At 38.5% G+C, this 432124-nt stretch overlaps 35 protein-coding genes and 9 long non-coding RNA genes across 123 annotated transcripts; 20 read left to right on the top strand and 24 right to left on the bottom strand.

Annotated features, from left to right (window-relative positions):
• Positions 1–21639: 21639 nt before the first annotated feature.
• On the bottom strand, positions 21640–37803 carry LOC114878014 (ubiquitin carboxyl-terminal hydrolase Usp2-like). 4 transcript variants are annotated; one of them, XM_029191326.2, is made up of 9 exons: positions 37607–37803; positions 31128–31467; positions 29961–30044; positions 26525–27890; positions 25003–25023; positions 24543–24638; positions 23846–24198; positions 22902–23227; positions 21640–22814 (listed from the first exon to the last, which is right to left on the bottom strand). In XM_029191326.2, the coding sequence occupies exons 2-9, from the start codon at positions 31403–31405 to the stop codon at positions 22498–22500; spliced, it is 2841 nt and encodes a 946-aa protein (XP_029047159.1). In that variant the 5' UTR covers positions 31406–31467; positions 37607–37803; the 3' UTR covers positions 21640–22497. The 4 variants fall into 4 exon arrangements, with proteins under 4 accessions (XP_029047159.1, XP_029047160.1, XP_029047161.1 ...); XM_029191327.2 differs by lacking the exon at positions 37607–37803 and adding an exon at positions 37184–37528; XM_029191328.2 differs by lacking the exon at positions 25003–25023.
• Positions 37804–37966: 163 nt separating this feature from the next.
• LOC114878013 (protein RRP5 homolog) lies at positions 37967–43319 on the bottom strand. Its single transcript, XM_046289355.1, has 5 exons — positions 42991–43319; positions 42380–42941; positions 39079–42303; positions 38833–38998; positions 37967–38224 (listed from the first exon to the last, which is right to left on the bottom strand). Exons 1-5 carry the CDS (start codon positions 43051–43053, stop codon positions 38056–38058), a joined length of 4185 nt encoding a protein of 1394 aa, XP_046145311.1. The 5' UTR covers positions 43054–43319; the 3' UTR covers positions 37967–38055.
• Positions 43320–43642: 323 nt separating this feature from the next.
• LOC114878000 (prefoldin subunit 1) lies at positions 43643–44668 on the top strand. Its single transcript, XM_029191294.2, has 2 exons — positions 43643–43884; positions 44038–44668. Exon 2 carries the CDS (start codon positions 44046–44048, stop codon positions 44424–44426), a length of 381 nt encoding a protein of 126 aa, XP_029047127.1. The 5' UTR covers positions 43643–43884; positions 44038–44045; the 3' UTR covers positions 44427–44668.
• A 40-nt stretch (positions 44669–44708) lies between these two features.
• LOC114877998 (chromodomain-helicase-DNA-binding protein Mi-2 homolog) lies at positions 44709–61061 on the bottom strand. Of its 6 annotated transcripts, none has more exons than XM_029191286.2 (23): positions 60791–61061; positions 58610–58701; positions 58416–58538; positions 57489–58331; positions 56720–56882; positions 56427–56612; positions 55492–55681; positions 54847–55229; positions 54600–54769; positions 53930–54155; positions 53393–53856; positions 52868–53321; positions 52475–52792; positions 51569–51877; positions 50493–50761; positions 50158–50249; positions 49896–50100; positions 48973–49245; positions 48446–48727; positions 47834–48081; positions 47004–47289; positions 46615–46924; positions 44709–46554 (listed from the first exon to the last, which is right to left on the bottom strand). In XM_029191286.2, exons 1-23 carry the CDS (start codon positions 60825–60827, stop codon positions 46550–46552), a joined length of 5928 nt encoding a protein of 1975 aa, XP_029047119.1. In that variant the 5' UTR covers positions 60828–61061; the 3' UTR covers positions 44709–46549. The 6 variants fall into 6 exon arrangements, with proteins under 6 accessions (XP_029047119.1, XP_029047121.1, XP_029047120.1 ...); XM_029191288.2 differs by having other exon boundaries at positions 56729–56882; XM_029191287.2 differs by having other exon boundaries at positions 54856–55229; positions 60791–61060.
• Positions 61062–62560: 1499 nt separating this feature from the next.
• On the bottom strand, positions 62561–72139 carry LOC114877976 (WAS/WASL-interacting protein family member 1-like). The gene is made up of 7 exons (XM_029191224.2): positions 71722–72139; positions 71258–71445; positions 70899–71191; positions 70183–70834; positions 69553–69636; positions 64061–64197; positions 62561–63973 (listed from the first exon to the last, which is right to left on the bottom strand). Exons 2-7 carry the CDS (start codon positions 71409–71411, stop codon positions 63395–63397), a joined length of 1899 nt encoding a protein of 632 aa, XP_029047057.2. The 5' UTR covers positions 71412–71445; positions 71722–72139; the 3' UTR covers positions 62561–63394.
• LOC114877999 (ATP-binding cassette sub-family F member 3) lies at positions 64174–69091 on the top strand. 2 transcript variants are annotated; one of them, XM_029191292.2, is made up of 9 exons: positions 64174–64907; positions 64994–65099; positions 65305–65491; positions 65559–65893; positions 65972–66467; positions 66535–66758; positions 67315–67679; positions 68265–68485; positions 68571–69091. In XM_029191292.2, the coding sequence occupies exons 1-9, from the start codon at positions 64835–64837 to the stop codon at positions 68715–68717; spliced, it is 2154 nt and encodes a 717-aa protein (XP_029047125.1). In that variant the 5' UTR covers positions 64174–64834; the 3' UTR covers positions 68718–69091. The 2 variants fall into 2 exon arrangements, with proteins under 2 accessions (XP_029047125.1, XP_029047126.1); XM_029191293.1 differs by lacking the exon at positions 64174–64907 and having other exon boundaries at positions 65004–65094.
• Positions 72140–73415: 1276 nt separating the features above from the next.
• Positions 73416–80492, bottom strand: LOC114877996 (transcription factor Sp4-like). Of its 7 annotated transcripts, none has more exons than XM_029191279.2 (12): positions 79804–80336; positions 79426–79700; positions 78716–78920; positions 78346–78648; positions 77880–78273; positions 77618–77802; positions 76793–76882; positions 76416–76730; positions 75289–75526; positions 74740–75217; positions 73987–74281; positions 73416–73904 (listed from the first exon to the last, which is right to left on the bottom strand). In XM_029191279.2, the coding sequence occupies exons 3-12, from the start codon at positions 78749–78751 to the stop codon at positions 73707–73709; spliced, it is 2532 nt and encodes an 843-aa protein (XP_029047112.1). In that variant the 5' UTR covers positions 78752–78920; positions 79426–79700; positions 79804–80336; the 3' UTR covers positions 73416–73706. The 7 variants fall into 7 exon arrangements, with proteins under 7 accessions (XP_029047112.1, XP_029047114.1, XP_029047111.1 ...); XM_029191281.2 differs by having other exon boundaries at positions 79426–79634; XM_029191278.2 differs by having other exon boundaries at positions 79426–79925; positions 79989–80336.
• Positions 80493–81128: 636 nt separating this feature from the next.
• On the bottom strand, positions 81129–90795 carry LOC114877988 (glycerol-3-phosphate dehydrogenase, mitochondrial). 4 transcript variants are annotated; one of them, XM_029191255.2, is made up of 13 exons: positions 90630–90795; positions 87682–87807; positions 86652–86808; positions 85777–85999; positions 85538–85701; positions 85237–85349; positions 84963–85156; positions 84488–84876; positions 84162–84412; positions 83010–83357; positions 82826–82924; positions 82673–82774; positions 81129–82207 (listed from the first exon to the last, which is right to left on the bottom strand). In XM_029191255.2, exons 2-13 carry the CDS (start codon positions 87766–87768, stop codon positions 82073–82075), a joined length of 2262 nt encoding a protein of 753 aa, XP_029047088.1. In that variant the 5' UTR covers positions 87769–87807; positions 90630–90795; the 3' UTR covers positions 81129–82072. The 4 variants fall into 4 exon arrangements, with proteins under 4 accessions (XP_029047088.1, XP_029047087.1, XP_029047085.1 ...); XM_029191254.2 differs by lacking the exon at positions 82673–82774; XM_029191252.2 differs by lacking the exon at positions 82826–82924.
• A 203-nt stretch (positions 90796–90998) lies between these two features.
• Positions 90999–96591, bottom strand: LOC114877977 (coronin-1C-A). Of its 9 annotated transcripts, none has more exons than XM_029191231.2 (6): positions 96453–96591; positions 94394–94602; positions 93773–94254; positions 92190–92568; positions 91871–92113; positions 90999–91792 (listed from the first exon to the last, which is right to left on the bottom strand). In XM_029191231.2, the coding sequence occupies exons 2-6, from the start codon at positions 94589–94591 to the stop codon at positions 91613–91615; spliced, it is 1482 nt and encodes a 493-aa protein (XP_029047064.1). In that variant the 5' UTR covers positions 94592–94602; positions 96453–96591; the 3' UTR covers positions 90999–91612. The 9 variants fall into 9 exon arrangements, with proteins under 9 accessions (XP_029047064.1, XP_029047065.1, XP_029047060.1 ...); XM_029191232.2 differs by having other exon boundaries at positions 94394–94599; XM_029191227.2 differs by lacking the exon at positions 96453–96591 and adding an exon at positions 96299–96446.
• A 391-nt stretch (positions 96592–96982) lies between these two features.
• LOC114877979 lies at positions 96983–100318 on the top strand. The gene is made up of 5 exons (XM_029191236.2): positions 96983–97273; positions 97651–98031; positions 98100–98378; positions 98454–98947; positions 99019–100318. The coding sequence occupies exons 1-5, from the start codon at positions 97106–97108 to the stop codon at positions 99167–99169; spliced, it is 1473 nt and encodes a 490-aa protein (XP_029047069.1). The 5' UTR covers positions 96983–97105; the 3' UTR covers positions 99170–100318.
• A 1443-nt stretch (positions 100319–101761) lies between these two features.
• Positions 101762–106276, top strand: LOC114877995 (protein obstructor-E-like). The gene is made up of 8 exons (XM_029191277.2): positions 101762–101789; positions 101868–102043; positions 102271–102366; positions 102671–102936; positions 104422–104685; positions 104790–104984; positions 105072–105270; positions 106094–106276. Exons 4-8 carry the CDS (start codon positions 102876–102878, stop codon positions 106146–106148), a joined length of 774 nt encoding a protein of 257 aa, XP_029047110.1. The 5' UTR covers positions 101762–101789; positions 101868–102043; positions 102271–102366; positions 102671–102875; the 3' UTR covers positions 106149–106276.
• Positions 106277–106325: 49 nt separating this feature from the next.
• LOC114877994 (parathyroid hormone/parathyroid hormone-related peptide receptor-like) lies at positions 106326–132975 on the bottom strand. Of its 10 annotated transcripts, XM_046289341.1 has the most exons (21): positions 132528–132975; positions 131729–132402; positions 129995–131693; positions 129771–129903; positions 128152–128612; positions 125514–127658; positions 123730–123819; positions 123021–123501; positions 122720–122815; positions 119093–119161; positions 116530–116629; positions 113841–113947; positions 112739–112897; positions 111937–112031; positions 110986–111335; positions 110305–110435; positions 109973–110058; positions 109688–109832; positions 109270–109534; positions 108650–108816; positions 106327–108552 (listed from the first exon to the last, which is right to left on the bottom strand). In XM_046289341.1, the coding sequence occupies exons 10-21, from the start codon at positions 119120–119122 to the stop codon at positions 108424–108426; spliced, it is 1764 nt and encodes a 587-aa protein (XP_046145297.1). In that variant the 5' UTR covers positions 119123–119161; positions 122720–122815; positions 123021–123501; positions 123730–123819; positions 125514–127658; positions 128152–128612; positions 129771–129903; positions 129995–131693; positions 131729–132402; positions 132528–132975; the 3' UTR covers positions 106327–108423. The 10 variants fall into 10 exon arrangements, with proteins under 10 accessions (XP_046145298.1, XP_046145297.1, XP_046145292.1 ...); XM_046289342.1 differs by having other exon boundaries at positions 106326–108552; positions 116530–116626; positions 131729–132975; XM_046289336.1 differs by having other exon boundaries at positions 131729–132975.
• A 90-nt stretch (positions 132976–133065) lies between these two features.
• On the bottom strand, positions 133066–138645 carry LOC114879758. Of its 2 annotated transcripts, XM_029195002.2 has the most exons (6): positions 138321–138645; positions 136941–137006; positions 135406–135471; positions 135175–135337; positions 134028–134379; positions 133066–133368 (listed from the first exon to the last, which is right to left on the bottom strand). In XM_029195002.2, the coding sequence occupies exons 1-6, from the start codon at positions 138454–138456 to the stop codon at positions 133189–133191; spliced, it is 963 nt and encodes a 320-aa protein (XP_029050835.1). In that variant the 5' UTR covers positions 138457–138645; the 3' UTR covers positions 133066–133188. The 2 variants fall into 2 exon arrangements, with proteins under 2 accessions (XP_029050835.1, XP_029050836.1); XM_029195003.2 differs by lacking the exon at positions 136941–137006 and having other exon boundaries at positions 138321–138636.
• A 1401-nt stretch (positions 138646–140046) lies between these two features.
• LOC114879762 lies at positions 140047–141589 on the bottom strand. Its single transcript, XR_003789979.2, has 4 exons — positions 141488–141589; positions 141143–141232; positions 140939–141046; positions 140047–140857 (listed from the first exon to the last, which is right to left on the bottom strand). It is a non-coding gene; the product is annotated as an uncharacterized LOC114879762 (long non-coding RNA).
• A 5273-nt stretch (positions 141590–146862) lies between these two features.
• Positions 146863–213210, bottom strand: LOC114879773 (adenylate cyclase type 6-like). Of its 2 annotated transcripts, XM_029195025.2 has the most exons (27): positions 211709–213156; positions 201190–201357; positions 194761–195021; positions 193785–193946; positions 191340–191553; positions 190206–190516; positions 175117–175266; positions 168469–168590; positions 167635–167727; positions 167423–167569; positions 165352–165510; positions 164248–164496; positions 163642–163801; positions 162821–162918; positions 162581–162665; positions 160966–161082; positions 159990–160121; positions 158973–159211; positions 158547–158685; positions 157486–157705; positions 157244–157392; positions 155999–156104; positions 148511–148789; positions 148124–148261; positions 147964–148047; positions 147746–147902; positions 146863–147684 (listed from the first exon to the last, which is right to left on the bottom strand). In XM_029195025.2, exons 2-27 carry the CDS (start codon positions 201268–201270, stop codon positions 147552–147554), a joined length of 4185 nt encoding a protein of 1394 aa, XP_029050858.2. In that variant the 5' UTR covers positions 201271–201357; positions 211709–213156; the 3' UTR covers positions 146863–147551. The 2 variants fall into 2 exon arrangements, 1 of the variants encoding a protein (XP_029050858.2); XR_006830230.1 differs by lacking the exons at positions 146863–147684; positions 147746–147902; positions 147964–148047; positions 148124–148261; positions 148511–148789 and adding an exon at positions 150609–150787 and having other exon boundaries at positions 152912–156104; positions 211709–213210.
• On the top strand, positions 163767–168537 carry LOC114879774. 7 transcript variants are annotated; one of them, XR_003789988.2, is made up of 10 exons: positions 163767–163838; positions 163973–164132; positions 164231–164381; positions 164452–164594; positions 164692–164842; positions 164939–165233; positions 166878–167130; positions 167236–167422; positions 167658–167941; positions 168445–168537. It is a non-coding gene; the product is annotated as an uncharacterized LOC114879774 (long non-coding RNA). The 7 variants fall into 7 exon arrangements; XR_003789987.2 differs by having other exon boundaries at positions 163773–163862; XR_003789986.2 differs by having other exon boundaries at positions 163773–163862; positions 163947–164132.
• A 3803-nt stretch (positions 213211–217013) lies between the features above and the next one.
• On the top strand, positions 217014–231281 carry LOC114879767. 2 transcript variants are annotated; one of them, XM_029195018.2, is made up of 7 exons: positions 217014–217265; positions 223801–224107; positions 224593–224868; positions 224937–225169; positions 225306–225572; positions 225642–225897; positions 226412–231281. In XM_029195018.2, exons 2-7 carry the CDS (start codon positions 223852–223854, stop codon positions 226582–226584), a joined length of 1461 nt encoding a protein of 486 aa, XP_029050851.1. In that variant the 5' UTR covers positions 217014–217265; positions 223801–223851; the 3' UTR covers positions 226585–231281. The 2 variants fall into 2 exon arrangements, with proteins under 2 accessions (XP_029050851.1, XP_029050850.1); XM_029195017.2 differs by having other exon boundaries at positions 217016–217265; positions 223797–224107.
• Positions 231282–231697: 416 nt separating this feature from the next.
• LOC114879769 lies at positions 231698–233912 on the bottom strand. Its single transcript, XM_029195022.2, has 3 exons — positions 233338–233912; positions 233166–233264; positions 231698–232232 (listed from the first exon to the last, which is right to left on the bottom strand). Exons 1-3 carry the CDS (start codon positions 233587–233589, stop codon positions 231852–231854), a joined length of 732 nt encoding a protein of 243 aa, XP_029050855.1. The 5' UTR covers positions 233590–233912; the 3' UTR covers positions 231698–231851.
• An 86-nt stretch (positions 233913–233998) lies between these two features.
• On the bottom strand, positions 233999–239435 carry LOC114879768. 4 transcript variants are annotated; one of them, XM_029195020.2, is made up of 3 exons: positions 239347–239435; positions 234823–235108; positions 233999–234759 (listed from the first exon to the last, which is right to left on the bottom strand). In XM_029195020.2, the coding sequence occupies exons 2-3, from the start codon at positions 235093–235095 to the stop codon at positions 234271–234273; spliced, it is 762 nt and encodes a 253-aa protein (XP_029050853.2). In that variant the 5' UTR covers positions 235096–235108; positions 239347–239435; the 3' UTR covers positions 233999–234270. The 4 variants fall into 4 exon arrangements, with proteins under 4 accessions (XP_029050853.2, XP_029050854.2, XP_029050852.2 ...); XM_029195021.2 differs by lacking the exon at positions 239347–239435 and adding an exon at positions 236724–236824; XM_029195019.2 differs by lacking the exon at positions 239347–239435 and adding an exon at positions 235414–235505.
• LOC114879772 lies at positions 235100–237424 on the top strand. The gene is made up of 7 exons (XR_003789984.2): positions 235100–235182; positions 235427–235550; positions 235645–235706; positions 235790–236011; positions 236543–236665; positions 236746–237093; positions 237340–237424. It is a non-coding gene; the product is annotated as an uncharacterized LOC114879772 (long non-coding RNA).
• LOC114879766 (protein AF-10) lies at positions 238949–250378 on the top strand. Of its 3 annotated transcripts, XM_029195015.2 has the most exons (14): positions 238949–239513; positions 239603–239682; positions 239754–239918; positions 239988–240185; positions 240266–240383; positions 240555–240928; positions 241000–241328; positions 242319–242807; positions 242878–243061; positions 243148–243385; positions 243622–243774; positions 243990–244254; positions 244333–244461; positions 244542–250378. In XM_029195015.2, exons 1-14 carry the CDS (start codon positions 239405–239407, stop codon positions 244690–244692), a joined length of 2982 nt encoding a protein of 993 aa, XP_029050848.1. In that variant the 5' UTR covers positions 238949–239404; the 3' UTR covers positions 244693–250378. The 3 variants fall into 3 exon arrangements, with proteins under 3 accessions (XP_029050848.1, XP_029050847.1, XP_029050846.1); XM_029195014.2 differs by having other exon boundaries at positions 240266–240928; positions 243148–243379; XM_029195013.2 differs by having other exon boundaries at positions 240266–240928.
• Positions 250379–255336: 4958 nt separating this feature from the next.
• LOC114879761 (pancreas transcription factor 1 subunit alpha) lies at positions 255337–259215 on the bottom strand. 2 transcript variants are annotated; one of them, XM_029195004.2, is made up of 3 exons: positions 258138–259215; positions 257629–257948; positions 255337–255982 (listed from the first exon to the last, which is right to left on the bottom strand). In XM_029195004.2, the coding sequence occupies exons 1-3, from the start codon at positions 258407–258409 to the stop codon at positions 255843–255845; spliced, it is 732 nt and encodes a 243-aa protein (XP_029050837.1). In that variant the 5' UTR covers positions 258410–259215; the 3' UTR covers positions 255337–255842. The 2 variants fall into 2 exon arrangements, with proteins under 2 accessions (XP_029050837.1, XP_029050838.1); XM_029195005.2 differs by having other exon boundaries at positions 257632–257948.
• A 4633-nt stretch (positions 259216–263848) lies between these two features.
• On the top strand, positions 263849–267817 carry LOC114879763 (protein DDI1 homolog 2). 2 transcript variants are annotated; one of them, XM_029195006.2, is made up of 6 exons: positions 263849–264390; positions 264848–265069; positions 265138–265392; positions 265731–266036; positions 266110–266256; positions 266824–267817. In XM_029195006.2, exons 1-6 carry the CDS (start codon positions 264129–264131, stop codon positions 267036–267038), a joined length of 1407 nt encoding a protein of 468 aa, XP_029050839.1. In that variant the 5' UTR covers positions 263849–264128; the 3' UTR covers positions 267039–267817. The 2 variants fall into 2 exon arrangements, with proteins under 2 accessions (XP_029050839.1, XP_029050842.1); XM_029195009.2 differs by having other exon boundaries at positions 264301–264444.
• LOC114879764 (myo-inositol 2-dehydrogenase-like) lies at positions 267123–270596 on the bottom strand. The gene is made up of 4 exons (XM_029195010.2): positions 270114–270596; positions 269733–269975; positions 268979–269360; positions 267123–268452 (listed from the first exon to the last, which is right to left on the bottom strand). Exons 1-4 carry the CDS (start codon positions 270194–270196, stop codon positions 267994–267996), a joined length of 1167 nt encoding a protein of 388 aa, XP_029050843.1. The 5' UTR covers positions 270197–270596; the 3' UTR covers positions 267123–267993.
• A 236-nt stretch (positions 270597–270832) lies between these two features.
• On the bottom strand, positions 270833–273255 carry LOC114879753. The gene is made up of 5 exons (XM_029195000.2): positions 273071–273255; positions 272173–272378; positions 271806–272053; positions 271580–271725; positions 270833–271449 (listed from the first exon to the last, which is right to left on the bottom strand). Exons 2-5 carry the CDS (start codon positions 272243–272245, stop codon positions 271311–271313), a joined length of 606 nt encoding a protein of 201 aa, XP_029050833.1. The 5' UTR covers positions 272246–272378; positions 273071–273255; the 3' UTR covers positions 270833–271310.
• LOC114879755 lies at positions 271357–271906 on the top strand. Of its 2 annotated transcripts, none has more exons than XR_003789974.2 (3): positions 271357–271531; positions 271626–271733; positions 271814–271906. It is a non-coding gene; the product is annotated as an uncharacterized LOC114879755 (long non-coding RNA). The 2 variants fall into 2 exon arrangements; XR_003789973.2 differs by having other exon boundaries at positions 271357–271539.
• A 386-nt stretch (positions 273256–273641) lies between the features above and the next one.
• LOC114879751 (probable enoyl-CoA hydratase, mitochondrial) lies at positions 273642–276238 on the top strand. The gene is made up of 7 exons (XM_029194994.2): positions 273642–273896; positions 274548–274754; positions 275113–275237; positions 275302–275506; positions 275730–275849; positions 275929–275996; positions 276056–276238. Exons 1-7 carry the CDS (start codon positions 273800–273802, stop codon positions 276119–276121), a joined length of 888 nt encoding a protein of 295 aa, XP_029050827.1. The 5' UTR covers positions 273642–273799; the 3' UTR covers positions 276122–276238.
• A 13-nt stretch (positions 276239–276251) lies between these two features.
• On the bottom strand, positions 276252–303196 carry LOC114879752. Of its 2 annotated transcripts, none has more exons than XM_029194996.2 (3): positions 302984–303196; positions 277968–278484; positions 276252–277661 (listed from the first exon to the last, which is right to left on the bottom strand). In XM_029194996.2, exons 2-3 carry the CDS (start codon positions 278428–278430, stop codon positions 277471–277473), a joined length of 654 nt encoding a protein of 217 aa, XP_029050829.1. In that variant the 5' UTR covers positions 278431–278484; positions 302984–303196; the 3' UTR covers positions 276252–277470. The 2 variants fall into 2 exon arrangements, with proteins under 2 accessions (XP_029050829.1, XP_029050830.1); XM_029194997.2 differs by lacking the exon at positions 302984–303196 and adding an exon at positions 285500–285594.
• On the top strand, positions 278492–282733 carry LOC114879756. Of its 2 annotated transcripts, XR_003789975.2 has the most exons (5): positions 278492–279227; positions 279290–279428; positions 279641–280379; positions 280909–281150; positions 282274–282733. It is a non-coding gene; the product is annotated as an uncharacterized LOC114879756 (long non-coding RNA). The 2 variants fall into 2 exon arrangements; XR_006830248.1 differs by having other exon boundaries at positions 279641–281150.
• Positions 283035–292908, top strand: LOC114879754. 6 transcript variants are annotated; one of them, XR_006830245.1, is made up of 15 exons: positions 283035–283596; positions 283652–284293; positions 284364–284373; positions 284439–284587; positions 285588–285904; positions 285961–286324; positions 286401–287613; positions 287855–288386; positions 288475–288578; positions 288647–288907; positions 289267–290076; positions 290383–291052; positions 291115–291324; positions 292167–292415; positions 292485–292908. It is a non-coding gene; the product is annotated as an uncharacterized LOC114879754 (long non-coding RNA). The 6 variants fall into 6 exon arrangements; XR_006830244.1 differs by having other exon boundaries at positions 284364–284587; positions 285961–285966; positions 286037–286324; XR_006830247.1 differs by having other exon boundaries at positions 284364–284587; positions 289315–290076.
• Positions 303197–303512: 316 nt separating the features above from the next.
• LOC114879746 (rho GTPase-activating protein gacF-like) lies at positions 303513–308252 on the bottom strand. The gene is made up of 7 exons (XM_029194988.2): positions 307500–308252; positions 306665–307359; positions 306243–306572; positions 305208–305559; positions 304830–305145; positions 304596–304765; positions 303513–303693 (listed from the first exon to the last, which is right to left on the bottom strand). The coding sequence occupies exons 1-7, from the start codon at positions 307680–307682 to the stop codon at positions 303652–303654; spliced, it is 2088 nt and encodes a 695-aa protein (XP_029050821.2). The 5' UTR covers positions 307683–308252; the 3' UTR covers positions 303513–303651.
• A 456-nt stretch (positions 308253–308708) lies between these two features.
• On the top strand, positions 308709–312448 carry LOC114879747 (calreticulin). Its single transcript, XM_029194989.2, has 8 exons — positions 308709–308871; positions 309602–309706; positions 309780–309983; positions 310196–310347; positions 310910–311176; positions 311247–311483; positions 311666–311809; positions 311892–312448. Exons 1-8 carry the CDS (start codon positions 308787–308789, stop codon positions 311907–311909), a joined length of 1212 nt encoding a protein of 403 aa, XP_029050822.1. The 5' UTR covers positions 308709–308786; the 3' UTR covers positions 311910–312448.
• Positions 312449–313496: 1048 nt separating this feature from the next.
• On the top strand, positions 313497–314187 carry LOC114879750 (cytochrome c oxidase subunit 7C, mitochondrial-like). The gene is made up of 3 exons (XM_029194993.2): positions 313497–313716; positions 313892–314013; positions 314095–314187. The coding sequence occupies exons 1-2, from the start codon at positions 313615–313617 to the stop codon at positions 314006–314008; spliced, it is 219 nt and encodes a 72-aa protein (XP_029050826.1). The 5' UTR covers positions 313497–313614; the 3' UTR covers positions 314009–314013; positions 314095–314187.
• A 100-nt stretch (positions 314188–314287) lies between these two features.
• Positions 314288–318165, top strand: LOC114879748 (ethanolaminephosphotransferase 1-like). The gene is made up of 8 exons (XM_029194990.2): positions 314288–315141; positions 315673–315741; positions 315803–315995; positions 316064–316326; positions 316414–316571; positions 316647–316827; positions 316961–317137; positions 317442–318165. Exons 1-8 carry the CDS (start codon positions 315070–315072, stop codon positions 317502–317504), a joined length of 1176 nt encoding a protein of 391 aa, XP_029050823.1. The 5' UTR covers positions 314288–315069; the 3' UTR covers positions 317505–318165.
• Positions 318166–319904: 1739 nt separating this feature from the next.
• On the bottom strand, positions 319905–320711 carry LOC114879749 (coiled-coil-helix-coiled-coil-helix domain-containing protein 7). Its single transcript, XM_029194992.2, has 4 exons — positions 320624–320711; positions 320434–320590; positions 320250–320348; positions 319905–320170 (listed from the first exon to the last, which is right to left on the bottom strand). Exons 2-4 carry the CDS (start codon positions 320521–320523, stop codon positions 320075–320077), a joined length of 285 nt encoding a protein of 94 aa, XP_029050825.1. The 5' UTR covers positions 320524–320590; positions 320624–320711; the 3' UTR covers positions 319905–320074.
• A 66-nt stretch (positions 320712–320777) lies between these two features.
• Positions 320778–321605, top strand: LOC123988622. The gene is made up of 2 exons (XR_006830259.1): positions 320778–320862; positions 321402–321605. It is a non-coding gene; the product is annotated as an uncharacterized LOC123988622 (long non-coding RNA).
• Positions 321606–323992: 2387 nt separating this feature from the next.
• Positions 323993–330992, bottom strand: LOC114879765 (formin-binding protein 4-like). Of its 2 annotated transcripts, none has more exons than XM_029195011.2 (15): positions 330742–330992; positions 330524–330645; positions 330299–330453; positions 329923–330031; positions 329676–329852; positions 329429–329594; positions 328549–329351; positions 327760–328100; positions 327555–327688; positions 325797–325942; positions 325491–325724; positions 325097–325419; positions 324711–325031; positions 324525–324652; positions 323993–324456 (listed from the first exon to the last, which is right to left on the bottom strand). In XM_029195011.2, the coding sequence occupies exons 2-14, from the start codon at positions 330597–330599 to the stop codon at positions 324563–324565; spliced, it is 3075 nt and encodes a 1024-aa protein (XP_029050844.2). In that variant the 5' UTR covers positions 330600–330645; positions 330742–330992; the 3' UTR covers positions 323993–324456; positions 324525–324562. The 2 variants fall into 2 exon arrangements, with proteins under 2 accessions (XP_029050844.2, XP_029050845.2); XM_029195012.2 differs by having other exon boundaries at positions 325491–325721.
• Positions 330993–336770: 5778 nt separating this feature from the next.
• Positions 336771–345764, top strand: LOC114877870. Of its 2 annotated transcripts, none has more exons than XR_006830257.1 (3): positions 336771–336857; positions 338420–342026; positions 344719–345764. It is a non-coding gene; the product is annotated as an uncharacterized LOC114877870 (long non-coding RNA). The 2 variants fall into 2 exon arrangements; XR_006830256.1 differs by lacking the exon at positions 336771–336857 and adding an exon at positions 338017–338103.
• Positions 342542–387702, bottom strand: LOC114877866 (rho GTPase-activating protein 100F). 15 transcript variants are annotated; one of them, XR_006830253.1, is made up of 27 exons: positions 387424–387702; positions 386817–387104; positions 386291–386710; positions 385705–385831; positions 384908–385632; positions 380456–380559; positions 377119–377362; positions 354426–354539; positions 353972–354169; positions 353595–353753; positions 353092–353321; positions 352567–352825; positions 351934–351945; positions 351027–351282; positions 350681–350944; positions 350444–350602; positions 350220–350383; positions 349615–349963; positions 349330–349548; positions 348702–349090; positions 348377–348629; positions 347754–347914; positions 347482–347674; positions 347073–347332; positions 342892–344851; positions 342717–342730; positions 342542–342634 (listed from the first exon to the last, which is right to left on the bottom strand). XR_006830253.1 is itself a non-coding variant. In XM_046289349.1 (26 exons), exons 7-25 carry the CDS (start codon positions 377335–377337, stop codon positions 344573–344575), a joined length of 4137 nt encoding a protein of 1378 aa, XP_046145305.1. In that variant the 5' UTR covers positions 377338–377362; positions 380456–380559; positions 384908–385632; positions 385705–385831; positions 386291–386710; positions 386817–387104; positions 387424–387702; the 3' UTR covers positions 342648–342730; positions 344539–344572. The 15 variants fall into 15 exon arrangements, 8 of the variants coding, with proteins under 8 accessions (XP_046145303.1, XP_046145308.1, XP_046145307.1 ...); XR_006830255.1 differs by having other exon boundaries at positions 343707–344851; XR_006830249.1 differs by having other exon boundaries at positions 342717–344851.
• Positions 387703–387736: 34 nt separating this feature from the next.
• LOC123988563 lies at positions 387737–391765 on the bottom strand. 3 transcript variants are annotated; one of them, XR_006830176.1, is made up of 5 exons: positions 391650–391765; positions 391381–391566; positions 390996–391124; positions 388669–390901; positions 387737–388596 (listed from the first exon to the last, which is right to left on the bottom strand). It is a non-coding gene; the product is annotated as an uncharacterized LOC123988563 (long non-coding RNA). The 3 variants fall into 3 exon arrangements; XR_006830174.1 differs by having other exon boundaries at positions 391381–391765; XR_006830175.1 differs by having other exon boundaries at positions 388701–390901; positions 391381–391765.
• Positions 391766–391912: 147 nt separating this feature from the next.
• Positions 391913–395556, top strand: LOC114877867 (ATP-binding cassette sub-family F member 2). Of its 2 annotated transcripts, none has more exons than XM_029190978.2 (9): positions 391913–391995; positions 392575–392762; positions 392845–393248; positions 393323–393486; positions 393557–393784; positions 393870–394257; positions 394333–394524; positions 395132–395335; positions 395404–395556. In XM_029190978.2, the coding sequence occupies exons 2-9, from the start codon at positions 392582–392584 to the stop codon at positions 395542–395544; spliced, it is 1902 nt and encodes a 633-aa protein (XP_029046811.1). In that variant the 5' UTR covers positions 391913–391995; positions 392575–392581; the 3' UTR covers positions 395545–395556. The 2 variants fall into 2 exon arrangements, with proteins under 2 accessions (XP_029046811.1, XP_029046812.1); XM_029190979.2 differs by having other exon boundaries at positions 391962–392087.
• A 797-nt stretch (positions 395557–396353) lies between these two features.
• Positions 396354–397472, bottom strand: LOC114877869 (transmembrane protein 98-like). Its single transcript, XM_029190983.2, has 4 exons — positions 397170–397472; positions 396991–397100; positions 396780–396912; positions 396354–396720 (listed from the first exon to the last, which is right to left on the bottom strand). Exons 1-4 carry the CDS (start codon positions 397326–397328, stop codon positions 396445–396447), a joined length of 678 nt encoding a protein of 225 aa, XP_029046816.1. The 5' UTR covers positions 397329–397472; the 3' UTR covers positions 396354–396444.
• An 81-nt stretch (positions 397473–397553) lies between these two features.
• Positions 397554–400733, top strand: LOC114877868 (ubiquitin-conjugating enzyme E2 J2). Of its 2 annotated transcripts, none has more exons than XM_029190982.2 (5): positions 397554–397637; positions 397862–398622; positions 398711–398945; positions 399014–399142; positions 399223–400733. In XM_029190982.2, the coding sequence occupies exons 2-5, from the start codon at positions 398507–398509 to the stop codon at positions 399433–399435; spliced, it is 693 nt and encodes a 230-aa protein (XP_029046815.1). In that variant the 5' UTR covers positions 397554–397637; positions 397862–398506; the 3' UTR covers positions 399436–400733. The 2 variants fall into 2 exon arrangements, with proteins under 2 accessions (XP_029046815.1, XP_029046814.1); XM_029190981.2 differs by having other exon boundaries at positions 397862–398631.
• Positions 400734–406627: 5894 nt separating this feature from the next.
• On the bottom strand, positions 406628–411542 carry LOC114877861 (protein twist). The gene is made up of 2 exons (XM_029190972.2): positions 410328–411542; positions 406628–409525 (listed from the first exon to the last, which is right to left on the bottom strand). The coding sequence occupies exons 1-2, from the start codon at positions 411286–411288 to the stop codon at positions 409389–409391; spliced, it is 1098 nt and encodes a 365-aa protein (XP_029046805.2). The 5' UTR covers positions 411289–411542; the 3' UTR covers positions 406628–409388.
• Between the last annotated feature and the right edge of the window lie 20582 nt (positions 411543–432124).

Raw genomic sequence — 432124 nt, 5'->3', positions numbered from 1 at the left:
GCAAGACTAGAAGGTGTAGTGCTACAGCTGTAGTGTAGATGATTTATTTATTGAAAATTTATTAATAATTTTTAGTATCATCGACCTTTGATTGTTGTTGATTCATTTGTAACTCAATTGAAATAATACAAATTGGATGTATTATAATTAAGAATTGCAGAATTAAAATGGCAAGGTCGGCCCTGAGATCTCGGGGGGTCCGGGGCGAGCTCCGAAATGGGGCCCCTGACATAAAAAAAAAGTAGCTCAAATAAAATTTATAAAGCTTGTATAACTAATTTAGATTAATATTCAAGTACACATTACTCTTCTTGTATTCTTAGACGACAAATTGTCTTATGGGGGCCCTGGACCTTGGGGGGCCTAGGTCCAGGACCGGCTCTGCCTTTCAAGGCACCATTAATAATTGCAATTTTACATTTAGAATAATTGGAATATGGCTTAACAAGGTCGGCCCTGAGATCTCGGGGGGTCCGGGGCGAGCTCCGAAATGGGGCCCCTGACATAAAAAAAAAGTAGCTCAAATAAAATTTATAAAATTAACATTAAAACTTGTATAACTAATTTAGATTTGCATTTACATTACTCTTCTTGCATTTTTAGACGCAAAGTCGTCTTATGGGGGACCTGGACCTTGGGGGGCCTAGGCCCAGAGCCCTGCCTTTCAAGGCATCATTAATAATTGCAATTTTAGATTTAGAATAATTGCAATATGGCCTTGCAACAGGGCCGGCCCTGAGATTTCTGGGGTCCGAGGTGAGATCCGAAAGGGGGCCCCTTCACATAAAAAAAGTAGCTCAAATGAAATTTATAAAGTTAACATTAAAGCTTGTATAACTAATTTAGATTAATATTCAAGTAAACATTCTTGCATTTTTGGACACAAAATCGTCCTATGGGGGCCCTGGACCTGGGGGGCCCTGCTTTTCAAAGCATCATTAATAACTGCAATTTTAGATTCAGAATAATTGCAATATGGCCTTTCAAAGCATCATTAATAATTGCAATTTTAGATTTAAAATAATTGCAATATGGCCCTGAGATTTCAGGGGTCCGACATGGGGCCCCTTCGCATACATGACATAAAAAAAGCAATTATTACTTTATAATTGTAGATAATCAAAGATTTAATAATTGCTCTCCAGTTACTGGAAATAAAGTGTTAAAAGAGACAGTGCTGAACGTTCAGTTTCCAGTCAAGGATTAATGGCACGGTGTACCATGAAGATACAATCTGAAGAAAATAGGATTGCCAACTGGAGCATGATAATCGAGTTGACCCGTTGAGAACGAATTGACCTTCGTTAAGAGGAACAGGTAGAATCAACTGCCTCCATTTTGGATACAAATCAAATATAAATGAATAATGGACGCAGCTTCGGTGAAAAATAAAATGGCGGTAGCTGCCTGCTATCCATTCCAGTTTCTCTTTGCAGAAATACTATCTGCGTTTATGATTAATTGAACTAAGATTTTCCTTGGAAAGTATGCAAGGAACAAAGGCAACGAGCGACGAAGGAAAGGCAGAAAGACATTGGCTCGGTGCATTTGAATATCCTGCGAGCTTGCATCGCTGGAGAACTGGTCAATCCTGTCCTGCGGGAACGAGAAGCACGAACGAAGGAAAAAGGACCTGCCTGAAGGTGTATTAGCCTTCGGTTGCAGCCCGAGAAGCATCCAGCCGCTGCAAGCAACCGGCAATGCAACTGAACTCCTCCTAGGATACTCCATTTTCAAGCTCTCTTCTCGTGCGCAGAACCATTTCGATTGGCATTATGGAAATTCAAATTATATCTAAAAGAAAATAGGAATAAGAATAGAATAATGGAAACTTATTGAAATTATTAATAATTGAAAATCATACTCTGGGATTTTGTGTGATCATAGCACAAGGCCTAAATGAAATAAATATAATATAATATAATTTATAAATTTATCAAATTTACAGGTGAAATTATGGGAAAAATTATCATAAAAAATTATTAATAATTGAAAATCATACTCTGGGATTTTGTGTAATCATAGCACAAGGTCTAAATAAAATATAATATAATATAATTTATAAATTTATCAAATTAACAGGTGAAATTGTGGGAAAAATTATTATAAAAAGTTAACTTGCTGAAATTATTAATAATTAAAATCGTACTCTGAGGTTTTGTGTAATTATAGCACAAGGTCTCAATGAAATAAAATGTAATAAAAATTTCTCCCTCTTTGATTTCTTGTTAACTTAACTAATATTAGTTAAAAATGAAAAAAATCAAAGAGGGAGCAATTTTTATTATATTTCATTTTTTAGACCTTGTGCTATGATTACACAAAACCTCAGAGTACGATTTCCAATGAAATAAAATATAATAAAAATTGCTCCCTCCTTGATTTTTTCATCTTTAATTAATATTAGTTAAATTAACAAAAAATCAAAGAAAAATCAATTTTTATTATATTTTACTTCACTTAGACCTTGGTGCTATGATTATACAAAATCTCAGAGTATGAGTTTCAGTTATTAATAATTATTTACGATAACTTTTCCCATAATTTCACCGGTTAATTCGATAAGTTTGTGCGTTTAATATCTTGCACAAGTTGGAGAATTGAATGCCCATCGTCTAAGCAGAGGGGAGAGAGAAGGTTGAGGAGAGGGGGAAGGAGTGAATGAAAGAGAGAGGGAGGGGAGCGTAGGCTCGGGGTGGGAGCGAGAGAATCGTGGGAGGGGGTGAGAAAGGGATAGAAAAAAGGGACACCATGGCTCGGTTTAGTACTCCCATACGCCTATCTCCGCCCACCGCATAGAGCAAACCGACCAATGACTGGCATGCGTTTCTACTAGAGACGGGCTAGATCGAACAGTATACCCCCTCCTCTCCGGGCTCGCGAATTGCGAACCTGGATGGGTGTTCTGTGTACGATAGGTGGACGGTCTCCCGGGGGTACCAACAATGACATTGCTACGACATGTTGACCGACGATCTTTTAAGCTTCAAAAATTCCCGCGCTTTTTCTATCCATCTAACTTTCATCGATAATCTCCAAGTTATCTCTAAAAATTAAATTTCATAATTCATCTGTAAAATATAAAATTTTTAAGGAAGGAAAACATAAATAAAAAAATAATTCCAGGAATGATTGTTCAATTAATTTATTATTAAAAATAAAAAATATAGTTGAAATAATTATAATTATGAATGTTAGAGCAATATTATGAAATGATATTAAATTATCCGAACAGAGGGAATTAGAATCTTGAAATGAATACAAATATGAATTTGTAACACGTTATAATTATAAGAAACTAATAATACATTATCTCCAGTTCCTTGGCTTTGATTCGAAGAATTAATATCTCCGTTAAATCACTCACCATTATGCTCTCAATTGATCATATTAATGCAATCGAATCTGTCGGAAGCAATAACAGAATTTCGTTTAAAATCGTACACCTGCTGCTTCGTTACGTAAGGTTGAAAACAACCAGGGATTCGATGGATGCGATAAGATTACGCTTTATCAGAGAAACATCGTTAAATTTAAAGAAACAGTGCAACCAGGCAGTTCCAAAATTATCATTACATAGCGTTTCGTGCTGTGCATTCAAATATCATTGGAGATAATAAAGAAAACATTATTTTGCACGTTTAATCTAAGGAGGAAGAGTTTCTCATCTGCGGAAGCGATAACGCCTAGAACATTTTTCATATCGCCTACATAAAGCATCGTTAGATAAAAATCGTGCTAAAAGGTTTACAGATTTAATTAAAAGTTATTTAATTCTATGATACATTAAATGAAATTCCATCAGCAAGGCACATGCTTATCAACAGATAACATAAATAAATTGGCGACAGAATTAACGATTCCTATTCCACCCGGGATCAGAACGGTGGAAGAAAAAGCACAGTTTATCCGAAGAAAAGCGATATCTGTTGCTCGTTTATTTATATCCTCCGCTTATCCAACCCCGCCATCTATATTTGCTACGTTTTCAATTAACCATTATTATTGGGACACGATGGATATTCTTATTTATATCGAAAGTACGTGTGTGCTCGAAGAGGTAGGAATAAAAGGCACATTGATCCAATTAATTCATAATTGCCCCGGTGATCCGAGCAGAACTAATTATCAGGGACGGCCTTGAAAGGCTGTAGCGAATCAGCGTCAATTAGCTCGCTGGTATTTGTGAATCTGGTAAGTCACGTTAATCGCATCTGGCCTAGACTGACCAGCAAGTGTAACTCGATACCACGAGATTAAACCTCATTGTCAATGTCACAGAACCGTATCTACATCATAAATGCTGACCTCGGCAACCTTGCCTCGGTATGCCCAAGGAAGTATATGCTCCTTAGCAATGATACTCATCGGAAAGTGTAATCAGCCAGTTCCAATAATGAACCTTTTTTTTTCTCTTTCGACAGAGAGGAAAATATATTTACGTATGAAACAACCACCTCCTGGAGTGGAAGATGGTTGGGGCAATGTGCATAAACCGATTCTGAAAAATGCGAATACTGGCTTGGAATTCCAATAATGAACCTGCACACGTGGGAATGATGAGCTGTAAATAAAATTAAAAATTAATAAGCTCGCCAAGGTGGTGAAGGAGTACCATTTACTTTTGGTTCTTTGGGTGTTTCAATATCTTTTCTGATGCTTATTCGATTTCCTATATTTGGGGCTCTGGGGGTGGGTACCTATGAGAAATGAGGAATTATTAAGTAGCAATGGTATTCATTTGTAGGGTCGGCCCTGAGATTTCGGGGGTCCGAGGCGAGCTCCGAAATGGAGCCCCTTCGCATAAAAAGCAGCGAAAATGAAATTTATAAAATTAATATTAAAGCTTGTATAACTAATTTAGATTAATATTCAAGTAAACATTACTCTTCTTGCATTCTTAGACGCAAAATCGTCTTATGGGGCCCCTGGACCTTGGGGGCCCTAGGCGGTCGCCTAGTCTGCCCAGGTCCTGCCTTTCAAAGTACCATTAATAATTGCAATTTTAGATTTAGAATAATTGCAGTAAGGCCTTTCGACCCCCTGAGATTTCGGGGGTTCGAGGCGAACTTCAAAATAGGGCCCCTTTGCAAAAAAAGGTAGCTCAATTGGAATTTATAAAATTAACATTAAAGCTTGTATAACTAATTTAGATTGGCATTTACATTGTCTTATGGGGGCCCTGGACTTTGGGGGCCCTAGGTGACTGCCTAGTCTACCTAGGCCCAGCCTTTCAAAGCATCATTAATAATTGCAATTTTAGATTAAGAATAATTGCAATATGGCCTTCCAACAGGGACAGCCCTGAGATTTCGGGGGTCTGAGGCGAACTTTAAAATAGGGCCCCTTAACAAATAAAGTTGCTCAAATGAAATTTATAAAATTAACATTAAAGCTTGTATAACCAATTTAGATTTGCATTCACATTGTCTTATGGGGGCCCTAGACCTTGGGGACCCTGGACCTTGGGGGCCCTAGATGGCTGCCTAGTCTGCCTAGGCCCTGCCTTTCAAAGCATCATTAATAATTGCAATTTTAGATTTAGAATAATTGCAATATGGCCTTTTAACAGGCCCTGAGATTTCGGGGGTCCGAGGCGAGCTCCAAAATAGGGCCCCTTCACAAAAAACCGTACCTCAAATATTATATAACTAATTTAGATTTGCATTTACATTACTCTTCTTGCATTCTTAGACGCAAAATCATCTTATGGGGTCCCTGGACCTTATGGAGCCCTAGGGGGTCGCCTAGTCTGCCTAGGCCCAGGGCCGGCCCTGTTCATTTGCTTCTCTGGAGAAACTGTACAATAATTTGCCATGGAACGCACGTTGCACTCTGTGTGATTTTTAAGTTCAGCATCGTGTTTCTCTTTTTTCAACCTTCAATGGTAAACAGAGGTGTGCAGATAGGGTAGAGTGTTAATAGCAATTACACTGACCTAGCCAACAGCTGGCTAGATGAGGCTAGCCGAGCGTGTGCCCGTGATGCCAGCGAATCGTGGCATTGCACGTTGCACCGATTGCAACGAGGCGTTGCACGCAGCATGCGGCGCACAGAGCACACGCAAGCAAGGCACAAGGCTTGCGCCAGACTGTTGCACAACTTAGGTATTGATCTTGGCCGGAACTAGTTTCCGTTTCCGTGTTCCCCGTCTTCTCGATTTTCCGCGGCTATTCCGCCGCTCGGAGAAACAAAAGCTCCGCTTGCCAGCTGGCCATCGTCAATTCTACTGTGTCAGAAAACAATAAACGATGCATCAAAACATTATTGATTGATTATCTAAACTACCATCTACTTTCGGTAGGCACGATCATCCTGTGTCATCTATAAATTAATTTAAATGGCACCCGAGTTCTCTGTATCTGTTAATTAGAAGGACTACCCTTTGGTATGAATCTAAATTGAATATTCTCCTTTCTGTTTGTCATTTCAGTAAAATGTTACCAGTTGCAACACACATTTCTCGTTCGCGAACAATCGTGCTGTAACTAGGAGCGCAAGAGTGCATTGCACTGGTGAGGTATTGATCTTGGTCGCGGATGTCGTTTTCAGTTTCCTGTCCCTCCGCGGAACCTTCTTTATTCGACTTCCAATCCTCTCGATCTCTTCGACGTTTCTGTGTCGCTACCTTCCTCGCTAATGCTCCCAAAAACCATTTACACGTGATACCGTGAGAGATTCGACGGAGGCAGGGGTGTAACTAGGCGGGGGCCAGGATGATCCCTGGGATTTGTGGGACGCCATTTTAAAATTTTTAAATTCCTGAATTCTAGGATTATAAAATTCTAATTTCAGTGGGACGCCATTTTAAAATTTTAAAATTTCAGAATTCTAGGGCTATAAAATTCTAGTTTAAGTGGGACGCTATTTTAAAATTTTAAAATTCCAGAATTCTAGGATTATAAAATTCTAATTTAAGTGGAACGCCATTTTAAAATTTTTAAATTCCAGAATTCTAGTATTCTGAAATTCTAACTTAAGTGGGACGCCATTTTAAAATTTTTAAACTCCAGAATTCTAGGGTTATAAAATTCTAGTATTCTGAAATTCTAATTTAAGTGGGACGCCATTTTAAAATTGTTAAATTCCAGAATTCTAGTATTCTGAAATTCTAATTTAAGTGGGACGCCATTTTAAAATGTTTAAATTCCAGAATTCTAGGATTTTAAAATTCTAGTATTTTGAAATTCTAATTTAATAAAGTTAAGGAGGACCCACTTCATCTAAAAATCCTAACTGCACCAATGCTAGCAGATACCAATACTTTTGATCCAATATCAAATAAAAGTATTGATCTTTTATCAATTTAACTTTACTCTCGGGGGTTGGTAAAAACTCTCGGGGGTCGTGCAACTCTGCAACACTTTCTACGGGCCTCTAATTTACATGGTCGCAATAGTTCTTTCAGCTCGCAACAATCGGCGCAATGATAAGTTATCGAGGCGCTAAACGGGAATTCGCTGGAGTTCCAGGAGTGCAGCGATAAATCTTGAATTACCGAGTATTTATCAATCTTCTAGCTTATGTATTTCTCTCTTTTTTTATTCTTGTTCCGCCGAGAGCAGTTGATTCGATCGATCTATGCTGCCATGTGACGAGACAAAGAGAAAGAAAAAACAAACAAAGAGGAGTGAAACGCGAGCATCGAGGCCATTCCGCAGACATGCCAACCGCGTAACATGAAAATAAATGTGTATGGAAAAATTAGATCACTCTGCTCGACATCCCCAATAATTTGCAATTTATAATTTTGCCTATTTTAGATTTTTCTTGGTCCTAAAAATGATTTACATAGGAAGTGCATTATTCCTTTAATTTCAGTATTAATTTCACCTCAGAACCTAAATTTATAAATAAATCATCTCTGAAGATTGTCAGGGAACTTTGTAAATTTAAAAAATAAACAAAACCTACTTTTAATAAAAATATCCTTAAAGCAGAGATCTATTTTGGAAGAAGGTACTTGTCAGACATTTTTCTACTTGCAGTATATGGCTCTAGGGAAAACGATTTAACCTGGAAAAAAATATATTGAGTAACCTCCTCCTTTTTCGAAGTCAGTTAAAAAGTATTAGATGATTACTTTTTATGCATAAATTTAGTTGGACTATTACTGAACTAAAACGGTCTTACTGTTTTATCTAGTAAACTCGTGTTTAATGTAACTAGGTTGCAGCGCGCCATTTCAATATGGCGTCGATGGAGCGAATAGATACGTATGCTAGTTGCGTGGAAAATTCGCAAGAAATCTATAGGTTAGAATATCGAAGGTCAATAGTAAACGCTCGTCTGCGATAAATTCTCATTGGTAGAATGTACCTCTATTGTTGGGTCACTCAAGATTTGTAACCCAGTGGAGAGAATAGAGCATGTTGTTTCTAGAAACAAAGCAATGTCAATGCCCCTTGATAGGGAAAACACGACACAATGGAATATCACAACTACCTCTCCGAGTATTTCCAGCCGTTCTCTCCTTATCGTTCGAAAGAGAAATTGAATTATAACCTGCCAACGCTCCTTGTTCTCGTTAAAATATTCATCGACTAGCCCGAAGAAAAATGGGTCAAGATTAAAAACAAACTTGGAAAAAAAAATTAGAAATTTTCTTGATATAAAAATAAAGACATCGCAGTTATTATTTTTCATATGCATAACCCTAACCTATTTTCATTTTCTAAATTTTTAATTTTCACTTCAGAAAAATTCTTGCCTGCCATTGTTCAAATGCTACCATACGTTCTATGTGCCCTGGGTCATAGTTGACCCAGGGCCCGTCACTGGAGGTTAACAATAACGAACATACGTCAATCGTAATTAAGTTTCTTGGCAAGAATTCTAGTAAATTAGTTCTGAAGTGACAACAGAGAATGTCGGCGTCAATGTACGCATATTTCTGTTAGAAACATCTTTGCTCGGACCTGTCAAAACGTGCGCATGCGCGCGAACGAGAAACGAAACAACAGGGAATGTCATTGACCCCGGCTGTATGTATTCAGCGAGAGGTTAAGGTTAATTTTATCGCTGTACGGCGAAAAATACTTCCTTCCTCTTCGGGCAAGAATTTTCTATCAAACGCAAAAGATCATGCGGTCGTAACTATGCGTTAGAACCTAACCACATGCATAAGTAACACTCCTATGTGCGATATTTGAAAACTGCCTTTATGGAACGACGTCACGGGACAACTTTCCTTGCAAACTTTACGGACAGCGCGGATATGGCTACTGGTAGTTTAGACAAACTTTTCACGATCAACGAGCTATTTATATATAAAAAAAGAAGCTTGTAGAGCTAATGTGATTTGCCGCAATCGTTTATGATTGAAAGCCGGCGTATCTGGTCGCGGCGACCGCAGGAGATGAAAAACGAGATTACGAAACATGAACCGCAATCGTTCCTCTTAAAATTATTAAACAATTCCTGGATACACGTACGTCAGCTCACCATTGAAATTTCTGTTCGTCCAGTGTATCCCAAGTGGTAGCCGGGTATTCTAGGAGCTATCCATAGGGCTGATACAAAAGCACACAGGGACCTCCTGAGAGTCGTCGACACACGACGGCCATTCACTGTGTGGACACACTGCACACGTACACACCCGACACCATATACGATGCACAATATCAACGATTCTTTGCGGAACGAAGTAAAACACTGCCACTTGCCGTGCACCCGCGTCACTGCTCGTCGGAAGATCCCATGGTCTTTGTACTTTATAGAGTGTGGTAGGGAAAAGCTCGAGTCGAGAAAATTCTCGGCGAAGCTCGGCGGTGTCGCGGGGCATTGTGAAAACGGTCTCGAGGAAATCGGATGGTTTGGAGATCGTTTGAAAATTGGTAAGGTTGGTACCCCGTCACGGGGATGGAGGTGGGTTAGGGGGAAATCCGCTGCTTTCAGAGGGCAAGGAACTCGACCGCCCAAAACGGTACAATATGCTAAATAATTTTTACATTGCGAGGGACACATAATCGCGACGAACTGAATGTTAATTAACCGTGTGTACACTTATTTATTTTTTATTTTTTTTGGTGAAATAAGTAAATGGAGATTTAACCTTATCGATGCACTGAGAACTTAAGGATAATGCGATGCAACGGTGGTAACTGATGGAAATGTTGTTCGCCTTTTTTGAACATACGGCCGCGCGACGAGCGAGCTTCGTCGGTGACAGCGACAGACTGCGTGCCGTGAGACGCCGGTTGAACGAGCGAACGAACCGATGGACGGTGGAACGCGGACGGTAGGAACGGAGGAACGAGCGAAACGGCGGAACGAAGCTTGCACCTTCGGGCCTCGAAAACTGCATTCGAATTCCAGACGCGTTCCGGCTCGCACGTACCTCGAAGATGCTCTAATAATAAATAAGAAACAACCTCTTACCCTATAGAATATTCTGTTTACTCTATCTAAGCCCTATATCTCGTAACGCCGATGCAACGTTTCGCAGAAGAAATGACAAATAAAAGTACATTTCTGTACGGGTTGGATCGGTGGTAATAGAATGTAAAAATGCTTCAATTCGAGACGATTGTCTGGAATCGAGTTCCTGATACGGATAACCGAGCAAGGGAGAAGAGTCCGCTCATCCTACTTCCGGACGAGGTCGAGGCACCTCGTGCGGAAAAACCGAACGACGGGGTCAGACGGCCGGGTTCAGTGACACGGAGAGAATTTGCTTTTCCGCGGGGGTGGAAAGTGGAGGGAGAGAGACAGACAGATGGAGGTATAGAGAGAGAGGGAGGGTGGGCAGAGAGATAGAGAGAGAGAGAGATGCACAGCCTGAACGAGGGTAGAAGGAGTCTCGACAGGGTAAACGTACTTACACGCTAGCACGAATTCGGCGCGCGAAGGAGAACGAGAACGAGAACGAGCCGAATGTTCCTAGTGGCAAAGTCGAGGCTGTCTCAGGCGCACATGGCTACCTTCTCTCTTTCTCTATCTCTCTGTCTTTGCTCTCTCACCCCCCCCTCTCCCCCCTCCAGCCCTACGGTCGGTGGTCTGTCGCGTTCCGTCTCTGTTTCGCAGTTCTGGTTTGCCCGTGCGAAATTCACTGCCAGTGGCGTAACTAGTGGGGGACCATCGACCCCACTCCACATTGCTATAGTCTCCACTGTTATACCCCTCCCACTGGCCTGTCAGCCAGCGTTGCCACTTGCCAATGGCGTTGCCAGCTCGTTGCAACGAGTGGGAGAGAGTCCGTTATCCCACCTAAGGTCGCCTAGAAAATCAGCCAGCATGCACCGAAAATCCCGCCCGCAACGTCATTCCAACCCTACCTAATTTTCACTCGCATATCTCTCTCTCTCTCTTTCAAATTGAGGGTATAGCTTCTACAAATAATTCTGCAACACCAGGTGAGCATTGGGTTAACGTAGAATCTTCCTTTCTTAATAGATATAGAAAATTCTTTGGCACACAGGGAGATCGCGTATAGGAACTTAACCGAAGATCTGGAGGTAGATAAGGGAACAGGATCCACTCGATAATTGCCATCAACCTGAAAATACATCATCCATGATTCTCAGTGTAACGACAGAATATCACTGGAAGATTTTATTTTCCAGTACGCCGGACGGACCAGTCTCTCCTCTCACGGCTGGAGAGTGGCGACTATGCTCGATGGATGCGTGTGAGCTGCTCGATGCTTCGTACTTGCACACACGTATGTATATATGTATAATACGGTGCGTTCGCACGAGAGCTTGAAAAGTGCAACGGACGATATCTCGTGGCTGGCTGTATATACGTGTACCAGTGGTGGGGGAACGATGGAGACCGACATGGCGGCCAGTTTTCTGGAACGTGCACGGGCCTGCCTCTACCAATTTTCTTTCTCTGCCCAGAGGTTATACCTCTCAATCCTCTCGCCCTCTCATTTTCTATCTTGATCTTGAAAAGGAGAAGGTATTGGCTGAGATTGAAGAGCAACAATTGGATCGATGGATGACTTTCAGGAGGCTTAGAAATATACTATACTCGATAACGGTTGGTATACCTTGATAGGGTCAAAGATGGGAAGAAGAATTAATTGCGCGTGAACATCATAGACGAAGGATCATAAAGTGGATCCGAGAGGCTCGGTCCGAGTATGTTAAATATTTGTCGTCACAGGCTTCATTACTCTCGAAAGGTTGATCAAGGGGTCGCGGAGAGCAGCAGGAGTCAATAAGCAGAGGAACGAAGTGTTGGCAAAGGTGTGCGCCAAGTGTAAGCTCAAACTTTAATTCGTATGAGTGAATATCGTTCGGTAGAGGGCAGGGAACGATTCGGGACGACCCAGGGCTCGTCTATCACGCTCCGCTGCCACGTTACAGCCATTCTTCCATACCTCATAAATGAGCATAATAATAATACTCCCTCTGTACCGTAATAATAGTAGCAAGCGAATATTTAAAACGGGAGTTATTGGCAAATGCAGCTGTAAGTTATTTTATAGCGCAAAATCAATGTTTCATGACATCTGTCGTTTGTTTTTAGGTTAACCTATAATTATTAGGAATTACAACTATTTTTCTAATTTCATCGACCCGTTGTAAAAGTAAGATGAAAAAAAGAGTTTTTAAGCTACGATTGTCCAGTTCTTGATGCATCAAAAGAAAAACGAAAAGTTGCAGAAAGGTGCAATTACGTTAGCTGCATCCTACCTAGTAGTCATGGGCAGTATCGATATTTTTCAGTTCAAATATCGATATTCAACATGACGATATATTGCAGTATCGATACTTAAAAATTAGGAGGTTAATTAGATTGAAAAATATTTTGTAGCAATAAGTTTCACTTATATGTTTATCTATATATGTATACAGAATGTATGCAATATTTATCTCAATGTAAAAATTAAAATATTAAATATAAATCATATATAAAACAAATATTTGAATAAATAGTCTATTTTTTATCAATAATATCGATGCAATTCCGAAATATGCCCATCACTACTACCTACAAGTTTAAAATGCAGTAACGAAATTATTGAAGAATCCAGAAACTATCTGAACACTCAAAATAAAAATTAGGAGTAATATTTTCAAATCCAGTTTCTTGATAATAAATATTGCGTTCTATATTTATTTTCTTTTGCCACTATTATTATGGGGCAAATTAAATTCATCAACTGCTGCTATTATCCCGGGACAGAGGGAGTATCAAGTAGAAAGATTTCAAACGTACTCTTTACTGGTGTGATATTAAAAGAGAAAAGGAAGAAGCACCTATGCAACAGCTGCCTGGCAACTGAGAACATTATCTGGTCATTCATTAACCGAAGTAACATGGATTCTACCATACAAACGTTCCCGAACAGTTGCTAACGAGAGAATTTAAATAATTCCCAAGATTATAACATTCATTCTTTCCTGCTGCATCGTTCTGTCCCCCTCTTTGATTTCGCTTCGACACTGTCACGGATAATCGAGGGTGAAAGAGCGAGGAAGCCGACGAATCAACGAACCAGAGGGAAACGGAGGATAACGAGAGAGAGAAGGAGAGGGGAGTAGAGCGGAGTGCAGTTCCCGCGATCCAGCGTGCGTTGCACTCGGCACGAAAAAACATCGTCCGGGCGGGCCGAGGAAGGAGGAGGTGGGTCTTCGTGCATCTCCGGCCCGCGTCGGAGCTTATATTGATCATGAGAGAGTGCACGATATTCGAGAATACATTATACGCGGACTCTAGCCTAGCCGGACTGCCTATAGTCACGCAGAGTATAGGCGGCCAGGCCGCTGCACTCGACTCCCTCTCCTGCCCTCCCGTTCCCACCCTCCGACTCTCTTTCTCCTATCCTCCCAGCCTCACCGTTCCCCTTACTTCCAATCTCCCTCTCCGTCATTATCTATCCGTCCCTGTTCGATGCACCTCCACGGTTCATTCCTCTTCCTTCTTCCGAGCCAGCCCGTAGCTTTCTATCCAACGATGGGCATTTCGTTCCTCCTCTTATATATTTTCAACCCATCTTTCACTAGGAATGGTAAATTTAAGTTTCACTAGAGTATAGTAATTTGAGGATACAAGATCATTTAATAGGAGTGTTTGGGATTACTGAACGCTACTGAAACTATCTTCCATGCCCAAAGCTACTCCATTTCAATGCAATCATTTTTCAGGGATAGTTCCATTGAATTGATGTCTGGTTCAAGATCTCTTAAGCCCATCACTACCCATATATCTCGTGCTCTTTCTTCCTTGTAACACACACAGACAGCTAGACTGCTCTCTCTCTCTCTCTGCTCCACCTTTCATCTTCCTCTGATCCTCTCCCTCCCGTCCACGCTATACATTATGCTCCTTCCTTCTGTATCCTCTATCTCTCGCCCGTTTTCTGTCGTTCTTTTCCTTGAAACCTCCATCTATATCTTTATTCCTCTACCGCTATTTAACACGGTTTCTTCGTCCACTAGTCGGTCTCTGCCTCCGCCACCCCCGCCGGAGGGATCGTCTCGACGCGCCAATCTTCCTCTGGCTACATGCACTTCGCTTTTCTTTCAATCCTATCAACCCCTTCGAGATATCTCATTGAACTGTTGGTAAATATTATAGGGAATGGGTTGACAAGATAGCAGCTAGAAAATTGAATGAACTATAGGTGGATTCTATAGGGAAGCATGGGTGAGCAGAAGTTAGGAATGTGTATCATCAGACCGCAAAATCTCGAAGAGCAATCCGTGAGCAGACTCTCCCGTGGTACGGGCATTAATCCAGAAGGTTCTTCGTAGCATCCCCCAGGAGTATCTCCCCACTTGCCGAGGAGACGTCGACGATGGAGGGGATCCGGTGGCGAGGGTAAAGTGGTCGTGAAACGGGCTGAGCGCGGGCAAGGGGACGTTGGGTATGCATGGTAGGGGGAAGAGAGGACCTTGGCCTTTTCGCGGGGCAAAAATAAAACCTGTTGACACCGAAGCCCCACGGACGCAAAGGAACCTCTCTCTCTCTCTCTCTCTCTCTCTTCCTCCCTTTGCACCCCTCTTTTTATCTCCCTTCTTCAAAGTCTCAGTTTCGAATCTCTTAAATAACGTGCTCGTCCGCCCCGATTGGGGTGCAATTTCAAAATTTATCCGTCCTAGTCCGTTTCGCGTGTAACCCGGCAAGATTTCCACGAAGGAGGAGGCAAACGCCACCGCGAGCGAGGGTTAAAACGAACGAACCACATTTGTATTCCTCCTCTCGTCACGCGTCATCGTTACTGTTGATCCGTGAAATGAACGCCCCCGCGTTTTTATGCCCCTCTCATACTGAATTCATCGCGTGTCAGACGCGCAGCTATAAACATTCCTCTTGACCATTTTCAGTTCCCTATACAGGACTGCCCTTCTACGCTCTTCTGCTGCTTGCAAATTAATCTTCTATATCTGAACGTTGATCTTCGCTCCGGGTCCCTCTTCGACCTCGTCCTTTAATCCTCTCGCAACATATTGGCTTACAATCGCTCTATTGTCAGCTGTGTACAGTCAAAAATTCAGCCTCGCGTACCAGCGAGATACGTGCACGAGTCGTGCAGCAATACCGGTCGAATGCATCTGGTTCCGTCTGTTTCCCCTTCGGGGTCTGGCGTCGTCTTTGGTTCAGTTGGTAGGCAGGAGAATTCGTGTTTCACCGTACAGTCTCGCGAAACTTAGCCGTATTCTCGATCCGCGAGGAGAGGTGATCCCGGTGGTTAGGCTGGGGCCACACTATGCGTCTTCGCCATTAAGGTTGTGACGCACGCAGTCATCCGATTTGTGACGTTGCATAGGTCCAAACGAGAGTTGCCACTAGTACGGCGCTGCCCCATTCGCCGAACGTTGCCGCAACATGCTGCGGCACGCTCGACGCACCGCACCGACGCGCTGGGGACGTTTCGGTACACCTTTAGACTTGTGCCCGCTGTCACATCACGCAGTTTTGCCGCAGCGTTCTGTTCGATTTATCAAAAACGCGAGATTGACTGCGTTAGCCCTCAGGTTAAATCGCATCCGTCGCTGCGGCGAAAACGCATAGTGTGGCCCCGGCCTTAGACTCCTTTGAAAGCAAACGGGGAAGCCCGCGTTGCAGCCGAGTGTACAAGCAACGCTCGTCGGCAAGAGTACAGGGCTCGAGCATGCACCTTGGAGCGACTAGACGAGCCAGAGACAACGAGAAGCGGCCTTCGACAACCTCAACCTAGCTACAGACATACCGTCGCGCCTGTGTGCTATGTGTGTATGTGTGTGCAAGCGCTTTACTCGTACGTGCACGTCCCTTGGCGAGGAAAAAAAAAGCGATGCAGAACACCGTCTCGGGGCTACCAGTCGCTTGACTCATAAAATTGTAAATGATGCTTGCTATTTTAAAACCTAGATCGTAATCATGAATTATATTCTGCGCTCGCTGATCATGTTAATCAGCTACTTTAGATGTACGTTTGAATTATTAACTCCCGGTAAGATTATGAATGATACTGACCATTGATGGGAATCATTCATCGCAATAATTACGAGCTTCATCCATTGACTGGGAGGGTAGGTAAACAACGGGGCAGAACGGAAACGTGGCATGCACCTGTCCCAGAGCGCAGGAAACAGGGTTAAGCAGTAAAAATGCGATTCTTCTGCAAAGTTGAACGATTCGTGGCCAAGAGAAAAGGACACGCACACCTGCGTAAACCGCGATGCAGGTGTACTCGTGTGCACTTCACACGCACGCTCCTGTGTGTTCCTTTGTGAGCCTCCACTGAGGTAGAATAATTCATTTTTTCTCGGCTAGACAGACCAGAGACGGTAGAGATGTCTATACTGGAATCAACCTCGATGGACTAAGTGGCCGAGCTGATTTAACTGTAACAACAAAATGAAGAAAGAAAAAAGAAAAGAAATTTAAAAAATTATTGAATAAAGTACTCTTTGTCGGTGCTACTTGTTCTTTGTAACAACAATGGAAACGAGTTTGTTCGATAATGCAATGGCAAAAAGAAGGTCAATGGAAAAGTTGCAGCGACAAAAACGGTAGTGCAACGTACCGTTGATGGGGAGGGGGGGGGGAAATGCACAAAGAGTGGGTCGGACCTGAAAGGCCATATCGGAAAAATTCTCATTTAGCCCCCTGGCCAATGAAAGACCAGGTGGATCCTCGTGAAAAACAGGGCCACGCCTGTCAACTTCGGGAGACCTTAGAAAAGAGGCCGACTGGGAGGGGGCTCGAATACATCTGCATCCGGGAATTAAGACGTATCGAGCTCTAACAATTGCACCCAACCGAATTACATTACCGCACGCTTCCATACTTCCTAAAAAGAGGGAACATTTTTTAATTTCAACTATTCTGGTGATTCATACCAGCCATACGAACCCGTTTGGAATCCTCAAAGGAGTCCAGTCGGGAGGAAAAGCCAGGGGGGGACAAGGAATTGGTTGCAGTTTCAGGGAACCCGGGTAATCAGAAAGAGGCAGCCAGGTAATGCGTTCAGAAAGCAAGTAATAAAATATCAGGCTGGTACCGTGTTAAAGGAGAAGAAATGTGCCGTGTAGAAAAATGGTCGAGATAAAGGGACGGGCGAAGACAAAGAGAAACTGAAAAGGAACAGAAGAGATGGAGACGGAAGAAAAGGGAGAGAGAGAAAACCTTGGCCCACAGGCCTACTGCAGCGCTGCAGCTTGCTTGCACTCTGGCTCTCTACCACTCTACACCATTCATGTGGGAAACACCCTAGTATCCACCGTGGGGTTGGGCCAACAACCGCTGGAAAAATTTCTCTTTCGATGCACTGCAACGGCCCCGCCCCGAACACCGCCAAAGGGGAAGAAAAGTTTCAGTGGAACGATCCTCGATGGCCAGACACGTACAACTGCAATGTCTACCGAAAAGCCGGGGCCCTCTCGTGGAAATTCTTCCATGGAAAAATCGACGATCCCCCACTTCGCGATTGTACTTCAAACCTAATTCTGGTTGTTATTCAGGAAGTAACGGCTGTTTATTACTTACTCGTGAATAAATCAACACTGACGCTAAATATTGATAATGTCGCGGCTTCGCCAGTTCTCATAAATAAAAACTTCAAGAATTTGAAGTAATAATTGATATATTATTTTTTGGTGATCAGTCTCTAGTATTTCAGAAAACTATTGCTGCCTGGAGAAACAGTAGAGCACACGGATAGGCAGAATTCAACGTGATAGTTTTGACAGTTTTTCGAAAATATCTTAAAAACTATATGTATAGGAAAAAGTTGTTCAAAATGTTGATTTCTACAACATATTTAAAAATCATCGAAATCGGAGGTGCCGTTCGTAATCTAAATAATTACCTTCTTCCCTGGATCTAGATTTGCGCCTTTAGAGGTTAATTAGAACAAAATCCTGAATTATGTTTTTAATCATTTGTATGGGTGACCTTTGTAAGCAAAAACCAAGTCGACATCTCATCTGGTCTAAGAGATATTGACGAATCCGTGTAAATAGATTTTAACCCTTTTTGCATTCTTAAGAGTCGAATTTCTAAAAATTCCTTCTTAGTGGGTGCTTACGTCATGAGAGGAATACACTACCTGAATTTCGTGTTTCTAGGTTCAGAGATTTGGGCTGAGCGTTGATGAGTCAATCAGGACACTTGTCTTTATACATATAGATTATTCTTCTTCGTCCAGTAAAAAACGTAATGGCGTATGACGAACAACATTTTGGCGGGCTGTCAAAATGGCCGCCAGAGGGCCAACGCGGGTGTAAGATAAATACTTCTCCCACTATTTTTTTCGATTCTATTAAGGTTATTTACCGTTCTTTTTAAGTTATTTTGTTATTGAATATATAACAAGAGAAACTATTACCTTTTCGCGTTTGTTATAACAGAGAGGATCCATGATGCGTGCGGTACGAATGGTTACGTATACATTTATTGACACTGAGATTGGCCACATGACTCTGATCTCCTACGGTTCGCGATCTTGCAAGCCTAACCTAGGCCGTACGCTCACTTCTTTAACCTCGCACGATCAAATAGGTTGATAATATTCCGTACGTTTGAATTTCTTCCACCGATCACACGAATAAATAGTAGGAACGACGCTGACCGGGAGGAGGATCGATAAATGTATCGATTTTTCCTTACACCAGCGACATCTCAATCGTTTTGGAGGGAATGTGCTACGTTCGAGTATTACTAAATTTTTGAGGATCGATAAATCTGCAGTTCCTTCTTATCTTGTCAAAATAGTACTATAAAAAATAGTACTATGCATATCACTTTTTACACATATTTAATTTTTAAACGCGTTTGAGTTTCCCTCCTGTCGCGTGAAGTTGTTCCCCACAAATCACGGCTATCGATATTTAAAAAAAAATCAACATCGATTCGACAAGTTCCAACCGTGAAAATCGAAACGCTTCGATATTTAACACTAGAACTACCGACATAATTTCTAAGTTGAAAATAATACAGAAAATTAAATAAATATATATAAAACATAATTTAATATGTATATCCATTTTTTATCTCGACAATAGCCAACATACATTCCAGCAAAAGTACCTTGATCAAATTTTTTAATTTAAAAAAAGAAACTAGAAAGCAGTAATTTTGACCTCTTAGTAGGTCTAGTGTTAAAGCGCGTTAGTTTCAATAAAAATCATCCCTAACGATCTATAGCATCGTACGATTAATTTTCGTACAGATAAATAATACGTAAGCAGGAATTTTTATACCGTCACTTTTTCAATTGATTTATATTCACAGATACATGCGTAGTGAACTTGATCCCGTTCTTGGTCGTCGCTGGTCAAGAACATGTGCCAAAGAAGCAGAAGAAACAGCGAAAGTGTTAATTCTAATATTTACCTCCTAATGAGTCCGTTCGAAACAGGAAGATCGGCTGCATCCTAGGGATTTCTGGTGAACGTAGAAATTCATGAAACAGCGGGAGTAAAGAACGTGGTAATGTGTATGGAAGTTGTATATCCTATATCTATCGGGCACCGTTCGTTTGTACGTCAGGTCGCCGCTCCCTGAGAGATCACTGCCCTCACGCACACCCGGTGTCTTTTCTCGTTCCTTTGGCCGATCGACGTCGGGTGTCCCTCTGCCCCGACGACGGGGGCCAGGGACGTATCGCGAAATCGACGAGCCCGTTGCGAACAACCCGCCGCACCGCGCGAAACGTCTTAATCTCGAGCCGTTTAATAAATACACTTCGTTGCTATTACACAGTTTATTATTCATTGCTGTGTCGAGGAAGAATAGAAGGTGGACAGGAAGTGAGAAAGAAGTGAAATTTAGCAAGATAGCGATGGGACAGATGCAAGGATCTTTAATCAATGAGAATAATTATTGAGATAGCTATCATTGCTATCAGAACCGTGCAATCAAAAAATGTGAATATAATGTTTGACCAGCATCTACCAAGAGAATATTTAATAAAAATGTGTCTATACTGAGTTGACGAATAATGTTTCCTTATAAATGGTTCGTGGAGATATCGTTCCCATCGCTACTCTCTAACTTCCCTCCCTCGAATCCGAATTTCAAGACTATCGAGCTGTCTCGAATGATCCGACGATGAACGAGCACCAAACGTAACGATCACTCGCGAACTTCCTTCGTTGAACGTGTGGAAAAACGATTTCGAAAAATCAACGTGTATTTCGAACGGTACACGGTGAACATTTATCGTGGACAGTTGATTTGTGTTTTGACGCAGTGCACTATCTTCTACGCGAGTTAAATTCGTTCGGTAATTGTATTTGCAGCACGCGCACTGTATCTCACATGAGGTGCTTGTTCTGATGCGTGCCCTCGCGAATTCGCGGCACACGGACTGCTACTTCCCGATTGCAAAAACCCCTTCTTTCCGCGCACAGAAAGAATGAGGGATCTAGAAACCCTACCCCCCGGGGGCACGCATATGTGTATGCGAGCTGCACGTCCAGCGCACACCACGATAAACAGAACACGTATGTACAAAGGGGAAACGACGTGCAGGAGCCGGCAACCAGACAACCATTCCATTCTCTTGCTAGAACGCGTGGCAACTAGTCGAACAAGCGCAAAGTCGCCATCTATACCGCAATTCCGGCATTATCATTCTCGCAAATTGACCGACGAATGCAATCGCGTTCCTGGTTCAAAGGGAACTGCGCATGCGCCATTGGTATTCTCAAGGCATCGTGTATTTTCAACATTCTGTATACTCTTATGTAACAGGAATTACGGTAAATATAATTAGGATCATTTAGGAATGATGTAATAATTGAAAAGTTGAATACAACGCTAGTGTGAAATTCTGAAGTTAAATATAGAATTCAAAATACCGGGTTAACCCGCGCTTTCATTCGAACTGACCAATCACGAGCATCGAACGCTCTGATTGGTCGAACGAGTTATAAAGCAAAATGGTCGCTTCTAACGGCTCGATTGAAATCGGTGAGAAATATTTCTTTAATGTATAATTTATTAATACCAATTTGTTGATTTTCGAAGAATTTATTTAATTAAGCATTTTTTACTGACTTTGTATTTTCATAAATGACGACGCTGCAAATCTATCGTTCTCACCAGTATGTCGCACTTAAAAAAATCAGGATCGTTCTTTTTGGGGTAACTGTCTAATACAATTAATTTATTAACATCGACACCTTTGTGTTTTAGCAGGGGATAGCGGAAATTGTAACGCGACGATTGATCGAAGAAAGAAAAAACATTTCGTCCGTTTCGGATTTCCCTTAATCTTTGTTATTTTTATTGGTATGTAATACGTATAATAATATATATTTATATATATTATATTCGTCAATATCGAATATATTAATATCTTATCAGTTTTCTCTTTCCATAAATTAAATAAATAACTCTTGACTGTGACATTATTAAACAAAATATTTTACAAAAGTAAATAGCTGTAGATTGCCAGGTGTTCAGTGAAGGGTGAGATAGATGTTACTATATCGTCTATTCAAAAGTAACTAGACATCCGAAGCATTTTGTCCCGTATACGTGATCTTTGGCGAATTCATGATTTCTCTTACTTTTCTTCCTCTTTCCAGATATCAAAGTATATATATGCATTTTCTTCAAACATACGCGATCACAATTAAATCTATCTAAAGAAGAGACAGAAAAAAGCACATATAAAAAAAAAAGATATCTATAAAGAATACAATATAATTCAAGATGATCATATTATTTGGCCAAAATTCTAGTTGCCAAGCCTTTTCTTCATATCCAGAGGCGTAATTAATCTTTCTTTGTATCCATAGGTCTGTTTGATACATCCTCCCTCTGAAAAAAATGCACTAAAATGTCTGATATCTAAAGAAGCCAAAGGGGGACATTCCTGACACCGTCAAGTTTTTCTATCTTTGAAGAATAAATAAATTTTACATGATTATCGCCAATTTCACACCATACACGCACCGTTCGATCGACCGTCCCTGTGTTTGTCGTTCAGTGTTTAGTCGCTTTTCAATACCGTACGATAAAGTACATTGTTTCTTTCATTTTATACTATGCTGGACTGAGGTATCGAGAGGCAAGATGGTCGTTTGCTCTAGGCATGGCGTAAGGTTACAAGTGAGAGCTGTGAGGCTGCTGTTCATAAAACAGCACGTAGGCTTCGCTGGAAACGACCGATCGCGCTGGAACTACGGACACCCGGCTGTCATTGTATTCGTGCCATTCTCCTGAGTAGGGATGCTTGCAATACGCCGTGTAATGGCCGGAGTACGTCGTACCCGAATGATTTGCAACACCGTACAAATTATATGTACAGCCCGGAACTCGGGGAGCGGCAAAGGCACTGAGATCCAAACCCGTCAATGGAAAGTCTACCATTACGTTTAGCTTGCCGCGATACCGTTCCATCGGTGAGAAACGTTTTAAATCTGAATTGTTATCGTCAAGGGAAATTCTGTACAATTATATGAGTAAAAAGTTCGTTTCATAGATATTCTTGCTTTTGAAAAGGATACGAATAACGAGAATCTTCGGAAACTTTTGTATGCTGAAGCTTTTGGTACACTTCCTCCTCATCTGGCACTTTGAACAGGTTGGCTTTTCATCGCCGTCCAGGACTTCTTCTCGCGTGAAATGTTCTAAACACTGACTTAACTTGACCGTGCCATTTCTAGCCGGTATCGGTAAACTCAAGTCCCAGAAAGGGTCCAACGTTACCGACACATGGTCACAGGAGGTGCAGCGCAATGAAGACCGTAATTGACCAACAAATACGTCCACTACCATACTGTCTTCACTGCGGAGGTAACGTTTCCAACTTTCTACAGCTTTCTGGCTGTCCCTGTTTGAAAGAAAATTGTATTAATTATAGGCAACAAATTAAATGGTCAGTATTTAAATCCATTTTCGGTTAGTATTTTATTACCAAAATGGTCAGTATAAAAATACTAAACGGTTAGGTTAGGTTAGTACATAAATGCCCCCACCGGGCTGGCCGCAGGCGACATTGCACGGGGACCCGGCGGTAATGTGGTTACGCGGTCTATCTCGCGCGGGCGGGCGGGGGGCACAGCTCAACCTCCCCACAGCCCGCAAGGAAGATCGAAGCAGGGGCTGCAGGCGTCCCGGGCTGGGGGCCCGGGGCGTCATTGCACGCAGTCCCCAGGGATGAAGCCGACACCGGGTGCGGTCCTCGGTGTCGGCAGTAGAGGGAGTTCGGTCTAGGACTCCCCGGTGATGGGCGTCTTTGACGCGCGGCGTGGGAGGTTCCGGTGTTATAGGTCCCGGAGTCTCCCCCCAACGTTAAAGGAGGCCGCCGTGGGGTTTTAGTTGGTAGGAATCCAACACTACTCCGCCACCTCCCCCCAGGGGGTGGACCAAAGGATTTAAATACAAGCCTTAATTATAATGTTTTCAAGGGACTGGAAGTAAAGATAGATGCCAATGACGGTCTACTCACGTGAACATCTCAGGAATATCCGTGTGTATTGGCTGTGGCTTCACCGTCACCCTGTTCACATCCTCGTGCAGTCCCTCCAATAAGTATCTGAGAAACTCTTGAGCGTCTTGTTGGCTGTATCCCATGAAACGTGGCGCGAATCTCTGGATCTGAGACTTGAGCGCCGTCGTGTTCACCACGTGGTCACCGCCCACCTCCCACAACTCGTGGATCACCTGGCTGAACGCTTTGATGAGGGCGCCCTTCATGCTGGACGTAGTGGTATTTATGTCCGCCATGTGCTGCTCGTTCAGTAAGTATTCCAGCAGCGGTCTCGTATTGCTCAGGCATTGGATCACGCTGTTCATAAAACACTGTAACAACAAATGACTATAAACAAGTGTTTTACACTCTACTTGGCTATCTTTTCTCACCAAACTAAGCGACGATACCGTAGATATCATTAGGTAAAATAGATTCGAAATTCAATAATAAATAAATCTCTTTCTACGAGTCTTAACCGCTTAAGGCTGAAGTACATACATATGTAGACAGGAAACATACAAATGAGGGGAAAGTTTATAAGAAAAATGCAAGGAACCTGAATGTGAGAAAGTGACGAGGGGGCAAGTCGCAACTTGTAGCCAGCTTCTTGCAATCTCTACAGTACCGTTTCCTAGTATATCCGCAGATACATTTATTAATAACTATGACTCACTGTATTTCCAATATTCCGTAATCCGTTTAGTCCACATCGTTCATCGCGATGCGCTTGCAGCCGATTACGCGCTGATTTGTTTGTCGGGCTTCCTTCCTATAAATACAGATCAACGTTATTTTCGTTTCCTAACGTTCAAACAATTTTTCAGGATAACTAGATACTCTACAGGGATTGAAAACTGTCGAATACCGTCGCGTTCTCTGTTCTAAAGCACTACAAAAACGTTACTTCTTCAGTGGTGGCGGTCTTATAGCTTGCGGTACGAGTAGCATCACACACCACGGATGTAATGGTACACACATGGAAACACCACGATGTCGATATAACGGGGGGGGGGGGGGGGGGGGGGGGATATATAATGATACATAGACGGGTCGGTTAGTCATAAGATTATACGACACTGGGTATTAGTTGTAACGTCGATGGTAAAGAAAAAGAAATTCCACACAGTACGTACACTTGTCGTTGCGTTCGACCTCTGCGTATGGATCGTTCCGAACAGAAAGTACGCCCAACGTAATATATTGAGAAAAGGGAAGACAGTGTAAATATCAAAGGCATCGAGTAGTCGAGAAAAGGAAGCTGTATTTAACGTTAACGTCATTGCTTGTGTACGATGGGACGCGCGTATCTCTCTTTTCTTAATTCTTACTTCATTCTCCTAAATCACTCACCTTCACGCAACTGGCCGGAGGCTGTAGAGTTACGCGCGCGGATACGACCGATTCACTGAACCGAACGGAATAAACAGTGGAGCAAATGCGTTTCGGAGACGTCAGAGGTGCCGCGACGCCCAACAAGAACGCGTACGCGAATAGAAGAACTATCACTATCCACACGCACCACAACCCCCAGCATATCACTTGAGTATAAGCCAGTTTACACGGATGGAACTTTCGACAAACACACTCGGTGTCCTCGTTAAATTCTCCTCGACGTATCAGGACTTTTGTCTGGAAACGAGGATGCGGACCCCATGCGAGCGAAGGAAAGTTTGAAGAGGCCAAGAGTAACCCCTTCTGTGTACTCGAAGATGTTCCACTCGGATGTTCGTCCCCCACCTCTTGGTCCAGTAGCGTGCTAAACTGGCACACTACTCGTCTCGCTACGGTCGACAGGAGACGCTCGATCAATCCACCGAGGTACGCGCGATGGAAGAGATCGTGGATCCACCGACGCGGAAATGGTGTCGTCTACCCACACGCCAGCAGCGTTTTACCTATGCTGGTGATAACGAGGATAGTATATGCATAGAGTGCGTAGTAACGCGCTGTCACGAGGTACCGTTAGGTTATAAGAGATCCGTTGACCGCGCTTCTCTCTTTCCCCTGCTCGGACAGCTCTGATCTATTAATAAAAGGCAACGCTGCGACTGAACCGGCCGTGCAGTTTCGTTTCGTAACACGCGACAAACGTAACTCTGCTAATCTAACGTCTTTCTCACCTATTCTACACTATCCAGCCATTGGTTACGAGTCATTGAACCTTTGAGAGATGGTAACAACCAATGTCCCTATGTAGTAAGCATGTACGGTCAGGTGCAACTTAGGGTTCTCTTAGTTGGAAGAAGGTATCCTAATGCTTAGAAGATGGGATCTACGCTTACTCTAAACCAAGAGAATCCTGAGTGGACACAGAAGACAACTGCAGCGCCACCGAATGACTTATTAATAACAGAACGTGTCCCAAGAGCGGAAGAAAAAATGCAATATATTTTAAGCGCCAAAGACGTTGGGCTGTCTATGAAATATTTTTCTGAAATACAATTTTACGGATGATATCCGAGGATGACTGCGACAACGTTGGAACACTGATCTAACGAAATTCGATCCACCTACATGCCTGCAGTACTGTGCGGTTTATACTTTCCCGTCTATCTAGCTTGGGTGAGTGGAATTCGTGCTACCGTATTAAGAGAGAAACGACGCCCGATTAATTCTTCCTAACGTAATAACGTGTATGTTATTAGGGAAACTCACAAACTGATCGGCGACCCCGCGGTAGAGATTTTGATGCGCCGAGGACGGTGCAGTAGGCGAGGAGGTCGAATTACTGGCAGTGTTCGCGCTTCCCGAGAAATGACCGTCCGGTCTTCTCGAGGTGGAAGGCACGGATGGGTCCTCTCCATAGGTACCAGAAGGTCTTCCCGCCACACCGTTCTGCAATACCGGGGGCGTTGTACCGCCCCCGAAGCCGGTCTGATCGATATCGTAACTGGTAGACGCGTTTCGTTGCTGCTGCTGCTGATGATGGTCTCCGCCGTCCTCTATAATCTCTGGATCCCCTGCTGTACGACCACCCTGAAGGAACGACACTGTCGCGTCGATAGAAGCGGCGGCCCCGTCTATGCCCCGTATTACCTCGCTTTCCGCCTCGATCTCGACGTCGTCCACGACTTTGTCCTGGCCGTTGTTGTTAATCAGCAATTCGGTGGCGTTATTCGTATTAGTAGCAAGGTTAGTGAGCAGGTCGAGTTTAACACCAATGAAATCAGCACCGCCAGCACCACCGGGGACAGGCGACAATAGGTTACGCTTAGCGGGTGAGACCTCGTCGGTTCGATGAAGCAGACCAACGCGTTGGTGGTGATGGCGGTTGTTCAGGTTGCTGTCGCCGTCCTCGTCATCGTCGTCGTCGTTATCGTTGTTGTTAATCCCATAGCCGCAGGCATCCTCGACGTTGCTGTTACTCCCATTCCCGTTGTTGTTGTGCTGATCGTCGTCGGTATTGTCCTCGTCATCGTCGTCGTCGTCGTCATTGTCCTCGTCGTCGTCCTCGTCTATGTCGCGGACGCTGCCGCGCTCGTCGATCGTTACCTCGCCAGGCGACGCGGCACTGTCCGCGCGAACATGCCCGCTGGTGAGCACCGTGCTGCTGGACAGTGGCTTTCTCTTCGACCTGGACCAGAGTGTACCGCCTGTGGCGGCGGAAGACGACGAAGAGGACGAGGAGAGCGAGGAATCCGGCCGATCTCGGACGCTGCGCTCGATTTCACGCTCGTCACCGCCGAACAACTCGGTCAACGAGGAACCGGTAGAATGATGCCTCCACTGATGATGATGGGAGCCAGCGGTATTGCTGCTCGTTTGACGAATGGTTGGGATGTAACCGGCCGGTGAATACCTGCTGAGATCCGATCTGCTAACCGATGTATCGTGCCTGGTAGCGGACGACGACGACAATTCCTGTACTCTGTCCCTCGAGGAGCCGGTTATCGGGATGCTCGACGAGGACGACGACGTGGACAAGCCGTATCTACCGCCGCTGCTGCTGGTGCCGTTCACTGTCACATTCGTACCCGTGTTACCGCTGCCCGTATTGCTGTACGCCGACGACGAAACTGACCTGTAAAATTCGTCCAATGTGAATATTGCGAACATCATTTTGTTCGGCTGGGCCAACGGCCAAGGGCTACTCCTTCCTCCTCTTATTTCTTCAAGTTATGCAACCGCTCGCGAGCATATAAACATACGCACGCGCAAGCTGATATATCTAGATGAGTTAAGCGACATCTGAGCATCTGTGTTAGTAACACGAGTAGTTGCAGATGAAACCGCAGAAGACGTTTCTTAACGAGATGGAATCTTTACCGGACCAATCCTGATTCTCTAAAATCTGATATTGTATTTTTAAAAATATTCCAATGAAATTGACTCGAGCTTCTTTCAAAACAGTTCACCCTCTACTGGGATGACCCAGTTCCGAGGAAAAAGTAGGAAGAACTAGACGTTCGGTTTAAAAATAATTTTCTGCGAAACTAATACTTTTCTATATTCTCTGGCTGGCTGACTTGCCATCTCGTACCGACTGTGGATTCAGAAGAAGGAATCATCGTTAAGAACTTCATACGCGGTCGCAGTCGGTATTTCATCAAGATGATCTTCATGATTTTCTACCGACACACCATTCCTGTATGGCGGCCTTCAAGAGGACAGATACACGCACAAGCGCTGGATAGACGGGATTCCAGGGAGAAAGTAACTCCTCGCCGTGACACAAAGGACATTTCACCGAGGTCAAGGTCTTCCGATGCTCGATACAAATTTAATAGCGATCAATTTCTGTACTATTTTATACACGGAATTGCTTGCAAGAAGAAATCGCAGCTTGGCTATCGATCCAGACACAAATTGTAGAGGATGATAAATGAAGATGACTAGAAAAACTCTACAATCCACTTATATTCATCATCTTCTGCGATTTGACCTTAGGTCAAGTAGCGACCTCTTCTTGTCAGAAGTTAATGGCACAACTTTTCATACTATTTTGTAAAAAAAAAAGAAATGGAAAACGCAAGCTCGACCCAAATGTGACGAATGCGTAGACAAGAATCCCGTGTAACTAGTTCTCGGGTTACCAGTTCGGTTCACTATGCCTGGGCACGACCCATTTGCCGCCGACCTCGACCTTTGCTGTCAGGGTAACGTCAGTCACCTAGGCCATAGAAACAGGGACTTACGCGTCCGTAATTGGATCATTGTGACACGGACAAAAGTAATTGGCGCTTTGTGAAGGGTGTCGTCGAGTACGCACACAGGGATTACCTGTTGCCCGCCACGGATATTTATAACGCGAACAACCAGGGGGCAGCATGCGAACATCTTGTAACCATTATACGGTCGTCTCGTGTTCACAGAGAAATGCAATTGGCACGAGAACGATCCCTGGCTAGACGACAAAGGGAAAAGAAGGAGACCCGTTTGCGGCCACGTGGCTCGTCCAACCGCCGCGCCGTTCTGCCTTTCAATAACAACAATCGGCTTCGCCTGAACGCGTTACCGACCGAGCTATAATTAGCGATTTCAAAGAATTGGTGAACGAGCAAGCTGTTCGTGGCATTTTAAGAATTCCATTTGCGCCATGAACGGGGTATTCGTCAAAGGCACACGTTATATGTACAACCACGTGCAACTTAAGCTTCTCTTAACCCTTTATTTACCGACGGGACTTATAAGTCCCGTCAGTTTTCTCATGGTACTGTATTAACCCTTTTGCTGCCACGCGAATTTTTGAACTTACACCAGTGGGCCAGAGATTTCATATTAAAAATTTTATAATGACAACAATAACGGTACAAAAATGAAAAGACAAGCGCCGGTCCCATGGGAGCGTGGCAGCGAAAGGGTTAACTAAAAGAAGCTTAAGCAAAGTGATTTTGATGACAATACAGGTAACAATGATTGCATCCAATAAATAATGTCAGTATACAAGGGGCAAAGAGCTGCTGAAATTTTTCATAGGCGTTTTAGATAATGGTTGGTCACATTCCAAGAAGCCGAGCAGAGGGTTAACGAGATGGTAAGAAGATTAGAAGAGATACTATGTGACACTTATCAGGGTATCACTGAGAGCTCTCGATCTCAGGATCACCGACCCCCCGCCGCGCCTTATAACCCTTTTCTCAGGGATGCTCACCTTGCGGGTGAGCAGCGAGACCGGCTGTACTCCGACATGTAGTTCCTGCGGATGCTCGTGCCCGTCATTGTCGACGAGTAGAAACTGTAGGGCCGATCGAGTATCAACAATTTAATATTCCGTTCGTTTCGGTTCAACGCGCATGACGGAGGAGCCTGGGATCGGCAGCACGTTAAGGGCGGCATTTTTCGATCTTCTTATCGTCTACCAAATGATTTTCAATTTAACGAATAGACCCATTTTTCATAGCCTATTCAAGGGACAGAGACACTGAGTGGAAGAACCCTGGACATCAAAGATCCTCTGAACTAGAAAACGAGCCATGATACCATGATGTATCTATTCCACCAACTATACCTACGATTTGATCACATTTCGCAATACTTCCTGGCGTGTACGCAACTCTGTCTCAGAATATACCGCATTGTTCCAAATTCGGTCGAGACTCTATTCCATAGAGCAGGCAAGCCACCGCAATGCTTTTAAGTGACATCTGTTAACGCGAAACTGAAACGCGTATCCGTAAGACTTGTATAGGTACAGTATCGAGCAAAGTAGACTTCCCTGGGGGGAAATGGTATTAGAAGGGAAGCAGGAATTCTTAGAATCTCAAAATACAGGGTGATTCTCTCGCTAGTTTACTCAAAGGAAATACTGCCACACCAGTATGAATGGACCCAAGCCCTTTTCTCGACGGGGGTGCATACTGTAGCTGTATCCGTCAAAAGGTTTCCATGACAGAAAAAGGCTTGTTTTTTGTTTCTGTTGGAAGAGGAAATGCGTTTGCGCACGCGCGGGTTATCCCCTTGTCGCACTATTCGGCTATAAGGGGCCCGGGCAGTGTGGGACTCATATCCACCCAGAAGGGACAGCCTGGCGCCCGTGAAGGGGCTTCGGTCCATTCATACTGATGTGGCGGTATTTCCTTTAAATAAACTAGCAAGAAAATCACCTTGTATATGGGACCCTCTCCCCTACATTCTCATTTCCCTCCAGAGCCTCCTACGGGGAGAAATGGAAGCTCGAGGTGGGGACATTGCCATTTTTCTTGGGAATCCTACCATGCTCGGCGCTGTACAGTGTCGGAAGGAACGCCTGAACGCACTTGCCGATCCCTGGAATCCGATAGGAAACCCCGATGAGATCAGGGGGGAAAAGAAAACTCACCTGCCAGACGGGCAGTAGGATCGCCTGTACTCGGACGTGTAGTTCGAACGGTAGCCCGAACTGCCCGACGAAGAGTAGAAGTTTGTAGGTCGATCTAGGATCGACGAGGAACCAGTAGATCGGTAGGTGTTCAGCTTTGAGGTGGAACTGTTGATAGCGGAGCTGCTGGTGCCGCTGCTACCGCTGGAACATCGTCTGCTAGGAGAATGCGGCGCCATTGGACTGGTGCTGTACGAGACTGCTACGGCGCCCGCCTGGCCCCCACGGTGATACGACATTGCACCCGGGTCACCAGTCTCTCAATTTCTTTTTCTCTCTTTTTCTCCTTTCTAGAGATTTCCTGAATTGCAACAATCGCGGACAACTTGGTAAGTATCGAATCAGATCCTTCTTTTTTTTTTTATTTCGATCACGATTCGTATCGCCTTTTCTTTTTTTAACACATATGGTTTCTTGAACGAATTCAAGAAGAATTAAAGACCCGCGAACGTGCACTCGAGCTCTACCGGAAGGATTTGGTAGGTACCAGGAATTTTAAACTAAAAGCCCGCGAAATTCAAATGGTTGATGATTTTGGAAGGGATTTGGAAATGATAACAGGAATGAAACCTTTAATTTTTTATCATAATTTCAGCGCTTGAAATCCTACAATTCCACTGATACGCATGTTTCTCTTCTAGAAGTCCGATTTTGCGAATGGACTTTGATTTCCAAAAGAAAAACTTTGTCCCTCGAAACGTCGGGTATGATAAGAAGACACTCGAAAGACTCGATAAAATATCTCTGGAGAGACTTAAGCCGCAATAAGATAACCCAAAAAAGTATTTGAAGAACTATGATCATAAAATAGAGATATATGGTAGTTTTAATTTATTTAAATATATTCATTATACAATTGTAAGCGAGTATTAAATGTAAGGTCTCTTGCAAGAGAACTAGAGGAAGCAGCAAAGCGCGGAGCTTGGTTTTCAACCCCGATTCTGACCTCACCGACGACCTTGCAACTTGAGCGTACTACTTCACCTTGTCCTCTTTTTTTTCCGCGACAAATCTGACCACGGAAGAAATCTACCCCTTTACCCGCGAAACGAGCGGAAAGTAAGAAGCGATTCTACGTCTCAGTGGAATTGGATCGCCGTCGGTTACGCGATCAACCTGGATATCGATTCGCTTTTGTTCCAAAGATTACTACCTTATATCTCCACCTCCAGCTACCTTATAGAAAACGACAGAGGCTGTCGAATTCCTTAACAGTAACAAAACGAAGAAATGCCAGAGGTTAACGAAAGTAAAAATAATCTTGGATCAAACAGGGAGAAAATTTTGAGGTTAACTTAACGATCTTTTTCTTTTTATATTTTTCAAAGATTAAAAAATGCACGTACATGCGTTTTCGAGCAAATATTAGACTCGCATTCTTTTTTATAGGAATTGAGTCAGAAAGATGAAAATAAAAATGTACACACCGAGTGTAGCGTACGTGCGTGATAATTTATCGTTCGCGTGTGCTTGTGTACGCCCCGTGAACTAATTTTCGAGATCCAGAAAAGTATTACCAACGGGTTCTAAATTTATCCACGATACAGCTGACAAATATTCTTTGTAACGCTATAATGTATCACGGCGATGTGTTATATAAATTAGGGAAGGTGGAGCAACCGCTGTGAAATTCTAATGCAATGATATGAAATAATATTCCAGAAAAATGGTAATTTGGTAATGGTAAAATGGTAATAATGGTAATAATGGTAAAATGGTAAAATGGTAATAATGGTAAGGTAATTTACTTATAAAGTAAATAAATTCAATGAATGTATAAAATAATGTTAGAAGAGAGGCGATACTATTGTCTTTAACTTGAGTCCACGCCACTTGATGCTAAGTTCAACTGGCTGTTCTATTTTTTGGGAATAAGTGATGGACGCGAAAAATAGTAAACGGCGCATGCTACGTCGAAGAAGAAAATCCGTGCGTCTGCCAAATACCTGGCGTCAAGAAAGCAGCCGCGGTTTAGCGGCATTTTTCCCCGACTCTGGCAAGCATCCCAGTTTTCACCGGAATATCAGACGCGCAAAACCAATAAGAGAAACGTGTCCTCTTGGATTTCTTCGAAGATCGTATAACAAGTAAAACCATATAATTTTAGACGATAGCGATGATATTCAATTTCATTAATTGGATTTCAGACACTTTTCTATAATTACGTAACATTCTGATAATGAATAGAGCATTTTAAATAATTTATAAAAAAAGAAATTTACCTACAATGATATTTTTATTTTTGCTTTTGTTTTTAGAGTAATGTGAAGCATATGAAATTGTGTAGAGATTTTAAAAGGAATTATGGTGACGATATTACAGGTCACCTCTTATGTTTCACAGACACAGCCAATAACGTGGTTACGTAATAATTTAAAGAGTATAATTTAAATTATGTAACTAATTCCACGATATGAACCTGCGACCGCTGAACGCGTGAACCGTGCGTTTTCATTACATTGTCCAATGTGTCGTGACCGGTGTTAAGTATCATTTAATCCAATTGTTTTTAACATGAGGTTATTTCAAGAATCCTAAGAAACGTATTGCTTGAAACATTTAAAGGATTACATGGAAAAATTTCCTTTTTTTATACATAAAGAGTGTCTGTTCGTTAATAATATTCATAAATATTAATCCTCTAAGTGTTTACCAGCGCTGCGTCATCGCCTCGTCTAAAACTCATAAAAAATTATTCCTCTATTGATTCTAAATTCAGATGACGGTGCGAAGAATACTCATTCGCTTATCTCACTAATGGATCACGTCGATTACATCATATGAATGTGGATTCAAACCGAACGGATTATACAAGGCCGGCCCTGAGATTTCGGGGGTCCGAGGCGAGCTCCGAAATGGGGCCCTTTCGCATATATGACATAAAAAAAAGGAACTCAAATAAAATTTATAAAATTAACATTAAAGCTTGTATAACTAATTTAAATTAAAATTCAAGTAAACATTACTCTTCTTGCATTCTTAGACGCAAAATCTTATGACAGCCCTGGACCTTGGGAGGGAGGGCCCTAGGCGGCCGCCTTGTCTGCCTAGGCCCAGGGCCGGCCCTGAGATTATCCGTTTACGCAACGCGTCTTCCCTATCGTTTCGCATCTCCAGCCTCGATCGGTAACTTTTGCACATGCATGATGCACTCGGAAGGTAATATCGCGCCTTGGTAAACTTATCAAAAATCAATCAATCATTCAAGGTCATCGATTGATCTCTCTGTTATCAGTTTATCGATATGTTTAATCTTGATAATAATACAACACTAAAGAAAATTGATTTTAAATAGTCTTTTCTTCAAATTGTGTATTCTTATTTTATAGGTTATTCCAGGGTTTCCCAAACTTTTTCTGCAATGGAACGCTTCGCAAACCCGGAAATTTTAACGGAACGTTTAGCTTATTTTTTAGGTTGGGTAATTCCTACTAATAAAGATTTTAAAAAAATGTTATTGAAACACATTATTTATTTAGTAATTATTTTTAAATATAATATAAACATAAAAATATGAATAAATAAAGCACTTAATGACTTTGAGTCCTTGAACTGCATATCTTCTTGATATCAGGCACAATATTGGTAAGTTGCATACAAATATCATCCCTCGCCTTTCAATATGAAGTAGAAGATCTTTAAATGTGTTGCAGTGTATAAAACCTTTCCGCCTATTCAGGTTCAGCGGAACGTAGTTTGGAAAACCCTGGGTTATTCTATGAAGCAACACGAACGATATTGTCGGTAGATTAAAAAATGGTGTATTGAATGAAATCGGAGTTGATGCAATGGAAAGAGAAAGGCTGTTTACGACCCCGTTTTCTTTCAATACACAAGGCGCTGGCGTAAAGGCATGAAAGAAGACGCGTAACGAGTACACGTGCACGTGGCAATGATCCTGGTCGCGTACGACTGCACTTGTAACGCGATTAATAAAATCGATGAGACTCGCTTATAGTACGGAAACATTTGTAAGTCATACGGTACGAGTATGTATAACGTGTCTCGTATTACATAACGTAACGACACGCTACGATGGCTAATCTTGAGGCAACGCTTTATTTCAAGAAAAAGATACCCGAGTAGAGAGATAAAATTCAATTCGAACCAATGGCACGATCGAGTCTCCGGTCGTTTACTAGAGGCAACTGCGATGGAAGGGAAAGAATGACCGATAACGACAGCCATCGTCGCATGTGCATCGTTTGTTTATCCTCCTGACACGAGGGCGCATATGGAAATCGCCATCTTGTTTTTCCATTCGAAATTTCGTTTACACAGGGTGTTCCAGAACTGGGTCGACACCCGAAAACGGATTACTAAAGTGATTCTGAACAACTTTTTCCTTTGCCAAAATGTTGGTTCTGACACGAGGGCGCATATGGAAATCGCCATCTTGTTTTTCCATTCGAAATTTCGTTTATACAGGGTGTCCCAGAACTGGTCGACGCCCGAAAAGGAATTGCTAAAATGATTCTGAACAACTTTTTCCTTTGCCAAAATGTTGGTTCTGACACGAGGGCGCATATGAAAATCGCCATCTTGCTTTTCCATTCGAAATTTCGTTTATACAGGGTGTCCCAGAACTGGTCGACACCCGAAGACGGATTGCTAAAGTGATTCTGAACAACTTCTTCCTTTGCCAAAATGTTGATTAAGGCTTCGTTTTCGAATTATTAACGAAAAACACTGACCAATCCGAGCGCGTATAGCGCCCGGGCTCAGGGACGGCAGCGTCGGCTACGAAACTATTGCGCGAATGGCACAATAAAAAAATTGAACTGGTTGAACATTTTTAGTCGTTGTTTAAAATGAATACGGAACCTAATCTCCTGTCACCTGTTTTTGATTTTACAGGAGAGGAAATACCTTTACGTACGCGCTGGTGCTCTTCCTGTCGCACTATTCGGCTAAGGGGGCCTGGGCAGCGTGGGGCTCGTACCACCCACGCCAAAAAACTCGGAGTCGTACCCTACCCACTAAAACCTCTCCCCTGTGTGGGCCGCCGGTACCCTTTCCCCGCTTGAAGTACCACAAGAGTACCGGCGTAAATCTCTTGTCGCCTGTCATAATGTAAAAAAGGAAATTCTAAGCACTCTAAACGACAAATAAAAATAATTGAAATTCAATTTCATCAATGGCGACTGTGGTTTTGTTCCTCAGCTTCTCAATAGTCTTTGGATTATTGTCGTAAACTTCACTTTCCATAAACCCCATAAAAAAATCTAAGGGTGTTAAATCACCCGTTCTTGGTGACAATTGGTGTCTCCTCCTCGGGAAAAATGCGTTTTATTTCAATTTGAAGATGTGGCACTCAACTTGGATAACCCTATAGTATTTGAATGCCCTCATTACTATAGCCTCTTAGAAAGATATTAGCGTGATTCTTGCCACACGAGAGTCAAATGCAATAATGGTAGCGGTAAAAATGGTATAATCCAATTAATGATCACTAATCAAAGTTGATTGCAAAACTGCAAGCAGCTGTACTACGGTTGGCTAACGCACCGAGGGTATTGTAATTGTGCGTTATATATACAGCCAACTACGGGCATTCTCCCTTCCAATCCACCCGTTTTAAATAGGACTTCGAATTAATAAATGTCATTTCCCGTTTTCTACGTTTGTTCAATTTACGCAAAATACTCAACTCCGGTCTATTCCTCATTCTTATCTCTTTCCATGGAAGATTCGCGCACGTAATTCAGTGTGTCGATATATATCAATCGCACCAGGTATCTGATCAATTTATCAGAGTATCATCGCGCGATAGGAAAAATATTTCTATCGAACCATTTTGTAACCTAACCCCGTTTTTCAGGAGAATCGGAATGCGAGAAAGAGACGGAAAAGGTGGAAAAGGGAGAGAGCGAGACACGGAGGAGAGGGGGAGAAAAACGCGTTGATTCGGACGGCCTTTGGCATTTCTCACGTTTCAAAGTTTTTAACAACTCGCGTCTACCGCAGCGAGTCGCAATTCGCGTTCCCAGAGGGGAGGAATAAAAGGAAATACTCACGGCCTGGTGCCAACGAAAGCAGAGTATTTTCTTTTTTCACTTGATCATTCGTGGAGGTCTACACGATGTCACAACGCTCGGTGTTACGAGCTCCATAGCGTTCCACGTTCATTTCGTAGGCGTACAATTTCGGTAGCTTTTTATGGCAAGGAAAAAGGAAGGAAAGACCGCGGCGTGTCGCGAACCGTGCACGGCAGGAAAGCACGGGCCATCCCACGGAACTGTCCGGGTGACGTCACCGCGATGAATTGCACGGGAGTTTCGAAGCGGCTTGAGGTGAGGAGATAGTCGCACGACGCTCCGAGAGCCTCGAGAACACGGATCGATTTACAGGCACGTTTGCGTCGATCAGGATGAATTGGAATAATCCTTACGCAATTTCTCCCCAACGTGTTATTCGACCTGTACAACTCGGCTATTTACCTTTCGTTCGACACACTTCCCCTCGTGACAAACACACTCGATACCGTCGCGAGATTATTTCACTACTGACTTTCTCGATGCAACGTGCGCGCAAACAATATGGCGTTTATAAGCTTGCCGATTTCCGCGTTGACAGTCATCGCTTCCGCGACTACCGCATTCTGCGCTAGCGCAGAACAAAATGTCGCCTCGGCTTGCCCCTAGGGTGGAACGTTCGTCGCAGTGCTGCCACCATACGCGACACGCGCCGCTTCGCGACGACCAATCACCTGCTGGGAACGAAAATCTTTCATATTTAAATTTCATCGATTAGATTCGTTATTATAATAGTAAGAGAAGCAATGAGGTACAGTAACGGTATAAAATTAAAAATCTGTTAATTTTTATACAACTATATGAACAATAGTTTCATGGAAAACATGTATGAAACGTTTTGTTTTTAATCTGGATTAATCGTCTTGGTTGCATTGTTTCTCAACGTATTCAGCAGCCATTTTTTGAACTCGTGATATATCTTCTTGAGTACCGTGCTGTTCCTCAAAACTGATGAATTTTTTGAATAAAGATCGCATCTTTCTTGGTGGCAACGTTTGAACAACCGCTCGCTCCAGAATTTTCCTGTAAACATAACAGCTTTTCTTTATGTAAATGCAGGGCCGGCCTTGGGATTTTAGGGTTCCGAGGCGAGCTCCGAAATAGGGCCCCTTTACAAAAAATAGTAGCTCAAATGAAATTTATAAAATTATAAAATTAAAGCTTGTATGACTAATTTAGATTTGCATTTACATCGTCTTATGGGGGCCCCCTGGATCTAGGGGGCCCTAGGCGGCCGCCTAGTTTGCCTAGGCCCAGGGCCGGCCTGCCTTTCAAAGCACCATTAATAATTGCAATTTTAGATTTAGAATAATTGCAATATGGCCTTTCAACAGGGCCGGCCCTGAGATTTCGGGGGTCCTAGGGGCCCCCTCACATATATGACATTAAAAAAAGTAGCTCAAATAAAATTTATAAAATTATAAAATTATAAAATTAAAGCTTGTATAACTAATTTAGATTAGCATTTTCATCGATTAATATTCAAATAAACAATAATGCATTCTTAGACGTAAAATCATCTTATGGGGGCCCTGGACCTTGGGGGGCCCTAGGCGGCCGTCTACGTCCAGGGCCGGCCCTGTGTAAATGTTCTATGAAGAAGACAAGAAATATTAGAAAATTCTTCTCACCTGGCTATATCGATATCGTTAGATTTAACTAAAGAATCGACATAACATGACCATATGTCGACACGCTTTGGATATGAACTCAGAATTTGCTCAAAAAGAGTCTGAGCTCTTTCTTTGTCTCCAAGTTTATTTTCCAGTGTAGCAAACCTTGCCATTAGATTCACATCTGTACAAATATATTAAAACCACTGAGTCACTTCATTATTCTTATAATAAATTTACATTTTTTTCTTAATATATACTTACGCTCAGATGCTGGTAAAGATTGCAATGCTCGTTGCATAATGTGTCTAGATTTATCTTTCAAACCCATCTTTAACAACGCAGCTCCACAGTCAATCCATACTTGAGGATTTTGTTTAAACTTACCAATCATGGTATTAATTATTTTCTCTAATTCAAACTGCCTGCCACCCTCAAGATGTACGGTTAACATGTGGCTGTAGACTTTCAACGCATCGTTGCTCCTTACAGCCTCTTGAAAAACGCTGTTCAAGGATTCCGGAGTACCAAACTTTGATTCCAAATTCAACCAAGCGTTCCATACATTTAATCTCTCATTCTCCTCTCTGAAGCTTATAGTTTTTACAGCCTTTCTAGCCACCGCTCTGGCTTTGTCTATCTCTGTTGATTGTAAATGATACGCCATGTATTGCAGCCAAATGATTGAACTGTCCGGACTGGCTAAAACTAATCTGTCAAATTGATCTACAGATGTTGGCAATTGATTACTAGCTAATACCTCTTCCCTTTCACGAATTTCACGCTCCTTTTGCCTCTCCTTTTCTCTGCGTTCAGCAGCGCTTAGTTTCTTCTTTTTCTGCTTTGGTTGTTTCTCTGTCTCATCCTCACTGTCCTCACTGTCGCTGGATGATTGCTTAGTAAGTAAATCTAAATTTGGTTTATCATCCCAAAAGAATCCACATTCAGGTATTCTTGGCTTTACATCATCTTTATCGTAGTCATCAGTTATAATATTTATAGGGGGTTTAATATCTTGTTTTATTTTCTTCAATTTCTTATCCCTTTTTTGTTTAACATTTTTGGAGGGTTCATCTATTTCTTCTGAATTTTCTTCTTCTTCTGCTTTAGCTTTTTTCCTTTTATTCAAAGGTTTAACATCTGGGCCAGCCTTTTCAGATTTCTTTACTTTCTTCGCAGGAACCTCTTCGCTTTCTGAATTCATCTTTTTCCTCTTCAATTTATTAGCAGCTGGTTTTGTTTCTATATTAGACTTCTCCTCGAACGCTGATTTCACCATACAAATAGGCATAACGTCCGACTCATTGGGATTCGATACAATGTAACACCTGATCTTTGAATGAACAATGTAGGGTGACAAATCTGGCCGCACCTCATTCACGTGGCGTTTCACAGGCATCGCTGCCAATGATCCTTTACCATGACCTTTCAAGACTATTAATACAAACCAGTTTGTCACCATTAAAATCTTACCCCTTATTAATTTATCTTGGGGTATCTCCCGGTGCTTATCTTGTTGCTCGTTTATACTTTTCATCAGTGCAGGTATCATGGTCAATTCAACGAGTTCATGGACGTAATTCTTCCACATAACCGTCCCAGAAACCGTGTCTCCCACTTTTCGATTCCCAGAATAATGATTCTTTGATACTATACCCAGCAAGTTGTTTTCTAATTTCACTACCAAACCATCAGCTGTGATTTTGTCAACCTTTCCAGTAACCTTCTGTCCTAATAACACTGAAGAAACTGGCCTGTTGCTATAAAATGGATTTCTCGCCAATTCAGTTAATTTATTGAAATGCAAAGTCAAAGTATCCACTGCTGTCATTATTTTGCTGTGAAGATCCGGTAATCCATCAAACAACTTTTTCAAAGATAACGTTAGATTTACTTGTTTCTCCTTTCTGTTGATAGAAATGACCTTCGCAAACAAAATTTGATGCACCTGAAGCAAATGAAAATTACTGACGTTGCTGTAAGAGACATATCCAAACGGTGTGCACCCTGCGACTGGTAGAATGACTCTCATTCCATTCGGTTCTATATCTTTAACAGAGCATGGTATACAATCTCCTATTTTCAATTGCTCGAAGCTCCTGTATTTTTCTTGAGTCAGAAAGGTTCTTGTTAAAATTAAACTTGGCACTGTAGCAAATACCAGAGCGGAAAGGGTATCTCCAGGAATGCTTTTTGACGCCAACAAAGTTGCTGTCTCCGTACAGGGTGACATGTGCCCTGCTGGTAAAAATCCAGTACTAACATCCTGTCCATCATTTTTACTGATTCTCAAATATACTCCCTGAGTAGATGATTCAATAATTGTTCCTTCTACGCGTTCACCTATGGTAAATACGTTTTCTTTCTTTTTCTTCTCTTTGGTAGGTACAGACAGGATTATCTTTCCCAAATTTTCGTTCACCGAATCTATCAGCACTAAAATTGTTTGTCCAATAGAATAATTCCAATTCTCTTCAGACGTGTCGGTATTCAATGCAGTTCGAGGCACCCAGCCTTTGACATTGCCAAAAAATTTCACCAGCAATCCACCTTTACTTATTTGAACGACAGTCCCATGGTACCTTGATCCACGTTTTGCATCTTTTATGTCACTTAAAACAGGCAAATTGCTGTTTAATAAGGACTTTTTAAAAGTAAAATGCACCTTCCTTCGTGCAGTATCGATGTCCAAGACTCTTGCTTCCACTTCTTTGTCTGTTTTTAATTTCTTTAAGGCACTTGCACCTTCGTCCGACACTTGTTCCGGTGCTACTTGTCCATTAATCTTACCAACTTGTACGTTAACGAAGCCAGACTCTGCATTGATACTTGTGATTCTTACATTCACAACATCACCTGGCTTGAAGTCAGATACTGAAAAGTATTTCTGTTCTAATAACGAATGTTCCATTGTACAAATGTACATAGCATCCATCCAACTGTACGATAACACTCTGCATTTGTGTTTAGTACCAGGTACAAATTTTTCAATGATCTGATCGTAGTTCACCTCTGTTCTTTTCAGAGGAACAAATCCCTTTGTTCCATTCTTGGTTAACTGCAATGCAATTCCACCTGATTCTCTGAATAAAGTAGTTGCATCGTCTATGACATGCCCAGGTTGAATAGCATCTACGTTTCTACGTTTCTTTATCAATAAACTGAAATATCCAAATTTTACAGTTGGTAAAATGTACAACATTGTGCCAGTAATTTCCATTCCTGCTATGTATTTAGATAAAGGCTCATTTAAATACAGTTGATTGATGTACCCTATGTGGTTACTACCAAATGAAACGTACAGTCCATTGGATAATACCTTTTTTACAGAGAGTTCAAATTTTGTGCCTGGCATCAAACTGTCCAGAGATTTGATTTCAGTGTCATTTGGAACCATAGCATGTTTCTGTTTTGTGGATAATTTAATTGTTGAAGTATTTTCATTGGTTTCAATTTCTTCTATGGTGCATAACAGCTGTTTTCCTGGATCTAATGAAATTTATATCTATATTTAATGAAATATTGTTCACCATTGGTTGTATAATAGGTGTAAAAATTTACTTACACAAGGATTTATCATTATTTTTTGGCACAGGTATAAATGCTCTTACGTTATTTATGCCTGTATCTACAACGTATCCATGATCTTCTATGCTACTGATAGTACATAACATTCTTGAGCCATCCTCCAAATAAGCGACGTCCACATTTTGATTTATCAGCCTAGGATCAAGGGACAAGGCGATCTGCCACTTTTCTTGAGGTTGTATATTTTTCACATAACACACAACATAATCCCCGCATGAATATAATTCAGGCAACGACCTGAATTCATTCTGTTGCGCGTCTTCTGTGTTAATTAAATTTTGCAGTAAATTTGTGTAAGATTCACTGATATCACCAACTTGAGCACGACCTATTAAACCACCTGGCAAGGATATTATCAAATCATATTCTGTTGCTTCAAAAACACATCCTAAAACTACCAATCCTTCGGATATTGTTAGGTATGATAATCGTTCTGCAGTGGTAGCTACAAAATTTTCCTCTTCTTTATCGCTTTTTTCCTGACCTTTGTTTCTTCTTATTGTGCCTCTCAGGGTTTTTAAACAACTGCTGAAACAATACTACGAATTAACAAACAATTATAAGTTACAATTTTTATAAGAAAATTACCGAATCTGATGATTTCTTGTCCAGAGGTTTCTTTCCACCTCGAGGAAAGCTTTTCAGGGTCATTTTTGATAATATTTAATTCAGTACTGTAGTTTAGAAACCACTGCTTAGTGAGTAGGTACTTGCAAAGTTTATTAAAGTAGTACACGTTAATCCTCAATATTCAATATGTAAAATCGGATAGTATTGTTTCTAAGTTATTCAAACAATATCTTTCTGGTTTCTAAATTCTTGTATGTTTGGAGAAAACTTGTTCTACTTGCATATGATCATTTACCGGTTACAGTCACGTTTGTTACAATTTGTTATTTTGAGGTTAATGTAACTTATTACAGTGACTACAGATGCAAAAGACTGGACATGTGTACCTTTGTTTTTGAGGAGTCATGATTTAGGGGTCCCAGACACCCCAGAGTCAAAAATTAGAGGTTTCAATTTTTCTATAGAAAATCTATGGGTCGCACATTATAGCTACGGGGTCCCTGACACCCCTAGTCATCGGCCATTGCGCCATCTATACCAAAGCAGCGCAAACTATTCGTTAACTTACCAACTGCCGAAGGATCGATTACCGACTGTCGGAAGTTTAGTCGGTAAGTCGGTAATTTATTGAGTAGTTTTCGCCGCTTTTGTATAGATGGCGCTGACGACGAGTTTCTGTTTACCGACTATTAGTTTATTAAAAATATTCAATTTTGCAATTTTTAAACATTAGAATCGTTGCAAGATAAAGACTGTATAATGAATTACTGGTACTAATTTATACAGGTCCAAATTACATATTTTAAAAGCTGCATTAAATTTACAAGCGCTTGGGAGCCCTATAAACCATCAGGCCATCAGCTGGAATCAAGGATACAGATACTCCTTTCATTGACTGTAATTTATTTCCAAGTACGGTAACAATAATGTTAAATAATAAACAATTAAGTATATTTAATAGAATTTTCAAACTGCACGATATTATATATTTGAAGATAAAGTAAAAGTGCGAAACATAACATTTATTATAAATTACACCTTTTTTAACCTCCAAAATTGTTACAGAGCACATAATGGCCAGGGAACCGGACGAAGAATTGAGAAAAGCTTTCTCACAGTTACACGAGAAGATGATAGATACTACTCAGAAACTGAAATTAGCAGATTTGCAGATTGAAAAACTAAAACGAACTAAGCAACGCGCTGAGTTGACTGTGAAGGAGATTTCTTCGTATCCAAAGGATACGAAGACCTATGAATCTGTCGGCCGGATGTTTCTTTTAGATGATATAGATAACATTAAAGCTGAACTTGATAAACGAATGAAAAACGCCGACGAAAAAGTGAAAACTTTAGAAAATAATAAAACTTACTTGCAACAAAACCTGAAAGAAAGTGAAAACAATATCAGGGAAATGATTCAGCAAAGACAGAACAAGGACACGTCCGGTTAATTTCCTTTCCATATAGAAACTTGAATTGTTTTATTTCCTGCAAGAATTATCATTTTTTCCTTATAAAATTTATATCTGCACACATTTTATGCTGCGTTCAATTTGCAATGTATAGTTAGAAATAGAATGATGTCATGTTCGTATTACCATCAGTTATTTGTATCTAATACTTTTATTATATTTTAAAAATATTTGTATTTATTTAAATCCACCCACCAACCAATAAAAAGATTTATAACGAATGTGCTTTGAAATTGGTAGAAGGTTGTAAAATATAATACCTTTCAAGAGATTCACAATTTATTAAACAGAAATATTAAGTACCACTGTAATTTCTAATTATTATTAATTTATTCCAGCAGAACTAATACATACAACAAACGATTTTCCGTGGTTTGACTTACTTTTCAATTTATCTTGTCCATTCATTCCTTTCTCTCTCACTTTCTCTCACTCTCTCACTCGCATTCTCTTAAATTCCTTGGCTACATCCTAAATTACCCTTGAAAACTTATCATCATGTGCCAGCGCAGTAATTTGGCAAACTGGTTAATTGAAAATTAAAATGCTCTAGTGTCGTCTCGCATCTGGGGGGGTAGAAAAGATCGAACAATTAATGTGTTTACTGAAAACTTGTTAAACCTTCCTGTCGTAATTACATTTATATAATTGTATTACTAATATAATGCATGGGATGCGTTTAGGTGCTTTCTGTTTTTTACCTTATGAATACTATATAATATACCTGTGTGTGTGTTCCTGTTACAATGGTGCAGAACGTTATGGAAAAATCGACAATATATACAAAGTATTATCAAATTATGACTGAATTATCAAATTCGAACCTAAGTCCTACTTAATGATCTTGCGCTTAATTGTGAATCACGAGTTAAAGGAATTCGGTTCCCTGAAACATTGAATTACGTATTAGTGTAATTATTACCGTGTGCATTGTTATAATACTTAAGTATCAAACAGACTTATTTTTTTTTTTGTGCCTCTGCTCTCTTTTCGACTCTCGTGTAAATATACATACACATATATAGTATCCATGATTTATTTGAATATTAGGTGTACAAATGAATTCGGTACCTTAATTACTATTTAAAATTCGAACTATTTTCCCGCGCTTTTGCGAAATTGAAAAATGGCGCGAGAATACGATATCGATAAATTCAATAATTGTAGTTACTATAACCTCTCAAAAATAAGCCATTAATTAAAAAAAGCAATGGCACCGAATTAATTTGTACACCTAATAGTTGAAAAATGAGGATTAAAGTGTGTATGAAAAACCTCATCGTTCTTATTTAATTATTATATAAAACCCATGCATTACAGTAGCGTGTATCATATATAGTGTGTGTATGTGTGTGTGTGTATGAAATGAATTATCTCGAATGTAATATGTTAACACGTCAGTCTTAACTAAAATGATTGCCATTGTTTATCGTACATTGTTGTCAGTAATCATTGTTGGTAGCGTTTCTTGGTACTCATATGTAAACATGCAATCCAAAGAAAATGATTGAACCGTTAAATAATAGACCAAAGATACCGTGATATCTTGGACCGTAATTAAGTCGTTCAGGTATCCAAAACGAAATTATTGTCGTGGAAAAAAAAAGAAGTGAATAAATTATCAGAATAATTAGCGCGTCTAATCAGCGCACCTTACGATCCACGCAAATCTATATCTCTTAAATAAGTTTTCTTTTTTTTTTTCTTTAAGTAAAATGTACTTATCGTTACGATACGATACACTCCGGTCGATGAAGAGGTATAAATCATGCTCTTAAATTAGTTTAAGAAAATAATTTATGCCACTTTCCACAAGGACCGTATTGTATAAATACAAAACATGAAAATCTTGATGCTAACCCTCGAATGTACATGTAATAAATACAGGAATAATGTAATTTAGATGTAAGATATTACGCGTGTGTTTTTTTCATTTTTTTTTCTTTCTTTTTTTTAATACTTTAGCGTCTTTTCTCTAATGAAATTCAGCTAAAAATCGTAATTTACGAAAAATAATATAGCGCACACGATCTCATTAAGGTAGTGTAATTTGCGCCATTACGAGTTCACGTTTGAGCCATTGTCTGTCAACCATTTAATCTTCAAGCTGAAATGTAAATATCCATGTAAATAAAAATCTTCACTTTCTTTATCGCTTATTACGCACCTGTGAAACCTTGCGGTGGTTGACCCGGTACTGAGTATTGTGGTCTAAAATTGCCAAAGTTGGCAGCACCGGCAAATGTAGCCGGTAATTGTCCTCCAGAGAAGCCTGCTGGAAATTGTTGTGCTAACAGGGCTGCCTGACCAGACTGAGAACTACTGCCACCGGGTGCGGTGGCGGCCAGTCGGCTCAATATCGACCTTTCAGACATCTGAAGTCTTTGAGCAACCGGTGGAATACGAGCTAACGTTGCCGGTAAACGACTCACGTCTGATTTCATATCAGACAGTAGTTCTTCTAATTGATTTAGTACCTGTAAATAAAAATATAATCATTAGCATTCAATTGTGTTATATCATTAACTGCATCCATTTACAACAATGATACTTTACTTTATGCAATACAGCGTTCGCTGGTTTATTGCCCGCAAGGCTTTCTTTACTAAGGTGTTGATGCGATTCTGCAAGGCACTCGACTTCGGCAAATCTTGCATTCAGGCTCATCGCAGGATGATTTGGATCCTGCGTTAGATTCAGGTACGCTGCTCTTCTCAATTGTTCCTCTATCACCAACGCTTGTTCCAATAGCTTAAAGCGTCGGGCCAGGAATTTATTCTTTATCTCTAAAAAGTTACCCTTACCCACGTCCATTTTGAACGGTTCATTTATTATCGCGAACCTGGGGGAAAATAACGCAATCAATAACTCGGGCAATATTTTTTGGTAACAAATTAAATGGTCGGTATTTAAATCAACTTTCGGTCAGTATTTTATTATCAAAACAATCGTTATAAAAATATTAGGTGTACAAATTAATTCGGTACCTTTAATATTACACTCTATTATTTAGTTACTATTTTAAATTCGAATATTTTCCCGCGCTTCTGTGAATTTGAAAAATGGCGCGAGACAAATTAATATTTTTCCTAGTTACTATTTTAAATTCGAATATTTTCCCCCGTTTTTGTGAATTTGAAAAATGGCACGAGAATATGATATCGATAACAATAAATTCAATTGTAATTACTATAACCTCTTAAAAATAAGCCATTAATTAAAAGAAGCAAAGGCACCGAATTAATTTGTACACCTAATATTAAACGGTCAGTATAAAAATACTAAACGGTTAGCTTTAACGCCTGACCAAAGGATTTAAATAAAATACTGGCCAGTAAAATACGAGCCATATTTTTCTAGCTTAAATTATGAGTTATATATTTCACCTGATGTCGTTTTGGATGTCTTGCCAGCGTCCATAGCCGTGTGTAACGATACCAGCCAGTAGCCAGTAGTCGTGTCTTCGATGCCATATTTCGTATTCGCGACCAGGTACTGCAGCTTTTTCCTCGTTCAACCACAGTGTATGTAATTCTGTAAAACCACCGTCTGCAATGTTGAACATGAATTTGCGTTTGGGTTTCAGTATCTCTGAATCACAGTCCTTTACATCTTTATCTTTGCTGTCCTTATCCTGTAAATATAACAGAAAAAAATATAATAAACAGTAGGAAAAGTTATAACTATTTATTAGATGTACAAATTAATTCTGTGCCTTTATTTTTAACAGAAGATTTATTTTCTTTAAATCATAGCAATTTTAATTATTGAAATATTTTTAACAAAAGATTTATTTTCTATAAATTGTAGTAATTTTAATTATTGAAATAATTGTTATTGTTATTATATTTTTCTGCCACTTTTCAGATACATAGAAACTCAAGAAAAGGTTGAAATTTAAAATAGTAATTAGGAAATAATTAATTACTTTGGTAATTAAGAATACCAAAGGCACCAAATCAATTTGTACACCTAATAACCGTGGAATTTTTAAATACCTCTCGCTTTTCAGTTTCTTCCTCATCATCTTTAACAATAACCACGTCCTCTTCTGAATCTTGTTTTGGTTTATTATCACTACTTTCTACTTTCTCGTCGCTCTTCGCCGCTGATTTCTCATCCTTAACATCTTTTGCATCCTTCTCTTTGTCGGTTCCTTCCGTGTCCGCGTCCTTCTCTTCTTTCTTCACATCTTCCTTCTCTTTATCCTTCTCTGCGTTACTATCCTCCTCCTCCTTCGCATCTTTCGGTTCTTCCTTCACGTCTTTCCCGTCTACGCTCTAAAAATAATCATAATTTTATTGTATACGTATTGATTTCTTCTCTTTATTTAATTTTAAAATCATTTTGTTAGACTACTTGAACACAGTTAATGTATTACCAACTCTGGTAATTCTAGTGACACACTATTGTAATTATAACCGCACTGTATGTACACTAAAGGGATGTTTACTCGTATACAAGGAAATAAATAAAAAAATAAATAAATTTGTTACAATAATACGATTTTAAAAAAGACACTAACATCTTTGTCTTTTGGCTCCTCTTTACATTCCTTCGCCTCAGAGGCATCGGAATTGACCTTGCTCGTTTCTGTGCTGGCTGTTCCGGGAACTGTAAGCGGAGTTGGAGTTGCAGCAGGACTCGGACTGGGCGCGTTCGACGTAGCAGGTGTGGCACTGGTGCTACTCGTGCCGGTCGCTGCTTCTGCGCCAGGTTCCACTTTCACGGGCTCGACAGGTTTTCGGATCATCTCGGGCATGGAATAATATCCGTTTATGTGCTCGAACTCTTGTACCTGGAAGTAAAATTTATTTTTAAAAAATCTTGTGAATTCTTTAACCCTTTAACTGCGAGTGTGATTTACACACCAAATACTAAAATTACAGCCAGAGGTGGGTGTGTTAATTTTTGCTAATCAAATAGCGGCGGGAGTGCAAGGAGAACTTAACAGTATTGAAGAAAATTAGAATTAAAAGTATTGCTGAATTGTGTAATGAATGAGAAAAGTGAGAAAATTGAATGGTACAGATTCAAAATGCGCGGGAACAGGATCGGGAGTGCTGCCAACCTATAATAGGCGCGTGGATGAGAGTTCCTTGGGCAATATAGGGAACTGAAAATCCCTAGACCACCCTCGTTGATAAGAGATGCAAAAAGCATCTCAAATCTTCAATCAAGATGGAAATTGTTAAAATTAAAGTCAAATGGCGGCTGTGGCTTGTATACCACTAAAATAAAAATAAAATAAATGCAATAAAAAAAATATTTTAAAATAGAATATCACTTCAGTAATATAATTTAAAATTAGAGCGATCGGCTGTGCTAAAAGTACCCGCAGTTAAAGGGTTAATATTTTTGAAATTTCATATTCTGAAACTTAAAAATTTGAATACTGAAATTAAAAAATGTCAGTTTTAAGATGAAACTGTCAGCATAGAAGCGTACCTTTTTTCTAATTAAAGACATCACTCCGATTCTCGTCAGAACGTGCTGCCTGCTGAGACCCTCTCGTGGTACGCCGTCCGCAAAAGCTTCAGCGTTGTCGGCACCGGGCTCGCAGAGGTGTCGCATGAACAGGGAAACGTACGCCTTGAAGTTCTTCTCCGATTTACCCCTCAGATCGCGCACCAGCCTGAAATGCGACAATATACTTTAACAGTATTTTAATTTGGCTGACTAACAATCGTATTCTGAGCGACTGACTAACCACTGAGAGTTGAACGCGTCCTGCGGTGGCATGCCGTAACGCATAATCGCATTGAGGAATGCTTTTCTTTGCCTGGCATTGAAGCCTAACACCTAAACAAGGGAATCACATTAGAATTCCATTAACAATTTAATTATGAAAATATACAGGGTGTCCCGGAACTCGCTTTGGTTCCTAAGGGGTGGTAACTGGGGTGATTCTGAGCAACTTTTTCCTTTACCAAAATGTTGGTTGAGGCTGCGTTTTTGAGTTATTAACGAAAAACACTCAGTTGTTCAGAATCACCCCAACAACCCCCCATTCTCAGGGGACACCCTATAGAAGTACGTACGTACCTCAATGTTCCCATTAACCCGTGCAAGCAACGGAGGAAGAGGACGATCCTTCTCGTCTCTTCTCTCCAATCTTCGCCTGCTTCTGCGAGACAAAAGATCCCCGTCACCCTTTTCATCGAAGTCATCGTCTTCTTTATCATCGTCACTCGGTGCACTGAAGTCGCTGTTGTAATCGGACAGGTTCTCTTGCCAGGGTTGATCATCTCTTGTGCTCTGATCACCAGTAACCACTCCATCGTTGTAGTTCACTTGCTTACGTATTCGTTTACCTAGAATTAATTATAATTTATCAATCATCTATTTAAATAAAAAGAGTCACCAGACACTCTCTAAAACAGACTACTCTTTTTAAAATTGAACCAAATCACTTGGGATTTTTTAGAAGCTATAAAAATTGATACACTAGATGACGTGCTTTTGTCGTTTTAATAAAATTACTGAAGGTCACTTTTTATAATAATTTCTTTTGGGCTTGTAATGAAAATCACTAGCTTCTATTGCTTATAAGTTTTAGACACGTTGACTGATCTCGATTAGTCGATTATAGCTTAATTAGACCTAAAAAATGTATGTTTTTAATTTTCATTGCAAGCCAAAAAAAAAGGATTCTAAAATGTACCCTTCAGTATTATTTACAAACTAATTTTATTAAAACGATAAAATCATCTAGTGCATAAATTTTTATAGCTTCTCAAAAAGTCTCTAGCCGTTAGGTCCAATTTTAACAAGTATTCCGTTTTAACCCTAATCACTCACTAAGGGTTTGAAAGACCCCAGCATCAACTTCAGAGATTTTTTTCTCAAAATATGATGTCCCTAGATGATAAAAATAAAATTTCAGCCAAATATAACCAAAATTGAAAAGGTTATGAATTTTTGAATGAAAAAGTGGTTTTTCTTTAATTTTTAAATTATCAGAACTTTTCTCAGATCTCCATATAAATTGAATACTTCAGGAATACGTGCTTTCCATTTTCTCTGCATTAAATACTATTTCAAAAATTTTTGAAGCGGGGTCTATATGACCCCATGTGAGTGATTAGGGTTAAAGAGGCGACTTATGGACGACAGTGTACCTTTTCCAAGCGTTCTAGCAATGTCCTCTTGCTGTTGTTCGTAATGATGCCTCAAGAGTTTGATCCAATAAGCAGGATCCGTGTTCTCGGCTTCCTGTTTTATAATCTCTGTGTCTGCTTCCTCCTCTGTTTCACCTTCCTTCGTCACGTACGACGCGACTTTGAAGGAACTTAAATACTCATTCGCCCAGTTCTCTTTCTGTTCGATACCCTCTTTGCTTCTGTCTAATAATTCAGCAACTGCTTTGTCGTCGTAATGAATTGCCTCGTCTTCTTTACCTTCTTCTTCTTTGAACAGTTCCTCGGTACCTAATAAGAAGGATTAGAAGAGATTTATTATCAAAAATGGCAACAAATTAAATGGTCAGTATTTTATTACCAAAATGGTCAGTATGGAAGGATGCTGACCAAAGGATTTAACTTTTTAAAGGATTAAAAATTTATTTATTTAAGTAAAATTAAGTTAAAATTTTAATTTAAAGAAATTAATTTTGATTTTTATTAAATTTAGATTATTAAATAAATAAAATAAAATTTTATATAATATTAAAAATATAGGAAATAGTTAAAATAAAAATTATAGAAATAAAAATTTAAATATAAATAAAATTTTGTATTTTGTACTAGAACTAGTGACATTTGATGCACACTAATTTCCAAGTTGAAAATAATACAGAAAATTAAATAAATATATGTGAAACATAATCTATTCTTTATCTCGACAATAGCCAACATTCATTCCAGCAAAAATACCTTGATAAAATTTTTTAATTTAAAAAAAGAAACTAGGAAGCAGTAATGTTGATTCCTTTGGTAGTTCTAGTGTTAAATACTGACCCTTCATATTTAAATACTGACCAGTAAAACACAAGTCTTATCAAATTTATTTAGCACTGAGGATCTTACCGAACCGTAAAATGTCATCGAGTTCTTGTTTACTGAAATTAGCCCCCTTTCCACCCATTCCAGGCCTGACGACCAGATGCGTCAGCATCATTTTACGTTTCGCCACCTGAGTGACTCGCTCCTCCACAGAATTACGCGTCACGAATCTATAGATCATTACTTTATTAGCCTGACCGATTCTGTGAGCTCTGCTGAACGCTTGGATATCATTATGCGGATTCCAGTCTGAATCATAAATGATTACAGTATCGGCAGTTGCCAAATTTATGCCCAGACCGCCAGCACGAGTGGAGAGTAAAAAGACAAATTGCTGAGCACCTGTTTAAAAGAAAGAATTAATGATTTCCCTGGTTAAATGATTTCTGAGAACAATAAATATGTCTGCGAACATACCAGGAGCATTAAATCTATCAATGGCTTCCTGTCGTTGAGCTCCAGTGATGTTACCATCAATTCTCTCATACTTGTACCCTTCGCCTTCCAGGTAATCCTCAAGGATATCCAGCATCTTAGTCATCTGAGAAAAGATCAGTACTCTATGCCCATCGTCCCTCAATTTCTTCAACATTTTGCTTAACAACACTAATTTCCCAGCTGCTTTGATCAACGCAGAGGTCTCATAGGTTCCATTTGGCGCAGTTGGTGCTTCCTGGGACGCAGCTGGGAATAAGTAAGGGTGATTGCAGCACTTCTTAAGATCCATCATGATATTCAACAGAGACACTTGTTGACCACCGCCCTTGGGGTTCAGAGCTTCAAAGTTTCTCGTTAAGATGTATTTGTAATATTTCTTTTGCATAGGAGATAATTCAACGCGTACAATGAATTCTGACTTGCTTGGCATATTCTGCGGAACAAAAAGTATGCAGTTAATGGCGCTGAATTTTTAAGGAAAGGAGAAATAGAGGAGCCATGTACCTTTAATACATCAGCCTTTAATCTCCTCAACATGTGAGGTCCAAGCAATTCGTGCAGTTTCTTTACTTGCTCCTCCTTTGAAATATCAGCGAACTCGTTTTGGAAAGCGGCCAGATCGTTGAACTTGTCTCGACACAGGAAATTCAATAAGTGGAAAAGTTCCTCCAAGTTATTTTGCAATGGGGTACCGGTTAGGAGTAATTTGTAGGCGATATTGTAAGAGGCTAATAATCTGAAGAATTTTGACTGATTTGATTTTAGCCTGTGCGCCTCGTCCACCACCAACACGGCCCAGTCGATCGATCCCAGACAGGCTGAATCGATGGAGATCAGCTCGTAGCTGGTGAGGAGGACGTTGAATTTAATTTGGCTCGATCGGATCTTCGATGCTCGACCCCCGCGGACAGCACCCTCCTCGAAGGATAATTCGTTCTCGCGGATCACGATGCGACTGTCTTTGTCACCTGAAGATTAAAACAGGGAATATTAATTAACATACTATGAATAAAGTGATCATTTTTCTTTTGGTATACTAACCAACATAGGTGACACAATAAAAATCAGGCGCCCAGGTTTCAAATTCACGTTCCCAATTTATAATGGTTGATAAAGGAACAGACACGAGGAAAGGTCCTTTGCAATGTCCTTCTTTGTACAGAGAATACAAGAATGTAATGGTCTGGATGGTTTTCCCTAAGCCCATCTCGTCTGCTAAAATTGTATCTATTCCTTGGCCCCATGAATATCTTAACCAGTTCAAACCCTGAAAAAATGATGAAATTATTATATGTTCATTAAGGAAAATGTTAACCCTTTGGGGACGGGGCATTCTTAAGCTTGCAGAGACTTATTAATTTAAATTAAAGGAAGTAATAATTCCATCCTTCAAAGCATGTATTATAAATCATTACTGTCTATACTTATAGCTGTGTTTTGTATCAAAAGTATAACTTTTTAATTATAAATTATAAATTACTATGATAATTGTGTTTGGACAATTTTGGAAAGGGTTAACCCTTTGGAGACAGGGCATTCTTAAGCTTGCAGAGACTATTATTAATTTAAATCACAGGAATAATTCCATCCTTCAAATATATTATAAGTCCTTATATCAAGAATATAACACAGTATGTTTGGAATTATAAATTACTATGACAATTATGTTGGTCCGCAAAGGGTTAAAATATCATATAGAATTTATATTTACTTCTAACTGATAAGGATGCAACTGCATCCCAGTTTGATCCAAGTATTCCGGCTGTCGCTCATACTTTTTCTTAAGATCCGTCGTGGGTTTATCAGGCGGTGGAGTGTACCGTTTGGGTGTCCTCTCCTCGTCGTCGATAAGCTCGCGAGTCTTTGATTTTTTCCCCTTACCTGAACACACGACACGTGGTTTATTCGTACGCTTATGATTATAGATAGAAAAGGAAACAGAGAATAAATTAACCGACTCTTCTCACCCTTCTTGCCCTTGCGAGAGGTGCTACCGTCGCAACAATTCGCTGCTCTGAGATCCAAATAGTACTCGATAGCCTGCTTTAAACCAGGAATATCTTCGTGCTCGTCCTCCCAAGTGGCCTGGTCGTAGCCAAGTTCTCGCCATTTAACGAGATACGTGGCTCTGCCGTCTCTGGATAGGCGGTGATTAATCACACGATGCACGACGAGCCATTCTGGACGAACTCCGTAACGATAAAACCGTTCTTCTAAATTATAATCGTCCCTGTTCAGGGCACCATCCTGTTCCTTCAATCGTTTCACACGGGTATCGCTTTCGTCTAATGGTTCTTCTAACTTTGGTGGCTCGTCCATGTCGTACTTTCTTGAATAGTTCCTAATTTAAAAAATTTTTTAAATTTTAAATAATAAATTTAAATTGAAGGTTGATCATGATTGTAAGAGAAATTATTAGGTGTACAAATTAATTCAGTTGCCTCTTTATTTTAATTAAAGATTCATTTTTAAAAAGCCATAGTAATTCCAATTATTGAAATAATTGTCACTTTTCAAATATTCAAATTAAATACAATAATTAAGAAGGCACTGAATTAATTTGTACACCTAATATATTGTTTCTTATTTAATCAACATTATACCTGAACATAAGAGGGTGGAAAACGTCGAGCTGTAATTCTGTGATCCAATCGCAATGCCAATAAGACATATCTGCCCATTTCACAAAGAATTCCCGTATTTTACGTTGCTTAGGCGCAGCTTTACTCGTCGAAGGCTCCTCCGATGGCGATTCCGAACACTCTTTCCACCTCCATGTTAAGATTTTTGCAACTGTCGAGGAAATATAAGATTATATACAGTGGATCCAAAAAGTATTTGCACACCATTTAAAACAGAATACTTTGTTTAAAATTGAACTAAATGAATTGAGGTTTCTTGAGAAGCTATACAAATTAATTTACTATTTAAAAGTTAGAGGTAATTAAAATTTCTGAAAATCTCGACTTTTCATCTAAGAACGTATAAAATATAAAGGACAAAAAAATTTAATATTACATTGAAATTTTATAAATATTTCCAAAGAAAATCCTTCAATAAATATTATTACAACAAATCTTTTAATTGAGGGCTAGAATGAATGAATTAATGAAATATGAACTGTCTCAATTATATAAAATGAATTTAAATTTTAAGTTAAAATGCTTAAAATTAATTTGAAGGTCACGTTCTTAGATGAAAAGTCGAGATTTTTGGAAATTTTAATTACTTAAAATTAATTACTAAATTAATTACTTATTTGAACCTACAAAAGAAATATTTTAAATTTTCAGGCTTACATAAAAAAGTTGAAAAATTACCCTCCACTATTTTTCTTTCACAATTTCAACAAATTGTAATTTTTTAAAACGACGAAAGCACATATTTTATTCGATTAATTTGTATAGCTTCTCGAGAAACCTTAAGTTATTTGCTTCAATTTTAAACGAGGTACTCTGTTTTAAATGTACAAATACTTTTTGGACCCACTGTATCAATTACCCATACATATAATATGTATCACTGAATATCTTTTTACCTTTTCCAGGTATAGGCGGACAAGAACACCTTGGACACTTCCAATCTCCGTCAGGGATCTCCGACAGCGGTGGATTCAAACAATGCGTATGGTACGCGCTGGTACAACTATCACAACATAACAATTCACCACCGTCTTTACATATTCTACAGAATTCCATATGTTCGTCGTCGTCCTCGGCTGCACCTGGGAATCAAACGAATATCTAAATATTCAGTAATGATTAATGTTTGTGTAGAATGCACTTGAACGCGTTGGATGGGACAGAAGGTGTAGGGTTACGAGGAAACTACCTGTAATACCTTCTCCTTCGCAATGAGGACAACTCCATTTTCCTTCAGGTGTTTCTTCCAATTCAGGCTCTAAACATACCAAGTGGTACGCTCTGGGACAAGTGTCGCATAATATGATTTCTCCACCTTGCTGGCATACTTCGCAATAATCTTGATGATCAGTCTGGACAGTTAAAGAGAGAAAGATTACGTACAGCAGAAGAAACAAATATACTGCGTTATTAACCCTTTCGCTGCCACTGTGGTCCTATGGGATTTTATAGCACCATTGACCACCACTAAGAAAAATGTGGCATTGGCAAGATTGTACCGTTATTTTAATACATTTCCCAGTGTTTTGTCATTACAAAATTTTTAATATGCAATTTCTGGCCCACTGGTGCAAGTTCAAAAATTCGCCTGGCAGCGAAAGTGTGGTCCCATGGGATTTTATAGCACCATTGACCACCACTAAGAAAAATGTGGCATTGGCAAGATTGTACCGTTATTTTAATACATTTCCCAGTGTTTTGTCATTACAAAATTTTTAATATGCAATTTCTGGCCCACTGGCACAAGTTCAAAAATTCGCCTGGCAGCGAAAGTGTGGTCCCATGGGATTCTATAGCACCATTGACCACCACTAACAAAAATGTGGCATTGGCAAGATTGTACCGTTATTTTAATACATTTCGCAGTTCTTTGCCATTACAAAATTCTTAATATGCAATTTCTGGCCCACTGTTCAAAAATTCGCCTGGCAGCGAAAGGGTTAAACTCGGCTATATACCTGAAGGCCCTCCTCTCCATCCGGAAACTTGGACGTTGTTTTCGTCTTTTTTTTCTTCTTAGTTTTGTTTCCGATTTTAGTCTTCGCCTTCCTGCGAACAGGTGGTTCCGCCGGCGGTTCGACCCCGTTCTCCTCCGTGTTGCCTTTAGTGGAGCCGTCCGTGCCGGTGGGTTCCTCGGCATCGGCCAACATCTGTTCGAACTCCATGTCGGAATCTCTGTCGGTGCCGGCGCCGCTGCCCTCCGCCTCCTCGTCCGAGCTTCCCCGTTTGCGTTTACCAAGTTTTATCTTGAGCGTCGGCACCTTGGAAGCTTTCTTCCCTTTCTTCGCTCTGGAGCCCCGCGATTTTCGCTTTCTATCGCTGTCCTCGTCGTCGTCCTCCTCGTCCTCACCCTCCTGCACCCCGCCCCCACGATTCGCTCTCGCGTTTCTACTGTCCTCGTCCACGTTTGCGGACGACACGTCAGCGTCCGGTTGCGTGTGAGGATTCAGTTCAGAGAAGTCTCGCCATTTAGCAGCAACCAGCATCATTAATTTCGACATCGGCACTTTTGGATTCTCCTTCGTTAGAAGGGGTCTAACGTGTTGTTGGAACAATTTGTATGTCGTTAAGTTCTGGAAATCCGCGTCGGTGTATTCTATCTGTACATCGGTCAATCCGAAGGTATTACACACTTCCTCGATCGTAGGCATGCCTGTCGTCGGCTCTTGATTTGTCGGAGCTGATGTATTATGACTGGATGACTTTCTGGAAGAAGATTTTCTACTTTTTCTATTCCCTGCATAGTCACTATCATCTCCAGCTACATCACCTGTTTCACCACCACCTCCAAAATCGCTTTCCTATGGAAAAATAAAAGGGAAATATATATAAATACATTTTAGATTAATTGTATAGATAGTAGATAGTAACAGAAAGATGGTTACATCTCCAGAATCAGATTTTTTCTTTTTCTTCTTTTTCTTCCCCTTTTTATCTTCGCTCCTTGCCTTTCGTTTCTTCCCTTTCTTCTTTTTCCTTTCCTCCGGCTCATAATCATCATCTTCTTCCTGCGTTGAAATACATTTAATCATTAATAGTTCAGACGTTTTTCTTATGAATATAGATTTATAATACTTACTAGTCTCTGAGATTCTTCTGCGTCAGAAGAACCATCTACTTGTTGATTAACATTTGTAACTTGACCTCCAGTTTCATCTATATCATCTTCCCCTAAAAATCAATAATTATAATCAATATAATTTATTTCTTTTCCATGTGCAAAATTTTTTTATATCTTAAAATACTCATAATAGTTTTCTATTACAACACTTGTCACATACATATGGCTAATGTTAACTCATTTCAATGTATGCTTCTGACTTACATAAAATCAATATCTCTATTCATTACAATGTAGGTTTAAAAATAGTTCACTAGATATATGTATCCCAGTGAACTATTAATATCTCAATTAATATTTCACAGAAATCAATATTTTCGGAACTATAATTAACAATCGTTTAAAAAACAATCTAATACATGAACGTTATTCTATCTGTTTAATATATTATAATTTATGAAATGATTCGAATTTTTTATAATATCATCCATTGCTCTACCCATATGCTGCGGGGACAGAAGCTTTGCCGCTCAAAAGCTATTCCAGAAAATTCGGTAAATTTTCCCCCAGAGTCGAGTTTTTCTGTTTATAATATCCGTTGAAAAATATTATGTATTTCCCGAAACCTCGATGTTTTTAGCACGAAAGTGCTTTAAAAAAAAAAAAAAAAAAAAAAAATATAATAGAATTTTAATGAGTCTTATACGTGAGAACATTCGATTCGCTGAACGACGTCGAGACTGATAATTGCCAAATCGATAGTAACGTTTATAACAAACCGATTTTTCTATTTTTGTAGGACAATTAAAACGATAAAGTTTATCATAAACAGATTGCGAAGCACGAATCAATTATGCGAACGTGGATGGTTATGGTTTGGGAATAATGAAAAACATGAAAATGAAACAATCAAAATACATAAATTATTTTCGGCTAATCCACGTTCAGTGAATGCTTTGTGCGAGTTATACGTCCGCCATTTTCTTCAAAAGGGCTCACCGCATTGGCCGTCTATATTTTATATTCATAATATTACTGCAGACTCCAGGCAATTAAAATTTTTTTTTTTCTTACAATCATATAAAAAGGTTGTGATTACAGGTTGTACTAGAGATTTTTAATAAACCCTAGAACTCGATCTTCACGAGACTCGAACCGGCAGTTATATATCGCGATTACGGTGTGTGTATACTTCGGTGCACGCACACAAAAGTACCAGATGGTCGGAAAACGAAACCGAGTATTGCAAAATAATATTTCAGATTCGCTTTTTATTTCGTTAATTAGAAACATTCTGTCTTACGTCATTCTGCTAAACAATGTTTTGATGTTTCGGTAGATATTGTTATTTGAAATATTCATATTATTTTGACTATGAATAATTCATGCGAACTAAGATTGTATCAGAGTCTATTTGATAAAAACCAGAAATTAACGCGTAATTTATAATTTTTTGTGTCAAGAAACAATGAAAGAAAAAAATTCGCATACGATAGGGAAATGGGATTCAATTAAAAAGTGCAATATTTATGAAACGATAATTAAATATTATATTTTGGAAATAAAGCTAACTGTTCAATATTCGATATAAAAATCTAGTAATTATCTAATTGAAATCTCGATTGGCGGTAAGTTTATCGAAAATCACGTTACAGGCTTAAAGTATTATTTATCTTATTTGACGAGACGGAAATTCGATAATTAACTACCGATCCCTTTAAACTAACAATGGAAACGCTAGAAATAAATGAAACACGAAGAAACATGTGATTTCTGTCTAAGCATTTAAATGTAAACAATAACCTATATCTCTCCACTACTACACTAGATTTAGTGGAAAAGTTAAACGCATTACGGTTAACAACTAATTTTATTACCCGTGTTAAACGATACATCGCTGACGATGTATCGGTCGAGAAATTATTTGACAATTCTAAGGTTAGTTTTTCTTTTATCAAGAGAGAGAAGAGAATCATTCGACTTCGAGGTTCGATGAATTTTTGGATGCACAACGGTTAACCTAACACTGAATCTAACCAAAGTAACGCGCGAGAAATTTTCCGAAAAAAATACACAACGAAATAGCGTGGAAAAGTATAGAAGGACCAATTGACATGGCAGCCATCGTACGAAAAGCGCGCGTCCTGCGTGCTCGAGGATACAACTTTCCGGTAGTATTCGTAACACAGTGGCCCTTACCCGCGTAGCTCTCGTCCACCTCCTCGTCGGATGCCATTCTTTAAAATCACCAGATATTACGTTCGTAACACCGAGGATATCACTCACTGGACAAGACTATCGTGTAGAAAAACAGTACGGAAATGCGACATTAATCGTTTCTGGCTCGACGCTCTTGCGTTTCGGTTTCGGCGTGCCGTCACTTCGTCTCGTACGTGCACCGATGTGCACCTTCTGCTGTATGCTTCTTCTCTCACCCGATTCGTCGGTTCTTCTCGTTCCCCCTCCCCCCACTTCTCGCCGTTTTTCTCTCCCCTCGCTTTCCTCTCTTCGCTTGTGAGAGAGTTAGAATCTTTCCCTTCTCCCCCCACCGCGTCCCTCGTCCACCATGTGTTAGCGGAGCGTGCTGTAGCTGAAAGTATACGAATGGTCTGGCCGACTCTACCGTGTTGCATTTATTTCTTTTTATTCCCCCTTACCCCCCTCTGCTCTTCTCATCACCGAATCGACAGAAAATGCTTTTTACTTTTTGAAAAGATCTTTTTTCTTTAACCAGCGATACCTTTCTACAATACACGCCCGTTACTTTTGCCTTTATTTTTTTTTTTCAAATTTCATTCTATTCTTCCTCCCCTTTTTTTTTGTACTTTTATTACTATCTACAAGAAAAATTATTTTTCGTTTATTAATCGATTAAAACGCATCCATCTTAATTACAAAATATGGACGCGATTTTAAAGAACCGTATCGTTTGAATATGTCTCTGTTCATAGCGAAAGCGAGTCGCCGTTGATTATTAATGATTAAATATTACGCAAGAAAATCCTCCATTTTAGTCAAACGAAATTGTTAGAATCGTATGTGGCTTGTAATAGTATTGGTGTACAGATTTGCGGTATGATTAATAGCTGTGTACTTACACAGATACATCGAATACACGGTGTGCTCGTGTATCGACCTTTTCGATAGAGACAAGATAACCGAATGCAATCGATTCCTTTTATTTTTTTTCTTTCGGATGCTTATTTTTTTTTTTTTTTATTATTTAAGGGACACGTAGTAATATGCATGTTATTGATTTTGCATGTCGACCGCTTGCAGCACCGATATATTAAAGTAAAGCAAGTTGGAGAAAATTTGAATTAGGAAATTGGTTATTAAATTATCGTAAATTATCCATGTAGAAATAAACTATATTTGTCACGTACAAGATAATGCGAACTCATTGCGCGTAATTTTTATCTGATTTCATGAATCCGAGTTTTTAAACATGGCTCGGTCAACTTCAAATATTTCCCCTATTTTAATCCCCCACTCCATGGAAATTGAATAAATTTAATATTTAAAACGATATTTTTTATTGGTAAGGGAAATACTTGTAAATATTATTGTTAATGCTAAATATCCGATCACGCGATATCGCGTGCCAGGTCGTCGACGCTTACGCGTTGCGGCATACGGTGACCGACCCTCTTTAAATATTTTAAAATAAATTTACTCATAATACTAAATGTAACTCTGGGTATTAATAAACTAAGAATTTGTACTTTTTTTTTATAACTCGATGAACGGGGGTGTAAATCAAGAAATAAAATGCTTTTAGAAAGGAACTAGATTCTAGAGAAAATAATTGTGGAATTCATATGAAAACGAGTTGTACCTTTGTCGAAATACCGTTATATAGTAAATTGTTCTGTACAGGACAATCGTTTCACTTGATCCAGGTATAAATTTTCACTCGGGAACTTTCAACACACCGGACGATTCTTGTGCAATAACGTGGTCGGAAATTTGTTTATATCTTTTTTTTATTTATAATTTCTAGAAACACGATCTATGTATACCGAGCTTGTTACATGTTTCAATAGATACATATCATCGTGTAACATGAATGAAAATTTATTTATACGTTTAATACGTAACAATCTATTTACATATATAATATATATATATTATTAGGCCTTTTGTATACAAAACGAAAAGGACGCGAAAAATATTCATTTTTACATACTTAAAAATTATAATTTACAAAATTGCAATTTACCTTTAGGAATGGATAGAAGCAATACAATACTGTATGGAATGAACAAGGATTCTTGAACGTTTAGTAATTAACATTATGATAATGTTGAAATATAGAATGATAATTACTATGTATACCTTAAACATTTATTTTATCGAGTTACCCGTCAAATCGTCCACGGTTCTAGAATGTTAAATTTACTTTGAATGAAAAAAAAAAAAAATGTATAATTAATAATTACTTGTTTTTCATCAAATAGATATGGTAAAAATCATACCCATTGAAAACCTGGAACTATTAATATCTTCTGTTATGCATTAATGAAATCTAGATTCTCGTTGAAAATATTCTGATCTAGCACATAAATGTTTATATATCTATGCGTAAGTAGTATCAAGATATAATGGATGAAGAAACAGATGGATCATCAGAATGTTTCCTTCGGTGGAGTACAATTCCTTAATTAGAACTATCTGTATACCTTCTGATGAATATCATCTATTAAATTTTTCATACAAATCGAAATAGATTTGCCAAGATAAAAAATTATACCCGATGCTATTATGTAAACATACTGTAGGATGAAATACAGTTCAGTTTCTTCAACCATAATCAACACTGAGCGTGCTAAGACCTTTTTTCTTAATAGCTTCCGCTACAGCTCTTTCCAGGAAGTTTTCTTGTTGATTGTTCTCATCTATTTTATCTAAATCCCAATCGCATCCACTGTACTCGTCTACATCCTTTGAATCTTCCAATCTTAAAGAATCCGTAGACGTAGTGGCTACTGAATTTCCAACTTGGATGTAATTAGAAGGACAGGAACAATGTACATCAGGATATTCGTTGTTGGTCCAATATCCCGGGGCTTTATCACTGTAAAATGCATCCGACTGAGAAACGATCCCTGCCGATTGAACTAGTCCATGATTACGAATTGCCATCATAACCGCTGTATCCTCCATATCGTTTCCTCTGAACAACTGACACCTGGATTCTTCTAGAGAGATCGTTCTCGTGATATAGTTTTCTAAAAATTTATTGATAGTATTATCTACGTATCCCTTGGCCACCTGGCAAGCTTGCCATCTTTTTAACTTTTCTCTTGCGTGCCTTTCTGCATCATCGTATTCAACATTCTCTGCATCCTGTACTTCTTCGCTTTCATTCAAACTGTTCTCCTAAAAAATCAAGTATTCACAGAAAAATTATAGATATAAACTGATAGATGAAAAATATGAACTGTTAAGATTATATTCTATAATTACCATATCCCACATTGTTTCATTGACCTTAAGTCTTGTGCATTGACGTTTCGGTGGAGCTGGTCTTTCATGATCGTCGGTATCTGATTCCTCGATGTCGGTCGCCATTTTCTCTATTTTGTGTCTAACTGTATTGTTCCCTTCTTAAATAATTTAGATAAATGAACAGAAATGTGTGAACGGTACTACTGAACGATCATGAAGGAAGAAATAAAATTGACATTGTAAAAATTTGTTGCGCTTTCAACTTCGTCCATCTTTCTCTCAATACCTGTCGTACGTCCGATCAATTTTTAAAAATCTCCATTTTCTACAATTACATTCACTTTTTACACCATGATTACCTTATAATTAAAGAATTAAATGGTAAGTTGTTCGAATGTCAAAGTCAAAAACCGCAGGAAGATACCGCACACAATCAAATGGCAAGAATCGTTTTTGACAGCTTCAAAATGGCGACTCTACCATCAGCTTTTATATAAAATATATATATATCCATGTTACATGAAAATTCCATAAAATATTATTACTTATAAACAATTATAAAAATATCACGTGTGTAAACACGTGTACATCGAGCGTATTAAAAATTCAGACGAACTGAAATTAATTTATCTGGATGATATGTTGACTGCAGCACTCCATTGTAAAATGGCGTCGAACATGTGTTTCCAGTGTTCGATAGAATCTTGACGTCTGTTCTGTCAAGTAATACACCGTTTTGTAAATTCAACGAGTAAATTTATTTTGACATTTTCGTTGAACACGTTCATTAGTATGGCGGTTTGTGGAGAATACATTCGTAGCCAATTTCCTACGATAGATGATGATTTGTATCAATACGTGGAAGGTATACTTTTCGAGAAATAACCTACAAATTACGAGACATATAATTTTTCTAATTTATGAATAATACAAATGTTCGTCTTTGAATAGGTATTTTGGATAGTTCGAAAGATGATTTCGAAGATGGCGACGAGGTTTACGAAGCGATAGGAGAGGTACTGCACGAGGTCGAGGAAAAACCAGAGAATGAGGTTAGGTCTGTAAATGTGTTCACACTTGTCATTTTTTACCGTTTAAACAGATATCGGTATCGTTCAATTCACTGTTATCACCGTGTTTGTGAAGCGATACGTTACAATTACGTATAATAAGTAGTTGTCACCTACATTTGTTCCTTAACTTTATCGTATTCTTACATAATTTCTGCTGCTATTTAAATTTGGAATTTTTCTTACATTTAGGCAAATATGCGTGAAATTATTGGAAATGCTGAAAGGCAATTCGCACGACGAAAACGAGGAAAGGAAAAAGAATGGTGTGAATAAAGTATTAAACGCGCCTATTCATTTAGGATCAATGGCTGCCACTTTAGAAGCTCAAGTAGAACAGATAAAAAGTATATGGGTTACTACTAGAGACGATGCCATGGTAAATATTTATTCAACAAATCCAAATACTTCATCGATACTTATACGACACAAATTTTATTTAACAGAAAGTAGACGCTAAGAAATTGGAGAAGGCGGAGGCAAAGTTACAGCAGAAACAAGAGAAACGAAATAACAATGAATCAACTGGACGCGTTAATACAGTTAGCTGTGGCATAGAATCAGCTAGCGCGAGCCAGATGACCAGCAAGAAGGATAGCAGAATGGAAAACAAGGGCGGTGTAAATAAGACTCAGGATATTAGAATAGAAAACTTTGATGTAGCGTACGGTGATCGAATTTTGTTACAAGGAGCTGATTTAACGCTCGCCTTTGGTAGGCGGTATGGTCTTATCGGGAGAAACGGACTTGGTAAAACTACTTTGTTAAGAATGATATCTAGGTATTAATATTTTCACAATACTGTCTTCTGTATTTGAATACCGTGTATTATATTTATATGGTATATTAATTATCGCAGCAAACAATTGAGAATACCGTCTCACGTAAGAGTATTGCACGTGGAGCAAGAAGTCGCCGGCGACGAGACCTCTGCCCTTGAATCTGTATTAGAATGCGACCAAGAGAGAAGTATGTTGCTCAGCAAAGAAGCAGAACTGCAGGCGGCCATAGAAAAGGACGTGAAGGCGAGGGATACGTTGGGTGAAGAATTAGCTAGAGTATACGAAGCGATGCAGCTAGCCGAAGTAGATAAAGCGCCCGCTAGAGCCAGTACGATATTAACAGGTCTCGGATTCACCGTTGAAAGACAATCATGGCCGACGAAAGCCTTCTCAGGCGGTTGGAGAATGAGACTCGCCCTCGCGCGTGCCCTGTTCTCCAGGCCCGACCTTCTGTTACTCGACGAACCTACGAACATGCTTGACATTAAAGCGATACTTTGGTTAGAAAAGTATTTACAATCGTGGCCTACTACGTTGCTCGTAGTCTCTCACGATAGAAACTTTTTAGACACGGTACGAATTCAAAGTACCTTTATCCAGGACAATTATGAATTCAATTTAATAATATACTTGGTAACAGGTACCCACGGATATATTATATTTGAAAGGGCAAAAGATAGAGGCGTACCGCGGCAATTACGAACAGTTCTCGAAAACCAAAGGGGAACGCGAGAGAAATCAACAGAGAGAATACGAAGCGCAGCAAGCGAAGAGAGCGCACGTACAGGAATTCATCGACCGATTCCGATACAACGCGAATCGCGCTTCTAGTGTACAGAGTAAAATAAAGATGTTAAACAAACTGTAAGTTGGAAGCATCGTAGTGTAGTGATGCGCGGCCCGACTATTCGGGTCGGTTCGGAAAACATCGGGCGGAAGTCCGATACGTACGCGCAGTCGGGTAGCGCGACTGTTTCGGGTCAGGTCGGATAAAGTCGGGCGGGTTCGGACGAGCTCGCGCGGGCCGCGACCCGCGGCCTAATTCTCATGTACCTGTTAATACTTACAATAAGCACGTGCAAAATCTGTTTTATGTGGAATTTTGGAACGAGATAATTTTTATGTGGGAAAATAATACTTGCAACGAATTTATTTGAAATGAATTTCATTCAAATAGATTTTGAACGTACTTATTGCAAGCATTGACAAGTACACTGAGTTGGGTCGCTCGTCCGAATCCGCCCGACTTTATCCGACCCGACCCGAAACAGTCGGGCCACCCGACTGCGCGCATGTATTGGACACCTGGCCGAGCCCGCCCGACTTTTTCCGAGTCCGCCCGAGCCCGTAATATCGGGTACCCGCGCGCTATACCGTAGCGATTTAAATGGAATATAACAAATATTATTACTTTTAACAGGGAAGAATTGAAACCAATGGAGAAAGAAGGAGAAGTAACGCTTCGCTTCCCGGATGTCGAGCCATTAAGTCCTCCGATATTGCAACTCAACGAAGTGTCCTTCAGCTACACCGGAGGCAGCGACGAATCGTACATACTCAGGGGCGTGAATTTAACGGCCGGCTTGCAATCTCGCATTTGCATCGTAGGGGAGAACGGAGCGGGTAAAACTACGCTTTTAAAAATAATAACCGGCGCGTTGAGCCCGACCCGGGGCACCGTGCACGTTCATCGAAATTTGAAGTTCGGATACTTCAGCCAACATCACGTGGATCAATTGGACATGCAGTCGTGTCCTGTTGAATTGTTGCAGAAACATTTTCCAGGTATTCTACTTGCTTCGCTGTATACATTAATTAACCCACTAGCTGCCACGATCCCCATTTGGGGATTTTGGAAAAATTTCGAAAAAAAAAAAAATGTTGGCAGTTAATGGGTTAAGGGGTTATACCTAGTTAGGAGGCCGAAAAAAGCAATTTTTCATTTTTTTTTGGAAAGACATTTGCATTTATTTTAATGAGTTTTTTATTTTATTTTAATCGAAATTTTTTGTTGAGAAGTCGCCATTTTGTTCAAACATGATATTTTGCTTATTCCTTCGATTAAAGACAAGATTTTACCTTATATTAACTAAATCGTCATTGCTAGACAAATCAATATTTTTGTAAAAAAAACCCATTAACTGCCAAATTTTTATTTAACATTTTATTTAATATAATCCTATTGCAAGTGATAAAAAAATATATATATATTCAAATCCCCATTTTGGGATCGTGGTTAATTCAATGTAAAAAGATTCATCAAAATAAATGCAAAATCTTACAAAAAAAAAAATATTTGAAAAATCGCTCAGACTAGGTATAACTCTTTAATATTGAATTAGTCTTATAAATTGACTTTATTAATTCCAGGAAAACCGGTTGAAGAATATAGAAGAATGCTTGGAAGTTTTGGAGTAAGCGGTAAATTAGCTTTACAGTCTATCAGCTCTTTATCAGGTGGACAGAAATCGAGGGTTGCGTTCGCGTTGATGTCCGCCGCTACGCCAAACTTTTTAGTACTCGACGAGCCTACGAATCATCTTGATATCGAGTCGATCGAGGCTCTAGGAAAAGCATTAAATACCTGCCAAGTAATGGTTTCTTTTTGCTCATTAGTTTGTCGCGTTACATATAAAATTTGTATATTTATAAACAATTATTTATTTTCCCTTTCAGGCGGGCGTGATATTAGTTTCCCACGATGAAAGATTAATTCGCATGGTGTGCACTGAACTCTGGGTATGCACACAGGGTTCCGTACGGTGTATCGAAGGAGGTTTCGACGAGTACCGTAGGATCATTGAAAAGGAACTCGAAGTTTAAAGATTTGTTTTAATTTAAATTTCATTCTCGCTTTGCATTGTCCTGTACGAAGTTACCGATGTGAAAATTTCAATTGAATAACGATGGAAATAAATGCAAGAGAAAAATTCACTTGATTGTAACGTATTCTTTACTGTATCAAGGGCAATGCATGTTTGATATACATATTTATTAACTGCCACAGAAATTGTATTCGATATTTTAAATACGATCATCTGGAAATTACAAATTATTCGTAATTAACAAGAAAATAGACTGAATCTTCAATCTATTATAAGAAAGTTTCACATCGTTCAACTGTCAGTTATAACTAAAACTCTGATATTTAATATTGTACATTAGTTAATAATAAAAAGTCATTGTTATAAATAAAATTATGTAACAGTTTGTTTTCTTTTATAAAACCTTTAGAATAGATTACACTGATAAATATCTACACGATCAACTGTTTAGATATTTTTAAAACTGTACCTCTCTGTTGTCGTTGAAAAATTATACCACTCTAGTCTGATCGTATGATTATTTAATTTAAACACTCATGGTTTTATAAACCAACGTGTTCTAATTTAACACAGTCTTTATGCCATAACAATTAACAGTGTTTTTATATTCACATGAAACGTAGAGTTAATAAATTATGAAATTAAGATCAACGCTTTATAATAGTCATATCGTAATAGTTTTACTTTCGTCTGGTTTTATATATGCATTTTTCATTCGTCTAATCCTTTCGTTGTAATAATGTTTTGCAAAATCATTAAAACTAACATATATAAATAAAACAAATTACTTGAAACGTTTAATGTGCCAAAGAAGTTGTGCTGCCACAATTAACCCCCTGACGATGTGTTTAAGGGTACCATTGTATTGGATAAAGAAGACATTTGCATGGGTGGCGCAGGAGCTTGCTGTTTGGCCGCTGGAATTTTTAAACACTTCCATTACTTCCCTCTTAATAAATACAAACATTAATTATATATACCTTCCTTCAATGATCAGGTGATTGTAATTAGCATTAACCGCATGCAGTGGAATCTTGATGTGTATTTGTCAAAAGAAAAAACTAAAGTAGCTTACTTATGACTGCAATGTTAAAATACTTGGCGTATCAGTGTCAATATAATTTATTAACAATTTCTCACTGAAGCGCTTAGTGTGCCACGATACATGAACAAACTGTGGTAAGCAATTAAAGCGTGTCTTTATTTTTAATCCTTGTCCAGATAAATATTACATTCACGCATGAACGTTCAATAAAAGCATGCAGCATTCAAGCATGATGATTCATCAAACGATAAATCACGGGAGAATCAATGAACAAGCTCTGTGTATATTTATAGAAATGAAAACGTGTACAACAATTTTCTGGGTTGGATTCAAACTTACAGAAACAATGCAGATGTGTATTGTCTGATATTAAGATGCAGATAAGAGTGTGACAGCTTTTTAAATACATCATTCTCACCGTTTCTGCTGCTGTAGACTTTCGTGAATCCTTTAAACGCCTCCGGCGGTGGAAAGCTCGCAATAGAATGAAACATGTCCGCAAATCGTACCTCTATGTCCAGAGTACTCATGCTTTGCCCGTTGCGCATGGAAGAACTTCTCGTAGGGGGTGTTGGCGGGGGTGGAGGTGGCGGGGCCAGTCTCTGATGGGTAGGAGCCGGGCGATGGGGAAGCGGAGGGGGTGGAGGCGGTATACAGGGCGCGCTGACCGTCACCCTAGAAGGTGGCGGAGGCGCAACCCTGGTCGCTGTGGTGGTTGAATTATTCGCTCTAGAAGTAGGAGGGGAGGGAGGTTTGGCAACCGGAGGTCTAAGAATTCGGTTCGTCAGCCTTGGTTGGCTCTCGTTCAAGTAATCCTGGGACTGGTGGAGGGATGGGGGAGTTGGAGCAAGCACAGGAGGTGATCTGGGTAGTCGCATACTTTGTGCTCTTGATACGCTTCCACCGCTGGTTAAATTCAACTTTTTGGGAGGTGGAGATGGTTTGTGCAATGTAGCCGATGAAGTTGGAGGTGGTTTGGGCGCAACAGTTGGTTTCCCAAATCCTTTAGGTGCTTCTGTATTGGAGCTACCAGAATCTGTGGTACTTTGTCCTGGCAACGAGCTGGTTTTCTACAATATTAAATATTCCAATTTTATAATGGATCCATCAATGTATTTATTTCAATGTTTATACCTGAGCAAACATTTGTGGCTTTTGTGTGGCAGGAGGTGGAACCGGAGGAGGACCTCGTTTTACACTGGAAGTGGTCGTTTGACCAAAATTTGTATTATTTACATTACTCGTGTCCTTCTCACCCAAGGATGCCCTGAGCCCTGTGGACTTTAATTTAGGCATGCCACTAGAAAATAAACCGCCTAGTCCTATGGGTCCTCCATTACTTGTATTAATACCGCCGGCTATTGCACTAGAATTGTTATTTTCCCTGTTATTCGAGGAAGAATTCCCTGGTTCACCTTTTACTCTACCTAAAAGAATAATAAATCAGGTTAATAAAATCAAGAATAATATAATTCAGGTATATTTAAACCTACCGCTAACTACAGGCGCGCTCTTATCTACAGTTACAGTTTTCTTTAAAGCCTTCCCAGCTCTAATCGATTGAAGAAGTAAACTCCTATCTTGTTCTCCTGCACCTAAACTGGATGCATTGAAAGCAGGAGGCGGAGGAGGAGGCGGCGCAGGCATCCTTGTTCTATTTTTACAAAAATATTCGGTGCCCCTGATGAAAATATATAAAACAAATGGTCAGTTTTCAGCCGCAGAGCTCCATGAATATTACAAAATTAAATTATAAATGGAAAAAAAGGATACAGTCACTGAAGTATATTTTAAAGATAAGATTAGAACTCCTACACAGAAAACTTTACAATTAGGTTAGTAAAGAAAGGAATATTAATATTCTTTCTATTCGTTGCTCTTAATTCACATTAAAATCACGCGTTCTAAATACGGTTATCGTAGATACGAATGAATAAGAATTCCAAATTGTGTTTACCTAAAATTAACAGAAGGATAATCCTCTTACTGTAGGATGGTCTTTGAAAGTACCGCACTTTGTGTCTGTTTTTGACTCACTATGAACAAACGGAACCCACAACATTCCAAAATTTTCCAGTACGGAATAATTTAAATATAGTAATATCTTTTTACGATTAGAAATCTATATTGATTCGTCATCCGGATGGATGATCGAATTAGTGAACATCCCGATAACAGTCGACCGTTTGTTTATAACACTGACGAGTCATATTCGATCGAACATGACCACGTCGAGTACACTTGAAATACACTGTGGAATACACCACACCTGCGAAATCTTAAAGACGTGCTAGTAAAACGAGAACGATCATCTTCTCCTGTAACTATCGCTTCATTGGTCACGGAAAAGAGATCTACATCCTCATTTTCCGTTAGAGAAACGCATATCCGTTTTTGAACATTCTACAGGGTGTCTCGGAATTCGCGTAATTCCTGGAAACGGGGGGTTGCTGGGGCGATTCTGAACAACTTTTTCCTTTACCAAAATGTCGTTTGAAGCTTCGTTTTTGAGTTATTAACGAAAAATACTGACCAATCAGAGTGCGCGCTGAACCACTGGAGCGATGGCTTTCAACCGTGCTCGATCATGGTCGTGAACAAACGCATTGGCACAACGTGGGTATCGAAGGAGGCGTGCGATAAATGTTACATCGTCTTAAATTAAGAACAATGTGGAATTATTCGTTATTCGTGAATATCGAATGCATTTGTCAATGCGTTTGTTCACGACCACGATCGAGCGCGGTTGAAAGCCAACGCTCTCGATGGTTGAGCGCGCGCTCTGATTGGCCAGTGTTTTTCGTTAATAATTCAAAAACGAAGCTTCAACTAACATTTTGGTAAAGGAAAAAATTCTTCAGAATTACCCCAGCAACCCCCCATTTCCGGATGTTACAGAAGTTATGAAACATCCTGTATACAGGCGTAATTGTTTCCTTTTATATATTCGCCTATGTAACAAGAATAATAAATAACGCCTTCATTTTCTGACGTTACATTTATTAAAAATTAGAGAAATGACAAATTCTTGAGAAAATTAAGAATTAAATTAATACGATAATGAAAAATATTCATAGTTTGCAAACAATCTCTAAACGTTTAATAAATGGAAACCTGTATTTAGTGTTAGGTGTACAAATTAATTCGGTGCCTCTTCTTTTTTTAATTAATGGCTTATTTTTAAAAAGTTATAGTAACTACAATTATCGATATCATATTCTTGCGCCATTTTTCAAATTCACAAAAACGCGGGAAAATATTCGAATTTAAAATAGTAACTAAGAAAATGTAATATCAAAGGTACCGAATTAATTTGTACACCTAATATATGTTGAAAACATAATATATATGTTTAAAAGAATTGTAAAAAATACAAGATATGTTAGTTCGGATATAATATCATTCGTTCAAAAATGTAGTTAACATACAATTAACATACAGATATAAACGATACAATAGCTTTTCTTCAATAAAAATTCTCAACATCTTTTATCCGAATAACTAAAAGTAAAAATGCAAAACATCTTACCTTATTCTTTCTATTATCTATCGAACTATCATGGCTGAAAAGATCAACGTAACATTATTGTCACTACGTGCAATAAAAATTTCGCTATAATAAGGTGAAAGACTGAACATTTCTACACGCCGTAATATCAAAAACTGTTTATAAGTGTAAAATTCATTTTGTGTAAAAGTGGTTTTTTTTTTACAGTAATATACAATTATGTACATATTTACAGATTTCATCTTTTCAGTACAAAAATAGATTATGCGCTATGAGTTATGATAATCCCTGTAGAATGTTTCCTTCTCTCTTTCGCTTAGTCGCAGAAAATAATTGCAATAACTCTTACTAACTGCCGTAAACAATGCAACGTTACGATTATTAATAAATTTAATCTTCCACCGATGTCGTAACGTAACGCCAACAATCAACGTTCAACCAACATTTACTCCTAAGTTCTCCGTGGCAGACGAACCCGTTACATGATTTCCAGTTTGAGGTTTTATATCGTCAATTGGCTCCGAAATCACCATGTCGGTTTGCTCTGTATCTTTGTGAAGAGCAATAATAATTTTTTCTTCTGTAGAAGACTGACTGTCGGAAGACCCTTCTTGCGTGGAAGTAGCTGCTTCCTAGAACATAAATAATATTATCAACATTAATCAAACCCATTTTCTTCATCCATTTTCTCCCAGAGAATAGAAATCTTCTTACCGTACTTCGAATCTTCGTGTGTGTCTTTATGTGTTTCGTTAAATGATCCGATCGCATGAATTTCTTCGTACACTCAGGACACTGGAACCTTTTCTCCCCTGTATGGGTTCTGCGATGCCTCTGAAGTTCGTCGGACCTAGTGAATTTCTTACCGCAAAATATCCAACTACAAACGAACGGTCGCTCTCCGGTGTGCCACCTTAAATGAGCTCGAAGGTGGCTCGTTTTTCCATATACTTTGTTACACCCAGCTATGTGGCAAACGTGTTGCCGTTTCCTGGTCATGTCTCTGTTCCTGTACAAATGAATAAAAAATTTACAATTCATGAAACGTCAGAAACAGTGGCGGCTCGTAGTTAAAATTAGTGGGGATGCTGCTCCAGAAAATTGTTAGTATTTGTTTTAAAAAAACCGCCATTACGGAAGGGACAGTGCTCTCTCCCCCGCGCAGCCTCGCGCGCAGCTTTCCATGTGCGCATGCGCACGCGGTCGAACATCACGCCGCGGGAACTTTGAAGCGCAAAGTTCCATACAAAGATTTTTCTATCTTTTTCATAAACTGGGGGATGACTACTAACATTAAACTTAAGAATTATATATTGCACAAGTATAAAGAAAGCATGAAAGAAAAAAGGACTCGTTATATTAAATGTTATCGATAATATCAAGTGGAAATCGTGGGTGCTGCAGTTCCACAGTGCCTATACGCAAGCCGCCACTAGTCAGAAGAAAGATCTTCGAAAGTAGACTTACCTATCACCATCACCACAATTGGGACAAGTGCAAGCGACTCTTCTACGATGCTGCTTGTTAGAATCGGTTTCAATGTTCGTAGACGGTGTGGTATTTATTTGATGCTGATGAGAAATCGGAGCAGGCGTCGATAAAGTATTGTTCGATTGAAGAGTCTGCAGAATCTGCCATTTCGTTGGATCGTTCGAATCTAATTGCACTGTCGGTGCAGCTACGATGGGCGCGCCCGCTGACGCGGGTAAAGTTTGAACGGTAGCAGGCTGAAGGGCGCTCGCGGGTATAACTTGGACGTTACCCAAGCCTGGAATATTTTGCACGGGTATCGACTGAAGGAAACCGTTTGTCGCGTTTATTCCGCCGGCAGGTTGAAGTTGCATTATGCCTCCGCTACCAACGCCCCTCATCATGTTACCTTGCTGGGCGGTTAAATTTGCTAACGCGGATGCTGGGATTAAAGTCAGCTGTTGCGCTTGTGCCCCTAGAAAATATGCAATGTTTGAACATCTCTCTCGCACAAAATAAAATCATATCAGCTATTTAGAAAGAGACCTGCGATGGTAATAGGTTGGACAGCGGACTGTGTCGATTGAGCAGTAGGAATATGTATAACTTGACCGCTAGCTAATTGTCTGGCATCGATGCTAGTTACTTTTATATCCCCCTCAACAGCTTCCGGTGGTCTCGTTAAAGCTGATAACGTTTGCACATCGATTTTCTGCCCATCCTTTGTCGTGATTACGCTTCCATTACCCGCGACTGATCTTCCAAGCGCACCGATACCAAGTACCTGTAATAAACCAGGGATGTTTAAATATATATTCCACAGGGTCGACCCTGGGCCTAGGAAGACTAGACGGCCGCCTAGGGCCCCCCAAGGTCCAGGACCCCCATAAGACGATTTTGCATCTAAGAATGCAAATCTAAATTAGTTATACAAGCTTTAATTTTAATTTTATAAATTTTATTTGTGGTACATATATGTCATATATGTGAAGGGGGCCCTCCTAGGACCCCCGAAATCTCAGGGCCGGCCCTATTGCAATTATTCTAAATCTAAAATTGCAATTATTAATGATGCTTTGAAACGCCATATTGCAATTATTCTAAATTCAAAATTGCAATTATTAATTATGCTTTGAAAAACAGGGCCGGCCCTGGGCCTAGGCAGCCACCTAGGGCCCCTATAAGACGATTTTGCATCTAAGAATGCAAATCTAAATTAGTTATACAAGCTTTAATTTTAATTTTATAAATTATATTTGTGGTACATGTATGCCATATGTGTGAAGGGGCCCCCCGAAATCTCAAGGCCGGCCCTGTTGAAAGGCCATGTTGTAATTATTCTAAATCTAAAATTGCAATTATTAATGATGCTGTGAAAGGCCATACTGCAATGATTCTAAATTTAAAATTGCAATTATTAATTATGCTTTGAAAAGCAGGGCCGGCCCTGGGCCTAGGCGGTCGCCTAGGGCCCCCATTGGACGATTTTGCTAGAAGAGTAATATTTACTTGAATATTGATCTAAATTAGTTATACAAGCTTTAATTTTAATTTTATAAATTTTATTTGAGGTACATACATGTTATATATGTGAAGGGGCCCCGCCAGGACCCCTGAAATCTCAGGTTCAGCCCTGATATTCCACCATAGTCATCAATTCATTTACCATTTACCTGAACATTGCTTGGAGTTGATACGGTTGTACTCCACGTGGCTATAGTCGACGATGGTGTGGACGATTGCTGCTGTGCCTGCTGAACTTGTTGCTGCTGCTGTTGCTGTTGTTGTTGTATGACTTGTTGAACAACTTGTTGCACCTGTTGCTGCTGCTGTTGTTGTTGCTGCTGCTGCTGCTGCGCTTGGGCTTGAGCTGCTTGCTGTTGCTGTTGTACAGACTGTACTACTTGTGTCTGCGCTTGCTGCTGAACTACTTGCTGTTGCGCTTGCTGTTGAGCAACTTGTTGAGCTACCTGCGTCACTTGTTGACTCTACAGTATCATGATTTTTAATACAACTATACAATCATCCAGTTATTTTAATCAATATTTACCTGTAAACTTTGAAGCTGTGGTATGTTGGCAATTTGGACCTGCTGTATTTGTCCATTGGGTGTGATTATTTGAGCCATTTGTGGAATTTGCTGTAAGTAAATAATAAAAAATAAATGTTTGAGAATTAAGAAATAAAAATTAAATAAGAAGAATGATTTATAGAAGAGAAAACTAAAATTTGTTTTAAATTTATTTCTTCAAGAACAAAAATGGAGGCAATAATTCTATTTACAATTAAAAATATTAATAAACAAAGTCAAGGGTTCATGTAATTAACTCAAGCCTAAGTCGTCAACGTCCTTTACCAAGCGGGGTCTTCTGAGGACCTCATGGTTAATTTAAAAATTTCTCAACATTTTAGCGTGGAAGGTTACTTAAATTAGGTTCTTTGGATGTCTAAAAATATATTTCAGTTAATCGCTTTTGTGGGCCTAAAGATAGCAGCTCCCTTTAATTTCAAAGTCGAGGGAACCGCCTGGTCATAAATGGGAGGACCCGCGCTCACCTCCACATTATTATACCATAAACGCCAATGCATTCAAGAAGAAATAAATCAATTTAAATATGTAACGTAGTACACCAACCGGGGCTCTGCCGGAACCCCAAGGGTGTGTTTATTTTTTTTTTATAGTTTTGAGCGAACGTTCTATAGCACTAATTATGTAATATTTATCTCAAACAAATCCGAGATGCATATAAAAATCAAGAATAAATTTGCTGACATAGTTACAGCAGAATCACCAAAAATCACTCTCTGGGATCCTTAGAGGACCCCCCTTGGTATGTTAAGGGTTAAAAACTTTGTTCTCATATATTGCACGTACTTGGGTAATCTGTGGTATCATCTGTGTGGTAGGCACATTGAAAACACTGGACAGCGCTTGAACAGGAAAATGAACAGTCTGGTATACAGTTTGACCATTACTGGCAGTAACTGGTACTTGTACAGGGACAGTTTGCTGTACATGTTGCATAGGAAATTGAAGCGGTCTAACTTGCACGCTTTGCCCTGTAACATAAACAGCAACGTTACAGTTTTCAATTCTTTACAAAATTTATGTCGCTTTTCAGCTGATGAGTACAAACCTGTTGGTAGTTGAACGGTTTGTCCAGTAATATTTTGTATGATAGAAGTAGGAAAGACATTAGGTGCTCTTATTAAACTAACTGGTTGAGGCGTGATGATGGTTTGCCCGTTAGCCAACTGTACTTGCTGACTGGCAAGTTGAACTTGCTGTCCGTTAGCAGTAGCAAATTGCATGGTGGGCTGACTTTGATGATGGCTCGCAGCAGACATGGCGGAAGAAGGAATAAAAAGTGCTTCTTGACCATCTATATTTACAGTTTGCATCTGTGGTATAACGCTATAACTAAGCTGCTGCTGTTGCGGCTGTTGTGACTGTTGCGCCTGCTGCTGCTGAGATTGTTGCTGTTGTTGTTGAAGGGCAGCTTGAGCTTGAGTGCTTATCAGTTGAGCACCCTTAGACAATTATCGTACATTTTAAAAACTTCATCATACTTAATCCTTCCCTAAAGCCTAATAATTCTATACCTGTAAGAACTGCTGAGGCAGAGACTGCACAGAGATGGTCTGCGCTCGTTGCTGATCATGTTGCTGTTGTTGAGTTTGTAAAGGCACAAAATTTTGCAATTGCTGCAACGTAATAACTTGCGGATGTTGTTGCTGCTGCGCTTGCTGTTGAACGTCCTGCTGCTGCTGCAGCTGTTGCAGAACGTTCGCACTTAGGAATCGAATCTGAGGTTGGGCAGTTTGTTGTTCCATTTGCTGCTGTTGCTGTTCGGCTTCCTCTTGTTGCTGCTGCACTTGCAGGGGGTCATGATCTTCGATCTCCTCCTGGGAATAAATTATTATTTTCTTATCTCTATTAAAATTAATAAACAACACTCCTCGCTCATCTTACCTGGCTGATATTTCTTCCATCTACGCTTCGCTTCATGATGACAATATTCCTCGAATATTCCTTTCCAACACAAACAACGAGACGACGTCAACGCTAATTTTACGTGGAAACACCTCTATGCTAGGAATCCATTCTTCGCTATACGGAATCCGGTTGACCCTTCAGTAGACGATAGGTAAAAACGCTCGCCTCGCGAGCGTTTAATCTGCAAATTAATACCTGCGTTAAACCTTACTTAATTGCGTATCTAATTAAAACATGGATTTCCACCGACTTAGTTATAACCGCAATGTCCCTCACGCTCGAGGACTGCATCTGGATCGTTTTCTCTTTCTCCTTATTTAAAAGCAATATTTTCAACGAAAATCCAACCACTTTAAGGTTAGTTTCTCAAATCGATCGTTATATGCGAAACCTAACCACCCTTCAGGCGTCTAACGAGTAGGGAGCATCCAGTGACTTAAACGATATCGACACGTGCGAAGACCGCTCTCTCGAAAGACAAAGAAGGCCAGAGAGCACTCCTCGAGAACCCAATTGAGGACCGCCTCTCTACGCCCCTGTTCCAGCCGCCCCACCCGCCCCCCCTCGAAATATCACGCTCCGTGGCAAGGACGCGCATAGCCACCGACACAGAAGCGCACGATGTGTCGTCACACCCGCCCACTCGGTCGTTTGTCGGCCGTCGGTTTACTCGCACACTCGCGTACCTGCGATAACGGGGAAGGCTGGCAGCCTGACGATGCAGCCTCCACCCACTTTGCACATGGGACTCCACCTAACTCGCGAACCAGCACGTGCTTCACTACGGAAACACCAGTCTGCCCTCTCGTCGATGCCTTATTCCCCCTCGTCGACCAGAGAAATGCACCCTTTTCAACGCCGCTACGCTTCCTGTTTCTTCATCTCTTCGTCTCAGCTGTTAGTTTTCGAGGCGGCCATTATACGACGCAACGAATTATTTCGACGAGCTTGTGTTTATAAACTACGAAATTTTTGTAATAATACGTCGATGGAACAATAAATACATCGTTCGATGTTCATTCAAAAATAAGTTCGATCGAACGCGTTTTACAAACACGACTTACGCATACGAGCGTCCAGCGTTGTACGCGCGCGCGCACTACGTAGCCAGTGATCGCGGTCGACAATCTATGCCCTCCTTCTTTCCCCGATACGTCCGCCTGGTGTCGTTGAAAAATCTGTTTTTCTTTTTCCAAAGTGATTTATATATTAATCGAGAGAAAATTAGACGGTGAATTTAATTATTTACCACCGATGTAACTAGATTTCTTTTCTACGGTACACTAGGGAATCGACGCTACGTTTGAATCTGCCGCCAAAAGTGCGGATATGGGACAAGCCAACATTCTCTCCCGACCGTTCGATGCTTTCCGAGGTGAAATCTCTTTACCGATCAATTTCACTGAAATGTTCTCGCCGTGAAACGATATTCCTCTACGATTCTAGATCACCTGGTACACGATCCAATTTCAACGTGATTTCAACACGTGCACCGTAGACCCGCAACGTGTTGGTCGGCCGTCCCTCGCGAACACAAGGCTACGAATACCGCTACGAGAGGACTACTTTCGCCGTGGGGCGGTACACGAGGTGGCAACGTCGCCGTCTGCGAGGTGATCGTACGAGAGAGCTGATTGGTCGAGTTCGCCTCGCGATAGCTAGCCGCGAGCAGAGGTTTGTTAGACAGGGGCGTACGCAGGAACCGTCGGACGCCCACCCTGTCGAAGAGGGATAAACGATGCACACCTCCTACTTTCTCTGGCCTTCCTTCCCCTCTTTTTACCAGTCCCCCTCGGTCAGGGCCACGCTTTCAGCGGGGTCGCGAACGCTGTTACCTTGTTGTTATAAGCTATACTCTCTCTTCCTCCAATCACTATGAACACTGATTGTCAGATGACGATCCCGAGAAGGGAGGAGCTGTACTCCCTCGCTATGCCGCCGCCCTTCTTTTCATAATAACCGTGCTTCACGAATCTCTTTAGTTGGCCATGTATGAAGACCGTGAATAGATGTGGTCGTAGGCTGAAGCAGGCTGAAGGCTGCTCACCACTCAACTTACTTTGAACCAACAATATTTTTTTTACTTCTTTCTCTTTTATGTGGAGCCTTTGGTTGATGTATTGATCCGGTCAATATATATATATATATATACGTATGTTTCCAATAGCAATAATTACAGAAGCTATAAATTTAAAAATAATAATGAAAGGAAGGTTGCATTGGGAATTGATGTATATACAATATATATGTATGTTTCCAATAGTAGTAGTTACAGAAGCTATAAATTAAAAAATGATAATTATTCATTATTCTTAATTTCATGTAAAACATATAAGGAATATTATATAATGAAAGCAAGGTTGCATTGGGGATTGATGTATATACAATATAGCGATAGTCCAATATGGCTTTTATTAAGTCAATGGTAATGACTAATGACAGTGAAAGAAATTAATCTCTAACGTCGATTTTCTGTTGACTGTACGACGGTAGTGGCAATAAATTAAATAATTATTTAAATAACAGAGTAATCTATATAGTAGATTGATTCTAATATACATTAACAATTAATACAATTTATAAATAAATCCGTTTTTCAAGTTCTAATAATAAAGTTAACTCGTGGCATGTGTGGATTGTCACATGTAACATACCTAGAGATAAGTATTCACAGTACTTGACGATTTTGTTACATGAAATGAAGCGTAACAAATTTAAAACTTTATCATTTACGAACTTTCTGTTCCTATATTCTGAGAACCTTTTACGCAAACTAAAGATGGTATTAGTTTATACTAAACCGTAAGGATGTTCAATTTTTCTAACTGTAATTGTCCTATTTGATTATTTAAAATTCCAAATCCTTTTTGATTTGGCATTTAAAATAGCTAACGTGCTGTAAGATTCATGAAAATTTACAATGTAGAGAACGAACGAGTAACAATAATTTTTGATAACTGCGTTGATTTACAAGGGTACACTTAAATCGTGCCACTGAATTTCAAGGCTGAACTCTGCGACAATCTTATATACAAATAGAACACATTTACTCTCGTTTAGTAAATAAAATTGAAATGCTGTACATAAGATATTTACATGAAATTTAAATTTAAAAGTGTAATTGATTTACACTTGTGCTATAAAACCATACTGAATGCCACATAATTGTTCGTTGGTGAGCGCAAGTTGACCTGAAACGTTTGTACTAAAAATCAGCTACACGTACAATGAAGTTTCAAGTGAACAGAGATTATACAATTAAACAATTGAATATTTTCCACCGCGGTTAGAATAGTACGGATATTGTACAATTGCCGTCAAATATGAACTCCTTTACAGTCCACCGCCAGATCTCTCTACAGTGATTTGTCTCCTCAATACGTCCTTCTCGTGCTCCGCTTCCTCCATTTCTGCCATTCTTGCGAACCGTGAATACGCCACGTGTCCAGACTTGATAGCCGACATCATCTGCATGAAACGATGATAATTAATTATACGGATAGAACATAGAAAGGATAAAAGAAAAAATAATCTTTCAAACAGTGGTAACTTTGGTCTGGCACCAAGAGCAGCATGACACTAAAATATTTTGCACCAGAGGAGAAAGAAGCAAGTGTTATACTACGTCAGACAGAACACACTGTGTTAGACGAGTATTTTTATTAACAAACTGTCCGTGCAAATATATAAGAAGAAATATTGTCCAATTTGTTATATGAAAACAGACAAGAAGAGTTATGGGTAAATCTATCTTGTACCCAACAGGTCTTTCCATGTTTCTTTTTTTCTTCAAACATTAATTCTGAACAACGACAGAAAACAGGATTTTTGTGTGGGATGATGTAAGAAAAAAAATAAAATAAAATAAAATGAAAGGAGGTGTTAAAACAATAAAACTTGTAACGACAACTCTGCGAGCGAACTTCCACAGACCTGAAGGTATTCGTCCAACTCGACCTGACCGTTCATATTAGTGTCGATTTCGCGCAGTATTTCATGAAGCTCTTCACCAGGTACTTCCTTGTCACCGAATAACTGCGAACGGTAAAAAGAAATACTAATTAAATACGTGATACTCTGATTTACCTGTAAGTAATCTTGCAGTTCCATTTGCCCATTGTAACTGAGATCAATTTCATTGAGCAAAGTGTGCATCTCATCTTCTTTCAGTTTTAAGCCAAGTACCTGGACATTGATAATTAAAGGTGTGACAGAAAAAAAAGTAGAAAAAAAAAGGAAGAATAATTTTGAACATAGAATTTGTACGCACCTTAAGTCCTCTCCTGATGTCGTTAATGGAAACGTATCCCTTGTTATCTTTGTCAATGATACCGAAACGCTTAATGTACAGTTGTATCTCCTCTTTCGTAAGGTTGATGGGGATTTTATCACGGGACACACGATTCACCGTATGACCCATTTCGTTGGCGAGGAATTCGCTGGCCTCCTTATGCTGGTTCTGCTTCTCCTCGGGCGTCCAGTGTAACTCTTCTGCCATGATATCTATTATACCTGGAAGAGCTTCTTGCGCCGCTTGAACGTTCAAGAACGCCAATCTTAGTCGTCTCGCGATCATATCAATAGCTGTTCTCGCGTATTCGCGAACCCCGTATCGAATCTGAAAGCAACAGAATTATTGTCAGTGGTATATCGAATAACAGGGTCGGCCCTGGGCCTAGGCTGTCGCCTAGGGCCCCCCAAGGTCCAGGGCCCCACCGAGGTCCATGCCCTCTCCCCTGAGGTTCAGAGCCCCCCAAGGTCCAGGGCCCCCCCAAGGTTCAGGGCCCCGTAAGGTCCAAGCCCTCTCCCACAAGGTCCAGGGCCCCCTGAGGTCCTGGCCCTCTCCCCCAGGGTCCTGGCCCTCTCCTCTTAGGTCCAGAGCCCCACCAAGGTTCAGGGCCCCCCTAAGGTCCAGGTCCTCTTCCCTAAGGTCCGGGGTCACCCCCATAATGTTTACTTAAATATTAACCCCTTCCCGTGCCATTTAGCTCGACGAAACTCGGGCCCAAGCGGTAGTCGTCAAAGCGCGCTAAACAGACAAGACGCTCGAGAACAGTCGCAATACGTGCCGAAATGTAAAGAGCTTTGATATCTGATATATAGGCATTTTTACGCGTTACCACTGTTGAACTCACGAGTCTGTTCGCGAGTCTGACTCGTGATATTCATGTTTCGCCCGACTATCTGTTCACGAGTCAGACTCGTGATATTCATGTTTGGGCCAAAATCTTCATCACGAGTCAGACTCGTTAAAGTACGGGAAGGGGTTAATCTAAATTGGTTATACAAGCTTTATTGTTAAGTTTTTATATTTTTGATTTGAGCTACTTTTTTTAATGTCATATATGTGAAGGGGCCCTCGGACCCCCGAAATCTCAAGGCCGGCCCTGTCGAATAATTAAGAGAAACTTTGGAAACTTACTTCGGCGTCGATGTACGGAAACTCGGGATGAATCTTTTTACCAATAATTGGCCAACGTTTACCAGTCAGAGAAGCCATTTTCGAAACGGCAAACGCACGGTCTCCGTAACTCTTGGACAGATGCTGTGCAACTTCGCACTCCAAGCCAAAATCTTGCACCAATCTAATGTACATCGTTGGACTCCACCCATGAGCCCCCTCTAAGAGGAAATCATTGGTTTGGCAGGGCCTATCAGGCTTCAGATCGCAAGCTTAACAAATTACAGAAAAATTAATACCATAAAGTTAATACCATTTCATTTTATAACACCATATTCGTGAAATACCTTTGATAGCTGCATCGATTGTCTCTTCAGCCATTGCCCTGTACGTTGTCCATTTTCCTCCAGCTATCGTGATCAGTTTGGCGGGGCTAACGTGTACAATGTGATTTCTAGCGAGCGACTGGGTGTTGGGTTTGTTCGGGTCGGATACGAGGGGCCTGATACCGCTCCAGGCGGACAACACGTCTCCGCGACGCACCTCAACGTCTGGATTAAGATAGTTTTTAACCTCGCGTAAGATAAACATGATCTCGTCTTCGGTTGGCCGGGGATTATGCGTTACTTCACAGGGCAAATCGGTCGTTCCTGCGATCGTTTGCTTTTGCCAGGGTAAGAAGAAAATTACTCGGCCATCGCTCGTTGCTGGATCCAGTAATCCCATTTGATCAGGACTATATTGATAGAGAATTATTAGAAACATTTCATGGGTCTTTATTTTATTTATTTAATTTAAAATTAAATTCTGATAATAATTTACCTGTAATAACCTGGAAGAACGATATGCACGCCAGATGATGGAGAACAGATTTCTGGTATGCTTGGATCATCCATTTTTCTGATATGATCTGTGAACGGGCCTGTTGCGTTAATTATTGCCTTTGCTTTAACATCCCACTCCTCCCCAGTAAGCTCGTCTTTCACGTGAGCGCCAGTTAGTACGCGATTACCATCCTTTAAAAATATAAATTTTATTTCAATCAAGAATCAACTGTTTTATCTCTCTATGTATATTCAGACAATATCAATAGTACCTTATCGCGACCTTTTAAAAGATTAACAACTTTGACGTGATTCACAACTGTTGCCCCGTGACGCGAAGCGGTAAGGGCAATTGCCAAATTCATTCTCGCATCATCTTGTTGACCTATTATATAAAAAAGAAAGCAAGAGATTAATGATACTTCTTATACATTACGTATTTAAAATTTTTTTAATTAATTTTCTTGAATAAAAATAGAATTATCTAACTTTTAGATTGTAAATTTAATAATGAAAAAGTTTTCTAATACTATTAAAAAATGCTACTACTGATAAGCGCATAGAAAACATTACCGTCATAATAAACAATAGCCCCTGTTAGTTTATCTCCTTTCAACATAGGAAACAGTTCTAATGCGTCTGATTTGCTAAGGAAGTAGGACGATTTGACCGTTTTACTTCCAGCGACTACGTCATACATCTTTATACCGAACCAGTAGTAAGGTATTTGCCACCATCTGTTAAAAAGGTAATGATGTTAATTTAACAGAATTAATTTTACACAAGGGGGAAGCAACGAATGATTAACACACGTGTAAACTGGCAACATAATAGGTAAAGGGTGAGCCAAATGAGGCGCACTGTGCAACATAGATGCTCGTTCGTGTAAAGCTTCCTTAACCATTTTGTATTGTTCCACATCCAGCTGCAGGATAGCCTTTTGTAGATAACGAACCCCTCCGTGGATGAGTTTTGTACTTCTGGAAGATGTGCCAGATGCGAAATCATCTCTCTCTACTAAAGCTGTCTTCAGACCTTCAAATAAAATATGTATATTAAGATACTATTCATATAACTGTTTTATTTATCTTGGTTGCACTTTGTCTTAGGGGAACAAAAATTTTTGGTTATAAAATATCAAATCTTATAGCTTTCGACCTGAAACATTCGAAAATGCAAGTTAAAAGTTTAGGAAACGATTTGTTTAAAAAATACGATTATGTGAAAAAAGTGTATTTAGCGTATTTTGATAGGTTAGTACGACGCCATATTGCTTCTACCCGTCTTCTGATTGGTCCGCACATAAATTCGAAATCTAGATTGGAGTCGCTTCCACGACGAATATTTTGCCGATCGCCTATTTGAATTTTTATGGCATAGGTTTTGTAAAATTAATTAAACACATCTAATGGATTTTTTGATAGCAGCAATTAAGAAGCAATATGTTTTTAAATAAAATAAGCGGAAGTTAGGCATTTCAGCGAACCAATCAGAGAATGCGTAAAAACAATATGGCGTCGTACTACCTGTCAAACACCACTAAATACGCACATTGGTTTCCTGAATTTTTAATTTGTTTTTTTGAATATTTCAGGTCAAAAACATTTGATATTTTGGAACCACTAATTTTTGGTCCCCTAAAATGAAGTCTAACCTTCATCTTTATTAACGATAGAAAAAAAAATACCTCGTGTACAGGCATCCAATGCACACCCAGCTCCTGTCGCACCACCACCAATGATAAGAACATCATATTCGCCATGAGTTTTCAAAGTTTTTACTTGATCCTCTCTGGTTGGCAGAGGCCTTTTTGCCGGCTTCGTCCTTGGCTTGTCTGCGTGCACCTGACAAAAAGAATATCATTTTTATAACTGTTCTCTACACGGTATTCCAAGAAAACAGCGGTTCTCTAATATCAAAGAACAATTTCCACGTATTCATTCACACGATTCATTATCTCCTATTATTCTCACTCGTCTCGAGATACAAAATGATTATCACAATAGACGACCCTACGCCGCTTAGCATTGGACCTTGGATAATCAATCTCGGTTAGCTAACAATGAAATTAGTTATTTACTCGATTCCTCGGAAATGATAAATCAATTTCTCCGCATCGCTTATGTGAAGTTCCGCTTAGTGGAATGTTTCAGATAAGATACATTGTAAAACGTAGCTTCCCCGAGCGTATAATTGCGCGCGATTATATATAGAACGGTATTTAAAAAGCTATGGTTTATGCCGCGTTAGAAATAGCCGAGCATCCCTGATACCTAGTCCTGGTCTGGCACAGACCTTGCTAGCAGTGAAATTTCAGTAACCATGTGACTGCTGACCGACTGTTGATCGCGAAACGCTATGCAGCCTTGAGTAACTAGCATAGACTATTGTCGCGCTAGAGATCAAATTTTCATCAGACTTGAAATTAATACAGGATCTCTGCCATTTTCATAAGCATCATCTATCACGCCTTCTTTTACGCGTTCTATATAAAAACTAAAAATAATATCTAAGTATTTTCGAATTAAGAAAAAGAAAGAAACGTGTAAAAAAAATTGTAGCATTCAAATCGATGGGATTCCCGCGCTTTTTATCAGTCGGAAAGTTCCACGCCTTCAAAATATTTCATTATTGCGAAAATGATACGGGGAACAAATAAAAGTCATGATTCAACGAAGAAAATATTTTTTTTATCTCGTAATAATTAATGTACTTACGGTATTGTCGCATAACAATAAATAGGAGGTAAGGGCACTGGCACCGATAGCACTTGCGCCCCCCGCTAGTAACTTCAATGATGCCATCTTATGTCACTTACAATTCGACAATCTTTTAGGAAAGATCTGGAACGAACCAAAATGCCTCTATATTAAGAATAATCCCACGTCATACGTTGTTTAGAAATTACGTAAGATGGAGGCGAAATGAAAAAAACTCGGAAAGATATCGTTCAGAATTTCTAAACGGCAAAACGTCGATGCGATAAGCGCTTATTTCATTATACAAAAATTTCATATATGAAATCGATTAGATAAACCGGATCGACGTCTACAGCGAGCATCAAACGTAATCTTCTAATTAATCGATGCTCCTGATTTATTTAGTGAATCATCGTCCACGTTATTGGCAATATATCAACAGGTGCAACGTGCGCGACGCTGACACGGAAATGATTCTCTCTTAGACCCTAATAAAAAAAGATGCGATACTATTTGAATCGTTTAACGAGGTTAGCGCGATCGTTCGCGAATTAATAAACAAGTTCAATTTTTTTTTCCCGACACAAAGAAAAATCATTGTACAAAGGTACCTTTTTATCCTGCTCGTTATAACGCGATATTTAATGCAACAGAAAAACGACAGTTCGTTGGCTTCTATCGAAAAGAATTATTATTTTAAAAATGACTCACTGGCAGATATCTCGGACAGGGCCGACCCCGAGATTTCGGGTGTCCGAAAAGGGGCCCCTTCGCATATATGACATAAAAAAAATTACCCAAAACAAAATTTATAAAATTAATATTAAAGCTTGTATAACTAATTTAGATTTGCATTTATATCGATTAATATTCAAGTAAATTCTTCTTGTATTCTTAGTAGAGCCGGCCCTGAAATTTCGGGGGTCCGAGGTGAGCTCCGAAAAGGGGCCCCTTCGCATATTTGACATAAAAAAAATTACCCAAAACAAAATTTATAAAATTAATATTAAAGCTTGTATAACTAATTTAGATTAATATTTAAGTAAAAATTACTCTTCTTGTATTCTTAGACGTAAAATCGTCTTATGGGGGCCCTGGACCTTGGGGGGCCCTAGGTGGCCGTCTACACCCAGGGCCGGCCTTGATCCCGGAACACCTGCATTTATCGCACGTGACATACCATTCCTCTATCTCGCGACATATCGCCTCATTCGGCATCCCGACGCGTCGCACGAAGCGCGTGTATAAATTTCCCATAATAACATTTGATACCCTTAATGATGTAACAGTTCAACAAGTGCAACGTGAATTACTTAAATGCGTTGTAATTACCACCTCGGCACGTGTTGAAATTTCCTACTTACAAGTAACGACTACGCGGGCAGGGTTATTCAGTTATCAGCTAGAAAAATGTACGATTGATAACAGGCACACTGATTGTAACTCAAGCACGAGACTCGCAAAAACTCGGACTTTTTCGTCGACTATTTCACTGGAAATTTAATGTCAAGAATAATAGTATGTTGGATTCCAAGAAAATTGACAACACGTTAAGAATACTCTTTAGAAATTTTATTGGATATGCACTCGACTAGTAGGTAATGAAATCTAGTTGTTCTATAATCTTGCAGGTTTTTATATTCTATTAATGGAGATTGGTAATGGTAGGGGTAGTGGTCAAGGAACAGTGTGATTAAAGAAGGGTACGAAGTACAGGACGAGTAAGGATTAGGAATCGATTAGGATGAATCTATGGTGTGGTGTTTGTCATCCGACAAGCCTCTGTCATGGAATGTTACAGCTAATTAATAAATTTCTAGCACTTACATCATTTTAAATTTCGATTGTAAAACTCGTTTTGTGTAAAAAAAATTAATTGCTAAAAAGAGGCACATCTTTACATTTGTCTCGTATTCACACATATACCTGTTAAAGATGCGTCACCCAAAATGGCTGCCTCGACTTTTTTGAAAGATTTATTTCCCATTGCTAATTTCACAATCCATTATAGTGTTTCTCTATCGAAAAATCATTCGATATCTGCAGTATATTTTCATCGAACGATAATTATAATAATTAGACAGATTTTCATGTCACTAGTAATGCCATTGAGGTGTTAAAAAATAATTTACACTATATTCGCTACGAGACCTTGACAGTCCCCTAAAACACGTGGAATTACGTAAGCTAACGCTCACATAATCAGTGAATACTAGTATTTTTCTATCCCTCTACTGGAACATTTAACGTGATCAGCATAATTCAAAAAGAATCTAACGATCAACCACAAATTCGACCGTCTAGGGGAAAAAATTGGATAAAAACGGGTTTACCTTGATCAAAGCAAACAGTGTCATAAACCTTTGCACAATATTCTTTATGCAAAGTACCTCGGAATACGTGTATATTGCGATAATACAAAAGTCGAAAACGATGTCGCAAAGCTGAGGTTTTAAAATAGCACCCGCGAATCTCGTGCCAAATGCCTTCGAATGTCATTTGTATTGAAGACGTTCTCATTATACAATACGCACAATATATTATGACTAGATGGAGGGAGAAACAAGTAAAATATATAATAAATTGTACACGATCCTTACATTTTAATAAAACAATCCTTCGTTACCCGTTATCTCTCTGTATACCGAGAGGTAACAGACCCCGAAAAGTAAGGTTATGAAACGTATGGAAAAATGAAATTATACACGATCCTTACATTTTAATAAAACAATCCTTCGTTACCCGTCATCCCTCTGTATATCGAAAGGTAACAGAGGGTTGCCTCTCGAAAAGTAAGGTTATGAAACGTATAGAAAAATGAAATTGTACATGATTCTTAACAAACGTTAAACAATTAGCAATGAAAATAAGAGGTTTTTATGAAGAATGATTAAAATTATCGATGATAATTGATTAGTTATGTTGAAAATAATAAAAGTATCGAGTACGAGAATTTTCTTACTTACTGCAAAATGGATTGACAGTCAATGGACTCTTAAGAACACCCGCGCAAAGTGGTGGTGAGCACGATTTGTGCAACTAATAATTAACGATGCACATTTTTAACAAAGATACCGGTACACATTTCACCGCGTCGCACAAGCGAATGGACTCGTGGACTGTAGCGAACAATCGGGGAACAGTTAATGAAGATAAAAAATTCGCAAACAGCCGCGACATCTGTCGGAAGTTTGCCGAGTCATTTTCAGGCGCGCTCGACAATTCAAACAATTTATTTTTTTTTAATTACAAAAGGCTACGCCCGTGAATTGAAATAAATAAATAAATTAAGCGTACCTAAATTTTGGGATCGACGTAGTTAAAAATCTGAAAAATTTCATTCAATCAATTATATTATTTTATATTCACATTTTTTGTACAAAACAAATGGTTTTCTCTTTTAATGTCAAAAAACAGATTAGTCAAAAATACTTAGTATCTTACTTGTTATTCGCACATTAAACTGTAAAATAGCGATTGTTCAATTATTTCATGTAGCATAATTTATACACATATAAATTATGCAGATATTCGTACCAGGAATAAAATAATATTTCATTATTTTACAATGAAGTATCTGTACAAACTAGGCACTCGTTTGTCGTGAACAATTATAAAGTTGCATATACATAAAAGTCTTGTGTGTATTAGACGATATAAGATCCGAAATCTTAATGCTAGTAACAAGTGTCACATATAATGATCTAACAAAATAAAAGATGTAAACATAGTACAAATGCACAGGATGTATGATGAATGGATGTACAATAAATAGCAAAGATCATTGCAAAAAAAAAAGAAAAAAAAAGAAAAAGAGAAGAATCAAGACACACAACATAGCTAAAACCTACTATTTACACAAATTGTTATATCAAAATATATGATCATTTTTTATTACATAATTAGTTTCTTCACATTATTTTTATGAGCTAAAAATATAAGTCAAAAATTACACCTCGTCAGATGCGAGCACCTCTCTATCGGTAGGTGTAGATGATTTTTCTTTTCTCTCATCTTCTTTCATTTGAAGAGCAACAGCTGACTCGAGCACCCGTATCCTACCCTCGTGTTTCACAATTACCGCTTTTAATTTTCTTATCTCTTCTGTGAATTCTTTGAACAATTCCTCCTGTAACAAGTACGATTATATTGCTTTTAATTATAATTAAATAAGAAAGTAGAATCCATAAATGTACAAGTAACGTACAGAAATGCCTACAGAAGCTTGGGTGGCATTCTGAGAAGAATTAGAAGCAACTTTTGCTCCTTTACTCAGGATATTCGATTTCTTATGAACTTTCAGTTCGTTTTTAGTAGCTGACGGCTGATAACCGTCCCGTAAAGATATCAGTACCGGATCTGCGTCAGTTCCTTTTTCCCATTCTTCAGCAGAGATTGCAGCGGTATCGCCTGGGGTATCTGGATACAAATCTTCTTGGAAAAGTTCCGACTGAAAATGAACAAATTTTATAATGAAAAATTCTTTCATATGTACATTGAATTTTGAAGAAAAATAATTCCTCTACCTTTCTTGGTACAGTCATGGAGATAACCTGGCAGAAACCTGAGTTGTTGAGCCGGTAAAATCTAGTTATTTCACAGCTATTAACATCACAGCCTCGTTTTGGCATCATTCCTATACCTCGTTGAGGATCAGGGGTTTGAAACGTATTGATATAATGAACGAAAGGAGGTTCAGGGGTTATTTCGAAATACCGAATTACAGAGTCACCCTTGCCGCATAAGTACACTAGATTTGTGTCAGAATCATAGAGAGGGAACATGACTCCGTTGCTGGTATCCAATTCTACCATAACTATGGGTTCACCTAACATGTCAGGAGCACGTAGGGAATACTGCCTCTCAGACATTTTACTGAAACCTGTGGTAAAGATCAAGCCTCCCCTGAAAACATAGCAAACACACAACTTTGTGGATACAAAGCTTTAGTCGGATACTTTAAAAACATACATTCATACATACAAATGCAAGCTCCTACAAATATGTATATATATATATATATATATTTAAATATTACACATTTACATAATATGTTTTATATTATGTTACTTTCTTAATTTCTTTTTTTTTTTATTTCAGTTAATCATCAAAACTAAATAACATCCACCTTGTTACAACATCTGAACATTGTACCTATGCACAAATTTCTGTCTGTATTAAACACATATGTGAAATAACATAAAATGAATATAACCGTAATTAAGGAATGCTTATACATTTAAATTATATTTGAGTAGAAGTCAGCGCACCAGCTGGTGACTGGATTTTGCAAAATATATACCTGAATCGTTTGTCTGCTTTTGGAACAGGTATTTGTCATTCAAAATTAATAATTTTCTATCGAATCAGGAAAAATCACACTTTCTTGTTACGATATAATATGTTCTGTATTAGTGTAGTTATTTCACTGTATTTTTAAATTTGTACACTTATTGTATATTTTAAGATAATAACTTGATATACAATACTTACTGAAACTTTTATGCAGATATTACACAGCGGACATCTTGATATTTGCATTTATTAAGCCAACACACATCCTCCTGATGTTGAATTTTCAATCTTCAAGTATTCCATTAAAAATTACCAAATCTCGCACTACACAAATTGGAAAGACCATGTGATAATAAAAAATAAAGATATTCTTAACGCGCAAATAGAAGTGTGTCTATTATAAAAACTTTTATCGATACTTCGCTTAAGAAGTAACAGTCACATGTCACTAAAAAAAAAAATTGTTATAGCCTGCTAGAAATATCATAGTTTTCAAATAAATATATCATTGTACTATTTTATCCTGAATACATTTATCGTGTAAAAAGGCGGATGTATATTGTTTGATGATTATTCGATGTGAAAAATATGTTGATAGTGTTTTGCATAATAAAAGATAATTATCCTTAGGAACATTTTAACAAAAATACTTATTTTAAACTAGTATCTGTACAAATATTGGTTTTCATTAGTCTTTACATGCCTGGATAGATTTATTCAAATAAAGCGCACATAAAGTGAAATTTTTTGATCAACCGCTGTACAAGTAAAGGATAAAAGTGCGTATGCATTTATTGAAAGAAAATTGACGTACCTTAGAAAGATTGCACGCGTAGCTTTACTACCTTCGTGCGCAATAGCTTCCTCCAACATCTCCCCCGTCCTTGGATCCAAGATTCGAATCTTTTTATCTTTACACGTGGTGACTAATCTAGATCCGTCCCAATTCCAGCATGCAGAATAAATCATATCCGGATGACAATCTATCCGAACCATAGCCTCTCCTGTACCGACGTTCCAGATCAAGACAAGATTGTCAGATCCGGCTGTAAGTAATACGTTCAACGCAGACGGATGCCATAGTACAAGACCTACTCTGCGCTGATGCAGCTGTAAGTCTACCACAGATTCCGTTAACGTCCTGGAAATACCACCGTCCGGTATTTGCCATACTTTAACTACACAATCCTCAGAACCAGATGCTATGACATTGTCGTTATGAGGACACCATGCGATGTCTAACACAGGACCTTTATGTCCACCGACTAAAGGATAATCAGCTGGTATCCGTCCTACCTACAATAATTCAAAACGATGGTCAAAACTACTTCTTCTACGACAACCCTTTGAACCCGATACATGAAGATAACTGAATGAACCTAAGGTTTAAGGGAACAGGCGATGGATCAGAGAAACTAGCAAGGGTGAGACTTACTTTGTTGTGCGGCAACACAATGAAAGCACCACCGCCGGCTGACTCAACGATGATGGCAAGGAACTTTGGATTCACAGCACAGAAGGTCGAGTCCCATGACGACTTGGACACCCTTATATTGTCGTAACATTGTTCACGTTTCAAAGCTGTTCCGTACACGTGGCGGAACTTACTGCTACGCACTACACGGAAAGACATATCTGCACCTACTTTCGACCGGGAAAACAGAAAATTGAAACAACAATGATTAACCTAGAACGACGCTGCTAGGATCAGTATTTTCAACGCCGGTTATTATGATTATTTTAAATAAATTATTGTTACGTGTCCACAGCCAGCGTGGGCGTCGCGTGTGGACCATCCCCGTTTTATAAATAGATTCCCCACCCTCGGTGTTAAAATGAGCGCGACTTAAATAAGAATATTTTCGAACCCTGATACTACGCTCCGACGAATTTAATATCCATCGAAATGTTTTATACGTACATCCGATGATGATTATTCGAAATATATACTTTCGTAGACCATAGTTGGCGAATCGAAAAATAGAACCGATTCACCGAAAATAAACCCAGCCGCCGCTTTTATACGACGATGATTCACACACCGATCGTCATAGCGTTCCTGAATTTATATTACTACACTCCCGGTTCGGTACCGTCTAAGGCAACGATCGCAGCCGAAATAACGTTACTTCGATTATTTTCGTACGACTTATCATGAATAAATTTATGAGCAACAATTTTTGACGGTACGCTCAGGGGCGGCGCAAGGCAGGTTCAGCGCGTTCGCCGGAACCCGGCCTCGCGTATTGAAAGCCCCCGCAAAAACTTGCGGTTGAAATTAATAAAAAATTATCTTCGATCATCGATAAGCCGAGATCGATTTACATCTTTGGCTATTCTTTCAATAAAAAGCGAAGTAGCGAACTGAATCAATTTTGAGTAATCAAAAATTTTGAGGCAAAAAAAGCGAGAAAAATTATGTAATATTGTATTATAATTTGTACTTATAATAAATAATTCCTTATTGTGAAATTTAAGTATAGGATTTGAATGTTTATTCTACCCCTGCATCAGTTTTGAAAAGGGCCCTGAAAAAGGTCGCGCCGGCCCTGGGTACGCTGATCGAGAAGCGACCTAGGAACGCGTCGTAACACGAACAACGCTGGAGGACACATTTGGGTCAATTGCATTCGGTTTGAATTTTAATTAAATATCTATCATTAAATTAACATATTAGAAATTGGATTATTGGAGCGGAGATTTTCATTGAAAAAACTCGAACGAGTTATATACCTTTAATTACAACAACGAATTATTTATCATTCTTCCTCGTTACTTTAATTCAGTCCAATTTGTTGGAAATATGTATGCACTTTGTTAAACTGCGATAAAACTGATTATTTTTATATACGAATTACAGCTGGTAGAAAGCTATGTAACGGAATAATTTCCACGTTCCGATTAATCGTTCTGCTATCGTCAACGGATTGACGCTGACTGTTATCCCCTACCGCTAACTGTATCTAATCTACCACGTGTTTATATACGATACACACACACCGAGATAATTGCGTACGTCGAATGCGATTCAGTGTCACGGTGATACTGTAACGATAAGAATAAACGAGTGCATCGGTTAATCGTGTGAATGATTGTTAAAAAAGGAGCACTTTAGAATTTCGACATTCCCGCCGAGAAGCAATAACGTTTCACTGTAATTCAGCGAATCACCACGTAGTAGCGCTATTCACACGAACGACTGGATCATTTAAGAGCACCTTATTTGGAAGTGCGCACCCTGCTCCTGCGAATACCTACCCCCGAAGATACTTCTTCGGTCGCGTTATAAGTTAATAACGTGTCTACTTGCGATACTTTCTTACGATTACTTTCGTCTCACCTCCCCACCTTTTCTTCGGCCACTTGTGTATACGAAGAAATCGAACGAGTTACATACGCGCACGAACGTTGGAAATCGATGGACCGTTTCGTGGATACGAGAAAACAATTTGGAAGAATATTTTTCTAGAGTACGTGTGCAAATGAGTTCTCACCGACAAATTTTTTCCCGATGACAGCCGATGCACGCTTTTGGAAAAGAACTCTCCCCACCCCCCAAATCTCACGCGCTAATGAGGATGATGGATGCGCGCGCTTCTAAACGCAACATGGCGGCCCCCAACCGCGAAATATTGAATATTTCAAATTCTCTACGCGTTCGTTATTGATTATCACAATTGTTTGTTAATCGATTGCGTTAAATAATGTTTTATAATTGATATTCAATTTCTCGTATTGTAAAAGTATGATAATACACTGATAATAATGGTTAAACTATTTAATTCTTCTTTCCTAACCTCAAATGATAATAGAAATCGGAAGAAATATAATAAATTCTTAATACTTCCCATTTGAATCTCATTAATCGAATACAAAAAAATTCAATACAGTATTTCGTCCATGCTTTATTTAGTTCAATTTTTGAACATAATTAGTTTGGACGTTTATAGAACACACTTAAAAGTGAAATCGCATTTGGTTACGTGTGTCCATGTACATAACATGTTGCGAGTGCATTACTTACTTTCGTATCATTCATGACGATCTTCTTCAAGTTGCATATGGTTGCAAGCATATTTTGTTATTGTGAGCAATGATATGTCCAGATAAGATAGTGAATTTGTTTGTACTTTGACATTTAGTAGAAATGGGTAATCAAGTGACACGTGCTGGACATGCATCCTCGAAAAAGACTGATTCCACTGCACACGCCGGCGATACGGCTAATGCAAATAGCCTTTCGAAAAGTTCCTCAGGAACCGAATTAGAATCTAATTCGCATATGCAATTCTTTCCGATCGAAAGTTTAACGAAGGTACAAAGATTTTTCTTAACTGCCACCGTATCAAATTTATCATACGCAACAAAGATGCGTGTAATCAGTTGCACAATAACAATGATCTTAGTGCGCAAATGTTAGTTGGCAGAAAAGTATCATCTGTCATGTATGTTTTATGAATGGTGCAAGTCATTTTTCAACAATCATTTTTGAATGACTTTACATTGATAAGTACCACAGTTTGTATAACCTATCCTTTCCATAGATAACGTTAGTTGCGTTATAAAAATAGATGGAAAATATGGTTGACTTTATTTGAAAATTTGAGTATCAACGAGCTATAGTTTCAATCTGTATTATATATCGAAATGAATTTTGGCAGTTACGTAAATAACAATATGTACATTTTACAGACATTGTCTCATCTGACTTACGAGGAGGATCGAGTGCACGGTATTACAAAATCTGTATTTCAACGGTATCTGTTTCCTAATTATCCTGATTTGGGTGACAAATTATTTGACTTCCTTCATTATACTGCCAATGTCAACACGTCACATTTAAGCGCGAATGCTTTTAAACATCAAGCTGAAAAATTCCTTTCTGTAATGAACGATCAAACGGTGCTGGAAAATTATGTGAGGATGTATTCCAGTTTAAAAGGAGACGGAAGTGTTAATCCCGATGGATTAAAAGCTCTGTTAAACATTTCCTACAAAATTGCTATGGACAATAGTGGGACTCCTTCTTGTATTTTTGCGGATCAAATAATTAATGCAGTTGTTCTATCTTGCGTAAGTATATTCAACATTCTATGTTCCATATATGGTTTATTCCATATATTGTAAAACATACGTTATAGTTTCATGGTAAATATGCCTTGTCTGTGAGTTATGTGAGCAACTGGATCTGGCAGAACTGTACACGTATAGTTCAAGGCCCCCATAGATACATAATACATGTATTAACAACCGCATATAGAAGTGGTAAAGCTTTGCTGTCGAAAGAACAGCCGCAGCCACTTCTGGAGATACCCACACCGATATTAGAGCAGCCAGAGTCTATTGAATTCCCTCGAGTCTTACTTCCTCTGAGTTACGTATGGTTATTAGCATGTACGTTGCCTCAGTGCTACCTTCAGGTAAGTTTTCATTAAAAATCTGATTACATTTTTATTATGATACAGTGTAAAATAATGAAACGAATTAATGTTCAGTTAGATGATTCGCCAAAGGATGTCACGCATGCCTTAATAGCCAAAAGAATGGGCACTGTGTGCCCCAGACATTGGACGTTGCTGTACAACAGCGCAGAACATGGGACAGGAGCCAATCGTTTCCTTCATCACGTACTAGGATACAGGGGTCCTACTCTATTATTCATAAGAGCAGTTAGTCCAGATAAAGACACCGTATGCCCTACGTATTGTATATGTTCAGCAGTAGAATGGCGCGAGAGCCACCTCTATTGGGGAGACGAAAATTCAATGGGTATTGAATTATTTCCATCGTACAGGGTTATAGAAAATGCACCCAAAGTATTATATCTGAACACTAATATCCGGGGTTATCCTCACGGTCTGCGGTTTGGGAGCAATCCACGTTCGCCGTATATTAGTATAGACGAATCATTCCATTCGGTCAGTATTGCAGGTGCACCTTATCCGATTGCTAGCTTAGAGGTTTGGGGCTGTGGCGACACGAAATTAAGGTGACTATTTTATCTGATATTATTTGAATAAAATGAATCTTTGGGAAAGTATAACAGGAGTAAAATTTTAGGGAACGTCAATTGGAAATTAAAAAATGGCAAGTGAAGGAAGCAGAGAAGCAGAGGATCGTGAAGTTAAGTGCCAGCGACTGGATAGATCATCCTGATCGTTACTTACTCGAATTGGCAGGCCGAGCGTCTTACAACGAATCGAATAAGTAGCGGTAGGATAAGTTTTAGTATAATAGCACAAAATTCATTCAGGATTCATGTACTAGATTACTTTTGTATATATGTATATACTGTGAAGCATACTATTGCTCGAATATGTACTTATGATTCATGTGTAACGTTTTGAGAACTGTGTTCGGTTCAAGCTCCTTATCATAAAAGTGTACTTATCCTATAGAGCGTCAATGAGTATAGATTTGAATCGTATTCGTGAGTATAACACACGATTTTATTTGTTTATAGTATATCGAATTTGTGATAAAACTTATCATACGTTTTAAATAGGAAAGTTTTAATAACGATTATTTTTTAAGTTTCAACGTTTTCCAAATGCAGTAGAATCGACATCGAAAAACCATAGTACTTAGCGTATAATAGTAGGAAGAAGTAGAATCTTCTTAACTCATCATTCATGCCTCGTAAAACTATTATTTAAAGCTAGAATTTAGGTACTTATTGCAACGATCGAATGTATCTCCATGCTCAATAACATTAGCACATTTAAAAAATATATAAGCAAAGCTTATCCAAATACATAACAAGTGAAAACTGTCTCATACACATTGACTGTTGAACATTTATATTATTATAAAAAAGAAAAGAAAAAATAATTATTTTAACGTCTACTAACATTATCTATCCTGATTGTTAATAGAGTTAAATATACACACGTACCTGCTGAAGCAGGATCTTAAAGCATAGGTGCTATTGCACATTTTTATTGCCTTTATATAAATATATTTCGGCTGTTGTGTGCCTTTAGTAAAACATGTAATTGTACAAAGATTTCATTAGAAAGGTATATTTTTATGGAAATCTTTTTAATTGTATTTTTTCTTACCGTTTGAATTAGAAGCTGATGCTATCTTATCAAAATTTATTGTTATAATTGCAATTACATTTACAAGTGTTTTGTAATCAGAAATTTTAGATAAAGTATAAAAGAATTAGGAATGTTAAGTGCTTGAATATACATAATCATTATATCATAGAATATTTGGAGAAAAAATATGTGAAGGTTGCTACAGGATAGCACTCTAGGGCGAAATTATAGTAGCGTGTAAATAAATAATGGTATACTAGAAAATTTGTAAACTGTTGTATGGTGCAAACTAAATAAAAATTAAGTGCAGTACCGTTGCAGGTGTTTTAAATTATAAATCTTTCTTTCTATAGTAATAAGTAAGTAGCAGGGCCGGCCTTAGGCCTAGGCAGACTAGGCGGCCACCTAGGGCCCCCCGAGGCCCGACTCCCTCAAGGGGATTTCTAATTATGCCAGAATGGGGTCTTCGTTAACTCTAGAATTTTGACTCTAGACAGGGTCGGCTCTGGGCCTAGGCAAACTAGGCGGCCGCCTAGGGCTCCTATAACACGATTTTGCGCCTAAGAATGCAAGAATCGGGGTAAATGCAAATCTGAATTAGTTATACAAGCTTTAATGTTAATTTTATAAATTTTATTTGAGGTGCATATGTGTCATATATGTGAAGGGGCCCCCGAAATCTCAGGCTCGGCCCTGAGTAGTTATCATTAACACGTAATTAGAATCTTATCGCCCAAATGTTTCGTAATTAAACCTCGTGGCACTCCTGTGCTCCTTCTACCAGGAGCTTTAGACTACTGCCGCTCCCTAAGTAGTAAAGGTGTATGTATATATACCCTCGTAGCTCCACCCACTATCTGCGCAGTGGCTCACTGCGCTTCATGGTACCAGCCGCGTATAATTCAAGTTGGTATAACTCATTGCATCCTTTTTCAGGATTTATCCTCTTTGTTTAATACCTCTTTATACAATCTACTATCCTATTACCAGCAGGTTAGTTTTACTATTGTGCTATAAATGACAAGAGATAAATATCGCATGCTCTGTCCTTGTCTAAAATAGCTCCTTTTCTTGCTAAAAGATCTCCTTTACAATCCTGTAATCCGGCTTTTAGAAGACAAAATTCAATGGAGATGCACATTTAAAGTATTTCTTTTCTTATTTAATTCATTTATCTTGCATTCGTAATCCAAGAATAATTGTATGCATCGTCGAATTTGAAACCTGTAACTTGATAATAATATAATAATGTATTTACTAGTGTTTAATTTAATTAAGTAAATTACGATAATTTGGAATGATCAAATTGGAATTTGCATTAGTATTGATGTGTAATTATTAACTAATTATGTGATGATTTTAATTAATCCATACCTCTGTAATAAGGGGATTAATTGTTGACATTCAAAACGAAAATTACAAAGCTTTACCATAACGAATAATTTAAAGAAAACAATTTATATGAATGAAATAAAAAATTGCACAATTCAAATTCTCGATAATCGATTAATTAAAGTACATATTAAGAAATAGATCAATCGATAGCTAGCTAATTTCGCGCAACAATTTAATTTCGATTGCGATTTACGATAAGTCGTTAATCGATTCGAAAACAAAATGGGTCGCTATCAATCCTATGGAAATACCCATGCAGATGATTGATTTCAAATGCTTTTTCCTTCATAAAAAATTCTTTTCATTAAACTAAAATGATTTGAGGTTATTTTTAATTGTAAAATGAACAATTTTATATTTCAGCTGTCTATATTTCAGTCATATAATTAGAAGGTACGTATATAAATTAATATCAGAATTTTGCAAAATTTTGAAGGTTAGGAAATTAATTTTTGATTATGTATATTATAGCTTAACGTGTTACGCATAACTCTTGCTACTGCGATGATTAATTTATTAATAGAGAAGAGAATTTCTTCGTGGAACGTAGAAAGGTGGAAAAATATAGGAGATGGAACGAGAATTTTGCGTAACGTCGACGAAAGTTCCGTGATTAGAGAAGAATCGTCAAAGCCTCGGGCGCATAGGTACAATCGGAGCCTTGACATTTTCTACGTTTCTTTCTGCGTATCGTTCGTTAACGAACCTTTTTACCTATCAAAGACTATATTGTTCTATGTGTGAAAAGATAAAAACACACTTAAGGCTTGGTTTCTAAGAAAGAATGTCAACTATACATCTGTCTATTGTACAAACATTCAGCTAAAAGTAACTTATTTATCACTAACAGTTATTTGTAATTTTTATTACTCAGGTGCAGCTGACAATGGCATTCAAAATTTAACAATGGCCCTAAATGGTACAGGATACATTTGGAAGAATTAATTTCATATTTTGTGGTATTAGTAAGGTATCAATAAGATTCACAATCCTCTACAACATTTATTACTTCAAAAATCATTAATATAACTTTCTGCAGGGATTTTTGATTTTCTGAATAATGATTTACTGAATTTAATCACAACTTATAGAAATAACGGTATATGATATATATTATAATATAATATCAATAGAGAATATTGATTTATATTATATTATATTATAATATATTAAATATGAAATTGATATATATATAAATTATATTCACTGGTGCAAGTAATTGATGACCACCCCAGCATTAAAATGCTGCCAGTGAACTCTTTATAATATCTAAGCCATCAGACTCACCTGTGGAGTGGAAAAAATGAAAAGAAAAAGATGGCAGGGGACGAAGGTCTAAAGAGGAAGTCGATAGCAGGTAGACCGGGCGGAAGAGGAGCGTGATGGGAGGGCATGGTGGTCGAAGATGATAAAAGCCCGCAAAGAAGAGGAGGAGACACGTAGTGTTGCTTTCAGGAGCTGAACGACAACAGCTAGGAGATGCCCTCGAAGACGATCGTTCATCTGGTGATCGCCTGCGGCCTTCTCAGCCGTATTGAATGTGAGTAAACATCAATCCGTGCTTATGATCGTATCTTCTAGAAAGTGAAAACCCATCTGCTTTCGAAATTACAGTGGACCAAAGGAGTAACGGTATACTTTGCCTTCCTTCTATCATTTCATTTCAAAGAAACGTGTGTCACTTTGTGTTACATTACATTGGATTGTCCAGGAAAATCATGGAATATCATCATTTCCATATACTTTGAAATGTGGAATTTCTATGGGTTAATTTTCAAGTTTTATTTATGTAAATATGCATTGAAGATGGCAAGTGGTATAGTGCACCTTTCATTTTTGAAAGAAATTGAAAATTTGTAAAATAAAAATGACTTAGAGATTCGTCATTCTCTATCAAAGATTTCTGTTGGTTCATTGGGGTGACCCCTAAGGAGGTACAATATTATCCAATCGATGAAAATAGTAGTTTGTTAAAATTCAACAATCGTCGCTGCATTAAATTTGCACCATTGAAATGTTTATGAAAGTTACGCCATCTTGTCACGTCCACTCCATCTCAATGATTCCCATTAAAAATCATTCAATTATATTGAGACTTCAACTTTTTCTTTCAAGTGAACGTCGTAGTGCCCTTTGAACGAGGCAGAGTAAAAGGAATGGTATATTGATAATTTAAAGAAGAAATTAATACCAGTCAGTATTAACATTTTTCACTGAGAAGTTTCAAGAATGAATTCATGAATCGGTAGCCACAACTGGCAGTGAATTGAAATGAAGCAATTGCCATTTTCGGCTGGTAATTTGTTATCGATTTCGATGACCGGTTTCGTAAGTCCAGTGCTAATGTATGCGACGTGTTCGCAAAGGAGGAGGTCAAGTCGCATCGTCGAACTTTCTCTGTTCGAGACTTTTAGCCTTCGGGACCGGTTTCCTCTTCAACGTGCTGCATTATGCAACGGGACAGGGTTTCCCAATCTTCAGAACCGGCGAAAACACCTGTGCATCGCACATGATCAGCTGTTTCCCTCTGATTGAGCCGCTACGAAAGATGAAAATCTTACGAATGATTGAGAAACGCTGCCGTGAAATAACGAAACAGGTGTTTAATATCGACATTATTCGTGTAACATCTTCATCTTCACACAAACAGAATTACCATTTTATTTGGAATTATATTTCAACAGTTCAATATTCAGTCAAATGCAACAATTTCTGAAAGTTATTATTTTTACATAAAGAGTATGTTCAAATGATTCTCTGTGAGAAAACAAATCGAAAAGTCTTTTACCGTTTTTCAATCCGAGGCTTCGTTTCCGAGATACAAGCAATTAAAGATTAGGCGCCCGACTTCCGGGGTGCCTAGGCGCCTGAGCACCCCGGAAGTCGGGCGCCCAATCTTTAATTGCTTGTATCTCGGAAACGAAGCATCGGATTGAAAAACGGTAAAAGACTTTTCGATTTGTTTTCTCACAGAGAATCTATAGCTTCCATGATATACAATTTCCAGGACATTTTTTATTTTCAGCTGCAAGTCAATATCACGTGTTATCACAATTTGGACAGAGTAATCAGGTGGACCATAGTATATCGTCGAGGCAACATTCCTCTTGTCCAGAGAAGAATGGTCGTTTTCCAGTTCCTTCCCAGTGTGATGCTTATATAGAATGCATCGATGGAATTGCTGAAGAAAAGCTGTGCCCAGAGGGTCTGTTGTTTAATCCAAATGCGAGATTCAATTATCCCTGTGGGTATCCCATAGATATTGACTGCGAGGGCAGACAGAGTAGACGTTAGTATTATTTCTTTCTCTGTGATGGAAAATTGGATTTCTCTTTTAAAATGAAATCCAACATAAACGGTGCTCCTTTGTTCATTTTTCTTCTTATGTTTTAGAGGCAGCTCAGCCAACAGACGATTGCCCTCATCAATATGGCTACTTCAAGGTCGGAGATCACACCCATTGCGGTCAGTTCGTGAACTGTGCAGCAGGTATTGGGTACAAATTTGATTGTCCCGAGGGATTAGCTTTTAATCCTGAGAGTTATCGGTGCGATTGGCCCGATCAAGTTCCAGACTGCGACGCCGAAGGTAAATGATTTTAACCTGTTAACAGAAGCTTGTTTCCTTAACGGATCATAAATCACAGATAATAATTCTGACTAATTAATGCTGCAGCATTCTTGGGCTTCCAATGTCCGGAGGATACGTCCAACTCTTATTACGGCAATGAGATCAGGTTCTACCGTAGCCCCCACGACTGCCAGCGGTATTACGTCTGCGTGAATGGCAAGCCGCGATTACAGAATTGCGGAGAAGGAAACGCGTTCAACGAGTTGATCAATGCCTGTGACGGTGCAGAAAATGTCACAGGATGGTAAGCGGATTTATCGTGACGTTTCTATCATAAAAATCAATCACCCTTTCCTGCTCGCTTCTTCTTGTGAAACAGCTTAAGATCTTAGCATGATGCTTCTTTCTTCGTTTCAATTCATCTCTGCTTTTAGAGAACAATTTTTTATTTCAGTGGAGGCTCGCGCATAGGCACCTATTTCCACTTGATATTATCGATAACATTTAATATGAGTCCTTTTTTCTTTAATTTTTTCCTTATACTTGGACAATATACACTTGGAGACGAAAATAAGTGGACACTGTTCAAAATAGAATACCTCGGTTAAGATTGGACTAAATAACTTGAGATTTTTTGAGAAGCTATAAAAATTAATTCACTAAAATATGTATTTTTATCGTTTTAAAAAATTACCATTCACTATTTTTTTCATGATTTCAACAAATTTTAAGTTTTTAAAACGATATAAATACATATTTTAGTGAATTAATTTTTATAGCTTCTCAAAATACATCAAGTTATTTAGTCCAATTTTAACCGAGGTATTCTATCCTTAAGCTTAATGTCACTAGCCATCCCCCAGTTTATGAAAAAGATACAAAAATCTTTGTATGAAACTGTGCGCTTCACAGTTCCAGTGGCGCGGTGTTTGACAATGTGCGCATGCGCAGATAGGAAGCTGCGCGCGAGGCTGCGCAAGAGAGAGCACTGTCGCTCCCGCAATGGCGGTTTTTTGAAACAAAGGCTAAAAATTTTCTGGAGCAGCATCCCCACTAATTTTACCTACGAGCAGCCACTGCCTAATTTAGTATTAGAATTTCAATTAATTTTATTTACTTTTTTGCAGCGAACCACCGGAATCGACGATCTTGGACAGAACGAAGAAACCATTACGCTTATGATCTCTTTAATAACCTCACCTGATCTAACCGCGATGTAAATATGTATTTTATAAGTCGATGTAAAAAACCATATGAATTATTTGTTCTTGTATCGTTTCTTAATCGAAAATAAAACATTGTAATTTCGAGAATCAAAGAAACTTTCAGTTTCTTTTTTTTTTTTTATTTCAAGTTTCACATCAAACACATGCGACCACCATTTTCTTTCTAATTACCTATAATAAATAATACACGTGTCGTTTGTACGTTACATTATCATTTTTGTTATGCGACAGTTATGTATTTAATTGACGACGAATCCACGCAAGAACATTCCACGCAATCGCTGATACTTATTATTGAAATTATTATTATTAACACGTCGACTGCCATAAAATGCACTCGGATGCAAAGTAAGCTTCTTTGGGTTAAGAATAATTGGGAGGAGGGGTTATCCACTGTTTGTCTTCAATCTTGGAAGCGACTATATAGACAGACCCTACCTCCCCTAGGTTAGGGATCAATTAAGGCAACACTCCCTCTCGATAAAAAGGAAGCCCAAGGGTGGGTTTCCACTCGAGAGTAAATAGAATACTGTCGACTGACTATCGAGAGCTTCTGGCGCGAGTTTCAAACTCGAGTGGACATCCACCCCGACAGAATATTTCTTTCACCCTCAAGCCATCTCATTCACGCCACACGTATATAGAAACACACATTTGCTTGAAATTTACAGCATAAACGCGACACGTACGACGCGATCGATAATGCAATTATTCTCGTACAAAGAGATAAACGATGCGCAACGCGACCCCGTTAATCCAAACAAATTGGATGCGATTCGGATTAACGGGATTAACGCTGATTTTCTTGCGAGAAAAAAATATCTATATAAATTAACTACGATTTAACGAGGTCTCGGCTCGGTTATGCTATTGTAATTCGGACTATCAGGTAACTAGATCGTCGGATTCCCTAACTGCCCTTTTCTCGAAAAATTAAAATGCCGGAGAAATTTTAATCCTAGAATAGTAACTAGGCGTTAGTGACAGACGTATGATAAAGGATAATATATTACACCAAATAAATACTTAATACATCATACGACGTCATGTTGCTATTTACGTACAAAAGGTTATGTTACTATTTTAGGACTAATTAATGAGGGCAATGAAGGACATCATAAAAACGAGATCCTTTTGAGGTACATAGTTATTTTTTAGAAATATAAAAACGCGAATGGAACCAGTTAATCTGGATGGATTAATTAATGAATATCCGGATTAGAGGGTTCCAGTACAATGTTTCAGGATTCGAGAAATTGAGTACAAAAATAAACGGATGACATGCTGACAGGATTCCACGATTGCAATTGTTTTGGTATAAAAGAAGAACCGTTTATGCTATTGGCAGGGGTGGGCAAATAGCGGCCCGCTAAGGGTATTTTTGTGCCCCGCCAGGACAGAAAAATCCGCCTTGAACCGAGATTTCCAATAAAACTGCCACTATTTTATTTAACCCATTATCCGTCAATGTCCCATTTTTTTCTTTTAATAACTGCAACTTCTAAATAAAAAAAAATTTGAATATGTGTCCCAAAAATGGGACATTGGCGGTTAATGGGTTAATTCATATTTATTTATTTTTATGATAGAATTTATACCCTTCTGAAATGCAAAGTTAACGAATAAATAAAATCATTTTAAAAAGTGCAGCCCTACGCTAACCTCCGCCTCCCCAAAGTGGCCCCCGAGCCCAAACAATTGCCCACCCCTGGTTTATGGTATTATTCATGCTCTCTGTTAATTAGTATTCAACGACGGAGGATAATGAATTGATGGTCACGATTAACACGAGTTCTGTCCTTTCACGAATGCGTATTGTACCTGATCAATAACTAATTAAGTAGTCAGGTAATTCATCTGATTTTAGATTGATCTGATAGTCAGGCGATTCATCTGAATTTAGATTAATTAAACTAGCCAGGTAATCCATCTTACTGTAGATTAAGTAGTCATATAATTAACATAAATTTAAATCACACAGTCAGGTGATTCATTTAAATTCAGATTCAGTAGATACGTGTTCTAAGTTTAGATCAATTAAACAAATTAATCAGGTAATTAACCCACATTCATATTGGTCAATGAGACTGTTGAGCAGTGCTATAAATGAAACATCCTTTCCCTGAAATTTCATAGTCTCTGCACTGTTTTCAATGAATTGGGTAACCGAGTGGTACGTGTTTCCATCAAAAACTCTTGTCAATCATTTTGCCCCTGCGACGGGGGTAATTTCATGGGGGGCCATGGTGCAAATTGTGCAACTCGTAGGCAAGGTGACAGCACTCTGAGTCGCTCCAACGATGCTGGTCTCGTACGAACCTCTCCACGTTCGAACCTGTGCACGGTGTTGCTTCTGAAACCTGAAGGAAAAGAAATATTATTGAAAAAAATTGAAATCGATTGCACGGAGGTGCATTGTATGAGGATCGTGGATACGCGAAGCGTCGTGGCACTCACGTTGGAGCAGAAGGATAGTAACGATTGATCCGTGTATTTGCTGTACAAAGGTGACGTGTGATTCGCTCGTTGTTGACTTTCATTTCCCGGATGTGCACCCTGCGCGTTCCCGGCGATCTCCAGATAACCCCTGCTACTCGCTAGACTACCTCCTCGCGTACCAATATCTGGAAAATATCGCCCTTTAACTTTCACCCTCTAACCTTTATCCAAAGGAATATCTGTTGAATAAAAAAAGATACCCTTCACGTTCTAAATAAATTTTATAACCTGGGGTGTATTATATTCCTAATTCCAAAATAAATTTTGTAGGAGAAGAATGAGCATGCACGTGCAATGAATTAACAGGTCGAATCTTAACTCCTTATCTAATATTATACAATATAAATATTTTGGTAACTGAGAATTCCATTTCCATCTGCTTTACATATTTCATCAGGTCTCATGCTAAAATCTACGCATCACCGGGCGCCCCCATATACCTCTACGTCGGTCCATCATATGTTCACCGGTTATCATGAGAAGCGAAGCTCGAAAGCTCGTCGTGGTGAGAGTGATCAGAGAAACGAGGTCGCGCGAGGCGACAGAGAACGGAGGAGTTCGTAGGATAAAGAGGACACCTTGTGTACTCGCCATCGAGTGAGTTGATCGCCGAGCGGTCCTGTCGTGAAGGAAGCAGAGCCACGGGTCTTTCCACCAACGCGGTTGCTTCGAACGTTTGCCAAGTTTCGAACCGTTACAGCTATAAGTACTTCCCGAGTGGGTGAAGCGTCTGGAGATCCACCTGCCACGGACGCGGGGTAATCTTTGGCTTCTGATCGCCCTGGACACCTCGGCTCGCACTTCCCCGTTCAGGAAACAGTACAGCACAGCTACGAAAAAGCCCTGGAAAAATAAGGAACAGATTTTGCGCTATAAAATGGGTAACAGAGACTGGCATGCATCAACTGACCTGAGTGGAAAATGTGGAAATCATTAATGAAAAGTTTAACCAATCAGCAGGGGTGGAATGAAATGTGTGAATTGAAGGTAGTATACCTGGAAAGATGCGAATAACTGGTCGCAGAACAGCCACACAACTTCCACGGTCTCGTTCATACCGATACTGTACGACATCCCCAGGAACAGGGTATAATGGACACCGAAGAGTGGCACCAACACCAAAGTACTTTTTGCCCATCTCCTAGAAAGCATGCCAAGTTTTTCAGTCGGGAAGCAGCTCGTTATCGAATAACGCTATAGTTTCCCAGAGTTGTTCAGAAACTAGGTCCCCACAAACGATACAGCAGCAGGGGGTTTATTTGAGATTAGGGTGGAACTTACTTGTATCTCTGTGTTTCCTCGGAAACCGTGGATTTCAGCTTCAGTAGAAGCACTCTGACTATGTTCACGAAGAGCACGAAGTTGATCTGTGGAACATAAAGGAGCCAGTTTTAACAAAAATGTGCTTGGAGGCATTGAGAATGATGAGGTTGTGATTTCTTGCTTTCTGTGCCATAAACCAAACTTTGTTGTTTAAAATACAAACTCTATGCATGCCCTGAAGCTTTATTTCCTGAAAAAAGAGCAACTGGTCTGGGTGGACTGAAAAGTTCAAAGTAAAAATGTGAAAGATGAGAGGTATTCACTGCTGCCCTTCCTTTGTGTTATCTTACCAGGATGGACAACGTGGTAGGCACTCGAATCAAAAGAAAGAGGTAAGGATACTCGTGGGTGGTCCAACAATAACTGTTGTCGAGCATTACTCTTGCGACGATCCAGCAGGACACGAACATAGCTGGCAGACCTGTAAACAGAGATCAAAGAGAATCTTTGGTAAGCTCGGAGGGTATAAAAATATTTTATAAGGAAAAAGAATTCGCAAAACAGAATATTAATATTCCAGACCAAACATACGCATCCAAGATCAATTTGAAATGAAAAAGGAAGGCACTTTTACATTTTTACTTAATCATTGCTTTCTAATTTTAGAGTGTCGTTTATAAATCAGTAAAAGGACCATTTACAGCCATACTTTTAATATACAATAAAAATTACAATTTCAACACATCAAAGGAGGTAGACAAAAATTAATTTCATTGCAAAAACAAAAATAACAAAGTTTAGATTTCTTTAAATTAAAATTTTCAAATATTTACAAACCAAATCATGTGAAAATATTAAGTATGAATATTATAGATTACAATAAAACTATTTAGCATAGTAGAATATACATTTTCTGCATAAATATGAAATAAAGGATATTTTTATCCAAATTGTCCAGAATTAATTCCACCAATGTACATATAGTTAAAGAAAGGTCTTGTAAGGTCAAGAATAGATTGAAGAATTCTCACCCCATCCAAGGCACACATAGCCAATGATGCTCGAGTTCACATCGGTGAAGAGTGCAAAGAACACCAAGTTGTGCAAATACAGCCCCTCCATTAATATCCAGAAGTAGTTGGCCAGGATGAAATACTGCCAGAAGCTGATGAACACTTTGCACATCCACGTGCTTTCCTCGGCGACCAGCCAGTAGGTTTCCCCGTTTATGATCATCATGTCCGAGGCGAGAGCGATCCCGGAAACGAACAGGATGTCCTTCAGCAGTGCCATGAACGCCCTCAGCATGAACGAGGCGAAAAGGTGCATGTGCAGCATGTTACGAGGACACCTCAATTTCCTACGTCCAATTCGGGATAAACTTGGAGTAGTGATACCATCCAGGATTAGAACACCAGTGAATAACACTGTGAGTTTCAATGAACTTGCAGAAGAATGCATGAAAGTTCATTGAAACAGTTATGAATGAAAATAAATGAGAATTCTATTGGAGTTGTTTCAGTATTTGCATGGGGAATAATTTTAGAAATTATTCTCCCATCAGCACTTCCAATATTAAAGCTTTAATAGAAAAATATATACAATTTTTATTTGTTGCTTAGAATTTCTTTTTTTACATTTTTATGACAAGTGACAAGAGATTAGGTTCTCTATTCATTTTAAGCAACGAATCAGTTCAATTTATTTATTTTGTCAACTCCTGCTGTACTAGCGGGGTCCCAAGGGCCAGGCCCGGGTTCCGCAGCCGACGCCGCCGGCCCTGAGCCCGCGCTCCACGCGCGCTCTGATTGGCCAAGCGTTTTTCCTTAATAATTCAAAAACGAAGCCTTGAACAAAATTTTCGCAAAGGAAAATGTTGTTCAGAATCACCCTAGCTATCATTCCCTTAAGTGGCTTACACTCTTTCTGGGACACCTTGTATATGAAGAACCGAATGATTGATTTAGTTATAAGATACTTACTTGATCACTGCCAGAATGAAAAAGGCGACCACCAGGGTGAAAAAGGAAACTGTGTAGCCAACTTTGGAAATGGTCTTCACTATTGGGACAAATTTCTGCAACATCATTAACGACAATTAGGCTGTTTACTAGCCAGTACGTGCAATTAAGTAACTTTAACTGCGTTATAAACCACTACCCCCGATGCTAAATAGAAGGAAAATTAACTCTTTCGTTAATAACGTCGACTATAGTCGTTCGACCTTGCATTTCCCTGACTAATAAATTCCCTTCAAATGAGCAATTTAATACAACACTGAATCAACACTGTACTACCCTTTGATGGTCTTTTATACCCTTCTTTCTACTCTCTGAGCCGCTGTTTTGCTGGTGTTTAAAGGGAAATAATTAACTGGACGTCTGTTTGCTGCAGCTTCATTTATGACTTGAATTGTAGAATTCTTTGGGATAACAGGATTTCCATCTATTCTATTGCTAATTTTAATATTTCTAATTAAACTTCAATCTTGAATGAAAATTTGCAGTTATTTTCAGAAATAAAAATCATTGAATTAGATTGATTGGTATGGCTTCATTTTAAATTACACTGCAATATCAGAATTCTTCATATAAAATTTCCATAACGTGTTGATCCTTGTAAACTTATTAAATAACTTTGTTGAACAGGAAGAAAAGTTTGTACAACAACTAACTCCCTTAACATTTCTCCTTTGAGGCGACTCCTTTGTGCCAGTACCCTACATGGATCTCCCTTTGAAACTAGAGAGCCCTATCGAATTAAGTCCTCTGCATAAGTAATCACCTTGATAAGAGTATCGTTGTTATCTTGACCACCGGGAAGCTTCATCACCAAAGTTACTAATGGATTTCGATAACACTGGCTGTAATTGCTCCAGAGGCTGTTGGTCCCGTTGTTCCAAAACCACTGGCCATCAGGCATGCACTGTTTGGACGCGTTGGCCTGGATTTAATAACTTCATTAGTATTTATTAGCAACCACCTTCCTGAAGGATTATGTTTAAGGGAATATTATTTAATGGAAAAGGGGTCAGGGCCGGCCCTGTGATTTCTGGGGCCCGAGGCGAGCTCAGAATAAGGGCCCCTTCACATATCTGACATAAGAAAAAGTAGCTCAAATAAAATTTATAAAATTAACATTAAAGCTTGTATAACTAATTTTGATTAATATTGAAGTAAAAATTATAGGGGGGACCCTGGACCTTAGGGGAGAGGGCCTGGACCTTGGGGGGGCCTTGGACCTTAGAGGAGAGGGTCTGGACCTTGGGGGAGAGAGCCTGGACCTTAGAGGGGCCTTGGATCTTAGAGGAGAGGGTCTGGATCTTGGGGGGGCCCTAGACCTTAGGGGAGAGGGTCTGGACCTTGGGGGGGCCTTGGACCTTAGAGGAAAGGGTCTGGATCTTGGGGGAGCCCTAGACCTTAGGGGAGAGGGTCTGGAACTTAGGGGAGAGGGTCTGGACCTTAGGGGAGAGGGCCTGGACCTTGGGGGAGCCTTGGACCTTAGAGGAAAGGGTCTGGATCTTGGAGCAGCCCTAGATCTTAGGAGAGAGGGTCTGGACCTTAGGGGAGAGGGTCTGGACCTTGGGGGGCCCTAGACGACCGCCTAGTCTGCCTAGGCCCAGGGCCGGCCCTGAGATATCTGGGGCCCGAGGCGAGCTCCGAAAAAGGGCCCCTTCACAAATCTGACATAAGAAAAAGTTCCCCAAATAAAATTTATAAAATTAACATTAATGCTTGTATAATTAATTTAGATTTTAATATTAGATTCAAGTAAACATTTTTAGACGCAAAATCGTCTTATGGGGGTCCTGGTCCTTGGGGGGCCCTAGGTCGCCTAGTCTGCCTAGGCCCAGGGCCGGCCCTGGAAAATGTAACAAAAACAGTACCTGGAATTCGAATCCAGCAACGTACGATGGACACGATAAAATAGCTAGATCTCCAGGCGCAGTCGATGGCCAGCACAATATTTCATCCCATACCTCTGGACACCATCCTGTTTCACAAAATTCAATGGTATTTTTTTACATTTCACTGAAACGATACACGAAGCTCTTCAATTCACTTGCATACCACAAAATACAATTTTTTTGTAACATAAAAATAGTACTGAAAGTACAGATCTCGTTAGGGTAGATATTCTATTTAAAATATAATATTGAATAATTATTGTAAATTCTAAAGTATAGATATTTTAATAAGTATTTCTATAGGGATTCTTTTTCCTAGAATATTAATTAATTACCATGGCGAGGTTCGGGGAAAAATTGATGAAGGACGAAGGACTGATAATTAAAATGGAAGCTAATTTCCAATATAAGGCTAATAGATGACCTTCGCACCGATCGATTTTTCATTAAGTGATTAGTATCAATATATGTCTGCTGTCATTCGATACTTCACAATTTCATTATTATTCCAGACCTTTCTTTTCTTTCGTTCGTGTACCTTGCTAAAAGTTCAAGGATAATCTAGTAACCATCGTCCTTTAATTAATTAATTGTTTCTTCAGAACTAATTTCAACTCCTAAACTTGCGATCTTATAGCGAACATTCTTTCACGAAAATTTAACATCCTTTTACAGTTTCTACAAAAACTCGTTACATTCTTTAAAAATTCTTTTACTACTTTACACAGTTAATTGCTTTTTCTTTAAAGAACGCTTTTAAGTATGATTTCATGACACAAAAGTATCTTGAAATATCACTTACAATATATCAATTTAAAGCTTAAAGACTACAGAAAATTATTACATAAACGCTTTATCGATATTGCTAATGTAAAGTAGAAAAATTTTGCCACGTGCTCCTTTTATCATCAAAGAAAATTGATTCAGGACCATAAAACGGATGATTGTTCGTTATCACCGACGCGTTGGACGCAAAGCTTTCATCCTGTAATTCCTAGTATAGAGTTTGACACAAGCTGCACAGAAGTTACAGGAATAGGAATCCATTAAGGTTCGAATGTATGCAGAGGAAATCACATTTAGCCATTTGCATGTTCGTCCATGCGGTCACTTTGTCCGCGTACCAGACATTCTACAATCTATCGAATCTGCATCAGCCCATATTCAGCCCTGTTCATTAAAAAAAAAATTATGTACAATTTGTCATTTTTTATAATCCATTAAAAATAAAATATAAAATAATAAGAAATAGAAAAATGGCCCAAAGGGTTAAAATAGATAAAATAAAAAAACAAAAAACTATTCTCATCTTGGCTAAGTGGATTAAGCACTTGACTGCAACCAAAGTAATCAGGGTTCGATTCCCATCGTAGGGTGTCAGCAGCAATTTCCATTTTCTCACGAATTTTCCGGTTTTAAATGTCTCCCATAAATTTCTGGAATAGGGCTGGACGTATTTACCATTTATGTGAAAAATTTGCACGTTTTTCAGTGACGCCTGTAAACGAGGTAACAGAGCTGCACAGGACAGTGATGTTGTAAATATCCCTGGATTCAACCAACCCCTGGCATACTTTGTTCCATAAATTTTCCATTGTAATGGATAATGCGAGGGCAAACTGCGAAATCATCGAAATCCCTTGGAGCAAAACCGATGAAAACAGGGTGGCAAAAGGGGGTGGGCTGTATTGTACATGGGGTGCGTTTGTTACACGCTGAATGATTAACTACAGGATTCCGTTCGTCAATTCGCAACCAGAATATTATTGAAATGGTATATCTCCTGAATGAATAGCTGTGTCTTGTTTCTATGAAACAAGAACGCCGCAGGAGCACAATGATAGACAGGAAACACTCCCATTCTGGTAACAAGATAAAGGAAACATAATATAAATTCCAAAGCAAGGATACCAGAGATTTCTCAAATTTTCTTGTAATTCTTCGAGTTCCTCCAGAATTGTTTTAACGAAGGCTAATTGGCTAAGGGTATTTGGAATAGGGCCGATTATTCGGGTCGGTTCGGGAAACATCGGGCGGGCTCGGGAGGGCGAGTCCCATGTATACCTGCGGTCGGGTAGCCCGACTGTTTCGGGTCAGGTCGGATAAAGTCGGGCAGGTTCGGACATGAGAGTTGGGTCGCGGACCGCGGTCCGCGGGAGCTCGTCCGACTCTTCCCGACTTTATCCGACCTGACCCGAAGTAGTCGCGCTACCCGACTGCGCCCGATTTTTCCCGAGCCCGCCCGAGCCCGTAACATCAGGTACCCCCGCATCCCTAATTTGAAATTATTGATAGAATTTTCGGTGAAACTCGAGAATTCGTGAAAATTCATTGAATCGCTCGCACCAGGGGAAAGGAATATTGTATTTCCAACGCGTTAATTGGAGGAAGCGGTGAGAATTAAAGCATGCCAAGTTCCTGCCAACAAGTTTGAGTTAATCCAGGCGGTAATATAGCAGTCGAAGGTTCCTTCGAACTCTGAACTTTGCCAACTGCTACTGTTAATTAATTTGCATAGCGCACGGTTGTGGGAACCGGTCAAACTTCCAAACAAACATCCTGTGATTATTTTTCATCCCTGCGATAAACCCTGGACATTGAATTCGAGTTAAAATATTAATACGTTATTCTAATTTTTGTTCCAATAAATCAAAGCTTGTAAACTCACCCGGCATTGAAATGTTTCCTTTGTGGCACTGATCAGCTTTTATTTTCAAAATCCGTTTCTGGATATCCTGGTTGGTTAAATTAGTGATATCGAAATTCTTCTGAAACGACAAAACATGATATTAAACACGGTAAAATCGAGCCGCTTTTATTTCGAATTGGAAATATTTGTTACCAAACGTCTTTCTCTCTTTTGTTACAATTATCAAATATTCGGTATTAAAATCAGTTTAGAATATGGAAAGCAAATGTGTGCCAGCGGTTTTGGCCTGAAGATCAAATAAATTGAAGAAGTCACCAGAGACAGGGGATCTATTTTTTCATTTTTTATGACTACCATCGAAAACAGAATTGTTTGAAGAACGTTTCACACTCTGCATTCCATCGAATATCTGCTAACAAATCACTGAAAGCTGTTTTGTATTTTCTTTAATATTTTTGGGGCTGAGGCACCCCTTCAGGTTCTGAAGGTTCTTCCAATCTTGGAAGGGATTTTAGAAACACCTGAAGGGGGAATTATTTGAAAATAACTGCAAATTTTCATTCAAAATTGAAGTTTAATTAAAAATATTGAGTAGATGAAAATTCCCCTTAAATACCCTTTTTAGAACTTGGAATCTTATCTCATTGGAGGGTGTCAAATTATGTGTCCATTTTTGAAAGAGAAATTCAAAGAGAAACCCAAAGGAAAATTCTAAACATACTCCCACACAAAATTGGAGACCTCAGAGACAAAAAGCAACAATCCCACTCATTCTCCTTTAACCTTCGACCTTATGTTTCTATATCTCCAACATATCTTACATGAGATGACAGTGGATTACATGTATCAATTTCTGCAAGCTATTCGTTCAACAAGAAAGTTCGATTGATTCTAAAAGTTATCAGAAGTAAGTCGAGGATTTAATCGAATGAAAGAAGAGCTCATCCGAAGAACGGAATGACAGAAACGAATGGTACAATTTGTAAAAATATTTTCTGAGCAAACACTAGGTATGAAATGCATACATATTTTTCCGAGAAATGAAGGAACTGTTATTTATCATTCTTTCTCCTTTCGCTCTATGTATATTGTATATACACAACGCTTTTCAGCCTGTAATTGGAAAATATTCGCCACGGATATCCGTTGAATTCCATCGAATCGAGGAGTTCTCTAGCGAACCGACTGCCAAGTGATTTAACAGGATGAATTCCTCCAACATTCTTACGTTTTCGTTTCTTCCATTTCGCTTCGTTTCAAACTGAAACTTGAACGACATTACGGTTTACGTATCCGAGAATTTCCTTTGGGAGTTTCAGGAATTTCCCTTTGAAATTATTCAGGAATTTTTTCTTCCTCTTACTACTACACCAGTGTATCTAATATCGTCAGTAATTATATTCATATTTAATTGGGTTTTCTGGATTTTAAATTCCGGCAAAATTTCCGGCGGAAATTACTGGGAACTCTGACAGGGTTTCAAAGGCACCTGCAAAGGATAATTTAATGAAAAATTTGTGTATACTAGGGATGTGCGGGTACCCGATATTACGAGCTCGGGCGGGCTCGGAAAAAATCGGGCGAGCTCGGGCGGGCGTTCGATACATGCGTGCAGTCGGGTGGCCCGACTGTTTCGGGTCAGGTCGGATAACGTCGGGCAGGTTCGAACATGAAAGTTGGGTCGCGGACCGCGGCCCGCGGTCCGAACCTGCCCGACCTTGTCCGACCTGACTCGAAACAGTCGCGCTACCCGACTGCACGTATGCATTGGACCACCCGCCCGAGCGCGCCCGATGTTTTCCGAACCGACCCGAATAGTCGGGCCGCGCATCTCTAGTGTATGTACGATGAGTTGCATTGAACTTGTCGCAGTGAAGTTGGATACAAATTCACTAACGCATTCACGCAGCGTTGGTGAGCCGATTTGTAGCCAACTTCACTGCGACAAGTTCAATGCAACTCACAAGGAAGGTTAGGGAACCTGGAAATTCCAAAAATTATGAAACTTCGCATACAAGTACAGTAAGTCATCCGTAATACGACCCTGTTTTCCGTTGGTGCCATAATTCGGTTTTAAAGAGTGAAATTACCCCTTGAAAAAAATTCGAAACTTTCTTTTTTGTGGAATATCTTAAAAACGGTGAGAGATATGAAAAAAAAGTTTAAACAAAAGTTGCACAGTTCTGTTGTGTTTACTAAATGGCGTGAAGAAAATTTTTGAAAAGTGCATAATTTTTTAGTTACCCCTCCCCTCCAACATTTTCTTGACGCCATTTTGTAAACACAACAGAACTGTGCAACTTTTGTTTAAACTTTTTTTTCATATCTCTCACCGTTTTTAAGATATTCCACAAAAAAGAAAGTTCCGAATTTTTTTCAAGGGGTAATTTTACCCTTTAAAACCGAATTATGGCACCAACGGAAAACAGGGTCGTATTACTTGTATGCGAAGTTTCATAATTTTTGGAATTTCCGGGTTCCCTAACCTTCCTTGTCAGTGTACATATACCCAAAGAATGGAAACAAAGGAAATATGTAAAAAAAATTGCCAAAAGCATTCTTGACTAAAATTGCAACTTACGTATGCGTCCATTTTGTCACTTTGTTGCATTACAGCTTGTCGATCCACCTTTGAAAAAAGTCTCTGTTCCTGAAACAGATTAAATTTTTTTAATTAATTAATCTTTACCTCGAGCGAGCAACAAAATTCTTTGTTCATAAAGTTAACTTTGATTATAAATATTTCAGAGAATTTCATTTTAGAGACATCAATTTGTTATTGAATTAAACATTAGAGAATTCCCTTGATAAAGGGATTGATAATTAATAATTATAATTAAATTATAAAGATAATTGATAATTAAATGGATAGCGAAGAAGCAATCAACGAAATCACGATTCCCAAAATTGGCCACGCGACAGGCTGTAGGGAACACAGTGCCACACCCTTCTTTGCCATTTTATGAACTCCTTATTAACGAATAAGGGTAGGTCACCCCTTTCAACCGCACGGTTACGCCCTTTTTCCTTTGAATTATTAACCGGCTATCAACCTACATTTTACGCAATAGGAAGCTCTCGCAAAAAGCAGAGAATTAGTTGAACAATAATTAGAAAAGTTTGCACATGTGTGAAATAAAAAAAGTTTACACCTTTGTGCCAATAACACTAGAGCGGTTCGTAAACTCCATCTCTGACTCTCTCGTTATACTTTTGATCATTCGTACGTGACATTAATTAATAAATTAATTAAATAATATCAGTTTGAAAAATATTTTTTTTGCCAAGTAGAAAATGGCAATGGTGTCGAAATCCTTGTACTTTTATGCAAATTGTACAGTTGGTGACCCCGTTTCCGGTGTCCGTAACACGCAACGAAAGCCCAGAAGTGTGTGGCCCCCGTGGCTTCAGCCGGAATCCAGTGCTGTTCCTCGTAAATCCGTTGGATAAGGCCAGATTTGTCGGTGAATCATTGTCGTTTACCAAGCTTTATTATCGCCGGGGCTTTGCAGCCGGCTTTTTACGAGGCCGGTGTCAACCAACGAGATGCTGTCTGCTTTTATTGTCTCCTCTCGACGGAACACGAATGACAAACACCAGCAGTGCGCCTGGTGGATTTCCAATGAAGAGGATTAGAAGAGGTTGCGAATGTTCGATAAAACGATGTTCAATGGCATTTTCTGACAGGCATATGTCACTGGGAATTCAGGAGATATTACTTCCCGTTATGCATGCTGGATCAATGCTTCGAATGCTGACGAGCTTTCTGTTGAATTAATTCCCTTCGAGGATTTTTTTCAGGGCGCTGCATACCCACCCTTGATTTTCAAATATTGAAATTCATGGCATAAAAGTATCAAGGTACCAGGGCCGGCTCTGAGATTTCGAGGGTCCTAGGGGGGCCCCTTCACATATATGACATAAAAAAAGTAGCTTAAATAAAATTTACAAAATTAACATTAAAGCTTGTATAATTAATTTAGATTAATATTCAAGTAAATGTTACTCTTCTTGCATTCTTAGACGCAAGATCGTCTTATGGGGGCCCTAGGCGGTCTCCTAGTCTGCCTAGACCCAGGGTCGGCCCTGGACCTTGGGGGGTTCTAGGCGGCCACCTACTGCCTAGACCCAGAGTTGGTCCTAGACCTTTTGGGGGCCCTAGGCGGTCTCCTAGTCTGCCTAGACCCAGGGTCGGCCCTGGACCTTGGGGGGTTCTAGGCGGCCACCTACTGCCTAGACCCAGGGTTGATCCTGGACTTTGGGGGGCCCTAGACGGCCGCCCAATTTGCCTAGACCCAGGGTCGGCCCTGGACCTTAGGGGACCCTAGATGACCGCCTAGTCTACCTAGGCCTAAGGGCGGCCCTGGACCTTTAGGGGGCCCTAGGCGGCCGCCTAGTTTGCCTAGACCCAGGGTTGGTCCTGGACCTTAGGAGGCCCAGTCTGCCTAGACCCAGGGTTGGTCCTGGACCTTAGGGGGCCCTAAGTGGCCACCTAGTCTGCCTAGATCCAGGGTCGGCCCAGGACCTTGGGGGCGCCCTAGGCGGTCGCCTAGTCTGCCTAGACCCAGGGTCGGCCCTAGGTGCCCGCCTAGTTTGCCTAGACCCAGGGTTGGTCCTGGACCTTAGAGGGCCCTAGGCGGCCACCTAGTCTGCCTAGGCCCAGGGCCGGCCCTGTAAGATACACTACTTATATTATATCAAATCAAAGTTTAATGTTAAATAAAAATAACTGTATAAACGTTTCATCAATATTTTTCACAAAAAATGGCTGGTCGTGGGTCGTAACAAACAATAGCACTCTATTTGCGTGTTGCAGATAAAACGATTGATTTCTGTTATTTAGTTTTCTTTTAATTAAACTGTTATTTTATTCGTTCAATTTTTATTGTACTTGTTTTTGTATACGAACAAGTTACTCTCGATCGATAGCATATTTTCAAGAGTGATGTTTGTTTGACATATAAGTCGATTATTGAAGCTAAAAATTTCTTCCCTTTTGCTCGATTTTCGCGACCTCTTTTACATGTTTTCCTCGTTGTTAATTAAATCATAATATTTTGATAATATTTTTCAGTTTAATTAGACAACTTCGAAGAATTCAGACTCTTAATAACTTTCTTATTGCTGTTTAACGAAGGTGCTTTTAAGAGACGAAGAAAAAACCTTCAAACGAGATATCGCGATGACCAGTTTGTTTTGTAGATACCAATGAAACTTTATAATCAGTATTTTTCTCAGAAGCTGTTCGAGCTACCGGAACTATTCAAAAAGCTAATTAAAATGTTGAAAGTTAGCTTAGTCAGAAATGGGAAACAGCTTACGAATAACTGTACAGTTTCATCGTATACATTAGGAGGTGAAGTTAATTAAAATTGACAGTAACTATGGCTCGTTCCATTTATCTGACTTTCAGTTGATTCAAGTTCCTTCGTATTCCGGGAACAAAATTAGATAATTGATGAAACGAAATGAAGCATGCGATCGAGTTGAAGATTAATTAAACAATTTCATAGCCGAGCTTCATCATACGCTGGTGGAATTAATTCTGGACACTTTGAATAAATATATTCATCATTTCATACTTGTACAGAAAATGTATATTCTGCTATGCTAAATATTTTTATTGCAATCTATAGTGTTTGTTAATTTTTAAAAATCTAATCTAAATAGCCAATCACAGGATGAAATTAATTTTTTTCTACCTCCTTTGATTGTAATTTCTATTGTATATTGAAAGTATGGTTGTAAATGCTCCTTTCACTGATTTTTTTATACAAGCAACGCCCTAAAATTAGAAAACAATGATTAGAATATAAAATATTAAATAATTTAAGTAAAAATTTAAAAATGTCCAGAATTAATTCCAGTGTAGCCACTTGAGTGCCATTTTTTAATCCATAAATAATTTCAATTTTCATTCGTTCCCTTTTCTCAATTTTTTCTGCCAGTTTGTAGAATTCTTGGAGCGCAATTTGTCGAAGAAAATATTATTGAAAGAGTTGAAACGGGTCGGAGATATCGTTTATGGCTCGTGTTAGCAGCTTGTTATGGTAGATTTGTCGGAAACAACCCCTCGTGTTCGCAACTGGTTCCCCGTTTATATCCGGACTACTCTAGATATTTTCGAGCGACGGGGTTGCTGAACTTTAATCTGACCGCAATTACATCCTCCTTTCATCAAATAACCGGGAGGAGACTGTCGACGTACCGTGTTAACGTTTGCAATTTTCACCAAACACGAGATCCTTTACCGTTCCCTTTTTAATTCACCTCAATTTATAGCGCAATCGTGGGGATAAACACTCTGCAAAGAAGAAATTATGTTACATTTAATCTCGGCTTACTTTGAATTTCATGGGGCACATAAAAAGAGATATTGGATTTTCATATTGGAAAATGTTGAAAGCATCAGGCGAATGGAATCGATGGTCTCGAAGAGTCACGTGTTCGCAAGGTGATGATTTCAACCAGGTAATCGAGGAAGTTGTTTAATAGATACTTTAACACACCCGTGTCACGCACACACACAATCACACATTTATAGGGTGTAGTGCGAGATCAATATGTGACACGTGAGCACACACGAGGCAACAGGACTGAAGTAAAGTGCCGATGACACCACTCGCCATCGGCTGCTATTAATTGCTTTTTCTCCGCAATGTGTCATCTCTTTAATTAATACCCTCGACGACCAACAAAGGCGGGTCTCTCTCTTAATACCATGACTCACTTGTCCACATCTTATAACAATAAAAACCAGCTTTGTAACCTTTCCTATCTTCTTGATTCCTCACCCTTCGTCCTTTTAATTCCCTTCTGAAGTAAGAAAATGTTGGAAGAACTTGTCGGTAGATTCTTGTTAGTTTATTTCTGTGGAGAGATGTGGGTGGAGTGTAGGTGAATTGTTTTGTTATCAGAGGGAGTTTCTGGTGTGTCCAACACTGGATATTTGCTTTGGACGCTGTGGTATGTGAGATAAGGGATTAAAATCTGAAAAATAAACAAAACAGAATGATGTTATGTTTGAGTTGAAGGAGAATGAAGTGAAAAAGAATTTATATGAATAAAATTGCTTCGTTATTAGCTGTTGAAAATTGTCGTGGAGGGAGGGATTAAAGCCCTTTGTCTTTTCCCTGGAAAATTTTCATGATAAACAGGTAATAGAAGCGAGCTATACCGTGCAATTCGAGCAGGAAATTTTCGAAAATCAACATTCACCTGGGATAGGATTTCCATTGAAGAATTGATTGGATTAGCGAGCTGTGACCGGCGACCTTTATATGGAAATTAATCGCCTGCATCCTTTAACTGAAAAATTACAAGCTCCATTTAATTTGAAATTCTAAACTTGGCAGAAAACTTTCCTCTTAAAATAATACATATTTATAGCGTTTGGAAGAGACTCCGCGTTTCCTTTTTTATTTCCAGACACGAGGATTCTATTTTCTGAAAGATTGGATTTAAAAGAAACATTAACTCGACGCTCACGCGAGCCTTGCGTTTAATTAGGATAATGTGGCTGACTATACTCGGACTGATTCCACTGCGAGAATAAAACAAGGCTGGAATTTAATAGATAATTTCTTTTTCATGTACCCAAACATACGTATTAAGTTTCATGGAAACCGGGTCGATTTTTCCTCCTCTGTTTTACACTATTTCCTTTTTACAATGTTGGGAGATATTTCCTTTTAAGGCTTGCGTACAGAATGACCTAGAAATCAGAAACTGAAAAATTTTTTCTGCCTTCTCTGCAAAGTACACCATGTATTGACGCAAAATAAATTCATGACTTCAAAGTATTATAAAATAATTTGAAGTTCAAAGTTCAATGAAAATTAGCACTGTTATATCTAACTATTAATAGGTTAAGAAGTTAACCCATTTGCTGCTACGATCCTGAAATGAAGATTGGAATATATCTTTTTTTTTATTACTTGTAATAGGATTATATTAAATAAAATGTTAAATAAAAATTTGGCAGTTAATGGGTTAATTCGTTTCCTGCATCCTGCAAAATTAATTAATCGCTAATGTTTTTATCAGTGAAAAATTTATTAATTTTAAAAAATTTTCAAAACCAATCGCAAAAAAAAAAAAAAAAAAAAAAAAAAAAAAAACAGCCCTGCTTCTTCGAAGCTCAAGAGCAGACTGATTGGCCTTCGCGTGATGTAAGTGGCTTTATCAGATGCATCTGGCCCATTTGCCTAGGAGCTGAAGTAACGCGCCTTGCGATTGGCGGATTACGACTAAGCAGCTATCTGATTGGCTCTAAATGTTTAATCGGCAGAACCGTTGTCGAATTAATGTACGGTAATACGACTGGTACGAGTTTATACTTCCACGTGATTTAATACCATCGGAATGGTGTACTATACGTTATTTTGCAACTTTACATGCCATTACCAGGCGCATCGTTAATTAATACATCATCAGATCCTTTTCAACGATTACAAGCAACGGATCTTGGCCTCTAAAGTTTATTTATAAAATATCAGAAGCACAGCAGGCTAGCGGCATCTCAAGTACATCATTCAGATATCTAAAAACAGTTTGAACCACTTGGATGTTCCTAAACTATGCGCATCTAAAAAAGTGGATTAAAATATGAAAATTGCGTTATTCCACTGTGAAATGTTGTAACGAATTTTTTAAAAATTCACGACCTTTGAATTACTCATCGCCAAAGAGACCAAAGGAAGAGTTTCATCAAACCAGAAAGAATGCAATTAATTTTAGAAAAATAAATTTTAATTTAAAACACACAGTATGAAAAAGTATTTTATATTCTTGTTACAATTTCTTAAGGCGAGATGATTAACTTTTTATTTCATTGTTTTTTTATGATTAAGTGTTAATTACACTTTATCGATTTTCCAGCTTGTGTATTGTGGATTAAATATTGCAATATAATTCCATCAATAATTTTTACAATATAAAATAAACCTTGGCTGGCACATTGATGCCTGAAAGAAACATAAGAACATAAAGCAAGCACTCACTGGTAATGGTCGTTCAGAGAGGTTCCAGAAAATCTCCCATGCAGCTTGCAGTTCCCATGGACAGTAAAAGTCTCTTGGCAACGAGTGCGAAGTCGTTCAGCGTTCGTTCGGTGATGCTTCTTCAAAAGTCCGTAAAAGCGACGACGGAACGCTCGGTGACACCTGTTTACACGCGTTCGCAAGCGTATCGGTCACAAAGAAGAGGAACGCGATGCTCTCTGTCGTTTCTCCACCTCTGATCGTTCGCTATTTCCGCTTGCTCGTAAACTTGCTTCAATTTTAACAACACAGTCCACCGGTTGTTGCCGATGCACGATTTCAAAAGAAACTTGCCCACTCTTGCTCTTTAAGTGGTCAATTGAAATATTTGCAAAGTGCAATTTAAGGAAGTTTGATTCAAAATATTTTCTTCAAATCTCCAGTACTTGGTAGCTGCATCAGGGAATCCAATTTGCAGCTTTAAGTATTCTTTTGCTTTGAAACAGTTGATGAAGAATCCCTGAGTGTCTTTAATATGGTTGACTTTCAAAAATCAAATTTACTTTGGTCACCCTTGCTCTTTAAGTGGTCAATTGAAATATTTGCAAAGTGCAATTCAAGGAAGTTTGATTCAAAATATTTTCTTCAAACCTCCAGTACTTGGTAGCTGCACCAGGGAATCCTTTTTTGCTTTGAAACAGTTGATGAAGAATCCCTGAGTGTCTTGAATATAGTTGACTTTCAAAAATCAAATTTACTTTGGTCACCCTTGCTCTTTAAGTGGTCAATTGAAATATCTGCAAAGTGCAATTCAAGGAAGTTTGATTCAAAATATTTTCTTCAAACCTCCAGTACTTGGTAGCTGTATCAGGAAATCCAATTTCCAACTTTAAGTATTCTTTTGCTTTGAAACAGTTGATGAAGAATCCCTGAGTGTCTTGAATATGGTTGACTTTAAAAAATCCAATTTACTAGTTAAAGTATTTTTTTTCACTCTCTTATACTCCACTACTGCTTTAAAGGATCCAATTTGTGGCTTAAAGTATTCTTTAGTGCCCTCTGCTTTGAACAATTTAAATTGCAGCTAATTGCAGTTGAAAGTACTTTTTAAAACCCTGGCTCCCCTGAAGGATTCAACGATTCCAGCTCAATGTTTTCTTCAATTATCTTTTGTCCTCTGCGGTTTACACCGAGTTCTTTGCTGGCACAATGAACACTTAACAATCACACACCTATCAATAACAAAATACGCAGCTTAATCAATATTATTAGCTTAAGTGTATACAAAACAGTCTCGGAGATAAATAAATAAACAAATAATCTTTTCAACAACCTCGCTCGATCTCAAGCAGTCTGTTTTGATTTTGATCTTGTTCGCGAATAGAAGCACCTTGCCAATCTGTTTGTTTGTTTCTTTGGGGAACGCAAGGCTCCTCTAATCGTTCAGAAGTTTTGTTATCTTGATGGATCAAGTGTTGGCTATCGTTGCGATCAGAGCGCGTGACGTCACCTGAAGGCTTTTCTGCTTTTCCGGCTCAATCGACGTTGCTTCGATGCTGCGAAAGCAAACAGCGTTAATCGGATTGGATTGTCCGCGTCACGCGGGTCGCGTTCGGGTCTCCGGAAGCTCGCCTAGCTTTTAGCGAACCGGGATAATCCAGCGTTCCACCGTCGTTTACCTTCTTGACAAATTAGCTCGATACTCAACGAGTCTAACTGATATACTCAATAACTGTTGAACAGACTAGAGGAACCTGATACTTTTATGCTCGCAGAATCGTTTAAACAGCCATTTATAGTCCTTTGTTTGTTTTTCTATCGAATCCTCTTCAGTTAGCTCGCTCGCAGTCTTTTTGACATTAAGTTTACTCGATAATTCTTTGCTGAAACTATTTTAGAAGAGAGTTAACTGTTCTTGAAGGAACTTCTTTATCCAGATATTAGCTGACCCAGTGTCAACAAGAATGTTCAATAAGCCACTTGCAGTCTCCTGAAGATTCTGTTCTTGAAGAAGGAGGTGCAGTCTCTTCAGTTCCTTGCCAAACTCTAAGGACAACTTTCTTCTTTGAATTCAGAGCAGGGTCCTTACAGGCAGCACTTTGTGGTAGTTCAAACAGGACATCCAATCAAACACTTCTTATACTCTTCGGTTAGACCCGGAGGATTCTATGGAAGAAAAGTATTCGACATTTTTCAACTCTTTATCACAGGTAATCTTCGATGGAAGCGCGGTTGGCGAAATTTGAAATGTTTGGAACTTTTCAAGGTCTTGAAAATCCGTACAGAGAGACTCTACAATTCAAATTTTGTATACAGATTTTTACAATTAATAATTAATTTTTAATTACTGTGGTCTCTGGTGACCACACCAAATTTTGTATAATAGAATGATTAGAAGGAGAAAAGAGAAGATACACTTTGAATAATAATAAAGTAAGATAGTAAATTGGAAGCTTACATTTCAAAATTAAAATAATTTTTTATCAGCTTTTAAAAACAATGTAAGTCACAATAGTACACAATGAGAAACAGAAAAGAAACTAATGAAAGTGGTACCAGAACTTTTAAGACCAACAAGTTTCCAACAGTTAAAATAATTATCATAATTTTATAATTTTTATAGAAAAGATAAATGAACCCCCATTAATAGCTGTAGTACCTAGCAACGGACAGACTCCTGTTTCAACGTGTTCTAAAGGGATCTACGGAACGAACGAGGCTTCCTACGGATCTACAGAGATCGATGGTCTGTCGCGAACGCGTTGGCACGTCCGACACCGGGCGCCGTTTAAGCGCGACTGCCTTGTCCCGGTACTCTATATCGTCGGATCTTACGCATGTCCGATTTCCAACTCTCTCTTTCTCTCTTTTCACACTGCATCCTTTTCCCCCCGATCGCATCCACTTCTACCGTCGTCTCGCTCGCTGCTGCTATCTTCCTTCCTCCGGCGATCCGCCAACTGTTGCTTTTCCGCCGATTCTGGCCGCGGGATGAAAAATAGCGACGACGTCCCGGCTGTGCAATAAAGCTGCCTCCAAGTTCGATCGATGGCAAATGGACGGGGCTCTGATGTTTCCTAACGAGTATGGGAAGGGTGGAGGTTTTACAGGAATTCTGCTCTGGAAAAAAAAGGGAGCATACATGGGGTCAGAAATTGAGGTCACGTTAATTACAAAAGTACAATTATATGAAATGATAAAAATTTAAGGAGTAACTGGGAGACTGTTTACAAAGAACACAATGAGTTCTAGTTGTATCACTGAGAATTGATCCAGTTGCCAGGGGAGTTCATAATTATAATTTTAAAAAAGTAGAAAAAGAAGTCTCAAGTTTTTCTGCAGTAATGAGACCTGGATAAGGGAATGGTCAAAAGTGAATGGTAGAGTTGCTCGTCCAGACTATGTTTATTATGTAAAGAGCCTGAAACGAGGAGTTTATAGTGCCATTTTTGGGTACCATTGGCAACGGGTTCAAAAGTTATGGGACTTTGAAATTTTCATATTTTTAAGTACAAATGATTAGAAATATGAAGTGAAAATTAAGTGTAAAAGTGACAGAGGCATGAATTTCAGATGATTAGATGATGTTTACTAACAATTAAGATGAACTTCAGGGAAAATTGCATGTGTGATGTAATTTGTACTTGTGTGAATTTCAAAGTCCCATAACTTTTGAACCCGTTGCCAATGGCAGTCAAAAATGGCACTATAAACTCGTTTCATGCTCATTCAAATAAACATAGTCTGGACGAGCAACTCTGCCATCCACTTTTGACCATTCCCTTGTGAGTGATGTTGTAAGAAATCTGTTCCTCCGTCAACTCGTTCCTCTATGCTCCCCTATGGATAGCAAAAATCCGTCCGGAAGGTCGGCGACGCACGGACCTACTAAAATGTATATAATCATGAGTAATGAAACTTACTCTGCAGACAACTAAACGTAGTTTGATCATTAATTGCACTTAAAATGAGCGATGCAGAAAGTATCAACAGACTCTGGTTCTAAAATTAAAGAATGACACATCAGCTGATGCAGTAAGATTGATGAATAAAGCATGCCTGATAGGAAGCTTCGTTAGACTAGTTAGCAGAGTGTATCTTGAAGCAAACGGCGAGCACGTGTAACAATAAATTGTCGCGACCGAACCACACCAATCAGGTACATTCCTTTGTACCCTTAATCAACTGCAAACATGCGTTTGGTAGTGGACACACGTGCGAAACATTTCATCTCATTAAGAGAACGGAGTGCTCCTCTTCGATAGAGTGAAGAATTACCTCGTTCCTTTGAATAGATGTTGCTCTCAACAGAGAAATGTTTGTGGTACAAATTTCCTTTTACCAAAGTTCCATCTAGCCTCCGGTGATCAAAGCGATTGCCAATTTGTTCATTGGATCCTGCATCCTTTCCCTAAAACAAAGCAATACAATTAATAATTTGCAAATAAATTTTCAACAGAGAGTATTTTATAATTTGAAGATAAAAAGAGAGATATACATACATTCCTAATTAAGAACTCTGTTGGATAACAAAAATTCCACTGTTCATTCCAAAGAAAATTTTCAATTAACCTGAGTGCGAATAAACAAAATTTACATCCGGTTCTCTCTTTCCCTCTGGAACAGCTTTACATTCTATCATTTGATAGGGAAAATTCCATACACCAGGTGAATGAATGAAACGAAGGGAGGGTATTATCAGAGAGAGAAAGATGAAGGGTTGAAAGCGACTGCTGAAAGAATTATCTTTGAAGCGTTCGACGAACCACTCGAAACATAAGAGTGGTGGAGCACGTGCAAGTATTTGGTAATCGATGATAACGATATTACCGCGGGCTAGTGATAACGGTGATAATGGACTCGGCACGTTTCGGCCACGATTTATCTCCACCTCGATCGAATCCCAACACGAAAGGTCGAGTCCTTTCAAATATTGGGGGATGACTTGGCAATCGTATTAAAAAAGGAAGCAAGGAGATAGAATACATTTGAAACCCTTATCTCTACTTGGAAATTGATTAGGTGTACAAATTAATTCGGTACTTTTAATATTACACTTTCTCAGGAACTATTTTAAATTCGAATATATTCCCGCCCCTTTTGTGAATTGGAAAAATCGATAATTGTAGTTACTATATTAATTTAAAAAAAGGAAGGCACCGAATTAATTTGTACACCTAATATAACATATACATAAAGCACACTTTCTCATGGAGTCCTTTAAAGATTTTACATCTTAACTTTGAAAAATTCCTAGTGTCCAACAGCCTTATTTTACCCCAGGTATCTTAACTTAATTTTTGGAAATGACGTCGACATCATAGATAGGCACTGGTGCCATTATTTCCAAAAATTAAACTTATTTTGTTAATAGATGATTTCAGTTCATCATTCAGCGTTTGTATTATCTCGTTTTATAGTGCCATTTTTGAGTGCCATTGGCAACGGGTTCAAAAGTTTGGGACTTTGAAATTTTCATATTTTTAAGTACTAACGAACACACAAATGCAAATTACATCACACATGTTTCTCACATGCGACCCGCACAACATTTTTCAATTTCTATAATAACTGGCCTGTTGTAAAAAAAGGTTGCTCATCTCTGCTGTAGAGTTTACAGCATGCAAACTAACGACGTTCTCGTGCGAGTCACACGTCGGAAGAAAAATTGTCGATGCACGAAGTGGAACCATCAGGGTTCTGCTCGCTGGCGTTAAATGGAAGATCAAACGAACGAGACGTGCACGCGTCGATGGATTTTTATTTGCGACGCGCCACGGAGACGAGAAAAATGTTTCTAACAGTCGAGAGAGATGCTTCCCAGGCTGACACGAGCAATTCTCGTCGCATCGGATAAAGTTCGCGAGAGGGTAACTGAAACTTTCGCTTGGACGTCCGATAATTCCCTCGGCGGTCATGGCGTATCGTTTATCTACACGGAATTCTACAACTTTCGTTTTATCGGCGCTGCTCGGACGAGCAGACGATTATCCATTTATCAGGACGGTAATTTCGTTATCGTTTAGAGAAAAGAATATTCTGATGTTGTTCTTAACGCCATTGTTATCTTCTGCGCATTGAATCAGCTAATTCCAGATATTTATTCCTTTATGGGTGTAGAGTTGGTGCCATGCTGTCTGCTATCAAAAGACATCATTGTTTCTTTCCTTTTTATCCAGCTCTTACTCAGGAACAATGTCTCTGGGAGAAGACTGGTGGTATTGTTAGTAATTTACCTGCTGTTCCATTTGTGCTATTATTTAAACGTTGGTAATATAACTGATGAAGTAAAGTAGCACTGGGGCAGAGGTGGCCACATGCGGCCCCCCAAGACAGATTTCCAATAAAATTGCCACTGTTTTATTTCATTCATATTTATTGATTTTATGGTACAATTTATACCTTTCTGAAATGAAAAGTTAATGAATGCAATCGTTTTAAAAGGTGTGGCCCTCTGCTAACATCCACTTCCACAAAGTGGCCCTGGAGCCAAAACAATTGCACACCCCTGCACTGGGGCATTGCAATGGTGAAAGAAGGGTAATAGTGACATAAGTATTTATCATCATAATTTTACTGTTGTCACTTGATCGATGGCACCCAGGCTTAGAGAGAAGAATGTTTGACAGCATCATTGATTAATCTGTCTAATTGAATTGATAAAGGCACGCATAATCTGGCTATCTTCCATCTGAAGCGGACTTTATCGCCATTTAATACTGATAATCGAATGGCATAGAACTGCGCAGTTTTTCCAGTTGTCCAATCTCACTTTCTGGCTGAAGAGGGGTCTGGCTTGATAAAAATGAATCGTTTCGATGGGTGGTACTCGTTCGCTTTATCTAGTTAGCCATAGAAATTCTTTCTTGGTAAACAATTTTCTGATTATCATTCGAATCTCCAGAGCACACTGGAAAGAAGATAAATGAACGACAACAATCGACTGCTGTTACTTTCTGAAGGACACCTGTGTTTGGCCAAGGTTGATCAGGCAAGAATATTGATAATTAAATGAATTATTAAACAGATACCTACTTTCAGTTGATTTTTGTCTGTGCTTACATGGTATCTCATCTAATCTCTTAATAAATAAATAAATAAACATGAAACTCCCAAGTCATGATTAATTAAAATTTTTGAAAGAATTATCTTGATCAATTGGTAGCTTGTTTATCACTCTGCCTTAAATTGCAACGTTTTATTGCAATAAAACTTGGCTCATGAAGTTAATGGTCGTTTGGTTAATGAATTGGAGCAATTATTGTTAAACGAGTGGGATCGTAAAACGGAATTTGAATTCAAGGACTGGTCTCTGCGTACCAGCTTGGCTGTCATGCGAATCAATGAATTAAACATTAGAACTCGACACCTTGTCTGTCTACTGGAGTTCATTGAATCCAACTCTGCCAGACGTTTGCTTCATTTTATTCTCTATATCTTCAATCTCCAGTGTGTCTAAACATTTCACTGATTTCTTACAAAATAAATCTGGGTAAAATTATTTTATTAATGGTGCGTAATCATAGCCCAAAATAGAACGCCTCATATTTCATTCATTCCAGAGACAAAAGAATTTAAAAAAGAAAATTGCATTTTTATTCACCAGCTTTCTTCCATGAAATAAATTACCTTCCCCTCAAAACATAACTGGGAAGATTTAAATCTAGGATTTCATTCAGCAAATATTATCGTAGTTTTAGGGCACCAAGTGTACCAAGTCTCGAATGTCATTGTGTCCAACGAGGACGGTAATTACATCCCTCATGGTGAGATTATGAATGGTCTCGTTAATTCTGCCTCCAATGTCGTCCCTTATACCCGGAAGCACGTCTGGTTTAATAATGTCCACTACCTTCGGTGTCAGATCTTGGAAGACCTACAATTAAACGTGTGCGTACAAAATCAATTCTCCTTTTTTTTTTTTTTATTTGTAGGAGGGGAAATACTTTTCGCACTCTTCGGCCAGGGGAGGCCTGGTCAAATAGGGGAAAACCACTCCTGGAACACATGTTCCGGTTCCCCCTCCAATGCTGCTCCTTCAAGTAAGATGGGACGGTTCCGACTACCCTCTCTCCAAGGAGGCAGTACCGCCGCTAGGGAATACAGGGTGATCCTCTCGCTAGAGGGCACAAAGGAACTGGCGACAATGAACCCCTTGACCGCACCATGAAGACACACAGAGTCGTCTTGGCCCGAGTAGGTCCCCGGTGGCACGTGACAATACGGACCTCTTTAGGGTGCGGTCATGGGGTCCATTGTCGCCAGTGTTCCTTTGTGTCCTCTAGCGAGAGGATCACCCTGTATGCTTGGGGTGCTTAGAGTTAAAAATATTAGGAAAAGCATATTTCCTACTGTCTCCACGGAGAGACGGTAGTCGGAACCGTTCCATCTTACTTGAAGGAGCAGCGTTGGAAGGGGAACCGGAAACATGAGTTTCAGGAGTGGTTTCCCCCTACTTGACCAGGCCTGGGCTAGGGGTGCCCGGGCAAGCGTGGGACCAAAACCAAACCTGCAACTTGAAACAGTTTCCTCTACCTTGCTCATCAGGTTAGCTAACTCTTTGTCCCCCATGAAGTTTTCCAAATTGACATGCATGGACGTTAACCAAAAGTCGACGTCGAACGTCTTCAAGTAGACACCTCTGGAGTAACCGAGCACAGTGTGCACGTAGAGCATGAAATTGTAGATGTTTGCTTGGAAGGAGCCAGCACCGTGAAGGTGGACCATACCGCCGAGGAGTCCAGATATGTTGTAGTAGCCTTCGGCATAGATTTTTGGAACGGTGAGGTTCAGATCAATGGTGGGTCCGAGCAAAGACAACTTTGCCTCGTTGGTCACGAAGGTGGACAGATTATGCACCACCAGATCTTCGATGATCAAGGACATCCTGGAAAATGAAAGATGGAATTAAATTAACCAGGTCCTTTTCTCCTCCCCGAATATTTAGATTGCATCAGTTCCCGGAAGTCAATTTCATTTCTTCCCCAGCTTATTCAGGAGTGGCTAACTTCCCTGAGCAATCGTTCGTTAAAGTATTATGCAATTCGTTTCTTCACCGACTTTCAGACGTTCCTCTTCCATTAAGAATTGTTTCCAAAGATTCTTTGGTAAGTACTTGCTTCTTACTGAACCTCGGTGAAGGTTTTCAGGCTTCTTCTACAACCAAGAAATGCTGAAATGTTCCTGAATTTTTTATTAAAAACTCGTTGTAACTTTTCTGGCTTTTAAGGGAGATTGGTTCATCAAGTGGAGCTATTATTATGATTAATATAATCCTCCAACGTTTCACAGAATTGTAGCTCTATTATTTATAATACAACTTCTATTTTACACTGTATTACTTCTCAAACATTTAGCCATAATAGCAACAGCTTTGCATTTATAATTAATAGGGGATTAAATTGAAGTAACTTGTTCAGGTACACTAGTGGAATTAATTCTGGACACTTTAAAATTGTTACTTTTATTCAAATTATTTTGCTTTCTAATTTTAGGGCGTTTACAGCCATACTTTTAATATACAATAAAAATGACAATTTCAACACTGTGATTGTGATTACAATAAAAATATTACAGTATAAATTTAGCATAGCAGAATATACATTTTCTGCAGAAACATGAAATAAAGAATATTTTTATTCAAACTGTCCAGAATAAATTCCACCAGTGTGTATAAACTTACATGCCAATTTCCGGATTGTCTATATTAATATGAACTTCATCAAGTTGCAATGGCTCCATAGGTGGGATGTCAAGTTCAGGTATCCCGTACGGCATCCTGGCACGAAACTTCTCCACGATTCGCCTCAGTTTGAACTCGAGACCTTTGGATGCTGCGCTGTCGACTATCCACTCGAGCGATTAGTCCAACGTTAAGAAAATCAACCTTGCCCGACGTTTCGGTTCTACTTACTGTAGCCGGTGGTGACTCGGGTCGCGTTGATCAACAGGTTCCTCGGCTTCTCCACCGCGTTTGAGACTGGAAAAACAACAAACATCACGTTTCACTTCCTATTTTCTCTTCTAGGCTCCCCCCGGGTCGCGTTCGCGACTGCGATTGTCCGTGGAAAAGCGGTCTAGCGCACAGGTGCTGGTGGACGCAGCGATGGGTTTCAGATGCGCTCCCAGTTGCTGTGGAAATGGAAAATGCGGTGAGAGCCGATGTAAATGGTTTGCTTGGTAATTTTCAGTTAGAATAGCGTGTTCGATTAGCTGTCTACTGAAAATGATTGCTTTTAGGCTTTCACCGCTTGGATAATAATCTTTTCAACATAGCTCCCTGCAACTTCTGTCCCTTTTCTTTTTAATACCAACGCTCTGCCAGCATGCATTCAAGACCAAGGAACTTAGTTCATCTCAGAAAAGGGTGAACCTTTTATCCTCTGAATTATTAAGCAAAAAATATGTTAATGAGGTCGACTACAAGATATCACTGTCATATTAATCAACCCTCTATCGCATTCCGTTCCCAATTGGGAACTTAAGTTTCAAATGTTCTATAGTAAATTAAGTTGATTTTGGTACTTAGTAATTAATTAGTATCCAAGTGGGAACTTATGAATAAAAATAAATATTACTTATTTCATGACAATAGAGGGTTAATATTCAGTGATAGTTGAATGGAAAAGAAATGACAGCTTGCTGGTGAAAGATTCTCTCTAATATAATCGCCCAGACAGTACGTTCAATAAATTATTGCTCAACATCCTTTATTAATGTTAATATCATTCGCGACTCACAAGGAGAAACTTAGTACACTTATAGATTTTGTTCTTCTGTTTGCGAATATATACCATTATAGGCGTAGATACTCAATAGTTTTTTAGATATTTCTATTTGAAGTTTCATTTTGCACTGGAAATACAGATTTAATTAAAAATTTTGGCAAGAAGTGTTTGGGTGAGTTGGTAACGTATCCGACTCGCACGCAGAATGCCCGGGTTCGAATCTCCTTCTGGGCGTGTCATTTTTTTCCGATTTATTTGCTCCAATTAATTGGATTTCAAATGCATATGCAATAATACTATTCATGACAAACAAAAAATAAAAATAGCAAATCTTTTTCTTGTGAGGTGGGAAGCGATCAGTTTCACCAGCAAGTTGGATTCAAGTGTGCGCATGACATTAGTGACCCGCAGGTTAGAGCAACTCTTGCAGAGAAGAAGCTTCGCAATCGTGATCATTCCACGATGATTCCATCCAATTAGTCCATTGAAATCCGCCTACGAGAAGCTTTCCTCAAAACCCAGGCTTTCAAACTCGGTACCGATCATCAGGCATTTTGTAGAAGCATGATCCTGAAAAAATGAGGGCATTCTAAAAAGTATGGAAGATTAATTCATTAATTGATGAGCGGCTATAATTAATTATTCTTAGCGATCATTCAATTAAGAGCGGAGTTTGAAAACCAGGGTTGCAAAGGGTTGGTTGGATCAAAGTCTCACATACTGAGGCTCGAGGCTGATTCCGTCACGCGGTGTATCACTTCTTTCTGTCGTTGCATGATTCCCGTCACTGGAACAAACACGAGTAAACAGCGCGAGTTTCTCTGGAACAGCGGACACCTGTTTTCTCATCGAGACTGGGCAGCTATCGACGACAGGGTGAGTGATTAAACGTGGTACAGAGTTTGAGAAATTGAGTCTGTCTTCTAGGGAGCCGGAAGAAGAAGAAAATTAAGCGTTCGCCGGTGACAGTGACCGTGAGAACGGGAAATCACTCGCACGACATAGGGAAACAAAGGAATAACCGAGGCAATTTTTTTGTGGCTAGAAATTAAAAGTTGGAAAACGATCCAGTGTACACATTGCGCTTACGAGATTCTCTCGATTCGCGTAATTCAATTCAGTCCAGCAGCGTGAGAATAACAAAGCAATTGCTATTGTTAACGCTTTGATTGAGATAACGCGGTGCTACAATTGCTCTCGACCAATACACATCAATGATTGTTACGCGTCCGGTAATCCTTTTCCAGGATGAATTCGTGTTGCAATTGTTACTCGTCGCAAGATCAGATATTGTGTTCGAAACTCGTGGTGTAAGTATTAAACGGATTGTGTAATAATTCCATTATGGTTTCGTTTCACTTCCGCCTGAATTGATTTTATGTCAACTTGTTAATCAGGTCATTTCTCCATTGAAACAATGGGGCATTTCCAGTATGTATCTGTAACTGTAATTAAAAGCATATAATTCTAACTGTTAATCATTTTCAAAGCTCATCAAAATAGGGCAGTATAGGGGATTTTCCCCTAAAATGCCCATCTGGGCCCATCTTGGGCAGAGTCCAAGTAAAGCAAATATACTACTACTATGAAGCTCATTCCACATCAAAACAGAGGAGACAAAAGGACAAACTGAAAACAGCTGAATGAAATTCGTTATCCTGAAGCCTAGTCCTGATCTTGAATTAAGGGAATATGTTTATTTCTTTGTACAATTATGCTTGGATTAGGCTTCCCATTTCCCTCTAAAACCTTCATTTCCTTCAGCCAAGAAGTTTGGAAACATTTGAATTTTAAAAAATAATAAAAATTGTACTAAAGTGATTCTACATTGTATTCTTTTGCAGTTGAATTATTTATTTAAATCTCTGTTTCCAAACATGTTGACAATAGTGTACTCATAACATTCCATTCAGAAAACATCTAGAACAACCTGTTGCTCTAATTCAACGAAACCAAAGATACGTCCATAAATCCTTCATCAATGAAGGATCCAATATTTCAGCTCTCTTAGAGGATCCAAGCAAGACAATCACAAGTCTCCCCTTCAACAACAAGAACAGTGAAACAAAATAGTTAAATCAAAGAAAGAAAGAAAACTCACGAAGATTTGTAGCACTATTGGCAACATTCCCAATTCCATCGAAGATCGACGGCACAGGCTCGTCCGAATTCGAAGAGACCGCCTGCAGTGCCAACGCGATCAACAGAATCATTCCTCGGTCCAAATGGAATCGCATGATGATCGTCGTTTGCGATGAATACCTTTTTTCAAATCACTTTACGACGCGTCAAATCACCCGCGAAAGACCTGCCATTCGAACCGCTCTCGAAGAAGCAGGAAGGCCGACTGGCAAGATGAAAGAGTACGATGCACGAGTCACTCAGCTGACGCGCTCCTGCAAGCGTGTGGGTACGTGATTGTACGAGGTACACGTGCAGGAACGTCCAGCGAAAGCGAAACACAGCTACACCGTGAACCATGAATGGTGTTCCGCTTGCCTACCCTCCAAGCTAAACGTTATTTGCACGCACGAGGAACATTATAAAAATCTATGCGTTCGTGTAACATTAATTTACCCATATGCTAGTTCAAGGTTTGGATAAGTCTCCGAATGGTCCCCCTAGAAATTGAGAACTCAGGTTCGGTATATAACCTAAATTGACTAAAAACAACCGATTAAAATTTCAAAGCTGGATGTTTAGTGTTTTTGAGATATCCTGGTAAGAAATTTTTGGACAATTTTGAAACTGCGCATGCGCTATTCGGTGCTGCGCATGCGCCGTTCCATACCGCGCATACACGGAACCATATAAATTATTTAATATTATATTATTAATTTCCACTCCGCAACAGTTATGGAATAGGAGAATCAATTTTCGAATTAGGTTTACTAACCTAACCTAACATAATCTCGAAAACGGTAAAATATCCAGCTTTGAAACTTTAATCAGTTTCTTGTAGTCAATTTAGGTTATATATCGAACCTGAGTTCTCAATTTTTATGGGGGCCATTCGGAAAAACATCCCAAGGTTCCCTATAATGTTTACATTTTCAAGAATCATTCTTCCTTTGATTTTTAAGTGGAACGAGCTATAGAGTGACAGCGTGGAAGTTTACTTTCATTTTTCCTGGCTTCTGTCTTCGAACGATCTACGAACGATTATGTCATTTCTACTTACCGATACAGTCTCTCTATACATTTTCAATAAAACTATGAACATTATTTGTAACTACGTGTTTAACATCAATGTATCAAAGACTATTTTCTAAATAAAATTCCAAGGCTGTTTGTTGCTTCCAAGGAAATTCCAGGTGAACACGTGGGTAGAGTAGACTGCAGGAGGTCACCTAGAAAAAGTAGAGCTGTGATTAGTCATTTGATTACATTTCTTGTTGTATTCGCATTAACAATTCAGACGCACGTACAAAGGTAAAATTGAAAAGCGCTGATCCTTGAATCGACGCGGCTCTTATAGATCCTGTTTGGGTCATTCACAGTGGACAGGAAGGATATTGGATGTTCAAATTGCAGGAGCGGATCCTCTTCCGGTTGTGAAGGCTGGCGAGATAATTACGTCGTTCCTAGAACATTATATAAAGATTATTATTTGATCGGTAGATCAAAAGAACTTTTGTGTAAGCGGTAGTTAAGGAGAATGATTTGAAAACGCGGTGGAGTTTAATGAAATTATACGTGACAGGATTTAATTAATTATTTATGATTACGTTCCATGTTTATAAATATGAGATTTAATTTTGTATTTATACAGTCTGCTGTGAACGAATAAATATTCATGTATTTAAATAATTGATTATCTCATTCTATATGCTTTATGTTAATATTTGAAAAATTAATGAAATTAAAAGAATTGAGAGAGGTCTTTTTTATATGCCTCGTGTGTCAGCTATTTAAATTAGCAAGTAATAATCATAGAATAGGAAGTTGATGCATTGAAATTCTTTTCAGAAGTTGGACCTAACAAGAATAACAAATTAATAGAATATTTAGTCTCATTCTTGTGCTTCATATAGTCACTAGATAAACAAATTCTTCCACAAGAATATTGAATCATTTATGAATAATGCCAGCCATATATGAAGGATTATAATTTGCATAAATTTATGTTACATAAAGAGTCAAAGTTCAATTCAAATTTATGTAACTTAAATATTGTCGTTTTCTGTTATATTATATTTCTATGTGTATAATTCAGACTTTACACTGATCAGCGTGCAACAATGTTACAAGTTCAAGTTTACATGAAACTGTTTAGAATTTTAATCTGAAGAAGATTGAAATAACGAACATCATTTTTGAATGGAACTGTGTATGCAAAGGTTAAAGACCCATTTTAACAGGTTGCTCGGTCGATGCGGCAGTAACCCGCCATGTACAGGTTAAAGTTTTTCACAAGAGGTTTACGTGTCTCGAGTATTGCGCAACTTTGTAGCGAGTTCGCCATGTCACAATATGGACAACGTGTGTTGATATTTCGAGGACCATGATTTCAATTATACCGAGGATTCGTCGCAGGCTGAATAAATAAATAAACACGGCAAAACATACATTGCTGTTTCATGGATGCTGTCACAGAATCTCTTTGCGCCTCGCATCGTGTTATCGTGCGTCGTGTTACTGAAAGAAAACAGTTCATAATTGATGATACATTCATGTAAATGCTTGATATGTTTTATATCTAGGAAATTATAGAATTACGTGGCAAGCATATATCGGGAAACATTCATTTCTTATTCAGTCATGATTGATGACTGATTCATTTTCCTTGCTCATCAGTCGCGAGCTCGTACGAGTAACATTGTTTATCTACAACAAAAAGGAGATAAAAACATGTTGCAAAATAAAGTACATATTTCCATGAATATTTTTCAATCGTTGGGATGATTAATAAAATACTTGTACCTCCTTGAAGTGTCCCTCTTGTTTCCTTTTGTGAAATAGTGAAGATTCCATAAGTAAAATTCGTGCGACCGTAGTTTTCGAACGTAGTACCTGAAAAATGTTCCTATTAATGTCTAGTTCTTTTTTCTATCGTTATTCGATAAATACACGTATTCTATATATTTTGCACGTTTAATCTTTCTATTATATGTACAAACGTATAAATGTGATTTATGAATAAATAATAAAGACATATTTGTGAAGTACGGTCAGCGTCTTTAACCCATTCATCGATTCGAATTTCGATCGATTCGAACGATCATGTAATCTAAAAATTTACGTTTTATGTATTGCAAAATGACTTACCTTAAAATTAATTTAGTTTTTTAAAACTTTTATTTTGCACTTCATTAAAAAAAGGATCTCAAATTCCATGGGGTTTAATTGCAACCGACATTTTTTTCTACATTGTTGCTACGCATTAACTACGTTGATCTTGATAGTTGCATCTTTCCAACTATATTACAAAATATATTTAAATTTGTTTTTTAATACATGTATAATAAAGGATCGATTTATTTATCTTTCACGAGGAATTGTTTCACCTTGACTTTAATTTTCAATTTAAAAAAATGTTTTCTAGCGAATATTTGATTAGGGATTTAACGGCTTTCTTGAGGTATTCCATTTTGGAAACGGGTGCCGGTTGGACGTGGGTGCAGGTGGAGGAAGATTTTGAAGATTTTTCGTTTATTAAATTAATTAAAGGTAAAAGATATTGTTATTTAATAATATTTAATGTAAGTTCGTGTATCGTCTGTGCGGAAATTGAACAGGTAAGTGGAATATTTTACTAGATGTCATCTTTTATTTCGTGGTGAGGTATTTCGATATTGCAATTTGCAACAGAATTGTTAATTTGCAAAAAAGTATTATTTTTATGTAGAAGATCGTAGAATCAGTGGAAAATAAATAGAAAAGTATATTTTTAACCGACTTCGAAAAGGTGGAGGTTACTCAATTCGATCAGTATGTACTTTTTTTTTGTTCGGAACGAAACCTTTTGCATCTTTTGCAAATTTTTCATTTTTTCATTGTTATTGCAAAATACAGGAAATTTTTGATGTCAAGATTGGACGATTTCAATGACATTTTATTATGTTGTCGGGGACATGATTCTGAACAACTTTTTCATTATGCATAATTAACGGAAAGTTTTAGTTTCCGAGATATTCGTGAAAAACTATTGTTACTACTACATTGAATTCTACTTATATACATGTGTACGATGAGTTGCATTGAACTTGTCGCAGTGAAGTTGGCTACAAATTCACTGACGCATTCACGCCGCGTCGGTGAGGGGATGCGTGGCCAACTTCACTGCGACAAGTTCAATGCAACTCATTATGTATGTATGTATGTACAATATCAATCATAGTGTCCGTTCGTCTAGTGTATTTTATAATTTCAAATAAATTATTGAAATTCTAAATTATTGAACATTCGAAAGCTTTTATCAGATGATTATGTTAATTACTTTAACGCTTTTATTAAATAATTAGATTTATGATATTTGCTGTGGTTAAACTTGGATTCCAAAGTTAGTGTTTTTTCACTAGACGATATCTCCGCGATATCTCACTTGCAAAAATTTATGCAATTTGTTAATAACTATTGTTATAACTTGTATGGAACTTGTTATCGTTATTGCAATTAACCAATAAGAACGGTAAACCACCTTACTGCATCCTACAAATACTGCCCGTTCCACTAAAAAGTGTGAAATAAAATAATTTTTAACAAAAATACAACCGACTTCGAAATGCACTAAAAAGTATGAAATAATTTCTACTTCATTTATACAAATACCCAATAGCTATTAATAAAACCTATACATTTCAACCTTTTCGGAGGCGGCGCAAAATTAAAAATACCCGAATATACGATGCTGCCAATAATGATTTGATAGGTTACCAACGCCTGAACTAGAATCTTCCTAATAGAAGAAAAGTTTTTAATTTTTCAATTTCTGTTACTTGATTCTCAAATGGCGCCAACTGCTTAAAAGTCACTGAAGAGGACGCCATTTTGTTTAACGGCTTTTTTGAATCATAGGATTGAGGAAGACAAAATATACGAAATACGGTAAGCATGTTTTATTTATAATATCCTTAATATTGCCACAAAATAATTATAATATGTGTTTAATCATAAAATATTAAATCTTTGGTTAGAAATAGGATTCACAAGAAAACTGTAATTCTGTACAGAGAATTTCAATGATAAAAACATGCTAAATCAATATCTTATTCCGAAACTACAGCAAGCTTGTAATTATTACAGAACGAATCCTGGCAGTAAGGATTACATCCGCAGCACTCTTCCCAGCTTTCCAACTAAATTGGATGGAAATGTTCATTGAGGAGTGGATTGAGTTGTTGGCTTTGGATAGACCCAAGGATGCGGTGCATACGGCGGCCTTTGAGGAATGGGATACGCTGTTATAGCCCCTGATGGAACAGCGCGTGTAGCTGCCTCGACAGCGATCATCGATGCAAGCACGCAAAAGATTGCCATGAAGATGGTAAAGACTCTTCTTAAAGACCCCTGCGAATATTTGAGAATATGTATATTATTCCAATCCTTTGGATAATTATAATTATGTGATAAGAATAGGTATAAGAGGGGTTAAGAATCAATTAGCTTGACGAATAATCTTTTCATTAAGACCTTCGCTAGTTTGCAATGTGCAGTTCCCTTTCCAAGATATAATTGATTCAAGATCCAACGTTTAATTTCCGGGGTGTCCTGTTAACCGGCGTGTCCAAGGTCACGTGATCCAAGTTTAAACATGACAGCCCGGAAGTTGAATTGATAATGAAACTGAATTGTGGATTGTAAAATGATAAAAAATCTCTTGATAAAATATATTATTTTTTTGAATTTGAATAATTAAAATGATCTGCTATCGCGAAGCACGAGGTACTATTGCATGTTGAAAATCACAATTAAGCGGGATTTTACTGGAAGTGTAAGGAATTACAAAGTTGCTCGAGCCTTGAAAGTAGCAAACAACGTTCGAGTAAGTTCGCGAGTTCCTTGTACAAAGCTTCTTCCCTCTTAATCCCTCTTCGCCAACTTTACAAAGCCCGCGAAACTGCGCTACAACAGTCATTTTAATAATGCAAATTGCGGCAAATGGAGAAGCAATCTTTCAGCAGTAAGGAAGTGTTCAGATCGAACGAATCGTTTGAAATTCTGCAATAAACGAGAAGGAACTGTGTCTACTCTCTACTATTTTCCCATCGTTCGATTTGCTTTCCCTTATTGTTGGTAAAGATTGCTTTTAAAAACGAACAATCGTTATTTACTATAAAGTATACTTAGTAAAGGAGAAAGAAATATGCGTGATTTCGTTACCATGATGAAGAATTGGATTGAAAGTCGTCTGTTGGTAGATCGTCGAGATCAGACAGGTTACATTTACAAAATGTTTCCAGACTTTTATAGCCGACGGTTTTCAAGAGGTGGACATTTATGTAGGTCATAGTTAATGTCATAAGAGATATACTGCCCGTATGATGCTTCGAGGAAAACCCAGTCACATTCACATGATGTTTAGATACAGTGGGTCCAAAAAGTATTTCTACACCATTTAAAACAGAGTACCTTGTTTAAAACTGGACCAAGTGACTTGAGGTTCCTTGAGAAGTTACAGAAATTAATTTACTAGTATATGTGTTTTCGTCGTTATAAAAAATTACAATTTGTCGAAATTGGGAAAAAAATAGTAAAATAGTATTAATTAAAATTTTCAAAAATCTCGGCTTTTGATCTAAGAACATGATTAGTTATGAGATGAAAAGCAGGGCCGGCCCTGGGCCTAGGTAGACTAGGCGGCCGCCTAGGGCCCCCCAAGGTCCAGGACCCCCCCAAGGACCAGGACCCTCCCAAGGTCCAGGGCCCCCCAAAGTCCAGGGGGGCTATATAAATTAATTTGTATAGCTTCTCGAGAAACGTCAAGTCATTTGGTCCAATTTTAAATGGTGTACAAATACTTTTTGGACCCACTGTAGTTATACAATCTTTAAGGTTTCTAACGCCATCACTGGCACCTGTTTAGAGATATTTAAAATTTCGTTGCATAATGCCAACAGTAAACCGAATCAGTCTGAATGAAAGGATTGTTGATAAATTAGATTGTATTTCTTCCGTTTACCGAGTCATTGTGTATTACACGCACTTGAGAATGATTAAACTTGACCATTTTCTGCTCACATGATCGCGATGAATTGTTTGACTAACGAGATAACTGTGTTCCTGTGATCATCAACTTTTTATCGTTTAATTAATATCAACTTAACGAAATGGTCGAGTTGATTGTTGCTCAAATAAACCGTACCTGTTACAAGCTTATTATTGATTCCGAGCGATTAAGGGATTCAGATACAAGTATTATTTGATAATCTTGTCAAAATTCAAGAGGTTTGATGAGAAGTTAATTATGTTCGAATATGAGACAGAGTTTCAGAAAAAGGAATTATAGGGTTAAACGTAGGAATGAAATACAATTTCAAGTTGAAGGGGTTGAAACGAAGGTTTAAGAAAATTTGAAACTTTATACAGCATGGAAACCGTTAAGTCAAGAGGGATAAATTAGAAATTGTATTTTGTATGCAAGGAATATTCCACATTTAATTCCATCACACCCACTCTGAAAGTGTACAATCAGGTTTAATTAAAGTACATAAATGATCAACCTACAGGGGTTACAAAGCTAACACAAACTACTGGAATTTTAAAGTGATTTACGTAATGAGAATCGTATTAAACCTTTCTAATTTAAATTTTCTATATTCCAAAAGTTTTTTAAGTCTATATGAATTTAATTTGCTATTGAATAAACATTTTCTGTTCCAGCTGTAACGTTTGTTTAGATACGTGTAACGCTTAATTAAAAATCTTTTCGTCATCTGGAGATGGAGGTGGTTACATAAATGTTACACGATATAGAGATAGTTATGCAACGTGACTTACTTGCTGTGGGATCAGAGGAATGCAGACTTTTGCGAAATTTGGTCAGCTGAATCGCAATGAAGATTTTGCCGAGAGATCAGATTTTTCGAAATGAAAAAATTCCAGTAGAGTTACAATTTATTTGTGTTTTATATTCCGCAAAAAGTCGGTAAACGCGTTGGTGACATTCCAAAGCAATATCGTGTATCAAACGAATCGATGCAACGAAAAATCTGTTTTCCAACGAAGGTGGACCGTGATGAAAACCTGTACGTTGAGAATTCTAAACCGTAAACAATCATTCAAGGTCCTTGACACGCTTCACTTCCACACCGCGTTGAATAGCAATTTATTTCATCGAAAGTTGATACTCGATTTCTCATTCGTCACACGAACCAGATGAAAAATAAGAGAAAAAAAAAGACGTGAATTTCTTCTGCTCTGACGTGATGTCATTCGCGAGAAAAATAATCATATTTAATAACAATTACCATAGATCTGTGTGATTCATTCACTGATCTTTTATTCATGAACGATCATTTTGAACGCACAAGAAAATTACAGTTTACGTCACTGGTGCTTTATTTAAAGTTGCAGAATAATTGCTATGTATTTGTTTTTTGGCAACTTTTTTTCTTAATACTTTTCTGATGGATCATTAATTCAGAATATGAAATTTTCCTACAGGATTGTTAGATAGGAATTGTTTGAAATTAAAAGGAAAATTGAAGGAGTATTGTATATTATACAAAATATAACAAACAGTTTCTTTCCAACATGATAAATCTAGGTAAAATACAACCTGGTATTTCTCCTTATCAACGAGTGTCTTAAAACTATGGTAAACTTTTGAGGGGGTGGACATCCTTTAAAGGGGAGGTAGCTGGGATGATTCTGAACAACTTTTTCCTTTATCGAAATTAGTTTTAGAATTATTTAAAAAAAAAGACAAAGTGAGAAAAATGCGCATGCGCATAGCGCACATGCGGATGGCGCGCATGCGCAGTCGCCGTAGCGTGAACTACGAACAGAGATGGTTTTCCCGCGCATGCGCGAGTTTTGCAGGGACGTGTCTATGTGGTGGCGCAACTACGGACTAGGCCCTAGTCACTAGTCAGTTTTTATTTACAATTATTTTAGTACTCATCCCTTTCCTATACCCTCGAGAAGGAAGTGTGAATTCTTCACAATCGGATCATAGCAATTTTTGCAAAATTATGCAGGGTGATTAATGAACCACATTTTATTGAAACTTGTACTATATTGATGCTAAAATCGCCGCGCATGCGCGAGAAAACCCGTCGCGTCTGAGCCCGCGAATTGTGCGCGTTCTGATTGGCCAGTGTTCCTCAAATGATGCCCATCCGTAATCAAACTTCATGAATATAAAATTTAAGTATAAAATTGAGCGTATTTAGTATTTTTCTTCATTACTGTTCGATTTATCAGTTTCCATTGTGGAAGGCAGTGACGGGCAGTCAGTTTCTGTGTTGGTGAATTCATCCTCCTCCAATTGGAGATTGTTTCTCATAGAAAAATGAATTATTCTGAAAAGAAAGGTACGTTAAAGTTCTCTGGAAATTAACTCTGAAATATCGTTTTACTTACAAGATGAGAAGCAGCACCAATACTTGAGTAGAGAATGTGAGCCAATAAATGGAACTTGGTGCTGAGTTTATCGTCGCGTTATAAAGTTGAGAGTATAAAATTCCACTGAATAAAGGTACAGCGTTGTCACATACTGATAACATAGCGAATACTTTGCCTGTAAGCAATAATTAACATTTGTAAATTTCATTAAATGATTGTATTTTAAAAATACGTACCTCTTTCTTCAACAGGGACGAGTTTTGAGGTCATCGACCTTAATACTGGAGCCACAACTGGACCCAGTGCAGCCACAGCAGCACCTGAAACGGAGCAGTTCATTTGTTACAACAAAGTCTTCAGGAAGAACATTTTTTGGTACGTTGAAGTTTTAATTACCAACGTAAAACAGTTCTGGTACATTAGCTAAGACAAATAAGACCCTTCCTGCTGCATGAGCAATGGCTCCAATTGCCACAATTATGGTGTCCTTTATCCCCATTAGTTTGCTCATCACTGGTACTCCAATTAACATTGCTAAAATAGAAAGGGTTATTTTTATTCAAATGATTAGAGTATATCTGTTGGCACAGAGAAATCTATGCTAGTGAAAGTTTCTCTTTCAGAGAGGAGAATTCCACCTTTCACTTGAATTGATAGGAAATTATATTTCAGATGAATATTCCTGTTTTTATAAAAATTTCAAATTCCATTCCTTGGCTAATAATGGAAGCTTGCAAAATCTCTAATAGACAATTTTTCTCAGCTTGAATCTACACAACTGACCTAGCACGAAGGTGGTAGACTGGAATGTTCTAAAATCGCTGAATTTCGCCACGTCCCACTTGAACTTCAGCTGAGTGTACAAAAAGCTCATGGGTTTCTCGTCCCTTTGGAACGTGTACAGCATCATGATAGTTAAGAGAAGCCACAGACGAAGCTTCCCATGATTTGACCTCCGCTTGGTCATAGTCTTTATCGTCGCCACGACGTGTTTCTTATCGAAGAAGTCTGTCAACAAATTGGTTCCTGAAAGAGACTGCTGCTGAGGCAACGTTTGCCATTTCAGTCTGATCATCGAGTAGATAATTGCTAGAGCTAACAGGCTCGCGTTGATTGTAAACATAATCGGGTAGGACGAGTTAGCCACCTTCGTGTACAGGTAGGAACCTAGAGCCACACCTGAAAGAGAGAAAAATTTCTTAGATTCTGATAGAATTCTTCAAAATTGATGAAATTCAAAGCATACCTGTTGGCATAGTGCTGAGATATACGATGTCCAAAATGGTGATCCTAAGGGTTCGCTGTTGAACCGAGGATATATCCGATATGTAAGCAAAACAGCTACCGAAAATAGCTACATCACCGCCCAGCATCCCCATAGGGAGGCTAGCAGTGTACACCACAGTGTTTAGATTCCAGCTATCCACCATGGAATTGATTACCACCATGAAGGAATAAACGAACTTGCCCAGCAAGCCTAGAATCAATGGCAGTTTTCGTCCACGTCGATCGCTCCAGTTCCCAAAGAACAGAGCCAGTATTATGGGGACCACGTGGCCGGCTATGTTGTTCCATTGGTGGAACTCCGACACGGTCACCTGGAACCATTTATTTATCTTTTAGATACTGTATTTTTCCAGGGCCGGCCCTGAGATTTCGGGGGTCCCCCTCACATATACAGGTCATGGCACAAGGAGTCTGTGCCCTTAATAGTCAAGTAAACATTACTCTTGCATTCTTAGACGCAAAATTGTCTTATAGGGGCCCTGGACCTTGAGGGGGCCCTAGGCGACCGCCTAGTTTACCTAGGCCCAGGGTCGGCCCTGTTTTTCAAAGCATCATTATGGCCTTTCCACAGGGCCGGCCCTGAGATTTCGGGGATCCTAGGGGCCCCGTCACACATATGAACCTCAAATAAATTTTATAAAATTAAAGCTTGTATAACTAATTTAGATTTGCATTCTTAGATGCAAAATTGTCTTATAGGGGCCCTGAACCTTGGGGGGCCCTAGGCAGCCGCCTAGTCTGCCTAGGCACAGGGCCGGTCCTGCCTTTCAAAGCATCATTAATAATTGCAATCTGGTCTTTCCACAGGGCTGGCTCTGAGATTTCGGGGGTCTTAGGAGCCCCTTCACATATATGACATATATGAACCTCAAATAAAATTTATAAAATTAAAATTAAAGCTTGTATAACTAATTTAGATTTGCATTCTTAGATGCAAAATTGTCTTATGGGGGCCCTGGACCTTGGGGGGCCCTAGGCGGCCGCCTAGAACCAGGGCTGGCCCTGTGTTTTTCTTTTGAAAATTTACGTTGCCTGTCACTGCGATAAGAGGAATCTCTGCGAAAGAAATAAACAGCAGTAAAATGGAATTACATAATTTCTAAGATACTTGTTTGTCGTGTTTTATCTCAAGTGTATACTCGAGCACATATTTTGTTATTTATTGAAGAATGCTTGTGTTGGACTTGTAAAAAGTTGCAAAATACCTGCACTTCAGCTTTGATAGTCTCGTTGTCGTTCAATCTCGCACAGACCTCCTCGGAGTAACCGTGATCAACGCGACAGGATTTGTAAACGAAGAACGCTTGTTCCACTACCGAAGTAATCATGAATGCCATCATATACAACCACATCGTTGGTTCCACCGACACCTTGTCCACCCATTCGAAGTACTTTCTCCATTTCCTGTGGGTCATCTCGCTATCACCCTAAGAAAAATGGAGATAGATATACTTTTTAGATTAGCAATTAAATTAATCACCTTCACGGATTACGTATACTAACATTTTTTAAACATTCTTTGTTATTATCTATCACGTGGAAATTATATTTGCTCTCGGATGATGTTCTTCCATTTACCTGTTGTTCCATAACTGCTGTTTGTTTTGTGATTACTAAGAGATCACTCTGGATGGATCGTTTCACGTGATCATCGTTGCGTGCGATACTTAAGCCTGCGTTTAATACTACTTGCACTTTTGATTCCTCATCAAGATTTCACGACTGCTGAGATCGTGAAAAATGTGCAGAAATGACGCGAAACGATCGGCTTTCCTGCAAACACCAGACAATGGTTCATCATGAATTTAAAGCCATATTAAAATCTTATTTTGTGTATTTCATAATACTTATCACAAATTGTTAAAATTAAAAATGATAATGATAGTGTAAATGCTGTATAGAATTTTTATTAATCCCTTGTTGTTTTTTTCAGTTATCGGAGCTATTGGATTTGTGGCGCCTGTAATCGACGACCCACGTGGAATTCAAGGACGCATGGGAGGAAGAGGAGCTCCTGTTCGACGGTGGCGGAGTTGGTAAGGTAGCGGACTACAAACCCAAAGGTTGCGGGTACGATTCCCAATGGATGTATTCCATTTTTGAAAAATAGAAAATATTAGCAAATATTATATAATAATCAGGGCCGGCTCTGGGCCTAGATAGACTAGGCGGCCGCCTAGGGTCCCCTAAGGAGATTTCTAATTATGGCAGAATGGGGCCTTCGTTAATTCTAGACAGGGCCGGCCCTGGTCCTGGGCAGACTAGGCGGCCGCCTAGGGCCCTTCAAGGTCTAGGCCCCCCAAGGTCCCAGGGTCCCCCAAGGGGGTTTCTAATTATGGCAGAATGATGGGGTCTTCGCTAACTCTAGACAGGGCCGGCCCTGGTCCTGGGCAGACTAGGCGGCCGCCTAGGGCCCTTCAAGGTCCCAGTGTCCCCCAAGGGAGTTTCTAATTATGGCAGAATGATGGGATCTTCGCTAACTCTAGACAGGGCCGGCCCTGGGCCTAAGCAGACTAGGCGGCTAGGGTCCCGCAGGTCCAGGGCTCTCCAAGAACTGGGCCCCCCAGGGTCCAGGGACTAATTAGTTATACAAGCTTTAATGTTAATTTTATCAATTTTCTTCGAGCTACTTTTTATGTCATATATGTGAAGGGGCCCCCCTGGGACCCCCGAATTCTCAGGTCCGGCCCTGATAATAATATTGATAGTAATAAAAATTAAGTGTAATACAAATCGAGAATATACAATCGATTCAAATAAATATTAGAAGCTAAGGGAACTTTATAATTAGTAAAATAATTAGCTGAATACTCATAGAATTCGTAACGTGCTAATGGCACTGAAAAAGTTCTCAAATTGCTTCCAATAGTCTCGCGTGACTTATCTACTTATCACGGAGCATAATTTTCTGAATTTCAACGACGTTCAAATGCTAACTATATCTATGTTTCTTGGTCAAGCTGCTTGAAATTCTTCGACAAATTGTTTCTGATGCAATGATAGAGAAAATAGCGTCTATCGAATAGTAGACAATTATGTAATTTCAACGAACTGCTCCCGTTTTCCTTCTCAACACTTCGATTTACATTCAATGAAACTTCCATTTAGAAAGGAACTATGAATTTTCTCTTCGTTTTTATCGAGAAAAGTTGAACGACTGCGTTGATAAACGTACTGTCTGACTGACTGACCGCTTTCACTTATCAGTCAAGCTCGTTATCGTGGTTTTATTGTTAACCTTTTCCGCTGATAAATTTTTACCACATTCGGCAAACTACATATTCCTGTTTTCGAAGACACAGATCATTGTCATTAAGAATGAATACTGCGAGAATGCTTAAGATTTGAATAACATATTGTAAATTATGTACAGCTTCTTAAAGGTACTTGCAAAACTCGTTCGTTAAACGAACTAGTTCTCGTTTCGTTGAATAAGTGATCTGAACACATACACATACATCAACCAGTAGTTTGGAGCATTATTCAACAATTGCTCAATGAAGACAGATCTTTTCAAAGACTGACAATGAGTTTTTCAAGGATTCTTTTATGATTGAATAAATTCTAAATAAATTGAAACTAAATTTCTTATTTTCTATATACTATTTTTTATTTTCAACATTTTAAATAGAATGCTCCAAATTATTATGGCTTGTATTTTACCGGTCAGTATTTAAATCCTTTGGTCAGTATCCTTCCATACTAACCTAACCTTCATGTACTAACCTAACGTAACCTAACCGTTTAGTATCTTGATACTGACCGAAATTTGATTATATACTAACCAAAAATGGATTGAAATACTGACTATTTAATTTATGCCAAATATTATTGATGATGGACAGTGTTTATTACATTTGGTTAGCCACTAAGTTTAATGTATTAAGTTTAACTGACCTTTCACCTATTGTTAGCCATTAGAAGGAAGAGTTTTTCTGTTACAAGTCGATGTTCCGTGGATGTATTGATCAGAATCTCTTGAAACCATGTCGTACAGTCGGTGAACTGAAAGAGAATGCTAGCAGAAACGGCGTACCACGTGCTTTTCCATTCTTTTACCAGAGAACTGTTATCGACCGCGCTAGTAACACACCAGTGCCAACTCTGAACTGCTAAAAATACAGCAGGGAAGAGGAATGGTAGGTGAACACTGATGGAATATGACGCAAAGTTAGGGAGCTCGTTTGAATTTGAAATTAGAATGTAAGGAGGTGGATTGATTGTTCGTTTCTTTTCTTAAAAATTTATTTCACATTATATTCCTGACAAATCACATCGCGCGAATATATTCTATGGTGTACAGACATGGTTCGGTAGAGACTTAAAGTTCAATTTAGGCCATCGAGATTACACGAAGGATGGAGATAGAGTAACTAGATCGTTGGCAAAATATTTCTCTCCTTCTTGCTTTCTCACCAATTGACTCCGTTTTATTCTGCCATTATAGACGAGTATTGCAGAAACATTTAAGAAAAAGAACTTCTCTTTTCCAGAAGTTAAACAGAAGTTGGCAAAGGATTTCTACAACACTGGCCAATAATAGCCTTTGAATTCCTGTTTGAATAATCCCTAAAAAGCTAACACATCCTTAGGCTCTGATAAGACTATACATTTTAACTTTTGATATGATGTTCTGAAAGATTTCTGTTTCTTTCCTTTACAGACACTTTGATCTCTTCGCAAGAAAGAAAATTGTGCGTTTAATACAGTTTAATAAGAGATTGTTTTATGGATGAAAAACAGGGAATTAATCACAGCAAATTGGTGGAATGTTCTAAAACTGGGAGCTGATGGCAATAAAATAGAGCTTGCAACTATATACCTCAACAAAGCAACGATAATTTTTCAATTATGATTAGGTTAACGAAGGATCAAAGGATCTAGTAATATTATCATTTTGATTCTCATTGATGGCCCATGGTCTTTTACGTAGAATTAACATCTATTAACAGCTGGACCTGCCAGCAACATCAAAATATGAACATTTAATTGTAGTCTCGCTCTATAAGCCAAGGTTCCAGTTGAATTGACTAATTGTTACATTCATCACGATACTATGCGAAGGAACGTAGTAATACGTTTACGTTATCGGTATTCATTCTCGTACATCCTGTGCGCGGACAAATATTTTTCTTTAACGTTAGGGATGTGCGGGTACCAGATATTACGGGCTCGGGCGGGCTCGGAAAAATTCGGGCGCGCTCGGGCGGCTGTCCGATACATGCGCGCAGTCGGGTACCGCGACTACTTCGGGTCAGGTCGGATAAAGTCGGGCAGACTCGGACGAGCTCCCGCGGGCCGCGGTTCTAAATCTATTTGAATGAAATTCATTTCAAATAAATTCGTTGCAAGTATTATTTTTCTACATAAAACAGATTTTGCGCATGCTTATTGCAAGTATTAACAACAGTGTTGCCAATTCTTCGGAATTTTCCGTAGATCTACGGAATTTTTTTATCATCTACGGATCTACGGAATTTTAGTTAAAATCTACGGAATTCAGTTCCTATGAAAATTCATTTACTTTTTTGGATACTTTAGAGTACAAAACTAACTTATTATCGCAATTAATTATTATTTATTATAATGAATTATAGGTAATTATTTTTAGTACAAATTTTTGAGTTTATAACTTGTGGTCCTATTGAAAATAATTTAAAAACAGAAAATATCTATTATATTATTGTTAGTAATTATTCTTCTCACCTTGTGGCGGATCCACAAACAGCTAAGCCATTTTTTAATACGCCATTTTTACATTTTATTCGCTGTGGTATTTTAAATTCGTGAGAAAAAATTTAGCAAAAAAGAAAATATTTAAAATGAACACCAGTGATTCTGATAATGAAAATGATGTATCTATTGCTGAAAATGGTCCTCCCAAAAACAAAGTTTTTATTCTATTTGAAAAGTCCGTAGATCTACGGACTTTTAAAAACAAGATCTCCGGAATTCTACAGAAATTTTGATGCCAACCTACGGATTCGGAAATATTCGAATTGCCAACACTGATTAACAAGTACATAAGAATCAGGCCGCGGACCGCGGCTCGCGGGAGCTCGTCCGAATCTGCCCGACTTTATCCGACCTGACCCGAAACAGTCGCGCTACCCGACAGCACGTATGTATCGGCCGCCCGATGTTTTCCGAACCGACCCGAATAGTTCGGCCGCACATCACTAATTAACCTAAATAAATTATTGTTGCTTAGAATATCGAAAGAATACGAGATCCATCTTTCTGTCGACGGATTCAGAGAGAGAAATGTAAAAATAGAGTCGAGTCTTTGCTTCTCGTTCCAACCGCGCGAAAATTTCAAATTCCCTTTGCTTTCGTTCCGCGAAAACACACCGTGGTCCCGTTTCCTTTTCTCAAAGGAATCCCTCGTACGAAGAATTCAGCCACGGTTTCGTTGTATCGAGCTTCCCTTGCCGCCCTTTATTTCCCTTTTATTGACTAGAAGAACCGTGGACACGGCAAATGCAAATCTCCCTATAGAAACCACACGGAAAATCATTCCTCATGATTTAAGTACAGGTATCCTGTGACTCTGGATAAGATACGTGGAAGAAAGTATTTCAGTTTCTCGCGTTTAATTCTCCATTTTGTTCAATATTCATCTGAAGAATAATAGAACTGTAGAAAGAGGAAAAATGGAATTCATTCTACATAAATGTAACCCAAGTCTTTCAAAGACTGCATCAGCAATCATTCAATATCTCTATGTTGAATTTTATAAATTTTCATTAAACACTTCATTGATCACTTAATTGATTACTTTCAACGTTTTCTAGCTTGTTCCAGGAGCAATTGTTCACACATTGTTATCGTTGTTCATCTTGAGTTCGTTGTTGGCGGTTGAATTCCGAGGTCCATCGAGGAAATAGGTGACCATGCTGCCCTTGCCTTTCACCTGAATGCTGCCACGACAGGTTAGAGGATATCCTTTACCGATCAGGATATCACGGACTTCCTGGGTGACCTGAATCCCGTCCAAGACACCGGTCGACTCCATTCTCGAGGCCACGTTTACCGCGTTACCCCAAATATCGTACTGCGGCTTTCGGGCGCCTATCACCCCGGCAACGACCTACATGATAAACAGAATGTTTTTTTAAGTTTTCATTGTTAAGCTTAATTGTAATTAATATATGAATGATGCTCAAATTTCCATAGGAATTCAGCACCCATATTATTAGGAATTCTTTTATTTATCTAATTAGAAATAGTGAAAGTAATAGACAAGATTTAACCCTTAACTTACCAAGCGGGATCTCCTGAGGACCCCATGGTATTTTTAAAATTTCTCAACATTTTATTGTGTAAGGTTACTCAAATAGGTTCTTGGGTGTCTAAAAATATGTTTAAGTTAAATAAGCATTGTTAGTCGCGGGCTAAAGATAGCAGCTCTCTTTTATTTCAAAGTCGAAGGAACCGCCTGGTCATAAATAGGCGGGCCCGCGCTCACCTCCACATTATTATGCCATAAATGCCAATGCATTTAACAAGAAGTAAATCAATCCAAATAATGTAACGTAGTATACCAACCGGGGCTCTGCCGGAACCCCAAGTGTGTTTTTATTTTTTTTTTATTTTTGAGCGAACGTTTTATAGCACTAATTATGTAATATTTATTTTAAACGGATCCGGGACACATACAAATATCAAGAATATATTTTTTGATATAGTTACGGCAGAGTTAATTTAGTGCCTTTGGTATTCTTAATTACCAAAGTAATTAAGTTTTTCTTAATTACTATTTTAAATTTTAACATTTCCCATGTTTCTATGTATCTGAAAAGTGGCAGGAAATTATAATAACAATAACAATGATTTCAACAATTAAAATTACTATGATTTAAAGAAAATAAATTTTTTTTTATATTTTCGAGCGAACGTATTATAGCACTAATTTTGTAATATTTATTTTAAACGGATCCGGGACACATACAAATATTAAGAATATATTTTTTGATATAGTTACAGCAAAATCACCAAAAATCACTCTATGGGGTCCTTCGAGGCCCTTGGTATGTTAAGGGTTAAATACGATTAAATTTTGAATATACTCAGCGAATTTTGGATTAACTATTCTTTCTCCAAAATGTAGCGATATTTTCTCAAGCGTTAATTTTCAATTATTTCCCGGCCGAAAGTTTGATGGAAAATTCGGGCTAATTTGGTTTCTCGGTGGCACCGTGATAGCTAGGGGAAATTGATTGACGTTACCGGTCCAATATTGATGCCCACACGCAACCGGAAGTTGTTAAAGCTGTGTTCATTAACGGAGGCCAGCTGTTCCCGTATCCTGATCGCGTATTCCGCCATCGCGGTCACATGCTTGTAATCTTTCATGTCGCAGGCGCTCCTCGTCAGTCCTGCGGAAAGGAATCCGAGAAAATATTTTCAAAACTTCGCCTCTATAAATACTGCGCTTACAACTAAGAAAATTAATTGTTAAGTTAGCTCACCGGAAGCGGCCATGTACGTGGCGCCGGTGCTTTTGATTTTCTCTATGTATTTGAACCGCTCCTCGGCGAGGAGCTCGTCAAAGTCGGCTATGATCTCGTTTAAAAGCCTGAGACACTCGACTCCCTCGTTGTTCGCTTCCAGTTCCACGTAGAACTCGGAAAAGTTCGGTATCGATGCGAACATTATGCAAACGAAGTCGCACTGTTCGTGGTACAGCTCCTGGAAAATGTTTATTTTACCAGAAACCACTTGGACGAGTCAGTTTTTATCATCTGACATTCTTGCTTATGAAATCCACTATTTGCACACTCTTCTCAGTGTTTGAACACTCTTGACGCAACTTTGTACGGTTCTTATTTATCTTCAATGTTTTTCAACGTTTTCATGTTCTTTCAGATTAATTAAAACTTGTGACAGCAGTATAAACCTTAGAGATGTGTGTTAAATGATTCAGAATTTCATGGTATAAAAATGTTGCAAGATAGTATGTTAATCCTTTAATCTATCTAGAATTTTAACTCTAGACTGGGCCGGCCCTGGGCCTAGGACCCCCCAAGGTCCAGGGTCACCGTAGGTCCAGGGCGCCCCCCAAGGGGATTTCTAATTATGGCAGAATGGGGTCTTCGTTAACTCTAGAATTTTAACTCTAGACAGGGCCGGCCCTGGGCCTAGGCAGACTAGGCGGCTGCCTAGGGCCCCTTAAGGTCCAGGGCCTTCCAAGGTCCAGGGCGCCCCCCAAGGGGATTTCTAATTATGGCAGAATGGGGTCTTCGTTAACTCTAGAATTTTAACTCTAGACAGGGCCGTCCCTGGGCCTAGGCAGACTAGGCGGTCGCCTAGGGCCCCTCGAGGTCCAGTGCTCCCCAAGGTCCGGTATACACCTAGGTCCAGGGCCCCCATAAGACAATTTTGCGTCTAATAAAATATTAATTAGTTTTGGGACCCCCAAAATCTCAGGGTCGGCTTTGTTCCCACCGCTATGGGGTATGTTAATTTAAAGTTTCAAGTTTAATGAAAATTGTAAGTTGTATTATTATTATAATTGTAAATGATATCTTACATCAGAGTTCACTGTGGAGAGGAAGTGAGCAGCCACGTGTTCTGGGAGAATGTTCGCCAGGAGCTTCTGGTTGTAAGCCTTCAGGTGCTCCATTTCCTCCTTCTCCTCCGTCGCTTGAAGCTTCCACAGAAAGTCCAGTCTGCGTTCATTCAGAACGATCGATCAACATTCAAATCACTTTTTCATTCGTCGAAAAACAATCCGAGGGGACATTAATCTTCATTTGCCATTAAAATTAAATTATCTTAGGTGATCAAGTTAAAAGTCCGCAGCTTCCATTCAAATTAAACTCTGTGCAATGAAGGTCTCCTTAAGAAAAGTTTAAAAGTTTGATTTACTGTTAGAATTAATTGAAGAAGAACTTGGGCAAAAGGAATTAATTAATTCGTTTGTGAGATTTTGCAGGAGGTGAAAAATGTTCCTTGCCTGTAAGTAGCCTCAGTGTGTTGAGAGTGTGCGACCAGGCAAGCCATGAAGAAAACCACCAGAACACCTGCCAACCACCGTCCAGTTAGTTCGACGTCCTTCTCGTTCAAAGCCTCGTGGATGCTAATGGCGAAGTAGGTGGCCACCACCAAACTCAGTATAGCTACTTTGAACACCGATGTCAGGATTTGATAGACAGCACAGGTGATCATGACCAGCATCACGAGCACAGGGAACAGCTGTAATTATCAGGATAGAATATTAAATTTAGGAACATTAGTTTAGGATAGTCTTAAATACAATTGAAAGACAAAGGGGTAATCTTGAAAAGACCAAGTCTCATAGGTAGCAATTCATTTTTTTATTGAACCAAAATCACTTGTTCAGTATTAATCTTCAAGGCACAAGCGCAAATGAAAAAATAATATATTTTAAATATTTCCTAGGTGGGCTTAAGCCTCTTTTCTTCCTGGAATTACAGTAAAGATTCGATAAATGCGAAGAACTCATCTCCACCCAGGGCCGGCTCTGGGTTTAGGCAGACTAGGTGGCCGCCTAGGGCCCCCCAAGGTCCAGGGCCGAACCTGGGTCTAGGCAGACGAGGCGGTCGCCTGGGGCCCCCCAAGGTCCAGGATCCCCAAGGGGATTTCTAATTATGGCAGAATGGGGTCTTCGTTAACTCTAGAATTTTAACTCTAGACAGAGCCGGCCCTGGGCCTAGGTAGAGTAGGCGGTCGCCTAGGGCCGCTCAAGGTCTAGGACCCCTCAAGGTCCAGGGCCCCCCAAGGTCCAGGATCCCCCAAGGTCCAGGGCCTCCATAAGACCTATTTAGTAAGAACTGTCAAAACTTTGAAGGGGGCTAGGGGGCAAACGAGGCTTTGTCGCTATAAATCCTTTTGTGGGACTTTCCTCTCTAATCAAGAATAAGCTTTGGCGAAAATTTCAGAAAAATCGGAGTATTGTCACTTTCGGAAGTACACCCTTTATTATGTATCATTGTCATTTCTATCAACTTACATCAGCGAAGACGGTATAGTAGCAGACATCGACAGGCGTATCGATGGTCTGGAAGGTGACGCTGGAATTATCCGGCCATTCGAGGAACGTCGATGTGCCGTTGCTGCAAACGCGTCCACCCTCGAGCGTCAGCTACGATCCAAAGAAACAGACGAAGACTGATCGATTTTATTTCTTCTTCGGTATACTCCTCGGTCTGCATCGTTCTTGCCTAACGATCCATCAGTTTCCTCGAACACGGAGGATCAGAGGATCGTGGTCGGTTTCATTAATCATAAACTGCCTTGGACTGCACGAAATTCATCGTTTCGGTGCAGCGACACCGATGATAAATAGCAGCCACGCGTTTGATCGTTAACGCGCTGATCGCTTCTGTCTTCCTGACTATCCACGTAGTAATACGTCGAGTGGGATACACGTGTCAAATTCTGATGCATCGTAGTGCAGCATTTTTCATTAGATTTTATGACACTCGTATCGGTTGGTGGAAATTCTTTTTTATGAACGTTGACGTATTACTACGTTCCACGTACTAACACTAGTGGAATTAATTCTGGACACGTTTTATTTCGCATTTATTCAAATTATTTAATATTTTATATTCTATTCATTGCTTTCTAGTTTTAGGGCATCGTTTATATAAAAAAATTTAATATAGAATAAAAATTACAATTTCAACACATCAAAGGAGATAGAAAAAAACTAATTTCATCCTGTGATTGGCTATTTCACATCATGCAATAACAGCACATTTTAAATTAAAATTTTCAAAAATTTACAAATCAAATCGGGTGAAAATATTAAATATAAACATTATAGATTACAATAAAAATATTTACCATATTTCTGCAGAAGTATGAAATAAAGAATATTTTTATTCAAAGTGTCCAGAATTAATTCCACCAGTTGTTACTTTACTGTATTTATTTGAATTTCAGGTTGAGAGTTTGAACGTACTACTACGTTTAGAGCTTACCAGCGGTGAGAGAGCCGTGACGAAGGTGAGGAAGACGACACACGTGGCCAGGGCTTGCGCGACCCCACGGTTCTCGAACACGTGCACGGAGAAGTTTCGAAGGCATCGTGGCACCCTCTGAAAAAATACGAAACATCGAATCTCGTTATTTCTCTCCGGTCATTGTCGACGAGATTCTGTTTGCTCGAGTAACGGACGACAGGGTTGCAACGGGTGAATCGATGATTTCCACCGGTGACCTGGAATCTCGCCACCAATTCAAGATCAAGAGGAAGTGGCAAGGTTCCAAAGGGTCCGTCCGGGTAATCGATTCCAGTCACGACTGGATATCGCTGGAAACGTACAGCGTGTAACCTCGATTAACCGAGCAACGGTTCGTTTCACGCTCTATTAACGCGTTTCGCACCGCATCTGCCATCCGAAACTCACTTAAGGGGTTGTGCCTAGTCAGGAGGCCGAAAAAAAGCGGTTTTTCAAGTATTTTTTTTTGGAAAAACTTTTGCATTTATTTTAATGAATCTTTTTGTTGATCTTCACGTATACACTCATATTTTTTTTTTACAAAAATATTGATTTGTCCAATCTTGTTTCACCTCCAATCCTGCTGGATCATCTGAAATCAAAAAGCAATGAAGATTTAGTTAATATAAGGTGAAATCTTGTCATTTTGTTCAAACGTGATATTTTGCTTATTCCTTCGATTAAGGACAAGATTTTACCTTATATTAAGTAAATCTTCATTGCTTTCTGATTTCAAATGATCCAGAGATATTTAGCTCACCGCAAGACGCCTTTTTTTGGAGGTGCTCTCAGAAATCGACAAATCAATATTTTTGTAAAAAAAAAGTATGAGTGTATATGTGAAGATTAATTTATAATTCAATGTAAAAAGATTCATTAAAATTCATAAAAATTTAATTTAATTTAAACATTAAAATTCATTAACACGTTGAACGCCACAGTGAAGATGGGCGCTTTTTCTGGGACGTATTAAAGCTCTAATTAAAGCTTGTGAAATGGCAAGTAGAAAGCTTGAAATTGAAATTTGAAAATGAATTATTACTATTCTTAGTAATTACTAAGAATTAATGGCAAGTAGAAAGTTTGAAATTTGAAAATTAATTATTACTATTCTTAGTAATTACTTAGAATAGTAATAATTCATTTTCAAATTTCAAATTTCAAGCTTTCTTAGTAATTTTCTTAGTAATTACTACTATTCTTAGTAATTACTAATTTTCTTAGGAATTACTAAGAATAGTAATAATTCATTTTCAAATTTCAAATTTCAATCTTTCTGCTTGCCATTAATTCTTAGTAATTACTAAGAATACTAATAATTAATTTTCAAATTTCAAATTTCAAGCTTTCTACTTGCCATTTCATATTATTTATGCCATAGCAATCTTACTTAAAATAACGTTTTTCTATTGTTTCCTTTTAATTATTCAGGGGTCACCGGTGACCCTCATGGCGTTGAACGTGTTAAAAACGTCTTTCCAAAAGAAAAAACTTGAAAAATCGCCTTTTTTTCGACCTCCTAACTAGGTATAACCCTTTAACCTTTGCAGAAAACTTTGAAACTCGGACAAATATGTTTTCAACGAACTCTCACCTCGTTCTTTTCCGCCAAGAGAATCCCATTGATCGAGGCGATCAACAGTATACTCACTCCCACGCACGTGTAGAAGTATACGCTCCTAAAAGACAATTTTTTTGTTTGTTTCAGAATCCACCTTTGATTCGAGACGTTGTTATTGGTTTATATGAGAGGCGGTGTAGGATATAGAGGGACGAAAGTAATCTGTGATATGTTGGAAGGAAAAATCGAGTTTATTTGCTATGGTTTGTTTACCCGTACAGAGTGATTGCTATAGCAATCACGACCACCGTATAGACGAAACCAGAGCACACGAAATATGCGGACAGCATTCGATCTCTTTCCCTCGAGTACTGCAACAAATAGTTGAAAAAGAATTTTATTTCTCGTCCGTTGTCGCGACACAGGAAATATTGACGACGTAATCGTTCGAAAACACCGAAAAATAAAGGGTTATCCAAATTGAGTGAAAACCAAAGTATTTGATTTTTGTATGGTTAATTTATTTCAATACAAAGTCTGTTTTATGACATTAATTATGGAAAACAATGGTCCTTCTTTGCCTTTTTTTGCGAGCTTGATACATTTGACCAAAGAGTAATTTTTCACGAGGAGACACTAATTTGGGTGTTTTTATGGGGTTTATGGAAAATGAAGTTTGTCTCAATAATCCAAAGACTATTGAGGAGCTGAACAAAATCACAGTTGCTGTTGATGAAATTGAATTCCACTTGTGTGAAAATATAATGGAAAATTGGGAGGACATTGAAATAATTAATGTCGTACAGTAGACTTTGTTTTAAAATAAAGAAACCATAAAAAAATCACATACTTTGAGTTTTATTTCAATTTGAAGATTTGACTATAATTTTATCCTCTAGAATTATTTATTTTATTTTTATTTCCTTTAAATTATTTTATTTATTTATTTCATTATAATACATATCGTTATAACCGTGGTAATCAACGTGTTAATTAAAGGGCGAGTCGATTAATAAACAAATTAATTAAAGGGAAAATTACGGACAGCTATCGAAGATCGTTCAACGATGAATAATTATTCAATCGGAATTTACCTTTTCCTCGACGTCGGGTCGTCGAAATGTTAAAATAAAAGGTGTACAATATTCGGCCCTCAATCGATCTATGCTCCTGGCGTCGATTGCTCTCATCAGGTACTCGTTCACCTCGTCTTCAGGATCTTTTTTACTCTCTGCCGTCTCTCCAAAGCCCAATCTATCACGAAAGCCATCGTTTTCAACAGAAACATCTGGTAAATCGCGATGGAAACTTCACGGTATAACAGATACTTCTATCCTCTCGACTCATCGATTGCTTTTCAAATTTTAATTGTATATTAAACTTTACGGAATAAAAATAGAAGCTCGGTTGAAACATTGATTCAAGGTATTTCTGACCGATTCTGTTAACTTTCCTGGAATTGGAGGCCTGGATAAATTTCAATTTATAGCCGGATGCTGCAGAGTTTTATTATTAAAACAATAAATGTACCTTGAAATTTATGGAAATTAAAATGCTTCAAATGCAAAGAGAGATTATACAAATGGTAAACGTTAAAATATCTTTGATTTATATGTTTGAAAATACAGAATATTAATTTATGATTGAAATACAGGAAGATAAAACTGAAATGTTAAATTGCAGGAAATCGAGTGGCTTACTTGGCTTGTTTTCCACGCTGCGAACCGTGACCCATCACCCTCATCTCTTTCGACACATTCCCGTTCGCTGGTAAACCTTTCCTCAACCCGGAAGAGGGTATGTTACCCTTGTACGTGTCCCCGGGGATGATCAGGTACGTTTTGATATTGTGCTCCTTCAGGTACGCGTTTCTTTCCCCTCCTTGACCCTCCTCGACCTCGTAGTAACCGCCGAGGCAGTCCAGGGTCTCCTTCGTGATGTGGACTCGTCTACAGGGAGCAGTGGTAATAAGCACTGATTTAATAGGACTTTTGATCATCCATTGGACTTTATAGGAGACTTGGATCAATTGTGATTCCTTCAGAAGGTATAATTAAATGAACAATATCAAATTTTTTCTTTTCAATTTTGATTGCATTTTTCAAAGAAAAAATTGTGGAATTTAACCCTTTATTTGTTAACAGAATTGGAATACCTCAATACGGTTAATTAAATTCAATTATTTGATGAATATTGGTTGTTGCTGTTGGAGGAAATAAGCATTGATTTAATAGGGGTTTTGATCATCCATTGGACTTTATAGGAGACTTGGGTCAATTGTGATCCCTTCAGAAGGTATAATTAAATGAACAATATCACTCTATTTTCTTTTCAATTTTGATTGCATTTTTTAAAGAAAAATTGTGGAATTTAACCATTTATTTGTTGCAGAATTGGAATATCTCAACATTGTTGATTAAATTCAGTTATTTGATCTAGAGGAAATAAAATACCATAAGAGAAATGTGAATTTTCAGAAATATTCCACCATCATGGATGTTCCTTCTACGGTTACACGAAACTGGAGGAAAAAAATTCATGAAGAGAAAAAGAATTGCTAACGCAATTTCTATGTCTTCCCTCGCTTCTGTTTGACGAAAACAAGGAACAAAGGTGGAAAGCGAATCAACGTTGCATTCTATCGCACCAGTGATCACGCTTCCATTTCTTTTTTTCAATATCCTCGGTACGAATTCTCTCTACCGTTTCGCTGGAAATTTGTTCGCCAACGAGCGAGATAAAGGGAAGAAAAAAAAGAGCTGCTAGCTTGCCTGCGGAACACCGGGAAACGAGTTAAAACTCACCCTGGTATTCCGCCGCTCTCCATGTAGTTGGCCAGGGTGACGTCGTTGCTCCAAACGTCGAATTGCCACTTCCTCAGACCGAGGACACCGCAATGAACCCTGCCTGTGTGGATCCCCACTCTCATGTTCACGTTCACGGCACCCACCTCTCGATAAAGCCTGCAAGTGTGATAAATGGTCTCATTATCTTTTTTTTAATACATAGGCATTAGGGTACCCGATATTACCGGCTCGGGTGGGCTCGGGCGGGTGCAGTCGGGTAGCCCGGCTACTTCGGGTCAGGTCGGATAAAGTCGGGCAGATTCGGACGAGCTCCCGTGGGCCGCGGTCCGCGACCCAACTCTCATGTCCGAACCTGCCCGACTTCATCCGACCTGAGCCGAGACACTCGGGCTACCCGACTGCACATATCAGACACCCGCCCGAGCCCGCCCGATGTTTTCCGAGCTGACCCGAATAGTCGGGCCGCACATCCCTAATAGGGATAGAAAGTTGGCCAGGATTTCAAGACATAAAAGCATCAGAAAATGGCATTTGTGGTATATTCATTCGAAGCCCCAATGGAGTATAGAAAGTAAAAGTATGGAATGATAAAACTCATAGAATTAAAAGTACGGAAAATGTAAGACAAAGCAAATTTCAAAAATGCGCAGGGTTTGGGGTTGGCAGTGCTGCCAACCCATCCCCATAGGCGCGCGGACGATAGAGTTCGTTGGGCAACAAGGGGGCAGAAAAGCCCCCAAAAAGCGCCGGCCCTGTAGGGGCGAAATTAGTGATAGTGATAGTGATTAGAAGCCCCAGTGCACCCCTGTGGCTCGGGGGGGATTAGAATACGGCCACGGTATCCCCTGCCTGTCGTAAGAGGCGACTAAAAGGGGACACACGCACACACACACACAAATTTAAAAATGCGCGGGGTTTGGGGTTGGCAGGGCTGCCAACCCATCCCCGATGCGCGTGGACGATGGCGTTCGTTGGGGAATATGGGGACAGATAAGTCCCCAAAAGCGCCGGCCTCTTCAGGGACGAAATTAGTGAGATGAGATGGTATGGTATTCGAAGCCCCAACTGTAATGAAAATTGCTACATAACCTCTCTGTAAATTATGGAAAGCTCGGATGCCAAAAGTGATTTATTATTCTGCGAGGTTGCTGGAAGGCAGAGCTGTTTATTTCAAACAAGATATGTGGCTAATAAATTCGGATTAGGACGTTCCTGTTGGCCACTTTTATTCCTCTGTTTTTCCCCTATGGCTGTAAAGTCTTGCTAATCCAAGAACCCCCTTTAATTCAGACCCCGTTAATCCGTATCTCCATAGAGCCGTCTCGTTATTCCAGATTAACGCAATATACGCTATTATTGTATTCATACCTCGTGAAACTTAGGCTCCCGGCTTCCTTCGAGTAAATTATGGACACCATAAATATGGTGGAAAATTTGTTTTTTTAATATCACTGTATTTGATGTTTGAAATTATAATCGTTCTAGGATGGCGTTTAATCGCGTTTTATTTTTATTGTCAACAGCGGAGTCTCATCTCTCGCCTTGTATAGGGAATTGCACGCAAGGGAAAGGCGAAAGGAAACGTCTTAAGAGGCGGAAACGAAGTAAACGGGTCAAAGTAACCCGCAGACTCGAGAGACAACAGTCTAGGTTCTTGTTATCCACCGTTGAAAAAGAGCGGCGCCTCGTCAAAGGGATGATTTCCTCGGAGAATAAAGGTAGAAGAGATTGGATGTAAGAATTCTATGAATTCCAATGATTTTTAAAAATTAAAAGGTTAGTCTAAATTTGGAAAATTTCCAATTCTCTAGATTCATACTTCATTTACAATAAAAATATTCTGTTAATTTTAAATATATAAAATCTTATTTTTCTTTACAGTTCTCTAGTTTCATCAGAAACTGATTTGCCGAGGTCACTTTCTTCCCAGCTGCTTTTTATTGCCCCTGTGATTCACTGTTACTCACCGCCCTCTTTCCCGGAGACAAAAGTTTGGTCGCGGGGACAGGAATGCTCAAGGATTTCACGAAAAGCCGGACGAGCTGAATTACAAGGAGGGAAAACTCACGTAATTGCGCTGATCATGTCCAATCCCATTTCCACGCAGCATCGGGCGTGATCGGGTCTCGGTTCTGGAAGCCCGGAGACGCAATAATAGCAATCCCCGAGCAGCTTGATTCTCAGGCAATGATGTTCACCCGCCAGAGTATCGAAGCTGTGATGACAATAATAATTTTCAATCATCAGTCTTCTAATTAATGATTTGATTTTTAATCTTACCAAGCAAACAATTTGTTCAACAGTCTGACGACCTCCTCGGCGGTGCACTGGTCCGACAGCGAGGTGAATCCGCAGATATCCGCGAACAGGATGCTGGAAGAAAGATTTTCAAATAGGCTCTCCGTCGACGTCGGTTCACCGTAATTAAGCGACGGGTGTTAATTGGAATTCATTAGTGGCACGTCACCCGACTTAACGAGCTACTAGTGTCAGCCCCGAGTTACGGTCTAACGTATGATGGACGCGCGTGTATCAGCTTGATGCATCAGGGAGTCGAATATCTTCGAATTACTCGCTCTCCAAACAAGTACGTTCATGGTACTTTAGATTTAGGATTCAGTGGTACCTCGGTATACGACATAAATTTTTTCTGTGAATTTTGCGTCATTTTTAAATAATTATCACAGAGGAAAAATTAATTATTAATTAATTATATTCGGATAAGTAAGGATATCATATAACAAAATAAAACCATTTATTCCATTTGGTTTATTAATTTAGAATCTATCATTAGGTTACATTCATATTTTACAAATTATGTTAAATAAACTAGTGAATATTTTTTATAATGCTGTTCATGACATAAACAGTGTAGGTATAATATCAATAGGAGTTTATTTTTTAAAAGAGAACAGATTAATCATTTTTACATTGCATCTTATGGGAAAGATTAGTTTGGTATACGTCCAAACATCAGGGAGGGCTTAAGGTGGTATACCGAGGTGCCATTGAATTTTCATATTTAGATCCTTTGTTTTAATTTCTGACATTTTCTGTATTCAAAGGAAATTGAATTGTATGTTGTTCCAGGGACAGTTTTGAAACCCCGCTCACCTGACATTCTCGTGTCTCTGAATGTAAATCTTGTGAAACATAGTATCCTTCGGCTTGCCAGCAATGTCGGCTTTCATCTCCATGGCTACGTGTCTGGGTAGCACGCTCAATAGGAGCCGTTCCTGGAAAAAAATTAAAGGAAGATTCTTGTTACACTACACCAGCATGGTAAACAGGAAACGGTGCACTCTTAGCCAGTGATGGGTTCCCAGCAGCTAAGTAGTATAGGGGTGGATATAATAAAATACATTATGTGGCCAGAAGAGTAGATGGAGATGTCAGATCCATAGGGCAGACGAGTAGATATGAAATAGAATCATGGATAAGTGATATAGGGATGGACACCATAGATGGCCAGACAAGTAATATAGGGGCGATTGCCGTGGGTGGTCAGACGTATTGTCCAGGACCGCACGTGGCCAGGCGAGGGTGCCGTAGGTGGTCTAACGAAAATAGAAACGACGGAACCGTAAATAGTAACGATTCTATTTTATTTACTTAAGAATAGCCAATGGTGGCGAAGTTGGACAAACTCCAAGTGGGTATAAATTTTTGAAGCTGAAACTTCCATCCACGAGTAGATACAATGAAACCGTTATAACTGTTTAATTTGCAGGAGTATTCACGGACACGGGTAGAATCGTTGCCTGGATCTCTCCGGTATTCACAGCAGTCGGTTAATTAACCCTGTTATGCAGAGAAGTTGTGTTACACTTAAGTACCCGTGGAGATCTAAGATGTGGGCTGCATAGCTGTACCTGTTTCATGTCAGCCATTTAACATGAGAAGTGCCGAATCTGTTGAAAGGAAAACTACCATCACACGTGTAGTTTAATGTAAACATGAAAATCTATCTTTCCAACGGCTCCTGCTATATCAGCAGGGTGCCGAAAGTGTTCATGGACCTAGGCCAAGTCCATTTTTCACAACCGACACCGCCGTCCCTGAGTCTGCGCGCTACGCGCGCTCGGATTGGCCAAGTGTTTTTCCTTAATAATTCAAAAACAAAGCTTCAAACTACATTCTTGCAAAGGAAAATGTTGTTCAGAATCACACCAGCTACCATCCCCTTAAAGGGCTAACACCCTTTCTGGGACATCGTGTATATAAAGCGCAAAGACGTCTGTCCGTGTTACTTTTCAACTCAGAGATACACTCTATACGTTGATAGAAAGGTCTTACTGAAACTAATTCAAACTCGTTTCGTTTGCGCGGCTAAGTGGCCGGAGTGAAAAGTTACAGGAGTTTCCATTTCCTATAGAAAGTCTATGGGTCGCCATTTTAGCTGCGCGCGCATGCGCCCAATATTACGTAATGTCTTTGAAAATGGCTGCGCTGGTACTACGGTGTATATTTCAAAAACGCGAATTTTCTGGGGGACGAGCGAGTCGTACCTAGTGAAATTATTATTTACATTAAACAATTTATATATTATTAAATACTTAAAAATTAAATATTAATTAATAATATTTATTAATTAAATATTAATTAAATTAATAAATATTTAATAGGAAGAGCAGATGGTTATTAAATTATTGTGACTTCTTCAATGTCTATCTCAGATGTTAAATTATAATTTCACTAGGTTAAATTATTAGACTATCGTAAATGAAAATATGACAGGCATTTAGGTTTCGATGATGAAATATTCAGATCCCGTCGTCGCTGTTGGAACGCGGTGAGCAAATCTACGTCGATTTGGTTTCTCCTATTACTAATATCGATACATTACGTGATCGAGAGTTTGAAATTGCAGAGGGCCTTTGGTGTGGTTAATTTAACGCGGAATAAATCGATCAGTCAGCTCGCGATAATAGCTTCTGCACACCTGTATGACGCAAAATCGAATCCTTCATGATCGGTTAATGCGCAACGGTCCCCTTTGCCATTGGAAGTCACGTAGTTCTACGTTAAATTCGATCGTGATGCAACGTCCATTACTTCCTGCGCTACATGTTGGATTTTCTTCTCGATACTCGATAACACCGTCCAACAAATTTGAACTTTTTCTTGACATTTCGATTCTCACTAGGCGATTCTTATAGTGTTTTGTACGCTGATTACGAATCTGCAAACCGTTTACCTCCTACACGTACAGTTTTTGAGAAATTTGATTTTGAAGAAAAAAACATTTTTCAGATTTAAACAAATCTTCTGACAAATTAATTTGGTATCTTTATTTTTTTTTAATTAATGGCTTATTTTTAAGAAGTTATAGTAACTACAATTATCGATATCATATTCTCGCGCCATTTTTCAAATTCACAAAAGCGCGGGAAAATATTCGAATTTAAAATAGTAACTATGAAAGTGTAATATTGAAGGTACCAAATTAATTTGTACATCTAATAACAGATATTGAAATTCTATTTACACTAAAAGATTTTAATACATTAATGCCTGTTCAATTTTGAACGCAGTTTAATCTTTAGTCAACGTACTTTGCTTTCCATCAACGCCACCTTTGTTCCGATCAACTGAACGTATATCTTATGCGTGCTAACCTAAACTATATTTGTATCAAGTGATGTGATTGGTGCATAGCAGTGACTATAGGTAATGAGCGTGTCATAACCAGAAAGAAGCAGCATAATCAAACTCTGTCTAACCTTATTTATAATATTTGTATCTGAAAATAATAAGCTTATAATTTAAATTAAATTGTTTTTCCCAGAGTTCAGGATACATTTAAACGATCATTGAACTCGGAGGGAGCCCTATTTGGCGCCAATTTTTCAGGATATTTTTCAATTTATCTGAAAGAGTGGAGGTCCAGCGTAAAATCGAATTATACCACGCGATAGAGCAGATTTTTATCTTGAAAAAACACCAGGAGAAAGTTGCAACGTCGATTTTTTTATTAAGCCAGAAAGCGAAATAGCTTCGTGGGAGATGAAATACCGACAGTGGTGCTCCCCATCCCTGAGATTTAATACATTCGTAATCAGGGTAGAAAACACTATAAGAATCACCTAGTGGAAAATGGAACGCCAATTCTCTGTTGGATTATAATCCACCAAGATTACACGAATTTTCCAATTCCAATTTACCTGAATAACTTTTCAAATCTCCAAGAAACTTAATAATGGAGCTGATCCTCGTTAATATCTCCAATGTTTTTCGGGAACGAAGAAAATGGGCTCGCCGATCTTATTATTATTTCCCAATCAGCGAGGATTGAGAAGAAGCTCTCATTGGAACGGTTTTAATTGCGTCCCGAGGAAATTCCATCGCGTGCGAACGGAATGAAATTTCGTTTCGTTAAGGAAAGCGTAATTTCGTCTAGCTCCGTCGAAAACAGCCAAGAAATTGATTATCCAATTTAATGGGACACATTGTCGCCGATCGTCACCTGGAAAACTCAGTTTGTTTAAGAACTGTGCGCATAGTAACTCGAACTAACCAGAACTCTCTGGTCCCGTTGTATCTAGAACTTTAGCTTAAGTCGTAAAGATATTCATTGCGCGCAGCGAGCGAAACGAGCGAAGCTCAATCTGTCCCGAAAAATGTATTGCGTTTTCCAGAGACTCCTCTTAGACGACTTATCCAATCTTGACCAAATTTGGCACAGCGCACCATGACCACAATGTGATGGTTATAGGCCATTGAAATAAAAAAAGGGGCCAGCCATGGTGGAATAATCACAAAAAAACTGATCTTCAATGAAAGAGCATTGAAAAAGAAACGTGGCCGTCGCGGGACCGCCGATAGGAGCGATGCTCAAGTCATAATGCGTAAATTTACAGTTAAATAAATTAGAATTGTTATTTTAGTAATTTTATGGTACAATTGAAAATGAAAAAATCGAGATCGCCTTTGGCGCGAACGTTCTTGTACAAATCGCAAACCTAATCTAAACAACATGGACAGTTCTGGACCCACCATCCGGGGAACATCATAAATAAATTTGGGTCCGAAATAGTACAAAACGACACCGATCGGAGCAAAATCGTCCCAGGGAGTGCGTTTACACCCGATCGACGCGAAATTTCGCTGGATGAGAGAATTAGAGGAGGGGGACCGAAATTCCCTTATAGGGGAATCGTAACGTTCTTTCGAACCGATCTTACTGCCGAACGCGCAAGAAAGTTCCTTTTCATTATAGCAGACTAGCCCTTACTGAATGCGAGTTGCGCTCATTATTGTATTAGCAGCGAAGCGGACAACAGACCTAGTTGTAATTAATTGTAATTAATTCGGGAAAATTAATATTTTTCATGGGGGTTCCGGAGAATAACTTTGAAAAAATGTTCTCCAGGTAAGGTGTTCGTTAAAAACGCGGAGAGTCTCTGTTTTCTATCTATAGAAGATGGAAGATTACTCGGCTTCCCGTGTCTCGGCGTTCTCGTTAGTCATTTGATCCGACGCGAACGGTAATGGATAGAGCAGCATTTCAACGGGAGCTGGAGCTTATCGGTTCCCGGAAGGCTGATCATTCGCAGAGAGAGAGAGACAGAGAGCAATGCATTAGATAGCTTTTGAGTCGGTTCATCAAGGAATAGAGGTTGCCTGGTATGTCTTCCAACTTCATGCGACGAGGAAAAGGCGATGCCGAAGATATCTTTGAGATATTAATCCTTCGACGAGCTCCTCCCTTGGTAAAATTGTGTTACTCTTGGAGCGTATGGAACTTTGCGGAAGATTCTGATTTAAATTGAACCGATAGAACGTAGTATTACGTGAGAAGGAAATTTTGAAGTTTGGAAACAAAGAGATTTAAATAAATAATTAAATATAAAATATATAGAAGAGAACAGTATTAGAATTAAGCAAAAGAATACAATGTAGAATCACTTATCTCAATTTTATAATTATTTTTTAAAACAATTCAAATGTTTCCAAACTTCTTGGCGGTGGTGTATGTAACATAGGGAGGAATTACCACAGGAGGAACCGATAGAACGTAGTACTACGTGACAAGGAAATTTTGAAGTTTGGACACAAAGAGATTTAAATAAATAATTAAATATAAAATATATAGAAGAAAACAGTATTAGAACTAAGCAAAAGAATACGATATAGAATCACTTATCTCGAATTTTTAATTCTTTTTTAAAACAATTTAAATGTTTCCAAATTTCTTGGCGGTGGTGTATGTAACACAGGGAGGAATCAGCTTAACACGTTGACTGGCATGGTAGAAAAGCTCCTCTTTTATTTTATTAATTATTTGATTATACAAATTTTGGGGCATGGTAGTCAACGTGTTAAGAAGTTTTAGAATTTGTAATCCTCTAGCAGAATAGTGCGAAAGGGTGGACTTGTGCGTACGTAACAGTATTTCCTCTTCCATAAATCAAAAAAAAAAAGATACTCTAATTTGTAAATCCGTCGCTTTTTACAAAGGCATCGTTTTCAAAGAATTGAGGGATTGCGAAAAGTGAACTTTTCGAGCGAGTCAACCGTGGTGTGGATCTGGGCGAATTAGCTTATCTCCGTTAAAACGTGAATGCATTTTCGACACGACGAGTTTCCTCGCATCGAGGAAACTTTATGAATGCACACGAACCAAGCGACGCGTGTGCATCACGACGCGCTGATAAGCGTCGCGAACTCTCAGCTAAATATCGTGCATGAACCACGACATTGCTATGTAATCACGTAATCTTGGTTTCTTTGCGAAATCCCTCTGACGAGGGATCACGTAATACTACGTTTAGCAATTGCCGACAAAATTTAAATATACAAACTTTGGTTCATTTCCTACGCAATACTAAAAATTTGTACACCGCTAAAGGAAGGAATAGCAGGGTAGTTAATTTTAATTTTAATTTTTTTGAAACGTGGACGACGATTGCTGGAAAGCAAGGGAATTCTATTAAAGATAACGGCTTATCGGCTATCGTTCATAGTCATGGAGAACGGTCTAACCGTGACTAAGTCTATTGTACGGTCTAATCGAGAATCCGTGACCAACTGTGATAATAATCGAGCCATTGTTCGAGCTTGCTTCTTTATCAACCCCGAAGCCAACCACCATAACTTATTCCTATTTTCTGGACAAACATCTGTATGTAGGTACTTAGCTCATGAATTCATGAGCATTAAAAGTTTAAGCATCGATTCCAGATTCCATCCTTGAAAAGTATACAAATTTCAAATTTTTTTAAACAGTACTATTTTATATTTATTTAAATCAATTTTTTTCAAATTGAAGGTAATTACCTTCAATTACCTTTGTAAAAAATACTGTTCTTTATTTATTTAAATCAATGATTGAAATTTGTATACTTTTCAGGGATGGAATCTGGAATCGATGCTTAAACATTTAATTGAATCTTCCATTTCAAAGGCTGGAGCAGTTTGCTGATAATTTGGTGCACGAAACTGATAATGGTATCAACAAACAGTTAATAAAGTGTACCAATTAAGGGGAACTAGGGCAGTAAAGGAGAGGCTGTAGGGACTATAACGATCTGAATTTGATTAAGTTGTTACGTGGGCCAGAATCGAATTTCAGAGTTAAACGCGTTCGATGCGCCCATTTTCTGGCCAGTAATTTTAATGACCGTACATGCGATGTTCGAGGGTTCATTAATTACGAAGGTAAAGAGTACGATAAGATTAGCTGGCTGCAAGCTTGAAGGTAAATCAAATATTAACGAAATTCCTACGGTGGTGTACAGAATGGAGCCGTCGAAGACGTACCTGTTGCTGGTTTTCTCGCTGTGTGGTTAGACGCGCCTCGACGCATTGTCTAGTCTCGAGGAACGCCTGCCTTTGCGCCAATTCCCGAGGATGGTGCGTTAATACACCGGCCATGTTCGTCCCACCCACCACAACGATGGAGCTCAGCAACTGGAAGAAAAGAAGATACAGGAATGTGTAAAATAATCGTCCACTAATGTGTAAACAGGAAATTCTAGATGAAGCTTTCTCCCAGGGCTCTCCCAGGACTCTCCCAAGACTCTTCCAAGACTCTCCCAGGGCTCTCCCAGAACTCTCCCAAGATTCTCTCAAGGATCTCCCAAGGCTCTCCCAAGGGTGCCTCTCCCAGGATTCTCCCAAGACTCTCCCAGAGCTCCCCCAGGACTCTCCCAAGATTCTCTCAAGGCTCTCCCAAGCCTCTCCCAAGCGTCTCCCAAGACTACCCCAGGGCTCTCCCAAAACTCTCCCAAATCTCTTCCAAATCTCTCTGAAGGCTCCCCTAAGGCTCTCCCAAGGGTCTCCCATGCCTCTCCAGGACTCTCCCAAGACTCTCCCAAGATTCTCTCAAGGCTCTCCCAAGTCTCCCAAGGCTCTCCCAAGAGTAAAGACAAATAATGGATGGCCCTACATAGCACCCAAGTGTACATTCAGAAGTAAAGCATTCACCTGACATCAAAGATGGATGTGAGCTAAACGTCAACAATTTGAAGGATCCATTTCCAAACATTGAATCTAGCTCCAATTATTTCTAACATTCCATTTCTATCGCCATAAAGAAGAAGGATAAATTGAAATGGTGGGAAAGGGATTATCAGAGTCCAAGCACACTCTGAAGGGAAACTTTATCGCTGGTTTAACAGAGTGAAAGAAGGGGATAAAGATCAGTGGAGACAGGAGATCCCTGATGAGAAAAAAAAGAATTGCTCAAGTTTCTTCCACGAATGATAATTGATTTCAGTCAACTGATTTGTACTTGGAAACCATCTTACAGATTTTAAACAATTTGTTCCCTGAAGGGATTATAAGAATTCATGCGACAATATTTGATAATCTTTGCAAAGGAGATAGAGTATTTTATCTTTACCAAGGATTTAACTTCATCGAGGAAAATTTTCACATAAAAGCAAGGAAAACTTTCGTCGAGGATGCTTCAGAAGGAAAATGTTGATTTGTTGTGTAGTTAAGCTTTCCAGTAAAGCTACCAGTAAATAATGGCTAAAAGTTTTGATGAAAGGGTTAGCAATCTCGTTAAAGAGTTCTAATTTTCCATCTTTACAAGATCAGTCTTAACATAACAATAAATCAGAATCTCTTGCTGAAGGAGTTAGAGAAAAAAGAGATGTTCAAGACCTCCATCGCTTTTAAAGGGACGATTGAATGTTAGGTCGAGTTTGAAACAGATTTATTAGAGGAAATGGAGGATGAATTCAGCTTTGGACTGGAAATTTCCTTGCGGAAAAGTAGCCGGCAACGGTCAAAGGAGAGGTTTATTGAGTTTGCCAAGTTGCCTGCCAGCCTGCCGATACTGCCCTTCGCTAATTGCAAAGCCCATTCTAATTAAACCGATGCCACGGCCGGAACAGGAAACGCTCTTGGCGCACGGTGTAACAGTTGCCTCTTTGATCTACACCTCGACCAAGGCTTGTTGCCTGCTCCCGCCTCTCCTCCCTTGAATTTCCATTTTCATATTAACCGTTTGCGGCCTACTTCGTTAGTTTCAATTCATACTGCAATCCCTGAGACATATAAATACACAGAATCCTGTGGAAAGAAGTGCAAGCTTGATGGCTCTCCTTTTAATTCAGTGAGAAATTAGCATTTTTAAGAGTTCAGGTGTAATTACTTTTTTAATTATTAAATATTTGGGGCTTTGTTCATTATCTACTGAAAAGATGAAAATTCTAAAAAAGTAGTGAATATTCTTGTAAATTTTAAAAGCTTTTTTAAGGATATAGGTATAATTGCTTTGTTAATTATTAAGTATTTGGGGCTTTGTTCATTGTCTACTGAAAAAATGAGAATTTTAAAAAAGTAGTGAACATTTTTGCTGTAAAATATTTGTTATTGATATTTCAGTCTCTAGGGATTGCTTGTAATCTATTTACCTTAATTAATATCTTCAAGGGTGCAGGTGTAATTCCTTTGTTAATTACTAAATATTTGGGAATTATTCTGAGAAAATGAGGATTCTGAGAAAGTAGTGAAGATTCTTATTGTAAAATATTTCTTATTAATGTTTCAGTCTCTAGGGATTGCTTGTAATCCATTTACCCTTAATTAGCACCTTTAAGGGTACAGGTGTAATTCCTTTGCTAATTAATAAATATTTGGGGCTTTGTTCATTGTCTACTGAAAAAATGAGAATTTTAAAAAAGTAGTGAACATTTTTGCTGTAAAATATTTGTTATTGATATTTCAGTCTCTAGGGATTGCTTGTAATCTATTTACTCTTAATTAGCATCTTTAAGGGTACAGGTATAATTCCTTTGTTAATTATTAAATATTTGGGGCTTTGTTCTGAGAAAATGAGGATTCTGGGAAAGTAGTAAAGATTCTTATTGTAAAATATTTCTTATTAATGTTTCAGTTTCTAGGGATTGCTCGTAATCCAGCTTTAGATTGTATAATCTTCTTTGTTTATATCTGTGTCAGGAAATACCGGGTTAGAGCGAAGCTTGAACAGGACATATCAACAAAGAGGGAGGAGTTTCGAGTTGTTGAAAGTTGGAGAACATGCTCTTCAGGAAGTCTACCAGGAAGTTTAGTATGAAATTTGAATCTGACGTTGATGACGAACACTCCAGCCCTTTCTGAGAACAGAAATAGCCACTCGTATGGTATCTTCTGCAAAAATTCTGTTTAAAAAAAATTAATTTAGAGTCAACAGAAATGATTCTACAATGGAGAAAAAGTATATCCAATTGTCAGAGTGGTGGGAAAGAGGAAGCTCTGAATATTTCAGACCTAAGGCAATTCAGGAATTATTTAGGTATTCCATGAGATTATTCATTGCATTATGCAGAGTAGGCCCTACCGAAATCGAGTTCCCTCCATTTCGCAGACCGTTGGCCAAATTAGAATGTATGCACAGCTTCCTGGATGCCTATGGGAATTCAAAGTTGCCCATCTGCAGTTCCATGCGAGAGGCAAATAATGAAGTAACTGCCAGATGTTGAAATATATAAAAAGGCACTCTCTTTTCAAAAAAAAAGGGAAAAAAGAACACAAGCATATTATAATCATAAAATCATAAAGGAATCATGGGTTTATTGGATCATGACGAATAAATTCCACCATTGAAACTCATTGTCAGTTATGAAAAGCTCCTTTGAAATAGAACGAGATGCCTGATTCCATCGATGGTGATAGAGGAAAAGGAGGGAAGATAAGAAAAAATGAAATTAGATGGAAAGTAAAGGCGCGCGTAAGGGATTCGAGCAATCCTACAGGTGGTTGCGGACGAATTCAGCTGACCCCATGGATCAGCTGGTGGAAGTAAGTTTTCCTATTAGGAAAAGTTTTTTCATCGGATTTGAAATCGAGTTCTGATTATTCTTAAATGGAATTGAATCCATCGAGGGCAGCTTTGACAAATCTGAACCCTACCCGACAGAACTTACCCAGACAATTTTCAATAATAATAATTCCACTCTGAAAGTAGTTTCTTGTAACAATTGGACAAGAATGAAAATTAATAATGTAAGAGTGTTGGACATTGATTTCCTGGAAAACAGCTCTCGTACACAAAAGGAAGAAGAGGTATTCAATTCTCATGAACAGCGAGAACAGTTTCATGTTTAAATGATTTTCATGGAAATATAGCTATGGACAATTCCGATAAATCCCGGTTTGTATCTGAAACGTTGCGATACACGAAAATGACGGAAATTTATCGGGGAAATATTTAGAATGAAAGGGAGCGAAGGAGGGGGAGGAATTAAAGAGCGACGCGGAAGGGTGAATAAATTTCAACGATATGAATTTCCTGGGAGATTAATAATCGACTGGGAAAAATAATACCAGTGTTTTAATCACCCAGCGGCGTACGAAAATGAAAAAATATAGTTGAGTGAATATTTTCATTTAATGCAGCTTTTCCAACTGAATTTTCATTATCTGATAATTAATGAAACAATTAAAAATAAGACTTCATATTTTATTTTTTAACCGCCACTTATAAGGCATTACAAATTTTTCAAGCAGTCTTTTGGCAATAACGTAGTACTACGTTCCATGGAACAGCCTGTATATCAGTGATGCAGGGACAGAAATTCTCACAGCTCGAAACGGCAATTGAATTTTCCAGTTCAGCCACCTAGCGATATTTCGATTTTCCTTTTTCACTGCGACCCGTCACGACCTTTCTCGTTATAGAAGCTGGGTATTTGCAACTTTCCATGTAACATACTTTCCATTCTTCTTCTTCTTTTTCAAATATTTAACAATCTTCCCTTTTTCCATCTGCAATGGTATTATTCAAATTTCTCCTTTTACCTCTTTTTACGGATGTCTGAAGGGATCTTGGAAGAATGGAATACTATCTTCTATAGGAAAAGAGCGATTCTCGAATTTCGTTGGAAAATCAAAGCCTGGATCATTTGGATCAAGTATCTCGTTAAGGGAGCCTGTCATAATTAGAGGGGCATTTCCGGTGTATTCCTCTTCTCTAAACTCTTCCCTTTTATCAATTTATCGAAGGATACAAGAGTTTGCATTCCATTTATGCTTTTTATTTGACCAAAGGTCAACACATTTGAAGATGATGTAAACAAATCAATTATATCTCATTATTGCCTGATTAGTACGTTTCATTAAATTCTCTCGTTCGATAATTAATTACAGTTTCGAGAAGAGGATTGGGAATGATTTACGTCAATCTCTCACGTGCCAATCCCTTATCGATGAGCAATTTTTAATGGCAGCAAATTAAATGGTCAGTAAATCCATTTTAGGTCAGTATATAAATCAACTTTTGGTCAGTATTTTATTACTAAAATAGCTAAGTTGCAAAAAACGGAAAATTTCAAAAACACGTATTCTTTATTTTGGGTCATAGTTTATATACACAAAGTTGCAAAAAAATAGATTAACATTTAGTAAGAGAAATGAAACTTTAAATTTTCAATATATTATTTAAACAAATAATGTTTATTAAAATCTTCTTATGCAGAAAGATTCCCTATTTAAAGATCCACAATTAAGAGGGTCGTCCTATGTGATGGGTCCAAAAAATCGAAATTTTTTTTTTTGCTCTATTGCTTCTATAACATCTGTAGAATATGTGAGTAAAAGGATTTTTCGATATTCGACGTCGTTGGAAAGTTATGTAGCCGTAGAACGGAGCACCGACGCCGCCAGATGCGCCGAGAGCCGGTTGAGCCGAGCCGGTAGGTCAGGGCTCCGGAACCTTTGTTATAATATTTCGGTTTATATCTGAGACCTTTTCGACTAATGCTCATGTACTAGAGGGGACGTTGAATTCGTCGCTCAATTCGCTGATATGGACTTTTGCACCAAAACGCCTTCATTCTGGCCCAAACATTGTTGAAATTGCTTGCTTTTTGGCTATAATTATTTTCAATGAAGGGTTCCTACCAATTTTGAAAACAATGAGTACATTGGGCTTGCAAATTGGCTTCAGTACTCAAGCCTATGCTTACCACCGCGGCAATGTCCGCATTGATCGGTCCGAGCTACGCTCAAGTAATTTGGCAAAACAAGCCAGGATTGATACCAGGGAGGAGCAAGCGACTTAGCGAGACTTCCACGAGACAGAGGAAGGTCAATTATATGGACCAGGTATAGCAGACTAATGGTGAGTTAACATTTTCTTTGTGTAATACATACTTGAACTTTCAATCGCGTTTTTCTCAAAACTGCACTTTTCAAATTGGCTGCCACGATATCTCAAAAACTACTGAACCGATTTCGCTCAAATTTTTATGGTATGTTCAGTACATTCATAGTTCTAGTCGGTATCAGAATCATTGTGATATCTGTCACAGTTTTTTTTTTCAACCCAAAAAGGTCGAAAAAAATGACTAACATTAAATTTCCAATATTTTGACTTCATTCTACTTTTTCTTCGCACCGGTATCTTTCGAAAGCTATACAGTCAATTTCACTGCATGTTTTTCCCTCAAAAAATTCTGAATGACTCTTCAAATATTAACAAATATATAGTACAAGATATTGTGTTTTCATGGTTTGTCAAAAAAAATTCCCCAAAAAAGCGAAAAAAGCCGGCCGTCACATAGGACGACCCCCTTAAGAAAAGAAAGCTTCCTATTATCTCCTTTAATTTTTGAGATATTTTCAAAAATATATTTTCAACCCTTCACTTTGAGGGCTATTATCACCCCTTTAATGTGAATAATGGCCGATATAAAAAAATACGTATCAAATATTTTCTTGGGAACTATCTTCCAGATAAGTTAGTAAATTAATTTGTATAGCAAGGTACTGTACAAATACTTTTTGGACTCACTGTAAATAGGGAATTTGTGTAGGGAATAGTATGGAAGGATACTGACCAAAGGATTTAAATACTGACTCTTCATATTTAAAAACTGACCAAAGGGGATTAAAATACCGACCAGTAAAATACAAGCCATTTTTAATCCATTACCGAAGTCCAGTGCCGGTGATGGGGGGCAGTCGGGCAATCGTTCAGGACGCTAGATCTATAGGGGGCGCCGCAGCCCGGTGTCCCTAGTATGCGAATATGTATACCGATGTTTTCTCATTGTTTCTTCTCTCTATCTTCATCTCATATGTAATATTAGATATATGCTATATATGCTGCGGCATTTATTTATGCTACAGATTCATCGTTTCATATTATTACTTTGTTTTTTTTTTTAATCGACTTCAAAAAGGAGGAGGTTACTGAATTCGATCAGTATATTTTTTTTTTTCATAAAAATGTTGAGCCCCTGCTTGGGCGCCACGATAATCTTGTCCAGGGCGCTAATATTGCTAAAACCGGCACTGCCGAAGTCCATATTGTTAATATAATATAAAAGATTGAACCTTTTCCAAAACAATGGGAGGTTAATATCAAAGTCAAATTTATCTTTTCCATATTCCTATTATTATACATTTGAATATGGTTACCCGTTCATTGAAATTCCGAACGCAGTTTTGCAATTGGAAAAAAAAGCTCGTCCATGGTTTACCAATTGGAACTTTCGACCGGATTTCGCGCAAAAATCCGTTGAATACGCTCCATCAACTTCGGGCTTTTGAATAACGGCAGAAACGCAGCACATGACGCGTTTTCACGGATAAAAAGGGATACAGGACGCCCGGGTACACGTGTTCGGTCTTCGTGTTTACCTTGTTAAAAAACCAAGCGAGAAGCGTGGCTCGTTAGTGAATTCAGCTGGTGCCATTGTTCGTGGGGAAAGTCGGTCGAGCGACAACGATATCCATCCCCATCGGAATCAAAGAGCCATTGTTTCTTTTCACGAATTTTCACGGCTGCCGCAGCTCTATAGCTGGACATATAAACTTTATAGTAATACGGTCCTCTTATCTCTACTTTATCTCAGTCCTCGTACATTTGTAAGATCAGATTAAGCGGAGCTGGTGATTAAAAGGTGTGGGAATAAATCAAACCAATACACTGTGGGCGTTATTAAAAGAACTGACTCTGCTCTGTATTTTCAACTATCGTTACAAGCTGACGGTCAGAACAAGAATGCTCTGCGGTCCCAAAAATCCTCCGTTGTGAGAACGCCTTCGACAGTATGCCCTTTTGTTCATGACACCCCCAAGTTAGTAATTTAGTCGAATGGCGAGTAGTTTAGTGTATGGACACTACAGTTTAAGGCTGGTTCAGACACGGCTAGTAATTTAGTCGAGTGGGGAGTAGCTACTTACACTAAATCGTTTAGTGCATAGAAAAGTGTCCGGGCTAGTATAGTTGAGCTTTGCAAATTGAGAGTACTTACAAGATATATCGCTTGACTAAAGAAATGGGTGCGGACAGGTCTGTTAGTGGTGGGGCAAGCCTAGTTAGTGGTGGGGCAAGCCTAGCTAGTGGTGGGGAAAGCCTATTCGACCAGAAAAATCCAATGAAACGGAGCTACTCGACTAAACCGTTTTACTTAACTACTCGACTAAACTGTAGTGTCCATACACTAAACTACGTGCCACTCGACTAAACTACTAGCCGTGTCTGAAGCAGCCTTTAGTCGAGTAGTTTAATAAAACGATTTAGTCGAGTAGATCCGTTTCATTGGATTTTTCTGGTCGAGTAGGCTTCCCCCACCACTAACTACGCTTGCCCCACCACTAACTAGGCTTACCCCACCACTAATTAGGCGTGCCCCACCACTAACTGGGCTTCCGAACAGACCTGTCCGGACCTATTTCTTTAGTCAAGCGATATATCTTGTACTCTCGATTTCCAAAGCTCAACTGTACTAATCGCGACTCCCCACTCAACTAAATTACTAGCCGTGTCTGAACCAGCCTTAAAGGAGGGGAAACGCGCTGATAGAACTCACATGGCCTGCCTCAACCGTTCGTCGAGATTTTCATATGAAAAATCATTCCACAAACAGTGGAAAACATTCGTCACTGAAATATGTATCATCTAGCGCTACGATTTTCGCTGATAAATATTCCACCGACCTATAAATCATACGGTTGCTTCGCACGCCTCTAATTGCATGCATTTTTTCAACGCTCCCGTCAGTCGCCCCGTCAATTTCCCCTTGAAGCGGATCGCGATCGTTCGAGCGAGAAGAAAATTGAATCAAGAATACTTGGGAAGAAAATAGAGGAGGAAAAACCACGAAGAGGTCGACGGACACGATGCTTCGTAGATATGGAATGACACCATAGACAGGGCCGGCGTTAGGGGGGCGCGGTCGGGCAATCGTCCAGGACGCTAGATCTGTAGGGGACGCCGCAACCCAGTGTCTCTTCTCTCCATCTACATTTCATATGTAATATTACATATATGCTATATATGCTGCGACATTTATGTCTACATCTTCCCTGACGCGTTTTTTAGCCCCTGAATGGGCGCCACGATAATCTTGCCAGGGGCGCCAATATTACTAAAACCAGCCCTGACCACAGAGCGCTGTCCCCTGTAGTAATAACTGTATTTTAATGACGGAAGGAAAACAGCAATTTCTTTTGGACACGGATGCGATCATTTTGGGGTCGAACCCCTCGAATTTCTCTGCGACGAGTCGTTTCGCTTTGCGTACCAGCCTCTATAATTTTGTTTCTCTCCTCGTTCCATCGAGATGACGAATACATGAATAATAAAGTCGTTGGGTGCTGTTGGGACACGTTCGTGCCACCTCCATATGTATGGCTAGAGATGTTTTACCGAAGAGGTTGCAAATTTTTCCATCGAGGACAGCGGGAATCTCAAATAATTATTCAGCAAATAATAATTGTCGGATCACAATATCTTAACCCTTCGTTGTACAATTTTCTTTTACCAAATTTTTGAAGTGAAAATTTAATAACAATACAACCAGAGATCAATTTAAACCAGTGAAATGAGGAGAACGTAGTATGTATTACGTTTCAATGGAAAGGTGCGAGTTCCCGAAGGTATTGGTGATCGGAAATTCGCGATTCGTGATTTAATCTCTTAAAAAGGGATGTTATCGTGCGTGAAAGATTTCTCGATGGAAATTTCGAGGCGATCAAAGCCAGGTTATCAGGAGCGGAATCGCCTGCATAATGGAAATTCCAGCGAGATATTCATGCACGGACGTAATAAATCGGTGAACCGTGTTTCCTGGTGCTGGGTGACGAGGCGATATCGCTCGCGGTCGCGGGAGCAGCCGATTGAAACGTATCGTTGCCAGCTAACGAGGCGATTTTCCTACGCGACATCGATCCGCTCCTCGACAACGGAAATGTTTTCTGACTCGTTGCTTTGCGCGCCAGTTCGTTTTGATAAAAGGGACAAACTGACGATGAAACTTCGTTTATCTGAACACGGTTCGAACTTCGAACAACAGGGCCGTTCTGCTTGTTACCAAGCGAAATCGTTTGTAATTGATATACAGTCATGAAATTGATCAAATAGTAAGGATGTTCCTAGTTTTCTTGAAATGCAGCTTTCTTTCTTTCTTCTTAAATTATTGATCAAATGCATTTCCAAGGATCTATAATTAGTCGCTACATTTTGATTAACACTTTGACTGCCACGCTAAAACCACTGAAAATTTTTGCTAAATCATTTCATTTTATTTTTATCCGCAACTTCAAGTATCTAATACAATTATTTCCAATTAAGTAAATCAAAGAATTCCTTAGTGTTAAATAAAAATTATAACGATGGAAAGTATTTGATCAATTTCGTGAGTCACTATATCTATGTACATAGTGACATTTCAGGAGCGTACTACATGCAATGTGTCACCATGATTTTATAGAAAACTTGTTGTAAAATCATTGTCACATACACTAGTGGAATTAATTCTGAACACTTTTAAGTTTTTACTTAAATTTTCCATAATATTTTTTATTATTCACATTATTTTCGTAATTTTATTATTTATAAATAGGAGGCTAGAAGGAAAGTTGATAGGCTTCACCCTAAGACTCTGTGCAAGAAGAAGGTCGATGGAGGAAGTTTGAAAGCTTCTGTGGAAGCCGTTTCGAATCGAAGGAATTTCTTTCCCTCTGTGGAGTAGCGAGAAGATACACAGAGCCGGGTAAAATATTCAGTCCTTCCGTGACGCGAGTTTCACGGTAGGAAAAAGAATTCCATCGTTTTCCTCGTGCACGAGTCGAGGAACGCGAAACGTCGCTCGCTGTTTTTCTCTTCACCAGTGGGTTGGCGAACGTGTCCTGCCCGCCATTAGGCCAACACTGCCTTGCTCTACGACCCGGGGTAATTGAATTCCCAACTTTCTCCGGCTATTTTCTCCTCTGTTTGCTTGCTCGACCAAGTGTATCCTCCCAGATATATGGTATGTACACTTTGGAGGACCGTTCGTCTCCTTTTTTTGCCCTCGTAACGAAGACGAGGGCATTAGAAGCTGGTTCGTAACTCTGGCCAGGTCCCCCCCTCCCCAGTTTGCTCGAGCCTGATTAGATTCATTTTTATTGGCAGAGACAGGGAGAAGTTGAGATATATTGGCCGTCCATTCGACGACCATGAGAAGCTTTCGCGGTGTACATACACTGGGGGATTGGTGATTGAAACTTGTGATGTATGATCAACGATATTTTTAGAAGACAACTTTTCTCTTCACGCATCGATGTTCCCAAACTCCGGACATAGTGAACGAGGACTCATCATTTTTCTAAGGGAAATGATCAACGGACAGTCTGGGATATTTTAAATGATCCATCAGCCATTAGGGCCCCAGCAGACTGCACTTACAACGATTCGGTATCGGCCGATAAATAAGTTTGATAGGCTACACGATTGCATTCAAACTAAACCAACTTTCTTCTTTCACCAACCCGAGTATTTAGTTGACCCAATGTGCGCGTTAACAGGCCAACCCGACCAAATTATAGGGCCGATAGAAAGTCTGCAGTCTGCGGGGCTCTTAAGTTTGGAAGATAAGTACTGCCCCTATTATAATAACTTTAAAATTTCCTGATTTTTAATTAAATATTTCTCAGGCGAGGAAAAAGAAGGTACTGTCCACCAATCACAAGAAGTCCGGCAAGAATAACGCAATCTGATTGGTCGCGCCCCATCTCAGCTCACGCGTACTTTCAGTCCTGACGTATGATTGGTCGAAACGGTTACATCTGCCAATTAGACCCGTGTAAAACTAGGAAATCAGTGGAAGTGTGTATAGTACCCCCTTTGCCCCAGTGCCCTCCTGCGAGACTTCTTGTGACCAGTGCACAGTACTATGCAGAGATGAGAAGATGATGAGCGGAAGGAGTGCAGGTACGATTGGTCGTTAGGCACACTAGATACAAATGGCGTCACCTGCCAAAGACGCTTCGAGACAAAGTGAGATAATACGATGTCTGCGTTGCGGTGCATTTTAAACCATAGACGTAGGCCTGTATTATAGAGTTCTGTCTATGATAGTACTGTCTCCCTTGGAAGTACGGAATTGCTACGCCTATGTAAAATCGTGCCACTAAAATAGAATGGTGTGGATTACGCGGGGACAGGGCGGAGCGTGCGAAGTGCTTCGCCCCAGTGCCGTCCCGCTCGTCATCTTCTCATCTCTGCGCCGTACATAGGCGACAGCAATTTGGTCGGCAGGATCTAATAGGGAAAAAGCGTTGTTGGATGAATCAGGAATTCGTTTGACGTCTCCATTAATCTTCCCTCCCTTTTTTCGCTTTGTTTATACCAACTCCTTGTGGCAGGCAATTTTGCAAATTGCCGGCTACTCCCTTTTGTACTGTTCCCCTTCGGTCAATTAGCTTTCACTCTCGATCGTCGAATCCGGAACCAGCGGGGTTACGATAATAGAGATTGAAGTTTGCCAAGAGCAAACTGTCGACGGACCTTACAGAAACATTGGTCTTCCCATTGCAATCTTCGTTATGCAATCTGTTACATTTCTATGTACCATGCTTGTTCCTGCAACACGTAGTACTACGTTCTCGATCGAAATCCCCTTTTACAAAACCCGTTACAAAACACTCCACGTATTTCATAAGATCCACCGTTACAGGGAGCAATCTTTACCCTGCTCCGAGGGCACGTAGTACTACGTGTAGAGGATAGCAGTCTTTTCTCAAGTAAATTTCCGCGTAGTTGCCTCATAACGAATTCCTTTTGCGACCAGATTCCCGGCCCCTTTTCGTTCGCACGAACAAGGTCGTGCCAACATGACACGCTGTCGCTTTGACAACTTCCATAAGCTCGGCTGAGGTCGTGTTCAAAGGATGTCACCCGGTAGACAGGAGATGCTTCAGCCTCCGTGCTACGTGTTCCAACCACGATTGCCTTTAAAATCATGATCACCCTCTTCGGCGACCGACCAACATCCCTTCGTAATCGGCCCATGAACCTGCTTATGGGCTGTGTAGACACACGTGTTGCCCACTTTTTTTGTTCGAGCCTTTCTTTCTTTTATTTTATTTTATTCTCAAAGTTACGAGAAAGGACTCGCATGATCCTTCGAGGAATTCTTTTCTCGAATTCTTTCCCTCTCGAAGGAAAAAAGGTGTCGATATTGATACGTGCCGGGTTTTTATGGATGTTGGAAGGAAAGTTGGAATTACACCAACTGTGTTTTCTTTTTCCTATCGGTGCGAAATGGTAGGTATTATTTAAGTTAATAACGGCCCGGGTTAAAAGGGTTGGCTCGTCGGCTTCTTGTGTTATTTTCTTACTGTAGTTAATTAATTGACGGGGAGGTGTTTGTTCAACGAGATAACGAGCCGTTAGGAGAATCCGTGTAAACGACGTTAATTAATTCGCTCATCAGACTATGGTTAATCATTTCTTCATTCAAATTTCTAGACGTTAACGCTTCAACGGATGGAATTAAAAACTGTTTAAGTTTCCTTAGAAAGGTTTCATTAAATTTTTTATTTTTAAAAGACAGTGGGTAGCACTTAGTTGATCTATCATGGAAGGGAGAAGGGATACTGTTTTCACGTGTGTCGATAAAGCTGGAGGTTGCATCTGCTCGATTCCCATGCTTTCAGTGTAATAAAAGCTAAATAAATTGCTGGGTAAAGGACGAGCGAAGAGCTTGATGGATGAAGACAGCGAGCTAGAAGGAAATCCAATAACAACGAACCGTTTTCAAGAGATTTCACAATCGTTCCTGTCTATTCTATGCTCCACCGTCATCGATCTGTGTTTCCCTTATCTCTTATCAGTGCACGCATATGTTCCTCGTTTTATCCTGACGATCGAAAAACCCCGAGAAAATGAGGAAAACGCGCTTCCCGGTAATTTCATCGCGATACGCTTCTCGAGAAAAACAGTCCTCCTGTTTGAGGAAATTCATTTTTCAACGTGGACAGCAGAAATCTTTCACTCCGCGATTATCTTGTGATTTTGAAAGCTGAAAATTTTCCAGCGTATGTTGAGGGATTACAGATTTTATAATGCCATTTTTAATCAAAGAAGAATAGGATTCTAATTTGTTGAACGATGGAAGCAGAGCAAATGTACCATTTGACGTCACTAAATCTTTCAGGCAATGGGATTATTCGAACGCACCACAATCAACAAATGTTACTCTAGTAATACAGCTCTGCTGTTAATTAGACTTCAAATTCAGCGTTCAGTGATTTTAGGTACGCCAGAATTCCCTGATTGGATTCTATTACATTCTGTTGGTTAATTGTAACATTCTCAGCTGTTTTATGACCTGTCAGATGCTCCGACATTGGAGTTTTGTCAGAGATCATCCAACTCCTAAGGTACTCCTCTGAATCATTACATTTACAATTATTTTTCATTCGTTCAGTTTAATTTTTTCGCTACGAGGGATTTGCCCGCGAATGCACTGTCCCGGTATGGGGCAGTAAAAATAACAAAATAATAATCTCGTAATTGTTGGCGAGAAAAAGGCGTTTCGTCTGGAGATCGTCTGTCAGACTCGTCCCCAGTGGGGCTGACAACAGACGATCCCTGCCCCACACATCTATCGTACCGCTCTATTCGAAACTTATACAGGGTAATCCTCTCGCTAGTGGACTCAAAGGAAATGCCGCCACAATAGAGCATGAAGTGGCCCAAGTTCTTTTTCTGTCATCGATAATACACCTTTTCACGAATACAGCTACAGTATGCATCCCCGTCGAGAAAAGGCTTGGGTCCATTCATAATGGTGTGGCGGCATTTCCTTTGAGTCCTCTAGCGAGAGGATCACCCTGTATATATTCGAACGGCACGCCGGGCGAGCGCTTGCGAGAACACTATCACCTCGCCGCCACCTAGCGGTTCCCGGCCCGAACTTGAGGCGTCCGGGGAGCCCCCCCCACTAAATTAATATACTAAAAAAATAGAAATTAAATACAAAAAATCGGGAACTGTAGAAATAACAATGTAATAATATTCTGCTCTACCAAAGTTAAAAATGAATACGAAATTCACCGTCTAGTGGGACGGGTGACTAAAGTCACCGTCTTAATTGTAAAAATTGAAGAATGTCACTTACGTGCTCCATCATAGCTGGATAGTGGGAAGGGTAGAGAGCGAAAGCGCCGATCAGGTGCGCCAATGAGAAGATGAAGCCAGCGATGCAAGCGTGTCGCAGGCGAATGGGCAGTAGTGCATACGCCATGTAGATGAAGAAACAAACAGCCCAGGCTGCAGCTAGGGGGCCTCCGCTTCGGTGCTCCTTTGATCCAAGGGCCAGGTGGATGTTGAGGGCCAGTTGAAGGGCTAACAACGTCACCAGGACGATCCCACTGACCCCAGCTAACCAGATCTCATTCATACCTGGCCTTGATATGGCTGCTACCAATGCTGGAAATCCAATCGACATTGAGCAATTAGTGTAACAGTAATTAATGTACTTTGACAGTCTCTTTAGAAAGACTAATTACACCAGTGTTTCCCAACGTGGGGCCCACATCCCAATTGAAAAATAGAAAAAAAGTTTAAAAGAGATGGCCATCTCCATACCTTAATCGACCCCCATTGTCACGGCAAATTTTTACCCCATGGAATCCGTAGAATAGGCCGCCAAGATGATCTGTACCAAGTTCTATCCAAATCGATTAATAGGAACATGGTCAAAATGGCGCCCAAAGTTGACCATTTTAACACGGGGCTTTATGGGAAGTGGTCGAAATCGTGCTTTCGGCATCATAGTTCCCGGATATGTTAAACTAGACGATAATACCTTCCAAATGAGCCCATGGGCATCAAAATCGTCAAACGGGAACTTGGTCAAAACCCGTTGTGAACAAATGAAGAAAATCTTCAAAGTCGATTTCTGACCAAACTACTCAGCGGATTTTAACCAAGTTCCCATTTGACGATTTTGATGCCCATAGGCTCATTTGGAAGGTATTATTGTCTACTTTAACATATCCGGAAACTAGGATGCCGAAAGCACGATTTCGACCACTTCCTATAAAGCCCCGTGTTGAAATGGTCAACTCTGGGTGCCATTTTGACTATGTTCCCATTAATCGATTTGGATAAAACTTGGTACAGATCATCTTGGCGACCCATTCTATGGATTCCATGGGGTAAAAATTTGCCAGAACAATGAGGGTCGACTAAGGTATGGAGATGGCCATTTCCTTTCTTGGACAGTGTTGTATCATTTTCAAATAGCTACCAGCATAAACCATGATGCAGATGAGCAGGGTGACCGCCAAGGACAGGTTCTCAGGTCTTTCAAGAGTGACGAAAAACTGTTGGTTGTCCTCCAGAAGGATTCTCAGAATTAAAAGCAGACCTAGAGCCAGAGCCAGCCCTGCCAGTAGGCCGAGCACGTGGGTCGTGTTACTCTGATTCATCCTCAGGAAGTAGCGTTGGTACAGCATCTCCACCTGAAAGGGAAACATTGTAAAGTAACGTGTGGACCATCGTGGGACTTGGTCAAAAAGCAAATGAAATCTGCTGAATGAAATTCTCAAACTGAAACGAATTTGATGGTCGAATTTCTTAGAGAAATTATTCATAACGCGTTGGAGGTTCAACGAAGCGGAGCTCACGCGTTCATTTACATGAAAATAGTGGGGGGTGGTGGAAATGGCCCGTTGAAAAGCGGTTGGAACGCGTCGGAGCGAATCGCGTGGCAGAAATGAGATATTATACTACTTTAAACGGTCCTGCGGATGTTGCAATCAAAGGAAAACGAGCAACGTGTGTTTGCACGATGAATGAGTTGCAGTGTGTTGCTATAAAGCGAATATTAGATGCGTGTCGCGTGTTAGGACAATTAAATTAATTCAAATTAATTTGACCTTCTTTTTATTCACACTTATGCTTTCAAGGATCGGTTCAGCAATGTAAGATTATTTTTATAATTGTCTGGAAGTATCAACTGTGGAATTGCAATTGGTCCCTTTTGTTTAATTCACAAGCGTTTGAAGGAGGCCGCTAACTTTTTCAATTTTGGCGTCGGGGACTGTTACATTGGTACCGGTTCAGAAGTTGAAGAGTTGAAAAATCGTTGGCCAGTCTCGTGCTGGGATTAATTTAGCCGTGGAGAATTGAGCACGTTCGATCAGAAAGAGAAGCACGGACGCGAAAAGCGAAGCGAAACAAAACAAAATTGAAAAAGAAACAACAGGAAGAGGTACACTTCGGCAGAATTTAAATTTACTTCGTCTCGGGACGGATTTAGGGATCCCTAGAAGTAAAGGAACCATGAAAACACAGACTCCGTCGTTTCGAACTAAACTAAATCACGAAAGAGCTAGACGGTCGTTGCTTCTTTGACGTTTTCTTGCATTATTAACTTTAGTTCGAATTTTCAAGAAAACGTAGTACTACGTTTATTTTTATTAATTGTCATAGTATTAGATGTACAAATTAATTCGGTGCCTTTTCATTTTTTAATTAATGGCTTATTTTTAAGAAATTATACTAACTACAATTATTGTTATCAATATCATATTCTCGCGCCATTTTTCAAATTCACAAAAGCGCGGGAAAATATTCTAATTTAAAATAGTAACTAAGAAAGTGTAATATTAAAGGTACCGAATTAATTATTCTCGCGCCATTTTTCAAATTCTCAAAAGCGCGGGAGAATATTCAAATTTAAAATAGTAACTAAAAAAGTATAATATTAAAGGTACCGAATTAATTTGTACACCTAATAATTTATAATTCCGTGCATATTGCGTTATATTCTTGACACAAAACACAGTTATAAGTATAAACAGTAAAGATTCGTAATATCTGCTTTGAAGAATGGAATTATTACTTCTTTTATATTAAATTAATAATAATCTGTGCAAGGTTGAGAATGCTCAGTCTGTAAAGGGTTAACGAGGGTTGAAATCTGACGCAATGATTTCCTGGAACCCCAGAATTAATCGATCGATAGTTAAATGCTTGCAATCTGATTTTTTCAAGCTTTATCGTACAACGTGCAGCGTGGTATTAGCTTAGTCAAGTGGATAATCGAAGCATCGTGCCACGAGATATTATCGACAATAATGTTTCCACGCACGTTGAATTTGTTTATTATCGCGAACATGAAATCTCAATTGTTTATTGATCACCATTCTGGTATAAAAATTCCTTCTGTTGCAAGGTTTACCATTTTTCACTCGTTCTAAAACGTAGCACTTCCTGGAATGGATATCTGCTCGATTTCGAGGAACGCACAGTTAAAACAAAAACAATTTCTTTCATTATCTAAATAAAGAAAAAAATCTATTTCACGAACGGGAAATAGTTAATTGTTTTCTCTTCGAACGATAAACGTCGATAGCTTTAAAAACAGTTCGCAATGAATCTTGCTAAATGGAAAATCAAACTTTTAATGATTCCCCTCGAAGCATTTCGTCGAACAGTTTGCGCGTTTCGTTTCCGCCGCAGATTTGTGGGAACGTGTCGGTTGCACATCGCGGATACTCGTTTCCAGAACGAAAGTAAGAACTCCGAGTTCGAAACTGCATGTAACCGGCTGCACCGGATTTCATCTAACTTGTTGCACGATTTTGAGCTCTCCTTTTATCCTCTCCAAACTATTACTAATGGTTCTAGATACTCTGACACGGTTTCAGGACATAAAATAACAGAAATTGGTATGTGTCTGAATTACCTGCAAGTTCTTGAACCGATGGGAGGCGCACAACGATTTCAGAAACCGACAGAGGGCACATTTCCTGGCCGGTTGAGTGGTAGGCGTGTTCACGTTCACCTCCTGCGTCGCCTCTACGCTGTTCCCGGTTAGCCCAACGCCGATTTCCGATCCTCGGTTCATCTATAAACAGGTAAAGCATTGGTGTATTCAAGATTTGAATAATTATTGTAGGATGCCGGTGGAAGAATTATGGGGAGATTCGTCCCGGGAACCGTCCACTAGAACTCGTCAGTGGGGCTGACGCGGACGGCTCCTGCCTCAGACGCCTGGGTTCTATATTCACATATGTTATATATATAAAAGGCCCGTATATCCACAAGGCCCGTATATCCAGAAGGCCCGTATATCCAGAAGGCCCGTATATCCACAAGGCCCGTATATCCACAAGGCCCGTATATCGACAAGGCCCGTATATCGACAAGGCCCCTATATCCACAAGGCCCGTATATCCACAAGGCCCAGATATCGACAAGGCCCGTATATCGACAGGGCCCAGATATCCATAAGGCCCGTATATCGACAAGGCCCGTAATGGACCGCTTGCGAGAAAGGATGGTTCCACGCGCGACACCTTACGGCCATCACAGGAAAGGCCCAGGGCGCCGAGAGTGGGTGGTCCCGGGAGTGGGGATCGTCGAGAGTGGGAGATGCCGGTAGTGGGGAATGCCGGGAGTGGGGATCGCCGGGAGTGGGCGTCCGGTTGTGTTCTTCAGAAATCCCGGGGCCCTCCCTACACCCCCGGTGCAGGCCACTGTGGGGGTTTTAGCGGGTAAAACCCCGCACTACTTCCGGCCCCTCCCTAGGGGGTTGGAGGTGTCTTTGGAAGATTTCCCCCACGTAAAAAAGAAAGGGGGGCGCGGGGAACGCCATGCTCCCCTCACAATCCCCACATTATTACCAAGGATACTATTATTTCTAGTGTTCCATTGCTTACCGTGATGATGGAGGGACGCGGTGCACCAGTGAAGTGCTCAATCACCTCCCAGTTGGACTTCCTCAGGGGTGTGTGAGGCGTCTTAGGTGTGTTCGGTGTGTGAGGCTGCGAAGACGGTGTCGACGACTTGGAACCCGGAGGATCCAACAGTAGCTCGACCTTAGGCTTGCCGCCATCGTTGCTGCTCACGTGCTGCCTCAAACTGGCCCACCTCCTGGTGCTTCTCGCTGGTCCGCCGACGGACCTAGCCGCCACTTCGCCCTGTTAATCAAATCACGGAGGAGGGCTGAGACTTTGAGAAGAAGAAATACATCGGGTCGAAGGGTTGATCAAGAATCCAGGAAGCGCGATGAAAGTCCCGGATAAGACGAGGTGAAAGAAGCAGGGGGAGACTGAAAGGGCGCAAGACAAGGGCTTCATCGTCTGATTGGGAAATCGAAATTTAATACTTCATCCTTCCCCTTTCAGCTTCTCAAAGCTTCTTTCTGCTTTGCTCTAAAAATCACTTATTGCTTCAGTTCTTATAAAGTATGGAATTTTCAATAATCTTTTATAGATTTTCAAAATAAATTCTGATTCATTAATTACTATGGTAATAGCGTTTGTAAGATGCAAATTGAATTTCAAACTAAAATTGTATTTGTAGAATCGTTTTTCAAGATTGATTAATTTATTTGTTAAGTAGGAGGATGTAAATGAAGCGATTTTAAACGGTTTGAAGTATTGCGTAGAACGAAGGCGGCAAAGTAAACTTTTAAATGAAACTATATCGACAAGAACCTTTGGAAAATTAACACCGTCAACTCGTGTAACGGTTCAGACAATTTTTCGACGCGATTAAACTCTTCCAGACTGTTCCTCGAAGACATTTATCGACCTTCCCTTGGAAAAAAGCAGACCTTTCAGCGTCTCTTTTTATTCAGGTTACTCGAAGGAGAGGCGCATCCGGAAGGAATAATTAACGAGATTGAAATAATTCATAAACAGTTGCTTAAGAGTTAATTTAATTTGTCGACAAACTTACAAAAGAAAAAATGGCGACTTAATTCCTGAATGAAATTGACGCAAATATTTGAAATATCTTTCAGTTTTCATGAAAGCAAGAGAAAATCAAGATTTCTTTAATTAAAAAGAACTTCTTGCCTCGCCGATTCCTTTCTTTATGTCGACGCTGATGAAACGCAAATATCCGCACGGATTCCCCCTCGTCGAGAGTTCCGGAACGCGAGCCAGGGAAAACACATATTTCCGGAGCCATTTTCTAGACAAGAAGCAATTACTCGCGGAGAAAGTAGGAGCGAGACTCGTTAAGCTCGGCTCGGACGTTCGATAAACTTGTATAAACCGTGTTATTCCCGTTCGAATGTCCGGAAAAAGCTACTGTCACAGCTTGGACTCTGCGTCCTTTGAATTCAACGTCCACCTATGTCCAGTGAATGCCTTTTCAACATCGAATGTGCGGCACTGCTTTTCTCAGTCTCGTCAATACCAAGCCTCTTTTTTTTAGAGAAATAGAAATTGAAATAGAAATTTTAGATTTTGAATCCTTCTGAGAATAGAAGGCTTAAAATTCATTTATGACTGAGACAATTAATTTGGAATACAATAGTTTCTTTTTTTATTTTAGACTCTACCAGACCAGTGATTTGCAGTTGGTATGTCCAGTACACTCCAAGGAGCAACCTCCTATTTGATGGACCCTGTGAGCACATTAAGTGGAATCCAAGCCTCTTTTTTTTAGAGAAATAGAAATAGAAATAGAAATTTTAGATTTTGAATCCTTCTGAGAGTAAAATTTATTTATGACTGAGACAATTAATTTGGAATACAATAGTTTCTTTTCTTTTTTTATTTTAGACTCTACCAGACCAGTGATTTGCACTTGGTATGCCCAGTACACTCCAAGGAGCAACCTCCTATTTGATGGACCCTGTGAGTACATTAAGTGGAATCTAAGCCTCTTTTTTTAGAAAAATAGAAATTTTAGATTTTGAATATTTCTCAGAATAGAAGACTTAAAATTCATTTATGACTGAGACAATTAATTTGGAATACAATAGTTTCTTTTCTTTTTTTATTTTAGACTCTACCAGACCAGTGATTTGCACTTGGTATGCCCAGTACACTCCAAGGACCAACCTCCTGTTTGAAGGACCCTGTCAGGACATTAAGTGGAATTTGTGATACGCATGAAACCTTGGCCATTTCCGAGGACCTACACTTAGGGCAATTAGTGGAAACTAGTCTTGTGGGATCTAGAAGCCCATACCCAATAAGAATGGATAAGGTAGATTATGGATACGTTTACTGGAGACTAAGGTAATTGTAGTTCCTATTTAATGAATTTCTATATATACAGAGTCTCGGAACTCGCGTAACTCCCGGAAATGGAAGGTTGCTGGGGTGATTCTGAACAACTTTTTCCTTTACCAAAATGTTGGTTGTGCTTCGTTTTTGAATTATTCACTCCCCCCTCCGCCCTCCCAGGGGTTAAAAACTGAAATGGTCCAAAAAGGTGGTTAGGTTAGGATAGGTTTTTTTATATTTCTTTCGCCCTCCCAGGGGTTAAAAACTGAAATGGTCCAAAAAGGTGGTTAGGTTAGGTTAGGTTTTTTTATATTTCTTTCGCCCTCCCAGGGGTTAAAAACTGAAATGGTCCAAAAAGTGGATAGGTTAGGTTAGTTTCTTTTATTTTTTTCGCCCTCCCAGGGGTAAAAAACCGAAATGGTCCAAATAGTGGTTAGGTTAGGTTACTTTCTTTTATTTTTTAGGAAGGGGGGAATGATGTACTCACTGAGATCGGTGCAAAAATCCACTTTTTGGACCATTTCAGTTTTTGACCCCTGGGGGACGGAGGGGGGGGGAGTTAAGGGACAGGATGACCACTAGGGCTATCTATGGTAAAAAAATACCCCATTTTCTTAAATTTAATCAAAACTTTTAATTTTGTTATAAATAAGGGTAAAATGGTTGATTTTCAAAGGTCATCTTCTAATGAGACGGTTGCCGAACGGGTTAATGAAAATTGATTTGATTCTCGCTCTGATTACCAACAGTTGTTCCATTAAACACCGTGCAAACTGTCCAATTAATTCCCCCGAGTCTCCTGGCTCGTTTAATTATTGTAATCCCGCTGTCTCGTTATGTGGACGTGGTTTAGAAACAGGTAATAGCCACGGTGAATAATTTTAGAGAATTTCGATGATACACTGTGAGTGTGTCCGCGTTTTCATTAATTAACATCTTCTACGAGCTGTATGATATATAATTCAAATATAATACAATGGATTGAATTCTTTTTCAGGTTTTCTATGGGACACCTTTCACTGAAATTGAATCAACAATTCTGATAAAAGACCTTTATCAATGCAAGCCAGTTGAAGTTGAGAATAGCGGACTAAACATTCCAGTGAATTCTTCGTTGACGTGGTGCATGGACCATGTTGGAAGTCTGATAACGTATCAGTCGGCACACATTTTCAGACAATCTCGCTGCCTGGCCAAATACGTGTCCGTTCTACTCCGCCTCCCGTTCCCGTTTGTTTCACTTTTTCGCGATTTCACGTCCGTGCGCTTCCTTTGACACCGACAAATGTTTTTTTATTAGCTTTCCTTACGGAGCAGGATCCATTAGAAGGATAAATAAACGAGGTGAAATATTTTCTGATTCCATGGATCATTAACGAAGCTAAAAATACAGAGCGATATTTCTATGCATGTTATTTGGAGATGATTTTAAAATATCTTGAAAATAATGGTAAAATGTTCGCTTCGATCAAGAGAGTGATGAAAACGTATATAAAATATTCCTTCCTTAATGCGTTCATTCGATAGTTATGAATAATTCACTGTTTGGGATTAATTGAAGTGGCAAGGCTGTTTCGTGCTTCTGCTTCCCTTCCGATTTGGAAATCATTCGACCGTGTTTTAATAACATTTCGGCTCGATATTCATTAATTATTCAAGGTTCGATATCCGATGATCGCGATTTACCGCCGTCGCTTTGCTACGTAATTGTTGACGGTGTACAGTATCAGAAACCATTATAAATGAAACGTTCAAAAATATTGAATCACGCTGTTTAAATTGCTCCCAATTTCAGTGAGAATTGGAGAATTGTTCAATCTCTTGAATTATACTTTTAGAATGATGTAACACTGTAAACGTTTTGTATTGATATGTAAACAGGAAATTCAAAGTGAAAACTGATATTTTCTGGGAGGTGATAATTATTAAGTGAAGCAAGGGGAGACATGATAGAGAGAAAAGAAAAAATTTAATATATTTCGCCCACCGAAAAGCTATAAGACAATATTTCTATCAGCGGTATAGCAACGGTCAGGGACCGAATAACCAGGCCGTTACATGTGCCGTTGATGCAGGCGCACAAAAGAAAGGGGTGGCGGGCCGAGAAGTCATTTCAGACAAGGCCCGTCGCCCCCAACGCGGATGATTGAAGAGGGGGCATTTGCCCCTCCCCACACGTGGGTATCGCGACCTCGAGGAACTATATTGGGGATGCAGGGCACGCGACTCAAAGGAAGCACATGGGAGGGCTAGTCAGACCTCCTCCAGGATGAGGCGTGCAGTTGCGCCAGGGGTGGAGGGTCCCAGTGTTGTTCGTTGGAGGTCCCGGGGACCTCCCTATAGCCCCAGTACGGGCCCCCTCCCTAGGGGGATGGAGGTGTCTTTGGAAGATTTCCCCCACGTAAAAAAAACAAATATAAATTTTAATTGAAAATAAAACAAATATTACTGTTTGTTTTTTAGGCTTTTAATGGATACTATTATACGTACAAATTGACGTCACGTAAACCAGTAGAAAAAAAGAGAAAGAAAACAATGTTTGGAGACCAAATAGCAGTGTAATTTGCCCGGTGGAACGTAAAATTTGGCGAGAGAAGGTAACTGCGAATTTTGCGGTTGACATAGGGTAAATTCGACCGAGCAGAAACGTTAATAATTGCCGGTTGAAATGGAGCGTGGTGGAAACACAGTGACAGCTCTGATCCTTCTGAACGATGCTTCGAACGTGGCTGAAAATTTTCATTTAAACGCTCCTCTACCCTGTTCCCGATACAAACATTAATTTAAATAAACGTCGTACTTTATTTCATAGGTACAGAACAATTTTTTTCAATTTGAAATTTCTTCTTCAACTGTGAATAAAATGAAAGTTCAATAATAATTAACGTTTGTTACAGGTGAAAAGAAGAGAAGGTTAGAGAATGATTGCGTTTTATCCGTGCACTGAAAACGTAGCCTTCTCAGCTGCTTCAATATTACGAGTGGTGAAGTAAGAAACCGTTTCTCACGGAACTTTCTTAATACGAACTTTTGATTCTTTCATCCTCGCCAGATGAGGCGTTCTCTCATTAAACACACCGGGAATCTCTTCCCGGAGAAAGAGGGTAGTAAATAAAGGAAGAGGAGAAAAAAAAATCGATCAAGGTGCGAAGGATAGGTATAAATTACCTTCCCGACGCGTTCGTCAGAGGTTCCGACGCCCTTCTCTAGCCCCAGTGCAGGCCGCCGTGGGGGTTTTAGTGGGTAACAATCCCAGACTACCTCCGGCCCCTCCCCAGGGGAATGGAGGTGTCTTGTTGAAGATTTTCTCCACGTAAAAAAAAAAACGGGGTGCCGGGATATCGACAAGACCTGTGATGGACCACTTGGGAGAAAGAATGGAGTTACACGCGCGACACCTTACGGCCATCGCAGGAAAGGCCTAGGGCACCGGGAGCAGCGAGGTCCCGGGGCCCTCCCTATAGCCCCAATGCGGGCCACTGTGGGGGTTTTAGTAGATAAGAATCCCAGACTACCTCCGGCCCCTCCCTAGGAGGATGGAGGTGTCTGTGGAAGATTTCCCCCACGTAAAAAAAAAGGGGGATGCCGGGATATCGACAATGATGGACCACTTGCGGGAAAGAATGGAGTTACACGCGCGACACCTTACGGCCTCGCACCGGGAGCAGCGAGGTCCCGGGGCCCTCCCTATAGCCCCAATGCGGGCCACTGTGGGGGTTTTAGTAGATAAGAATCCCAGACTACCTCCGGCCCCTCCCCAGGGGAATGGAGGTGTCTTTGGAAGATTTCCCTCACGTAAAAAAAAGGGGGGTGCCGGGATATCGACAAGACCCGTGATGGACCACTTGGGAGAAAGAATGGAGTTACACCCGCGACACCTTACGGCAGGCCTGTCCAAGTAGGGGAAATCTTGGTAAGCCAAGTAAGGCTTACGGTCATCGCAGGAAAGGCCCAGGGCGCCGGGAGCGGGGGGGGTCCCGGTGTGTTCTTCAGAGGACCCGGGGCCCTCCCTATAGCCCCAATGCGGGCCACCGTGGGGCTTATAGCGGGTAAGAATCCTACACTACTTCCGGTCCCTCCCTAGGGGGATGGAGGTGTCTTTGGAAAAAGGGTATAAATTACCTGATGACTTCTTCGACTGGCACGAAGACTGAGCCTATGGCTCCACTCGTGTTTCGGGAGTTCCACCCCGTATTTCTCCATGTCGCCCTTCCCTTTCTTCCGGTCGCTCGGTGAAAAGCCCCTTCTCGACCCACTGGAACACCCTCGTCCGCTATTTCATGCCTCCCCCTGCCAAACAGACAACCAGTTTTAGCTTTCCTCTTGAATTCCTGTTGCCATAAAACTAGGGAAAATAACTAGGTGTGTCTTCAGTAAAATATGTCTGGGTTCTAACTCTGACACGTAAGAAACAGCGAAAAGCTCTGTTTTTAATTTTTTTAACTACGGCGCAGCTGACTAAAAATTTTCAAAAAAATTGAGAATAATATACACTTATAAAAAAAATATGAATCCAGATCCGCGACTCTTTCCATACAAAATCGACATTTTTCTGAATTTTTCAATTTAAAAATCTGCAAAGCTACTATAATATGTGCCGAGTGAATAGAAATATCTCTGATTTTTTTCTCTGGTAGGTGTGTTTTACATTTTTGCCCATTACTACCTCCCCAAATGAGATACAGGGCTGAAACTTGGCACAGACTGTTTTTTCTTGATAAGCCTTCGAATGAGCCATTGCAAGTCGAATTTGGTTTGGGGTCACTTTTGACCACCTTATGCGGCTATACCTTTTGATTAATTATTACACAAAGCCTGTGTTATCCTAATTACATAATATTTCAATTTTGCAGGAGAATTCATTGGAAAATAAGGACTGGAAAGCCAAGGTACCAAGGTCTGATAATTCCACATACATGGATGCAAACAGTACTTAATCAACTTATCAAACTATGATGCTATCTTTGATGGATGACTCTGCAGAGAATGGCCAGCAGCCAAGGTGCTGAATGAACTTATCGCGAAAGTTATTACCTCAAGCTTCCTCGGTTATTTAAACAAGAAGAAATCATTTGTAAAGTTTTCCCCGAGGTGTTAGCATAAGAGGAGTTTCAGTTTGATCCTCTCTCCAACTCGGCGCCGATGGAAACGAGACGGTTACATCCATAATCCGTCGTTCAATTTTCTATTCCTTTAAAAACAGAAGGACTGTTGAAAGTTTCTCAAAGCAGCCGAGGCTCCTGTTCCTTAATCGGTTCGCGGATGAAGTAGAATGAGAAATTGTTTTGTTACGACCGGTCGAGGGATTGCGGGAGATTCGAAATTGCTTTTAGCCGACGGTTAATTAAAAACTGACTGAAACTTCTCGCCTGTTGGACGCAGATGAACCGCGCGGTAAGATGGTAGCCGCCTCGACACCATTTACACCGTGAAATTGCAAGCCTCGCCTCCTCTGAAAATCGAGTTCTCTCTGTAATATAATCGTCCGCGACGCGGAACGCTCTACCTGTGAATTTTTCACTTGGTGCTTTCCTCTTTCACCTATTGTATTACTAAGTTAATTAATCGAATCGTGTCAGCTTTTCAATCGACGAATCGCTTAGCTTTTAAAAAGTGCATCCTTTGTAGAAAGGTAGAACATCTAATCATGTAGTTGTATGGGTTTGAATGTTTTAACACTAGATTGCCGGATTCACATCCGTCAAAAAATAGGTATAGCACATATGGATTTTTGGAAAAACACTGGCGAAAGATGTTATAAGTGAATTTGCAATTTTAAAACTTATGTAAAATAATTTATAACGTATATTATATAGAAGTATACTTTCACAACAAAAATTAGTAAAAAAAAAAGAAGAAAAAATACTATCCACAAGTGTGGATTCGAACCCCAACTATCTGGGTAAAAGACTAGCGCTCTACCACTTCAGCTAAGGAACCGTTTCGCAAAGAACAATTTCATAAATGATATATCAGTTACCTGAGAGTATCAGAAACTTTACATTAAAATATCTCAAAAATGAAGGCCCATTCTGAATAAACCCATTGGGGTTTTGTAACCCTATATGTATACTACAACTTCCACCTAGTGCCATTCCAAAAGCCATTTCCACTACCGTGTGTTCCCCTTGTAAGGAGCGATATGGGGAAGGAATTAGTATTTGTATACATTTAATAATTCTATTAAAAAGCAACATATTTTTAAAAAAAATTATTTAAGTTTTTCTATATAGCAATAAAATCGTAAATGAGTCAAATTGACTAGCTCCGGCAATCTAGTGTTAAATTGTCAACAGTTTCCATCTAACATTTCCACAATTTTCTTTCAGTTTCTTTGGAGAAGAGGTGCAAAGTGTCCACTCCGGAAAGCAGACGAGGGAAAACGATTTTGCTGAGTTGCCAGTGGCCGTCCACTTCCGGAAATTCGCAATGTTCCCCGGAAATGGGTCGGCTCGTTTTCCGCGGACGCGCATCCAGGGAAATCCACGAATTTTCTAGCGTCCTTTCGCGTGGTCCACAGGAGGGACGAAAACAAATTTGCGAGAGCAATTTCACGCGCGATTGCTTCGTACCAGAAGTTGTTTTGCAGGTGCAAAAAAAATTGACGATAAACGTTTACGTTGGTACGGATCAAAAGAGAAGAGGTTAGGAAATCATTTTTGGAAAATGATTGAAAATTTTTTTCCCTTTCACGAATAAAAATAAAGAAAAAAAACAAACCAGATTCACCAGGTGTGAAATGTGCATTTTATTTCACAATAAAATGACACTTGCATGTTTTGAATGTCACGTGCCATTTTGTTTTCACTTCTCTTTCATTCTGCAAAAATTGTTACCTTCAATTAATTCGTGGGAAATAAAAACCTTTTTGTAACGTTTGGGTAAACATTTTCGTCCGCCATTTTTTGGCGGTTGAAAAATGTTTTCCTTCAGTATATTCGAGTAGAAGGGCTGCGTGAACAGTTATCGTTACTTTCGTTGCTTTATTGCGGCTAATTGGGCCAAACGATAGACATTACGCTGTAATTATGTCCCAACTAGCTCTCGTTTTACATAATTCCTTCTGAATGATGGTATTGATCTTCTTCACCCTCGAATGCACTAAATACCGTTGACTCAGGACCTTTTCTGTTTTAACTTTAGAAAATTTTTTAATACAGTGGTACCTCGGTATACGTCCTGTTTGGACGTGACAAATTTTCGGAATACGACATCAATTCTTTCTGTGAATTTTGCGTTATTTTTAAATAATTATCTCAAATAATTAATTATATTCGGAGTTGATGTATTATTAACTGACTGATCAAGAAAGGATACAACAGAAGGCAATAAAATTTATTACATTTGGTTTGTTAATTTAGAATCTATCATCAGGTTACATTTATACGATAAGTTTCCGAATGGCCCCACCAAAATTGAGAACTCAGGTTCGGTATATAACCTAAATTGACTACCAGAAACCGATTAAAATTGGTTTCAGAGCTGGATGTCTTACCGTTTTCGAGATATCGTGGTAAGGTTAGGTTCGATTAGGTTAGGTTCTGTGTATGCGCAGTATCGAATAGCGCATGCGCAGTATTAAATGGCGCATGCTCAGTATCGAATAGCGCATACGTAGTCCCAAAATTGTACAAACACAGCCCATTTATATTTTACAAGTTAATTATGTTAAATAAACTAGTGAATATTTTTTATAACCTTCTGGGAAATTATTAATAAATTATTTCACAACCCCATTAATGCAGGTATAATATCAATAGGAGTTTTTTTTTTACATTAATTCTTATAGGAATGGTTGGTTTGGTATAAGTCCAAACATCAGGAACGGATTTAGGTCGTATACCGAGGTACCACTGTATTTTTCTAAAATCAATCTTAAATGTCGATATTCGAATAAGACACGAGGCGAGATCTGCTGTACATATACGCTTCTGGTGTACATAAAAATCGATCCGGAGTTGGGTAACGTGCATTAATTCTTAATCAGACTTTCTTTTGTACCGTAATACCGCTCGCTAAGTAGAGGCTGATGTAAACTTTAAAGAATCGAAATTTACATTTTACTTGAATCCTTGAAACGGGTTATTTCAGTCGCTGATGGATGGTACCTTTTATCCTGAATTTATTGCATTGTATTTTAACGGAACTGAGTGATACGGAATAAACGTAGATTGTAAAAAGTGATCAAGCTGAAACACAGTTTTTGAACTTTTCAAATTTTTCCATTTTATTGGAAAAGTGAACGGTATGAAAAAAATGGAAAACTCCATTATTGTAACAGCAGTGAAATTTAATAACAAACATTGAAGTACCGTTTTCTTTTTTTTTCAGGAATTGGAATTAGTCTTCTGTCAAGGAGTATTCCCAACGGTGAAAGATTTCCATCAAAGGAAAATATGATACGCAAACATTGGGATATTATCGCGTGAACTGATCGATGGTACGTAACTCGCAGAACTTCCTTTGCTAATAAGTGTCTCTAATGAAAATGGACTGAAGCACACTGATGTTTTTCCAGGGAAGGGTGCTGATAAAGAGAGGAAAAAGGATCGCGTGCAGGAGAAGAGAGGATTCCATCCATCAGAGGAAACTTCCCAGAAGAAATAAAAATAGAAACCGAACAAAACTTCTTGGCTCCTTTACTCCCTATTCGCTTCTTTCTTCTGGCTGTCTTCAAAACTGTTGTTGATCTTGAAAAGTGTCTCCGATGTTTACTGAAATGAAAACTTCTTTCTGACAAGAATTTCTGATATAATGGCACACCAGGATCTTCAATTAAAAGAAAATGCACAGAATTAATTTATACAATTTTAATTAATTTATATTATCGTTTACAGTGTATCAGTCAACGTGTTGATGAAGAAAGAATCCTGAACAGAGCAGTAACTCTATCAGAAGGAAGAAAAAGCAGGAGCAGGATTTTCGATATCGAGTGGCAAAGACGAGTTGTTGCAAAGAGGGTGTTCGAGGGTCATCCAAAGATCCCAATTTGTCCTTCGTCGCTTGCGCATTTCACCACAGAAAGTGGAAAGCTGGAGGGAAAAAACACATTTGGAGAGATAGCGACGATACTCGACCTCTGACCTTTCATCCGCGACAAACGATTCGTTAGAAATGGCCGTTTATTTTAAGGGCAGGGGTATTTTGATACCAGGGCCGGCCCTGGGCCTAGGCAGACTAGGCGGTCGCCTAGGGCCCCCAAGGTCCTGGGCGCCCTAAGGTCTAGGGCCCCCAAGGTCTAGGGCCCCTAAAGGGGATTGCTAATTATGGCAGAATGGGGTCTTCGTCGACTCTAGAATTTTAACTCAAGACAGGGCCGGCCCTGAGCCTAGGCAGACACATTGGGTCCGCCAAGATCCAGGGAGTCTCAAGGTCCAGGGTCCCCCAAGGTCTAGGGTCCGCCAAGGTCCAGGGTCCCCCAAGGTCTAGAGTCCTCCAAGGTCCAGGGTTCCCCAAGGTCCAGGGTCCCCCAAGGTCTAGAGTCCCCCAAGGTCCAGGGTCCCCCAAGGGGATTTCTAATTATGGCAGAATGGGGTCTTCGTTAACTCTAGAATTTTAACTCTAGACAGGGGCGGCCCTGGGCCTAGGCAGACTAGGCGGCCACCTAGGGCCCCCCAAGGTCCAGGGACTCCTAAGGTCCAGGGTCCCCCAAGGGGATTTCTAATTATGGCAAAATGGGATCTTCGTTAACTCTAGAATTTTAACTCTAGATAGGGCCGGCCCTAGTCCTAGGCAGACACCTAGGGTTCCCCTAGGTTCGGGGCCCCCCAAGGGGATTTCTAATTATTGCAGAATGGGGTCTTCGTTAACTCTAGACAGGGCCGGCCCTGGGTCTATATACTATGCCGCCACCTAGGGCCCTCCAAGGTCCAGGGCCTCTCAAAGTCCAGGGCCCCCATAAGACAATTTTGCGTCTAATGGAATATTAATTAGTTACACAAGCGTTAATTTTATAAATTTTATTTGATCTACTTTGTTTTATGTCATATTATGCAAAGTGACCCTATTTTGGAGTTCGCCTCGGACCTCCGAAATGTCAGGGCCGGCCCTGTTTGAAACCTCTCTGTCGATTCTCTATCCAGTATTTAAATGGACGAGGAAAATGAAAGATCGATTTCGAAGGTACTAATTAGAGAATTCGAGCGATCGGTATCGAGACCCATTCTACAGCTGACCATCAATTGCTTCCACACAATCAAGCAATCAGAACCGCGTGCATCGTTGACACACGATTATATAATAAAAGATGACGGGGACTGAGACACCATACGATTCCCATTACCTTGTCAAGAATCAATGAAAAAATTGTAGGAAATTGGTGTAATTATTGCAATCGAGTGAAATGATGTAAAAACGAGAGGTAGCTTCACTGGCACACTCCGATTATACATACGTGTGCGGATACGAAATCACAATGCAATCCAGCGATCGATAATGGTTGCGATGCAGGGGAAACCTTACGTTCTATGCACGAGCTCTGCTTTTGAAGCTAATCGAACAATATTGCGGGCTGCTATTCAATTTCAGAACCAGTGAAATCAGTTGAAAAAGAAATGTAAAAAAAGGAACTACAGGTACTGGGAATTTTAAAATTGACCCTTCTTTTAAAATTATACATTTTTAAATAATTCTTGTAATATTATATTGCTATGCAAATTAATTTCTCTTTCTGTTTAATTTTGTCAGAATAAAGCAGCAGACCTCCAATAATGGTACTCAGATCCATAGTAGTTTAACAGATAATAATAATAATTAAGTAAGTACACTAAATAATTATTTTTCTTTAAATAATCTTATTTATAAAAGGTGTTTTTTCCAGCAATGTAAAACCCCAATAGACTAGAGAAGAAAGAAAAAAAGGGACACTACTGCACTCCAATAGGTCCCGTGTGTTTATTTATTCTCTTTTACGTAACGAATGCCAATTAAAATCGTTAACGTGCTCGCCGTTCGAGTGACAATTAGTGCAGGTACCCGCATATGGTCGAGGAGGATGCGTCTGATTAAAGATGGCCTGTTCTACTTGACCGAGACAAACTATAAGGTACTCCCCCTTTCTAACTTTGTACGGATAAACTATTTGATCACAAAACAGTATTTTTTTTTAATTAAAGTTTAGAGTCGCAACAACGTCAAAGGTTATTACAGTAATATAAACAAAGCACCTTTATTTTTAACAGAATTTCCAATTTTAATTTAGAATATTTTTTTCAAACTCTATGGTTCTATTTTATTTTTCAAGATGTTGGAAAACAAAAAACTGGGTCAAGGTTTTAACAGCTTACACTGGTGGAATTAATTCTGGACACTTATTTCATATTTTTGCAGAAAATGTATATTCTGCTATGCTGAATTGATACCGTAATATTTTTATTGCAATCTATAATGTTTATACTTAATATTTTCACACGATTTGGTTTGTAAATGTTTGAAAATTTTAATTAAAATAAATATAAACCGTGATGTTATTTTTGTTTTCGCGCCTGGCAACACGAAACGTCGCATGATGTGAAATAGCCAATCACAGGATGAAATTAATTTCTTTCTACCTCCTTTGATGTGTTGAAATTGTAATTTTTATTTTATATTAAAAGCATGGCTGTAAATGCTCTTTTTATTGATTTTCTTATACAAGCGACACCCTAAAATTAGAAAGCAATGATTAGAATATAAAATATTAAATAATTTGAATAAGTAAAAATTTAAAAGTGTCCAGAATTAATTCTCGGTGCTCGTTTCCAAAAGAGACTACTGATAAATAATCGAGTACGACTCTGGATGATCTTCAAAGTACAACCGAAGTACTTTTCTCGCAGAGAATTGTCGCATTATACTAAGCTCTGTGAACCTGCAGGAAAAATACGTACTAGTACGTGTACTCGTGCCGTGCAGAATCTTCTTTTCCACTCGATAAGAAGTATTTCCTGTTCCCAGCTTAAAACCAGCCGAGTCTGCAACCTACTGGTCCCATGGAAAACGTGCTTTATCTTTTATTCAAAGGACACGAAAAAGAGTTTTGACCCACCGATCCGGTGATACATTCGTTAACACTTAAACCTTTGTGTTAATAATCAAAAAGTTAATGGTTATTTTATTATCTGGAGGGATCCAGACACTCCGAGCGTTCTTCTTAACACGAACATGACATGAATGTAAAAATGTCCAAAGAATGAGGATCTGGAGTAAGGTTGAAATACCCTGGCAGGAGGATAATGAATTTTTGATGTCAATATGGAAATGGGTATTAAATTATTAACGCAAAGATTGATTTATTAAAATTTAGAGCCCTTTATTTTTAATTATGGCGGAATGGGTTTAACGCTAGACAGAGCCGGCCCTGGGCCTAGGCAGACCAGACGGCCGCCTAGGGTCCCCCAAGGTCCAGGGGCCCCCAAGATCCAGGATCCCCCAAAGGGATATCTAATTATGGCAGAATAGGGTCTTCATTAACTATAAAATTTTAACTCTAGACAGGGCCGGCCCTGGACCTAGGCAGACCAGACGGCCGCCTAGGGTCCCCCAAGGTCCAGGGACCCCCAAGATCGAGGGTCCCCCAAGGGGATTTCTAATTATGGCAGAATGGGGTTCTTCGTTAATTCTAGAATCTTGACTCTAGATAGGGCCGGCCCTGGGCCTAGGCAGACTAGGCAGCTGCCTAGGGCCCCTCAAGGTCCAGGGCCTCCCAAGGTCCAGGGTCATCCAAGGTCCAGGGACCTCCAAAGGGATTTCTAATTATGGCAGAATGGGGTTCTTCGTTAACTCTAGAATTTTGACTCTAGACAGGGCCGACCCTGGGCCTAGGCAGACTACAGGCCGCCTAGGGCCCCTTAAGGTTCAGGGCCCCCTAGGTCCAGGGTGCCCCCAGGGGGATTTCTAATTATGGCAAAATGAGGTCTTCGTTAACTCTAGAATTTTGACTCTAGACAGGGCCGGCCCTGGGCCTAGGCAGACTAGGCAGCGCCTAGGGCCCCCTAAAGGTCCAGGGACCCCCAAGATCCATGGCCCCCTAAGACGATTTTGCGTCTAAGAATGCAAGAAGAGTAATGTTTACTGGAATATTAATTAGTTATACAAGCTTTAATGTTAATTTTATTAAGTGAAGGGGCCCTTTTTCGAAACTTGCCTCGGACCCCTGAAATCTCAAGTCCAGCCCTGACTCTAGACACTTCGTTTAAAGAATTATTCGAATGACTATGAACGATGGTGCTTAAATAGATCTCGGTCACTGTCTTTCGCAATTCAGGGTCGAAATGCAAAGGAACAGGTGCGCGTGACAGAATTGAAAATCTGATCCTTTAGAACATGCTGAACATGTGGAAAAAAAAGAGTACGTGTGCTCGTCGACTCTATTTTCAGAAACGTTTTGCGATCAAAGAGTTGAACGAGGGAGAAGTTATTCTTTTCGCCATACCGTTCATGTGTGTCCTGTTTCCAGGTTCTTTGGGGATCAACTATGAGTACCGGTCTTTGAGGAAGCTGCTTCTCCGAGAATGAGTAATACTTGTCCCGAGTATTGGTTTATTTTCCGTTTATCGTAAGGAAATGTTGCTGAATGAGACTCTTCGATTGCGTGCTTGGCAAGCATTCGCAAGCACGATATCATTGGCAAAATAAAATTTTCTTTTGGAGAAAGGTATTACCCTCAAAGAGGAACCAAAAAACGTAGTAATACGTTTAGTTGTCTGCAGAGTATGTATAATCAGTTATTATATTGCATATATTGGTAGGAAATGGTCAGTTTCATTACTCATGATTAAATACATTTTAGTAGGTCCGTGCGTCGCCGACCTTCCGGACGGATTTTTGGTATCCATAGGGGAGCACAGAGGAACGAGTTGACGGAGGGACAAATTTCTTACAACACCACTCACAAGGGAATGGTCAAAAGTGGATGGTAGAGTTGCTCGTCCAAACTATGTTTATTTGAATGAGCATGAAACGAGTTTATAGTGCCATTTTTGACTGCCATTGGCAACGGGTTCAAAAGTTATGGTACTTTGAAATTCACACAAGTACAAATTACATCACACATGCAATTTTCCCTGAAACTCATCTTAATTGTTAGTAAACATCATCTAATCATCTCAAATCCATGCTTTTGTTACTTATACTTCATTTTCACTTCATATTTCTAATCATTTGCACTTAAAAATATGAAAATTTCAAAGTCCCATAACTTTTGAACCCATTGCCAATGGCAGCCAAAAATGGCACCATAAATTCCACTTTTAACCATTCCCTTGTCAGATGTCGCAGTGCCAACCCAATGTGAAACTATGTCCCGGGTAACCCAACATCCGTCATTAAGGAGATGAAGGGGAACCCGTCGATCATTTTCCAATAATAGAGCGAGGTGCCTATCGGTGCGCTAATGCGAGTTGTTATAATCGTAGACACCTGTCATTGCCTGCCAATTGCAGTGAAAAACGAGCTCGCTTCAATTTCATGTTGCTTCTACTGCTAATTGAAATACTGATAGCAATAGTGTTACAGCAAAACATACTTCTACGTATCAAGTAACTGAAACGAGTTAAGTATCGCGTAACGGATAGAATTTCTTCAACATTTTAACGCATAGACCGAACAAGGGCGAATTAACGAGGAGTAGCTCTAATCAATGATAAAACTCGAGCATTCTTACCTCGCACGATGCCCGATCTTGACACGATTCTTTCATTCTCGCGTTTCCTTGCGCGTCCCTCTTCAAGCTCCTCTCACGTCGAGCTCACCAGCATTATCATGTTCTCTGATCAATCTTTCAGGAGGATCCAGCCGCTCTTTCATGCCTGTTATCAGCCACATTACTGATCCCTCGATCACTGGAATGCACACCTTCAGCCGACTCAACAGAGTTCCATCAACTTTTATAGCTGACTGATGAACCGTACGATGGACAGCTTTAAGTGATTAGAGAACAGACGCTCATCTTTTATGTTGGCTACAGAGCACATGCTGTGGGGAGGTGTGGGAATGGTTGTTGAAGAAGTTTGTATTATCACTGATCATATTGGGATCGATGAGGATTCAATTCATTAAGTTCCCAGTTAATGTTGCAGACAATATTTATGCTGTTGTTATTCATATGGAGGACCTGTAGCATTCAATTATGGACAACATTACTATCATAAATCACATGGTGGGCAGTATATCGGGGACCATCATAAATCAGGCTGGACACTGCTTGCTTCCTTGGAACTCGATTAAATATAAACATGGTAATTACAAATCACGTTGAAATCCAATAATAGCCGATTATATCGTTTCAGTTTAATTTGATATTTCACTGTTTCTGTATTGGAATCCAATTAATTTAAGTACAAATTTACACATGGGAGTTAAATATTGCTGGATCCTAATCACTTCATTTACCACAAATTATGAGTTTTAAGGAACAAAAATGATACTACAGTTCAATTACACTGAATTTGAAGCACTATTTATCCAGTAATGTTCAGGCTCGATTATTCTCGTTATAGCAAAGAGAAGGTTGAGATTTCGGGTAATGTTTATGCCATTAGAAGGGTATATTGTATCCCATAAGCGCACAATTGCGAACAGTGTGGAGGAGACACGCGAAAATCAAGATTCCATGGACGAAAGCGAATCATCGTCCGGCACGCATAGCTGGAACAAAGGGTCCAATTGCACGACGAGCATGGTAGTCTCGCAATTAGGGATAAACGAGCAACGACGAGCCACGTCTTCCATTTATCACGACTATCCGAGCCGTTGTTCCCTCTGATTCAGCGAATCGAGCCTCGACCAACCGGTGACCATCGGCTTCCTCTTCCACTTCCTGTCCCTCTGGAATTCTTCAGGGACTCCTCCAACTTTTGCAAAAGAAGAATCTCTCTATTAACGGTCTAATTAAACAGGTATATTAATTTAATTATCCCTTTTCACAATATCACTGGAAGAATTCTGCTGATGCTGTCCTTTCAATTTTTCAGACTTCCAGCCGATGAAGAATTCCCCAGGACAAGTTTGTCATCAATTAATCGTAATCGCGGCCAGAAGAATAGAGACCCGGTCCCGGGGAGGAGGAACGCGACGCTTCTCGAGCGAGTGCCGCGCGCAGACTGAAGCCGCGATTCCCGACGCGTTTCCGCACGACTTCCAACACGCGTCCTGTGCGCAGGGCTTGACGTCCGTCCCACACCCGGACCGCCGACTCGAGTACAACCCCTCCGTCGAGGAGGATCAGCTTTTTAACCCGTTTGTCTCGAAGCTGTCGCGAGATTGACGGGGGGGTACGCTCGACCGAGCGGAAGGCAACGTTTTGTAGAGGGGTTTTGGCGTTGCTCAGGGGACGGTCTAAGTTAAGTAACCAGCCTAACTTCGTGGTAACCGACGGTGGTCCATTAGAGGTTTATTTTTATGGAGCGTCTTTCAAAAGGGAAAGAAGCTTCCCGCTGGTTTATAATGAACTATGATACAGAATAATAATTTGTAGACAATGGATCAGACTTTTTATTCTTTTCATTTTGATACTGCCTCGCTGACGTTCTGACGTACTGTTTTGTTTAGGAAGTATAAAAAGAACTCTCCTCGAGGAACGGAATTCGGTATTGGAATTCCAGAGCGAAGGGTGAAGGCTCGAGGAGATAATTGAAGTTTGCAGAAGAAAATGAAGTGGACGGTGAACAATTGAGTTTGGAGATGAAATTAGCATGCAGCTGAGAAATGGAGGAAGGTATAAAAGTTTCAATGTATATAATAATAAGAACAGTATTTTTGGTTAAATTTAAGATAATGGAGTACCCCCCGATCAAAATCCCCCCAGGGGTCAAAAATTAAAATGGCCCAAAAAGTGGTTTTTTGCACCGATCTCAGTGAGTACATCACCCCCCCCCCCCCCCCCCCCCCCCACACCCAGTTAAAAATAAAAAAAACTAACCTAACCTAACCACTTTTTGGACTATTTCAGTTTTTGACCTATCCCTTAGCTCCCCCCTTACGCCCCCCAGGGGTTAAGAACTGAAATGGCCCAAAAAGTGGTTTCTTGCACCGATCTCAGTGAGTACATCACCCCCCCCCTCCCCAAATAAAAATAAAAAATGAAAAAGTAACCTAACCACTTTTTAGACCATTTCAGGTTTTGACCTATCTCTTAACTCCCTTCTTACGCCCCCCAGGGGTCAAAAACTGAAATGGTCCAAAAAGTGGTTTCTTGTACCGATCTCAGTGAGTACTTCATCCCCCCCCCCAATAAAAAACTAATCTAACCTAACCTAAACACTTTTTGGACCATTTCAATTTTTGACCTCTGGGGGGGGGGGTAGCTCCATTGATCAGGGGTACTCCAATTTCTTAAACCTAACCGTATTTTTAAAACCATTAAGAAAGATATATTTATAATTACAAAATGAAAGGAGGGTGAAGTAATTGGCTACTGTTGTTTTCAGAGTATAAATGAATATATCTTCGTTGGGAAAATAAAAGATTCTTTATCATCGGAAATATCAACAAAAGGCAGAAGAGATAAGCGAAATATCGTGTGAAAAGGACTGCGAATACACGTCCCTTGGGACTGTTTAGTTTGCCATCTGACCATAAGTCGCTTCTAAATATAATGTCTGGGTTAAAGAAGTCTGCTGCTTTAGCTGATCGTATTAACCCAGTTCTTATCGATCCCCCCCCTCACGCTCAGCCCACCGCAGGGTTTCGTCTCTTCCATACAATGTACTATACCCGTCCGGACTGCATTTGTGGTTGATTTTCTTTCCTCTTTGCCGTACGAGCGGTTGAATCGAATGAACGTCCCATTTCTGATTCCTACGCTCCAATTTCCTACACTCTCTCGGAACTTCCTCTTTGAAGTCTCGCCTAAACGTAGGCGACTTTTATCGACCCTTCTTCCATGCATCCGTAAAGTTCCCTTCTGGTTCACCTTTGCTTCCTACAGAAGTTCATTAACTTCTTGGGCACACTTTAGAAAGCAATTTCAGGTACCTTTTCACCCTCGGCTATTGATTATTGATAGATGGAAATATTGTTAAATGAATCTTCAGAGAATTTCAACTCATTTTGAAAAGGACAAGTATAGAATAGAAAGGGTATAGCAGGATAAGTGATGGTCAAAAGTGCCCTTGAAGCCAATTTTATTGAGCTATGCACCATTTAATAGCTTATAAAAAAATACTGTTATACACCAAGTTTCAACCCTGTATCTCAACCTCGATTTTAAAATCGAAAAAACGGTTTTTGCCATATTCAAAAAATTTGAAAAAATTCACAATCACAAAGAAACATGTCTAGAATATTCTAGAATTTTTTCAGATTTTTTGAATATCACTAGATAGGGAAAATATGGCAAAAACCGTTTTTTAGATTTTACCCTGTAACTACCCTTCTGGTTGAGACACAGGGTTGAAACTTGGTGGATAACGGTTTTTTTTCATAACCTATTAAATGGTGCATAGCTCAATAAAATTGGTTTCAGGGGCACTTTTAACCATTTTATCCTGCTATACCCTTTGTATGGTGCATGTAAAAGCTGCTCATCATTGAGATAGTTTCATTGAGACTGGGACATCAGGAAGCAGGCATTTTCCTTTCTCACCTGGCTGTTCTTCGAAAGTTCCAGAAGTTTCCTAATTGGTAAAGTTAGCGAGTTTACAATCGGCATTATCTTGCATTCCTTTGATCTCCGGAGAATACTGTTTCAACTTCTCCCAGTAATTTTACATTCGATTCTGCATGGAAATTTAAAGACAAGATCGTAGCCTTATTAAAGTCCTATCATTAGATTGAAATTAATGCAAAGTAGAAAATTGTATTTCTACTTTAAATTGCATTTTAGAAACTAAGTTTATTGAATACAACGATAGCAGTAAAAGTTATCTGTTCGATAAAAATTCAGCAGAAGACTGTCGCTTTTTGAACGCAATGGTTTTTCCCGCCTTCCAATTATGCGAAAAAAAAAGAAACTATATTACAAGGGACAGGAAGAAAATGCTATTCCGAACGTAAATTGACAATGTTCTTTCCCGTCTGCGATGAATTTCCGCGCAATTGAAATGACCAAAAATTGCCGTCAACCAGACCAATCAGAGTTCGATTGAAAATACACCGATACAAATTTTCAGCGGGTAATTGAATCTTTCTGTCGTCGCTGAAGCGTCCATCGATTTTCTGTTTTTGTATGCACAGTCGGTGAAGTAATTAGCAAAAAATGAGGTTGAAAAGAAACAAATTATCGTAGTTTCACATCTGCTAGTGACATTCGTCAACCTGTAATTAATAATTCATAATTTTCCGAGTTAATTTCATGGAGAATGCAACGCTACCTTGCTTTGTGTGCGCGCGATCTACTATTGCGTCTAATGCGCATGCGTGAAACTCAGTGCCGTTCTTTGCGTGAAGAAAAGAAATTTCTTTAAAGAATCTTATTTTTCAAATTATTAAATGAAAGAGCGCTGTTACTTTTCTTATTTTTCTTTATTCATTTTATTTATATTAATTTTATATTTTTTTTCTAAGGTATCTTTTCTGAAAACTAAAACAATCATAGTGTCCATTCGTCCAGTGAAAAAGCATAAATCTAATTATTTAATAAAAGCGTTAAAATAATTAACATAATCATCTGATAAAAGCTTTAGAATATTCAATAATTTATTTGAAATTACAAAATACACTAGACGAACGAACACTATGATTGATATTGTATAATTAATTCATTATCCATGTTTTTCTTTTTTACTTATTATATACTGCATTTCTTTATATTATTTTATATAAAATTTAAATAGTATAATTATTAATTTAGAAATATAAATATGCAGAAGCTTTTGGTACTTAATGATATGCATGTTGTCTTGTATAAAAGTTTAATGTACAGGTATTTAAAAGAATTTAATATTGAAATCCAAATACACTGACAATTTTCTTACAAGTTTAAAACATGGACCAGTTTATATTGGTGGCACATCGTGGTCCCTGGAGGAAAGGTACGGCACTGTACACTAGTCTACAGAGCCCGCATTGAAGGCAGTTCTCGTCTCACGATGGGACGAAGTCGTGGTTTTTCCAACGTATTAGTGCGATTCGCGATTTTTGTGAAACACAATCGCGAATTTTCCAATGTTTCACTGATGTGAATCCACGGCGAATGCGGCGTCCATAGGAAGAGGAGAACTTCTCGAAGGATAGAAGCGGTTTCACTGTGATACTGGGCGGTGTCAGGTTAGGTTTCGAGGGTAAGTCGCAATACCAACACACAGGGTTCGTTGACAACCCATTATCTCGATATCTTTCCATATTTCTCCCCCACTAACCCTACTGAATTTTTGCTATATGCGTCTTGACCTGTATTGCTGTGATACATGCCTACAGTGTACTTGATGTAAATGATATTTAAACATGCATGAGCGTACGTTTCATTTTATATGAGGTATCTTTATGCATTAGTAGCATAGTTTCCCTGTTGGTAAATTGGTTATTGGTTTTTCGATTTCGCATCGAATCGCTGATGAATACCCACACGAAATTTAGTTATTGCGCTGCAGAGTAATGGATCGTCACGGAAATTAGATACAAAGCTTGTAGATATGTACTAAAGCTTATTGGGCTCTTTTGTTGGTGCGGATATAACTGTTTACGTTAAAGATAATAGATGTATATCAGCGGCCAATGAAATGCAATTGAAACGTAACGTTATTTGGGGTGCTTTTATTCAAATAAAATATTTCATTCATTTTTTAATAATCCATATTCAATTAAAAGCCAAAGATATTTAAATTTATTAAAAAGAAAAATAAATGTAATTATTTGTTCAATAATTAAATTGAAAAATGTGTATGAATTTGTTTGCTTAATACTTTTTTAATTAAAACGTTATTTATGTTTTATATGGGAAATCAATGTTGACTATAAAAAAAATTTATACAGCAGTTTGCTCGGTGGTTTCAAAGTTGTATAAATTCTGATATAAAACTGGCATAAAGTTTCCTGAAAAATTACGCGAAACTTCGCCGATCTTGGCAGTGGACAGGGATGCGCCGCAAAGTTATAATCCCTCAAACATAGTCGATGCCTGGAAAGTGTCTCGTCCTCGAGTTCCTCGACGCGAGGGTTTGCACTTCCGTAGCCCTAAAGTTTGTTAATTCCCCGACTGAAAGGATGCTCGTTTCACCGACTGCGTTACAAATTTCCACCCTCTCACTAATGACCATATATTAATATATTATTATTTATATTCTCTTATAATTGTTACGCTGATCAAAGATTAAAAAAAAAATTCTGATATCGCCAATTAGATTCACGTAGGGCCGGTCCTGGGCCTAGGCAGACTAGGCGGATGCCTAGGGCCCCCAACGTTCAGGGCCCCCCAAGGTCCAGGGCCCCCCAAGGTCCAGGGCCCCCCAATGTCCAGGGTCCTTCAAGGTTCAGGGCCCCCCAACGTCCAGGGTCCCGCAATGTCCAGGGTCCCCCAAGGTTCAAGGACCCCCAATGTCCAGGGCTCTCCAAGGTCTAAGGCCCCCCAACGTCTAGGGTCCCCCAAGGTTCAGAGCCCCCCAACGTCTAGGGTCCCCCAAGGTTCAGAGCCCCCCAACGTCCAGGGCCCCCCAACGTCTGGGGTCCCCCAAGGTCCAGGGCCCCCCAATGTCCAGGGCCTCCCAATGTCCAGGGTCCCCCAACGTCCAGGGTCCCCCAATATCCAGGGCCTCCCAATGTCCAGGGCCTCCCAATGTCCAGGGTCCCCCAAGGTTCAAGGACCCCCAATGTCCAGGGCTCTCCGAGGTCTAAGGCCCCCCAACGTCTAGGGTCCCCCAAGGTCCAAGGTCCCCCAAGGTCCAGGGTCCCCCAAGGTTCAAAGCCCCCCAACGTCCAGGGCCCCCCAACGTCTGGGGTCTCCCAAGGTTCAAGGCCCCCCAAGGTTTAAAGCCCCCCAAGGTCGAGGGCCCCCCAACGTCCCGGCCCCCATAAGACAATTTTGCGTTTAAGAATGCACTAAGAGTAATTTTTACTTGAATATTAATACAAGCGTTAATGTTAATTTTATAAATTTTATTTGAGCTACTGTTTTTTATGTCATATAAGGGGCCCATTCTCGGAGCTCACCTCAGACTCCTGAAATCTCAGGGCCGTCCCTGTTGCTGGGTATTAAATGTTTTTCCAATAAACATAACCGTTCCATGGGGGATCATGGATACAGTATCGTTGAAATGCTGTTCAGAGGTTATTCAACGATTTTCTTTTGTTGCACAGCATTCCACAAGGTTACTGAAGCGATGAAAAATTCTTCCAGAAATGGGTTAAACTCCGGAAGAAAGCTCAGCCCTGGTGCTTTGCCTCGCGCTTTATCCTCTTGTCTCGGCTCGAGTTACGGTTTCTGTCTCTGGGCCACTTGTGACGAGTAAAGTTGCTAGTAATTAGATTCTTTTGTTCCCTTCTTTAACGCCGCTTTTTTTCCTCTCTGTTTATAACGCTCACCTTAAACGAAGGAAAAAGAGTCAGAATATTATGAAACAATCTGGTATTGGAAACCTTTCAATCACTATTTTGAATCGATTGAACACTTTGTATAAATTGATTGATTATTTGCAATTACCTTTCATTACAGGTGCGAGAAAACACGTAGGAAAAGATTCAGAAGATTTTCTTTTGAGGAGTAGAAGCACTGATTCCTTTTAAAGAAGAGGGGGCGAGGGGCACCCTGGTCCCTGACTAGTTAGGAAAGGATTCAGAAGATTTTCTTTTGAGGACTAGAAAAGGTCCCTCCCTAGTTAGGAAATGATTCAGAAGATAGAAGCACTGATTTCTTTTTAAGAAGAGGGGGCGAAGGGGCACCCTGGTTCCTGACTAGTTAGGAAAAGATTCAGAAGATTTTCTTTTGAGGACAGAAGCATTGATTTCTTTTAAAGAAGAGGAGGCGAAGGGCACCCTGGTCCCTAGCTAGTTACGCTAATGGAGGCTTTGATCTTAAAATACGAAAATTCGTGCGACACCCTGTATATATAGTTCACGTATGCAGAGTATATAATAGCTACGAATTAATCGATCTTATGAAAGGCGATTGGTCTTGAACAGCTCTCGGAAGGTCGCGCTAAAAAGTCGGGAGCGAAAAAAGGAGCAATAGCTAACTCGCTCTGATACTATTGATTCATAGCGAATGATGGTTAATCCAGTTAAAGGCAATTTCTCTACAAAACTTTTATGTTTTTAATGGACAGAAGAGCTTTCATAAATTCTGTGTCTTTTGTATCAGTGGATATAGATTTATCTATTGCCTCAAGTAAAACAACGTGTACAAATTGGTCTGTTATCATCAATATCGATATCGTTTCGCTCTGGTAAATGCGCACGTCATCGTTCCTTTCTGATATCCGCCAGTTAAACGATAAAAAGAATCCGTTTCCGTTCCCGATTTTCCACGTTATCTGATTTCCTTCGCCTCGAAGGGAAGCTTGAACTTCTGTGACCCAATATCAATAGTCTGTGACATAGTTTGTCATAACTGTAATGCGCTTCCTTTCTCGTTGAAGGAGTTAGAATATTAATTTATCATTTTGCGACTTCAGTCTCTTCTTAATTTCATATCTGACATTCATAAGGACTGTTATCATAATGATAAAGTGGGCAAAGTTGAGACAAAATTTATTTAGCAAACTCGAAAGCTTTTTCATTAATTATTATTAATTAATTAAGATCCATTAAGTAGATGTTTTGTGTAGAAAGAACTTCCTCTGTTTGGTTAATTCGGTTACGTTGAAGTCGTTACTTCATGTTTGCAGTGAAATATTTTCTGAATAACTGCAACCTTGGCTCGTGTCCATTCATTTTCTAAAGTTTTCATTACTTTTCCCCGGGAAAGAAGTAGATTTGCTTGCTGTATTAACAGGGCCGGCCCTGAGATTTCGGGGGTCCGAGGACCCCTTCACATGACATAAGAACAGTAGCTCAAATAAAATTTATAAAATTAACATTAAAGCTTGTATAACTAATTTAGATTAATGTTCAAGTAAACATTACTCTTCTTGCATTCTAAGACGCGAAATCGTCTTATGGGAGCCCTGGACATTGGGGGGGCCCTAGACCTTGAGGAGCCCTAGTCGGCTGACTAGTGTGCCAAGGCCCAGGGCTGGCCCTGTCTAGAGTTAGCGAAGACTCCATCATTCTGCCATAATTAGAAACCCCTTTGGGGGACCTTGGGACCTTGGGGAGCCTAGACCTTGAAGGGCCCTAGGCGGCCGCCTAGTCTGCCTAGGCCCAGGGCCGGCCCTGTCTAGACTTAAAATTCTAGGGTTAACGAAGACCCCATTCTGCCATAATTAGAAATCCCTTTGGGGGACCCTGGACCTTGGGGGGCCCTGGACCTTGGGGGACCCTGGACCTTGGGGGGCCCTGGACCTTGAGGAGCCCTAGGTGGATGCCTAGTCTGCCTAGGCCCAGGGCCGGCCCTGTCTAGAGTTAAAATTCTAGGGTTAACGAAGGCCCCATTCTGCCATAATTAGAAATCCCTTTGGGGGGCCCTGGACCTTGAGGAGCCCTAGGTGGATGCCTAGTCTGCCTAGGCCCAGGGCCGGCCCTGTCTAGAGTTAAAATTCTAGGGTTAACGAAGGCCCCATTCTGCCATAATTAGAAATCCCTTTGGGGGGCCCTAGATGTTGGGGGGCTCTAGGCGGCCGCCTAGTCTGCCTAGGCCCAAGGCCGGCTCCTGTATATTAAATTCACCGTTCTCCTGTTCACCATCTCTGTTCTCCGTTTCTTTACCTCAAACATCTTCGAATGTACTTGTATTACCATATGTAAGCACGTACTACTACGTTTCAGCCTTTCAAAATTCATTCATAAATCCATTATTCCTTTGAGAGCGAGCAATATATTTAATTTAGTTCGAATAAAAATGTATTTCGTGCGTGCATAATGTCAGACTTCAAAATACATTGACCTGAAAGGGTTGTAAATTAAGATTGATGAAGGTAGTAGCAGTTACTATTGCTCTTTTGCTCGGTTTTTGCAAAACCAGAAATGCAGAGATGAAACTTTATGCGCGAATAAAGCGGTGCAAAGCCAGATTACGGTTAAAAAAGGAACGTTAAATGCGGCTTAAATTCCAAAGCAAGCGTCGACTACAAAAGCAAAGAAAAATCACCGTTCATTTTTAACGCACCGTACACCGTGTTAAACCGCGCATTACGCTCGAATTATTTTCCATTTATAATTTCTGTCGCGAGAAAAGACGCAAAATCGTGAGAATTAGATAATTACCGTGTTCGAAGGTGCACGAGATTTCTCGACTCCTATGCACCGATAGTAGAGAGCCAGTTATCTAATCTGTCCAGGGATAAAAGTGTACATACGTAGGTGAGTAAAAATGTGCATGCAACCTGCTCGTTAATCGTACTTCTACAAGGACAAAAAGAGCGAGCAACGTAAATGAAAAAAAAAAAAAAAAGGCAAATCGACCCTTTCGAACAGAATCGCGTTTCGCGTGAGCTTTATAGCTCGACCTCTATTGCTCTCTGTGATTGAGTGCCTATGCAGCCAGTGGCGGATTAAACGGCAAGCGAATTAAGCAGCCGAGTAGGTCTCTGGAATGTCAAAGGGCTCCGGAATACCAAAAGGCCCCCGGAGCACCAAATGGCCCCGGAATATCAAAGGACTCGGGAATACCAAAAGGCCCAGAACACCAAAATGCCCCGGAACACCAAAAGGGCTCGGGAATACCAAAAGGCCCCGGAATATAAAAGGGCCCCGGAGCACCAAAATGCCCCGGAATATCAAAGGGCCCCGGAACACCAAAATGCCCAGAACACCAAAATGCCCCGGAATATCAAACGGCCCCGGAACACCAAAAGGCCCCGGAATACCAAAAGGCCCAGAACACCAAAGGGCTCGGGAATACCAAAAGGCCCCGAAACACCAAAAGGGCTCGGGAATACCAAAAGGCCCGGGAATACCAAAAGGCCCCGGAATACCAAAAGGCCCGGAATACCAAAAGGCCCCGGAATATCAAAGGGCCCCGGAATACCAAAAGGCCCGGAGCATCCAAGGGCCCCGGAATACCAAAAGGCCCCGAAATATCAAAGGGCCCCGGAATACCTAAAGGCCCAGAACACCAAAAGGCCCCGGAATATCAAAGGGCCCGGGAATACCAAAAGGCTTGGAGCACCAAAAGGCCCCGGAATATCAAAGGGCCCCGGAATACCAAAAGGCCCCGAAGCGACCCTGAGATCTTGTAATGTCCTTTCATTAGGGTTCATAGCTCATCAACGATAGTTTTCTCAGGCTTTGACGGTCTATATTTCAAAAACGCGAATTTTCCTGGGGTCGAGGGGGTCCTCCGGAGGTCGTACCTAGTATCAAATAATATTCTGTTATCCAAATATCATGAGTTTCACCAAACACTAATATTATAGTCAACATAATGATATACATCTAACATAACATGAGTTTTCTTTAAATTTGTTTTTCTAACTTAAATTTGAGGGCCCCGAAATTTGTACCGCTTGACTTGATCCGCCACTGTATGCAATTCCACCTATCAAACATAAGTTTCAATTTAGTACTTTGCATTGTCTTGAGGAGAATGCGAGACTCGTTAACATAATAATATGTTTCCTTTATTTTTATTGACCAGCAGGGTGCAACATAAGCTTTTCTTAATTAAGAATGAGGGTGGAGAACCAAATAAGGTTCTCATTTCCTTTTAATTAAGACAAGCCTATGGTGCACACATAGTATTATATCGTTAAGTTTCTAATAAATGTTTCTGTCTTTTAAAGCAAGGAGGAAGTAAAAAGCACAAAACTGGCGTCGCTGACGGGTTGCGTCTCGACGATGGTCGACGACGAGGAACAGGAGGAGCTGAGGTGCACAGGTAGCGACGTCGAGATCGAGGAATACACCGACACCGAGGAATCGCCATATGTCACTTATCAGGCCACCGATAAGCTGTTCGATACGGACCGAGCTGGCTGGCAAAAGTTCAGCTTCATCGCCACCCTTCTGATCGTTGTCCTCTCCGTCACTTTTTTGATTATCGCCTATCCTCTTTATCTGAACAGTATCAGCACCGTATCAAATGCTTATACAGGTATTTTAAAACGGAATCGATGCAACATATTAATTGTAATTTTATTCCCTGGGATTACTACTTTTTTGAGTACAGATTATATCAGTAGGATTACTGATACCGATTGTGAATGTTCAATACATGCTTTTGTTATTATGATTCAATAGAATATTTGCTGTTGTTTGTGATTGGGGTTTATGTTATTGACTCTATATCTCTGCTGTAATATAAATCATTGTTAAATTTAACCCTTTAACAGCGGGTACTTTTTAATTATAATACTGAAGTGATATTCTATTTTAAAAAATTTTCTTTTATTGTATTTATAAGCCATAGTCGCTATTTGATATTAGCAAATATTAACATGTTGTTTATATACTACCCCCGCCTCTGGCATTAATTTTAGTATATGATTTATAAACCACACCCACAGTTAAAGGGTTAATTTAATCATACTTAATTGAATTTTCAAAAAAACATTATTTATCTAAATATTACTTTCTCAGGTCTACTTTTTACTGCCCTGAGCTCCACCTGTCTCCTTGGAATCATATGGTTTATCATTGAGAAGGTATCACCACCGCCTGCGTTGATTCCAAACAGCATGAAAATCAAGATACCTCGTTGTGCCCTGGTGAAGATAAGCCTGATCTATGCTTTCTCTGGCATTGTCACCACCCTTGCTCTTGATCAAAACCGAGTCCTCTGTCACTTGCAAGACCCAATCAAAGGCATCACCCTGGTCTTCTCTCTGGTTTACTATTTCTTCTTCTGTCGCAAAAGTAAGCAGTTCCAAGTTCACCATCGTTATTTAAAACAGTGACGATATAAAAGAGAATGTTTGTTTCAGTGATGAGCTTGCAACGAATCTTCTCGAGCACCACCATAATAGTCGGCTTGTTCATAAGCGTTGATTACGGTCTTTGCGACGAGTTTCGATGCAGAGGAAGGGAAGTTTCACCTCACGCCGCTTCTATAAGGGAGTCCTGGGGTGCAAGGGCTGTTTGGACGTTCGTCTATGTCGGCGCGCTCGCCGCTTTTGCCATGTTCTTCACGCTGCTCGAGGGTCATTACACCACAGAGGTGAGGGTTTAATTACTAGTTCAGAACGCTTTTGCTGGCAAGATTGCAGGGAAAGAAGGCGCTACTTGAAAGTAATTTAGAGCTGAAACAAAATACCTCAAGCATCGTAATTGCGAGCACTTTGTTTTTCTTTCAGCAACAAAATATGTGCCATGTGATGGCGAATCAACAGAATTCATTCCTATACACGGTGTCGCGTTTGGTGTCGTCCCGGGACATTCGGAGACGCGGATCCGAGGAAGAAGGCGGTAGATTGCTTCACGTGACGGATCCTGATCCCACCGTTAAACCCAAACACTTTCCAAAGCCTCCGATTCTTGAAACTCTCTTCTACATACACCTAATAGCATTTTTTGCTATTCTCACCATGAGCTGGGTGGATACTTTACCAGGGATAGGCAGGGTAAGTCTATAACTCGTTCACTTCTTACCACTTTTTTATCGAATCTATAGCACATCTTTTTTTTTCCAGGGATATTCACCAGTGGAACTATACCGTACTGTTGAACACGGTTTAACTTGTCATTTTAAAAACACAGAATCCTGCTCAAACGTTTCTATTCACGGATGGACCTTCCTGATAGCGTACACAGTCTTCTCAATTTCTGTATTAAACTTTCTGTCCATGTGCGAAAGTGCTGTATTCACCGTCGCCGCCGCTACCGTTTCTCTTCCTCTGTCCGGGATTTGGTGGAGCATTTATAAAATGGACATCGGTGTACACGGTGGTGAGTTATATAGGGTTGCAAATTGAAATAAAACGTAAATTATGTGATTTTTATATGGTTTCTTTATTTTAACACAAAGTCTGCTGTATGACATTAATTATTTAAATGTCCTCCTTGGCTTTTTTCACGAGCCCAATGCATTTCGCCCTATTTTTCATTATATTTTCACACAAGTGGAATTCAAGTTCATCAATAGCAACTGTGATTTTGTTGCTCAGCTTGTCAATAAAAAAATCTAATGGTGTTAAGTCACCCGATCTTGGTGGCAATTGAATTTGGTCATACGTATCAAGGATTGTTGAATAATATTGTTTTTCATAATTAATGTCATAAAATAGACTTTGTACTAAAATAAAGTAACTATACAAAAGTCAAATACTTTGTGTTTTATTTCAATTTTTGAAAATGTGACACTCAATTTGAATAACCCTATAGAAGTGAAAATGAATATTCGAATGCCTCTACAGATTAGTCTTAAGCATAGACTTTTGTAAATAAAATTGAACTGAAACAGGTTCTATCTCGTGGTCACCGGGGGTCACTGGAGAACTGATCTGCGCGCTTCTTGGACTTCCCGTGGTTCTTCTAGGCCTGGGATTACTGGTCCGATCACACTTCAGGGACACTCAACCCTCGTACTTGACGATGCAACCGCCAGAGGTGCAATGCGAACATTCCCAGAGATGAACTTCCTCCCTCGAACCCTCTTCAACCTTCCCTGAAGAAATCTAACTTCCTCCGAAGAATTCGTTTAATTAATTAAGCCCTGGAGCATAAAAATATCGTATACTTTGAAAGCAGAAATGATTTTAAAAACCAGACTGACAGATATCCTGATCAATTCTCAATCTCAGGATTTTTCAGTTAAAGAATGACTAATGAAAACATTATCTGGAACACCGTCACAGCAATTCCTGTAGCAGATGTTACGGACATTTAGAACAGTCGTTTGGCTCCATTGAATTGATTGAACGAATTTTTTCAAAGTTTCTTCTCCGAACGTAGGAGGGAAAAACTTTTCTGTACGGTTGTGATAGGGGCGCAGGGTTGGGGGAAAAGCGATAATATTGATTATCTCGTGCACACGAAACCCGAATAAAAAGAACGGAGAAGGAAGGAGAAAAGCGATCAATGTTTCCTATGTATTGCTAGCGCGAACATCCGTCTAGCCACACAACGTTATTGCCAATTTATATTTTATTTTGATAACGAAATATTTCATATTTTCGAGAGAACGTTCTAATTACACGTGTTATTACTTGTACAAGAAGGTATGCGTGTGTTTATGAATGGATGAGCGTAAAAAAGAGTTACAGAAAATATTTTATAAAGTCAAACTGGTATGCACTGTTCGAACGATGGTTACATGATAAAATCAGTGTGCCCGAATTGATACGGTGTGAACATTCGGGTAACCATAAATAATAATTTACTTATCGTATACAAACGTCTGAATACATACTTCAGTCTCTGTGGTTTGCATTCACAGACTGATGAGGGATAACAGAGAAAGAGAAATTTCAATTTTAAACATTCCTATGACGCTCATTTTATTCTATGAAATTTCCATTCTTTCCTGACTCTGTGATGTTTGATTCAAAGAAACAAATGGGTGCAATGCATTTGCCAAAAGTGAAGGGTTAAATGCCCTGTGGTAGAGTTTTCAGTATTATTAGACAAATCGAATGCGTACGTATGTGAAAGCACAACTTTTATGTCAGAAACTTAGACCACGTGTTCAGATTACAGTAAAACCTCCATAAGTCGTCACTCAAGGGACTTAAACGGGTTAAAAAGAAAAAAAAAATACTGATCGAATTGAGTATCGAACGATGTAAATTTTGAAATGACGACTTAGAGGTTTTACTGTAGTTGAAACGAATAGAAAGAAACTTGTTTCGGACGAGTCCCTCTTAGGACAGGATTTTTTAACTAGAGACAACAGTGATTCTCTTTTATACTCGTTCGAGTTTAGTTTTATTCGTAGACAATCCTATCGACGTACTTAATTTTAATTTCATATGTATTTATTGTAAGTTAAAAATTAGCTCTATACTGTCTGCACTCAAGTATTATAACAATAGGTGTAGGGAGTGTTTCTAAAACAATAGTATCAAGCACAATTTTTATCATTGTAAGGATAAGAAACTCATCCTTGCATTCAAGTACTTTTATTATTTTCAACAAGGTACAGAGAATTATATCAAGCACAATTTTTATCATTGTAAGGATAAGAAACTTTTATTATTTTCAACAAGGTGTAGAGACTTCTCTGAGGCACTTTAATTAAAGTGTCTCAAGAACTTGTTCTTAGTCAAGTATTTTAGAAACACTTTTAAAGAACAAGCTGCGTGTACTTAATTATAACAAAGTCCTGTGACTCTTGTTTTTATCTGTACTTTAGGACACTGAGTTTTAGGAATAGTAGATGAATATTTGTTTTCCATTTCTGACTATTCCTGCTCCTCCTTCTCCCCGGACTAACGCAAAGTCCCAAAGGAAAAAAAAGAAAGAAAAAGATGAAAACTGCGTGAAATCAAAAAGAGGAAAAAATTTGTTCGAAAGTGGCTGAGAAATGCAAATTCGTGCCAAATCATCGAGTCTTCTCTATTATGCGACTCGTTACGTAGGTGTTAAGCGTATTTGAACCCGTATTAAACTAGCGAGTACGAGTATCCGTGAACCGTAATTAAGTATCGTTGTTCCGCGTACGAAGTAGTTTGTTATTGGCAGCTGTCGCGAGATGCTAGAAACGTAAGAAAGATGAATATTTGTTGTTGGAAGAAAATACGTCAATCATATTCTATCGCAGAAGCTATATATACGTCCACGACTTTTTTACACCGGTAATAAGCGTTCCAACTATAGTTGTATCAAGATCTGAGGAAAAATGAACTTGAATTGAAGATTTGTCGATCGGTGAAAATGAGCATTTTTTATGCGTCCGATACATGCGTGCAGTAGCCCGACTACTTCGGCTTCGCTCGGGTACAGTCGGGCTGATTCGGACGAGTTCCCGCGGGCCGCGACATGGAATGAAATTCATTTCAAATAAATTCGTTACAAGTATTATTTTTCCAGATAAAAATTATGGAACATATTGAAGCTCTAATTATTAAAAATGGGAATAGTTAATTTTCGAATTTCAAATTTCAAGCTTTCTATTTACTATTGTACAATAGTAATATTATTTAAAATATTTTTCTATTGTTTTCTTTTAATTATTTAGTTACGTGTAATTTGCAGCGTCGGTCATCGATAACCCCCATGGCATTCAACGTGGTAAAAAAACTCTGAAACTATAATTCAGGTGTTCATATATTATTTATTTATTGTTCGTTGAAATTATTATCAAGAATTTATTCGGTTCTTCATAAGGTCAAGTTCATTCTTCCTTCGAGTCTATTATAGCAGTTACAATAATAACGAAGAAACGAGAGAAACAATAACGAACGTACTACTACTATATTATTACACTATAGTCGCAGTATTTAATCGTATATATGTATACGTATATATACAATGCATATGTTGTTACGAGAGATTATTATACAAGGCGAGAAGAGAAGTTTCAATTTGTAGCTTTCTTATAACCGACCACAGTGGTAAATTGAGTTACTTCGAAGTGTTGTTATACGACGAAGAAAATGATTCTAATTAGGAACGTGCGGCCCGACTAGTCGGGTCGGTTCGGGAAACATCGGGCGGGCTCGGGCGGGCCTCCGATGCATGCGTGCAGTCGGGTAGAATCGGGCTGATTCGGACGAGCTACCGCGGGCCGCGACATGGAATGAAATTCATTTCAAATAAATTCGTCACAAGTATTATTTTTCCACTTAAAAATTATCGTATTCCAAAATTCCATATAAAACAGATTTTGCACATGCTTATTGCAAGTATTAATAAATATATGAGAGTCGGGTCGCGGCCCGACCGAAGCCGAATCGGACGCCCGCCCGAGCCCGTAATATCGGGTACCCGCACATCCCTAATTCTAATGCTTTTAACACGTTGAACGCCATGACACCAGTGACCCCTGAATAATTAAAAGAAAACAATAGAAAACCATGATTTCAAGTAATAATGTGAAATGGCAAATCGAAAGCTTGAAATTTGAAAGTTCAAAATTAATTATTACTATTCTTAGTAATTAGAGTTTTAATACGTCCCACAAAAAATGCCCCATTTCACTGTGGCGTTCCACGTGTTAACAAAAAACAGTGAAGAAGCTCGTTACTCTAAAAACAATAGAATCATTTTCGTTGTGGATTCGCACAATAACTCGTTGTTTTTATTGTACATCAACCAAAGGTCGTCAACCCTTTCAGATCTTCTTCTGATTGTTCCATAAAATGTTGTTCAATTGTGCTTGTTGTTATTGCCAAAGGTTGCATAAAAGGATCCAGAATGTATTCTTGTACACATTTCCCACTTACTCGCCTCTGATAGTGATTTATTTTTTTAAAACAAACGATACACGATCTGTAAAGGGGTTGACTGATTAAAACAGAACTGGCCAGATGATCAAACAAAAAGCAGAAATGATTTTCTCTTGCAATAATGTTATCCACTTATCTGGTTGGTTGCAATTGAATATTTTTGTAAAAGGATTGTAGTGCGATTTCACACCGACCGAGTAATCAGAAATCAGCATGCGACATGCTAATTAACCGTGAATGCGTGTTTCGCATCTCTTTCAGATAGACGCTTTATAAAAACAAACTGTTTACCAGCGATCAGCAGTGCCGTATATATTTATACTGGGTATCTTTCCCATGGACATGTCGTTAACTATGATATACTCCAAGTGTAGTTATTATATTAGTAGCCACGTTAACTTTCTGCATGCCAAAATAATTGTAACTTGTTTTTAAACATTCCCAATTGTCTTAATTTATGCCATAATTGTAAGATTATTATTATTGTGTATCCTAGTTTTTCAAAGAACTTTTTGGCATTCAGAAAGTTAGAGAAGAATTTTGATGACAAAAGGTGAAGAATAGTAGCAGAATAATTATGAAGAGGAGAACTGCGTTATCATTATTTAATGTTTCTTTAAAGCTTTCTGTACACCTTATCATTTTTCATTGAATATTACATCTCTCCTCGTTAAAGCAACAAAGGGAAAATGTCATCACAGTACTCCGTAGCATTAAAAGAGCAATTTGATAAAATTCTAACATATTAATGTCCACGTAAATGTAAGAATTATGAGCCAGTCAGTAATGAAAGAATAATACCTCAGTGGAGAAATAATATAAAAGGAAAAACGCATTGCCATCGCAGGTATATTTGGATTCATAATTACGCTCAATATATTCACTATATTCAACAATTATGTACCAGATTGTAAATGTGTTAATACATACATACATATATATATATACTTATATAAAAAAGTGAGACTCGCGAAACGGAGCTCATCTTCTTACCTACTCTGCATCCACTTAATCACAGAATAACAAGATCAATTAAGTTACAGAAAGCGAGGAGCTGCTAACAAAGTTAATTATGCATCAAGTACAGCACACTTTACGCAAGTGGATAGCGTAAGATCTCTTCAGGCCTGTTTGCTGTTGGAGTGAAAATTACTTCTTGCGTTGGACCCTACTGTTGCTCTCTTTACTCTGTAAAATCTTATCTTTTTTATTTTCACAGAAGGTATTTTCTTTTTCTTTTTAACAAGACGGATTAAAAAAACTTTACTTTATTTAAAAGAGATTGTAAATTGTAGGTGGTGGACTTTGGATGTGGCTTATGACATTTTTATTGAACCAGGATGGATGTAACTTAGGTGCACACTTATATATTTTCTTTTCTTTTATATTAATAATTAACGTGTTCTAACAATACAAATTTGGCATAGTTCTTTGGCATAGTTATTTTTTAAATTAATAATTAATTTTCTTTTTTTTTATATTTCACATTACATTATAACATCTATTTCAGACAACTCAGAGTCTGAGACCTTGCAACCTAGCCGACCTGTGAACGTCCCCTATCATCTCGGACAATTTTTTACCAGCGAAAGAATAATCATCGTATCGAACCTCGTGCAGAACCTCGAAACCCATCGTCTCAGCGATCCTTTGACTGTAGTTGGAAGCAAAGACCCCGTATATAAATTCTGGAAGCACCTGCTCGTTCCCGATACCTCCGTCGATCGAACTCCTTTTCATCGTGCCGTTCAAGAGCCCTCGGCCAAACTCGATGCACTTTTGTACCATTTGGGAGCCGATACCGCGGCCTTGATATCGCGGATCGGTGCCAAGATAAAACAGTTCTATCGCCCCGTTTGCGTTGTAATTTTTGAAAATGTCCACGTTCATCTGAATCTACGATCAAAATGCAATGGAACTATCAGATTGTCGATGCGAATTCCACAGAGTAATCTACATTTTATAATCTAGAAATCAGGAATGTAGGCTGAATTTAAGAAAATGGGGTACCCCCCGATAGAGCTGATTTGTAATGGTGCCCCCCAGGGGTCAAAAACTAAAATGGTCCAAATGTGAGTACATTATTTCAAAAAAAGAAAATCAATTTTTGACCCATTGGGGGGCAGGTCAAGGGCTATCTACGGTAAAAAAAGTCAGCTCGATCGGGCGATCCAACCATTGGTAGATTTAAGAAGGTCACGTGGGCAATGTATAATTTAAATTGCGAGGGAACAGTTCAGGAAAGTTTTTGAAACGATACGCGTAAGATACGTAGGTGAACGTACAGATTTATTAATAATATTTTTATCGCGAACGCAGTTGCAAAAACATTTGGCGCGATGCAATCGTTGAAGAATTCCAAAGTACTGTGAATGAGATTTCGATAACATTTAAAACTTTCTGGTTCCCTGACAATTTCGAATATACTCAATATGGAGGAGACAATTTATAATTCAGCCAATACAGTAAAACCTCTCTAATTGTCCGTAAGCTGGGATGCGAAAATGGACAATGTGGGCAGAATAGTTTAACTTTCTTATTTTTAAATTTCTCTGGATGCAAATTATTTTAACATATTGGTGCAATGAGGCCAAACACGACATAATTTGGACTATATGAACGAAAAAAAATTCGCATTGGGACTGGTTAAATAAAGTGAATATGCTCCAAATTATATCGTGTTTGGTCTCATTTTAATCAGAAGAGTTTATGTTTAAAAAAGCTACAGTGCTTTATTATAAACTACCAAACTCTCATCAAAGAAGCCGCGTCTCAAACTGATGGACACTGTCAGTGGGGCAACAAACGGACAACTAGAGAGATACTCACGCTATCAAGGAACTTGACCAACTCCTGGCACGCTCGGTGCTTCAGATTCTCTTTCATGAAGATCTCCAGCTGATCCTTTTCACCTTCTCTTGGTCGAGCCTTAAGTACAGAAAAGCGTATCATAGAAATAGAAGAAATAGAAGAAAGTTGACAGAAAAGCAGAACAACTTGCATGTATTTTATTGAACGCCACCGCCGCCAGTTTGTCCGTTTCTCTGTCAACAGCCATAATCGTAGAACCGTCTTTAACGATCTCTGTAAAAAGCATTCGCATTTCTTCAGCTGCGCCGGCTTCTTCGAACATTCCAAAGCCTATAGCCAGACATTCTTGTTTCATAGTTTCAGTTTGAATTTCCAATGCCTCCTGCACCTTCTCCCTGGTGAGCAGCTTGAACTCCAGCTGCTCGTTGGAGGACAACGACATGGCTGATGATTTGGAATGGAAAACTTGAAGAACTCGAAGAGACCCCTTGCTTCACCAGGAAGAAAAATTAACGAATAACAATTTATCACTTCGATGACTTTGCGAGGAAACTTCTTTGAAATCACACGACAATCTTCGTGTACACCGACAGAATAAAGCTAGAGGCGAGCTAGTTATTGCATACAACCCACGCGTTATTAGAGCCTCTGTTGATACAACTAGTGTCTTGATAAGCTTCTATTGTCCAATTAATGTAGGATGAAAAAATGCTCTTGGTATCTGTATGAAACTCGTAGCTGCAGTTAGGTCCCCTTATCTATAATTTTGTGTTTTATCTATCAAGATTATTAGAGGAACCGTTTGATTCTCAATAGAATACGTACCTAAGATTGAAAATTGATAGGGAAGATATTTAAAATTTCTTTTTATTCCTCCAATGTCCCCATTACACAAATGCGTGTTTACGGAAATACGAATATGTTTTAAGCTATCTCTATGATTGCGTAAACAGTTGAACGTGCCAGACGTTCATTTATCGCATGTTTTGATGTTCGATTTCGAACTTGATTATGCAGCCAATTGGGCTGACTTGATAACGCGTTATATAAACAAGAAATTGTACAACAATTTTCCAAATTATAGAACTATTAATATCAATGCATTGTAATAAATTAATTTACACTATAATCTTTTAGCAACTAAAACGCAGCTTGGATGTTCGTCCCCTATTCTATCACTAAAAGTCTTCCCTTTGAATGAGAATTTTTCATAAGGTACTTTTATCAGATCCTCGAATCCACACTTGCTGGCAATCTTCTGAGAGTAGCTTGAAGTCATAATTGCAGATATCAAACTGGGTATCGCTTCCTTATTTTGTACAGTATTGTCACCGTCAATTGTAACTGGTGTTTTCACTGACTTCTCTTTTTTCAGCTCCTTAGCCAGCTCCATCGATGAGGAAACCAACAGCTCTCCTATCCTGCGCTTCTGTTGGCTGGGCAGAGTGGCCAGAAACATAATCTCAAAGATGCAGTCTGTATTGTAGTGTTTAAAAAGATTTATCCTGGAGTCTACGTCAATCATGAAGTCCACCAGAGCTTTCGATGACTGGTACTTGCAGTTCTCACTGAAAATTTCAAAGGCACTTTTCTCTGCTGAATTCTGGGCCACCTGCAGGTAACAGTAATTATCTTATTAGCATATTTTAAAAATATTAGAAAGATGTTATTTTACCTGCATTTTGTTGAAGGCAACTCCAATAACTTCACCACTGTTCACATCAATTGCCACGACACTGATCCCATCCTTGGCAGCATCCAGGCAAAGTTTCTCCAGCTCCTTCGATGCACCAGGCTCTGACAGAAGATCAACACCTCTGGAAACGCTCTCATAGACAAAGAAACTCTCCCTTATTACGTTTATAGCACCCTCAAGGGTGTCATCTGTTAGAGATTCGAACTCGATGCTCCCATCTTCTATAGAGCCCCATACCCGGTAGGGTGGCATTCTGTTTCTGGTCCTGAAAGTAGAATAATTATCATTAACACTTGCTACTGAATTTTTTTTAATTTGTGGAGCTTCTAGAAAATTTAGGTAACGCTGAAAAAGAGTAATGTATTTTAACACTAAACCTACCAAACGTTATATTTTTTCAAATTGATTATAAATAATACAGAATTTAGTAGGTGCAATAAAACACAAAATAATTGTTATGTATTAATTAGAAAACATTTATTTTTAAAGTCTCAAAAGCGGTCATTTAACCGCTCTAGTAGGTTTAGTGTTAAAGCAGTCTGTTCAATGAATCGTTTGATTAATTCTTACCTCATTGTTCAAGAGAGATCTGTGAAGGCTGACGGTTCGCGCTATACTGGCCATTATCGGCAAACCGGTTGAGAATATAAGGAGCGTGCACGTTATTGTGTAATCGAGAAAAGGTTCAATATTCAGTACGGTAAACGGTAAATAATTTGTTTTTGTTACCTTATCAATATTTTCCACAAGATCTTTAATTCTTTAAATTATCTACAATTTAAAAATATTTCACTTTTTCAGATAATTCTATGCTGTTCCAGATTTGAAATGAATTGCAATGAGGCATGGAAATTGATTACATGGTAAATGTATTTTTTAAAATTATTTTAATTGATAAGTTTGATACAGTGCATTCACTAAAGTAAATTTTATTTATTAAACTTAGGGTAAAAGGATACCACCGGGAAATTCCTTTCAGTCAACGAATCGCGTTACAGTTGATAACAATTGAAGTTGGATGAACAATGAATAAGAAACGCGATACGCGTGCGGCGGGCACGAATCATTGAACCACGTTCTGTATACAAGGCCGTGACAACGAAAGGAGTGAAAATACCAGAGATAAATGTTAATTATCCCGGAGGAAGTTCAGGAACCCGTTATCTCCGTACGCGTTAATGTAGTGTTAATGTGGCTTCATTCATTAACATACACTAATGATTCTAGGTCATAGACTCTTAATCAATTTCTATTTAAAAATAAAACACACACACACACACACTTTTCTAAACATTACATTAATTACTTTTTTCTTACTGAAGAAATGGAATATTCTATTGTTGACAGTGAGCATACTTTCTGTGTGTTTTCTTTTTTAATTATACCTAAATTGTAACTTTGTGATTTTGTTTTTAGTCAATTTGCACGAATGAAGTGTTAATTGTGCTCAAGGTTTTCTGAAAATCTAATATTGATATTAATAATTATTATTATTGTTTATGTATATTGATCTGTGGAAAGGAATCAATATATTACATCATATCTAATATTGATATTAATAATAATAATTATTATTATTAATGTATATTGATCTGTGGAATCAATATATTACATTATATCTAATATTGATATTAATAATAATTATTAATTTTCAACCAGAAAATTTTATAATACAAATATACTAAATTTCAATTTTCAGAAAATGTAAACATGAATACCAAGATAAAATCGCCTTTATACAACTGGTTTTAAATTAATTACGGAGAAGTATCGCTGATAAGAGCCTGAATATGCAGCGATAACGGGAATTATACCAGTGCAGGTATAAATCTTCAGAACAAAATAGAAATCTTACTTTTATAATTGCTGAAATTACTTACAATGATCGTTTTTGTTTTACAGGATACAATTGGAGATATTTTGATTTTGAAAAACACGATTATCCTTCGAAGAACAATACCAGCGAATTGCAACGCGAAACACTGCTGTAAGTCTCTTTTATGGTCTACCGCGCGAAACCAAGTCGCTCTAATTCCCGGGACTTTCAATGCGAAGACCACTGGTACTTCCCCGGGTAACATTGCTAGAAGATCCTACGGTACATTGCATTATCATACGCTATGACAATATTAGATAACAAATGTTCCTATGAAGAGGAATTAATCATTAGTAGATGCAGCACCAGCTTAATGAAACAGTCTGCTAAATAGGAAAATTGCAACCGGGAAAATTATGCAGTTTCTAGCACTGGTAATGACTAATCAATTATTCATTGATTTCCAGCAATTATTGGACTTTCTATAAATCAATTTTTTAAAATATTTATTGGAGTTCATTTGATAGTAGATAAGAATCAGAAGTATTTGTACCATATGTTGCATTACTAAAAATAATTAAATTATCTTAAGGTAGTCTAACTTAGAATAGAGAGAAAAGGCTGTAATATTTAATTAGAATTTTGATTAGAACTTTATTACTAAAACTATTATTTGCAAGGTTTTATGCAAGCTGTAACACCATGACAGAAACAATATTATGTGGAGGAGTATCCTGGAAAATAGGCTGACCATCAGCATCCCTATAAGTTAGAAGATCAACGTCCATGACGCTCCTCAAACCAAGGGTCTCAGCTGCTTTTTTCGAGTACAAGGAGGTGTACACTCCGAATATGAATCCAGCATCCTGGACGGTGTCTTTTGCAAACGATATTCCAGCTGCCATCAGCGCTTTTGAGAGGCCTCGTCTACGGTAATTCTTATCAATGGCAACCGCGTAGAACTCTACAGCCGCTCTAGCGTTAGGAAATTTATTGAACAGATCAGCCTTCTCGCTGATTACCGACAGATAATTGAAATACTGTTTCATTAATCTTGTTGTAGGAGGATTGTTGATGAACGCAGCGGATACCCCATCAGCTTTGTCGTCGAACTTGGAATTCCTGCTGACAATCATCAGGTTCACGCCAATGATCTTTTTTAATGATTTTTCCACGGCTATTAAACAAGGGGAAAAAGCGAAGATCGCTCGGATCAATCTTTCGTGATCTATCCTCATTGATTCTTCATCTTCAGCTGTTAGAGTATTATTATCCCTCAGACTTGTCAGCATAGTTTCCTCTTTATCAAAATTTTCATATAGAAAAGATAAAATTTCAGGCAAATGGGAGGACGTCGCCCATTCAAAAGTACATAGATCATTGCTTGGCTCCATCTTGGAGCTATTGTTTTGATCCAAATAACTTCAGGGATTTACTTTACCGTCAGTTCTTTTAGTTCATTGAACCGCTTTTTCATTTAAAACAACACATTTTCTGTTCTTTGTTAGTTTATTTTACATTAGTGTGTTCACTATTAATATGCAAGTGATTAAATTATTTTGCTGTCTCATTTGTGATTCATTCAACACACCCGTACTACTGGTGTGTATGTACATTCTTATGCTCTTATAAACAGTTGGAGTTAGTGATTGGTGGGTCGCACGCGCGTACGCGAAACCACGCTATCTTCATTGATAAGATTGTAACTCGTCATTACAATTCATTATAATTTACATTGATACTGAAATTAATAGCCTTCCTCTGTCAAAGGATACGTTAATGGTATTCTGAACAGTGGGAATAAAAGTTTAATTAATCATGGATAATTGGTTAAACATTACTTAATGATTTACTAGGAAAATTCACTGCGATACTTTTAAGATTAAATAATAATAAATATTAATAATTATTAATTTAGTAATTATTATAATTTTTTTATTATAGTTATTATCAATAATAATAATAATAATAATTACATGGATAATTGGTTGAACATTGCTTAATTATTTACTAGGAAAATTCACTGCAATACTTGCAAGATTAAATAATAATAAATAATAATAATAATAATTAGTTTATAATACATGGATAATTGGTTGAACATTGCTTAATTATTTACTAGGAAAATTCACTGCAATACTTGCAAGATTAAATAATAATAAATATTAATAATTATTAATTTAGTAATTATTATAATTTTTTTATTATAGTAATTATTAATAATAATTAGTATATAATAATTATTCGTGTAATATTTAATTTATAAAAATGAATTTTCTTTGTAGGCGCATTTTCGAACATGCTTTTCCATTTTCGCGGCAGCTGGTAGAGCCGCGCATGCGCATAAGAAGCGCGACAAGAAAAATAAGATGGCCGACCAGCGAAACAAATAGAGCGCCGTTGTAAATAACAAACCGTCCGAGTACGTTGCAAAAGGAAATTTTCTACGAGAACGCATGGTGCACGATATACTGGAAGCGCCTCGGTGTCGCCAGTTCGTGTGCTCGCGTCGTGGGTCGTATTCGCGACGGACAACGTGCAACCGCGAGTTCAGCCACGATTCATCGTTGAATGCGTCACGCGTGTACGGTAGAATCAAGGAGATCGGTGAGGGAAGCAAGGAATCGAGGATCACCATCGCCAGGATGCAATTGCGAAAGCGAATCAACCTCGCGCCACGTCTTTACCTGCGGCTCGCCTAGCTCCTCATGCTAGTCTCGTCTTCCGAATTGCTTGGAACACAGCATGAAGGAGATGCTTGGAGGGTGCTGCGTGTGTTCTGACGAGAGGGGTTGGACTGAAAATCCGTTGGTGTATTGCGATGGTCAAGGTTGCACAGTTGCTGTACACCAAGGTTTGTTTTCATTATTTCATGTAAGGTAATATGAATTAAATTAAGCTTACACTCAGTCATTAGTTTGGTCATTACTAATCGTTTTACAGCTTGCTATGGTATCGTCACAGTGCCAACGGGACCATGGTACTGTAGAAAGTGCGAATCACAAGAGCGTAGTGCCCGTGTGGTAAGTAACATCAATATTTTTGAAGCGATAACAATGATGATCGATCTACGTTTTATAATATTAATTCGCAGCGCTGCGAGTTATGTCCAAGCCGTGATGGAGCTCTTAAGAGAACGGATCAGGCTGGCTGGGCACACGTGGTTTGTGCATTGTACATACCGGAAGTTAGATTTGGTAACGTGACAACCATGGAACCGATCATTTTGCAACTTATACCATCAGAAAGGTTTAGTAAGGTAAAAGCATCGATAATTATTCTTCTTAAAAATCCTTGACTGTGTTATATACAATCTTCATTTTTTCAGTCATGTTATATATGCGAAGAACAAGGAAGGGGTAGCAGAGCAAATGTAGGAGCCTGTATGCAGTGCAACAAGACTGGCTGCAGGCAGCAATTTCATGTTACGTGTGCTCAGGCTCTTGGCTTGCTCTGCGAAGAAGCTGGCAACTATCTTGATAACGTAAAATACTGTGGATACTGCCAGCATCATTATTCAAAATTGGTTAGTCTTCTCGCTTTCTAATCGCTCTCTCTGCGTGTATATACAGATTAAAATAAAAAAAATTTCATCATAATTTGTAGAAAAAGGGTGGTAATGTAAAAACCATACCACCTTACAAGCCAATACCAGCTGATAATGGCTCATCAGATTCGTCACCTGAAAAGGAAGCAGAGACTCCGATAAAATCTTCATCAAGTGGTAAAAGAAAGAGTTCAAGTTCCAAATCCACTACCAATTCTAAAAACAAATCCAATACTAGTCCAAGTCTAGAAATAAATGGCGTTGCTGACGACAAAAGCAGCAGCGGCCGTAATACACCCAAAGACAACACCACAAATTCCAGTAAATTCACAACTTCAAACTTCGTAGAGACAATCGTCACCCAATCGGAGAGTGTGTTCGGACATGATGGCACTACTTCCACTACTGCTGTAGCAGCCGCAACGATTAAATCGGGATCGAACTCGAACTCGGGGCATAAAAGCGGCGGACAAACGAAATCTAACTCTTCGTCGTCGAACAAGACGTCGAGTCACAGTAAAAAAAGAAAAACGGGAGCCCGTACCCCAACGGTAATAGGAAATGAAAATTCGAACCAATCGGTCAGCTCGGAAGCCAGCGGATCGGTTGTTGTCGCTGTCAGTTCCATTGTACAACAAGCTGTATCAAGCAATAACATACAGACAACCATTACGGAAGCTACAAGCTTGAGTACAACTACCGAACCGGAAAAATCAAAAAAGGTAACTGAATTTTTGGAAATGTTTTACTTTACATTTTAACGTCTGTAATTTATACTTTATTTTTGTATCAGTTGAAGGTTGAGAGTCCAATTCAATCGTCAAATACTCCAGTCACTACAGAAGCGACTACCACACCTGTGATAATGACGGTAACGCAGTCTCAGTCATCAACAATTGCTCAGTCACCCACGACTACTTCAAACAGCATAGTGGTGTCCGTTCCGTTGACCGCAACTTCTCTGTCTAATACGGTGCAGAGTGTAGTTACAAGCGCGCCAACGCTTTATCAGCAACTCCAGCAAAGTATCATCACCACCGCGGCAAACATGGAAGCTAGAGCGAACGCTGTGTCGAATTCTGAAAGATTTGTAAACGAAGAAGCTCCCGCCAAGAGATCTCGGTAAGTGTAATAATATGTAAATGTTTTCATTTTAATTATTATTTGAATATTCAGGGGTTTTTCCATGCAAAATAAACGTATTATATTTATTATAATTTCCAGCAATAACAATAGAGAAAAGTATTTTCATAATATAAAAGTAAATGAAGCTAAGAATTTGAGCAAATATTGTATTCAATTCAAATCGCGCGCCGAGAGAGGGGATATCAAAATGGCCGTCTCTTTGGATAAACAAGCCTCTTTGTTTTTAACCTCTTCTTATATACGATAAAAGTCATTAGATAAATAGAAAAATGTTGTGATCTGTGAATTCATAATACTGTGCAAAACATCGTTCCTCCGAAGTGCAATTTATTTCTTTAAACTGTTTGAGAAATAACTGTTTTAATTGAAAAACGTTTACCATGGTATTCTGCACTTCATGGTTACAATAATTAATGAAAACTTGTATTGTTTCGTATTTCTTCGGTATAAATTGTAGAGAATCATCAGTGGGACCTAAATTCTTACAGACAACCGTGATTATTTTAATATTCTGAGTTTCGTCTGTAATTTTAACAGTACTTTGAGGTTATGTTTGTTTTTTCTACCTCAAGGGGCCTCAAGGGCAACGAACGAAGGAAAGGAGTAACGTGATATTATAAATGGCACTGTATAACGGTTCGTTTATTTTGCATTTTGTACAACAATCAATTTTATGTAATACATTTACGTTATTGTATGTGCATTATTGCTTATGTAACTTTTACACTCAAGGATACATTTCTGATTTTTCAGTTTTATTAGTGGATTATAATATTTGTTTTTCTCTATTTTGTAAACAATATACATAAAAGTTCTCCATTATAATACAAATCATGTACCAACTAATTAATTGGATTATAATTATTTCATATCGTTACAAAAATATTTTTTTTTACTTTTAAATTACAGCAAAGGATCCAGCTGATAAAGCTGCATTATATACAATTTTATTCTTTTTCTTTCCAGTTCTCAGTCATCTGATAAACAAGACAAATCTCGAAAGCCAAAGCGTGGGTCATCGAACAGTCAACCAGCACTGGCTCAAGTGCAAGTACCTTCGCAGCCTCACCAACAGCAACAGCAATCTCAACCATCAGCTTCTTCCGTTGTAACATCAGTATCCAGCAGTGCGGTAGTAACAACATCCAAACGGGGTGGAAGAAGCAACCATCAGACTCCCCCACCCGCCATAACTGTTGCACCCATACCATCCATTATTCAAGGGCCAACATTAGGCACCGGTCACTTTAGTAGCGTTAATTCTGTCTCCACGAATCTAATGGGTCCTACGGTCAAAGAGTCTCCTCCTAGTAGTCCCGGTTCAGAGAGTATGAGCAGTAATGGACCGGGAAGAAGAAAGAGGAAAAGTGCTAGTGCAGCTTCTACGACACCTACACCCTCTGCGTCCAGTACTCCAACGCTGACACATCCTAAAGAGGAGAAAGATATTAAGTTGTAAGAATCATAATTGTGACAATATTTACAATTAATTATTCTTCATATTCTAATTCAAATAATGCAATAGATTTCAGAATGGAGTTAGTGCGCCTCATATGTTAGGAAATCAGTTGAATCCAACTTCGACAATGGCACAAAAAATGTCTGATACGCTTTCACAAGAGCTAGAAGCACACTCTATTTTTACAGAAGCTAGTAATTCGACGACGAATTTAGTTGGTCCACAGCTGCACAGTCGAGTGATCGCGTCTGTATGTATTTGAAAAAATGCGTTTTCAAAGAAAGTGAAATTCATTGAACTTTTTTTTATTTTAATCATATATTTTTTTGCAAACAGATACGATCCAATCAAACAGGTGCACCGCCCACATCGTTTTCTTCAGTTTTTAATACAAACAGCAATACAAACTCCAACATGAATATTAATAGTAATGCAAGTGCTAGCGTTAATATTGCCGGTACCGGTGCTTTGGGAGGTGGAACGATACCCCAAACGTTGGATCAGCTTCTGGAGAGGCAGTGGGAACAGGGAAGTCAGTTTCTGATGGAGCAAGCTCAACACTTTGACAGTGAGTGTACGGCAAGGAAAAACATGCTTTCAGTCGCATGGGTTTGGTGAAAATTGGGGATCAATTTATTCTTTCTCTCTTTTAAAATAAGCATGCATGAACGTGTATTTTTTGTTGCATCCATTTGTATCATAAAATCCTATAAGTTGTACAAGATGTTGCTTCCTGGCTCATTGAATTTAATCAATTTTACACGTGTTGAAGAAAGAAGACTAATTATATTTTAAAATTATTTTTTACAGTTGCTTCCCTACTTTCGTGTCTTCATCAGTTGAGAGCAGAGAACCTTAGGCTAGAGGAACATGTAAATAGTCTTTTGCAAAGGAGAGATCACTTATTGGCTGTGAATGCTAGACTTGCTATCCCACTGACGACTCAGCCTAGTGCACATCCTGGTAATTTATCTTTCATACTTTACATTCCAAGTTTTATATATATATAATATTATATTATAAATAATAAATTATAATGTAATGTCGGGTGAACTGAGTCCACCACATTGCTTATGTATATTAGAATGGTTAGTCTAGTGGAATTGTCACAGGACGTGACAATAAATATTATATAAATATATATTTCAATTGATAATCTAATTTGACTAAAATTCTAGTGAACAACATACACCCAAACGTTAACCCGTCGCACCCCAACGTTCCACACCCCGATGTACCTCCAGGAGCGGCGGCCCCGGTTCCAAGAGTGAACCGCGAACCTCGAGTGAACAACACGTACATGCCGCACTCGAGCGCGAGTAATCACTCGGCGGCGTTAGAAAACGGCTTACCACCGGATCCTTCCCCTCCAGCCGCGGCTTCTCTGTCTCAGTATCAACACCGAACGTCGTTGGTCGCGCCCCAGCCGAGTCCAACGATCAGGTAACGTGTTTGTCTTTCACGCGACATCCGGTTACAGATACTGCAACGTTCAATTTTTGTTGCTATCGTTGCGAACAGACACAGTCCTGCCGGGAGTGGGTACCATCAAGGGCAGCCGAGCAATATAGTATCCCCGGCGCCGACTGGTAATTCTGGAGTGGTGAGGAATTCGTCCGTCACGCCAGATCCAGTGCGCGGAGTACCAAGGTGCCAAGTCGCTGCCAAGCGATCGATATTCTTTTTTTAATTCTACGAATATTATTATCGGCTGTTTCGTGTGATTCCAGGTCAGTGCCACAGTCGTCGAGCAATTACATGCCCTCGATGTACCAGCCTACCGTGTCCAGTCTCACGAGCAATCAAGTGGGTAACGTTCATAATCTTCACTCGCACGGACCATCTCCGCCCAGCCACGGGCCACCGGGGAAACCCAGCTGAAGATAGATGTAAAGAATCAACAGAGAAGAGCATGCTGCATCAGTTGACCGACGTAATAGTAATAAAACTTGAGGGATAAAGAAAATTGTCTCGTCCTCAAGATCGGCTTCACGTGCTTCTTCAACGAGAATCGGATAACCGACTGGTGTTTCTGCTCGATCAATCGGTCATTTTGCATTAGTAGGATAAAACTGAACACCGTTAGTCAGAAAGAAAGCATTTGCATTTAAACGGTTATGTCGATTCATAATTTTATTCGCTCGCGAATGAGATTCTATGAATTCATACGTTTTTATATTCGCATTTCCAATCACTCAGCAAATTTCACAGGTTACAGTATCTAGATTGGTAGATTGATTTCACAGATACGAAAAATCACAAGCATTATAAAATAGAGAGGCCTTGTAGTTTAAAGCGAAGAAACTGTTACTTCTAGACTTAGAGAATCACTCGTTCTTTCGTTTTTCATTGGTTGCACGTTGTCGAGCACGTCTGAGACAATCTATCCATCGTCGGCATCGTAAAGAGAGAAAACATTGAAAAGATTTGAAGAAAAAAAAAGAAAAGGAAGAAAAAAATGAAACGGCAAATCCACAGATGTACAAATTTTAGACTGTAAGTTAATCTATCGCGACGAATAGCAATAATATTACGAGTAGGTGTACATTTTAACGAGAGGTTACAACTGCGTGTAAGTCTGGTGGTACGACAAAGTCGCCCGTATTGTTTTTACATAGGCATTTTTTGCTGAACGATTCCATCGACATCGATTTTTAAAAAATGCCGTGCCGTTTCGGACTATTCGGGTCGGCTCGGAAAACATCGGGCGGGCTCGGCCGGGTGTCCGAGGCGTACGTGCAGTCGGGTAGCCTGACTGCCTCGGCTCAGGTCGGATGAAGTCGGGCAGATTCGGACAGGAGAGTTGCGGACCGCGGGAGCTCGTCCGAATCGGCCCGACTTTATCCGACCTGACCCGACTGCGCGCATGTATCGCTCACCCGGCCGAGCTCGCCCGATTTTTTCCGAGCCCACCCGAGCCCGTAACATCAGGTACAATGTTTTGGGGATTTCCTTTAGCGCGCCACTTATGTCGCAAGGCTAACACCTTCGTAATGAATTGTAATATACAATTGACCTATTTCACAGTCGAATCAATGTATATTCTAATCTTATACATATAGAAACATACTACTTTAGATGTATAACTCGAGCACTGCCTTCCACCAATAAACTCGCTGTGAAACAGGTTGATGAATAGTCTTTAGAGCGAATACATGATTTGTTTTTACGTTACTTAGGAACCGCTTGAATTGCAACCGTGTGTTCCGGATCTTTGATGATGGGATGCGTTAGTGTTTTCCTGGTTCATTTGCGATTCATCTTTCTTCGTTGCTAGTACCTTACCTTTCTCGATGGCAGCACACATACACAGATACACTTTTAATTGTACATACATGCATTATCATTCAACTTTAGTTAATTATTTTATACGAGTACGGGAAATTAGAAAAATTCGAACCATACGAGGGATACTTTCGAGTGGAACGCTTTGCTTTTCACGTATCGCCAATCGATGAACATTTTAACTGAAAGTGATAAGAAAGTAAAATAATGATTGAACGTGACGGAAAATCTGTCTTTCCGTTTTAATGTCAAAAGCATGAATTTATTTCGTTTTCTTATTAATTTTCAACTGTTAAAATTAGAGTTTGCATTTAATTATACAGAATGGAATTTTTTTTTTTACATAAAGTTAATTATATGTATTACCATATTGTGTTCTCCATTCTAAAGTATTATTTTACGGAAAGACGATTTGAAATCGGTGCGTACTGTGTTCGAGGATTGTAAATTTTGTTGTTTTTAAAAGCGAACGGATAGAACCACCTCTAGGCTTACTTTGTAATACGATATAAATAGTGGTAGATCACGAGGACACGAAAGATTTTTCAGGATAGCTCGTCACCACTCAGGGAAAAATCGATTAACTGTAACAAAATTCTATCGAGTTTTCTTCGTGTACACGTCGGTTCTGTCGAGAACGAAGTGCTGGTCCAATTTATATTGTACATACTGTATTTGTCATTAATTTATGGTACTTAAAACGTCTCGCGAGACAGCCTGAATCGCACTTTTAATTGTACAAAAAGAAAAATTGTCGACACTTGAAAGTTTCATTATAAAATACACCATGCTGTCTCGATTGACCGACTTTTACGTCAGGCTAAAAACGATTTCCACCAAGTCGCGGTTAAAAAGGACAACAGTGCGTTTATACCGATGAAGAGTATTTTATGCGTTATTTCTCGATGTAGTGTCGTTGTACGTTTTAAGAATAAGAGAGACGAGAACAAAGCGTGTACGATAGAGAGAGAAAATGAATAAGCGAAGTTAACAGAGAGCAGTAAACGATAATATTTTTACACAACAAGACAGTGCCAAATTTTTGCAATCGAATCATTGAACTCTTCTCGATCTCTTAAACGATCAATAGAGATAATTTGTTTAAGATTTTGAGACATAACAAAATCGCCACGGCGAATCGTTTTCTCTTGCTTGGTGAAAGAACTTTGAAGAAATTTAAAACCCAACGTTGCCCCTTAATTTCGACACTTTCACGCTCTCGTTTGTCTTGTGTTCAATTTCAAATCGTACAAATAAATTATTGTGTTCCTAATCCACCGTGGATTGGTTCCTCGAAGCTATTGTCGCTTGGAAATTTGACTTTTATTTTCACCAAAGTCTCTAATTCTGGGGAACATTGGGCTTATGCAGAATGAACAAGGAAATGTTACAGACAATGTTTTTAACCTCGAAAATTCGCTGCGAAATCGATTCGCATAAAATTATTATCAAGGAAGAGTGTTCTTGTAAATTGTATATTAGGTGTACAAATTAATTCGGTGCCTTTAATGTTACAGTTTTTTAGTTACTATTTTAAATTCGAATATTTTCCCGCGCTTTTGTGAATTTGAAAAATGGCGCGAGAATAATTACTTTCTTAGTTACTATTTTAAATTGGAATATTTTCCCGCGCTTTTGTGAATTTGAAAAATAGCGCGAGAATATGATTCAATAATTGTAACTATAACATTAATTAAAAAAAGAAAAGGCACCGAATTAATTTGTACACCTAATAGAATTAAGGTATTCCTTTATAAGTTTTGTATAAACCCAATGTGGCTCTATTTCTTAGGATTTTCTATTCACTAGTAGCTTTATTGTAACTCTTAAATGTTTCGTACATATATATAATTATGTACACGAAAAATGATGCGTTTAGAGTTAGGTGTATAGATATTTGTTCACTTTAAGGAAAACTTGCTAATCAAAGAGAAACCTGATTGTTTCAAAATTAAGAAAGTGTCTGATAACAGGATGAATTTGCATAGAGTGAACAAAAGAAAAAGGCTATTAATTTTAAGTGATTTGCTCAACAAAAAAATTAGATTCTCCTGTAACTGTATCTATCTACTTTGTTTGAAATTAGACTTAACGTTAAGGAAAGTCGAATGAAATGAAAACTGTGAAAAGAGATCAGCGTCCAAGGCGGCAACAATGCTTTGATTGGCCGAAATATTGGCACAGACCATACCCTTAAAGTAGCATTTTGATACTCGAGATCGTCTATTAAGTGTCACTGTTGGAAAGTAAAAAAAAAAAAAAGAGAGACATCTGTGTGCGAGTGAACCAAATCCGGCGTCGTTTGTGAAGCGTGTTTTTTCATTTTTCTACGAGACAGAGAGAATTAGCTGAGCCCCCCACAATGGAACCCACGTCTCTAGACAAACGAATAGAATGAATCAGATTCACTGTAAAGATAATTAGTGCGATAGAAAAAGGAGCTGGAGGAATCGAGGGAAGACTCGATACACTTGCAAGCTTTCCCAAGATACTTATTAAATAAAATATTTAAAAAATGATTGAAATTTCTCTTGGGACAGCTTGCAACGCGTAAGGCGCTAGCTATTCATGTAAAGAACAAAAAAAAAAAATGGAAAGAAAAGAAGAAAAGGTGTATCGCTGAATATCAGGACACTTCAAAGGTTGCAGCATGTACCCTGGTGTTCTTTTGTATATTTTCAAACGAGAAACGTGCAGCTAAAATCCAGGGAGACCTTTTGCAAGCCACCTTTGAAATGTCCTAAGAACGTGCGTTTATGTATCCGTAACGAAGTAAGAAAAGGGAAGAGCATACCAAGCGAAATGCCATATGTGTTTTCACAGGGGGAAAATTTTCTAACGACAAAAGGCTGATTGTTCTTTAACGCGTTAACCTAAAATCATTCACCGAAGACTTCGTCCTCCTTTTCAGGATACACTGAGTTCCATTTAAGTCAGTGATTTTTAGGCAAATGTTCCACATTGTAGATTTAATTTGCATGATTGGCAATATGTTAATTATTTTTAATTCTAGAATTAAAAATTTATGTAAAAATTGCACTGCATTTATGAAGATTTTTTAGCCAGTTATAGGTGGAATATTTGAAATCCTCTGTGTAGGATTACTTCATAATAATTCATGTAAATTCAGTAAATTATTGTTAAACAATATTTGCTTAATGTTTCACAATTGTAGAGAGTAAAGAGAAACCACTGACTTGAAGTTCCATTTAAGTCACTGATTTTTAGAGTAATCTTCCACATTGTAGATTTAATTTGCATGAATAATTTCTTTCCATATTTTATTTAATATATAATCAAAATATACTTGATTTTCATGATTGGCAATATGTTAATTATTTTTAATTCTAGAATTAAAAATTTATGTAAAAATTGCACTACAATTATGAAGATTTCTTAGCCAGTTATAGGTGGAATATTTAAAATCCTCTGTGTAGGATTACTCTAAAATAATTCATGTAAATTCAGTAAATTATTGTTAAACAATATTTGCTTGATGTTTCACAATTGTAGAGAGTAAAGAGAAACCACTGATTTGAAGTTCCATTTAAGTCAGTGATTTTTAGAGTAATCTTCCACATTGTAGATTTAATTTGCATGAATAATTACTTTCCATATTTTATTTAATATATAATCAAAATATACTTGATTTTCATGATTGGCAATATGTTAATTATTTTTAATTCTAGAATTAAAAATTTATGTAAAAATTGCACTGCGTTTATGAAGATTTCTTGGCCAGTTATAGGTGGAATATTTAAAATCTTCTGTGTAGGATTACTCTAAAATAATTCATGTAAATTCAGTAAATTATTGTTAAACAATATTTGCTTAATGTTTCACAATTGTAGAGAGTAAAGAGAAACCACTGACTTGAATTGAAGGAAGAGCAGAGCTACTAGATTTAGGATCTTTGCCTCGAATCGGATGCCTAGATAATTTCACTTTTATATTTACATCTGGTAGGATTTACATGACCGAATCGAGGAACCAAAGGCCTTCTTCAGGTCCAAGGGGAGGACGATTGTCAACGAGAATTTATCCTAGTGTAAGACAACGTTTCTGATACGACTCAACCCTGAATAATAGTACATGAAAATTTGTCTGAAATTTTTGTTGTTTAATTAATTAAGAAAAGTCATGAGTGTACTGTAGTCTCAGAAACGTTGCCTCAGGGTCGTGTGATCGGTTTTTAATCCAGGGATGTAAATCACTGTGCGATACAATTTTGTAATGTAATTGTGCATACGGAAGCATGTAATAAAAGAAGACTAAACGACGGCATCAACGTTTGCCTTAAACGCCTCCTGCATCCGGATTTTCCTGTTACAGTAATTCCTTCTCTAAACAAGGTATCATTTATATTTTCTTTCTTTTCTTTTTTAATAATTCAAAGATTTTTGTTCTTTTATTTTGAAAAGAATTTTTTTTATTTTGTTTGCAATTTTCAGCTTTACATGCAAGTGGATCTGATAGTGAAGAAGTTTCTCCTGGAACAGAAATGAAAAGAATCCTTCCTTCTCCATAGAAGCACGAGTAACTCTAAAACCGTACAGACAAATTCCTGATGTTTGCTTGAGTGTGGTGGGCAACGATCGTGGGAAATCTCACCTGCGACCTCGTCTCCAACGAATCAATATTATACGAGAGTATACGAGTATACTGTGTTTTATGGATAACGTTGAAAGACACTTTCTTACTGCAAAGATACAATTGACTTTTCTATGCTCTGTGTAGAACAATGAGCAACGTTTCTTTGTTTCAATCCATAGGATTGTAAAATGAAAAAATTCTGTTCCTTCAATTTATTTTTTAATAGAGCAATGATGAGCAATATTTCTTTGTTTCAATCAATAGAATTGTAAAATGAAAAAATTCTGTTCTATAGCACCGTTTCTTTGTTTTAATTCATAGGATTGTAAAATGAAAAAATTCTGTTCCTTCAATTTATTTTTTAATAGAGCAATGATAAGCAATGTTTCTTTGTTTCAATCCATAGGATTGTAAAATGAAAAAATTCTGTTCTATAGCACCGTTTCTTTGTTTTAATTCATAGGATTGTAAAATGAAAAAATTCTGTTCCTTCAATTTATTTTTTACTAGAGCAATGATGAGCAACGTTTCTTTGCTTCAATCCATAGGATTGTAAAATGAAAAAGTTCTGTTCTATAGCAACGTTTCTTTGTTTTAAGTCATAGGATTGTAAAATGAAAAAATTCTGTTCCTTCAATTTATTTTTTAATAGTTCTTAACAAAGTTCTTTAATAAAAGTAATGAATGCTACTCTGTTAAATAAAAAATTGTATAAATTGTCAAGGAACAGTATTATGTAAATTGATTTTAGTATGTAATTGTAGAAATTGACACACGTGTTTTCATCTGACCGTTTCTAGATTGCTGGGGATAGAAATCTTCAATGTCGCATTACAGTTGATACCCACTGTAAAATATGAAGTAATAGGATTGCAGCAGGATTGAAGCACCTCGAGTTTTCACGCTGGATTTCACCATGGATTTTAGATCCTTATCTATATACGTCCTGTCTCCTCTCCTTCTGAATGGTACTCACTAATCCACTTTCTACTCTTTTATTTATTTATTTATTCCAATACTGAATGCATTCTCCTCTTTCAGGTAACATTATTTTCTGTTACACATGATTTGTTGCTGAAAATTTACTTCACTTTAAAGACACTATTAACACTAGATTGCTGGAGAAATAGATCCTTCATAAAAATAGGTATAGCACATATGGATTTTAGGAACTGAAGAGTGGAAGGGGAAGAAATTAGTATTCTATTAAAAACCAACATATGTTTAAAAAAAAATTATTTAAGTTTTTCTATATATATAGCAATAAAATCTACTGTTAATAAATACTGAGGCATGCTGTTAAATTTAGAAAATTAAAACAAAATTGTATTGATACTGTCTGTAATCGTTCACTAACGACAATCAAATCAAGTGTTACATTGTCTCCCTGACAATCATGCAGAGCATATTTGGGGGAAAATACAAGCATAAAAGTGATCCGACAGGGTGCATGGGGGTCTATGATTTCGCTGGAACTTCAGAAAACACCCCAGGGATGCAGCTGCCCAGGTATTTGCGTGCCCCAATTTTCACCCCGTAGGGGGCGAGCCAGGGGGGACTGAAGGGTGGATAGATGCTCTCTTTTACTTAAAGCACCCCTCAAAGTGTGCCGCTGCGGTGTAATGGAACCCCAACTTTCTATCTCTGAATGTAACACGATTAATTCAATTCTCAACTTTCCACCTTGATACTACCATTCATTTTATATTTTCAACTACCCTTCTTTCAGGTGAAATGTAGAAGATAAAATCTTTATTAAAAATCAAAACAAAGCGCAGGATTCTGTGATCAAATATAAATTTTGAAGTTTGAACCGTCAAGATTGAGTGGCTGTTATTTATTAAGAACACAGTCCATCCGCACATCATCAACACCAATGGTACCATCCAGGACCTTGCCACTGTTACGACACGAATCGAGAATTAATACTTTAGCTGTGTGTCACTCCAGCTGCGAGGATCAACACAAGTGCGACCCTCGTGACAAGAGGGTGCTCTTAATGCGTCTCTGATACGCGCGAAAGGGGATGCAGCCGCGATTCTATGGTTTGCTAATTTTCACGGGATCACGGTACCGTGACGTTCGAGCCGATTACGTTCAACCTGGGGTATTGAACTTTCACGCCTCCCCCTTCGCGGTGAGGACACCGATGGATCTTCCTACTAGCCTTATGAATCAAGAACAATTTAACACTAGAACTACCGACGTTTCTAAGTTGAAAATAATGCAGGAAATTAAATAAATACGGGTTGAAACATAATTTAATATATCCATTCCTTTATAAATTATAATTTATAAATTAAAATAAGTCATTTTTACCCCTTTGGTAGTTCTGGTGTTAACTATTTTAAGATAAGTTGGACTGTTGTATAAATCTTGCAATTTTAAAACAAATCATTTTTACCCCTTTGGTAATTCTGGTGTTAACTATTTTAAGATAAGTTGGACTGTTGTATAAATCTTGCAATTTTAATTTCACAAGTGTTCGACGTTAACAGCGATAATCACTTGAAGGTACTTAATATTGATATCAGAAGCGTTATAAAACTGATACTAGCTTGATAAGTGTGATAAGAGCAGGTGTATGGACACACCTGGGTCAATTGTAGATAAAACTTCACCCACTTTCAATCATCATGCTACACAGGATTTGTGAACAATACCTTCAAGTATATTTAAGTATCTTAATTTAATCATTTCATAAACCTTTGAATGTATTATACTTTGTAGATACTCCAATGATTTGTAACTTTGCAGGCATTGAAGGGAGGAAAAGTGGTTCAGAAAAAGTCCAATTCGTCCCCAGGTTTACGTGTATCGTCCCTAATTGTCCACAAATCGACGGTCACCCCCCTCGATTTCCGAACCGTTGAGTGCAACCACCCCCGTGGCAGCTAGGGCGTTCCGCTAGTTTTGTAGAAGGGGTCCCGGTACAACGGGGTAGAATATGGATTCAATTACATCTCATTGTGCTACGGTGTCTATAAACAATGCTGTTTTCACAGCTGATAGCGGCCCACGTCCTGCTGCGGGTCGACCATGTCACTGGTTCACCCAGTTAAACGAATTTCACCTCACTGGAATGGACTGAAGCTTTCTTTCAGGGAAAATCTGCTCACTGCTACTTTGTATTACTACTTCTTTTCATGAAAATTAAGTAGGTGATAAGAAGCTGATGTAAAATGAAGTATAGAAGAATGGAAACAGAGGAACACTATGGAATAGAAGAATTTTAACGAATAACAAGAAGTGAAGAAATACAGAAGAAGACTATAGAATAGAATAATTGAAGAAGTACAGAAGAATGAAAACAGAGGAAGCCTATAGAATAGAAGAATTGAAGAAATACAGAAGAATAGAAACAGAGGAGGACTATAGAACAGAAGAATTGAAGAAATACCTAAGACTATAGAATAGAAGAATTTTAATGAATAAGAAGACTTGAAGAAACACAGAAGAAGACTATAGAATAGAAGAGTTTCAATGAATAAGAAGAATTGAAGAAATGCAGAAGAAGACTGTAGAATAGAAGAATTTTAATGAATAAGAAGAATTGAAGAAATACAGAAGAATAGAAACAGAGGAGGACTGTAGATTAAAAAAATTTTAATGAATAAGAAAAATTGAGGAAATAAGAAGAAGACTATAGAATAGAAGAATTTTAATGAATAAGAAGAATTGAAGAAATACAGAAGAAGACTATAGAATAGAAGAATTTTAGTAAGTAAGAAGAACTGAAGTAATACAGAACAATGAAAACAGAGGAAGACTATAGAATAGAAAAATTGAAGAAATACAGAAGAAGTCTATAGAATAGAAGAATTTTAATGAATAAGAAGGAGACTATAGAAAAGAAAAATTTTAATGACTAAAAAGAATTGAAGAAATACAGAAGAAGACTATAGAACAGAAGAATTTTAATGAATAAGAAGAATTGAAGAAATACAGAAGAAGACTATAGAACAGAAGAATTGAAGAAATACAGAAGAAAACTATAGAACAGAAGAATTTTAATGAATAAGAAGAATTGAAGAAACTTCTACAATAACTTATCTTTATCTTGAAATCAATACTAAACAGAGTGAATCACGGAACGTCGTACGTTGTACATTTAACTGAAAAGTGATTGGAAACTCTAGAAAGAGCACCGTTTTAATGGAAACTATATTATACCATCGTTTTGTAATTTTCAAACTATAACCAAGGCTTCTGTTCGTTAACGTAACAATCGTTGGGCCTCTGCGGAGGGTAGAAGGAAACTCGGGTCATTCAGACAGGAGAATGACGAAGAGGGAAGAGAGGATCGCGTCGTGGGAAGATCCGCAGCCGTCGACGCCATTATTCCCGAGTTGCAGGACGTCGCGACGCCGCAATATCGACGTACCGCCCACGATTCTCTTTCTTTCTCTTCTCTTCGTCTACTCTCTCTGACGAATTGCACGACAGAATTTGGCGCAGTTTCTACCCTCTGCTTTTCTTCACCTCCCTCCGCCATTTACTGTAATTCTTATCCTACTTGAAAAATGTTTCTTTTCCAAATCTTGGATACCATAGAAACAGATTTTTCAGGAAGTTTAATTAGGAGATTGGAAATAAAAGAGTCAACGATAAACTTGAAGAATTTAGTTTATTTGGCTTCAATGACAACCACCTTGAGAGTCATTCTGTTTCTCTTCTTTTCATGTACAAACGATATCTGCTTACATTATTTTCCCGGCTTATATGTACAATTGTAACGTGCTTTTATTTGAATTTTGTCCAAGATTGAGACTCCTGATTCTCAAAAACACACTTGAAGAAAGAAAGAAATTTATACAGAGGATTCTTACATGATAAATTAGAAGAAATTATATATTATTTAATCTACAATTTCAAATTTACTTCCTATTGGAATAATTTTTTCAACATAGAGCTACAGAATATGTATAATGTTATTTCTAGTTCTTTGAACTTAAATAAGATAAATAATATTAACAATAATAATACTGTCCACGTTATCCATATTGACTAAAGTATAAAGCAATGTTCTTTCCTTTAACGAATGCTTGTGAAACAATTTAAACTGGAAAATGAAGAGAGCGACTAGAAAAACGTTTCTTAAATACTAAATAACACCAGGCTCGCTGCGACTTAACAATTAAGACCTGAGCACTTTATTCGAACGTCGATTCGTTCTTCGATGTTCGTGGGTCTTCCGGGGTCCACACTTTCGCGTACATCGTCCCGTTCGGGGAGATGTCTGACTTCCTGGACCAGGAGAGGGAATGGAAAATGAAAGGGTTTCCCTCGCTGCCTGAAATTAGAGCATTAAAAAAAAAAACATAATTAACACTTTAAATGATCACTTGTACAATACTGATTCTTTGTATTTTAATTTCCAGAATTAGTGGAATGAAAGTTGGATGAGAATAAGGAAGAATAATGGAGTCTGCCTGAAATTAGAACATTAAAAAGAAATAATTAACACTTTAAATGATCACTTGTACAATACTAATTCTTTGTATTTTAATTTCCAGAATCAATGGAATGAAATAAGAAACAATAATGGAGTCTGCTTGAAATTAGACCATTAGAAAGAAATAATTAACACTTTAAATGATCACTTGTACAATACTGATTCTTTGTATTTTAATTTCCAGAATTAGTGGAATGAAAGTTGGATGAGAATAAGGAAGAATAATGGAGTCTGCCTGAAATTAGAACATTAAAAAGAAATAATTAACACTTTAAATGATCACTTGTACAATACTAATTCTTTGTATTTTAATTTCCAGAATCAATGGAATGAAATAAGAAACAATAATGGAGTCTGCTTGAAATTAGACCATTAGAAAGAAATAATTAACACTTTAAATGATCACTTGTACAATACTGATTCTTTGTATTTTAATTTTCAGAATGAATGGAATGAAATAAGGATAAATAATGGAGTCTGCCTGATATTAGAGCATTAGAAAGAAATAATTAACACTTTAAATGATCACTTGTATTATACTGATTCTTTGTATTTTAATTTTCAGAATGAATGGAATGAAATAAGGATAAATAATGGAGTCTGCCTGAAACTGGACCATTCAAAAAAATAATTAACACTTTAAATGATCATTTCTACAATACTGATTTTTTGTATTTTAATTTCCAGAATCAGTGGAATGAAATAAGGAAAAGTAATGGAATCTGCCTGAAATTACACCATTAAAAAGAAATAATTAACACTTTAAATGATTACTTGTACAATACTGATTCTTTGTATTTTAATTTCCAGAATCAATGGAATGAAATAAGGAAAAATAATGGAGTCTGCCTGAAATTAGACCATTAGAAAGAAATAATTAACACTTTAAATGATCACTTGTACAATACTGATTCTTTGTATTTTAATTTCCAGAATTAGTGGAATGAAAGTTGGATGAGAATAAGGAAGAATAATGGAGTCTGCCTGAAATTAGACCATTAAAAAAAAGTAATTAACACTTTAAATGATCATTTCTACAATACTGATTCTTTGTATTTTAATTTCCTGAATCAGTGGAATGGAATAAGGAAGAATAATGGAGTCTGCCTGAAATTACACCATTAAAAAGAAATAAATAACACTTTAAATGATTACTTGTACAATACTGATTCTTTGTATTTTAATTTCCAGAATCAATGGAATGAAATAAGGAAAAATAATGGAGTCTGCCTGAAACTGGACCATTAAAAAGAAAATTAACACTTTAAATCATCATTTCTACAATAATTTCCAGAATCAATGGAATGAAATAAGGAAGAATAATGGAGTCTGCCTGAAATTAGACTATTAAAAAGAAATAATTAACACTTTAAATGATCATTTCTACAATACTAATTCTTTGTTTTTTAATTTTCAGAATCAATGGAATGAAAGTTGGATGAGACTAATGAAGAATAATGGAGTCTGATCGGTATTGGCCTCACCACGAACTATGACCTTCTTGGAGTCATCCCGACCCGAACACCTCGAGAGGCCACCGTTTCCAGTCAGAGGATCGTTACCCTTGTCCGCTCTAACTAGTTCATTAAGGAACTTTATGTAACCGATCGCCAGTTTCAAGGTGTCCACCTTGGACAGTCTTTTCTCATAAGGGAGAGTAGGTATATGAGCCCTGAGACCCTCGAAGGCGTCGTTTATATTTTGCATACGCCTCCTCTCCCTCATGTTGGCGGCTTGCCTTTGTTGCACCGCTTGTCTTGGACTCTTTCCTGATGTTCCATTGCGTCTGTTACTTTGACCTCGTCTAAAAATTAGCGTCAGATATTTTTAAATAAGAGAAGAAAGAATTTGTTACAAAAGAATACTTTTAAAATTTATTTTTATATTTTACTGAAACTTCCATTCTTTATCTATATAAAATCTAAACTGTTAGTCACTGGAGTCAGGAGAGTCTAAATTTTATCTTCAGTAAAAATTGTAAAGAAATGCTCACTCTCTGGCATGATTTTCTTGATCGCTGCTGTAAGCACTCTCGTTGTCGCTGCTATTCTCATCGTACAAATAAATCTCACTGCCACTGGTGCTCCCGGTGCTTCCAGCAGGATGAGAGGTCAACTGCGACGGGATCGAAGGAAGAGTAGCAGTCGTAGGAGCACCGCAATGGGGCGGCAGAGCTGGAATCGCTGGATTCCCAAGGAAACTGTGAGCCTCGTACATGTACTGACGGTTCATCATGTCCAGTTCAAGATTGTCCATCGAATACATCTTGAAGAATTTCCTCTGATAAAAGTGTCTTAACAATAAGCTCTTTGGATATGTTGACTAGAATCGTTCACTATCTGGAGAACTTAATAAAGGACTCTCAGATCATCTTCATGAAGTTATCTCCATCCATTTATATATTTTAGGACGTTCCAGGTATAAAAAATATTTCTCTTCTTCACAGTATTGCTAAATCCAATGTTTGAGCTTTTCCTTCAAATATTGAAGAACTAATTTCTCCTTTCGTTTACAGGCAGCATAGAATTGGTTCGATCACAGCGGGATCAGCGGATCAGTTTCCCTTGGAATTCCCTGCAGATTCCTGTGAAAGCACCCTTGATCACGTCCCGAGGATTCACCGATACCATCGACGACACGTGTCCCTAGCGCCGGCTAGGAAATACTTCTAAACACCGGCACGTGCCAGCAGCAGAGCGTAGGACACGTGTCCAAGTTTGTCCAGACACTTATCAGCGTGCACCGTACCCTTCCATTCTGATCATACCGCACTCTAGATCAAGATTCTTCCATCGGACACCTGTGGAACCGTGCTGAATTCGAATGATCCAGGAACTTCTTCCTTCATCCTTGATCTTCACCACTCTTCATTTACTTCAACTTAAGACTTGTGATCATATTTCTGGTTAGTCGAGTATTCAACGTTCATTGTACACACAGATAATTATGTAGAGTTACGAAATGGTGCTATAAAACAGGATGTACACTGATGCAGGAGGTAACTGATGATTTTGTTTGAACTTCAGGAGGAAGAGAATGGTAAATTGAACCGGTAGCGAGGTAAAGTAGAACTGAAGATGAACATTGGCTCAGGTGGTCTGACATAACTGAAAGGGAAGAGCGGGAGAAAGGCGGAAGCCATTCCCGGGGTTGAAAACCCTGCGTACAACCCCATTCGTCGAGCTGGCCAGTGGCGGAGCCTGGCTACCCCTGGTTACCGGGCTCCTCGTTCCGCCTCTTCATCGATCTGATAAGGAACACCGGGGCGCAGATAACTGGCGAAAAAATCTTCGGATGATAATGCGAATCGAGTGTATTTGTAAATCTTTGCCTTCAATTTGTTAAGAAGGTCGACATTAGATATTCAAATGTTCACATTTTAAATTCTATAAATTCTAATTTTATCTAATTTTTCTATAATTTCAAATTTCAATTTTAAGTACTTCAAATTGAAATCTGAAATTATAGAAAAATTAGAAAACATTAGAAATTATAGAATTTTATAGAATATCAATTTTAAAAGTACTTCAAATTGAAATTTGAGATTATAGAAAAATTAGAAAAAATTAGAAATTATAGAAAAGATTAATGAAAGCTTCTAAAAATAGAATTGCAGAACAAAAGATATTTTTCCATGCGTGTTATTCGGTTCCACTGAACATATTGTTGAGCTTGACCGCAGTACTAGATTATATTAATTTGCGGTATTTAATAACACGGTAGAAATCACATCAAACCTGTTACTGAGCGCATAATTATACGTTGCCCTGGCTGAGCCAAATGTCGCAGTACCGGTTAACCCTGAAACAAACCCTTGCACGGTGTTTCTGGTGCACGTGTGTAACACGTGCCCCTAATTTCCTTCTTCGTTGCACTTTTGATTCATGGATGTTCTTTTTGCAGGTAGTGCTGAAGCGTGACCGTTTCAAACGCTCCCTTATTTCCTATAGATCCTTCCTTCAAGAAAAACAGGGCAGTTTAAAATTTATTAATGCTTTGTAAAATTCTGTTGTAACAACATTGTTCATTTTAGAAGGGGCAGCGTGCTCTTTGAAGCACCGGCAAAACATAAAGTACAGCCTGTTATCGATTTCCCACAAAACTATCCATTGAACCTGGACAATTAACACAGTGGAAATTAAGAGGGTTCCTCGCATCAGGATGAATTATTTGCTCCATCTGGTGCGTCGTTCCAGGTGAAAATCAAGGAAACGATTTATCTGTTTCCCACGAATGCAATTTCCAGCGTGACTGCAGTAGATTAACCGTAACTATTAAACAAGTAACAAGATTTATTTATTAAATTGTACGGGCATGGCCCTTTTTATAAATGGATACATAATGCAGTCAATTAATGGTTAATAAAAATTTTGTTAACACGTTATTGCAGATTTGTCCAAAGCTGGTAAATGTACAAAAAAAAAGGAGAAAAAAAAATAATTAAGTTACATAAGGATCAATAATAATGATCCCTTCAAGTAGAAGTTTTATTTAATATTCAGACACTTTGGTATGACTGGTACTTCATTTTTCAACTTTTAATTAATTTATAATAATCAATTTCATTGATTCTCTACTGTAATGAATTTTAATTTTAATGTTTTCTGTAATTGGGCGGCCCTAGACGTTAGGGGGGCCCTGGACGTTGGAGGACCCTGGACCTTGGGGGGCCCTAGGCGGCCGCCTAGATCCAAGGCCGGCCCAGCATTGATCCCTTGAAGTAGAAGTTTCATTTAATGCTCAGACACTTTGGTATGACTGGTACTTCATTTTTCAACTTTTAATTAATTTATAATGCAAAATAAAATGAGTGCTGGAATTATATAGTCATCAGATATACTGATAAAAGTGAACAGGTCAATAATAAAGTATTGGCATGTGCTTGCTGGAAGTAGGCTCGAAGCTTGCTCTAGTGATTTCAAGTGAGTCAAATTAGATATCTACTATTGAATTGCAACGGTTCACTATAGAACAAGCCCTGGCGATGGTGTCACAGAGCCCAAACCTCGGTATAGCGAGCGAGTAGGTCTGGAAGGAGTGAAGAAGTTAATTAATTAGAATATTAAGACGGACAGTCGAGGCGATCAGTAATTAATTTCTGAATGAAGATTCTTCTTTGTAATAAATTTGTTGCTTTTTTAGAATGAATGAAGATTCTTTCTTCTTTGCAATAAATTTGTTGCTTTTTTAAAATGCAGGTGCAAAAGTGCAGCGTGCAAAAATCGATTCGCAGATCGTAAACCGCAGCCAGTCTGGATTTAATCCGAAAGAAAAATACAGGATCGGGACAGGTCCATTGTGCCGGCGGATTTTTGATCCTCGAGATCGAGAGATAACCGAAGGGGATCAGATTTAAATGGCAAATCCCTGGGGCACGTGTGCGCGCTTTCACTCAATCTCTATAAGAAGTTAAATACGAGGAAGGGAGAAAAATTTTACTACTGCAACAAGGAGTGTCTGTCTATTAAAAAATCATTTAATTATTATTTCATTTTGCGATACATTGATCCAGGGCCGGCCCTGAGATTTCGGGGTCCGAGGCGAGCCCTTTCACATATATGACATAAAAAAAAGTATCTCAAATAAAATTTGTAAAATTAACATTAAAGCTTGTATAACTAATTTAGATTAATATTCAAGTGAAAATTACCCTTCTTGTATTCTTAGACGCAAAATCATCTTATGGGGCCCCTGGACCTTGGGGGGCCCTGGGCCCAGAGCCGGCCCTGCATTGATCCCTTGAAGTAGAAGTTTCATTTAATGCTCAGACACTTTGGGATGACTGGTACTTCATATCAATTTCATTGATTCTCTACTGCAATGAATTTTAATTTTAATGTTTTCTGGAATTGGGGGCCCTAGACGGAGGGCCCAAAGCCGGCCCTGCATTGATCCCTTCAAGTAGAAGTTTCATTTAATATTCAGACACTTTGGTATGACTGGTACTTCATTTTTCAACTTTTAATTAATTTATAATAATCAATATCATGGATTTTAATTTTAATGTTTTCTGTAATTTCCAGAAAATGTTTCTATAGAAATTCATCGCTTTCCAAGTGAACACCCTCCCTGCGTGTAACCGATTTTTCATGGTGCATCCTCGCACCTAGGGACCCATGTCCAACACCTGGTACCCGGGACGGACTCGAGAGCATCCTGGTACCCACTCGAAATACTGCTAAGCCCCTAAGCGTCTATTAATTTATACTCAGCGGGAGTGTGAAATCGATTTAGATTCGGACCGAATTCATTTTCCAGTTTTTATGTGTCTGCAACCCTACCAATGATTGTGCCATATAATGGAATTTTTGGATGACTTCAATTTAAGGTATACTGCATGTTAATTATAACTTTAATGTACATTTTATAATTTAAATATTTATAGCATTCTTGTTATTTTCAGGTGTGACGTGTTTGTCGGTTACGCGAAATGGAAGTGTACATACACCTTGTGTGTATTTATCCTGAAACATCCGGTCACCGTTGGACGACCGTGGGTGTAATCGAGCGAACCATCGAAATCGTGAGCTAATTTAACCATCAGCCTGTCCAAGCAAATTTTTAGCCACCTGTCTAATATACACTTTTGCATCCGTTTCCGGTTCGTGGGGGATGTTACCCCCTGCGGTGTCCCCGTGGCTGGGACCTCTGCCAGGAGGGCACGATCCCCTAAACGTTCCATGCTTCGGTGCACCACCTTCGCCCTATGTTCCACGAGCCAACGGGATCGATTCGTTATCGCAAAACGTCCCAATGTCGACGAATTTTCAGGATAAAGATCAGCTCTTTATGCCTGATGAAGGTGAGAGTACAAAGGTGCATAATTTCCTTAGGTAGTAGGAAATTATCGGTGGCACAAGCTGCTTTTTTTTGCATTGAATGCATTGAATGGTCAAAGCACGTTCCATTGACCAATAATGGAGATGAAAGATATCGTTTCATTGATTTGAACATTTTGAATAGAGCGTTTAATTCCCAGATTTTGTGTGTATGGGGTACTGGTGATTACTGATATTGAAATATGTCAATTTTCCTCCCTCCTCAGTGCTATTATAATTTAATAAGATTGCTCATGTTGTTTAACTTCTATTGTTGTACAAGTATTTCAACATCTGTGAAGTATTCAGAGTTTAGAAATATTTACATATTGTTTGAAATATGGAAATTAAATTAGAGAAGATACCATATTAAAGTTTTAATGCTTTTGTAGAATTAATTATAATTATTTATTTGAATTGAGATTTATAAATGTTAAAATAAAAGTATTTGAATTTTGTTTATAAAAATAAATGATGAGCGAAAATGACTAAGTTGGGGCTGGCGATTTCTTCTTTATCGATATGCTCTTCCTTATCGACCTCAACGCCGGCCGCCACAAAAAGTTACTAGTAGTGCACCCTGTCGGTAAGAATATCTATTAACATTCTGCATTACCCTTGGAGCTAAAACAGAGGTTCAAAATGTTTTTTTCTATTTTTATTTTAGTACTTTGTTTTTAATTTAATCAATTTCTTAAAAACTGAAATGTATTTTTTTATCTCCACGTTCTGAAACATAAATATTCAACGAGTTACTTAGCAGGTAATAAAATCTACAATGAATATTTTTATATTTCAAAAGGAAAAACGAAAAACAGATTACTGTTCCTGCGCAGTAGCAGAATACACGATGACGTGTTCGAATCAAAGTTGAAACTGGCGCCTCGGAGCAGAAAAAATCGTCAGTCGACTGCGGCATATCCCTCGATCTCTCGAAGCGATATAAGTGGCCTTCAGGTGAAACCTTGAGGCTAACTAATATTTTCGCTGAGCTGGGTTGTTGTTTACATCCAGGAGCCGCTCTTCGTACGGTCAGGCCGTGCGCGAGGGGAGCGGCAAAAATTCATCCGTGAAATTTAGCAATACTCAGAGACCCATAGTGCTACCGAACCGTTTCTGCTGTTCTCATTCGATCATCCGTGCTCCAGGGACCGACGGTAAACAAAATGAAGGTAACGGTAACCACGCTCAGCGACGACATCTTCGTCCTGGACGTGATCGAGGACATGGAACTGTCCAGTTTCAAAGCTCTCTGCGAGATCGAATGCAACGTTCCAACCCACGAGATGATGATCGCGTTTAACGGTCTACCGCTGATGGACGACAAGAAGTCGCTGAAAGATCACGGCATCCAGGAAGGTGACGTGGTTATTTTGCAGCACATGCATCAGAGCGGGGCCGACTTGAACCTTCACCCCTTTAATGGAGGTCAGCTTCAATACAGCACCATTATTTAAAGTGGCAATCGAGGCGGGTCGTGAGGTTAGCTTTTCGGCTTCGATTTACGTTTTTCTTCTGTATTGTTACGTTTCTCGATCAGTTCTTGTCGTACAAGCTCAACAATTCCATCACCCACACTTCCAATGAATTAATTTCAACTGACTAGAACCGAGCATGTTCCCTGTGTTTCACTATATTCAGTTTACCCCAAATTATTTTTCTTTTGTTCGAATAGGTTTTGTCTCTGTTACGTTCCTTTTTACAATCAACGCATATTGGTTTCAAAGAAATGTGTAATAGCTTAGCACAGATTTGTAATGTGATTATGTTTAGTTTAACGATAGTCCACCGCGATGTGCTTAGTTGATGATTTATTTAAAAGATGAACTTCGCACAGTAAGAAAATAAATGAGAATGTATTAAATTCCAAGATACATTACTTTAGCTATTCCAATGTTGGACTTCAGTACCATCAGAGTCCCAGGAGCGCCGAGTAGTAGCCGGCAGCCAGATCCTTCGGCCAGTGCTTTGGCGAGAATACAGAATCCTAGTAAGGAGGATGATCCGGAGATAATAAGACAGATGGTTTTAGCTAATCCCGATCAATTAGCATTGCTTAGTCAAAATAACCCCGAGCTGGCTAGTGCCGTAATTTCTGGAAACCTGGGTGAGTTCGCTTAGCTTCATTTCAAAACTACGAACATTTCCTACGAGATACTAATTTCTGATTCGCAGAGACATTTTCCACCGTGCTCAAAGAACAGATTAAGTTCAGAGAAGAACGAGAGGCACAGAGACTGAGAATGATGAACGCTGATCCTTTTGACACAGAGGCACAAAGATTCATTGCTGAAGATATTAGACAGAAAAACATCGAGGCCAACATGGAAGCTGCAATGGAATACAATCCTGAAACATTCGGATCGGTTGTTATGTTATATATTAATTGTAAGGTTAACGGATTTCCAGTTAAAGCCTTCATCGATACAGGTACACAGCGGTTGTCCTTATTCACATTTATAAATAGTTGGAAAAATGCGATCAGCGCGCAAATGCGCGTTGCAAATACTTTAAATCGCGAATATGTTGAAACAGAGACAGGTTTATTTTTAAATATTCTGTTTGGCTGCCTTTGGTTGGTGAACGTCTATTTTTAAATTCCTGCATTTTCAAAGTCATCCTTTGTGTTATGATTCTTCATGGAGGGAGCAGTTTAAATTTAGATATTAAAACCTGTGCGCTCGCATGTGCAATGATTTTATATTTTAAAATAATCCTTAATACTTTCACGGATATGCCATGTAATAAAATGGTTTGTTATTAATTAGGTGCACAGTCGACCATAATGTCCGATGCGTGTGCAGAGAGATGCCACCTGATGCGATTAGTTGATTCAAGGTGGGCTGGAATAGCCCATGGCGTTGGAACCCAACGAATTATTGGACGTATACACATGGTACAAATTCAAATTGGAAATGATCATTTAACAACTTCGTTCACTGTCCTTGCTGAACAAAGCATGGACATGTTGCTTGGCTTAGATATGTTAAAAAGGCATCAATGCTGCATAGACCTAAAAACAAATGTGCTCACAATTGGTACCACTGGTGCTGAAACACCATTTTTAGCAGAAGGTCAATTTCATTTTTAAACTCATTGTCATCAAATATTTAATTTGGGAGATTTACAATGTATTTTTTACCATAGGTGAGTTGCCAGAATGGCTCAGGTTAAGTGGTTACAGCGACATGAGTATGTATGACATAGAAGATGATAAAAAAGGGGACAAAAAGGGTCCTCAAAGGTCAGAGGAAGACTCTGCTAGAGATGTAAAGAAACAGCGTCGGCAGAACGGTAAGTAAGTATCTGTCCAGGCTATCCTGCCTTCTTAATTCCTATCAAATACCTATTACTGAAAAGCTCCCGTAATTTTAATTATTTATATTTTTCCTCGCTCCAAGGAAGTCCAGTTAAAACCAGAGGCGGCTCGCATATAGGCACTGTGGAATTGCAGCACCCCCTATTTAATGTAATGAGTCCTTTTTCCTTTAATTCTTTCTTTATACTTGTACAATATATAATTTTTAAGTTTAATGTCAGTAGCAGCCATCCCCCTAGATCTAGATTATGAAAAAGATAGAAAAATCTTTGTATGGAATTGTGCGCTTCACAGTTTGAGCGGCGCGGTGTCTGACCGTGTGCGCATGCGCATATAGGAAACTGCGCGCGAGGCTGCGCAGGAGAGAGCGATGCCGCTCCCGCAGTGGCGGGTTTTTTAAAACAAAGATTAAAAATTTTCTGATTAATTTAACTACGAGCCGCCACTGGTTAAAACAAATCCTTTGATTTGCCTGGACTGTCAACGTACATCTTGTATTTTATTAAAAGCAGAAAGAATGTCCTTCTTTATGTACCTTTTAGAGGATCAAGCAAGCATTAATGCGAGCGGAACATCGAGTAGAATAGGCGCAATAGAAACGACAGTTTTTGCCCACGATCCATTTACAGAAGAGACGGTGAAGGAAATCGAATCCCTGGGTTTCAACAGAGTACAAGTTATCGCAGAATTACGGAAATTTAACGGGGATAAAGCGAAGGCGACCGACTCGTTGTTCACAAAATCCATAAGACTTTAAAGTAATAGAAGAATGAAAAAGAAATTGTGAATGTTTCTGTGTCTGTGCAGTAAATTTTGGGGGGAGAAGGAGAAAGATTTGTACTTGATTTTTGGTAGCAATTTTTAATATCAACGATAATAATTGTACATTTGATGCACTAAAACGACCAAACGACGCTCAGGCAAGCATGCTCGTTGCTCGATAGCAGCATGAAATTTCAGATTTAATTTCATCGAGCAGCTATAAACGCAACCTTCATTTTAAACAAGGACTACTATAAAAGAGCTATACAATTGCTGTGCATATCTTTCCTTTTTTTGCTACGTATGAAGAATTTATAAAGTAAAAAAAAATCTATGCTATTTAAACCATAATTATCGCAGTACATAATTTTAAGGGCAATAAATGGTGAATTAAAAGAATGTTTTAATTTAACTGAGCAGCTTATTATTTTCGTGAAGGTAAATGGGAGCGAAGGTTCTTTTAAAAATGAAAAAATGAATAATGTAAAAGTAAAATGTTTCTTTTGCGACCAAACTTAGTTCCTCCAGCATTTTAATGAATAAAACCATCTAATAATGCTGCAATCATGACTTAAAGAATCTAAAATCTCTGTTTCTTTACAAAATAAGATACAAGCAACTTATAGAAACTTCTATTATTTTCTTTATACAGTTCAATCAAGTTTACAAACAGATGAATCATTGTGAGTTTTGTATCATTACTATTTATTTAAGGTATATGGTATTTTTCTGTATTTTCTTTATTATATCGATAAAAGAAGTGTAACAACATGATCTCACCTAAGTTTCTCAAAAGTTCTTCCTTGTCGCAATTGCGTTTTAAAAAACAAAACAAAATAGGAAGTGAAAGGAATTTGAAACTGCAGACTCTGCAGATTTCTATTCTTTTTCCTAAACAAAAATTGATAATGGAATAATTGAATTTTCAATATCATAAATTCGCTATTTCTTTATACAACCTCGGGCAACTCGTTTACAGCCCACTTAATTTCAACCATTTTTCCGCTACGAGCAGATTCCTCGCAGGCGGTGGCAAGTTTGGAAACAGCTAGAGTCTCTTTAGCTAAGACAGACGATTCGTCCCTGCCGAGTACAACGTCGACGAAGTGGTCCAGTTCCCTGCGATAACCGTTCATGAATCGACTGGGGAACGAGTACCAAATTGGAGAACTATTGGGTCCTTGAAGACCGTATTGGGTGTTGACGCAGTGAATCGGTTGTTCGTTGTCCGCTTTGATCATACCCTTGGGACCGAACACTTCAAGACGCTGATCGTATCCGTAATTACTGTTTCTTGATAAGTCAATCATCCCTAATGTACCTGAAGGGAAGTACAAAGAAACCGCCACTGTGTCGAAGTCGCCTATCTGTTTGATTTCTGGAATGTTTGCAGTGGCTTGGACGGCAACCTGCAACAAAGTATTTTTATGAAACAGCAATTAACACAAAGTATTGAGAACTTTGCGTTTAATTGGTAAAGAAACTATAGAGGGTGCTTCACGTTGTTTTTAATTTAAGACGATGTAACATTTGTCGAACTCTGTGCCAATGCGTTTGTTCACGACCGAGCGCGGTTCAGAGCCAACGCTCTCGAGTGTTGGCTCTGAACCGCGCTCGGTCGTGAACAAATGCATTGGTACAGCGTGGGTATCAACGGAAGCGTGTGATAAATGTTACATGTGTTTTTCGTTAATAATTCAAAAACGAAGCTTTGATCAACATTTTGGTGAAGGAAAAAGTTGTTCAGAACCTCCCATTTCCGGGTGTTACAGGAGTTATGAGACACCCTGTATACACTTTAATCTAATTTGAACTAATTTTAAGAATTATAAATAAATTAGTGTAAGTTTATCTAGAGTTCCCAAGGAACTAATTAACAACCTATCTACATTTATCTTCTTTTTTTCTAGTTGAGGCTCTGAAAAATGAACTTACCTTGACCGGATATTCTCCAAGAACCCAGGTGATTATATCCAGATCATGGACCATGCAGTCATGAAATATACCACCAGACATTTTCAAGTAATCCAAGCTAGGAAGAGGAGAGTCCCGGGAGACAGATTTAATGGTGTGTACATGTCCAACTTCTCCTTTCCTGACCCTCTCCCTGACGGACGAGTAGCTGGGATCGAAACGTCTGTTGAAGGCGCTGAACAACGGTTTACCGACCTTCTTGGCAGTCTCGTAACATTTCATCGTATTAACGCGATCCTCGGCCACTGGTTTCTCACAGAAGACGGCTTTCTTCGCTTCTAAAGCTTTCCTCACAATAGTCTCATGAGTGTATGTAGGCGAGGCGACAATAACTGCATCTATGCTGTGCAACCAAGGATAATGGTCAGTTGTTAACAATAGATTTCCGGACTCACATCCGTCAAAATAGGTATAGCATATATGGATTTTTGGAACTGAAGAGTGGAAGGAATTAGTATTCTATTAAAAATGCAACATATGTTTTAAAATAAATTATTTAAGTTTTTCTATATATATATAGTGTTAATTGAATTTATTATGCTCAAATATATTGGGCACAGGTTGACCATAAATTCAGTACTAACAGAATTGTTATGAAACGTTTTCAAAAAATTTGGTACTATAAAATGAAGAAAGATACCCCTGGTTTGTAACTATCATACCACTATTTCCAAATTTTCTGACTAGTTCATGAAACAAAAATTGATCTACTTACTTAGGATCACTGAATACTTTGTCCGACTGTTTACTGTTCAAGAAGGTAACGTCGTCCAGGTGCCAATGCTGTCTGATAGCCTCCCATTTGGACTCGACGTCGTCTATTATGTAAAGCAACTTTACACGTTGATTTGCAACGACGTTGGAAAGATGAATGGTCCCAGCTCTGCCCACACCGAACAAGGCTAGCTTTATTATCTTATGGCGTGCTTCATTTTTCAATGTAATATCCTCCAGGTATCTGTAATAACATTTCAATTATTTTCAGGGGAAGCAGAGGAATAAAGGAGACAGGGAATGTTGAAGAATTACTTCATCTTTTCAAAGGAAACGAAGAAACGTTCACCAATGAAGATGGAAACTCATGGGAAACACTCACTTTTGATGAAGATAGTCCTGTGGAGGTGGCGCGGGTTGCGGTTTCGTGTACGGCGATGCCTCTTTGAACTTCGCTGTTGCCATGGTTCTCAAGTTTTCTTCAAATAATTCACGAGAAGCCGGTATGCAATGTGATTCGCCACACTTGGTGCCCTGCGAGACACTGACCGGCTATTAGGGTTCTTATACAAATAAATGTGATCAGTCGTCGAGGTGGGGGAGAGACTTTGAGAGATTAAAGATGACGTAAATTACAACTCGCGAAAGATTTTTGTTTTTTCAAACGATAAACATTGAAACTAAGAAAACTTTGGGGTAAAGAATTGCAAATAACAACCAATAATCTATTTTCTTCTTAATCTAGATATCGTCTGACCTCTTAGTCCTCTGACCGGATCAGAAATCACCCGAATAATTTGTACAAAACTGGTTTTATTCGGTTAATCCCCTTATCAGTTGCGAATTAAAACTTCCATCGATAAAACTTTGCTTTCTATGCTTTTTCTAGAGATTATTTATGTAGAAAATGTGTCTCAATATCTGTATAAATTATTCATGTAAAACACATTTATTAACTTAGATTAATTCATTTATTTATTCATTATAATTAATTAATTAACTTAGAGGTAAGGTCTAAAAAATTTTCAGAAAATTATTAAAATACAGTCATTCCATTTATTACAAAATTTATTATTAAATTAATGTACAAAAATGATTCAGTCTCATAAAGTATTATGTAAAGGGGTCGTTTCTAATGTGTTCTTACAATAGAAGGTTATCAGGGCATCGTATCGCGTATCGTTCAAACGAATCGTCGCCAGTGCGGTTTGAGTCAACAGCGGATCATGGAATTCCATTACTGGAATTTGGACCTTGTTTTATCATGAATGTAACAGATGGAAAATTAGCTAAAATCCAATGAACCACTTCTTACCTACCCTTTCGCTGCCAGGCGAATTTTTGAACTTGCAGTGGGCCAGAAATTTCATATGAAAAATTTTATAATGGCAAAGAACTGCTAAATATATTAAAATAAAGCTACAATCTTGCCAATAGCACATTTTTCTTAATGGTCACCAGTGACCACCATGGCCCAAACGAAGAGGTCCCATGGGACCACACTGGCAGTGAAAGGGTTAAGAAGTGTATATATAGTTCCTTATTGTAATTCCCATATAACATTATATTGGGCAATGATTTACAGCTCATCGTTTAACTTCAGGATTGAATTAGGAACGAAAACGACTTCGCTCGTGTCGCTCTTCACGCAGGCTGTTCTCTTTGTCTTGTCTCTGGCCGGGTCGGCGTCCACCAAGGATATACTGGATCTTACTAGTCTGCCAATACCAACGCGAAGAATCGTCAGATAACACAATCAGGAACATGGAATTAAATACAAAGCAGGCATAAAATACTCATGTAATTGCGTAAGATGATGTTGATTAAAAGTTGAAATTAACTAGTTACCCCTTATCTGGTTCGTTCAGTTCTGTTGATACTGTTACATCTGTAGGCTTGGAGAAATCACATTCCAAAACAAAAGCTGCGTCACCTGGTGTAATTAACTCATCATCGTGCTGGATGACTAGGGTGTTTTTGTACTTATCATGAAACTGTAATAGTAAGCTATTTTTAGTACATTATTTCTACTTTATCTTCTAATTGTCTTTTTTAATAACTATGAACTATTTACATTTTCAGTGTCGCATTGATCAAAGGGAATGTTCAGAGTGAAATTCCCACCGTGAGCTGGATCTAAAAAACAAGGAGCCTGTCTTGAATAGAAACTACCTTGAGTGTAGATTACTCCTGTGAAATTTTCTGACGTTTTCAGATTCACTGTCATCTTCTCAGCCCCGCAATGTAGTGAAACTTGATCATATCCTTCAGTAGACGCTCCTATTTCCATGTCCATGGACAAATCCTGCAGCCAAATTTCTTCTAAGATGATAGAAAATGTTTAGAATAATTGAGAAATACAGGGATCCATTTTTGGAAGTATTGAAAAAATGTAGGATCTTTTAAACGTATATTGTATTGTAAAATTAATCATTTTTTACCCGCCAAACGCTGTTCCAGCGCAAAAGTGAAGAACAGTAAAGCGTGTAGCGGTAATCGCATGACGTAGAACATTGCCAGACGAACGTCCGTGAACTGACGGTGAATTCAAGTTCATGAACCGAGTCCCTCCAGTTACCTGTTCCAGACTGGTCCCCACTTTGACATCAGTCCTCTAACATTCTCATAGCACCAATTCTGTTTGGGCCTATATTTTATTCATAAATGTCGAGTAAGGGAAATATATTTGGTCTTTTTTTATTTTTAATTGTATTTCATTTATTATTAATATTATTACAGGGTGTCCCAGAACTTGCGTAACACCCAGAAATGGGGGGTTCCTGGGGTGATTCTGAATAACTTTTTCCTTTACCAAAATGTCGGTTGAAGCTTCGTTTTTGAGTTATTAAAGAAAAACACTGGCCAATCAGAGCGCGCGGTCAACTTCGGGAGTGTTGGCTCTGAACCGCGCTCGGTCGAGAACAAACGTTTTAAATTAACCTTCTTGTAATATGAAATAAAATAGAAATTGAATATAAGAAATCGGCAACTATTATTCATGAATAACGAATAATTCCACATTGTTGTTAATTTAAAACGATGTAACAATTATCCCACGCTTCCCTCGAAACCCACGCTGCGCCAATGTGTTTGTTCACGACCGAGCGCGGTTCAAACCCAACGCTCCGTGACTGAGCGCGCGCTCTGATTGGCCAGCGTTTTTCGTTAATAATTCAAAAACGAAGCTTCAAACAACATTTTGGTAAAGGGAAAAGTTGTTCAGAATCACCCCAGCAACCCCCCATTTCCGGGTGTTACACGAGTCCTGTATATTTCAAAATTGTACTCTATTTGATTTTTTTTCTTTAACTCAAAATATTTAAAATTTCAAATGCTCACTGATATAAATGGAGATCTTTTCTAAATTTGGCTTTTGTTTTAGGATTATCTTATGTTGATGGCGAGGTCCTATTCTGGTTGCATACATTCAGGATCATGGATGTCATTGATCCCCAAAATTCACATACATTGCAGGGAGCCAATCAAAATATTCTGTAATGGAAATTTTTCTCAATTTCTGTAATGGAAATTTTTGAACTTGTACATTTCTGATTATTTAGTAATCTGTTCATCCTTTATTTTTCATTTTAATCTTTCATTTATCTATCGATCCACAGGTTATGTCATCCACGTTTCAGCGACTTCCGTTCGATGGCGCAAAAATGTTAAAATAGTGGAGTTGCTTGGAAAGTAAACATGTTTTCCTCGTGTTACGTCACGCGTAACCATTTTATGAAACTCCGCATGTTTGCGAAATCATTTTCACACCCAGGAGGCGTTTGATGAGAAGTATGTTTAATTGATTGAACGTCTTTTAAACAAAATGATACAGTTTCTAGGTTATATGAAATTTGATGCAATTGTTAAAAGGAACAGGGTTCAAGGATGTCTGGGTACGCCACTGCTTCCAGTGAACGCGTGGAAAGGTTCATGTTTTTCTGCTTCACACAGTGATTGGTAAGCGGCTGATTTTATCGGTTCTTCGTGAACTCGTTGATCGTTCTTCGACCAAGATCCATTTAGGGGAACATTTTTATTGGTATCAATCCCACAAATTAATTTGGCATCATGGCAACCACACGCGTTGGCCAGATTCTTTTCACCAAAAGCTTGCAAATTGGTAGAAAACCGCAATACTTTGCATCGAATGTGAAATTTTATTGTTGTAAGTATCATGGAAAGAAATTGACTGATAATAATGTAAGGAAGAATTGAAAGAATAATGTTTATACTGTTGGTGACTTTACAACAAGTAATCTGTGATTTTGATGTGGTTTTGTTAGATATTCTTTTATTTTTGACATTGGAATATATGTATATGAAAAATATTGTAATAATGTATTACCAGTAGAAAAACTTGTTTTAGAAATTTTTTTTAAATACAGGAAACAGTATCCATTACATTCAGCTTATTAGTAAGAAGATATGAATTTTCTTTTTTTTTTAAATAATTAATATCAGAAACTTGTAGGGCCGGCCCTGAGATTTCGGGGGTCCTAGACGGGGCCCTTCACATATATGACATAAAAAAAAGTACCTCAAATAAAATTTATAAAATTAACATTAAAGCTAGTATAACTAATTTAGTTTAATATTCAAGTAAACATTACTCTTCTTTCATTCTTAGACGCAAAATCATCTTATTGGGGCCCTGCACCTTGGGGGACCCTACGGCCGCCTAATCTGCCTAGGCCCAGGGCCGGCCCTGGATAATTTCTTTTTGAAATTATTATGTAACTTGCGTATTATTTGTGCAAGTCATCGCGCCTTCCTAATTATAAAGAAAAATGTTGATTATAAAATTTGAATTTTACAGGTCAGGTTTCAAACTATGAGTACATCAAGGTCGAGACTGTCGGTGAGAAGAAGAACGTGGGTCTTGTCACCTTGAACAGACCAAAAGCGTTGAACGCTCTTTGTGATAAATTGATGACTGAAGTAACTGATGCTGTATCAAAATTTGATAATAATGATGGCATCGGCGCTATCGTCCTTACCGGCAGCGAAAAAGCATTTGCTGCTGGTAAGATACACCTAATGTATTTATAAATTAAGGGGAATCACCCAAGTGTTACGCTCACTTATTAAAGAAACTTTGCCAGCTTGTAGAGCTCGTCGAGCTGAACACGCCTATATCCCGTTTTGTAGGCAGACGGCTAATTGTTTAAAAGATATTAACAATTACAGTTAGTTACTATTTATATTGCGAAGTATGACAAACTCAATATACAAACGGTTAGCTCCGTGGTAAAACGCTTGACTCGTAATCTAAAAATGCAGGGTTCGAATCCATTCTTACAAACTGTTTTTTTTTTTTTTTTTTATTGCAATTTTTAGAAATTTTTTATAAAATTTTATTAAATTCAATTATGTCCATCCAGGCGCTGATATTAAAGAAATGCAGAACCAGACTTACTCGCAAACGATTAAGGGAAATTTCTTGACCAGTTGGGATGGAGTTTCTAAGGCAATCAAACCTGTAATCGCCGCAGTAAACGGCTATGCTGTAAGTTGAAGAATTAAAAAGATTCTTCAAAATGTATGTAATAATCACAGATTTTTGTATTCAGTTGGGAGGTGGTTGCGAATTGGCAATGATGTGCGATATCATTTACGCCGGAGACAAAGCGAAATTTGGCCAACCGGAAATTGCTATCGGTACGATACCTGGTGCGGGTGGCACTCAAAGACTGACAAGAGCCATCGGCAAAAGCAAGGCGATGGAAATGGTACTCACAGGGAATCAAATCACTGCTGAAGAAGCTGAGAAAAATGGTTTGTTTATTAACCCTTTCGCTGCCACGCGAATTTTTTAACTTGCAACGGTGGGCAACAAATTTCATATTAAAAATTTTATAATGGCAAAGAATGGCCCAAATGAAAAGACAAGCGCCGTTCCCATGGGACCACCGTGGCAGCGAAAGGGTTAAAATAAATTCATAAAGTTATACATATCAGAAAAATAGATTTATCCTTGTATAAATATTTGAAATCATAGGTCTAGTTAGTAAAGTCATACCAGCTGGTCAACTTGTTGCTGAAGCTATTAAATTAGCTGAGAAAATTGCTTCTCATTCGCAGATAACTGTCGCCATGGCTAAAGAATGTGTTAATACCGGTAATATTTTGTTTTCCACCTCATTATTTTTGAATTATTAATATTGTTTTGAGTTTGAATTAACATGATTTTGTTGTAGCTTATGAAACCACTTTGAAAGAAGGACTTCACTTTGAGAAGAGAATGTTCCATGGTACATTCGCAACGGTAAGAGATTCTTTAAAAATGTAATTTTGCAAATGAATGATGTAAAATTAAAATTTCAGACTGATAGAAAAGAGGGAATGACGGCATTCGTTGAGAAACGCCCTCCGAAATTCACAAACGAATAAAAAAAGAGATGATCAACTGTTAACTTAGGATATTACAAAATGATACTTATTTTTTATATTTTCTATATCTGTTATCAAGATGAGACATGTTTTAATAAAATATGTTTTTCAAGAAAAGCGAAAGGAGAGGTAACGTTCAAAAAGAACTTTTATTTATCTGCTACCTTTACATCTATATGATCCTTGAGTATGATACATTTACAGTTAACGTAGCCATTGTGGTTGACACCAAAGTTAATGATTATTGTTCATAATAATTATGGTGATCGTGTTCTGTATAAGCATCGATGCTATTGGCATCTGGAGAGAAGGTATCCAAGAACGGTAGGAACAATGGAATTTCATACCAACATCTTATACAATAAATATTATACTTTACAATGCACGCAATGTTTCAAAATCTCTATAATATTCGTGTTTTTCAGATTTCTCGAGAATCGAAGACTTACATACAGTATCAAAAAAATGTTCCCTGTTTTCAACATGATTGTTTAGCTTTCAAGAGTACCAAGAAAATAGTTGTATGCATTTTTTTTCTCTTTTTCTTCTTCTTTTTGGCAATGCAACTTTTATACAAAATATATGATCCTAAATATTTAGAGTGCCATAAAATGCGCAATGTATCAAATAATTTACAGAGAAATAGCAGTATCAAATTCAGAACCAACGTCTGATCGATCCTCTTTTAAAATCTGCTCGGTTGACTAGCTAACACTAACAATGTACAGGTATGATGAAAGAGCTGTGCATACTTATTATCTCGTTTAATTACCGTAATTCACCTGGTTTGCCTCGTCCTTATCTTAAAAGCTAGAAAAAGAATTCAAACTAACTACTCTTATACCCTATGCGTTTCTCACGTGTTCGCTGCGTTCCTTAATTATTTAAGTACACACACAAAAGGTTTTCTTATAACATTGCGGGACTATAAAAACCTCCAAGAAGTTTCCTTATCGTTTGCAGTGTTATAAAACATTTATTTACAGAGATCTTCCTGTGAAATGTTTTCTTTAAAAAAATGATTCTAAAAGTATTGTCATGATATGTGCGGTGATTGTATTTTTATTTCATTACTTGAACATTTTTATTTTATACAAAAGCTTGTCGCGTTATATTATTGGTCCATTTGTTCCTGCAATTGAGTCTGGAAACTTCTTAAAATCGGTATCAAAAAACAAAGTTAGGATGTCTGCTCTTCACACGGTACAGTACGGTTTTTCTTTTTTTTTTCTTTCACATATATATCACAGTTGCAAGCTCTGCTCGAATAACTAAGTTGGTACAATTACAGAAATGGAAATAAGTGTATCGGGTAGATGAAGAGTCGCCGAGGAAATCGACCCAATGGTTTACCGCTTGTTACGGCTCTTCATGGTGAAACGTCTCCAGAAATTGCCGCTCTTCTTCGACGGTGTTGCAACCGGTGTATCGTAGGGATAGCTGGATTCGTCGTCGGTATCCTGAACGTTGGAGGTCTCCCTCGTCGGGGAACCACCGTGTCCAGAATCTCTGTCACCGTCTGTTGAATTCTTTTCAAGTCCTATAAAAAATGTATTTTATTTATATTAATTTAGTAGAGTTGTAATCAGAAATATTAATCAGTAATAGAATATTGTAAACAGTGCCGGCGTTAGGAGGGGGGCACGGTCGGACAATCGTCCAGGGCGCCAGCCCTGTGTCTAGTATGCGACTTTATATCCGTTTAGATTAGTAAAGCTAAATTTTGAGCTCCTGAATGGGCGCCAATATTGCTAAAACCGGCACTGATTGTAAATCATTTTCTATATTTTTTAGATGTGTTCCTGCAGTTATTGGAAAATGTTTGTCAACATAAAAATTCAATTACCTCCGGCACGCAGCATATCCAAGAATGTGTTCTCAGCATTGCCACGCGTGCGTCCCTGTTTTTGTGAGGGTGTCCCAAAGCTCAGGCTCTGAATATTGATCTCTGCCTTGAGCTGTTCCGGAGGAATGTCGTCCACTCGGAACTCATTTGGATCCTCGACGAACGCCTGCTGCAAGTCGCGCATGATCTTCTTACGTATTGTCTTCTTCATAGACAGATGTCTTTCCAAATGTTTCACGTCGCTCTCCGTCAAAGTTTTACTGTTGTCGCGACGACGGGACTTTTTCTTTTTGCTGTTCTTAGGACTTTCTTCCTCGCCAGAAGTTGAGCCTACGGATACGGCACTGTCGTGTCCAGCCGCCTTTTCCTCGGCTGGAATCCGCGTGTTTTCCCATTTACTGCCAAATCCAAAAATATCTCGCAAATGGGGAATGTTCCTGTCGGCTGTCTGTTGCCTTGCCATTGTTTCAGCGATTAATTACTTTAAGATGCCCTTATACCAGTGTAGTTAATTGAGCTGAAAAAATAATTTCATGTTTTAGTCTATTTTAATAGTAATAAAGAAAATGTTTAATATTTAGTTAAGAAATCGTGTGAGATAGCATTGTGGAATATTACAGCATTTAAATTTCCCGCGACAAAATGGGCGCGCAGCGGTGCATCCGAAAAATCAAAATTTACCGCCAGTAATTCCGAGCTTTTTTGTTAAAAGCAGTTTTTATATGTTAATTCAATGTTGGGATGTATTTTTAAGATTTTTACAATATTATATTATAAATTTCAATTTTGAAACTTATTTTATATTTCTTAAAATATTTCGACACTTGACTCGAGTAGTAATGGCCGCCATTACGAATTCGTTCGCGAAGTGCCGAAGGAAGAGATAATTAGTACGGATAATAAAAGTAAAAATGGATGGAGTAACTGCACGTAACCTGTTGCTACTAATAATTAAGTGGTATACGCTTAACGTAAGCGGTTTCCCATGCGCCGTTTAAATTACACGCTTTATCAAAGAGCCAGCTGATTAACGAAGCTCCAACCGCGTGACATTTTCCCGTTACCGTAACTACAGATTTTATATAATACATTCAGCGTGTACGTTTTCTTTTTCAAAAATGGTGATGAAACGACAGGAAGGAATCCGGGTAACCGGATCGGATCATACGAAAAAATAAAAAGGAAGCAAAACTGTTTTATCGACGATGAGTAAACCCCGTTAGTTTATACATAATGTCCAGTCGACTACAATTTGCTCCAGTAAGCATGTTAATCTTTTTTGTGCTTTTTTCTTTCTTCCTCCTTGACAGTAATGCTTTTAGGATCTCGTTGCCATGCATGGACGTCTACCTTCGCTCCACGGAAACAAAGAATGATAAATACAGAACATAAATGGTTCTACATTTTCTATGAAGCAACTGGTTGTTGGAGGAGACCATAGGGGCATTGTTTTTATGAAAGGTATTCATGTCTGATGTTCTAAAGCTTCCTGGCGCGAACACCATTTAATTAAATCAATTTTCAAATAAGAGAAGTTGATTCTTGAACAATGCTTCTAGGTGGCGCCATATAAATTTAAATAATTTCAATTATTTTAAAGTGAAATTGATTACAAAATACCTTATTTTTTCACAATTTTTATTTTTTGATAGAAATGAGTTAATGAATTGCAGATTGTTGAGTTTATGATTCAAGGATTAATTTGTTACAAGGATACACTTGAAACTCATTGCAAAGTGATGAAGAACAAAGTAAAGAGCACAATAAACCACATTGCGGTTATGTATAATAGAATGAAGATCTAGCAGCAACTAGACTGGACAGTCGTTATTGGAGCATCAATAAAAAGCCAAGTTATTGTTCTCCAATAAAGTCACGACAGTTACGCGATCCAGCGTGGGCCTCGTGGCTCGATCCTTGGATCGATAACGCGAAATCTCGTCTACGTTTCTCTCCCCGGGCACTTTCCATCAGCGTCACGAGAAACCACTTTATTTATACCCAGAAAATTCTTTTTCCATCGTAGCCCACAAGTGGTGCTCGCTTGCCGGTACGTTCTAATATGCAAGCGTGGGCGTTATCCCCCCCCCCCACCATCCAAGAATCTCCTACAGAACCAACAATCGCGAAACCCTAAGTTGTAATAAAACCATTGTACGTGTTTGAACGATCGTTCGACAATAACCATTTGTAGAATACGAATCAAGGAGTTGTTCGCATGAACTTTAAGTATTCATGATATGTACACGCACGTGGTTCTTCGAGATACCGGTCCGAGTGCCGTGAACTGTTACACGGCCTGCAATCAGTATTAACACGTCCCACATATTACGTAGGATGATATTTGCTATAAACAATGAAGAATGCACTTTGTATTCAAAAATAATGATAATAGAATAGAGAGCGGAGAAGGTAAGGGAACGATTAATCTCGTATCACCTCCGCTGAAAAAAGTTACTATTTGTTTACCCCATTTCTTCCCAAACGCGAAGTTTGACTTCACAAAATGCACAAGCTCCCTGTCTATGTGTTTATATTTCACAATTAGTCATAAAAATTTTAATTTAAAAATAATTATTAATAAGAACACTTGGTGAAAAAAAAATTAATGAAAACATGAAAGAAATGTCGGGGGGTTTTTCAAAATTTCATGAGTGACGCCATCAATCTTGGTCAGTTTTTTCATATAATCAACAATGTTGTAAATTTTGAGCAAATAAAAAAATTTTTTATTTTTTTACCAGGAAACTTCCATACTGCTAGTTTTTAATATTTACAATGTTATTTCAATTATTTTAAAGTGAAATTAATGACAAAATACCATATTTTTTTACAATTTTTATTTTTGGGAAGAAATGGGTTAGGTTAGGTTAGGTTGGGAAGAAATGGGTTACTGAATTGCAGATTGTCGAGTTTGTGATTCAAGGATTAATTTATTCAGGTAGAAAACTGTTGAAGCATGAAGGAGAGAGCTGTTGGCGAAAAACGCTGACACATAAATATGCTAGAGGGTTGAAAGGTTTGAAAAGCTTAGCAAAAAAAAGCTTCCCTGATAAAGGTATTCTAAAGTGAAAATCGAGGCCAAGCTGGAGGGAGTGATTTCCATAGCTTTTGCAATGAACCAACAATATATCCCAGCCGCCTGGTGGCGGAGCTGGTTGCCAGGCAGCGGGTTTCGTCCAGGTAAACCGCTCCTCTCGTTTCCTCTTTCGCTCGCCTGTGCCCCGTTGCCGATACAAACGCTATATTACCAGTCTATCGACGTTTGATATCGCTTGGCTGGGCTCAGCGGTGCGCAAACTCTCGCAATAGGGCCGAAACTAGTTTCGGATACAGCAGCAATGGCTCTTAATACGATGGACGCCATGGGGGTCACCGGTGACCGGCTTCGCAATTTACACATGCCCCAATAATTAAAAAAAAAACTATAGAAAAACATTATTTTTAAAAAATATTACTATGGTACAAATAATGTGAAATGGCAAGTAGAAAGCTTGAAATTTGAAATTTGAAAATTAATTATTACTATCCTTCGTAATTAATATGAAATGGCAAGTGGAAAGCTTGACATTTGAAATTTGAAAATTAATTATTACTGTTCTTAGTAATTAATGTGAAATGGCAAGTAGAAAACTTGAATTTGAAAATTTGAAAATTAATTATTACTATTCCTAGTAATTAATGTGAAACGGCAAGTAGAAAGCTTGAAATTTGAAATTTGAAAATTAATTATTACTATTCTTAGTAATTAATGTAAAATGGCAAATCGAAAGTTTGAAATTTGAAAATTAATTATTACTATTTCTAGTAATTAATGTGAAATGTCAAATCGAAAGCTTAAAATTTGAAACTTAAAAATTAATTATTACTATTCCTAGTAATTAATGTAAAATGGCAAATCGAAAGTTTGAAATTTGAAATTTGAAAATTAATTATTACTATTCCTAGTAATTAATGTGAAATGGCAAATCGAAAGTTTGAAATTTGAAACTTAAAAATTAATTATTACTATTCCTAGTAATTAATGTGAAATGTCAAATCGAAAGCTTTAAATTTGAAATTTAAAAATTAATTATTACTATTCTTAAAAAATGCCCAATTTCACTGTGGTGTTCAACGTGTTAAACAGAATGTGTCCAGGTGTCAGCTATGCAAGTCTCCTAAATGCATTATCGATTAAGACATCTTCAGTCCATTTCCACTAAATACAGATTTACATTTTACTTGCATCACGTGTAATCCGCGTTACCTAATAATTCATATAGCAGAAAAATTGAATTTCTAATGCCCTCTTTTTGTTTTTTAGAAACCGAGGGAAACGCGAAGTTGCGTGAGGCGTCGGATATTTATTGTATACATTGAGCAACGATTATGAAACGAAGCGCTGTGCAGGGATAGAAAATTTCTCCCTTACGTTACATGCACGATTTTTTTTTTAATGGGTCTGATGAGTCTGTAAAATACATGAAGCGGTGATTGCACACCGTATCAGGAACGGAATACGGCTCCTGGAGCCCAGGACTAACCTTTAACCCTTTATTCACTGAATTTCTTGAAAGTTTTTAAAATTTGTGCCAACCTTTTTAAATACTTAATAAACACCCTATGGCACAATTTTCATTATAAGTCTTCACCAAGGTCATTAATTACATGGAAAATAATTTGGGACTTCGAAGTCCCGGAAGCACATAATATTTGAAATTTTTAATTTTATCAAATAATTCTGTGCATAATATAAAAAAATAGTCAATATTTTTGTGCTGCCATCCCAGGGCCGGCCCTGTGTCTAGGCAGATTAGGCGACCGCCCAGGGCCCCCATGAGACTTGAATATTAATCTACTTGAATTAATTTACTTGAATATTAATCGAAATTAGTTATACAAGCTATAATGTTAATTTTATAAATTTCATTTGAGGTACACTTTTTTATGTCATATATGTGAAGGGGCCCACCTCGGACCCTCGAAATCTCAGGGCCGGCCCTGCTTACAAGTCCCATCAGTAAATAAAGGGTTAAAAGAGTTTCCTTGATTTAAAAATTGAATTTTATTCCAAACAAAATTAAGTTTCATTTAATCTTAAAGAAAAAGGGCAACAATGAAAGAAAAATGGGGCCCTCTTAGTGTAAGATCGCACCGCGAAATTCAGTGTTAGAAAATAAGCGTCGATTCCGGTTTCGAACACAGGTGCCGCTATTACGAGATTAATAAGCGTGATCGTAAATAATCGCGTGGCACGATACGAGTTGCGCGCCACTGATTTAATGGACGGCCGTTGGCCAGTGTTGGTAATCGCGGTGAAAAATCTTTCCTTTGAACGAGCCTGAATCCGCCGTAATTTTGTCGTCAGCAACGCCGTCCCTGCCCTTTAATTACGATTCGCTCGTCGATCTCGGATGAATCGACGCGAAAATGCGGCCCCAATGAAAAACTTCAACGTATCAAGGTTCAACGACCCTTTTCCCTTGTCTCGTGTCTCGTTAAACGGCACCGTGTAGCCGCGAAGAAGATTCGCGAAACCTCGAGCCATACTATTCTTAGATTTCTGGAAAACCGTGAATGGAGATAGGGTGGAATCAAATCAGATCTCAAAATGAATCTTATAATCAACGAATGACTGGAATTAAAGGTAATTATCTGGTGTACGTATAAAAAGAATGTATCTAATTATCCTCTTGTTCAAGGTCGTCATTAAGAATTGGATCTCAAAGTTTTTTTGCCATAGATAGCCCTTGACCTGGCGATTCCAATGGTGGCCATCCTATCCCTTACCCCCCCCCCCGGTGTGATCAAAAACTGAAAAATGGTTTTTTGCACCGATCTCAAAACAAAAGAAAACTAACCTAACCTTAACCTAACCTGAAATGACCCTATGACTAATCCAAACTCAGTAATTTATAGGTTAGGTTAGTTTTTTTTTGAAATGAGCTACTCTGATTGTGAGATCGGTTCAAAAAACTACTTTTTGGACCATTAACCTAAAACTAACCTAACCTTAACCTAACCTGAAATGCACCTATGACTAATTCAAACTCAGTAATTTATAGGTTAGGTTAGTTTTTTTTTTTGAAATGATCTATTCTGTGCGATCGGTTCAAAAAACTACTTTTTGGACCATTTCAATTTTTGACCCCTGGGGGAGAGGAGGGGCGGAGTTAAGGGATAGGGTGGTCACCATTGGAATCGCCAGGTCAAGGGTTATCTATGGTAAAAATCCAACCCAAAGTACCTGCACTTTAATGGTAAAACAGTATTCGTAATTACTGTAACAGGGATTACAATTTAATTACCATTTCCATAAAAACTAATGACTGGGAAAATAATAGGTAAGGCAGTGTGATGTAAATCAAAGTGAGTACTTAATTTGAACATAATTAGTATGAATTCTTTTTTCAGCGCTCACTAGGTATGTGTACTAATGGAGAAGCTCGTCAATGAATAGTGAATCAAGGTTTGCTTATTTCCAAATAGGAGAAGCAAAACTAGCCTATTAGCGTAGGAAATAACGCGGCGATGTACCGTAAGCCGTCGGAGAGCCTTCACGCATCGTGGATCGAAGCGAACAGGACACGGAGAACAGGCACGATCGATTCGTGGCTCGTTACGGCGTCTGGTCGAAAGTTCGAACGAGCCCTGTGCATTAATATTTCCGTTATTGCGCGCACGGCCACCGAGGTTATGCCTTTCACACAGCTAAATAATCGTACAGAAAATAATCGTTGTATCTTCCGATCAATCATCGTCTAATTAATGCTATGCCTGCTGTATACAATATGTTTCAGGCAATTTTATATGATAGTTTTAAACTGTATTCATATTGATCAGTGATTTCTTATTGGAACAGCTGTGTGCTAAGGAAAGCCTCAAACATAAGTTTTATAATACTTGTCACTGATGTAATGATTACCCAGTACTCTTCAACTACATATGTTATCTTGGAGAAACTTGTAATTGGATAGGAAATAGAATGTCTTGAATCATTGATCAAGTTTGTATAATGTTTATAAAAATAATGATAGACAACTCTATGATCAATTCATGGGAATTTGATATCATAGAGAAATTTAGTGCTATAGAATCAGATTTACTGAATTTAGGACTCCCTTTTAAGGAGATCTTTATTCCACATATTTCTCAATCAACTCCAGTAATTTGATCAATTTTAATGATAACTTACATTCTATTGGTCAAAGAGTACCTCAAACAGTATTTTACTTGTCACTGATGTGATGATTACCCAGTACTCTTCAACTACATATGTTATCTTGGAGAAACTTGTAATTGAATAGGAAATAGAATGTCTTGAATCTTTGATCAAGTTTGTATAATTTTTATAAAAATGATAATGATAGACAACTCTATGATCAATTCATGGGAATTTGATAGCACTATAGAATCAGATCTACTGAATTTAGGACTTTGTTCCACATTTAGAATCACATATTTCTGAATCAACTCCAGTAATTTAATCAATTTTAATGAACAACTTATACACTATTGATCAAAGATTAAGACAAAAGGAAAATGCGAACCTGGAGCGCCCAGATGCATAGATCACCGTGGATCTTTAATCCAAAATGGTCACGTGTACACCACTGCACTGTCTATTCATTTTCACAGGAGTGTGCTATTGAAACCAAGTGAAACTGTTAGGATAATGAATAAGTAAAAGGAAGCTCCTGAATAAAACGTTGAACGCGAATGGAATCCGTTCGAGTCCGTGGTCGCGGCGCGACTAAATGTTGATCCAGGACTTTCACTTTGAGATCCAGCCGGCCCTCGGTCCCTTCTCGAGCCGATTATCCCCAGCACGCCCACGCTCTCCACTCTGAATCACGATCGAATTGTTCTTACGCGAATAATACCGTTCGTCGAGTGGACAGGATACGTTCAGGACCAAAGAGAGCACCTTCTCTTGAAGTTAAAGTTCACAATATGTGAGTAGCATAAAAGCAGCAGGAAAGAAAAATGATCTAAAAATATTTCTTTTCAGTTTCAGGTAATACTTTTTATTATAAGAAAGAATATATGGAAGAAGAGAAACATTTTGCAGTTGAATATGATTTAAGGAACATGAAAGTGAACGAACTGGCGCGTTAGCAACGCCTGAAATCGCTCAGAGTTTGTTATCGTAGTTCATTGAACGAGGAACAGCGAAGGAGGACGAAAAGGAATCGCTTACGTAAACGCTTTCGTTTGTTTTTCAAATATGCACCGGCTCGATCCTGATTCAGCACGGAAGAGAGCATGTGCCTTCCACCAGCTTGCTGCGATTCGCCTGGCCGATGATCAGATATTAGAAACTTCGCTTTTCATTCGCGCTAAGTAAAAAAAATTCCTTATAAAGAGGGACCTTGGTAAATGCTACTTATCGATAATTAATCACTCTATTAAAAAGCTGTTTTGACCTGCAAGCATTGTTTCTTTTTGCAGAGGCGATAAATGAAAATTAATGCTCCCAAGGCAAGGCGGTAACTAACAAAAAAAAAAATCCACAAATTGGGATTTGAACCCTAATCGTTTTGGTAGTAGGCTAGCGCTCTACCGCTTCAGCCACAGAACTATTTAGGGAGTTCTCGTTACCTACGTGATATACTAGATACGTGAGAAACTTTATATTAAAATATCAAAAACGAAGGCCCACCTAGTGCCCAGGCCCCCCTTCAGGGGATACGAGTCCCACACTGCCCGGGCCCCCTCCAGCCGAATAGAGTGACAGGGGGACAACCTGCGCGTGCGTAAATGCATTTTCATCTTCTGGAAAATCAAAAAAAAAAAAGGCCCACCTAGTGCCATTCGAAAATCGATTTCCACACCTGTGCCTTCCCCTTCCAAGAAACGTAATCGTGGCAGATTATATCGAGTCCCAGCTGTTCACCTCCGCAGGTATAATCCATTCCCTGACTTTCCTCGTTCTACAGTTACTCAGGGGTGAAAGGTGAACCCTCTCCTTTCTACACGCGACCGAACCAGCAGGAGGATCCGTGGTTATATGTACTTGTCAGGAGCTATTACAACATCGAGGCTCCGCTTCGTTTTGCCTCGATCATCGAGAATGAATCCTTGAAAGAAGGTGATTCACTAGGAGAGTTCATGTCTGCTTGGATTTATAATAAATGAATGTATCATTAAAGAAAGATTCCATTACAATTTCATAGAAATATGCAAATTACCGTAGAATGTATTTACAAAATATAAAGCTTTGAAAAAGCTCTGAAGATTAGCCTTGAAGATTGGCCCAACAGTAAGTTTAGTGGAGGAGTTTGAAGAATACTAAACTGTATCCAGAAATTGTCCTCACATTCGAAAGAGCAAGTTTCGTGGGCAGACTGAATAAGGCCAAGGGAAGTGAAATGAGTGGTTCGAGACAAAGGAAAACATCGGTTTACTGGAATCGTATCTAATCTCAATCATTATTCCCTACGCGTATATACCTGTTCATTATTTTCTGCTGCCCTCGACGCGAGTTACCGCGACAAAAGTGACATCATATTCTCTTCACGAACCAGTTCTCATTGACTTTTAGCAAGGAAAATACTTTTGATGTACCTGCGTTAAGAGTTTTACCTTAGGACCAATCAGATAGCCGCGCTTGTCTAATCAGTCCTACTCCGCCAATCACAGGGCGCGTTACTTCAGCCCCCAGGTAAATGGGCCAGATGCATCTGATAAAGCTTGCATCGCGCGGAGGCCAGTCAGTCTGCTGTTGGGCTTCGAAGAGGCAGGGCTGTTTTTTTTTTTTTTTTTTTTTTTGCGATTGGTTTTACAAATTTTTTAAGATTAATTAATTTTATTATTTAATAATTTTAAAATTAAATTTAACTTCTTAACATTATAAATATATAGATATTTGAGATGAACTAGTAACTTAACAATTTAAAATTCAGATTGCAGATGACCTCGAGTTTGCCATGTTAGACGCCTCCATTGTAATTTGAGAAAATTTGGATAGATATCAAATGAATGGCGGATCTACCAAAATACTGAGGGAGTGGAATAGCTGGAGGCTTAATTAAATTCGTCTAGACACCCACGATGAAGTGATCAACTTTGCACTAGGGGCAGAGGAGAAAGAGAAGAAGAGGAGGGTCGGCTTTTCTCTTATGTAATAGAGACTGAAGTTTCTGCTCAGTGTAGCATGCATACAAGCCGCCTCGCTACTTCCAAGCAAAACGGAGGAGGCATTGTCTCTTCACGTGTTCGACCGAGTTATCCTCTTTTGTGACCTCCTAAACGAGCTCCAACTTTTCAACTACCCGACCAAGGCGTTCTTCAACGTCCTCCTGAAGTCTTGTTTAAAAATGAAAAATGTAGAAAGAACTGGGGATTTCCATAAGATACTAGATCATCCTGGAGACCTCAAAAATGATCCACACATAATTTTAACACTGATTTTTCTTTTAATAACTGAAAGTGAAGGTAATAAATGTAATGAACACATAAATCTCTCTCTGTTAGTTGCTTTCTCATCAAGAAATGTTTTGTTTTTCAAAAATGAAAAATATAGAAAGAACTGGGGATTTCCATAAGATACTAGATCATCCTGGAGACCTCAAAATGATGCACATATAATTTTAACACTGATTTTTCTTTTAATAACTGAAAGTGAAGGTAATAAATGTAATGAACACATAAATCTCTCTCCGTTAATTGCTTTCTCATCAAGAAATGTTTTGCAGGTCTAACAAGTTGAACTGCAGCCTTTCCAAAGTTGTATTCACGCATCGATGCCAGCCAAAACCCGGAAGTTGGGCTTCGAAACCAGTTCGTCACAGCACCGGTGCAACGGTTATCGATTATATTCTTATCGCCTCGCGATTTACCGTGTCAACCTCGGCCCGTCGTTACTAATTGCCATTCGTTATTACATAAGCCGCATTAATTATTTTTCAACCGGTCATGACTTCTTCTGTAATCGTAACTTCCAGTGAGAGGCAAAAGTAAGTATACACTGTTCAAAATTTGATTAAATAACTTCAGGTTTTTTGAGAAGTTATAAAAATTAATTCCATCGTTTTAAAAAATTACAAATTTTTTTTAAGTTGAAAAATTACCATTCACTATTTTTTCACCATTTCAACAAATTGTAATTTTTTAAAACTATGAAAATACATATTTTAGTGAATTAACTTAAAAAGGTTGAAAAATTACCATTCACTATTTTTTTTCAAATTGTAATTTTTTAAAACGATGGAATTTATTTTAATAGCTTCTCAGAAAACCTCAAGTTATTTGGTCCAATTTTAACCGAGGTATTCTATTTTGAACAGTAACTACTTACTTTTTCCTCTCACTGTAGTTTTAACACTGGAACTACCAAATGGAAAATGACAATTTTAAATTATAGAATTTATTAAGTTCCGGTGTTAAATGAGCAACGTCACTTCTTTAGGAAGTGCTACGATTTCCTGTTAATCGCGATATTGCTCAAGGATCGGAAATAAGGTTGAAGAACCACTGTTCGTGTCGTCTGAACATCAACCGAGGAAATTTTTTTTCTGACGTAACGTCATTACGAAACGATCATCGCGAAGATAACAGCAAAATATGTGTGGGAGCGTGTGCATTATTATATTTTTTTGTTGTTGTTGTTGTTGCAACAACTTTCCATTACAAATCAAGCCTTTAGCTAACGCTGGATGAACTACATCAAACAATGTTGTAAGTTTGATGCATATCAAAGTGGAACTAATTAGTTAACTATAAATTATGAATTTCTAATTATTCTTCTTTTCTGATGTCGAAGTAAATTGTGATTGATTTTAGTTGATCCTAATATTAACGACGCACTTTTCGTTTATGATAATTAACAAGGAAAGTAACGCATTATTTATGAAACACGGGTCCTGTAATAAGCCTCGAGGAGAAACTCTTTTCTGAGGCCGACGATTTAATGCTGGCGTCCTCGATTTAACGAGAAAGAACAATACTGTGAAGAAAAATGTGCGTTTGCAATTTTCTGAGGAGAGAATATGCGATTCGTTGAGGAGGCAGAATGATGATCTATGTTTAAAGCAATCTATTTGTTAGTTAATGGGATAATACAGGACTTTTTGTCTTTATTTATAACCAAATAATTATTGATAATATATTATACTTTGAAGAGGAGGTATTTTAAAACAAGATTTCTTAACGTTTTCATTTACAAAAATTATTATTATTATTATTATTATTTCTTAATGTTTTCATTTACAAAAATGATTATTATTATTATTTCTTAATGTTTTCATTTACAAAAATTATTATTATTATTATTATTTCTTAATATTTTCATTTACAAAAATTATTAATATTTCTTAATGTTTTCATTTACAAAAATTATTATTATTATTTCTTAATGTTTTCATTTACAAAAATTATTATTATTATTTCTTAATATATTCATTTACAAAAATTAATAAATTACTTTTTGCAGGTACATTCTCAAGGAAAAAAAACAATATTCTGTTTTTGTACAATTCACTGCCGTATCCTTGTGGTTGAAGAAAAATCTGTGTAGATTGTTAAGTGACTTTAGCTGATTCAAGGACAAACGAGTATCATCAGGATTGCGAGTCATCCCGGTTCTGTTTTTTTTTTAGCCTTGTCCTTCCGTACCAGACAATCTTTTCTTACTTATCTCCTGTTTGAAATTTATTTCTGAACTTGTTTTCAGAGATTTGTTAATGCACTTTATACCAGTTGAAACGGTATTATATTTTTATCTTGAAAATTAAATGAAATTTAAAAGAAGGAACAGTAAGAATTTAATTTAGTAGGAGGAATTCGTTGACACGTTTTCCACAGCAAGTATTCCTCGCACTTTTACACATCATCACGTTTTATTAGTCTCTCTCAGCGTCCTTTCTCTTCAGGATAGCCTGATATATAATTTAATTGCGTGTAATGAAAATTTAATGCCTCTGTAATGGAATTTCTCCATTGCTCTTTTTTCTCAGGGTCTGTTCTCTAATTTTTTCAGTTTTGAGAATTGCATTAACATTACCATATTTCTTTTTTCAGTGAATATTTTTAAATAATAAAAATCTTCAGAAGAATTATAAAATATGTTATCGTGAAGTTTCACCAGCCTTAAATTCCATCAGGTAATTGTGATAACAATAAGAAATTCCAGTTAATTATCGACTAATTAAAATCACATTTACAGATTAGAAATACAAAGAAGAAGAATAGAAAGCACAGTGGTGAACAGAAAGTGAATGAATCCTCCTGGGCGTTAATTTGATCCCCAAGAAGAAGAAGAAGAAAAAGAAGACCTAGCCTCTGGTGAAGGAAGTTGTTTGTGGTCGAATGAATCGGACCTTGGAAAGAGAGTCTTCCCGAGCAGACGGTGTTGGGAACAGCTTAAAAAGAGTCAGTACGTCGTTGGGAAGTTTCCTTTGTAGAAATACCGTTCGACCACCAAGCAAGTAACAAGATCTCACTTCAAGGAACTCGTCTTAATGATCTTGCTTCTGGTTTGACCAGAAATTCATTCACCAAATTTCTTCTTATCCTCAAGATTCCTTGATTTTCATTTAAAGGGTTAAGGCCATTCTAGAATTTTGAAAAGATAGAAATTTTTTGTTTTGCTTAAAAGGTGCCATAATGTCTTAAAAATGATATGGCAAAGGATTATGGGTGGGAAAAATCTCTAAGTACTAGAATTCCGAATTCAAATATTACTGAAGACTTTAAACGCATTTTTCAAACTGGGCCAGACTCATAAATCAAACAGATAATCACCAATCGATTTGAAAATTTAACAGTATATTCAAAACTAAATTCTCTACTTAACTACGTAGGATTATTGTTATAAATAATTTTTTGAAATTTTACATTTTCTCTTAAAAAATACGTCATTTTTGCAAAAATCAATATATCCAAAAAATCCTACATAGTTTGGTAGCTGTTCTCATATATAATAGAAAATATTTTGGTTTTTTATCCTAAGTTAAAAATTGCAGGAGCTACTTAGCCCTACAAAAAATAGGCGTCATTGAAGAAATGCTGCAGAGCCAATATTTTCATTTGAATCACTATACAAAAATTAATTTTTAAAATTTATTAGTTAACTAATTAGTTATTAGTTTATTCCATAATTTAAAAAAAAAAATTCACAAAATATGCTCTAGGGTGGCCTAACCCCTTAAAGAAGAAAATTAAAATAAAACTGAGTCAGAATTGATACTAAATCAATGTTAAATTAACATTGTACAGATATCTGTTTCCCAAGGATTGAATATAACGTCCAGAGTGGACCAATCTATCATTTTGCAAGTATCAATCCGGTACTTCCGGTTCTATGCTCTCAAAAACAGCTAGCGAAACGATACCCTCTCGTTATGCCTCACTTTCTGAACTCGATGCTGTAACCAGCCTCTGAAGAAAGGCGTTCGGTCCGATGAATTCGAACGGGTCATCGACACCTCGTCAGAAGGAAGCGTTTGCACCAAATTGTTTTCAGAGGTATCTATTTGATTCATTGCTAAGGGGTCAAGCGTTCGCGCGTGTCTGTACGTTGTTTCTTCTTTCCAGGCACTGGGTACTGTACACTGGATGCTGCGCGAAACCGTTATACAACCTACAGCATACAAGCGGTCTTTGCTCGCCCGGATTCCCGTTGCCCTGTCCCCGTGTCATTCTGTCGTCCAACGTACAGCTAATAGGAAATTATAAGCTGCAACAATGAACCAAACGGGCTGCTTTTCCACAAACATGAAGACTGGGAATTGAACCTTCTTCCAAGGAACACTTGGTTCTGCCCATATTTTTCTTACTCCTTTGCTTCTTATCTATATATGTATATTATGTATATAAAGACAAATGTCCTGACGGACTCATCAACGCCCAGCCCAAACCCCTGAACCTAGAAACATGAAATTCGGGTAGTGTATTCCTCTCATGACGTAAGCACCCACTAAGAAGGGATTTTTAGAAATTCGACCCTTAAAAATGTAAAAAGGGTTAAAATTTGTATATAAAGACAAATGTCCTGACTGACTCATCAACGCCCAGCCCAAACCCCTGAACCTAGAAACATGAAATTCGGGTAGTGTATACCTCTCATGACGTAAGCACTCACTAAGAAGAGATTTTTAGAAATTTCACCCTTAAGAGTGTAAAAAGGGTTAAAATGTGTATATAAAGACAAATGTCCCGACTGACTCATCAACGCCCAGCCCAAACCCCTGAACCTAGAAACATGAAATTCGGGCAGTGTATTCCTCTCATGACGTAAGCACCCACTGAGAAAGGATTTTTAGAAATTTCACCCTTAAGAGTGTAAAAAGGGTTAAAATGTGTATATAAAGACAAATGTCCTGACTGACTCATCAACGCCCAGCCCAAACCCCTGAACCTAGAAACATGAAATTCGGGTAGTGTATTCCTCTCATGACGTAAGCACCCACTAAGAAGGGATTTTTAGAAATTTCACCCTTAAGAGTGTAAAAAGGGTTAAAATGTGTATATAGAGATATTAGTCCTGACTGACTCATCAACGCCCAGCCCAAACCCCTGAACCTAGAAACATGAAATTCGGGTAGTGTATTCCTCTCATGACGTAAGCACCCACTAAGAAGGGATTTTTAGAAATTCGACCCTTAAAAGTGTAAAAAGGGTTAAAATCTATTTATACGGATTCGTCAATATCTCTCAGGTCCGATGAGATATCGACTTGGTTTTTGCTTACGAAGGTCACCCATACAAATGATTAAAAACATAATTCAGAATTTTATTCTAATCAACCTCTGAAGGCGCAAATAAAGATTCAGAAGTGGAGGTAATTATTTAGATCACGGACGGCACCTCCGATTTCGATGATTTTTAAATACGTCGTAGAAATAAACATTTTGAACAACTTTTTCCTATACATATAACCACCGCTCGGTCTTAGTTTTTGAGATATTTTTGAAAAACTGTCGGAACTATCGCATTGAATTCTGCCTATCTGTGTGCCATAGTGACAACGTACGCGTTAGTATGGGATCGCCGCTTTTCTACTGTTCCTGCAGGCAGCAATACTTTTCTGAAATACTAGAGATTGATCAGCGAAAAATAATACATCAACTCAGGGTCGTCAACGGCCTTAGCCACTTAGGCCATACCGGTACCCGTAAGATCACCGAAGTCAAGCTAAGTGGGCACGGTTTCACCAAAAGAGATGGGTTACCGTGTGCTGTTGGCAACGAATAGCGGAAAGCGAAATGTATATGAATGGAAAATAAGAGTATGGCACAAATATAAGAAGTAATGTAAAAAGCTAAAATAGACAAGATTTACAAAAGGCGTACATGTGCGCGTGGACGCTAACTTTCATTGCGCAGAAAGGGGCCGTTAGCCCCTAGATAATGCTGCCCTCATAATCGAGGGAAAAATATCAATCTATCAATTCAGGGCCGGCGTTAGGGGGGCACGCGGTCGGGCAATCGTCCAGGGCGCTAGATCTGTAGGGGGCGCCGCCGTCCGGTGTCCCCTAATGTATTTATTTATATCCGTTTAGATAAGTAAAGCTGCTATGTAGTTTAACAATTGTTACAATCTAACTACAGATTCATCGTTTCATACTATTACCTTGTCTTTTTCTCTTAAAAATTTTGAGCCCCTGAATGGGCGCCAATATTGCTAAAACCGACCCTGCATCAATTATTACTTCAAATTCTCCAAGTTTTTATTTATGAGAGCGGACGAAGCCGCGACGGGGATGCTAGTACGTTAATGTAATATCATTTATGCATTGGCATTGTCCCATTGTCACCTTATTCTTTGTTTTCCTCATTTCCTGCTGTATGCTTATATCTGTATCTTTTCATTTCTTCTATTTCCAGGCGTTTCTTATTCACCACCTTTCCTTCCTCGTCCAGGTTATTTATAGCCGACTCCTGTCGGTCCTCTCTTTTCATCTGTTACTCGCCGCGTTTCTTTTCACCGGAACCCTTTTCCTCGTGGAAGAGAATGGAAGGCTGCGACGCGATTTATGATTGGATTTAAAGCTTCCGGATGTAACATATTCCCCTCGGCGTTCCACCGAGAAGAGCGTTATTATTAACTGTAAGGAATCGAGGATTCTGTTCTCCGATATCTTTTTTTTACAACCGACAACTTCATTTTTGCGGTTTGTGAAACGGCGAACGGGTATCGAGGCACCGAGACTGATGGTTTGATGGGATATTTAGGTCAGACGGCGGAGGATCAGGTGTCCACGCGCGCCGGGTATCCGCAGGATGCATTTATCGTCCTTTAGAAGAGAGCCAAGCGACGCGTAGGCAGTAGTTAAGATGAAGTCACAGAGGGGAGGGCTTCTCGCGGACCAAGGTGATCCGGTGCGAAAGCGAGAGGCCCTCAGCGGGAGAAAGACCGACGTATAAATTCTGAAAGAGAAAAAGGAGCGTGGAATAGGTGAGCTAAGGGGGCCAGCTAAGAACCAGCGTAAACAGAACAAGAACAATGGTTAAGAGGTTGACCGCTTCAAAATTTAAGGTTTTTTCGGGAATTTTTTTTTAAGAAATGCAGTGTTTATGAAAAGCCAATTATATTAAAGTAGAAATCTTTTTTTTTTGTTATATGAAGAATAGCGGCTCGACAGCTGATGATCGGGAGCGATTCGAAAAAAGGGGGTCAAATGGTGGGCACGATAACTCAATCTATAGTGTCCATAACTAATTGTAAGCCGCGCAGGTTGGAAGTTGGTGGGGGAACGTAGCGAGCTCTCCGCTAATCGCTTTCCACTTCGTTTAGGAGTACCGCCAATCAGGGCGAAGATGCGCACGAAAGAACGAAAACTGGTCTTTTCGCAGTTATGAATTTTGGTGACGGCAGGTGATAAATGTGACTTTAGATTTTTTAGTCCAAACGCTAATGAAATACGTAGCCGTTTTTAAAAATATGCATTTTTAATAAAATGGCATCGATTTAAAGTAAAAATTTCGTTATTTAAAGTTATACAGAGAATCGAAATATCAATATTTTGAAAAGATCCTACGCATTTCACTAAGAAAATATGTGACGAATAAATTACAAAAAGATTCAAGTAGATTAATTGAAAATTGGCTCGTCGATTTTGAAAACGCTTTTAAAGTTCTCGTTACTGTTTATTCGTGAATAGAAACGATTGAAATGAAAGTTACTTTTAATCTGCGATTCCAGACCTATAAAGTAATCCCTCGGCAATATTATTAATACTTTAAGCGAAAAAAAAATTTCGAAATTTTGAAGCAGTCAGGTCAGGAACACGTTTCTGTCATTATAAAGTGTTGAAGAACCCTTCGAGCTTCTGATATCAATGTATATTTCAGGCAGAATTCAAAATGGAAGTGAAAAACTGCTGTAGACGGCGTCAGGCTTAATTAAGAGGTTGTAATTAGTAAGCAAAACATAGAAAGTCGTTGGTGAAGCACTCTCGAGTACGTCATCGTTTCCAGATGCTTTAACGAGTATTTTTTGTCAGCGGACAGCCTTCACGCTTGGCCGAATCGCGGCTGTTCACCCCCCGTGGGCTGTAAATTAATTCGACCGATGACGTTTTCTGCACCCTCGTGCTTCGGTCCCTTGAAACAGGGACAGTGAGTCACCGATGACTTTCCGTCAATTTCCGCCTTGTTTCATTGATCCTGGGGAAGCCTGAGGTCGGCAGTCAAAATTCTTCCCATCGGATATTGGTTACTCAGCGTCAGCTGCGGCCATTATAGTGGAATATACATAGAATTTTTGTGCCATGTTTAAACAACTGAATTACAGGGCCGGCCCTGGGCCTAGGCAGACTAGGTAGCCGCCTAGGGCCCTCCAACGTCCAGGGCTCCCCAATTACCCGAAAACATTAAAATTAAAATCACCAGTCATACCAAAGTGTCTGAGCATTAAATGAAACTTCTACTTGAAGGGATCAGTCCAGGGTCGGTCCTGGGCCTAGGCAGACTAGGTGGCCGCCTAGGGCCCTCCAACGTCTAGGGCTCTCCAATGTCTAGGGCCCTCCAAAGTCCAGGGCCCTCCAAAGTCCAGGGCCCCCCAATTACAGAAAACATTAAAATTAAAATCACCAGTCATACCAAAGTGTCTGAGCATTAAATGAAACTTCTACTTGAAGGGATCAATCCAGGGTCGGTCCTGGGCCTAGGCAGACTAGGTGGCCGCCTAGGGCCCTCCAACGTCTAGGGCTCTCCAACGTCCAGGGCCCTCCAAAGTCCAGGGCCCCCCAATTACAGAAAACATTAAAATTAAAATCACCAGTCATACCAAAGTGTCTGAGCATTAAATGAAACTTCTACTTGAAGGGATCAATGCAGGGCCGACCCTGAGCCTAGGCAGACTAGGCGGCCGCCTAGGGCCCCCCAAGGTCCAGGACCCCCATAAGACTATTTTGCATCTAAGAATGCAAGAAGAGTAATGTTTACTTGAATATTAATCTAAATTAGTTATACAAGCTTTAATGTTAATTTTATAAATTTTATTAGAGTTACTTTTTTTCATGTCATATACGATATGTGAAGGGGGTCGCCTCGGACCCCGAAATTTCAGGGCCGTCCCTGCTGAACAAAGATACCGTTTTGTATTTTTAACGTGAACGCGTTTTCCAGGGTCAAGTCGGGGTTCCCTGCCAACAGGCTAATGGCGATTTACCCTTGTTGCTGGCGCCGTAACGCTGCGTTCGTTTCGACCACGAAAATAGTTGTGCAAGAGAAAGAAGAGGATAAAGGCGGCTCGGTCGGATGAAAGGCTGGCCTGGAAACTTGAACGCGGATAAAACGACCAGCATGGGGCGAAAAATCGAAATAAACGCGGAGTCAAATCACGTTTTGTTTGGAGATCCACGCTCGCTGTACTGCCCTTTCTTTCTTTCCCACTTAACTGGATCTAAAAATAATTCGCCCATGCAAACAAGGGAAAATCGTTGCCTCTCCGTTCGCTGAACTAAAGTTGTAATTTGTAAATGTTATGCTGCCTCTTGACAGAAGAGCTCGACTAAAACGTCTTGCTGTGTTTCAGTTTATTTAGTTGAATATTTCTCTGCGTATGTAACATTTCATTCATTCTTTTAACCCTTTAACTCCGGGTACTTTTAGGACAGCTGATTACATTCTAATTTTTAATTTAATTACTGAAGTGATATTTTAAAAAATTTTTTTTATTTTATTTTAAGAGACAGCCATTATTTGATATTAACGAAAATTAACATGTTTATATACCACCCCCGCCTCTGGCTATAATTTTAGTATGTCCTTTGTAAGCCACACCCACAGTTAAAGGGTTAATTTATTATTTTGAATTTCTTTTCTCCCTCTTCTATTCCTGTTACCAATTATGGACTGTATTTGCAGCAAATGGCATAACAAGGATCAAACTTCTCTCACGTGATACAGTTTGCGGCGGCGGGGAATTACGAAATAGCTAGCGGGTTGCCCAAGATACACCGTGTCCGGTAGTTTCTCTTTGTTCCACTGGCTGCCTCCTGGATAACCGGCTATCCGCATCTGTATACATACGTTCTCGCATTGCACCGTAATTACACGGTTCTCTTTATTTTTCTCCCTCTACAGGATCGCTGATCCATTTAATCCGTTAGATGATAAATTACTCTTTCCATCGAATTTTATGTAATTCTATCTAACGTTTTATAGTTACCTCCGTTTGATGGTAACAAAAATAAACAATTGTTAGTTGATAAAAATGCAAACCCAAGGTTACAACTCTGTTAATGTAAGAAATATTAATTAGAAGTAAACAGTGCATAGAATTAATATACTAATTAAATTGTGAATTCAGAAATTAAATTTTATGCTTCTGTTACTTCACCAAATTATGAAACTGTTAATTATATCTGAGGTATGAAATCGCTAGCTTTAATATTTATTCAACAGTGTGTCATGGATGGAATAAATTCGGACGCAAAGCAACGGTACAGACATCCTAATCCAGATGCAGGAATCAAGTTTCCATGAATTCTTGCCTCAATTTTCTTAGTGGAACAGAAAGTCAGCGGACGAGCCAGATGACTCGAGGATGATCAAGGTGATCGACGGTTCTTGATAAAAATTGAATTCCATGGAAGATTTTCTTTTTTTTTCTTAATTGATCGAACGCGGAACAATCACGATTGTTCCACGCGTTGTAAATCGCCGATTGCTCAATGAACAGGGAATTGATTCCGCGGTGCTGCAACGATTTCGTTCCACTCGTGACGATTTCTCTTCTATCCATGAGATGCTTTCGACCAATTAACGCAACGTATTTCAATGCATCACCGTAAACAAAGAGGATTCCGCAAAATGCGGCGAATGTGCCCCATCCATTCAATTAATTCTACTTGGACCGAGCTGTAAGGATTCTTCAATGGTTGATCAATATAGAATGGCAACAAATTAAATGGTCAGTATAAATAAAAAATGGTCAGTACATAAATAGCAAATGGTCATGGAAGGATACTGACCAAAGGATTTTAATACCGACCCTTCATATTTAAATAATGGCACTTCATATTTCAATACTGATCCTTCATATTTAAATAATAACACTTCATATTTAAATACTGACAAAAAGGGATTAAAATACTGACCAGTAAAATGCAAGCCATATAGTATTAATTGTTCAACTTCTGTTTAACCCTTCTGGGAGCAACTCAAGTACTTCATTTTTTTTTTAAATATTGATTTTTTAATTTTAAGATCAATCTAACTTTTAGATTGAAAGATGTGAAGACCCTTACAAATTCTACCTGCCCCATTGAGTACTGGAGATGGTCACATGGCATTGATTATCAATGAGAACAAACATAGCTGTGAAGAAGGGTCGTAGAGGGAAGTTGTTAATGGCAAGCGAGCAACAACGGGTCAGTAAACAGTAGGAGGCACTTAATGACTGCCAGTATCGATTACAGTGGACAAAGGTGATGCTTGCTAATTGAACTCCCTCCTTGAATGCTTGCGTTAGATCTCCGGGTTATCTGTGACCCCTAGTGCAGTGACATTCAATGAGTAGGATGAGATTAACGTAGGGTCGTTAGATCATCGCTCAGGTGTAAAACCGGTGATAAAAATAGATGTATATTTATTGATGATTTTCAAGGTAAAAGGTCAATTGCGATCAGTTGATTGAACGAATAAAATTGTTCTTTGAGGCATTTCTTCAGCTGCTTTCTTTTCTTCCAGATTGGACAAAGTTCGTTCTGAAAGGGGATCTTTTATTTCCGACTTCCTCCAAGTAAATTAGCCCACAACAATGGGCCAGGATAAAATCGACCAAGCGTGTGTCTACTCTTCCAGGTCAAAGTTTATGGTTGGTTGAACTTCAGGTCGAGGAAGAGAGAAGAAAAGAAGGGTATACACGTGGCAGCCATTAAAACGTGTCAATTACTGAACTGTAAGATCTTGTGCCTTATAAGTTGAAGTAATACAGTGACTCTCAAAATTGATCAAATAATTTTTATTTAATCAAAATGTAGTGATTAATTATAGATCTTTGATAAAATAGATTTTTAATAAAAGAAATACAAAACAATTGGGAAATATTATTTATTAGACAGTAATTAGAATTTGGTCGGTTTCCCGGGTAATTGCTCTCGACTAATTTTTATCGGATAAATCAAGGTCGGAGAAGACGATAGAAAGTGTCCTGAGGTCGATATCACGTGGTGTTACAAAGTTATGGCCATTTTCAAAAATCACAATTTTCCACATATTTTCCGATAATTTCGAATCCAAAAAATAACCTAACCTAACCTAACCCAATATCTTAATTTAGTTAAGATTAGGTTAGGTAAAATCACAATTTTCCAAAAATTTTCTGACAATTTCGAATCTAAAAAATAACCTAACCTAACCCAACCTAACCCAATAGCTTAGTTTAGTTAAGGTTAGGTCAGGTTAGGTTATTTTTTGGATTCGAAATTATCGGAAATTTTTGTAAAATTGTGATTTTACCTAATCTAACCTTAACTAAACTAAGATATTGGGTTAGGTTAGGTTAGGTTAGGTTATTTTTCCTATCGTCTTCTCCGACTTTGATTTATCCGATAAAATAGTCGAGATCAATTACCCGGGAAACTGCAATCCAACCATTTGGTCAATAACATGACTTAGCATCAAATAGTTGACATCAATAACAGATTTTTACATTGTTGAGTTGTTATTTTATTCCACTTTTTCAATACGTTTTCCCATAATAAAGCCAAGTTAGAACTCGTCTCTCGGAAACGTCTCTTTTTAATTGGCTCCATAGATTTTCGATTGGGCTTAGGTCTGGCGACTGAGGTGGCCCTTCTAAACCCTTTACTTTGGAGCCATGATTTGGTCACTGTATTTGAAAATACTAATCATACAATCAGGATAATTTATAATTTCAAAATTGGTTCAGATTCTATTAAAATTTTCAGGTTCACCAGCTATGACGATTCAGTGAAAGAAAATGGCCGATTGGTCCCAAAACCGCAGAGATCAAACGTACACGAAGCGTCACAAGATCCCGTTGGTTCTTCTTACTAATTATCATCCTCATAAACTCTTAGAACGTGGAAAGGAACAAAGAAGTTTCTCGCGTTTTTTCGACCCGTCGTTAGGGACGCGAAGCCCACCGTATTTTCTTCTCCCTGTCACCAGAATCCCTGTTCTATTTCACACGAGCGAGGCGAGTTGTATCAAGAAAGGCGCGCTACGGAAACGGATATTAGAAAACCTCGGCTTCGAGGACTGATCTTTCGAGCCGACGATCCTGCTGTCCTCGAGCTGACGGATCAACGTCAATAATACATCAGAACGGCCTCGATTCCTTCAAGGATAAGGTCTTAGATCCCGGGAGAGCTCTCGATTACTTTCGCCATTCTAAACGTGCTCGAATTTCTAAGAAGACTATGCTCTTCTTCCCTCGTTCGACGCGATCGACGCCGAAGAGAAATTCGTGGGAATCGTTTGCTGTAGGAAACACGATTTCTCGCGATGCTCAAAACTTCTTTCAGATATCTCTGCTTATTTCTTTTTCATGGAAGCAAGGATACCTTGAAGTCATAAGATACCATGGGCTATTTTCTATGAAGAAATTAATGCAGCATGCAAATGATGGGTTCAAGAGGAGGAAGATCCCAGTTGGATCTAATATTCTTGAACTTTGGTCCCAGGTTAATTAATTGTTGGTCAACCACTTATAGAAACCAGTCTAATGTTACACAATTTCAATTGATCCATTGAACCTTGACACAGTATATGTGGTTTTGCTTTCAAACTATAGCAAGTCTGTATATTTTATAAGGAGGGAATCGTGCCGGTTCTTTCAGAAGCTTCTGATGTCATCTATTCAAATATCCACATGCCAGTAGTGTTGATAATGTAGCAGACTTGTGTAAAAACTTCACATCTACATAATTATCTACAATATCTGTGTAATTATAATTTTAGAAAATTATTAAGAAATCTGGCCTCCAATTCATTTCACAAATATTTCAGAATAAAAAAGGTAACAGACTTCATTATTGTTATAAAAATTCATTGCAGAATGAATTCCAAATAAAAAATGGTAACTGACATCATTATTATAAAAATTCATTGCAGAATGAATAAAAATAAAAAAAGGTAACAGACATCATTATAAAAATTCAGTGGAGAGTGAATTCAAAATAAAAAAGGTAACAGACTTCATTATTATAAAAATTCATTGCAGAATGAATTCCAAATAAAAAAAGGTAACAGAGCTCATTATAAAAATTCACTGGAGAGTGAATTCAAAATAAAAAAAGGTAACAGACTTCATTATTATAAAAATTTAGTGCAGAATTAATAAAAATAAAAAAAGGTAACAGATTATTTTAATAAAAATTCATTGCAGAATTAATAAAAATAAAAAAAGGTAACAGATTATTTTAATAAAAATTCATTGCAATATGAATTCAGAATAAAAAAAGGAAACAGATTATTGTAATAAAAATTAATTGCAGAATGAATAAAAATAAAAAAAGGTAACAGATTATTGTCATAAAAATTCATTGCAGAATGAAATTCCTAATTTCTTCTGTTTTTCAGAATAAGAAATAAGAAGGAAGTTTCCATCGGACTCACCAAAAGTTGCATTGAGTCTGAGAGCTGGTAATTCCTCAAAGTAAGAAAAACCTTCCTCTTCAAACACTGTGAGCGAATATGGATCGAGAACTTCACGGGCACAAATTCTTCGGTCACGATCGTGCAGAGGCTCGCTCGGAACTGGGGAGCACGATGAGCAGGCACGTCAATGAAAGAACGCCGGGGCATCGCCGCCGCTCATTCGAGCATCGCCTGCACGTGCGCGTGCGACACGCACGCGTCTACACGAACGTGACGGGTGCGTGCGAGCAACCCTCTCCCCGGTTATTCTTTTTTTCGGGGGGGATGATATGGAAGTATCGATTCGTTTCACCCTCGTGTGGGAAAGCTGTACCCGTTTCTGCATTTCCTTGCGGCATTTTCATTCTTTGAAACTTGATGCAACAAATTTTCTGTGTCAATGGGTAGCCACACGAGGGTTTAAGGGTGGCTAAGTGCCCCTATTCCCTGACAATTGATACTAAAGGTATCATTCACTCTGAAGACAATGGAAATAATAAGCTCAAGGTATTTTTTGTAGGTTTATATTTTAAGGGAAACAATTGTTCCTGTAAGAGGAAAGTACATCACTTTGAGACTTACACTTTGGGAAAATCACATTGCACGAGGTGGGCAATTCTTGTTTCAAGTTTCACGGAAACGACTGGTCACTTGGATTCGATAGTCGCGCTCTGTAACTGGCGAATCGTCTGGAAAGAGAACAGGATTATTTCGTTGAAACTTTCAAAAGAAGAACTTCTTATGTGGTGGATTTCCAAAGAACTTTATTGTTTCTTTCATTGTGCTGTATCCATCCACCACATTTTATACTTTATTTTTAAATTTTATTTTGAATTATAAATTTTAAGAGATATTGATTATTCAGATTTATTGAGTATACAAAGTATAGTTAATTGGAAGGTCCACGGTTCAAATCCTTGGTTCCCAACATTTTTTCTTTCTTTTATAATAATTTTTATGTAGTAGTTATTCAAAAAGAGACAAATTATCATTAAAAAAAAAAAAAAAAAAAAATGTTGGGAACCAAGGATTTGAACCGTGGATCTCTAGATTGCGAGTTGTATGTATATAAATAATATTAAATAATTTATATACTATTAAATATTTATTAATTACCTATTAATAAATTAATAATCAATAAATCTAACAATATTTTATTTTCAAATTTTATCTTAAATTTAAAATGTTAAAATTTTAAATTTTAAGAGATATTGATTTTTCAGATTTACTGAGTATACAAAGTTTAGTTAATTGGAAGGTCCACGGTTCAAATCCTTGGTTCCCAACTTTTTTTCTTTTTTTTATAATAATTTTTATGTAGTAGTTATTCAAAAAGAGACAAATTATCATTAAACAAAAAAAAAAAATATGTTGGGAACCAAGGATTTGAACCGTGGATCTCTGGATTGCGAGTTGTATGTATATAAATAAAATTAAATATTTATTAATTACCTATTAATAAATTAATAATCAATAAATCTAACGATACATTATTTTCAAATTTTATCTTAAATTTAAAATTTTAAGAGATATTGATTTTTCAGATTTATTGAGTATACAAAGTACGGTTAATTGGAAATCTAAACAATACCTTTTTTGCATCTTCCAGACTGGCAGGAATGTATTTTGCATTCACTGTTTGTGCCAGCTTGCTGTAATCCCTATAAAGGAAGTATTGATCCTTCAGCCACTGCCTTATAGTCAAGATCTTCTCTTGCAGTGCAACAATTCCATCTGTAGACAGGTTCGTGTCTTCCAGTTCTAAAATATTAATCAATCAATTTCTCTGCTTCAAGGATGTGAATTAAAGAAGGAATGCTTTTACCAGGTTTCTTGAATGCTGAGATTTTAGGAAATTCAAGAGGTTTAAATGGAGGAATGGTAGCAGAAGTCATATCGCCAGGACCGAATTCTAATCGAGTGCATTCCAGCTCCAGCAAGTAATTACGGATGTCCTCGCGTTCCTGTTGCATCCTCAGGGCAGCCGCCTGCTTTCGCAGATGACGCGCTTGTCTGCACTCGAACTTCGACTGTTTTTCTTCAACTTTCCCTTGATACGACCCTTTACGAACTTTCGAAGCTTTCGAGGCTCTCTTCACCTTTGCTCTTCTCCCTCTGACCCTTTGGTTATGGAGGGAATCCTTGAGAAATTTATTTATTAATTAGGTAAACGAACCTTTTTAATCATCTCTCAATTATTTACCGTTCTAATATTTTCCAGAGATTTACTCTCATTCTTCTCCATGTTTTCAGGCACCTCCGACTCGGCTGATGGCAGCTTCACTACGGTCTTATAGTTCTTATACCGCGGTTTATCCGAGATTTTGTTGATCGTTTGGATCCTGTGCCTCCTGACGATAGCGTTGATCGCATCCTTGTTCAACTCCCTCAACGTACTCGTGGCGTCCGTCTTTTTCGGTGTCTCTGTCAGAAGCTTCTCGCTGGAGATGGTCTCCGGTTCCCTGTTCGCCTCTTCTTCTATCTCTACTGGAGCTTGCTCGTTCTTCACTTTCAGCGTTTCCTTCTGAATCTTTCCTTCATTCGAGGCACTTTTCCTGAAGACAATACCCAGGTAATTATGGGAACTATCCAAGTGTAACGCTCACTTATTATTGAAACTTATTATTGATACACACCTATACCTCTAGTCATTTTAGGGGCAGACGGCTAATTGTTTAAAAGATATTAATAAACAAAGTTAAACCCAGATACACAAACTATTAGCTCTGGGGTAAAATGCCTGACTCGCGATCTAAAGGTCCACGGTTCAAATCCTTGGTCCCCAACGGTTTTTTTTTTTTTTTTTTTTTTTTTTTAATGATAATTTGTCTCTTTTTGAATAACTATTGCATAAAAAATATTTTTAAAAAAAATGTTGGGTGCCAAGAATTTGAACCGTGTACCTTTAGATTGCGATACTTCTGTCATACTGATTGTCATACTTCTCAATGTAGGGAGTAGCTAACTTTAACCCTTTGCACTCCGAGTGTTTTTTTACTCCAGAGTTAGTGCACTGATAGCACTGGCGCAATAGCGGCGCCTACGGAGTGCAAAGGGTTAATTGTTAATATCTTTCAAACAATTAACCGTCCGTCCCCAAAATGGGGTATAGGTGTGTTCAGCTGGACGAGCTCTACAAAATGGCACAGTTTCATTAATAAGTGACCGTTACACTTGGGTAGTTTGTTAAACTAATCATAAATTATAAAATAACAAATTTTATCTTTCAGGGTCTTACACGGTCGTGGAGGAGCTGTTTTCTTTCAAGAGTGCATCCTCGTTCTTGTTCACCTTGTTTAATCTCTCATGATCATCAGAAACGACAGAAAGATCTTCAGTTTTCTCTTCCACATTTTCGTTGGACGATTTTCTCTGCTTCCTGCTTTTTCGAACGTGCTTCTTCCCCGTCGTTGTTTGTTTGGATAACTTGAGAAGATTGATCGGCAGCACCTCGTCCACGTTCTCCGTTGTCCTCACGTAATTCGAAAGCTCCTCGTCGAGGCCAACGTCGCACTCGCTGTTGCTTTTTATTATCTTCGGCGCGATCAGTTCGATTATCTCTTTGTCTCTGAAAACAAGGCGCGACTGAATCATCATTACTTTATGAAATGAAAAATCCTTGAAGGTGAAACTTTCGAATAAGCCAGAGTGTTTAATTACTTCTCGTCGTTGATCACCTTCTCCTGGATGATCTCCGCCTGTTTGTGAGACGTGATCTTGATTTCCTTCACTCCAGATATCACCGTCTCTCCTGCTAACTCTTCTGAACTCTTCTTCAGGTGCAGCTCCGTGGAACTCGACGAGCCAGTGGAATTGGAAGCTTCTTCAAAGGTGTCGTTCTCATACTGCAGCTTCTGCTCGTCCATGGAAGAAACATTGGACGCATCTTCATCTTCATGATCCTTGTCTATCGCGTTGGACAATTCCGAGATGACTTCGCTCCTCTCGTCGCTTATCCTGATCACCTCGTCTATGGTAGTGTCGTCCTCAGGATTCGTTGTATTCGACTTCCCTTCGTTTCTGGATTTAACTACCTCTGAAATTGTTTCAGGAGCAGTCGAGCGTTTGGAGAAGATCGTAGCTGCGGAAGATTCTTCACCGTGTCTCCTAGAGTCTTCAGAGAGTAAGACATCATCCTTGATCTGAGAATTAGTCTTCAGATCAGACTCCAGGTTTGAAACAGTCCTCAGAGACTCCTCTGTTCTTGAAGCACTCCTTATATTCCCTTCAATTTCAACTTCTGTCCTTGTTCTAGGAGATATTTTGGGAGACTTTTTTGAGTGTACATCTTCATCAGAAGAATTGGCATTGTTTGTACCTGGACCCTGCATCTCCATTTTGGATTCAGCCGATACCTGTTGAAAAACCTTCAATTAATACCGTACTTGCAGTAGTAGTCCAGAATGAAGTTTAAGTTCAGTAGTGTAAGTCGTATACTGCTCCTAGTTTCAAACAAAATTTGCTTGTTCAGAGCGGCTCTTAAACCCATCGCTACCTTTGACGCAATCTCATTTCCCTCGTGAACTAGCTTACTGTTGTTGCTTTTAGGCGTGTTTTCTAACGAACTTTCAGTGCTCACGAGGCTGTGTGTTCGTTTCTCCTCTTTATGCTTTATTTTGTACTTCCTGTCCATCTCTTTAAGCCGCATCAACACGGCTGTCGCCTTTGAATGTATCATTATTTCCTTCCTTTCAATTCTTTCTTTGTTTCTATCAACAGAAGATGGTTCCTCTGACTTGACTGAGCTTCGCTGGCGTCACTTGTAAATTTTTCGGCGCTTCACCGAGGCGAAATGCGCTTGCTGGAAATCGTTGCTATAGAAACGATTCGTATACAATCTACTTTGAAAGTTGATGCACAAGGGAGGTCTTTAAACGTGATTCGTTTATTGGAATTGATAAGTGATGTTATCGTCAAGAATTTCGGATCTTATTTGAACGATTAATAATATCACACATAAGTAAAAGATAAGGTAAAAGTGCAAAGTTCAATTTCTTCTGTGGACAAAGTGTATGCCATAAGGAAGAACATATGTATACACATATTTGTTCTATGTCATAACAGGGAAATTGTTACAATTTCATTCTTATCGCAAAATAATTGTGTAGAATAGGTTTTGTGTCATTTTTAGATCATTAGGAATGTTCTATCCTTGTTTGAAATGATATGATAATTAGTACTGTTATCTGGCAACTGGTCTAGATATCAAATTACATTTATTTAGATATGAAAAGGGAGGGATATTACATAAAACAGTACAGATAAGGTTATTTCAATTAAAATATATTTATAAAATAATTAACATCTTTTTACATTGTTTTTGTTGCAATAAAATTACATAAATTTAGATATGAAAAGGAGGGATATTACATAAAACAGTACAGATAAGGTTCTTTCAATTGAAATATATTTACAAAATAATTAACATCATTTTTGTCGCAAGACTGTTTCAACATTCAAATTGGAATGTATTTAAATATCGCTCTGAAGAATAATCATTATCTTCTATCTTCTTTATCGACGATAGATAATGTAAGGTGATCGTTGACGCGAGGTTATGTGCGCGCGGCATGGCTATAAAGTTGCCACGGCGCGGCGCCTCGTTGGTCGAGCGTGGTCAGTTCTGATTGGTCGCGAGACGGCGACCAATCGGCGCCCTCCATCTGTCTGCCCCGGCAGCGGGTAAATCACCAACCACGTCCGCGATTCAGTCATTATCGGCCAGTTCGTTGTAGAGTGAACGTTTCTCCGTCGACCGGACTTTCGTTGTCCCGGCGTAAAAATGCGGTCCTTCTGCTCGTTCTTGCTTCTGCTGACGGTTACCGTCGTCACTGCAGAAACCTACTTCGAGGAGAAGTTTCTCGATGGTGAGTAAACGCATTCAGAACAGTTCATTTAATTTTGTAATTTCATTCTCAGTCTCTCTGTTTCACGTTTGGAGAACTCCATGCTCGTACGAGGAAGTCTAAAAAAAAAATTAATACAGATGTTTCTCCCTGCGGTTTTCGTACCACGCCCACGATATTTAAATAGTGGCTGGTTTGAAAGGGTTATTTATTCGAGCATACTTGGAAAATGTGATATTTTTATGCCAAAGCAGTACGCTGTATTTCTCCTTAGTAACCACACGCCCTTCTTTATGCTTTCTGTAACGCGTTTGTATATGTATGAATAAATACATGATTAATGCTCGATTATACAATTGACTATCACGATATTGTTTACGATGCCATATGGAGGTAGGAAAAATTGAAAACTGCTCTCGTGGCAAAGGCCGTGAGCACACGGTTTGCGCTTCCTCCGACATGACGCGCAATCGATTGGTTGATCCGTGTTGAACGCTCTCGGCTTCATGGAATAAACTCGCCCATGCTTGAAAGAAAATCTGTCGATTCGATGTAACTGTATAGCGCGGTCATATCTATTTTAAACGATACTTTGTTGCAACCTATCTTCTTGCGAAACGTTTTAATTTAAGAAAATAAATAAAACATGAGGAATGTAAATTAAAATTTTATGAGACATGGATTGTTATTATTTAGATCTAGAGCAATTTCAACAACAGTAACATTTTATAGGAAATTATTTTCTTTACAGATTCCTGGGAGAAAAATTGGGTGTATTCTGAACACCCTGGAAAAGAGTTCGGAAAGTTTGTTTTAAGTCATGGAAAATTCTGGAACGACCGTGAAAATGATAAAGGTAAACAGGAAGATATATATGCTTCTCGTGTTATGTTGAAAATCCTGTATTACACAATTTTTCTTGGTAACAGGTATCCAGACTTCCCAGGATGCCAGATTTTACGCTCTAAGCAGGAAGTTCAAGCCCTTTAGTAACAAAGATAAACCGCTCGTTATCCAGTTTTCTGTTAAACACGAGCAGAACATCGATTGTGGCGGTGGATATGTGAAAGTATTTGATTGTTCGCTGGAGCAAAAGGATATGCACGGAGAAACCCCGTATGAGATCATGTTTGGTAAGAATTTAAAAAGAAATTCATAGTAAGCCGAGCCCAGAGTCACCGGTTACACCCAATGGTGGATTGGTGCTAATGGAACTCGGAGAGAAAATTCTTTCTTATGCCCTGAATATGGTTATCATACATATTTCAGGCACCAGTAAAGATACATTATATTATTTATAATATACTCTTAAATGCAATGCTTTAATATGGATATTTTTCTACAGGACCCGATATCTGTGGACCTGGAACCAAGAAAGTTCACGTGATCTTTAGTTACAAGGGCAAGAACCTTCTCATCAACAAAGATATTCGATGCAAAGACGACATTTATACTCACCTGTATACATTAATCGTTAGCCCTGATAATACCTATAAGGTAAGGAACAGGTGCAGCTGCACGTACTGAATGTTGTAAAAGTATATCGAGACTAGAGTCACATATTCTCATTGATAACTGTGGGGAATAGGTGCTAAAGAATCTCGAAGAGCAATGATTATCTTGTTTGAAAATAAATGTACATAAGTAATACAGTGCTTATTTGCAAAGTTAACAAAGAACGACAGTGTATCATTAGGATTGTTAGAATAATTTATATATATTTATAATTATTAGTTATCTAAGAGATAATTTTATTATTATTTATATTAGATGGAATTCTTTATATTGATCCCTTCCCACAGATCAATACACATTTAACAATATTATTATTATTTTTATATATATTAATATAGTATTATTATTGTTTATTCTAATATTAGATGTAGTGTATTATATTGATTCCTTATAATATTATTATTGTTTATTTTTTTTATATTAGGTATACTGCCTTTAGGAATATTAATTATCCTTAGATTATCTAAGATAATTTTATCTAACAATCCTAAGATTATATTATAAATATATTTATATATATTCTAACTGTTGCATCTGCTTTCAGGTTCTCATCGACAACGAGGAGGTAGAATCTGGCGAACTTGAAGCGGACTGGGACTTCCTCCCACCAAAGAAAATCAAAGATCCATCTCAGAGTAAACCCGACGACTGGGATGACAAGCCCACGATCCCTGATCCGGATGACAAGAAGCCAGAAGACTGGGATAAACCAGAACATATTCCTGATCCTGAAGCCACTAAACCAGAGGACTGGGACGATGAAATGGACGGAGAATGGGAAGCTCCTATGATAGATAATCCTGAATACAAAGTCAGTAGAGAAAGTTAAAACGAATTTTCATCTCCTCCCTTATATTATTTAATTTAATCTTTCTCTTCAGGGTGAATGGAAACCGAAACAAATCGACAATCCCAACTACAAAGGACCCTGGATCCATCCAGAAATCGACAACCCCGAGTACACTCCTGATCCAGAATTGTATAAAAGGGATGAAGTCTGTGCCATTGGGTTCGACCTCTGGCAGGTGAAATCCGGAACAATCTTCGACAATGTCCTGATCGCTGACGACCCTGAAGTCGCCCGAAAATTCGGTGAAGAAGTGTGGAAAGCCACTTATGTACGTGTAAAATAATATAAAAAATTTAATTGCAAGTATTGAATAATATCGCATGATGTTAAAGGCTTTGCTGATTATAATGAGCGATAAAAAGCTGGAATTCCTCGTTGCTGAAGTTTCATCGCCGCAATCATTGAAATGTTAATTAAAAGTATTGATCTAATTTAAAATTTCTTTTTTAGGAGGGTGAGAAGAAAATGAAGGAGGCTATGGATGAGGAGGAAAGAAAGCAAAGAGAAAAAGAGAGTAAAGAGAACGAGGATAACAAAGACGATGAGGAGGATGAGGATGGAGATGAAGAGGACAATACTGTCCCAGATGCTGAAGTGAGTTCTGAATATAAATAATAATTGTAACATTTTCCCCATTACAGAAGCTAAAATTTTCATTTTTCTTCATTTATTTCAGGAGCACGATGAATTGTAAATAATGTATCGTGATTGACACGAACACAGACTGTATTCCAGGAGCTGTGTGGCCGCGACACGCACGTAATTTCCATGAAACATGAAACAAAAAAAAAATTAAATGGTTCCTTTCGACAAACAAATCTACGGGGGGAAAAAAAGTTACCGAATATTGGAAAGTTTTAAACAGAGTGAGTCGCAAAGTAACGTTTTTTAAATTTGAAATATGGCCTCGCCTTTACAGCCTAAACGTTTTATCCTAGTCTTCGTTCATTCGGGTTCTACAGAAAAGAAATTTATCAGTGAACGATGTTTAAGAACATCGAGTGTTCAAGAAATCAAAGTGCTCATTGTGCTACCCAGAAGTACGCTACAATTTAAAAGAAACATATAATAGCGCATATATATATGTATTATATAAATAGTCATCTTGCCCCGTGTCTCCCCCATGACACAGCTCCATAAAAAGACTAAGTTGTTCCGTTTTTGTTTGTCAAGTGTTTTTATATACAATTGAAAGATAATTAAAATGTAATTTAATGATACTATATGTATATATATACACATATATACATATACATATATATATATATACATATATTTCAATTTCCGTACAGTGTACGCGCGTATTAAAAGAAAAACCCGCTGCAGTTAAAAGATTAAAGAGTGATTGGATGTGTGCAGACATGACTGAATGAATATAAATATAAATAATTGGTATGATTATGTATCAAATGCAACCAGTAACCAATGTAATAAAATAAATAAGACTTTTCTAGACGTGCCCAGGTCGTTTATTTTCATCTGTTCTGCCGCTTCAACATCCTAAAAATGGTTATACGCGTGTTCATAATTGTTACATCATATGAAACTCATTGCTGGAGATTATGTTATCGTCATTCTTAAATAAACATGTTTTCTGTTATATTTCTTTCAAAGATTAGTGAATAAAAAGGTAAAGGGTATTTCTAGAAAAAAATTACAAATAAATGCAGCGCATCTTTTATTAGTGCAGTATTAGTGACTGTTTTCATGAAACTACAGCTGGCATCAGGGCCGGCCCTGAGATTTCGGGAGCCCGAGGCAAGCTTTGAAAAAGGGCCTTCACATCGTATGACATAAAAAAAAGTACCACAAATAAAATTTATTAATATAATATTAATATAAGTTTTACAACTGCTTCTAATACAATTTTTCGAATAAAAATATTACGTGCTTTCATTGTCGACCAAATTCCTTTTTTCCATCCATTCCAAAACGCATATTATCCTCTCTCACCAGGGCCGGCCCTGAGATTTTGGGAGGTCCTAGGCGGGCTCCTTCACATATATGACATAACAAAAAGTTAAAAAGTCGAATAAAATTTATAAAATTAACATTAAAGCTTGTATAACTAATTTAGATTTGCATTTATATCGATTAATATTCAATTGCATTCTTAGACGCAAAATTGTCTTAAAGGGGCCCTAGGTGGGTGCCTAGCCCCAGGGCCGGCTCTATTTCTCCCCCACTACTTGTCCGTTGTCCATGTATCACATCCTTCTCTTTCCCCTACTGTCAGGGGCGTATTCTTTCGCTCCGATCCACATCCCTTTCCCTAAAACAGCTAAGTTACCGATACAAAGTGAACTCGCCTTAAAGATTCACAAAATAAACGAACTCTCGACTCTCGCCATTTTACTTCAGACGATTTGGAGTATCGTACGGCACAACAACGTAAAAAAATGTCTGCACCAAGAGCAGTTTTCCAACAGTGTCTGAGGAGTTTCAGAACCACTGCAATACGTAGAAGTGGTCATGACGATCCTGAAGGTTTTCCCGGTTCTGTAAGTAAAAAGGAAAACAAATAATATATTATTGCATAACTGCATTCGCATTGTGACTTTTTAAAATCAAATTATTTATTGGAATCTGGATGTCACAAATCAAGCTCAGATTCCTTGTTTGAATATCATTTTTGGAAATGAAATGTGTATAACATAATAAAATTGTTTTTTGCAGAATCTCCCATTCAGCATTCATTGTCACAGATATAAACTTCTTGCGTATTTCATTGCCTTCTTTGGAGTTCCATTTGCCCTTCCCTTCTTTGTTGTTCGTCATCACTTGGTGAAGTAAATCATGTAAGTTAGTTTACTTTTATTTACTTATTTTAATAATATGAGTTGTACAAATTTCTATTCACCTTAATTATTACCTTTCAGGTATTAGAGTACTAAAGCTAGTAAGTTATTAAACAATTGTTACCAGAACAATATGTAACGTATCCATTTGTAATAAATGAATATTAAATTACATTTAATGTTATTCAACTCTATTTCATCACAGCATTTATCATTTTTGATTGTTAATACATTACTAGTCATTTCATTTTCCATTATAGGTTATAAATTTAAATTTTAATGAAACCATTTAAAAACTGAGTGATTGGAGAAGATTTAAAAAACTGCATGTATAGCATGAACAATAAAACATTTATACAATAAATGTGTTACTTATTCTACACGATGGTAACTTTTTATTTCAATGATCCCGAATCACTTATTTCATACATAAATATGTGTGATTGGGGAAACAGAAATACATTACATATTCGTTGACATAACCTATGTACAAAACATGGGTAATACTTTCATAATTGAACTATTACTAACTACAGTTTAACATTTCTTATTTTACATAAATATTTATCATACATAATTGATTTCAATTCAATTCTGATCTTCGCCCATTATCTAACAAGATCTTATTATCATCGAAGGTTAGGCGTTCGATTGAATTAATTTAAGAATAATACGCCATCACACGCAGTCTCATAGGCGGCGATTTGTATTTCTGTTCCGTTTCGATCGTAACGCGGCGAATCAACCGCCTATCGTTTCCAGCGTTTTGCACACGTGAGGATCAGCCTTCAGATTTTATCCGGAGAAATTGTTTCAAAGTGCCGTCATTTATACAAAGTTTAATTATCAGCATGAATTGACGCTCGATCAGGCCACTACACGTAGCACACGTGTTTTTGAAAACTGAAATCTCTTCGTGTCCTTCACCGTTTCTAACCTAACTCGTATCACTGGGTAACGCGTCGGGTGTTCCGATGCAATAAAATATAAAGTCGATCGGAAAAGTCATCGAAACTCGTCTCCAACCAGCGGTTAGATAAGATCCTTCTATTAACAATGTATCAAAAACTGAAACTGGAGGTCCAGTACCTAACGGAGCAGCATCTTACCGGCTTCGAAAATTATAAAGTAAGTTTTCTTATTAGATAAGTATTCATATTTTTTTCCCCTGCAGATTCCGCTCCTATGCGTTTTTATAAATTATTAATTAATTGGTACAAAGATTGTAATTTGTTAAGTTTCTTTCAGAATGATTTATGAAATTTATTGAAGAACATTCTGAAATTACCTTTACTAATGTATTCTGTTTGGTAATTAAATACCTGCAGTTTTATGAATGCACCAAGAATATCCTTTAATAGGTTTTCAGCAATGTTTTGTAAAAAGAAAAAATTAAAAACATAGTTACTAATTTATGTATTGGATTTTTTACTCTGAAACTCGTTTAGATTGATATGCATTTATGCTACATAATTATAGTTTGTATTTGTTTTATATTATATAACATTTATAATTGTATGCATTGATAATCTAAGCAAATCATGCTTACTATGTTATTTAAAAAAATGACTGGTATTAATACCGGTTAATAACTTCTAGTGTCCGATAGAAGGTAATTCCACAAATATTATAGTAAATTTGTAATAATTATGTTTGCAGTACAACTCTGTGGATACGAGTCCTCTGAGCGTTTATATTATGCACCCATTTTGGAACAAAGTTGTTCAGGTACGTTTCTGTTAACTGTACATTAACGAACTTTCTGTTTGACAATCTGCCTTTTTTTCAGTATTGTCCAAAATGGGTTGCTCCGAATGTACTAACCTTTTCTGGATTCCTTTTCACCGTCTTCAACTTCACAATGTTCGCAAGTTACGATTATTATTTTTATGCATCCAGTGACGATAAGCCACAGTATCTTCCTATACCGCGATGGGTCTTTGCTCTGGGTGCATTTAACGTCTTTATGGCATATACACTTGGTAAGTGGTATTCAACTTGCCCATCGGTGTATAATAATTTTGTGTTCTTCATAAAATTTCTTTTATAGATGGTATAGATGGAAAACAGGCGCGACGTACACAAACTTCTGGTCCTTTAGGAGAGTTGTTTGATCATGGGTTAGATAGCTGGACGACTATGCTTATTACTGTTTGTATGTTTTCTGTATTCGGCAGGACAGATCACAGCGTGTCCCCATTGAGAATGTATTTCATTCTGTGGAATGTGTTTATCAACTTCTATTTGACCCACTGGGAAAAATATAACACCGGGGTATTGTATCTTCCCTGGGGATATGATCTATCTATGGTGGTAAGTATTTTGCGTAGAATAAAGTAGAATGCTTTTAGGTATATTTCATCGCAATCAACATTATTTACAATCATTTAAAACTTTCAGGGTACCACTATAGTGTTTATTATAACGAGTATAGGAGGGCATAGAGCTTGGAAATTCGTACTACCAGGTGGTATATCAGTTGGAGTGATGTTTGAGTTGTTACTTTATGTTACTGCAATTGTATCTAGTTTACCTGTTGTCCTCTGGAACATATACAAGTTAGTATCAAAGCGATTTCCATTTAATCGTAAGGTGATTTCAATTTAACCTAACACGTTTATTTTTATTTTCAGATCGTACAGGGACAAGACTGGTAAAATGCGAACATTCCTAGATGCTATAAGACCTCTGATACCTTTAGCAGTATTTTTTGTAATCTCAACAATCTGGGTGATTCATTCGCCTAGTAATATTATAGAGAAAGATCCTCGAATCGTTTTCTTAATTATAGGAACGATTTTCTCAAATATATGTGTAAGATAAACAAAGAATTGATTAAATTATTAACCAATTTAAATTAATTAAATTAAAATATATAATTAGTAACAATTGATTAAATTAAGAATACATTTTACTATTGAGAATTGATGAAATTTGAAATTTTCAGTGCCGTTTGATCGTTTCACAAATGAGCAACACCGCGTGCGAGATGCTGTCGTGGATATTGTTCCCTATAGCATTTGCAGCAGTTTTCTCGTTTATCTTGCCAAGCACAGATCTGGTAGTGACATATATTGTTGCCATTCTAGCTTTATTAGCGCATATACATTATGGAACTTGTGTGGTAAGGATTCATTACATTGGCTAACCTTTTCGCTACGGCGGGGCAATCCTAACGCAGACGCACTTAAAAAATAAAAATAACAAAATAATAATTTTGTAATATAAAATAAAATAGAAATTAAATAGAAGAAATCGGCAACTATAGAAATAACAATGTAATAATATTCTGCTCTACCAAACTTAAAAATGAATGAGAAATTCTCCCTCTAGTAGGACAGGTGACTATAGTCACTGTTAGTAGCGAAAGGGTTAATCCAGTTTTCTTCAAGCAGAACACATTGTATTAATACATGGTTTTATTTCAGGTGCGTCAGATGTGTCGTCACTTCCGCATTCATACATTCCGCATTAAAGATCGTGCCGATTGACTACTTGCCGACGATACATGTTAAAAACGAAGATTAAATTATAGCAAGCTACGAACTACTGAATACAGAGCAGACAAACGTAAGGCAAACAATATAATAAAAATATCAGAAACTAAGACGGTATAAGAAAAACTATTTCAAGTATCAGCTATAAATGCATCAAATCTGAATAATGGGATACTAATCAAACGTGTTGTCATCGCTGATCGCATATCTCAAAAACGGTACCTGTTAAGTAATTTTATTTATTTATTTGCAGAGGTAAAATCCTTTAAATTTACTGCTGTGATATAGTTACAGAATCATCTGTTAGTTTCTTTCTTACAATCCTTTGCATATATCTATGGATATCTTACAGAGAACTACCCAAGTGTTGCGCTCACTTATTAATGAAACTTTGCCACCTTGTAGAGCTATACCCCGTTTTGTGGGCAGATGGCTAATTGTTTAAAAGATATTAACAATTAAAGTTAGTCACTCCTTACATTGAGAAGTATGACAGACTCACACATACAAACGGTTAGCTCTGTGGTAAAACGCTTGACTCGCAATCTAAAGGTTCACGGTTCAAATCCATGGTTCCCAAGTTTTTTTTTTTAATTATAATTTGTCTCTTTTTGAATAACTATTACATCTGTGCTATAATCATTGCATTTATTAATAATTAATTACATACACTGCAATTTTTATAGAATTTAAGTTATTCAAAACAGAATATAGAATTTTAGTTTAGAATTATACAGAATTTTAGTTATTCAAAAAGAGACAAATTATCAATAAAAAAAAAAAAAAAAATGGGAACTAAGGATTTGAACCGAGGACCTTTAGTTTGCGAGCCTCGCAATCTGAAGGTTCTCGGTTCAAATCCTTGGTTCCCAACAATTATTTTTTTTTTTTTTTTATGATAATTTTTAGGTAATAGTTATTCAAAAGGAGAGAAATTATCATTAAAAAAGAAAAAAAAATGTTGGGAACCAAGGATTTGAACCGCGGATCTCTAAATTGCGAGTTGTATGTGTGAGTTTGTCATACTTCAGAATGTAAGGAGTAACTAACTGTAATTGTTAATATCTTTTAAACAATTAGCCGTCTGTCCCCAACAAGGGGTATAGGCGTGTTCAGCTCGACGAGCTCTACAAGTTGGCAAAGTTTCATTAATAAGTGAGTGTAACACTTGGGTAGTTCCCCTGAATATTTATGGATTCATTGATTTTTACGTTGCCTTTTTGTGTTCTGTTCGTAACTCTTTACTTAGCTTTTTTCTTTTTTTTTTTTGTAAGACGTATAACATCTTGTCGTTCATGGATTTCGTTTTTAACATGTATTGTCTGTTTAGTGAAAAATCGAGCCTGCTCAGTTTTATTATGTGACAGTCTTTTCCTTGTCTAATGGAAAAATATTTTGCATTGCATAAAAATTCTGAGTAAGCTGAAGAAATAATTTAAAAGGGTAGAACTTACGGGACGTAATGTTCATTTCGCGTGAGAATGCATGTGTGTGTTATTGTACTCGTTCGTTAATTGATATCCTTAAGCTGAAAGTTTCTCCAATTAATATACATTGTCATTAGTGACAGTGATAATGCTGTTGAAGATAATCATACTAAAAAGTCAATTCTTCATTCCAGAAAGAACTGTAGACTTTGTATTTGTATCACGTAACAAATGGCCCAAGAAAATATTAATTAAATTATTTTTTATTTCGTGTACATTAGGTGAATTGAAAATTTTTCATATTGTAAAAATAAAAATGTTTTTTCAGAGTTCAGTGAGATAGTAATGGATTGAATATATATTGTATTTGGCTAATTTAAATGTTCATGGATTTGTGTTGATTGGGTATGTTTAAAATTATCTGCATTAATATGTTTCAGATAATGATACCAATTAAGTAATTTCCATACATGTGCATTTAATACGTTACTAGTCTATTTTATATCATCAGAACGTATGTAATCTTACAATTAGATATGAAAGTGTAACATATTATACTTGTAACAAAAAAAAATGTTCATTTTAAATATTAAGTAGAATTAAATATTAGTAGAACTAATCACATTTTTGTAAAACTTAATGTATGTACATACGTAGTTTCAGCAGGAGTATAGCTACATTATGAATAATCCTGAAATGGTAAATTTTGTAATAACCAAAATGATTATGAGAGATCTATGTAATTCTATTTATAATATCTTTAAATGTAATTTTACGTTTTAAGTATTTAATGTTTTTTTTTTTGTTTCAGTGTAACTATATACCAGTTTATTGTTTATTATTGTGTATTATTTATAATTTTCATCATGAATTCTTCGCGTAGAATGTAATCAAATATTCTTTAAACTTTGTTCCTGCCAAAGATATTAAAAAGATTTTATGTAAAGTGTATTTTATTTACTTTAAAAACTATATATACTTATTTTTAATGTACTTTCATTTCTATATTTGCGATTACTATTCTATGTACATACATACATAATTAAATAAAAAATAAATGTTTCCAAAGACACAATGAAATTCATATAAACTTGGTACATAGATCAGATACAGATATAAATAACAAAGTATCGTCTTTCATGAGAAGTATTGTGCTTTCACTTTTTCTCTGTCTTCAGGTAATGGAAGCGCTGGTTGAATGTTCCGTATTGTCCTATCAGTCACTACATGTTTCTAAAATATTCATAAAATTCATATGCTTTTGATGATGTAAAAATTATAACAGATACATGTAGTTAAATACATAAATTACCCAAAAGGTTTTGCAGGTTTTGTAATTTTCAAAATGCAGTGTACATTTCTCGTAGTCATAATTGTTTTTATCTAGACATTTTAAACTTATATTATGTTCCTGAAACAGTGTTTTTATTATATGTAAATAAATACATTAAAAAACAGAATAATATAACCTTAAAAAATTAATTATTAAATTAGACCTTCCAACAAGGGTTTTCAACTTCTTGATTACGTGTAAATTGTTTCCTTGCATTAAGATTCTGTTCAGCTCTTTCTTTGAATTTACTCATATCGTTTTAATTTTACAATTAAATGTATAGGTTAACTGGCGCTGGAGCATTATTATCATAGCAGTGGCTATAGATAATAGTGACTACTATCTATAGTCACTGATTCAACCCTTCTCTCAAGACTAGATATGACGGATTCACCGCCAAACCCGGTGTGGCCGTCAGGGCCCCTCGCGTCGGGAGTGGGGGCAGAGATGGGGTATTGGACGGGTTATTGCAGGGACGTATCTATATGGTGGCGCAACTACGGACTGGGCCCTAGTCACTATGGGGCGTAGTGTTAACAGCGGGAAAACAGCATAAACATTCATTACCAGACGGACGGACTACGAGGTTTTGGTAAGCTACTAAATAAGTTATATTTAAATACAAAATGGCGTCTAATATTGGTGGAGGAGCTATTAAAATTATGCAGGGTGATTAAGGTACCGGGTGCGACCCCCGGCCGTACCACCTGCTAGGCATCCCAAATGGGCAACAATTTGGCAGGCGTGGAGGGCTCCGGAGTAATATACAGGGTGATCCTCTCGCTAGTGGACTCAAAGGAAGTGCCGCCACAATAGCATGAAGTGTCCCAAGTCCTTTTTCTGTCATCGATACCTTTTCACGGACACAGCTACAATATGCACCCCCGTCGAGAAAAGGGCTTGGGTCCATTCATAACGGCGTGACGGCATTTCCTTTGAGTCCACTAGCGAGAGGATCACCCTGTACATAAGGTCCCAGAGCCCTCCTTCAGCGCCGGTGTTGGTCGCTGTAGGGTTTTAGTCAGTAGGAATCTGACACTCCCCCCCCCCCCCCCCCCCCCCCCCCCCCCAGTGGTCGGTAGGGGGTCTTATGCAAGATTTCTCCATGTTAAAAAAAATATATATTTACAGCCACCGATTCCAACAAAGGTAGTTCGCTGCGGCATCGTTATCAACCGTTCGACGTAGAACAAAGTGAAACATCATCAGTCTTATAGCGACCGCCGAGGGGTGCAGATCTACCTGCTAAACATACATACCCTTAGTTTATTTTCTGCGTTCATTTAATTTGCTGTATTTATCTTCTTAGCTTATTGAATAAACTCATTAGGAAGACGAACGTGTTGATTTTATTACTCCCGTGTGCACCCTTTACATCCCTGCTTTCTTTACTCCTATATCACCCTTACGCTGAGAAGTGTTCCTCACATTCCCGTATGCCTAACATCCTGCTATACTTTACACCTTTCTATTCCTTACACCCTTCAATCCTGTAAATCTCCCTATCCCTTAAATGTCTGTTCCTCTTACAACCCTGCTTCCCTTATAGCCCTGCATCCCACAAATCACTCTGTTCCTTACAATCTGCGGTGCCTTAGATCCTTTTATCACTTACATCCTTGAATGACGCTTTCCGCGTCCGTACCAGCGCCCTCTGGCGGCAGAAAAAGGAACTAAACCATGCAGAAATTTTGGCCCTCTGGCGGCAAAAATTCGAACCAAAATCTCGACCTCGAATCAGCGCCCTCTGGCGATAGAAAAAGGAACTAAACCATGCAGAAATTTTGGCCCTCTTGCGGCAAAAATTCGAACTAAAATCTCGACCTCGAATCAGCGCCCTCTGGCGGCAGAAAAAGGAACTAAATGTCGCAGAAATTTTGGCCCTCTTGCGGCAAAAATTCGAACTAAAATCTCGACCTCGAATCAGCGCCCTCTGACGATAGAAAAAGGAACTAAACCACGCAGAAATTTTGGCCCTCTAGCGGCAAAAATTCGAACTAAAATCTCGACCTCGAACCAACGCCCTCTGGTGGTAGAAAAAGGAACTAAATCTCGCAGAAATTTTGGCCCTCTAGCGGCAAAAATTCGAACTAAAGTCTCGACCTTGAATCAGCGCCCCCTGGCGGTGGAAAAAGGAACCAAATTTGTAACAATTTCTCACTCAAAAAGAGCTTACAGCGATATAAGGGATGCATGGATCTAAGGGGTGTAATTAATGCAGAGATATAAAAGATACAGGAATATAAGGGATGCCGGGATGTAAGAAATGCAGGAACACGAGGAATACAGGGTTATAAGAAGTGCTGGGATGTAAGGGATGCAGGGATACAAAGGATACGTGGATACAGTGATTTGGGGGTAGTTCTTGCGAGGTCCATGAAAAGAATGAAAGAAGTAAATAATTGTAAAGGGAGGCCTAGGTTCATAAGAGTAGGAATAGGATAAACAATACCTGGAAAGGGTGGTCCCCCCGGGGCCCATAAAGAGAAATAAAATAATAAATAATTAGGCAGCGTGGGTTTGACCCAAAAAGGTGGATGAAATAATTAATACCTGAAAAGGGTGGACTTTAGTCCATAGGGAAGGATAAAATAATAAATAACTGGGAAAAGTAAGGCGGGACTCATAAGGAAAGATAAATAATAAGTAAAAGGGTGGGCGGCAGAGGTCCAGAAGAGAGATAAAATCATAAATTTTGTTCCTCTTTGATGAGCTTGTTAATAAGCGGAAAAAATAAATAAAGCAGATTAAATAAACTTCGAAGGGAAATTAGAAGTATATGTATGTTTGATAGGTTGTTCCGCATCCCTCGGCGGTCGTTATAAGACTGTGGAGGTCGCACCTCGTCCTAACGATAAGTTAAACTTTTCATATTGGGAAGTAATTACTGTATATTATGTTTGTAGTTTATTAAAGATCAAACAGTTGTTTTAGATATAAATAACTGAGAAATGATAGAAAAATTTAAGTCAATTAAATAAATAGCTGAGAAAAGAAATTACGAGCATTAAATAAATAACTGAGAAATCAAATTGGTTAAATTAAATAATAACTCTGTTGCTTTTTCCAAATAACTTAGTTAACCAAAGTGGATGAAGTGAATACAAGTTTGTCAAACAATTACAATAATAATAGTTCAATTTTATGCTGCTTTGGGGTATCTGGGACCCCATAAATCAAGTCTCTCAAAAACAAAGGCATGTCCAGTCTTCTACATATGTAGTCACTGGTCATGGCGCCGGTAACGCCATCTATTAATAAACGACGGAAACGTCTCAACCAAGAGGTTCTACCGCTCTCAGATAGATGGCGCCGCGGCCCAATTTTAAAGATAACGCGGGCAATTCAATTTTATACTTAAATTGTAATTAGCGTGTTAATTTGTAAACCAATTGTACAGAAATCATGATCATGTCCTCCTGTTTATACATATATTTTTTCAATCACATATTTACATATTAATACAAAAACAATTTTTCAACATGCACAATTTTACAAACAAATTTTCATTATTATATTAGCTCCTGGGTAGTTCCTTTAAAAAATATTTAACTGTTCATGGAAGTATCTAAAATAGTCTCTGCTTACAGATTTAATATATATCTCATATTTCTTTTTAATATTTATTCAAAATCATCATGTACTAATGAAAATTGATTTGAAACCGTTACCGTTTGTCGTTTAAAAGATAGTGAATAATTACATTTACTAATTTCATCATGTTCAAATGTCAGCTATTTCTTTATTATATAAAGTACTTAACTAATATCTCTTTCAACATTTACAAAGTTTTCATTTGTAGAGTTTAAACAATGAACTAACATGAGAAAGAAGATAAATCACGTAGACAGACGAGTTAAATATCGTTAACTTATCTAAAGATAATAGATACTATTAATTTATATTTGTTTTATTTTAAATGCTTGTAAATTGCAATAACGGTTTATGAACTTTGAAATTCATTTGCTTGTGTTTTGTACAGATAATAGAAATTGTTCCGGCGACAATATAACACTTTGAAATTTACATTATTTGCATGTTCGACCGATTCTCACATATTCATTAAATTTAAAAAATAAAAAAGAGCATACAATAACAATATTAACTGCAGGTACAGGAACACTATACTGATGGAAGTACAGTGCGCTATTCTATGTTCAACGACTTAAATATCGCACAATTGCATCTGTAACACCGATGAATTATTTTATCATTTTATAATTATAATTCAAGTATCGAAGAGAAAATAATTACCTCATCTTCGTAGAACATTACTACTACATCTGCTCAGTTTATGTGTTCTCAAAATTCTGTTGCACTTTTTGCCATTTAGCTACCATACTAGACATCTCTTTATGCTTCTTACTAATACCAACTCTCGCCTGAAATCACATAACAAGTTAATTTTCATTAATTTTCATTGAACAAAGCGTTGCTTACCTTTTTCCTCTTCCTCTCTTTCACCGCAATCTCAGCAGGAAGAGGTTCCTGTTCTGTTTCTAATTTTGTCTCCTCCGCAGGTACAGAGGAGGGTTCTGCTATTGTGGTATCTGGTCTCTGAGGAGTTTTCTCCGGTCCAGTATTTTCTATACGTGCTATGTCATTATAAAATGAATCTAAAGCAGACACCAAAGACTCCTTGGCTGTTTTAACTGGTGGCTTCTCGATGATCTTGTGGTTTGTATATATTGGAGTGTAATCAGGTATTAGCTGAATCGCAGGTTGTACACTGTGTTTGTGTGGAAGTACTAAGGCCGCTGGCTGTTCAACAAACATACAAAGTTACAGAAAAATTAAATAAAAATTTCCCTTCTCTCAGAACTTACAGCGTGTAGATGCTGATGATAAGCTGGGTACTGAAGATAATGTTCTTGTACTATGGCCGCTGGATGACTTAAAATAGGAACTGTTGGATCCCTTGCTGTTGCATCGTAAAGAGCACTGCCTTGTGGCTGCACAGCACCGTATATAATTCGTTTCAGAGCAGTTGCAGGTATCTCATACGGTGCTTCTGTTAAATCCACACCTGGTGGTAGCGGCTCTGCATTGGTCACATTCACAAGGCTCGTTGGCTGAGGAGATAACAAAGCTGAAGAATGAGAGGGCGCAACAGAATCTTCTAATTTCACTTCAGTAATTATCGTTCCCTCTGTAACAGAAAATATATATCTGAATCTATATTTTAATTAAAACAGACAGTTTATATAATATGGAATTCACCTTCTCTAGGTCTCTGTTTTTTACTATCCAGTTTGTCGTTGCATTTATCCTGTTTCCTTTTGTCCCTTTTCAGATCCTCTGCGTATATTTTTGGAGGTGGGGGTGGACTTGGGTTTGAAATCTGAGGTGGAGGTGGAGCTTCGATATCACTGTTCCTTGGAGCTGTGGTGTCCTGGCTTGTCTCATCGCTTTCTTGCAATTTCTTTGATTTCAGTTTCACTCCTTCTTCTTCTACTGCAGCGAAGAAACAACAGTGATAGTACATCTGATCGGATATGAAAGATTGATATTAATAAATATATTTACCAGGTAAAATCATCTCTTCCTGTTCTGTCGGAGGAGGTGTTGAGCAAATCTCCATTTCTTCTGCACCACCTGCGATGCCAGTGTCCGGATAGGTCCATTGGGTAACTCCAGTAGTGGTGTTCTGGTAATAATATCGCTTATGTGACCTGGAAAAAATGGTCAGCAAGGAATATAATAAAGTGAAGGGGACAATGAACTTACTTGCATGTTTTGTTTTTTTTCTCTTTTTTTTTTTTTCTTTACATTGACAAACTTTCGAGGGACGTTACTCCGTGAAAGGAAACGTCCTCCCGATTTCTGAAGCAACTTATTAACTAAAAAACAGTTAATACTCCTACCTGCGACTCGGCGTGCCGTTAACTCAGCGAGACCCTTTTATTACAAAAGGATTAAGTGTTACTTAGCGGTATACATAGAAGGCGCTCTCTTCCGCAACACGATCATCGAGATTACGTCGACAACGTCTGCGTTACGCTAGCGAAATTAAGCGAATTGATTATGCGTGTACTGAGAGTGCAATAATCAGGGTGACATTTTTTCCTTCTTTTCTTTTTTTTTTTTTCAAAATAACGACGACGAGCACTCGTACAGAAACGGAATGGCTTCGATTGATATCACATTTGAACACATATCGTTGTACGTAAAGAACAGACAACTTTTAATGGAATGTATTTAACAAGAATATCGAATGACGATCATATGTACAGAGAAATTATAACATGAAACGTGAAACATTTACGTGAGAAAAAAATATAGTATATCACACGACATGGTAAGATTATCTAGAATATTGGTGCTTTGTTTTCTTTCAACTAACAGGTTTGCGTTAAACTTATTCCCATGTTTCAATGAACTCTTTCTGACGTACACTGCTTCTGTTTAAGCTCCAAGTTCTCCTGCGTAACTTGGTCCAAGAGCGACTTGAGTTAAAGGTTCTGTGCTTCGTTCAAACATTCAGTACTTCATCCAGATATCTTCTTAAGGTTCATCTATTCTCTTCAACACTCGCGTATTCAATTTTATTTCTCGATATTCACATTTAAGGTGGTTGCATTCTTAATCAAGCGTCTTTTGCAATTGTTCCGTACACTTAGCTACAAGTCTTTGGTTTCTATCACTTCATCTTTGTATTATTCGATCACTGATTAGCAGTTTTAACGTTTATTAATTCTTCCATATGTATTGATTGTTTTAAATATTGAACACATATTATTTTAAAGACTGCATTCTGAACACAGACCTATCTTGGCTATCGTTTAACATAAATAACGCGATACTGTTTAAAGATACATTTTATGTACAAATAAAACCTGTGTTTCAATGCAATTGAGTTTAATGCAAACGCTCTTAATGATCCTACAAATTTGACAAAGAATTGGGTAATTTTTTTGCTCTGAAATTGATAAAATCAAATTGATTAAATGTTTGTTACAAGGCATTCAATTTGCTTGAAATTGCTTGAAGTTTTATGATTAAACACAAAGACACTGACAAGAGATATTAAGAGAGTGAAAAATAAAATATGGAAAAAAAGATATTTGTCAGGAGAATTTGAAATAGAATTTCAAGTAAAAATTTCAAATAAAAAGCTTTCGATTACCATTAACTGACTTGATACAATGGTACGTGCAAAGATTATTCCCGGAGACTTTTTTTTTTTTAGAATAATGGCGTGTATAACATACGCGATGCTTTGTATGGAACGATTCATGTTTATTGGTACGAAGTAATACATAAATTTTAGATGGTATACTATACCTATCCCATTGACAAAGCCATCCAGGTGGTGCTGCGTCTTGTTCCAAGCGTTCCAATTCATGACTAGTATCAGACAACCATCTACGTAAGTAACTTTTTTCTAAGTAACCTCCTTCCCATGCAATACACAGTGTCTGAAATCCAAAAGATAATCGTTAAACCTTATACATCATATTTTATTTTCAATAAGAAAAACTTCATTTACTTGTAACTGTATAGACATCATTTGAACCGGAGACACACTTGGCTTTCCTTCTGACAAGAATTTCAATTTCTCAAGAACGATTTGTGATAATAAATTAACTTCTCCTTCATCTTCTTTCGACTCGTTTGACGTTTCAGATGATACGTTTGCTCCTTCCAGTGTATTGTTCGGTTCGTCTTTGAAATTCGCTGCATTCTCTGTTGTATTTTCGCTCGTCGTATCGTTATGCTCTCGGTGATCGGTAATAGGTTCGTCGCACGAATTTGATTCCTCGCGTTGCGTCTCGGCTTCCGTTTTAGTCGATTCGCTCTCATCGACTGTTTTCGTTTTTGAAGGTGTAACTGGAAGATACATTACAATTTAATATTGAAATGATATTTATTAATATACGGGGTGTTAAAAAATTCTTTGAATACCTCTACACCGTTGGACAGACAATGAAAAATCGAAGCGAAAAGTTCTGTAGCACTTTTCGGTGGGATCAGTAGTTTAGCCGCGTTTCGTTGTTGAAAATTGACCAATCAGCGCGCAGCTTGAATGGCACGCATGCGCAGTAGGAAACTAACCTCCTCTGCCGCCGAGCAAGCTAGCGGAGACTCCCCACTGCGCATGCTTGCTATTCAAGCTGCGCGCTGATTGGTCAATTTTCAACAACGAAACACGGCTAAACTACTGATCCCATCGAAAAATGCTACAGAACTTTTCGCTTCGATTTTTCCTGATCTATCCAACAGTATAGGTCTTCAGGGAATTTTTTAACACCCTGTATAAATATACCAATATTCTTACCATCAAATGCGATTCGCTTTTTTCTTTGAAAGAATTTACTCCTTCCAGATAAATTATCAAGAAATTTGTTTGTCTTTTGCACGTCCTCCTCTGCTTTTACAGCAGGCTCTTCTTTGCACTCTGGCTTCTCTGATACCTGCTCATCCTCTTGATCTTGAGTACTTTTCCTTTCGCTACTGCTCTCGTTATCAGCACTATTGATTAAGACAATTGAGCTTATCGTTTGACTCTCGTCAAGCACAATTTTACTCGACAGAGGCGTACTTTCTTTGACATTGTCGGTCAAAGGAATTGGAAACAAAGCTTTCCTTTCTTGTTTAGTTTCAGGTTCCTCTTCGGCATCGGAATCTTCGTCGTAACCCGGCACTAAGGACACACGAAAGTCTAACTCGACGTCGGTATTATGCTTGTTGCTACTTTTCTTTACAAAAGACTCTTTCGCTGTTTGATTATCATTGTTAGTTTTTTCTTCAGTTTCCTGAGTTACACTTTGTTTTACTTGAGCTTTTAAGTACTTAGTTTCTGTATCTTCTGTTGGCTTTAAGTCTAACGACACTTCTGGCTTTTTATACTCCACAGTGTCTTTATTTTCATAATCAGGAGCGGAATTTTGGGGAACCGTCGGTAGTTGAGGCTGTATTACCGGCGTTGTCGAAGGATATGTTTCAATGTTTTTTGCTTTCACTGTTGAACCTGTACTGGTTGATTCAGTTGCAGAAGGTGCTTTGTTCTTAGACTGATTATCATCTGGCGTATCGGAATCACTTTCGTCGCTTCCATAGGACGTTATCATTTCTATCTTTCTAAAATGTCAAGTTATCGTTCTCTTAACTATTTCATTACAATCAGATATAATAGTATTAACATTTCAGCAGCATACCCATCGTCGGAGTCGTTATCCATAGTGTCAGATGTATTCGCGACCTCCTGATCAGATTGAGCCTCACGTTTTTTAGCAGTCTCGTTGCAAATATACCTATTGCGATTTCGAGCCACTACTTCCCTCGGTATCATACCTTCTGGTATGTTTTCTTGAGATTGTTGATCTAAAATTATATATATGATTCATTAAAAGGATCATACTTAGGCATTTGAAAATGAAGAAACATTTATGCAGATATAATTACATGTGACAGATGAGAAATCAACCCAATGGGACTCTTGCAACTGTTTCATGATAGAACTTGATTTAACGTTGTTCTTCAAATACCGTAATTCATCTGGCATTTCCCATGTTACCTCGTTAGTTTCAATATGCCAGTAATAAGGGTACCCTGAGGATTCATCTAGACATTCTCTCCACACTAAACGGTAAACAAAAGTTTTGAAAATTTGCACATTTTCATCATTACCATACTCATAACAAATCCTTACTTAGCGCTTGTTGGTTTACGTGGTTTGTTTGGCATGTATTTGAATTCACAGACGGATTGACAACGGATTCATCTGATACTGGTTGTTTGGGAGCAATAAGTTGAATTTCCTATAAATTAGAGGTTACAAAATATCTTGCATACATGCTTGTTAACCCTTTTGCTGCCACAGTGGCCCCATGGGACCAGTGCTTGTCTTTTCATTTGGGCCATGGTGGTCACTGGTGGCAAGATTGTACCATTATTTTAATACATTTCACAGTTCTTTACCATTATAAAATTTTTAATATGAAATTTCTGGTCCACTGTTGCAAGTTCAAATATTTGCGTGGCAGCGAAAGGGTTAAGTACAAAATTGTGATATAATGTAAACTAACCTTGAAAAAATTATTAACCTGATCATCTAATTTACAAACATCTTTTTTAGATTCTTCGGTGTCACTATCCGAATTATAATGACAAAGTATGTTTGCCAAAGAATTGGCAGGTACATTTTGTCCACAGTAATCGTTACTTATTTGCCTGCGTTTATCTGAGGCAAATGAAAAATTGTTAATTATAGAAAGTTAACCGTATGCATGGTTAGAAATAAATCTCTTTACTTTGTACATATTCGCCATGAGAACCAGAATGCGACTGATTGAGCTCTAAAACAGGCCTTCTTTGACGTCGCTTCATAATAAAACATAAGTTAACTTGTATATGTCCTATACACTGGTGATATCTGAAAATGGTATAAATTAAACTAATTAAAATATCGATATTACATTAAACTGTGCTTGATTCGTTGAAATTGATCAGTACTGCGAACTCTACGTACACATAAACTGAAATATCTTCTTATAAATATGTGAAGCCACTTCATAACCTCAATATACAAATCTGCTTAACAATTTTAATAATTGAAGAAAAGATTAAATAGTAAACGTTTCAAGAATAGTTATTCAACAAGATGTTTATAAAAATGCAACATTGTACACTTGTCACGTTTTCTAAAAAATTTCTGAAAATCTTAAACATGAGAAAAGTGAGATTACATTAAATCATAACGACAGAAGACATTTTCTTTTTTTGAACTACATATCGATCACTAAACCTAATTTTACTAGCTGAGCAAACTGCGCTAGTTTTTTAACCGCTTCTGGTGCCATCTAGGGAAAACAGTTCTAAGCTTTATCGAGGTGATTGATAATGTAGGGAAATTTGAAAAGGTCAGCACTTTCGATCTGAAAAATATAACCACGAAAATAATTACTTATAACATATTTATTTATAATGTTTTAATAATATACTTCTTACCGCAGACATGTATTTATATCATATGGCAGCATAGTATTATGACATTGTATAATATACGTGAGGTGACTGATAGAACGATTCCATTATTAATTTTCTTTTGTTTTTTTGGTTGAAGAACGACACTCCGTTCATTCGTTGCCATTCATCCATTCTCACGCGCACATTTTTCTATTCGCACTTGCATTCACGTCGTTCCAGCCTCGGGTCATTGCGCGTCTAGGAATTTTTTTCCTTTTCTCGTTCGGTTTTTACCCAGTTGTACTTCCTCGATCGCGAATCGACACTGGAACTTATAAAGGCGTGCCTCAACTCGTAAAATGGTATTTTAAATGTCTCCTTTAGCTAATTCCTGTCGCCGTCATTTGAAATTGGTTTATCAGGCTAATGGCACGTTGCTGCGTGCGCGCGCATGCACCGACCGCAAGTACGAACCGGCACGATTTCAACGAAGATATCTACATTTGTATATTAATATATTATATGCAGCTTGTTTACTATGTTCGTAACATTTTTTTCTCATACTTCGCTAGTTAAAATATCAATGTACATTATAATATACTCTAGTAACGATAATGCAACATCATTAATTTATTATACCTTTGCAACTTAGAAAAATAGTCCTGGCTAGGCGTGGCCGCGTCTCGTGAAACTTGTCGGTTATTTTTGCTAATTTTAAAATTATTTAAAACAAATCAGTATTAACGTAAAAACAAACTTATTTCTTTGGAGAACTTCGTTGTTCGAAAAAATGTACATACCCGACTCTATTTTTAAATGGATACTACTCTAGGGACTTTTTAGTTTTCAATGGCTCGACTGTTCACTATCGATTTATCGAAGGGCGCGAAATTCAATTCGAAGTACGCGAAATATTTGAATCAGGTAATACGAACACTGAACAAGTTCACCGTGTAATTGTTTGTTAATAAGTCAATTATTTATTGTTACCCTTTAGCATGTAAACGAACGTTTAGCAAGAACACGCGATGCGGTCACGGCATAATAAAATCTATGAAAACAATTAACGGAACAACGGTAGTACTACCTCTTTGAAATTGTCACGCTCTACTATTTCTACTGTTGATTTATAATCGGTCGACGACCACGCGCACCGTCGATTCTCCTTTTGAATTAGTGTGTGGATTTAACACTGACTAAATTACACCCACCGGAAGTGGCGACGTTAGAACCCTAAACACTATTACGATATTTCACTTACGTGAGATTTATCGATTCGCTATCAAGCAACATCCCTAGCAACTTGGCTACCAACTTATTATCGACAATTAACTAATTATATTTCATTCACAAAAATCCCTATATCATTTTACCGCAAATGTCCGTGTTACTAAAAAAAAAAAAAAAAAAACAGAATATATATATTTTTTATATTTGACATTTTTGAAATATTTCAGAACTTTGATATTATCATCAATTATACGTTGGTAGTCTAGATGCTGTTAAATGAAAGAAAAAAAATAAAGCGTCGCCTCCAGCTTAGCAACCCTTTTCACTCGAACTACTTTTTACCTATGTCATTATATTCGTATTCATTATTCGCACGTAACACCTAATATAACTCGAAAAATCGTGAATCATTCATATTTGCCTCTGTACATTCATTTGCAGCATAAAACAAATGAAAATTAGAGTTCTCGTTGTAATTGGATGTTCGAATGCAAAGGGTTTACTCGATACTTTCTCTCGTCTACTGATAATCATTTTAATCGTTAATAAACATCGATCGTCATCAAGATCGGCCCACAACGCAATAACATTTCTTTTTTTTTATAAACAATTAAAACCAAGACACACGGCCAAGCACGCTGGGAGAACACATGCCTTAAAGTATATATATATTATTATTTATTATTATTAGCAATTCGAACGCACATTGTTATCATTATTATTTTTATATTATCAATATTAATATTATTATTGTTACCATTACCGTTATCGTTACAATTATTTATTTAGAACGACATAAAAAAAAAGTCAGTCCTCGAAAGCAGAAATCTTCTTCACCCGTCGTGCTTGGCATACACGTAAAATTCACGTTCACGTGAATTTCGTAAACGTAATACGATGAAATATATATATATATATTCTTACCATCGTTATAGTGATTCCGTTCTTTATTCCCATTTATCGCGAGAATGTTCGTTACGATACGGACCTCAAAGCGATTCGGACAAACGAACACGCGTGACAACGAATAATACGAATATTTAAATCTAGTTACAAAGAATTCCCGTAATTGATCTAACTATTGTATTGCAGGAAATTCCGTTTTATTTTGGTGTTGAGGTTAACTTGTATTCGCATACTGTGTTTCTACACTTTCTTAAGGTGCGTTCGGCTTTAAAAATGTTCGATTGAAAAACAATTTGCAACTGAAAAAGTAAGAAAAATTTAATTCTATAATGCGCTCGATTTTCTACTTTTGCCGCGATCGAAAAATTTCGATTATCGATCGAACTATAGAGGCGCGAATAATTCAGATTTCAAACGTACATAACCTAGGAAGTTCGATCTAGAACGAAAACATAAATTATTAGTAAAGCCGAACGCATTTACAATTGACACTGTCATACACAAACACACACTTTTCAATCCTCGACACTATTTTTGTGGTTTCACTCTCATCGATGTTTTTTTTTTATAGTTGATTTCTGGTTCGCATAAGCGGTCAATGGGCGCCCGTAGTTTTGGCGCGCCGCAACGCGCAATTACAAATCGTAATAATTATACCGACACGCTACTATATATTTTTCAATATAATATATTATATATATATCTACTTGCTTGATATAGCGATCAACGATAGTTGTTTTTTCTTCTCCTTCATTTTTTGTATGTATAATTTTTATATATATATATAATATTTATTTTTCTCTCTCACACATACGCACCCTTGCTTTGGATCGTTTAGCAGCTTCGATGGAAGGGTGAAATCAACCCTCGAACCGTCTGAATATTTATTTAAACACCTCATTCTTAGTTACGATTTTTTTTTCCAGTTTTGTCGCGCAAATACTGATAGAATGTACTACTTCATCTCACATTCACCATTACTTCATCGTTCTTCGCTCTGATGCCCCTCATTCTTTCATTCTTCGACATTTTGTTTTAAAATTAATATTTATACCTTCCCATTTTCTTGTTACTTTTATTGTATTTATATTTTAACGTGTTGCTTGCTGTTGCTCTGTTCTCATTTTGACATTTCTTCATCCTCTCCTTTTCTTCCCAATCTTTTGGTCACACACTCACTCATTCATTCAATTCATTCTTCTTAGAACTTTATAGACTTAGAATTTTCAATTCTCTGAGCGATTTAATCGCCTGATTTCTTTACATACATACATTCATTCATTTTCTTCAGTTCTCATCCATTCATTCTTTATGTATATTAAAAGTATTCTTTTGAAAATCAATTGCGCGTTATATCTCTATTTTGGATATATTTGATTGAAATTTAATAAGAATTGAAATTAAAGATTGCACAGCTAATGCTTGATGCTTTGTTCCATTATAAAAATATAAGATTTTAACGCAAAGTAGCACAGTTAAAGATCCTTTGTTAACCTCTTTAATACAGAAAAAGAAACCTGTAATATTTGTCTTAATTAACTTGAAATAATTACAACATAATCAGTGACAATTAACGCGCAAAAGATCTTTCTACAGTGTATAATACAACAAGTGAAATACAATTACTCCTTCACACAATGTTCGCTAACAGAGTTTCACAGGCTCCTTTCTAAATAATTATAAGCTTTTTCAATCACTTAGACAGTGACATTATGATCTCGTGATCTGATTATATGTACACTTATCATAGAAACTCCTATAAATAATTATGTAAATATTATAAAATCGTCAATTAATTAAGAACAAAGTAAAATTTGTTCAAATGCAAATTACATTAGCGTTCATCCCTTTACATGCGATATTCAACTGCAATCTGCATCAACATTTATTTATTAATACTCAGTTTTTCCTAGTATTTCTATTTATCTTCTTTTTTTTTCTGATATTTTCTTTCATTTATGAAATTGTCAAATTTAATAATTATTTTTCTAAACATTCATCAGTCATGATTATTGTCAAATAATTAAAAAGGTAATAGGAATATTTTTTAGTAAACAAATATCAAAAGAAACGAATTACAGCATGAAATACATGTATGGTCGACGAACTATCCCTCCATTTACGCCATAAAAAATTCATTCATACCAAACTAGTCTTTGTAAGGAGATAGAAAAAAAAGAAAGAGAATTGAATTATTTATAATACTGTGAGATAGTAGATATAGAATAAGAACAGTATGAGATCAATGTTGATTAATCTGACTATGAAAATAATTTGTCGATGAATTTATAGATGAGGATGGGCATGTTGTATATCTTGTTTTATGAAAATATGAGGTCAGAAGATGGATATGTCGAAAAACTGAATGATTTGATGCACTGCAACAAATCCTTTTTCTTCATTATCATCGAGAACTGACTAATTATATTACAGAAAGTGAAGAAATCATCTTCTGCGTTGAATTATTATTATTTTTTTTTTTAAACAAAGAAGTATACTTTTTCTTTATTAAATATCCTCAACGAATGAGGCAATTTAAGAAGATTAATTTTCAGAAGAATTTAATTATTGAACAGAAGAATGGTACTCATGATAATGAAGAGAAAGGCAACAAGTTCATCGTGCACATTGTATAGTGCTTCTTAGTTACACTTTCGGGGCTAGGTCGAAGCTGCGACTAATCCTAAAAAGCGTGTTCCTCGTTTGTCTCGAAACGTGATACGTTTCTCTATCAAATACTCTAGAGGCCCTCTTATTCCTTCTTTTCTTTGTTCCAAGTTTTTCCTCGTACATCCTCTTTTTTTTCCATTTTTCTTTTTTTTTTAAATTCTTTTTATTTAAATACTTCACTGAACCCTAAGAATTCCCTTTGTAGGCCCGTCTATCCTCTACAGAAACAAAAGGATCTCTTCTTCTCTATGATATGTAGGATGATGAAAGCTTTAGGGTAAAACCTACGACCTAATTATGCCCCTGCTCGATGAAGGATGGAAATGACCAAGCACACTCCTTGATCAACGGATTCAATCCACTCAATGCTTAGGTATTGTGGGCCCTCCTCGTTCATCTTTGATTAATCCTCCTTACAACTTCACCTAGAAAACTAGAATCAAGTTTATATCTATTCAAAACCAATGAAAGGTGTTTAAAATACATTCAAAATCATTTTCCTTTTTAGCTGAACCTTTTCAATGAAGAAAAGACTGAACCATTTGAAAACCTCTAATGGACACTTACTTACTTTATAAAAGGGGCCCACAATTATTGACACAACTCTGAATCCGTTCTTATCCAATTAACTCCCCCTTCGCAACCAGATAGAATGAATTCTGACTGAGATATGTGTTCGCAGCGATTCCCGGAGATAAATGTTTTCCTTTCTACATTATAATTCACATAATTATACAAGAAGCTACAACTCTTCTGGAAACTACGTATGCAGGGCTGTATCTAATCTGGGACCCTTACACCTGAACAGCCACCAAAACTGTACACAATGGATCAGAAGATTATCTGGCCCCAGGACAGCCAGCTTCGACCCCGGTACACATATATGTCCTCTGTGTATGTGTTTCTGTATGTGTGTGTGTGTATACATTCCTTCCTTATATCTTTTTGAATAACTGTGTCAAGCGCATCAAAAATCATCCACACGTGTGATGAACAGGATGCATTCTACTTATTTACAGGCTTCGTTTAGTCTCATTCTTCTTTTTCTTCTTCTTTAACATCAAGAAGAAAGCGTTTCGTACTTCGAATCCCCCGAGATGTGAAGCTCAAGAAACAATAGAGAAATGTGCCCTTTTCTCAGTCATTGTTTTCTTTTCCTTTTCACTCTGTACATTGTTAGCTCGTTACTTTATCTAATGATTCATGAGTCTGTCTCACCTTGCTTTAATTCTATTTACTATTTCCTGCTGTTGGCTGCTGCTTATTTGGACTTCGTGGAGCACCAAATACGGGAGAATGAAGTTCGTCGTTTCTACGTCTACGTCATATGGTGGCTCGAGGAATTCGATCGTCATTGTCGTTCATTTTCTTCTTCCTCTGTGATCCCTTTGTGAAATTTGTGCTGCTTCTCTGAGCTGTTCTTCACTGAACGTCACATAGGTTCTTGGAAGAACGAACAACGTAAATCATAGCCAAGCTGGTCAAGAATCCTCTTCGGGTTTGCTACTGAGCTCTGCTTCACCTGCTTTCTTCGTTTCACTCTTCTTCCCTTGCTTTTAATTCTTAACTAGGTGATGGAGGAACTTGAAAAGATGAAGATGAATGATTTGATTAAATGTTGGCTTCTGAAATCCAAAACCTAACAGATTGCTTACTTAGAATAATTCAATTTCTGACCTGAACCTCGTAACAATTCAAGGACTTTTGGGAAACATTGTTCCATTTGTCTCTTCCTTTCCATTTTCTTATGAAATTTCTCTTCTTTAGGGTGCAAAAGAAAGAACGATTGCACCCCAGCTAATCTCTGCCTCTAAATTATAGAAAAATCATGGACAAAATCTTACACTCTCTCCTCTCTGTTTCAGACACACATACATATATTTTTTTGTTCATTTTTTTTAAATCTTTCAGTATGACAAACGTGGTCCATCGTATATACGTTAGTTTATATACGTTAGCTAGGATTCGACGATTAAAAAGACCTGTTGCGGGGAAATCAGAAACAATGTTGGTACCCATGAGTCATTGAAGAAAAGAATACTTTTTAGTCTGAAAATAGTAGAAAAACATCCTTCTCGAATCTTATTGTGCGGGGTGAATATCTAGAGCCGTCGAACAGGTGATTGAAAAGAAATTCAAGTTTAAGATTCTTCTTTTCTTCAAATCTTCCTTGCTTGCCTTTTTCAATTTCTTCATTCAAACTTTTCTGTTATCTCAGTGTTAGTAGATAAAAGGTTCTTCGCTACCTTTCTTCCCTTTGAATTTTCATCTTCTATTCAAGTTTCTCCCCTGCGAAAGGCATTAATCAATCACCCAGGTGCTTCGCTGTCTACTAACAGTCTCTAAAAGAAAATTTATTACTTGTACTTCTGTCGCAGAGCAAAACTCTGTTATTCACCAGATGTTTCTTCGCTTCAGCAGTTTTTCTTCTTCAGTTTCAGGATGAAAGTTCAACGGCTCTGGTTCAATGAATCATGGTACCAGCAGGAGAAGCACAAGTATTTTTCTCCAGAGGAAAAGATGCGCTGGAGCTTATCAAAATCATCGACCTATAAAATATCGCTGGGTTATCATAAAGGAGAATAAAATTGTTGAAAGATCGTGTGCCACGGTAGAAAATACAAGCCGCTGGGTTATCGTTCGTTTCTCTTCGTTTCTTCCGTCCTGATGGTGTGTTCGATAAAACGCGATTGCACAAGAGAATCAGGTAATGCGAGCACAATAAAAAATTATATTCTTATATCGACGTAAAGCCCCTTCGCTTTAATTTGTCCACCCTCGTATCTATTCTACTTCATTTGTCTCCTCTGGTCTCTTCTCTTCATTTCTTCTTCTTCATTAGGTTCTGTTTCATTGAACCAGTGTATCCTGGTAAAAGCACGCAGTTCTTGGCCTTTCTCTCCCTGAAGTTTCGTTGTGAAGCGAGAAACTAACCGAACACCATTGTTCCATGAGACCCTTCAACCCTTTGCAATTGGATTTCTTCAGTTTGCTTCACTGAAAGCTAATCATTGATTCTTCTTAAGAGAGCAGAAAATATAAAAGCAAAGATTTCAAGTAACTGTTTTGAATGATTGCAAAGGGTTGCTATTTCTCCTTGGACCATCTGATCACCCCCAATCGCACCTATAACAATTTTCTATGACAAGTGGCTTCACTTAGAGGTACGATGCAGGAGGTCGATGAAGTGTGCGCTCAGAAGGTTCATAGTGAACGAGGAAAGAAAGATATTGGCGAAAAGGAATTGGAGAGCCATTACGTGTCAGACTTAGTTCCTTCGCTCAGCTTTCTTCAATCAAGGGGTTGTTTCAGAGCGACACACCATCCTTCGAAGGGTTTCCCTTTTCAAGCTGGGATACCCATGTTTCATCACATGGTAATTATTCTTTTCAAGAGTGTCTTTGTATTGGAGATGTTTAAAATAAAGTAAAACATATTGTTTTCCTTACAGATCAACTAAGTTTCTAGTGGATATTAGATAACTGATTGTCACATTGTTGCTTCTGCTAGTCAATCTGTTTGTCATTTTTGAATAGAAGATACCTTCCGTTGGAAAGTTTCAGCCTGTAACTTGGGAATCCTTCGATGGATGCGTATCACTCTTTCTCAATTAATAATTATGTATACGTAGCATAATATGTAGGTATAGGTGTATATATAACAACAGTTAATCATACAAAATTGCGGCAGTGTGCTTTCACGTATAATTAATGGTACGCGTTATGTGTTGTCTTTTTTTTGTGTCATTTTTGGACGCGTGATTTCATTGTTATTATTTTAAAATTAGGAACGTCCAGGAACGCCGGACGCCGGAACGTTTTACTTTTTTAGGATGACATCCAAAGTCTTTAATGAACTACACTTATGTACAAATATTCTGGTCAGTCGGTATAGGATGACTCCTTTAAAAAGAGCAAATTCGGTTTTCTTATTGGGCCTGATTAAACAGTTTCTTGCAGTTATTTCTACTGCAATATTATTGTGCATTACAGTATCTCCTACTGTTCTACTTATTTCCTTCAATATTTCTCATCTTTACACCAGTTTCTGTAATATTTCCTATTACAGTATTCTTTTATTGCAACATTTTCATGAAGCATGTTTGTTGCAATGTTTCATGAAAGTCTTTTGGTAATGGTAAAAATTTGTTACAGTCATTTTCCACTGTATACTTATCACTCGTCGCATTGAATAGAAAAAGTACAAAGTAACGGTACAAATATAAAAGGTAATAATATAGTTTCATAGTGTATATGATTAAAAAAATTATTAACTGCAGTTCAGACAATAGGTAGTTCCTACATCTTATTGTAATGTTCCAAGTTTTTAGACTTTTTGTAAATTTTCATTTAACCTCCTAATTATTTGAAGTATAGAAGAAGTTTAGGAACTACCTAGATTTTCCAGAAATGTTTCACTGAAACGTGAAAGGGGAGATGGTATCCGGCGTTCCATCGCGCTTACACATCGAACGACAGTGAAACAGTCGGGGGTTCAATACAATTATGATGCGACTAATTAGTATGGTACAATGAATTATACAATAATCCTTGACTCTTGTCTACTCGAAAGAAACACCATCCTGGTGGCATAATAAAAATAACACTGCGTAAGAAAAGAAAAGACTACATTGGTGTGTATCTTTATGCACACGTATATTATGAATACATTATGCGCACAGATATATTTGCACGTTGCAACAGCAATGTCCAATGAAAATATTAAAATATTATAAATGTTTCACTTTTTCAAATATTTATAACTTATTAACACTGAGAACGTAAAGAAATCTAAAACTATAATTAGATTTAGCGTAGTTTAACATTTGAAGGTGCCAATTGAATTTACTCCGTATTCCTGAACAATGCTGATGTACAAACGCTGCATATATCTTGTGACATTTACATAGACTGCATTCACATACAAGGGCACGAGCGAAATAAAGCAATGGTAATAACAGTCAACCCCTTGAAGCTCTAAATATCTTCAACAGTATACTTTCATTAGCACGAAGTACTGTTTCAAACATTTCATTTCCATATGAGAAGTGGAAGTTTTGCTTACGAACAGTTTAATATATTGTTAAAGGAATATTTAGTAATTTAGAGGCAACGTTTCTCCAAAGGGTTAACAAATACCCACTGATCCTAGCGTTATCATTATCCTGCATACGATGCATTTTATACATTATTTATATGAAGTTGAACAATAGCTTTGTTCAGTCTGAAATGTTTTTGTTATCTCAACAATAACATCTGAGAAAGACAAAGTTATTCATTCAAACTCTATGAATTGCTAGAAATTGTCAAATAAACTAACTTTCTGATTGTTCATTTTAGGAACATGCATCTCCAACCAAACGATGCTTCTCACAATCAATTATTCTCTACGCTACAAACACCAATACACTAGAGCAACAAAAATATAACAAATTAACTGTTCGGCTCTTCCCAAGTGAATCAACAAAAAGAAATTAACTCAAATGACAATGTCTGACAATTCACCCCGCGCATATGCGAACGTTTATTTATATATATTACCAACTAACAATAATAATAGCAATAATAGTCGAGTTTGTCGCTCGTGTCCCCGTCGACGAGATCGTAGAACAAACGAACTCCGGTTCGTCCTCGTTAAATGTTTTCTTCTTTACGTACACAATATAATACTGGCTATGTTTAGTCGTTTACAAGTTACAATTAACTTTGTTTCTTTTTTTCTTTTTACTTGTAATTATTATCGTTTCTCGGTGAGTTCGACTCCTTTCCCTTTTAGTTTCTTTTCCTTTTTTCGATCCACCTCGTCCTTCCATTGTCTTCACTCTCAGTTCGTCAGTTTCCTATTGTCAACATGTACAAGAAGTGTTTGGAGTCGGTTTCTCAGCTCCTGAATATCTTTATGTGTTATATTTATTTATCAGCATCTGCGTGCACTTATACCCAGTGCTTCGTTTCTTTCTCATTCGTATACGTGGACGCAGGCGTCGTGTACTTCAGCAGTTCCATCGTGTTTCTGTATACGAGGGCTAGCTAACCTCTACAAGTAATAATTTTTTATCAAAAGCACATGTATATCGTAACTAGCCTATGTGTGTATATATAATATGTATATATATATATTTATATAGTATATTGTATATAAATCGACCGTTGTGTTTGTGTAACTTGTTTTGTTATGTGTTCACGTTATTTCTCATATTTCTTCCTCGTTTCGCTTTCCTGCCCCCCTCGTGCACCGTTCTCTTTTATTTCCTTCAGTGTGATCAGTCTTTGTCGCCATTCTTCTGCAGCCGGTGAAGAAACGTACCGGAACTGTTTAGATTATGATCTCTGAACCTCGAGCAGCCAGGAAATACCTTGAATTTCATTGAAAGATCAACTGCAGAAGCGATGAGCCTCTTTGAGCTGAGGGTGTGCGCGGTGAATCGTAGGGTCTTACCAAACACTCGTCTCCGTCCCTTTGTTTAGAGAATTTTTTTATAATTTGGATAATTTGTTTTTCAGTCGCTTTTTTGTAAATTTGTGCAGTTCCAAGACACAAGAGACGATCTCAGATGTTCCCTGTACGTTCCTTTCTGTTTCTTCAGTTTCTGCTCTTCAATCGTATCACTCCAATCAATGCTGGTCTTCTGAGAGAAGCTTTGGCGGGATCTTCAATGTAGAAAAGAACTTTACATGGTTTTATATTTTCTTCTACGATATTTGTGCTTGAAGAAAGATGCGTCAGACTTACAACGAACTCTTCAGCTGTGGAAAGAAAGAATTGTGTTCTCTTTTAGAGCAGTAACTCAGTTTTTCTTCTTCGAAAGAAGATTCATATATATAATAATGGAATTTTGTGCAAACTTTTATAAATTAGGAACCTGTTCATCGATTACAGTTATGATAACTGTGAAAAGACAACGTACTTTGCAGCCAAAGAGTGAAATCCTTCCATGAACATCACTGTAACGTTAGTTAGCAGTTTTCTTTGGTGTGTTACTCGACAGATATCTCACCGTTGAATGATTATCAAATGAATTTTTATGAAGAACATGTAAAAGGCTTCCAGTCGGTCGTCAGATCGTCAATTTCAGCGTTAGATATTCTTTAATCGCGAAGATTTTTTAACGAATATTCGCAGTGGTCCCATTATGCGTATCGTTCCACGTTTGGAAAACAATGGTCGCTTTTATTGTGCGTCTGGCGACAAAATTCAGCCTTGATTTATCATAGTTGCACGTTCGTTATCGTTTGAACGTATCCTTTTAGAAGAGCATACATGTAACTTGATGCGCTGACTGCCAGAAAAAACACGTATAAATATTTCCAAACACAACACATCGTACAACAAAGAAAATTCCCTAACACAGCCAACAATGCACTAATATTCTCAAAGAAGAAATCACTTGACTCGATAATGTTGAATATAGTATATATCAGACTTAAGTCTTTGGTATAGTTTGCTGTTCCAAGAACAGCATGTATTAAACTTCCAAATCATTGCAGTCAACGCGTTTAAATATCTTTGGAAAATCAAAAAGAAGAACATCTCTTCTTGTCTTTAGCTTTTGTCAACACACCACAAGAATGTTGAATTAAAATGAAAGAGAAATTCTTAACGCATTTGTTCACCATTCAAGGATTTGTTCAAAACAAAGAAAAGCTTTGTTGTTGTAAATTTGAAAAGTAGAATTGAAAATCAACACAGTTCTGATCGGTGAACAATGTTTTAAGAACTTACGTTCATTCTTCCTTCCTTGAATCATTTGCGAATAACAAAATCCTCTCCTATTTTAACAAGCTTCAAATTCTCATTAATAATCGTGTAAAACGTGTCTGTATTCAGTGTCATCAGCGTTGGGCAAAACTGAAGCATCAATCATAGGAAAGGCTGCACTTCGTCTTAGGGAACCAAAAATTGTTGAATAAAAAGTATCAAATCTTCTTCGGTACACATGAAAGTATCAAATATAGTTTTCGACCTGAAACATTCGAAAATGCAAGTTAAAAGTCCAGGAAACCAATTGTTTAAAAAATACAATTGTGTGAAAAGTGTATTTCGCGTACTTTGACAGGTTAGTACGACGCCATATTGCTTCTAGCGATCTTCAGATTGGTTCGCGCATAAATTCGAAATCGAAATTCGGAGTCGCTTTCACGACGAAGACTTTGCCGATCGCCTATGTGAATTTTTGTGGCGTAGGTTTCGTAAAATTAACGAAACACATCTTATGGGTTTTTTTGATAGCAGCAATCAAGAAGAAATATGTTTTTAAATAAAGTAAGCGGAAGTTAGTCATTTCAGCGAACCAATCAGAGAATGCGTAGAAACAATATGGCGTCGTACTGACCTGTCAAACATCACTAAATACGTACATTTTTCCACAATTGTATTTTTAAAACCATGTTTAACTTGCATTTTTGAATGTTTCAGGTCAAAAACTACAAGACTACATATTTTGGAACCGTTAATTTTTGCTCCTCTAAAACGAAGTTTGACCCTTGAAAAGTATCGAAAGGTTGTTCAAACGATGAATGGAAAGCGAGACATTCAAACTATTCAGGACGCGCACCCCCGACTTGATCCTCGTGTATTTGAAGAAGATTCTAATGCGTCTTGGGTACGTGCTGGTGTCGATCGTCGTCGCTGGCTTCAGCGTCGCCCTCCACGCCTTTCTCGCCTTCTTCCTGATGCGGTGTATTTCCCTCCTCGGTGTCGACGCTGCTTGACGGAGTGATTTGTTCTGTTCCAGGGCCAGCCGAGTTGGTCGTGACCCCTTCGTTGCCTTTCTCGAGTCCCAGGCCACCCATGAGGCTCTTGTTAATTGGCTCCGGCGAGGCTTCCGACTCCTCGCTGCTAGGTGAACCGGGAGACGAGACTATCACCTGTGCAAACAGAGACGCCGTATCGCCAGCGTCGTTTTCCATTAGTCATGTAAGCTTCTTCGACTCAAACAGGAAGCTGTGTGTGAAAGTATATTAACCCTTTGCACTCTGACCGAAGCGTTAGATTTCAAAACCCAATAAGAAACGTGTCTATTCTTGTGACAAAGGATGATTATGAAATTAATGTGCAAAGAGTTCTGTATTTTCATGGAAGAAGATTTTCATGATTATGTGTGCAAGGTGGATGCAAATGTTTCTATGGTGAAAGCTCCGCTGAAGGATTCTTGAAGCCAAAACGAGACTTCTTGTTGAACAAAATGTTTTTGTCTTTGAATGGCGATGATGAAGCGGAACTGAACGGTATCTAAAGAGAATATGAGATGCTTTAAATTAACATTGTTACATGGTTAAAAGTAGAATTAGTCATTTAAGTGTCTCATCTTGCGTACTATACTTTGGCATTCTTGCATTCATCGATGAAGGGTTAAGATTTATGTGTTCGTTGGACAAGGATATCTGAGAACTCAAAGAATATTGTGTACTTGAATACGGTTTCAATAATGCACAGGTAATTCATAGTCTTACATAAAAAATGTGAATATAAAACCGAATTCAAGATGCAACACACTCATGGTGCAATTACCACCGTTCTAGGTGTACTAATGATCTCTCAGACTGATTTAGAGTGTTGTCAAAAGTTGAGTGGTAGGTCAATTAAAATAAACTACTTAACACTCTACGCTTGCTACTCTTAAGAAGGACCACTTTCCCTATGTTTTCTCTTCGTTCCAATTTTAATTAAGTAAACATCTATGCGACGAGAGGTGAAAGTACATTGTAAGAGTACTCTAAACTCTGCGCATGAACGCTTGTACATCAACCAACTGATAGACAGAATAAATATAACAAGTTACTTTGTGTTTTAATTAGATGCTTATTTGGTTTCTTAGGTTTAAATTGTATACAGCGTAGAATCTTAGGTAATCGTTTGAGTGGATTGCATTTCTTCAATGGTCCCGTACATTTTTACACAATTCCTTGGAACCACCCACGCAGACTCTGTGCAAGTAAAGTAAAATGGAAGGTGACAGATGAATGAGTGTATAGATTGGTTTTCTGATATCTGAATATTCGGGCCATGCAATATGATAATGATAACTAAAGGCTGATTTAACGCGAATGAAAACGATAATAACGATAATACCTGTGCAAGAAGCGGCGTCTCTGTGCTGTCAGCGGTTTGGTAGAGCCGGCAATTTGCGCTTGCTCTGAAGAATACGTGCCCAAACGAAAAAAGATAAAGAAGACAACGTAAATCGTCACTATATAATAAGAAAGACGTCGAGAGAGAGAGAGAAAGAGAGAGACTGGCGGCAAAGAGAAACGAAAATCATAAAGCAACCGGTATCTTCATCGTTGCACCCAAATATAAATGTACAAGAACTGAGACATCGAGACATGCACGGAGGCGTTTTATTTACACGGATACAACACGCGACATCGTTTCTTTGCAAATTGTTTGCCAGGCAGAACAAGCTCAATTTTTCAAATGAAATTGATTGATCAAATGTTCTCTTAATTTCTTCATCTTTCAAGGAAAGCTGTAGGATTCGTTTGTAGTTTAGGTGCATAGCGAACATTCTGCAACAACTGGTGATTAACATAATAAAAAAAGATCGTCGAGAGAGCCACACGTGAACCTGGAACCGATATGAGCTGAGTAAATGAATGGAACGTATGCATGAATGAATGAGTAAATGAATGGAACGAACGTTTCACTGATCCGAGATTATGAAAGCGCGTCGGGATTTGTTCTGCGAAGCGAAACAAAAGGGAATGAACAGAGTCTTTATACTTTGCCTATCATGCTGTTCACAACACGCTTCAGATATATATAATGCATGTGAGACACGGATAGAAAAAGCGAAGACTTTTGTCGGATTTCTTGAAGCGTTTCATTAAACTTTCCTGGTCTTTCTCTTAGTTTACAATTTTTATAACATGTGAACTGAAAACCAGGAAAGTTGTATCTTTGACCTTCCTTTCCTGTCCATCCTCTGTACAATTGTTTTGCGAAATTGTTCGTCCAAGTACGTATTCTTTACTTACTTAAGGCGTCAATGAAGAAAGTGGAACGTCTACAGAGGAGGGAAGAAGAGGTTGGTGAAAGATTGGAACGAACGTCGCCGAGATAAAGCGAGAGTAGCGAGAGGGCACTAACCTGTCGAGGCTTGACCGGTGGTGGAGGACGAGTGGAGGCCGCGAGAACCGCGGCTGTTGAAGTTGGGGGCTGTTGATGAAGTGAGTGTTGCTGCTGCCAGGGCAGCCCTGTTCGTCCCAATGTTCCCTGCATTTGATGCGGCACCTGTTGCTGCTGCTGTTGCTGCTGCTGATGCTGCTGCATTTGGTGTTGACTGTTGTTGTGCTCTGCTTGTTGCGTAACTCGAGGAAGCGCTGAAGCGACTGAAGAAATCTTCCGAACTGTCTGTGAAATGAGCGACTGATTATTCGGCTCTTATTCTCTTGGTTCAATTGTTTGATCAGAACGATTCTTCATTCATCTTTTCACAATCATTTTCTAACCCGGATCTAGTTTCAAGAAAATAAATTGTTAGGAATGACGACATTACCTGACTTAACGGGCCATATTTCAAGGAGATACTTGAGTACAGCTATTGGCTGTTGGAAGTCTAACGGTGGCCCATTCTCCTCGGAATGTAACATCAAAACTGGCCCGAAACAGACTGCCAGACTTGCTGGTGACATTTTGTTGCACTGCGACACCACCATTGCCAAGTGGTCCAACAAGTAAATTAATGTGCACTATTCAAAGAAATGAAACAGTGTAAAGCAGTATTATACAGATTTATGAAAACTGATCATTCTCTGGTTAGATACAAACCCTGTTCACTTTTGGCAAACAGTCGAGTATACTGAACATGAGTTTGGCGCTGCCTTGTGGATCATCTGGTAAACAGACGGCCAGTGCATCGACCATCATTTGGTAGAGGCACTTTGTGAAAAGTGGTTCTGGAAGTTCTCGCAGGTAATCCTTCAGCACACCTGAGGACAGATGGTCATGAATTAAATATCTATTGAAATTGATCAGTAGAGCAGGCCTGTCTAACTGCTACACGGGGGAGGGTCAAAGGGTAGACCCTCCTTCGCGACAGGGGCGGGGGTCCCAGAGCCCTTTCTACAGGCCCAGTGCAGGCCACCGTGGAGGTGTAAATTCCACACTACCCCGGCCCCTCCCCAGGGGGGCGGGGGGTGTCTTTTGAAGATTTCATCCACGTAAATAAAAAGACCTAGAAGCGAAAGAGCCACTGCTTCAGACTTCCCCCACCACGCAGTAGTGTCAGTATTGGGGCAGCGGTTTCCTAGGACTAGGGAATACGCGTCAAATATTGGAAGAGTGGGAGGAGCCAAGCTCGAGTTTCGTGGTGGGGGAAAGAGCCACGACTGGCCCGTGGGCCACAGGTCAGACAGGTCTGCTGTAGAGTGTTATTTGTTGAAGAAAATAACCAGTAATAACGTTGATATCTGGTACATTATCAGGTGACAGATTCACTGAACGAGCATTCCTTTCAAAGGCTTCTCTAAGTATCCTCTTCTTGGTCGCTGATCCACAAAGCCTGTACAAACCGATGATATCGAGACCTCTTCTTTCAACTTCCTCGACGCAGCGCCAGACAATTATAGGTACATTTGGAACACCCATCGCTAGGGCGGTGGAAACACCTCCAGGAACTCCGCCAGTTTTACTCTCTCGGCTCACCTAGAGTCAAAGTAACATTCCAAATGATACATGAAAGATTTAATAATTGAAAGATCTGAAAATATCACTCACCACTGTGTCAAGATCAACTCCAAAGAGAGGTGCAACTCTGGTGGCCAAAGATATGACTGGAAGTCCTCTCCTTCGGAACGTTTGCTGAGCATCAATGTATCGCAGTCTTAAGTAGATCGTGCCACGTGGCTCGACCTTGACAGCCAGCTGTTGAAGAGGCGATTCCTTCAGGAGGCTCGCTAGATGCACCGAGCCCTTGTAACAAAGTTTATGCCTGTACTGAGGATCCCAGGAATAGACGAGCAGGTCCAGTTGCCGGTTGCCAACGAGGTCCAGCTCGAAGGTCTCGTCCCAGTCGAACATCAGGTCACCGGTTCGCACCACTGTTCTTGCTTTGTGCACCCTGTCGCACTCCAGCACGCAATACAAGTCTCTTAAGCCACAGCTAGCTGTTTGATTTTTAAACAATAGAGAACTTTTGGGGTTGCATTTCCAATTCATATTTCCTGCTGGCTTTATTTCACTTCTATTTCAAATGAACTTTCTGCTAACATTCGAGAGTCTAAGGAAAAAGGACCTAAGTGGCGATCAATGTACTGATACGAATGTTACCAATGAAGTTAGATGAAAGAGATCCAAGTGTGCGAAGGAGTAGTAGTCTAGAGGAGGTGCATACTCCCGAACGTACCTAAATTAGGCTGACCTGATGGTGTCGAGGGCGTGGTAGCTGCCGAAGAGGACGTCGTCGAACGAAGACCACGTCCAGCCAGAAGATGGACCCATAGCAATCCACTGATACCACCAGCCAGGTCACCGCTACTCGTTTCCCCGAGGGAACTCAAGAGAGAGCTGGTCGAGCTCGGAGTCCCTACAGTTGGCGGTTTTTCTATTTTATATTTGAGGAACTCTGCAGAAGAAAAGCGACGAAAAGTAGAATTATCTTACTTAATACTTCGAGAATCAGCCTGCTCACCTGCAGGATTAATATCTAGCAGTCTTTGATCCTGAGTTCTGGTAGGCGTTGGGGTGGGTATGCTTCTCGTGGACTCTAGGTCCAGTAAGTTCCTGATTCTCCTAACCGAGGTCGCCCTCTGGGTGGCTGAGCTACTCAACGATGGCTTTTGACTCGTCAACGATGTACGAGCACTCGACGCAACCGAGGCCGGTCTTGGATTCGTCGTTCCACGATGGCACGTTGAACTGATCGCTGTCGATGCTCTCAGATTGGCTAGGTTCACTTGTTGAGCCGAGGCTGACCTCGTCGAGAGACGATCGAGCGTGCTGGAGAGTGGCCTGTACCCGCCGTAACTTCCATATTCACCCTGCACAAGAAGAAATCATTAATTAAATAATTTTTTTAATTTTTCCTACTATTTTTACTGTTTCTTATCCTATTCGATTAATAATATTTATTTTATTTAAAAAAAAATATGTAAACTTAATTGAAAAGGAAGGAAGTTTGGTTAATTTTTGTATACTGACCATTCCTAACCTGACCTAACCTAACCGTTTAGTATTTTTATACCATTTTGGTAATAAAATACTGACCATTTAATTTGTTGCCACATATTTACTTACTTGATTCGCAGCTGCATGAATATTTTCTGCGCTATAAGTGTAACGCGGTGGTCTAGCCGTAGTAGCTCTGATCTGTTCGTACAACGCACTGGTGCTTGGCGTTCTACTCAGCCATGCTCTGTATTCGTCCGACGTGAACACACTGGGTGATGACGGTATTCTTCCTATTGTTCAAATCCAAACGTTAACTTAACGATAACCTATGGTGACTTAATCACTGTTACCTCTGTCACGTCTGATGGAAGGTAATTCAGGTGCTGACAGTGCTCCATCGCTGTCTTCCTGATCTATCAGTCCTGATGCTACCGTACTAAGTCCAGATCTAAGACCAGGTTGCTGAGGCAACGTTCTGCCACTGCGAGGCAACGAATTTGATCTCAGACCTACAACATATGAACCCATACATTTATATCAACCCTATCAACAGCTATCAAAAAATATTTCTTTGTAACACAACTGACCGGAGGAACTCTGACCAATTTGCGACCTGGAGAGGGTGGCAAGGTGCGACACAGCACTGCTCTGAGATGGATTATTCATGTTGTGCCTGTAGTAATAGTACGCAGACTTCGGCGAACTGGAACACGTTGCCTCGGTGTCGGACGCGTAGTCCAACGAGGGTCGGTGCCTCCTTGTCAGGGTGCCAAACTGACCTTGCCTTTGGGCCGACGTTGTACTGTCCCCTTGGGTGCCATATCTGGTGTTGTATCTCAACGCTGATGTTCCTGTTAGGCGCAACAGAGGACCATAAACAACGAACAGCTATATCTCACAAGATTCTTGCTCTAAATCAGTCTGTCAACGGACCCGACTTCAAGCTGGATCTAAGAAGAGTGTGTCGAGCAGGTGTAGTGATGCTGGTGTAGTCGACTCGAGGCAAATGCTGATCCGAACCGCTTCTAGGCATTATTCTTCCACTGCCTGTGTGCTGACCGTAACTACCATAATGCGACGACTGGGTTTGACTGGACAATCTACTGCCAACCGACTGCATTCCTGCGCCCGTGGACATTCGACGGCCACCGTTCGAGGGCATTACTGGCCCCGTGTAGAAGGAGTGTACCTAAATTCAAGAAACATCAATCTCATTTCGGTTCTTTTAAAACCATCTTGCACATTTCCTTCGTCTCACAATCAATCAATGACTCCTCTGGAGCAGATTAAATTGATTGTGCTCGAAGGAAATTCTAATTTCAATATTATGCCAACAGGATCGATGGATCATTTTATTAAGTATTTTTTAGAATTTCGTTTGGTCCATTTATCCTGTGGTTTATAACGATCACGGTCGTCGTAAGGAGAGACAATACTGAGAAAGAAAGAAATAGAAAGAGCACATAATAAAGCTTGATGAGGCAACCAAAGGGTGGGATTACATTTAAATAGCCACAGAGTACAGTATACCATGTGGACATTGGTAAAAATATTTGTTTCTTTTAAATGGTACAAATTAATTCGGTACCTTTAATATTACACTTTCTTGGTTACTATTTTAAATTCAAATATTTTCCCGCGCTTTTGTAAATTTGAAAAATAAGCCATTAATTAAAAAAAAAAAGGCACCGAATTAATTTGTACGCCTAATACAATATTTATTTTAATAATATTTATTTAAGCAGTGCAAATATTTATCCATTGTCCAGATAGGGTGGAGTGCAGGAGATTGCAGCATACACAAGTCTAGATATCAAGAAAGAGTTGGTGGTTTCTTTACCTTTGTGAAATCCTGGTTAATATCAACGTAGCATTCATTCATAGAACCGATTAGTCATGTGAAACACGTGGTCGAAACACGAACGAGAGTTTGTGAACCGTCTACAATTCATGTCGTTTGAATGATCATAAATTTTGAATATACGTGTTAATTTATTACGTTTGCTCGAAGATTTGGAGACGGTGCACGTTATTCTGATATCTTTTTAGGAGTGTCTCGAGAGATTGCCACGAATTCACCACTTTCTTATTCAAATCGCTATCGCAATCGAAGACAGAGAAGGGCAAACAAGTGTCAACTTGGTGCAGACAGGTATATGAAAGGGTGCTCGATCCACATCGTCTAGAACATCTATGGTGTGGCCTACACCTGACTGCAGGTGGAGATTTATCATAAAAATGCCATCTGCTTATTTTCATTTCTTCAGAAAACTGTGGTAGCTTTACTACAATTACATCTTTCAATTCATTTTCTTCAAGTTTAACCTTCTTTCATAAATTTCCAAGCATTTCCAATATTGTTTGGAACCAGGAATCTGATAAATAATGAAGGTATTTTGTCTCTGTCCTTAAAATTAAACCTCAACCTGCGTCAGGATCCTGGACAAGAGCTAAAATGTCCTTCAGCACTTACTTTTTCAGCCAAACTCTCCAAGGTCTTTGGATATCCACGCTCATAGGGCTGGAAATGTTGAGTTGTAGAGGGTTTTGGCTGATGTGTGATCACAGGAGGCGGCGGTGGTTGGTAGGACCAGTGTCCTTCCGGTCTGGAATTATAGTATAGGTCACCGTTGCTAGATCCTAGATCCTGACTGGAACCTAGGCCCGTTAGACCCAGTCTCGACCGGGAAGGCAGCATTTCACGACCGTCACCGCGTCTACGATTACCATCCCTGAAAATAAAACAATTTGTTTCAATCTTCTCCCAGATTTTCAAGAAATCTTACAATGACACATTGAAGTGATCTTTTTGGTAGAAACAATTAATGGCTGTTGACACTTTAATTGTTCCTTCAGACCAAAATCAAGTTGAAATTAAAATAGACTGCTCCAAGTGTCATGTTGGGTCAATTAAGGTCTATCACACCTTTCTCTTGCTATTGATTATTGGACCACTGTAGCTTTTAGATTTCTTCAAATTTCATTGGAATTTATATACCTGACGTGATTGCTCGTTGCATGATCACTCTCGTCCTCGTTCAGCTCCCTTTTGATCACTACGACCGGCGGTGCTTTGTGCTCGGCCTGACGGCTGTGGGACACCGGCTGATGCTGGCCGTGCCTCGTCGCCAGAACGAGCCTCCTGGGTATCGACATGATGATCACCACGTCGTCCAAGCTCATGTGAGTCACATCTACCAGATTCACCGCAAGGATCTCGTCCCCAACCTAATTGAAGAAATAAAATAATAATCCTTGTGATATCAGATATCAAAGTAAGCACAACTTTGACCCCATTTTACAGGTGCACTTGATAGGAGCGTAAGTGCAAGGAAAGTGAATCACAGTTTGATAGAAAAATCAGTGGACCGAATGTACCATCATATCCCAGAAGAATAACTCCAATAAATCCTGATCCCAAATTGGTCTTGCTTCCAGCAGCAGTGGCAATTAAGTGGATAGAGGAGGAAGCGGAGGGAAGAGGGAAGAAACGGTGCTCACCTTAAGGCAACCGCTGTTGTAGACAGCGGTCTCCAGGGCTATCCTCGAGATAAAGACGCCATCGTTCCTGTCGACCCCGTTCCCTTCGCGTATGTAGAGCCCCAGCGTTTGCCCTGGCCTTTTAATTATTTCAACGAAGTGGATGGGGTGCTTCGGATCCTGTAACACCATGGACAAAAATATCATCAAGATCTCTCTATTTCCAGGTTCTTTAAAGAAGAAATAAGAGAATTGTGTTAGATGATTATCATTTCCATGTGTTTAAGGACAATTTTTGCAATTTTCAGTATTATTATAATATGAGAGGCAGTAGAGCAATCGATGGATGTGAAGAAGTTAATTGAAGGATTTGGAAAGCAGCTTGCACAGCTACACACCTGCATCGCAATGAACTTCTTCGCTGCCTCGGACGCCTGTCTGCCCATTTGCCGTGGCTCGATGACCCGGACGACCATCTCGCCCCTTCGTTCGACAGCTTCAAGGGCCGCTGCTGTCGAGGCGTCATGATCGTTTTCGACGGTCTCGATCTGCTTGAAGATCTCCGTACTGATCCCGCTCACCTGCAACGACAGGTCCTTTCACTTCAACAAGTGCATCCTGAACTTTTTAAACCTAACAATCCATGAAACTATTCCAGCACATCCCCTGTACACACAGTTTTGTTGCTGGAACAGTTTCATGGAGAAGAAGAATACATGTTTCCAATGTGATTTTTCTTCCCTCTGTTAATTCTGTTTTTATCTGTGATCTGACCGGGTTCTATGAGACCCAACGGGGTACCAAAGACTTTTATACAATAGCAGCGAAGAGGAATGTCGTTGAAGTTAGTACCTTCCTGAAGTCTCCCTGAATAACCATGGGGGGTGGCTCCTTGGGGCGCAACTGGTTGGCAGGTGCTTGCCTTCCAGGACTTGCGCTGATGTCTGTCACTTCCCCCCGGCCCTCCTGCAACAAAATTAACGCTAATTAGTACCATGTTTCCCTTCTGTCTTTTACAACCGTTTGACAATCTCCCAGAGCCTAAGAAGAAATACTGTCATGATATGTTTAACGACTGATCGAGTAAGTATTTTTCATTGCTGTTGCATGACCTTTGCCATTAATTTTTTATATCAAGATCAATAAGTATTATTTTTATCACACCTTTGTACACAACGGTGTATCGTTCGACAATGAAAATTTGCATACCAGCACAGGTAATACCTAATCTGTACAATTTTATAATCTTCAAGCATGAAGAGGTTTTAATAAAAAATCAAGCCGAGATTAAAAAGTTCAACAAAGTAGGCTGAACGAGGTTGTTGCACGCGATATTCAATCAGCGGGCCGATTAGAGGGTCGTTAAAATTGCAAACACCTTCCAACTGATTCTGTATTGTATAACAAGGAACAATCAGAGATGCACGAGCTTAAAGGATCCGTTAGGAATAGAAATTTTCTTGTTCGGTCGCCATAAAAAGCCAGATAACAATCAGTCGTGCAAACAAGCAGGGTTGCGATTTTCTTTTCCTCTTCATGCTCTGTTAATCTGAAATTGGACAACGTTACTAAATTACAGGCTGCTGGTGGATTTAATTGACATGCAGATATTGGTTGCTTTAAGGACAAAATTAGCCTATGTTAGTTTTCTGACCAGAATACATTCTCAAATTTAGCACATTGTAACAAGAATAGAAAGTAGTACAATTCTCACAGAATTACTACAAGGTTTGTACATCCTTTAAGAGAGGATCACTTTCTACCAATTATTTTCTATAGTGCAGAATTAAAATTCTTGAAGAGAAATGAATTGCTCTTCACTCTTCACTTCAACAAGGAATACTTCATATTAATAACTAAGTCTTCTCCAGAATGAACGTCATTCTTCCTCAAAAGACACTTCACAATGATATCTATCAAATAGCTCCAATTCTCTGCATCCTAAGCCTGATAAGTCTCCTTCAGCTAATCTGGGTATGCAGTGTGTATGTGAAGTATTATGCAGTTGTCTGATAACACTCATTAAGAATAAGAAGCAATACCTCAGAACTATTGTCAGAAAAGCTGCTTTACTGATTTCTAGCTTTAGATGACATTGTTTCCTTACTTCTATCCTGAGTAGTAGTTACATCTTCAATCTTTTAGCTGTTTAAATCTGAAACTTATTAAATATTTTAAGCTTTCCAATATGTTTGTCACAAATTCCTAATTTTAATGATCATCAAAGCATTTGTTGATTTATAATACCAAGACCACATTGCCCTCATTGATTCCTAGCACTGTAATGCTTCAAGTTTCAATACATTTATTGGATCACCAGCATCCACCTCAACAGAAGCTCCACGATTAGGACGTGGTCCTAAGTAAAGTGATCCCCCAGCTCGGTTCCAAGGAAGCAACCAAAATGAGCCACGTGAGGCGCGGATACAATGAAACTGATGCACACTGGTACAATCTACAGCCGGTCTTATCGCAGGAGAGTATGGAAACGCACCCCGTGGAGGCATGTGAAGAGGACGAGCCACGCGGTGGATCCGCACATCCGGTCGCACAGGGACAATAAAGACATCCACACTTGCGCGGCCGATTTGCAACCCCTTTTGTTCGAGGTGTCCTCGGGAAACCCAGCGGCGAGCTCCTCACCCTTCGAGCCTTCTGCGCCCCTCTCCAATGCCGTTTCCTGTGTCCAGGATCGTTCCTCTTTACGTTTGTCGACCTCACCATCCGTTCTCAGCCCAGTGGTAGCAAGTTTCGTGCCAGTACCCGTATCCATGCGTTCTCGTGCACAGGCTTCAAGGATCGGAGGAACGTGAACTAAGAGAGAGAAAGAGAGAGAGAGAACCGCCGGGACCAGGGCCGGTACGCCCTTCCTGTTTCGCTCACCCTTCTGACCTTAATTGACTAATTATCGTGGCCAATGGACACCACGCGACTCGAACAACCGACTGGCCACGCGACACGGTAACGCGGATTACCTTACGGGAGAAGAAGCAGCCCGAGCCACCCCTGTCGCACATCCTCGCCTACCCCATGCTGGCTAATATGGCGGGAAGGAGCACTCTCAGGAGCGTACGAGGCGGCGCCTGCGCCCCCTCGTTTACGACGACGCCGGGGTACGGAGTGTGGGTGAGTATCGACCCGGCGTGACGTCACCTCTACACCACACTCTCTCCCCCCTTGCCACCTTTCGTCCCTCCCCGTCGCTCCCGTTGATTCTCGGTTACTCTGCCTTCCTTTTCCTCTCTTCTTTATCTCTGTGGTCGGCGATATCGTTCTCTCCCTCTTCGGTATACCTGTGCTGCTTTCCACCCTGTCTACGATTTTACGTTTGCTGTGTACTCCCTCTCTCTCTCTCTCCTTGCTTCGTGTTTCTTCAGCAATAGGATTCCTTGATTTTAATGCCTTCGCTGATGTCGATCAGAAGGTAGCTGATATGTTCAGGATGCACTCCGAGTCCCGTGTAATTAGACCATTGAAGGGTCTGCATTGAAAGGTCTTCGGGTATAAGAAATTCTCTGCCGGTACAATTGGTGGTTTGATGAAAACATGGGACAGTGTAGGAGTCTGTGCAATGTACTGCGATACCGAAGATTAGTTAATTGCGTATTTCATCATCAATAAGCTTCCACTTCATGTTCATCATCTTCGACTATCAATATCCCTTTGTTCAACCGTCCTTCCCTCCGGTTCTTCATTTCTCATGATTTCTCACAGGGAATCCCCCCCCAGGACTTCGTATATTTGTCTCCCGTTTAGCCTGATTTTCTTATAACTTGAAATCCTTCCCATCGATCTTCCATGTTTTTACTTGCGACCCATTTTGCCTACTCGAGATCATTCATTTTATATTTCATATTCTATCCTATAATTGCAACCGCTTGGATCCTGACATCCTCAACAACGTGATACCATGTTCTTTTCCTTGATCCTGTTTTATGTATCTAAGCCCTAAACCGTTTCCCTCTGAAAGGCTTCGCACAGCCAGCCCCAGTGGTACATGTTTCAAATAGAAGTTGATGGTGAACACCTACATTTGTCTGCCCATTTTTTTATTTGGACAAGTGGGATGGAGGCACCATATAGCGTGAGGCTTCTCCTGTACCTTCATTGTGCATCAAGACACTGACTGGTGGCAATGGTGTTTGACGTTGTAGCTGCTAAAGCCATTTCACACTCCAAGGGAGAGAAGGGAGGTTCTCTACTTGCCCGAACGTCGCACTCCATGAACTTAACCCGCCTCCCATAAACCTTATTTAGTTAGTGTGCTTTGCTAGTGGATCTTGGGTTCTTGAGATTGGTCCAGCCTGTGTGCTGGCTGCTTTTATCTAATTATCCCTTCAGAGGGAAATTTCAATGGCGAAGATAGAAATTTCTTGGCGACCGGTTGGTTAGGCATTCCATTGTACGTGTGATGTGATTTTAACTGAGCCTGGTTGGAACTCTGCGAAGGGGAAAAAGGAAAGAAGAGTACAGGGTCTGATAGAGGACTCGTAAGGTTACCTGGATACTTTTCAGCCGAGTTCATTCATTTTTTTTTTCATCTGCATCTTTGCAAATTTGTCATTGCATTTCTATTAACAAGTTAAATTTCACTGAAAGGTGGAAATGTGGAGTCTAGTGGCTGAGAAAAAGAAGACATGGGTAAGCGATGCTGCAGTTGAAGGTTCTTGAAATTTTCGGCACTTGTCTATTCCCTTTTTCTCCTCTCCTCACGAGGGTAGTTTGTATTGTGACCCGGAGTGCTTTCAGTTCACTTCTTTCGCTTCTCTTCTTGCTACTCTTTCATTCGCTCCGATGTTCCTTCGCTTATTTAGCCACTTTATCTACTGCTTTGCTCAATAGTTGCCTATTTTCTTCTTATTTATATGTTTGTTTTCCTCTTGAGGACTTTTTTTCTATTCTTCTTCATTTTCTACTGCAATAATTGATTTTTCTTTTACATATGAACTTTTATTTCTTTATTCATTAAAATTGGACTGAATACCTCTAATTTCTTTTTCAATTTTTTAGTCATCCCTAAGCATCCTCCTTTATTCAGCTATCTTCACACCCCTTTAACCTTGCATTTTCATCACATTTATCATCATAAGTTAAGCTTTGCTCAATAGTATCCTATTTTTTTCTTATTCATATGTTTGTTTTCCTCTTGAAGAATTTTCTATTCTTCTTCATCTTGTATTGCAATAATTGATTTTTCTATTACATATAAACTTCCATTTCTTTATTCATTAAAATTGGACTGAATACCTCCAATTTCTTTTTCAATAATTATCCATATTTTTCAATTTCTTAATCATCCCTAAGCATCCTCCTTTATTCAGCTATCTTCACCTTATATTTTCATCACAGTTACCTTCATAATTTCCCATTTCTTTTCTTTTACCTCTCTAACCTCCAATTTCTCCTAACCAACCCTAACTCTCAGTGCCTTTTCTATTGTTCTTCATCTTATACTGCAATAATTAATTTTTCTTTTACATATAAACTTCCATTTCTTTATTCATTAAACTTGGACTGAATATCTCTCATTTCTTCTTTAATAATTATCCATATTTTTTAACTTTTTAATCATCCCCAAGCATCCTCCTTTATTCAGCTATCTTCACACCTCTTCCACCTTACATTTTCATCACAGTTACCCTCATAATTTCCCATTTCTCCTCTTCTAACCTCTCTAATCTCCGATTTCTCCTAACCAGCCCTAACTCTCAGTACCTTCTCCTTGTTCATCCACTTATTTATCTCTTCACCGCGTCTCGCCTCCAAGCCCTACAAACCTCGCCACGATGAAACTCGACGTCTGAACCGTGGTTGGGAGGTGTAACGATTCGTACGCCGTAGCACGTAGTGACGTTACCCGTGATGGGGGTTGGCGATGGTGGTAACGATGGTGTTGGAGGTGTCTAGTAGCTTCAAGCTACTGCGGAGCACCTTAATAGCGCATGCAGACTCCAGATTAACGTCCTAAGCATTCAAATTACACTTTTTAGAGCCTTCTTCAAACTGGATGCCATCCATGATAATATTCAAACTTTCTTCATTGAGCCATGGCAATATAGTGGCAACCCTATGGGGAGTAAATTATTGTACATGGCACTGAGAGCCCAAATACCGGTGGATTGATTTGGGGCATCAAAAATTGTCATTATTTTTATATTCTTCCATTTTGATGAAAAGAAGAAATACCAATCGTTCCTTTTTTACATCCAGGTTCAAAATGAACACGTCAGCCTGCTTTCAGACTTTCCCTCCCAAACATCAAGGACCTTATTCAGCCGGTATTAGGCAAATTATTTCGCGAGCAATTAATTCGAATGGGGCCACTTTTCTGTGGCAGGTCGGCGCGGTATTAGAACGTGGTGCTGTTTCATTGAGTTTCGAACGAAATTGCGGGGCGCAAGCGTGGCGACCTTTCGCCTGAATTTTACGCTGGTGTCCTGACCCGTGTCGGGCCACCCTCGTGGATCCTCTCGTTTCGCGTTGTTTCAACGTTTTAACGCAATTAACGCGTTCGCTCGGCTCGTCGTTGCCAATCGTTAAATCGCCAATTGATTCGACGACGATTTTCAACCAGTCCGTCGATCTTCCTCTGATAAGCGACACCAACGTTATCGCTATTGCCTCCATTTGCCATTGGGGTTTTACGATCATTATACAAAATTATATGATTTCATACATAAAACCATTGAGAATTCCATTAAGTATTACTTTTGTCAGTAAGTCAAAGAATTCCTAATATGACTGATGGATTCCTATTGAAATTCAAGCGTCACCCATGTATGGGTGACGTGGCGCTCAGGGTGTTAATGTTACAGTTGTGGCTGGATAGTCTGACCTGATTTCATGACAGAAAAGTTTTGCTAAACAACGCTTATGACACGTCAATTTTTAACTTAAAGTTCAGTGAAAATAACCGCGTAATTGCTTCGTCGATATTCTTAATAGAAGATGAGTTGTTCGCTGGAACAGACATAGTCGCCGAACGAGAATGAAGAGAGAAGAGATTTATCTTCCGACGGTCCCTGTGCAGGGGCCGGGTTTAAACGCAGCGTGAAGCGCTAAATGAATTACTTTCGTAGCTTCAAGTGGCCATTTCGCGTGCGGAGAAGTGGGCAGACCACGGGGAACCAAGAGGAGGCCGGTTAAGAGTCGAAAAACGAGGACGAAGAGCGAAGGGTTGGCCTAACGTCGAAAACGTGTCCCGCTGTGCTCGATTCGGAAGACGGCCGATTTAACGTGGTTCTTGTTTCAATTTGGCACAGCTCCATCAGCCACCACCGTACAACTTTCCTCCTCCCGGGATGAAATCCACTGGCGAGTGGCTTTTATGAAAAACGATTTGGAACGCCTTCCAACAAGTTTCGAAGTTTTATAACGTTAATAGTAGATGCTGAAAATATTTGATGTTCAAGACATTAAGCAAAAAACATTGCAATAGCTTTGATTAATGATTTTGATATAACACATTGGTATTGTGGCACAATTCTTCCAATTCTTCTCTTACATGTATACTCTCAGAGGAAAAAGTACCTCCAAAAACTAAAAATCCTGTTCATCAATCTTCCCAGTTCCAACGAAGAAGAAGAAATCACCTCGGGCAAGGAGCAGAATCATCCTAGACAAAAGGAGAAGAAAGGACTTAAATTTGGATTCGAAACAATGTAGGGCATCGATAACGTTGAAACGAGAAGTGAAAAAAAATCTCTTAAACCGAGATGGACGAGATCAGGTCGAACGATCAAAACCGTAACGTCCACTGTCCAGTGGGTGAAAAAGAAGAAGAAGAGGTGGCCAAGCGGTGGGGAGAGGCGGGAGGGCGCAGAAAACGTGAAGCCTCGCTACTGCGCGTAGTAGCCCGGAAGTATCAGTAGTAAAACCGTAGTAGCAAGTAGTAAAGGCGTGTACGCAGGCGTACGCACACGTTCGGCATCGTTCGGGGTCGAAAAAATGTGCCGCGGTGGGAGATTCGAGGACGAAAGGGAGCGAGAAGGAGGATCGTTTGCGGTTCGCCGGAAGGAGATCCGCCGACTGAGAGGGTAGGGAGAAGAGAAGCTGGTGGTGGGGGGGTTGAAGAAGAGGCCGGGAGGGGAAGTGGGGACAGACAAGGACATCGATGGCGGGGAGAGAAAACGGTGGGGGGATGTGGTTGATAAAAAGAAGATATAAAAGAAGGGAGGGGGGCGTGTAAGGGAAGAGAAAGAAGCAACGAGTGGAGATGGTGAGAAGAGTAGTACCATATAGATGGGAGGAAGAATAAAAGTAAAGTTGGAGGATGAATTTTGAAATAGACTTATGGGATGCAAAGAGAGGAACGTATATTGTGTACCAAGAGAAACTTGGGGCTTGAAAGAAGGGAGCAGGAGGTAGATTTTCAAAGAAGATATGCGTCGATACAGGAGATATCACAGAGGAAGAAAACATGGTAGCAATATGAATGATCAAACGACACAAATTAGAGGATCTAAGGAAGGATACAAAGAAGAAGACTCAAAGATTCAAGAACAGAAAAATAATCCAACCCTATACACATATACCCGTGCAACAAATACAAAGAAGAAGAAACTAGACAGCAAGAAGAAGAGAAGAAGCAGGTTGGAAAAATTGAGAAACAAGGGGGGGGGGGGAAATCCTGCAATACGATGCTATGGTTAACGCGCCTGCGTCTCGCGATCCTGAACTGGCTCGAACTGAACTGAATTCATCCATTATGTGTGTATGTGTGTACGTGGTATCTCCTATCCTTCTCTGTTAGCCACTGCCTCTCTCAGTCCGGGTGTTTGACCACATTTCCACACCGGGTCTGTGTGTGTGGGCGCGTTTTCCCGGAGGTCGATGCACGCCGGTGTGCGCTCTCTATGTGTCTACCAGGGTATGTGCATATATACGGGCTAGTCCGAGAAGTATGTGGCTCGTATGTATGTATGTATCCAAGTACGGTAGAATACGTGACATATATTGCGCCGGTGTACCGGCTTTTTACCAAGTTAATACGGCGCCTAAGCGAAGCGTTGATTGCAACAAAGCTACGTGTCCAATTTTTCTTTTTTCAACCTCACAGATTTTCACCTGCCGCGATGGATGCTCTCATACCAGGTGAATGGTTTAAGGTAGTTCAAGGCGGTGAGAATGGCACGTCGAAACAGGATTAATGAAACTGCAGTAGTCTCATGAAGGGATTTTTGTAACCCTGAAATTGGAAGTGGTGATGGATACGTCTTAAAGCGTTTCAGATTTAAATCTGATTTCTAGGTAAATTAGTATAACAGGAAATATCATTCTTGTTGCCATTAAATTAGCTCTGATGTTCTCAACTATAAGATGCTATCAAAGAATTTCTCAGAAATTCTTCCACCTTGAGAATGATTAAAATAAAAGGAAATAACCACTTTACTGCTTGCTTTAATTAAAGTTATGAGTTTCACTGAATTTGTTTGCCTGCTCTGCAATCAGATTTAAGCATCTTGCAACGGTAGATGAGAGCATAAAATTTAGGAAAACTCCTGTTTGTGGTCGACACAGCAAGGACTCTGTTATTTGTCTTGTTCCAGTTTCATCAGGCACACATGAGTGTTCCTCCTCAACTGGGTCACTTTTATTGAATGCACAGAATGCTTTTGGGAATTTGATATTGATCCCAAGTATCCTTAAAATGTTAGGAATGTAATATCAAAACTGTTCCATTCAATCTGCTCTAAATCCTTCATTAAACAAAAAATGTCATTCTGTACTTAACTGTAATCCAGTATTTAAATTAATATTCTAATTAGATCACTTAATAAATGATACTTCAAGATAAAATAATACACACTCAATGTCTAAAAATTGCTAGCCGCTCCTTTTTCAAAGCTTGTCTGTGCGGTTTGCAAACGAGCGCTTGTAAAAAAAAAATATGCACCAGCTACGTGTGTACTACGAGTGTGTAGAATAGGCGACATTAATGGTTGGTCTCGAGTGCAGTGGTCATTAAACTTTTGCAATTAGCAAAGTAAATTGCTGGTAACCTTTCGAACTCACAAAAGAGCGACGTTTCCATAAATTAATAACGCGCCTGAGTTCGTCTGGCGAATTGTAATCTTCGACTCGCTGACTAAACTTCTTAAGATTTGTCTGCGAGGAAGATGCGTTCCTGCATAGTGAAAGCTCTTGGAACACCACTGTTAATTATCGCTTCGATAAACTGAAAATTCCGAGGGAAAGTAACGGTCCTCTATGCTAATTAAAGAAAATTAATATCTTCAGGGTGGATCATTTAAACGGAAGACAATTAAGGACATTTCTTCTTTTACTGTTCTGTGATAAGAAGAGCAGTTGCAATACTTTTGAATGGAAATATATCAGAAATAAAAACAATGAATATTTATAAAATAATAAATTACCAGGATACCCCTCTTTGGTCAAGTGTACCGATAAATTTGCAATAAAGATCGCAGAGAATTCCATTCCACCCACCACCTTACAGAAAACGTTTTTCCTCCACAGAGAATTAACATTGTGCTCTATGTACATATATATATATATATCTGCCAGGCTGGCGCACTCTAACGCCTATGTGTGTGTGTCTACTTCTCAAAAGAGTCTCCAGAATGCGACTTCGATAAAAGGAACGCTACGAGTGGGCTTTGAACAGGCCCTGAAGAGAACTTTCGACTCCGGGAGACGGCGAGTCGGTCACTCGGAAGATATCGTTCCGGAATCGGCCACGTTTTCCAAGGCTTTATCGGCCAAGAGAAAAAGCCGCTTATTGGGTAATCCTGCTCGTTCGTGCACAAGCTACGCCTCCATAATCCTATCGAAGGAAAAATACAGTAGTATCTTCTGACTGCTCGATTTCCTTCGCCAGAAAAAAACAAGGGAACCTCTATGGATGATTATTCATACGGGGTTGCCAAAAATCTGGCTGCAAGAGGAATCTGGTTACAATAATCATTTTGTTTTTTCATCTGTCGTAAGATATACGGCACAATGGTTACAACAATCATGGTACTGTGGGGGTTATAAGCGGAGCATGGTGCCATAGGTGTCTTATTCCTGTGATGGCCGCCGTAAGGTGTCGCGCGTGTAACTCCATCCTTTCTCGCAATATCTCGATATCTTGACGATATCCCGGCACCCCCCTTTTTTTACGTGGGGGAAATCTTCCAAAGACACCTCCATCCCCCTAGGGAGGGGCCGGAGGCAGTGCGGGATTTTTACCCGCTAAAACTCCCACGGTGGCCCGCACTAGGACTATAGGGAGGGCCCCGGGACCTCTGAAAAACACACCGGGACCCACTCACCCCTGGCGCCCTGGGCCTTTCCTGTGATGGCCGTAAGGTGTCGCGCGTATAACTATCCTTTCTCGCAAGTGCTCCATCACGGACCTTGTCGATATCCCGGCACCTCTTTTTTTTACGTGAGGGAAATCTTCCAAATACACCTCCATCCCCCTAGGGAGGGCCCGGAGGTAGTGCGGGATTTTTACCAGCTAAAACCCCCACGGTGGCCCGCACTAGGGCTATAGGGAGGGCCTCGGGACCCCACTCCTGGCGCCCTGGGCCTTTCCTGTGATGGCCGTAAGGTGTCGCGCGTATAACTCTATCCTTTCTCGCAAGTGCTCCATCACGGACCTTGTCGATATCCCGGCACCTCTTTTTTTTACGTGAGGGAAATCTTCCAAATACACCTCCATCCCCCTAGGGAGGGCCCGGAGGTAATGCGGGAATTTTACCAGCTAAAACCCCCACGGTGGCCCGCACTGGGGCTATAGGGAGGGCCTCGGGACCCCACTCCTGGCGCCCTGGGCCTTTCCTGTGATGGCCGTAAGGTGTCGCGCGTATAACTCTATCCTTTCTCGCAAGTGCTCCATCACGGACCTTGTCGATATCCCGGCACCTCTTTTTTTTACGTGAGGGAAATCTTCCAAAGACACCTCCATCCCCCTAGGGAGGGCCCGGAGGTAGTGCGGGATTTTTACCCGCTAAAACCCCCGCGATGGCCCGCACTAGCGCTATAGGGAGGACCCCGGGACCTCTGAAGAACACACCGAGACCCCCTCACTCCCGGCGCCCTGAACTTTTCCTGTGATGGCCGTAAGGTGTCGCGCGTGTAACTCCATTCTTTCTCGCAAGCGGTCCATCACGGGCCTTGTATATATAAGATCTGAGAACATAGAACCCAGGCGTATCGGGCAGGGACTGTCCACCTCAGCCCCACTGACGAGTTCTAGTGGACGGTTCCCGAGACGAAACGCCCATAATTTTTCCGCCGGCATCCTACAGTGCAACGATGAATTTTAATAGGAGTTTGTAGAAATTAAATGAAAATTAATTTACGTGGAGCCAGGGTAAAAGTTGCAGCTCGTTGAAAACTATCATGCATGCCTCGTTTCATAGCTGTTCCCAAAATTGTGTAGCTTTTAATGAAAAACATACTTTGGGATTTAATTGTCTGTGCAGGAGAGTGTTAAATTGCAACTTCATTTATTGAAGCTTGCATAAGAAATAATTTCCATTTGGAGAGCAAAGTGGAAAGTTAATTAAACATTGCTGGGCCCTGAAAGCGGAAGAAGTTTCTTTCAAACAGGATCCGTATTCTCGGTTGCAGAGCTTTCCAGGTAGCCAAGCACAGGGAGAGTAGCAATCAAAACGACGTGACGTTGACAAACCAGAAAACGTCGGAGGCTGTGGGCAAATATATCCTAGCGAATATTCGCTCGCCACGGTATAATGATATTTCACGGCGGGCTTTTTCGACTACAAAAGGTTGTTGCTCCCGCTCGCATAAAAATGCACACCGTGTCTGGCCTCCAATAGGAGCCTTGCTGCCTCCAACTTTTCCAATAACTCGCGTGAAAGGATTGCCTTAGCCGGTGTACAGGAAAAGTCGTGTCGCCAAGAATCGGTCAAGGATTAAGCAAAGAATTTTCTGGTCCAATTAGCAGGTGCATCGATACTTTCTGAACTATTTCTGTACAAGCTTTCAATTTATCAATCTGTTATACACATCTGGCTGCAACACAAGTTTTCCTTGTTCCTGGATTCTCTCAGAATTCTTCAATAATTTTATGCGTTAATAGAAAAAAAGTAATGATGAAGAGTGAATATTTAACTCTCTACAGAGATTCTATTTCTGATGGAAATAACGTGTATGTTTCACAGCTAAAAATCCTCTGGAATTCATGTATTTTCCCTCTTGTTTCTTCATTTTACATGCTCGTCGCTCGATTGACCCATAGCATCGCTTTTTACCATGCATATCAAAGATATCGGACACATCATTGCTGCAGCATCAACACACATACATACATAGCAAAAAGCTTGAAATGAAGCGCTTGCAGAGCTCTCTTCAAAGCCGAATATCTGGCCCATTTACAATAAGCAGAGAAATCCATGCAATGTCCAAGCATACTGGAGCCAGTATCAGATTATTCCTGCCACTTCATACTTGTTCTTCCTTTTCGCATTATACAACTTAATGGAAAGGTGGATTTAATCAGTCTATCTGCAAATTTCCAGATGATTCTTTAGCGATGTTTCAATGGAACTTGGAAAATCTTTGGCAAGTATCGAGCACGATAGTTTTCAACTGGAAGAAAATAATCAAAATTGGCCAATAAATTCACAAGAAACCTCTCTATTCGGCTCTAATGCTTTCGTGGAATGTTCGTAGAGATAAAACGATTTAAAAGCGATCTTTAAAAATTAATCGTGCAGTACCCGAACCTCTGTTCGTAGTCACGCGGAACGATTTATAGAGAAGGGTTTACACATGGAATCGAGAGGTACACTCGAGACTCATTCTTCTCGCATGGATTGTTTCGGCGATTGCTGTCACCGATATTTTTCCGCTCGTCGCGCGGACTACATCCCTTTTCCGCTCGATTTTATGGAAAAATTTTTATTCGAAAACAATAATCCCCCACACCGAATCGACGTGTCGATTCTCCACTCCTCTTTTCTCCGAACGGAAGCTGGGGGACATTCGTTTGAAAAATATATTATATATGTTACAGTAAATGTAATAAACTGGTGATTATGTATTTATAATTGCCGGTTATTATACAGAATGTTCGATAACAGGTGGGGGATTTTTTAAGGGGTGATTCTGGGGATCAAAAAAAATTTTTTTTAATGGGACCAACCGGAAGACATACCCTACAAGATGCAAAAGGTTTCGTTCTGATTGGTCCATCCATCTCGGAGTAATCGGTGAACACACACAGAAAAAAAATATATATTCTGATCGAATTGAATAACCTCCTCCTTTTCGAAGAATGGCGGGCACAAGTTTAGAATATGGGACACGGCCCCTGATGACGTCACCTATATATTTTTGTAGCTTATCACACAAGGTGTTCATATATGTAGACCATAAGTGCCACAAATTTTTTTTTAAGTGTCACAATACTTTTTTGTAAAAAGTAAAATTCCAGCCCTTTCTCATCTGTCCCGTTTAAGAGGGGGGTGCCTCCTATTGTAAACAATAGAGAGGGTCGTGGGGGACACATTGGTGGTGATTTCACTTGTAGGAGTCGTGGGAATCGGGAGTTATGGGAGGTCAAAGATCAGGACATTCAAAATTTGTGAATGAAGCATTGATCTTTTTTTTCAACATAATAAGTAACCTTTCTTACAACTTTTTTTTTTTGAGAGGGGTAAATGCCTTACGCACACCGGGCATGTCACTATTCGAATTCTCGAACGGGGTAAACAGTTTTTATATCTTTCCACAATTGTTCGAATGGATCTAATTTCCTCTGTCGCACATCTCTATGCCACAGATAGGTACACAAATGCATTGCCAATTCGTCTTGCTTGTACCCTCTGTTAATGAGGTCATGTTTTAAATGCTTCCAGCTGCCTTCAATCGCTTGGGTGTGGGCTCAGGTCGCAGGATTGACAAATCTTCCCTCACCTTGACGATGAGTGCTGTGATTTACGGTCTTGTGTATATAATTCATGTTCGGTATATTGCAGCCGAATGGCGAAATAGCGTTTGCGGTTTTATTTTCCAGTAATTAACGTTTAAAAATTCGAGTAAAAAGCGCCTAAAACCTGCAACCTGCCCAGCACCGACGACTGAACGTCAGGTCACCAGGGGTCGGTACAGTCATAACCAAGAATCATTGAATAGTGGAAACTTACCTCGTGCTATTCTGTTTCTCGGTACTGCAGCATTTAGTAGCTCTTCTTGGTTATTATTATTATTATTATATTATTATTAAAACCATAGATAGATGTTATAGGTTAGGTTAAGCTATATATTTAAATCCAACCTCCTTACCTAACCTAACCTAATACATCAATAATATTCACTTCTAACTGAGTTTTAATGGACATTTCCACCTTAATTTTTACAAACCTTAGCAGCTGCGCAAACTGGTCGAATTTTGTTAACGTTATGGACTTTTATCACATTCGCAATTACGAGTTGGGAATTATATACACTCGTCGGTTAATTTGATAAATATTCATTAATTTATCACATTTACCAAATTATACGTTATATGCAATTATACATAATCACCGGATTAATTACATTTACCGTAACATATATATGGAAAAAAGAATCATCCATCAATAATTGGTGCTAATTAAATAATTCCGAATACATATCGGTTGAAAGAAAATGGCAAAAGTGGTTGTAAGGGGTTGAAAGAAAGATCAATCTTCAAAACTAGCTTGTCAGAGTCGGCGAGAAGAAAATTTCCAGCGATCCGACAAACGAAGTTAAAAAAAAAAGGGAAGAAGCGATCGCGCGAGGACAAAGGGTGATGCTGCGTAAAGCGAGCGATAAAAGGCGTTTCGAGTGCCTGCTCCTCGGGTGATTAACCGTGGCCTTCCACCGAATCAGCTTTGAAAATGCTCCTGGCGAATGATTTTTAATGAGACCGAATCCGCACAGCCGCCGGTGTCATCCTCGGCAAACAAGAAGTTAGCGAGGAACCTCTCCCTCCTAACTCTTCTCTCTCATTCAGCTCGGTTGCATTGTCTCCGCGATTGCTAGCACCGATCCCACCAGCCCTCTCCTCTTTTTCCAACCCTCCTTTTGACTCCTCGCGTGTCCTCGGGCTCGATGCATCCCTCTATCCTACACACTCCCGTGGGATCTTTTCATGCGTTTTTCGTGGCGAGCCACGGCCACGAGGGCTGCCGGTATCTACAGGAGGGTTAGGCACGAAAAGAAAGGAGGGAGAGAAAAGGCATCGTAACGATCCGACTGCTCCAGTTCCGGTATATGGAACGGTGCGAGAGGGATAATTGCGGCTCGCCTGAAAATCAAAGGGACTTCCGTTTTCGTCCGACATCTCCAACCCTTTCCGCCGTTTTTCGCCCCATTTTTTACCCACCATTCCCCTAGCTCACCCCGTTTCACCCTTCCTTCCGTGTCCATGCCTCGTGTCTCCTTTGTATTCCTCTTTTATTTTTTATTTTTTTTTTTTTTTGTGAAATTATTGGAGCTGCTTTTTAGGGTATTTCAAGTATCAAGGCAGAGGGTGTTTTGCGAAATTGGGTTATTGTTTTACCGATCTGAAATGGATATTTTTTGTTAGAATACTTGGTAATTAATGTTTGCTGATGGAAATGAAAAACTGATCAAGGAGAGTTAACTTTTCTATTTCCTCCAGTGAAATTAAATTGCGAAGACAGAGATACCTTTTTTCCAATCATTGAAATTGATTCATGGGGCATCGATGTACCGTAAATGTACTGACATTTTATCGAGATTAAAAAAATATTCCGCTGTTTTTCTTTCTTTTTTTCTATTGGAGGGAGAGTGATTTGCCAGCAGTAACGCGAGACGCTGTTGAGCCAGCAATAATTAATGGAGCTCACGAGGAAATCGTTCTCACCTTCAGCTTCCTGACTTGACGCTTTCTAATCAGCACTCTCCTCACCGCCACAAAAAGAGTTTCAAGATCCTACTTCATAATTCCACTATTCCTTATCATATTTCATCTGTGCCTCGGATAATTTATCAAGCTTTTCATTTGAACACCTACAAAAGGAAAAGGACTATGTAACAGATAAGTGTAATAAGTGTTTTGTGTTTCAGTTTGAAGAATTCTACGTTCAAAGTAAAAAAAGAATTTGGATTTCACCTACAGCTGCTTCTCCTTTCTATTTCACTTTTTTATTATCTTTCACAATTTTAACTCGAAGAATTCGACCTCTAAAGGAGAGAAAAGTGAGGAAAACTTGGTCATTGATCTACCCCACAGTTGGATCTCCCTGGCTCTGCTCTTTTTCCACTCTGCTCTTCTCTTTCGGTTCGAGCCCTAACGCGACAATTAGTCCTCAATTATGAAACCTCCCTTGTCAGGGTAACGGGTGACCCGGAAAGCAAGGGGTGGCGGAAGGCCGTTTAAGGACGGCGTCACATACTCCCCCCAGCCAGCAGGTTGCTTTCTCTCGAGTGTGTGTCGAGGCTGTGCAGCCGATCGAATGCTTTGTATGCACGCATACTTTTCGTGCCGATGCTAAACCGATGAAGGGTCGCAGCCATCGACATAGGGGACTATCTGCATCCTACAGGCTGCCTCTAAAGTAGCAGACCTTTATCCTCTCTCCATTTTACTTTTTATAACCTAAAAACAAATCCAATTGATGTCAATATTGCATACTCATTAGTGATGTGCGGCCCGACTATTCGGGTCGGTTCGGAAAACATCGGGCGGGCTCGGGCGGGTGTATTAACAAGTAGATACTTACATGAGAGTTGGGTCGCGGTCCGCGGGAGCTCGTCCGAATCTGCCCGACTTTATCCGACCTGCTCGAGCGCGCCCGATTTTTTCCGAGCCCGCCCGATTTTTTCCGAGCCCGCCCGATTTTTTCCGAGCCCGCCCGATTTTTTCCGAACCCGCCCGAGCCCGTAATATCGAGTACCCGCGCAACCCTAATTGATCATATTAATTATAAAAAACAAATTATAGAAGAATTTTACAATTTTTTTTTTTTTTTTTTGATAAGTGTAGACGATTTTTCTTTCTTGATGATCATCGACCAGCGGCGAGGGCAAATGAAAAGGACAGAAAGGCTCACGGAGGCCAGTTGAGAGATAATTAGATATTGATTTCGCATTAGAGTCGCGTTAAGATAGACGGCTATTCATTAACGTGTTATAACGGAAGGGGTCTTCTTCTTCGTTCATTGGCCGATCCATTAAAATCAAAGGATGGTCGAGACCTTCTGCATATTACTCTCTCGTCCAACTTTCCTCCCTTTTTCTCCATTCTTTTGCGTAACCCTTTGAAAAAGCTACCCCTATTGTCTCATTCCGACTGCCTCACCAGGCCAGTTGTGTCCCTGGTGATGAACTCGCGGATCTTGGATGTACCCTTCCTCGTTTTTCATTAAATATTAGCCCTATGCAAAAGTTTCCTTTATCAACCACTGCACTAGGAACCCTGGGTCATTTTCACCCACTCCGTATAATCATTTCTGCGACTAATGGATGATTACTATTATTTGTAAGAAGAACAGTATAATCTGATAGAATTTAAAAATCGTCCATTGATCATTTCCTTTTCTTGTTTTATGGTGACAGAAGGGGGCTGTGGCTAAAAGGAAAGCGACGGAACCTTTTCAAATATTTAGCAAGCATTCATGAATGTCGGCCAATTAACGAGCCAAACTGTGAAAAAAGCTGTGAAAGGACCACGTGTTCTTTATGCGTTTGTGGACAGTTTTTTCTCTTTTGTTTTTTTGTAACATCAAATGAAACTTCTATGAAATACACAAAAGTGGTATTCAAATTGAAAACTAAGTATAGATTGAATTTGAGAAATTTTTCTACATGATGGAGTACGTTAGAAATTTGGGTCACTATTGAATGATTTAGCAACCGACGAGTCAGGTCATATCTATATTTAGCATCCATCGGTTGTACTACAATCCATTTCCAGGATTCCTAGGTCCAAGAATAAAAATCACTTTTAAAGAAATAATCTGTCGATGGTCGAGTGGTTATGGATAAGAATACCCCTCCTGGTTCGTATTCAGTTATTGATTATGCCATTGTGAACAGATCTCTCTTAGAATTTCTCTTTACCCTGATATCGTAGAGCCTAAAACAATATTAATTGTAAGTCTCAAAATCCTAAACATTGTTCCTTCTACTCCTTTCATCATTGAAAAGAAATTCAAGGGCTTGGTGGAATGTTAATTAAACAAAATAGAGGGAAAGAAACGAAATTTCGATGAAATTTACTGATAGAACAACGTAACCAGAGGAGGTGAAGAAAAAGTTTCTCAACGTTTCCGTTCGTTGGAGAGCAGTGTTGCAAACCTCGCTTACAGTCCACCCCCTAAACGACGTCGTTTACTATTTTAATGACGTCATTAGTGGGATTTAAATAAACTTGTCCGCGAGCCACTTGCTCCTGTGGTCTGGCGACAGTTTTATTCCTCGTTACCACCACGTTTGACCACATTTACAGAACCATTACTGCTTTATTTTTCCTCGACTATCATCCTACCACTATTCCCTAGCATTTTCGACCAACATTCATTCACCGAGTTCTTTAAGCCTTAAATTGATACGGTGTAAGTGTTATTTCATCAATTCATGCAATGTTTGCTGCAATTTACTACCAGCCATTTAGTAGTAAACGCATTCATGAAATATTTATGCAGTCTTTTTGTGGCTGAACTTGGACTCTAAGGACGTAAAATAATTACATTCTTTATTTATAAGTTAATAGCTTTTGACCCGTAGAATCCAAAAATATATGTCGTAGCTTTAGGAAAGTAGCGGTTCAAAAGTTATGGTTATGTAAAGTTTCGCGTTTTTAGGTTATTTTACACGTTACTTTGACGCCATGTTGTTTCTATCTATCATTTGATTGGCCCGCAAAGATGAGTATTCAGCGGCCATTTTGGCGGGATAAATCAAATGTTTCATTTGAATTTGTTTCACACGTATTAGGTTAGGTTAGGCTATATATTTAAACCCAATATATGAAATAATTTCTTTCAAGGGACTCTCTTTAAAATATGAGGTTAGTAGATCCTCAGCTTTGCGGGCCAATCAAATGATAGATGGAAGCAACATGGCGTCAAAGTACCGTATAAAATAACCTAAAAACGCGAAACTTTACATACCCATAACTTTTGAACCGCTAATTTCCTAAATCTACGACTTATATTTTTGGATTCTACGTTTCAACAACTATTAAGGGGCAATAATTTTACGTCCTTGGAATCCACAAGTTTAACCTTTTTTATTCAACTTTAAGCCAGGGATGGCCGACCTTTTCAGCAGGGCGAGCCAAATTTCAGAAATAATATTTCCTGCCGGGCCACGCACCTAATTTTTTTTTTGTTAATTAAAGTAAGCAAGCAAGCGTGCTACAGTTTCGACCACATCGTCGCTCATGATGTAATATTCTGTTGGTGCTATATACAATAAAGTTAACATTTATGTTCATTTGACCAAGCTCTGCGGGTCGCTAAATGACTCCCGGGCATGCGGCCCGCGGGCCTTGTGTTGGCCACCCCTGCTTTAAGCTTTAAGTACTATTGCACGATACTTTTATGTGATCAATTTTAGTCAGACCATGAACCGCGCGTTATAACGGCGAAGCGTGAAGTCGGTCGAAACGGGACGGACTTAATAAAGCGTAAACGCGACAGATAATAATGCGAAATAATAGGTTGTGAAATGTTGAGCCGAATGAAACGTTTCCAGGCCGTGGTAGCTCCGGGGGTTGTTTTCGAGGGACAATATAAAAATGACGCGACAGAGCTGCTGCGTACGCCTGACGACGGCGTCTTTTCTTTTCCGTTCTGTCCCCCATTGTCTCGCTTCCCGTTGAACTTGTGCACATGGCTCGCTCTGAAAGGCCGTGTTAGAGATTCTATGCTCGTCAGACGTCAACGTAGAAGGCCGTGATATTTCGCGGTGATCTACTGTCAGTGATAGCCTCGAAGATGTGGGCGTTACAGTTTCAGGAAATGTTTTCAGCTTTTATCTCTTCGTGTGTATGTACACCTCCTTTCGCTACATTTACAACGCGCGAGTAGCTTGAAAATATTGCCTTAATCCTCGCGCTTGCGGACTTGCGGTCATTTTTTACCCAGCTGGGAAAATAAAATGCGCAAAATGTATAAAACAGAGGACCCTATGGCGAAGTTGCCGAAAACCTGTCGAACCTAATTTGGCTGAAATTTCGCATATAGCTTCATTTTGGATAAAAACAATATTTGCGAGAAGGATTTTCGGCGACTCGAAATTTGGCGAAAAACGTTTTACCATTTTTATGTAGTTTCCTGCATTACCGACATCGCGTAGAATAAGATTACAACTTAGCTTTTTAGCAAGTGAAGTTAAGCTGATATAATTCATTTCCATATAAAAAATAGAAAACATGGAAAGGCCGACACATATCAACAATCTAAACAGAAGAAAATCGTAGAACGTCCTAAAGAAAGCTCAGTGTACCCCATCACCACCACTCCATAAAATATAGCATAACCTAACCTATTTGGTTTTTGAGGTACGTCGGTAATGTAAGAAATCGTCAAATTTTGAATCGCCAAAAATCCTTCTCGCAAACATTGTTTTTATGCAAAATGAAGCTATATGCAAAATTTCAGCCAAATCGGATTTGACAGATTTTTGGAAAATCAGCCGAGCCTATCCGTCCGGATGCTAACCGATCATCCTTGTTTGCAGAACGATTTCAACAAAAAATCAATGACATAAACGCAAAAAGCGTTTATTTCGTCGGCTTGGTATCACTGAATAGAACAGAGAATAATGGCAAGTTGCCGGATATTTGTGGGCGGCAACGTGACAAATATATATAATAAAGGCCGCGCTGTACCGCTCCGTATCACGATATTGATTTATAACGAGCCGATATCAGCACCGGTGTTTTTGATTTCCATGCACAACACGCGTGTTTACTGAAAATTTCGTATTTCAATATGGATATTGAAATTGAAACTCTCTGAAAACCCTACGTTTCCCTGCCATTTACAAAAATCTATACATTTTTCAATAGACTGATATTTCCTATGTTCCTATTGCTTTTAAATGTTTCTCATTATATAAAATAATAGCGCTGAATTTTCAAGCTTTCTATAAAATAAAATACTGATTTGATTTTAAGATTACCTTGCAATTAATATTACAATATAATACTATATAATTTCAAGAATGATGGGCGTTAGTAAATGATTGAAAGTTGAAGAAGAATTGGGTGAAGTTCCTTTTAGCACCCCCTTTCAATTGACTTTAAAATCCTCAGGCAAACTTCTCATCAGGGCCGGCCCTGGGCCTAGGCAGACTAGGTGGCCGCCTAGGACCCATAAGACGATTTTGCGTCTAAGAATTCAAGAAGAGTAATGTTTACTTTAATATTAATTAGTTATACAAGCTTTAATGTTAATTTTATAAATTTTATTTGAGGTACTTTTTTATGTCATATATATGTGAAGGGGCCCTTTTTCAGAGCTTGCCTCGGGCCCCCGGAATCACAGGGCCCTGGTTCTCATGAATAGTAGAGTAACGTTGGTAAGTCACGTGGCGCGGAAATTCTTGGTTCATGAAAAATTGCGGCCATTTTCATCGCCAATATCCAGTAAATCCTGTTAGGTGTTAGATTTAGGTTAGGTTAGGTTAGGTTCTTTTTGAAACTTTGTACTTATTTTTAGTTTTGAATCCAAAAAAAGGCTGAACTTTTCTTCAGGGGCCCAAAAATTATTGCCTTTTTTTTCATCTTCTTGAAGTATTTAACGAGTGGAATCTAAAAATCCAAGTTTTAAAGCGCGGAATCCACCAGTTCAGAAGTTATGCATGTGTAAAACTGAGCGTTTTTAGCGTATTTGACAAATCACTTCGACGCCATATTGACTTCTAGCCTGTTGGCCAACGAGCGGAGTCGCCGTCGGTAAGACAGAATCACATAAGTGGCGAGCTAAACCTGGTATACCTAAGGTTGGTTTCTTTTTTTTATAAACAATATCCTCTCGGATTTGATAGGAACTGATGGTACTCACACTCAACAAATGGAGTCCAACTGGCGGCCGGCAAAGGATTGGATGCGGAGAAGAATCAATATGGCGTCGAAATAACCTCTCAAATACGCTAAAAACGCTCAGTTCTACACACGCACAATTTCTGAATCGGTGAATTCCGCGCCTTAAAACTTGGATTTTTAGATTCTACTCGTTAAATACTTCAAAAAAATTTTTAAAAAAGGCAATAATTTTTGGGCCCCCAAAGAAAAGTTCAACTCAAAAAAAAATTTTTTTTCAAAAAAAAATTTCCGCACCTCCACATTAATGTTTTTCTGACTAACAACTCGTGAGAAGTTTGCCTGGTAATTTTTGAGTCAATTGGAGGGGGGTGCTAAAAGGAATTCTCACCGAAGAATCAATCAATTCCAATTGGAACGCTCTCGAAAGCCATCAATTCTGAACTTGATCCGATCCTTGTGATCAAAGGTCCTCGTGGTTCTCATGCAAAGCAGGGCTGTTACATATATACCAGCCGCGGCGTCGAGGGGCTGGCTCGCTCGCAGCTGCAACGAGCATGCATCCTGAAGAGGATAAGTACTCACTTTTCTGCGGCCGCAGCAGAGCATGGTTGCTGCACTGCAACCACGGCGAGCCGTCGACGAGAGTTGAGGCTGATGACAGACGTAGCTGAGTCGTGCGCCCCCTTCCCGCTGCAGCTGCACCACGCGCACCTGCAGCTGCACCTGCTCCCGCTCCCGCTGCCCTTGACCGACACCGACTCGACCACCGTACTTGATGCGCACGTGTTTTCGCCACTGCATGAGTTCGGTGCGTCATGCCCTCTTCCTGAAATTCATCCATCAATTAATATATTTGAAAGTCCGAATGATTCGGATAAAACTGAAAACTGAGTTAAATCAATTCTACAGGGAACTAATTGATCAATATAGATTCTATAGAATGTGTAGAATCTATTCAAATATTGTACAAAATAATTTTGGAATTTATTTCTTTTTTGAAGTGAGATTATTAATTATTTTTTTTTATTATGAAATGATTTAATTTATTTTTAATTGTAATTTAAATATTAACTAATGTACTTCTTCAGGTTGCACAATAGCGAACATGGTAAGTTTCCCTAGATAAAATTATTATGCAGGGGGCAAAAAGTGGTACGTTGCACCCTAGCGTAAACTTGCCGGTGTAGTACATTTTGTGTTAGCATAGCAGCTCATAGTCGCAAATTTTTGTTGAAGCTAAAGGATGCCAGGAGTTACCTCCTCCCGGAAACGAGGACAAAACGATCGATAACAGGAGAATCCAGCAGTGAACGTCCCTATAATCTTAACTAACACAGAACACATACTAGCCTCTTCTACTAGATAACAGGAAACTAACCTAAATGTCTCTAGATTTTCTTGATATTGATTCCCCTATACAGGGCTGGCCCCGAGATTTCGGGGCCATATATGACGTATATGACAAAATTTATAAAATTAACATTGAAGCTTGTGCAACTAATTTTGATTTGCATTTACATCGATTAATATTCAAGTAAACATTACTAGATGCAAAATCATCCTATGGGGACCCTGGACCTAGGGAGACCCAGGGCCGGCCCTGTCCCTATGCAAACTTCTAAAACAAAAATGAAGAAATTTGACGTGCTATTGGAATTAAACGACCCATCAAATGTGGAATGCTTGAAAAAATAGTTTGAAGATCTTTGGTCTGACCTAATATCTACATCTCCCAATAGTCAATACCTGGGCGTGTTAATTTATTAATGGAGATCCATCCGTTCGTCTCCCAAATGATCGAGTGATTTTAATTTGGCACGCGATACGTATATTCCCTGGCCTCATTCTACTCCTGTCCTCGTTTCTCCTGGCATTTTCTATTCTGTGCCCGTCGTTTCCTTCTTTTTTCTTCTCTACGAATAAAACCGAACCGCGGATACATCGGTTATCGAGGTATCCGCTGCTTCCCCGTACCACCAGTTTCATTGTAATGAATTTTTAATAACATAACTTAATATTTTGATTAAATCCACGCTCGTTAATTAATTGAGAAATTGTAATTACGACTTGAGTAACAATAAAATAGTATCAAAAATATAATACTCTGTCTATTATTTGTCTTCATCTTTGATAATAATTAAATGTTGGGAAGAGGCAACGGGATCACTGTGCGAATAATGGCTTTGACGATGCTTGGAACAAAATACTGGCAAGTTTCAAAGTTCTTAGAGCGGATAATCGATTACACGTGGTTGTTAGCAGTCACAGTTCAACCAGGGCCGCAAGAGTTATGCCAGGAATCTCATAGGCAACGTCCGTCACCGCTGAACGTCTTCAATTCAATTGGGTTACTATGCATACGACATTCTGTGTCAAGCTCGCGTTGGCTCATTAAGAATCAATGAAATCCTGAACCGCGTGGGGTTGTCGTGAGGCAGAACCTTGACCTCCCTTGACGGATCTTCCCCTAAAAAGGGGTTGGCCCCTCCTGCGCCGGGGATATTTGTTGGATAATCTCGTTTCGCTTCAACTTCTTTACACCAATTAATGCAACGACCCACTTTTCCTGGATCATCCGAATCCTCCATCAAATACTCGTAACAATTACTCCCTCTGTCCCATAATAATAGTAGCAGTTGATGAATTTCATTTGTCCCGTAATAATAGTAGCAAAAGAAAATAAATATAAAACTAGATTCCATTAAACAATAAATTAAAAATATTACTCCTAATTTTTATTTTGAGTGTTCAAAATAGTTTCTGGATTTTTCAATAATTTCGTTATTGTATTTTAAACTCGTAGGTAGGCAGGGCCGGCCATGAAATTTCGGGCGAGGCGAGCTTCGGAAAAGGGCCCCTTAACATATATCACGTGAATGACAAAGTTTATAAAATTAACATTAAAGCTTGTATAACTAATTTAGATTTGCATTTATATCGATTAATATTCAAGTAAACATTCTTAGACGCAAAATCGTCTTAAGGGGTCCTTGGACCTTGGGGGGCCCTAGGCGACCGTCTAGTCTGCCTAGGCCCAGGGCCGGCCTTAAATACTGGAGAATCGCAACTCGATCTTTGCTTGAAAACTAATTTTTTCATCTTACTTTTACAATAGGTTAATATTCAATTGAAATAAAACAATTAATTTCGATCAGCGGATGAAATTAGAAAAATAATTATAATTCGTAATAATTAGGAAACAGGGCCGGCATTGGGCCTAGGCAGACTAGGCGGCCGCCTATAAGACAATTTTGCATCTAAGAATGCAAGAAATTAGTTATACAAGCTTTGATATTAATTTTATAAATTTTATTTCAGGTACTTTTTTTTATGTCATATATGTAAAAGGGCCCTTTTTCGGACCCCGAAATCTCAGGGCCGACCCTGTCATGAATTTTGCGCTACAACATAACTTACAGCTGCATTCGTCAATAATTCCCATTTAAATATTCACTTGCTACTATTATTATGGGACAGAGGGAGTATTATCAAAAAAAAGAAAGAATAGTTACATCAAAATGAATCCTCTTAAAATTGTAATTATAATTATTGATTTTTTTATAAATTGTTATTTTACTTTTCTCAGAGTCAATGGTTTTAACATTTAAATTTCCAACCCAATCATGTAACAAGTTGCATCTGCAGTCGCATAATCGATGCAGAAACGCATATTCGAGGCACGCACACAGTGCTCGACACAGGTATACCAGTATACTGGTGTAAATTCGTTTCACACTGAAATACCGTGTTGCATTGCAAAGAAGAAACGATCGTGTTCAGAAAGTATAGACACATGCAGGTAATTCGTATTTCCAGAGTAATCTGCTAGCGAGGCAATTCTCTGGGCAAACTTGGAAGTGCTCGTGAGACTACGCACACAGAAGAAACGATGAAAGTGAGAGACATTGTTGATCGGTACCTTCTAAAAATCATTTCTCGTGCGAAGGGCCGACGGGTCCCTGCTCGAGCTGATCTCGATGGCTTCTCTCATTCTGGTTCACGGATCACCCTCTCCCCACTCTCCTGAAACACAAGAAAAATCATTTCTATAATTACTACATTCCTATCATTTTAAATACAAACTTAGATAACATTCGGACTCAAAAGATTCTTATTAACAAAAACTTTGAGATTTTGAAAATTTATTGTATATATAAATAAAATTTAGTAAGGTTATTACAATATAATTAAGATTGGCTTGTATTTTACTGGTCAGTACTGCCTTCCATATTGACCATTCGCTATTTACGAATTTAACCTAACCTAACCTAACCGTAGGTTAATACAATACTGACCGGAAGTTGATTTATATACTGATCGAAAATGGATTTAAATACAATTAATTTGTTGCCATTAAGATTCCATTATAAATACTTTCATTGAAATCGAATAGCAAGCAGGGCCGGCCCTGAGTCTAGGCAGACTAGGCGGCCGCCTAGGGCCCCCCAAGGTCCGGGGCCCCCATAAGACGATTTTGTGTTTAACAATAAGAATGCAAGAAGAGTAATATTTACTTGAATATTAATTAATTATACAAGCTTTAATGTTAATTTTATAAATTTTATTTGAGGTACTTTTTTTTATGTCATATATGTGAAGGGGCTCGCCTTGGACCCTCGAAATCTCAGGGCCGTGATGGCAAGAGACTTTTATAGAAATTGAAGATAGCAATATTTTTTTCAAGAAACTTATTTCTAGGGCTATCAGACATTTACGTTCCCGTAAGACAGGTCACATCGATGAATTTTAAAGCTTCCCGGTGAAAACTCGAACACTCGCGTAAGCGTTTGGGTTCGACGGGCAAACGGGCAATAAAGCTTCCCAGCCATCTCCTGGGGAAACGTCAGCGTTTAAGCAAAGGAGTTTTCAATATTAGATAAACTCGAGCCTCCTATCCTTCTGATATCCTACCATTTGTCTCGCTCTCTTTTCCAATAAACAGCATGTTACATGATAGAATCTCTTGGAACCAGGGCCGGCTCTGGACCTACGCCGACTAGGCGGGCGCCTAGGGCCCCCCAAGGTCCAGGGTCCCCATAAGACCGGTAAGTAATGTTTACTTGAATATTAATCTAAATTATTTATACAAGCTTTAATGTTAATTTTATAAATTTTATTTGAGCTACTTTTTTTTATGTTCTCGAAATCTCAGGTCCGGCCCTGCTTGAAACAAGTAACTCTCAAGTATTCTGAACGTTATACAGAATATTATAAAAAATATCTGAGGAGATAAATTTGGTATTTTTTAACATATTATCATAATGCAAAATTCTAACGTTAAAAGGGTTAGAAATGAAAAAATTAACAATAAAATCTCTCAAAGCATCGTTGTATCTCACAAACGAGATTATTCGACTAGGCGACTTCCCATAAGCATACAAAACGCAAAAGAAGAAATCACCTGTGTCCGTGTCACAATAAAAGCCGACAGGTTTTCCACACTCACGGCATAATTGACAGGGAAAAAAAAACGGAAAAAGAAATGATAAAAAGTTGTCCACGAGGAGGCACAGGCGCGCGAGCACGCGAGATTGACTGCACAAGCTCACGCCAAGCGTAACTTAACAACAACGTCGTACACGCCACTTAACGCTCAACATCGCGCGACGATTTTTCCTTCTTCTCTCGCTATAGAGCGGATGAGACGCGACTACTTTCACGGGGGTCACGCGGTCTCAAACTGCGCGAGGACGTGTATGGCGTCGTTCAAATAAAAGGGGGGAATAGACTACTGCGCAAAATCTTTGTCGTAAAGGGCGGTTCGATCGTCGTTTCGGTCCATGTGACATCTATCACTTTCTTTTTCAGATCATCAAAGAATTAATCAGCTAGTTTCTTAGTCCGAAGATTATCCCCTTGCAAGAATCTCATTTGTCTTGGTCAAAACGAAGAGAAGATTAGTATAATGAAACTTTCTGATAATTTAGGTTCAAAAAAAAATATACTGATCGAATTGAGTAACCTCCTCCTTCTTCGTAGTCGATTAATAATAATAGTTGCTATTTAACTGAATCATATAATTGAAAATTAATAATGCAATTTAGGTTCAAAAAAAAATATACTGATCGAATTGAGTAACCTCCTTCTTCAAAGTCGGTTAAAAATAATTGTTGCTACTTACTTGAATCATATAATTGAAAATTGATAATGCAATTTAGGTTAAAAAAAAATATACTGATCGAATTGAGTAACCTCCTTCTTCTTCGAAGTCGATTAAAAATAATTGTTGCTACTTACTTGAATCATATAATTGAAAATTAATAATGCAATTTAGGTTCAAAAAAAATATACTGATCGAATTGAGTAACCTCCTTCTTCAAAGTCGGTTAAAAATAATTGTTGCTACTTACTTGAATCATATAATTGAAAATTAATAATGCAATTTAGGTTCAAAAAAAAATATACTGATCGAATTGAGTAACCTCCTTCTTCAAAGTCGGTTAAAAATAATTGTTGCTACTTACTTGAATCATATAATTGAAAATTAATAATGCAATTTAGGTTCAAAAAAAAATATACTGATCGAATTGAGTAACCTCCTTCTTCTTCGAAGTCGATTAAAAATAATTGTTGCTACTTACTTGAATCATATAATTGAAAATTAATAATGCAATTTAGGTTCAAAAAAAAATATACTGATCGAATTGAGTAACCTCCTTCTTCAAAGTCGGTTAAAAATAATTGTTGCTACTTACTTGAATCATATAATTGAAAATTAATAATGCAATTTAGGTTCCAAAAAAAATATACTGATCGAATTGAGTAACCTCCTTCTTCTTCGAAGTCGATTAAAAATAATTGTTGCTACTTACTTGAATCATATAATTGAAAATTGATAATGCAATTTAGGTTAAAAAAAAAATATACTGATCGAATTGAGTAACCTCCTTCTTCGAAGTCGATTAAAAATAATTGTTGCTACTTGAATCATATAAATGAAAATTAATAATGCACTGTTACCCAATATTGGGCAATTAATTTACCAATGAAGAATCTCAATCACTATCAATAATTTAATAGAATGTAACCCTCAAAATTTTCATAAATCAGTAAAAAATAATTCTACAGACAAAAGCTGAAATCTCAAAAGGAGATAAGAATCTTGGCTTGAAACAGTTCACCAGAGTCATAGATACTTGATACAATAGGGTGAAAAGAATCAACGAGATTTGCCACGTCGGCATTCAACTGGTTCCTGAAACATCATTGTCCAATTCCGCTTTCCGTTTCACGTTCTATCGATCACGAAGACACAAGAAGAGACGATGAAGAAATATAAAACAACCTTCATAAAGGAAAGCGGAAAGAAACGACTGCCTTCAAGCTGAATGACGACAATCTACGTACATCTTGATTCTGATCTAACGAAGTCAAGAACTTACGCGGCTACTTTATTCATTTTTTTTTTTCTAGAGAAATAAAGCGGGGGGGACACACCGGTTGCTTTAACGATATCATTATCTTCAAAGAAAGTTACAGAAGGTGGAAAGTAAAGCTATTTATACGCCTCTCTGCTTTTCGCCCTAGGGGTGTCGTTATTCTAATTATGGATTTCTCTCGTGTAAAGCGAGTTACGAGTAATTTTATCGAAGAAAAAGAAAGAAATAATCGATCCGAAGAAAGATACAACTGAAAAATTGAAGAGAAACCGAGACAATGAACTTTACGGTTCCATGTAAATCATGCGGGGAGGATAAAAGAAACTGTTGGCAGTTAAAAAATAAATATCAAAAAGAGATCTGTAAGGTGGCAATAAACTTAGGAGAAGCAGGGCGCAATTTCGGATTGCACGACAGCGTAACCGGGCTTCGATCGATAAGGGATAGGTTTAAGGGCGAACGTCTGGATTAAACACGGCGATCGTAAACCTCTCTTCTCCTGATACCGTAGTACGTTTCTCTAACGTTTGCCGGGCGACACCTGTCAGTGGAGGTAGACTCGTGACAGGAAGACAGCGTGCACGGGTCTAAAACATGGAATAAAACAAAAGGCAGAAAGAGGAGAAAATAAAAGAACGGTTTTTAAATGCATTTGAAAAAGTATATAACAGAGAGGAAAGAAAATAAAGAAACTGGGTATATGAATCGAGTGAAAGAAACATTGTGAAGAGGGTGAAAAGGGAGAAAGTAGAATAAAAAAGAAAAAGAAGACGAAGCACGATTTCGTGGTGGCGTGCCAGAGCCGATGGTCCCGGACCGGCCGATCGATATACCCTTTTTCGAGAGTGCCTTCAACCGACCCTCCCTCGGCATGCTGCCACATACCGCCTTCGTTCCTCTCTTCTCACGAGGAATACGCGGCGGCTACACGCGCCGCGCGAAAGCTTAGCCGTACGAACGTATCCAAGGGTATGCTGCCCCTTTAGACGTACCTTTCACCGGCGAACGGACGGAGGCGGCCCAGTAGTCCCGGTGTAATCCGTTCCTCGCGTTGGCCGAGGTTGTCTCGTAGGATTTTTCAGCGGCCAAGAAGGAAGCGGCCACGGAGTCTTCCGGTTGCAGCTTTCTCACCTCACCGTATAACGCCACGCGGGAATCAATACGCGCGCCTGCCTCAAGCTTCTCCCTCTCTGTCCCGCACGCTCACTACTCCTCCGTCCTGTCTCTGTCTCTCCCGCGGTACCGCACTCCCACGGCCACTCTGTACGTCCCTATCCGTCGTAGTTCCAGTCTCTCCAGAGGCTGTGCCGCCTCGTGCACTTGGCCGAACGCGAGACACCAGATGAGCCCTGGTATCGGTACAAGGGGAGCCTCGGTAAACGATCCCTCAACGACTGGACCGAGCCAGCCACGACGTGACACGCGTCCCGGGGTACAACGTAACACGGTAACCGAGCATTCGCGTGACCACGGTGTGCAACGCACCGCGCCGCATAACCACGACTACCCGGAGCAGCCGGGCGGACATGTTGGTCGAGGGTAGTGCGCACACGCGCCCCCGCGGGCTCTTCTTTTCGCGTACTCGCCACGGCCCTCGGGCTCCTCCAGACGACGCTGAATCAATTTTTCTACCGGACCAAAGTCGATTTTTCCACTTCTTTTTCTCTCGCTATGGCTTTCGATGATTTCTTCGAACCGGGTACCGTTGCTGACACACCTGTCGATCAGTAGGTTTCGTTGGAAGTGATGATACTTTTCAGGGGAAGATTTATATATAGACTATTGTTACCTTTGAAAGCTCAATGAGTTTATTGATTCTAACCCTGTTTCAACTGGTTGAATATTTTTTTGGATCTCCTTTTTTAATTAATGCAACAGGTTATTTCAATTCATGAATGGATTTTTTATCGCCTCTCCTGGAATTAATATTGTCATATTTTATGGGAGATTCTTTAGCGAGGAACATGTTGCATCTTTCAGAAGTATTAATCAAATTATTAGAGCCACAATTTTAAGGTTTTTACATTGAACTATTTTTATAACATACCAAAAAATATCAATGAAAATAATTTCATAGCACATTTTATTTCTGGCCCATGCTTCTATCAAACGTTCAACCAATTTATGTTCCCACAAATTTTCAGGAGATTTTCCAGGCACTTTTTTCAACTTTAGAAGCATCATAAAAAAAATAACAAAAACTCTGTTTAACTCGTTTTGTATTTAGGAATTAATCATTTATGCGAGTGGCTCTAATAATATTAATTGCAAGAATACATTTGATTTAATTAATCATTTGATCACCCACTGTAAATATAAATTGCAAAATCATTTATTAGTAACCATGAGACTCCGTTGCCCGAAGAAATATATACCTCCGCATAGTTTCATTCCGTGGAAGAAAAAAGGTGCCGGTAACTCTTGGTGAAAACTAAAATATAGATTCGCCATGGAAAATTGATTCTGTGCCAGTGTGCGACGAGTCCTGGCTCCTTCTGCTCGTTCTCAGGCTGTCGAACCCTCGCACGCAGACGTCGAAATTTTTCTCCTCCGCTTTCCTCTCCTCGTCGCGTCGACGACAGTGACAGAGGAGCGTATGCACCGAGCTACCTCGGTTTCAACAGCTCCAACGAGTTGTATTAAATTTCTTGCCTCGCGGTAAATAGCCTTCCATAGGAAACAATGCTTATTGCCCATGGGGCTTCCTTTTTTTTAAATCCTTTCTCCTTGCATTCCTGAAGATACCAGACACCAGTAAAATTTCTTCAAAGTTTTTCAGCTTCCAATCTTGCAACCTGAAAGAAATCAACTATTTTAATATACCGCTTTTGAAATAGAAAGAATATTGGCTAGGTACTTTTGTCCCAAAGAAACAAAAATGCTTCCCTTCGTTTAAAGTACCTCGCTCGAACGGTAATTTGCATGTTCGGGATTGTTGGAGTTCGAATTCCAGTGACCCAGGTTCGAGCCGGTGGATCCTGTTTCGCGTACAGATTTTCCAGCGTTGAAACTGATACACTCTAGCTGAAAGACAAGTAACTTTCATCGATCTTGTTCGGCGATCCCATCATCCCCCCCTCGACTGGAGGGAATCCTCTCTCGTTTTTGCGTTTAATTGCTCGTCACGAGGCTCGAGCCTCCGAGCCCGAATAAATTTCGAAGCTGTTCAAGGGAAATTTTATCGAACGTCTGGAAAAAAAAAAAATTTTCAATTACAAAATATTGTGATATTTTACGTACAATTAATTCTATCGTTGTAATAATATTTGCTTCTCTAGAAAAATTTTCAAGTGGATACCTAAATGCAAAGTTATTCCCGTCGAAGTATCGTTATCCAATTTCCTCGAGTTTTCAAGATTCAATCAGTAGCAGCGTTTGAGACGGAATTACTGCATCGATAAATTGTGTAGGAGGACTCTTCCTGACTGGTTCGTTCCGTTGGGACAATTTCTCAACGGTCAGGGTCGGCTATTATGGTTTTCTCCCCGAAAGCACGTGCAGTAATCACCGTATTTTACGAGGTGCCGGTGAAGCACCGAGTATTAGGTCGATACAGCAGACCTGGCCGCGACGGCCGCTTCTGAGACACGCTGATTGCGGGCTGCGTCGCTAATTTTTTTTTTCTCTCTCTCTCCCTCGGGTGAAAGATCGCAATCAGCTGGCAATTGTCGTACAACCGTTGCACCCGGAGACTGCATTGCACCCTGGATTGTATGTTAAAGAGGAACTCCAGGGAAGTACCGTCTGCCACGAGTAGAGCCTGCCTTGCCACGCATCTTCCCTCAAAACTTTCTGAAATAGAAAAAAATATGAAAAACTTGCAGAGATTATAATATGTAATTTTTATGAACTTAACCCTTTAACTGGGGGTGTGGTTTGTAAACCACATGTTAATTTTTGCTAATATCAAATAGGGCCTGTGGCTTCTATAGCACTAAAATAAAAATAAAATAAATACAATAAAAAAAATCTTTTAAAATAGAATATCAAATAGGGCCTGTGGCTTCTATAGCACTAAAATAAAAATAAAATAAATACAATAAAAAAAATCTTTTAAAATAGAATATCACTTCAGTAATATAATTTATAGAATGTAATCGGCTGTGCTAAAAGTATCCACAGTTAAAGGGTTAAAATGATTCTTTGCAGAAGTGTATGGAAGTCTGATCAAAATAAAGATTCAGGGAAGAATCCAATTTCTCGCGAGTTCTCGTTCGATCAACGTCGACGATTCGTTTCTTTTTTTCAATTAATTCTTAAGCACGCCAGAAGAGAGTAATTCTCGTAACGGTTGGCATCTTATCAAGTAAATTCATCCGAGTGATTGCGGGAGGGACCCGAGGAAATCCAAAAGTTAAGTCACTCTCCCCGTTGTCATTCCCATCGAGCCTAAACGTCCTACTTCCGGTTCGGCTATTCTGGCCTGGATCGATTGGAGAGACCGCCTCGTGTCAAAAACACTCGGCAGAAAGACGTCGCTCGTCGATTCCGACGACTAGCGGGCAGATTTGCTCATAAATTTTAGGATGGTCTCTAGCTGCCATTCGAACTTGGACGATTCTCTAGCATCATACTGTTCCTCGGCTTGTAAACAAGCTCGGTTGCCTCCGAATAGATTTCTTCATTATCCAACAGTGAAAGTGAACCGATTCGACAAGCAAGAATCACTGACAACCAGCATCTAAAAATATAAAACTAAATCAGTCTTGTGTTTCATTATACCTTCTGTATATTTAAATTTAATATATCATACCTTCTATGATATATTTAACTTTATGAACCTACATGAAATGATTTAATCATTTTTTCATGATGACTGGATACTGATTTAGAGATGCAGTGGATACCTCAAGTAGTACAACCTGCGAATACCGCGACCTAGGGGAACAGATCACTCATTACCAGTACATCTGATTTTTGCATGATCATGCTAAATTAGACTGTGAATGCAACCTCAAATCAAGAACCAGAGTGACCCATGAAATTTAAAAAAAAAACCTCATATACATACAATAATTTATAAATTTCATTAACACTAGATTGCTACATATATAGAAAAACTTAAATAATTTTTTTTTTTTGAACATATGTTGGTTTTCAATAGAATTATGAAATGTATATAAATACTAATTCCTTCCCCCCCGCTCCTTAGTTCCAAAAATCCATATGTGCTATACCTAGTCCGGCAATCTAGCGTTAAGCTTTACAATTTCAATATTTCAATAATTAATGATTAACAGGGAGAGTGAACTCGGTTAATGCACGGATTTGGGTTAATCTGTCTGGTTAACGCAACAGAGAATCGCAAGGACTTAATAATTCCCGATGGTACGCCGGCCCTGCCACTCGACCTGGAGTACGATGCTGTGATTGGACGGCATTTGAATGAATGCCATCCGGCATTCACACCTTTTTTCCAGCCCCTTCCTTTCAGCCGCGACCCCGTCCACTGTGAAATCCCCGATGTACTCGACGGTTACGGTAGTTGACACGCGAGCAGCGTGAGCGTGTGCTCGCGTGTACGCCTCAACGTCACGCACACGAGCGGGCAGGGCCGTATCAGCACCTTCGCTTTAAACGCATTAATAGTACCAGTGTATCATCTGTTTACTGATTCATATAAATAATTATTTCATATAGATAATTATTTCTATTATTATTATTATTATTTATCTAACATAATACCGATTTAATCATTTTAACAGATGATCCTCTGTACTTTGAATACAGTGAACCGTTTCTAAGATTAACTTTTAATGTAAATGGAAAAGAGTTACTTGAAGGAAGGGAATCCTTTGCTTGAAGATACGCAGATCTCAACAGAGAGAGGTTTTATCGGATAAATTTCAACGGATTCAAAGGTTCCTCTTTAATCCCGGCTATTCCTCGATAGTCCAAGAATAATATCGATTATTTATTACGATACAGAGGTTTCACCCTCCAAAGGTATTTCCACGAAAGCCTACTCCCCCCCTTACGTCGCGCTCGCTCTCTCTACCCGGGACAGATTTGCATCGTCGAAAATTAATCGTTGTCGGCCTGGAAAAGTGTGTCAAACGTCTGAACCGATCGATTATTACGCTCGTGTCGTACGTCCTGCCGATTGGTTCGTATTATCGTCGCTCTGGCGATTCGAACCCCTACCAGTGACAATCAGGAGACAACGTTACAATGTTCAAAATTGGAAGTTATTAAAACATGTCCAAAGCCTCTATCTTTATAAGCGTTAAACTTCTGAATTATTAAAAAATTTGCAAAGATCATAGCTGTGACTGCACTCTAAGGCTTATGAAATTTCAAATTGCGCGTACAAAGCTCGTCGAAACTTTAAAGTCCCTAAAATTCATCGAGTCTCTGCAACCTTTTACGTAACTTTCAACTTTGTACACAATTAAATTGTTGGGAAATTCGCGGCATTAAGGACAGAACGTTCGCCGGTAACTTTGCAACAATTTACAATTCAAGTGAAAACGTTCAGACCGCTGGGAAGGTCGAGGGATTAAGAGTTGAATGATCGTTGGTAACCCTTTCGTAAAGGGGGCCTAAGTTGATACATCACTGGTACGCATACGTCGATCCAGGAGAGCGTGCAGCTTACATACGAATAACGACGGCGTCGTCGCCGTCGACGACGCCGTCGACGAGGACGAGGACGACCGAGGACGCATTACACCCCCACCATCACGTACTACGAAATACTACGTTCTGTGATGCGGTGCAATTAAGCCGGCAACCCCTCACCCTCCACGTCCTAGGTCGTCCTCGCCCCCCTCCAGTAGACTTCGGACCAGCAGGGGCGCAAGTCCGTCTCTTCTTTTACAGCCCCTACCCGCTACTGCCGTTTATCCATTCGTTCATTCATCAGAACACACTTCTTTAACCGGCTCTCGTCGCTTGAACAACGTATAACCGTGGAGAGAGGAATGCAGTTGCTTTGTATGAAACTTCTTGCACAGTCTTGACTCCATAATTTTTCTTCGAATGGACTGGAAGTTAAGTGAAACATAGACCGGTTTGAATAATTGCCTTAAATTAAATTTGTGTATATAAGTAGATTGATAAGATTCAATGGATGGTTACCTTTGGTTAAGTATTACTTCTATTGATCAATACGATTGCTTTATTAAAATAAATATTAATTACTGGTACAGGTACTCCATGTTCTTCTTATTGTCAGTTAAGGTTATCACGTGGATTAGAGATGAATACCTGCAATAAATATAAAGTAACTAGATCTGATTTTTTTTTTACTGAATGAAATTGCAATTTATCATTTTTTTCCTTTTTTTATTACAAGAGCATTATCAAAAACGAATTATCATTAACGGAAAAGTTTCGTTAGTTAAAATTTGAATCTTCGATTATCGAGAATCTTCGATTGTATTCGATAGTGACCGTTAACAATGAATTGTACATGTATAATATATAGTTTACAAATGTATTAATAAATAATTTAATTACTTACATAAATGAATGATTTTAGATGTTTCCACGCTTCAATTATGATAATAGTTTCATAGAGACGAAATTAGCCGTTTCACAAAATACGACGCAATACGGGGGGGAGAACACCATCGAACATTCCTAACCTAATAAAGCCTTAAAGTACCTATCAATTTCTAACAACTCGTGTTAAATATTCCTTTGAAACCTATCATTCCATTAAATAATAGTAATAAGTAATATAAATATTAAACTACAAATAATTGTGATTTATGTTTGGAAGTTCTTCACCTTTGAAGAAGCCAATGTCGAGGCACTGTTTTTTATTCTTTATAACAATTTAAATTTTGATGTCTACATTTCACACGATCTTTCAACAAAATTTTACCGTTCTACCATAATTTCGAAGATTCCAGAAGATTCCTTTTCTTCAGCTTCATCTCCAAGATGTCACACGTGACCGTGACAGTTTTAAACGGTTTCAAAAATCGCGCCATGATTCCTTGCAAACTTCTGATCCTTCAGGTGGCGCCATCTTTCGAACGATCCCATGAATAATGATTTGACGGCTTCACCTTTATCCATGCACGTGTGTCTGCGTGTTGCACGGATCGTTCGATTTTTGGCGCACAATTAGGTAATTTCTGGAAGTTATTTTAAGATCGATCCTCGAAGAAAGTACAGAGAAAACGAAGGATTGAATGACATACAATATCGCTTAATTTTAACGTGAGTCAGTAGTTGAAAAGTGATCGTAATTTCTTTTGTCTCAGCTGGAGGTGTTCCGTTTTCATTATTTCGATTATCTACCTTTCTCCTTTATCTTTCAGTTTTTTATTTTTATTCTGCGAGCACAGCTCGTATTCCTGTCATTATCAGACTATTGCTTATCAATGGAAAATTTTTAATAACCGTAACGAAAATCTGTCTACCTTGTTCTTTCTCTCTCTGTCTTCGTCTTCCTTTTTCCATCGCCCTACTTTGTCTCCCTCTTTCTGTCCATCTATCTCAACCTAGTGGTTGGCTCGTGTAAAAAGCCATTTACGGCGACAGAGATTTATTGAATTTTCGAATTTGACGTTCCGTTGGATTTAGATTTCCTTTAGAACACACGTGCCATCGAACGCCTAACCTACAGCTTACGTAACGCAGATTCCCGGCTGCTATATTTGAAGGTGAAGGAAAACTACGCTATATGTGTGCAATGAAATTTCAGACAAATAATGCCGTCCGACGCGAAAAAGAAACAACAGCAAAAGAAAAAGGAGGCGGCGAAGGCCAGACAGTCTGGAAAGAAACCGGCTCAAACACCTCAGACAAAAGGCGCAGAAAATGGTAAAGAGGGCAGTCCCGGTGTCGGAGTCATTCAAAATGGAACCAATGGAACTCCGATCAGTGCAGAAGGTGAAACTATATATCGCTTTCAAAGCTGTAAAAATACAATATTGAAAAATTAATCTGACACAATGGTCTTTCTTCGTTGCAGAGGCTTTATGTTTAAAATTGGAAGCAGATGCCAGACTCAATGCAGAAGCACGTTCGTGTACTGGATCATTGGCTTCCCATCCGCGTAGTAGGGACATAAAGATATCTAATTTTTCTATCACTTTCCACGGCTGTGAATTGCTGCAGGACACTATGTTAGAATTAAATTGTGGTAGACGTTACGGTTTACTCGGGCTCAATGGTTCTGGAAAGTCTACTTTGTTGTCCGTACTTGGAAATCGAGAAGTTCCTATCCCTGATCAAATTGACATATTTCATTTGACCAGGGAAATGCCTGCTAGCAATAAAACAGCTTTAGAGTGCGTGATGGAGGTCGACGAGGAGCGTATTCGGTTAGAGAAACTTGCTGAGGAACTGGTGGAGTGCGAGGAGGAAGATGCTCAAGTGTGTATTTGTTTATACAGTTTTGTATATTCTACCGCAGTAATTGTTGTACATAAAAATGTTTGTTTAAATAGGAACAACTTATGGATGTTTACGAAAGGTTAGAAGATATGACTGCTGACACTGCTGAAGCTCGTGCTGCTCATATTTTACACGGTCTGGGCTTCACTGCAAAAATGCAAAAAACTGCTACTAAAGACTTTTCTGGAGGCTGGCGAATGAGGATCGCTCTTGCTAGGTACGTAAGACCAGGAATCATCAATAAAATATTATAACAATTGTGGAGTAACGATGGTACTTCTTTACAGAGCTTTGTACGTAAAACCTCACCTATTATTACTTGACGAGCCTACCAATCATTTGGACCTTGATGCTTGCGTATGGTTGGAGGAAGAGTTGAAGACATACAAAAGAATTTTGGTCATCATTTCTCATTCGCAGGATTTCCTTAATGGCATTTGTACAAATATCATTCATGTGAATAAGAAACAGTTAAAATATTATAGCGGTAATTATGAAGCTTTCATCAAGACAAGGTGAGTTAGAAATAATCAAATTAAATTGCATAATTAACAGACTTAACATAAATTAACAGAATTAACATGAACGTTTATATGCTAGGATGGAATTACTGGAAAATCAAGCGAAACAATATAATTGGGAACAGGATCAAATCGCCCACATGAAAACTTACATTGCACGGTTCGGTCACGGTTCGGCGAAATTAGCCAGGCAAGCACAATCTAAGGAAAAGACTTTGGCAAAAATGGTAGCGCAAGGGCTTACAGAAAAGGTTGTCAACGACAAAGTACTGAACTTCTACTTTCCTTCTTGTGGAACTATTCCACCTCCTGTTATAATGGTTCAAAACGTTAGTTTTCGTTACAACGAAGATTCGCCTTGGATTTATAAAAACTTAGAATTCGGTATAGATTTAGACACCAGAATTGCATTGGTTGGTCCAAATGGTGCAGGGAAGAGTACTCTTTTGAAACTGCTATATGGAGATGTAAGTTTAACATGGTCTTTCAATTAATGCAAATAATAAAAGTATGTTAAATTACATCTGAATACATGATTACAGTTGGTTCCAACGAGCGGCATGATACGTAAGAACAGCCATTTACGAATTGGGAGATACCATCAGCATTTACATGAACTACTAGATTTAGATATGTCGCCTTTGGATTACATGATGAAGGCTTTTCCAGATGTTAAAGAACGCGAAGAGATGAGAAAGATCATTGGTCGTTATGGGCTAACGGGTCGTCAACAAGTATGGTCACTTAAATAATAATTGTTCACCCTTTCGCTGCCAGGCGAATTTTTGAACTGGCACCAGTGGGCCAGAAATTTGAAATTAAAAATTTTTAAATGGCAAATAACTGCGAAATGTATTAAAATAACAGTCCAATCTTGTCAATGGCACATTTTTTTTAGTGGTGGTCAACGGTGCTATGGAATCCCATGGGACCACACTTTTACTGTCAGACGTATTTTTGAACTTGCACCAGTGGGCCAGAAATTTGAAATTAAAAATTTTAAAATGGCAAATAACTGCGAAATGTATTAAAATAACAGTCCAATCTTGCCAATGGCACATTTTTTTTAGTGGTGGTCAATGGTGCTATAAAATCCCATGGGACCACACTTTTGCTGTCAGGCGAATTTTTGAACTTGCACCAGTGGGTCAGAAATTTCAAATTAAAAATTTTTAAATGACAAATAACTGCGAAATGTATTAAAATAACGGTACAATCTTGCCAATAGCACATTTTTCTTAGTGGTGGTCACCGGTGTCCCGTGGGACCACCGTGGCAGCGAAAGGGTTAATCTAGTTTCAGAGATTTCTAATACGCTAATTGTTGTTTCTTTAATATCAGGTATGTCCAATACGCCAGTTGTCCGATGGTCAACGTTGCAGAGTAGTATTTGCATGGCTTGCCTGGCAAGTACCACATTTGCTCCTTCTCGACGAACCTACGAATCATTTAGACATGGAAACAATCGATGCTTTAGCTGACGCAATTAATGATTTCGATGGTGGAATGGTACTCGTATCTCACGATTTCAGATTAATTAATCAGGTATGCAGTGATAAAAAAAAACATGAAAAAATTATGTTCATGCATGTTAATTCTTTCTTTATGCTTAGGTTGCAGAGGAAATTTGGGTATGTGAAAACGGTGCCGTCACAAAATGGAGCGGAAATATTTTAGATTACAAAGAACATCTTAAAAACAAAGTTCTCAACGACAACCAAAAAAGGCAAAAGGATTTACATAAAAGCAAATAATGTAAACAGTAATCCGCTGTGCTCCGTTTCATTTTCCTCTATATTATGGCAACTTATCTCTTCCCCCCCTTTTTTGGACATTTATTCGCAACTAGGCACTGAATTCGCGCTGCTGTGTAGCGTTGTCAGTGATCGAGAGTTTTTTAGTTAATTTATTTAAATGATACAGCAAGTTTTTCTGTGACAACTTACAGGATTTACTCATGGTGTATTTGCCATGTTAGGTATTCAACGTCAATAATGTACTGGAAGAAATATTAATTGGATGCATACACACACATATATACACACAAAAATACACACGTACACATAGATTATTACAGAGTATTAAAAAAATAAAACACGTTTAAATATTATGCAAAACACGAAAAGATACTCAATCTTTCTCTTAAAATTCAACTTTATTATAAATTCCTATTTATCTATAAATTAATTTGATTCTCGTAGATATAAAAAATATATGTGTATAAACAGTTATAAATACTTAATATAGTTGACAAATGACATGGTTCTCGAAATATAATTTTCATCTCAGGTATATATAAAAATACTCTGATATTTAGTATTAAAGGAAGACTAAAAGATCGCGTATATCCATATCACAAAATATCTCTGGTGTTCTTTATCGTGAAAATATTTGAATATATATACAAATATATCCTACAATATTTTTTAATACGTCACGAAAATAATGTATGCATTTTTGTAACAATTATGATTGCATAACATGTAAAACACTAAATATTGTCAGTAGAAAACGAAGTTGCACTGTTGGGTTTTGGACCTTCACGTAATAAAAAAAGAAAAGATACATAATACTATGTATACCTTTAATCTCGTACAGAGTTTTGAAGAAACCTAGTGTAAAGACCCAAAACCACGAAAAGGAGATTCAGCTACTTAAACAGGTGTCGAAGCTGGAACAGAGCAAGCAATCTCCTGTGCTAACGCAGCATTCCTCAGAATAGATAAATGGGAATCCATGTCGCTCAAAGCCTGATCGATGAATGCTAATTTTCTGGCATGACTTTTTGATACTCCATGTTTAGTAACTAACGCCAAATGTGTAACAGCTAATACTAACGCTGCTACTCTGGCTTCCAGAAGTCTGGCATCTAACGGTGGATATAAGCTTCTAACCACATCATCTACACGTGGTGGAATACGTCTAGCAACCTGAAATATGTAAGTCCGATAGCATTGCATAGAAGTCACATATAAAAATATTCGCTTACATCAACTATTTCCAACGGAACAGTATTACTGTTCACTGTTCCTGCAATAGCAGTCAGGCTCGAAGCCAATGCATGGCAAGATCTTAATACAGCGATACATAATGGAGCTAAGCCAGTTGCATCGTCGACCCATCTGCAGAATTGGTAAAATTAAGAAACTTTCAATCGTTGATTAAAACTTTTTCACAAGATATTATCAAACGTATTATACCTTTCAGCACCAGCCAGCCACTCGTCACTTTCCCACGCATCCAAGCCTAAACCAGAAAATTTCTCTCCTTCTAATAAATCTGAGCTCAAGTCTGGAGAATCTTTTTGATTCTAAATCAAGATCATAGAAATATTATTAACACGTGACACTGATACGCAGAAGAAGAATATTGAACTTACATAATAACATCGCTGCCTTTTACAAATTACAAGCAATACTAAAAATGCTCCAAGGAAAACAGCAGCAAGTGCACCAAGTGCTACAGCTACCACTGTTTCCATACCAATAGCACCAGCTGTGGTACCAGTATTGCTTATGGATACCGGTGAACTCATCATTTGAATGAGTTTGACAATTGAATAATTTTATTTAAATCAATCGTAGTATCCTCGTAAACAAATCATGAATGCTATTCAAAGTATTTCTTCTGTCTAATGTGTCAACAACAGTGTCGAGTTTCCCGGTGATAGTCGGTGGGAGGCGGAGACTGTCACGAATCTTAAGCTTCATTCATCAACCTATAATTCCTGTTTGCATCCTTTAGCTATACCATGATGTTATGTAATTCGAAGTTGATGCTAACAGGTGGTACGTTTTGTATTGTCCATTTATATTAAAGAAAAATTGTAATTGAAAAATTACTGAATGTATGTATCATACTTTATTACATATTCATTTTAATCTAAATTTAATATACATAAAATATTTACACGGTGTTAAATATGAATTAATATTTAATTTTGTAAATATTAATATCATGTAATTGTATTTTATTGCTTAGAATATTGAATGTAATGTATTACTTTATTGCAATAAATTGCAATAAACTATTTCATAAGTTCTATTTAATATGATACTGAATCATTTCTAGGACCTGCATATATTGATTAATATGTGAAGAATGATGAAATTTAAGGACATCTATGAATTTTTATTTAAAAAATAGATAACCAGGAAGCTGAAAACATGGAAAAAAATGATTTGTTCATCAGTCAGGTGTCAATTAAATGCATACCATTGCATGAACTTGGCAGCACTGTAGAGAAACGAAATAATTCAGTGCATTTCATAGTCATATGTTTTCTGTCGTGAAAGAGTTGCTGTCAAATTTGGTGTTATTCGTGAATATTCTATGAATGAATAAATACGATTCATCATGAACAGTTGTCATTTTAGCGACAACTTATTGTCTTCATAGTTCTGCATTTTTATTACTAACGTATCGAGAGGAACGTAACCTGTTTTTTTAAATCGCTAACAATTGATTCGTCAGCTTATTCAGGTTATTGTAAACCGTAAGAATTTTAACAAGAAATAGATAAAACACATTGCAAAAGTTAGTGAATCAAAACCTAAAATACCACGTGGTAAATGTCATTTTTTTCATGGTATTTCTGCACCACATTTAACCTGCAAGTATTACAGTAAAAACTGAGGATCAAAAGATTTCACTAAGGAAGTAGTGTGCTAAAGTATTACAAATACTTGCCAATTAGTTAAACACTCTGTAGTCAATATGAATAGAACAACAAATAGTGCGACGGCAAGACTTAAACAAGATTATTTGCGCCTTAAGAAAGACCCTGTGCCGTACGTTCTTGCAGAACCAGTACCGTCAAATATACTAGAATGGTATATATCGTTAGTATGTTCGTTTATTATTAACAGTGTTTTGACACTAATTAAGAATTGATAGTATTGAACATTATTTATTTTGCAGGCATTACGTAGTAAAAGGTCCAGAGAAAACCCCTTACGAAGGAGGATTTTATCACGGCAAACTTATATTTCCTGGAGAATTTCCATTCCAGCCTCCTAGCATTTACATGACTACTCCAAATGGCCGATTTAAAGTTAACACAAGACTATGTTTATCCATTTCTGATTTTCATCCTGACACGTGGAACCCAGCATGGAGCGTATCTACTATTCTCACAGGACTACTTAGTTTCATGGTAATTGTTAACGATCAATTGAAATTTGGTCAAAATTAATGGCTAACTTTGATTTCTTTTAATAATAGATAGAGAAAAGTCCCACCCTAGGAAGCATTAACACAACAGATTATGAAAAGAAACAACTAGCTGCGCAAAGTTTGGAGTATAATTTAAAGGATAAGATGTTCTGTGAACTCTTTCCAGAAACTGTTGAGGTACCAATAACTTTTTACATATGTATATTTTATTAGTATATCCACTGTAAAGTAACTATTGAAACATTCATATTTTATAGGTTATAAAAGCCGAACTAGAACACCGAAAAGAATTAGAAAAACAGGCGAGGCATCAGTCGACAGCATCCGAAGTTTCGTCCTTGATACGTGACCAATTACAAAGAGAACAAAGTCCTTTGCATAGTGCACTTACTAATCTCATTGTCATTATAGGCTTTGCAGCATTTGCTTATACAGTTAAATATGTATTAAGGAGCATTGCTATGGAATAAGTTACAAGTGAATACATAGGATTTGTCTCCATTATTTAGGTAAAATAAGTAAAACGAAAGTTGTGATAACAATGCGTGCAGATCTTGAGGAAAGGAATGAGAAACTTGATCGAGAGATAGACTTCTAGAGTTCAATATACCTGGTCGTCTGTTTACTGAATTTACGTCGTATTACCAAATCTCTTGATTTCAAATATGCCAGTATACTATGGGTGTTCGATAGATTTTTATATCAAAGTTACTTGTAAAATACATGTTGTATTATACTTGAAAATTTTAGACATTATAATCGCGAGACAAGGGTAACTCGAGGGTTTAGCGTTAGAAACGAAAAAATATCCATAAGTTTTTATCCGTTTCCGAGAGTTTAATGCTGTTGATTAATTCGAATCGGTTTGATTAACACCATTGGCTTTGAATCGAGTTCTGTTACGCGAATTTCCAAAGCGTAGTTCGTCAGTGAACTATATTTAGTAATTATTTGGTAAATTATAAAAGGGAGAGAGGGAGAGAGTGAAAGAGGTAGTATAATAAAAGAAGAAAAAAAAAATCGTAGGGGCTTCCCACCATAATGAATGAATTACCGGGCACCAAATAATCTCGTTACAACTTTCGTACTGGAATTTTGTCCTGACGATCAATGAAACAAAAAGTAATTGCACAAATGAAACAGTCGACGTTTGCCTCTGCGATGTGCCAATAAAACTAAAAGTCGGAGTTTCTAATTGAATCGGACTAAGCTTAATAGAGCATAGCTTGTATCACAAAATAAAGTATGCCGATCTTGTAAATACGTGTAGTAGGCTAGTAAGATACATGTAAAATCAATGGACACGGATTTATCTTATAAAACAGAAAAAGAAAATGGAAAAAAAAAATGAAAATCATTGTCAGTATTCATCGTTCAACTCATCTATGACCGCTGAAAAAACAATCTTAGGAAAATGTACTTAAAATCTTATTCTTCAGAATATAAAATGTGTACATAGTTTCAGTTGGTTTGAAAAATACTGAATATTTTGTTCGAGCTTCAAACTATAATTTTTAAATAATGATAGTCTAAGAAGGACATTTTTTTCCACTAGAACAGTTTAAAAGAAATTGCAGCTTGATTGTATCTACATTAACACGTTATATTATATTGTAATAATATATACCAATAATGCTGATGACAACGGAATCGAAATAGAATCAGTAAATTGACATTTATATCATAAAAAAGAAAATGAAAAACGGAATCAGTTTTATTTATAAATTAAACAATGTAATAACTTTTATATACAAATGAAGAACGCTTATTTTTGTCTTCATTTTTTTGCGGTCACCCATTTATCTTTCAAATATTTATAAAAGTATTCTTGAAATTTTTTTTACAGTGGTATACAGGGTAAGTCAATTAATGTTATAACGTTAAGTTACTAAAACGTGATGTTTGCAAGATTACATACGTGTAAAAAGATATTAAATATTTTAATGTGAACAATGATGAAATACTTTTAATTTCTAAGAGTCATAATTGCGTAACAAAATCATAATTCGCGCGTACAATTGTCCGTTAAAATTGCTGCGCGCACATGCGCAGTAGCGCCATCTACAATGGCGATACGTTTGAAAGCGACCGTTACTTTCTACCACATTTTTACAAATATGCTGCTATTTCTCCAAAGGTTAATCATTTTCTCTATTAAGTATTATATTTCTACTATCATTCTGACCATAAATTAGTTTGTTCTAATTAAAATTTAACACACATATTTGCAAGTAATTCTACCTTTATTCATCACTGGGTTTAACCATTCTATACAAAAGACATATGTATGTTTGTAAGTATATCTTTTATTTGTATATGTACGAATAAACTATTGTTATTTTATTATAATCATATGAATATAATTCCCTAATAATTGATAAAAAAAAAACATTGCGGTTTATGATCCGTAGTCTTAGATCCGTGACCAAAGATGTCGTCGCTGTGAAGAAAAGACCTGAAACTTATTTTTTTAATCTCCAAACTGTAAGTAACCGGATAACAAATATTTCTTACAAGTCTCATTTAGGACATACCAATGTTCATTTAATACATAAAATTTATTACATATAAACATTTAAAATTAAAATGTTAATTTGTAGTTGTGGAGTGTCGATAACAAGATTTTGTAGGAGTTTATCTTGCGTTTGGTATACGAAGTAAGTACTTTTTCATTTATTTGATACACGTAAGATCAAGATAAGTGCTTTATTTGAAGAGTGACGCTGTTAAAAAACTAATTCACAGTTTATCGATCAGAAACGAGAGCATTCGCAACGCAGTGGGCAGTTTACCGGGACGATAAACAGTTAGAATTTTCTTTGAATGCCCCGTTGTCCGAGTGCGCTCGGGAGGAAGGATACATCCTGTGAATGTGCCTTTAACTTTCTTACCGGCGCTGTGTTTATCTTGTTGCCGGACTCGGAGGCGCACACTGAAAATCAAGACGAGCAAAGACAAGATACTTTCAGTTAGAACAACAAACAATGTATACTTACCCAAACAATAGTTTTGTTAGCCAACAATTGAGCGTTTCAATAGATGATAGTTTGAATTTCAAACAATTGAAACTGAGCGTTCAATGTTAGGTAAAGAGCAGGGTAAAACAGAAATTTATTATTTTATTAATTTTCAAACCATACCAATTGTACTCCTTTTGATATTTATACAGAGTTAACTGCTGCATCTGCCATCTGTGGCTTCCTGTGAACCAACAGCACGGGGATCCAACTTAATCCACGAAAACATGCCGCAAAAGAAGCAAACAGCAATTTATTCGACCACGAAATAACAAGGAAGTCGTATTCTGCTCCCATGCTCAGCTTCCTCTTTCTGAGACCACGATTTTCACCTCCCTTACCGATCATTTCTCGCCTAGAAAACGCCCCATGGGAGTAAATCACCCAGTCAGGCGCCAGGATACTTATTTGGTCTCGCCTGAGATCCTGCGAAAATAAGATACACATGTCTGCGACGTGCTCTTGTTTCTTTCTACATGTTCAAATTTTTAACCGACTACGAAAAAGGAGGAGGTTACTCAATTCGATCAGTATCTTTATATATATATTTCTTCTGTGCGTCTGTATGTGACTGAACTCCTCCTAAACGGCTGGACCGATTTTGATGAAATTTTTTGTGTGTGTTCAAGTTGACTCGAGAATGGTTTAGATTCACAATTCGGTCCACTACAAAATGTTTTTTTAATTAATTTTTTATTTATAAGTTGTTGTTGATCTTGCAATGTTTTACATTGGATCTGGCAGACAGCGCTGCGATCGCGGTGTCGAATATTCAAAAATATTTTATTTTACTTCCAGTTTGTCCCGATAATTGATAAGTCGAATTGTGGTAACTGTACACGTGATGACGTCAGGTATTGTAATTACTTTTTTTATAAAAATTTTCATCAAAACGGTACAGATTATTACAACTTATTCAAAACAGTAGGAATTTTTGGATTTAAGACGCGTGTACAGGACAACGTCTGTCGGGTCCGCTAGTATATATATTTTTTCTGTGTTTGTTCACCGATTACTCCGAGATGGATGGACCAATCGGAACGAAACCTTTTGCACCTTGCAGAGTATGTCTCCCGATTGGTCTCGTTAAAAAAAATTTTTCATTTCTTCATTGCCAAGGATTATTATTGCAAAAAACAGGAAGTTTCTAATCTCAACATAGAATGATTTCAATGACCCCTTAAAATATGTTGTCGGGGGCATGATTCTGAACAACTTTTGTAAGTCGGGGTTCTACTTTCCTTTCCTCTAACTAATTATATTTTATTCCCCGATATTATTCTTGTTTCCTGTCTATCCCGCTGCAATTACCATCGAAATGGCGAGGAATTTATTTCCGTGCAGATCACTATTTATACCACGCAATGGCAAATTCGGAAGAGCCTGCATCCCGACGAACTGTGACAATAAATCGCATTTACGATAAGCTGATTCTTGGTAAAAGATTTATAGAGCCATTCGATACCGGAAGCAACAGGAATGTTCCCCTTTTTGCCGTAATAAAATCATTGCGTCATCGAATACTTACACGTGTGCGCGACTTGGAATATATTTGGAATTTTATCATTGCGAACTAACGTCTAATGCGTTCAAACGTGTTCCACGGGGCATAGTTTCGTCAAGAACTGGTCCAAGATGATTTAGACCCATTAATCAGTTCACGGGACCGTTTGATGCCCTCGTTTCCTGTCGCGAGGCGTAGCCAGGATCTCATAGGACCGTTCATCCGCGTCGTCGATCCCCAAAAAAAACTATCTCGAGAAATAATTAACTCGTGGGGACGAGCTCATTACGCGGCTTAATTAGGTGCCACTGGTAGTCGTGTTCCTGATGGCGCGCTAGGGAAATGCCTCACTGGATTGGTTACCGGTTCCGCCAAAGGAACCAGCCTTTTAACTTTCCCCGCCTCTGGTTTCCAATTGAATCCATTTCCTGAAACGCTATTCACTGGAACTGCTTTTCTACTGTAAATAGTATGTTTTAAGGCATAAAGTCAAAGGATTTTTTTTTAGAAATCTAATTTGCTTTAGTAGGTTAATTTAGTTTCGATTGCAAAATGTTTAATTTTAGTTCTTGATTCATGCCACGATGGGACAGTTTGCGAAGATCAACCAGGGCCGGCCCGGGGCCTAGGCAGACTAGGGGGGCGCCTAGGGGATTTTGCGTCTAAGAATATTAATCGATGTAAATGCAAATGTAAATTAGTTATACAAGCTTTAATATTAATTTTATAAATTTTGTCATTCACGTCATATATGTTAAGGGGCCCTTTTTCGAGGCTCGCCTCGTACCCCCGAAATTTCCGGGCCGGCCCTGAGACCAACCTCCATCGAGGAAATCTGCAAGATTTCGCCAGTTTCTATTTCCATCCGCGTCTATCGGCGTTCAAGCATTACCGACAGCAGGGTGGTTTCCTCACTGGTGTATTTACCTACGTCCCGTTGGAGTGGCACAGCCCGTTGCAGAACGGTTTACTGCTGGCGTAAAACGGAGCACCGTGTCATTGGATCTCTGTATATATATATATATATGTGTGTGTGTGCACGGTGGACGAAGGAGAGGGTTGTGCCACTAACGACGGACCATTCATCATCCGAGGGAAAACGAAAGGAGTGACAGAAATTGCGGTGATTTAGTAGGAAAAGACAAAGAACAGATGTTAAGTCTCGTCCTTATCATTATCAAACATTCCAGCCTCCGATTTAGTATATTGGCTGCCCCCCCCCCCCCCCATCGAGGGGAGTTATCCAATTGGATAGCTTGGAGGATGAAGATCACAAATATGGTGGTTCCAGGTGTCGAAGTCTTAAGGAGACGGAGATATAGGGGTTCAAAGTTGCGATTATTTTGAATTTCCCCTCAACAAAGCAACAATTTCAGGTTCAGAAAAATGCCAGCGTCGTCCCTGCGTCACTTGACCAACAGCTTCTTGCCTCCGTCCGCGTGTAACGCTGCAAATCATGGAGGATTAAAGGATCGATCGGGTGTCCGTGAAAAGAAGAGAAAAAAGCGGCGTACAGTCACGCACAATCCACCGGCAGGATTTCCATCAGGGTTCCCGCGTTCGTAAATAAACCAGCGAAGCGTGGTGGGTCGCTATGTTTAGTTTAGGTGGTTTCTCAGATTTCTGGGATCACCATGGGAGAATGTGACAGGTCTTCCAGCTACCGGTCGGCTGCTTTACGATCGGCGAGGTTACGCTATTAATTCCACCGCGGCTGCACCCAGAAAGGGGCCAACAGATAGCAACTGTCACTCTTTTTTCTTCTTTTCTAAGAAGGACCTTGGTCCTTTTATTTTAGAGGCAGTATCATTCGAAAAATGTTTCCATGTTAGTATTGGGTTGATTCATAATTAATGCGGCTTTTTGTGCAACTCCGCCTCCGAATTTCGATTGTTCGTTTCTAGAATATTTTGTAGAATATTGAATAAAACGCAAAATGAGACAAAATGCGATGCCAATCGACTATAAAAAAAAGATACACATAATGTTGAGGAGTAATTATTTTCTTTGTTAGTGATCTAGTTACTTTTATTACTATAAGTTGTAGCTTGGCTAGTGTCTTTTTAATTTTTTAGTTATCTTACTGTATGTGCAATTTGTCAAAATAGAAATTATAAAGAAAGAAGAATTTCATTAGCAATTACTATTATTTTAGGAATATATTTATTTAAAAGCCCCATTTTGTTTTAATGATAGTGTAATGATTCGTCTAGTGTATTTTGTAATTTCAAATAAATAATTGAAATTCTAAATTATTGAACATTCTAAAGCTTTTATCAGATGATTATGTTAATTATATTAACGCTTTTATTAAATAATTAGATTTATATTTGCTGCGGTTAAACTTGAACTCCAAAGTCAGTGCTTTTTCACTAGACGAACGAACCCTATAATTGATATTGTACCAAAGCCTCAACTGTCGTCACCAAAAATGTAATTTTTTTTTGTTTAATTAAATTCTTTTTTTCATTATTATAACAATAATTAGTCTATGTATAAATAATAAAATAACAAGAATATTCGTAAAAAGGGCGGGAAAATAAAGCCGGATTAATTATGAATCGACCCAATATAATAGTTTATAGAAACGTTAGGCAACACGGCGATTAAATTGTTAATTAAAATTCTGATTTCGATTAAGGAAGTAAACGTAGAACGGTGTTAATGTCGCGCGTCTCGGGATTCTAGTGTAAAGGGGACCAAGGGTACCCCGCGGAGGAGAGACGGAGGAGGCTGGTACAGGTCGAAGAGGTCGAAACGAACATCCGGTGTTCATGGATTGGCCGCGAGACGACTGGTTGACACGGTTTTTAGCCAATCGGACGAAACTGGGCGTCGCTGGCCGCCGTTTCCTTGCAATAATATTTGCACTGGCTCGTCTAATCCATTAAGCCTGCCATCGGACGGCGTTTGGTAAATTATTTATCGGCTCTTCGCCGACGCCGCCCCCGCTCCTCTCTTCCTCGTCTCTGATGTTTCTCTGAATTTACGATCTGGGAATATCCATACGTTTCGCGGTTCAATTCGTCACCGGTGTTTCCCTGCGCCATGCGACTGTGCCCTTTAAACTTTTAAGACTTCCGTCACGTGCTTCCGGTTCGTTTGGTATTGGGGAAGGATGAGAATTAAAGGCGCGAAATATAAAGTTCATTGATAATTTTATTGCAAGGCTCGTCATCAAAAATTAATATAAAAATACTGTACATTAGAAAGACGCGCGAGTACATGCTGGTAATAACATTACAAATGCATATTGGCATCGTTTAAAGGAATGAAAGTCCAAGTTTTCATTGTATCAACTAACAGAACCATAGGGAAATTAGAGTTCATCCCTCTGGAAGGATAGAAGATATTCTTTTAGCATTCTTTTCAAAATTTTTATTAAACTAAAAATCTGTCCAGTTTTGTTATTCTTAGTCTAATAATACAATGAAGTATGTTGAACAAATTTATAAGAACCATCATTTAATTAAAGATTATTACTATTTACAAAATTTACAGGAATAGTCATCGCTCAAAATATTTTTTTTTAAGAAAAAAAATAATAAATTATTGCGTTTTCCGGCCACCGTTGCAGCTAAAGAAGCTTAACTTAACGCTAAGATAAAAATATACATTATCTCTTATGATACAGTCTCTTCCTTAGAATATACATCTTAAAAACTATTTTAACAGCCTACACTGTACAGAATTTTTGGTATGTTTAGCTGTATGTTCAAGGCACTCGAAAGGCGCTTGATTGTTTATAATTAAGAGAGGTATATTTACTATGATACAAGATTTTTACAAAAGAATGGAAAGAAGAAATCTCGAATTTGTAATTTTCAGAAATTTCCCTCGGTTCCTGAGGTTAGGTTAGGGTTCGAAGGCTCGAATGGAGAATCAATCAAACTGCTAGAAGCAGAAGGGAACTATGATACAAGATTTTTACAAAAGAATGGAAAGAAGAAATTTCGAGTTTGTAATTTTCAGAAATTTTCCTCAGCTCCTGAGGTTAGGTTAGGGTTCGAAGGCTCGAATGGAGAATCAAACTGCTAGAAGCAGAAGGGAACTATGATACAAGATTTTTACAAAAGAATGGAAAGAAGAAATTTCGAGTTTGTAATTTCCAGAAATTTTCCTCAGCTCCTGAGGTTAGGTTAGGGTTCAAAGGCTCGAAAGGAGAATCAAACTGCTAGAAGCAGAAGGGAACTATGATACAAGATTTTTACAAAAGAATGGAAAGAAGAAATTTCGAGCTTGTAATTTTCAGAAATTTTCCTCAGCTCCTGAGGTTAGGTTAGGGTTCGAAGGCTCGAATGGAGAATCAATCAAACTGCTAGAAGCAGAAGGGAATGTAAGGGGACCACTGATGGCACCTCGTTTGGCTTTTTTCAGGAAGATTCAGTGCGGCAATAAAGAGGCTGGCGGATTTAACGTAGCGTGTCTTCGTTAAGCGAGTCAAACCGTGGCTGAAACTTTTCCTTCTTGCCTTCTCGGTTTAAAATAACCGAGCCTGCCTTCGAAACATCCACGCGGAAAGTCAGCAAAAACGTGGAGGAACCTACGTACCAAATATCGGACCCGACCGTCCTATAAAAGGATTGCAGTTCTCGAAGAAAAAAAAAGAAGAAGAAAAACAATATTCTAACCGACCTATGGGCGCCGAAATGCTCATTAATGCTCATCTCCCCGTTGTTTTGTTTAACCGTCGGCACCGGTTAAGGCTTGTTTCCATAACGTCGAGACGCTAGCTCGCCCGGCATCGTAAAAGAAACACAAAAAAGAACTCGTAAAATTGTAGCAACGACGCTACTGTCTGTCCCGATGACGGGGAGAGGAACATTAACTGTCTCGGAAGAACCTCTGACGAGGCTTGATCTAAGAATTTATGAAAACGAAAGCAGCATCGTTGAAGATTTAAACAATGTTTCGGGAATCTTCAACGGGTTGTTTGGTTTTCCATCAGGGTATAGCAGTTATTTGCTAAGCACGCGACCAGGTCGACGATTTTCCTGGTAAACGAAAGCCTCGAGGAGCCATAAATTTACCCTAACGGATTCGCCACCACCGCCTCGAGGGGTACCGAAACTGGCAAAGGGAAATCATTTTGGGAATTCCAGCCATAATCGTCTATTCAACGGTTTCATTGTACATGGAGGACCTCCTTTACATATTTGGAGGGAAATATTTTGAAAGGAACACGCTGTTTTTGTGGAAATTCAGTCCTTTCCACTTCATGCTTTGGAAGAAATGATTTTATTCAGACTACTTGAAGTTTATTTTATATTAGCTGCTCCAGTTTTGTGATCATGAATTAAATTAAGCTATTTTTAAAATGAAAATTTGTATATTATTATAAGATAAGGCTTAACTAAAAGAATCCTCTATAGTTTCTTCTTATTAACATTAATAACTTAGAAAAGTACAGAACAAGGAAACAATAGAGAAATGCCAATACTTCAGATTCATCTGACAATAACAAGAAATTGAATGTGTTAATTAGTAATCAAAGAACACTGAAGGGAGTGTGACAGTATTCTGTACTCTTTATCAAGAGAATATTCTTTGGTCCAGAAAATCAAGCAGCAACATGCTTGAACATTCATCAATGGCAAAACAATCTTTGGTTCAATTGTAATATAATTTTCAGACTTTCACATTATTAAGTTTTAAGTGATTTTTCCAAGCTTTTGATTGCACTTGAATTCACAGAAACTCATAGATTTGAAATTCTCATTCACTTGGAGAAATCATGGACTTCTCTTCCATTTCTAAAGTTACAACAATTGTCTTTTACCAAGTAATCACTGTACGCAACAGGAGTTTCGATATTTTCGAACCAGCGAAAATAGGAAATCAACGTTCCTTCTTTTTACTAAGTAACGTTTACCTGGTTTTCAGGTAAGAAGAACAGTATTCTTCATATGTTCGAGTTCCAGTCGTCCTCCATTCTCCATACACTGAAGGCATAGGAGAGTTTTTCATGGGCCATATAGCTGCAGGAAGATGAAGTTATTTCTCTGGCTGCCAATACTGCACTTCTTGAATTTCTTTCTCCTGAAAAGCAGACAATAGACTGTCATTAATAGGGATTCATTTATCAAAAGAGAAGAAGAGTAGGCAAATGAAGATATCAGCTAAGTAAAAGAAGAAAACTGATGGAACTAATTGGTGTCAGAGTATCCAGATCTCTTTAATCACCTGAAGTTATGGTACACTGTGGCCACTTAGCCAAGCACTAGCTTGTCTTGTACTGATTGAGATACAGGAGGATCTTTTGTTTGCACAATCAATACAAACTTATTTCTTCTAAAACTACCAGAAATGATATTCTCAAGGAGAGACTGTTGTGGACAATTGAGTACCCATAGAGGTTTTAATATTGGAAACTTACAAGTAATTCCTAAACTTCTATAAAAACATTTTAATCTTAAGATCCCCTCAGTCTTTAAAATGATTTATTTAATTCCAGGAAGTCCTCAAGATACAAATCCTTTTTGTATAATTCTCTGAGGGCCTTTCCACTGATCTATGGAGGTGCTGTGTTTACCTTTCAGCTGGTTTGTAAATACTATTCAGAGGAGGAGAAATTGAGTCGAGTGGGAAAAGTGTTTACCTGAAGGGTAGCTAGGCTCTGGTACAAGGGCTACTGAAGCATTTGAATCGGATCTTTTCTTCACGGGGGTCTGTTTAATTACACTATGCTTTAAACAAACGCGAGCTAGTTTCTGTAAACAGGCGTTTTACCGACGGGGACATCTATCAACAACAGCTACTTTAACATCAAGATTGAAATGAAGCAAAAATAGAAGAAGAAATTTATAAATATTGTAAGTATCCAATGAATATTAAAACTTACCACTGTCGTCTCCGCTGTCGGTGTTCTCCATGTTGCAGTGCAACACCTGGAACAGGAAGTCGATGTACCTCGTGGCCAGCTTCAGCGTCTGTATCTTGCTCAGCTTGTCGCTAGGCAACGTTGGTATGATCTTCCTCAGGGCTGCGAAGGCCTCGTTCAAGCTCTGTGTCCTCTGCCTCTCCCTGACGTTGGCCATCACCCTTTGGTTCTGCACCTCCTCGAAGGTAGCACCGCTCTTTCTTCTCACCTTGCTCTTCGTGGATGAAGCGTTGCTCTCCGTCTCGGACTCGTTCTCGATACTACTGGTCTTCCTCTTCCTCTTGCCACCGTTCCTGGACCCCTCAACAATGTAGCTCTTGGTCGAGGAAGACGGTTCACTGATCTGACTCATCTCCAGCTGCTTGTACCTCTGCTGATCAACGTCCGGCTTGTACTCCAGGACGTCAGGCTTGTACTCCACGGAGTCCACGTGGTGGTAGCCCTGCTGCGACTGCCTGGACACGATCTCCTCGCCGCCGGAGGAGTACATCTGGGGGGACGGTGTCAGGTAAAGATTCTGCTCGTGGTCCCTGCTGTGGTCCGACAGAAAGCCTGGAGAATTGTCGTGGATGCGTCTGTCGTAGTCTGTCTGGAGGTCCCTCAGGACTTTCCCATTGGGGTGCTCCTGGTACCTCTTCTCGTCCTCTGGATTCTCGTACATCAGGTAGGTGGGCTGCTGGTACAACACTTGATGATGATGATGATGGTGATGGTGAGTCTGGTACCCTGGCAGGTCCCTGTGTTCCGGAGGACTGCTCAGATCCATCAGGTGTGTCGGAGGAGAGAATCTCTCGTAATGGTCAGGGGAGTTGCTGGCCGAGCTACCTGTGCTGTGGGGAATGCCGGAACTGTCGTGGCTGTCCAGAAGGTAGAGACCTTGGATCCTCTGCGCCTGGAGACTCACTGGCTGCGTTGCTTGCATGATGACTGATGGTATATCCTCACACCTCTGCAGCTGTTCAATACTCGGACACAAACATCACCACAGTCACTATCGTTTATTTATCAGCCACTTTATTACTCGTCGATAAACTGGTACGAAACTGTGACTCGTTTTAGAAATTTGCTATCTGAGAATACTGACACTAGGGACACCGGTTTTTTCCGACTTCTCGAGCAGCTTTACCACCGGGCACGTCTCTGCTCGAGGATTCAGACTCGTCTGAAGGAACTGGGCCTCGGTTGGCCTCTTCATGTCAAGAAGGAACCCCGCCTCCGAGCATGGAGCTGCACCCCTACCCTTCTTCGCATACTTCTCTTCCCCTACCTGCACCTTACCCCTCTCTACCCCTCCCACGCAGCCCCACCATAGCTACTGGACGGTTTCTTTTATCCGTCCCGTCTGTCTAGTCCCCACCCACGAGTGTATGTCCATGGAAAGAAAGGGAAGAAGCGAAAGAACGTTGGAAATTGAAGGGAGGTGGGGTAGGTTGATGAAGAAGAGGAGAGATACAATGTATCTGCAAGGAGGGGGAACAGGGGAGGAGGAGGAGGTGAAAATGAACTTGAATTTAATTTTTAATTTAATTTTTTATTTATTTTATGAAACTTTAAATATAATATGTATTAAATATATTGCAATTATTGGAGTTGACCTTGATTTCATGATTTTTATATTTGATGGGACCCTGAAGAGAAAAGATACTCGTTTTTGCTATGTGGAATGATCGACCGTCTGGGAGGAAAGAATTCTCTGGTTGAACTTGCAACGTTTAAGAGAAAGATGAAGAGGGAGGTACAGGGAGGAACGATAGAGAAGGATGAAAGTCTTGAGGGACGACCCATGTTGAATATTTATATCGCGAGGAGCCAGTGAGAATAAAGCGAGGGATCGCGTGGAACAGGCTCCGATCTGCGAACCTTCGCCTTTGCATACCATGAAATGGCGCGAAAACCTGAGAATCTTCGCCTAATCGAACACAATGATCACTGTAATTTATCTTGAAACTTAAGATACTCAATTTTCACTCAAAATTTTCATTTAAACTTTCCCAATGATTTTCAAATGAACCAATTAATTATCAGATCTTTATTCAAAATTTAATTAATTAAATTGTAACAGGGGTTTCTACAAATACCGCTCAGTATCATAAATTGAAGTTACCAAAGGAATGAGCTTTTCTGATAAATCCATCTTTTCAGATGCTTTCAAGTATCCAAACAAGAGGGGCATCCACGAGGCAAGGGAGTAACAAAGGTGCAAATTGATGCATTAAATATTGGCGTCGGGACGTTTTAATCTGAAATAGAAGCGGAGGATGGTATTTTCCGGTTGGAAATTAATGCATGTAGCGTGGAGCGATTCGAAATCTCGGCGTGGCGAACAGCTTGATGGATGACCCGGCTGGATTGCCGGGACGTGTTTGTTGTGACGGACGAAAGCTCTTTTGAAGGTGTCTATAAATTCCGCGTTTCGAGCTTTCACGAGCTTCTCCACGCTTTTCCTCTCCACGTGATTTACCATTATTTTCTACCACCTCGTCGCGCTGAAATTTCGTACAGAATCTCTTCTTAATAAGGCAGGCATTTTGAAGAACTTAAAAATTTTCAATTATAATTAATTCAAAATTTTAAAAAAATTTTTAATTTTGCGAATTAGAAGCCTGCGTGTAAATAGTAATATGTTAATTGCAAGCGATAAGTTTACCAGAGAATTGTAACTGAAAGATAGTTTCTGTTTGCTTTCAGCAAGTCGAGGCTGAGGTTTGTCGTCGGCGTCGAAACGCGTTCATCGAAAGTGAAGACATTAGCGAGCTTCATCATCTCTCGTTCGTTTTCGGGGAAGTGAAACGAGCAACAGAAAATCTATCCTGGCATCGGGCCAAAGGAAAATCAGATCGCCAATAAAGAGGCCGATAAACAACGCGGCCAAACACCAAAATAATACTCGATGCTGATCAAAGTCGAATAACTCGCGGCGTCTTACCGACCTCGTGTGTCAAGCCACTTCCTTAAAACTTGAAATTACTGTATCCTACCGTTCCGACCCCGTTTCTCGACGCCTCTTGGCAAACGATACTGTCGCAGAGATGATTTTCTTCCATCGTTGATGAAGAATTATCTTCCATCCACTTTCTAGGAATATTGATGAGGAAAGGAAAACTGGATTCTTCAATTCTACTATTTTCTTTTTAGGAAATTATTTTTAGTTTATTTATTTTTGATAGATTTATTATAGATTTAAGTATAGATTTATTTATTTTTATAGATTTATTTAATTAGGATTTGTTTATTTTTGATAGATTTATTATAGATTTATTATAGATTTAAGTATAGATTTATTTATTTTTATAGATCTATTTAATTAGGATTTATTTATTTTTTATTGATTTATTACAGATTTAATTATAGATTTATTTAATTAGGATTTGTTTATTTTTGATAGATTTATTATAGATTTATTATAGATTTAAGTATAGATTTATTTATTTTTATAGATCTATTTAATTAGGATTTATTTACTTTTTATAAATTTATTATAGATTTATTACAGATTTAATTATAAATTTATTTAATTAGGATTTATTCAATTTTTATAGATTTATTATAGATTTAAGTATAGATTTATTTAATTAGGATTTATTCAATTTTTATAGATTTATTATAGATTTAAGTATAGATTTATTTATTTTTATAGATCTATTTAATTAGGATTTATTTATTTTTTATAGATTTATTATAGATTTATTACAGATTTAATTATAGATTTATTTAATTAGGATTTATTCAATTTTTATAGATTTATTATAGATTTAAGTATAGATTTATTTAATTAGGATTTATTCAATTTTTATAGATTTATTATAGATTTAAGTATAGATTTATTTAATTAGGATTTATTCATTTTTATAGATTTATTATACATATATTATAGATTTATTTAATTAGGATTTATTCATTTTTTATAGATTTGGTATAAATACATTTATTTAATTAATTAATTGAACCCTCTCATTAAGATTCTTCAGTAAAATTTTGCAAAATTAAACACTTAGCATTATTAACAAATCTAACTGACAATTGTAATAAATTGTGAAATTCTTGAAGACCTTGGAAGCTTTGAAAGTCTTCAAAGTCTCCATGTATGTACATTTATCAAAATTTAATAGTAATCTGAGATTTAGCAAGCGTATAAACTGGGCGACAATTTGCAGGAGACAGAATTGAATGAGCATCGCTATTCACAGCCTTCCTGAACATCTTGGTACGCGACATTCGAAGGGTTGTGCACGTGCACGCGATCCTGCCTCATGCACCGTTTCACGATATTAACGCGGACTTAATTGCGCGTGTTGGGTCGCGTTTAATCGCCTCGTACAACTGATGCAAATGTGTGCTTCCTCGTGTACCACTTTGAAATAATGGTAATTGAATATGTTTTAAAGAAATACTTTTTATTATAATAATTGTAACAATTGTTTATTATTTAATATTAATAAAATTCTTAATTTACAGAATCTGCAGATTGTACCAGACAGGAATAAAATTAGGGCAATAATGAATATGATAAAGGTAAAGGACTGTTTCTATTTATTCAAAATATTATCTTTTATTTACCTTCTACTTTCTTTAATATTAATAAAATTCTTAATTTACAAAATCTGCAGATTGTACCAGACAGGAATAAAATTAGGGCAATAATGAATATGATAAAGGTAAAGGACTGTTTCTATTTATTCAAAATATTATCTTTTATTTACCTTCTTCTTTATTTAATATTAATAAAATTCTTAATTTACAGAATCTGCAAATTATACTAGACAGGAATAAAATTAGGGCAATAAAGAATATCATAAAGGACTGTTTCTATTTATTCAAAATATTATCTTTTATTTAATATTAATAAAATTCTTAATTTACAGAGTCTGCAGATTGTACCAGACAGGAATAAAATGAAGGCAATAAAGAATATGATAAAGGTAAAGGACTGTTTCTATTTATTCAAAATATTATTTATTATATTTACACACTTTTGTACAGTGATAATAATACATAGTAACGTTTCTTTGAAAGAGAGAAGCGGACGTATTTCCCCACGTACCTGTTGCCCTAACACCTCGCTGGTACCACCTACTGTAATTAAGAGCAACGGGTGTTCTCAAATTCCAAAGGAGACAGAGCATCAACACGTGAAATCCGTTTTAATAGGAATTTATGAATCAGGTAGTTTACACCGGTGACAGAGAGGAAGGTGGTTAATCCTCCAGGTTCAATTCGGCCACCAGCAAAGCAATTAGCACCTGGTGAGCACCGACCACCTCCGCGACCCTCCCTCACTTATGGTGGTAAAAGGGGCGCCGTGCAGTCTATCGAGTGACCATCTGGTTCCTTTATGACGGGGAATCCCCGGGAATTTGTACGAAATGGCAATCTAAAGTGACCTGTAATCTCGTTATTCTTTTTAACTGGTGGACAGAAAAAACATTTTCAGAGTTGTTAAATTTTTCCCCCAGTATCAGGTAAAGTCATTTGTAACATATGTATTTACTCCATAATTATTCCATGAGCTTATAAGTAAAATAATTTTTGTTTTATATTGCAGAAATAATTGTTACAGAAAGGGCCCATTTGTTGTTATCAAGAGTTTGGTTTAGTATGAAAATAATTATTCCATGTAGCTTATAAATAAAACTATTTCTGTTTTGTATTGCAGAAATAATTGTTACAGAAAGGGCCCATTTGTTGTTATCAAGAGTTTGGTATAGTTTGAAAATTATTAATAGGAAAATAATTATTCCATGTAACTTATAAATAAAATAATTTTTGTTTTATATTGTAGAAATAATTGTTATAGAAAGAAATTCATTTGTTATTATCAAGAGTTTACTATAATTTGAAAATTATAAGTATGAAAATAATTATTCAAAAGCTTTAAAAAGAAGTAATTGTTATAGAAAGGAGTCCATTTGTTGTTATCAAGAGTTTGGTATAATTTGAAAATTATTAGTATAAAAATAATTATTCCATGTAACTTATAAATAAAATAATTTTTGTTTTGTATTTCAGATACAATTGTTACAGAAAGGAGTCCATTTGTTGTTATCAAGAGTTTGGTATAGTATGAAAATAATTATTCTATGCAACTTATAAATAAAACAATTTTTGTTTTGTATTGTAGAAGTAATTGTTATAGAAAGGAGTTCAATTATTGTTATCAAGATATTGGTATAGTTTGAAAATGATTAGTATGAAAATAATTATTCTATGTAACTTATAAATAAAGTAATTTTTGTTTTGTATTGCAGATATAATTGTTACAAAAAGGAGTCCATTTGTTGTTATCAAGAGTTTGGTATAGTATGAAAATAATTATTCTATGCAACTTATAAATAAAACAATTTTTGTTTTATATTGCAGATATAATTGTTACAAAAAGGAGTCCATTTGTTACTATCAAGAGTTTGGTATAGTTTGAAAATTATTAGTATGAACATAATTCCATGTAACTTATAAATAAAATAATTTTTGTTTTATATTGCAGATATAATTATAATAGAAAGGAGTTCATTTGTTGCTATCAAGAATTTGGTATAGTTAGAAAATGAAGAGATAACGTTTTGTTCCATTGTCTTTGGATGCTGAAGAAAATTCCTCTCACGTTTATAGGAGGCATCTTCAACTTGCACAACATACTGGACAGCTTTCAGGTCCAACGTTTATGGTAGCCTTTGAAGGATGGAACAGTGTGGCAATAGACGTAGAATGGTGGCCCATGTGTCGCTACTTGCTCGACCGTGCTGTTGGAAAATTTGCATTTACGAGCTAGAACGGCAACCCGGAACATGTGTTCGCGACCTGCCGAAAACTGACGGTCGAAACACATGTTTCCTTTGGAAAAAGGTGAAAGTCTTTGATGAGACCGCGAGGGAAATTGGCAAGGTTACTAAAGGACAGTGGCGAGCATTCAAATGTCTCATTTTACAAATTTTTAACCAATTTAATCATTGCAAAATTTTTCATGGTTTTGATGCTTTAATGGACAGTTCCAAAGCTTTCAAGAATTTCAAAATTCCAAACTTAATTAATTATTAATTAGAATCTCCTCCTTTTCATTTTTCCATCTCTGGTCATTGAAATTTATTTTGACATTTTATTTTCTCTATTCTGAAATATCTGAGGCATGAAAGTCACTGCCATTCACTTGCAAAATCTTTTTTAGCCTGCCAAGAAGAAACGTGTCCCCGCGCACGGTGCTCCTTTACCTCTCCGGCAAATGCCGTGTGTTCGACACATGGCGAACGATGGCACCGGTGCAAACATTGTAGAAGCTATCTGTCGGCGCGGATCGTAAAGGCAGCAGCGTTTATAATGCGTACGGCCTAGCCCAGGGACACTTTCCGAGCAGCACGTGGGCAATAACGTGAGCCGAAAAGCCATGAGATATTGCCGTGGATATTTCAAGTTTACTGCCCGTCCACCGATGACAATACCTTCCATCCGCCGATCTACAGCCTCCGTTTCCGATGCAACTCTTCTCCATCAGGATTCAAGATTTATTTTAAACAAAAATTGCAGTACACCCATACGTTCCGGAAAAGTTGGTCGTAAAGGAAAAGCCATATAACGAATCAATTATTTTGATACAAATTCAATTTTTTAGTTTATAAAGCATTTTATTCTTTTTATTTCCTATAAAAATGCTTACATAAAAATAAAAGTACAGCATTTTATTTTGGCCATAATTAAAAAAGGACGTTATAGCGAAATGCCTTATAAAGAGCAGCTGTATAGCGAGGTATAGGTGTATCTCAATTATGCGTCAATTAGAGTACAGAGAATATTAATATTAAGTAGATTCTATTTTATATTAGAATTTACATTAGAAAGAAGAATGTACACAGTTCTGTTGAAAAGAAGGTAAACACCACTCGACCTCCAATGGCGGCATGAGACCAGAAGTCGAATGCTCTTTATGATTCTTGAATGGCGACAAGTGCCTTTCACAATGCCACGACCCTCGGAAATCTTTCACGAGATTCCATTATCGTTTCTGCTGCTCCTCCTGTTTTACCTTCTTATTGTATTCTTTCCATAGATTCTATAAACATCATCATGGGATACAAGAAATTACCTTAAAACTTTAATGAGAATACTTATTATGTGATAATTACAAAGATGATGACATCATATTTTTCTTAGAATATTCAGTTTACTATGATTAATATTATATTTTACAGGTACTCTGTGTTTCTACTTAGAAGACATGATGGGAAGTACATATATTGAAAGATGAAAAGAACATTTAACACATAAGACTTCAATTACAACATTTAATATAATGAATCCTTTTTTCTTTAATTCTTTCTTTATACTTGTACAATATATAATCCTTAAGCTTAATGTCAGTATCCATCCCCCAGTTTATGAAAAAGACACAAAAATCTTTGTATGAAACTGTGTGCTTCGCAGTTCCAGCGGCGTGGCGCCTGTGTGCGCATGCGCTTGCGCATGCGCACATGGGAAGCTGCGCACGAGGCTGCGCGGGAAAGAAAGCTTTTTAAAATGAAAGTTAAAAATTTTCTGGAGTACCCCCACTAATTTTAGCTACGAGCTGCCATTATTAATGAGAATACTTCAGTTTACTATAATTAATATTATATTTTACAGGTACTCTGTGTTTCTATTTAGAAATCACGATAAGAAGTACTGAAGAAGATTAGAATTCGTGCCATTTAACACATAAGGGAGATAGTAACGGTATGCACAATCACCGGAAGACCGGTAGTCGCTAATCTGCCTATTGTTTTCAACGTAAATATTTTTCTGGTTTGTTAATCCGAATTACGGGTCTGACTTCGACCGATTAAAGATCCTTTCTCAATGAGCTTCGAGATTTGCCAAACAAGATTTACAGTTATCGAGCTGCATCTTCTTCTTCTTCAGCAAACAGCAGACATTGCTAAATTAAATATAAAATTAAATATTTACCTATTAATAATAAGGCACAAGGTAATTCAAGATTAGGGTAAACTAAAATTTAATTTTAATTCTTATTTTAAATCTGAAGGATTTTAAATCTTTTATATATATAAATAATTTCTGATTAGATTTCATTGATGTTTGTAGATTCCAAAATGTTGGAACAATTGTTGAGCAGACAGAGGGATGTCCAAGATAAGCAACGTGACCAGAATCTCATTAAAGGTGTACGGAGCACCGTGTGATCACCACGTGCTCGCCAAATTTCTGCAGTTTATACGACCAGCCATACTTGTGACATGTGTTCGCCAGGAACGTCGAAAGGTCACCGACGTCCAATTGCCCAGTGCAAACAGGTAGCACGTGCAATCACCTTCCCAAGGGTTCTCATTGTAAGCTGTCACGTTCAAAGAAATTTACGGTCCTCTTAAAAAAAGAGTACATCAGTCACTGTGAATTAATTGACAATTTCTATATTATAATTGCAGATTGGTGTCTTTGAAGGAAACGATACTTTTCAAAAATTGTAGGTGCATTTTTGTTGATATCTGTAATTTTTAATAAATTATTATTGGAAGACAATGATATCAGCAAGGAAGATTTTGGAGAACCATAAAAACTAGGAATTCGTTTACCTGTTCTACAGCCATATTTGACCAGCAAGACTTCCAGGCTGGATTATGGGAGTTTATTAGCCCTGTAATCCAAAGCGACGTATTTCCCCATGGTACCAGTAATCCATTATTTTCAACACGTTCCTTTCCTTACCGAGCGACACGGTCAAAATTCACCGTTTTTCTGAAGAAAGGTATGTAACTATGATTCAATATTTTTCAATGAATTTCATTCACTTTCCTGTAACTAAACTGTATGGAAAATAGCATTTATATGTGTATAAATATTTATAATTCAATTGTGATTGATATTATTAATATTATTCTTTTTAATTATAATTCCAGGTACTCCTAGATTACTATCATCAAAAGTTCAAGTGATGAATTCTAAAGAACCTTCTTCACTCTCCCCTCTAAAAATGCACTTAAAGGAAAAGGTAATAAATAGAAATTGGATTGCACTGGGTATTTCCAAATTGCTCAAGGTGGCTCCGTTAATGGCCACCTTCTGTGACCAGGATCACCTTCATTGTCCTCTTGCTGGTGGCGTACTTGCTGGGGACCACGGGGGGTCCTTTGAAGAACCGAGGCTACTTCATCTTTGTCCCAGGACGTTCTTGGCTTCCAATAGTAATCAGGGACAATCTGATCAATTTTTATTTATCATCAATTATTTTTATTTTTATTTTATTTTTCATTATAAACTTATTATGTAGAACTAAAATTAATTTGAATTTTATTTTTAATTATAATCCTATTATGTAAAACTAAATTTAATTTGAATTTTATTTTTAATTATAAACTTATTATGTAAAACTAAAATTAATTTGAATTTTATTTTTAATTATAATCCTATTATGTAAAACTAAATTTAATTTGAATTTTATTTTTAATTATAATCCTATTATGTAAAACTAAAATTAATTTGAATTTTATTTTTAATTATGATCTTATCATATAAAACTAAAATTAATTTGAATTTTATTTTTAATTACAATCTTATTATGTAAAACTAAAATTAATTTGAATTTTATTTTTATTTATAATCACATCAAAATCTATATTTGTTATAAGAGCATCCATCATTTTAGCCACTAATGGCCAATCAATTTTGAAGAAAATGTGCTTAAAGTTTGATTAAACTGATCGTCATAATTTTTTAGGATCTTTATTGGATAGCAAATAACGTGATAGACGAATGACGTTGGTCGACCAGGGTGGTCCTCTCTCACGGTTGAAGAAACCGACTTCTGGAAGCGATGTATACACGGTGCACGCGTCGTCGACGTCGTGGACGTGGCCAGAAAGAAAGTCGACTCGAAAATCAAACAAACAGCCGACGACGCGACGCGTCGCGTTTCTGCACTTCCGTCGTCGCCGTTTGTTTATTGGTGTTCGTGGATCACTGTCCTGAGAATCTTGTACTGGTTACCCTTTTACAACATCTCTTATGAGTTATGTAACACTTGTACAATCTAAAATTGATCAAATGGAGCTGGCTCATAAAACAAGAACAATTAACAATTCTTCAATCAATAGTGTATCAATTTAGGAAAATAATATTAAGGAAATGATTTAATATTTAAAATGTATATATATTGTTATACTGGACTAACTGTAATCCTTGATTATTTTTCAGTACAATCTATAATTGATCAAATGGAGCTATAGATTGATCATAAAACAAATGCAATTAACAATTCTTCAATCAATAGTGTATCAATTCATGTAAGTATGGAAAATAATATTAAGAGAATGATTTAATATTTAAAATGTATATATATTGTTAAACTGTAGTCCTTGATTATTTTTCAGTACAACCTATAATTGATCAAATGGAGCTGGGTCATAAAACATATGCAATTAACAATTCTTCAATTAATAGTGTATCAATTCAGGAAAATAATATTAAGGGAATGATTTAATATTTAAAATGTATATATATTGTTAAACTGGACTAACTGTAATTCTTGATTATTTTTCAATACAATTTATAATTGATCAAATGGAGCTATAGATTGATCATAAAACAAATGCAATTAACAATTCTTCAATCAATAGTGTATCAATTCATGTAAGTATGGAAAATAATATTAAGGGAATGATTTAATATTTTAACTGTACATATATTGTTATACTGTACTAACTATAGTGCTTAATTATTTTTCAGTTAAAAGTGAAGAAAGGAGAGAAAGGATGAGATTGTGTAACGTTGGAGGTTCTTTACACCCTTGTAAGACGGACCTAATGAAACGTAATTCATTCCCATGCACCTTGAGGAGACATCGTCTGGCGAACACATGTCCCCGTCGGATTTTATCCATTAAGAAAAAGTCGTGCCCTTCGTCGCACGACATTGGCCGTCGTCGAACATTGAAACCCGAACTCGCTAATTCTACTTCGCTCCAGATGCTGGCTCAAAGGGTTATTAAGCAAGAAAAAAATACCTACGTTAATATAGATTATCATTTTTCTATTCAAAATGTACTTTCTTCCTTTGCAAACGTAAATTCTTGCAAGAAGAAGAAACACGAGGCACTGGTTGCTATAGAAGTTGAAAGAAGAAATAGTCGTCGCATAGTCACATTTGTTGCTAGGTTACGAGAACGATAAATTTGACCCGGTGAGGCTAACAACCGTCGGATTAGCAAAGGCTGTCGCGATGTCAGCGAGGAGCTTCTAGTTTGTGGCTTGCAATTTATGTATCTGCTGAAAATCAAGCCACGTTCCTTTACAGTCATATCCAAGAATTTATTTCAATATTATTACTCTGTTTCCTCCATCAAATAATTATCACTGATTTCTGGAAGAAATATTGAAAGCTAAAGGAATGCTTGCGTTTCTTCTTTCAGAATCCCTGTCCAGCCGTGTCAAGAGAAGAAACATGATCCCCTGGGGGGAACAACGGTGTCGCAAAAAGTCCGGAAGTGAAAGAAAACAGAGAAAGCCGAATTGCAAACAGAGAAGAAACGTCTCGAGAGTCCCTGGGCTTATTGTCTCTGCAATTTCCGAGAGGCTACCTACCGTTCCATGTGCAGATTCTGCACGCTCCTCTCAGGAACACACGTGTTCGCCATCAGCTGGCCCAAGTGGTTGTTTGACCTTTGTTTCTTCTTCTTCTTCAACCCTTTCTGCTCAGTCTGTTACTGTGACAATTATTGCCATTCATTTGTTCAACATCAGAAATTTTATTGATTATGTATTTCTTCATTTTCAGATATATCTGTGCTATAATTTTCAAGGAAATGGAATCGAAGGAAAAAATGAGAGAGAATTTCTCGAATCAACGTCTTCAAGGGGGTATTAGACCCACGTGAGTATCGTGGACCCCGATGTCGAGGCTGTGGCTTGGAAAAAAAGGGCCTCACGGGTTGTCGTGGTCTGGTAGGGCCTCTAGATTCCTCAGTGGGGGTCGTCCGGATGCCTCTTTCATTTTTCTCTCAATCCCCAAGGATCCATTGTCGTTTTTTCCCTTCCAGTTTGTAATACTGAAGAGTCTTGTATAATTTGTTCAAAGTTTTCATTAAAACTGAAGAATTTTATCTCTTCTTTTAGGTGAAAGTTAAGAAGAAATGTACATATGTAATTAGAAGTTTCATGGTTTGCTGAAATTCTTCAGAACCCTTGGGTCATTTGGAAGGACCTTGAAACATTAAGGGATGCACACGTGCGTTCCTTTTTCTATTCATTGTTCTGCGGAGGAAGCTGGACAGTGGAGTTTGCCGTGGAGCTCCTGGAACACCCAGGTCCTTCGCAGGACGTGTTTAAGTAATTAGAAAGCTGAGGATTCTTAAACTGGACTTCAGGTTTGGACGTCACGTAGGGCGACAATAACATAAGAATAAAGAAGAAACGCGGAGGCTATCGGTGTTGGGTTTTTTTTGCTACTTTGAACAGAAGATTTCAGAGAAGTAAAATTAAAAAAGGACATAAAAAAGGAAAACACATTCAGATTTAAAAATTTCCATAAAATAACAGAAGAAGAATATAATAAAATATACTAAATTAAAATAATTCTATTAAAAGCTAGTATACCAAAGTAGAAAAGAAGAAGAAGAAAATGAATTTAAGAAACTTGAAACTGATGAACAATTTTGAAGACTAAGCTACTAATTATCAGTGAGATTTGAATCTCTCAAACCATCACGCTTTTCTGGAAGAGTTGAATTTGGCATTTTTTCATTTGTGAAGGAAGAAGAAAAAAATTAAAAGATAGCATACCAAAGTAGAAAAGGAAAAGAAGAAAATGAGTTTAAGAAACTTGAAACTGATGAACAATTTTGAAGGCCAAGCTACTAATTACCAAGATTTGGATGGGTGGATGCGGTGAAGTCATTTTGGAGGTTCTGGACGCAGCGGTGTTCGGGTCAAAGGTTGAGCCTTTCGAATCTAAATGATCCTGCTTCTTAGAACAAGAGAATCGTCAGGACACGCGACACTTCCCGATTCGAAGGAAGCGTGCCTGTTTCATAGTTTTTCTTCTCTATGGAACCCCGTGGTTTTGAAGGACCACCAGAATCATCTCGATGATAGATTCATCGTTGCTGTTTCAGTAGGTTCTGTACATGCTACCAACTGATACAATTTGTAAAAACGTGCTGGAGATGATAAATCATCCAGTGAAATATGATTTTTCAAGCAGAAGTAATTAAAATCATGAAGTGAACCTTCATCTTTGATAAATTTTATTTCTTCTTTAGATATAAAAATAAAAGTAATAATGAAGAAAAGGAATTGAGATATTTTAATTTCATTTATAGTGAGATGGGAAGAGAGCCATAGGGAGGGAGACGCCATTTTACTTGAGATCCCCCTTTATTCAGCGTTGGCCAATCGCTGGGAGAGAAGGTTCACCTGTGCAGGTGTTTCAGGAGCTCCATTGGATGATGAGAAACAGGTATGGGGCAGGTGATACTCAGCTTCAATGGACGTCTCTGCTTCAAGATGAATTCTTTCTAACACTTTCTCATTTAGGAATTTGCAAAAGATCCATTTTACCAAAGAAGAAAATTCATTTTGATGCGAAGAGAAATGGAATTTGAGGAAATTAACATGGATAGTTGCTTTTTTCTTATTGGAAGCTAAGAATAGAGGAAGGACAGTTGTGACCAGGTGTGACAGACGCTTGCACTTGCTTTCGTGACGGTGCATCACCTCATGCGTGCTACCGACTGCTCCGTTTCGTTGAGACAGCTGTTCTCTGATGTCGCTCCTCCCTGCAGTTAGACAGGGCACCATTACAATGTAGCTGGGTCTATCATTCAAACGGATAACCAGTTGCAGAACACAATTTACCTGCATTTCAATTTTTCTTTCTATTTTTATATATTCTTCTTTTCTTCTCATCTAGTTTATCTTTTATTTTCTTTCATCCTGAATGGAATTCCATCAATTTTTCTTCCTATTTTTATATATTCTTCTTTTCTTCTTATTTACTCTATCTTTTATTTTCTTCCATCAACTTTTTTTCCTATTTCTATATATTCTTCTTTTCTTCTCATCTACTCTATCTTTTATTTTCTTCCATCAACTTTTTTTCATATTTTTATATATTCTTCTTTTCTTCTCATCTAGTCTATCTTTTATTTTCTTTCATCCTGAATGGAATTCCATTAATTCTTTTTCCTATTTTTATATATTCTTCTTTTCTTCTCATCTACTCTATCTTTTATTTTCTTCCATCAACTTTTTTTCCTATTTTTATATATTCTTCTTTTCTTCTTATCTACTCTGTGGGAATAAATCAATATAGTATATTAAATCTAATATTAGTACAGATAGATAATAGTATTACTAAATAGATATATTTGTCTGTGGGAAGGAAATCTTTCATCCTGAATGAAATTCCATCAATTTTTTTTCCTATTTTTATATATTCTTCTTTTCTTCACATCTATTTTATCTTTTATTTTCTTCCATCTTGAATGGAATTCCTTTAATTTTTTTTTCTATTTTTATATATTCTTCTTTTCTTCTCATCTACTCTATCTTTTATTTTCTTCCTTCACGAATGTATGGAAAACTGTTGACTGATTTTTCTTCTTTTCCTCCAGGCTCCTCCTTCGATCTCATCCTTCGTTTTTCAAACTTCACAATCGTACACGCATCGCGTACCGTCGTTCGACTGCAGTCACGCTAAATGCACCGTGCCACGGATGTGTAACGAGAGACGGTCGCTCCTCCTTTTCTTCTTTTCTCGTTTTTTTTTCTTCTTTTTTCCATGAAAGGCCAGGGTCCGTGGCGCTGCTTTGAAATTGGCACGCGGGATGATTTTAGCTATTCGAAGCCGTGGAAGAGGAAGAGGAGAAGAACGTCGCCTGCGAGCCGCTGGCGCCAACGCGACAAAAACCTTTCATAATCAACCGTGTCTCCCCTCGTTTCGGCCGCCCCCTTTTTTCAACCTCGATAACTCCAAAATCCTCCTTCTACTTCTCTCGCTCGAAGGACAGAAGAAATCAGAATAACAGAAACCGTGGACTCCAGTTTTCTTCAATGAACCTTCCAAGAATCAACGACCCTCGTCCTTTGTCAGAACCTCTAGTAAGGACCTCCTGAAACCTAAAACAGAAAGAAGTATGCCTGAATGAATGACTTTTGACCGTGTAGAAATCCTGAAGAACATGGTAAATGTTTTAACCATTGCTTTTAAGAAGCATATTTGTCTTCGTTGAATCTATTTCTATATCTTCTGTTAATTTTTAGGTAATCTTCGACTCATTGAACACGATTAATATATTACAAGTGACAAGGATGGATTGCCAAAGAAAATAAGGAAGCGGTACAGCACTTGGTCCAAAGGCTCATATGGAAAGGATTACAGTGAGAATAGGTTTCATCTAGATTTTTCTTGGCCAACACCTTAAAAATAACGCCTACGTGTATCATAGAGAAAACACGGTTAGAGGGTTAAGAACGAGGAAGAAATTCTCTTCATTAACACATACTTCATCAGCAGCTGTTAATGAATCACGTGTTCATATATCAGCCTGAACGACTGTTGCCTCGTGTTTTTCCAAGGCTACTGATTTATACGAGGAAACTCATCGTCGCTAGACATTTTCGATGTTCAAATAACAAGGGACTCCGAAGAAGCAACCCTTTCTTCAGGAAGAGAAGAAAACTGTCTCCTCTTTTTTTTTTTTTAAAGAAGAAACTCCAGTACTTCAGGTCACTTTTATTATTTAATATTCTCTTATCTTAATGCTCGAAGCTAAACTTTTTATCCAAACCGTAGGTCGAGGAGGATTTTAATTAGAGCGAAGAGAAAGCGTCCGGGCGACGGGTCCGAAAAAGATAAATCGGGACGAGTCGAGGGCGGCCATGGAACCTGGATAATTTACGAGGAGTGTCGCGGGGGCGTTAGACACCCCGAGGAATTCTCCGGGCTACCCTTACCGGAAGCACGCTGTGAAACCGAGGGCGTCTGCACCTTCGGAGGCGCCGCCCCTCCGCGACTGCGTATCGTCGGTTTCATGAAAGGAGCCCAGAAGAGACGGGCAACCCTATTTCATGGTATACCCCATGGAAAAGGGTGGCTTATCTCCCTGATTGAATGCTCGTTCCCCTTCTCATGGTTAACCAGAGAAAAAACACACCCATGGAATTGGAGATTTCTTCAATAAAATTGATTTATAAATCTTCATCGAACCAGCAAATCTTCTGTTAACGCGTTTCTTCTTTTTTCTTCCAGGTTAATATTCGTTGCTTCATCCAGCAGACCCGTAGCAAGTCTGAAATAATCTTCGAACCGGGAGCCGGCCATTCGCCACCGAAAATGTGTTTACACGGCACTATACACTTCACCGGAATAATTCCCGTGTCTTTTTGCTCTTGACGAAAGTGAACGAGTTTTCTTTGGCGCCCTGACGGCTCTGGTATTGTGGCACACGGTTTCGCGGTATCGGGCGATACGTGAATACCAAGCGTCGAGGGTGGTGGCGAGAGGTTGCTTTTAGAATTTACTGTTTCCACGTTCCGATCTATTTTAATTATTCCCCCCGGTTGTCGTGGAAAAATTCCATAAATCTTCGTTAGCCGGGTAATTAGTGGCCGAGATACTTTCGACCGGCCACGGTATAAATCGCGTGATTCCTTCCAGGAACCTCGGTACATTGACGACACGAGGTGTACCAACGTGGTACAGTGTCTCTCAAACTGTCATGCTTCTTTGGAAGAATTGAATTTGGCATTTCTTCACTTGAGGAGGAAGAAGAAAATAATTTTTGAAATAATCAGATGAAGATATGGAGTTTGATCCATTGTCTCCCAAGCCATCACGATTTTCTGGAAGAATTGAATTTGGCATTTCTTCACTTGAGGAGGAAGAAGAAAACAATTTTTGAAATAATCAGATGAAGATATGGAGTTTGATCCATTGTCTCCCAAGCCATCACGATTTTCTGGAAGAATTGAATTTGGCATTTCTTCACTTGAGGAGGAAGAAGAAAACAATTTTTGAAATAATCAGATGTAGATATGGATCCAATGTCTCTCATTACGCTTTTCTGGAAGAAATGAATTTGGCATTTCTTCACTCGTGGGGGAAGAAGAAAACAATTTTTGAAATAATCAGATGAAGATATGGTGTTTGATCCTGTATCTCCCAAGCCATCACGATTTTCTGGAAGAATTGAATTTGGCATTTCTTCACTTGAGGAGGAAGAAGAAAACAATTTTTGAAATAATCAGATGATGATATGGAGTTTGATCCAGTGTCCCTCAAGCCATTACACTTTTTTGGAAGAGTTGAATTTAGCATTTCTTCACTCGTGGAGTGAAATTGTAGAAATTATAGAAATTGAATATTCAAAAAGAAGAATAATATATTAATTACTTTTCTAATATTTTACTATCAAGTCAACAAAATTCAGAAACTTCTTCAAGGAAGAAATGAAGAAATTATTGATAGTGCTAATGTATCAGGAATATTTCTGGAAATAGAAACAATAGCACTTCCTTTCTTCTTTTTAATATGATTGATTGTATGATTTTCCTGGACTTCCTTGCCCAAGATGGCGTTTGAGGGGGGAGGGATGAGATTGAAGTTGGTTGGATTTGAGAGACCCTGATCATGGTGTATCGTTTGAAAAATGAAGGTGCTGAAGAAGTGGCACGTAAATCGCTATTATAGAGTTCTGAGTGCTTATAGCAGTTCTTAATTCGTGGAGACGTTTATTTGCTACACCGCCGAACAACGCTGTATGCGCGATATAATTTAACACGTTCCTGGTTATTTTTACTGTTCCGTGATTAATTTTCTGCCATTAAAAAGAATCATCGCCGTCGAATTTCGAGCCGCTCCGCGCTACTCCGTTCATTCTTATTTAAGACAACATCGTCTTCAGCCTCTTCTTCATTCAGAAATCACTCTGAACGTTTCGTATCTTCGTATACTTCACCTTCAATTCTTCGCTTAAATATTTAGATGAAGAAATACAAAATTTATCCTTCGTTATGGTAATTCAATTTATTTCTTCTTTTCAGGAGACGCCTAAGAAAAGTGAATTGTTCGTTGGAAGAAAATATAAGATGGTCGACCGTTTCATTGTGAAAAGGGTGGAGACCAAGTGAAGATAATAATCACCTTCCGTTCCCCGTAAATCTTTCCTTATGAACGATGGCGATAGAGTTGCCGCACGAAAATAGAGATTTTTTCCTGGCCCTCGTAAAATATTTATATGCGCAAATAGTCGGTAAGAGTCGAAAATAGGGATCCACCGTGAGCACGAAAAGAAGAAGTGGAAGAAGACATCGATAAGGGAGGCGAGAGACGATTTTCTTCTTTTTCTCACCCGGAAATATCTCTTTTGATCGGACTGCAGAATTTCTTCCCCCACAAAAAATCATCGAATTTAAATAGGAAGAAATACGTGAAATTCAAGCTTTGATGTTGATACATTATTATACTTCAGAAGAAATATTTATCTCCTGGAGAATTTCAATTACAGAAACTTCTTCTAATATAATAATAATATTTGAAAATTAAATAGTGAAGAGATGAAAAATTGAAGAAAACCAAAGCTTTGGAAATATACCAAATGAAGAGAAAAAGGGGTAAATTGATTAAGCTTTGATGTTTATACATTATTATACTTCAGAAGAAATGTTTATTTCCTGGAGAATTTCAATTACCGAAACTTCTTCTAATATAATAATAATATTTGAAAATTAAATAGTGAAGAGATGAAAAATTGAAGAAAACCAAAGCTTTGGAAATATACAAAATGAAGAGAGAAAGGGGTAAATGGTAGGGAAGCAAAAATAAGAGAATTTCAATTACAGAAACTTCTTCTAATATAATAATAATATTTGAAAATTAAATAGTGAAGAGATGAAAAATTGAAGAAAATCAAAGCTTTGGAAATATACAAAATGAAGAGAGAAAGGGGTAAATGGTAGGGAAGCAAAAATAAGAGAATTTCAATTACAGAAACTTCTTCTAATATATATAATAATATTTGAAAATTAAATAGTGAAGAGATGAAAAATTGAAAAAAACCAAAGCATTGAAAATATAGAAAATGAAGAGAAAAAGGGGTAAATGGTAGGGAAGCAAAAATAATGTCCTAAGGCTGTCTTCACCGGTGGATAAAGCTCTAAAATCCTTTCACTCGGCAGATGTTGGAGACTGGAGGCGTTGGAGAATTTGAAGAGGTGACAAAATCGAGCCTCCGGTTTTATTGGAGAAGTGGACCCATTGCATTATCGAAGCAAGCGTTGGACAGCTGTTTCCTGGACCGATGAAATGTTACCGACGTTTTTGGGAATGAAACTGATCATCGAGACAAGACTGAGTGGTTTTTTCCAAGCGTGAACAGCTTGAAGATTCACCTAGAAGCATGATAAAAAAAGGTTCGATATTCTCGGGGGAGAAATATTTGTTTCTTCAGTTTCAATAAAATAATCATCAGTATTTATTTTATAAAAGTACATTTGTAATTTTTGAATATTTTATTTATCTTTTTAGGTGCTCAAGATGTTCTTTTTAATGGCATCAATGGGAAACTTTAATTAAGTAGTTAATGCAGCCAGTTCCAACACCATTGAACCGACCAGCAAACAGAAATTAGTTGTCGACAGGCGGTTCGAATTATAAATTTCTTAGGAGGCCCCGTAACAGCTTCCTTTTCCTACCTTCCGCCTCACAGTCAACTTTATTCTGTCGGTTACTTCAAAGGGAAAAACGTTTTCTTCTTTTGGATTCAGGATTTTGTTCTTTTTTCTTCCATAACAATTAACGCATTGATGCATATCTGTTGATGAACTATATTGACAAATTAACTATAATTAATAAAGAAGTATAGAAATTATATAATTTCTTGTGTAATTTTGCAAAAGAAGAAAATTGATTTATCAAATTAATTAAGAATTATAGATTTCTATAATTTCTATAATTATTATTATAGATTTCTATAATTTCTATAATTATTATTATAGATTTCTGTAATTTCTATAATTATTATTATAGATTTCTATAATTTCTATAATTATTATTATAGATTTCTATAATTTCTATAATTATTATTATAGATTTCTATAATTATATTTCTATAATAGTTATAGAAATCTATAATAATAATTATAGAAATATAATTATAGAAATCTATAATAGTAATTATAGAAATACAATTATAGAAATTATAGAAATTTTTATATAACTATTATATAAGAAGAAAACTGATTTATAATATAATATTATTATATATAAGAATTTCTATAATTTCTATAATTATATAATTAACTACAATTTTTTATTAATTTGATAAATCAATTTTCTTCTTTTTCAAAATTCCAAGAGTTTGTATGAATTGTTGATTGTAAATGTTAATCTTCCTTCTCTCTTTCATTTCGTTTACTGACAAGCATTTCTTTTTTTGTGCAAGATCTCTGTGTGAGAGGAGAGAAGCCGTCGAGGGGACACGTCGACAGCTGCCACCAACGTAAGATCCGGTTCACACGGCCCTCCCCACCGCGTCCCCCTTGCTCGTTCTTTTTACACTTTTATAAGAGCTTTCTGAAACTTACACCACCAGTAGTTACAATTCTCAATCGATTTTACTTAACAGCTTAGAAGGTAGAAAATATTAATAATCTTATTTATTATGATAAGAATAGATCCATTATATTTTTTTGTAAACACTGTCAAGTACATGTATGTGTGTTTATTTTTAGAATAAAGAGGAGACTGGTCGTGTGAAACTTTTTGCTAAGCAGCACTTATCAAGG

The sequence above is a fragment of the Osmia bicornis genome, chromosome 16 (genome assembly GCF_907164935.1).
Source record: "Osmia bicornis bicornis chromosome 16, iOsmBic2.1, whole genome shotgun sequence".
Lineage (NCBI taxonomy): Eukaryota > Metazoa > Arthropoda > Insecta > Hymenoptera > Megachilidae > Osmia > Osmia bicornis.
This window is presented reverse-complemented; position numbering and strand designations above follow the sequence as displayed.

Coding starts and splice junctions, on each gene's coding strand:
- LOC114877867 (XM_029190978.2), top strand. CDS start 392,582: ATGCCGTCCGACGCGAAAAAGAAACAACAGCAAAAGAAAAAGGAGGCG. Junction 392,763..392,844: donor AACTCCGATCAGTGCAGAAG/GTGAAACTATAT, acceptor TCTTCGTTGCAG/AGGCTTTATGTTTAAAATTG. Junction 394,525..395,131: donor GGCTAACGGGTCGTCAACAA/GTATGGTCACTT, acceptor CTTTAATATCAG/GTATGTCCAATACGCCAGTT.
- LOC114879749 (XM_029194992.2), bottom strand. CDS start 320,523: ATGAGTAAATTCAAAGAAAGAGCTGAACAGAATCTTAATGCAAGGAAA. Junction 320,349..320,433: donor TTGAAAACCCTTGTTGGAAG/GTCTAATTTAAT, acceptor ACACTGTTTCAG/GAACATAATATAAGTTTAAA. Junction 320,171..320,249: donor AAACCTGCAAAACCTTTTGG/GTAATTTATGTA, acceptor TGAATATTTTAG/AAACATGTAGTGACTGATAG.
- LOC114879765 (XM_029195011.2), bottom strand. CDS start 330,599: ATGAAGCGACGTCAAAGAAGGCCTGTTTTAGAGCTCAATCAGTCGCAT. Junction 325,032..325,096: donor ATCATCAGCATCTACACGCT/GTAAGTTCTGAG, acceptor TTTGTTGAACAG/CCAGCGGCCTTAGTACTTCC. Junction 324,653..324,710: donor AAGAGAGGAAGAGGAAAAAG/GTAAGCAACGCT, acceptor ATGTGATTTCAG/GCGAGAGTTGGTATTAGTAA.
- LOC114879751 (XM_029194994.2), top strand. CDS start 273,800: ATGGCAACCACACGCGTTGGCCAGATTCTTTTCACCAAAAGCTTGCAA. Junction 273,897..274,547: donor GAATGTGAAATTTTATTGTT/GTAAGTATCATG, acceptor TGAATTTTACAG/GTCAGGTTTCAAACTATGAG. Junction 275,997..276,055: donor TCCATGGTACATTCGCAACG/GTAAGAGATTCT, acceptor TTAAAATTTCAG/ACTGATAGAAAAGAGGGAAT.
- LOC114877988 (XM_029191255.2), bottom strand. CDS start 87,768: ATGGCATCATTGAAGTTACTAGCGGGGGGCGCAAGTGCTATCGGTGCC. Junction 82,925..83,009: donor ACATCAGGAGAGGACTTAAG/GTGCGTACAAAT, acceptor ATCAATGTCCAG/GTACTTGGCTTAAAACTGAA. Junction 82,775..82,825: donor AACTGCAAGATTACTTACAG/GTAAATCAGAGT, acceptor TACCGTTCGCAG/TTATTCGGTGACAAGGAAGT.
- LOC114878014 (XM_029191326.2), bottom strand. CDS start 31,405: ATGTCGTATCACCGTGGGGGCCAGGCGGGCGCCGTAGCAGTCTCGTAC. Junction 30,045..31,127: donor TCCTACTGCCCGTCTGGCAG/GTGAGTTTTCTT, acceptor TCGGCCCTACAG/TTTCTACTCGTCGACAATGA. Junction 22,815..22,901: donor TCCGAAGATTCTCGTTATTC/GTATCCTTTTCA, acceptor ATAACAATTCAG/ATTTAAAACGTTTCTCACCG.
- LOC114879766 (XM_029195013.2), top strand. CDS start 239,405: ATGAAGGAGATGCTTGGAGGGTGCTGCGTGTGTTCTGACGAGAGGGGT. Junction 239,683..239,753: donor AAGAGCGTAGTGCCCGTGTG/GTAAGTAACATC, acceptor ATTAATTCGCAG/CGCTGCGAGTTATGTCCAAG. Junction 243,775..243,989: donor TCAGCCTAGTGCACATCCTG/GTAATTTATCTT, acceptor CTAAAATTCTAG/TGAACAACATACACCCAAAC.
- LOC114879750 (XM_029194993.2), top strand. CDS start 313,615: ATGTCTGCACCAAGAGCAGTTTTCCAACAGTGTCTGAGGAGTTTCAGA. Junction 313,717..313,891: donor CTGAAGGTTTTCCCGGTTCT/GTAAGTAAAAAG, acceptor TGTTTTTTGCAG/AATCTCCCATTCAGCATTCA.
- LOC114879764 (XM_029195010.2), bottom strand. CDS start 270,196: ATGGCAACAGCGAAGTTCAAAGAGGCATCGCCGTACACGAAACCGCAA. Junction 269,976..270,113: donor CAGGACTATCTTCATCAAAA/GTGAGTGTTTCC, acceptor ATGTTATTACAG/ATACCTGGAGGATATTACAT. Junction 268,453..268,978: donor TTGGAGAATATCCGGTCAAG/GTAAGTTCATTT, acceptor ACTTTGTTGCAG/GTTGCCGTCCAAGCCACTGC.
- LOC114879761 (XM_029195004.2), bottom strand. CDS start 258,409: ATGTATTCGATGGACAATCTTGAACTGGACATGATGAACCGTCAGTAC. Junction 257,949..258,137: donor CAAGAAAATCATGCCAGAGA/GTGAGCATTTCT, acceptor GCTAATTTTTAG/ACGAGGTCAAAGTAACAGAC. Junction 255,983..257,628: donor CAAGAAGGTCATAGTTCGTG/GTGAGGCCAATA, acceptor CTCTAATTTCAG/GCAGCGAGGGAAACCCTTTC.
- LOC114877999 (XM_029191292.2), top strand. CDS start 64,835: ATGGCGGTTTGTGGAGAATACATTCGTAGCCAATTTCCTACGATAGAT. Junction 65,100..65,304: donor AAACCAGAGAATGAGGTTAG/GTCTGTAAATGT, acceptor TCTTACATTTAG/GCAAATATGCGTGAAATTAT. Junction 65,492..65,558: donor CTACTAGAGACGATGCCATG/GTAAATATTTAT, acceptor TTTATTTAACAG/AAAGTAGACGCTAAGAAATT.
- LOC114879769 (XM_029195022.2), bottom strand. CDS start 233,589: ATGTCGTTGTCCTCCAACGAGCAGCTGGAGTTCAAGCTGCTCACCAGG. Junction 233,265..233,337: donor TGGCGTTCAATAAAATACAT/GCAAGTTGTTCT, acceptor TCTGTACTTAAG/GCTCGACCAAGAGAAGGTGA. Junction 232,233..233,165: donor TGGTCAAGTTCCTTGATAGC/GTGAGTATCTCT, acceptor TTTTGATCGTAG/ATTCAGATGAACGTGGACAT.
- LOC114879773 (XM_029195025.2), bottom strand. CDS start 201,270: ATGGAGAAATACGGGGTGGAACTCCCGAAACACGAGTGGAGCCATAGG. Junction 162,666..162,820: donor ATAGCAATCACTCTGTACGG/GTAAACAAACCA, acceptor ATTGTCTTTTAG/GAGCGTATACTTCTACACGT. Junction 157,393..157,485: donor CACGTACATGGCCGCTTCCG/GTGAGCTAACTT, acceptor TCCTTTCCGCAG/GACTGACGAGGAGCGCCTGC.
- LOC114877861 (XM_029190972.2), bottom strand. CDS start 411,288: ATGCAAGCAACGCAGCCAGTGAGTCTCCAGGCGCAGAGGATCCAAGGT. Junction 409,526..410,327: donor CGACAGCGGAGACGACAGTG/GTAAGTTTTAAT, acceptor TCTGCTTTTCAG/GAGAAAGAAATTCAAGAAGT.
- LOC114877868 (XM_029190981.2), top strand. CDS start 398,507: ATGAATAGAACAACAAATAGTGCGACGGCAAGACTTAAACAAGATTAT. Junction 398,632..398,710: donor ATACTAGAATGGTATATATC/GTTAGTATGTTC, acceptor TTTATTTTGCAG/GCATTACGTAGTAAAAGGTC. Junction 398,946..399,013: donor CAGGACTACTTAGTTTCATG/GTAATTGTTAAC, acceptor TTTTAATAATAG/ATAGAGAAAAGTCCCACCCT.
- LOC114877995 (XM_029191277.2), top strand. CDS start 102,876: ATGCCCTCGAAGACGATCGTTCATCTGGTGATCGCCTGCGGCCTTCTC. Junction 104,686..104,789: donor CGAGGGCAGACAGAGTAGAC/GTTAGTATTATT, acceptor CTTATGTTTTAG/AGGCAGCTCAGCCAACAGAC. Junction 105,271..106,093: donor GCAGAAAATGTCACAGGATG/GTAAGCGGATTT, acceptor ACTTTTTTGCAG/CGAACCACCGGAATCGACGA.
- LOC114879758 (XM_029195002.2), bottom strand. CDS start 138,456: ATGCGATTCCATTTGGACCGAGGAATGATTCTGTTGATCGCGTTGGCA. Junction 135,472..136,940: donor GGAATCAGCCTCGAGCCTCA/GTATGTGAGACT, acceptor TTGTTTTTCCAG/TCTCAAACGCGGTGGAGAAG. Junction 134,380..135,174: donor GACAATCCGGAAATTGGCAT/GTAAGTTTATAC, acceptor TTCATTTTCCAG/GATGTCCTTGATCATCGAAG.
- LOC114879746 (XM_029194988.2), bottom strand. CDS start 307,682: ATGATACATTCAAAGGCGACAGCCGTGTTGATGCGGCTTAAAGAGATG. Junction 307,360..307,499: donor GAAATGAGATTGCGTCAAAG/GTAGCGATGGGT, acceptor GTTTTTCAACAG/GTATCGGCTGAATCCAAAAT. Junction 304,766..304,829: donor CTCAGCATTCAAGAAACCTG/GTAAAAGCATTC, acceptor TTAATATTTTAG/AACTGGAAGACACGAACCTG.
- LOC114877869 (XM_029190983.2), bottom strand. CDS start 397,328: ATGATGAGTTCACCGGTATCCATAAGCAATACTGGTACCACAGCTGGT. Junction 397,101..397,169: donor AAAGGCAGCGATGTTATTAT/GTAAGTTCAATA, acceptor ATCTTGATTTAG/AATCAAAAAGATTCTCCAGA. Junction 396,913..396,990: donor TGGCTGGCTGGTGCTGAAAG/GTATAATACGTT, acceptor CCAATTCTGCAG/ATGGGTCGACGATGCAACTG.
- LOC114879763 (XM_029195006.2), top strand. CDS start 264,129: ATGAAGGTAACGGTAACCACGCTCAGCGACGACATCTTCGTCCTGGAC. Junction 266,037..266,109: donor AACACCATTTTTAGCAGAAG/GTCAATTTCATT, acceptor TTTTTACCATAG/GTGAGTTGCCAGAATGGCTC. Junction 266,257..266,823: donor GAAACAGCGTCGGCAGAACG/GTAAGTAAGTAT, acceptor TGTACCTTTTAG/AGGATCAAGCAAGCATTAAT.
- LOC114877979 (XM_029191236.2), top strand. CDS start 97,106: ATGGGTAATCAAGTGACACGTGCTGGACATGCATCCTCGAAAAAGACT. Junction 98,379..98,453: donor TGCCTCAGTGCTACCTTCAG/GTAAGTTTTCAT, acceptor ATTAATGTTCAG/TTAGATGATTCGCCAAAGGA. Junction 98,948..99,018: donor TGTGGCGACACGAAATTAAG/GTGACTATTTTA, acceptor GTAAAATTTTAG/GGAACGTCAATTGGAAATTA.
- LOC114879753 (XM_029195000.2), bottom strand. CDS start 272,245: ATGTTCTACGTCATGCGATTACCGCTACACGCTTTACTGTTCTTCACT. Junction 272,054..272,172: donor GCTGGAACAGCGTTTGGCGG/GTAAAAAATGAT, acceptor CTATCATCTTAG/AAGAAATTTGGCTGCAGGAT. Junction 271,726..271,805: donor ATCAATGCGACACTGAAAAT/GTAAATAGTTCA, acceptor TTACTATTACAG/TTTCATGATAAGTACAAAAA.
- LOC114877996 (XM_029191279.2), bottom strand. CDS start 78,751: ATGAAGCGAAGCGTAGATGGAAGAAATATCAGCCAG. Junction 78,649..78,715: donor ATGGAAGAAATATCAGCCAG/GTAAGATGAGCG, acceptor ATTTATTCCCAG/GAGGAGATCGAAGATCATGA. Junction 74,282..74,739: donor AATTGTGGTGATGGTGATAG/GTAAGTCTACTT, acceptor TCATTTGTACAG/GAACAGAGACATGACCAGGA.
- LOC114877866 (XM_046289347.1), bottom strand. CDS start 377,337: ATGCAGTGGCGAAAACACGTGCGCATCAAGTACGGTGGTCGAGTCGGT. Junction 348,630..348,701: donor GAGTTGATCTTGACACAGTG/GTGAGTGATATT, acceptor CTTTGACTCTAG/GTGAGCCGAGAGAGTAAAAC. Junction 344,852..347,072: donor CACCGGTCAAGCCTCGACAG/GTTAGTGCCCTC, acceptor CTGTTTGCACAG/GTGATAGTCTCGTCTCCCGG.
- LOC114877998 (XM_029191286.2), bottom strand. CDS start 60,827: ATGGCATCCGACGAGGAGGTGGACGAGAGCTACGCGG. Junction 53,857..53,929: donor TTATTGTGTCACCTATGTTG/GTTAGTATACCA, acceptor TTTAATCTTCAG/GTGACAAAGACAGTCGCATC. Junction 47,290..47,833: donor GACATCCAAAACGACATCAG/GTGAAATATATA, acceptor ATTTTCCCCCAG/GTTCGCGATAATAAATGAAC.
- LOC114879768 (XM_029195019.2), bottom strand. Junction 234,760..234,822: donor TTGCCTTCAACAAAATGCAG/GTAAAATAACAT, acceptor TGTTACCTGCAG/GTGGCCCAGAATTCAGCAGA.
- LOC114877994 (XM_046289336.1), bottom strand. CDS start 119,122: ATGCAACAAAGTGACAAAATGGACGCATAC. Junction 109,833..109,972: donor GAGGAAACACAGAGATACAA/GTAAGTTCCACC, acceptor CATGCTTTCTAG/GAGATGGGCAAAAAGTACTT. Junction 108,553..108,649: donor TACTATCCTTCTGCTCCAAC/GTGAGTGCCACG, acceptor CTTTTCCTTCAG/GTTTCAGAAGCAACACCGTG.
- LOC114877977 (XM_029191231.2), bottom strand. CDS start 94,591: ATGTCTTTCCGTGTAGTGCGTAGCAGTAAGTTCCGCCACGTGTACGGA. Junction 94,255..94,393: donor TTGTGTTGCCGCACAACAAA/GTAAGTCTCACC, acceptor GAATTATTGTAG/GTAGGACGGATACCAGCTGA. Junction 92,569..93,772: donor ACGCGTGCAATCTTTCTAAG/GTACGTCAATTT, acceptor CTATGTTTTCAG/GGGAGGCTTGATCTTTACCA.
- LOC114877976 (XM_029191224.2), bottom strand. CDS start 71,411: ATGCCTGCGCCGCCTCCTCCTCCGCCTCCTGCTTTCAATGCATCCAGT. Junction 71,192..71,257: donor GAGCGCGCCTGTAGTTAGCG/GTAGGTTTAAAT, acceptor TTATTCTTTTAG/GTAGAGTAAAAGGTGAACCA. Junction 64,198..69,552: donor CTTAAACACATCGTCAGGGG/GTTAATTGTGGC, acceptor TTATTTAAGAAG/GGAACAATACAGTTAGACAC.
- LOC114879748 (XM_029194990.2), top strand. CDS start 315,070: ATGTATCAAAAACTGAAACTGGAGGTCCAGTACCTAACGGAGCAGCAT. Junction 315,142..315,672: donor CCGGCTTCGAAAATTATAAA/GTAAGTTTTCTT, acceptor TTATGTTTGCAG/TACAACTCTGTGGATACGAG. Junction 315,742..315,802: donor TTTGGAACAAAGTTGTTCAG/GTACGTTTCTGT, acceptor CCTTTTTTTCAG/TATTGTCCAAAATGGGTTGC.
- LOC114878013 (XM_046289355.1), bottom strand. CDS start 43,053: ATGACCCTGAAAAGCTTTCCTCGAGGTGGAAAGAAACCTCTGGACAAG. Junction 42,942..42,990: donor ACAAGAAATCATCAGATTCG/GTAATTTTCTTA, acceptor GTTAATTCGTAG/TATTGTTTCAGCAGTTGTTT. Junction 38,225..38,832: donor AACGATATCGATATAGCCAG/GTGAGAAGAATT, acceptor TTATGTTTACAG/GAAAATTCTGGAGCGAGCGG.
- LOC114879752 (XM_029194996.2), bottom strand. CDS start 278,430: ATGGCAAGGCAACAGACAGCCGACAGGAACATTCCCCATTTGCGAGAT. Junction 277,662..277,967: donor GGATATGCTGCGTGCCGGAG/GTAATTGAATTT, acceptor CATTTTTTATAG/GACTTGAAAAGAATTCAACA.
- LOC114879747 (XM_029194989.2), top strand. CDS start 308,787: ATGCGGTCCTTCTGCTCGTTCTTGCTTCTGCTGACGGTTACCGTCGTC. Junction 309,707..309,779: donor CGACCGTGAAAATGATAAAG/GTAAACAGGAAG, acceptor TCTTGGTAACAG/GTATCCAGACTTCCCAGGAT. Junction 311,484..311,665: donor AAGTGTGGAAAGCCACTTAT/GTACGTGTAAAA, acceptor TTTCTTTTTTAG/GAGGGTGAGAAGAAAATGAA.
- LOC114879767 (XM_029195018.2), top strand. CDS start 223,852: ATGGTCGACGACGAGGAACAGGAGGAGCTGAGGTGCACAGGTAGCGAC. Junction 224,108..224,592: donor CGTATCAAATGCTTATACAG/GTATTTTAAAAC, acceptor TTACTTTCTCAG/GTCTACTTTTTACTGCCCTG. Junction 224,869..224,936: donor TTTCTTCTTCTGTCGCAAAA/GTAAGCAGTTCC, acceptor TGTTTGTTTCAG/TGATGAGCTTGCAACGAATC.
- LOC114878000 (XM_029191294.2), top strand. CDS start 44,046: ATGGCCAGGGAACCGGACGAAGAATTGAGAAAAGCTTTCTCACAGTTA.